The sequence below is a fragment of the Phyllobates terribilis genome, unplaced genomic scaffold, assembly GCF_046119375.1.
Source record: "Phyllobates terribilis strain yellow unplaced genomic scaffold, ASM4611937v1 Scaffold_2__4_contigs__length_985480577, whole genome shotgun sequence".
NCBI classification, from domain to species: domain Eukaryota; kingdom Metazoa; phylum Chordata; class Amphibia; order Anura; family Dendrobatidae; genus Phyllobates; species Phyllobates terribilis.
The window spans coordinates 288,886,322-289,463,037 of record NW_027362762.1 but is presented as its reverse complement, the minus strand read 5'-3'; the positions used below and the strand labels follow the sequence as shown (position 1 = coordinate 289,463,037).

The 576,716-nt window shown below is 43.3% G+C and overlaps 1 protein-coding gene across 1 annotated transcript; it reads left to right on the top strand.

Moving 5' to 3' along the window:
* The first annotated feature begins 114,009 nt into the window (after window positions 1-114,009).
* Window positions 114,010-425,740, top strand: ABCC4 (ATP binding cassette subfamily C member 4 (PEL blood group)). Its single transcript, XM_073664144.1, has 31 exons — window positions 114,010-114,198; window positions 154,821-154,931; window positions 161,003-161,123; window positions 164,041-164,262; window positions 172,007-172,096; window positions 175,195-175,358; window positions 180,664-180,789; window positions 181,320-181,569; window positions 200,332-200,439; window positions 229,777-229,866; window positions 230,598-230,789; window positions 233,216-233,310; window positions 237,017-237,103; window positions 245,309-245,405; window positions 246,453-246,665; window positions 246,801-246,941; window positions 248,688-248,725; window positions 252,669-252,757; window positions 256,646-256,792; window positions 288,681-288,760; window positions 319,246-319,396; window positions 325,302-325,421; window positions 326,547-326,657; window positions 331,328-331,428; window positions 339,603-339,794; window positions 343,906-344,061; window positions 368,799-368,888; window positions 372,532-372,704; window positions 377,245-377,350; window positions 420,559-420,693; window positions 423,950-425,740. The coding sequence occupies exons 1-31, from the start codon at window positions 114,125-114,127 to the stop codon at window positions 424,037-424,039; spliced, it is 3,960 nt and encodes a 1,319-aa protein (XP_073520245.1). The 5' UTR covers window positions 114,010-114,124; the 3' UTR covers window positions 424,040-425,740.
* The last annotated feature ends 150,976 nt before the right edge of the window (window positions 425,741-576,716 follow it).

The following is a 576,716-nucleotide window of genomic DNA, read 5'->3' as shown; positions in this document are numbered from 1 at the left end:
ATATTTTTTTTTTATCTTAATCCTGATTATTTGCTTAAAACGCAATCCAGAGAACACCGTTTTTCTGCGCCATTTGCTTGTTGGCACTGCAGAATACAGCCAGGTCCTTTCCATATTACAGCGCTAAAAATCCAGCTATTTAAAACTGTGGTTTGTCCGTCACACGGATCACATATAATTGCGCTGAAAATTCTGCCATTCAGTTGTCCCTACCCCAGTCCTTGGAACGCAAGCGCAAACACGCAGCTAACGCCCCACAGGCCACACTACTAAATTCCCACATTTCGCGACTGCTAGCGCTCGAAATGTTGCCTTTAGGCTCGTGGAGACGGAAGCTTTCCGCAATGTGATGGCGGCAGCCGTCCCTCAGTACTCGGTCCCCAGCCGCCACTATTTCCCCCAGTGTGCCGTCCCCGCATTCCACAAGCTCGTATCCCACAACATTAGCCATGCCCTCAACAATGCAGTTACTGGGAAAGTCCACCTAACCATGGACACGTGAACAAGTGCTTGTGGGCAGGGACGGTACATCTCGCTGACGGCACACTGGGTTAACATAGTGGAAGCCGGGACCCAGTCGGACCTTGGGACGGAACATATCCTCCCGACGCCGAGGATTGCGGGCCCTAAGTCAATAAGGGTTGCCCCCATAGTCTACAGCTCCTGCACCTCTTCCTCCTCAGCCACCTCCTCCTCTTCAGCCTCCATCTCCGAAATGACCACATCAGTCACAAGCTGGAAGCACTGCAGCATTGTCTTGGCTAAGCAGCAACAAAGAACCATACAGGGTGATTACACAAATCCCAGCCTCATCTCATCCCAACGTGAATTGGGTGACAATGAGGAAAAGGAGGAGGAAGAAGAACAGGAGCTAGTTTCATACGCTATAGACGGTACTACCTGCACAACTGTCATACCGTCTGTTCAGCGTGGATGGCCTGAGGACAGGGAAGAGGAGGTGGAGAACATGGTCAGTCGTCCTCTTGGTGAGGAGAGTTTTCTCAGCCCCTCCCATCGCACAGGCCCTGAGGCGCGGGGTACTCTGACAAGGAGTGCAAAGTTTGAGAAGATGCTGAGGGAGTACCTTGCTGACTGTACCAACATCCTCCGTGATTACTCTGTGCCTTATAATTATTGGGTATCCAAGCTGGACCCGTGGAATGAACTGGTTCTCTACGCTTTGGAGGTCCTGGCCTGCCCTGCTGCTAGTGTTTTATCAGAGCGGGTTTTTAGTGCCGCTGGTGGAATTATAACTGATAAGCTAATTCGCCTGTCAACTGAAAATGCTGACACGCTGACTCTTATAAAAATGAACAAGGGCTGGATTGGGCCAGACTTCTCAACACCACCGAATGATAGCAGCGTAACATAAACTCAAATCTAGTGTCTTTTTTTGGGAGGTGTATTCCCATGCACCTTTTCACACCCACACATGGGAATATCCTTACTGATTTTGGCTATTAGCTCTTGTCCTCCTCCTTCTCCTCATCCTCCACCACCATATCACCAGGGTGACCGTGGTCCGTGATGCAACACCCACATTTTTTTAAAGGGTGTTTATGATGCCGGTAAAAAAAAATAATTATACAGTATGTTCATGTATACCCCTCAGGGGTAAATGTTTGTCAGCCCATACACTTAGTGCTTGGGCATTACAAGTATAGGAGACCCTCTCTTTTCTAACGGGAAAATTTTTTTATGAGGCCCTCCTCCATGTCCTTTCCAAGGGGCATTGGAGTGCCTCCCAATTTTTTTTTTCAGCCCTTGCATTCACTGCATAGGCCAATGTAGCACCCCGAGGGCTCGGTTGCTACAGAGGTATTGCATCTCACTTAGAGGTGTGATATCTCACTTCCAGGTAAGGATGGAGTGTGGATCAGTACCCTGACAGCTGCATGCACTACACCACATTTCCGGGGGGCATGGCGACCGATATGCCCCTAAGTGGGGCACGACAGTCCCTGTCCCTGGCTGGAGTGGGGGGAGGGAACACCTAGGAAGGGGCAACCCTGTAGTGCAGGGGCAGAGAGGAAGCAGTTCCTGGATGCACAGAGAGAGAGATATAAAAGGGAGGAGCCATCTTAGATCAGGGCTCAGAGTGAGAGGAGAAGACAGGGAGCAGAGCCTCTGCATGGGCTCTGCTCCGCAGGCAGGCCCTGTCAGGAGGCCCGAGCCTGGAGGAGAAGAAGAGGAAAGGAGAGGAGAGAAGGAGGCTCCAGGAAGAGGAGTGAAGGGACCCCAGGGGTGCGGACCGGTCAGTCGCCACCGCACGCCCGTCGCTACCGGAGTAGGGGGGTCAGGCCAAGAGAGGGACCGGATCCCTTACTAGTGGAGGAGCGAAACTACCCTCAGCTAGGAACCGGAGGCTGTGGCGTTGCATGTGTCACAGCCCCTCGCTACACTCGCTAGGAAGGCACCATATAGGGTCCAGGGAAACGGAACATACGTTTGCCCGCCAAGACCCGAGGCAGCTGGACAGAAGCGTGGTCACTTGTGGGGTATGACAGGCCAGAGAAAGGACACACAAAGGGGGTCCTGTGAAACACTCCAAAGTTATCTGGGAGTCGGCCGAGCCCCTCACCTGGTGAGCGCAGAACGACATGGGCAGCCGTTATCTGCAGAAGTGGTCTGGATAATAAGAACTGTGAGTAAAGACCCTGGACTGCATCACTGACTCTGTGTCGTCACTGCTACTCCTGCACCATCACCCCCATCCTCCGCATACACTGCCCTGAGGCTACACTCCTCCCGTGGGGAGTTGTACTACACTCTGCTGCACCCACAACACCAGCCTCAGCAGTCTGCCCTGCAGCGGCGGTTCATCCTGACCGCAATCCACGGGTGGCGTAGTCGGACATTTAACTGCCACTGGTTTGACAGCCCTGAGCCACGGGACCGGGCCGCCGCCACGGAGACTACAACCCCCAGCATCCCACAAAAGGCCCGGTTCCGGGTTCCCCACACGGCTCAGGGGGCGCATCACCAACACTATGGGAGACCCACTTCATAATAATGGGAACATTTTTTCATGAGGCCCTCTACGCCTCTTCCAAGGGGTATTGGAGTGCCTCCCAATTTTTAGCAGCCCTTGCATTCACTGCATAGGCCAATACTATGGGAGACCTACTTCCTAATAATGGTAACATTTTTTCATGAGGCCCTCTACGTCTCTTCAAGGGGCATTGGAGTGCATCCCAATTTTTGGCAGCCCTTGAATTCACTGCATAGGCCAACACTATGGGAGACCCACTTCCTAATAATGGGAACATTGTTTTCAGGAGGCCCTCTGACCTCCCCGTCTCTTCCAAGGGGCATTGACGTGCCTCCAAATTTTTGGCAACCCTTGCATTCACTGCATAGGCAAATACAATGGGAGACCCACTTCCTAATAATGGAAACATTGTTTTCAGGAGGATCTCTGACCTCCATGTCTCTTCCAAGGGGCATTGGAGTGCCTCTAAATTTTTGGCAACCCTTGCATTCACTGCATAGGCAAACACAATAGGAGACCCACTTCCTAATAATGGGAACATTGTTTTCAGGAGGCCCGCCTCTAATTTTCAAAGGGGTATTGGGGTGCGTCCAAATTTTTGGCAGCCCTTGCAGTTACTGCATACACAATAACAGTATAGGAGACCCACTCGTTAATAATGGGAACAACAAATCATAGCCGGTTGATAGCTCTCTAACAATAGCGAGGGCCGACAGCTGGCCCTTTAAGAATCGTAAAGGCTGCCTGATGGCCCTATAAAAATAGGCTTTGTGACTTTCAGAGTCCCTCCTTCATAAATGAAACAGGATGTGTCTGATCATGTCTCACACACCATATGGCCAGATAAGGATGTAAAATGTTAACATGACATTTCCCCATGAATGCATTTGTCACGGTTGAAAGCAATGCAAAAGTGCAAAAACGCATCAAAGAAGTGTGAACATAGCCCAAGGTGTGGAGGAGTAATTTTGTTTCTGGTTATTTATTTTGCCTTATATACAAGTCATTACCATGGAAAGGATGTTCCTTAACATATTTCCCAGGAAAATCCATTTTGGTTTCATTTTTGTATGTTTTATTGTGAGTCCGTAAAAGTGGCGTAATACCTCTGACAACGATGTTCACAGCAGTAACTTGGGAGTCAGAAATGCTTCCAGGGGTCTTCCCCATGCTGTTCCCATCGATTTGGGCAATTTTTAGGCCCTCTACAGACCTCCGGGGGAAGCCGCCTGAAAAATGCTTGAGTTTCCCATAGACTTACATTGGGCTTGTTGCTCGGGTCGAGCACCCGAGCATTCCAATTTGCTCGACCCGAGCATCTTAGTGCTCGCCCATTGCAATGCACACGCCCGGACTGACTGGCGTGTGCGTGTTTATGTAGTGATTCCACTGTGCCATGAACCGGAGAGTGCCTGGAGGGGCGTAACTAAGTATCTGCCCGATCCGACCAAGGTCGCACGACGGCATACGACGCCAGTGCACCAAGGAGGAACCGAGCAGAGGGACCAGGGTCTACTCCAGGTCAGACTCCGGACACGGCTGTTGACCCACACCGGAGAATACAGGAAAAGGCAGACTAGAGTGCAGGCTGGATAGGGTCCAGTACAGACTGGGAGACAAATTCGAAACTGCAGACGTGGTGGACAAGGCTGAGCAAAGCGAAACCGCAGACGCGGTGGACAGGGCTGAGCAAAGCGAAACCGCAGACGCGGTGGACAAGGCAGAGCAAAGCGAAAACCGCAGACGCGGTGGACAAGGCAGAGCAAAGCGAAACCGCAGACGCCGTGGACAAGGCTGAGCAAAGCGAAACCGCAGATGCGGTGGACAGGACTGAGCAAAGCGAAACCACAGACGCGGTGGACAGGGCTGAGCAAAGCGAAACCGCAGACGCGGTGGACAGGGCTGAGCAAAGCGAAACCGCAGATGCGGTGGACAGGGCTGAGCAAAGCGAAACCGCAGACGCGGTGGACAGGCCTGAGCAAAGCGAAACCGCAGACGCGGTGGACAGAGCTGAGCAAAGCGAAACCGCAGACGCGGAGGGGACAGGGCTCTGTTCACACGGAACAGACTAGAAGGGAAAGGCAGAACCAGATACCCACAGGGTACTTGCAGAGAAGTAACGAGTGGACCACAAACTCACAAACGGAAGTACAGTGACAACGAGCAGGAGTTAGGTACGAGTTCTGCAGAAAAAGGGAAGGTACGGACATAGAGAAAAACAGGAAAGGGGCTAGGAGAGTATTCAGACAAGAACAGACACAGCAGCAAGATACAGGAGCAGGTCTAGGTATGCGGCCCCTAGAAGGCGGAACGAACAGGCTAGGAGCGTGTTCACACAGGCCTGTAAATACAGCCTCCAGGATAGGCAGAAGACAACAGGCTAGAGAGCATGTACAGACTGCAGATTAGAGTACACAGGTAGGACACAGTACAGACACGGAAACAGATACTGCAAGACAGGTAACATACACAGGACCTGGCATGTCAGGACAAAAAGCCAACTGACAGGGAAAGATGCTCAGGCAGGGATTCATTGGAGCAGCTGGGTTAAATACCAGATGACAGACAGCAATAGGCTGAGGACGCACAAGGGGTGTGCCTGCAGCAGGTACAAAAAGCGCCGCCCTTAAGCAGCAGACACAGAGGCAAACAGACAGCATGCAGGGAAGCCAGGCTAGCAGACTGGACTGGAGATCAAGTGCGCGCTCTTGCACAGTGGGAGATGGACCACTATGCAAGGACACCACCAGGTATGTTACACCCATCACTAGATGTTACCTTTAGTAGCCATTCAAACCCATTTGTGTCAAATTCTGTGCATGTTAGCAGGCCAAAACCACCACGGTATGTGAACTTTTGATCAGGGTCATTTGGATGTTTTTGGTCATTGAGATTTAAAAAGAAAACACAGTAGTTTGACAATAAATGGCTTCACCCAACCAATAACCATGAGTGGAGAAAAAGTTAATTTGTTATCATTCATATTCTCTGAAACAAGGCCAAGAAAGGAAAAATTCTGCAGGGGTATGTAAACTTTTGAGCACAACTGTATATAGACTAGATAGCTAGAAATATGTTAGTGACATACAGTAGAGACCAAAAGGTTGGACACACCTTCTCATTTAAAGATTTTTCTGTATTTTCATGACTATGAAAATTGTACATTCACACTGAAGGCATCAAAACTATGAATTAACACATGTGGAATTATATACTTAACAAAAAAGTGTGAAGCAACTGAAAATATGTCTTATATTCTAGGTTCTTCAAAGTAGCCACCTTTTGCTTTGATGACTGCTTTGCAAACTCTTGGCATTCTCTTGATGAGCTTCAAGTGGTAGTCACCGGAAATGGTCTTCCAACAATCTTGAAGGAGTTCCCAGAGATGCTTAGCACTTGTTGGCCCTTTTGCCTTCACTCTGCGGTCCAGCTCACCCCAAACCATCTCGATTGGGTTCAGGCCTGGTGACTGTGGAGGCCAGGTCATCTGGCGTAGCACCCCATCACTCTCATACTTGGTCAAATAGCCCTTACACAGCCTGGGGGTGTGTTTGGGGTCATTATCCTGAAAATACAGAAAAATCTTTAAATGAGAAGGTGTGTCCAAACTTTTGGTCTGTACTGTATATAATTAATACAGTGCATGAGTTACTTAAAATGGTGGAGGATCCCCCGAAATTTTGTTAAACAGCTGAGAGAAAGCAAACAGCTGGGGCAGATGTTTATAGCCTGGGAAGGGGGTAATAAACATGGAGCTTTCCAGGCTATTAATATCAGCTCAAGCTGTATACTTAGCCTTTAAAGGTTATTAAAATAAGAAAGTTCTTATGCTAGCGCTGACGTCAGTGAGGTGAATGAAGTTCATCAGCTATGAACTCCGCTCACCTTATTCCCGTCACCGCGAGACTCTGTTGCTGCATTATCATGCAGAATTGGCGCATCTTATGGATAAGAAATTTCTGGGGCGGCTGAGAGCTGATGTTTTTAGTCTGGGAGGGGGCCAATATCCATGGCCCCTTCCTAGCTTATTAATATCAGTACTTAGCTGTCTGCCTAGCCTTTGCTGGATATTAATTATAGGGGGAGTACCACATAATTTTTTTGGGGGGTCCCCCATTTTAATAACCAGTAAAGGCTAAGTATACAACTATGAGCTGATATTAATAGCCTGTGAAGCTCCATGTTTATTACCCCCTTCCCAGGCTATAAACATCAGCCCCCAGCTGTCTGCTCTCCCTCAGATGGTTAATAAAAATGATGGGGGACCCCATGCCATTTTTGACAATTATTTATTACTTAAATACGAGTACATGTACAGTAAGCTACACACACAAAGCACTGATTATATATCTCACATATTTCTATCTATCTATCTATCTATCTATCTATCTATCTATCTATCTATCTATGTTTTTAAGAACATTTAATTTGAAAACTATCTTTAAATGACATACAGAATTACTCTATGTAAAAGCTAATGTTAAAATCGCATTGCATGCGATTGCATTTGCATGTCATTCGGATGCTAGGTGAAGAAAAATCAAATTGTACTCACATGACACTCGTCCAACTTTTCAGGAACAACATTGGATGATTTTTTTTAACAGTGATGGGTATGAGCCATTAATGTCTGTCTTTGTGCCCAAATACAGCAGTAATGACAACCCCTCTCCACTGGCACTCATACAGTTGTTATGCCCTGTTACAGGGGGACGTTATTAAAGTAAGGGTCACAATGGGAGACATTATTAATGTTCCCCTTTTTAATTTTTGCCTTCCCATACATTAATAATATCCTCCACCATGACCTCATACAATAATAATGTCCCCCATTCTGGTCCCATACACTAATATTATCCACCATTGTGGCCCCTTACACAAATAACATCTCGATTGTGGCCCCCATACACTAATTATGTCACTCAATTCTGGCCCCCCTAATAATGTCACCAAATTCTGTCCCCCATACACTAATAGTGTTCTTCATTCCGGCCCCCATGCACTTATAGTGTCCCCATTCTGGCCCCCATACACTAATAATGTCCCCATATACTGCAAATGTTCCACATTTTGGCCCCCATACACATATAATGTTCCCGTTCTGACCCCCATACACTGATAATGTTCTCCATTCTGGCCCCCATATACTGATAATGGCTCCTATACACTTATAATGTCCCCCAATTCTGGCCACTATATACATATGATATCTCCCAATTCTAGACCCTATATTCTTATAATGCTCCCAATTTTGGCCCCTATACAATTACAATGACCTTATTTTTGGCCCTATACACTTATAGTGTCCCCTATAGTGTTCCTCTTCATATAGAAAATAACAAAAGCAACATGCTTCTCACCTGTTTCCGCTCCTACAATGAGCAGCTTTTACTACCTCATCCGCGGTGCAGGAGGTGCAAGGAAGTGATGTCATTACGCCACCTGCAATTGGACACTCTAAGTCACCTGTTGCTACTTGGAATATATAAGTATTATGGGGCAGGGAGCCAGAGGCTCTCTGCTCCACAATTGTTTTCAATTGGATGTGTGTCCAAGAATGCACATCCAGATGAAAATATTGCTGGCCATCAGCAGGTCCACCCTGTGCTCCAAGGACCAGTTGCATCCTCTGTGACCGCGATTGTTGTGTCCCTGTCCAGTGCTATGAGTCACTGTGATTGAGAGAGACCACCTTCTAGATTTATAAACCAAGAGTGAGCAGTTCCTCTACAAAATGCTATCATTATGCTCAGCTCCTACCATAATGACTGATGAGAAATCTGTAATGTGACAAGTTTACTTTAGGTGAAGCACTTTTTCACATTTTCTAGACTGAGTGGAAGATTGTAGCTATGAGGGAAATTTCTTCTCACACGTTGTGTGACATCACAATAATTATATTATATATTACTGCACATTTATGTCACTGCAAACAACAGTCATAAATACTAGACTTTATTCTTTAATGATAACAGAAAACTTTACATCAGAAAATTTGTATATTTTATAACTTGCAGTGTCTCTTGTTACAATTATTCAGAACCTGCTCCCAACTGCCCCATGAGGAGATGACAACCAATCTATAAGTAATAAATCACTACACACATTTGGTATGTAATTTGGAACCATGGCGACACATAGGCTGGAATAGGGAATAAATGTACAGAATTGTAGAATATTTCTTAAATCAGACTGTTCACAAGTTTCACAAATGCAATACCAGCAAAAAGTGGCTAATGCAATATTCAGAGGACCTCTAATGAGTTGTCAAGTTGTGAGGTGGGGTCTCCATTGATCACACTTGTTTTTCTAGCACATCCTACAGTTGATCAGATTTAACTCTGGAAAATTTGGATGCCAAGTCACCACATTGAACTGTTTGTCATGTTCCTCCCACCATTCCTATTACACTGAGGCAGTGGGCGTTATGCTACTGCCATTATCGAATTTCATTTTCATGAGCAAGCGCACTTGGTTGGCAACAATACGTAAATGTCAAAGTCACATCCACATGACAGCCAGGTCTGATGGCTTCCCATCAGAATATTGCTCAAAGTATCCCACTGCCTCTGTCAGAATTCCTTCTTCCCACAGTTTTTTACTGGAGCCATCTCTTCTGATGCACATACACTGGCCATCAACATAATGTGATTGAAAATGTGATTCATCAGACTAGGCCACCTCTATCCACTGCTCCATGGAAGTTCTTATGCTCATATGTCCATGGACACTGACAAGTGTGTCTTCACAGTCCCATATACTGCATGCTGCTCTATGATTCACTGTGCGTTTGTGAGATCCTTTCTTATATCAGTATGCCTTGGGCGCTTTTGACCCTGTCATAAATTTAAAGGTTTTTCTTTCTTGGATTACTTTAGTAGATTATACACTCCTTAACATTGAAATTGCAACACCAAGAAGATAAAGTCGTGGAGTTCTGGAAATCACAGGATCAATAGACATGTTAACAATGTGCAAATGATGACAAAATAGAAACTAATTTTTCAAAACATTTTGATTTATTTAGTATTGCATATGAGTTCCACATGCAGAAATACTCGCAGTTACATGACTTGGCTGCTATCAAAGAGGTTATTAATGGTTGTCTGAGGAATAGGAATGTTTTGCCATGCTGAATGCACTTGTGCAAATCATCAAGATCCGTTGTTGGCAGCTCCCTTTGCAATTAATGAACTACAACATCCCAGATGTGCTTGATAGAAGACAAGTCTGGAGACACTGCAGGTTATGGTAACACATTTAGGCCAAACAGGCTACTCACAGTAGCACGAGCATTATGCAGCCTGGCGTTGTTGTGTTGAAAAACGGCTCTTGGGGCAGTTTGGAGAAATGGCTGTACCTCTAGTTCCATCACCTAATCAACGTAACTCCAAGCATTTAGTGTACATAGATTGAGGATTACAGAGGTCGAGTGTCACAGGTGTGTCAGAAGTGGCATTGCAGACACCTTCTTAGAGGCTGTCTCTCTAGGACCCAGCGGCTACCTTCCTCTGGCTAATTAACACCCTGGCCTGGGTGCTTGAATACCAGCTGTCTGCTAGAGGGAGGTGCCGGAGATACTCACATTACCCTTTGTGAAGGTTTGGAGCAAGTGCATTACTTCATCCTCTTTGGAGCTATGAGGACGGGTATTCATCTCTCTGAAGTTGACTAAAAGCTAAGCTATCTTCCCTTGTTTGTCCCCTTGTTGTCTTTAGTGGTCAGTGGGGATCGACCAGTGCTCATTCCCCTCCCTTCCCTAGCCAGGGCCAAATGCCAGGGAAAGACAGGGCAAGGTTCCCGATTGGTGAAGAGCCAATATAGGGACGTTAATGGAGACAGGGTGATATTAGATCAGCCTAGGAGGTCTCCACTCCTTGCGTGACATCCAGCTACCATACATTATGCCACCTTACATCATAATCCCGGGAGTAGGACTAGTATGACATTGCTTTGTGGATGCCTCTTCATGGCATTGACCACGTGGCCTCGAGATCAATCTCCGGCTATCATGCGTCCAAGATAAAAAAAGGCTCATCACTAGTGTTGAGCATTCCGATACTGAAATATCGGGTATCGGCCGATATTCGCGGTATCGGAATTCCGATACTTAATTCCGATACTTTTACAATATCGAATACCGGAATCGGAAGTTCCCATAATGCCTGCGCTCTGCAGTGTCTCTGAAGGATGACAAGCTGGATGGCAGCGCTCAGCTGAGATCCAGCCTGTCATCAGAATGCCATCCCAGCGTGGGAGAATTCTCCTGATCGTTTAAAAGCCGGCAGGTGGTAAAAAGCCGCCGGCTTTTAAACAATCGCACAGCCCCATACTGCTTCCCCGCAGACTCCCACCCCGATCCTCCGCTCCCCTCGCCACCTCCCATCCCGATCGTAAGTTAGGACCGGGCGGGGAGCGCAGCACCAAGGAGCGGGGAGCGAAGGACCCGGGCGGGGAAGCCGGCAGTGAAAAGACTTCACCGCCGGCTTTCCCGTTCTGTGCTGCGCTTTCCCGCCGGTTATTTCAAATGAACAGCTGAGGTATCAGGTGATGCCGATCAGCTGTTCATTTGAAGTAGCCGCGGTGCCCTCAGAGGGTTCATGTGAGTTCATGCTTGACTGCATTGCATGAACTCACATGAACTTTCCCACGGCCGCACAGGTCAGTCTCACCTCCCAGACGATCAGACCCATCATGATTGGTGTGTGCGGGGTGTCTGTGCGTGTGTCTGCGAGTGTGTGCGGGGTGTCTGTGCGATGTCTGCGGGTGTGTGCGGTGTCTGTGTGATGTGTGCGGGTGTGTGCGTGCAGGCAGACATAGGCCGATGTGACACTACTACTCCCATCGGCCTATGTCTGTCCCCCGTCCACTCGTGCCAGCAGGATCAGCTCAATGGGAGCAGTAGTTCCCATCAGCCTGATCCTGCTATTTAAATTGCCCTACTGTGTCCCCAATAAATTTTAAATACATGTCATTGGTGGCCAGTGGTTACCTACAATAAATTAGTTCATACATTACTTGTCCCCGCTGATCGCCACCTAAAATAAAGTAAAAAATAAAAAACTACACCTATACTCACCTAGACACCTAATTCCCTGAAGCCATCGATCTCCTGTAATAAAATATAAAATAATAAACCACAACCTTATCCTTACCCCTCCGTAGTAGTCCACGAGTGTCCCACGATGATCTCCAGTTTAGAGCAGCCACATAGAATGTGACCGCTCTGAACCACTGCCGCCGCTAGAATGATGGGGCCGTAAAGCAGCCCCGTCATTGCATAAGCGGGTTCGCCGGAGTTCAGGCAGTGCTGCTCCGGTTAGCTCCTTTACGGCCCTGCTGTATCGTGAGAAATTCCCACGGTACAGCAGTGCCGTAAAGGGGGTCTCCGGAGCTGCGCTGCCTGAATGCACTCCGGTGACCTCAGTCAGTGGCTCCCGCTGCCGGGAGCGGACGTGTTCCCGGCAGCGTGAGCTTACAGCAGCCATGCACAGCTGTCACCATCTCCAGATGTGACAGCTGTGCATGGGAGATCAGCGCAGGAACGTGGACAGGTAACTATTTTTTTTAAGTAAACTAAGAATTAAATAAAATTGTGTGTTTTATTTCAAATAAATTATTTTTTTCTGGGTGTAGTGTGTTTTTTCTTTTTAACACTTTGTAGGTTAGTAATGGGGGTGTCTTATAGACGGCCATCATTACTAACCTGGGCTTCATGGCAGCTGGCGCTGACATGAACCCCAACCATATTACCCCCTGCCACCGCACCAGGGCAGTGTGGAAGAGCGAGGCTAAGTGCCAGAATTGGCGCATCCTATGGATGCGCCATTTCTGGGGCGGCTGACGGCTGGTGTTTCTAGCCTGGGAGGGGGCCAATATTCATGGCACCCTTCCTGGGCTATTAATATCAGCCCCCAGCTGTCTGCCTAGCCTTTGCTAGCTATTAAATAGGGGGTACCCCACGTCATTTTTTTGGGGGGGTCCCCCATTTTAATAGCTAGTAAAGGCTAGGTATTCAGCTGGGGGCTGATATTAGTAGTCTGGGAAGCTCCGTGGGTATTACCCACTTCCCAGGCTTCAAACATCTGCCCCAGCCGTCTGCTTAACCTCCGCTAGAGACTAAAATTACGGGGAATCCCACGCCAATTTTTTTTTAAATAAATCCTTTATTTTAACACTAAATGACATTTGAGGAATTAATAAAGATGCAGTCCCTAAATTATTATTTATTTTTTAATTAATTTTTCCCAAAAATTTTGACGTGGGCTTTGCCATATTTTTGTATGCCAGCCAGGTACAGCATCCAGCTTCTATGAACGCGCCATTTTCCGGGGTGGCTGCGGACTGCAATTTGCACCGGGGGGGGCAGAAAGCTTGGGCCTCCCTGTGCTGCAGATTCCATCCCCCAGCTGCCTAGTTGTACCTGGCTGGACACACAAATAGGGAGAAGCCCCACGTATTTTTTTTTTAAATTATTTCATGAAATTCATGAAATAATAAAGAAAAAAAGGGCTTCCCTATATTGTTGTGTCCGGCCAGGTACAAATAGGCAGCTGGTGGTTGGGCGCAGCCCATTCCTGCCTGCTGTACCTGGCTGGACACAAATATAGTGCGAAGCCCCACGTCAATTTTTTTAAAATTATTTCAGGAAATTCATGAAATAATTTAAAAAAAATTGACGTGGGGCTTCGCACTATATTTGTGTCCAGCCAGGTACAGCAGGCAGGAACGGGCTGCCCCCAACCACCAGCTGCCTATTTGTACCTGGTTGGACACAACAATATAGGGAAGCCCTTTTCTTCTTAATTATTTCATGAATTTCATGAAATAATTAAAAAAAAAAAATACGTGGGGCTTCGCCCTATTTTTGTGTCCAGCCAGGTACAACTAGGCAGCTGGGGGCTGGAATCCGCAGCGCAGGGAGGCCCAAGCTTTCTGGGCCCCACCCGCTGCAAATTGCAGTCCGCAGCCACCCCGGAAAATGGCGCGTTCATAGAAGCGCCATCTTCTGGCGCTGTACCCAACTCATCCAGGGCCCTGGTGCGGTGGCTCACTGGGTAATAAAGGGGTTAACGCCAGCTTGGCATTATCAGCTGGCCCTATGCCCGAAATTCATGGGGTCACGCTAATATTAGACATGACCACCATGAATTTCCAGTAAAGTATTTAAAAAAAACACAACACCCAGAAAAAAGTCCTTTAATTGAAATAAAGACACAATTCTTTATTGTTCTAAATTAAACCATACTTACCGTCACGCCCATTCCAGCTGAAGCCAACGATCTCCTGCAATAAAAGAGAAATAATAAAGCAACCTCATCCTTACCTTTCCATGGTTCCCAGGACAGCTTCAGCTCTGCTACATCGAGATGACAGGCTGGACCGCAGCAGAACGCTGCCATCCAGCCTGTCATCCCGCAGACACTGAGAAGCGCAGGCATGCTTGCGCTCCTCAGTGTCTCTCTGTGACGGCATCCCGATGAGCCGAGTTCATGTCCAATGAACTCGGCTCACCTCATGCACGTCACTGACAGCGTGGGAGAATTCTCCTGCACTCAGCGCTTCAGCGTGAGAATTCTCCCACGGTGTCAGTGACGTGAATGTGGTGAGATCATGTCCAAAGAACTCAGCTCACCTCATGCACGTCACTGACAGCGTGGGAAAATTCTCACGCTGAAGCGCTGAGTGCAGGAGAATTTTCCCACGCTGTCAGTGACGTGCATGAGGTGAGCTGAGTTCATTGGACATGAGCTCACCTCATGCACGTCACTGACACCGTGGGAGAATTCTCACGCTGAAGCGCTGAGTGCAGGAGAATTCTCCCACGCTGTCAGTGACGTGCATGAGGTGAGCTGAGTTCATTGGACATGAACTCGGCTCATCTGGATGCCGTCACAGAGAGACACTGAGGAGCGCAAGCATGCCTGCGCTTCTCAGTGTCTGCGGGATGACAGGCTGGATGGCAGCGTTCTGCTGCGGTCCAGCCTGTCATCTCGATGTAGCAGAGCTGGAGCCATCCTGGGAACCATGGAAAGGTAAGGATGATGTTGCTTTATTATTTTTCTTTTATTGCAGGAGATCGTTGGCTTCAGCTGGAATGGGCGTGACGGTAAGTATGGTTTAATTTAGAACAATAAAGAATTGTGTGTTTATTTCAATTAAAGGACTTTATTCTGGGTGTTTGTGTTTTTTTTTTTTAACTTTGACTATGGGGTTAGTAATGGAGGTGTCTTATAGACGCCTCTCCATTACTAACCTGGGCTTGATGTCAGCTGGCATTATAAGCTGACATCAACCCCAGCCCTATTACCCCACTGCCACCGCTACAGGGCAGTGGGAAGAGTGAGGCTAAGTGCCAGAATTGGCGCATCCTGTGGATGCGCCATTTCTGGGGCGGCTGACGGCTGGTGTTTCTAGCCTGGGAGGGGGCCAATATTCATGGCACCCTTCCTGGGCTATTAATATCAGCCCCCAGCTGTCTGCCTAGCCTTTGCTAGCTATTAAATTAGGGGGGACCCCACATCATTTTTTTGAGGGGGTCCCCCATTTTAATAGCTAGTAAAGGCTAGGTATTCAGCTGGGGGCTGATATTAGTAGCCTGGGAAGCTCCGTGGGTATTACCCCCTTCCCAGGCTTCAAACATCTAACCCAGCCGTCTGCTTAACCTCCGCTAGAGACTAAAATTAAGGGGAACCCCACGCCAATTTTTTTTTAAATAAATCCTTTATTTTAACACTAAATGACAAGTACAGTAATCAACACTGTCACTGTACTTCATATATATGTGACTGACATGTTTCTATCTATCTAATCTACGTATGATTCTCTATTCCTTCTATTCTAAATTGTCGGGTACAGATGCCGAATTGCCGGCTGGCTTTTTTAAAGAGACGGTGCATGAAAACACTATTATATTTTTAAATAAATAATTTACACTAAATGACAAGTACAGTAACCAACACTGTCACTGTACTTCATATATATGTGACTGACATGTTTCTATGTATCTAATCTATGTGTGAAGCTCTATTCTGTCTGTTATAAATTGTCGGGTACCGCTGCTGAATTGCCGGCCGGCTTTTTTAAAGAGACGGTGCATGAAAACACTATTATTTTTTTAAATAAATCCTTTACACTAAATGACAAGTACAGTAATCAACACTGTCACTGTACTTCTTATATATGTGACTGACATGTTTCTATGTATCTAATCTATGTGTGATGTTCTATTCTTTCTGTTGTAAATTGTCGGGTACCGGTGTATGCCGCTGATGAATTGCCGGCTTTTGGCGTAATACATTCTACATTATTCTTAGTTGTTTTACTTCATGTAGAATTAACCTACAAGGAAAGAAAGGGGTTTTTTTTATTCCGATATTTGTGTCCCATTGACTTGCATTGGTTTCCGGTATCGGAATCGGCGATATCCGATACTTTTTGGGTATCGGTCCGATCCAATCCGATACGATATTTCCTGATATCGGAAGGTATCGCTCAACACTACTCATCACTAAAGAGGTTAAACATCCAAATGAGCCTCCATTGCTGTCTTGCTCTGCATCATGATAGCCTGTGAGAGGAATAGTGTGAGGTCAATGTAACAACTGTAGCTGTACGTTTGGCTCAAAGCCTAATGTTGTGCAAATGCCTTCCGATGGTTAGTGCAGAGACTGGATCAGTCGTAGAACCAGGGATACAGCCATTTTTCCAAAGTGTCCCAGGAGCTCTTTTCCAACACAACGCCAGGCTGCATGTTGCTTGTCTTACTGTGAGCAGCCTGCATGTCCTAAATGTGCTTCCATAGCATGCAGCATCTCTGGACTTGACTCCCATTAAGCATATTTTTTTATTTATTCATTTTTAACCCTTTTCTGATGTCGGGCATAATAATACGTATCTGCGTCATGGGCCTATTGGACCAGATAAGTATTATTACACCCTAGCTTTAATGCGGCACCGCAACCGAAGTCGCGGTGATCACATAAAATTTCCGTCACCTTCTTACCTCAGGGTAGATGGCGTCGTCATCCTGAGAGGTGTCGCCGTCTCCCTGCAACCACGATCACTGTGATTGGCTGTTCAATTCTGAACAGCCAATAACAGTATTTCTCACTTACAGGCAATTAATTGCAATCAATTGTCAGTAACAGTGATGTGCATCCTAGGAACGGTGCTCCTAACAGCACCAATCCTAAACTGGTGCCTGGCAACGCCAGGCCTGCCCCCAACCCGCTCTGATTGGTGCGATCGCCGATCACATCTATCGCACCAATCAGAGCGCCGACCGCTATTCAAAACCAGGACCCTTGCTATCTAATCACACACCTCCATGCACTTAATAGCTCTCTGTGTCCGTACACACACTGGCTGGTCACCGGTTCATGCAGCATTATTTCAATACTCTATTTATTATATTGATGGTTGGACCGTACAATACAAGCAATTGTTACCATCCACCTCTCGTGTCTCCCCTATTTCCTCATACATTGTTAGCTTGCAAGCAGGGCCCTCACTCCTCTTGGTATCTGTTGATTCATGTGATCATTGTTATTCTGTAATGTCTTTCAGGGTCGGACTGGCCTGGCGGGGTACAGGGGAAATTCCCGGTGGGCCCTGGATGAGGAGAGAAGAGAGGGGAAAAAATAGAATTATGCACATATATTTGTGGCCGTGGGCCCTTTAAAAGTGCAGGGGCGCGCGCGACATGCAGGAGAGGAGAGTGGCGGTCTGGGCCAGGGGAGCAGGCCGCGGGCCCTTTTGAAGCTCCTGTTTGTGCACAGGTCTCCGTAGCCAGCGCGGGCCCTTTTGAGGAGCATGGGCGTGCACAGCAGCGGAAGAGCCTAGGCGCACACAGGCCCCCCACAGCCGAGGAAGCGCACACGGCGGCTGAAGAGACTGGGCGCGCACAGGCCTCCCACAGGCGGGGGGGAGTGCGCACTGGCCCCCACAGCCGGGGAGAGTGTATCCAGGCCCCCACAGCCGGGGGGTAGCGCGCACAGGCCCCCACAGCCGGGGAAACGCGCATGGCGGGGGGCGGGCTCTTCACAGCCCTGCACTGTTGCTTCACGCAAGCCAAGGTAGTGTATTAATACTAACATCCTTAATATTTGTGTATGTTTATGTGAATCTATATGTGTTTGTGTATATGTTTGTGTGTGTGTGTGTGTGTGTGTGTGTTAACGCGTCTGCCTGGGTGTGCATGTTTTAATTTCTGTGTGTTTAGTGGGTGTGTATGTGCATGTTTGTGTGTGTGTGTGCGCGCGTGTGCTTTTATACATGTCTGTACGTGACTGTGTGCATGTGAAGCACCCCCTGGGCCATGTTCAGGGGATACCCGGAGCCGGATCTGGGTAGGGGTAGTAGTCCTTGTGGCGGTGACCCGGTCCGTGCCCAGGGTGTCAAACTAAGTGGCAGTCTATGGCAGTAGATGTTAACTTGATTGTCGACTACGCCACCCGTTGAGTGCAGCTTTGACGCCGCCGCTGCAGAGCAGTCCGCTGAGGCCGGTGGTATATGTGCAGCAGTGATGGTATAACCCCCAACGGGAGGGGTATGGCCTCAGGGCAGCAGGTGTGGATGATGGGGGTTGTGATGATGCAGAAAGAAGACTCAGAGTCAGGAGATGCAGTTCAGGGTTTTTACTTACTGGTGTTCTTTTGGTCACTCTGGCCCTGAGTGACCACCCGAGCCGTGCTGCGTCCACCAGGTCCTGGACTCGGCTAACCCCCAGGCGATTCCGGAGCGTGGTCCTGAGCTCCCTTCTGACTCTCTCTCTCTCTCTGGCCGTTCCCACCAGGGATCCACCTGTGTCCGGCTCCCTCGGGTCTCTTGTTGGTTGAACCTTCCCTGGCTTCCCTGACCCTATGCTCGGTGTGCCATTCTGGTGGATTTGGTGAGGGTCGTGGCAGATCCTGCCCACGACCTCCGGTTCCTGGCTAAGGTTTGTTTTGGCCTCTGCCAGCTTGGGATCCGGTACCCTTGTTCGCCAACCCTTCACCCTTTTGTCTTTATTCTGGGGTCTTGGGGTTCCCTTCTTGTCTTTCTCTCTGGGTCCTTCTTTTCTCCTCTCTCCCTCTGCAGGCTTGGCTCTGGAGCTGGGCCCAGCCGGAGCCACAGCTCCCTGTCAGCCCTCCTGGCTGAGCTCCTCTGCTCTGCTCCTCAGGCTAAAAAGACCCTGTCCTAAGATGGTGCCCACCATATATACTCCCTCTATGTGTGAGCCCAGGTGACTAGCACCCAATGAGCTCCTAGCTTTACCCAGACTACTCCCCCTATCTGCCCCTACACTACTGGGATGTTCCACCCCCCTCCCACTCCAGCCAGGGACAGACGCTGTCGTACCTGCACATATACTGGTGGGAGTACCGTAGTTCTGTCCCCCGGAAATGGGATGTATGTAGTGCATGCAGCCTACTGAGCTCAGTTCCACACTCCATCCTTACCCGGGAGTGGAATACCACACCTCTGGCTTGAGGTGTAATACCCCTGTAGCTGCCGAATCCTCAGGGTGCTACACATGCGCACGTGTCTGTATGTGTGCATGTCTGCTTGTGTTTACATGTGCATTTCTGTGTGCGTATTTGTGAGTCTGTGAATGACTGCATTTGCATTTCTGTGTGTATGTACATGTAGCACCCTGAGGACTCGGCTGCTACAGGGGTATTACACCTCAAGCCAGAGGTGTGGTATTCCACTCCCGGGTAAGGATGGAGTGTGGGACTGAGCTCAGATAGCTGCATACACTACATACATCTCATTTCCGGGGGACAGACCGACGGTACTCCCACCAGTATATGTGCAGGTACGACAGTGTCTGTCCCTGGCTGGAGTGGGAGGGGGGTGGAACATCCCAGTAGTGTAGGGGCAGATAGGGGGAGCAGTCTGGGTAAGGCTAGGAGCTCATTGGGTGCTGGTCACCTGAGCTCACACATAGAGGGAGTATATAAGGTGGGCACCATCTTAGATCAGGGTCAGTCTGTCAGAGTTTAGCCTGAGGAGCAGAGCAGAGAAGCTCAGCCAGAAGGGCTGACAGGGAGTTGTGGTTCTGGCTGGGCCCAGCTCCAAGGCCAAGTCTGAGAGAGAGAGAGGAGTCAGAAGGACCCAGAGAGAAGAAGAAGGAACCCCAAGACCCCAGAATACAAACAGCAGGGTGAAGGGTTGGCACCCAGGGTACCGGATCCCAAGCTGGCAGAGAGAAAAGCACACCTTAGCCAGGAACCGGAGGTCGTGGGCAGGATCTGCCACGACCCTCACCAAATCCACTGGAAAGGCATACCAAGCATAGGGTCAGGGAGCCCAGAGGAGGCTTGACCAACAAGAGACCCGAGGGAGCCGGACATAAGTGGATCCCTGGTGGGAACGGCCAGTAGAAAGGACAGTCAGAAAGGAGCTCAGGACCACGCTCCAGAATTGCTTGGGGGTTGGCCGAGTCCAGGACCTGGTGGACGCAGCACGGCTCGGGTGGTCGCTTCAGGCCAGAGTGACCATAAGAACACCCGTAAGTAAAAAACCCCTGAACTGCACAGCCCGACTCTGAGTCTTCTTGCTTGATCATCCTGCACCTTCACAACCACCATCCTCTACATCTGACCCCCTGAGGCTATACCCCTCCCGTTGGGGGTTATACTACCACAGCTGCACACATACCACCAGCCTCAGCGGACCCTTCTGCAGCGGCGGCCTTTTGACCGCAAATCAACGGGTGGCGTAGTCGACACTAAGAACATCAATAACATCTATCAAGACTGCCACACACTGAGTTTGACACCCTGGGCACGGACCGGGTCGCCGCCACTCGGAGACTACAACCCCCATCTGATCCGGCTCCGGGTATCCCCCAAACAGCACTGGCCCAGGGGGCGCGTCATACACGTATGTGTGCACGTGTTTGCACGTGTATGTGTGCTTGTGTGTTTGCCTGCGCTGTTAGAACCCTCCTGTTTGTCTTTTCCATCTTGTGTTTTGCGGTCACGTGGTGACCATCTGCCTTTATATTCCAGCTCTGCCCTTTTGGCTGTGCTGGACTTCAGTGTTTGACTGTTTCTCTAGCCAGGTGCTTCGGTGCCTTTCTCTGTCAGTTCGCTTGGTCCTTCTGGGACCTCTAGTACCTTTTGTCAGTTTGTCTTTTTGTGTTCTGCAACAACTTCTCTGTTTAGGAGATGTCCCATTTTTGTCCCAGTCCTTAGTTCCTTTAGGAACCCCTCCCTTAATGCTATAGGTCTTCGTTCAGACTAGCCGAGGACTAAGGTGGGTCTGTTCGCTAGGAACAGGCAGCCACTACATCGTAGGGATTCAGCTTAGTCTTACTGTAGGGATAGCCTTCCCCTATCTTTCCTTAGTTCATGTTGCAGAGCATAACATGCGCTGCGTGTTTATGTGTGCCTATCTGCATTTCTGTGTATGTGCACACGGGCGCGTGCTTGTCTGCATGTGTATATGTGCATATCTGCATACACATGTGTGTGTCTGTCTTTGTGAGTGTCTGTGTCTTTGTGCATGCGTGTCTGCTTGCTCTTCCGAAGATTTATTATAATTGGGGAGAGATGGGGGAGACATTTTAGAAGACGGCATGGGGAGAATGTGTGAAGAAACAGGATAGTGAATGGGTGAATGAACAGAATGGAGAAGGAGGATTTATGAGGAGACACTATGAATAGTGGGGGGGGGTGAGGAGACTATTGAGGGGAATGATTGAGGAGACAGTATGGGGAGAGAAAAGTGTGAGGGGACACAGAACAGAGACTAGGTAGTGTGGGGGGAGGCATAGAGAGGGGGGCAGTGTGGGGGAGACAGTGTAAGGGCACAGCAAGGAGGGAACAGTATGCTGAGGAGGTGTAGTGCAATGAAGGGGCCCAGTATAGAGACTGAGCAGTATAGGAGGGACGCAGTGTGAGAGGACAGTGTGAAGAGGGGACTCAGTATATAAAAGAGAGGACAGTGTGGAGGACATGTACCATAAGAGGGGTAGAGTGTGGGGGTCATATTTTGTGCAGGGAATATCGTGAGGGGCAATTATTTATTCAGGGGCTCAGCATAGGGCAGATATTTTTATTCAAGAGCATTATAATGACACTGCTATCTTTCAGGGCATTGTGTGGGGATGTGCTGCAGAAGACCAGAGAAGATGGAAGAGACGAGCTGTGGATGAGAAAAGCCATCATGGCATCTGGACAAGATGGAGACGAAAAGAAAGAGAACGACTCTAATCAGAGACAATGTCCTCTATCAGGTACCAGGTTGTAAATGTTTATTTGTGATGCTGCCTGTGTCTCATCAGTACTGTGGTTCCTGTATGGTCCACAGTCTGATGATGACTGATAACAACAACTCCCAGTATCTCCATTTTTAAGGACATACTGGGAGTTGTAGGTTCATACTATACAAAGGTATATGGGGGTGACCTGACATTACAATTGATGTACATGTACTGATAGTGGTTCAGGTGATGTGTTTGTGCATGTCTGCGTGTTTGTGCATGTCTGCATGTTTGTGCATGTCTGCGTGTTTGTGCATGTCTGCGTGTTTGTGTGCTGTCTGCATATATGTCTGTGTATCTGGAATAATATGTATTTTTGTATGATGCGCGTATGTAATAGTGCATTGTGGTGTGTAATAACATTCATGTGCTTTGGGCACATTTACTAAATCTGTTAAGACTCGCTCACGTGTTAGGGAATTCCATTTGTCTTTCCACATTTAGGAACAGACAAGTGAAATTTGCTAACCTTGTCATAACTGTCACCATAGGCATGTGCTTTTATGGAGTGGGATGAGGAGCTGAGCCATACCGGGCAGATGTCGGCTGTGTTACATAGTCGGCATCTGCCTGTAACAGCTGTGATCAGAGCTCGCCTTGATGCTGGTTTTAAGTATATAAATGCTCATGTCAATCACTGACATCGGCATTTCATAGCACAATGGCCGGTGCATGCACTCACCTGCTCCCTTCAGCCCCCTGTGATGCAGTTGTAGGTTGCTGATGGGTTGCTATGTGTTCCTGCCATGTCAGTCGTTCAATGAAGCCCAGCCTGAAGTTGGGCTCCTTGGACAATGTCAAAGTCAATGTGCCGGTACGTTATTACAGCACGCTCACTTTGTAGTTAGTGATAACTGTAAGGTATCCCTCCTTGCACCGTTCATATGACAGGAAGCGAGTGGCGGCAGGGAGAATAAAACGTAATTTTCTTCCTGTACCCAACGCTTTTCCATTAAGCCGTCTAACCAGGCTTTAAACCCTATTTATCTGCAAATTACCCCTATATTTGCAGATAAATAGTGTTGATCAAGGTGTCAAGTTACCCTTAAAGGGACTCTGTCAGTTCAGAATGACTGTTCAAACGAAGTCCCGCCGCTTGGTGCTTCACGGTGCGGCCAATCATTTATATACACCTTCCCACTTGCTTGTTTTCACTCAATCTCCACCCCTCTCCTCTTTGATTGACAGCTCTGGCTTCATAGAGCCAGAGAAGGATGAAGATACCAGAAGGTGGAAAGGTGCATATAAATGATTGGCCGCCATGATGCACCAAGCGTCTGTATTTGGTTTGAACAATCAATCTGTGCTGACAGAATCCCTTTAAGGCTGCAGCCCCACTATCAGTATTCGGTCAGTATTTTTCCTCAGCATTTGTAAGCCAAAACCAGAAGTGGGTCAAAAATGCAGAATTGGTGACTTGTTTCTATTATACCTTTTCTCTGATTGTTCCTGACCTGGTTTTGGCTCTTGAGAAAAAATACTGACTGACCGAATACTGACCAAATACTGATAGTGGGGCCGTAGCCTAAAGAGTAGTCCAGTAAACTTGAAAGATTTCACTCTGACTCATAACACTGTATATAATGCACCCGGCATTATACAGTGGGTAAAATAAGTATTTGATACACTGCCGATTTTGCAAGTTTTCCCACCTACAAAGAATGGAGAGGTCTGTAATTTTTATCGTAGGTCATTTCACCTGTGAGAGACATAGTCTTAACATAAAATCCAGAAAATCACATTGTATGATTTTTACATAATTAATTTGCATTTTATTGCATGAAATAAGTATTTTATACAATAGAAAAATAGAACTTACTATTTGGTACAGAAACCTTTTTTGCAATTACAGAGGTCAGACGTTTCCTGTAGTTCTTGACCAAGTTTGCACACACTGCAGCAGGGATTTTGTCCCACTCCTCCGTACAGATCTTCTCCAGATCTTTCAGGTTTATGGGCTGTTGCTTGGCAACATTGACTTTCCACTCCCTCCAAAGATTTTCTATTGGGTTCAGGTCTGGAGACTGGCTAGGCCACTCCAGGACCTTGAAATTATTCTTATGGAGCCACTCCTTAGTTGCCATGTCTGTGTGTTTCTGGTCATTGTCATGCTGGAAGACCCAGCCAGGACCCATGTTTAATGCTCTTACTGAGGGAAGGAGGTTGTTGGCCAAAATCTTGTGATACATGACCCCATCCATTCTCCTTCAATACGGTGCCGTCGTCCTTTCCCCTTTGCAGAAAGGCACCACCACAGTATGATGTTTCCCCCACCATGTTTCACAGTTGGGACGGTGTTCTTGGGTTGTACTCATCCTTCTTCTTCCTCTAAACACGGCGAGTGGAGTTGATACCAAAAAGTTCCATTTTGGGCTCATCTGACCACATGACCTTCTCCCATGCCTCCTCTGGATCATCCAGATAGTCATTGGCAAACTTCAAACGGGCCTGGACATGTGCTAGCGTGAGCAGGGGGACCTTGCTTGCCCTGCAGGATTTTAATCCATGGCGGTGTAGTGTGTTACTAATGGTAATGTTTGAGACTGTGGTCCCAGCTTCCTTCCGGTTATTGACCAGGTCCTTCCGTGTAGTCCTGTGCTGATTCATGGCCTTTTTCAGTCATCCTTACCCCACGAGGCTAGATCTTGCATGGAGCTCCAGAACAAGGAAGATTGACAGTCATCTTGTGCTTTTTCCATTTTAACAAAAAAAACACTTTGATATAGTACAGTGCACATTACCATTCTTTTGCACACTCTATAGTTTGCTAAAAGGCAGAGAGGCCGAAAAATTAACAAGTAATAAAAACGTTTATGGTAGCTATACTGTGGGCCCCTAGATTCAATTGCCCTGGTGGGCCCTAGGCACACCAGTCCGACCCTGATGTCTTTTATTGTCTGTACAAGTCCCTTCTAAAATGTAAAGTGCTGTGGAATATGTTATTCATTTGTTTTACAAATATTTTTACTGCGCCTCTTTTCGGTGGTCAAAAACTTCCATTTTTTAAGCATAAGACACTCAAGGAAGTTTTGTAAACATGAAGTGTCTTTTGCTTATTACTTGAAGACTTTTTCAAATATTTTTTCCTGCGGCATTTTTTACCACTTTTTTGAGAGGTTTTCAAAGTTGTTTTTTTTTAAATCCAACTTTAAATAAAAATGGCAAAAAACATTTTTTTTCAATCTTTTTTGATGCCATTTACCATGCGGGTTAAAAATTCTGATTTTTAAGGACATGGCCATAGATTAGGGTTATTTATTTTATGATAAAAGATGTTTTGATGTAATAAAAGTTTTTTTACATTTTTTTTACATTTTTGTTCACTTATTTTTTTAATACTATTTTTTTTGCAGTGCAGCACATTATACTTGCCTCAAAACTCTACTGACAGGTTGTGGACAGCATGGTGTGTTAGTGGGTATCACTGTTGTTTTGCAGCGCTGGGGTCCTGGGTTCAAGTCCCATCAAAGACAATGTCTGCAATGAGTTTGTATGTTCTCCCCAAGTTTGCCTGGGTTTCCTCCCACACTTCAAAGAAATACTGATAGGGAATATAGGTTGTGAGCACTATTGGGGACAGTGATGATAATGTATTAATTAAAGTGTGATTTTCATATTTCTCACACTTGTTACTGGCCACAGGTGAGTTTGAACAAGCATCACATGCTTGAAACAAAGTTGTTTACCCACAATTTTGGAAAGGTGCCAACAATTTTGTCCAGCCCATTTTTGGAGTTTTGTGTGAAATTATGTTCAATTTGCCATTTTTTTCTCTGTTTTCTATGTTGTTCCAATACACACCAAGGAAATAAACATGTGTATAACAAAACATGTGTAATTGCAATAATTTTCGGGGAGAAATACTTAATTTTATGAAACAATTTCAAGGGTGCCAACACTTTTGGCCATGACTGTACTGTATAAGAAACGCATATTAATATCAATAAAATAAATAATAGCCTATCAGGCACTCTGGATGACCCTTTGAGGCTTCTGTAGTTGCGTGGCATAGAGGCCATTGCCAAGCCTTTATGTGAAAGGAGCAGCCAGAATTTATAGTCTGAAATAATAGTCAGAAATAATAGCTGCCCGTTCATCAAGTGTTCGGCCAACTGATATGGTGTATCTTAACCTGTTGCATGCCTGTACACTGAGCCCATATCTTTCCAGGCAGATGATGACTGTGACGTGATTGTGGGGTGCCTATGGGTTGTCATGAGAGCCGGGGGTCTACTGATTACCCCCGTGCCTGTCATTATGATACTCCTGTGAAAGTTGCTGCTGTTCATAGGAGATCGTGATTTTCTCAATATATAGCAGTGCTAGCCCCTATTCCAACTTTACTGGATGTACAGGTCTTTACCATGATTGGCTACACAACCATTTGTTATTAGGCCCTTTATATATTTTTGTGTATTGTGCTGGCAGTATACTATCTGTTATTTACAGCTATATATACAGTCAGGTTGGGTCTGTTTCGATTTAATACAGTGCATTACCGTCATTACCTATTTATTGTGGTTATGTTTTCAATCGGTATGAACCTTTGTACACGTCCTATGTATCATATGGTTGGTTAGGGTGCCACAGCTCTATTGTGGGTTGTTTGGTCAGTATTTCAGAGCCTTGGGCTATTTTTAATTGTTTTAAAACCTTTTGGCTTGTTGTAATGTTTAAATAACATATTTGTTACTTTTAGGTGATCCATATTCCTGCATACGTCTTTTCTCTTTTTTACTACAATAACGCTTTATCATTGCTATTATTAATTATCATGTAATTGCCTGTGAGCACGTCTGTGTTAATAATATACATGACAATGTTATAAGAATAGATCTACTGCGAAATATTCCAAAGAGATCCCAGAGACGTGACAGCCAGGTCTTCTTGGAAAGCCGGGTTATCACACACAGTAATAAAGTATCTTGCATAACTGTAGATTTTCAGCTGACATCACAGCATGATACCTTTATAACACTTTACACTAAAACTAGTTAAACATTATCTTTATGCCTTGTGTCCTCTAATGGCACAACAGGACGGTTTACGATTATGTTTACTTTCCTCATGACCAGTTAGTAGAAGTAGACTTTGTTTCACCATTGCTTATTTCCATTTAATATCTAATATATCCACTATCCAATGCTGAAGACACAGTGAGAATATTTGTTAGTACAGGTCCTCTGCTTCTGTCACAATGTTACAAATTCTGTTCAGCCTACAATCTATTACTTCTATATTTCTGCTTGACACAATTGATTTTTATGACTAAGGTTGAACGAATTCACACATTGGTCCTGATTCATCAAAGTGTTTTCACCAGAAGCCGCAAATTTTCTGAGTAACTCGAAGTTGCGCAAAGATTTTGCAACTTATAGTGGGATGATGATGGAACGGGAGTATGACGCAAAAGCTCGTCTAATTCGTGATAAGCTGTTGGCGTACTTCATGCCACAAATCTTACTCCAGTTTCTGATTGCAGTAAGATTTGTGGCGAGGCACACACCACTTTTCAAACGCACCTGATTCATTAAAAAGCGTGTACCTCCCAATGAATCAGGGTGTATGACTCCAATGTGCCCCTCACGCCGGTCCCCCCTCACTCTGGTGGTTTATGCCGGTCATGATGAATCGGAGCCATTGTTTTTTTTTTCTCGTATGTGAAAAACTGATGTATTTTTCAGTGTGCTGAATCCATTTTTGATCATTGAAAAACAATCGTCCATTTTTTTTTCATTTACTTAAATAGGTGACTTTGATTCACAAATTCAACCAAAATTGTTCATCTCTATTTTTTTTGTAGACCATTGATCTGCAAAGAAACAGATGTGACAACACCAATTGAAATTAATGTGACTGTAATGTTCTGCCGGTTAAGAAAAATGGACAAAACATCTGACGCCTAAATGAGCTCTTAATCTGAATTAACCCCTTAACGACTGCCGATACACATTAAAATGGCGGCCGTTAAGGGTCCTCATTTCCTTTAAAACGGTGATCAGAAATAAGCCTATAGCGCCTCCCAGAGTCCACAAATCTCCGGGGTTTCAGCTACCGGGGGTAGCTGAGACCCTGGAGAATATGATCAGGGCTGGTTTTTCTGCTTCCCGATCATGTGATTGCCGTTATTCAATGAATAACGGCAATCAAGTAAAAAAAAAAGTGTGCCACTGTTACAATCATTTCTCTCTCTTCGGACATATATATATACATGTCAGAGGAGAGAGAAATTATGCCCCTGATCCACTCCCGGTACGATGGTGCCCGCCATCTTTCAGCCAAATTTGTGTTCCAATATTCAAATATTGCTCCTTCCACTCCAAGCCCCAAACAGAACTTTTTGACTACACATGGGGTATCGTCACACTCATAAGGAAGGGGCTAACAAACTGTGGGATCCACTTTTCAGTGTTACCTTTTGCAAAAAATGAAAAAAAAAAAGAAACTTGAAAAAATGAAAAAAAAAGAACTTTTTCAATATGACAACCTAATGCTATCAAATTCTGTGTTGTACCTGTGGATTCAAAATGCTCACTGTACCCCAGGATAAAATCCTTGAGGGGTGTAGTTTCCAAAATAACACAAAAAAAATGGGGTCACTTTTGGGGGCTTTCCACTGTTTAGGCACATCAGGGGCTCTCCAAAAGCGACATGGCATCCGCTCTCAATTCCAGCCAATTTTGTGTTCAAACAGTCAAATGGTGCTCTTTCCCTTCTGAGCCCTGCCATGCACCCAGGGTTTTTCCCCCACATATGGGGTATCGGCATACTCAGGAGAAATTGCACAACACATTTTGGGGTCCATTTTCTCCAGTTTCCCTTGTGACAATAAAAAAATTTGGATCTAAAGTAAACTTTTTGTGAAAAAAATTAAATGTTCATTTTTTCCTTCCACATTGCTTGAATTCCTGTGAAGCACCTGAAGGGTAAATAAAGTTCTTGAATGTGGTTTTGAGCACGTAGAGGGGTGCAGTTTTTAGAATGGTGTCACTTTTGGGTATTTTCTGCCATATAAACCTCTCAAAGTCACTTCAAATGTGATGTGGTCCCTAAAAAAATTGGTTTGTAAATTTTGTTGGAAAAATGAGAAATTGCTGGGAAACTTTTAACCCTTATAGCTCCCTAACAAAAAAAAAAAATATGTTTAAAAAATTGTGTTGATGTAAAGTAGACATGTGGGAAATGTTATTTATGAACTATTTTGTTTAACATAACTTACTGGTTTAAGGGCATAAAAATTAAAAGTTTGAAAATTTTGAAATTTTCCAAATTTTCGCAAATTTCCATTTTTTTTTCACAAATAAACGCAAGTCATATCGAAGAAATTTTACCACTATCATGAAGTTCAATATGTCACAAAAATACTTGAAGTGTTAAAGAGTTATTACTTCATAAAGTGACACTGGTCAGAATTGTAAAAATTGTCTTGGTCATTAAGGTCAAAATTGCCTTCGTCACTAAGGAGTTAAAACCATGATATGTAAACACATTTGGAGCCAGAAAAGGTCCTCACATATACCCTGAATTTAGCCAAAATCCAGATTCACCTGGCAGTAGCCAAACGAGTGTCCCTTAACCTCTACACAGCCTGAAGTAATTTTTTTGCAATTCATAGTGACACAGTAGATAAGGTTAGATATTCCACTACACCTGATGACTCAGTAAATTATGGATCTAAACTGGTCATAATCAGTTACAATGCCAATGTAATTATTAACACACAAGTAACAATGTCATCTGTCTCAGCTTCCTAGTAGTACGCTTAATAAAGTCATTTCCCCTCTTATTAGCTTGAAGAGGTACAAAATTTAGCTAAAGTAAGGGAATGGTAAAAGCAACCTTTATACATATACCTGTTAAAAAGTAACAGTCATTTTACATTTTATTAAATAAATTAATGATACACGTGAAAATAAACAACTTTATAATATATCGGATCTGAGAATTCTGCTTCTTTCTCTGGCAGGATTGATCACTCGTTTAAAATTCTCAATTCCCGGGTAAAATCTGTATTCAGTGTAGACAGATTATTACATTACTGAGATAGGAGATGGCAGCTGCTACTGATAAGATTCTATGTAAAAGAGAGGAGGGAGAACTAGAGGCAGAGCTCCAGTCTCCTCCTCATATGTAGACAAGAGAAGGGCGGTTCTACATGGCGAACAGGCTATCTCTGCAAGTGTCACAGCTGTCTAACAGCCGTGACACTTGCTGGCGCAGCGACAATGAATGAAATGCAGAACATGCCGAAACTACTTGGTGAGTACCCGAGCATGCTCGTTTAAAGGGTTAAAAGAGCATGCTTGCTCATCACTAATCCCTATCTATGGCCTTGCAACGATCCCAAGAATGGAACACTGGCTTCTGAGAATGAGACACAGGATTAGGAAAATGAGACACTGGATTTCGAGATTGACCTACTGGATCCCGAGAATGGGACGCTAGATCCCGAGAATCAGACAATAGATCCTGAGAATGGGGCCTGCATAGCTCCGTCTCAAATGAAACAAAGATGTACAGGCTTGGCTTTGGCTCCATTCCTTTTTTATTGGAGTATTAAGAATAAATGAAAGCTGTATTCTGTTTTCTCTGACAGTCCTATAGGCAATGAATGGAATGGAGGTAGAGTATGTGCACCTCTACTCCATTCAAGATAGGGCTCTGCATATCCCCATTCTTAGGATCCAAAGCCCTGTTCTCAAGTCAGATCTCCATTATCCAATGGTTAGGGTATAACTTTAAATTTTGGGACTACCCCTTTACCTTGTTTGGTATTAGGACAGACATTTTATTTGACGGTCTGGGTCCTAAAAACAGCCCCCAGGGTTGTCCTGTCAGAATTACTGTTTATATTAAAAAAAAAAATTATATAAGGAAGCACTTTTTCTAAATAAAAACATAAGACATTAAAGATATCCCAGTAATTGTAAAAGCCTGCAGTAATCACCATGTAATTTACACTGTATATTGTACGGCATCTAATTTAAATTACATTTTATGTGATCTGAGATGCTTATCCTAGAAAGCACAACTTGTCCTGCAGATAAGAAGGTCTCATACATCTAACACCCAAAACTAAAAATTAAAAAGAAGAAAATCAACAAGAATGTCAGCAAAAAAAATTAGATTGTCACCTGAAAGGCTTGGTCCTTAAATGGTTCCAAACATCCTATTTACATGATTAAAACTGGTGGTCTTGTGACTATAAATCTACCATCACACATAGATTTGAAGATAAAAAAAGACTCCTTGTCAGGCCCGGCGTGAGCACCCGCCACACCCGGGCAAGTGCAAGGGCCCTGAGCAGGCAGGGGGGGGGGCACTCGCCGTCGGGTACCCCGGCGCGCTATGGAACCCCTGAGCGGAGGAGAGCCCGCGCCCACCCCCCCACTTGCTCAGGGCTCCAGCACAATACTTATCTCTCTCCGTGCCTCCGCAGCAGGTCCTGTATCCTCCGCGGCTGCTGCCCTGTGACGGCTCAGGTCATAGGGCACGATGACGTCTTTCCTCCGCGCCCTCTGCTGAGCAGTCACAGCGCAGAGCGGGAAGACGGCAACGCGGCTGAGGAATCCGGAGCAGCAGCAGCAGGTGAGGAGAGGTGAGGTATTTTATTTTTTTCATTTTTTTTTTATGTATGGAGGCATGGGGCATTATATGGGGGCCCAGGAGACATGGGGCATTATATGGGGGCCCAGGAGGCATGGGGCATTATATTGGGCACCTGCATGGGGCATTATATGGGGGACCAGGAGGCATGGGGCATTATATGGGGCACCTGCATGGGGCTTTAGATGGGGCACATGCATGGGGCATTATATGGGCCACCTGCATGGGGCATTATATGGAGGCCCAGGAGGCATGGGGCATTATATGGGGGCCCAGGAGGCATGGGGCATTATATGGGGGCCCAGCCTGCATGGGGCATTAGATCGGGGCCCAGGAGGCATGGAGCATTATATGGGGGCACAACCTGCATGGGGCATTATATGGGGCCCAGGAGGCATGGGGCATTATATGAGAGCACAGCCTGCATGTGACATTATATGGGGGCACAGCCTGAATGGAGCATTATATGGGGACCAGTATTCTATATGGAGCATTATATGGGGGCCAGTATTCTGTATGGAGCATTATATGGGGGCCAGTATTCTGTATAGTAAACGAAAATTGGCCTTCATATCTCGGATCAGGTTATCAGGGCACCAGTCAACATACCGTGCCTATCACCCAAGTGCCTACTCGAATAAACATGAAAAAAACTAGAGGAGTAGCGAGTATATATGGCATAACAATGATTTTTATTTATAATTAATTAAAATACATACATCAACAGTCATAAAATGTTAAGTCTCCAAATTACAATCATCCTTGCCGGGATACCGTTCATTGCTGTCCCCCATACACTCCCCCATTATACCTAGTGGTAAGTAGAATCTATTTAACTTATGGGACGTAGCATTTAGGCACACTACTCTATATTACATACTGCAGCTTTGGGCTGGACCTACAGATACCACAGGGGATTTCATATTGGGGTGAGGCAATGGCTCCTTTAATACTTTGCACCTTAATTTACCTTGATTGTAATTTGGAGACTTAACATTTTATGACTGTTGATGTATGTATTTTAATTAATTATAAATAAAAATCTTTCTTATGCCATATATACTCGCTACTCCTCTAGTTTTTTTCCAGTATTCTGTATGTAGCGTTATTGACTCGCCCCCTGGGCCATGGGGCACTCGGAACCGGGCTCCTGCGCAATGATGGGGGTAGTAGTGGCGACCCGATCCCGTGGCTCAGGGTGGTCAGACTAGTGGCAATCTTTCATATGTTTTAGGTTAATGTCCGACTACGCCACCCGTGGATTGCGGTCAGGGATAACCGCCGCTGCAGTGCAGACCGCTGGGGCAGATGTACGTGTGCAGCACTGAATAATATAACTCCCCACGGGAGGAGTGTGGCCCCAGGGCAGTATAGATGGGTGATAGAGGGGATGATTCTGACCGCAATAGCCAGGAGACGGAGGCCTCTTAAACAGTTCAGGGACTTTATTTGAACAGGTGAAATGACCCAAAAACAGTCCCGGCTAGGAGGGGGCCTGGATGTCTGAGAACAAGTGGGAAGCCCTTCTGGTCAGGGTGAGGGTGTAGGCCTACCGTACTCTCTGCGCTCTTCCTGGCTATTTCCCTCCTCGTGGTGTAATAGCCCACGTTCCTGAGCTTGCCGTGTCTTCTCGCCCATATGATTTGCAACTTGGGTCCCTTTCTACTCTTGGCCTGGTGCAGCTTTGCTGGTCCCTTCTGCTGTGGCGGAACCTCCGGGCTTCTTAGGCCAAGGGACATACAATCCCTGCGGGCTGGTTATTTGCTGCAGGACTTGGAATCCTAACAGCCTCGGACACCAAAGTCCGGTAGATCTGTTTCTCTCTCAGCCAGGACAGGCTCACGTCGCCTTCCGTCCCTGGCTCGTGGCTCCTCTACTGCCACACGACCTCCTCAGCTACAGCTGAACTGACTCTCCCTTCTCTGGGACGCCTCTCACTTCAGAGACAGGTCGTCCAGCTCTCTCTAACCCTGCCCCCAGTTCCAGCTTTTATAGGGGCAGCCTGCTCCCCCTACTGGCCTGGGACAGAAGGTGCTGCATGCTAATGGTCCCTAACCAGGGAACCTCCCCCTTGCTCTCAGACACAGCTTTATTAAACATTTGTGGCATCCAGGCCAGGGTGACACATTATATGGGGACCAGTATTCTGTATGGAGCATTATAAGGGGGCCAGTATTCTCTATGAAGAATTATATGGGGGCCAGTATTCTATATGGAGCGTTATATGAGAGCCAGTATTCTGTATGGAGCGTTATATGGGGGCCAGTATTCTGTATGGAGCGTTATATGGGGGCCAGGATTCTGTATGGAGCATTATATGGGGGCCAGTATTCTCTATGGAGCCTTATATGGGGGCCAGTATTCTGTATGGAGCATTTTATGGGGGTTAGTATCCTGTATGGAGCATTATATGGGGGCCAGTATTCTGTATGGAGCATTATATGGGGGCCAGTATTCTGTATGGAGCGTTATATGGGGGCCAGTATTCTGTATGGAGCGTTATATGGGGGCCAGTATTCTGTATGGAGCATTTTATGGGGGCCAGTATCCTGTATGGAGCAATGTATGGGGCCCATAATACTGTATGGAAGACTTAGTGCTGCCCATAATATTGTATGGAGGACTATGTGATGTCCATAATACTGTATGGAGGACTATGTGGTGCCCCTAATACTGTATGGAGGACTATCTGGTGCCCCTTATACTGTATGGAGGACTATACTGTCCGGTCTGCACTGTGTGCTGCGAGGATTTACCGGTTTCTGAGCTATTGTAGAATTTACAATAGATATCACTCATGTAATGTAAGAAGTGAAATCTTTGGCATTGTACTATACAGTGCTGGCAAAAAGTATTGGCACCCTTGCAATTCTGTCAGATAATACTCAGTTTCTTCCAGAAAATGATTGCAATCACAAATTCTTTGGTCTTATTATCTTCATTTAATTTGCTTGCAAGGTAAAAACACAAAAGAGAATGAAGCAAAAATCAAATCATTGATCATTTCACACAAAACTCCAAAAATGGGCCAGACAAAAGTATTGGCACCCTCAGCCTAATACTTGGTTGCACAACCTTTAGCCAAAATAACTGCGAACAACCGCTTCCGGTAACCATCAATGAGTTTCTTACAATGCTCTGCTGGAATTGTAGACCATTCTTCTTTGGCAAACTGCTCCAGGTCCCTGATATTTGAAGGGTGCCTTCTCCAAACTGTCATTTTGAGATCTCTCCACAGGTGTTCTATGGGATTCAGGTCTGGACTCATTGCTGGCCACCTTAGAAGTCTCCAGTGCTTTCTCTCAAACCATTTTATAGTGCTTTTGGAAGTGTGTTTTGGGTCATTGTCCTGCTGGAAGACCCATGACCTCTGAGGGAGACCCAGCTTTCTCACACTGGGCCCTACATTATGCTGCAAAATTTGTTGGTAGTTTTCAGACTTCATAATGCCATGCACACGGTCAAGCAGTCCAGTGCCAGAGGCAGCAAAGCAACCCCAAAACATCAGGGAACCTCCACCATGTTTGACTGTAGGGACCGTGTTCTTTTCTTTGAATGCCTCTTTTTTTTCCCTGTACACTCTATGTTGATGCTTTTTCCCAAAAAGCTCTACTTTTGTCTCATCTGACCAGAGAACATTCTTCCAAAACATTTTAGGCTTTCTCAGGTAAGTTTTGGCAAACTCCAGCCTGGCTTTTTTATGTCTCGGGGTAAGAAGTGGGGTCTTCCTGGGTATCCTACCATACAGTCCCTTTTCATTCAGACGCCGACGGATAGTACGGGTTGACACTGTTGTACCCTCGGACTGCAGGGCAGCTTGAACTTGTTTGGATGTTAGTTTAGGTTCTTTATCCGCCATCCGCACAATCTTGCATTGAAATCTCTCGTCAATTTTTCTTTTCCGTCCACATCTAGGGAGGGTAGCCACAGTGCCATGGGCTTTAAACTTCTTGATGACACTGCGCACGGAAGACACAGGAACATTCAGGTCTTTGGAGATGGACTTGTAGCCTTGAGATTGCTCATGCTTCCTCACAATTTGGTTTCTCAAGTCCTCAGACAGTTCTTTGGTCTTCTTTCTTTTCTCCATGCTCAATGTGGCACACACAAGGACACAGGACAGAGGTTGAGTCAACTTTAATCCATGTTAATTGGCTGCAAGTGTGATTTAGTTATTGCCAACACCTGTTAGGTGCCACAGGTAAGTTACAGGTGCTGTTAATTACACGAATTAGAGAAGCATCACATGATTTTTCAAACAATGCCAATACTTTTGTCCACCCCCTTTTTTAGGTTTGGTGTGGAATTATATCCAATTTGGCTTTAGGACAATTCTTTTTGTGTTTTTTCATTGAAGACAAATTAAATGAAGATAATAATACCAAAGAATTTGTGATTGCAATCATTTTCAGGAAGAAACTGAGTATTATCTGACAGAATTGCAGGGGTGCCAATACTTTTGGCCAGCACTGTATATATATTTCTCTGCGGTATCCGTGCATCATGAATCGTGGTATGTGTTAAAGGGGCACACTGAGACTTTTTTGCCCAGGGCCCACAAAAACCCGGAGCCGGCCCTGCTCCTTGTGATCTCATTGATATCAGGGTCTGATTACAGTTTTCGTATAATGATTATAACACTCAGGTCTATTTTACATTTGTTATGAGTTAATCGTTCTGTTTGTAGTTAAATATAAGACGTTGTGCAATATCCTCACTGGCAGTCAGTTAGAGGCTCGTTGTAAAAGTCATGAGGGTGCGTGGACCTGCTCTAAACATCTGCTGCTTTGGACACAAAGTCGTGTTATGAACTCATAAAACAGTGTCATCTATTATTCACATGTTGGAAATATGAGCAATGGGCAGGGGAGATAATTCACCAACACACTTCTGTGTTTCTGACTCCGTATTTTTTGTTGAGGGATATTAATAAATAATGCAAATGCGAATGGTATATCTGTAAATCATACACATTGAGAGAATTAGTAGTAGTCCATGGATATAATGAAGTGCACCGTCAGTTGTAAGCTGTGTTATCTTTGTTCCTGAATAATTATATATTCACTGTTGAACAGCTGGACAGTACAGAGATGAATCCGCTGCCAACATATGTCCATAGAGTAGATGATAACTTGCTGATCAGTTGAGGTCCGACATCTGGAATCTGCACCGATCGGTATAAAGGGGGACTTTTATCCCCATTAGAATGGTGCACAGTGACTTTTTCTGGCAGCCTTATAGAGAATGAATGGAGTGGCGGTCGGGTGTCTGGCCTCCATTTTGAAAAAAGTTCCCTATTCTGACAATAGATGTGGGGCCCAGTGGTTAGACACCCAATCTGCAATTTATCACCTATCCAATGGATAGGTAATAACTTGTTTTCACTGCACAACCCATGTAAAAAGTAACCATTGTTTAAAATTTGTTTCATAAACCAATAGTACAAGTGAAGACAAGAAACATTGTAATAGATCTTATTAGATAAATTTGCTTCTTTCTCCTTCTGGACTGATCATTCACTCTCAATCTACGTCAAATCTATAAAGTCTGAATTCAGTCAATACAGACTTTTCCATTATCAAGATAGGAGATGACAATTGGTGTTCATAAAACTCTATGGAGAGGCGAAGAGGGAGTAGGAGCCAGAGGCAGACACAAATATTCTGCTGCAAGTTCACATGAAGGACAGTCACGTTTTATTTCCTTGCACACCCTCACGTCGCTGTACATCACATTCAGGGTGCACATGTATTGAGCGGGCTGAGGAGCTGAATTCTTTTGTTCACTAATAAAATCAACAGTATTTACCTGCCCAGGTCACAGAACTAATGCAAGAAACCTATATAATAAAGATGGCGGCAACACAGGTGCAAAATGTTGTATTAAAATAGTACATTAGTTCTGTGACCTTGGCAGGTAAATACTGTTGCCAGTTTTTGCTGTGTTAATTCTTGTATTTTTGGGGGAAGTTTAATCCCTCTTTTTGTGGCTTTGCTTTTAATTTTAGTGTATGGACTCGCAAGTATGAGGACCCTTGACAGGGGTTGTGAGCTTATGTATTTTGGCCAAAATAACAACCAATGTCTAATATATATTTAATATATCTTTCGGCACATATTTTTATTCAGGGTGCAGCCAAGCCCATTAATGTTTGCCTTGCAAACTAGAGTGTCTGTCCTCATGGAGTGCACTTAGATCAGGGGGGGCTGGGGGACAGAATGGCATGTGCCCCCTGAGCCGGTCCCCAAGTAGCTGTTCAGTGCCGCCGAGGACTCGCAGTGTACCTTTGATTGTGGTTGATACTGCCGGGCTACATGACAGAGATTCAGAGATGCCCACTGCACGCTGTGTGGGCTGCGTCTGATGAAGAAACGTCATACAGCACAAGGCGGCAGGAGCCCAGCTTGAGGTGATGATAGTGTTGGGTCAGAAGGGCTCCAGTGAGGGGGCAGCAGGATCTGCTCAACTCCTGATAACTCCAGACAGGATTGTATGTTGTCCATTTGGCATCTGCTCTGCTGGGGCTCAGTGTGAGTTATTGCAGGAGTCTGAGCTGTGATGCAGATCAGGTCACGCTGCCAGAGCCAGGTCATCGGCTCCAGCGTCACCTGGTCTGCAGGAAAGTTAAGTCTGGAGGAATATATATTCTTGTACCGTGTTAGCCAGTAGATAGAAAAATATTTAGATTTGAGAGTCCTCAGTGGTTGATACCTTTTAATGGCTAACTGAAAAGATGGTAACAACTTGCAAGCTTTCAAGACTACGCAGGTCTCTTCATCAGGCTAGTATACCACAAAATCTGAAGAGTCACATATTTATACACAATAAGACACACAAAAAATGCAATAGGTAAGACAGGTGATGAAAAGCAGAGTTATTATGGAAGAGATAAACAGTTCTGGCTATAAATATTTTAGCAGTTAATAGATAAGAAGTGTGAAGGTTTTATTGTCCTGTGAATAGGTCCAGTGTTGTGATGGCCTCACAGGTCTGAGAGTCTGAGAAGCACCTTCCTTAGCTGATGTAGAATGACATAAATCCATGCGACTCATTCATTCCTGCTCTGAAAGTGTTAAAGGTCACCATCAGTTTATATTCTAAGATTCTTCTTTCTCTTTGAGATTTGAAGTTACCTTTTAATACCAGTAATTTCATGTCTTTAATTCAACCAGATGGATAGAGACAAACACCTTGATGGCCTCAGAAAGACCTTTTTGAAACAGGGCTTTTGAAACTGTATACAATGGGCTATGTGAGGGCTCATATTGTATATTGAGAGATTATGTGGTGCTCACACTGTATACAGGGGGCTATGTAGGTGCCCACACTGTATACAGGGGGCAATGTGGGGGCTTATACTGTATATACAGAGGCTATGTTGGTTCTCACACGGTATACAGGGGGCTATGTGGGGGCTCATACTGTATCTTGAGGGGCTATCTGGGGGCTCACACTGTATACATGGGGCTATAGGGGTCTCATACTGTATGTAGGGGGCTATGTGGGGGTCATACTGTATGTAGGGATTATGTGTGGGCTCTTCCGGTATAAAGGGGGCTGTGTGTGGGCTCTTACAGTATATAGCAGGCTATGTGTGGGCTCATATGACATATAGGGAGCTGTGTGCGGGCTCAAACAGAATATAGGGGGATGTCAGCATACCTAATTCTGCTCAACATTAAGTGATACAATTAATATAAAATATTTATACTTTTTTGTACAAAATACACAATATTATATACTATCAGATGTCTATAGTCACAAAATATCATATGCCAGTCACATATTCTCCTGAATATTGTATGTGGTATATTATGTGCACAGACATCAAATGTTATGTTCAGGACAATGTGTAAAGTATAATATCTGATGTCTGTAATCATAGTATAATATATACCATCACATATTATCCTATATATAATATCTAATGTGTGTATCACAGTCTAATATATACTAGTTACATATTACCCTGTATACTATATGTGCATAGACATTCCATATTACATACAGGATAATGTGGCTGGTATAATATCTGATTTCTATAGTCCTAGTGTAATATATATGATCACTTAACCTGTATATGACATCTGTATCACAGTATATATACCAGTCATGTATATCCTGTATACACTGTACTATGTGGACAGGCATTCAATGTCATGCTTCTGGGTTCGAACTCTTGAGCCTGTGTTTTGTGGCTGGCTTCTCTGTTGGCTGAGCCACAGCAGATACACCTTTTCTCCGGGTGTTTAGGTTCTGTTATCCTGGCTGCAGTCTGTTTAGCATAACACAGGTGTTTTCATTTGTCTGCCCTATCACCTTTCAGGTGCTGCTTTATATTCCTTACCCCTGATGGCATTTCCTGCTGCTGATATTCTCATTTGGATATCCAGTCATTCCTATTCCTACTATGAGAATTGGCTTCATTGTTCTTCTGCGCAGGCGGTGGCAAGTCATTGCTCCTGAAGAAGCAGTGACTCGCTTGTACCTGTGCAGAAGAACGGTGAGAACACTGCCGATAGAAGGGCAGAAAAGGTTTGCATAATCGCGCGAGAGTAGGGCACAGGCGCGGGATTCCGGTTCCACAACTGCACGTCTCATGGCAGTGTGACATGCATGGGAGGGGGGTGGTACACAAATTAACACTGGAGGAAGAGTTTTCTTCCAGGCAACGCATTCCCAGGAGCCTGGAAGAACTAATTAACTTAAAAAATTAAAAGTCTATTTCCCAGTAACAAGACAGTAGCCTTGAGGCATACAGGTAGGACTATTACCAATTCTATCACTTGTATGCCCATAGTAATAGTAAAAGCGTCCCTGGGGGTGACAGATTCCCTTTAAGCAATTTCTCCTGAGTGCGCCAATACCCCATATGTGGTCGCAAACTACTTTTGAGGCACAGTGCAAAGCTCAGAAGGGAAGAAGCGCTGTATTGGAGTTCAGACTTTGCTGGAATTATTTGAGAGTGCCATGTCACATTGGCAGGGCCCATGAGGTGCCAGATCAGCAGATCTCCCCCTCATAAGTGACCCCATTTTAAGTTACACCTTAAAAAGGAATTCATCTAAGGGTGCAGTGATCATATTGACACCACGGGTGTGTCAAAATAATTTTATTTCATTGGGCAGTGAAGAAAAAATAATTACATTTTTACTACAATTTTTTTATTTTACATTTTCACATGGGGAAATGGGGAAAAATGGCACCAATATTTGTCACACAATTTCTGCTGAACGTGAAAATACCCCATATGTGGCTGTACAGTACAGCTTAGCCACATGGCTACTTGCCTCCTGGAGCACAGATTTTCCTAGAATAGTTTGCCGACTCCATATACAGAGCCCCTAAGTGCTAGAAGAACATAATCACCCCCTTAGGTGACTCCATTTTGGAAATTGCACTGGTCTGGAAATTTATCTACAGGTGTGGTGATGATTTTGACTACATGGGTGTTTTCCAGAAACCAGCAGTAGTGGATGTTGCTAAGTGAAAATTGCAGATCTGTCATTGTAGTGACCAGTACGTCATACCCAGCTTGTGCTTCTGGAGACACTCACCCATGAATTACGGTAAGTGGGCTCTCATCGCAACAGAAATGCCAAACATGTGGATGCTAACTGTGGTTTAGGCACACTGGGGCTCAGAAGGAAGGGGGGCATTTTGATTTGGGAGAGCAAAATTCGCTGGTTTTCTTTTGGGGAACGAGGAGCCATTGCGCTTTTCCAGAGCCATTGTACTACCAGTAACGTGGAAGCCCAATATATTTCCATTGACAGATGATGGACCTGAGTGGGGGCTTTTTTGTGGATTGAGTTGAAGCTTTTATTGGGAACAGTTTATATAACATTTTGGATCACATTTATCCGGCACTCTACGCTGAGCACTTACATCGGGGATTCCATCTAAATCTCCGAATGATGTGATTCATATAAAACCCCCGAGCGATGCATTCACTATAATAAGGCAGCAGAGTTACTCTTGACTCTGTCTGACCTCTGTTCAGCGGTGTCCTTCTTTTCAGAGGTGTGTGGTTAGACACCTCAATCGGCCGCTTCCGGAAGTAGACTCAGGAACCGTATTTTCTCTGCAGGCTTTATTTAGTGGCATAAAGCCCTGCAGCTCCAGCAAAAATAAACACAGCCTTACTGTCAAAACAACAAAACAAAAGATAAACAATAGCACAGTCCATAGCAGTGTGGGATTAGCCACGCAGGTTGTAGTCCCAGATTTCAGCTCCTCTCTGAGCTGTGGACTTCCAGTCTGGAGTCTTTGCCACTCCAAACTCAACAACAAATTAAAAAAAACAGGACTGAACATTTAAACATTGCTCAGCCACACCCTGAGGTGGAGGTATGGGGAATGACATCCCTCCCATCTCATCCATATAAAACCACGCCCTTTAAAAGAGTTAACCCCCCAGCATATACCATGTTGGCAGAAAGTTTATTGGTTCTAGTTCACACAGGCTAGCAACCTGCATGACATATACCTCCCCTCATATACCATACCAGTGACTCTGTCACAGGTGCAATAAACTGTGGCAGACCACACTTCTATGCACGCCTAAAAAGACAGTCACAGTTGCATCATAGACAATACGGCGTCCACAGTGCCTCCATCTACCTCATTACAGGTGTGGCAACCCAGGGGTCTGGTTGCCACAGTAATAGAAATATTACGTCTAAGAGCAAGTGGGAGGTTTCTCTGGTCAGGAGCCCTTAAGCATGCAACACTTCCTGCCCAGACCTGGGAGGGGAGGAATCTGCCCTTATAAACTGGGTCTGGGGCGGAATTAGTTGGTCAGAGCCTGGAGACAGTTCCAGACACAGGGAGAGTTACAGCAGGAGCTCTGTAGGAGCAGTAGCTGAAGACCAGGGGCTGGAGCTGAGCAGAGCTCGCCCTGGCTGAAGAATCTGATAACCGGACACCGGAGTCCGAGGCTGTGGGGACTGATATCCACCCAGCAGCAGAAACCAGCCGGCAGGGGATTCCAGGTCCTCTGGCCATAGAAGCCCGGAGGCTCAGTCACAAGGAAGGGACCAGCACCGCCATCCAGGAGCGGAGGCTAACAGAAGGCCCCAAGTCACCAGCCATACAGGTGAGCACAACACGGTATACTCAGGGACGTGGGCTACTTGTACCCGCTTACAGCAAGGTAGCCAGAAAGAGTGCAGATAGACGGGGAAGCCTACAACTCCACCTGGCATGGGGAACTCCTGTTTGCTCGCAGCCTGACCAGGCCCCTTATGCTAGCCAGTACTCCCGGGAGGGTCTGCCTTAATATCACCAGTAAAGACCCTGAACTGCACTGCAAAGACTCTGAGTCGTTCCTGCTTCATCGCCGCACCAGCACTACTAGTGCTGGGACGCCCGCGCACCATCACTCCCATCATCCACATTCCCTGCCCTGAGGCTATACTCCTCCCGTGGGGAGTTATCCCATCTTTTGCTGCGCACACCACACCAGCCTCAGCGGAATGCCTCGCAGCGGCGGTACACCCTGACCGCAATCCACGGGTGGCTTAGTCGGACAATTAACCTAAAACCCCTAAAAGACTGCCATCGTCCTGACCACCCTGAGCCACGGGACCGGGTCGCCGCCACGGAGACTACAACCCCCAGAGACCCAGCTCCGGGTAACCCACACATGTCCACACTAGGCCCAGGGGGCGCGTCAGCTTTGGCGTAACCGGCAGGATTTCGTGCCCGCAACCACCGGGTACTGCGCGCCTTCAAAAGACTGTCATACCTGCCGTGGTGAAGGCTCCCGCCATCCGGAGCCGTTTCCTGCCATCTTCAAAAGTTTCCCGCCATCTTCAAAAGTTTCCTGCCATCCGCAGTCGTTTTCCCGCCATCGGACGCCATCTTCGGGACGCCGCGCGGGAAGAAGAGGGGCGTGGACGCCGAAAGCGCGCGAGACCCGAAGCTCCGCCCCACGCATCGACGCTGCGCACGGTCCTGGAAGGGAGAGAGAGCGACGCTGACGTCACCAGAGCGCGACACAAGGTCCTCCACTCTGACGATCGTCTGCGGAGCAGCGGCCTACGGAGAAGAAGCAACAGAAGGTAGGCCACACTTAACTAGAGGGGAGGAAGATGACAGATACGGAGGAACCCTCTACCACCAGCGCGGCCGCTGCCGCAGTAATGCCATTTACAATGCCCTATATCCCCGGAGCGGCCTGGCTGCCCCAGTACTCAGGGGAGTCGCATACCCTAAGCGACTTTAAAGAGAGACTGTACAGCCTGTTTAAGGTATACCCTCTGACAGAAGGACAAAAAGTGAGCATATTGGTAGGCCAGCTAACCGGGGCAGCCCAACGTGAAGTAAAGTCCTGGTCAGTCCGGGACAAGGAAACTGTAAAAGAAATCTTAACCCGTCTGAGGGACACTTTTGATACCCGTACCTCAGCAGAGATCAAAATGAAATTCTATGGGTGCAAGCAGCGGGCCCAAGACAGTATAAGAGACTATGCTTTGAATTTGCAAGAGGCCCTGGGAGCCATTAAACAGGCAGACCCTGACAGTGGGCGGAATGCAGATGAACTGTTAACTGAGCAATTCATTGAGGGTCTGCTGTCCAACGCCCACCGAACCCAGTTACGTGCAATGGCCTTGCAGAACTCTGGTTTAGACTTTGCCAAGTTCAAAGACAGGGCCATCCGGGTGCTCCGAGAACCGGCACCGGGTAGCGCTGTAACCCACCGGCGCCCTGCTATTACCTATCACCAGGAGGCGGTGCCCTTGTCTACAGAGTCTGTAGGAGCTGGTGCGCAGGCTTTGGATACCAACCCGGCTACCGACCTGCACCATCAGGTCCAAGAGCTAACCAAAAGTGTAGCCGCGCTAACCAGAACTGTGCAGTCTTTACAGGTCTCTCCTCCAGGGAAGATCCAGCTGGCATCCGGACCGGAGGACGTCCCGTGGCACCGACAGAGGAGGATCCCAACGTCCAGAGGAAGACCCAGCGACAGATACAACGAGGACGGACAACCCATCTGCCGCCGCTGCAATCAACCCGGACATATGGCAAGGTACTGTCATTTAAACGGGCACAACCTGGGGTAGAGGGCCAACCCCCAGGCATAAGATCATCAGGCCCATCGAACTGGCGTGATAAATACGTAGGGGGACGTCCGGTCTTGCCTGTGGTACTGGATGGCATTCCTATGAGTGCCCTACTGGACACTGGGTCACAAGTGACTACCATCCCGTACGTGCTCTTTAAGCGGTACTGGAATGACTCGGACATAACCCACTACCCAGATGACGACCTGAGTATCATCGCCAGCAATGGTCAGCCCGTGCCACAGGTGGGATTCAAGGAGGTGACCATTAAGGTCGGTAAAGTCGAACTGGCGGCACAAGGACTGATTATTGTGGACATAGACGGTCATGAGAGCCACCCTAGAATAACCTTGGGAACTAACGTGATTGAAAATTGTCTTGCAGAGGTGATTCTCATTTTACAGCAGGTTGCCAAGAACGCCAGTTCCAGCCAGCAGCGTGTCCTCCAAAAAGAGATCCGGGCACTGATGAAACGGCAACAGGTGGAACTATCTGGTGGTGAGATAGGTAGCGTGAGAATGTGTGACCCGTTCCCTATTGCCATGCCCCCGAAAAGTGAGATGATGATCTGGTGCCGGGCAGCTATTGGTCTAAGAGGTAGAGACTACCAAGCAATGGTAGAACCCGTCTACTCAGACAGTAGGCCCACCATTTTGACAGCACGGGGGGTGGTCGATGTACGCCATGGGAGGGTGCCCGTCCGCATCATAAATATCGGGGAGAGAGAAGTATACCTGCCCCGGTATGCCACGCTAGCCAAATTGTTCACCATAAACCAAAATTCTGTAAGGGCCGTGGAACCCTTGCCTCCATCTCAACCAGAGGAAGGTAATGGCTCTAAGAAACAAATGGAGGACTGGTGTCAGCAACTGCATTTGGGTACTGACTCCACTCCCTCACACCAAAAACAGGGAGTCTACTGGGTGGTTCAGGAGTACGAAAGAGTCTTTAGTAAACACCCGCTAGACTTCGGGCGAGTAAAGGGGGTAGAACATCACATCCCAACAGGAGACCATCCACCCATAAAGGAAAGATACCGACCTGTACCCCCTGCACACTATCAGCATGCAAAGGGGATGTTGCGGGACATGAAGGAGGCTGGGGTAATCAGGGACAGCTGTGGCCCCTGAGCAGCTCCACTAGTTCTAGTGAAAAAGAAGGACACACAATGAGAATGTGTGTAGACTACAGAAAGGTCAACCGTATCACACACAAAGATGCGTACCCGTTACCTAGAATAGAAGAATCTTTAGCTGCATTAAAATCTGCTAACTTCTTCTCCACTTTGGATCTTACTAGCGGGTACTGGCAGGTTCCTGTAGCAGAGGCGGACAAGGAGAAGACTGCGTTCACCACCCCGATGGGTCTCAGCTAATTCAATTGTATGCAGTTCGGGCTCTGCAACGCACCAGGAACCTTCCAGCGGTTGATGGAATGCTGTCTGGGACACCGGAATTTCGAGACGGTCCTGTTATACCTGGACGATGTCATAGTCTATTCCAAAACCTATGAGGACCACCTGAAACACCTGGCAGAAGTGTTTGACGCCCTGGCAAGCTACGGCCTAAAGGTGAAACCCTCCAAGTGTCACCTCCTGAAACCAAAGGTGCAGTACCTGGGACACGTGGTGAGTGCTGACGGAGTGGCTCCCGACCCCGATAAGATCACCGTGATTAAGGACTGGCCAAGACACTCCAGCATAAAGGAAGTGCGGCAGTTCCTCGGGTTGGTAGGCTACTACCGAAGATTCATTCCCGGTTTCACCAAAATGGCAGCCCCTATGCAGGACCTCCTGATAGGTCAATCTCGGAAAGCCAAAAACCAGAAGCCGCCCTTCAGATGGGAAAAGCTGGAAGAGGAGTCCTTCTGCCAGCTGAAGATGGCCCTCACGGGGGATGAAATCCTGGCGTACCCTGACTACAGCCAGCCCTTTATCCTCCACACGGACGCGAGCAACATCGGGCTAGGAGCCGTACTGTCCCAGATCCAGCAGGGGAAAGAACGGGTAATCGCTTACGCCAGCCGAAAACTACAGCCCACAGAGAGAAACCCTGAGAATTATAGCTCATTCAAGCTAGAGTTCCTGGCAGTGGTGTGGGTAGTGACCGAACGTTTCAAGCATTACCTTGCCTCTTCCAAGTTCACCGTGTACACGGATAACAACCCGTTGACACACCTGGACACTGCAAAACTTGGTGCCCTGGAGCAGAGATGGATGGCCCGCCTGTCCAACTACGAATTCACCATCAAATACCGGGAAGGACGCTCAAATGCCAATGCGGACGCCCTGTCCAGAATGCCAAACTTACCGGACGTAGGGGAAGACCCAGAAAAACTGGAAGAAGTCGAACTCCCTGCGTTCCACCGTCATGGGATTACCCTGTATTCCCACCGTGTAAGGGACAGGCGCTCTGCCACGTTAAATCCCTTACCCCACTACAGTTGGGCGGAGACACAAGACAGTGATCCCGCAGACCGTCTGGTGAAGGAAATGCTGACACAGGCTCATGCCCGTCTTGACCCAGACGCTCCGGAGGAGACCAAGCAACTGTGGAAGGAGAAAAGCAGGCTGTTTCTTTACAAGGAGAAGCTGTGCCGGAGAATGGTCAACTCTAGAACACATGAGCTGACCTGGCAGGTAGTGGTCCCAAGACGAGACGCGGCTATGGTTCTGGAGGCGTACCACAATGGAGCAGGACACTTCGGATGGAAAAAGCTGGAGTTCTTGTTGCGTGAACGGTTCTACTGGGTAGGCATGAGAGGAGCCATCGAGAGGTGGTGCAGAGACTGTGGCCCGTGCAACCTAAGAAGAAAGGACCGTGTCAGCCAGAAGAGTCCCCTGCAGCCCATCATCACCAGGCAGCCACTGGAACAGGTAGCCCTGGACCATGTGAAACTGGCTCCAAGCAAATCTGGGTACGTCTACGCCCTCACCATCGTAGATCACTACTCCCGGTTCCTGGTGGTGGCCCCTGTCAAGGACTTAATGGTCCAAACAGCAGCCAGAGCCTTCCAACTGCACTTCTGCCGTCCACACGGGTTTCCGGAGCAAGTGCTGACGGACCAACGACCAGCCTTCGAAGCGGAGGTCTTCCAAGAGTTCTGCAATCTGTATGGCAGCAGGAAGATAAGAACAACGCCCTATCACCCTCAGACTAACGGACTATGTGAGAAAATGAACCAGGTGGTGATGGACTTGCTGAAAACTTTGCCCCTGGAGGAACGCAGTCTGTGGCCTGAAAAACTGCCTGATTTGGTGGACTTGTACAATCACATCCCTGTAGGCTCCACCAACTGTACCCCGGCTTACCTAATGAGAGCAAGACCTGGTAAGCTGCCTATTGACCTGGATATGGGAGTCCTGACACCTGAGGACACCTCGCCAGAGGTAGACTGGGATACAGAACGGCAGCAGCAGTATCGGAAAGTACAGGAGAGCGTCGAGCGAAGTCTGTCTCAAGCAAGAGAAAGGCAAGAGAAGGCTTATAACCAGTATGCTTCCGCTGTTCCCCTGGTACCTGGAGAGCAGGTCTTGAAGAGAAAGAGACGGCTCCACAAGTTGGATGACCAGTGGGAGAAGGACCCGTACACCGTACTTGTTATGTGCTGCTACCAAAGCTAAGGAAAGAGAGGAGATCTGTCCCTACTATAGGACTCAGCTGAATCCCTACGATGTAACAGGGAACCTGATCCTGCGATCAGACCTGCTAAAGTCCTAATCTAGTCTGTACGGAGACCTATAGATGTGGGGAGGGAATCCCTACAAGTACTAAGGACTGGGAGGAATATGGGACACCTCCTAACAGAAATAGTAGCAGACAGACGAACAAACAAAATAGATAGAACATAGAGGTCCGTAGACCAAGCAAACTAACAGAGTCAGATACAGAGCACAGGCTAGCTAGAAAGTAGATATACAATGAAGTCCAGCAAAGCCAGAAGGGCGGAGCAGGATTAAATAGGCCAACAAGGTCATGTGACCAGCAAAGGAAAAAAAACCTAACAGCAAGGTTCTAACAGTACCCCCCCTTCTAAGAGGATCCTCCGGATCCCCTAGGACCAGGCTTATCAGGAAATCACCTGTGAAACGCTCTGATAAGTCTGGACGCGGAAACATCATCTGACCTCACCCAAGAGTTATCCTCGGGTCCGAAACCTTTCCAGGCCACAAGATACTGCAAACTACCTCTATACCGTCTAGAGTCAAGGATGCGAGAAATTTCATATTCCCCGTCCTCCACCACCGGAGGAACAGAGGCAGAGGCGTCACCATCCGACACAACAGCTTTTTTTAACAGAGAGACATGAAAGACCGGATTAATTCTCCAGGAGGTAGGAACCTCCAACCTAACAGCAGATTGGTTGACAACCTGAAGCACCTTAAAGGGCCCTACAAACTTGGGACCCAATTTCTTAGAAGGAATCCTCAACCGCAGATTCCTAGAGGACAACCAAACCATGTCACCAACAGCGAACAAAACCTCCTGTCGTTTCCTATCAAAGTAGTCTTTAGATTTTCTGTTGGCCTCCTGAAGATTACCACGCACATCCGTCCAAACTCTTTCCAAATCACCGGAAAAATTCTCCTCCTCAGGCACGGCAGATCCCAACTTGGAGAACGACCCAAACGACGGATGTCTCCCAGAACAACAAAAAAAAGGCGAACAACCAGCAGAAGAAGATGTATGATTGTTCAGAGCAAATTCGGCAAGTGGCAGAAACTCAGACCACCCCTCTTGATTGTCTGCCACAAAACAACGCAATCCTTACCCACTGCCATTGATTCCTGATCTGTTTAACCAGTTATTGGGGGCCAAGTGGTTCTCTAAAATTGACCTTAAGGGGGCATACAATCTGTTGCGCATGAAGGAGGGTGATGAATGGAAGACTGCTTTTAACACTCCTGTGGGTCATTTTGAGAATCTGGTTATGCCTTTTGGTCTTACTAATGCTCCTGCATTTTTTCAGAATCTGATTAATGACATCCTTAGACCTTTGATCGGTAAAAATGTGGTTGTGTATTTGGATAGTTTTTTTTCTGCTTTGGGACTATTATATGATGATCCTGACCGTGTCGCATCAGCTGAGACTGAGTTGAGACGTTTAAAGCAAGGATCAGGTAATGTGGAAAAATATTGTACACATTTTCGTCGTTGGTCCACTCAAACAGGGTGGAACGATTCTGCTCTGAAAAGTCTATTTCTTGCTGGGCTCAGTGAAAGGGTTAAAGACCTGCTAATTGCTTATCCTACACCTGAGGATTTGCAACAGGCTATGCAATTAGCTATACGGGTGGATAGAAGACTGCGTGCTAGGGTTAATGAGAGCAAATCCTCTGCTATGTCAGTTTCTGGTTATGATAATGTGTGTACTAACAGTGGTGAACCGATGGAGATTGGATCGGTGGCACCTCGCTCTCAAGAAAAAGACCGTCGTTTTTCAGAAGGCTTGTGTTTCTATTGCGGAAAATCTGGTCATTTGATTAAAGGCTGGACTTACTGTTATGTGCTGCTACCAAAGCTAAGGAAAGAGAGGAGATCTGTCCCTACTATAGGACTCAGCTGAATCCCTACGATGTAACAGGGAACCTGATCCTGCGATCAGACCTGCTAAAGTCCTAATCTAGTCTGTACGGAGACCTATAGATGTGGGGAGGGAATCCCTACAAGTACTAAGGACTGGGAGGAATATGGGACACCTCCTAACAGAAATAGTAGCAGACAGACGAACAAACAAAATAGATAGAACATAGAGGTCCGTAGACCAAGCAAACTAACAGAGTCAGATACAGAGCACAGGCTAGCTAGAAAGTAGATATACAATGAAGTCCAGCAAAGCCAGAAGGGCGGAGCAGGATTAAATAGGCCAACAAGGTCATGTGACCAGCAAAGGAAAAAAAACCTAACAGCAAGGTTCTAACAGTACTGCCCTCAAGCCATGTGAACCCAAAAGTCTGTATAATCAGTAAGGATGGAGGAGAAACCACAGCCATTGTTTCCAGAGACCACCTGAAAAAGTGTCCCGAGCAGCTGCAAAGCCCTGACGAAGATCAAGAGAACCCTCAACCAGCAGAGGAAAGGGAAGAAATGATCAGTACCGTACTCGGAGACTTTCCCCGGTGTTGGACTCAAATCAACAACGCAGTCGTGGTACCTGTCCTCACCTTTCTCCAGCCAGCCCCTCAAGGGCATACAGAAGAACAGGTAGTGTCAGAAGAGCAGCCGGCCCAGGAGGCAGAAGAATCCATACCAGCAGCCCAGGAGAATCAACCCTCTGCTAGTAGTGAGCCTGCCGTGCCCCTAGTAAGCCAAAGAGTTTGCAGAAAGCTGCCAGACCTACCAGTAACACCTCCTACACCCTGTAGTGCAGAACCAGACAGTGGGTTACGTAGGTCCACCAGGAGCACTAGAGGACAGATGCCCGCTCGCTGGAGAATCTAAAATGTCATCTGTAACTTGCAAATGTTAAAAATAGTTTATGTTTTTGTTACCTGGTTACTAATTATGTTTCTCTAGTTACCCTTCAGGTTTATTTGGACTGACAGGTTATGGACGCTGAATAACCAGAACTACATGTAGATAGTTGCACCTTGGTGCCTCTTGCGAAGATGGCCGCGGAAGAGAAAACCTGTCTGGCGTGGCCTCCTTGTGGCCCAAAGTAGCTAGCCTCAGCCTTGCAGCCACGCCCAGGGCCAACGCTTGGGGTTTGCTTTGGACAGGTCCCCTACTCTGTGCCAAGACTTCATCTTGTTGGGTGACATGGACACCCGGTTACGGACACGCCGTGACCTCTAAAGACAAAAGCTTCTTGTATATATGTTATGTTATTGTTATACCCTGTATTTGTGTTTTCTTAAAAATGTGTTTAGTCCCGGAGTACTAAAATTCACTAGGGGGGAATGTGGCACCCCAGGGGTCTGGTTGCCACAGTAATAGAAATATTACATCTGAGAGCAAGTGGGAGGTTTCTCTGGTCAGGAGCCCTTAAGCAAGCAACACTTCCTGCCCAGACCTGGGAGGGGAGGAATCTGCCCTTATAAACTGGGTCTGGGGCGGAATTAGTTGGTCAGAGCCTGGAGACAGTTCCAGACACAGGAAGAGTTACAGCAGGAGCTCTGTAGGAGCAGTAGCTGAAGACCAGGGGCTGGAGCTGAGCAGAGCTCGCCCTGGCTGAAGAATCTGATAACCGGACACCGGAGTCCAAGGCTGTGGGGACTGATATCCACCCAGCAGCAGAAACCAGCCGGCAGGGGATTCCAGGTCCTCTGGCCATAGAAGCCCGGAGGCTTAGTCACAAGGAAGGGACCAGCACCGCCATCCAGGAGCGGAGGCTAACAGAAGGCCCCAAGTCACCAGCCATACGGGTGAGCACCACACGGTATAGTCAGGGACGTGGGCTACTTCTACCCGCTTACAGCAAGGTAGCCAGAAAGAGTGCAGATAGACGGGGAGGCTTACAACTCCACCTGGCCAGGGGAACTCCTGTTTGCTCGCAGCCTGACCAGGCCCCTTATGCTAGCCAGTACTCCCGGGAGGGTCTGCCTTAATACTACCAGTAAAGACCCTGAACTGCACTGCAAAGACTCTGAGTCGTTCCTGCTTCATCGCCGCACCAGCACTACTAGTGCTGGGACGCCCGTGTACCATCACTCCCATCATCCACATTCCCTGCCCTGAGTTATCCCATCTTTTGCTGCGCACACCACACCAGCCTCAGCGGACTGCCTCGCAGCGGCGGTACACCCTGACCGCAATCCACGGGTGGCGTAGTCGGACAATTAACCTAAAACCCCTAAAAGACTGCCATCGTCCTGACCACCCTGAGCCACGGGACCGGGTCGCCGCCACGGAGACTACAACCCCCAGAGACCCGGCTCCGGGTAACCCACACACGTCCACACTAGGCCCAGGGGGCGCGTCACAGGGAATCGTCCGCCAGGGGTTCCATATGAATCACGTATTTCCGAGATTTACACAGAAACCCTGGTGTTAGTGCTTAGCGTAGAGCGCAGGATAAATGTGCGCTGAGCCTTACTGTGATCTTTAGAAGGCAGAATGAACAAATCTACAGCAGGTGAAGAATTGGTTTTATTTATTTTGTATGCCATTCCTCGTGCGGTATAAGTGATTAGACGACTTTATTCTTCGGGTCGGTGCGATTACAGCGATACCAGATTTCTATTGTATTTTTTATTGGGTTGCTGTCACACACTAACAAAAACGCAAAAACAATGGAGCAGTATGGCAGCTAGTATTTTGTGGGACAAGATGGTGTTTTCAGCTATACTATTTTTAATTATATTTGACTCTGATCACAATTTATTCCACTTTTTGTTCGGCAATATGATGAAAAAGCATAGTATTTTTCCACGTTTTTTAAATTTTTCTTATGGTGTTCACTGAAGGGGTTAACTAGTGCGACAGTTTTACCGATCAGGTCATTCCGGATGCAGTGATATCAAATATGTGTACCTTTTTTTGTTAATTTTTTTTACATAAATATACCTATTTATGGGTATATTTTTTTTCTGTTTTTTATTATTTTGTGATTTTTTTTTTTAAAAAGTACTTTTACCATTTTATTTAAATTTTTTTTACTTAGTCCCTTTATGGGACTTTAACTTTTATCACTCTGATTTCTGGTATAATGCATTGAAATGCACCAGCATTGCAATACATTATACAGTACATGTCAGTATTATACTGAGAAAAGCCTCATAGCATGGTCTAAGCTGGCATGGTCTAAGCAGGCCACTGTCGCTCACAGACCTGGAGGTCATCATGACGTCCTTGGGTTTTCATGACGACAATCGGGCACTCACAATGGCTTCTCCCTCTCCTTGTCTCCTAAATGTTGCGATCGATATCGAGCCGGGATTCGGCTGTCACATAAGCTGAGCTCCCAGCGGCGATCGTGCCGTCACAGCTCCTGTGCCACGCACGATTGCCATGACGTACCTATACGTTATCGGTCGGGAAACCCTATCCGACCATGACATATAGGTTTGTCAAATGTCGTGAAGGGGTTAAGCCTCATTCAAAAGTCTGTGTTTAAACACGTACATGAAAAAATTATGCCTGTATAATCAGTGTTTTCCATCAGTGTGTCATCAGTGTTTGGTCCGTGTGTCCTTTTTTACCATCAGTGTTTTTCAAGGATGGATAAATAAATGACACAGCTTCTCCTGTCTTTTACAGTGTTACATACAGGATACTGATGCCATCCGTGTGCTGTACGTGTGTTGTTCACTTATGCATAGACCTATTTTGGCACTTTTCATCCATGTTACTGGAGAAAAACAGACATGTGAATAGCTCCATAAACTATAATGGGTATGTGTTCTATCTGTGAAAAAAATGGATAGAACACATACGTGCAACACGGACGTCTGAATGAGGCCTTATTGAGAGACATTTGCACAGCGCATGTATTTAAATACTTACTGATTGCAGTCTTTTCAGCTGGCTCATACCGTATCTTCTGTGTGGATGAAGCTCACATGGAGGCTCTCAGACTGAGAAAGTGATCTCCGTTCCACGTAAGAGGTTGTCTACTCAGGGACGGACATATCATTGGTGCAACTTGTGCGGTTGCTCAGGGGGCCTTCCTCTACCACCAGAGGAGCTGGGATTTTACACTATGATGAGCTATTGTACAGCAAAGGGCCCATATATTGTTCTTGAGCTGGAGCTCTCTTCTCACTGTGTCCACCTTTAAGAACAATTTTTTTTTCTACTTAAATGCTTGAATTTGGGGCTAAAATAATTTCTTCAATTTTTTTTATTACAAATGTTGCATTGTTTGCCCTTTACAGGTTTTTGTTTCATGCACATTCAACTTTGCTGTGGTCTGTGATCAGAAATCAGCTGAAAACTCTGAAAAAGGCAGATTAATCTATGTGCACATGTTGTCTTCTAGATGCTGGCGCAGCCACCGAGTTTTCCTAGGAAAAGCTGCTTCAGGGAATCACTGACAGTTGTTTTCCAGGTTTCCCGGTTTTGCCGCCATTCATGTGGCGGCTCCACCTGTCATAATGTACTGGATACTGTGAAGTATAGAGAGCGGACCGCAGTCTGACTGCTCTGACTGTAAATAACCCTTTCCTATTTAGGTGCCGGAATCGTCTTTCTTCCACCTGTAATGAGTGCCCCCTGGTCCTTAGTATGGTCTTTGGAAGGAATAAGTCATGTGCTAGTCCTTTGTACTGACCACACATATATTTATACATGTAAATGAGATCCCCCTCTGAGGCGTCGTTTTTCTAAGCTAAACAAGCTCCTCTTTTTCAACCTTTCATCATATGACAAGCCTTCCATCCCTTGTAATAATCTAGTTGTCCGCCTTTGAACTGACCCTAACTTCTGAATATAATTTTTAAAACGTGGGATCGCGGGATTTTATTTCTCTTTTTATACATCCTAAAATCTTGTTTGCTTTTGCGGCTGCTGCTCGACATTGAGTACTGCTGTTGAGCTTACTTGTAACCAGAATACCCAAGTCCTTCTCCTGTTCTGTAGTCCAGAGCAGGGTTGGACTGGGGCACCGGGACACCGGAGAATTCTCCGGTGGGCTCGGGTCCTCAGCGGGCCCCCGAGCAGGACACACGAGGCCCTGGATAACATGGCTGCTGGTGCGCCGCACTGCAAGGGCCCGAAGGGTCAAGAGGGCCCTTGCTGTGCGGCTGATGAGGCCAGATTGCCCTCATCCTGTGCGGCGCGCAGGGAGCGATCCCTCCAGCTCCGCTGCTGACAGTAGGAAAATGGCAGCGGGGCTGCAGGGATCTATCCTCACCTCTGCTTCCTGCCCGCACTTCCTCCCTGACACAGGCGCTGCTTGATGACGTCATCGTGCAGAGCCAGCCTGTGTGAGGGAGAAAGATGCTGAAAGGTAAGTGTTTTTTTTTTTTTTTTTTTTAAACTAAGAATGGAGATGGGGGGAAATGGGGACAGCAATGGTGATGGATAAGGTGGGGGAAGATGAGGAAGAGCAATGGTGATGGTAGGGGGAGATGAGGGAGAGCAATGGTGTTGGTGGGGGGAGATGAGGGAGAGCAATGGTGATGGAGGAGGCGCGGGGGAGAAAAGGGAGAGCAATGGTGATGGAGGAGGTGGGGGGAGATGAGGGAGAGCAATGGTGATGGTAGAGGGAGATGAGGGAGAGCAATGATGATGGAGGAGGCGTGGGGAAGAAGAGAGAGAGCAATGGTGATGGAGGAGGTGGGAGGAGATGGTGGAGAGCAATGGTGATGGAGGAGGTGGGGGAGATGAGGGACAGCAATGGTGATGGAGGAGGTGGGGCAGATGAGGGACTGCAATGGTGATGGAGGAGGTGGGTGGAGATGAGGGACAGCAATAGTGATGGAGGAGGTGGGGCAGATGAGGGACTGCAATAGTGATGGAGGAGGTGGGGGGAGATGAGGGAGAGCAATGGTGATGGAGGAGGTGGGGGGAGATGAGAGAGAGCAATGGTGATGGAAGAGGTGGGGGAGATGAGGGAGAGCAAAGGTGATGGAGGAGGTGGGGGGAGAAGAGGGAGAGCGATGGTTATGGAGGAGGTGGGGGAGAAGAAGGAGAGCAATGGTGATGGATGAGGTGGGGGAGATATGGCATGGTGATGGAGGAGGTGGGGGGAGATATGGCATGGCAATGATGATGGAGGAGGTGGGGGAAGATATGGCATGGCAACGGGAGAGGTGGGGGAGATATGCATGGCATGATGATGGAGGAGGTGGGGGGAGATATGACATGGCACTTGTGATGGAGGAGGTGGAGGAGATATGGCAATGATGATGGAGCAGGTGGGGGAGATATGGCAATTATGATGGAGCAGGTGGGGGAGACATGGCAATGATGATGAAGCAGGTGGGGGAGATATGGCAATGATGACGAAGGAGGTAGGGGGAGATATGGCAATGATGATGGAGGAGGTGGTGGTGGGAGATATGGCAATGATGATGGAGGGGGTGGTGGGAGAGATATGGCAATGATGGAGGTGGTGGGGGAGATATAGTGATGATGGAGGAGGTAGGGGAGATATGGCAATAATGATGGAGGAGATGGGGGAGATATGGCAATGTTGGAGAAGGTAGGGGAAAGCAATGATGGAGAAGGTGGGGGAGAGCAATGATGGGGATGGGAGGGAGCAATGATGGAGGAAGTGTGGAGAGAGCAATGATGGGGATAGGAGAGCAATGATGGATGTGAGGGAGAGAAATGATGGGGAATTATCTGAATGCTATATGCTATTAATATCTGGTCTGGTCATGGTGTGGTGGTATTTCTCTCTTGTATGTGGTATTATTCGGTCACTATGTGGTGCTAACTGTTACGGATCCGAGTGGTGGAACCTCTTGTGCTGCGGTGCAAGGAGGGACCAGAGGGGCGTAACTAGGTATCAAATCGGACTGACCAAGGTCGTACGGCGGCTCAATTGACTCCGTGACCAGGGAAGGACCGAGCAGAGGGACCAGGTGCTACTCTGGGACCGACCTTGTATGAGAGCAGGTGACTCCCACGGGTCAGAAGGCAGGGACTGACCGGTACAGCAGATGAGCATGGCAGGCAGGCTGACGGGTGATCCGGGTAGACGGACTGGCAGACACGGCAGGTAACAAGCAGGAGCCTCCAGGTAGGCTGGCTAGAAGGCACGGCAGGTAAAAGGCAGGTGCTTCCAGGTAAGCAGGCGGGCAGTGTCCATAGACAGAAGGCGGACTGGACTGTAGACAGACTGTCAGGCTGGACAGTAGACAAGCTGGAGGACAGGACTGGTAGTCAGGCTGGCGGACTGGACTGGTAGTCAGGCTGGCGGGCTGGACTGGTAGTCAGGCTGGCGGACTGGACTTGTAGTCAGGCTGGCGGACTGGACTTGAAGTCAGGCTGGCGGGCTGGACTGGTAGTCAGGCTGGCAGCGGGACCTGATGGCTGAATCAGAGTTTAACACACAAAGCTACAACCTTGCATGGGCACCTCCATTTTTGAGGAGGTGCCTTTTATATGAGGGGTCCTCTGGCCATTGGCCGGGGACTCCTTAGGACGGCGCGCATGGCCCCTTTAAGAGGGAGGGAGCGCGCGTCCTAAGCACAGTGCCCGGGAAGCTGCGCGCGCCGGCAGCAGCAGAAGCAGGAGCGCCGGAGGATGCCAGGCGGGGAGCGCAGCTGTAAGAGGGATGGTGTCTCAGCCTGTCAGGGGGTAGATACTACACTAATATGTGGTCTGGTCATGGTGTGGTGCTATTTCTCCCTTGTATGTAGTATTTTTCGGTCACTATGTGGTGGTAATATGTGGTCTGGTCATGGTGTGGTGGTATTTCTCCCTTGTATGTAGTATTATTGGGTCACTATGTGGTGGTAATATGTGGTCTGGTCATGGTGTAGTGGTATTTCTCCCTTGTATGTAGTATTATTCAGTCACTATGTGGTGGTAATATGTGGTCTGGTCATGGTGTGCTATTTCTCCCTTGTATGTAGTATTATTCGGTCACTATGTGGTGGTAATATGTGATCTGGTCATGGTGTAGTGGTATTTCTCCCTTGTATGTAGTATTATTCGGTTACTATGTGGTGGTAATATGTGGTCTAGTCATGGTGTGGCAGTATTTCTCCCTTGCATGTGGTACTATTGGTGTTGGTATAGTGGATTGTGTTGTGTATGATGGTCATTTGTTCTCTCTAATATTAATTTGAAGATTTTTTATTTCCATTAGTGATTAAATACTTGGAACAAGATGCATTTACAGGGGTTCTCCGGGGAAAACAAGTAATCACTTTTCCACAGGAGAAGTAATAAATTATTGATTAGTGGGGATCTGACTGCTGGAACCTGCACCAATTGGTAGAATGTGGAGTTTTTATCCCCATTAGACTGGAGCTCATGTGCGACTTGACCACTGACCCATTCATTCCCTCAGTGGCTGTTCTTGGTTTTTTTCTGGAAGCCCCAAAGAGAATGAATGGAGCTGCAGTCAGATGTCCCATGTGCCACTGCATTTTAAAATGGGGATAAGTGTCCTGTCAGGGATAAAACTTCCCCATTCTTCCGATAGATGCGTTTTCCAATGTTCGGACCCAAACGATCAATAAGTGATCACCAATCTTGTGGATCCCATGGATTGGTGATAACTTGTTTTAACCAAAGAACCCCTTTAATGCAAACTACAGTAATTGTACATCCCAGTTATGGTGGTGCACAGTACATGTGCAGGAGCTACCTGTGATTTACAGTCGATGCTCCACTATAATGGGGATATCGACTATCAGTTATTTGCATATTGCTGTAGGGTGGGCCCTGAGGATCAATTCCTCCTGTGGGCCCCAGACACCCCAGTCTGACACTGGTCCTGAGTATACTCCCATTTAATGTGTATGCAACAATAGGATTACTCCGTCCTAGGTGCATTACTCTACATTTATCTACATTAAACCTCATCTGCCAAGTGTTTGCCATTCAGTCATCTTATCCAGATCGTTCTGCAATATCGTAATGTCAAGATCAGATTTTAATATCCTACATAGTTTGGTATCGTCTGCAAAAACTGACACTTTACTCTCAATCACATCCCCAAGATCATTAATAAAGAGGTTAAAAAGAATCGGTCCTAGGACAGATCCCTGTGGCACCCCACTGCTATGTCCCATTTAGAGAACGTACCATTTATGACGACTCTTTGTTTCCTATCATGTAGCCAATTCCTTACCCATCTACACATAGTTCCTCCAAGTCCTTGCTTCTGTAGCTTCAGTATAAGGCTGCTATGTGGTACAGTATCAAAGGCATTTGCAATGTCCAGATAAATCACATCAGCCGCATTACCAACATCCAGATTTGCACTTACCTCCTCATAGAACCCCAACATGTTGGTTAAACACAACCTATTTTTCATGAATCCATGCTGATTGTCATATATTATATTATTCTTTGTAATATAACTCTGCAGGTCATCTCTTATGATGTCCTCAAAAACTTTCCACACTACTGATGTCAGACTTACTGGACGGGAGCTACCTGGATCCACCTTCTTACCTTTCTTAAAAAATCGGTACCACATTGGCTATCCTCCAATCCTGTGGCACTACCCCTGTTACAAGAGTCTAAGAATACAAGATACAGCGGTTTATCAATTACTGAGCTCAATTCCCTCAGTATCCATGGATGAATACCAAGAGCTTGAACAAACTTCAAAGGAAGAGTGGGAGAAAATTCCAGCTGAGAAGGGCAAGAAGCTTATAGATGGCTACAAGAAACGTTTGGAGGCTGTCAGCAATGCCAAAGGGTGTGCAACCAAGTATTAATTAGGGGTGTGTTTATTGCTGTACATGCTGTTTATTCTGTTTTTTCTTTGAAATTGCAACATGGAAGTTCAAAAACAGTTTTATTGTTGTATTACTTTGGACCACTAATTAAAAAATCCTGAGGATATAAATTTGGTACATTTTCATCTATTTCTGAAGATATTAAACAATTTATGAAAAAAAATAAGGGGTGACAATACTGGTGAGCTGCACTGTGTGTATATATATATATATATATATATATATATATATATATATATATACTGTATATATACACTGCTCAAAAAAATAAAGAGAACACTTAAACAACACAATGTAAAGGCCCCGTCACACTTAGCGACGCTGCAACGATCCCGACAACGATACGACCTGTCAGGGATCGTTGCTGCGTCGCTATGTGGTCGCTGGTGAGCTGTCAAACAGGCAGGCTCACCAACGATCAGGGGAGCAGCGACATCGTGGAAAGAATCTTTCCACGATGTCCTGCTCCTGGTTACGAGCCTGCTGAAGCAGGAGCAGGCTGGTAACTATGGTAAACATCGGGTTACTAGGGGTACACGCGCACCTAGTAACCCGTTGTTTATCATGGTTACCACTCTGCTACAGTGAGCGGGAGGTTACCGCTCACTTTAGCAGGCTCGCAACCATGATAAACAACAGGTTACTAGGTGCGCGTGTGCCCCTAGTAACCCGATGTTTATCATGGTTACCAGCCTGATCGCTGCTCCCGTGGTCACACACAGCGATGTGTGCTGACCAGCGGGAGAGCAACGACCAAAAAATGGTCCAGGACACTTTGCAGCGATCAGCGACCTCACAGCAGGGGCCTGATCGTTGCAAACTGTCACACATAGCGACATCGCTGGTGAGGTCGCTGTTGCATCACCAAAACCGTGACACAGCAGCGATCTCGCTATGTGAGACGGGGGCTTAACTCCAAGTCAATAACACTTCTGTGAAATCTACCTGTCCAGTTATGAAGCAACACTGCTTGTGGATCAATTTCTCCTGCTGTTGTGCAAATGGAACAGACAATAGGTAGAAATGATAGGCAATTAGCAAGACACCCCCTATAAAGGAGTGGTTCTGCAGGTGGTGACCACAAACCATTTCTCTGTTCTCATTCTTTTTGGCTGTTGTTTTGGTCACTTTTTCATTTTGCCATTGGTCTCCCCCCTAGAGGTACAGTAGCATGAGGAGGTGTCTACAGTACAACCCACAGAAGTTGCTCAGGTAGTGCAGTTCATCCAGGATGGCACATCAGTGCGAGCTGTGGCAAGAAGGGTAGCTGTGTCTGTCAGCACAGTGTCCAGAGCATGGAGCAGATACCAGGAGATGTGGAGGGAGCCATAGGAGGGCAACAACCCAGCAGCAAGACCGTTACCTCCTTTGTGCAAGGAGGAACAGGAGGAGCAATGCCAGAGCCCTGCAAAATGACCTCCAGCAGGCCACAAATGTGCATATATCTGCACAAACGGTTAGAAACCGACTCCATGAGGGTGGTATGAGGGCCTGACATCCAGAGATGGGGGTTGTGCTCACAGCCCAACACCAAGCAGGACTCTTGGCATTTGCCACAGAACACCAGGATTGGCAAAGTCACCACTGGTGCCCTGTGCTCTTCACAGATGAAAGCAGGTTCACATTGAGCACATGTGACAGACGTGACAGAGTTTGGAGACGCCGTGGAGAGCGATCTGCTGCCTGCAACATCCTTCAGCATCGCCGGTTTGGCAGTGGGTCAGTAATGGTGTGGGGTGGCATTTCTTTGGCGGCCGCACAGCCCTCCATGTGCTCGCCAGAGGTAGCCTGACTGCCATTAGGTACCGAGATGAGATCCTCAGATCCCTTGTGAGACCATATGCTGGTGCGGTTGGCCCTAGGTTCCTCCTAATGTAGGACAATGCCAGACCTCATGTGGCTGTAGTGTGTCAGCAGTTCCTGCAAGATGAAGGCATTGAAGCTATGGACTGGCCCGCCCGTTCCCCAGACCTGAATCCGATTGAGCACATCTGGGACATCATGTCTCGCTCCATCCACCAATAGACGTTGCACCATAGACTGTCCAGGAGTTGGCGGATGCTTTAGTCCAGGTCTGGGAGGGGATCCCACAGGAGACCATCCGCAACCTCATCAGGAGCATTCCCAGGCGTTGTAGGGAGGTCATCCAGGCACGTGGAGGCCACACACAATACTGAGCGTCATTTTGACTTACTTTAAGGACATTACATCAAAGTTGGATCAGCCTGTAGTTTGTTTTTCCACTTTAATTTTGGGGGTGACTCCAAATCCAGGCCTCCATTGGTTAATAAATTTGATTTCCATTGATGATTTTTGTGTGATTTTGTTGTCAGCACATTCAGCTTTGTACAGAACAAAGTATTCAATGAGAATATTTCATTCATTCAGATCTAGGATGTGTTATTTGAGTGTTCCCTTTATTTTTTTGAGCAGTGTATATATATATATATATACAGTGCCTACAAGTAGTATTCAACCCCCTGCAGATTTAGCTGGTTTGATAAGATGCAAATAAGTTAGAGCCTTCAAACTGCAAACGAGAGTAGGTTTTATGAACAGAAGCATAAATCTTACAAACCAAAAAGTTATGTTGCTCAGTTGAATTTTATTAAATTTTAAACATAGAAGTGTGGGTCAATTATTATACAACCCCTATGTTTAATATTTTGTGGAATAACCCTTGTTTGCAATTACAGCTAATAATCGTCTTTTATAAGACCTGATCAGGCCGGCACAGGTCTGTGGAGTTATCTTGGCCCACTCCTCCATGCAGATCTTCTCCAAGTTATGTAGGTTCTTTGGGTGTCTCATGTGGACTTTATTCTTGAGCTCCTTCCACAAGTTTTCAATTGGGTTAAGGTCAGGAGACTGACTAGGCCACTCCAACACCTTGACTTTTTCCCTATTGAACCAGGCCTTGGTTTTCTTGGCTGTGTGCTTTGGGTCGTTGTCTTGTTGGAAGATGAAATTACGACCCATCTTAAGATCCTTGATGGAGGAGTGGAGGTTCTTGGCCAAAATCTCCAGGTAGGCCGTGCTATCCATCTTCCCATGGATGCGGACCAGATGGCCAGGCCCCTTGGCAGAGAAACAGCCCCACAGCATGATGCTGCCACCACCATGCTTGACTGTAGGGATGGTATTCTTGGGGTCGTATGCAGTGCCATCCAGTCTCCAAATGTCACGTGTGTGGTTGGCACCAAAGATCTCGATCTTGGTCTCATCAGACCATAGAACCTTGAACCAGTCTGTCTCAGAGTCCTCCAAGTGATCATGAGCAAACTGTAGACGAGCCTTGACATGACGCTTTGAAAGTAAAGGTACCTTACGGCCTCGTCTGGAACGGAGACCATTGCGGTGGAGTACGTTACTTATGGTATTGACTGAAACCAATGTCCCCACTGCCATGAGATCTTCCCGGAGCTCCTTCCTTGTTGTCCTTGGGTTAGCCTTGACTCTTCGGACAAGCCTGGCCTCAGCACGGGAGGACACTTTCAAAGGCTGTCCTGGCCGTGGAAGGCTAACAGTAGTTCCATAAGCCTTCCACTTACGGATGATGCTCCCAACAGTGGAGACAGGTAGGCCCAACTCCTTGGAAAGGGTTTTGTACCCCTTGCCAGCCTTGTGACCCTCCACGATCTTGTCTCTGATGGCCTTGGAATGCTCCTTTGTCTTTCCCATGTTGACCATGTCTGAGTGCTGTTCACAAGTTTGGGGAGGGTCTTAAATAGTCAGAAAAGGTTGGCAAAAGAGATCTTTAATCCACACATATGAAGCTCATTATTCTTGGTGCCTGAACTACTTCTTAATACTTTAGGGGGACCAAACAGAATTCTTGTGGTTTGAGGGGTTGAATAATAAATGACACTCTGAATTAACTTTTTACGCTTTAAAAAAAAAAAAAAAAATTTGCTGCATTTCCCACTTCCAGGCTGATCTACAGTACAAATGTCACAATGCCAAGTTAATTCCGCATGTGTCAACCAGCTAAATCTGCAGGGGGTTGAATACTACTTGTAGGCACTGTATATATATATATATATATATATATATATATATATATACACACATACATACATACATACAGAGTGGGCCATTTAATGGATACACCTAAAATAAATGGGAATGGTTGGTGATATCAACTTCCTGTTTGTGGCACACTAGTGTACGGGAGGCTGAAAACTTTTCCAGATGGGTGGTGACCATGGCGGCCATTTTGAAGTCGGCCATTTTGGATCCAACTTTATTTTTTTCAGTGGGAAGAGGGTCATGTGACACATCAAACTTATTGAGAATTTCATAAGAAAAACAATGGTGTACTTGGTTTTAACGTAACTTTATTATTTCATGAGTTTTTTACAAGTTTATGACCACTTATAAAATGTGTTCAAAGTGCTGCCCATTGTGTTCGATTGTCAATGCAACCCTCTTCTCCCACTCTTGACACACTGATAGCAACACCGCAGAAGAAATGCTAGCACAGGCTTCCAGTATCCGTTGTTTGTGTATCCTGTATGTGTATATATATATCCTTCAAGATTGTTGGAAGACTATTTCTGGCGACTACCTCTTGAAGCTCATCAAGAGAATGCCAAGAGTGTGCAAAGCAGTCATCAAAGCAAAAGGTGGCTACTTTGAAGAACCTAGAATATAAGACATATTTTCAGTTGTTTCACACTTTTTTGTTAAGTATATAATTCCACATGTGTTAATTCATAGTTTTGATGCCTTCAGTGTGAATGTACAATTTTCATAGCCATGAAAATAAAGAAAAATCTTTAAATGAGAAGGTGTGTCCAAACTTTTGGTCTGTACTATATATATATATACATATATACACACAGGGTGGTCCAAAAGTAGGTGGAGAGGAAATAATAACATTTGAATTAGGCTGTTGCTGTAACTGGGGAAAAACTTGATTCATTAGAATTTCGAGATACTTATCTCCTGTGACTGTTCCATCAAAAAATGTTGGTCCTAAAACACCAAAACTTGAAATACCACCCCAAACATTGACACCAGGCTCATTTAGTTGTTGCTCTAATGTTAAATGCATGTTCTCATTATACCAGTAAATACAATTATGTATGTTAATGTGGCACCCCAGGGGTCTGGTTTCCACAGTAACAGCTATGTTATGTCTGAGAGCAGGTGGGAGGTCTCTTGGTCAGGGATCCTTTGCATGCCACACCTCCTGCCCAGTCCTGGGAGGGGAAGGACTTCCCCTATATAAACCTAGGGCTGAGGCAGGGTTAGTGTGTAGAGAAGAAGTAGAGACAGAGAAGAGAAGCAGATATAGGAAAAGAACATCAGGAGCTCTGTGGGAGCAGTGCTATAAGGAGTCAGGGGCTGGCAGCTGCAGAGCTCGCCCTGACTGAGAAGCTATCACCGGACCCGGAGTCCGAGGCTGTGGGGACTAATCTTTACCCAGCAGCAGAAATCGCCCGGCAGGGGATTTCAGGTCCTCTGGCCAAGAAACCCGAAGGCACGGTCACACGCGTGGGACCAGCACCGCCGTCGTGGAGCGGACGCCACTAGAAGGCCCCGAGTCACCGGCCATACGGGTGAGCACCACACGTTACACTCAGGGACGTGGGCTACTTATACCCGCCTCTAGCAAGGTAGCCAGAAGAGTACAGTCAGTTTGGGAGGCCTACAACTCCGCCTGGCCAGGGGAGATCCCATCTGCTCAAGGACTGACCAGGCCCCGATCGCTAGCCAGTACTCCGGGAGGGTCTATCTTTATCACCAGTAAAGACCCTGAACTACACCGCATCGTCTCTGAGTGATTCCTGCTACCCCCATCATCCACGTCGGCTGCCCTGAGGCCATACCCCTCCCGTTGGGGGTGATACTATCACGCTGCACAATCCTACCACCGGCCTCAGCGGTCTGCCCTGCAGCGGCAGCTCCTTCGCTGCATTCAACGGGTGGCGTAGTCGTCCAACATCTACCGCTAATACATCGCCGCTCAGTTTGACTCCCTGGGCACGGACCGGGTCACCGCCACGAGACTACTACCCCCATCTGATCCGGATCCGGGTAAGCTCCCCCGTGCGCGCGATGCCGCGCGAAGCAGCAGGCCCAGGGGCACGTCAACTTTTGGCGTAGTCGGCAGGATTTCGTGCCCGCAACCACCGGGTACTGCGTGCCTGAAAAAGACTGTTCAAACTTACCAGTGGTGAAGATTCCCGCCATCCGTGGAGGTTTCCCGCCATCCGGCGCCATCTTCTACCTTCTTCCCGCCATCCGCGAAGTTTTCCCGCCATCCGGCGCCATCTTCCCGCCATCCGTGGAGTTTTCCCGCCGTTGGACGCCATCTTGAAGACGCCGCGCGGGAAGAAGAGGGGCGTGGACTCCGAAAGCGCGCGAGAACTGAAGCCCCGCCTCACGTCCGGACGTTGCGTAAGGTCCTGGAAGGAGCCCAGCAGACGCCGACGTCACAGGAGCGCGACGGAAGGTCCTCAACCCTGACGATCCACTGCGGAGCCGCGGCCTACGGAAGAGGATCATCGCAAGGTAGGCCACGGTCCACTAGGGGGGAGGAAGATGTCGGATACGGAGGAGAGCTTCACTGCCTCAACCCCCGCCAGCGCCACCGCTGCTGCAGTCATGCCTTTCACCATGCCCTATATCCCGGGAGCGGCCTGGCTACCCCAGTACTCAGGGGAGTCACATACCCTGCATGACTTTAGAGAAAAGCTGGATAGCCTCTTCCAGGTGTATCCCCTCACAGAAGAGCAAAAAGTGAGCATCCTGGTGGCCCAATTAACCGGGGCAGCCCAAAGGGAGGTAAAGTCCTGGCCACCTGGGGGGAGGACTGTTGCAGGGATACTAACCCGGCTGAGGGACACCTTTGATACCCGCACCTCAGCCGAGATCAAGCTTAGATTCTACGGGTGCAAGCAGCGAGCACACGAGAGTATAAGGGACTATGCCCTGAACCTACAAGAGGCCCTGAGAGCCATTAAGCAGACCGACCCTGACGGCGTGGGAGACGAGGACAGGCTGTTGACTGAACAATTTATAGAGGGTTTATATTGCAATGCCCACCGAACCCAGTTGCGGGCAATGGCCTTACAGGACCCTCATCTGGGATTTGCACAGTTCAAGGACAGAGCCATCCGGGTGCTCCGAGAACCGGCACCAGGTGGCGTTGTGACCCACAGACGCCCCACTACCACTTACCACCAGGAGGCGGCGCCCTTGTCGGCAGGGCCTGTGGGAGCTGATGCGCAGGCTTTGAACAATGACCCGGCTCCAGACCTGCACCATCAGGTCCAAGAGCTAGCTAAAAGCGTTGCCGCGCTAACCCGAACTGTGCAGTCTTTACAGGTTTCCACTCCAGGGAAGATCCAGCTGGCATCCGGACCGGAGGACATCCCGTGGCGTCGACCAAGGAGGACCCCACCGGCCAGAGGAAGACCCAGCGACCGATACAACGAGGACGGACAACCCATCTGCCGCCGCTGCAATCAACCCGGACATATGGCAAGGTACTGTCCTTTAAACTGGCACAACCTGGGGTAGAGGGCCAAACCCCAGGAAAAAGATCATCAGGCCCATCGAACTGGCGCGACAAATATGTGGGAGGACGTCCAGTCTTGCCTGTGGTACTGGATGGCATCCCTATGAGTGCCCTACTGGACACCGGGTCACAGGTTACCACTATCCCGTACGTGCTCTTCAAGCAGTACTGGAATGACTCGGATATCACCCGCTACCCTGACGACGATTTGAGTATCATCGCCAGCAATGGTCAGCCCGTGCCACAGATTGGATTTAAAGAGGTGACCATTAAAATCGGTAGAGTTGAACTGGCGGCACAGGGACTGATCATTGTAGACATTGACAAGCACGAGAGTCACCCAAAGATAACTCTAGGAACTAATGTAATTGAAAATTGTCTTGCAGAGGTGATTTTCCTTTTACAGCAGGTTGCCAAGAACGCCAGCTCCGGCCAGCAGCGAGTGCTCCAGAAAGAGATCCGGGCACTGATGCGACGGCAACAGATAGAACTCTCCGGTGGTGAGATTGGTAGCGTAAGAATGTGTGACCCTTTCCCTATTGCCATGCCCCCAAAAAGTGAAATGATGATTTGGTGCCGGACAGCTATTGGTCTGAGAGGTAGAGATTACCAGGCAATGGTAGAACCAGTTTACTCAGACAGTAGGCCCACCATTTTGACAGCACGGGGGGTGGTCAATGTACGCCATGGGAGGGTGCCCGTTCGCATAATAAATATCGGGAAGAGGGAAGTGTACCTGCCCCGGTATGCCACGCTAGCCAAATTGTATACCATCAATCAAAATTCCATACAGTCCGTAGAACCCTTGCCTCCATCTTCCCCGGAGGAAAGTAACGGCTCTAAGGAAACAATGGAGGACTGGTGTCAGCAACTACATTTGGGTACTGACTCCACTCCCTCACACCAGAGACAGGGAGTCTATCGGGTGGTTCAAGAGTACGAGAGAGTGTTTAGTAAACACCCGTTAGACTTCGGGCGAGTCAAGGGGGTAGAACACCACATCCCCACGGGAGACCATCTTCCCATAAAAGAGAGGTATCGACCCGTACCCCCTGCACACTACCAACACGCCAAGGGGATGCTTAGGGACATGAAGGAGGCTGGGGTGATCAGGGATAGCTGTAGCCCCTGGGCAGCTCCACTAGTCTTAGTCAAAAAGAAAGACAACACCATGAGGATGTGTGTAGATTACCGGAAAATCAACCGTATCACACACAAGGATGCGTACCCCTTACCAAGGATAGAGGAGTCTTTGGCTGCTTTAAGATCTGCTAACTTCTTCTCTACCTTGGATCTTACTAGCGGGTACTGGCAGGTTCCTGTAGCAGAGGCGGACCGGGAGAAGACCGCATTCACCACCCCGATGGGACTTAGCGAGTTTACCTGCATGCCGTTCGGACTCTGTAACGCACCAGGAACCTTTCAACGATTAATGGAGTGCTGTCTGGGCCACAGAAACTTCGAGACGGTCCTGTTGTACCTGGACGATGTCATCGTATATTCCAAGACTTATGAGGACCACCTGAAACACCTGGCGGAAGTGTTCGAAGCTCTGGCAAACTACGGCCTAAAGGTAAAACCCTCCAAGTGTCACCTCCTAAAACCAAAGGTGCAGTACCTGGGACACGTGGTGAGCGCTGACGGAGTGGCTCCCGACCCTGATAAGATCACCGCAATTAAGGAATGGCCAAGTCCCTCCAGTGTAAAGGAAGTGCGGCAGTTCCTCGGGTTGGTAGGCTATTACCGCAGATTCATCCCCGGTTTCACCAAAAAGGCAGCTCCTATGCAGGACCTCCTGATAGGCCAGTCCCGGAAGGCCAAGAACCAGAAGCCGCCCTTCAAATGGGAGAAGTTAGAAGAAGAGTCCTTCCGCCAGCTGAAGATGGCCCTCACGGGGGATGAAATCCTGGCGTACCCTGATTACAGCCAGCCCTTTATCCTCTACACCGACGCAAGTAACATCGGGCTAGGAGCCGTACTGTCCCAGATCCAGCAGGGGAAAGAACGAGTAATCGCTTACGCCAGTCGAAAACTGCGACCCACCGAAAGAAACCCTGAGAATTACAGCTCATTTAAGCTAGAGTTCCTGGCAGTGGTGTGGGCAGTCACCGAACGCTTTAAGCACTACCTCGCTTCTTCCCGGTTCACCGTGTACACGGATAACAACCCGTTGACACACCTGGACACGGCAAGACTCGGTGCCCTAGAGCAGAGATGGATGGCCCGTCTGTCCAACTACGAGTTCACAATCAAATACCGGGCAGGACGCTCCAATACCAACGCGGATGCCCTGTCCAGGATGCCAAACCTACCGGACGTAGGAGAAGATCCAGAGGGACTGGAAGAAGTCGAACTCCCCGCGTTCCACCGTCATGGGACTATCCAGTATTCCCATCGGGTAAGGAGTAAGCAAGCCGCTACGTTTAACCCCTTGCCTCACTACAACTGGGAGGAAACGCAAGACAGTGACCCTGCCGTCCGACTGGTGAAGGAGATGCTGACTCGGCCAGAGGCTCGCCTTGACCCAGACGCTCCGGAGGAAGCCAAACAACTGTGGGCTGAGAAGAGTCGACTGTTCCTTTACAAGGGGAAGTTGTGCCGCAGAATGGTTAACTCCCGGACGCATGAACTAATCTGGCAAGTAGTGGTGCCACGAAGAGACGCAGCCATGGTGATGGAGGCATACCACGACGGGGCTGGACACTTCGGATGGAAGAAGCTGGAGTTCCTGCTGCGCGGGTGGTTCCACTGGGTAGGCATGAGGGGAACCATCGAGAGGTGGTGCAGAGACTGTGGCCCGTGCAACCTAAGAAGGAAGGACCGTGCCAGCCAGAAGACCCCCCTTCAGTCCATCGTCACCAAGCAGCCGTTGGAACTGGTAGCCTTGGATCATGTAAAACTGACCCCAAGCAGAAGTGGCTACGTCTACGCGTTAACCATTGTGGATCATTACTCCCGGTTCTTGGTTGTCGTCCCCGTTAAGGACTTAACAGCTCAAACAGCAGCTAGAGCCTTCCAGCAGCACTTCTGCCGTCCACACGGGTACCCGGACCAAGTGCTGACGGACCAGGGACCTGCCTTTGAAGCGGAGGTCTTCCAGGAATTCTGCAATCTGTATGGCTGCCGGAAGATAAGGACGACACCCTATCATCCGCAAACTAATGGACTTGTGAGAAAATGAACCAGGTGGTAATGGATCTTCTGAAAACGTTGCCCCTGGAAGAACGCAGTCTGTGGCCTGAGAAGCTGCCCGACCTGGTGGACCTATACAACTACATCCCTGTAGGTTCCACCAACTGTACCCCGGCTTACCTAATGAGGGCAAGCCCTGGTAAGCTACCTGTTGACCTGGAAATGGGAGTCCTGACACCCGAGGACACTTCACCGGAAGCAGACTGGGACACAGAGAGGCAGCAGCAGTACCGGAAAGTACAGGAGAGCGTGGAGCGAAGTCTCTGTCTCGCTAGGGAAAGACAAGAGAAAACTTACAACCAGTATGCTCCCGCTGTTCCCCTGGTACCCGGAGAGCAGGTCTTGAAGAGGAAGAGACGGCTCCACAAGTTGGACGACCAGTGGGAGAAGGACCCGTACACCGTACTGCCCTCAAGCCACGACAACCCAAAGGTTTGTACCATCAGTAAGGACGGAGGGGAAACCACAGCCATTGTATCCCGGGATCACCTGAAGAAGTGTCCCGAACAGCTACGGAACCCAGAAGGAGAGCAAGAAGACCCTCGACCCGTAGAGGAAAGGGAAGATATGGTTAGTACTGTGCTCGGAGACTTCCCTCGGTCCTGGACTCAAGTCAATGGTGCAGTTGTGGTACCCGTCCTCACGTTCCTCCAACCAACATCCCAAGTGCCTACGGAGCAACAGGTAGAGCTGGAAGAGCAGCCGGTCCAGGAGGCAGCAGACTCCACACAAGCAGAACAGGAGGATCAACCCTCTGCTCATAGTGAGCCTGCCGTACCCCTAGTGAGCCAAAGAGCCCGTAGACAGCTGCCCAGTTTACCCTTGACAGCTCCTACACCCTGTAGTTCAGGGCCAGACAGTCAGCTCCGTAGGTCCACTAGGGCCACTAGAGGCCAGTTACCCGCACGTTGGAGGATTTGAAGTGTTTAAATTGTTTTATTTGTGGTCACCTGTCTGTTACTTGTAAATAATTATGTGTTTCTAGTTATTTTTAGGAGTCCTTGGTGGATTTACCGGGAATCCTTGTACAATTGGTTGGAGCGTAACCTAGGAATGGACTAAAGACTGTTAAGGACTCGGGGCAGGACAGACCCCTACCTGGTTACGTCTCCCTGTTTTGGTGAAATGGACACCTTGCTTTTCTTCAAAACTGCACCCGGTTGCGGACACGCCGTAACCATCTTTATGTGTTTTTCTTATTGTATTATTATTGTTTTTACCTTGTTATGTTTTTCTAAAAATATGTTTAGTCCCGGAGTACTAAATTTCACTAGGGGGGAATGTGGCACCCCAGGGGTCTGGTTTCCACAGTAACAGCTATGTTATGTCTGAGAGCAGGTGGGAGGTCTCTTGGTCAGGGATCCTTTGCATGCCACACCTCCTGCCCAGTCCTGGGAGGGGAAGGACTTCCCCTATATAAACCTAGGGCTGAGGCAGGGTTAGTGTGTAGAGAAGAAGTAGAGACAGAGAAGAGAAGCAGATATAGGAAAAGAACATCAGGAGCTCTGTGGGAGCAGTGCTATAAGGAGTCAGGGGCTGGCAGCTGCAGAGCTCGCCCTGACTGAGAAGCTATCACCGGACCCGGAGTCCGAGGCTGTGGGGACTAATCTTTACCCAGCAGCAGAAACCGCCCGGCAGGGGATTTCAGGTCCTCTGGCCAAGAAACCCGAAGGCACGGTCACACGCGTGGGACCAGCACCGCCGTCGTGGAGCGGACGCCACTAGAAGGCCCCGAGTCACCGGCCATACGGGTGAGCACCACACGTTACACTCAGGGACGTGGGCTACTTATACCCGCCTCTAGCAAGGTAGCCAGAAGAGTACAGTCAGTTTGGGAGGCCTACAACTCCGCCTGGCCAGGGGAGATCCCATCTGCTCAAGGACTGACCAGGCCCCTATCGCTAGCCAGTACTCCGGGAGGGTCTATCTTTATCACCAGTAAAGACCCTGAACTACACCGCATCGTCTCTGAGTGATTCCTGCTACCCCCATCATCCACGTCGGCTGCCCTGAGGCCATACCCCTCCCGTTGGGGGTGATACTATCACGCTGCACAATCCTACCACCGGCCTCAGCGGTCTGCCCTGCAGCGGCAGCTCCTTCGCTGCATTCAACGGGTGGCGTAGTCGTCCAACATCTACCGCTAATACATCGCCGCTCAGTTTGACTCCCTGGGCACGGATCGGGTCACCGCCACGAGACTACTACCCCCATCTGATCCGGATCCGGGTAAGCTCCCCCGTGCGCGCGATGCCGCGCGAAGCAGCAGGCCCAGGGGCGCGTCATTAATATCGCCGGATAATTTGAAAGCAGCATCATGACTCCACATAATGTTGTCTAAAATTACTGGATTTTCTTCAATTTCATTAAGCATAATCTCACTCAATTGAAGCCGCCTGTCTGGATCATCCTCCAATAAACCATGAATTAGACGTGGACGATAAGCTTTCCACCCGATAGATTTCAGGATTTGCATGATAGAAGCTCGTGAAATTCCCATTTCCAAAGAGGCTCTTCTGGTGGACTTTTTTGGACTCTGAACAAATGTTTCAGCAACAAGTTGTTTATTATCTTCTGTACAGACTGTTTTGGGTCGACCAGTTTTTGGAGCATTAACCCCTTTACAACCTGTAAGGCGGCGGTGTTCACACCGTGCAGTAACTGAGGCAGTGACCCAAGCAAGTCCAACATAAACAGCTTTTATTTCAGCAACTCACGGGTTAACAGAAAGTCCTCCGGTTCACAGCCGGGTTACCAGAAAGTCCATACACAATGGTTGCCGGGGACAACGGCCACACCGGGCCGCTCAGAGCCTGACAGGTGCAGAGCCTTCCCAGGCGGTGGTTCAGCCACACTCAGTCCTGCTGAGCTAACCTGCTGTGCTCCCAGCAGGTTGCAACAAAGAACAACACTGATAGTTAGTGCAGGAGTTTTAAAGGACCTGTGGCAAGAGCCACTGGAAAACCCGGGTTGGAGGGAGGGGGCCGCCCCACTGCCTCCTGTGACCTCCTCCAAGAAATGAAGGCCCTGCCGGGTTTTACTTAATCTGCCTTAGCCAGATAGTCTGACCAGGTCAAAGCTCACCTTCATTCCTGCATTGCAGCCGCAGCTGTGTGTGTGACTGCAATGCACTCCAATGGATTTTAATAGGTCTCAGTACACATTCTGGGGGATATATAACGTCCCTCGTATACGATCCCAGTCACTGCCTCACAAACCCAAGGTGGTTTGCACGTTAATGACCGGGCCAATTTTTACAATTCTGACCACTGTCACTTTATGAGGTAATTACTCTGGAACGCTTCAACGGATCCCCCTGATTCTGAGATTGTTTTTTCGTGACATATTGTACTTCATGATTGTGGTAAAATTTCTTCGATATGACTTGCGTTTATTTGTGAAAAAAATGGAAATTTGGCAAAAATTTTGAAAATTTAGCAATTTTCAAAATTTGAATTTTTATGCCCTTAAATCAGAGAGATATGTCACAAAAAATAATTAATAAATAACATTTCCCACATGTCCACTTTACATCAGCACAATTTTGGAACCAAATTTTTTTTTATTGGGGAGCTATAAGGGTTAAAAGTTGACCAGCGATTTCTCATTTTTCCAACAAAATTTGCAAAACCATTTTTTTAGGGACCACATCATATTTAGGCTGCGTGCACACGATGTGTTTTTCATGCGTTTCCGCTGCGGAATTTCCGCAGCGGAAACGCATCAAAAACGCATGGTAATCTGCACCCCATGGTCCCCAATGGCATTCCGCAATGTCAATGCACATGCTGCGGATTTTTCCGCAGCGTTTCTGCAGCGCTCATAAATCCGCAGCATGTTCATTAATTTTGCGGAAGCGCAGCGGAAGCGCCGCCATTGACTTGCATTGAGACGCATAGAATCCGTGTCTGTACATTTGTACACGCGGATTATATGCGATTCAATGTGCGGATGGTACCCAGGTCTGGAGGAGAGAAGACTCTCATCCAGACCTGGGTACCATTGTACCTGTGAAAAAAGAATAAAATAAAAAATAAAGTTTATATTCACCTGTCCGGCGGCCACTGCAGCGCTTACCTTCCAGGACCTGAGATGACATCGCGGTCATGTGACTGCAGGCTGTCTCGCGAGAGCCCGGCAACCAGGAAGAAGCCAGGACGAGCGTGACAGCACACGCGGCGGGGGATCGGGGGTAAGTATAGCTTTATTTTTTTATTTTTACGGTCACACTATATAAATCCATGCTGTTTGCATGGATTTATACAGTGTGACCTAGTTGTCAAGCACTTTCCAAGTGATGCTATCGCCTGGAAAGTGCTTGTCAGTCCGCATGCGGAAACACATGCGTTAACGCATGTGAATCTGCATGTGAATCCGCATGTATTCTGCAGGAAAAACGCATGCACAATCTGCATGCGTTTTTTCTGCCAGGGAGATGCAGAAATGCTGCAGAAATTTTCTGCTTCATTTCTGCATCGTGGGCACATAGCCTTAAAGTCACTTTGAGGGGTCTTTATGACAGAAAATACCCAAAAGTGACACCATTCTAAAAACTGCACCCCTCAAGGTGCTCAAAACCACATTCAAGAACTTTATTAACCCTTCAGGTGCTTCACATGAATTTTTGGAATGAGGAAGAAAAAAATTAACATTTAACTTTTTTCACAAAAATGTTACTTTAGACTCAATTTTTTATTTTTGCAAGGGTAACAGGAAAAAATGGACCCCAAAATTTGTTGTGCAATTTCCCCTGGGCACACAGATACCCCATATGTGGGGAAAAAACACTGGGGGCGCGGCAGGGTTCGGAAGGGAAGGAGCGCCATTTGACTTTTTGAATGTAAAATTTGCTTGAATAATTAGCGGACGCCATGTTGCATTTGGGGAGCCCCTGATGTGCCTAAACAGTGGAAACCCCCACAAGTGACACCATTTTGGAAACTACTATCTAGATGTGTGGTGAGTACCTTGAACCCCCAAGTCCTTTACAGAAGCTTATAACATGGAGCCGTGAAAATAAAAAAATCTAACTTTTTCCACAAAAATGATGTTTTAGCCCCAAATTTTTTATTTTTGCAAGGGTAAGAGGAGAAAATGGACCAAAAAAACTTTTGTGCAATTTCTCCTGAGTACGCCAATACCCCATATGTGGGGAAAATACAGTGTTTGGGCGCATGGCAGAGTTCAGAAGGGAAGGAGCACTGTGTGACTTTTTGAACGCAAAATCGTCTGGAATCGAGAGCGGACGCCATGTCGCGTTTGGAGAGCCCCTGATGTGCCTAAATAGTGGAAACCCCCCACAAGTGACCCCATTTTGGAAACTACACCCCTCAAGGATTTTATCAAGGGGTATAGTTAACATTTTGAACCCAGAGGTACGACACAGAATTTAATAACATTAGGTCATCATATTGAATAAGTTGTCATTAGTCTTGAGCGCAAGTGCTCACTACTTGAGTTTGCTTCAGGTACTCAGGTATGCACCATGTATCACGGGTGCTCAAGTGAAATGCTCGAGTCCCCGCCCGCATGTTTCACGGTTATTAGACACCCCAAAAAAAACATGCGGGGATCACTCGTACATGGCAGGCAATCCCCGCAAGTTTTTTTTGGCCGCGAAGCATATGGGGCGGAGACTCGAGCACCCGCGATACTCAATGCATACCCGAGCACCCGATGCAAACTGAAGTAGTGAGCACTTGCGTTCAACACTAGTTGCCATATCGTCATCTTTTTTTTTTTTTTACTTTTGAAAAAAAAACAACCCTAACCCTACCCTAGCGCAACCCTAACCCCAACCCTAACATTAGCACAACCCTAACCCCAACCCCAGGGTTTATTTTTTACACTGTTCCTAGTGCGGTATAACTGATTAGACGACCTTATTCTTTGGGTTGGTGCGAATACAGAGATACCAGAATCATATCGGGTTTTTATGATTGACAGCTGTCACACACGAAAAGACACATATTTTGTAAAATCTAGTTTTTGCATCGCCATATTTTGAGAGCTATAATTTTTCAATATTTTGGCCGACAGAGTCATGTAACAGCTTGTTTTTTGCGGGATGAGTTGACATTTTTATTGGTGCCATTTTCAGGCATGTGACATTTTTTGATCGCTTTCTATTCCAGCTTTTGGAAGGCAGAATAAACAAAAACCAACAATTCAGGAATTGTTTGTTTTTAATTTTTTTTATTCTACTCAGCGTGTGGTAAAATTGATAAGGTAGCTTTATTCTTCGGGTCAGTACGTTTACAGCGGTACCACATTTATATAGTTTTTCTATGTTTTGGCGCTTTTACACAATAAAAGCTATTTTATAGAAAAAATAATTTTTTTGCATCGCTTTATTCTGAGAGCTATAACTTTTTGATTTTTCGGATGATGGAGCTGTATGGTGGCTTGTTTTTTGAGGGACAAGATTATGTTTTCAGCGGTACCATTTTTATTTATATTCGTCTTTTTAATCGCGTGTTATTCCATTTTTTGTTTTGCGGTATGATGATAAAGCATTTTTTTTTGCTTCGTTTTTTATTTTATTTTCTTACTATGTTAACTGAAGGGGTTAACTAGTGGGACAATTTTATAGGTCAGGTCGTTCCGGATGCGGCGATACCAAATATGTGTACTTTTATTGTTTTTTTTTTTTTTTTTTCATAATAATATTTATTGATGGGTACATTATATTTTTAGTTTTGGTGGATTATTTTTTTTTATTTTTTTGTTATATTTTTACAATTTTTTTTTTTCACTTTCTGACAGTTTTTTTATTTGTTTACTTTGTCCCACTATGGGACTTTCACTTTTTTTATTCTGATCGCCTACATAGCATAGGGATGGAGCACCATCCCTGTGCTATGCAGGCTGTCAGCGCTGCACAGTGAGAAGATAGTTTGGTCATGTACTACGCATGACCAAAAAATCTTCCTGCTGTCTGGTGACCCGGATGTTGTCATGACGACATTGAGTCATCATGGCAACATCCGGGAAGCCGCGGCAGACAGCGCTGGAGGCCGGAAGAGGAGGTGAGTATACCGATCACCTCCCCTTAGCCACCACAATGCCGCGATCGACTTCGATCGCAGCATTGCGGGGGTTAATGTGCCGGGAGCGGTGCGGGACCGCTCCCTGCACATTGTACTGGGTGTCAGCTGTGACAATCAGCTGACACCCGGCGGCGATCGCGCCCGCACAGCCTGTGTGCACGTGCAATCGCCATGACGTACTAATACGGGTCAGGCTCTTAAAGCCCAGGGCACTGACGAATATCAGTACGTCATGGGCTTTAAAGGGGTTAAGGATTGAGCCAGTGGCATTGAATTTGTCACGAATGCGGTAAATGGTTTGTCTCTTTGGGGCTTGAGTACCAAATGTTTCAACCCAATTTGCTCTAACGGTTTCAGCATTTTGAGATTTCCAATACTCTGCTAAAATTCATTTTCTTTGATCTGTACTTAAATTATTTGCCATTATGTGTTATCTGAATTATCTGAAAAGAAAACAGATTTGGGGGAGATCTATCTGTGAAAACTAGATCTGTGAAACTGGCTCAGTTGCCCTTAGCAACCAATCAGATTCCACCTTTCATTTTCCATAGAGTCTGTGAGGAGTGAAAAGTGGAATCTGATTGGTTGCTAAGGGCAACTGAGCCAGTTTCACTTTACACCATGTTTGATAAATCTCGCCCTTCATAACCTTATTACACTTTGTGTCCACCTACTTTTGGACCACCCTGTATATATATATACACTGTGTTCAGAATTATTAGGCAAGTTGTATTTTAGAGGATTATTTTTATTATTGATCAACAACTATGTTCTCAATCAACCCAAAAGACTCATAAATATCCAAGCTTAATATTTTTGGAAGTTGGATTGTTTTTTTTTTAGATTTGGCTATCTTAGGAGGATATCTGTTTGTGCAGGTAACTATTACTGTGCTGAATTATTAGGCAACTTAATAAAAAACAAATATAATCCCATCTCACTTGTTTATTTTCACCAGGTAAACCAATATCAGTGCACAAAATTTAGAAATAGACATTTCTGACATGCAAAAACAAAAAACAAAAAAATTAGTGATCAATATAGCCACCTTTCTTTATGATGACACTCAACAGGCTTCCATCCATAGATTCTGTCAGTTGCTTGATCTGTTTAAGAACAACATTGCGTGCAGCAGCCACCACAGCCTCCCAGACACTGTTCAAAGGTGTACTGTTTTCCCTCGCTGTAGATCTCACATTTTATGATGGACCATAGGTTCTCTATGGGGTTCAGATCAGGTGAACAAGGGGGCCATGTCATTATTTTTTCTTCTTTTAGACCTTTACTGGCCAGCCACGCTGTGGAGTAGTTGGATGCATGTGATGGAGCATTGTCCTGCATGAAAATCATGTATTTCTTGAACGATACCGACGTCTTCCTGTACCACTGCTTGAAGACGTTGTCTTTCAGAAACTGGCAGTAGGTCTGGAAGTTGAGCTTCACTCCATCCTCAACCCGAAAAGGTCCCACAAATTCATCTTTGATGATACCAGCCCATACCAGTACCCCACCTCCACCTTGCTGGTGTCTGAGTCGGAGTGGAGCTCTCTGCCCTTTACTGATCCAGCCTCCGGCCCATCCATCTGGCCCATCAAGAGTCACTCTCATTTCATCAGTCCATAAAACCTTTGAAAAATCAGTCTTAAGATATTTCTTGGCCCATTCTTGACGTTTTATCTTATGTTTCTTGTTCAAAGGTGGTCGTTTTTCAGCCTTCCTTACCTTGGCCATGTCCCTGAGTATTGCACACCTTGTGCTTTTTGATACTCCAGTAATGTTGCAGCTCTGAAATATGGCAAAACTGGTGGTGAATGGCATCTTGGTAGCTTCACACTTGATTTTCCTCAAGGCAGTTATTTTGCGCCTTTTTTGGCCAACATGCTTCTTGCGACCCTGTTGGCTATTTGCCATGAAACGCTTGATTGTTCACTTGATCACTAGTGTTGAGCGAGCACTAAAATGCTCGGGTGCTCGAAGCTCGGGCCGAGCTCGCCGTGATACTCGGGTGCTCGACCCGAGCAACGAGCCCAATGTTAGTCTATGGGTGACTCGAGCATTTTTGCGGTGGCACCCCCGGCAGTCTTTTAAAAGCCTAACAAGTGCCCAAAACGATAGTGACAGTGCTCAAATGACATGGGGACAGCATGGGGATCGCCCCAGGAAGCATTTCTGACCCCCAGGTCACTGCTGTCAACAACGTGGTCAGAGGTATTAAACCACTTTTACGGGCTCACAATAAAACGTTCAAAAACGAAAGTGAAACTTTTTTCCTGTGAAATATGTTAAGGAACATCCTTTCCAGGGAAAAGACTTGTGTATAAGTTAAAATAAATTACCAAAAACAAAAATACTCCTCCACACCTTCGGCTATGTTCACAAGTAGCATTTTGTATGTGTTTTTGCACTTTTGTATTGCTTTCAACTATGACAAATGCATTCACCGGGAAATGTCATTTTAACATTTTACAACCTTATCTGGCCATGTGCTGTGTGACACATGCATAAAGTGCTGAAAAGACATGGGAACAGCATGGGGAAGACCCCTGGAAGCATCTCTGACTCCCAGGTCACTGTCTAAAAGTGTGCCCATCATAAGTGATCCTTGCCGCATCAGAAGATGCAGACTTGCAACTATCCCCATGCAAGTTCTAGTCCCAGGGCAGTGTTCAATTGTAACTCCCCCATTCCTTGCAATACAAGCGCAAGTATGCAGCCTGCCACCCACCCACCCCCAGGCTGCAATACCATACTGCTTGCTTGCTTGAACTTGAAATTGGGCCTTTTAGGCATGTGGAGGCGGAATCTGGCCACCACGTCATGGCTGTGTTGGCGGCCTGGAATCCATACTCAGTCCCCAGCCGCACCGCGGCCGGGTGTCCACACACGGTCCCCAGCCGCCTGGGGGCAGCCGGGTGTCCATAAACGGTCCCCAGCCGCCCCTATTTCTCCTTGGAACATCCCCCCACACACTTTTCTTTGCCCGGCCTGCTTTAGGCAGCATTGGACGAGCCCACCAAAGAACCAGACTCCTCCGGTGGGCCCTGACTTCTCCATCGGTGGAGTTGAGAGTGCCAAGGTGAGGAGCATGATGATGATGACAGAAGTTAGCATCTGCTATGTTTTCTTTTAATGCAAGTGTAAGTGTGCAGCCTGCCACCCACCCACCCCCAGACTGCAATTCCATACTGCTAGCTTGCACTTGAAATGGGGCCTTTTAGTTTGGAGGAGGCCGAAGCTGGCCACTACCTCATGGCTGCTTCGGCAGCGAGGTATCCATACTCAGTCCCCAGCCGCCCCTATTTGTCCTGGTGTGCCTTATACATAAGATTAAGCGCGTATACCAAAACATTACCTGTGCCCTCCCCAGTGCATTTAGTGGGAAGGAGAGCCTATTCCGCTGTAGTGTCTGCATGCCAAACCCCTGTTCATGGTACATGCGAAGATGCCTCCCACCTTGCACCTGTCGTTGCAGACTTGCAACTATCCCCATTCAAGTCCTTGTCCCAGGGCAGTGTTCAATTGTACCTCTCCCATTCCTTGCAATGCAAGCGCAAGTATGCAGCCTGCCACCCACCCACCCCCAGGCTGCAATACCATACTGCTTGCTTGCTTGCACTTTAAATTGGACCTTTTAGGCATGTGGAGGCGGAATCTGGCCACCACGCCATGGCTGTGTCGGCGGCCTGGAATCCATACTCAGTCCCCAGCCGCCTGGTGGCCGGGTGTCCCCGCTTGCTCCCCAGCCTCCAGGGGGTGGCCGGGTGTCCATACTCGGTCCCCAGCCACCCCTATTTGTCCCGGTAACCTTTCCCACACTTTTCTTAGCCTGGCCTGCTTTAGGGCAGCATTGGCCGAGCCCACCGGACTATCAGACTCCTCCGGTGGGCCCTGGCTTCTCCATCAGGGGAGTTGAGAGTGCCAAGGTGAGGAGCATGATGAGGATGATAGAAGTTAGCATCTGCTTTGTTTTGTTGTAATGCAAGCGCATGTATGTAGTAGCGGCTAGGCCTGAGGTGGTCAGCGTTTTGGCGCATATCCTACCTCCTCCGAGGATTGCTGGATGTTTTCCTGCTACTATCCAAGTTCTATGACTCCCGTTAAAACAAAGCTTCAGGTGATAAATGATGGATGAGGTAGTGGCAAAGGAGAAAGAGCAGGAGGAACAGGGACCATTCACATCAATATCAGGCCAGTCAACCAGATATGTCTTGTAGGATATGTTTCTGTAACAAAAGGAGCGGTTCGGCTACACAATTATAGGGCATACAGTGAGTGCAATGCCTACCAAAAATTTCGAGGCACTCCAATGCCCCTTGGAAATGACATGGAGGTCAGAGGGCATTAACTAAACCTTTTTTTCCATTTATAGCAACTGGGTCTCCTGTGCACTGTTGGCCTAAGCAGTGAATGGAAGGCTTTCCAAAAATTATGAGGAACTGCAATGCCCCTTACAAGAGCCATGTGTGGCACCCCAGGGGTCTGGTCACCACAGTAATAGAGATATTACGTCGGAGAGCAAGTGGGAGGTTTCCTGGTCAGATCACTTAAACATGCAACATCCTCCTGCCCCAGTCCTGGGAGGGGATAATTCTGCCCTTATAAACTGGATCTGAGGCGGGGTTGAGTGAGTCAGAGAACAGAGAACAGTCAGAGTCAGAGTGAGAGCAAGGGAAAGTAACAGCAAGGAGCTCTGTAGGAGCTAGGAGCTAAAGACCAGGGGCTGGAAGCTGAGCAGAGCTCGCCCTGGCAGAAGACAAAAGGAACCGGACACAGGAGTCCGAGGCTGTGAGGACTTATATATCCAGCAGCAGAAACCAGCCGGCAGGGGATTTCAGGTCCTCTGGCCAAAGAAGCCCGGAGGCTCAGTCACAAGCAAGGGACCAGCACCGCCGTCATGGAGCGGAGGCTAACAGAAGGCCCCAAGTCACCAGCCATATGGGTGAGCACTACACGGTACACTCAGGGACGTGGGCTACTTCTACCCGCTTACAGCAAGGTAGCCAGGAAGAGTGCAGACAGACGGGGAGGCCTACAACTCCACCTGGCCAGGGGAACTCCTGCTTGCTCACAGACTGACCAGGCCTCTTATGCTAGCCAGTACTCCCGGGAGGGTCTACCTTATAATCATCAGTAAAGACCCTGAACTGCACTGCAAAGACTCTGAGTCGTTCCTGCTGCGCTCGTGCACCATCACCCCCATCATCCACACTCACTACCCTGAGGCTATACTCCTCCCGTGGGGAGTTATCCCATTCTCTGCTGCGCACACAACACCAGCCTCAGCGGTCTGCCTCGCAGCGGTGGTACTCCCTGACCGCAATCCACGGGTGGCGCAGTCGGACAAATAACCTCAAAACCTAAGAAAGACTGCCACTGGTTTGACCAGCCTGAGCCACGGGACCGGGTCACCGCCACGGAGACTACAGACCCCAGAGACCCGGCACCGGGTATCCCACACACGTGTACACACGGCCCAGGGGGCGCATCACATGCAGTACAGCATATTACAAACATAAGTCCCATTATTGGGGAGTGGGTCTCCCATAGTATTTGCTTATGCCTTGCAAGCAAAAGCTGCCAAAAATTAGGACGGAGTAACTTGCAATGCCCCTTACAAGAGCCATGCAGTACAGCATATTACAAACATAAGTCCCATTATTGGGGAGTTGGTCTCCCATAGTATTTGCTTACGCTTTCCAAGCAAAAGCTACCAAAAATTAGGACGGAGCAACTTGCAATGCCCCTTACAAGAGCCATGCAGTACAGCATATTACAAACATAAGTCCCATTATTGGGGAGTGGGTGTCCCATAGTATTTGCTTATGCCTTGCAAGCAAAAGCTGCCAAAAATAAGGATGGAGGAACTTGCAATGCTGGCACCCTGGTGGTATAGTGGTGGTGGAGGCTGAGGATAAGGAGAAGAAGATAAAACAGCCGAAACGAGGAAGAGTATACCCATGTGTGGGTGTGAAGCGGTGCATGTGAATACACCTCCCGAAATAACACAGTGGATTTGACTTTATGTTACTCTGCTGTCATTTGGTGGTGATGAGAAGTCTGGCCCAATCCAGCCCTTGTTCATTTTGATAAGGGTCAGCTTGTCAGCATTGTCAGTTGATAGGCGAGTGCGCTTATCAGTTATAATTCCCCCAGCGGCACTAAAAACACACTCCGATAACACGCTAGCGGCAGGGCAGGCCAGGACCTCCAAGGCGTACAGAGCGAGTTCATTCCAAGTGTCCAGCTTGGATACCCAATAATTAAACGGCACAGAGGAATCACGGAGGACGCTGGTACGGTCGGCAAGGTACTCCCTCACCATCTTTTGAAACTTTCCACTCCTTGTGAGAGTACCCCGCGCCTCAGGGCCTGTAAGCTGGGCGGGTGGCAGAAAACTGTCCCAGAACGTTGACAGTGTTCCCCTGCCTCTGCTGGATTGGAGTTGCATCTCTCTCGCCTGTACGCCTTGGTTGCGCAACGAACTGTGACCTCTGCCGCTAGCGTGTTCAGATGGGAATTTTTTTAACAGTTCAGCAGCAAGGGCCTTCTGGTACTGCCCCATTTTTGTAGACCTCTCCACCTCAGGAATAAGAGAGTGAAAGTTCTCCTTGTAGCGGGGGTCTACAAGTGTCACCAACCAGTAATGACTGTCACCCAACATTTTGACAACGCGAGGGTCACGGTTAAGGCAGAGTAACATAAAGTCAGCCATGCGTGCCAGACTGGTAACGGGCAAGATTTCCGTGTCCTCACCAAGATGACGACTGACCATGCTCTCCTCCTCCTCCTCTTCCTCCTCCCCCCTGTCCTCAGGCCACCCACGCTGAACCGACGGTATGACACTTGTACAGGTACTACCGTCTACAGCGCATGATAGCAGCTCCTGTTCTTCCTCCTCCTCCTCCTCTCTCCCCCAATGCACGTTTGGATGAGATGAGGCTGGGCTGTGTGTAATCGCCCGCTACGGCTTCTTGATCCATCTCATCATACTCTGGCTGCAATGCCTCCTCTTTAATTCTCTGCAGAGAGCGTTGCAAAAGACAGACAAGTGGGATGCTGACACTAATGATGGCGTCATCGCCACTCACCATCTTGGTGGCCTCCTCAAAGTTTGTCAGGATGGTACATATGTCAGACATCCAGGTCCACTCCTGAGGTCTTATGTGTGGAGTCTGACCTGAATATCGACGGCCTTGTTGCTGCTGGTACTCCACAACTGCTCTCTTCTGCTCACAAATCCTTTGTAACATGTGGAGGGTAGAGTTCCAATGTGTGGGGACATCACACACCAGTCGGTGTGCCGGAAGCTGCAAACGCTGCTGCAACACAGCAAGGGCGGCGGAAGCTGTAGCCGACTTGCGAAAATGAGCTGACAGGCAGCGTAGTTTCACGAGCAGATCTGGCAACTCGGGATAGGATTTAAGAAACCGCTGAACCACGAGGTTAAGAACATGAGCCAGGCATGGTACGTGTGTGATCTCACCTCGCCTCAGAGCCGCCACCAGGTTACGGCCATTGTCACACACGACCATGCCAGGATGTAGGTTCAGCGGTCTCAGCCACAGATCTGCCTGCTCTTTCACAGCTGTCCACAACTCACAAGCAGTGTGAGGTTTATCACCTAAGCTTATGAGTTTCAGCACAGCCTGTTGCCGCTTGGCGGAGGCAGTACTGCAATGCTTCCAGCTTGTAACTGATGTGGTGATATCTGAGATGGAGGCTGAACATGAGGAGGAGGAGGATGCGCAGGAGCTGTACACTGTGGGGGCAACTCTGACTGACATAGGGCCCGCAATCCTTGGTGTGGGGAGGATGTGTTCCGTCCCAAGGTCCGACTGGGTCCCGGCTTCCACTATGTTTGCCCAGTGTGCCGTCAGAGAGATGTACCGTCCCTGGCCACAAGCACTTGTCCACGTGTCCGTTGTCAGGTGGACTTTCCCAGTAACTGCGTTGTTGAGGGCACGGCAGATGCTTTGGGACACGTGCTTGTGTAGTGCGGGGATGGCACACCGGGCAAAATAGTGTCGGCTGGGGATCGAGTACCGAGGGACGGCCACCGCCATAAGATTGCGGAAGGATTCCGTCTCCACCAGCCTAAAAGGCAGCATTTCCAATGCAAGCAGTCGTGAAATGTGCGAATTTAGGACTGTGGCCTGTGGGGCGTTAGCTGCGAATTTCCGCTTTCGTTCAAAGGTCTGGGATATGGACAATTGAACGCTGCGGTGGGACGTGGACGTGGACGTTGATGCTGTTTCTTGAGAAACTGCCATAACAAGTGAAGACTGAGAGGAGAGGGCATCTTTACATGCAGTATGGACAGGGGATTGCCTTGCACACACAACAGGGGGTTCTATTGCACGCAGAACAGTGGAAGAAGCAGTGGTGACACCCGCTGACACTGGTCGTGGACCCTGGGTTTCGCCCCACAAAGTCGGGTGCTTTGCTGCCATGTGCCTGATCATGCTGGTGGTGGTCAGGCTGGTAGTTTTGTCACCCCTGCTGATGCTGGCATGGCAGGTGGAACATATGGCCTTTTTGGGGTTATCAGCAGAGTCTTTAAAAAAATTCCAGACTCTGGAAGACCTACCGCTTGTACTGGCAACGTCCCTCGTGTTGGTGTTATGGGGAACGGTTGCCTGCCTTCTGTCTGCGGCCACCACACTGCTTCTTCCTGCCTGTTGGGGTACTCTGCCTCCCTCCCCCTGTGTGCTGCTGGCCTCACTCTGCATGTCCTCCTTCCACGTTGGGTCAGTTACTAGATCATCCACCACATCCTCCTCTTCCACTTGCGCACGACCATCCTCCTCCTCACTTCCTGGCAATTGTGTCTCGTCATCGTCCACCTCTTGTGACAGATTAGCAACGTCGACTTCCTGTGGCCGTGGCTGTTCAAATATTTGGGCATCGCAACATGGGATCTCCTCTTCCACCACTTCAAGCGTATCAGGCGAGGGGCCCAAATATGGAAATGGACCAGTGAACAGCTCTTCAGAGTGTCCAAGTGTGGGATCACTTGCTGTCTGACGACACTCGGCATGGTGGGAGGAAGGAGCATCAGGGTGAGGAGGAGTATGTGGTCGAGACTCACGGCTACTAAGAGTTGACCGTGTGGAAGACAGACCGGAGGTGGTGGTGCCCAGGTAACTGGAAGTATTATCTGCTATCCAATTAATAACCTGTTCACACTGATCAGTTCTCAATACTGGTGTTGTTCTGTGCTTCCCTAGTAATTCGGTCAAGAAGTGGGAGCGAGAAGATGTGGCTGTTGGTTGCGGCACATTTTCACCTTGGCCACGGCCCCGTCCTCTGCACGAACCATCACCAGAACGTCCACTTCCACGTCCCTTGCCACGCGCCTTGCCCATTGTAAATGAAGTAAAATAGCTTACACTTGCACTATCAATGGAAAAAGGGTAATAAAGAGTAGATTAGAACCGTGGAAGAGGAAAACCACAGTTATTGTTTACTGGGGTATACCACACTTTTTTAAATAGAGATATTTGCGGCTGAACAGTGAGCGACACACTCAAACTGCTTTTTTTTAGATACCAAAGGCCCAAAACTGGATAGTACAGCGATTTGACCCATGGAACTGCGAAACCACACTGGGATGTCGGGCCTACACAAGACTATTTTCAACAGATATATTTTTGTGTCACAACAGTCAGGAGACACTACTGTTTTTCTTTACGGAAAAAACTACCAAAAGCTGAATAGTAGAGATTTTTTACCGTGGGATGGCAAAACCAAAGTTATTGTTTACTGGGGTATACCACACTTTTTTAAATAGAGATATTTGCGGCTGAACAGTGAGCGACACGCTCAAACTGCTTTTTTTTTAGATACCAAAGGTCCAAAACTGGATAGTACAGCGATTTGACCCGTGGAACTGCGAAACCACACTGGGATGTCGGGCCTACACAAGACTATTTTCAACAGATATATTTTTGTGTCACAACAGTCAGGAGACACTACTGTTTTTCTTTACGGAAAATATACCAAAACCTGAATAATAGAGATTTTTTACCGTGGGATGGCGAAACCACAGTTATTGTTTACTGGGGTATACCACACTTTTTTAAATAGAGATATTTGCGGCTGAACAGTGAGCGACACACTCAAACTGCTTTTTTTTTAGATACCAAAGGCCCAAAACTGTATAGTACAGCGATTTGACCCGTGGAACTGCGAAACCACACTGGGATGTAGGGCCTACACAAGACTATTTTCAACAGATATATTTTTGTGTCACAACAGTCAGGAGACACTACTGTTTTTCTTTACGGAAAAATCTACCAAAAGCTGAATAATAGAGATTTTTTACCGTGGGATGGCAAAACCAAAGTTATTGTTTACTGGGGTATACCACACTTTTTTAAATAGAGATATTTGCGGCTGAACAGTGAGCGACACACTCAAACTGCTTTTTTTTTAGATACCAAAGGCCCAAAACTGGATAGTACAGCGATTTGACCCGTGGAACTACGAAACCACACTGGGATATCGGGCCTACACAAGACTATTTTCAACAGATATATTTTTGTGTCACAACAGTCAGGAGACACTACTGTTTTTCTTTACGGAAAATATACCAAAACCTGAATAATAGAGATTTTTTACCGTGGGATGGAAAAACCACAGTTATTGTTTACTGGGGTATACCACACTTTTTTAAATAGAGATATTTGCGGCTGAACAGTGAGCGACACACTCAAACTGCTTTTTTTTTTAGATACCAAAGGCCCAAAACTGGATAGTACAGCGATTTGACCCGTGGAACTGCGAAACCACACTGGGATGTCGGGCCTACACAAGACTATTTTCAACAGATATATTTTTGTGTCACAACAGTCAGGAGACACTACTGTTTTTCTTTACGGAAAAAACTACCAAAAGCTGAATAATAGAGATTTTTTACCGTGGAATGGCAAAACCACAGTTATTGTTTACTGGGGTATACCACACTTTTTTAAATAGAGATATTTGCGGCTGAACAGTGAGCGACACACTCAAACTGCTTTATTTTTAGATACCAAAGGCCCAAAACTGGATAGTACAGCGATTTGACCCGTGGAACTGCGAAACCACACTGGGATGTCGGGCCTACACAAGACTATTTTCAACAGATATATTTTTGTGTCACAACAGTCAGGAGACACTACTGTTTTTCTTTACGGAAAATATACCAAAACCTGAATAATAGAGATTTTTTACCGTGGGATGGCAAAACCACAGTTATTGTTTACTGGGGTATACCACACTTTTTTAAATAGAGATATTTGCGGCTGAACAGTGAGCGACACACTCAAACTGCTTTTTTTTTAGATACCAAAGGCCCAAAACTGGATAGTACAGCGATTTGACCCGTGGAACTGCGAAACCACACTGGGATGTCGGGCCTACACAAGTCTATTTTCAACAGATATATTTTTGTGTCACAACAGTCAGGAGACACTACTGTTTTTCTTTATGGAAAAAAATACCAAAAGCTGAATAGTAGAGATTTTTTACCACGGGATGGCAAAACCACAGTTATTGTTTACTGGGGTATACCACACTTTTTTAAATAGAGATATTTGCGGCTGAACAGTGAGCGACACACTCAAACTGCTTTTTTTTTTAGATACCAAAGGCCCAAAACTGGATAGTACAGCGATTTGACCCGTGGAACTGCGAAACCACACTGGGATGTCGGGCCTACACAAGACTATTTTCAACAGATATATTTTTGTGTCACAACAGTCAGGAGACACTACTGTTTTTCTTTACGTAAAATATACCAAAACCTGAATAATAGAGTTTTTTTTACCGTGGGATGGCAAAACCACAGTTATTGTTTACTGGGGTATACCAGACTTTTTTAAATATATAGATTTGCGACTGAACAGTGCGCGACACACTCAAACTGTTTTTTTTTTTTAGATACAAATGGCCCAAAATGGATAATACAGAGGTTTGAACCGTGGAAGTGCAAAACAACACTTCTGTTTCTCTAGCCTACACCAGACTATTTTCAACAGTTATATTTGTGTCTGAAAAATCAGAGACACACTTTTTTTTTTGGGGGGGGGGGACACACCAAAAGGTTAATAAGACGGGTATTTGTCCTGGCCCCCGACACCTGGTGCTAAGTCCAGCAATTTCAGCAACAGGAGCACACAGGACTGTAATGCAGCGTTTGCTGGTATAACCACTGTGTCTCCTATACAGCCTGCCTGCCTGGTATCTGGGATGGATATTAGTCCTGAAAAGGACTGTTTGTTTGTTCTGGCAGCCTTTACAGACCCTACACTAACTATTTCGCAGTTTATATCTCTCCCTAAATCAGCAGCGCTGTCCCTACACTGTCTAATCCGGAGCGACTGTGTCCAAGATGGCGGCGCCCGGTTTTAAATACTTGAGGTGACGCTGTGCGGCCAGCCAATCACTGTAATGCCCACAACCAACATGGCTGCAGCATTACAGTGACTGTCTGGCAATCCCTGCATGTTCATTGGCTCTGTAAAGAGCGCCAAACATGCAGGGTGGAGAACCGAGCTCCCGCCCGAGTAACCAGGAAATGCTCGGTGCTCGCCGAACATCCCGAGTAGCGTGATGCTCGGGCGAGTACCCAGCAGTGTCGAGCATGTTCGCTCAACATTAGTGATCACGCTTCAAAAGTTTGGAAATTTCAAGACTGCAGCATCCCTCTGCAAGACATCTCGCAATTTTGAACTTTTCAGAGCCCGTCAAATCTCTCTTCTGACCCATTTTGCCAAAGGAAAGGAAGTTGCCTAATAATTAAGCACACCTTATATAGGGTGTTGATGTCATTAGTCAACACCCCTCCTCATTACAGAGATGCACATCACCAGATTTTCTTAATTGGTAGTTGGCTCTCAAGCCTATGCAGCTTGGAGTAGGACAACATGTATAAAAAGTATCATGTGATCAAAATACTCACTTGCCTAATAATTCGGCACACAGTGTATATATATATATATATATATATATATATATATATATATATATATATACACACTGTAAAGTACCACTTCTGCACTGAATATTGGGTGTAATTCTCAGTTTTTCAGTTTTTGCATTATTCTGTATATATACTGCACTGTACCGGTTATGTCCTATATACTGGGTGTAATTCTCCGTGCCTATATTATTCTGTATATATACTCTGCACAGTACCACTTCTCCTGTCCTATATACTAGGTGTAATTCTCTGTGTCTGTATTATTCAGTATATACAGTGTACACTGCGCAGTACCACTTCTGTCCTGTATACAGTACTTGGGGTAATTCTCAGTGCCTATATTCTTCTGTATATACAGTTATATGAAAAAGTTTGGGCACCCCTATTAATCTTAAGCTTAATGTTGTATAAAAATTGGTGTTTTTGCAACAGCTATTTCAGTTTGATATATGTAATAACTGTTGGACACAGTAATGTTTCTGCCTTGAAATGAGGTTTATTGTACTAACAGAAAATGTGCAATCTGCATTCAAACAAAATTTGACAGGTGCATAAGTATGGGCACCTCACCATTGAACATCTGTGGGATCATTTGAAGAGGGCTGTCCACGCTCGGCGACCATCAAACTTAACTGAACTGGAATTGTTTTGTAAAGAGGAATGGTCAAAAATACCTTCATCCAGGATCCAGGAAATCATTAAAAGCTACAGGAAGCGACTAGAGGCTGTTATTTTTGCAAAAGGAGGATCTACTAAATATTAATGTCACTTTTCTGGTGAGGTGCCCATACTTATGCACCTGTCAAATTTTGTTTGAATGCAGATTGCACATTTTCTGTTAGTACAATAAACCTCATTTCAAGGCAGAAACATTACTGTGTCCAACAGTTATTACATATATCAAACTGAAATAGCTGTTGCAAAAACACCAATTTTTATAAAACATTAAGCTTAAGATTAATAGGGGTGCCCAAACTTTTTCATTTAACTGTATATTCTGCACAGTACCACTTCTCTTGTATACTGGGTGTAATTCTCAGTATCTGTATTATTCTGTGTATATACACTACACAGTACCACTTCTCCTGTATACTGGGTGTAATTCTCAGTATCTGTATTATTCTGTGTATATACACTACACAGTACCACTTCTCCTGTATACTGGGTGTAATTCTCAGTATCTGTATTATTCTCTATATATACACTTCACACTACCACTTCTCCTGTCCCGTTGTCAGATAGGCGTCATTGGACTTCGGGAGTACCGATATTGGTTTATTATATTGTATATTTCGGGGAGCAAATGAAAAAAAAAATCTTGTAAAACCTGTTCAAGTGGGTTATCTGAAGTTTGGAATTTATTCCCTAGCCTTTGGATCTGGCTTCTGGGATCACCCTTGATCCTGAGAACCGGAACTCATTTAAGAGACTGTTGAGGGGCATAACCAACCAAAGCAAAATTCACTGATCTGGGGGTGGGGAGTTCTATGGTATGGGAGCTGGTGGAGTTTGTAATCCAGGGCTGTTTTTTTGGTTCCAGCCCGGCCCTGTAATGATTAATACGATGCCTGAAACATAAAGTGCACTCAATGAGGTTATTACTAGTGATGAGCGAGCATGCTCGCAACTGCTCGGTACTCACCCGAGCATCTCACAGTGCAAGATGCTCGGCCCTCGGCGAGTACTTCCTGGATGCTCGGGCAGGAGCTTGAGTCCCTGCCCCACATGTTTGGCGCTGTTTAGACAGCGAAAAACATGAGGGGATTGCCTGCCACTCACTGTAATGCCGCAGCCATGTTGGTTGTGGCATTACAGCTATTAGCTGGCCGCATAGCGTCATCGGGTCTATATCAGACCCTATGTGACCTTATGCTCATCACAGTCTAACCTTCAGACAGGCAGAGTAGGGAGAGATGCTGCTGAGTGAGGGAGAAAATAGGTGGCTGATTTAGTCAGGTATTCCACAGCAATATATATCTAAATGAACAGTCCTTCTAAGGACTAATTCAGATGCATATCAATCCTGGTGATAGCAGGAGATAGGCAGGCAGAGTTTGTGGAGAGTGTATACAACTTAATAGGGTCCATTACATGTTCTGTCTGCTGCTGTTACAGATATCCATAGCCCTAGATATCAGGGCTAATATTCTTTTTGCTCCTAATCCTGATTATTTGCTTGAAAAGCAATATAATACACCATTTTTACTTCTCCATTTGTGTGTTAGCAGCATACAGCCAGATTTGTTTGATTTTAATAGCATTGCTGTATTGTGGAAGCAGAGAAACTTGTCCATCATCAGATGTGATCCTATATTACTGCGGTAATAATACAGACATTTTTGGGAACGTGACAAATATTATACTCCATTTAAAATCAGCTAGTTGTGCGTTGTTCAAACCTATTCACACTTGGTCGCTGACCAATACCATACTATTAGGCCACTACCCAAAACCATGGTCATCAGACGTGAGCCGATATTACTGCGGTTCCGCTGCCTTTCCCATGACCCTCGCGCTGTACGCAATTTGGCCAACACTAATTATTGGTTGGTCACACTTCTAGACCCACGCTACAAGGAGAACTTTCTATCTCTCCTTCCCGTGGTGGAGAGGTCTAATAAAATGTTGCAGTACCATAAGGCCCTTGTTGAAGAATTATTTAAAATTTTCCCATCTGAAAACGCTGGCGGCAGAGGTCACAGTTTGTTGAACAACCAAGCAGTACAGGCGAGGGAGACACAAATACGATGCAGCAGATTCAGGGGAACACTGTCAAAGGTCTGGGACAGTTTTCTTAGACCCTCCCAGCGCCCTGGCTCTGATATGCGGGGTACTCTGACAAGGAGGGAAAAGTTTTGGAAGATGCTGAAGGAGTACCTTGCTGATCGTACCAATGTCCTCCATGATTCCTCTGTGCCTTATAACTATTGGGTATCCAAGCTGGACACGTGGCATGAACTGGCTCACTTCGCCTTGGAGGTCCTGGCCTGCCTTGCCGTTAGTGTTTTGTCAGAGCGAGTTTTTAGTGCAACCGGAGGTATTATAACTGATAGGTGCATCTGCCTGTCAACTGAAAATGCTGACAGGCTGACTCTTATCAAAGTGAACAAGGGCTGGATTGGGCCAGACTTCTCAACACCACTGGATGATAGCAGCGGAACATAAAGTCAAATCCAGTGTTTTTTTTTTTTTGGGGGGGTCTATTCCCATGCACCTCTTCACACCCAGGCATGGGTATATGACTCGCCCCCAGGGCCGTGGGATACCTGGAACCGGGCCTTCTGGTGTACGGTACTGATGGGGGTAGTAGTGGCAACCCGATCCCGTGGCTCAGGGTGGTCAGACCAAATTGTGGCAGTCTATTTATCAGTGTTTTGAATGTCCGACTACGCCACCCGTGGATTGCGGTCAGGGATAACCGCCGCTGCAAGGCAGACCGCTGAGGCTGGTGTTGGTGTGCAGCACAGGGATAGGATAACTCCCCACGGGAAGAGTGTAGCCTCAGGGCAGAGTAGGTGGATGCTGGGGGTGATAGTGCCGGCCGCAATAGTAAAAGTTCAGAGCCCGTTTCAAACAGTTCTGGGTCTTTATTGCAGATGTTATTACTGACCCAACAGGAGTACCGGTTAGGAATGGGCCTGGGTATCTGAGAGCATTCGGGCGAGCCCCACTGGTCAGACTGAGTGTGTAGGCCTAACATTCTCTCTATGCTCTTTCTGACTATCCCCCTCTTCGTGGTGTAATAGCCCACGTCCCTGAGCTGGCCGTGTACTTCGCCTGTATGGCTTGCGACTCGGGCCTTGGGTTCCTTTTGCGTTCTCCTCGCTGTACTGGTCCCTCTGTGTGGCGGAGCCTCCAGGCTTCTTAGGCCAAGGGACCTGAAATCCTTCGCGGGTTGGTTCTCTGCTGCTGGGCTTACAACCCTGACAGCCTCGGACCCCAATGTCCGGTTGGATTGGTTCTCTCAGCCAGGACCGGCTCTCGTCGCCTCTGTCCCTGGCTTGCAGTTTCTCCTCTGCCTCACGGACTCCTCAGCTACAGCTGAACTGTCCCTCCTTCTCTGGGACTAGTCTCAGTCCTGAGCTAGGTCGTCCAGTTCTCTCTAACCCTGCCCCCAGTTCCAGCTTTTATAGGGGCAGCCAGCTCCCCCTACTGGCCTGGGACAGGAGGTGCTGTATGCTAATTGTCCCTAACCAGGGAACCTCCCTCCTGCTCTCAGACACAGCCTTTATTATTTGTGGCATCCAGGCGGGGGGTGACACATTCCTCCCTAGTAAAGTTTAGTACTCCGGGACTAAGCCTTTTTGGCCAACAACAAACAGGGTATAAATGACAACATAACATATTTACAAGTACATTTTGTCCTTAAGGTCACGGCGCTTCCGTGACCGGGTGTCCATATCACCCAACAAGGTGAAGTTTTCCACAGTGTGGGGACCTGTCCCTATAAACCCCAAGTTCCTGGCCTTGGGCGTGGCGGCAAGGTAAAAGCTAACTACTTTGGACCACAAGGAGGCCACGCCGGACAGGTTTTTCTTCTGTGGCCATCTTCACAAGAGGGCACCAAGTGCAACTATCTACATGGTAGTTCCAGTTATTCACTGTCCATAACCTGTCAGTCCATTGTATCTAGGAAAACTGGTAAAACAGTATTAATAACCAGGGTACAAACATAAAACATTAAATATATACTTTACATTCAGATCTTCCAGCGAGCTGGCATTTGACCCCTAGAGATCCGGGTTGACCTGCGTAACCCACTGTCTGGTGGTGGTCTAACCTGACTTTCCTCACTAGCATTTTGGGTAGAGCTACTAGCTGGGTTTACAGGCAGGGCAGGCAGCTGTCTGCGGGTCCTTTGGCTTACCGCAGGCATGGCAGGCTCACTGTCAGCAGAGGGTGGACTCTCCTGGGCTGCTGGCATGGGTTCTTCTGCCTCCGGGGCTGCTTGTTCCTCTTGTTCTTCCTGCTCTCCTGTAGGTTCCTGCTGGGTAGGTTGAAGGAAGTGTAGGACGGGTACCACTATTGTTTCGTTTATCCGAGTCCAGGACCGGGGGAATTCTCCGAGAACGGTTCTGACCATTTCTTCCTTGTCCACTGCGGGCTCAAGGTCATCTTGATCTTCACTTGGACTCTGCAGTTGCTCGGGGAACCGTTTTAGGTGGTCTCTGGAGACAGTGCTAGTGGTTTCTCCTCCATCCTTGGTAATTACACATACATTCGGGTTGTTGTGGTCGGACGGCAGTACTGTGTACGGGTCTCTCTCCCACTGGTCATCTAGCTTGTGAAGCTTTCTCTTCCGCTTCAGGACCTGCTCACCAGGTTCCAGGGGACCAGCAGGGGCGTGTTGGTTGAAGAGCCTCTCTTGCTTTTCTCTCGCTTGAGCCAGACTCCTCTCCACACTCTCCTGTACCTTCTTGTACTGTAGCCGCCGTTCCGTATCCCAGTCCGCGTCTGGGGATTTGTCCTCGGGTGTCAGGACTCCCATCTCCAGGTCTATCGGCAGCTTACCTGGTCTTGCTCGCATCAGGTAAGCCGGGGTGCAATTTGTAGCATTCACCGGGATATGGTTATATAAGTCTATCAAGTCCGGCAGTTTTTCCGGCCACAGGCTGCGTTCCTCCAGGGGCAACGTTTTGAGGAGATCAATAACGATATTATTCATTTTCTCACACAGCCCGTTGGTTTGCGGGTGGTAAGGCGTTGCCCGAATCTTCTTACAGCCGTAGAGGTTGCAGAACTCCTGGAAGATTTCCGCCTCAAATGCTGGACCTTGATCTGTCAAGACCTGTTCCGGATACCCGTGTGGACGGCAGAAGTGTTGTTGGAAGGCTCTGGCCGCTGTTTGGGCTGTCAAGTCTTTAACAGGAACCACCACCAGGAACCGGGAATAGTGATCCACTATTGTCAGGGCATAGACGTAGCCCGACCGGCTTGGAGCCAATTTCACATGGTCCAGAGCTACCAGCTCAAGAGGCTGCCTGGTGACGATGGGCCTCAAGGGTGCCTTCTGGCTGGTACAGTCCTTCCTTCTGAGGTTACATGGGCCACAGTCCCTGCACCACTTCTCTATGGCCCCTCTCATACCGACCCAGTAGAACCGCTCTCTCAGTAGGAACTACAGTTTCTTCCACCCGAAGTGTCCCGCTCTGTCATGGTAGGCCTCCAGGACCATTGCTGCATCTCGTCTCGGGACCACTACCTGCCAGGTCAGCTCGTGCGTCCGGTGGTTGACAAGCCTTCGGCACAGCTTACCTTCGTAGAGGAATAGCCTCCTTTTCTCCTTCCATAACTGCTTGGCTTCCTCTGAGCGTCCGGGCCAGGGCTAGCATCTGCCTGGGTCAACAGGTCTTTCACCAGGCGAATTGTAGGGTCACTATCTTGCGTTTCAGCCCAGCCGTGGTGTGGTAAGGGGTTAAACATGACGGTGGTTAGGTCTTTGTCTCTTACCCGGTGAGAATACTGAGTGGCCCCTACCGGTGGAACGCAGGGAGCTCTACTTCCTCCAGCTCTTCTGAGTCTTCTTCTCCTTCGGGTAGGTGGGGCATTCTTGATAGGACGTCTGCATTGGCGTTGGTTCTGCCTGCCCGGTATTTGATTTTGAAGTCATAATTTGATAGCTGGGCCATCCACCGCTGTTCTAGGGCACCAAGTCTTGCATTGTCCAGGTGTGTCAACGGGTTGTTTTCCGTGTACACAGTGAACTTTGCGGAGGCCAGGTAATGTTTAAACCATTCTGTGACGGCCCACACCACTGCCAGGAATTCTAGCTTGACGGAGCTGTAATTCTCCAGGTTTCTCTCGGTGGGCCTCAGCTTCCGGCTGACGTACGCGATCACCCTTTCTCTGCCCTGTTGGTTTTGTGACAGTATGGCTCCCAGCCCCACATTACTGGCATCAGTGTGGAGGATAAAAGGCTGGCCATAATCGGGGTAGGCCAGGATCTCATCCCCCGTGAGGGCCATCTTCAGCTGGCGGAAGGACTCCTCTTCTGGCTTGTTCCACTTGAAGGGTGGCTTTTGGCTTCTGGTCTTAGATTGTCCTATAAGGAGGTCCTGCATAGGGGCTGCCATCTTGGTGAACCTGGGGATGAACCTTCTTGTAGTAACCTACCAACCCGAGGAATTGCCTCACTTCTTTGATGTTAGAGGGGCTTGGCCAGCTCTTGATTACTGTAACTTTGTCGGAGTCAGGGGCTACTCCCTCTGCACTCACCATGTGTCCTAGGTACTGTACCTTTGGTTTCAACAGGTGACACTTTGAGGGTTTCATCTTCAGGCCATAGCCTGCCAGGGCTTCGAACACCTCTGCCAGGTGTTCTAGATGGTTCTCGTAGGTCTTCGAATATACAATCACGTCGTCTAAGTAAAGTAGGACCGTCTCAAAGTTTCGGTGCCCTAGACAGCATTCCATCAGACTCTGGAAGGTCCCGGGTGTGTTGCAGAGCCCAAATGGCATACAGTTGAATTCACTTAATACCATCGGGGTGGTGAAGGCGGTCTTCTCCTTGTCAGCCGCTGCCACAGGAACCTGCCAGTACCCGCTAGTAAGGTCCAAAGTAGAGAAGAAATTAGCTGAGTTTAGTGCGGCCAAAGACTCCTCTATTCTAGGCAACGGGTATGCGTCTTTATGGGTGATACGATTGACTTGTCTATAGTCCACACACATTCTCATAGTACCGTCTTTCTTTTTTACCAGAACCAAGGGGGCTGCCCAGGGGCTACAGGGCTACAGCTGTCTCTAATGACCCCGGCTTCTTTCATTTCTCTCAGCATGCCCTTTGCGTTTTGATAGTGTGCAGGGGGTACAGGCCTGTGTCTCTCTTTTATTGGTGGGTGGCTCCCCGTGGGGATGTGGTGTTCTACCCTTTTCACTCTGCCGAAGTCTAGCGGGTGCTTACTAAAGATTCTCTCGTACTCCTGAACCACCCGGTAGACTCCTTGTTTTTGGTGCAAGGGAGTGGAGTCAGCACCCACGTGGAGTTTCTGGCACCAGTCCTCCTTGGGTTTCTGGGAGCCATTACCCTCCACCTGGGGAGATGGAGGCAAGGGTTCCACGGCCTTGACAGCATTGTGTTCAACGGTATACAATTTGGCTAGTGTACCGTACCGGGGCAAGTGTATTTCCCTTTCCCCGATGTTTAAGATCCGGACGGGCACCCTTCCATGTCGGACATCAACCACCCCACCGGGCTGTCAAAATTGTGGGCCTGCTGTCTGAGTACATGGGTTCTACCATGGCTTGGTAGTCTCTCCCTCTTAACCCGATTGCAGTCCGACACCAGATCATCATTTCACTTTTGGGAGGCATGGCAATGGGGAACGGGTCGCTCATCCTCACGCTACCGATCTCACCACCAGACAGTTCTACCTGTTGCCGTCTCATCAGGGCTCTTATCTCTTTCTGGAGGACCCTCTGTTTGCTGGAGCTCGCATTCATCGCCACCTGCTGCAAAATTACAATTACTTCTGAAAGACAATTTTCAATCACGTTAGTATCCAAGGTTATTTTAGGGTGACTTTCTCGACGGTCAATGTCCACAATGATCACTCCCTGTGCCGGCAGTTCAACTTTACCAATCTTAATGGTCATCTCTCTGAACCACACCTGCGGCACGGGCTGGCCATTGCTGGCGATGATGCTCAAGTCATTGTCTGGATAGCGGGTTATGTCAGTGTCACTCCAATACTGCTTAAAAAGTACATAGGGGATGGTAGTTACTTGTGACCCGGTATCCAGCAGTGCACTCATGGGGATACCGTCCAGCACTACAGGTAAAACTGGGCATCCCCCCACGTACTTATCACGCCAATTAGACGGGCCTGATGACCTTATGCCTGGGGGTTGGCCCTCTGCCCCAGGTCGGACCCATTTAAAGTACAGTACCTGGCTATGTGTCCCGACTGGCTGCAACGGCGGCAAATCGGCTGTCCATCCTCAGTGTAACGATCGGCGGGCCTCCCTCTGAACGACGGGATCCTCCTCCGTCGACGCCACGGGACATCCTCCGGACTGGAAGCCAGCTTGATTGGTCCTGACGGGTCCATCTGTAACGACTGTACGGTCCTGGTCAATGCAGCGACACTCTTTGCTAGTTCTTGGACCTGATGGTGCAGGTTTGCAGGCGGGGATGGATTTAGGGCCTGCGCATCAGCCCCCACAAGGTCTGCAGGGTAGGGCGCCGCCCCCTGGTGGTAAGTGATGGCAGGACGCCGGGAAGCTACAGCGCCACCCGGTGCAGGTTCTCGGAGCACCCGGATGGCCCTATCTTTGAACTGTGCAAAAGTCAAATCGGGGTTCTGTAGGGCCATGAGGCGCAGCTGAGTTCTGTGGGCGCTGGACAGCAGACCTTCTATGAACTGGTCAGTCAATAGTTTATCTGGATCCTGCACGCTGCCAGGGTCAGCTTGCTTAATTGCCCCCAAGGCTTCCTGTAAATTTAGGGCATAATCTCTGATGCTATCTTGAGCTCGCTGCTTACATCCATAGAACCGCATTTTGATTTCTGCAGAGGTATGGGTATCAAAGGTGTCCCGTAGACGTGTCAGAACCCCCCTTACAGACCTTTTCTCCTCAGCTGTCCAAGACTTTACCTCCCGCTGGGCTGCACCAGTTAACTGCCTTATCAGTATGCTTACTTTCTGTTCTTCTGTCAGGGGATAAACTTTGAACAGGCTATACAGCCTTTCTTTAAAGTCGCCCAAGGTATGCGACTCGCTGGCATACTGTGGCAGCCAGGCCGCTCTGGGGATATAGGGCATGGAAAACGGCATCACAGCTGCAGCGGTTACGCTGGTGGTAGAGGGTCCCTCTGCGTCCAACATCTTCCTCCCTCCTAGTTAACCGTGGCCTACCTTCCGGCGATCCTCTTCTGTAGGCCGCGGCTCCGCTCGCGATGCTCTGGGCGAGGACCTTGCGTCGCTCGGTGATGACGTCGGCGTCCGCTGGATCTCCTTCCAGGACCTTGCGCAGCGTCTCAGCGTAGGGCGAGGCTTCAGGTCTCGCGCGGTTTTGACTTCCACGCCCCTCTTCTTCCTGTGCGGCGTCCCGAAGATGGCGCCCGATGGCGGGAAACGGCTCCGAATGGCGGGAAACGGCCCCGAATGGCGGGAAACTTCACTCAGGTAAGTATAAAGTCTTTTTCAGGCACGCAATACCCGTTTGTGGCGGGTTGGTCACAATCCTGCCGACCACGCCAAAGCTGACTCGCCCCCTGGGCCGTGGGATACCCGGAACCGGGCCTTCTGGTGTACGGTGCTGATGGAGGTAGTAGTGTCAACCCGATCCCGTGGCTCAGGGTGGTCAGACCAAATTGTGGCAGTCTATTTATCAGTGTTTTGAATGTCCGACTACGCCACCCGTGGATTGCGGTCAGGGATAACCGCCGCTGCAAGGCAGACCGCTGAGGCTGGTGTTGGTGTGCAGCACAGGGATAGGATAACTCCCCATGGGAAGAGTGTAGCCTCAGGGCAGAGTAGGTAGATGCTGGGGGTGATAGTGCCGGCCGCAATAGTAAAAGTTCAGAGCCTGTTTCAAACAGTTCTGGGTCTTTATTGCAGATGTTATTACTGACCCAACAGGAGTACCGGTTAGGAATGGGCCTGGGTATCTGAGAGCATTCGGGTGAGCCCCACTGGTCAGGGTGAGTGTGTAGGCCTACCGTTCTCTCTATGCTCTTTCTGACTATCCCCCTCTTCGTGGTGTAATAGCCCACGTCCCTGAGCTGGCCGTGTACTTCGCCTGTATGGCTTGCGACTCGGGCCTTGGGTTCTTTTTGCGTTCTCCTCACTGTACTGGTCCCTCTGTGTGGCGGAGCCTCCAGGCTTCTTAGGCCAAGGGACCTGAAATCCCTCGCGGGTTGGTTCTCTGCTGCTGGGCTTACAACCCTGACAGCCTCGGACCCCAATGTCCGGTTGGATTGGTTCTCTCAGCCAGGACCGGCTCTCGTCGCCTCTGTCCCTGGCTTGCAGTTTCTCCTCTGCCTCACGGACTCCTCAGCTACAGCTGAACTGTCCCTCCTTCTCTGGGACTAGTCTCAGTCCTGAGCTAGGTCGTCCAGTTCTCTCTAACCCTGCCCCCAGTTCCAGCTTTTATAGGGGCAGCCAGCTCCCCCTACTGGCCTGGGACAGGAGGTGCTGTATGCTAATTGTCCCTAACCAGGGAACCTCCCTCCTGCTCTCAGACACAGCCTTTATTATTAGTGGCATCCAGGCCTGGGGTGACACATTTACACTTCCTTATTTTGTCCATTTTATGTCACCCTCCTCCTTCTCCACATCTTCCACCACCATATCAACAGGGTGACCATCATGAAACACCCACAGAATTTTTTTTAAGGGTGTTTATGATGCCCGTAGGATATATTTTTAGAGGCCTACCTCTAACATCCTATATGCAATACAGTATGTTCATGTATACCCCAAGGGGTAAATGTTTTTCAGCCCATGCACTTACTGCACGGGCATTTCCAGTATAGGAGATCCACTCCTTAATAATGGTAACATTGTTTTTACTGAGGCCCTCCTCTACGTATCTTCAAAGGGATATTGGAGTACATCATAATTTTTGGTAGCCCTTGCAGTCACTGCATACGCAATTACAGTATAGGAGACCCACTCCTTAATAGTGAGGGACGACTGCTGACCCTCTAACAATAGTAAGGGCCACCTGATGGCATTGTAAAAATAGGCTTTGTGACTTTCACAGTCCCTCCTTCATAAATGAAACAGGATGTGTCTGATCATGTCTCAGACACCACATGGCCAGATAAGGTAGTAAAATGTTAAAATTACATTTACTGGTGAATGTATTTTTCACAGATGAAAGCAATGCAAAAGTGCAAAAACGCATCAAAAACGCTATGTGTGAACATAGCCCAAGGTGTGGAGGAGCATTTTTGGTTATTTATTTTGCCTTACATACAAGTCATTACCCTGGAAAGAATGTTCCTTAACATTTTTTCCAAGAAAATCCATTTGGGCTTTGTTTTTGTATGTTTTATTGTCAATTTTTTGTCAAAAAGTGGCATAATACCTCTGACAATACCTCTTCACAGCAGTGACCTGGGAGTCAGAGATGCTTCCAGGGGTCTTCCCCATGCTGTTCCCATGTCATTTGAGAACTGTTTCCATTGATTTGGCCAATTTATAGGCCCCCTCCAGACCTCCGGGGGGAAGGTGCCAGAAAAATGCTCGAGTTTCCCATTGACTTACATTGGGCTCGTTGCTTGGATTGATCACACGAACATTACGATTTGCTCGACCCGAGCAACAAGCTCTCGAGCACTTTAGTACTCGCTCATCACTAGTTAGGACATAAATACAATATGATAGAAATCAAGAGTGATATAAGGCACAGTACCAATACCAAGTATAATCAAGCATGATATACAGGGTAGAATATATCAATCAAACATACTGTAGTAATGTAATGTTGGTGACCTGAAGCTATAATAGATACTCATAGAAAAATTAAATAAACTGTCAAGTATCAATAAAATATATATATAATATATATAGGCATCAAGGAGCAAACTTATAATGCTATGAGTGCGAACCCCACGCGTATCGCTGCTAGTAGCAGCTTCATCAGAGTAAAGATGAAACGCCTTTAATCTATCTCCATATTGTTCAGATTTCATACAAAGGTTTTCTCTGTCAGCTGCTGTATGAATTTAACAGAAAAAAATAAGCAAAGAATCTTCAGTAATCTCCGTATGTACAGAATCATTGAGAGTATCACCTTGTCACCATTATAGCAGCACATGGAGGTAATACAATGTATCTGATACATTCTCAAGTGCGCCAAGAAAAGCTATTAGGCTGTGTGCCCACGATGCGTTTTTTAAGCATTTCCGCAGCGGCAAAAACGCTGCAGAAACGCTTAAAAAACGCTTGGTAGAAGGCCTGCCATGTTCCCCAATGATAATCCGCATGTGCTGTGCACATGCTGCGGAAATTTCCGCTGCGGATTATCATTGCGGAAAAAAACGCAGCACTACCAATTATTTTGCGGAAGCACTGCGTTTTCACCGCCATTGACTTGCATTGGACCGCATGTCATCCGCATCACTGCATCTGTACATGCGGATAACATGCATTCAATGTGCGGATGGTACCCGGGCCTGGAGGAGAGGAGACTCTTCTCCGGACCTGGGTACCATAGAACCTGTAAAAAAAAAGAATAAAATAAAAAATAAATATTATCTTTACCTTCTGATGGCCCCCGCTGCGCTTGTCTTCGCTTGCCGGCAGATTGCGGTGGACTGAAGGACCTGCGCTAATGTCATTTAGTCATGTGACTGTGTCCTTCAGTGTAGTGTACCGTGAGCTGCCGGCAAACCCGGACGGAGCGAAGCAAGACTCCGGGGGCCATCAGAAGGTAAGTATAGATTTATTTTTTTATTTTTTACCATTCTTTCGGTCACACTATATAAATCCATGCCGTTTGCATGGATTTATATAGTGTGACCAAGTTGTCAAGCACTTTCCAAGTGATGCTAAAATCGCTTGGAAAGCGCTTGTCAACCTGCATGCGGAAATGCATGTGAAGAACGCTTCACATCCGCATGTCCCTGGCAGGAAAAACGCATGTACAATCCGCATGTACAATCCGCATGTACAATCCGCATGTGTTTTTTATGCCAGGGAGATGCAGAAACGCTCAGGAAAAAATCCGGAGCATTTCTGCATCGTGGCCACATAGCCTTACTGTGTTTTCCTAAAATTTCCCAATTTTCGCACACTATTTGTTGATGAATGAACAGAGGGGTGGACATTCATGTTACATATTAGATGGAAAAAAATATTTTTGTTTAGTTGAGAAAAACAGGATAAAACAGAATTCACACTTAGCTCTTGAAAGAAGTTCTTTGCCCTGTGCCAACTACTAGTGACTTACACATAGCACTTTCTGTTTTTTATTTAATTTCATATATAGCACTCCTCACCTGAGCCTTGTGACTGCACTCCTCACCTGAGCCACGTGACTGCACTCCTCACCTGAGCCACGTGACTGCACTCCTCACCTGAGCCACGTGACTGCACTCCTCACCTGAGCCACGTGACTGCACTCCTCACCTGAGCCACGTGACTGCACTCCTCACCTGAGCCATGTGACTGCACTGCTCACCTGAGCCCCGTGACTTCACTGCTCACCTGAGCTCCGTGACTGCACTCCTCACCTGAGCCACGTGACTGCACTCCTCACCTGAGCCACATGACTGCACTCCTCACCTGAGCCACGTGACTGGACTCCTCACCTGAGCCACGTGACTGCACTCCTCACCTGAGCCACGTGACTGCACTGCTCACCTGAGTCACGTGACTGCACTGCTCACCTGAGCCACATGACTGCACTCCTCATCTGAGCCACGTGGCTGCACTCCTCGCCTGAGCCACGTGACTGCACTCCTCACCTGAGCCACGTGACTGCACTCCTCACCTGAGCCATGTGACTGCACTGCTCACCTGAGCCCCGTGACTTCACTGCTCACCTGAGCTCCGTGACTGCACTCCTCACCTGAGCCACGTGACTGCACTCCTCACCTGAGCCACATGACTGCACTCCTCACCTGAGCCACGTGACTGGACTCCTCACCTGAGCCACGTGACTGCACTCCTCACCTGAGCCACGTGACTGCACTCCTCACCTGAGCCACGTGACTGCACTGCTCACCTGAGTCACGTGACTGCACTGCTCACCTGAGCCACATGACTGCACTCCTCATCTGAGCCACGTGGCTGCACTCCTCGCCTGAGCCACGTGACTGCACTCCTCACCTGAGCCACGTGACTGCACTCCTCACCTGAGCCACGTGGCTGCACTCCTCACCTGAGCCACGTGACTGCACTGCTCACCTGAGCCACGTGACTGCACTCCTCACCTGAGCCACGTGACTGCACTCCTCACCTGAGCCACGTGACTGCACTCCTCACCTGAGCCACGTGACTGTACTCCTTACCTGAGCCATATGACTGCACTCCTCACCTGAGCCACGTGACTGCACTCCTCACCTGAGCCATATGACTCCACTCCTCACCTGAGCCACATGTCTGCACTCCTCATCCAAATCACTGACTAGCCAACTGCACTGGGTTGTCCTACTCTGGGACCAATTTTTTTTATTTAAAAGCAGATACTTGGGGCTAAAAATCATTTTTAAAATTGGGTTTCATTAAAAAAAATTGCAGCTTGCCTTCAATAGCGTTTCCATTACACTGTCTGTTGCTGGCTGCAAAATGAGCTGACTTAGAATCTGTCAGTAAGCTTGCTATAATCGGAGTTGATAACTGACGTGATTTTGACATTTATGTGTAGCCACATATTTCTAAAAAAACAAGCAATAAAACAAAAACTGAATCCTCTGGGAAAATCTGTGCACCCCGTAGATTTAGAAAAAAACCTGAGCTTACCTACAATCTGACTTCTTAAGCTAGGTAGGCTACTTCTTATTTTTCACACAGTTAAATAAATCGAGTTGAAACTACTGGGTCTTTAGGAACCTTTTAGGCCTCGGCCCCACTATCAGTATTCGGTCAGTATTTTTTCTCAGGAGTGGGAGCCAAAACCAGGTGACGAACAATCAGAGGAAAAGTATAATAGAAACAAGTCACCAATTCTGCATTTATCACCCACTCCTGGTTTTGGCTCCCACTCCTGAGAAAAAATACTGACCAAATACTGATAGTGGGGCCGTGGCCTAACAGTAGGTGTACATAACGTCTCTTTCAAATGGACTCCACCCAGAAGCCGCCTGAAAAAGTGTCCCATAAAATGAACACAATGCACAGCAATGTAAGTACAACATTACTGTTCACATGATCCATCTTACGTCACTTCTTTTAACCACTTCATGCACATGCTGCGAATGCGGTGACCGCAAAATACATTGACTGCGCAGGCGCCGGGAGCCACAGGTGACAGCACATGTGCTCTGAAGCTGGTAATCACACAGCCTCAGTGCGCACGCGCCGGACCAGCGGCCCGACGTGTGCAAATGCGCATGCGCCCCTCAAACATCGCGCTTGCCGGGAGCAGTATTCAAATGTCATGGGCAGCACAAGCACTAAAAGAATGCGACGACCGCCCATGACTGAATCTGAGAATCACTCACCTATGACTGAATACGAGCAGGTAGGATAAAGTATATAAAACGATATAACAACATTATTATACTACCACCGATTTTCATAAAAACAGCTTGTTAGTGATGCACATTGCATCACTAACAAGCCAAGGGGGGCAGTTTACATAGCTACTAGGACGTGACAGGTTCCCTTTAATACACTGCTGATTTTGCAAGTTTTCCCATCTACAAAGAATGAAGAGGTCTGTAATTTTTATCGTAGGTACACTACAACTGTAAGAGTCAGAATCTAAAAAAATCCAAAAAATCACATTGTATGATTTTTACTTAATGAATTTGCATTTTATTGCATGAAATAAGTATTTGATACAATAGAAAAACAGAACTTAATATTTGGTACAGAAACCTTTGTTTGCAATTACAGAGGTCAGACGTGTTCTGCAGTTCTTTACCAAGTTTGCACACACTGTAGCACTGTGATTTTGACCCACTCCTCCGTACAGATCTTCTCCAGATCTTTCAGGTTTCGGGGCTGTCGCTGGGCAACATTGAGTTTCAGCTCCCTCCAAAGATTTTCTATTGGGTTCAGGTCTGAAGACTGGCTGGGCCACTCCAGGATCTTGGAATGCTTCTTAGTTGCCATGGCTGTGTGTTTGGGGTCATTGTCATCAGGGCCGAACTGAGACAAAAAAGCAGCCCTGCCACACATACCCCACCAGCCCACATACTATAACACCCATCACCCCTTATAAGTGAATTTTGCCCCTCACCACTCTCTTAAAGCGCATGGCTATAATGGCGCTGTGATCCTGATTAATCTGATACCTGATGTGAAGGGATCCGCTCAGTGGTTGTTTTGTGAGATGTGTGTCGGTTCACCAGAGTAATATCATTGTGTAAATCTGTATCCACACCAGTAAAACACTGTACTTGTTGAAAGAATGTATATGTATATACAGTGCCTACAAGTAGTATTCAACCCCCTGCAGATTTAGCTGGTTTGATAAGATGCAAATAAGTTAGAGCCTTCAAACTGCAAACGAGAGTAGGTTTTATGAACAGAAGCATAAATCTTGCAAACCAAAAAGTTATGTTGCTCAGTTGAATTTTATTAAATTTTAAACATAAAAGTGTGGGTCAATTATTATACAACCCCTATGTTTAATATTTTGTGGAATAACCCTTGTTTGCAATTACAGCTAATAATCGTCTTTTATAAGACCTGATCAGGCCGGCACAGGTCTGTGGAGTTATCTTGGCCCACTCCTCCATGCAGATCTTCTCCAAGTTATCTAGGTTCTTTGGGTGTCGCATGTGGACTTTATTCTTGAGCTCCTTCCACAAGTTTTCAATTGGGTTAAGGTCAGGAGACTGACTAGGCCACTCCAACACCTTGTCTTTTTCCCTCTTGAACCAGGCCTTGGTTTTCTTGGCTGTGTGCTTTGGGTCGTTGTCTTGTTGGAAGATGAAATTACGACCCATCTTAAGATCCTTGATGGAGGAGCGGAGGTTCTTGGCCAAAATCTCCAGGTAGGCCGTGCTATCCATCTTCCCATGGATGCGGACCAGATGGCCAGGCCCCTTGGCTGAGAAACAGCCCCACAGCATGATGCTGCCACCACCATGCTTGACTGTAGGGATGGTATTCTTGGGGTTGTATGCAGTGCCATCCAGTCTCCAAACGTCACGTGTGTGGTTGGCACCAAAGATCTCGAACTTGGTCTCATCAGACCATAGAACTTTGAACAAGTCTGTCTCAGAGTCCTCCAAGTGATCATGAGCAAACTGTAGACGAGCCTTGACATGACGCTTTGAAAGTAAAGGTACCATACAGGCTCGTCTGGAATGGAGACCATTGCGGTGGAGTACGTTACTTATGGTATTGACTGAAACTAATGTCCCCACTGCCATGAGATCTTCCCGGAGCTCCTTCCTTGTTGTCCTTGGGTTAGCCTTGACTCTTCGGACAAGCCTGGCCTCGGCACGGGAGGACACTTTCAAAAGCTGTCCAGGCCGTGGAAGGCTAACAGTGGTTCCATAAGCCTTCCACTTACGGATGATGCTCCCAACAGTGGAGACAGGTAGGCCCAACTCCTTGGAAAGGGTTTTGTACCCCTTGCCAGCCTTGTGACCCTCCACGATCTTGTCTCTGATGGCCTTGGAATGCTCCTTTGTCTTTCCCATGTTGACCATGTCTGAGTGCTGTTCACAAGTTTGGGGAGGGTCTTAAATAGTCAGAAAAGGCTGGCAAAAGAGATCTTTAATCCACACATGTGAAGCTCATTATTCTTGGTGCCTGAACTACTTCTTAATACTTTTGGGGGACCAAACAGAATTCTTGTGGTTTGAGGGGTTGAATAATAAATGACACTCTGAATTAACTTTTTACGTTTTAAAAAAAAAAAATAAAAATTTGTTGCAGTGCATTTCCCACTTCCAGGCTGATCTACAGTACAAATGTCACAATGCCAAGTTAATTCCGCATGTGTCAACCAGCTAAATCTGCAGGGGGTTGAATACTACTTGTAGGCACTGTATATGTAAGGTTTTGACTCTGTGAATGATTTAAAATGTATTGTATTACATGATTATATAAGGAGAATAAGCAGTTAATATATTGATGATAGGGTAGTAATGGTGAAATCTGCCCAACAACCAAAGGGGAGTTGGTGATTGGTCTAGCTCCAATGTGGGAGGGGCTTAGGTATTATGCTGAGAGGATTTCTCAGAGACAGTTGAAAAACGTACGTGACAGGAATGAGTGGAGCGGCCATTTTGGGGGTAGTGTGGAATATATGTCCTGAACTGAAGAGGACGCGCTGGAAGGGAATTCAGCAGCATCTGCTTGCGAAAACCCCCCATTAACTCCAGAGCAACGGGATATTGAAGCTGAGATTGCTCACGAACGGAACCTGTCCAAATCTGAGGACATTCCTGTCAGAAATGCTGCCCAGAGACGATAAAGGTCAGGATCTATGGTGAAGAGGTGTTGGACACCACTGAGAAATTAAGCATCAATGGTACCGCTCACCTGTTAAAGGGGCCCCGCAGTGAGTAACTGTTCACACATTACATTTTGGCGCCAAAATATTCAAGGCTAAAGTATAGCCTGTAGTTAGTTAGTTAGGTATATTAACTTCTTCACACAACGTTGGTGGCTAATATCAGCATCCAGAACTTTCGGATTCGCTGCTACGGTTTATGCTGAATCAATAACTAATCCCAATCCACTTTGAGGTGCCGACACGGCTCACTACGGGCTCCGGATCATATTTGTACTCCGGTTTGTTACAGGAGGAAGTTTCTGCACAGCATCTAGATACCGGACAGTTATTTAACTACCTGTGACTATATGTATGGCTAAATGTCCGTCACTGCGGATTGTTTTGGGTATTTTCATTACAGTAGACGACCGACTGTTCCTCTGTAAATACTACGGGAAGGGAAAGGGAAATCTGGTTTGGTAAATAGAGGAAATATTTGTAAGATGGTAAAACCTCAGTGTTATACCGCTGGCTAGCCTGTACATTACATGTATATAATTAATCTAATTATTATGGTGTAAAACGGTAACAGGCGGCCGGTTTAGACAGGTTCGCCAGCAGGCAAATTTATAAAAGCGAGTAAATACAGATTGCTTAGGTGCCACGCTGTATACCACTGAGGTTCAGCTGTTGACTAATGTTCGCATGATATTTAAACGTTGTCTTTTTGTATAGTCTGGGTAAAAAAATACAGTTACATAAGCAAATAGTTTAGTTTGAGATCAAACTGTGTAAGAGTTTATTTTCTCGCCCGTGGCTCTGCCGTGTCCTGGACAACACTGCTGGAGCACGACTTCCAGTTTAATACTCACCTTATGAAGTTTTCAGAAAATGACGTCTTGTGTGCTTCGGGGCGGTACATGGGGCAGGGGCATGCGCAAGTCGAGATCTCAGCTTTGAACTAAACCGAGACCTCGATCTGCACATGCGCCGTCTCCGGCGCCATTTTATTGAAGTCCTGTGCTGAATTTTAAAAAGGAGGCAGCTCACTGAATAATCAATGACCTCCAAAAGAAACAGCGGAGGCTGGTGGGGGGATGGAGAACCAGAAGAGGACCCTGCCCACATGTCTCGAGCCAAACCATACTGAAGTACACAAAATGTCATTTTCTGAAAACTTCATAAGGTGAGTATTAAACAACCACTGAGCGGATCCCTTCACATCAGGTATCAGATTAATCAGGATCACAGCGCCATTATAGCCATGGCTTTATTTTATTGGGCCAAATCCTGCTGACAGGTTAGCTTTAAATGAGTTATCTGATGAGCCACATGTGAACGGCGCCACGGTGTGTATGATCATCCACAGCTGCATTTGCATGGTGCTCTACCGAGCTACGTTTTTCAGGATCGTGGGGATCCCAGAGGTCAGATCCACAGCAAATGGAAAGTCATCCACCATTCAGAAGAAAGGGGATAACCCATTTAAACAGGCTTTTCAAGATTTAATTTTATTTGCCCATTGGAATGTAGAAAATAAGAAAACAATAATGACAATCCAGAAGTCCAATATTGCCAAGGGCTCGTGCAAACAAGCGTATAAATCAGGCGTGTGCTATCCGATTATTTATCAGATCGTACACTGACCAATGTTATGCAATGAGGACGTGCAGGGAAATATTTTTTTCTCACACTGATTCAATGTGAGAAAAAAATAGTAAAAAAATAGTAGCATACTGCGATCTGACTCTAGGTGCGAGAAAAAAAATACGATGCCGCAGAGTGGAGCTGAAGGATGGAGCCGCAGTACAGAGCCGAAGGATGGAGCCGCAGTACTGAGCCGCACTACGGAGCTGAAGGATGGAGCTGCAGTACCGAGCCGAAGGATGGAGCAGCAGCACCGAGCTGCACTACAGAGCCGAAGGATGGAGCCGCACTACGGAGTCGAAGGATGGAGCCGCAGAGTGGAGCCTTGTCAGTGCGTGTAAGGGGGAGAGAGCACTCACACAGGGGCTTATGCAAAAGTTTTAAAGGGCCGGCGGCCCACGTTACAGCCCAGAACCGCAGGCCCACCGGGAAAATGCCCTCTCAGGTCTGATTGTCATGCTGGAAGACCCAGCCACGACCCATCTTCAATGCTCTTACTGAAGGAAGGAGGTTGCTGGCCAAAATCTCACGATACATGACCCCATCCATCCTGCCTTCAATATGGTGTAGTCGGTCTCTCGCCTTTGTAGGAAAGCACCCCCAAAGTATGTTTCCCCCACCATACTTCATGGTTGGGATGGTGTTCTTGGGGTTGTACTCATCCTTCTTCTTCCTCCAAACACAGCGAGTAGAGTTGATACCAAAAAGTTCTATTTTGGCCTCATCTGACCACATGACCTTCTCCCATGCCTCTTCTGGATCATCCAGATGGTCATTGGTGAACTTCAAACGGGCCTGGACATGTTCTGGCTCGAGCAGGAGGACCTTGCATGCCCTGCAGTATTTTAATCCATGACGGTGTAGTGTGTTACTAACGGTAATGTTTAAGACTGTGGTCCCAGCTCTCTTCAGGTCATTGGCCAGGTTCTCCCGTGTTGTTCTGGGCTTATTCCTGACTTTTCTCAGAATCATCCTTACCCCACGAGGCAAGATCTTGCATGGAGCCCCAGACCGAGGAAGATTGACAGTCATGTTGTGTTTCTTCCATTTCCTAATAATTGTGCCAACAGTTGTTGCCTTCTCACCAAGCTACTTGCCTATCATCCTGTAGCCCATCCAAGCCTTGTGCAGGTCTACAAGTTTGTTCCTGGTGTCCTTAGACAGCTCTTTGGTCTTGGCCATGGTGGAGAGGTTGGAGTGTGATTGATTGTGTGGACAGGTGTCTTTTATGCAGGTACTTGTTTCATGCAATAAAATGTAAAATCATGCAATGTGATTTTATGGATTTCTTTTTTAGATTCTGTCTCTCACAGTTGAAATGTACCTACAATAAAAATTACCAACCTCTCCATTCTTTGTAGGTGGGAAAACTTGCAAAATCGGCAGTGTATCAAATACTTATTTTTCTCATTGTACATCATATAGGAGACTGGGACTGTAGTATACATCATATAGGAGGCTGAGACTGCAGTATATACATAGGCGACTGGGACTTCGGTAGAGTGCATCTCACTAAATTAGAATATCATCAAAAAGTTAATTTATTTCAGTTCTTCAATACAAAAAGTGAAACTCATATATTATATAGAGTCATTACAGAGTGATCTATTTCAAGTGCTTATTTCTGTTAATGTTGATGATTATGGCTTACAACCAATGAAAACACAAAAGTCATTATCTCAGTAAATTACAATAATTAACAAAAAACATCTGCAAAGGCTTCCTGAGCATTTAAAAAGGTCCCTTAGTCTGTTTCAGTAGGCTCCATGATCATGGGCAAGACTGCTGACTTGACAGATGTCCAGAAGGCAGTTATTGACACACTCTACAAGGTCCCAGATTTCCATTCTTCATTTGGAAATCAAGGTCCCAGAGTCTGGAGGAAGAGAGCTCTTGTGTGGCGAGGAGGAAGGAAGGAAAGCGAGAGGGGCCAACTGGGACTGTATCACCCAAGGGCCACATATCGCAGGGGCCGCAGTGTGGATGGAGCCAGCACTTCTGGTCCAGATCCTTGGCCTCCTCTACCACTATGCTATAATCATGTCTGCCTGCAGCCGCCACTAGGGGGCGCCCGCTGTATACGGATTACTACAGCTCCTATTGGTCACTGTGACAACCCCAGACAGTAGCGTCAGCAGTAGGCTCAGGTCACAGGTGACTGCTCCCTACACGGCGTCCCTCGTAATGCCGGGACCACCACATTAGCTTTTCGTGGAGACATGAATCCTCTCCTTACATGTGACCTGCCCTCCCCCCTGATTAGTGGATGATTCCAGGTGCCGCTCACGGCCAGCTGTCCAATCACAGGGCAGGATGGCGGCCGTGGGCGGGGCCGTGTACTGCACGGAGTGAGTGAAGCAGTAGGTTGCGGCGCCCTTTGCTCACAGTCCTCTGGTGCTGAGGGGAGAGCGGTGAGGCGGGCGCCGTGTGTGGCCAGGTGCTGAGCATGGAGCTCGCACAGAAGGAGGGCAAAGCCAACCCGCTGCAGAAGGCCAACTTCTGCTCCAAGATCTTCTTCTGGTAAGAGGACCGCTGTCATCGGAGCGTAGGTCCTGGAAATAACTCGTGGGGAGTTAGCAGTGCCAGTCACGGGGCACTGCCAGGGCACGTCATTGTGCCAGCCGTGTCCGGAGGAGGCGGCGCGTGTACAGGCTACCTGCCTGCCACTGACAGCTGCTGGCTGATGGCTCCCGGCAGTGCCCGGCCGTGTGGGGACAGCATGTGTGCTGGAGGCTGAGCTGCCCGAGCTGGGGACCGTCCAGGCAGTGATACATGCAGTGGTCCAGCCAGTGATCCAGCCAGTGGTCCAGCCAGTGGTCCAGCCAGTGGTCCAGCCAGTGATCTAGCCAGTGGTCCAGCCAGTGATCCAGCCAGTGATCCAGCCAGTGGTCCAGACAGTGGTCCAGACAGTGATCCAGCCAGTGATCCAGCCAGTGGTCCAGCCAGTGGTCCAGCCAGTGGTCCAGCCAGTGGTCCAGCCAGTGGTCCCAGACAGTGATCCAGCCAGTGGTCCAGCCAGTGATACAGCCAGTAATACAGCTAGTGGTCCAGGTAGTGATACAGACAGTGGTCTAGGCAGTGGTCCAGCCAGTGGTCCAGCTGCCACAACCCTGATAGCATTGGGGAAAAAGTTTTAATAGAGTTTTACATAGAGAAATCTAAGACAAGAAAATATTAAACTTTGTGCTATACTCATCGCCCTCACCATGTGATCTCCTGCGCCACAATGTCAGCATGATCATAGTGATGATGACAGTGATGATATTCATTTTGACATCATGTGATGCTGATAACGATGACAGCGATGATGTAATGTGATGATGATGGTATGATGATAGCATGTGATGGCATTAATGATGCCATCAGGTGATCATGAGATTGATAACTTTGTTATGATGATTATTATAGCGATTAAGTGATGTGATGTTGTTAATGATAGCAATGATGTTATGTGATGATAGCGATGATGTCGTGATGATGTTAGTGAGGGCTGTCATGTGATGATAATGCGTATAGCGGTTATGTTATGTACTGATGTTACAATGATAACATTATTTATCAGGCCCTATGCACACCAGCTGGTATTCTGGTATATTCTGTATGGTAGTTTGAGAAACATGAGTTAACATATCGGTGGCTAGCTTGAAGTGATGTGAAATTACAGCTTTGGCACCAGCTTCTTTTATACAAAGTATACGGATGCTGGTGACATGGTCATGATGGCGGTGAGTAACCTCACAGCTACTTGTATTCCTTGTTACAGAAACGTTCACTGTACATATCCTGTGATTCGAATACTTGTTGTTCACAGAGAATATTCTGCAGACTGTGAGGATAGCTGCGGCCCCTCCGTAGTTGGCGATATGCAGTAACTCCATCCAAAGCCAAAAGTTTATTTGGGGTTTGATTACATTTTTACTAAACAAGGAGATTATAGATACTCAGAGATTACTTATTGCTCCAGTGCAGCCAACACCACAGCAGATACAAGCGGCCAACATCAGATTAGGTGTAAAGTGGAAGTGTTGCCACTTAAAGGGAACCTCCACCTCCAGAAATGCTGTTTATCATCAAATATAATCTGCAGGTAAATGGCGTTTAAATCATGTTTGGCAGGCTTACTGGAAGTGCGGCTACAGGAGAAAATGAAGTTATATCCTCCCAGCAGCCGCTTGCTTCCAGTTATTGGAGCAGTGCAGGGAGTGATTACTATCACCACTCACTATACAGGGAACGTGGTGCAATCCCCCCCTTCTCCGCACTATAACTGGCAGTCTGCACCTCAGAGTGCGTGTGTATGGCTGTCTGTCAGTGTGCATGGGACTGATAACAGCTCATAATATAGCGAGCATTGAGATGAACAGATAAACAGCCCCCGGCTGATGACTGGAGTGAATTCATTCATCACTTCTCCATATAGCTGCATTTTCAGTAAGCCTGACATAGGGGATTTAAATGCTATTTACCTGCAGATTACATCTCTATATGCAGATAAACAGTGTTTTTGGAGGTGATAGATTGCCTTTACATTTTTCAAGGGCTTCCAATGTTCCTTTAGTTTGCACTCTTTTTAAAGCAGGGATGTCAAACTCACATACACAGAGGGCCAAAATTCAAGTTTTTCCTTATCATCAAATATAATGATGAAACTTTTCATATGGAAACAAACTTAAAGAGGTTGTCCCATGAACAAAGTACATTTTAATTAATAGATCTTAGAATAAAATTACCGTAGTGCTTAATTACAAATGGGGCATACTGGAATAATATAATATGTTGTGTAAGAGCAGTAAAAAGCGTATGGCTCAATGGCCTAATTTAAATATGTAATAAAAGATAAAAAAAACCATTGCATTAATAAATAATACAGACAACGAAGTATGATGCCAACAAGTGCCCCCAATCACAGTATGATACCCCCACAGTGAATTCCTCCACAGTACACTCCACATGCACAGTATGATGACCCTACGGTACCCCCCAGCAAATTATGGTGACCCATCACAGTATGATGTCCCAACTGTGATCCCCACACAGACCTCCACACAGTATAATGGGCCCCACATAGTCCTCCATACAATATAATGGGCCCACATAGTGCTTTATACAGTATAATGGGCCCCACATGGTCCTCCATGCAGTATAATGGGCCCCGCATAGTCCTCCACACTGTATAATGCGCCCCGCATAGTCCTCCACACTGTATAATGCGCCCCGCATGATCCTCCACACAGTATAATGAGCCCCGCATGGTCCTCCACACAGTATAATGGGCCCCGCATGGTCCTCCACACAGTATAATGGGCCCCGCATGGTCCTCCACACAGTATAATGGGCCCCGCATGGTCCTCCACACAGTATAATGGGCCCTGCATGGTCCTCCGCACAGTATAATGGGCCCCGCATGGTCCTCCACACAGTATAATGGACCCCGCATGGTCCTCCACGCAGTATAATGGACCCTGCATGGTCCTCCACACAGTATAATGGGCCCCGCATAGTCCTCCGTACGGTATAATGGCCCCGCATAGTCCTCCGTATGGTATAATGGCCCCGCATAGTCCTCCGTACGGTATAATGGCCCCACATAGTCCCCGGCATCGAGGGCCAAATATAATCACCCTGAGGTGCCAGTTTTGGCCCACGGGCCAGAGTTTGACATGGGTGTTTTAAAGGGAAACAGATTGGTGCTGCCTGTGGTTTGGACTGCATCAATCTGTGGGATTGCGGCGAAGCGCAATTTACACTGAAATCTCCTGCGTTTCAGTGAAAACATAATTTGAAAAGCTGTCTGAGGACTATAGGGAGAGACATAACGTCATGTGTGTACATGGGACATGGGGAGAGACCATTCTCTGCTCTAGTTGATTGATGGGTCTGTCTTTATGTACATGGGAGAGACCTGTCAATCAACTGGAGCTGGGCGGGGGAACCTGGCCAAGGGGCACCACCAGACTAGTCACTTTTTCCCCGTGGTTCCTGCCTGACTTTTTATATTTTATGTTTTCTCTAAAATCTCCGTGTTTAGGATAAAAGATACCTGATTGCAATCCCACAGCCAGGCTCTGAATTGTGCCACCCATGGTTCAGGTAGGATGAATCAAGTGACAGCTTCGTAGCCTTTAACACACGGACACTGAGCCCACTCTATGGTTGCTGGATGGTTTCTGGGTGACGCCTTTCAGCTGGATGATTATCTGTCCATGCTGAACTTTAGAGACCAGGTCCCACCACAGCAGAGTATGGTGTTACTTTGTGGCACTTGTGTACTTTATAACATCTTCCTTTCTTTGCTCACTTTAAAGGAAGCACCATTTTTGGATAAAAAAGTGTTAAAATACTAACATTCTTTCCTTATCTTCACTGCCGCATTCTGGTTCCCTTCCACATTTCTCCATACCCTCCGGCCTGTTGATGTGTGGTCAGTCGGGATGATCACCTGCAGGTGACTGCATAGCGATCATGACAATTCCCCAATGTAAAGATAAGTTTATGAAAATTATGTCAAAATTTTTCTCCGTTGTACCTTGTTGGTGCTGTGCTCAAAATTTTCCCTGATGGATGTGATTGTAAAGTCTAAATGGTTCTGTATGTGTGGAGCTATTCTTCCATTCCCAAAATATGTCAAGACTGTAGGAACAGTAATTTATGGTTCCAACACCTGACTCCATTGTCTGTAAAGTATAGCTGTAGTTTTCTACTCTCTATGCCTTATTTAGCATCAGAATTTGTAAGGCAAAACCAGGAACAGAACATGAATAGAAAGATGTCAAAGAAAGATTTACTCAATTTTTTTGCTTACAAATATAGATACAATGCTGATATATAGAAGGGTGTTGTACCGTGCACTGCGGATTCTCACGATAGTAATGGCTCTGCCCCATGTGGGTCTGGAATGGCTGGGTTATGCTTGCATGGTGCTGCACCACTCATACAAGAAAGCATGATTGGTTAGGCGGTATTCACATCTATTCATTTTCAGTTTTTCTGTTCTGTCTTTTGGGGTGGGCAGTTATGGGAATACCTTTCACACATGGATCAAGCAGCAGCACCAAGTCTTCGCTCAAGGCTTGACACAATTCCTGGCTGTTACCCCTAACCACAAACCTTCCAACTAGATGGGGACAAATAAGGCATATGGTGGGAAAAAAGCAATAAGAAAGGATCCACCTGCGGTGTATGAAAGCCCATGTGGATTCCTCCTTATTGTCTGGGATTGTTCCAGTATTTACAGTCACTGGTAATGTCTGACCAGGAGTATGGTCTCCAAACTGTAGAGCACCATAGTCCATGTAAATATCTATAGCTGTGCATATGATATTTTTTACCTAGTTCAGGTAGTTCAGTACTACTGTATGTTTATGGCATTTGATGTGTAGTTAAATGATATTAGAAGGGTAACTGTAGCATTGAGTGTCTTACTGTTCGGTGGTGTTGTGTAACGGGTCTGGGAGGCGGAACCTCTGAGCTACTATACAAGGGGGCGGCCCTTGTAAGGGAGCGGGTGGCAGTCTCTGGATGAACGGACAGGGAGATACGGCAAGTGATCAGGGCAGTCTCTGGGTAAAGGGTAGGTACGACCTGTGATGGCAGAGCCTCCGGGTAGGCTAGCAGGCAGATGGTAGATGTGTGCTCCCAGGTGAGCAAGCGAGAGTCTCTGGAATAACAGGTGGTCACGGCACGTGACGGCGGAACCTCCGGGCTGGCAAGCAGGTAGGTAACGGAGAAGCGCTCCCAGGTGAGCGGGCAAGAGTCTCTGGAATAGCTGATGGTCACCGCACGTGACAACGGGACCTCCGGGCTGGCAAGCAGGCAGGTAACGGAGATGCGCTCCCAGGTGAGCGGGCAAGAGTCTCTGAGATAGCTGGTGGTCACAGCACGTGACAACGGAGCCTCCGGGCTGGCAAGCAGGCAGATAACGGAGAAGCGCTCCCAGGTGAGCGGGCAAGCTGGTCCATAGACAGACTGACCGGAGTAGTAAGGCAGACCGTCGGACCTCAGGCAAGCAGGCAGGTAGCTGATATGCGCTCCCAGGTGAGCGGGCAGGCTGGTCCTTTAGACAGACTGACAGGAGTAGTAAGGCAGACCGTCGGACCTCAGACTGGCAGACAGGTAACAAGTATTCAGGCAGGAATCAGGCAGGTAACTGGCAGGTAACTGGCAGGAAACTGGCAGGTAACTGGCAACGGGACCTGAGGGCTGAAGCACAGGTGAGACACAGGTGCAAACAACATTGCTCGGGCACCTCCATTTTGGAGGAGGTGCCTTATATATGATGAAGTCCTCCGGCCATTGGCCGGGGACTCTTTAGGGCGGCGCGCGCGGCCCCTTTAAGAGGAGGGGAGCGCGCGCGCGCCCTAAGCACAGGGGCCGGGAAGGAGCGCGCGCTGAGAGCAGAGCAGGAGGAGGACGCCGGGACGGAGCGCGCGCTGACAGCAGAGCGGGGGGAGGAAGCCGGGCACGGAGCAGAGCGGTGAGGGGAGCAGCGTCCCTGCCTAGCAGAGGGCAGGGACGCCGGCACTACATGTTGTAATCTCTGGCTACTTCCCATTCTCATTGATTTGTTCCTTCTAGTGTACACACATTTGGGGAAACAGTAACCAATTCACTTCTTGTAGACATCATGTAATCGTTCCGTGACTTGATAAATTTCTGGCAATCACCCAAAGTAATCTGAGAAAATTGCTGTGTGTACTGCTCGCTTTCAGTGTGGGTGGCTAAATAGTTACCGTTTGTAGATAGGAGGGCTCTGTGTAGTCAGACTTTCACTGGTTGCAGATCATCATGGTTCTTAAGATTTTTCATATTTAATAGATCATTACATAGAACAGCGTACTGTCCATTGGTTTCGTACAGCTGTGCTGTTTTTGTTTTAAAGACCTCAGGCTCGAACTAGAATCAAGGCGAGTTGATGGATGAACAATCTGTAGGAAGATTGATCTTGTGCAAGCCTAAATAGATCCACCAGAGTATTTCCTGCTGGTATCTTGATAGTATCTAGCCATCAGGTTGCTGGTCTTCCTCTTCGCTGTGTTCCTTCTTTTCTTCCCACTATGATGTCCTTCTCCTGTGATTGCTCTCTTCATATGATGTGTCCAAAGTAGACTAGTCGCGGCTTGATGATCCTTGCTTGGTGTGACATGTTTGACTTGATTTGTTCCAAAATTGATTTGTTTGTTCTTCTTGCCATCTATGATGTTGATAACATTCTTCTCCAGCACCACATTTCGAAGACATCGATTCTACTTCTGTCTTGTTTCTTTATCGTCCATGTTTTGCATCTGTATGTTACCACAGAAAGGACCAAACTATGTACGAGCCCTGTCTTCATCGCCAGTGTAATATTCCTTGATTTGAAGACCTTGTCCAGTGAATTCATTGTTGACTTGCCCATAGCTATTCTCTTACTGACTTTTGTTGTCGTCGCCAAATCTTGAGTGATCATTGATCCGAGTAAGCTGAAGTCCTTTACAACTTCCAGTTCATTATGGTTCATCTCAAATGTGTCCCAGTCGTACCTGGCAGTAGTCAATATTTTTGTCTTCTTTGTATTGCATAGCAGTCCCATGTTCCAGCTTTCCATCTTGATACTCCGTAATAAGGCCTTCATTTCATCTACGCTTGTTGCCATCAATATTGTGAATATCAAACAACTGATCGGCAGATCCAAACAGAAAAAGACAAATGTGAACAGGTGCGAGCTAAGAGAGCCACTCTATATAACTAACAAAGTTGCACTGAAACTCTGTAGTATGTAAACATTGAACACATGAAATCGGAACTGCACTACTGTAGAAAACATGTTAAAAAATGAATGTAGGTACTTAGCACACAAATTGGACAATTCATGTGTGCCCAAGAGCCAGCGACAAAGCGTACCCCTTTGTTGGGACCCTAAGCCTAACATGATGCCTCTCCCCGGCTAAAAGCCTACAATTATGTGGGCAGGCAGGATCAAGATCTATATATTATTTGTTTGAAAGTGCCAGTTTTTTGATATTTGCAGTACACGCCCTGTGACTCCTAAAACATTTCAGTTACATGTGCATGAGAGCAAGTCCTGCAGCGATTATTTCCACATTTGTAAAATCCTTTACACGATAACCATGTTTTGTGTTAATTTTGTGAAGAAAAGTAGGTGATACAATATTGCTTATAGTGGTTGCCCTCTTTGGTACAATGGAGCACCCATATTCCAAAACAAAGGACAAAGAAGGATCCTCATACAAAATAAGTAAAAGTTTCGAAATAGTGGATTTAATACGATTAAATTGAGGACTATATTGTATAGATAAAACAGGTTTGGTTGTGTTATCTGTATTTATACACTGCTCAAAAAAATAAAGGGAACACTCAAATAACACATCCTAGATCTGAATGAATGAAATATTCTCATTGAATACTTTGTTCTGTACAAAGTTGAATGTGCTGACAACAAAATCACACAAAAATCATCAATGGAAATCAAATTTATTAACCAATGGAGGCCTGGATTTGGAGTCACCGACAAAATTAAAGTGGAAAAACACACTACAGGCTGATCCAACTTTGATGTTATCTCCTTAAAACAAGTCAAAATGAGGCTCAGTATTGTGCGTGGCCTCCACGTGCCTGTATGACCTCCCTACAACGCCTGGGCATGCTCCTGATGAGGTTGTGGATGGTCTCCTGCGGGATCTCCTCCCAGACCTGGACTAAAGCATCTACTGGACAATCTGTGGTGCAATGTGACGTTGGTGGATGGAGCGAGACATGATGTCCCAGATGTGCTCAATCGTATTCAGGTCTGGGGAACGGGCGGGCCATTCCGTAGCTTCAATGCCTTCATCTTGCAGGAACTGCTGACACACTCCAGCCACATGAGGTCTGGCATTGTCCTGCATTAGGAGGAACCCAGGGCCAACCGCACCAGCATATGGTCTCACAAGGGGTCTAAGGATCTCATCTCTGTACCTAATGGCAGTCAGTCTACCTCTGGCGAGCACATGGAGGGCTGTGCGGCCCTCTAAAGAAATGCCACCCCACACCATTACTGACCCACTGCCAAACCGGTCATACTGAAGGATGTTGCAGGCTGCAGATCGCTCTCCACGGTGTCTCCAGACTCTGTCACGTCTGTCACATGTGCTCAGTGTGAACCTGCTTTCATCTGTGAAGAGCACAGGGCGCCAGTGGCGACTTTGCCAATCCTGGTGTTCTGTGGCAAATGCCAAGCGTCCTGCACGGTGTTGGGCTGTGAGCACAACCCCCATCTGTGGACGTCGGGCCCTCATACCACCATCACGGAGTCGGTTTCTAACCATTTGTGCAGACACATGCACATTTGTGGCCTGCTGGAGGTCATTTTGCAGGGCTCTGGCAGTGCTCCTCCTGTTCCTCCTTGCACAAAGGAGGAGGTAGCGGTCCTGCTGCTGGGTTGTTGCCCTCCTATGGCCCCCTGCACGTCTCCTGGTGTACTGGCCTGTCTCCTGGTAGCACCTCCAGCCTCTGGACACTACGATGACAGACACAGCAAACCTTCTTGCCACAGCTCGCATTGATGTGGCATCCTGGAGGAGATCCCGCAGGAGACCATCCGCAACCTCATCAGGAACATGCCCAGGCATTGTAGGGAGGTCATACAGGCACGTGGAGGCCACACATAACACTGAGCCTCATTTTGACTTGTTTTAAGGACATTACATCAAAGATGGATCAGCCTGTAGTGTGTTTTTCCACTTTAATTTTGGGGGTGACTCCAAATCCAGGCCTCCATTTGTTAATAAATTTGATTTCCATTGATGATTTTTATGTGATTATGTTGTCAGCACATTCAACTTTGTACAGAACAAAGTATTCAATGAGAATATTTCATTCATTCAGATCTAGGATGTGTTGAGTGTTCCCTTTATTTTTTTGAGCAGTGTATATTTTTTTCCCATCAAATGTTCTCTATTTTTAGTCTGGACAATATTAGATGCTCTATTTAAAGTCCAAATAGGTTTCCCCTTTTTATGAGTCTGGAGCATGATTTCCCGATTTCTCTGCTTAGACTAAACGAGCAAGTAAGATATAAGTACATAAAGTGATTTTTACAAAATATTATAGCACTGATTTTAATGCAAAAAGCATATTAGTGATACATATTGCATCACTATCAACAACCTGGGGGCAGTTTACACGCTCCAACTGGCAGGTTCCCTTTAACAGAAATAAACACTTGAAATAGATCACTCTGTAATGACTCTATATAATATAGGAGTTTCACTTTCCTTTTGTATTGAAGAACTGAAATAAATGCACTTTTTGATGATATTCTAATTTAGTGAGATGCACCTGTATAGTTACTTTAAACAGGGCTGTGGAGTGGGTAAGCCGAGCCTTCAACTCCGGCTCTTCAATTTCCCTGACTTCCGACTCCACAGCCCGGCCTCACTACTGAGCATGTACTTAAAGTGCAGCACAGATTCATCTCAAATAAAAGCCGAGATCCTTAGATCAGGAACAGAACAGACATTTATAGGACATTTCATAACTTTCCCAAATTCTTATGAAAACATTTACAGCACATCCTGCATTGTACTACTGTACCCAATTTATTATATATTTTAGGAGTCGGAGTCTGTCCATTTTATACCCACTCCAACGCCACCAAAGTGGCACCACGACTCCGATTACTTACCTGTATCCACTCAACGTATCAAGTGTTTTCACGTATGTGTCCTTTTAATTACATGATTTAAGATACTTCTTTTTTTTTTCATTCATGTATTGCATGTGTACCGGGATTACATATATGGGATAAGGGGAATTGTAATATTTCTACTGTATTATACTATTTAGTACTGGTGCAATTTAATTAAAACCAAAAACCATAAAAACCCTTATAAAATTCATCTTTATTAATCATATGTTAAAATAACTTAACATAGACTATATGTATATATATATATATAGTACAGACCAAAAGTTTGGACACACCTTCTCATTTAAAGAATTTTCTTTATTTTCATGACTATGAAAATTGTACATTCACACTGAAGGCATCAAAACTATGAATTAACACATGTGGAATTATATACTTAACAAAAAAGTGTGAAATAGCTGAAAATTTGTCTTATATTCTAGGTTCTTCAAAGTAGCCACCTTTTGCTTTGATGACTGTGACGCGCCCCCTGGGCCTGTGTTGTGCAGGGGAACACGGAACCGGGCCTGTTGTAGAATGCTGGGGGTTGTAGTCTCCGTGTGGCGGTGACCCGGTCCGTGCCCAGGGTGGTCAAACCAGTGGCAGTCTTAATGTATAGCAAATGTCCGACTACGCCACCCGTGGATTGCGGTCAGTGGGGACCGCCGCTGCGCTGCCGACCGCTGAGGCTGATGTTGTTTGCGCAGCCGCGTATGGGATAACTCCCCACGGGAAAAGTATTGCCTCAGGGCAGCTAATGTGAGAGATGATGGGAGTGATGGTGTGAGGGTCCCAGGGCTAATGGTGCTGGTGCGGCAAGGAATCACAGAGACGTGAGGTGCAGTTCAGGGTCTTTACTGATGGTACAAGGCAGACCCTCCCGGGAGTACTGGCTAGTATAAGGGGCCTGGTCAGTCTGCGAGCAAGCAGGAGTTCCCCTGGCCAGGTGGAGTTGTAGGCCTCCCCGTTTATCTACACTCTTCCTGGCTACCTTGCTGTCAGCGGTTACAAGTAGCCCACGTCCCTGAGTATACCGTGTGGTGCTCACTCGTATGGCTGGTGACTTGGGGCCTTCTGTTAGCCTCCGCTCCTGGATGGTGGCGCTGGTCCCTTCTTTGTGACTGAGCCTCCGGGCTTCTATGGCCAGAGGACCTGGAATCCCCTGCCGGCTGGTTTCTGCTGCTGGGTATATATCAGTCCCCACAGCCTCGGACTCCTGTGTCCGGTTTTAGTAACTTCAGCCAGGGCGAGCTATATCTCTGCTCACTGCCCCTGGCCTTCTGCCTCTGCTCCTACAGAGCTCCTGATGTATCTTTTCCTGTGTCTGCAGCTTCACTCTAGGCTCTGACTGCTCTGCTTGTTCTGCAGGCTCTGTCTCTGTCTTCACTCACTAATCCCGCCCCAGACCCAGTTTATAAGTGCAGATTCCTCCCCTCCCAGGTCTGGGTGGGCCGTGTTGCATGTTTAGGGCCCCTGACCAGAGAAACCTCCCACTTGCTCTCAGACATAATATCTCTATTACTGTGGCAACCAGACCCCTGGGGTGTCACATTCCCCCCTAGTAAATTTTAGTACTCCGGGACTAAACACATTTTTAAAACATAATAACAGGGTATAAACAATAATACGATAACATATTTTCAAGAAGCTTTAGTTTTTTTTTAAAGGTCACGGCGTGTCCGCAACCGGGTGTCCATATCACCCAAGGTGAAGTTTTAAGGGAAGTAGGGGACCTGTCCAAAGCAAACCCCTTGCGTTGGCCTTGGGCGTGGCTGCAAGGGTAGACTAACTACTTTGGGCCGCAAGGAGGCCACGCCAGACAGGTTTTCTCTTCCGCGGCCGTCTTCGCAAGAGGCACCAAGGTGCAACTATCTACAAAACTGTTCCGGTTATCCAGTGTCCATAACCTGTTAGTCCATAAAAATCTGCAGGGTAACTGAGAAACATAATTAATAACAGGCAACAAACATAAACCTTAAACAGTTAACAGATAAATTCACAGTGCATTAGTTTAGATTCTCCAGCGAGCGGGCATCTGACCTCTAGTGACTCTAGTGGACCTACGGAGCTCACTAACTGGTTCTGCACTACAGGGTGTAGGAGGTGTTATGGGTAAGCTGGGCAGCTGTCTGCGCACTCTTTGGCTCACTAGGGGCACGGCAGGCTCACTACTAGCAGAGGGTTGATCCTCCTGTACTGCTGGTGTGGACTCTTCTGCCTCTTGGGCCGGCTGCTCTTCCAGCTCTACCGGTTCCTCTGTAGGCACTTGCGGGGCTGGCTGGAGAAAGATGAGGACGGGTACCACGACAGCGCCGTTTACTTGTGTCCAAGACCGGGGGAAGTCTCCGAGTACGGTACTGATTATTTCTTCCCTTTCCTCTGCGGGTTGAGGGTTTTCTTGATCTTCTTCAGGGCTTTGCAGCTGCTCGGGACACTTCTTCAGGTGGTCTCTGGAGACAATGGCTGTGGTTTCTCCTCCATCCTTACTGATTACGCAGATTTTTGGGTTCTCATGGCTTGATGGCAGTACGGTGTACGGGTCCTTCTCCCACTGGTCGTCCAACTTGTGGAGCCGCCTCTTCCTCTTCAAGACCTGCTCTCCAGGTACCAGGGGAACAGCGGGAGCATACTGGTTATAAGCCTTCTCTTGCCTTTCTCTAGCTTGAGACAGACTTCGCTTGACGCTCTCCTGTACTTTCCGATACTGCTGCTGCCGTTCTGTATCCCAGTCTGCCTCTGGCGAGGTGTCCTCAGGCGTCAGGACTCCCATATCCAGGTCAATAGGCAGCTTACCAGGTCTTGCTCTCATTAGGTAAGCCTGGGTACAGTTGGTGGAACCTACAGGGATGTGGTTATACAGGTCCACCAGATCGGGCAGTTTCTCAGGCCACAGACTGCGTTCTTCCAGGGGCAACGTTTTTAGCAGATCTATCACCACCTGGTTCATCTTCTCGCAGAGTCCATTGGTTTGAGGGTGATAGGGCGTTGTTCTTATCTTCTTGCAGCCATACAGGTTGCAGAACTCCTGGAAGACCTCCGCTTCGAAGGCTGGTCCTTGGTCTGTCAACACTTGGTCCGGGTACCCGTGTGGACGGCAGAAGTGCTGCTGGAAGGCTCTAGCTGCTGTTTAAGCCGTTAAGTCCTTGACTGGGACCACCACCAGGAACCGGGAGTAATGATCTACGATTGTGAGGGCGTAGACATACCCAGATCTGCTTGGAGCCAGTTTCACATGGTCCAGGGCTACCAGTTCCAGTGGCTGTCTGGTGATGATGGGCTGCAGGGGAGTCTTCTGGCTGGCTCGGTCTTTTCTTCTCAGGTGGCACGGGCCACAGTCTCTGCACCACCTCTCGATGGCTCCTCTCATGCCTACCCAGTAGAACCGTTCACGCAACAAGAACTCCAGCTTCTTCCATCCGAAATGCCCTGCTCCGTTGTGGTATGCCTCCAGAACCATAGCCGCGTCTCGTCTTGGGACCACTACCTGCCAGGTCAACTCATGTGTTCGAGAGTTAACCATTCTCCGGCACAGCTTCTTCCTGTAGAGGAACAGCTTACTTTTCTCCTTCCACAGTTGCTTGGTCTCCTCCGGAGCATCTGGGTCAAGACGGGCATCGGCCTGGGTCAGCATTTCCTTCACCAAATGGACTGCGGGATCACTGTCTTGCGTCTCCGCCCAGTTGTAGTGGGGCAAGGGATTGAACGTCACGGAGCGCCTGTCCTTCACACGGTGGGAATACAGGGTAATCCCATGACGGTGGAACGCAGGGAGCTCAACTTCTTCCAGATCTTCTGGATCTTCCCCTACGTCCGGTAAGTTCGGCATTCTAGACAGGGCATCCGCGTTGGCATTTGAGCGTCCTGCCCGGTATTTGATGGTGAATTCAAAGTTGGACAGGCGGGCCATCCATCTCTGTTCCAGGGCACCGAGCCTTGCAGTGTCCAGGTGTGTCAACGGGTTGTTATCCGTGTACACGGTGAATTTGGAGGAGGCAAGGTAATGCTTGAAACGTTCGGTCACTGCCCACACTACTGCCAGGAACTCCAGCTTGAATGAGCTATAATTCTCAGGGTTCCTCTCCGTGGGCCGTAGCTTTCGGCTGGCGTAAGCGATTACCCGTTCTTTCCCTTGCTGGATCTGGGACAGTACGGCTCCTAGCCCGATGTTGCTTGCGTCCGTGTGGAGGATAAAGGGCTGGCTGTAGTCTGGATATGCCAGGATTTCATCCCCCGTGAGGGCCATCTTCAGCTGGCAGAAGGACTCCTCTTCCAGCTTTTCCCACCTAAAGGGCGGCTTCTGGTTTTTGGCTTTCCGAGATTGACCTATCAGGAGGTCCTGCATAGGGGCTGCCATTTTCGTGAAACCGGGAATGAATCTTCGGTAGTAGCCTACCAACCCGAGGAACTGCTGCACTTCCTTTATGCTGGAGGGTCTTATCAGGGTCGGGAGCCACTCCGTCAGCACTCACCACGTGTCCCAGGTATTGCACCTTTGGTTTCAGGAGGTGACACTTGGAGGGTTTCACCTTTAGGCCGTAGTTTGCCAGAGCTTCGAACACTTCTGCCAGGTGTTTCAGGTGGTCCTCGTAGGTCTTGGAATAGACGATGACATCGTCCAGGTATAACAGGACCGTCTCGAAGTTCCGGTGTCCCAGACAGCATTCCATCAACCGTTGGAAGGCTCCTGGTGCGTTGCAGAGCCCGAACGGCATACAGTTAAATTCGCTGAGACCCATCGGGGTGGTGAATGCGGTTTTCTCCTGGTCCGCCTCTGCTACAGGAACCTGCCAGTAACCGTTAGTGAGATCCAAAGTAGAGAAGAAGTTAGCAGATTTTAATGCAGCTAAGGACTCTTCTATCCTTGGTAACGGGTACGCATCTTTTTGTGTGATACGGTTGACCTTCCTGTAGTCTACACACATTCTCATGGTGTTGTCTTTCTTTTTCACTAAGACTAGTGGAGCTGCCCAGGGGCTACAGCTGTCCCTGATTACCCCAGCCTCCTTCATGTCTCTAAGCGTCCCCTTGGCGTGTTGGTAGTGTGCCGGGGGTACGGGTCGGTATCTCTCCTTTATGGGAGGATGGTCTCCCGTGGGGATGTGGTGTTCTACCCCCTTTACTCGCCCGAAGTCTAGCGGGTGTTTACTAAACACTCTCTCGTACTCTCGAACCACCCGATAGACTCCCTGTTTCTGGTGTGAGGGAGTGGAGTCAGTACCCAAATGCAGTTGCTGACACCAGTCCTCCATTGGTTTCTTAGAGCCGTTACCTTCCTCTGGTTGAGATGGAGGCAAGGGTTCCACGGCCTGTACAGAATTCTGGTTTATGGTGAACAATTTGGCTAGCGTGGCATACCGGGGCAGGTATACTTCTCTCTCCCCGATATTTATGATGCGAACGGGCACCCTCCCATGGTGTACATCGACCACCCCCCTTGCCGTCAAAATGGTGGGCCTACTGTCTGAGTAGACGGGTTCTACCATTGCTTGGTAGTCTCTACCTCTTAGACCAATAGCTGCCCGGCACCAAATCATCATCTCACTTTTTGGGGGCATGGCAATAGGGAACGGGTCACACATTCTCACGCTACCTATCTCACCACCAGATAGTTCCACCTGTTGCCGCTTCATCAGTGATCTCTTTTTGGAGCACACGCTGCTGGCCGGAACTGGCGTTCTTGGCAACCTGCTGTAAAATGAGAATCACCTCTGCAAGACAATTTTCAATCACATTAGTTCCCAAGGTTATTCTAGGGTGACTCTCATGACGGTCTATGTCCACTATAATCAGTCCTTGTGCCGCCAGTTCGACTTTACCGATCTTAATGGTCACCTCTTTGAATCCCACCTGCGGCACGGGCTGACCATTGCTGGCGATGATACTCAGGTCGTCACCTGGGTAGCGGGTTATGTCCGAGTCATTCCAGTACTGTTTAAAGAGCACGTACGGGATGGTGGTCACCTGTGACCCAGTGTCTAGTAGGGCACTCATAGGAATGCCATCCAGTACCACAGGCAAGATTGGAGTTCCCCCTACGTATTTATCACGCCAGTTTGATGGGCCTGATGGTCTTATGCCTGGGGGTTGGCCCTCTACCCCAGGTTGTGCCCGTTTAAATGACAGTACCTTGCCACATGTCCGGGTTGATTGCAGCGGCGGCAGATGGGTCGTCCGTCCTCGTTGTATCTGTCGCTGGGTCTTCCTCTGGCCGGTGGGGTCCTCCTCAGTCGGCGCCACGGGACGTCCTCCGGTCCGGATGCCAGCTGGATCTTTCCTGGAGAAGAGACCTGTAAAGACTGCACAGTTCTGGTTAGCGCGGCAACGCTCTTAGTCAGCTCTTGGACCTGATGGTGCAGGTCTGTAGCCGGGTCACTGTTTAAAGCCTGCGCATCAGCTCCCATAGGCCCTGCGGACAAGGGCACCGTCTCCTGGTGGTAAGTGATAGCAGGGCGCCTGTGGGTCACAGCGCCACCTGGTGCCGGTTCTCGGAGCACCCGGATGGCTCTGTCCTTGAACTGTGCAAAGTCCAGGTCAGGGTCCTGTAAGGCCATTGCCCGCAACTGGGTTCGATGGGCATTGCACAGTAGACCCTCAATAAATTGTTCAGTCAACAGCTTATCTTCATTTCCCACGCTGTCAGGGTCTGCCTGCTTAATGGCTCTCAGGGCCTCTTGTAGGTTTAGAGCATAGTCTCTTATACTCTCATGTGCCCGCTGTTTACACCTGTAAAATCTGAGCTTTATTTCGGCTGAGGTGCGAGTATCAAATGTGTCTTTCAGCCGGGCTAGTATTTCTCTGACAGTCCTCTTCCTCCCAGGTGGCCAGGACTTTACCTCCCTTTGGGCTTCCCCGATTAATTGGGCCACCAGGATGCTCACTTTTTGCTCTTCTGTGAGGGGGTACACCTGGAAGAGGCTATCCAGTCTTTCTCTAAAGTCATTTAGAGTATGTGACTCCCCTGAGTACTGGGGTAGCCAGGTTGCCCCCGGGATATAGGGCATGGTGAATGGCAAGACTGCTGCAGCGGTTGCGCAGGCGGTGGCTGTGGCAGTGGAGCTCCCCTCGGTATCCGGCATCCTCCTCCCCCCTAGTGGACCGTGGCCTACCTTGCGATGCTCTTCTTCCGTAGGCCGCGGCTCCGCAGTCGATCGTCGGGGTTGAGGACCTGGCGTCGCGCTCCGATGACGTCAGCATTGCTCTTCCTCCCTTCCAGGACCTTGCGCAGCGTCAGAGCGTGGGGCGGAGCGTGGGGCGGAGCTTCGGATCTCGCGCGCTTTCGGCGTCCACGCCCCTCTTCTTCCCGTGCGGCGTCCCGAAGATGGTGTCCGAAGGCGGGAAGCAGCTGTGGATGGCGGGAAGAAGGCAGAAGACGGCGGGAAACGGTCCAAGATGGCGTCTGATGGCGGGAATCGGCTCCGGATGGCGGGAAACGACTCCGGACGGCGGGAAACTTCACCACAGGTAAGTATAAAAGTCTCTTTTTCAGGCACGCAGTACCCGGTGGTTGCGGGCACAAAATCCTGCCGACTACGCCAAAGTTGACGCGCCCCCTGGGCCTGTGTTGTGCAGGGGAACCCGAAACCGGGCCTGTTGTAGAATGCTGGGGGTTGTAGTCTCCGTGTGGCGGTGACCCGGTCCGTGCCCAGGGTGGTCAAACCAGTGGCAGTCTTAATGTATAGCAAATGTCCGACTATGCCACCCGTGGATTGCGGTCAGTGGGGACCGCCGCTGCGCTGCCGACCGCTGAGGCTGATGTTGTTTGCGCAGCCGAGTATGGGATAACTCCCCACGGGAGAAGTATTGCCTCAGGGCAGCTAATGTGTGAGATGATGGGAGTGATGGTGTGAGGGTCCCAGTGCTAATGGTGCTGGTGTGGGAAGGAATCACAGAGACGTGAGGTGCAGTTCAGGGTCTTTACTGATGGTACAAGGCAGACCCTCCCGGGAGTACTGGCTAGTATAAGGGGCCTGGTCAGTCTGCGAGCAAGCAGGAGTTCCCCTGGCCAGGTGGAGTTGTAGGCCTCCCCGTTTATCTGCACTCTTCCTGGCTACCTTGCTGTCAGCGGTTACAAGTAGCCCACGTCCCTGAGTATACCGTGTGGTGCTCACCCGTATGGCTGGTGACTTGGGGCCTTCTGTTAGCCTCCGCTCCTGGATGGCGGCGTTGGTCCCTTCTTTGTGACTGAGCCTCCGGGCTTCTATGGCCAGAGGACCTGGAATCCCCTGCCGGCTGGTTTCTGCTGCTGGGTATATATCAGTCCCCACAGCCTCGGACTCCTGTGTCCGGTTTTAGTAACTTCAGCCAGGGCGAGCTATATCTCTGCTCACTGCCCCTGGCCTTCTGCCTCTGCTCCTACAGAGCTCCTGATGTATCTTTTCCTGTGTCTGCAGCTTCACTCTAGGCTCTGACTGCTCTGCTTGTTCTGCAGGCTCTGTCTCTGTCTTCACTCACTAATCCCGCCCAGACCCAGTTTATAAGGGCAGATTCCTCCCCTCCCAGGTCTGGGTGGGCCGTGTTGCATGTTTAGGGCCCCTGACCAGAGAAACCTCCCACTTGCTCTCAGACATAATATCTCTATTACTGTGGCAACCAGACCCCTGGGGTGTCACAACTGCTTTGCACACTCTTGGCATTCTCTTGATGAGCTTCAAGAGGTAGTCACTGGAAATGGTCCTCCAACAATCTTGAAGGAGTTCCCAGAGATGCTTAGCACTTGTTGGCCCTTTTGCCTTCACTCTGCGGTCCAGCTCACCCCAAACCATCTCCATTGGGTTCAGGTCTGGTGACTGTGGAGGCCAGGTCATCTGGCGTAGCACCCCATCACTCTCCTGCTTGGTCAAATAGCCCTTACACAGCCTGGAGGTGTGTTTGGGGTCATTGCCTGTTGAAAAATAAATGATGGTCCAACTAAACGCAAACCGGATGGAATAGCATGCCGCTGCAAGATGCTGTGGTAGCCATGCTGGTTCAGTATGCCTTCATTTTTGAATAAATCCCCAACAATGTCTCCAGCAAAGCACCCCCACACCATCACACCTCCTCCTCCATGCTTCACGGTGGGAACCAGGCATGTAGAGTCCATCCGTTCACCTTTTCTGCTTCGCACAAAGACACGGTGGTTGGAACCAAAGATCTCAAATTTGGACTCATCAGACCAAAGCACAGATTTCCACTGGTCTAATGTCTATTCCTTGTGTTCTTTAGCCCAAACAAGTCTCTTCTGCTTGTTGCCTTTCCTTAGCAGTGGTTTCCTAGCAGCTATTTTACAATGAAGGCCTGCTGCACAAAGTCTCCTTTTAACAGTTGTTGTAGAGATGTTGTTAGAACTCTCCTGTTAGTTTTTTTTTAGTTTGCTGGTCACATGACCATTTTTGCCTATTTAATCCGGCTCCGCCCTCCTGGTCTTGCTGGACTTCATTGTATTTACTACTCTTGAGCTAGCTTGGTGCTCTGTTGCCGTTCTCTGTTAGTTTTGCTAGGTCTTCTGACCTCTATGCTTTTTGTTGTGTGTTTGTCTTTGACTGCTACTATTTCTGCTAGGAGGTGTCCAACTTATCCCAGTCCCTAGTTCTTGTAGGGATCCCTCCCTCACATCTATAGGTCTTTGTTCAGACTAGCCGAGGACTTTAGCGGGTTTGATCGCAGGATCAGGTTCCCCGTTACATCGTAGGGATCTAGTTTAGTTCTATTGTAGGGACAGTTCTCCTGTCTTTCCTTAGTCCCTGTAGCAGATCATAACAGATGTGTCTGCTGCTAGAACTCTGTGTGGCATTGACCTGGTCCCTAATCTGAGCTGCTGTTAACCTGTGATTTGTGAGGCTGGTGACTCAGATAAACTTATCCTCAGAAGCAGAGGTGACTCTTGGTTTTCCTTTCCTGGGGCGGTCCTCATGTGAGCCAGTTTCTTTGTAGCACTTGATGGTTTTTGCAACTGCACTTGGGGACACTTTCAAAGTTTGCCCAATTTTTCGGACTGACTGACCTTCATTTCTTAAAGTAATGATGGCCACTCGTTTTTCTTTACTTAGCTGCTTTTTTCTTCCAATAATACAAATTCTAGCAGTCTATTCAGTAGGACTATCAGCTGTGTATCCACCAGACTTCTGCACAACACAACTGATGGTCCCAACCCCATTTATAAGGCAAGAAATCCCTCTTATTAAAGCTGAATGGGCACACCTGTGAAGTGAAAACCATTTCCGGTGACTACCTCTTGAAGCTCATCACGAGAATGCCAAGAGTGTGCAAAGCAGTCATGAAAGCAAAAGGTGGCTACTTTGAAGAACCTAGAATATAAGACATATTTTCAGTTGTTTCACACTTTTTTGCTAAGTATATAATTCCACATGTGTTAATTCATAGTTTTGATGCCTTCAGTGTGAATGTACAATTTTCATAGTCATGAAAATACAGAAAAATCTTTAAATGAGAAGGTGTGTCCAAACTTTTGGTCTGTACTGTGTATGTATATATATGTGTGTGTGTGTGTGTATTTATATATATATATATATATATATATATATATATATACACAACCGTTCAAAAGTTTGGGGTCACCCAGACATTTTTGTGTTTTCCTTGAAAACTCATACTTTTATTTATCAAATGATTTGCAAAATGATTAGAAAATATAGTCCAGACATTGACCAGGTTAGAAATAATGATTTTTATTAGAAAGAATAATTTTCTCCTTCAAACTTTGCTTTCGTCAAAGAATGCTCCCTTTGCAGCAATTACAGCATTGCAGACCTTTGGCATTCTAGCTGTTAATTTGCTGAGGTAATCTTGAGAAATTTTACCCCATGCTTCCTGAAGCCACTCCCACAAGTTGGATTGGCTTGATGTGTACCATACGGTCAAGCTGCTCCCACAACAGCTCAATGGGGTTGAGATCTGGTGACTGTGCTGGCCACTCCATTACAGATAGAATACCAGCTGCTTGCTTCTTCCCTAAATAGTTCATGCATAATTTGGAGGTGTGCTTTGGGTCATTGTCCTGTTGTAGGATGAAAATGGCTCCAATCAAGCGCTGTCCACCGGGTATGGCATGGCGTTGCAAAATGGAGTGATAGCCTTCCTTATTCAAAATCCCATTTACCTTGTACAAATCTCCCACTTTACCAGCACCAAAGCAACCCCAGACCATCACATTACCTCCACCATGCTTGACAGATGGCGTCAGGCACTCTTCCAGCATCTTTTCAGTTGTTCTGCATCTCACAAATGTTCTTCTGTGTGATCCAGTCACATCTAACTTCGATTCATCTGTCCATAAAACTTTTTTCCAATCTTCCTCTGTCCAATGTCTGTGTTCTTTTGCCCATATTAATCTTTTCCTTTTATTAGCCAGTCTCAGATATGGCTTTTTCTTTGCCCTGAAGGCCAGCATCCCGGAGTCGCCTCTTCACTGTAGACGTTGACACTGACGTTTTGCGTGTACTATTTAGGTGTCGAGGAGCTGTGAGGCGTCGATTTCTCAAACTAGAGACTCTAATGTATTTGTTTTGTTGCTCAATTGTGCAGCGGGGCCTCACACTTCTCTTTCTACTCTGGTTAGAGCCTGTTTGTCTCCTCTGAAGGGAGTAGTACAAACCGTTGTAGGAAATCTTCAGTTTCTTGGCAATTTCTCACATGGAATAACCTTCATTTCTAAGAACAAGAATAGACTGCCGAGTTTCACATGAAAGTTCTCTTTTTCTGGCCATTTTGAGAGTTTCATAGAACAAACAAATGTAATGCTCCAGATTCTCAACTAGCTCAAAGGAAGGTCAATTTTATAGTTTCTCAAATCAGCCAAACCGTTTTCAGCTAGGCTAACATACTTGTGCAAGGGTTTTCTAGGGTTTTCTAAACATCCATTAGCATTCTTACACAGTTAGCAAACACAATGTACCATTAAAACACTGGAGTGGTGGTTGTTGGAAATAGGCCTCTATACACCTATGTAGATATTGCAATAATAACAAGACGCTTGCAGCTAGAATAGTCATTTACCACATTAACAATGTATAGACTGTATTTCTGATTCATTTAATGTTAGCTTCATTGGAAAAAAATGTGCTTTTTCTTTAAAAAATAATGAGATTTCTAAATGACCCCAAACTTTTGAACGGTAGTGTGTGTGTGTGTGTATATACATACATATATATATATTGTTATATTATATATATATAATGTATATGTATATGTTTGTCTATATATTAACATATGATTAATAAAGATTCATTTTATAAGTTTTTTTTTGTTTGCACCTAAGGGCCCCTTAATCTAAGTAGTTTTTTTTTGCACTTTAATTAAGTAAATACATTTTTAATTTTTATTTTTCACTTATCAATTAAACATAATATTTTTTGTAATATAATTTTATCACACAAAAATTACGCACAATTGTTATTAATTTATTTTCTATTTCTTATTTTTATTAATAATTTTTATTTAATATTTTCACTTTTGTCATAAAAATTTTTTGATACCTGATCGTGTCTTGCTACTCAGTTGGGTGCTTTCTGGATCTAATCTGTATGTAATTGGTATTGAACTTGAATATGGATGCGTCTCTGTAAGTCCCTCTCCAATCGCCGAATCATGCATACATAACATATGCTTCTCTTAGGCTAAGTGCCCACGATGCAGAAATGCTCCGGATTTTTCCTGAGCGTTTCTGCATGTCCCTGGCAGAAAAAAACGCATGCGGATTGTACATGCGGATTGTACATGCGTTTTTCCTGCCAGGGACAAGCGTAAGTGAAGCTTTTTTTGCATGCATTTCCGCATGCGGGTCGTCAAGCGCTTTCCAAGCGATTTTAGCATCATTTGAAAAGTGCTTGACAACTTGGTCACACTATATAAATCCATGCAACCGGCATGACTGTAAAAGAATGGTAAAAAATAAAAAATAAATATTATACTTACCTTCTGATGGCCCCCGGTGTCCTTATCCGTTTCATCCGGTGTCTAGCGGTGGTCAAAAAGGACCTTCCATGACGTCATTTAGTCATGTGACGGGTCACGCGACCGCCGACGTCAGCGGTCGCTTGACCCATCACATGACTAAATGACGTCATGGCAGGTCCTTTTAGACAATCGCGAGCTGCCGGCAAGCCAGGATGGATCGCTATGGAGAACGGGGGTCATCAGAAGGTGAGTATAATATATATTTTTCATTTTATTCTTTTTTTTTTTTTTTACAGGTACTATGGTATCCGGGTCTGGAGGAGAGTCTCCTCTTCTCCAAACCCGGGTACCATCCGCACATTGAACCGCATATATCCACATGTGCACATGTAGTGATGCGGATATTATGCGATTCAATGGCAGCGAAAACGCAACGATTCTGCAAAATAATTGGTAGTGCTGCGGATTTTTCCGCAATGATAATCCGCAGCAGAAATTTCCGCAGCATGGGCACAGCACATGCAGATTATCATTGGGGAACATGACAGACCTTCTACTAAGCGTTTTTTAAGCGTTTCTGCAGCGAAATTGCAGCTGTGGAAACGCTTAAATGCATAGTGGGCACACAGCCATATTGGTATAATTAGTGCAGGCGCATAGAGACTGATGAAAGTGATCTCTATATGAAATGACATTAATATGAGCTGTCATGCGCATGCGCAGCAGGCCTGGTCTTGTAGAGGTAAGTGCACACGCGCTAAATCTCTGCACATGCGCAGTGATGATGGTGATAATCATTGATACACGCATGCGCATCATACACAGGCTCTATGACCGTGACTGCGCGTGCTTCAGAACTGTACCTGGATGCTATCACAATCACGACTGACTCATCTTGTCATTTCCGATGCGCCCGTGTGTAGAGAGATGGACAAGAGAGGCTGTATAACTGTAAGCAAATATGGCCATTTGCTGGACAAAACTGAAAGTGAAAGAAGAAAGAATTGTGTTAGCAGGAACCAAGAAGGAAGTACATGGTCCCCAGGGGAAGAGTTTAAAGGATGACACCAGGTCCGGTGACAACTGTGTCGCAGTGACTATATATAAAAGGCCTGGCCAGGCCGAGAAGAGGCAGTTGGCGCCGAGGGAAGTGACAGTTGGTTCTGCTGCAGCTCCAGCAGCTGTTACCGTTTGGCCGCAGCCGTGTGCATCAGCAAGGCCCAGGCTCAGATGACGGTCAAGCACCGAAGACCCGAAAGACGCCGGTCAACAGCCGAGGACCAACACCAATCAATACAGACTAAGGAGACACTCATTTGTGGTTAAGTAGCGAAGAAGCCCTGAGAATAGCCAGGTGGAAACCTTAACCTGGGCTGGACGACAAGGAGGAGACGTGTGGGACCGTCTGTTACTTTCAGAAGAGACTTATGTTACTGGATGTGGGCAGGGGAGAGACTGCAGAAGAGACGGGGTCCGGCTGACGCTAAAGCGGCCCAGAAAGCATTATTAGACTTTGTCAGGGCTTGGAAAGTTGCAAGGGTGCCCTAGAGACTGTTCCCGCTAAATAATGCGTTTGTCCTCTTCCCGGTTAGACCAAGGTTGAACTGTAGACCCTGAACTGATCTCGAGCACATATCTCTTGTAATGTACTAATGCCACAATTTAGAGTTTTCATATTTGGTGAAATTATTCACAGACTGGTCTTACAGAGGCGCCGGTCAAGGACATCTTAGATTACCAAGGCTTTAAATAATGATAAGATGCCTGTTTAGTAGATTAATGAAAACTTTTCAGCCAGTTTACAGTAACAGATCGAAGTTGTTTGCTTTAGATCAGGGTTCCCCAACTCCAGTCCTCAAGGCCCACCAACAGGTCATGTTTTCAGGATTTCCTTAGTATTACACAGGTGATAATTGCATCACCTGTGCAATACTAAGGAAATCCTGAAAACATGACCTGTTGGTGGGCCTTGAGGACTGGAGTTGGGGAACCCTGCTTTAGATAACTGGCTGATTAGGTGGGTCTTGGTAACAGGCCGGGGAACAAGGCACTGTAAAATGTGTGGAGCTGAGAGGCGGTGAGTGTGGTGATGGTAGAACTCCTGTGCAGCCTGACATCGCTCGTACCGCCAGGCCATTTTCTCTTATCTCATTGCTAAATGGGAATCTTGGCTGCTCGCCATTATTTAGCGCTTCCTGCTTATTGCAGTCTTCTGTGCACTAATTTCCCAGAACTATTGAGAAAATTAGTTAATGGTTTGGAGGAAATAAAAAAAAAATGTGCAAAATATCCAACATAAAGTGTAGCCAATTCTATACTGAAATATTCCAAAATATATTTTTTCAAGGAGCTCTGATAATAATGGGAGTTGCAGGGACGTGCTCCACGTGATCCCAGCTTGCTTATACCGAATTTCTAAGAGGCATTTTAGGCTTCTTGGGCTACGTTCCCACCATGATCTTTAGCTGTGTTTTCAACACTGCAGAATCTCTGCACCTATTATTTAATTGCGTTACTTTTGTTTTTTCATTGCATTTTGTGTGCATTTTTTTCATGGCGTTTATATCGCGTTTTTGACTGCATTTTTGTCTCTTTTTAGTTTGTCATGCTTTAAATAAAGCTAATAAAACTTTGATATACTTAGGTGCATATTACATGTGTTTTTGATGTGTTTCCTCCACGGAAATGCACTTAAAACACATGTGAGTTTCTTGCCTGCGGATTTTCCACATCTAATGCACCACAAGAGAAATTAACATGTTGCGGATTTGAAACACGCAATGGGGGTCAGTTTGAGTAAGAAAGCAGCACAGAGGGCATGAGATTTCTATAAGGCTGTGTGCCCGCTATGCGTTTTTTAAGCTTTTCCGCAGCAACAATTCCGCCGCGGAAACGCTTAAAAAACGCTTGGTAGAAGGTCTGCAATGTTCCCCAATGATAATCCGCATGTGCTCTGCACATGCTGCGGAAATTTCCCCTGCGGATTATCATTGCGGAAAAATCCACAGCACTACCATTTATTTTGCAGAATCGTGGCGTTTTCGCCGCCATTGACTTGCATTGGAATGCATGGAATCCGCATCACTGCATCTGTACATGCGGATATTATGCGATTGAATGCGCGGATATACCCGGGTCTGGAGAAGAGGAGACTCTCCTCCAGACCCGGGTACCATAGTACCTGTAGTTAAAAATTAATTAAAATAAAAAAAACCTTATACTCACCTTTCCGGCGCCCCCCGGTCTCCCCTGAGATCGGCGCTGCTGTCTCCTTGGCTTCCGGCGGTGGTTTGCAAGGACCTTCCGTGACTTCACTTAGTCATGTGACGGTCACGCGACCGCTGACGTCAGCGGTCAGGTGATGGTCGCGTGACCATCAGATGACTAAATTACGTCATGGAAGGTGCTATTTACAGCACCAGGAGCCGCTGAAGATACCAGACGCATCGCTGAGGAGACCGGGGGCCATCTGAAGGTGAGTATAATGTTTTTTTTTTTTTTTTTAAATTTCTATTGATGCTGCATTTGCAGCATCGTAACTTGGTCACACTATATAAATCCATGCCAGTTGCATGGATTTATATAGTATGACCAAGTTGTCAAGCACTTTTCCAAGTGATGCTAAAATCGCTTGGAAAAGTGCTTGACAACCCGCATGCGAAATCGCATGTTAAAAACGCTTCACTTACGCTTCTGCCTGGCAGAAAAAACGCATGTACAATCCGCATGCGTTTTTTCTGCCAGGGAGATTCAGAAACGCTCAGGAAAAATCCGCAGCATTTCTGCATCGTGAGCACATAGCCTAAATCCCATCCACTTTGCTGGAACTGTAGGACACAGCAAAAATATGGAGCATGGAAAACTCACCAAAAGCTCATTGTGGGAACTCCTGATTTTGGTTTACAAATACTGAGGTGAAATACTGACCAAATACTGAACATGTGAACACGGCTTCACCAAGATTAATATTGGACTAGTATTTGGTGAGTTTTTTTTAAACCTCAGTATTTGTAATCTAAAATCAGGTGAGGAAAAATCAGAGGAAAAGTATAAGGGCAGTTTCACACGTCCAAATATTTCCGGTACAGGAAAAACCCGTACTGGAGATATCTGTCTGTGTGCACCTGTGTGGCATACGTGTGGTAACCATGTGCCGCATCAGGAGCACACGTACCAACGTTTGGGAATCAGTGTACAGTTAGCGCTGTTCCCAAGCGCCGGGTGCTGAACACTGCCCTCATCATAGTCCCCTGCTGGTGCTGCGATCAGCACGACCAAGAGATAATGATGAGAGTAGTAGCCTGCTCCCGGTGTCTCTACCTGTAGAAATAAGAATAAAATAAAAAAATCCATATTCTCACCTGTCCTAAGTGTCCTCCTCTGTAATCCATGTGACCGCTCACACCAAGGAGCCGGGAAGAATGACTCCTGGAGCGAGCAGTCCCCGGAGCTGGGCTGAGTTCAGTGAGTGACAGGACACCGCTCGCTGAGCACAGCTCTGGGACCTGCTCGCTGCAGGAGTCATTCTCCCCTGCTCGTCTGTTGAGCGGTCGCATGGATTACTGCGGGGGACACTTAGGACAAGTGAGTATATGTTTTTTTTTAATTTTATTCTTATTTTTACGAGTGAAGACACAGGGAGCAGACTGCTACTCTCATCATTATCTCCAGCTGGTGCTGATCTCAGCGCCAGCAGGGGACTATGATGACGACAGCGTTCAGCACCTGACGCTTGGGAACAGCACTAATTGTGCACTGATTCCCAAGCGCCGGTACGTGTTTAAAAAAATTTCAAAATTGGACATGTCAACGTGTGCATCACACGGACACATGGTCCGTGGAAACACACTGACATGTGCGTAGACCCATTTATTTGAATGGGTCTACGTGTGTCAGTGTCTCCGGTACTTGTGGAAACTGTGACCACCCATACCAGAGATACTGACGTGTGAAAGAGCCCTAATAGAAACACGTCACTACTTCTGGTTGGAGGGACCCTGCATCCTGCTATTATTCTCCACCACCGCAACCCCCTTCTTCTGGGGCACCGCCTTCAGGGCCCTCTGCAATGCTACACTTCTGCCGGCTTCCTGAGGGACCCTGCCTCCTGTGACCCCCACTCCACCGCCCTACAGGTAAGAGACCTATTCGGACTATAAGATGGACCCCCATCTTATAAAAAAAATATTTTTTCCCATTTTCCACCCCAAGGTGTGCCTTATGGTCCAGTGCGTCTTATAGTCTGAAAAATCCGGTATATTTCCAGTGACACACCATAATGCAGTGGTCTCGCCCCTCTGCCCTCATATAAAGAGGGCTGGCATGGTGACTGGTTCCCTTTAAGTTCAGTTTCATCAACTGAATTTCAAGTATCCTGCTAGAAAGTAATTAAAAGGTCAGATTTAGGCTAAGCCATTCACACGCCTAAAACCCTATTTTCCAAAATATGTTTCTGCATGTTTTCTCACAGGTTTCCTCGGGTTGTGTAACATGAAGTCAGGGTATGGTGTCTTCATATCCAAATCTAGGAAGTTGGGATTAGCTCATTTGTATTGATTACCTGTTACATCTTATGCGGCTTGTTACATAGAATATTTCACAACTGGCGAAACGACCTATATTCTTGGTTACCGATCTGATCTCTATCTCCAGTGTATAACTACAGACATACAAATGAACTGGACATTGGGGGTGAATTTATCATGGGCTTCATGGAACTTTTCTGGTATAAAAAGTCCAATATTTCTTGCACAACCTTCTTTGATCCATAAATGTTACATTTTGTGCTTCACCCCGCCCCACTTTTCAAAAGTGACAGGAAAAGTGTGCTGTGTGAGGGGACGAGACCTCACGTGTGCCGACAGATTTAGTGTCACTTACACCAGAAGTATAATTTATACATAGCTGCTGTTGAATTAATTTTTTCGTTGCTCCTTAAAGGGGTTTCCCTTGAACAAAGTACATTTTAATTAATAGATCTTGGAATAAAAATAAGTTTCACAATTGAATGTGTTTTAAAAAAAAATGTTCCTGTGCAGAGATAATCTTATGCAGGTGTATGAAAAAGCATTTGCTCCCTTACTGATTTGTTATTCTTTTGCATGTTTGTCACACGTAAATGTTTCAGATCACAAAATAAATGTAAATATTAGACAAGGATAATACAAGTAAAACACAAAATGCAGTTTTTAAATGAAGGTCTTTACTATTAAGGGAAAAAGAAATCCAAACCTACAGGGATCTGTGTGAAGGTGATTCCCCCCCCCCCTTAAAACATAAATCAGACCACACACAGGCCTGATTACTGATACGCCTGTTCTCAATCAAGAAATCATTTAAATAGGACCTGCCTGACAAAGGAAAGTAGACCAAAAGATCTTCAAAAGCTAGACATCATGCTGCAATACAAAGAAATTTAGGAACAAATGACAAACAAAGTAATTGAGATCTATCAGTCTGGAAAAGGTTATAAAGCCATTTCTAAAGCTTTGGGACTCCAGCGAACCACAGTGAGAGCTATTATTCCCCCAAAAAATGGTAAAAACGTGGAACAGTGGTGAACCTTCCCAGGAGTGGCCGGTGGCTGTCCGACCAAAATTGCCCCATGAGCGCAGCGACGACTCATCCAAGAGGTCATAAAAGAGTATACCCCACAACAACATCCAAAGAACTGCAGGCCTCACTTTCTTCAGTTAAGGTCAGTGTTCATGACTCCACCATAAGAAAGAGACTGGGCAAAAATGGCATGCAAGACGAAAACCACTGCTAACTAAAAAGAACATAAAGGCTCCTCTCAGTTTTGCCAGAAAACATCTTGATGATCACCAATACTTTTGGGAGAATACTCTGTGGACTGACGAGTCAAAAGTTGAACTTTTTGGAAGGTGTATCTCCCATTACATCTGGTGTAGAAGTAACACAGCATTTTATCAAAGGAACATCATACCAACAGTAAAATATGGTGGTGGTAGTGTGATGGTCTGGGGCTGTTTTGCTGCTTCAGGACCTGGAAGACTTGCTGTGGTAACCATGAATTCTACTGTCTACCAAAAAATTTTGCAGGAGAATGTCCGGCCTTCTGTTTGTGACCTGAAGCTTAAACGCACTTGGGCTATGCAGCAGGACAATGATCCAAAACACACCAGCAAGTCCACCTCTGAATGGCTTAAGAAAAGCAAAATTAAGACTTTGGAGTGGCCTAGTCAAAGTCCTGACCTTAATCCGACTGAGATGCTGTTGCGTGACCTTAAAAAGGCAGTTTATACTTGGAAACCCTCAAATGTGGCTGAATTACAACAATTTTTCAAAGATGAGTGGGTTAAAATTCCTCCAGAGCGTTGTAAAAGACTCATTGCCAGTTATCCCAAACGCTTGATTGCAGTTGTTGCTACTGAGGGTGGCCCAACCAGTTATTAGGTTTAGGGGGCAATCACTTTTTCACACAAAAGGTGTGGATTTCTTTTTCCCTTAATAATAAAGACCTTCATTTAAAAACTGCATTTTGTGTTTACTTGTGTTATCTTTGTCTAATATTTAAATGTGTGAAACATTTAAGTGTGACAAACATGCAAAAGAATGAGAAATCAGGAAGGGGGGAAACAGTTTTTCACACCATTGTAAATGTGCCCCTCCTGTGTACTGTGTAATGGCTTTGTGTGACCATATAGGGACATGGTCTGATCATACCACATCTCCTGGGCAGGGGAGGAAGCAAAAGAGTATACAGGCATTACTGCAAGGGATCACAGATGAATCTTTTTGTGAGGCAAAACATTTCCCTGCCGGTTTTTAAGCAATGTTTTAATTTTCTTTCTCTGCCCAGATGCTGTGGTATGATCCACCTCGCGTTTCTAAATTTGCCTGTGAGCGGCGCTATCGCTGTCCTTTCCTCCCCATCAAGTGACCCCCGGCTGCAGCTGACTGATGTCCGGTGATGTCACGTCAACTTCCGGAATTGGAAGCTGACCCGACATCACCGAGGTGGGACCCCATCCCCCTGAGTGACCTGGCTGTGGGCGGAGTTCACCGCACATCACAGCCCAGCAACGCGCGCGTTCTGTTAATGAATGCAGTTCAGGAGAGAGCGCGAGCGATGCTGGGCTGTGATGTGCGGTGAACTCCGCCCACAGACGGTCACTCAGGGAGATGCCGGGTCAGCTTCCAATTCCGGAAGTTGACGTGACATCACCGGACATCAGAGTCAGCTGCAGCCGGGGGTCACTTGATGGGGAGGAGAGGACAGCGATAGCGACGCTCACAGGCACATTCGGAAGCGCAGGTATTTGAAGAAAGATTTAAAACTTGCAAATAAGGCTATCTGTCCATTACACATTGTAGTGGACAACCTCTTTAACACTTCAGGTACACCTCTGTTATGCCTTATGTAGGGAACATGGTACCCTCATAAGTTCCTTCACAAGTCATACCATTGTATCAGTTTAACTAGATGGGTCCTTTTAAAGAGAATCTGTCACGGGCATGAATCAGAGCCTGACTGAGCAATTGCAGTCATGAATGTTTTACTCTGAAAACTTCTGGTGTTTCAGAGAAACCCGTACTTTGAAGGCATGGGAGAGAGCTATAGGGAGAGTCCTGACTCCAGGTGATTGTGTGTACATAGGTAAAGAACTGTCAATCAACTGGTCAGGGCAGGGAGAAGCCGGTTGGGGACTGCATTGTTCTAGTCTGGTCTCTGCCCATAGTCCCAGACAGACTCTTCAAACGGTATTTTCTTTGAATTTCCACAGCATTTCAGAGTAGAGCATACCTTGCTGTAATCACTTCTTCCTTCCCTACCCCAGTTGATTTAAAGGTCTTTCCCTAAGGACTTGTGCAGACGACCATATTTTTAGTCCAAGTGTGATCCGACAAAACATCGAATTGCACTCAGACCAATGTTATTCTATGGGGCCGTGCACATGTCTGATTTTTCTCCTCGGACAGAGGACTCAGCAATGCAAGTTAATGAGTCCGTGGAAGGAATCAGACTGCACTCATCGGATTTTCACAGAGTGACAGAATGGAGAAGATGGAGAAATTTTGTTTAACATCTTCTCCCCACGCAAGAAAATCGAATCACACTGATCAAACTCTGATCAGAGTGTGATTAGCATAACAGGACCTATTTTCTCGGATGAGAGAAAATACGGTGTTTGACCCTAGCCGTAGAGAAATCTGTCAATCAACTGGAGCTGTGCATGGAAAAGATATTTGGTGTCCGCATTGGACTAGTCAGGTCTTTCCCTAGGGCCGGTTCTTCAAATGATGTTTTTTCTGTACATGCAGTGATTCATAGTACAACATGCCAGGTTGTGATCGCTCAGCTAGGCTCTGATTCTAATTCTTGTGTCTAACGTCAGGTTCCCTTTAATTCACGGACGCTGCCTTTATGTTTTTTGGTTCCATACGTAATATAACTGCCCCTGAATATGTGATAAAATATATCCAGTATTAGCGTAAAGAAGAGGTGCACAATTAGAGTTGTGAAGCAGCAATACCCCTGCTTGAATGATGTCCTGTATCCACGTTTTATGAGGATTGGATTGGAAATTCCCAGGGGATCAGCGCAGAACAATTAATAGCCCTCCTTTCCACCAGGCTTGTTTCCTTTCAGTGAAAGATGTATTGCTCACACAATAGGACGGCATGCAGATCCTTACTGTCAGAAGCACGGCCAATGTCATTAGACACATTCTTGTGCTTTGCTATGAGCTAGGTCTTTTTAAAGGAATGTCTGAGGCGTTTATCAGGTTCGGGAACAATCTGCGTAAGAACTCAGTCTTATCAGACACTGTTTTGACTAATTCATATACAGTCATGGCTGAAAGTGTTGGCACCGTTGAAATTGTTCCAGAAAATGAGTATTTCTCACAGAAGATTATTGCAATTACACATATTTTGTTATACACATGTTTATTTCCTTTATGTGTATTGGAGCAAACAAAATATAAACTGAAAAAGGGCAAACTGGACATAATTTCACACAAAATCCCAAAAATGGGCCAGGCAAAGTTGCTCACCCTTTGGAATAAATAACTGCAATCATTCGCTGCCTATAACCATCAACAAGCTTCTTACAGCTCTCAACTGAAATTTTTGACCACTCTTCTTTGGCAAACTCCTCCATGTCTCTCATATTTGAAGGTACCTTCTCCCAACAGCAATTTTAAAGGGCACCGGTCACAAGTTTTGCCCCATATGAGATACGGCCACCACCTTTCAGCCCTCATATACAGCATTGTAATATGATGTATATAAGCCCCCGATCCGCCCTGCAACAAAATAAAGACACCTTTTATTATACTCACCTGCGGGGCGGTCGAGTCCGATGGGTGTAGCTGGTCCGGAAAGGTCAAAGAGCCCGACGCATGTCTTTTTTTTTCTTCGTGGCAGCCAGAGATAAAGCCAATATCCATCCTGTTCTGTCCGGGTTGTGTCCCTGCCAAAGACATATCTCATGTGTCCATGGTGGCTGCTCAGTAGCCAAGGATGTATGAGATACGTCCTGGCTAGTAATGGTCATATGTCAGTCTGGATCTCAGCTACTTAGGTAGATCAAAGTGAGACCAGATAAAAAATAAAAATGTATGGTAATAGAATCATTTAATAAAATGGAAATGGATCCTTTTTCTTTTAAAGTCCTTTATTATTGAAAAAAATACAGATATTTGCCATCTCCGTGTTGGTAACGACTCCAACTATAAACTAACCTCTCAACTTGGCTCAACTACTGGATTGGAGAGAGCTAGGTGAAATTAAATTTTTCATTTCCACAGGCCAATAGTAAAGAAATCTAAAACACCTGAGGGGTAAAAATGTTCACTACACCCCCTGATGAATTCCTTGATGGTTTCCAAAATAGGGTCTTCTCTGGGGTTTCCTCCTGTGTACTAATACTTCACAGGGACTTTGCAAATGCGAGATGATGAATGAAAACCAAGCTTAAAAATAGTGCTGAGTGGCATTTTTGACAATGTACCAGGGGTCTAGTTTCAGAAAATATATAGATTTTGCAGTTTATTATCAATTTTTTTTAACTTTGTGTTTTCATTTAGATTTTATATGTACACATCAAAAGTATAAACTCTCCTGTCTACCAGAGGCACAAAATGTTAAAAAACCTCTGGCAGAGAAAGGGTTAGATGCACTATGGTTTTGCAGGTAAAACTACTTTTTTTTGCACAACCATTAACAATTGATTTAAAAACTGCAAGTCAGCATGTTTTCCATGGAAAGTTCTAAAGTAAAAACATAGATAGACATGTGTCTCTTCAGATGGTCCCTCCACCTAACATGCTCCAAGTTTAGATGACAGATCAGCGTTAATAGCTGTAAATTCTTTGCTTTCTTGGGTTATTAGTGTTTGAAGCTACCTAGGCGTAAAGCTTGAAGCTTTAAAATTTACCTCCTATTATAAAATCAACAGTACAAGTGAAGATCGGAAACTTAGTAATACATATATTACATTGTGTTAAATGTCTCCTCAACTTATCAGGCCATGTCCCTCTGCTTCATAAACTGTTCATTCGCCCTGAGTTCACTGGTAAGCTCCATCTGCAAAAAGAAAAAGTATCCAGCTTCTAAAATTTCCAAAGGTTATTTAGTAAAAAAATTCTTTATAAAAAGCTTGATAGAAACTTAAAACTTAACGTTTAATACCATTAGATAAAATATATGCCAAATGCAAGGACCTAAAAACACACAGTTTGACTGCCTGTGATATATAATAACCAAGAGAACTTCCATATATTGTTACTTCCAGAGATATAGATATATGTCATATAAGCATATTGCATCTCTAACACAAACCAAGGAAGGAATGGCAAATAGGAAAAAAGATAATGAAGCCCACAGTACACTATATCAACTTATTGTACCCCAATATGTGGGAACATGAAGGTATTCACCCTGAGATATGGGAACATGAAAACACTCGCCCCATCAATGGTGACCATTTAACTCTGCTATATAGAAATGGAACATCCTCACCAATTTTGATGACTGTCCATGCTCTCGGATCTCAGAGGGGGCTCCATATGAATAGCTAAGGCTAAGAAACGCGTCGGGAGCGGCATCTGGGGAGCGGTATTTGGTTGGTGACCTTATGAATTTCGGTTCACCACCACCATATGGAGCCCCCTCTGAGATCCGAGAGCATGGACAGTCATCAAAATTGGTGAGGATGTTCCATTTCTATATAGCAGAGTTAAATGGTCACCATTGATGGGGCGAGTGTTTTCATGTTCCCATATCTCAGGGTGAATACCTTCATGTTCCCACATATTGGGGTACAATAAGTTGATATAGTGTACTGTGGGCTTCATTATCTTTTTTCCTATTTGCCATTCCTTCCTTGGTTTGTGTTAGAGATGCAATATGCTTATATGACATATATCTATATCTCTGGAAGTAACAATATATGGAAGTTCTCTTGGTTATTATATATCACAGGCAGTCAAACTGTGTGTTTTTAGGTCCTTGCATTTGGCATATATTTTATCTAATGGTATTAAACGTTAAGTTTTAAGTTTCTATAGAACTACACCTGCTGGTATCTATATCTACTTTTGTGTAGTTGTTTCTATTATCCCCGTTGCTGCATTTTGATATTTAAAAAGCTTGATAGCAAGAAAACATGGTGTGATCTGTAGTTAGTAGTGATGTGTTTCCAACGCACTCAGGCGTTCTTTCTCCAGGCTAGTTACAATGAATCACGGCCCAGTTATATATATATGGTAATAGACCATAGAAAATTTTTGGTGAAAATCACATGACAAAACACCTAATACATATGCAAAAGTTAAAATTAGCAAATACATGGAAGTAAGTTATACAAAAAACATGCAAGGATCATGCATGGATACTTAATAGAGAAAATCACATAGTTAATAAAAAAAATCACCAAGATTTAATAATATTTAAAAATACTTATACTTCCAAAACATTGGATAAACTGGTTTTATCTTTACATTTTAGTCCACAGTGTAATCAGGTAATATATATATTTTTTTTATAAACACATTACTATTTTCTATGATGATGTGGATTTATCTAACTTATTAAAACCGGGTTGCTCGGTAACTGCCAGGAAAAGTTACCATAGGCAACATAATATCAGCAATTCATTTTAATCCAATGAACCAACATAGAACATGGTTGGAACATCCAGGTTTCTTCAAATGTGGGGGGAAATGGGTGTGGAACATGTATCCAATCCTTGGTTGTGCAAAACTCCCATAATCATGATAAATCACAACAATTTAAAATAAAAGAATATATGAATTGCAACACTAAAAATATTGTTTATATGATCAAGGTCAAGATTGTAATTTAATTTATGTAGATTGCACTACAAGGAGATGAAAAATTCGTATTTCGGAACATTTATCTGATATTGTTTCTCTTTCTAGTTCAAACCGTACAGTGTCGCACGCATCTAAACATTTTATTACCTGTCATCCACGTCGCACCACTACTTTCAAAGTTGTTGGTATTGAGAGAGTATTGAAACCACCTAGAGGCACCTTCTAACCAGAGAGGCATTTTGGATCTATAGCCTCGTCGCTCACTTTCCCGCGGGACTAGATGCCGCAGAGAAATTATGTTTCATTATTATGTAACTTGTCCCTGTTCTTCTGTTTTGGCACATGTATGTATATTCACCATATTTTATTTTCTCTCTATTTTTTTCCTATCTTGCATGTTTTTTTGTATAAATTTTCCTTCCATGTATTTGATCATTTTAACTTTTGCTTATGCATTAGGAGTTTGGTCATGTGATTTTCACCAAAATTGTCCATTACCATATATATAACTGGGCCGTGATTCATTGTAATTAGCCTTGAGAAAGAACGCCTGAGTGCACTTGAAACACGTCGCTACTAACTGCAGATCACACCATGTTTTCTTGCTATTGAGCTTTTTATAGAGAATTTTTTACTTTAGAAACTTTGGGAATTTTAGAAGCTGGATACTTTTTCTTTTTCTGGGATTCTCCACGTGTGGCCACATGTTTTTTCTTGCTTCTACACACCACAAGCCGTCCAGGTGAGCTGGTTTCCTTTTCACTAGCCCCATCTGCAGACACCGGTTTATATTTCAGCCGTAGAACCCTCATCAGTAGACTGTTGCAGGGTCCCTCATTTTCACCAATGAAAAATTGCATCAGGCTGCATAATTTTCTCCAGCAAAGTGACAAACACACTAACAATAAGGCTTTATTCACACGTCAGTATTTTTGATCAGTATTTGTATGGCAAAACCTGGAGTATCTCCAAAACATAGAACAGGTATCAAACTTTCAATTAGAGTTTTTCTCTATACGTTCCACTCAACCCCAAGACGTTCATTCTGGGCCTGTTGGAGACAAGGTAGATTCAGCTTCAATTTAACTGGCTGTAACCAAAATACTCTACAACGTCAGGAAGTCCATAGCCAAACATTGGGTGGCAAAGCATCCCTGCCGATAGACAAAATAACCCAATTGATGGAAAAGAAGGTATATTAAAAGGGGAGCAACAGTTACATTTGGTAAGCAATGAGGAAACTGGATTAGATGCCCGGGGTGGTATCTGAGGAGTTAGCGAGGGATGTAATTTTCAATTTACTAATACTTTAATATTAACTGAATACGTGTTTTGTTGTGCACCAGAAAGGAGAGAGGGCTTGTTGGGATTGTGGAAGTGGTGGAGGGAGGTGGGTGAGTGGGTTAAACTTGTTTATGGGAAAATGCAAATGCTCGTGTGCTTTAAATATGTACACGATGTGCAATGATCGTATTTCCCCCAAACATTTGTTGTTAATCTGAATGAATGGTTGAATAAATGTTTCTTGATTAAAAAAATAAGTTCAACTTCTGGCTTTGACTTGCAAACACTGATGCAAAACACTGACTAAATACTGACATGTGAATAAGCCTTTATACAAAGGATCCCATTATAGTCAGTGGAGGCCATGTAGAGTTGTTTGACTTTGTTTTATGGCGGTTTTGTTGCCTACATGAATTAGTTTTTTCTAGAGAGAAAAGCTGAGCCCTAAACTCATGTGTGAACATTTAGGTTACATGTTGTCTATAGGGAGAGGGAGACTTCTTGGCGCTGCTGTATAATGTCTGCCATGCTGCATTTCAGAGGGTATGCTGCAGAGGTTATGCTGCAGGGTCTCCTCCTCGCTGTGTGCCGTATTCAGACATAGCAGTAACTTTCCTCTTTTCTTTCCTTCTCCTTTTCTCCTCCCCTCTTCATATACTTTTATGAACAGCATGTAACTTTTTTCTTATCTTTATTTGTACTGTAAAGTTGTTTTATGATCAGACTTATACTTTAAGCAGTTCTTTTTTATCTCAGTGACATCACTTTCAAATAGGCATAGCCACACATATACAAACACTTGCCCCACTATTAAAGGGAATGTGTCAGTAAGCTCAACCCCCCCAACACTACCACCAAACCGCATATATGGGCATGTAGGTCTTCGACAGTTAAATCCATCAACACCTTTTTATATCTTTTGTCTGTTGCTGCATTCCTGAGAAATCGGTGATTAAAAATCATATGCAAATGAGTTAAGCGCTGTAGATGTGACAGAGCTTTTCTTGACCCTTTGCCTCCCCAGCACCCCCCTGCCTTGCACTAGCTCTTTAGCTTGATTGGTAGCTCCCTGCCTGTGTAATGTCAGGCAAGGAAATCAGACAGTGAGTTATCAATCAAGCTTAAGAGACTGGTTCTAGGCAGGGAACAACCTCCAAAGGCAGAGGCTTTGGAAGTGCTCCATCATGCCCAGAGCACTTAATACCTCAGTTGCATATGAATTAAAATGCTATTTTCTTGGGAATGCAGCAACAGATAAAAGATATAAAGGTGTCGATGGATTTATATTTCAAACACCTGCATGCCCATATATGTGGTTTTGGGAGGGGTTGATCTTACTGACAGATTTTATTTAAAGCCGTTTAGGAAGTGAACATAGCTACTAAGATATGATTGGTAATTTAAACAAGACCAGAGCGCTGGCAAAAAGTGTTGTCATGGGGTCATAGTGATAAAGAAGTGGCAGATTTTGGGAACCTTTTGCTTGGGTGTCTGTCATTGCAGATAATTCAGCAGGCAAAAAGGGAAATTAATGGTGGTACAGTAAATAATGAGCGGGTGTTTGTTCTGTCAGCTGTGCTTGCTTGTTTCTTCATTTTCCTGTAACGTATACCTCATCCATTGTACCGAGCACACGATTGTTTCCATGAGTGACCCACCTGCTCTCTCCATGTAACTGTCTAGAAATCATGTTGCAGCTGCTGTTATCTATATACTGTATATACTGTATGTATACTCTTCATGAGAACTGTCAGTGAATGACGGTGTTCCCAGTGATTTCTCATGGTTGGTATCGTCTGTAATATGGGTTCCTTTGCTGTTTTACGGATTTTGGATTCTGACACTTTACTACTATTGCAACAACCCTGCTTCTCACAATTAGAAGTCTAAATATTAGTTTTGAGGTTTGGTGGTAGAGTAAAATGTCAGGAGCGTAGATGTGTGAAGGGCTTTATTCATAGCTGAGTGCCAGGTTTTATTGCCGACAGTATGTGTATGTTGCCGATCCTCCAGTTTAACCCTACACAAGCCTACCGGCTGGCCGGTGCTTTATGGTACATTTGCCCATCGTTCATCAATTCATAGTTCCATGTTGGGGTATGTGCACATAGAGTCTTTAAGAGGGGTCTTCTCGGAAAACCACCTGAAAAATCACTTGAAAAACTCTTCCTATACATTTCTATTGTAAAACGACTTGCTGGTCACTTGATTAGTCTTTTTGTCATCAATTTTGTCTGGTTTTAAAGATGGACATTGCCAGAAAGGAGGCTAATCGGAGCCAAAAATTGCTCGTTCTGAGCTCTGTTTCTCATTGCACTGAATGGCTCCATCACATTTGAATCCTGGTTTTAGAGAATCGGATGGAAGTTCCCAATTGAGCTATGGTCCTGGCCTATTTTATAATGGACTAATGATTGATTTATAATGCACATGCAAATATCTGATTTTTCGGACTGTTTCTGACACTTTTTTGTGCCAAAATCATTGTAAAATCAGCTTGACTTCTGCCTCCAGATGTGCTCAGTTGGAATTTATGTAACAAAAAACAAAACCAGGTATTATGTGCAGAAAATCCTCATTAAATGGAGATAACAGCGTGTTTTTCTGCCACTGTGCAAACTTCAAGTCTAGAAATCCGAGGATCAGCCATTTCTCTTTCTAACTGACGTCTTATTTTGTTATGATATCAAATCAGCGGTGTAAACATGTTGTTGGGCTGATTTTGGAACGAATTCTGCATGGAAGTGCAAGCTCTCATTTATTTACTTTACTGCGTTTTGTAGTCATCATCACTTATTGTTTGTATATCACTCATGTAAGTATATGGCCGAGGACAAACCAGGTTTTTTCCAGCTGGTTTCTTAAAATTGTGTCAGAAAACTGGAATTTTGTGTTTGAGTTATTTTAGCTTGTCTTTACTGTGTTGTGGATACTGGACAAAGTTATATATATTTACTCATAGATAATTTATTGTTTCTATCAATCTTTATTTCCAGTTGGCTCAATTCTCTATTTCTTATTGGTCACAAAAAAAAGCTTGAAGAAGATGACATGTACAAAGTACTCCCAGAGGACACCTCAGAGAGACTTGGAGAGGAGCTTCAGAGGTAAGGGATATCACTGTTTTTCTTAAAGAAATATAGAAGTTGCTTGTTATTTTTGACTAGCGCTAGTGAGCTGATGCAAGATCAGTGATCTGACAAATAGCAACACAGGGCCATCGCTAATAAGCCATCCCAAAGTGAGCATTATCGCTTAGCTGAAAGACTCCATGTAAATGAAGTGCAAAAAACAGGGACAGCTACATAAACAGGGATAGCTAAAATAAAAAAAAAAGTCATGATTGCCATAATACAAAGATACAAAATCTAAAAATGTTCTCAAAACTGACCTTGTTCGAAAAGGGTTGAAGCGATTGTCCCGCCTTAGGCTACAAGTCTGCAGTCACTCAATGTGATTGTAGACTTGTGAATCCTTAGGCTATGTGCCCACGTAGCAGATTTGATGCAGAGCATTTTTGCCTCTCTCTGGCAGAAAAAAACGCATGCAGATTTACATGCGTTTTTTCTGCCAGAGAGAAGCATTTTTCAGCGTTTTTACATGCGTTTTCGCATGCGTTTTTTCAAGCAGTTTTCCAAGCGATTTTGAGCATCACTTGGAAAGTGCTTGACAAGTTGGTCACATAATATAAATCCATGCAACCGGCATGGATTTATAATGTGTGAACAACTGATGCTTTAAATGCAGCAGCTATAGTGAAAAAAAAGAGAATTAAAACGTTAAAAATAAAAAAACCCCTGTATACTCACCTCTCCGGTCTCCTCCAGTCTGCTCCCGGCCACGTCCTCTCTCTTCAGCGTCCCGCAGTGTACTGTCAGGACCTGCGGTGACGTCATTTAGTCAGCGACCATCACCTGACCGCCGACGTCAGCGGTCGCGTGACCATCAGGTGACTAAATGACGTCACCGCAGGTCCTGACAGTACACTGCGGGACGCCAAGGAGAGAGGATGTGGCTGGGAGCAGACTGGAGGAGACCGGAGAGCAGACCGGGGGCCGCCGGAGAGGTGAATATACAGGTTTTGTTTATTTTTAACTTTTTTATTTCTTTTTTTTTACCGCGTGGTAGTCGGGATGAAGAGGAGTTGTAGTCTCCTCTTCATCCTGGGTACCACACGCACCGCGATTACGCTGCAAATTCGCGGCCATTGAATTTAATTGAAACGCAGCAAATCCACATATACCTGCGGGTTTGCTGCGTTTCAATGTTCCTCAATGGCCGCGAATTTGCAGCGTAATCACGGTAGAAATGGTCATGCTGCATTTTGCAACGCAATGCGAATTCGGCGCGCAAATTAGCGCATCATGTGCACAGCACATCCGAATTCACATTGCTTTGCATGGCAGACTGTTTTACAAGCGTTTTCGCAGTCGTAAAAACGCCGCAAAAACGCTACAAAAACGCTACTTGGGCACATGGCCTTACATCGCGTGCACTGCACACTGTGAGGATTCTCTGATTCTGGCGCTTGACCGAAAGTATGTGATTTGCATACAAGCAGACTAGACGTGTGCAGCCTTGGTCATTGCAGGTGTATTGAGCAATACCGAACACATCTAGTCGGAATGTCACCAGAAGTATGCAAATTGCATATTTGCGGTCACATGACTGCCTCTCCTGGCATCGGCACCGGAGAGTCCTCACAGCGTGTAGTACTCGTGATGTGGGGAGTCACAAGTCTGCAGTCACATAGTGACACAGAGAGTGACTGCAGACTTGTAGCCTAAGGCCTTACAACCCATTTAATCACACTCCAAAAATTCTCAACAACATACAAGGCAAGAAAAGGAAGCTGTTTAAATCTGTAGCACATTTGTTGTGGATTCTAGTGTTGCAGAATTATTCTACTAGGTTCACTCAATGCTAAGCAACGGGTTAAATCTGCAGCACAATTTTCATGTAACACAAGCAGATAACACCACAGATTTGTGTGGGAGAAGTTTTTCACCAGAGTAAATAAGTACATCCCTGTCCATATGCCCTGTTAGAGTATCTCCCAGTTGTTAAACCCCTTAGGTGGCGTGTTCCATAGCCACTGTGGCATCTAAGCAGTTAGGACAGACCAAGGGAGATCATTTTGTCACCCTGATTTATTATTGATAGCAGTCAATGGAATACAGAAGCAATTGTACAGGTATGCAGTTGCATAAGTCTGGCCATAAGAAGTCCAGCTGAACCCACACACAAAGTGCTGTGACACATTGGCCTAACATCCACCCAGGAGAGACTTGTAAATGGAGTGAAATACTCTGTGGACTGAGCAGATCAGATCGAGATATTCTTGAGATAATGGTTGATGGATTTGTTGAGGTGGCGGTACTGTTTGTTTAATGAGACTCTTATATGTTCTCATGTAGAAGGAGACATTGGCATCTATCAAGTTCATGAAATAATAGGTTATACACCATCTGTCTGTCATTTCCTACTAATGTCTGGTGACATACAATCTCCCATCATATTCCGTGAAGGAAATGATTCGGGTGCCTGGCAGTCCTAGCAACGGCCTGCATCTTGTCATTGGCTTATTGTACGTCTTATCATACTTGCTAACAACTATGGAGACGCTATCTGGATAGATTTCCGTAGCTAGGTTGCTATAATAACGCCATGTTTCCTTTATCAGGAAACTTGTGAACGGCTAATTAGTAGGCACTTCAGAGTTGAGAACCTTGCACATCATGAAGTGGAAATGCTGAGCAGGTTTGATTGCTGTTTTAACCTTGTGTGCCGTCTGCTGCCAGTAATGGATGTCTGCTTTACCTGTCACTCCATTGTCTGTGCTGCTGCAGGAAATTGCTCCACTGTTCATTTGTTTTTTTATTGCAAAGAAATAATTTATCAGTTGTATTCTGTTTTATATAATTCTTGGATATTTCATCACCAGTGTTCAGTTTAGGTCAATTTCTTACCTGGGTGGAGTTGCAAATTCCGATAAGCTAGTTGTGTTCTTGGGATACCGTATTTGGGTATATGCCTAGGTCAATACATGTGTACGCCTTACCTGATAAGTTGGCCACTGTGTTCAGAGCTGTCACTAGCAGTATAGCATGGGTATTTTGGTCTAGGATCTCTCACTTCACTTTGACTGACTGTTCCCCTTATCTAGTTTCATTGCTGTGTGCAAGTTTGTCCTCCCATGACCTCATTAAGTTTGGATTTTTAAGGCTATGTGCCCACGATGCAGAAATGAAGCAGAAAATTTCTGCAGCATTTCTGCATCTCCCTGGCAGAAAAAACACATGCAGATTGTGCATGCGTTTTTCCTGCAGAATACATGCGGATTCACATGCGTTTCCGCATGCAGATTGACAAGCGCTTTCCAGGCGATAGCATCACTTGGAAAGTGCTTGACAACTAGGTCACACTGTATAAATCCATGCAAACAGCATGGATTTATACAGTGTGAACCGTAAAAATTAAAACAAATAAAGCTATACTCACCCCCGAGGCCCCGGCGTGGCTGCAGCGCTGCTTCCTGGCTGGTTCCCGGCTGCCGGCATATCGCCAGACAGAGCGGTGAAGGGCCTGCGGTCACATGACTGTGACGTCACCGCAGGTCCTTCAGCGCTGCTGGCATTCAAAGAGAAGCCTTCGGAAAGGTGAGTATAAAATTTATTGGTTATTTTATTCTTTTTTTACAGGTACAATGGTACCCAGGTCTGGATGAGAGTCTCCTCTCCTCCAGAACTGGGTACCATCCGCACATAGAGACGCATAGAAGCCGCTTGTAAAAATGTACAGTCGCGGTTTCTGTGCGTCTCAATGCAAGTCAATGGCGGGAGTTCCGCTGCGCTTCCGCAAAATTAAATGACATGCTGCGGATTTTTGTACGCAGCATAAACGCTGCGGAAAAATCCGCAGCATGTGCATAGAACATGCGGAATCCCCTTGGGGACCATGGGGTGCGGATTACGTAGCGTTTAACAAGCGTTTCCGCTGCGGAAAATCCGCAGCAAAAACGCTTGTAATCCGCAACGTGAGCACGCAGCTAAGTGTTACTGAAAATGTTGAATGCAGACAAGTGTGACCATGGCCAGAATCCAGCAGATCACTGATAGCTTGTTGTGGAAACTTGAAAAGATTTTTTTATTTTGGCTGAATTTATTTAGGGTTTTTTCTTAAAAAGGACCTTTCACCAGTTTGAGCATATTAAATTGGCCACATCATGGAATAGTGACTGCAAAGCATATTTTTTTTTTTCTCTTCTCCGTTACAGAGATATTAGCTTGTAAAGTTTAGACTATAAGTTATGTTATTGTTCAACTGGGTGTTACCAGAGATTCTTTCCTGGGGGCGTGTACTTCTTCCCCTGTGTGAGCCTGACCAGTTACAAGCAGGGTGGCTCATTCAGGTTAGAAAAGAACATGCTTGGGGGCGTGGCCTGAGCAGCATGGAGTGAGGATGCACAAAACAGAACCCTGCAAACTGTCCCATGGATTCAGCAAACCTTCAGTCTGTCAGTGCTCTCTTTAGCTTCATCCATCGGTGAACTTGTGAACCCATGCGAATGCTACAGGCAATGATGAGGTCTAAGGCTGGCAGATACCAACTCTGGGATGAGAGCCTTCCCTGCATGGTGTCTCCGGTCCACACACCGGCAAGGGAGAGAATGGCGGCATCTGTCATGGTCAAGATGAAAAAGTATGCCCACTGTCCCTTGTCTCCACCACACACATCCTCCTATGATTTAGAGCAGGTAGATATATCAGCAGCCAGATATGTGGAGTGGGGAGAAAGTGGGGCTAAGGCTTCCCTCACGCTCCCTACTTTTCAGGGACAGTCAAATGAAAATCTGCCATCTTAGGCTATATTTATTGTGAAGGATGTATGTGCTTTACTCCTCGCACTTACAAATGTCTCTGATGTGCAGGAACCTACATAAAGGGGCATTATTTTTGCTGTTATGTCTGCAGAAGGTTTTTGCTATGTAATCTTAGGACAGCATGAGGCATGTGTTAAAACACAGAATTCAATGATGTGTAAATTATCAGTCTGTGTGCTGTGGTTTACTTACAATTAAGGTTTTATCACTAGGACATTATCATTGCTGGGACTAGCTGCCTTGTGCCTAGTCGTCTGACCACGCCCCCTCCTGGGATAAGCAGCTGACTGTCAATAGACTGTGTACCTAAGGAGCCTGGTGTGGGTGGGGTTAGCTTTCTCAGCTCTGCTTCATTCTGCATCTAAGAACTCTGATTGTATGAGAACGGCTGCACCCAGTAATCTAAGTGATACATTGATAGATTCAGGGTCTCTTTTACTACATTATGCTGCTGTCAGATGAGGTAGCAAAAACCTGCTGAGAGATTACCTGTAATACTCTTGCTATACATGTGGGAAACTTGAGAGAGGGCATGAATCACTTTAAGCAGAGGTGAATAGTGTCCATGAAAGAGTTAAAGAGGTTGAAGACAGAGTAAGCACAATGGAGGATCAAATTTCACCCATACTGAAGGAGCTAAAAAGAACCACCCATAATGTGATCTTACTAATCAGCGAGATTGATGATTTAGTAAACGGATCCCATTGCAGCACTATGCGCGTGGTGGGTGTTTCAGAGAAAGCAGAGGGGCGACATCTTGTAGACTTTTTTGAATTGTGGGTTCTAAATAAATTTGGCAAAGAAAGTTTATTGCCATTTTGCTATTCAAAGTGCCTATAGAGCCCCAGTTCCCCGGGACTGCCAGGATCCCTGCTTAGACGAATGTTTATAAAACTTATTTAAAGGGGATATCTGGGACTTTATCAAAAACAAAAAATGTGCCTAAGCTCTTCCAGTCAGGTGGTTGCTACCTACCTGCCTGCTGTGCCCGGTGACCGCTCCTGCCGGGATTCAGCCGCCTCTACTGATGTCATGTCGACAGAGCGCCTGCTTCTTTTCCTCTCTGCTCTGTCGACTGGTCGAAATATATTTTTTGTGGATTAATCTAATTAAAAATGGGCAAAACATGTAGGACAAAAACTGACGTGTGAATGAGTCCTTAGTAAGATTACTGAAAATAAGTATTGATTTAACGCTAAGTTCCTTCACTTCTGACAGCTATGATTATATAGTAGCCGCTAGAACATTTACTATTTTTCCTGCATTATTAATATTATGTATGTTTGATTATTCCAGTTACTGGGACGCAGAATTGCAAAAAGCTCAAAAAGAAGGTCGTGTCCCACGCCTAACAAAGGCCATTATCCGCTGTCACTGGAAAGCCTACTCTGTCCTGGGATTCTTTACTTTTATTGAGGTACACGGCTCAGATTATTGCGTCCCTCTTCTAGCAGCGCTGTTAAGTTGCAAATGTCATGTTGTGAACGTTGCAGTAAGTTTCCATTTTCAGAAGATTCCTAATTTGGATGAGTTACAAGCATTTCATTTGGCAAGAAGAGAACTCCATTTTAAAACCTGTTTTGAATAGGTTAAAACTATTGGCACGGGCTCCGCGAGCCGCCGTCCTAAAGCAATGAACTTCTTGTTCTGACCTTCTTTTATGATAAGTATTTAATGAAAGAAAAGGTAAAATCACTTCTTCACACGATTTGTAGAAAACCCAACATGCGGGAAATGACGTGTTCACCTCCAAATTTCCCACTTCATCAAAAAAATAAACAAAACCAAAATAAAACTGAGTTCCTTAGTAGAAGATGGAGCGGTTGCCAAGCTTTCACCCATATGGCTTTATATTGGCGGAGTACATTGGCAGGGGTGGAAATAGAACACAAACCGAGCTGCAGTACTGTATGCCTTCCATGGCAATCGAGGTATTAGAATTTGGCAATCATGTCAGAAGAGACACGTCTGTCAAGTTAAAGCTGTCTCCGACTTAATCATGGGATTGATAAAGGGCCATTATGAAATTTGGATCACACGTTTTATTCATTCTTTTGGGATCTTAGGTGTAACGTTTCTCCTTGTGCAGAGTAACACACCAGGCCTGTTATGTCAGTGTAAGGAGACTTGTATGCCATGCAATCCTCCTCTGGGAAATTAAATATGCAAATTGCCTCTTCAGAGAGGAAGAGGACTTGAATTCTAGTGCCACCTATTGGAAGTAGCAATCCTAAAAGTTAATATCAACCCTTCAATGAGCCTTTCCACATAACTTTGGATAAAAGCCAAACCAGATACATGTATACAGCCAAATCAGATCTCATACTTTGCACTGACGAGGTGCAATACCCCCAAACACAGTGTCTGCTAATTGAGATTCTGGTGTGGCTGTTATGCTAAGTCATATGACAAGGCTCATTAAAGGGTCAATTTTAACGTTAGAATTGCTACTTCCAATAGGTGGCACTAGAGTTCAAGTACTCTTTCTCTCTGAAGAGGCAATTTGCATATTCATTCTTTTAAAACACGGATATGCTTTAGTAGCTGCCACATGACATTGATTACTGATTAGTGTACTTGTAACCAACTTCTCTTCTGTTTTGTCCAGTTGTATTTCAGTCAGTATACCATTATTGTGTAGTACCATTGCCACTGCCTAGGTGTATTCAATTCTTCATTTAATCGTTGATTTAGAAACTGAAAAAAATTAATGAATCATTAATTTGATGTTTGCTGATGTTCGTAAAGTTCTTCTACTGAAGGGCTTTACTGTTCTTATGCCTGTGAGATTATGATTATCCCTTCATTTTCTCTATTTCAATCTTTCAGGAATAGGGACAGCTAAACCAGGCAATGTGATAAAATACCAAAATAACTTATATACCCATTATACTTAAATACCTGTAATAAGTAAACCCCCACCGCTCCATCGCTGATCACTGCTCCTCTGGTACTCCTCACCTTAACAATGTTTGGTACGAGTCCGCTGAGGATAGTGATTGGCTACAGTGGTCACATGAGTAGATGGCTTGTCATCAGTACAGTAAAAAAAAAGATCAAAGACCAGTGTGGAGGATCAGTGTAGCGATGCTGCTGGAGCAACAGGAGATATAATGGGTGGTTTGGATCTTTTCTTGATCTCGGAAGTTATCACCAATATCGAAGGACAGATGTTCACTTACTGATCAGTGGGAGTCCTATCATTGTGACCCGCACTGATTGGCAGAACGGGGAATTTTTATACCCAACAGGGCACTTTTATTTCTGTTAAAAAAATGGAGCAGCAGCTCAGATGCCCAATTGGTGCTCCCTTCATTCTCTTATGTTTCTGCCAGTAAGAGCCTAATAAGACATGAGTGGAGCATCGGTGAAGCATATGCGCTGCTGCTCCATTCTAACAGGGATAACAATTCTAGTTTTACTGACCGGTTCAGGTCCCAGTTTTCAGATGGCCACCAATCAACAAGACCTATCCTGCGGATAGGTGATAAATTGTCGTCACTGAACAACCCAACTCCTTTAACGAGATGATCATGTAAGTCACATCATAAATATTAGCTTCTTGAGTTCTCTGTATGATATAATGTAAGTGTGTGTTTAAATAGGGCCTTTCACCATTTTTTCATATTGAACTGGACAAACTATGTAATTCTACATGCAGAGTGGAATAAAACATTTTTTTTCTTACATTTTGCCTCTTCATTGCAGAGATGAGTTAAGTTTAGTTAATGGGTTAACTTTAACTCCAAGTGGATGTTATTAGATAGTTTTCACTGGGGGGAGTGTACTTCTGCCTCTTGTATGACGCTGACCAATCATAAGCAGTTCGCAACCTAGAAGTGCAGAAGGATCTGTGATGATATCATCAGGGTCACATGACCTGGCTCACATGTCCTGCCAGCCGGAGTGTGCAGCCTAAATAAGCGCTAAAGATATATTACACAGAAGTGTGGAGCTATTAACTTGTCAAAAATGTGACTGCTGATATTCCTGCAACGGAGAGGTGAAATAATAAAAAAAAACAATAAGTTTTATTTCCACTCTGCAGCCACCATTACATCATGTGCTCAGTTAAACATGAAAAATTTGGTGATAAGTCCTCTATAAGTGACGTCTGAATTTTGAGGTTTTGAATGGAGTTACTCACTAATAATGAGTCACTATACATACAATATTTTTATAGTGAGTTTTTGCACATGATGATAAATAGCTTACCTCGATGGAAATCTAGTGTACTAGTAACCAAGAGACCAAGTCTGATATCTGCTATTTCTTTTTTCCTGTCATTTGTGTAATTCCTTATTATTTCTCAGACGTTCTTTCCTTTCTTCTAGGAAAGTGTCAAAGTGATCCAACCTATTTTTCTTGGAAATGTTATAAATTACTTTGAGACGGATGACCCTAATGATGCCGCTTTGACCAGTGCCTACATAAACGCAGCTGCCTTGTCTGTCTGTACCTTAATCTTGGCAGTGCTTCATCATATTTATTTTTATCATGTTCTTCGAGCTGGCATGAAGCTTCGTGTGGCTATGTGCCACATGATTTATAAAAAGGTGAGCATTTATAATGGATTATCTCCGGGTGGTAATTTAATTATTTTTCAAGGTCATCTCCTTCATACAAGTAGATGAGAGTTTACTACTGTTTATGATCAGTGGCTTTATTCTTATTGTTTCCTTACAATATTATCAATACTGTGCTAAAATCTTATGCAGGTGTGTAAAAATGCTGCAAAGTAAGAATGCTTTCAAAGATAACAGTGCTAATACTTTGCATTTTGTTAATTGATAAAAATAAAGTGAAAAAAAGAGAAATGTAAATGAAATCAGTATTTGGTGCGACCGCCCTTTGTGCTCAAAACAGCATCTCTTCTTCTTGATACACTTGCACACAGTCAGGGATTTTGTAGGATGCTAATCAGGGGTATGAGTAACCGATTATACCAAACAGGTGATAACCATCAGAGATTTCACTTTTGTCCATTCACTTTGCATTTTGTTAATTGATAAAAATAAACTATTAACACTTTCATTTTTAAAACCATTCTTACATTTTTCCACACCTGCCTAAAACATTTGCACAGTACTGTACATCTGACATGGTAGAGAACATTATTAACTGCTAAAGACAAAAAATAAAAAGTACTAAAAACCAAAAGCACTTAGTTGCTGTCATTCCTTAATACAACACGTTAATATTAATTTCCTGAGTGCAGTGAATTGAGACTAAAGCTTGTACAATTCAAGGCTCCTATTCACATTATGTAAAAATTGGCCGACATCAGAAGACCGAACTGTCGATCGGCAGCAGAGAGAATAACCCCAGACTGCATCAGCCATCTTGTGTGTTTTCGGCTGATGATACCACCTGTGCTTATGAGCCGAAAAAACTCCTACACGGCTGATTGGTGTTTTGAAACCACTATGAACGTTACTCGGTCAAGAATCAGTTGACTTGAATGATCTTTTATTTCACCAAACTGCACGACAATCATTCGTTCTGATTGGGAACCGTCATTTTGGCCAACGTTTGTTACCTCTGGACCTTTTATAACCAATAAATGGCAGAGCACACTAAATGAACACACATTATATCAGGGGACCTGTCACCAACTTTTACATGATGACCTGGATACAGGATATAATAGCGCTGCAAAGCAGAATAAACTTTTTTTTCTTCACCTCTCCATTGCGAAGATATTGGCAATCAAAGAATTTGGCACCTAATGAGTTAACTTTCATTAAGTTCAGGTGGGTTCAGATAGCAACTTATACAGGGAAAAGGAAGTACACGCCCCCAGGGAAAATATCCACTTGGACTTAACCCATTCACGACATGCGCCATATGTCGTGTCTCCCCCCTTTGCGGGCTCATGACAGCTGATCTGTACAGCCGTGGGTGGAATCGCGATCCACCCGCAGCTGTTAACACGTTAAATGCCTCTGTCATCTCTGACAGCAGCATTTAACATCGCCGCGCCAGAAGTGCATCACTGGCTCTGCCCATCGGCGCCCCTGTCACATGATCGCAGGTCGCCGATGGGTTGGCATGATAACCCGGGGTCTGCAGGAGACCCCTGTGGTTGTTATAGCTGATCTGCTATGAGCGCCGCCCAGCGATCAACGTTCATTGCAGATGAGCATTTTTGTTACACGTAGCAGGGCTGAAGCAAGTAAAAAGCAGAAAAAAAATATTAAAATAATTAAAAAATATATAAAAGTTGAAATCACCCCCCTTTCGCCCCATTCAAAATAAAACAATAAAAAAAAATGAAATATACACATATTTGGTATCGCCACATTCAGAATCGCCCGATCTACCTATATAAAAAAATAATTAATCAGATCGGTAAACAGCGTAACTAGAAAAAAAATCTAAACTCTAATTACGGTTTTTGGCCTCTGCAACATTGCAATAAAATGTAGTAACGGGCGATCAAAACATTTTATCTTCTAAAAAATGGTATCAATAAAAACGTCAGCTCAGCGTGCAAAAAATAAGCCCTCGCCCACCTCCAGATCATGAAAGATGGAGAAGCTACTGGTCTCGGAAAATGGCACTTTTTTTTTTTTTTTTTTCACCACTCAAATAAAAAAGAACCTATTCTTGTTTGGTGTCTACAAACTCGTAATGACCTGGAGAATAATAATGGCAGGTCAGTTTTTGCATTTACTGAACATGGTAAAAAACAAACTAAACAAAAAACAATTATGGAATTGCATTTTTTTGTAATTTCACTGCACTTGGAATTTTTTTCCCTGCTTTCCAGTACACGTTATGGTAAAACCAATAGTGTTGTTCAAAAGTACAACTCGTCCCGCAAAAAACAAGCCCTCACACGGCCATATTGATGGAAAAATAAAAAGTTTTATGGCTCTGGGAAGAAGGGGAGCAAAAAACTAAAGTGCAAAAACTGAAAAGGGCTGTGGCGTTAAGGGGTTTTAAAGGCTTATTCCCATCTCCAAGATCCTATCCCAATATGTGGTATGTGTAATAATAATAATAATAATAGCAAATAACTCCAATTCTAAATGTAGTATAGTTCTTCAGGTAAGCTATGTCGCTTACCCCTTGAACAGGGCACTGCAGTTGCTTAGGTATCCATGGTTACAACCACTAACAACTAACTCTCTATATTAGTGGTCATAACCATGGATACCTAAGCTAGTACAATGTCCTGCACATGCGGTAAATGACATAGCTCATCAGAAGAACTATACTACATTTCTAATTGGAGGTATTTGCTAATATTATTATAATTACACCTCCTACATATTGGGATAGGATCTTGGAGATGGGAATACCCCTTTAACTAAAGTTTACTCATTAGATGCCAAGTACTTTAATTCCTAATATCTCAGCAGCAGAGTGCCAAAAATAACAAAAGCTTTTTATTCTGCTCTGCAGCCACTATTACATCTTACAGTATATTATATATTATATTACATTGTGTGTCCAGCTGAACATCTTAAATTGGTGAAAGATCCACCTTAACTAGACTTGTACAACTATTTGTGCTCTACTGGCAAAAAAAACTGTGTAACCCTCTTTACGAGCTCAGCCAAATTATTTTCAAAATACTAAAGTGATTTACCAAGAATCTTTATTTTGACAAAAGGTGTAACAGCACTACTGTACTGATTGACTGCATTTACTAATGCTTTTAATTTGACCCCTTAATGACTTGTGACCCTCCCCCACATCCCTTCCTTTGTCCAATGTGATCGCGGGTAACCAATGAATTAACCTGGCATCTGGGCTCCTGCTGAAGGCTGCCATTTTACTCCTCTTCATAAGCCCACCCTTCCGCTGGACCTCATAGAGAACGTCGGTTACACTATATAGTTACATGGTACGGTTGAAAAAAGAGACATCCATCAACTTCAACTGAGGTATGGAAAAGGACAAAGGGAATGGGGTTTAGGTACATCCATTATGCTTGGTCCACTCTGCCCTAATAAAACAATTTTGTCCACTCCTGAGTGTCAATTGGCTGGACAGTAGTATATAGTATGAGTGATAAATACTAGAGATTAAATCACCCCCCATTTTCCCCATTCATAATGAAATTTGAAAAAAAATTTTAAGATGGTTGGTATTGTCCTGTGCATAAAAGTCCGATATAGCAAAATCGAAAATTACACTGGTCAACGCAAAAAAATAATCAGCAAAGGTAATGTGTCTGTGTTATGGAGTTTATGTGCTGATTCCAAAAATATGCTTAGTTTTGCTGTATCACATAAAGTTTCTGATATAGAAGCATTTTTGTTATTACGTTATTTCTGCATTTTCATTGTATGTGGTTTTTCTATGTTATTCCCATTTCTTTGCTTGTCGTACTTAATTGTGAATTTGCTTACAGGGACAACATCAGTAAAGTTTTTAGTGAGTTTTATGGGAAGGGGTATTGACAGTGCAGTCCGCCAATGACTGTTTCTCAGAAAGTCACATGTTATGGGGAGGAGCTAACTGTTATGAGGTGGTAAGATTTGAGTCAGTCAGAAAAGGATGGTGATGGCAGCAAGGACTGGGGAGACTGTGACAGGAGACCGGCCTCTACAGGCCTCTTACACTGAGGTGTAACTGAGTGAGGGTCTCCACAGAGAGAGAACCTGAAAGCAGCCAATATCACACTGAGAAACTGCCTGTCTGCAAGTGTTCATCTGTACGGAATAGGCTGACCCGTTTACCTCACACCTGTATATAGTTATCTACCAGATTACCTCCAGTAAAATCAGTTCTAAATACAAGCGGCCTCTGTCATCTCTGGGGAAATATCTACATACCGGTTCATTGCATTTTTTTTGAGTTTGTCACCACCATTGAACTGAACTTACTCTACTGTTCAATCTGATTTAAAGGAGAAAAATACTCCGACAGTGTATCAATCATCCGGACAGATTCTGCTATGTCAGTGGTTCTTTTACACCAGAAGCCAAGTACGTTCAATCACTTATGATATTAAAATGATGCACCAGATGTACTTTAACTGTCCACTTGGTGATCAAGACAAAAGCTGGGCCCCTCATGTGATATGCTCAAGTTGTTCAAATGGTCTTCATGATTGGTTGGATATGAGGAAAGTGGCTGTGCCATTTGCTGTTCCCATAATTTGGAGAGAATCCAAAACTCATAGTGATGACTGCTACTTTTGTTTTGTCAAACTGAAGGGCTTTTCTACAAAGAAAAACATAAGATTAATTCCCCTGAACTTGAATCTGCGATTAGGCCAGTTCCACATGATGATACCTTGCCAGTTCCTGTACCATCGTTGTCTGGATTGGATGAAATTGAAGTAGAATATGGAGCTAAAGCTATTAGCGAAGGCATGGAGAGCTCAAGTCAAGATGAGTATGTACCTGATGGAGCAGCCGAGCAGCCAGAACACTATACTCAACATGAATTAAATGATCTCATCAGAGACCTGTCATTGTCAAAAGCTAAAGCCAAACTTCTTGCATCTAGGTTGAAACAGAAGAATCTTCTTCATGATGATGCCAAAAGTTTGTTATTACTGAAACAGAAATAACAGTGTAACACAATTTTTCACAGTTGATGGACCAATGGTGTACTGTAACAATGGGAATGGTCTCTTTGAAGAACTGAATCAAGAGTATTTTGTTGCAAACTGGAGATTGTTTATTGACTCATCCCAGAGAAGTTTGAAAGCAGTGTTGCTTCACAATGGAAATATGAAACCATCACTCCCTATTGCTCACTCATGTCATCTAAAGGAAAGTTATGAAAATCTGTCAGTTGTTTTGGATGCTATACAATATAAGCATCGTCAATGGAATATCAGTGGAGATATGAAAGTGATTGGTCTGCTAATGGGAATGCAAGGAGGTTTCACAAAATATTGTTGCTTTTTGTGTTTATGGGCCAGTAGAAATACAGTAGAGCATTATGTTTGACGTGATTGGGGACAGAAAAACATCTATGCTCCAGGTAGACACAATGTACAGCATAATCCTTTAGTTGCTCCAACAAAAATCTTTCTTCCTCCACTACATATAAAGTTGGGATTGATTAAAAACTTTGTGAAAGCCATGGCAAAGAGAAATTCACAAGGGTTACAGTACATTTCACAGAAATTCTCCAGCATTTCACCAGCAAAACTGAAGGAAAGAGTATTTGGTGCCGAGGAACTGCTAAATGCATACCAGTGTCTTGGATGTCGCATGTCTCTGAAAATTCACTTCTTGCATTCACATTTAGATTTCTTCCCTCCAAATCTTGGGGATGTAAGCGATGAACAAGGCGAGCGGTTTCACCAGGACAATTAAAGTAATGGAACACCGCTACCAGGGTTTTTAGAATGACTCAATGCTGGCAGATTACTGTTGGATGTTATATAGGGACAACCCTGAAAAATCGTATCAACGACAGTCTAATGTCAAGCACTTTTAATTTTTGCTCATATTTTGGTTTCTATTTTGCATGTGAAATTATTTTGGTTCAATAAAAACTGTTTGTAAGGTCAAGCATTTTTTCTGATATGTAGGTTACTGTTTTCTTAATGTCGCCAGTATATTTCCTATACCTTATAATAATGATGCTGCTCCTTGGAAACTATATACATTTTTGAAATCAGAACAAAAAATGATTCAGGCAAGTACAAGGTCAACTGCGATGATTACAAAAAATATTTGTTCGTGGACCTGTGTTATTTAAACGTAATCGTCGAGAATAAAAAAAAATACAAATAAATAAAAAAAAAACAATAAAAAATAGATGCTTGAATTGATATTGGACTGTATGAGAAAACCATTGAATGATGGTGTCGTAATTACAGGCCATGATAAAAATGACAGGCTGCTGCAGGTAGTGGGGGAACATTTATCTAACACCAGCATTTAATATGTTGGTGGTCTTAACCCCTTTACAGCCTGGGACGTATTAGTACGCACCAGGCTGTAACCCCCGGTTCAGTGAGGGCTCCGGCGCTGAGCCCGCACTGAACCAGGCACATGTCAGCTGATTATTACAGCTGACATGTGCCCGCAACAGCCGCGGATGTAATCGCTATCCACCCTCGGCTGTTAACATGTTAAATGCCGCTGTTAATCTCTGACAGCGGCATTTAACAGCGCCACGCCGGAAGCACGTCACTTACCCCTCCCATCGGTGACCCTGTCACGTGATCGTGGGTCACCGATGGGTGGTCATGACAACGCTGGGTCTGCAGCAGACTTCAGTGGTTGTCATGAGCTGATCGCTATGAGCGCCACCTAGTGGTCGGCGCTCATAGCACAGGAGCATTTCTGCTGCATACAGGGGATCTACTCGTCCCCTGTATGTAGCAGAGGCGATCAGACAAGTGCTGCTTCTAGTCTCCTATGAAGACTATAGAAGCAAGCAAAAAGTGAAAAAAAAAATGGTTTTAAAAATATTAAAAAAATTTAAAAAATATAAAAGTTTAAATCACCCCCTTTCGCCCCATTCAAAGTAAAATAATAAAAAAAAATCCGGCCCCAGATCCCGAAAAATGGAGATGTTACGGGTCTTGGAAAATGGCGCCATTTTTTTTTTTAGCAAACTTTGGAATTTTTTTTCACCACTTAAATAAAAAATAACCTATACATGTTTGGTATCTACAAACTCGTAATGACCTGGAGAATAAGAATGGCAGGTCAGTTTTAGCATTCAGTGAATGTGGTAAAAAAAATAAAAAAAAAACATCTGTGATATTGGACTTTTTTTGCAATTTCACCGCACTTGGAATTGTTTTCCCGTACACGATATGGTAAAACCAGTAATGTCGTTCAAAAGTGCAACTCGTCCCGCAAAAAATAAGCCCTCACATGGCCATATTGACCGAAAAATAAAAACGCTATGGCTCTGGGAACAAGGGGAGCAAAAAACAAAAATGCAAAAACGGAAAATCCCAGGGTTGCGAAAGGGTTAATGGAACAACACTGAAGTAAGATATGACAAACTTACTAAGAGGTTCACCAGTTTGAGAAGTGGTAAGAACAGTGTGAAAACAAGAGAAGCTGCGGTATCCAGTCTTCGGCCCTAGCTTCTTTGTTGACCTTCGATCATTTAGGGTCTTTACATGTAACTCATCACTGTTACACTATGTCTAATAGTTTTTTAATACAACAGACAACTTTTATTTGCAGTATGGGGGTCTATAAAAAGTACATGTCCCATCTGCAGCTAATAAATCCCAATGTTTCCTGAAGTTTTCTTCTATCAGTAGAGAGTTGTGCTTGCCTGTGAGAACTTTTTTTGCTTGAGTCTCTTACATAATTCCACATTAATGACAGATTTTCTATATTTGGATTGTTTTAGGCTCTGCGTCTCAGCAATACCGCCATGGGAAAAACAACCACTGGTCAAATTGTAAATCTTTTATCGAATGATGTCAATAAGTTTGACCAGGTAAATGTTCTTATTAAATTCTATTTTCGTTGAATGTTTTAATTTTTACAGAATAGAAGAAGGTCATAAAAGTAACGTAAATGACAGAAAATACACAGTATAGTAGCAAAAGAAACCTATCCCTTCTGTGTAGACACTGCAAGAGCTAAATAGTGTAATGAGTAGTGATGAGCGCAAGAGCTCCTTACTCGTTTGCCTAGAGTTCTCTGGAATGTTCCTTAATGTTTCTTAATTACATTTCAAACTGAGGAAAGGGCATCTTGAAAACGCTTTGCTATCTTCTTGTAGCCTTCTCCTGCGTTGTGGGCCTCCACCATTTTTATTTTCAGAGTGCTAGGCAGGTGCTAAGAAGAACCCATGACTGCTGTTTTGGCACAAGGTTAGAGGAGGCTGAATTTTTATAAAGCTGGGAAATTTGCATCACCTGGGCTTTCCTAATGATGCTAGTACAAGTGATAACCCCAACAGGCTAATTAAGGTCTCTAACCTTGGTCAAAGTGATCTGAGCACACAAATATCCAAGGGTGCTCAAACTTTTTGTAATTTTTAAAATGTAAAAAATGACAATATATTTTTTGCCTAAAATACGAAGGGAATGTGTCATCTTTAACTTTAGGCCTTTTAGAGATTACCATATTTTTCGGACTATAAGACACACTTCCACCCCTCCCCCAAATTTTGGGGGAATATGGGGGTGCGTCTTATAGACCGAATTTAGCTTACCAAGGGTGAAGAGGCCGCGGTGGCAGGAGTCGGGCGACACTGCGGGCCCTGGGTTGGGAGGAGGGCGCGTTCGGAGGTGCGGCGCTGCGAGTTCAGGCTGTTTCTCGGTGGTGCTCGATGCTGTGAGTCCTATCCCAGGCTGGTAGGAGGGTAGAACAGGGTGTTCGGCGGTGCGGTGGCTCCGCTGACAATTTGTGAAAGCCTGGAGTCCACGCACTTACATAGTTTCAATGCAGTGGTCTCCGGGAAAATGACCGCTGGAGGAAGCGCATGCGCAGATTGAGATCTCGGCACCGAGATCTCGACTCCCGATATCTCAGTGTGCACAAGCGCCACTTCCAGCAGCCATTTTCCCAGAGACCACCGCATTGAAACCATGTAAGTGCGGAGGCTTCGGCTTTCACAAAATGTCGGCAGAGCCCCCACATCGCCGAACACACCCTTCTACCAACCTGGGCTCGAAGTATCACCCCGCAGCGTCGCACCTCCTGTAACCCTGCTCCACCACCGCAGCTGCCTTCCCCCCACCGATAAGCTGAATTCGGACTGTAAGACGGAACCCTCGTTTGACGCATTAAATTTTTTTTTCCTATTTTCCTCCTGAAAATTTGGGGTGCGTCTTATGGTCCAGAGCGTCTTATGGGCCTAAAAATTTGGCGTATCATCTTCAACTTGCTTCACTGTTCACAATAACAGTAATTTTGACCAGGTGTTCCCAACCTTTTACATGCCACTGTACACTTTAGATGACTGTTTGCTTTTGACAAAATTAGTTGGTTCTGTCATATGCTGTGTATGGGCCCCTTAAAGCAGGTTTTTTCTATGTAATCTCAGAGCAGCATGATGTAGGGGCAGAGACCCTGATTCCAGCTATGTGTCACTTACTAGGCTGCTTGTTGTAGTTTCAGTAAAATCAGTATTTTATTAGTAGTGTATTATCATTACAGGACTAGTACTATCATGCCATGTAGTCTTCTTGCTCTGTGTAACCCATGCCCCTCCCCCCTCTGATTATCACCTTCCTATCAACAGTGTACAATGGAAAGCTGCCAATCAGTGGTGTGGGCGAAGTTATACAGGGCTCAGCATTCAGAGAACTGGTAGATCTGCAGCAGGGAAAACAGCGGTTTTATCAAAAGTACAATAAGCAGCCCTGTAAGTCCTGCAGTCCAGTAACTGACAAAGCCCATGAATCAGGGTCTCTGTCCAGACATCATGCTGCTCTCAGATTACATAGCAAAAAACACCTGGTGACTGATTCCCTTTAAGTGTAGAAGAAGGGACAAGACAAGGCACCATAACTATTAGGCTCTACTCGCATGTCTATTTGTCATCTATTTGTAACGGATCTTGTGTTGAAAAGAACTGGATCCATTACAAATGGAGTAAAAGCAGGAAGATTAAAACCAAAGTTTCCCTTTTTGAATGGATTTGTTTATTAAAAACAGCAACAAAAAAAGCGGATCAGTTTAGAAACCGACACTTTTAGCTTCCCTTTTGCAGTTGTTTGTTCCGTTTGAACAGACCCGTTTTTCTACAGGTGTCGCTGAAGAGTTCTAGTGTTCTGGGCATGCACAGTGCTCAAAAACGCATCTCTTAACATAACACATGACCATGACCATTCATTATGATCCTTTTCCCATAAACTTCGCTGTTGAAAAAGAAATAGCAACTGGATCCATTTTTATATCTTATTTCCGTTTTTTTTCCATCCCAAAACGGATCCAAAAACGCAAGTAGCAAACTGGACATGTGAACATAGCCCTAGAGGAATATACAATGCTAGCATAGATAATAATATGGTATAGAGTTATGGAGAGGATCAGTGATGAGAGTATCCTATTACAAAGAGGACTCACGAATAGTTAAATAGTATAAAAATGCTTAAACAAAAGGCAAGTGGTGAAATATACCTGAAGGGGCCAATAAGCAAGAGGAAAAACATTCAGACAAGTCTTCCTGTCAGTAGATGTCACCTACTGATTTATTTTAGTCAAACAGAACTTTTATTACTTTGCCTAAATACTGTATCTCTACAGTTTCTTCAGACTACCTTCTCCGGTAATTCTCTATTCAGACCATGCTTTCTCAGTTGTTTTTTTTTTCTTTTTAGAACAATGGGCAATACATATATATTTACTGTTATATCTGTAAAGAAATAACATGCAGTGTTTTGAGGAATGTTTTGATGCAGTGTTTTAAGACTTGGATACAAAAGAGAGGAGAAATATCAGTCTTTCCTTTATCCATCTCCTTAGTTCTGGATCCACTGATGGCTTTGGCTCAAAAAACTGCCACATTGACCCTATGTGTGATCCTATCCTTCTAGGGGTATCCTGTGGAGAAGTTATTGTGTGCATATTTTATCTCAACAGGTAACTATTTTTTTGCACTTTTTATGGGCTGGACCACTGCAGGCTATTGCAGTAACGGTGCTTCTTTGGATTGAGATCGGTCCATCGTGTCTGGCAGGAATGGCCGTGCTCATTATTCTTATGCCTTTGCAAACCGTTCTTGGAAAATTCTTCACATCATTGAGGTGAACATTTATTCTCCATGAACTATACAAAAAAGAATTACTTTTGTTTCAGTTTCAGTTTGTGCCTGAGGAAAGCCATAGGAATGCTTCTTGCATTATATAATAATAATAATTGTATTTATAAAGTGGCAATATATTCCGCAGCACTTTACAATAAGCGGAGGCACATACAGACAATAAAGTCATCACAAAGTAACACATAGTTCAGCAGTTACAGGAGGAGTGAGGACTTTGCTCGCAAGCTTACAATCTATAAGGAGATGGGGGTCACAATAGGTATAACGTGCTTGTCATGTATGGTCCAACCATCATTATAATAAATAGGGGTTATGATATAAAGCTGCTTGATCCAGTCATCAGCCATTATCTAAGTACAGTTACCATGTGCTAATGGGTGCATGGGGGATGTGGAGGCAGATGAGTAGGAGGGACCAGATTCTCCGGAAAATTTCGAAAGACGGACCAGGGAAGAGTTAGATTATTGAAGTGAGGTGATAAGCCTGTCTAAAGATATGTGTATTTAAAGCACACTTAAAAATGTGGGGGCTAGGTATTAATCAAATTGTTTGGGGTAGTGCATTCTAAAAAAGGGTTGCAGCATGAAAGAAGTCTCGAAGACTGAAGTGGGAGGTTCGGATTTTGGGGCATGTTAGTCTTACATCAGTTGCAGAAAAGAGAGTATGGGTAGGGTGATAGACCGAGATGAGGGAGGAGATGTAGGGTGGTTCAAAGCTGTGGAGAGCTTTGTGGGTGAGAGAGATGAGTTTATATTGTATTCTGTATCAGTTGGGCAACCAGTGTAATGACTGGCACAAGGTGGAGGCGTTGGTGAAGCAGCTGGACAGAAATACGACACTGGCTGTCACATTCAGGATGGCTTGACAATATACCTTTATATTGGGAGATCACTTTTCTGTAGAACAGAATGTTCTGTATTAAAAAAGAGGAAATCCAATCAAAATATACATTTGATCGACACACATGTGAAGTCTGTGATCCTGAAATACAACTGATTTCCAAAAAAAATGGTCTTTACAGAATTCTGTAACCTTTTTGATATTGCAAGTCATAACTTATAACATTATTTTCCACCAACTTTGCAGTATGAGGACTTATCTTTTGGGGGATTGGTTGATGATTTTATTGGTATGTTTTTGGGGTACATGTAAATTATTGACTACTTTTTAGAATATGTTTGGGGGGGGGATAAGGAGAAAAATTGAATCATTTTTTTTTATGTTTTTCCCACTGTTTTTGTCCAGTCAATTGGGCTAATATGCAGATACTTTTGACAGACATTGTGGGTAGAGGGTAGAGTTTGTTAGAGCTACGGTAAGCCCCCTCCTTCTCTCAAACACCTTAGATGCGACTGTTATTATTGACTGCAGTATCTGCAGGAGTAGACAATCTGAGACTAACTTTTTTAGGCCACGGCCTATCCGTATTTGATCAGTGTTCGGTCAGTATTTTTTCTCAGGAGTGTGAGCCAAAACCAGGTGATAAATGCAGAATTGGTGACCTGTTTCTATTATACCTTTTCTCTGATTGTTCCTCACCTAATTTTGGTTCCCACTCCTGAGAAAAAATACTGACCGAATACTGATAGTGGGGCCATGGCCTTAAGGTCAGTGTCTGCTGTCCATGGCTGTTACAGCACATAAAGCTGCAATCTTCTTCTAAAGTGTCACCATGTATTACTTCTGCCGATGTAAGAATACTATACAGCAATTGTTAAGGGATAGAATTATGTCTCAATTTCTCTGCAAAAGAAGTGTCTGAGAGTTTTAAAGCTAGCTATTCTTTTCTGTACTCGATCGGTACAGCCATCTTGCCTGAGCTGCTATTAGCAGAATTTAGAGATGTTCTATACAGCAGCCACATGTAACATAGAATACAACAGATTGGAGATGCCTCACTGACTTCTATGAGATAGTTTTCTAGGCATACTCTGATCTTTGCAGAGGTCATTGTGCAGAGAGGTGAGAAGGTGTGAAGAAGTTGTGTCCTTACACTATTGTCACTGGTTGTTATCTGTGTATAGATAAAAGTTGTCATTCTGCCTGTGGTGATATTGAGGTGACTGCTGAGGAGTGATCTCTACAGGAATAGTCAGCTTGTATTAAGGCTATGTGCAGGACGTCAGATTTTTTTAAATGTAGATAATGGCATGGAAAATAACAAAAAAATCCACAATAATACTAAAAATAAAATGTAACATACAAACTTAATGTAAACAATAAGGACACTTTCCTTTCATGCTTTCTATGAAGTTTTGTAAATCAATCAGAAGTTCAGTTTCACTAGAATACACTTTAATGTTTTCTATGTTGAATTCTAAGCTTTCAATGAAAGTACATTATGTAGGGATCTGAAGCACTACCCAACAGGAAACCATACTTTCCGTTACTCCAGTTGTCTTTATCACTTTTCCAGCCCATGACGTAATAGTACGTTGTGGGATTTGGGACGTTTCTGCACTATTACTAGTGGGTGTTGGCGGGAACTAATATCTGGCATCCCACTATTACAGCTGGATTCAGAGATAACTAAAGAGACTACATCTTTCACCAGTGCATTTCTAGGGCGCCCATGGCTTGTCCTGAAAACAACAGCCCCCATGTTACCATATGAATGAGCTTGATAGGCTTTGCCTTTGAGAAAATTTGTGAATATACAGTGGGGAAAGTAAGTATTTAGTCAGCCACCAATTGTGCAAGTTGTCCCACTTAAAAAGATGAGAGAGGCCTGTAATTGACATCATAGGTAGACCTCAACTATGAGAGACAAAATGAGAAAACAAATCATTAAAATCACATTGTCTGATTTGGAAAGATTTTTTTTTCAAATTTTCGTGGAAAATAAGTATTTGATCAATTACAAAAGTTCATCTCAATACTTTGTTATATATCCTTTGTTTTCAATGACAGAGGTTAAACGCTTTCTGTAAGTCTTCACAAGGTTGGCACACACCGTTGCTGGTATGTTGGCCCATTCCTCCATGCAGATCTCCTCTAGAGCAGTGATGTTTTGGGGCTGTCACTGGGCAACACGGACTTTCAACTCCCTCCAAAGGTTTTCTATAGGGTTTAGATCTGGGACTGGCTAGGCCACTCCAGGACCTTGAAATGCTTCTTACGAAGCCACTACTTCTTTGCCCCGGCAGTTTGCTTGGAATCATGATCATGCTGAAAGACCCAGCCACGTTTCATCTTCAATGACCTTGCTGATGGAAGGAAGTTTGCACTCAAAATCTCACGATACATGGCCCCATTCATTCTTTCATGTACACGGATCAGTCGTCCTGGTCCCTTGGCAGAGAAACAGCCCCAAAGCATGATGTTGCCACCCTCATGCTTCACAGTAGGTATTGTGTTCTTTGGATGCAAGTCACCATTCTTTCTCCTCCAAACACGACGAGTTGTGTTTCTACCAAACAGTTCTACTTTGGTTTCATCTGACTATATGACATTCTCCTAATACTCTTCTGGATCATCCAAATGCTCTCTAGCAAACTTCAGACGGGCCCGGACATCTAATGGCTTAAGCAGGGGGACACGTCTGGCACTGCAGGATCTGAGTCCCTGGCGGCGTAGTGTGTTACTGATTGTAGCCTGTGTAACATTGGCCCCAGCTCTCTTCACATCATTCACTAGGTCCCCCCGTGTGGTTCTGGGATTTTTGCTCACCGTTCTTGAAATCATTTTGACCCCACAGGGTGAGATCTTGTGTGGAGCCCCAGATCGAGGGAGATTATCAGTGGTCTTGTATGTGCTCCCACTTTCTTCACACCAAGCTGCTTGCCTATTGCAGATTCAGTCTTCCCATCCTGGTGCAGGGCTACAAATTTGTTTCTGGTGTCCTTCGACAGCTCTTTGGTCTTCACCATAGTGGAGTTTGGAGTGTGACTGTTTGAGGTTGGGCACAGGTGTCTTTTATACTGATAACAAGTTCAAACAGGTGCCAGTACTACAGGTAATGAGTGGAGGACAGAGGAGCCTCTTAAAGAAGAAGTTACAGGTCTGTGAGAGCCAGAAATATTGCTTGTTTGTAATTGACCAAATACTTATTTTCCACCAAAATTTGAAAAAAATTTCTTTGCAAATCAGACAATGTGATTTTCAGGATTTGTTTTCTCATTTTGTGTCTCATAGCTGAGGTCTACCTATGATGTTAATTACAGGCCTCTCTCATCTTTTTAGGTGGGAGAACTTGCACAATTGGTGGCTGACTAAATACTTTTTTCCCCACTGCAAGGGCAGGTGCACAGGAGCGTATTTTCTCTCATCCAAGAGAATCAGGCCAATTACTCTAATCACCCTCTGATCCGATTTTCACGGATGAGATGAGGAAAAGATGGAAAAAAATGTCTCCATCTTCTCTATTCTGTCAATTCGTGAAAATCGGACTGCACTCAGATGTCATCCGAGTGCAGTCCAATGGTTTCCACTGACTCATTGACTTTTTTTTTTAACATGTGCATGGCCTCATAACATAACATTGATTCGGGTGCAATCCAGTGGTTTGTCGGATCGCACTCAGACCAAAAATATGTTCGTCTGCACCTGCCCTAAAAAGGTGCGGCAATGATACACTGGAATACATAATTATGGGAGAGTATTATTGAAATAATTATAGAATCGCTAAATCAAGTTAATTAATGGGAATTAAGTACAAATACATAAACAAAGGATTGAAAAAAGTTAATAGACAAACAATAAACTCATATTTTATAATAAGAATGTAAAATAAGAAGAAAAACATTAGATATAAGAGTAAATGTAACAACCAATAGGATAAGTTAAAATGTTATAAATATCGTATGATTACAAAGAAAAAAAATATATATGAAAGTTGATGATTGGGTTATAGATACCCAGGGTTGCCAACCATCCATAAATTCCATGACATCTGTAAAGATAGGACACTTCTTTGCCCTGCACGGAAAAAAAATTAAGACGTCCATGATTTTTGTGAAACTAAAGAAACTTATACAGATTATTTTGACTGTACTTATCATAATTTTACAGTGAATGCAGGTAATGCCTTCATATCAGAATTATGGGCTGTAGACATGGTTCACTGATGATCATAATGATTTATTACGTCTTTCCAATGTGTCCGTAAGAAATATATTGTCTGTCCAAGATTTATTGATAAGCCATCCAGAAAAAAAGTCAAGTTTGCAACCCTGTAGATACCCCAAATGGTTGCATCAAAATTGTCCTTATTGGGTAGAGGGATCATGAAGTGTTCATTTGAATTTATATGCTATTTTTAAGTTTTCTTGTGTGCAATTCTCTTTTAGGGGAAAGACTGCAGCCTTTACTGACACCAGGATTCGAACCATGAATGAAGTAATATCGGGGATGAGAATTATTAAGATGTATGCATGGGAACAGTCATTTACAGAGCTGGTCAATGACATAAGGAAGTAGGTGGTGCTCTACTCCAGAAAGTAGTATTTGTGATACATAGTCATCTTTGCAGTAAGCATTCTTAGAAAAACCACATCTTTCTTGTCTTATATTCATTCATTTATGTGTACTCTGTATTGGTCACACAATACTAGCCCTCTAACTAGTTTGTACAATGATTCAGGGCTACCACTCAGTTTAAGGTCTTATTCACACGACCGCACCGAGGCTTCATTTCTTACATGTATTATTGCTGTAAGTCCTGACCCAGTCATATGATTATGAGATGTTAGTTTGGCTCATAAGTCCCACAGCTGGGCCAGGATATGTGAATTAGTCCTCAACCTCAGGGAAAAGTAGACATCTGATCTGTCAGTTCTTATGAGGTTCATGACATTAAGGGTTTGGGTTGACGGGCAATATTAAGAAATAATCAAATTAAAATCTAGAGTTGTATTTATGACTGGTCATGGCGCCTCGTACGCAGTTTTCTTTGCATTGAGTCAAACAATGCATGTCATTTTCTTTTCTGCTTTCGTCATTGTAGAAAAGAAATATCCAAGGTCCTTCTAAGTTCTTATCTGCGTGGAATCAACCTGGCATCATTCTTTGTTGCAAGCAAAGTCATCGTGTTTGTGACTTTCACCACGTATGTTCTGCTTGGCAATGTTATCTCTGCCAGTCGAGTGTTTGTTGCAGTGTCCCTTTATAGTGCAGTGAGACTCACTGTCACTCTCTTCTTCCCCTCAGCTATTGAGAGGGTTTCTGAGGCCAAGGTCAGCATAAGGAGGATAAAGGTATGCCTTTTATTTTTAACATACTCCATACTTTATTGTGCACAATCTCGAAAGCTTTCCTTTTCTAAAATAGGTATTTGTACAATGGCGCTAGTAAATTACATCTGGACCCTTCACTGTCCTTTAACATTGTGTCACAGTTTACAATGAGATTTCAGCTATGTTGCAACATTTATCAGTCTAATGCGACTAGCAGAACATTGGAGAAGAAGCTGGATAGGACAAGTGCAGCTCCAACGGACTGAAATTCAAACAGTGCTCAAAAAATTAACATCTATATATTTGTTAGGGCATGATAAAGGGTTATTGCCACAAATGCATTATTTTTCACAAAGCACAATGTATATGCATACTTATTGTTAATATATAGTCTAAGCCCAACATAAGGTTTCTTGAACATTTGTGTTCTCTGTCTGCCCCTCGATGCATCTAGCTTCACTTAGATGAATGGGCACCCCTATTCTTATCTACTAAACCTACATTTCCCAGAAGCACTTGTTTCTCCACAGTTCTGCAGTCCCATCCTGTGTGCTCCTGACTACTCCCACATCTTTGAGCTACCATCAAGCTAATCTAAGTGTAGAATTCACCTGTGCACTACTTGCTCCTGTACAGTTCTCTGCCTGACAAACTTTTTTTTTAGCATTCTGAGCTGGTTATAGCAGAGCTTAAACTTCCTGCACTCCTGCACAACAGCAGTGTTGAATTGTTTGTTGCCTGCTGCTGACAGATCAGTTTTGTGAAACTGAAAATGCTGCTATATTAATACATATGGCAAAGGATTATCTTCTGGCATATGCATTAGTAGAGCTGCATTTGCAACTTCACATCATTGATTTCTCAGCAGGCACCAAACACAGCTCAACTAATCTCTTCCACTATCCACAGAACACCATCCTGTAGTATATCCTCTTTTCTAATATGGAACTGACCAACTGTCCCTAACATCTACAGTTTGAAAACAAATATCGCATATGTTGAATTTCAGCAATATACAGTACAGACCAAAAGTTTGGACACACCTCATTTAAAGATTTTTCTGTGTTTTCAAGACTATGAAAATTGTACATTCACACTGAAGGCATCAAAACTGTGAATTAACAGATGTGGAATTATATACTTAACAAAAAAGTGTGAAACAACTGAAAATATGTCTTATATTCTAGGTTCTTCAAAGTAGCCACCTTTTGCTTTGATGACTGCTTTGCACACTCTTGGCATTCTCTTGATGAGCTTCAAGAGGTAGTCACCGGAAATGGTTTTCACTTCACAGGTGTGTCCTGTCAGATTTAATAAGTGAGATTTCTTGCATTATAAATGGGTTTGGGACCATCAGTTGTGTTGTGCAGAAGTCTGGTGGATACACAGCTGATAGTCCTACTGAATAGACTGTTAGAATTTGTATTATGACAAGAAAAAAGCAGCTAAGTAAAGAAAAACGAGTTGCCATCATTACTTTAAGAAATGAAGGTCAGTCAGTCCGAATAATTGGGCAAACTTTGAATGTGTCCCCAAGTGCAGTTGCAAAAACCATCAAGCGCTACAAAGAAACTGGCTCACATGAGGACCGCCCCAGGAAAGGAAGACCAAGAGTCACCTCTGCTTCTGAGGATAAGTTTATCCGAGTCACCAGCCTCAGAAATCGCAGGTTAACAGCAGCTCAGATTAGAGACCAGGTCAATGCCACACAGAGTTCTAGCAGCAGACACATCTCTACAACAACTGTTAAGAGGAGACTTTGTGCAGTAGGCCTTCATGGTAAAATAGATGCTAGGAAACCACTGCTAAGGACAGGCAACAAGCAGAAGAGACTTGTTTGGGCTAAAGAACACAAGGAATGGACATTAGACCAGTGGAAATCTGTGCTTTGGTCTGATGAGCCCAAATTTGAGATCTTTGGTTCCAACCACCGTGTCTTTTGCGACGCAGAAAAGGTGAACGGATGGACTCTACATGCCTGGTTCCCACCGTGAAGCATGGAGGAGGAGGTGTGATGGTGTGGGGGTGCTTTGCTAGTGACACTGTTGGGGATTTATTCAAAATTGAAGGCATACTGAACCAGCATGGCTACCACAGCATCCAGTTTGCTTTTAGTTGGACCATCATTTATTTTTCTTTTTTTAAACCAATTATTTTTATTTAGGTTTCAAAAATTTACAGCAAACAGTTATCAATATACATATAACAATTCACATAACGTGTAGTAATACAGTCAAAACCCTCTCCCCCCTCCCCCCTCCCGCCAATACTCCTTATGCCGGGCATACCTGGGAACATTGACAATCATATTACCGCCATCCATGCGGACCATATTTTCCCAAAAGTTCTCTCTCCATGCCTCCGCCTGTAAATGCTTTCCTCTAAATGCATCACCGTACGTGTCTGAGCAATAAATTCCCTCCTAGTGGGGGGTTCCGAATCTGTCCATTTTCGTGCTATTAGTTTGCGTGCCACATATAGCAATCGCGCTATCGCCACTTTGTAATGTTCTGAGACAGGTATTCCATCCACCTCCCCCAAAACACACAGCACCGGGTTTCTGTCAATTGTACATGTATAAGCCCTCTCAATTTTGTTAACAACGACCAACCAATAAGCCACTAGCCGTGGGCATGACCATAGCATGTGTAGCAGTCCGGCCTGGTCCGTGCCACATCTAGGGCAACTGGAATCTCCCCTCAAGCCCGCCTTGTACAGGCGCAGCGGTGTTTTGTATGTCCTATGTATTATGTATAATTGGGAGATCCGTGCCTGCTCGCTTAGAGAGATCTTCGGGACATATTCTAGAATTGCCTCCCATTGTTCTGTTGTGAGGGTACCCACCTCCCTTTCCCATTTACTCTTTGCAATGAAGTGATTTCCCCCCAGATAGGAGTGCAGTAGGTCATGATATAAGCTCGATATGACTCCCCTCGTCCCTCCCTTCATACATACAGAGTCTAGTACAATGTCACCCTGAACCGTCATGGCTCCCAATCCACACTGTGCCCTCCAAGCATGTCGAAGCCTATAGTATTGAAATCCCCATACCAAAGGCAAATCAAATTCTTCTCTCAATTTCTCAAAGGTCTTCAGGTCCGTTCCACTCTGCAGCTGGCACACATATCTCACTCCTTGCGCCTTCCAATTGCCCATTTGACACAGCTTATTAAGTTCCGGCAGATGTTCATTGCCCAACACCGGTGAGTACTTAGTCAGCCCGTCCACCCCCCTGATCTTTTTAATAGTGTCCCATACCTTCTGAGTCAAGCCTAAGGTAGGATATATTGCTCCCAATTTCTTAAAGGTACCATCCTCTAACGCCTGGACCAGTGGGCGTCTCCCCGACACATGTACCAGCACCCGGCAAGCTGCCCCTCCACAATCGGGTTCTCTCCATCCCCTGACATGCTGGCCCTGTACTGCCAAGAAATAGACCCAGGGATTAGGTGCGGCCAATCCTCCCTCCTCCTTCCCATTTTGCAGCGTTCCCAATTTAATCCTTGCCTGCCTCTTGCCCCATATCAAGGATCTGAAGATAGAATCAATACCCTGAAACCGTTTTTTTGGTAGCCATATCGGTGAGTTGTGCAAAACGTACATTAGTTGTGGCATAAGGACCATCTTAATCAGGTTAGTTCTACCCGTCACCGTCAAAGCCAATTGGCACCATGCGCCTATTTTCTTTTTAAATTTCTCTAGCAGAGGAACTAAATTCAGATCCGTGAATCGTGTCAATGGAAGCGCCACCCATATCCCAAGGTATTTAAATTGTGAAACCAGCTGGAGCTGCTTCCCCCTCTCATCTATCTCCTCCGCTTTTATTGGTCTATCTACAGCCATGACATAAGACTTGTGCCAGTTTATCTCCAGTCCCGAAATGCTCCCAAAGTGTTTAATTACATCCATCGTGCACCCCAATGCCTCTCCTGCATTTTCCAGAAGTAACAGGATGTCATCGGCATACAGTGATATTTTTTCTTCCAGCCTCCCAAATTTAAATCCGACCACTCCTCTCTCAGCTCTTATTTTGGCCGCCAGGGGCTCCACTGCCACCGCAAACAATAGTGGGGACAGCGGGCACCCCTGCCTTGTGCCCCTATGTAAGTCAAACATCCCGGACCGTTCACCATTCACCTTAACTACCGCCCTTGGGGATGAGTACAATAACTTCACCCAGGCCATGAATGCGGGGCCAAATCCCATTATTTCCATGATTTTCCATAAATATTTCCATTCCACGCTATCAAATGCTTTTCTAGCGTCCAATGACATCACTATTCTCCCGCCACCATTATCAGCAGGCAGCTGCATATTAAGAAATAATCTTCTCAAGTTAACAGCCGTGGAGCGGTTGGGCATAAAGCCCGACTGGTCCTCGTGAATAACAGTATGCGCAACCCCGGTGAGCCGGGTGGCCAGGATCTTAGCGAGTATTTTGACATCCGTTGTCAACAACGATATGGGCCTATACGACTCCGCATCCATGGGGTCTTTCCCCTCCTTTGGCAGAACCACTATCACCGCTTCCTCCATTGATCTCGGTAACGCCCCCTTCACCAAAGCCTCATCAAACACAGATTTCAATTTTGGAGCTAGCAGTTCCACCAGCTCCCTGTACACCTCCCCAGGTAGACCATCAGCACCCGGTGATTTGTTATTGGGCATAGACAGAATTGCACATTCCACCTCCTCCACACTCACATGTTCATCCAACCTCATCCTATCTTCCTCAGACAATTTAGACAATGAGATGCCTTCCAAAAATTCCTCTACGGCCCCCTCCGTGTCCCGTACTCTTGAATTGTACAGTGCCATGTAATATTCCTTGAAGACCTCCAATATGTCCTTTGTGTCTGTCAGAGTCGTCCCCGTTTGGTCTCTCAACCTGTACACCCTGGAAGACTCCCTCTGTGCCGCAGATATCACCACCAACAAGTGACCCACTCTCTCTCCTTCCTCAAAGAATTGGGCTTGCTGAAATGCCCTTTTCCTCTCAGCTTGCATCATGTGCAGTTTATTAACTGCCTCCTGTGCCAATTTTAGTCTATTGTGAGCTACACTCGTTGGCGCCAAAATCATGTCTGCCTCTGCCCTTGTCAAGTCATCCTTTATTTGTTGATCTGCCAATTTAGTTTTGGTCTTACACCGTGAGATCTCACTTATAAAGAGTCCCCTCGTAAATGCCTTCATAGCCTCCCACACCACTGTGGCCTCAGCACTCCCTTCATTCACTTGGAAGAAGTGCTCTAGTTCTTTGGTTATGCCACCCATATCCACCACTTTAAGCCACGTCGGGTGAAGACGCCAACCTCCCCTCTGACCCTGAGCTGATCCCACTAGAAGCGTGACAACCATAGGACTATGATCCGATAGAGTCCTCTGTAGGTATTCCACCTCCCCAACCATCCCATCCATAGCAGTATCCCCAAAAGCCAGGTCTATCCTTGACAGTGTTCCGTGTGTAGCCGAATGACACGAGAAGGTCCTCTTACCCTCATTTCGTACTCTCCACAGATCCACCAGCCCCAGCTCCCCCACGTAGGTGCCAAATGCAGTCATTCCGTCCCGTCCAGCTTCCATACCTGCCGGACGTACTTTATCCCAGTGATCATTCATGGTGTTGTTAACATCTCCCATAATCAACATCGGAGCCTCCCCCCATCTGGCCGTCAAGTCCATTACTGCTTGAAGTTCCTTTTTAGAATAAGGTGGAGGGATATATAAAGCCACTAAAATCATTTTGTGTCCATACAATCTGCACGCAATCCATACATACTGCCCTTCACTGTCTACTTGCACTGCCAGCTCTTCATAATGTGCGTTTTTGTGTATTAGGACTGACAGCCCCCTGGAGTACGAGGAATAAGTGGAATGATATGTCTTTAACATCCACCCTCTCGATAGCCAGTGCCTAGTATCTCTAGTGAGATGGGTCTCCTGTAAGCACGCAATCATAGGATCACAAGATCTGATGTGATTCAGAACTGCTGCCCTCTTAATCCTGTCAGATATACCACGTACATTCCAACTTAAAATCCGAACCGTACGGTTACTCATTGTGCATTAGAAAAAACAATCCACCATCATCAAGTAACATCTTTCCATTTTGTTCCCAAGCATACCAGGTCAAACAGCATAAGCAACCCCATTTTCCCGCAAATCCAACCCATCCAACTCCCCCCCTCCCTCCCCCTCCCCCACCCCCTCCCCCCACCCTTCTCTTGTCACTCTCTTCCCAACGTGAGAGTGGGAGCTCAAAGAACCTGAGCAACATCGTAGTATACCGCATATCAACATGCGCCGTGTCCTCCTCCAGCATTGGCAGTCTCTCCACCACATAATCAATAGTATGCATAGTCCCGAACCATTAATCAAACAAATTAACTATAAAACTATAAAACGTAGATCCCAGCGGGGGTTTCTCCTCCTCCTCTGCGGTTTCGCAGAGCAATGCAGAGCCACAACCCTGTCCAGTGGTCAGGATAGCAGGGTCGTGCATTCACCGTGCCGAGTCCTCAGCTTCTCTCAATTTGCTCCGGTTCCGCTCCAACCACGAGGCGGCCTCTACCGGTGACGGGAAAAAATTGACCTTTCCAAAGGCTTCCACTCTTAATTTGACAGGATAAATTGTAGAGTATTTCACATTCAAAGAGCGGAGCTGTTTCTTCACTTCACCATACCGTAGCCGCAGCTTTTGCACCTCAGCCGAGTAATCCGGGTATATTTCAATGCGTTTGCCCTCCAGGGTAAGATCTGTCAATTTTCTGGCCTTACGTAAGATAGTGTCCCGGTCTCTGCAGTTCAGGATTCTGGCTAACATCGTACGAGGGCCCTCTCCAGGCACTGGGGGTCTCATGGGCACTCGATGGGCACGCTCCACAGCAAACACCCTCGACAGGATATTAGACCCAAACTTTCCCAGCAGCCAGGTTTCAACAAAGGTCGTGGGGTCAGCACCCTCAGCTCTTTCAGGGATGCCCACAATACGCAAATTGTTCCTGCGTGACCGGTTTTCCAGGTCATCATTTTTGTTAGCCACTACCGTGATCCTCTGAGTGTGCTGTTGCTGCGTCTTTTGCACTGAGGTAAATTGATCTTCTGTTAAACCAACTCTGCCCTCCACCTCAGTCAATCTGGCTGTAACTTTCTGCATAGAAGCCTCAATGCCTCCCATGTCGGCTTTCAGACCATTCACCTGCTTTGTCAGAGCAGTTAAAGCAGTCTTGCAGTATAAGACAGCCTGGAATACATCTCGCAGAGTCGGCTCTGCCTCATCTGAACTTTCAGCTGCCAGCACAGTGTCACCATCCCCCTCCTCCTGCTGTTCATTATGTAGCACAGGCACAGGCATCTCCTCACCATCTTCCTCCTCATCTCCATGCTTCTCACTGCCTTCACTTCCTTCTTCATCTGCCTTCATGCCCCTCGCATACCTGTGCAGCCGTGCTGAAGCCTCCAGCCTCCGTGCATAGGCTGTGTTCCTCCTTCCCGCCTCTTCCTCTGTCTCGGTGCCATCTTGGGCTGAGGCACTGCTGCAGGCCCCGGCATCCTTCTGCCTTTTGCGGCCCATGTTGGACTCTCTGAGTCTGGCAGAAGCTCGCTTCTGACTCCCGGGACCCTCAGACAGCAGTTCCTGATAAGGGATTTGGCTGGTTCGGGCTCTGTGCAGGATAATTGAAGCTAATGGTGGTGGAGAGGCACTGCCACCCGACCTCTCACATCAAGAGCTAGGCCACGCCCCATCATTTATTTTTCAACAGGACAATGACCCCAAACACACCTCCAGGCTGTGTAAGGGCTATTTGACCAAGAAGGAGAGTGATGGGGTGCTACGCCAGATGACCTGGCCTCCACAGTCACCAGACCTGAACCCAATCGAGATGGTTTGGGGTGAGCTGGACCGCAGAGTGAAGGCAAAAGGGCCAACAAGTGCTAATTTTCTCTGGGAACTTCTTCAAGATTGTTGGAAGACCATTTCCGGAGACTACCTCTTGAAGCTCATCAAGAGAATGCCAAGAGTGTGCAAAGCAGTCATCAAAGCAAAAGGTGGCTACTTTGAAGAACCTAGAATATAAGACATATTTTCAGTTGTTTCACACTTTTTTGTTAAGTATATAATTCCACATGTGTTAATTCATAGTTTTGATACCTTCAGTGTGAATGTACAATTTTTATAGTCAAGAAAATACAGAAAAATCTTTAAATGAGAAGGTGTGTCCAAACTTTTGGTCTGTACTGTATTTCCTATGCCTTCCTTCCATGGAGGGCATATTATTAATCCTAATGATATTATTAATGGCCATTCATGAAAACTCTGTTGTTGACTCTCTGAAAAGGAGCTTTCAGTGATAAATGGTAAAACCTCTGTTTCACATTCACCTTTGCGTGATCTTAAGTCTATGCAAATACAAAGCGTTCATGAGACCTAGTCTCACTATGGAATTATGTAAAAGAACTGTAAAACCAAAGTACACATTTACTTTCCTTCATAGTAATTACAGCTTTACTTCTAAATTCCAGAGTGGATTATCTGGATCACATTTCAATTAGAAGTGTAAACTAGACCAGACCAAAAAGCAGCTTCTTTCTATTCCACAGTTCCGTTTCACTGTTAATACACTACATATTTCTAGATTTGTTGTGAGAATATCTCTCTACATTCTTCATATTTTTTTCTCAGTGTCAAAACCTTGGCAGAGCACTGAAGATATCTGTGTCAGTTTTTATTTGAGAGCACATATCTTTGACTGCTTAGTTTCAAAGCCAAGGTCAAAATTTGTAGTGTTTCTTCTGACCCATCTTGATAATCCATAAAAATCATCAGAAGGCCAAAAGTCCAGCACACCAGTAAAGAAGATGGCACTCGAGCGAAGTATCAAACAATATATCAAACCTTTATACCAAAATAACAACATCCATGAGTGTAAAGAACCCCAAAATGTGTATGGAAAATGGAGATTCTGGTATGGTGTTATATGCGAGGTCATGTGGCAAGGCACTAGGGGGATATTGATTTATAGGATTGCTACTTCCAATCAGTGCACTTGTGAGCCTCTTATCTTCCTCTGTCAAGAATCTATTTGTATAACTGCTTTCATGCATGAACATTTGCTATTTTAGATGCAAGGATTCTTATATTTGTCATATTTTATGCTGGAAATGTCACATTCCTACATCACTTACTTTTCATGAATATGTACAAATCTAGAAAAATATTATAAATGAAAAAACGGCAAAAAAAATCCCCACTTAAAAGCTAAGGAGTACATAAATATCTGGTTTCTACTTTTAATAAGACGACACCTTGAGTCACCCCCTGAGGAAGCCCACAGACAGACTGTGCACGTTGGGTGGGGTCTTCTGAACTACATTGATCTGAGGTCTCACCACATCAATGGGTATGATTGGGTTTCCTTACCATGAATTGTTCCTATCCGTTAGGTTATATATTCTAAATGATTTAATTTTTTTTATATAATTTTAAAAGTCATTTAAAATAAAATATACGTGTTTAGCAGCAAACATGTTTTTGATTTGAACTTGGATCCTAATCAGGAGCAGTGGTGGCCTGATGAAGATCCTAATTTGGGATTGAAAACACTTTACTATTTAATATATGGAAAGTGCCAAGGACTTTTATTTATCTTTGCTTCATATGTAATTTTACGAACGATCCTATATGGTTGATCTGTAAAAGACGAGGCACCTAAAGTTTGATATACTGTGCTTGCATAACTCCATAGGTGAGCGGACAAGCATTTTATTTGATTGTGGTCTATCTGAGAATACTAAACAAGGTTGTGCCTTTTATTTTCTCTATTTCTCTTTCTCTAGCACAAAATACTGCATTGGTTATTTGTTCCTTCTAGCTCATCTTTAAAGGGGTTGTTCGGGCGTATAGTTAATTAATCTTTTGCAAAGCTTCTGACAATTAGACATATTTTGCTTGCAGTTAAGGTTTCTGTATCTTCCTGATCTGTTAGATGTGGCAATTGTTCACTTCCTGTAATAATTTTGAAAGCTGAGAGTACAGAGATTTCCTGCCTCTGCTGTGGATGGAGCATAATTTATCAATCAGGTGGAGCTCAGCTGGCAGGGGGCCCAGGTCAGCAGCAGCTCTCAGAGCAGTGAATGATGATGTCATAAGGGCTGTGGTTTTTGACCTCCATTGTACAGGAAGGAGAGAATGAGAGAGCAGTAGTGACAGGAGCATGAATCTTTTCTGACTCTGTTCTCCTACAACCTGTGAGGAGCCTTTTGCAGACACTGCCCCCTCTACAAAACCACTTTCCCCATCACGAATTTACAAACTGTTGCAATGGTTATGAAGATAGGCTGCAAAGCACTTAGAGAGCAGAGCTGAAGGGGGGGGGGGGGGGATAGATGCTAAGGAGGAGGGAGAGGCTGGATGCAGAGGAGATCAGAACTGGATGCTGAAAAGGAGGTGGTAGGCTTGATGCAGAGGGGATCGGGGCTGGATGCTGAAAAGGATGTGGTAGACTTGATGCAGAGGAGGTTGCAACTGTCTGCTGAAAAGGAGGTGGTATGCTTAATGCAGAGGAGATCGGGGCTGGATGCTGAAAAGGAGGTGGTATGCTTGATGCAGAGGGGATCGGGCTGGATGCTGAAAAGGAGGTGGAGGTGGTATGCTTAATGCAGAGGAGATCGGAGATGGATTCTGAAAAGGAGGTGGTAGGCTTGATGCAGAGGAGTACTGGGCTGTCTGCTGAAAAGGAGGCAGTAGGCTTGATGCAGAGGGGAACATGGCTGTCTGCTGAAAAGGAGGTGGTAGACTTGATGCAGAGGAGATTGGAGCTGTCTGCTGAAAAGGAGTTGGTATGCTTGATGCAGAGGGGATCGGGCTGGATGCTGAAAAGGAGGTGGTAGGCTTGATGCAGAGGAGATTGGAGCTGTCTGCTGAAAAGGAGGTGGTAGGCTTGATGCAGAGGGGATCGGGGCTGTCTGCTGAAAATGAGGTGGTAGGCTTGATGCAGAGGAAATCGGGGCTGGATGCTGAAAAGGAGGTGGTATGCTTGATGCAGAGGAGATCGGAGCGGTCTGCTGAAAAGGAGGTGGTATGCTTGATGCAGAGGAGATCGGAGCTGTCTGCTGAAAAGGAGGTGGTATGCTTGATGCAGAGGGGATCGGGCTGGATGCTGAAAAGGAGGTGGAGGTGGTATGCTTAATGCAGAGGAGATCGGAGATGGATGCTGAAAAGGAGGTGGTAGGCTTGATGCAGAGGAGTACTGGGCTGTCTGCTGAAAAGGAGGCAGTAGGCTTGATGCAGAGGGCAACAGGGCTGTCTGCTGAAAAGGAGGTGGTAGACTTGATGCAGAGGAGATTGGAGCTGTCTGCTGAAAAGGAGGGGGTAGGCTTGATGCAGAGGGGATCGGGGCTGTCTGCTGAAAAGGAGGTGGTAGGCTTGATGCAGAGGAAATCGGGGCTGGATGCTGAAAAGGAGGTGGTATGCTTGATGCAGAGGAGATCGGAGCTGTCTGCTGAAAAGGAGGTGGTATGCTTGATGCAGAGGAGATCGGCGCTGTCTGCTGAAAAGGAGGTGGTATGCTTGATGCAGAGGGGATCGGGCTGGATGCTGAAAAGGAGGTGGAGGTGGTATGCTTAATGCAGTGGAGATCGGAGATGGATGCTGAAAAGGAGGTGGTAGGCTTGATGCAGAGGAGTACTGGGCTGTCTGCTGAAAAGGAGGCAGTAGGCTTGATGCAGAGGGGATCAGGGCTGTCTGCTGAAAAGGAGATGGTAGGCTTGATGCAGAGGGGATCGGGGCTGGATGCTGAAAAGGAGGTGGTAAACTTGATGGAGAGGAGATCGGAGCTGTCTGCTGAAAAGGAGGTGGTATGCTTGATGCAGAGGAGTACTGGGCTACCTGCTGAAAAGGAGGTGGTAGGCTTGATGCAGAGGGGATCAGGCTGGATGCTGAAAAGGAGGTGGTATGCTTAATGCAGAGGAGATCGGAGATGGATGCTGAAAAGGAGGTGGTAGACTTGATGCAGAGGAGTACTGGGCTACCTGCTGAAAAGGAGGTGGTATGCTTGATGCAGAGGGGATCAGGCTGGATGCTGAAAAGGAGGTGGTATGCTTAATGCAGAGGAGATCGGAGATGGATGCTGAAAAGGAGGTGGTAGGCTTGATGCAGAGGAGTACTGGGCTACCTGCTGAAAAGGAGGTGGTATGCTTGATGCAGAGTGGATCAGGCTGGATGCTGAAAAGGAGGTGGTATGCTTGATGCAGAGGAGATCGGAGCTGTCTGCTGAAAAGGAGGTGGAAGGCTTGATGCAGAGGAGATCTAAGCTGTCTGCTGAAAGGAGGTGGTAGGCTTGATGCAGAGGGGAACAGGGCTGTAGGCTGAAAAGGAGGTGGTAGACTTGATGCAGAGGAGTTTAGAGCTGTCTGCTGAAAAGGAGGTGGTAGGCTTGATGCAGAGGGGATTGGGGCTGTCTGCTGAAAAGGAGGTGGTAGGCTTGATGCAGAGGAAATCGGGGCTGGATGCTGAAAATGAGGTGGTATGCTTGATGCAGAGGAGATCGGAGCTGTCTGCTGAACATGAGGTGGTATGCTTGATGCAGAGGGGATCGGGCTGGATGCTGAAAAGGAGGTGGATGTGGTATGCTTAATGCAGAGGAGATCGGAGATGGATGCTGAAAAGGAGGTGGTAGGCTTGATGCAGAGGAGTACTGGGCTGTCTGCTGAAAAGGAGGCAGTAGGCTTGATGCAGAGGGGATCAGGGCTGTCTGCTGAAAAGGAGATGGTAGGCTTGATGCAGAGGGGATCGGGGCTGTCTGCTGAAAAGGAGGTGGTAGGCTTGATGCAGAGGAAATCTGGCCTGGATGCTGAAAAGGAGGTGGTATGCTTGATGCAGAGGAGATCGGAGATGGATGCTGAAAAGGAGGTGGTAGGCTTGATGCAGAGGAGTACTGGGCTACCTGCTGAAAAGGAGGTGGTAGACTTGATGGAGAGGAGATCGGAGCTGTCTGCTGAAAAGGAGGTGGTATGCTTGATGCAGAGGGGATCGGGGCTGTCTGCTGAAAAGGAGGTGGTAGGCTTGATGCAGAGGAAATCGGGCCTGGATGCTGAAAAGGAGGTGGTATGCTTGATGCAGAGGAGATCGGAGATGGATGCTGAAAAGGAGGTGGTAGGCTTGATGCAGAGGAGTACTGGGCTACCTGCTGAAAAGGAGGTGGTAGGCTGGATGCAGAGGGGATCGGGCTGGATGCTGAAAAGGAGGTGGTATGCTTAATGCAGAGGAGATCGGAGATGGATGCTGAAAAGGAGGTGGTAGGCTTGATGCAGAGGAGTACTGGGCTACCTGCTGAAAAGGAGGTGGTATGCTTGATGCAGAGGGGATCAGGCTGGATGCTGAAAAGGAGGTGGTATGCTTAATGCAGAGGAGATCGTAGATGGATGCTGAAAAGGAGGTGGTAGGCTTGATGCAGAGGAGTACTGGGCTACCTGCTGAAAAGGAGGTGGTAGGCTCGATGGAGAGGAGATCTAAGCTGTCTGCTGAAAAGGAGGTGGTAGGCTTGATGCAGAGGAGATCAGGGTTGGATGCCGAAAAGGAGGTGGTATGCTTAATGCAGAGGAGATCGGGGCTGGATGCTGAAAAGGAGGTGGTATGCTTAATGCAGAGGAGATCGGGGCTGGATGCTGAAAAGTAGGTGGTATGCTTGATGCAGAGGGGATCGGGCTGGATGCTGAAAAGGAGGTGGTATGCTTAATGCAGAGGAGATCGGAGATGGATGCTGAAAAGGAGGTGGTATGCTTAATGCAGAGGAGTACTGGGCTGTCTGCTGAAAAGGAGGTGGTAGGCTTGATGCAGAGGAGATCGGGGCTGGATGCTGAAAAGGAGGTAATAGACTTGATGCAGAGGGGATCGGGGCTGGATACTGAAAAAGGGGGTGGTATGCTTAATGCAGAGGGGATCGGGGCTGGATGCTGAAAAGGAAGTGGTATGCTTGATGCAGAGGAGATCTGGGCTGGATGCTGAAAAGGAGATGGTATGCTTGATGCAGTGGAGAACTGAGCAGGTTACTAAGCAGAGAGGGGCTGTAATGGGGCTGTGAGGATGTGAAGGAGGATGACAGGATGGGTGTGTCAGAGCAGTCCCATGTTGATACTGTATAGCGGTCTAAAGAACACAGTCTGAGTGCAGTGGGTGGGCCAGAGATCAGCCGCCAAGTAGATGCAATGGGCGCGCAGTGAGGGTGGGAGTTAGAGATGTGTGTGATACTTGGTATAATAGTAAATGTAGTCTGGATGGCCTGAGGCAGTGCTGGCAGGAAGCACAAAACATAAGCAGTAACATACTGTACAAATAAGTGCAGAGGGGTGAAGGGGAGCTCAACATGTAAACTAACAGGGGGTTGCTGGCCTCACTATGGGGACAGCAAAATACTATTCTTCTGCCCGTCAAACCCCTTTAAATCAAAGCCACATATTTATGCAGTAATTGTGCTTTTCAGTGTTATGAGGTTTGACTTTATACTTTTTCATATTGTGTCTGCACAAGAATTGATATTGATATTGATATATTCACTACATCTTTTTTGGGGGGTTTTGTTTGTTTTATGATAGTACGGTATTTGACACTAGTTATGCACTCCCTGTTTTCTGTGTCTATAATACTATACCTGACATTTTGCTAAAAAGGAGATGCACTTTTGTGGGGCTCTGAACTGAGACTCAAACAATAGTTAGAATAAGGTCTCAACAATATACACGGTGTTGTTATCTAGAATACTAGACTATAGCATTTTACAGAGCACTTTCCCATCATCAAGAATAACAGGCCACAGCACTTTTACAGTGCACTGTATCATCATCTGGAAGAATTGACAGTAGCACTGTATAAAAGACTGTGCTGTCTTCTAGAATAATAGACCATAGTAGTTTACAGTGCTTTACAGAGCACTGTCCCATCATCTAGAATAATAGGTCATAGCACTCTACCAAGCATTTTACCGTCATCTAGAATAATGTGTCCTAGAACTCTACAGAGCACTCTCATCACCCAGAAGGATTAAACCATGCTACCTGTACAAAACACTATCCCATCATCTACAATAATAGGTCAAAGCACTCTAAAGAACCCCAATATGGTATCTAGAATTCCTGAACATAGCACTCTAAAGAGTACAGTCGCAACATCTAGAATAACAAAACATCGCATTCTACAGAGCACTGTCCCCTCATCTAGAATTAAAAGAGAAAGCACTCTACAGAATACTGTACCATCATGTACAAAAATAGGCCATAGCACTCTACACATCACTTTTCTATCATTTAGAATAATAGAACATAACACTATAATAGGCTACTTTGCTGTCATCTAGAATAGTGCACTTTACAAAGCATTGTCTCTTCAACAAGAAAACCAGACCGTAGCACTTCACAGAGAATTGTACTGTCTTCTAGAATAGCATTCCATTGCACTTTACAGAGTCTCATCTAGAATAAAGGGCCATAGCACTCTGCATAGAACTGTACTTTCATCTTGAATAATAAGCCATGACCCTCTACAAACCACTGTACTGACATCTAGAATAACAGGCCATTGTACTTTACAGAACACTGTCTTGTAATGTACAATAAAGGGTCATAGCACTGACGGGAACTGTACTACTTTCATCTACAATAATAAACCATAGCCCTCTCCAAACTACTGTACTATCATCTAGAATAACAGGCCATAGCACTCTACAGAGCACTGTCTGGTCATCTAGGTTAATAAGCCTTAGCACTCTACAGAGCACTCTCTGGTCATCTAGATTAATAAGCCTTAGCACTCTACAGAGCACTGTCTGGTCATCTAGATTAATAAGCCTTAGCACTCTACAGAGCACTGTCTGGTCATCTAGATTAATAAGCCTTAGCACTCTACAGAGCACTGTCTGGTCATCTAGATTAATAAGCCTTAGCACTCTACAGAGCACTGTCTGGTCATCTAGATTAATAAACCTTAGCATTCTACAGAGCACTGTCTGGTCATCTAGATTAATAAGCCTTAGCACTCTACAGAGCACTGTCTGGTCATCTAGATTAATAAGCCTTAGCACTCTACAGAGCACTGTCTGGTCATCTAGATTAATAAACCTTAGCACTCTACAGAGCACTGTCTGGTCATCTAGATTAATAAGCCTTAGCACTCTACATAGCACTCTCTGGTCATCTAGATTAATAAGCCTTAGCACTCTACAGAGCACTGTCTGGTCATCTAGATTAATAAGCCTTAGCACTCTACAGAGCACTGTCTGGTCATCTAGATTAATAAGCCTTAGCACTCTACAGAGCACTGTCTGGTCATCTAGATTAATAAGCCTTAGCACTCTACAGAGCACTGTCTGGTCATCTAGATTAATAAGCCTTAGCACTCTACAGAGCACTGTCTGGTCATCTAGATTAATAAGCCTTAGCACTCTACAGAGCACTGTCTGGTCATCTAGATTAATAAACCTTAGCACTCTACAGAGCACTGTCTGGTCATCTAGATTAATAAGCCTTAGCACTCTACAGAGCACTCTCTGGTCATCTAGATTAATAAGCCTTAGCACTCTACAGAGCACTGTCTGGTCATCTAGATTAATAAGCCTTAGCACTCTACAGAGCACTGTCTGGTCATCTAGATTAATAAGCCTTAGCACTCTACAGAGCACTGTCTGGTCATCTAGATTAATAAACCTTAGCATTCTACAGAGCACTGTCTGGTCATCTAGATTAATAAGCCTTCGCACTCTACAGAGCACTATCTGGTCATCTAGATTAATAAGCCTTAGCACTCTACAGAGCACTGTCTGGTCATCTAGATTAATAAGCCTTAGCACTCTACAGAGCACTGTCTGGTCATCTAGATTAATAAGCCTTAGCACTCTACAGAGCACTGTCTGGTCATCTAGATTAATAAGCCTTAGCACTCTACAGAGCACTGTCTGGTCATCTAGATTAATAAGCCTTAGCACTCTACAGAGCACTCTCTGGTCATCTAGATTAATAAACCTTAGCACTCTACAGAGCACTGTCTGGTCATCTAGATTAATAAGCCTTAGCACTCTACAGAGCACTCTCTGGTCATCTAGATTAATAAGCCTTAGCACTCTACAGAGCACTCTCTGGTCATCTAGATTAATAAGCCTTAGCACTCTACAGAGCACTGTCTGGTCATCTAGATTAATAAGCCTTAGCACTCTACAGAGCACTGTCTGGTCATCTAGATTAATAAGCCTTAGCACTCTACAGAGCACTGTCTGGTCATCTAGATTAATAAGCCTTAGCACTCTACAGAGCACTATCTGGTCATCTAGAGTAATAAGCCTTAGCACTCTACAGAGCACTGTCTGGTCATCTAGATTAATAAGCCGTAGCACTCTACAGAACACTGTCTGGTCATCTAGATTAATAAGCCGTAGCACTCTACAGAGCACTGTCTGGTCATCTAGATTAATAAGCCGTAGCACTCTACAGAACACTGTCTGGTCATCTAGATTAATAAGCTTTAGCACTCTACAGAGCACTGTCTGGTCATCTAGATTAATAAGCCGTAGCACTCTACAGAGTACTGTCTGGTCATCTAGATTAATAAACTGTAGCACTCTACAGAACACTGTCTGGTCATCTAGATTAATAAGCCTTAGCACTCTACAGAGCACTGTCTGGTCATCTAGATTAATAAGCCGTAGCACTCTACAGAACACTGTCTGGTCATCTAGATTAATAAGCTTTAGCACTCTACAGAGCACTGTCTGGTCATCTAGATTAATAAACCGTAGCACTCTACAGAGCACTGTCTGGTCATCTAGATTAATAAGCCGTAGCACTCTACAGAGCACTGTCTGGTCATCTAGATTAATAAGCTTTAGCACTCTACAGAGCACTGTCTGGTCATCTAGATTAATAAACCGTAGCACTCTACAGAGCACTGTCTGGTCATCTAGATTAATAAACCGTAGCACTCTACAGAGCACTGTCTGGTCATCTAGATTAATAAGCCGTAGCACTCTACAGAACACTGTCTGGTCATCTAGATTAATAAGCTTTAGCACTCTACAGAGCACTGTACTGTCATCTAAAATAACAGGCCATAGCACAAGGAATACTGTCCTGTATAGAGAGCTTGTATACACGCACATAGAGTCCATCTGCTTCCATACAATATAGCTGTCGGAGCTCTCTTTGCTGCCTTCTTGTCATATAGCACCATGTAATGGGAAGGCACCATATAAATAGTGATTCATGCTTTGATTCAGCATGCCATGATTTACTTAGCATATTTTTATGGATGCCACACATACAACTTTGTGACATCTGTCAACGACAAAGGTGAAACAATCAGTGGAATCTGATGCTTTTGTGTTTCGTATTAAACTTTTGGGTTTAGTACCTAAAGAAGACAATAGAGTACCCCAGGTTTGTTGTTATGTGATATGAAATAAAGCATTGTCATGAAATGCTGCTCTGTTCCCAGGTCACATATAGACAGTTCTGTATACAATATATCCATGTTTTGTTGGCCCTATTAGCCAGTCTAATGGCAGTTGTTTTGCATCAGCTTCTTAAAGGCACAATAATATATCTATGATGACCTTGTAGCACTATGATAAATCTTCTGCCACTACATTACAGTAGTAACACATTAATATAGCTTACCACATAGTATAGGATAAACTCATGGCGCTGTCAAAGCAGCTGCAGATTAAAGTTGAAGTTTTGTTACATTTTGTAAATAACACTAGTTCTTGACATAAAGCAACAATACTTATCTATTTATTTCAGAACTTTTTATTACTTGATGAGATTTCAAAACCAGCAGTAGACCAGCCAGAAGAAAACGAGAAAGATTTGTTGGTCCAAATTCAAGATCTGACTTGTTATTGGGACACGGTAAGAAACTCTATTGGTCACACTAAATAAAAGGTTTCCTAATTCTATGTATTCAATAAGATTAAAGAAGTTTGCCCGAAGGATGGAAAACTTGAACAGAAGGGATATATGAACATCCATAATGCATGAACCAATCTGTCCCGAACAGCAAGTTTTTCTGTCCTGATTCCAAAATCGGATGGATCAACCTTCAGAACAAGAACTTCCCCGTTTTTTTTTCCTAAACCTGTTTTATTGAACTTCTAACTCAAAAGTATACAACAAAATACAGAAAGGTACATTATGGATTCATGGTGTACATCCTTGTGAAGTCAGCATATACGGGACACCTGTATTCAATAGAAAACTGTAAATAAACATAAATAACATCTATACAATTACAAAATCAATATTGTAATATCCATATATCCCCAGCTTGGAAGTCAACTTCTCTACAGCTTCAGGGATCAGAACTTTGGAAACATATCGGTTCAGATCACTCTACTAAGGTCAGAAGGCAGGTGGGACCTGAGGATGTTAGAAGAATAGGAAGTTTTAGGATATGCACTCCACCTCTCCACACTTTAATACATTTTTGAGGACATCCTCTATTTTTGTATATCAAACTTTCATAGGGAATTCAATTGAGAAAAGAAAGGAGTTCTATCCCCCACCCAATTGAGGACTATCACCTTCCTGGCCAGGAAGAGAGTTTCCTTTAGAAAGATACGATTATGATGGCTCCATAAGGACTCTTCTAAGATACCCAATAAACAGACCTCTTGTGAGTGTCGGATGGGTATTCCCAAGATCTCTTCCAGTAATTCCAACACCTCTCCTTTAATTTTACACATTTATGTACATATTTGTTATTTTTTTCTAAAATAGCATCCAAGTCCTTTTGAAACCATCAACAGTTCCCACCATGACGAGCTGTTGAGGTAGACTATTCCACAGATTAATAGTTCTCATGGTAAATAAGCCTTGTCTTCTCCGGAGATTGAAGGTTTTTTTGTTTAGACGGAGGGAGTGCCCCCTTGTCTTTTGAAGGGATTTTATATTTAAGGATTTCATGTTTTACATGAGCCATTTATGTACTGGTCCACGTTACTCTTTCCTTCCCTTATTGGTCTCTCCTCTACATTAAAAAATGTAATTATTTTATTCTTTCCTCATAACTAAGAACCTCCAGTTTTGTTTTGTGGCTTGTTTATGTGTTTTTTTTTTACTTGAGGGCATCATTTCCATGAACTCTGGTTCCGATAACTGGACTCCATATTCCAGATGAGGTAACTTCTGAATAACAAGCATATAATGCTTCTGCTTTGTTCCTGATTTGCCTGTGCAGTTCATGGGCTACAGTTTATGTGCTAAATACTTCACTGATTAATAAATCATTCCCTGCCTTAAGGGAGAATAAGAAAACTTAATTGATTTATTCCATTTAAACAGGCTCGAAAATAGACACAAATTAAATCAGGTTATATAAGAGAGAGAGAGGAAAGTCTTGAAAGATTGCCATTGATCATCTTTTAGTCTACTTGAATATTGCAAAAAAAAGTTTTTTTTTTAATTCACTTTCGTGCCAATTAAGCAAACTTGCGTCCACAGGCCGTTATTTTTCTGTATGGTAAACAGCCATCAAGAGGTTCGGAAGTATAAAAGGATACTTCTACTCACCTCACCACTGATCTCTCCTGCCCCACCGCTCCTCGAGGCCCACATTGCGACGTCTTGACCTTACATGCACTTGCCCAGAACCATCCCAAGCCTCATCAGAGCTAGAAGTCCCAACCTTGTGAGAGGAGGCGTGGGTCTTCAGTACTCGCAGTGGTGAAAAGAAGATGCAACTAGGGCCAGACAGGTGACAGTGAGGAGCAGAGAGGCCGGACAGTTGAGTTGTGAAGTAGTAGAAGTATTTTTTTTTATTTTCTACATCTTAGATTTATTATGCTCTGAGGTCTGGAGAGCTTCCAGAGTATAAAAAGGGGCATTAAATTTACGGAGAATAACTTCTCTGCAAATTTTCCATGAGAATCTGCGCGGACAGGCAAATGTGAACTATGTCTGATCTGCTCATCTCTAGCATCAACCACTAAAGGTTCAAAGTATATATAGAACTAACCATCTTTCCCCAACCTTGTCTCAGAGCTACTCTACTTCTTATCAACAATATATTCCTATCTGTTAACAATCAACTCATCCATTCATAAGCAGCATGTTTCTATGCTCCGATGATAGTAGCTGCAGAACAGAATAAAACTTTTTGCCCAATCATAAGCCGTTAGCAACACACAGGAGAAAAATAACACGACCTGCAATAGCTCAGAACAGGGTACTCCTCTGTGAGATGTAATTACAGTCTGTGCTGTTTTTACTGCAGAATGATTGCAAGTTGCTCTCCTCACAACAGACATAAGTGTGATTATTGACACATTTTGAACTCTCATCTCTGGATAGGCACTGTGGGGAGAGGGCCAGTATAGCAGAGATGACAGTGCTATGAGAGCAGGAGAGCTGCTAGAAGATTTTATAACGTGACAGCTAAACTCAGCTGTGCTGCCCCTACCCCACACTGACTAATGGGACCTTTATCTGAAAGGTGTTGGTCATCTGTGCTCTATTCCCAACACTTTTTAATGATGCAGGATGTGAGACCAGGAGATTAGGGCTGTCTGTCATTACGTCTCGCACAGCTGGAAAACCTGATCTAAGCTATTGTGGGTGTATTCTTTTTCTCCTGTGTGTTGCTGCCTGCTTATGATTGGTCAGTATCATACAGGAAGAAGTACACACCCCGTGAAACCTCTTTGATAACACTTAATTTTTGTTAAATTCAAGTAACTCATTAAGTGCTATGTACTGTGATTGCTAATATCTCTGTAATGGAGAGCCGAAACAAAAAAATGCAAAAAAATAAAAAAATATTCAGCTCTGCAGCCAGGTCCTCTTTAAATCAAGTGTTGTAATTTGTTCACATTTTTTTTTTAAATAACTCTATGAAAAATGAAAAAAAATCTCCCAATTTTCACACAGGCCGCTAGACCTACTACTACTATTAAACTCCTCCTTCCTGTTTGGTACAAGGTCATTAGCAGCAATCGACAAAAACCCTACTGAATTGTATTTAAGCATTTAAGGGGCATGGTCTCCTAAGGGAAAGGTCATTCATTGTGTTGAGAGTGTTAGGGTGACCTGCAACCATCAACTAGTGCGAATGATGAATCCTGTGTTGTGTACTATCTGTAGACATGTAGGCTTTCATTTTGATCCTAAAAATTAAATAATACATATGGCAAAAAATAAAATTGATGTACCACATTTTTCAAATTATAAGACGCACTTTTTACACCCAAAATTTGGATGGGCGGCTGAGGTGGAATGAGGGTCACAGGAGGCAGGGTCACTTCTTCAGCAGGCCGGCGGCAGTGGCAGGAGTGGGGCGATGCTGCGGGCCCTGGGTTGGGAGGGGGGGGGTGTCCCCGCCTCTGCGAGGCTGCATCCCTGGGCTCTCCTAAGATGTCAGCAGTGAGCAGAGTCATCATTCCCAGTGATTTCTCTGTGGTGGGTTTCCGGAAAATGGCCACTGGAGGTGGCGCATGCGCAGAATGAGATCTCGGGAGATGAGATACCTTCTTAGGGTTTGCCTGTTGAAGAGGCTCCAATTGGACTATCATATCCAAGCCCTTCAAGTTTTTCATGTATATACATATTTTTTAAATGTTTTCAATCCTTTTCTGTCTTATGTTGATTTTCTGTTTTGCTAATTGTCCTTAATAAAATGTATTACTCCTTTTTAACGGGTGTGCACACTCTTATTTCCTTACAATCTTTTCTCCTTGCTTCCTGTTACTGGCCTCTGTAAGGGATGTGTAGCACCCCTTTGTATTATATGCTGTACTCACTTTCTCTATTAGTGTTTGGGATATATTAGCGGTAGTCTTTGGGATATATTAGTGGTAGTCTTTGGGATATATTAGCTTTAGTCTTTGGATATATTAGCAGTAGTCTTTGGATATATTAGCGGTAGTCTTTGGGATATATTAGTGGTAGTCTTTGGGATATATTAGTGGTAGTCTTTGGTTATATTAGCGGTAGTCTTTGGGATATATTAGCAGTAGTCTTTGGATTTATTAGCGGTAGTCTTTGGGATATATTAGCGGTAGTCTTTGGGATATATTAGCAGTAGTCTTTGGGATATATTAGCAGTAGTCTTTGGATATATTAGCGGTAGTCTTTGGATTTATTAGTGGTAGTCTTTGGGATATATTAGCGGTAGTCTTTGGATATATTAGCAGTAGTCTTTGGGATATATTAGTGGTAATCTTTGGATATATTAGCGGTAGTCTTTGGATATATTAGCAGTAGTCTTTGGGATATATTAGTGGTAATCTTTGGATATATTAGCGGTAGTCTTTGGATATATTAGCGGTAGTCTTTGGGATATATTAGTGGTAGTCTTTGGATATATTAGCAGTAGTCTTTGGATATATTAGCGGTAGTCTTTGGGATATATTAGCGGTAGTCTTTGTGATATATTAGCGGTAATCTTTGGATATATTAGCAGTAATCTTTGGATGTATTAGCGGTAGTCTTTGAGATATATTAGCGGTAATCTTTGGATATATTAGCAGTAGTCTTTGTGATATATTAGCGGCAATCTTTGGATATATTAGCAGTAGTCTTTGGATATATTAGCGGTAGTCTTTGGGATATATTAGTGGTAATCTTTGGATATATTAGCGGTAGTCTTTGGGATATGTTAGCGGTAATCTTTGGATATATTAGCGGTAGTCTTTGGGATATATTAGCGGTAGTCTTTGGGATATATTAGCGGTAGTCTTTGGGATATATTAGTAGTCTTTGGGATATATTAGCAGTAGTCTTTGGATATATTAGCAGTAGTCTTTGGATATATTAGTGGTAGTCTTTGGGATATATTAGGAGTAGTCTTTAGATATATTAGAGGTAGTCTTGGGATATATTAGCAGTAGTCTCTGGGATATATTAGCAGTAGTCTTTGGGATATATTAGTGGTAGTCTTTGGGATATATTAGCAGTAGTCTTTGGGATATATTAGTGGTAGTCTTTGGGATATATTAGCAGTAGTCTTTGGGATATATTAGTGGTAGTCTTTGGGATATATTAGCGGTAGTCTTTGTATATATTAGCGGTAGTCTTTGGGATATATTAGCAGTAGTCTTTGGGATATATTAGCGGTAATCTTTGGATATATTAGCGGTAGTCTTTGGGCTATATTAGCAGTAGTCTTTGGATATATTAGCGGTAGTCTTTGGGATATATTTGTTAGAACTCTCCTGTTAGTTTTTTTTAGTTTGCTGGTCACATGACCATTTTTGCCTATTTAATCCGGCTCCGCCCTCCTGGTCTTGCTGGACTTCATTGTATTTACTACTCTTGAGCTAGCTTGGTGCTCTGTTGCCGTTCTCTGTTAGTTTTGCTAGGTCTTCTGACCTCTATGCTTTTTGTTGTGTGTTTGTCTTTGACTGCTACAATTTCTGCTAGGAGGTGTCCAACTTATCCCAGTCCCTAGTTCTTGTAGGGATCCCTCCCTCACATCTATAGGTCTTCGTTCAGACTAGCCGAGGACTTTAGCGGGTCTGATCGCAGGATCAGGTTCCCCGTTACATCGTAGGGATCTAGTTTAGTTCTATTGTAGGGACAGTTCTCCTGTCTTTCCTTAGTCCCTGTAGCAGATCATAACAGTAAGTCCAGCCCTAAAAGAAAAAAAAAAATTTTCTCTAAGGAAAGACCTCCAGTTTTCCATCATGGTCTCGCTTCAAGATTTGGCTCAACGCTTGCAGGGACTCTCTCTGGAGGTGGCCAAGCTCCAACAACACGTGAGTAGCTGTTCTGGAGCACATTTTGTGGAACCAAAGGTATGTCTGCCTGATTTATTTTTTGGCGAACAACAAGATTTTTTTTCTTTTAAAAATGCTTGTTTATTGTATTTTCGTTTGAGACCCGGATCCTCTGGTGATGAATCACAGCGCATAGGGTTCATAATGTCACTTTTGCGCAAAGATCCTCAGGGATGGGCCTTCTCTCTCCAACCTAGTGATCCGTGCTTTAGATCAGTGGATAGTTTTTTTTCTGCTTTGGGTTTGTTGTATGATGATCCTGATCGTGTCTCATCTGCTGAGTCTGAATTGAGACGTTTGAGGCAGGGATCAGGTAATATGGAAAAATATTGTTCTCACTTCCGTCGGTGGTCTGCCCAGGTGGGGTGGAACGATTCAGCTTTGAAAAGCTTGTTTCTTGCAGGGCTAGGTGAAAGGGTTAAGGATTTACTGATTGCTTATCCCACACCTGGAAACTTGCAGGAGGCTATGCAATTAGCTATACGGGTGGACAGGAGACTGCGTGCAAGGGTTAATGAGAGCAAATCCTCTGCTATGTCAGCTCCGAGTCTTGAGAGGGTCTGTGCTGACAATGGAGAGCCGATGGAGATTGGGGCGATGCCACCCCGCTCTCAGGAAAAAGATCGCAGGCTTTCTGAAGGCTTGTGCTTCTATTGCGGAAATTCTGGTCATTTTATTAAGAACTGTGTGCTTCGTTTGAAGAAAGAAAAAAAAAAGGTCAGTTATGCCCGTATTGCCTGTTTAAATTCTAAGGGAGTATTCCTATCTGCCACTACTGCTGCTCAGGATGAATTAATTGAATTTCGGGTATTTGTGGATTGTGGTTCTACTCTGAATGTGATTGATGGGGGATTCTTGAAAAAACTTAGATTAGAACCTAAAACTTTGTCATCCCCTATTGCTGTGGTTTCTGTTGATGGCTCTCACTTGAAGAGTGTTACTCATAAGGTCTGTGAATTTCCCCTCACTATTAATGGTATTCACCAAGAAAATTTGGATTTGGTGGTATTGGATAATTTGCCTTCTCCAGTAATATTGGGGTTACCCTGGTTAAAATTGCACAATCCTGTACTGGATTGGTCTACCAATGAAATTAAGTCCTGGAGCCCTAAGTGTTATGACAAGTGTTGTAACGGACGTATTGCTGCGGTGGAAAAAGGGGAATTACCTGTACCTATTCAGGATTTTTGGAGAGTTTTTTCTGAGGAGGAGTCACAAATTTTGCCTCCCCATAGAGACTATGATTGTACCATTGAATTTGTCCCTGGAGCGACTCTTCCTAAAAGTCGTTTATTTAATCTTACTATTCCTGAGAGAAAGGCTTTGGAGGAATACATACAGACAAGCTTGGCCGCCGGTAACATTAGGCCTTCCAAGTCTCCTGTGGCTGTTGGATTTTTTTTTGTAAAAAAAAAAGATGGCGGTTTACGTCCTTGTCTGGACTTTCGTGAGATTAATAAAATTACTGTACGCAATCCTTACCCACTGCCATTGATTCCTGATTTATTTAACCAGTTAGTGGGGGCCAAGTGGTTCTCTAAAATTGATCTCCGGGGGGCATACAATTTGTTGCGCATGAAGGAGGGTGATGAATGGAAGACTGCTTTTAACACTCCTGTGGGTCATTTTGAGAATCTGGTTATGCCTTTTGGTCTTACCAATGCTCCAGCATTTTTTCAGAATCTTATTAATGACATCCTTAGACCTTTAATCGGCAAAAATGTGGTTGTGTATTTGGATGACATTCTGATTTATTCGCCTGATCTGGAGTCTCATTGGCGGAGAGTACGTGAGGTATTACAGTTATTAATGGACAATTCGCTTTTTGCTAAGCTGGAGAAATGTGAGTTCGCTGTACAGAGAATTAGTTTTTTGGGCTACATTATCTCCAGTGAAGGTTTTGAGATGGACCCGGTTAAAGTTCAAGCTGTGCAGGAATGGCCTAGGCCTATTGGTTTGAAATCGATACAGAGGTTTTTGGGTTTTGCCAATTATTACAGAAAATTCATAAAAAATGTTTCTATTATTGTCAAACCGCTGACCGATCTCACCAGGAAAGGTGCTAATGCGGTTCAGTGGACTTCTGAGGCCATTGAAGCTTTTGTGTTTCTAAAGGAGAGGTTCACCTCTGCTCCCATCCTTATGCAGCCTGATGTGACTAAGCCGTTTTTGGTTGAGGTTGATGCTTCTTCGGTGGGGGTCGGTGCGGTGTTGTCTCAGGAAAACAAGGATGGAGTACATCCCTGTGCCTTTTTTTCAAAAAATTTTTCTGAGACTGAACTTAATTACGATATTGGTAATCGGGAATTGCTGGCGATTAAACTCGCATTTGAACACTGGCGTCACCTCTTGGAAGGTGCTGAATTTCCCATTCAGGTTTTCACTGATCATAAAAATCTGATCTATCTTGATGCTGCCAAGCGCTTGAATGCCCGTCAGGCTAGGTGGGCACTTTTTTTCTCGCTGTTTAATTTTTCCGTTACTTACATCCCGGGTACCAAGAATGTTAAAGCGGATGCTTTGTCTCGCAGCTTTTCTCCCATGGTCGGTGTTGAGGAGGAAGAGGAGAGCATTTTACAAGAAGGTGTTGTGATTGCTGCTTTGGACTCCGTTTTGGAGGATGAGATTCTTAAAGCTCAGGAGAATGCCCCATCTAACACTCCCCATGGGAGGTTGTTTGTGCCTAGGACCTTTAGGAGAGATTTGTTTGTTGAGTGTCATGAGTCTCGGTTGGCAGGTCATCCAGGAATTTCTGAGACCAAGAGACTTGTGGGTCGCAGTTTTTGGTGGCCTGGATGGCAGAAGGAAGTCATTAAGTGGGTGCGCCAATGTACTGTGTGTGCTAGATCCAAGTCTTCGCATGCTCCTGCTGCGGGGTTGCTTTGCCCTCTGGAGGTTCCTAGTGCACCTTGGACACATCTGGCTATGGACTTTATTACTGACCTTCCCCCCTCTGAAGGTTTCACGGTCATCTGGGTGGTCGTGGACCGTTTTAGCAAGATGTGTCACTTGGTTCCCTTCATCAAACTGCCTTGCGCTAAGACACTCGCTAAGGCCTTTGTCAAGGAAATTGTCAGACTACATGGTGTTCCTACTGACATTGTTTCTGATAGGGGACCTCAGTTCGTGGCTCGTTTTTGGCGTGCCTTTTGTGACAGGTTGGGAGTTCATTTGTTGTTTTCATCTGGATATCATCCTGAGTCTAATGGCCAGACAGAAAGGAAGAACCAGGATGTTGAGCAGTTCTTGCGTTGTTTTGTGGCAGACAATCAAGAGGGGTGGTCTGAGTTTCTGCCACTTGCTGAATTTGCTCTTAACAACCATACATCCTCTTCTGCTGGGTGTTCGCCTTTTTTTTGTTGTTCTGGGAGACATCCGTCTTTTGGGTCATTCTCCAAATTGGTTTTGGCTGTGCCTGAGGAGGAGAGTTTTTCCGGTGATTTGGAGAGAGTTTGGACGGTTGTGCGTGGTAATCTTCAGGAGGCTAACAAAAAAATCTAAGAGGTACTTTGATAGGAAACGGCAAGAGGTTTTGTTTGCTGTTGGTGACATGGTTTGGTTGTCCTCTAAGAATCTGCGATTGAGGATTCCTTCTAAAAAATTGGGTCCCAAGTTCGTAGGGCCCTTTAAGGTGCTTCAGATAGTTAACCAATCTGCTGTTAGGTTGGAGGTTCCTACGTCCTGGAAGATTAACCCGGTGTTTCATGTTTCTCTGTTGAAAAAAGCTGTGTCTGATGGTGACGCCTCTGCCACTGTTCCTCCGGTGGTGGAGGACGGGGAATATGAAATTTCCCGCATCCTAAATTCTAGACGGTATAGAGGGAGTTTGCAGTATCTCGTCGCTTGGAAGGGTTTCGGACCTGAGGATAACTCATGGGTGAGGGCGGATGATGTTTCTGCTTCCAGACTTGTCAGAGCGTTTCACAGGAGGTTTCCTGGTAAGCCTGGGCCTAGGGGATCCGGAGGATCATCTTAGAAGAGGGGGTACTGTTAGAACTCTCCTGTTAGTTTTTTTTTAGTTTGCTGGTCACATGACCATTTTTGCCTATTTAATCCGGCTCCGCCCTCCTGGTCTTGCTGGACTTCATTGTATTTACTACTCTTGAGCTAGCTTGGTGCTCTGTTGCCTTTCTCTGTTAGTTTTGCTAGGTCTTCTGACCTCTATGCTTTTTGTTGTGTGTTTGTCTTTGACTGCTACTATTTCTGCTAGGAGGTGTCCAACTTATCCCAGTCCCTAGTTCTTGTAGGGATCCCTCCCTCACATCTATAGGTCTTCGTTCAGACTAGCCGAGGACTTTAGCGGGTCTGATCGCAGGATCAGGTTCCCCGTTACATCGTAGGGATCTAGTTTAGTTCTATTGTAGGGACAGTTCTCCTGTCTTTCCTTAGTCCCTGTAGCAGATCATAACAATATTAGCAGTAGTCTTTGGGATATATTAGCGGTAGTCTTTGGGATATATTAGCAGTAGTCTTTGGGATATATTAGCGGTAGTCTTTGGGATATATTAGCAGTAGTCTTTGGATACGTTAGCAGTAGTCTTTGGATATATTAGCGGTAGTCTTTGGGATATATTAGCAATAGTATTTGTGATTAGCCTTTACTTTGCTCCCTCATAGTAAACAGATGTCTCACAGTTCCTTTCCATTAGTATACATTGGATCCATTGCGCACACTTATTAGCTGTCCTCATTGTCACCAGTCACTTCCTTGTCTCACTGACATTGTACAAGTTATTTTTGTTCTTATGCTTCCTGCTTCTCCTGTTATCAGGTTTTCTTAAGGTTACAGCATCTCCATCTTCTGTCCTCTACAAATCTTTATAACTTTGCCACAAAATAGTTGACAGTTCTTCATTGCTGCTACTATCAAAACATTAACACTATGGCGCCCAGTCTACCTGCACATTAACACTATAGCGTCCTGATTACTTCACATTAACACTATAGCGCCCAGTCTACCTGCACATTAACACTATAGCGTCCTAACTACTTCACATTAACACTATAGCGCCCAGTCTACCTGCACATTAACACTATAGCGTCCTGACTACTTCACATTAACACTATAGCGCCCAGTCTACCTGCACATTAACACTATAGCGTCCAGTCTACCTGCACATTAACACTATAGCGCCCAGTCTACCTGCACATTAACACTATAGCGTCCTGACTACTTCACATTAACACTATAGCGTCCAGTCTACCTGCACATTAACACTATAGCGTCCTGACTACTTCACATTAACACTATAGCATCCAGTCTACCTGCACATTAACACTATAGCGCCCAGTCTACCTGCACATTAACACTATAGCGTCCAGTCTACCTGCACATTAACACTATAGCGTCCAGTCTACCTGCACATTAACACTATAGCGTCCTGACTACTTCACATTAACACTATAGCGTCCAGTCTACCTGCACATTAACACTATAGCGCCCAGGCTACCTGCACATTAACACTATAGCGTCCAGTCTACCTGCACATTAACACTATAGCGTCCAGTCTACCTGCACATTAACACTATAGCGTCCAGTCTACCTGCACATTAACACTATAGCGCCCAGTCTACCTGCACATTAACACTATAGCGCCCAGTCTACCTGCACATTAACACTATAGCGCCCAGTCTACCTGCACATTAACACTATAGCGTCCAGTCTACCTGCACATTAACACTATAGCGCCCAGTCTACCTGCACATTAACACTATAGCGCCCAGTCTACCTGCACATTAACACTATAGCGCCCAGTCTACCTGCACATTAACACTATAGCGCCCAGTCTACCTGCACATTAACACTATAGCGCCCAGTCTACCTGCACATTAACACTATAGCGCCCAGTCTACCTGCACATTAACACTATAGCGCCCAGTCTACCTGCACATTAACACTATAGCGCCCAGTCTACCTGCACATTAACACTATAGCGCCCAGTCTACCTGCACATTAACACTATAGCGCCCAGTCTACCTGCACATTAACACTATAGCGCCCAGTCTACCTGCACATTAACACTATAGCGTCCAGTCTACCTGCACATTAACACTATAGCGCCCAGTCTACCTGCACATTAACACTATAGCGTCCTGACTACTTCACATTAACACTATAGCGCCCAGTCTACCTGCACATTAACACTATAGCGTCCTGACTACTTCACATTAACACTATAGCGTCCAGTCTACCTGCACATTAACACTATAGCGCCCAGTCTACCTGCACATTAACACTATAGCGTCCAGTCTACCTGCACATTAACACTATAGCGTCCAGTCTACCTGCACATTAACACTATAGCGCCCAGTCTACCTGCACATTAACACTATAGCGCCCAGTCTACCTGCACATTAACACTATAGCGCCCAGTCTACCTGCACATTAACACTATAGCGCCCAGTCTACCTGCACATTAACACTATAGCGCCCAGTCTACCTGCACATTAACACTATAGCGCCCAGTCTACCTGCACATTAACACTATAGCGCCCAGTCTACCTGCACATTAACACTATAGCGCCCAGTCTACCTGCACATTAACACTATAGCGCCCAGTCTACCTGCACATTAACACTATAGCGCCCAGTCTACCTGCACATTAACACTATAGCGCCCAGTCTACCTGCACATTAACACTATAGCGCCCAGTCTACCTGCACATTAACACTATAGCGCCCAGTCTACCTGCACATTAACACTATAGCGCCCAGTCTACCTGCACATTAACACTATAGCGCCCAGTCTACCTGCACATTAACACTATAGCGCCCAGTCTACCTGCACATTAACACTATAGCGCCCAGTCTACCTGCACATTAACACTATAGCGCCCAGTGTACCTGCACATTAACACTATAGCGCCCAGTCTACCTGCACATTAACACTATAGCGCCCAGTCTACCTGCACATTAACACTATAGCGCCCAGTCTACCTGCACATTAACACTATAGCGTCCAGTCTACCTGCACATTAACACTATAGCGTCCCGACTACTTCACATAAATACTATAGCTTCCAGTCTACCTGCACATTAACATTATAGCGCCCAGTCTACCTGCACATTAACACTATAGCGCCCAGTCTACCTGCACATTAACACTACAGCATCCAGTGTACCTGCACATTAACACTATAACATCCAGTCTACCTGCACATTAACACTATAGCGCCCAGTCTACCTGCACATTAACACTATAGCGTCCAGTCTACCTGCACATTAACACTATAGCGTCCAGTCTACCTGCACATTAACACTATAGCGCCCAGTCTACCTGCACATCACGGCGTGTTGCAATCCTACCTGCACGTTACCAGTATAACATGCTTCCTGCCTGTACATTACTACTATATTAATAAAAAAGGACAATGACAGGATGGGGTTGTTTTAGCTGTTGAAAGAAGCAGTCAACCATCTCCCTTCACATTGCAACATGTGTTTAAAGGCTATATATACCTTAGGATTTAATTTATTTTATTGATCATTTGTTTCCTAATCGCAGACAAACTTACTATATGGTTTATATTAAAAATTTTCTGTGATTTGGCTGTACAGAGTTTCTGTCAGTCCATTATTCATTGTAGAAATGTTGCAAACCTGCCAGATCATCTGCTCTTGACGGTTCTCTGCTTTTCCACTCCCTGGAAGTTGTAAAGGACTTTAACCTACTCGGATCGATGATAACTTGAGATGCGGCGGCGACACTGGAAGTCAATAGGAGAATAGCTATGAACAAAACAACAATGAAGTCACTGGATGAGGTCTTCAAATCAAGGAACATTTCATTGGCGATGAAGATTCAGCTCGTACATAGTTTGGTCTTTTCTGTAGTAACATACAGATGCAAAACCTGGACAATGAAGAAACAATACAGAAGTAGAATCGATGCCTTCAAAATCTGGCGCTGGAGAAGGATATTATCAATATCATAGATGGCAAGAAGAGCAAACAAATCAATTTTGAAACAAATCAAGCCAGACATGTCACTCCAAGCAAGGATCATCAAGCCACGACTTGCATACTTTGGACACATCATATGAAGAGAGCAATCACTGGTGAAGGACATTATGGTCGGAAGAATAGAAGGAATACGGAGAAGAGGAAGACTAGCAACCCAATGGCTTGATACAATCAAGATAACGGCGTAAAAGACCCTGGTGGACCTATCTAGGCTTGCACAAGATTGATTTTCCTAGAGATCGTTCATCCATCAAGTCGCCATGGCTCAAGACCAAGCCGAAGGCCGTAAATGATAATAACTAATTTCTTAGTGTTAGTTCTCATTCAGATGTCAGTGACTTTTCTTGTACATTGAAAATTAACTGATTGTTTTCAGCGTTTGGTCTGCATGTCTGTTTTACTATCAGAGTTTCATCATTTATTTTTTTTTGCCTACGAGAAGTTCTTTTAGGTATTTTACACAGTTCAAGGCCCACTTTCCTGAAAGTGGGCAACCTGTTTAAAGCTAGTAAAGACATTGGCCCCATGGATAAACACAGTGCTCACATCCAGCCAGTATTACTGGGAGAGACACTCCCACCAGGTAAAAATCTGAAACTTAGATCAGACTGTAAATTGCATGTCAAGAAGTCTGAAAATAAATGAAGGAATGAAGATTGCAGCCTGAATGATAACGACAAACAAATATGAAAATCATTTCTATTAGATGTACACTCCCTGACAGACGTTATGTCGCTTATCCATGTTATGTAAATAAAAGCTTATAACCTGACGTTAAATTCACCCATTGGTTTTATAAATTACTCTTTTGAAAGCTGAAACCCTCCCAAATTTGGTTTAGGTTAAGAAAATAAATTGACATCAATGCTGAAATATTGATCATTTAATGAACACAGAATGGTAAGTTTTTGGCAAGACAAAAGTTTTGTCGCTTGGTCATATAATGCACCCAATCCTAGTTTACATCTTCACAGTGCTCAGTAAATGATGGGTTAATTAGTGGGTGTGTATGAAAAGAAACCCAGCACCCCAGACCTTCACTTGAACTGCAACTTGAGCTCTGACAACATGCCAAAAATCCACCCTGCTACCAAAGCCTTGATTATCAAGAGGCAGAAGACCAGATCCACTGCAGAGGTGGCTGGTGTATTTGGTCAGTATTCAGTTAGTATTTTTTCTTAGGAGTGGGAGCTAAAACCGGAGTGAGTGATAAATGCAGAATTGGTGAACTTATTTCTATTATACCTTTTTTCTGAGGGTTTGCTCACACTAGTGAATAAATCGGATGAATGCAGTTTGATAAAAAATAATCGGATTGCACTCTGGCCAATGTTATTCAATGATGCACTGCAAATCTGCGTATTTTTTTTCTCAGCTTTATTTGGAATGAGAGAAAAAATCACAGCATGCTGCAATTTCAGGCTATATTCACACGTATTTGGTTCGTATTTTACACCAGTCTTTGTAAGCCAAAACCAGGTGAGGAACAATCAGAGAAAAGGTATAATAGAAACAAGTCACCAATTCTGCATTTATCACCCACTCCTGGTTTTGGCTTACAAATACTGTGGTAAAAAATTCACCAAATACTGAACGTGTGAGCGTGGCCTCAGTCTGAAATTGGTACAGTGCGGGAAAAAAATTGCATGCCATACGGTCCATGAGTACAGCATGCGATTTTTACGGATACATTGCATTTCTGTAAGATAGGAAACTGTAAATGGTCCAGTAAAAGATTAATAGCTGCTGAGTAAAAAAACATTGCATACGGACAGCACATAAATGACAAGTGAGAAAAAAATCGTCCCACTCTCCTGAATGAGTACAGTGAGTAGATATAGATATCCCAAAACGGTATCATTGAAAAAATATAATTCTTTCCATGAAACAACCCATACTGCTACCCTAACAAAAACTAAATATGGCTTTTGGAATGCTAGGGTGAGGAATATGGTAAAATATTGTAATGTCCTGAAGAAGGTAAAAATATACTGGGTTTCTAAGGGGTTAATAATTTCTTGCATCTTAATGGTTTATAGGTCTCTTGCATAACACTATAATTCCATTTTGAGCCAAGATGTTGAAAACAAAGACCTTGTTAATCTTTATAACAGAGGTTACTATATTCCAGTGTCCTGAGAAGGTTGATCATTTTGAGCTGTTTTCTTCAGTTATGTAGTGAAATGTTTCATCTAGAGGACCTGTTGTCACCAGAGAAAAAGTGGTCCGTTTTTACTCTTATTTTTTTCCCTACTGCTCCCCTTAGTGTTCCAGTTTTGTTTTTTTTTATCTGCCATATGGTTTCAGAGATATGGGCCTTTTTATTTGGAGCTTATTTTGATGGTCTTTACCAAGGCGGCATTGGTCAAACGGTAATAATCTCTGGAGCTGTATGGCGGATTTAAAGCCTCCCATCACCCTCCAAAAAAAACAAAAGACAACAACTGAATACTCAAGCGAGCAGGAAAAAAGAAGAGCAAAAACTGGCTACTTTTGACATGGTGACAGGCCCTTCTTAACTAATTGCAACCCACTGGACATTATTTGTCTTCTTTCATTAACCATGGGACTGCTCGACTCTTTCTGGCAATTCCCATAGGGAATGAATGGAGTGACTATCGATAATATGAAAATAAAAGTGGTCCGATCTGCCGATCCATGCAAGTCCCAGTGGTAAGATCCTCCAGTTGTTCTATAAGTTATCACTTATCCTTCTTTTCACTGAACAGCCACACTATTAGGCTAAGTTTACACGAGCGTATAAAATTATCATCCAATTTCCATCTGACAATTTTTCATCTGTATTGTCATCTGTTACCCAAAAGGACAATTACTGGAGTCCCCAGAATCTATTGATAAAAAAATTGCTTTATTTAGTAGATGATATAATGGTCTACCAGAAGGTAAAAGGTAATGGGGAAAAGTCAATAGCCCGTGACATAGCTAGGCAGATCCACAATGTAATATCGCTATGCAGTGTGCATGGATAGGGAAATTCTATTTCATGTAGTGAATACATATACAGTACAGACCAAAAGTTTGGACACACCTTCTCATTTAAAGATTTTTCTGTATTTTCATGACTATGAAAATTGTACATTCACACTGAAGGCATCAAAACTATGAATTAACACATGTGGAATTATATACTTAACAAAAAAGTGTGAAACAACTGAAAATATGTCTTATATTCTAGGTTCTTCAAAGTAGCCACCTTTTGCTTTGATGACTGCTTTACACACTCTTGGCATTCTCTTGATGAGCTTCCAACAATGGTCTTCCAACAATCTTGAAGGAGTTCCCAGAGATGCTTAGCACTTGTTGGCCCTTTTGCCTTCACTCTGCGGTCCAGCTCACCCCAAACCATCTCGATTGGGTTCAGGTCTGGTGACTGTGGAGGCCAGGTCATCTGGCATAGCACCCCATCACTCTCTTTCTTGGTCAAATAGCCTTTACACAGCCTGGAGGTATGTTTGGGGTCATTGTCCTGTTGAAAAATAAATGATGGTCCAAATAAATGCAAACCGGATGGAATAGCATGCCGCTGCAAGATGCTGTAGTAGCCATGCTGGTTCAGTATGCCTTCAATTTTAAATAAATCCCCAACAGTGTCACTAGCAAAGCACCCCCACACCATCACACCTCCTCCTCCATGCTTCACGGTGGGAACCAGGCATGTAGAGTCCATCCGTTCACCTTTTCTGCGTCGCACAAAGACACGGTGGTTGGAACCAAAGATCTCAAATTTGGACTCCTCAGACCAAAGCACAGATTTCCACTGGTCTAATGTCCATTCCTTGTGTTCTTTAGCCCAAACAAGTCTCTTCTGCTTGTTACCTGTCCTTAGCAGTGGTTTCCTAGCAGCTATTTTACCATGAAGGCCTGCTGCACAAAGTCTCCTCTTAACAGTTGTTGTAGAGATGTGTCTGCTGCTAGAACTCTGTGTGGCATTGACCTGGTCTCTATTCTGAGCTGCTGTTAACCTGCGATTTCTGAGGCTGGTGACTCGGGATAAACTTATCCTCAGAGTTGGCTGATGCTTTAGTCCAGGTCTGGGAGGAGATCCCACAGGAGACCATTCACAATCTCATCAGGAGCATACCCAGGTGTTGTAGGGAGGTCATACAGGCACGTGGAGGCCACGCACAATACTGAGCCTCATTTTGACTTGTTTTAAGGACATTACATCAAAGTTGGATCAGCCTGTACTGTGTTTTTCCACTTTAATTTTGGGGGTGACTCCAAATCCAGGCCTCCATTGATTAATAAATTTGATTTCCATTGATGATTTTTGTGTGATTTTGTTGTCAGCACATTCAACTTTGTACAGAACAAAGTATTCAATGAGAATATTTCATTCATTCAGATCTAGGATGTGTTATTTGAGTGTTCCCTTTATTTTTTTGAGCAGTGTATATTAATTCCCATACAACATAAAGTATTGGATCCTCCACACAGTCTGATGCATTTCAGGCACTGCTTTCTCAAGGGGAAGTACTCTGTATTGGCATCCGTTTTTATATATCAGCAGTTATTAAAATTTACCAGACCAAATACAATTTCTGATGTTAATATTGGCAATATATCTGTAAAAATCAGATGCAATGCGGATAATGCATAAAGGATCCAATTTTTTTTTGCGCGCCCATAAACTTGAATAGGCAAGTCTCATCCGAACTACGCAAGAGACTAATGCATGCTGGGATTTTTTCATGTGGATATTTGGTCCATATGAAAAAAACGGTTTTCTGGACAGCCAAGATGAATAATAGTTGATCTGAGTACTGTCATTTTTTTTCATGGACAGCATTACGGTTGTGTGAACATAGCCTGAGGGTGAAAATAAATCATTAGGGCATGTGTAAGGTGTCATCTTTACAGACAATGCTTGATCATTTCTGTGCTGTAGGGCATGGTCACATATAACTTGTCTCCTGGGAATACTAGGTACAGGTTGAAGTGCAGTGAATTGTGTCACTAAGATTCTGTAATAAAACATTGCAGTGACAGAATGTAGAAACATTTACTACAGCTTTAAAGTCAAAGCAATATTTAGGAGTGCAGAAAATCGCTAACCTCTGATTACCCACATTGTTGTATTTCAGAAGGCCTTTTTCTTTGATTCTAAATTATATAATTAAAAAAGTCCATCTAGCTAGATAAAATATGCATTTATTTACAGTGCCTCCTTTCAGATGACTTTTATTACCTATTAGATGGTGGCCCGATTCTAACGCATCGGGTATTCTAGCATATGTCTCCCGACCCTCCTTTATAATGCCCCATACAGGAAGTCACATCCCCCGTATATAATACCCCATGCAGGATGTCACATCCCCCGCATATAATGCCCCATGCAGGAAGTCACATCCCCCTTATATAATACCCCATGCAGGAAGTCACATCCCCCGTATATAATACCCCATGCAGGAAGTCACATCCCCCGTATATAATGCCCCATGTAGGATGTCACCTCTCCCCCATATAATGCCCCATGTAGGATGTGACCTCTCCCCCCATATAATGCCCCATGCAGGATGTGACCTCTCCCCCCATATAATGTCCCATGCAGGATGTCACCTCTCCCCCATATAATGCCCCATGCAGGATGTGACCTCTCCCCCATATAATGCCCCATGCAGGATGTGACCTCTCCCCCCATATAATGCCCCATGCAGGAAGTCACATCCCCCGTATATAATACCCCATGCAGGAAGTCACATCCCCCTATATAATACCCCATGCAGGAAGTCACATCCCCCATATATAATACCCCATGCAGGAAGTCACATCCCCCGTATATAATGCCCCTTGCAGGAAGTCACATCCCCCGTATATAATACCCCATGCAGGAAGTCACATCCCCCGTATATAATGCCCCATGCAGGATGTCACCTCTCCCCCCATATAATGCCCCATGCAGGATGTGACCTCTCCCCCCATATAATGTCCCATGCAGGATGTCACCTCTCCCCCATATAATGCCCCATGCAGGATGTGACCTCTCCCCACATATAATGCCCCATGCAGGATGTCACCTCTCCCCCCCATATAATGCCCCATGCAGGAAGTCACATCCCCCATATATAATACCCCATGCAGGAAGTCACATCCCCGTATATAATACCCCATGCAGGAAGTCACATCCCCCGTATATAATACCCCATGCAGGAAGTCACATTCCCTGTATATAATGCCCCATGCAGGAAGTCACATCCCCCGTATATAATACCCCATGCAGGAAGTCACATCCCCCGTATATAATACCCCATGCAGGAAGTCACATCCCCCGTATATAATATCCCATGCAGGAAGTCACATCCCCCGTATATAATACCCCATGCAGGAAGTCACATCCCCCGTATATAATGCCCCATGCAGGATGTCACCTCTCCCCCATATAATGCCCCATGCAGGATGTCACCTCTCCCCCCATATAATGCCCCATGCAGGATGTTGCCTCTCCCCCCATATAATGCCCCATGCAGGATGTCACCTCCCCCCCATGTAATGCCCCATGTAGGATGTCACCTCTCCCCCCCCATGTAATGCCCCATGTAGGATGTCACCTCTCCCTCCCATATAATGCCCCATGCAGGAAGTCATTTCCCCTGTATATCCATCCCCCCATAGTGCCCCATGCAGGTCCCCTATGGCCCCATACAAAAAAAAAAATCCAATACTCACCTCCCTTCTCAGCTGCTTCTCTGGACTCCAGGGTAGCCGGCATGTTGACGCTGTGCGCTGTGACCGGTCAGGAGAGAGCGCGGTGTAAAGACGTCACCGCGCCCTCTGACCTGAGACGTCACAGAGCATCAGCGGAAGACACAGGAGCTGCTGCGGAGGCACGGGGAGGGGTAAGTATGACGCCGGTGCCGGGGTCCTGATCGAGCGGGGGGAGGGACGGGAGGAGAGGGGAGAGGAGACGAGGGGAGGGGAGGGGTAAGTATGACGCCGGGTGCCGGGGTCCTGATCGAGCGGGGGGAGGGACGGGAGGAGAGGGGAGGGGAGAGGAGGGGAGGGGAGGGGCGTCACACTTGTCCTCGGGAGATAAGCGGCCGTAGCCGCTGATCTCCCGACGATAGCCGCATGTAGGTCAGCGGCGCCTGCGGTCGGGGGACTTATGCTGCGAGTAGCCGGCTGCATCTCACGGCTGCATCGCCGCTGACCTCCGTGCCGCACATGAGCCGCTAACGACCGCCATGCTTTTCAGAAAAGCCGCATCTCTGATTGGCCGCGGCCGGACCAATCAGCGACCCGGGATTTCCAGGACAGACAGACAGACAGACAGACAGATAGACAGACAGACAGACAGACAGACAGACAGATGGGATAAGACAATTATATAGTAGATATGCCACCCTGACATTAAGGGGGCATTTTTAAAGGAACTTAAAGGGGTCGTCAGCTTTCCTACCATTCAGACCAGCACTTCTGTCCATACATATGGACTATCCTTCTAAACATTGTTTAGAAGGATAGTTACCCATCAGGCGGAGGTCACCTTGCCATGGTTGATGGGCATACATGAATTGGCCAATTTATGCGCTAAGAACCTTCTTTTTTTGTAAGTACACTTTATTTAGCAATAATGCAGTTTAGATCTTATGTTTTCAGTGTTTGCATATATCTTGGCCCTTACAATGTGCTGCTGTGTACTCTTTTTGTATACTATGCAGTCATTGCAGCGTGCACCTGTTCACACTGTATGGAGGTGCTGGTCAAACGTTATTGATAGTCATGTGTGGATTACATGTGTTTTTGATGCATTTCCGTTGCGGACCTGCAATAACAATGCATGTATGTTTTTTACCTGCCGATTTTCTGCATCTAATTCAAGTCTATGGAAAAAATTTCCAGTTTCAGAAAACTGCTGTCCCTGGGTCAAGTGCTGAAGCTCTGCTGCTTCTCCACGTGTCCGCTATTGTCTGCAGTGCTGACGTCACATCAACAGCGCTGCAGCCAATCACTGAGTTCAGCCCTGGACCCGGTGAGTGTATGTAAAACCCAGTTTGTTTGTTTTTTTATGCCTGGAGACAGGTTTTTTTTTTTTTCAACTATTTTTTTTTTTTTTAAACGAAAAACCCTTTAAGGCCTTCTTCACACCGTGTTTTTGTGTAAAAGCTACACATTTGATCCATTGTAAAACGAAAACTTTTGCAAACTGATGTGTTTTAAAATATACATTGCATACATTTTTTCATTTTTTTTTTATAGCAAAATAGAATATTTTTTAAGTGACATGGTGGATAGGGGTGTCAGGAGATTATCTGACATATTGTCAGGGAAAAAAAAAACATTGAGACATAATGGACGTAAATGTATGACAATCGGTTTGCATCCATCTCCCAAAGACGGCAACGTTCTAAAAAATTAAAAAGTGGAACGGTTTTTCATTCGTTGTATTAAAGGATGAAAAGGGCTGTAGACTGTGTTTTTTACTTCCTGAAAAAAAAAAATGGGATCAAAACGGATATGTGCATTTTTACTACACACTGTACATTTTAAAAACTATTCCCAAGAAAAGTTGTCAGAATTCCGTTTTGTTTTTTCACAATTTCTCCACACTTGGAATTTTTTTTCTCATTTTCCAGTACGCAATGTGGTAAAATGAATGGTGCCATTCAAAAGCACAACTGCAAAAATTAAACCCTCATACAGCTTTATGGACAGAAAATTAGTTTAACCCCATAACGCCCAATGACGGGAATAACCCGTCATGGCAGGATGCTAGTTTGCGCACCATGACGGGTGTGTAAACATGCAGTGACAGTTCAGTGCCGACAGCTGTCACAGACATCTGAGCAGCACGGGAAGAGGTGCAGGGACCCGTGCCACTGCCAGATTGCTGTGATCGGTTAGTCAGTTTGTTCATTCTGCCTCCCTAAGATCGCAGTAAGGTTCTGCTCACATTTATCTTGCGCTCTGCACTGAGCGCTTACACCGGGGTTTCAGTGTAAATCTCTGAAATAAGTGATTCAGACGGAACCCCCGGCTTAAGATTCCCTATAATGAAGCAGGTGGAGGCACTGTTGACGCTGTCTGACCTATGATCCAGCAGTGTCCGTCTATTTAGGCGTAGATAAAAGCGCGGTCAGCCACAGTTTTGTGAACTTCTGAAAAGGACAACGCTGAACAGAGGCCAGACGGAGTTCAGAGTAACTCTGCTGCCTCGTCTCATTATAGTGAATGGATCCCTGGGGAGTTTCATCTGAACCACGTCATTCGGAGAATTAGATGGAAACCTCAAAGTAAGTGCTCAGCGTAGAGCACTGAGTAAATATGATCCCAAATGTTATGTAAAATGTTCCCAATAAAAGCTTCACATAAAAAGCCCCCACGCAGGTCTGTCATGTGTTAATGGAAATATAGGGGGCTTCCATGTTACTGGTAGTACAAAGGCTGTGGAAAAGAGTTATGGCTCCTCGCCCCCGAAAAGAAATTCAGCAAATTCTGTGCTCCCAAATTCAAATCCCCCCTCCCTTCTGAGCACCGCAGTGTGTCCAAACCACATTTATTGTCCACATGTTTGGCAGGGGTATGATTTCTAAAATGGGGTCACTTGAGTGGGGGTTCGGCACTTCTAGCACTTAGGGGCTCTGTATATGGAGTCCGAAAAACTATTCTAGGAAAATCTGCACTCCAGCAGGCAAATAGCGCTCCGTCCCTCCCGAGTCTCACCGTGTGGCTAAGCAGTACTGTACAGACACATATGGGTATTGCCACATTCATCAGAAATTGTGTGACACATTTTGGTGCCATTTTTTTTAACCAATTTCCCCATGTGAAAATGTAAAATCTGGGGCTAAAACAAAATATTTGTGGTAAAAATGTAATTATTTTTTCTTCACTGCCCAATGGTATAAAATCCTGTGACCCACCTGTGGTGTCAATATGATTACTGCACCCTTAGATGAATTCATTGAGAGGTGTAGTTTGTAAAATGGGGTCACTTATGGGGGATTCTGCTGTTTTGGCACCTCAGGGGCTGTGCCAATGTGACATGGCACACTCAAACCATTCCAGCTAAATTTGAACTCCAATATGGCGCTTCTTCCCTATTGTGCTTTGCACTGTGCCTCAAAAGTAGTTTTTGACCACACATTGTGTATTGGCGTACTTAGGAGAAATTGCACAAGTTTTGAGGTCCATCTTCTCCTGTTACCCTTGTGAAAATAAAAAATTTTGAACGGAAAGATCATTTTTGTGGGAAAAAATTGATTTTTTATTTTCACAGCTCTATGTTATAATCTTATGTGAAGCACCTGTGGGTTCAAGGTGTTTACCACACATTTATATATGTTCCTTGAGGGGTCTAGTCTCCAAAATGGGGTCACTTGTGGGGGTTTCCACTATTAGGGCACATCAGGGGCTCTACAAATGCAACATGGCGTCCGCTCTCGATTCCAGCCAATTTTGCGTTCAAAAAGTCAAACAGCGCTCCTTCCCTTCCGAACCCTGCCGTGCGCTCAAACAATGCTATTCGACCACATATGGGGTATCGGCATGCTCAGGAGAAATTGCACAACACATTTTTCGGTCCATTTTCTCATGTTACCCCTGTGAAAATAAAAAATAGTCTAAATTAAACTTTTTGTGAAAAAAATGTAATGTTTTTTCCTTCCACATTGCTTCATTTCCTGTGAAGCACCTGAAGGGTTAATAAACTTCTTGCATGTAGTTTTGGGCACCTTGAGGGGTGCAGTTTTTAGAATGGTGTCACTTTGGGGTATTTTCTGTCATATAGATCCCTCAAAGTCACTTCAAATGTGATGTAATCTCTAAAAAAATGGTTTTGAAAATTTTGTTGGAAAAATGAGTAGTTGCTGAGAAGCTTTTAACCCTTATAACTTCCTAATAAAAAAAAAAAGATGTTTCAAAAATTGTAGACATATGGGAAATGTTATTTATTAACTATTTTGTGTGACATAACTCTCTGGTTTAAGGGATTTTCTAAATTTTTGCCATATTTCCAATCTTTTCACAAATAAACAAATAAGTCTTATCGAAAAACTTTTACCACAATCATGAAGTACAATATGTCACGAAAAAACATTCTCAGAATCAGGGGAATCCATTGAAGCGTTCCAGAGTAATTACCTCATAAAGTGACAGTGGTCAAATTTAAAAAATGAGGCCTGGTCATTAACCTACAAAGTGGCTCAGTCCTTAAGGGGTTAAGCTCTTGGAGGAAGAGGAGCAAAAAACAAAAAGAGAAATTGGCTTGTGGTGAAGGGGTTAAAAGATGTGTTCACATACTCAAAAGTGTTCATAGGATTCAGTGTCTTGTTAGCATTATGGCCAGTATACAACGGTAAAAGATATGGAATACGAAAGTTGTCTGAGATATTCCATGCGATATACTATTTTTTATTTTTTTTTAACATGGGTTCTTATGGGACACGAATGCCAGACTACAATATTCATTAGAGGCTTCCATTAAATATGTTCATCATTATCTTTTTTTCTTGCTGTATATATTAGATAAATGCCGTTACAGCCTATGGATGACATGGACTGACTGTAATATTTCCTATGTTAGTTGCGTTTTCTCCACACTTCTTTCACCCTGTGATCTAGCTTCTAGCTTTGTGTTTTTGTTTGGTTGCTGCCCTCTACTGGTAGTTTTGATGTTGGCCTTCTTAGGCTATGAGCACACAGATTTTTACAAGAAGTTTTTGGAGAAGAAACTTTCCAAATCTCAAAACTCCTCAAATACTTTGAGTTTCCACTCAGTTTCAGCTCCGAAAGCTCAGCACGTACCTGTAAAGTGTTTTGCTGAACTTACACTAATATATTATGGATGCCACCTCTCTAGTATAAATTCATTCATTGAATGGAATTTTTCCTTTTACAAGTACAAATTGTCTCTTCAGAGAGGAAGAGGACTAGAACTCTAGCGCCACCTATTGAAAAGTCAATATTGACTCTTTAACGAGCCTTGCCATATGACTTGGGATAAAAGCCAAATCAGAATTGAGATTCTGGTTTGGATTTTATCCTAAGTCATATGGCAAGGTTTGTTAAAGAGTCAATATTGACTTTCAGGATCTTTGTTTCCAATAGGTGGTGCTAGAGTTCTAGTCATCTTCCTTTTTGAAGAGACAATTTGCATGTTTAATTTCCCAGAGGAGTATGCATGGTTTATAGGTCTCCTCACTCTGACATTCCAGGCTTGGCTTGTCACTTTCCACAAGGAGAAACATTACCCCCTAGACAAGTGAATTCTTAAGAGAACCTGCCAGCTTAATACACCGATCCATGGGCAGCATGTAACTCAACATAGCTGCATGATTTTAGCCATATGTGCTTAACTCTGAAGCGCTGCTGTGTTTCAGGGAAGAACTTATTTTAATAGCCACACAGGAGACTAGTCGGACAGGGTGTTCCCCATCTGCTGCCTAGAGTGTCAGGTCTCTTCCTATTCACGCACGCATGGGAGACCTGTCACTCTAGGGCAGGACTATTAAACAGTTTTTTTTTCTGAAACACCGCAGCATGTGTTTTTTTTTTTCAAATCACCATTTTGTCAGCAGAGAATTATCATTGGAGGACTAGTAAACCTGCTGCCAGGTAATCAAACAGATTCATGAGCTCTGTATAACCCTCTTACACCACTGACAGCTTTCTGTGTACACTGTATATGTGCAGAAAGCTGTCAATCATTGGTGTGGGTGGGGATAGACAGAGCTCAGCATTCAGAGAACTGCTAGATCTGCAGCAGATAAAACAGTGCTTTTATCAAAATGACAGCAAGCAGCCCAGTAAGTGACACATTGCTGGAATTAGGGTCTTTGCCCCGATATTATGCTGCTCTCAGATAGGATATGTAAAATCTGGTGACAGATTCCCTTAAAATTAATGCCTTCATAAACCATAGGCATGTTAAGCCTTGAGAACATCTGAAAACTATCTTTTTTTTAGCTTAGTAATATGACTGGTAAGTTATTCCAGAAAAAAATTTACATTGATTTTTAAAAAGTGACTAGTTATTATTATTATTATTATTTTTATTTATTTTTAGAGCACCATTGAGTCCATGGTGCTGTACATGAGAGGGGGTTAGATACAAAATACAAATAGAAATTACAGTGAACAAACTAACAATGACAGACTGGTACAGGAGAGCATTCCTGGTCCTAGTGGGCATTCATTCTACCGGATAGTGGGAAAGAAGACAGTAGGAGGCAGGTTGGAGGCAGACTTTAAGCTTGCTTAAATACATGCTTTTTTCAAGTTCTGTCTGAATGTTCTGAAACTGGCAGATAATTGGACGTGTTGGGCCACAGAATTCCAGAGTATTGGGGATTTTCAGAAGAAGTCTTGGAGGCGATTGGGTGAGGAACGTATAAGTGTGGAGGAGAGAAGAAGGTCTTGAGAGGACCGGAGATTACATGTTGGAAGGTAACAGGAGATTAGTTCGGAGATATATGGAGGAAACAGATTATGGATGGCTTTTTTGTTTTGAATGTGGTGAAGTCTTCTTGAGTGTGTTTTCCTCCAACGCCGCTCCGCAACCCTGGACACTTGTCGAAGCTTTTAAGTGTGGTTATTGTGCCAGGGTTGTCTATTGTTTCATCCCTCTCTGCCATGCATGAGAAGGGCAACCGAGTCAATAGCTGACGCGAGAGTGGTGTTGTAGAAAATGGTGGCACTGTCTGTGACGTGGAGTGAAGATTTGGAGGACAGCGGTAGAATAGAGTCAACAGAGTGTGTGAATGTCTAGATGTGCGAGGTTTCTGCGGGGTGTGCTAGTTTCTGAACATTGGGGGTGGGTGCGGGGGCGTGAGGAGGACAGGTATGAGAAATTGAATAGAGATTTGAGAGTAGATAGATTTGAAAGAGGTTGTACAGTTACGTTGTAAAATAAGGCCAAAGCTGCATATGCTTTAATATACCAAAATAAACAATAATCTCTGCTGCTCTTTACTGGTGTTTGCAAGACTGCTGAAAAAACACCCTTGCACTAGAATCTGTCTCTCATAAGAGGCTGAAATCTCATCTAACAGCCCGGGCATAGACTTCAATGGGGGTAAGAAGCATATGCTGGGTGTGCACTCTATTCATTGCCAGCAGGACTGCGGAAAATAGCTGAGCGTTGTACCTTGCTTCATCTGGCAGTCTCACAGACCAGTAACAGCACAAGCCGAACACTCTAACCTCCTTTGCATTCAAGACTGGGCGCTGTAGAGACATTCCCGAGGTTCCGGAGGCTAAGGATTAGTAATAATTTTACGATTTGGGAAAACCCTTTTACTGGCAAGCTGTCAGTAGGATCAACCCTCCTAAGCCATCTATATGGGCATGCAGGTCATTGGAAGCTGAATAAAATGATAGCTGCTCTCCAATATTTTATTCTAGAGAAATCTGTTTATCTTAATTTGTAAATGAGCTGTTAAGATCTCTGTGCATGACACAAATCTCCCTGAGAATCTGCCTTTAGAGCTTAATTTAAATATAAGGAGGCATTACCAGTGTGAGACATGTAATGACTGACAATCTGTTCTCCTGATCACAGCTGTGCCTGATTACATCTAACACAGTACAGCAAAGCTTAGCTTTGTCTCATTATAAAAACATCTGCCGATGTAGTTGTCTTCTCATAGTGCTGTTAGCTGTGCTGCACTGCCCTCCCCCACACTGGCTGCCTGTGAGATGGAAGCTATAGCACTGAGAAGACACCTGCAGTTGCAAATGTAATTGCAATGGGACAAAGCTCAGCTCTGCTGTACTGTGTTAGTTGTAATCACACAAAGCTCTGAAGTGATATCAGGATAATAGTCTGTCAACCATGACATGTCTCACACTAGTAATGCCCCCTTTCATTTGAAATAAGCTCTGGAGGCAGATTCTCCGGTAGATCTATTTCCTGCCCATACATTGGGTGAATGAGGCTGAAAACAGGTTGACATGCCTGCACAGGATCATCCTCTGAGGGACTATCATTACACTTTATCTACTTCTGGGAAATCATTTCTGGCTTTTAGACAATGTTTACAGGGCAGTGTGATAATGCATATCTTATGCTTGGTAATGAACTAAAATTGTAGGAAATGTTTAATTTTTTTTCAAGATTGGCTTCATTTTGCATTTGAAATGCATTGGGGCAATAAGAGCAAAAAAATCTAACCCTATGTGAACAATGCAACAAATGTATTCATAGGCCATACTTTGCCAGACGAACAGTAATAAACTTATGACATCAGTAGATGAACTTATGACATCCACGAGGCAGGCCGAGCCGGTATACCGTTATTTTACAGTATCGGAAGATTAGTCTCTTGCACTTTTCTATACTAAGGAGTCCTGCAAGAAAGAATTACCCCCATCTTGGGGAGCCGATGGGCAATTTAAGCCCTTGTATGCCCATACCACTGACAGATCCATCAAATGTGATGTGAACAGAGTCTAACTTTGACTACCATCATTGGCTGTAATTCTTTGTGAATACTTTTAAAATAGAGCTGCTTTCCTAATAAGGTTAACAAACATTTTTTTTTATATTTTTCCCCAGTCGCTGGGAACGCCTACTCTCCAAAATATCTCATGCAGTGTGAGACCTGGGGAACTGCTGGCTGTCATTGGGCCCGTCGGAGCTGGAAAAGTGAGTATTTTTACTCCCCCACCCACCATACTGCCTGAATACCTAAAGAATGATTTTGCATTATAATGGAAATGCTGATACTTGAGTAGGCTGTATTCAGGGATGAAAGAGAATGTGTACTGTACCAACATTGATTGTTCTATCGCATTCCAGTGGGTGACGACCTGTAAGAGAAAACTGCTTGTGGGGGGGGGGGGGGGTTACTTCTTTGTGAAGACACAATCGTCTGCTTAGTTTACCTCCCTGTGTTGTGGTTTCTTTTCGGTGTCAGATAAAGGGAGAATCATTCTGATATTCTACATAGTGATTACTCATTACATTATATATTATAAGTTAAACACTTAATAGGGAAGTTTATCAGATAGTTCTTTAAAATTTCACAAACTTTGTCACACTGCTTTTGCCCATTTTAAAAATTTGGCATAGTCACATACTGTACACAAATAAGATTTAGACGGATTTATGACTTTTTTTTTAAAAAAGTGCCACAAAAAGTAGCAAACTTCCTGGCGTTAGGGAGGGAGGATGGATGTAAAAGTCTAGACAGATTTGTAATATCTAATTTTTGAAACATCGTGCACACCTTTGATACGTTTGTCTCAGTCACAGGCAATGCAGTCTTAAGCAAAACAGACATTGCAAATGCCCCCCATGATAAATTCCCCACATTGTGTTTGTAAAATGCTGAAACCATTAGAAGACTATTCTGTATGTTCCTTTCCTGCTCCCAGTCATCTCTTCTGAGTGCCGTGCTGGGGGAACTGCCTAAAGGTAAAGGTTTTGTGGACATCAGAGGAAGAATTGGATACGTGTCGCAGCAGCCATGGGTGTTTTCTGGCACTGTCCGAAATAACATATTATTTGGGAAAGAATACAACCAAGAGAAATATGAAAGAGTCTTGAGGGTCTGCGCGCTGAAGAAGGTAAGTCATTGCCTGCACACGTGTGCATTTTTATGAACACTCTTTCACGATTATCTTTCAGTGTAAGTGCAGCTTAAAGGGGTTGTCAGACCTTAAGCTACAAGTCTCTATGTGAGTGTACACTTAAGAATCCTCACATCAGCACTGTGCGCTGTGAGGATTCTCTGCTGCTGTGAGATGGCGGTCAAGTATCCGCAAATATGCTAATTGCATACTTCAGGTCACATTCCGACTAGACTGTGTCTGGCTTTGCTCAATACATTTGCATTGAGGTTGGCCACACTCATCTAGTCGGCACGTGACCACATGTATTCAAATCACAAACTTGCAATCACGCTCGCGGCCCCAGCCTTGTAGAATCCCCACAGTGCAGTGCACGCGATATAAGGATTCACAAGTCTACACTCACATAGAGTGACTGCAGACTTGTACCCTAAAGCCCCCGTCACACTAAGCGAGATCGCTAGCGAGATCGCTGCTGAGTCACAAGTTTTGTGACACAAAGCGACCTCAGCAGCGTTCTCGCTACGTTTGACACGTAGCAGCGACTAGGCCCCTGCTGTGAGATCGCTGGTCATGTCGAAATGGCCTGGACCATTCTTTGATCGTTGAGGTCCCGCTGGGTAGCATGCATCGGTGTGTTTGACTCCTTACCAACAACCTCGTTGGCGACTCAGAACTGAGAAGTCATCCCTCATCGAGGTCTGAATCGTCAGAGTAGCTGCTATCTGACAGGGTCCCAACGACCGCCGACATCGTTATACAGGTCGCTACGGGTCGCCTTATCGTTGCTGCGTCGTTGGGGAGATCTGACTGTTTGACATCTCACCAATGACCACATTGCGACACAGCAACGATCCCTGACAGGTCGTATCGTTGTCGGGATCGCTGTAGCGTCGCTAAGTGTGACGGTACCTTAAGGCTGGACAACCTTGATGACAGAAATGAGGATAACATGCAATTATGGAATTAGTGACAGACGTTTAAAGCCCCCTTTCTAGTGCAGTTTCACACACACTACTATTTGATGCAGTTTTTTGACCAAAGTCTGGTGGTGCTTGTCCTGAAGAAGGGAAGTTGTTGTCTGGCTGCAGATTTGTGCTGAATGGTAACTGCAATTGTCAGTACTTTGTGATTTCCTTTTTTTTGTTTGAAAGCTTAATCTGACTATTCTACTGTCAAACATCTATGAGTATTTGCACACAGAGGTTTTTTTTGTAAAAAGCTGATAAGTTTTCTAGTGGAAACCACTCCAAAAAGCTCTGTATTTGGAGGAGTTTCTTGCTTCCTGAAGTTATTTTATTATTATTTATTTTACTCGCTTATATAGCACCATTAATTCCACAGCGCTTTACATACATTATCATCGCTGTCCCCATTGGGGTTCACAATCTAGATTCCCTATCAGTATGTCTTTGGAGTGTGGGAGGAAACCGGAGGAAACCCACGCAAACACAGGGAGAACATACAAACTCCTTGCAGATGTTGTCCTTGGTGGGATTTGAACCCTGGACCGCAGAGCTGCAAGGCTGCAGTGCTAACCACTGTGCCACTGTGCATTTTGAATAGTTTTTCACACATTTTAGGAGATCTTTTTTCTTGAAGCATTTTTTCAGCCTTCTGATATGGTAGTGCTAGTCTGGAACATTTTCCATCAGGAAACTCTTCAAAGAAGTGACATGCATATTCAGTTCTTTCACCAGGTGTTTTTCTAAACCTGAAGCAGAACAAAAATGCTCAAAAGACTGAACATGTAACCAGCAAGTCATTTTATAATAGAAATGAATAGGAAGAGTCTTTCAAGCTTTATTCAAGTGATTTTTCAGTCGTATTTTGGAGCAAAGCCACTCTTAACAGACTTCTCAAAAAATCAGTGTATGTACAGTATATCCTTAAAAATTGCAGTTCATTGCAAGTTTCTAATTTTCATCAAATTCGCCTTGAGGAGGAATGCACCAAAATTTTACACTTTTTTTCTGATCAAAAGCTGATGCCAATATCTTGAATCTCTTCTACTGTGTGTACTATACCATCTTAAACCTATAATTATTAGAATTTAGATTTAGGAAGATATCTTAAATACATTTCAACAATGGAATATTTTCCCTGACAAGTCAGCCTTAGCAGGTTCCTTGCTGGATTTAGCGCAAACTCTCCTACACAGTGTAGACAACATTGCTTTATTGCATCTGTAGGATCATTGACTAGTGCCAGGCGTGATGCCCATACTGAGCATGGAGGGCGCAGCACGCAGATTATTTGAGTAGTTGACATGCAGTAAAATATTAGCATGTAAGAAATAAAATGACTTTACCAATGTACTCCAGACCTCCTATCTATGAACTGTGGTGCTCCACGTACAAGCTATTTTTTTTTAAGTGCGGAATAATGAAATGCTATTATAATGTTATCCTGTTATGGGACAGGACTTGCTGCAATTAGAGGATGGGGACATGACGATGATTGGAGATCGTGGTGTTACACTAAGTGGAGGACAGAAGGCTCGTGTTAACTTGGCAAGGTAAGACAGTCATTAGGTAAGAATGTAGAAACACTTTAATGGAGACTTTTGTAGCTTTTAATTACAATACACATAGAGATATTAACAATAAGTGTAAAGGAAATCTGTCACCAGGACATATCTTTACCAGGTGCAAGAAAAAGAAAGTGCATTCCTGTGCCAGCAAAGTAGACCTTCTTTACAAGGAGCATTTGATTGCTTACTTTTCTTCAGACATCTAACCAATATGATAAGCTTCTGTTCCATTCACATTAAGGCTGTGTGCCCACTATGCGCTTTTTAAGCGTTTCCGCAGCGGCAATTCCGCCGCAGAAACGCTTAAAAAGCTCTTGGTAGAAGGTCTGCCATGTTCCCCAATGATAACCCACATGTGCTGTGCACATTCTACGGAAATTTACGCTGCGGATTATTATTGCGGAAAAATCCGCAGCACTACCAATTATTTTGCATATTTTTCGCCATTGACTTGCATTGAATCACATAATATCCGCATCACTACATGTGCACATGCGGATATCATGCGGATACCATGCGGTTCAATGTGCGGATGGTACCCGGGTTTGGAGAAGAGGAGACTCTCCTCCAGACCCGGGTACCATAGTACCTGTAAAAAAAAAAGAATAAAATAAAAAAATATACATTATACTCACCTGCTGATGGCCCGCGGTCTTCAAAGCGATCCGTCCTGTGTCCCCGGCAGCTCGCGATAGTCTAAAAGGACCTGCCATGATGTCATTTAGTCATGTGACGGGTCATGCGACTGCTGATGTCGGCGGTCGCGTGAACCGTCACATGACTAAATGACGTCATGGAAGGTCCTTTTAGACCACCGCAACACACCGGATGGATCAGATAAGGACACCGGGGGCCATCAGAAGGTAAGTATAATATTTATCTTTACCATTCTTTTACGGTCACACTATATAAATCCATGCGGGTTGCATGGATTTATATAGTGGGATCAAGGTCTAGACCCTTAGATCAAGAATAGGACAGACATTTATAGGACATTTCATAACTTTCCCAAATTCTTATGAAAAAATATTCTCCACAAACTGCATTGAACTACTGTACTCAATTTATTATAAATTTTAGGAGTCAGAGTCGGTCCATTTTATACTGACTCTGAATCCACCAAAATGGGCTCCGACTCCACAACCGTGGCGAAAAGTGTTGACACCCTTAAGATTGTTCCAGAAAATGAAGTATTTCTCCCAGAAAATTATTGAAATTACCCATATTTTGTTATACACGTATTTATTTCCTTTGTGTTTTGGAACAACACAAAGATTAACCCTGACCCGGCTAAAAGAAGTAACAGAAGACGGAGCATGTGCACAGCAATGTCGTTTTTACATTACTGTACATTACACTCATTTTTTTGCAGTGTTTTGAGGCCGTTTTTAAGCCAAATTAAAGAACACAGTGTTAAAGAGCCCTAAGTGCAGAAAATGCACACAAAAAAAAGTGCAGAAAATGCACATAAGAAACAAAAATAACCCATCAATTTTCCCTAAATCTTCTTTTCTTCTATCATATTTTATCTTGTATTAGAATACAAAATGGTAAGTCTATGATGAAAACTTCACTCAGGTATATCCCCGTCCTCTTTCTTAATGTTGCATGCCTGGCTGTAAGATAACTGGCTGCAGCAGGAATCTCCCTATTGTGCTTTGACTGCAGTACTACTAAACACCATCCCCTTGGCATCGCGTCAGCCAGACATCAGCAGAAGATGGCACTGATCAGCAGGAAGATTAAAGAAGATGGCCAAAACTTTTTATTACCCCCCCAATGTATACTTACAGGGCCCCTAAGGGTTTTTGTAAATACCTTGTGTTGCATTTACTGCCTGTGAGCGGCGATACCTCTGGCCGTTCACAGGCATCACGTAGCCTGTCACTGATGTCACGTCAAGTGAGGCGTGACACCAGTGACGCGGTCACCGCGGTGGATGCTGGGTTGTGGGCGGGGTTACCCCCCCCCCCGCGCGTCACACCAAGCATCCACAGCGCGCTATCCAAATGAATGAGGAGAGGGAAAGCGCGTGGTGGATGCCGGGTGTGACGCGCGGGGTAACCCCACCCACAACCCAGCATCGACCATGGAACGCAGAAGAGGGAGACCCCCGGCTGCATCTGGAATCAAGAGGTGACATCAGCGGATGTCACAGCCGGCTGACGCCGGGGGGTCACATGATGCCTGTGAGCGGCCAGTGATAGTGCCTCTCACAGGCAGTAACTGCAACACAAGGTAATTACAAAAACCCTTATGGCCCCGGGGCAATACACTGAGGGGATAATAAGAAGTAGTGGACAACCCCTTTAACACTTTTGTTCTCTGCTGGATTGCTACATGATTGGCTGTTTCAGGATAATGCAGAAAATGCTGTAACCTGACAAACAATGTGATCAACTATATTTATTTTTTAATTTAATGTAGCGTTCCCTTAAACTGTAGACCCAGTAGACCACATACACTTTCATTATGAATTTAACATTTTTTTTTACCATTCTTGCTCTATAAAGCAGAACATTGGGGTGCCTTTTTGCACCACATCTAGCATCCTTTACAGACTTCCCTTTGTGGCTCCCTGGGTGTCCATCTCTTATTTCCACTGAGTGTCTATTATATATATGTACGTTCCATAAAAATTCATTGGTCAGTGTATTGACATGTAATCCTTACTATTAACAGGTATCCTTCACTTAGGGCTGTCTACGGGCACAGTAATTGTGCTTGTTGGTAAATGTATATCCAAAGTGTATAGTGAATGAAAATATGTGGAGACCTGCAGCTAGTAGTTGCCTAAGCAGTTATAATTATTGGGTGTCAGGTATACTAGCATATTACAGTTCTGCACGAGTTCTGTGTGGTACAGATACATAACATGGCACTGTAGTTTTCAGATATAGGTGTGATGCCACACTGTATCATGTTATATATTTCTTCACTTGTAAGTAACAACTCACATACTGCATTGCTTACCTCTCTCCTCCTGTACCTGTCAGCGACTTCTATTGTCTAAGATTATTGTACTTGTTCTTATTATGTATACCCCTTTTTACATGTAAAGCGCCATGGAATAAATGGCGCTATAATAATAAATAATAATAATAAAATGGTGCACACTCCTATAAGTAATAGTAACGGCCCCTATACACATTACATAGCTATTGGCTGGCTCTCTCATACACAGAATCACTGCCCTGTTGGGCGCTCCTGTATTCTCTATGAGAGCTACTGCTCTCATAGAGATGTTGTAAATCGAACAGGCTGGATTCTTTGTCTGTTACATATTAGACTGATATGGCATGTTAAAACAATTTTAATCTAATATGTATGGGGCCTTTCAAATTCCCAACAGTAGACAAATCCCTGTGTATTGACTTGCATCGGTGCAGATTTTCTCCCATAGAAGTCAATGGAGATCCCTGGAACTCATGTCACACATGCATGCGGTTTTACTATGAGCACTGTTTTTCATCCTTATACTACCTGTGCATAAGTGTATATTAAGTGTTTGTTTTACTGGCCAGTATATTATATACAAATATGATATGTATATTGAATAATGATACAATAGTGCATAAAACGTCAGTGGGTCATTTTGTGCACTGAGATATTGTATTGCTAGTATGGTCATGTGGACGAGGCCTCAGTGCCAGATTTACATCTTTTTGTTTTTTTTATCTTTGTTTTATAGGGCTGTTTACCAGGATGCAGATATTTACCTGCTGGATGATCCTCTAAGCGCTGTAGATGCTGAGGTCGGAAGACATTTGTTTGAAAAGTACATATCATTTTTTTTATTTCCACCTACTTCTTTCCTCTTTGTAGCCGGACATTCATGGTCGCCTTGTCATTTAGGTTACAGAATAAATACATTATGAGACTCCGGATGAGACACGCAGGACTACAGAATAAAAATACACATTTACATTGTAATTTTGTATATGACAATGAAAAGGCCACACACAAGAAGTCTATGGCAGCATACTGATATCTTTCTGTTTGTTAAAGAGGACCTTCCACAAGTCTGAGCATGTTAAACTGGCCACATCGTGAAATAGTGGCTGCAGAACTGAATAAAACATGGATTCAGTGGGATGAAAAAAAGAAAAACTAAGGGGGTGTTAATAGAGATGCATCTCTGGAGGTGATTACTTTTTCCCTTGCATGACTTTGACCAATCATAAGCTAGAGGTGTCATTCAGAGGAAAAAAAGCATGCCCCCAGGGAATGTCAGATCCGGCTTTCTCTTTGAGAGATATGTAATGACACACAGCCCTGCTATCCTCACTGATCGCACTGCCGGTATCTACTCTGATTACAAGTGGGGGAGAAGAGTATAGCAGAGCTGTATGTTGTTACAAACACAGTTTGCAGCTGCAGTTCTCCTCTCACACCAGTCAGTGTGTGGTGAGAGGGAGTAGAGCAGAGCTGACAGTGCCGTGGGATGAGAGCTGCAGAAGGTGAATGTTGTGACACACAGCTGCTCAACTTGTAATCACTCAAGATGCCGTCAGTGTCTTATGCGGAGAATTACAGGTCTGAAATTTTCTGGGGTGTGTTCCTTTTTCCTCCTTATTGATTGGTCAATATCATGCAGGGGAATAAATGACCGCCACTAATGAAGAATCTGTGCTAACTCCCCCTTGGGTATAAGTAAATTAGCATATAGGCTTTACATGCTAATATCTCCGCAACGGAGATTAGAGGTTAAAACAATAATAAAGAAAAAAAGAAAAATGTTTTATTCAGCTCTGTAGCCACTTTTCCATGATGTGGCCAAGTTAATATGGTAAAATTGGTAAAAGGTCCACTTTAAGACCTCTTACTTGCAGTGATCATTCCTGTGCATACATTTATTATTTGCATTCTTGTGTATGAACTATCAGTTTTGTCGTAATATTTTTTATTTGTTGATCATAATCTTATTTGTCTACCATTTTTCGGATCTATACCACATTCTTACTATTAACCCTGTTTCAAAATTCTCTACTGTGCAAATAGACGATCACCCACAATACACAAATACCCTGCAGTAAATAAATAACCTACAATAGTGCATGAAAATAATATAGGGTACTTAGTTTACATAATTTTGATCAAACTGCAAAAGCCATCTCACCTCCTCATGGTGGCCCTATTTGGGACAGTCCCAACTCTAATATTTAAAACTTTACCGTTTGTCAAGTGAAATGCATGTGGATAAGGGCTGAGAGACTGAACCCAGCTAGTGGACACACAGACATGAGAAGCAAGATGAATAAACTTTCCAGCTCAAGGAAAGAGTGGCCACACCCTTATATGCACTTGTGCACACTATTAAGATCAGCCAAATTTCCATTGGGGTTCTGTAAATTTTCACAGTAACAATAGCGCTGAAGACTGCTGGAATGGCAAAAAGAAATTTATGTTTTTAAAGGGAATCTGTCACCCCCTGGGACTTTTCTGACCTCTAATATGGACATACCGGTGATAGAAATGTAAATCTATACCTACCTGTATGGCCCATATTAGAGGTTTGCTTGCTTTGATATATCTTCTTATAAAATCCGTTTTCCTTGGCTTGGCGACCGAGGCATGCCAGGAAATGCCAGCCTACCTACTTAAGTGAAATATTCCCTCCTCCCCTCCCCTGCACGTCACAGAGCCCTGTGATGTGCACTCTAGATGTGCACATCAAGTGCATTGGCAATGCGCCTATAACTTAAGGTTTTTTTTTTTTTCTCCCTGCCCTATTTTACTGCTGTGCTCTAGTGCGCAGGCGCCGGGGAGTCACTGTGACTTCCGCTCCAGTGACCTCTGGCGTACACAACAATAAGGTTTGGTCCCCACTTCCTCCCAGATAGTTGCTAACTATCAGGATGTGTGGACCAAACCTCATTGTTGCGCACGCCGGAGGTCACTGGAGCAGAATTCACAGTGACTCCCCTGCGTCTGCGCACTAGAGCACAGCAATAAAATAGGGCAGGGAGAAAAAAAAATGCTCCTTTAAGTTATAGGCGCATTGCCAGTGCGCGGGATGTGCAGCCCTAGACTGCACGTCACAGGGCCCTGTGATGTGCAGGGGAGGGGGGGGGATATTTAAATTAAGTAGGTAGGCGGGCATTTCTTGGCGTCCCCCAGTCGCCAAACCTAGGAAAACTGATTTTATAAGAAGATATATCAAAGCAAGCAGACCTCTAATATGGGCCATACAGGTAGGTATAGATTTACATTTCTATCACCGGTATGCCCATAGTAGAGGTTTGAAAAGTCCCAGGGGGTGACAGATTCCCTTTAAAGCACCACTCCAGCATTTGTTTTTTAGTTCCCTGCCCCTAGTATCATACATACAAAGTATCCGTCGTCATCTTTTATTGGTGCCGCCCCGGTCACTCTCCAGCAGTTTGTGTCCTGCCGGATCGCTCCAGTGTTTGCTAGATGAACCGGAAATAACTATTCAATGTAAGTCTATGAGGCCAGTACAAGGCTTTCATAGATTTACATTGAGAACTTATGACTATTAGCTCTGTTTTCTGGTCGGTCAGAAGTAGTGGTCACAAGATGGCGGCGCAGGACTGGAGCGGTGCCGGGAATAGCTGAAGACAGCATCTGGTAAGTATAAGACTAGGGTCAGGGACCGTAAATTAGTGGCACCACTCCAGCACTGAAATTAAAAAAATTGCTGGAGTCATGCTTTAACTACAAGTTATCGTTGCACTGGTACATGAGTATATTGGCCCCGATGAACATTGGTACATAGGTATATTGGCCCCAATGAATATTGGTACATAAGTTTATTGGCCCCGATGAACATTGGTACATAAGTATTTTGGCCCCGATGAAAATTGGTACATGGGTATATTGGCCCCGATGAACATTGTTACATAGGTTTATTGGCCATGATGAACATTGGTACATAGGTATATTTGCCCCGTAGAACAATGGTACATAGGTTTATTGGCCCTGATAAACATTGGTACATAGGTATATTGGCACCGATGAACATTGTTACATAGGTTTATTGGCCATGATGAACATTGGTACATAGGTATATTGGCCCCGAAGAACAATGGTACATAGGTTTATTGGCCCTGATGAACATTGGTACATAGGTATATTGGCCCTGATGAACATTGGTACATAGGTATATTGGACCTGATGAACATTGGTACATAGGTATATTGGCCCTGATGAACATTGGTACATAGGTTTATTGGACCTGATGAACATTGGCACATAGGTATATTGGCCCTGATGAACATTGGTACATAGGTATATTGGACCTGATGAACATTGGTACATAGGTATATTGGCACCAGCGTGAACAATGTCTTGATGATGGGGGGTGTTGAAGTCAGATGCTCCTGATTCATTAAGAAGCGCTCGCCTTTTGTAAAAACTGGTGTGTGCCTCACCACAAATCTTACTCCAGTCGGGGACAGGAGTAAGATTTCTGGCGCAAGGAGCCCCGTCGCTCGTCATGAAATAAATGAGCCTTGGCATCAAGCCTCCATCCTGTGAAACTTAAGTGAAAACCTAAAAAGTAGTAAAAATTTTGTGCAACTCTGCGTGGCGCAAACATTTTATGACTTTTCACAGTGATTTATCCCAGCATGCCCCAAGCGTAGATTAAATGCCCATAGGATGGAGAGGAAGCTCCTGAGGCTACAGATGCTACAAGCAGTCTTGAGACTTGTAGTACTTCAGGGTATTTTATTGTGCAAAACAAATGTGTTTTTGAATCCGAACGGGATTCTTCTTGTGTTACAACACAGCCGGCATTGTCATGGTCCCAAGCTGACGTCAGTAGCCCAGCTGTAGAGTGGGAGCGTGCCTCTCATCACAGCATTGCCACTCATGGATATAAAATTATCATCATGACGAATAGCTGTCATTTTTTCCTTCTGCCCATTTCTCCAACCTTGCATCTTGTTTGTTTCCTGAAGTTTGCCGCTGCCTCTGGTCACAATTTCTGTTGCTTGCTTTGATGTTTTGTTTTCTGCTCTAAACAGCAGCGTTATCTAAATAAATTCAGACATTTGTTTTCTTGACACAGACAGAAGATTTCGGATGTCTATGACAATGCTCCGAAAGTTACTTTGATGATTAGTTTCCCTCTCACATTCCCACAAAGTGAACCGATGCTCAGTGCCTTGATTATGCCGTGAAACGCATTGACTATACAGAACGTATTTGTTACCCGTCGAGGCCCTGGGACATGAAACATTTATCGGTTCAGCAAAACTGTAAGGATTTGCACATGAAATGTGTCAAACAAAAAGCTTAAATTAAGGCATAGCAACTTGTTATCCCGGGCTATTTTATTTATCGAATCAGAATGTACGGCAGAAGACTGAAAATGTTCTCTATCGTCAGTCTGTCAAAAATCCTTTTGAAATAGAACGTTTTCTTTTTCTTTCAATCTTTGTCCTGTACAATGGAAATGTATCCTTATTCAGCCCGCCATATATGTATATGAAAGCAGAGCTTCAGCAAAAATAATGGTTTAATCGCACCTATTCTCCTCAACGGTGTATTTTATTAGAAGAACAAGTGTGTGGCCCTGACACGGGCGCTCCGCGTAAGGCAAAATTCTGGTCTTCACTTGTATCCGCACAGTTAAGTATAAGGATTCGGTGTCCTTCAGTGCTTTGTTGTGCGAGAACACGGAAAGAACCTTGATCTGTATTCAAAAAGTAGCATAATTAAGGAGAATTGAATTCTGCTTCACATTGACGAGGCGATTAATACAGGTCTGAAATCTTTCGCTGGAATTCTTTGTATTGTGGGTTTTAATTATATTGTTGGTTTTCTAGTCTAAATGAGATCCTTGAAATGAAAGTTTTTAATTTGTATAACCTTGCTTCTATTTTTTTTCTCAGTATATTTTATCAGACTCTCTATTGCTAATATTATATTACTATTATACAAATCATAGAAATGAACATGCATTAATTGGGTATTCCGGAATTTCCACTTTTCTAGCCCCTTAGTGACCAGGTCGTAAACAAAACCAAAAACACAACGGAGGAATTGTATTTATTCACTGCAGGATTATATTGCATTGTGGGGAGAGGCACTATTTTGGTTTTCTTTTCAGGCAGCAGAAAAGCTAGAATCGGCCCTGCCTTCAGTCCGCGGTGACACTGTCCACTTGTCAGTATCATATTGCAGTTTCCAACAATGTGAGGCTGCACTGTGATCCTAATCTTTATTCTCCTCTCTGTTTGCAAAGGATGTCAAACACATGTGAGCAGATCCGCCCTACATTTATAACAATCGTAATGCCAGCTTGCTCCCCCTAGTGTTTAAAATGTGAAAATAAAACTTTTTATAGGGGTTGTCCACTTCTTTCACAACCCTTTTTAAATCACCATAGTTTTCCTATGTAAAATAATAGAAGCTATACTCCTCTCCGGTGCGGGCGCCATTTTGGCGATGTCAGCGCCTGCTGTCCCGGGGCTTGCGTGATATTTTGTTACATGTGAGACCTGCAGCCAATCAGTGGCCGCTTCCCTCTCACTCCCTTTGTACATTACTGACATCCGGAGGAAGTCAGAGAGCAGCAGCTCTCCCTTCTTCTGGTTGTCAGCTTCATTTAAAGGTAGTCAAAGGAAAGCTGCCGTTGATTGGCTGCAGGGCTCTCGTGACATTGTTATCCTGGTTATCGCATGACATTGAGCTTCGGTAGACCACTCGCCGACACCGCTGGAATGGCCACTGCACTGGAGGGGAGTATAGCTGCTTTTATTTTACATGAGGGAGCTCTGGTGATTGAGAAGGGGTTGTCCAAGTAGCGGACAACCTCTTTAATCATTTTTCATAATTGATAACTGTTTTACAGAAATACCTAAATTAAATATTTGAAAATGAAAACATTAATACTTTAAAAAAGTGAAATAATGTTAAAAAATGAATGATAAATTCCCTTTAACATCAGGTTAATTTTTTCCCTTCCTGCTTTTCAGCAGCCTTAATGCTATTTTTCTTTGTCATGAGTGAATGAGGCTCTGTTTTATGCTGGATATATTATATTATTTTTTAGCACAGTTTTTGGTTACATATAAATTACACAATAATTAATTAATAATACGTAGTAATTTTTTTGTGATGCAGATATAGAAAAAAGCTATTTTATTTATCTTTTATTTTTTCCTAATGTTTGTTTCATACCAAATAACAGGTTGAATGGATTCTCATGAATTAATTATTCTTATGAATATTATAGTTGTGTAGATGCTTAATAGGTGTAGTTTTTTCCTATTATATCTATCTAATTATTTTTTTTTAAATATTTTTTTTTTGCGATAGGGACTTAAGTTTTTATTACGTCCCCCCCCCCCCCCCACCCAGATGTTTGATCTATGTATTTACGTATTACATAAGTTGTCCCACAAGATATTATAAAAGATCTCTGGGGAACATATTTTTTTTCCTTTATTGATAATTTTTTCTACTGCACCTGGAGCATCTATTGGATCCTCAGTACAGGGGAAAACTGTCTACTGTTATGCTTCACACCACTGTAATACTTATCTGGGTCTGCTGTGACCCAAGAGCTCTACTATGCTAGGCGATCATGTGTTCGCCAGGTTTTACAGAAGCATTAGCAATGCCGATTCTTCTGTTCACTGCATACCACTTATTGATCGCAATGTAGCCTATAAAAAAGCAGACAGACATGGTAGTAAACCGCTTCTGTCATCTCACCAGAGTCCCCGCCTGTATCTGATAGTCGGGGACTGGACCTGCTCCCGCTAGATTGCAGGAGCTTTACTTCTGCATTGTAAATTTAGGCAGTCTGTTAGGCTATGTGCCCACGATGCAGAATTGAAGCAGAAAATTTCCGCAGCTTTTCTGCATGTTCTTGGCAGTAAAAACACTTGAGGATTTTACACTCGTTTTTGAAGCGTTTTTGCTGCGTTTTTACATGCGGATTTGACTTGTGTTTTTCAAGTGCATTGGGACCTCAAATCCACATGCGGAAATGCACAAATAATGGACATTCTGCGGATTTTTCCGCAAGGAAAATTTGCTGCGGAAAATTCTACAGCATGGGCACAGAACATGCCGATTTTCATTGGGGAGCATGGGGCACAGATTACCAAGCGTTTTGCAAGTGTTTACGCTGCAGAAATTCCGCAGCAAAAACGCTTGAAAAACGCATAGTGGGCACACAGCCTTAAGGGTTTTCCAAACATGTTTCAATATAGTTTTGAGTTTGTTTAGTGAGAAATTTGAGTTTTTAAAGAGGACTTGTCACTTGGATTAAATATATATTTTCTTACATGTTGTAATGCTGTTCTCCTGAACCTTGCTTTATTTTTTGTTTCTGCCCTTTCTGTTCCTTCTGGCCTTTACTTCTCTGTATATAAATCCAGTCTCTTTATCCAACAGGGAGTGTTCCTCAAGAAGAGTTAAAGGCCACACCCACTTGGCTAACATGTCTAGATTTAAATACAGGAAAGAGAGGGCCGTATCTTAGGAACAGAGAGACACAGGAACAAAAGAAAATCACTGCCAGATCATCAGCATTTACACCAGATAACCATAATACATGGAGACCTTTTTAAACTTTCCTTCACAATGAATAAAGAAAAAGAAGTGATCGCAATCCTTGGCTTTTTAAAAATAAATAAATAAATAAATATATATTACTGTTGGACAACCCTGTAAAAAAAGATTTTCCCCTTTGGTAATGTAGGCCTACATTTTTAACATCAATTACGAGGTTAGCTACAAGAAACATCTTCCATTTCTCCTTTGCCGCTATTTATATTGTGACCCCGATGTACTGAAACTTGGCTCTGCACGTTTCTTTGCTTCGGATCTTTGAGTCTGATCTGCGTGTATGACAAAATGAATAGTATATGAACTCTTAACAGCTTGTATTTTATACATGGATTTGTCAGATAACTTATTATACACTGTCTTGTCACCTATGAAAAATGTCATGTACTTGTTGGAGTTGATGAAATAATGACACATAATTTTGTCTTCTTAGGTGCATCTGCCAAGCTCTACGCAAAAAGTTATGTATCTTGGTGACCCATCAACTCCAGTATATCAGTGCAGCCAAGCAGATTCTCATCATAAAAGAGGTACATAGCAGTGTATTGGCACCATATTATCAATCTGCACTGACCCAGAGCACGATTAAAGGGGTTGTGTATTTGTTGAATGCAGCATAATTTTTAATAAATGTAAAATACAAAACCATTTATTTTAACATTTTCTGCATGGTTAAAAGTATTCTTTGTGGTGGCACAACCTCTTTAAGTGCATGAGCCTCTCCCAAAAAAAGTTTTGCCTCTTTTTTTCCATTGTTCCTCTTTTCTCTCTCCATCTGTTTTCATTTTTTATCAAAGAAAATACAATGTACATCTTCATCTCTGTTCTTGTTATTCTTGCTGAATATATTATGAGATACATACTGAAAATGCAAAATAAATCACAGTGAAAGAAGATACAATGTAAAGCATCTAATATACATCTACAGGTTGATTGTGATTTCTCTTAGAACTATAGCAAAACTTATGGCTGTGTGCCCACGTAGCATTTTTCAAGCGTATATGCTGCGGAATTTCCGCAGCGTAAACGCTTGATAAACGCATGTATATCCGCACCCCATGGTCCCCAATGGGATTCCGCAAGTTCTATGCACATGCTGCGGATTTTTCCGCAGCGTTTATGCCGCGTTCAAAAATCCGCAGCATGTCATTTAATTTTGCGTTTCCGCAAGCGGAATTGCCTTTGTCCAATGCATAAAAAACGCAAGGCAATTCCGCATGTGGAAAACGCGTGATAAACGCGCGAAAAATGCGCGATAAACGCGTGCGGAATTCCGCATGCGTTTTTCCGGGAGAGGACTTGCATTTATGCAGCAGAAATTTTCTGCTGCATAAATGCAACGTGGGCACATAGCCTAAGTATGTGAACCTTCTTGTGAACTTTTTCATTAAAATGCAATGGATTTTGGGTCACCTACAGCCTTATTCAATAATATCCTTAGCGATAACTTGCTGCAGAAGGACCACGGTGGAGATGTTACATGGGAACATACCCTCACAAGTCAAAATAAATAAAAAAACTAAAATTCTTTCAATTTAACAGGAAACATTGAACTTGTATTTTCTTACCTAACTCAGGGTCAGATGGTTGGAAAGGGAACATTTCCAGAGCTTCTACAATCAGGTGTTGATTTTGCATCGTTACTGAAAAGTGGAGAAGAAGAGCAATCGCCAACTCAAGATGGACAACTAATAAAGTCATCCAGGAACCGAACCTTCTCCCAGTCATCAGTCAGGTCTCAAGACTCCTCTGTACAGTCACAGAAGGAGGGGGCTGCAGATGCCCTGCCAGTAAGCAAATAATTGCTATTTCTGCCTTTATGTTGTAATTCTATGAGACCTACACAGTTATAATGTGGTATCATGGCATATCAGTCCTGACAAAATGTTGGTGTCTTCACTTTCGCCCTCTCTTGCCTACAATAGACGGAGCCTGTTCTGACGGCAGTTCAGGAGGAGAGTCGCTCGGAGGGAACTATTGGTTTCAAAGTGTACAAGAAATACTTCCTATCTGGATCCAGCTACTTCATGATTTTTATCCTTTTTCTGCTGAATATATTAGCGCAGGTATGTTGTTGTCAGGCTTTTAAAGAGAGTAAGGGTATGTGCCCACGATGCGGAAATGAAGCAGAAAATTTCCGCAGCGTTTCTGCATGGCAGAAAAAACTATTGCGGATTTTACACGCGTTTAGCGTGTGGGCTGAGTGCCCACTATGCGTTTTTCAAGCGTTTTTGCCGCGGAATTTCTGCAGCGAAAACGCTTGGTGATATGTGCCCCATGGTCCCCAATGATAATTCGCATGTGCTGCGGATTATCATTGCGGAAAAATACGCAGCATTTCCATTAACTTTGCGGACACGCAGCGTAATCGCCGCCATTGACTTGCATTGGGCCGCGTGACATCCGCATCACTGCATCTGCACATGCACATAATAAAGATTATACTTACCTTCCGATGTCCTCCCGGTGTTTTCTCCCCTCCGTCTGGTCTGCTGTATGGGTCACGGTGTTGTGAAGGACCTGCCATGACGTCATTGAGTCATGTAACCTGTCAAATGACTCAATGGCGTCACCGCAGGTCCTTGACATCACCGCGAGCCGCCCAAGACACCGGACGCAGCAGAGAAAACACCGGGAGGACATCGGAAGGTAAGTATAATAATTTTTTTTATTTTTTACCATTCTTATTCTTTTTTTTTAACTATAACTTGGTAACAATATATAAATCCATGCCGGTTGCATGGATTTATATTGTGTGACCAAGTTGTCAAGCACTTTTCCAAGTGATGCTAAAATCTCTTGGAAAAGCGCTTGATAACCCGCATGCGGAAATACATGCGAAAACGCTTGACAAACACTTCTACCTGGCAGGAAAAACGCATGTAAAAACCGCATGTGTTTTTCCTGCCAGGGAGAAGCGGAAAAAATATGCTGCATTTCTGTATCGTGGGCACATAGCCTTAGGCTTAGTGCCCACGATGCAGAAATGAGGCAGAAATTCTCCTGAGCATTTCTGCATCTCCTTGGCAGAAAAACGCATGCGTTTTTTACATGCGTATTTGCCATGCGTTTTTCCAGTGCACTGTATAGGCAAATACGCATGCAGAAACGCACAAGAATTGGTCATGTCCGTATTTTTTCTGCGAATAAAATCTGCGCAGAAAAAATCCTGACCATGTGCACAGAACTTGCAGATTGTCATAGGAAGTCATGGGATAAGGTATGCAATGCGTTTCTGGAGCCTTTACGCGCTGCAAATACGCACCAAAAAACGCACCAAAAACGCATTGTGGGCACACAGCCTTATGACTGCCACATTTGTTTCATTCTTGAGCTTCTCCTCATAAGAACATATAACCTACAAAGAACACTGTGTCTCCTGGAGATGGGGCAGATGGAAAAAGTTTCTTTCTCTTCCAACATCATCCTTTTCCTGTTTGCCAATATCTTTATGAGGCCACGTTCACACGTTCAGTATTTGGTCAGTATTTTACATCAGTATCTGTAAGCCAGAACCAGGAGTGGGTGATAAATGCAGAGGTGGTGACGTGTTTCTATTATACTTTTCCTCTGATTGTTCCTCTCCTGATTTTGGCTTACAAATATTGATGTAAAATACTGACCAAATACTGAACATCTGAACGTGACCTTATAGTTAGAATAATGTATTGTAACCAGTAGAAAAATCCTTAGCACTTAATATGAGAGAACTGAAATATTTCTTTCATGTAACTTGAATAATGGAGCAATATCTTGTTCTTTAGATATGGTTGTATAACTGTTGTTACATTCTGTTGTATATCTGCCTTTAGGTTACATATGTTTTACAAGACTGGTGGCTTTCTTATTGGTAAGTTTTCAGCATAATAACTAACTTACTAAACAAATTGTATAAATCAAATGATTTTTGAAAGCGATACTTTGGGAGCCTCGTCTCTCACTAAAATCACTTGGGTGCTGCAGTTGCTATGAGATGCGGCATCTAAGGGATTAAGGTGGCAGGATCAGCATCAGCTTCATACCCTGCGGACGGCGGCCGTATATTATAGCACCTGTGTATTTATACCACTCTGTGGGAACTACTTGCTGCCACCACCCTACATTTATAGCCTGGTGCAAAATTGGGTTAAAGAGCTTTGATAGAAATGGAGTTTGAAGTTGTGTCCCCATCACATCTATGGGATATGCTATCACGGTTGGTAATGGGAAAACCCTTTGTAAAAAAAAATATATAGAGAAAATTTTGCAGGATGGACACAAAATTTAAAGAACTCTGCTTGTTGTGAGTAAATGGAAATAGTAATAGTTCATGTGTAAAGGCTGAACGCTCATCCTAACCCAGTCCTGCTCAGAGAACTGATGGGCTTTTTAATGATTTTTTTCCAGCCAAAGCATAAAAATGTGCAAATAGTAATAAATCAGAAGTTTGAGAAGCAAAGCATTGGTTTCACATACAGAGATGTTGACATTTTTGATATGAACATGAAGGGCAGCCATGTATTTTGCTTTGAACTGGTTTCTCAGAAACTTGGCAAAAAAAAGAGAATGCCAGCAAGTGGGTTGTAGAAAATAATAAGGAAAGAAAACATGAGGAAGTTGCTAAACTATTTTCACATAAAATCTTTAAAGCCCTATTATATATAAGAAGCGATATAGAACAGGAGTCATCCTTTGGCTGTTCTTGTGGATTACTTTGTCTCCTTTTAGTTATTTTAGGGATAAAAGCTGCATGGGAAAGTAGGTGTCAAATGAGGAAGAGTAAATTTGATAGGAAAAAGCGTAGAATGTCCAATAAGCCTGAGACCTGTTAGTGTGTATATGTGTGTATATATATATATATATATATATATATATATGTCCACCTTACATACAATAATTTAAAGGGAATCTGTCACCAGGTTTTTGCCACCTAATCTGAAAGCAGCACAATGTAGAGACAAAGACCCTGATTCCAGCGATGTGACACTTACTAGGCTTATTGCTGTCGTTTTTATAAAATAATTGTTTTATCAGCAGGAGATTATCACTAGTAAACCTGCTGCCATATACTCCATGTACTTCAGGAGCTCTGAATAACCTCGTCTCAATCACTTACTGGCAGCTTTCTGCCTATGCACAGTGTACACATACAGCTGACAATCAGTGGTGTGAGCGGTGTTATACATAGCTCAGCATTCAGAGAACTTATAGATCTGCTGCACAGAAAACTGTTTTAATCCAAACTGCAGCACCCAAGAAAGTAAGTGATGTACCACAGGAATCAAGGTCTGCGCCCCTACATCATGCTGCTCTCAGATGGGGTGGCTAAACCTGGTTACAGATTACCTTTAATGATCCTTAGGCTATGTTCACATTCAGTGTTTTTTAATGCAAATTAAAAGCTGCTTTTACAGTACCAAGAAAAGTGAAGAGATTTCAGAAATCCTATGTCTTGTTTTATTTTTTCCTGACTGAATGTGAGAACTGCAGCCTTTGTGAAATCTGCTGCATGTCAATTCTTTCAGCGTTTTTACATCCATAAATGCAACAAGAAAGTGAAAAAACACAAATGTTTTTGCAGCATGTTTGTTGAATTAAGCTGAATTTAGTAAACATGTACTGTAGACAAAGCACACATGTAATCCACACCCAAAAAACATACTGTATTTTTCGGACTATAAGACGCACCTAGGTTTTAGAGGAGGAAAATAGAAAAAAAATGTAAGCTAAAAATGTGGTCATGATGCCCTGTTAAGGGGGAGGGGGTCTGCTGGTAACACTGTTATAGGGGTAATGTCCACCAAGTCTGTTAATATCCCCCATCCTGGTATGTATGGCCCCCTCCTTCCTGTTATACATGGCCCTCATTCCAATTCTGATATGCATGGCACCCCTCATCCCCATCTTGGTATGAATGCCCCCCTCATCCCTCTTCCTGGTATGTATGGCCCCCCATATCCCTCTTTCTGGTATGTATGGCCCCTCTCATCCCTCTTCCTGGTATGTATGGCTCCCTTCATCCCTCTTCCTGGTATGTATGGCCCCCCTCACCCCTCTTACTGGTATGTATGGCACCCTTCATCCCTCATCCTGGTATGTATGGCCCCCCTCATCCTTCTTCCTGGTATGTATGGTACTCCTCATCCCTCATCCTGGTATGTATGGCACCCTTCATCCCTCATCCTGGTGTATATGGCACCCTTCATCCCTCATCTTGGTATGTATATGGCCCCCCTCATCCCTCCTCCTGGTATACTTGGCACCCCTCATCCTGGTATGCTTAGCACCCCCTGATCCCCATCACACTGCACACAAAAAAATAAACAATTATACTCACCTCCTCTCTCCTCCTGCGCTGCGTTCTGCTCTGCTGCCGACAGGGATCTCACTGTGTGAGCTGTCCATGGTGTAACTCCCTTGCACCCTCACACTGTGAGATGTTCTGTCTGAATGGTCAATAGTGACCATTCACTCTCCTTAATAGCGCGCACACTGTACCCGCCGCACGGCTTCTGCAGCGACCGGCGGTCTGTGTGCCCGCTATTAAAGACCATGAATATTCACTACAACCCACTCCTATACTTACCTGTATGGCCCATAGCAAAGGTCTGATTGCAGAGAAATCTGGTTTTATCAAGTCTGTTTTCCAGAGGCTTGACGTCCAGGTGACTCCAAGTAAACCCCTCTTATCTGCTTACTGTTCCCCTAAATCGCCGCCTCTGTGCTAAATTACCATATTCCCTCCTCCCCCTGCACGTCACAGGGCCCTGTGAGTGCCCTGCTCTGCCTCCCCTCCCGCGCATGCGCAAAGCGCCGCTCCTTTCCCTCCGGCCCCGTTTGGCTGCATACTGCGCCGCAGCCTTGTATCACGCAAGCGACGGTGAATCACTGAGACTTCCGCTCCGCTGGCAGTACGCAGCCAAAGGGGGTCGGAGGGAAACAAAGCACGCTCCATGGGAGTGGCACTTTGCGCATGCAGAGCAGGGCACGTCACAGGGCCTGTCACAGGGCCCTGTGACGTGCAGGGGACGGGGGGAATATGGTAATTTTGCACAGAGGCGACTATTTAGGGGAATAGTAAGCAGATAGGAGGGGTTTGCTTGGTGTCTCCCGGACACCAAGCCTCTGGAAAACAGACTTTATAAAACCAGATTTCTGTGCAATCAGACCTCTGCTATGGGCCATACAGGTAAGTATAGATTTACTTTTCTATCACCTGCATGCCCATAGTAGAGGTCTAATATCGCCTAGGGGGGTGACACATTCCCTTTAATAGTGGGCACACAGACCGCAGAGCGGCAGCAGGAGCCGTGCTGCGGGTACAGTGTGCGCTCTATTGAGGGAAATGAATGGTCACTATATTTTTTGTGTGCAACGTGATGGGGATCAGAGGGTGCCAGGGATACCAGGATGAGGGGTGCCAAGCATACCAGGAAGAGGGATGAGTCTGGCCATATATACCAGGATGAGGGATGAAGGGTGCCATACATACCAGGAGCCGCGCTGCAGGTACAGTGTGTGCGCTATTAAGGAAAATGAATATTCACTGCTTCCCACGCCCATGGGCATGGGGAGCAGTGAATATTCATTTTCTTTAGTAGTGGGCACAGTGTAGGCTGCAGCAGGCGGCTGCTGCCTCCTGTGCCCCGCTCCTCTGCTGCTGCAGCTCCCCCCACAACCCCTACCACCCACAGTCACAATATATAGGATGTAATGCTATACTAGGTCCTTTAAGGTCATATATTGATATTGCTAATTTGTAAAACTTACTGTGTGGTAGCATTTATTATTAACATTTCTGATTTATTTATTAGGGCAATGGAACAAGAAAAGCTGAATGTTACTGCTGGGAACACAGAGCCTGAAAAGTTAGATCTCAACTTATACCTGGGAGTCTATGCTGGTAACAAATTTAGAGATTTTCTTTATAGTTAATACTTTCAGTGCTTCTTTGGCAGCGTCTTGTACTGAATGAGTAGTTTATCATGGGGGTCTTTTTGCTGTAAGCTCCTGAAATCAGTCAATATCTGCAGATGAATCTCAGAATAAGGCCACGGCCCCACTATCAGTTTTTGGCCACGGCCCCACTATCAGTATTTGGCCACGGCCCCACTATCAGTATTTGGCCACGGCCCCACTATCAGTATTTGGCCACGGCCCCACTATCAGTATTTGGCCACGGCTCCACTATCAGTATTTGGCCACGGCCCCACTATCAGTCTTAGTCCACACTATCAGTATTTGGTCAGTATTTTTTCTCAGGAGTGGGAGCCAAAACCAGGAGAGGAACAGTCAGAGAAAAGGTATAATAGAAACAAGTCACCAATTCTGCATTTATCACCCACTCCTGGTTTTGGCTCCCACTGCTGAGAAAAAATACTGACTGAATACTGACCAAATACTGATAGTGGTGCCGTGGCCTAAGCCAAAGATCTGTCCTGTTGACTGCCTTTGGTATATTGTATCATGGTCTATTTTTTTTTCTGGGACATTAGTCACCTATTAACCATTTCACTGCCAAGGTGTTTTTGACATTTTGCGCCTCTGGGAGCAAGGACAATTTTTGCACTTTGACATATACAAATAATATCTAAATTACAGAAATTAAAAGTTAGAAATTGAACCCCCATAGCAATATGTTTTCTGAAAGTAAGACATACAGGCACCTTCATGCAATTTTAAATCAAAGTAAAAAATTTTTTTTTAAAAAAGAAAATGCATAAAAGTTGATATTAGCTGATCAAAGGGTGATTTTCACAAAGTGTAATAGGAGAAAAAAACACCCCACAATATGCTACCCAATTTCCACTTAGTGCGGAAATCCGCTATATGTGATGGTACACTACTCTTTCGTATGGCACGGTTCAGAAAGAAAGGGGCGCCATTTGGCTTTTCTTTGACATAGATATATGAATCCTTGTTTTTTGCTTGACGAGTTGTAGCTTCTGTGACACCATTCATTTTTCCATATAATTAAGGAAAATGTGCAATAAAAATGACCTGACAACATGATTCTCCAGGTCAGCACAATTACAGCGATATAAAAATGTTTATTTTTTATTTTTTCTATTTTAGCGGCTTAAAAAAATCTGAACTTTGGAAATATGTTTTTATGTATCGCTATATTGTAAGAACAGTAATTATGTACTTTTTTTTTATCTATGGAGCTGTGTGAGAACAAAATAAATGAGCTCAAACAGGTGTTGGTATAAGTGCAATATGTAGGTGCACATTCACACTGTGGCCATGTAACAGACTGAAGCTAGGATAATAACAATGAGCAAATACCCTGTAGTAAGTGAATAAATATATAGCTATAGCACATGTAAATCACACAGGGTACTTAGATGACACTATTTTGTGCAATAGAGCGTAAAAGCCATCCCACCTCCACAAGGTGACCCAATCAGGATGGTCTTAGTTCTCCTCGCTAAGTGTCTGCAGACCTCACAATAGACAGAGCAGGACCCAGACCTGATTGTTCAGACCCCTGTGTTCATCAGTGAAGGGAATTAGAAGAGTTGGGTACTGTACTGATTGGTTACACCTTGTCGTTATGCGACGGCTTTTACACTATTTTGATCAAATCAGTGTCAACTAAGTACACGATGTTACTTATATGTACTACTACTATTTACTCATTTACTTACTGCAGGGTATTTGCTAATTTTCTCATTATCCTAGGTTCTTGGAGACGTGAGAGCTTATTGTTTGCTTGATGAAACAGATAATTTATTGATACCATTTTAGAGGTCATTAAACATTTTTAGAGCGTTTCATTCAATTTTCTTTGTTTTAAGTGAAACAATCATAAAACTGAAATTCTGTCTTAGCTTTTTTATTGTTGTTTCCTCACTGGAAGAGTTAAGTGACCAGCTAAGTTTTAGAGTTTTGGGTCAGTAAAGGCAGGGCGATGACAAATATGTGTATGTTTTTTTTTCCCTCAGCAAAGGATATAAATGAAAAAAGGGGCTATTTAAGTTTTTTTTTTTTACATTTTTTTTATTTGCATAAATTAAAAAAGTTAACATGAAAATGTCATACACACCTAGCGTTACAGAAGGACTGGAGGAGATCATACACCATCTCCCTCCTGTCCCTGCTGTTGCCTGCCAGTTCCTTCGCTGCCCTACCTTTCCTTCTAGCTGTAATGCGTTTGTGTTTTGGAGGATTGAAGGTTAGATCACAGCTATATAAGTGATCCAGTGTTCATTTTGCAGTACAGGCTTAGCTATGGCTATTTGGAGCCATGACATATTTCATATGTCTTCAGTTACTGAGCAGGTGGTCATGTGACCGCAAGTATGCGATTTACATAGTTCCAGCCACTGTCCGACTAGAATGTGTACGGCCTCGCTCAGTACTCTTGCATTACACGAGACCGTGCCCATTTAGTCAACAAATGACCGCATGTATGCAAATCACAAACTCGTGGTCACTGGCCTGCTGCTCCCAGTGCCGGCACCAAAAAATCCTCAAAGCACGTGGTGCTCGCAATGTGAATATTCACAAGTCTGCAGTCACATAGAGTAACTGCAGACTTGTACCCTAAGGCCGGACAACCCCTTTGAGTCTCTTCGGGGGATTGAGGCACACTGTGTCCAGGGGTCACATTGTATATTTATGGCATATAAATATGAGTGCTTTTTACAAATACAGGACTTGTGTGTGTGTGTTTCTTTCTTTTGACTACGGGGTTCGTAATGGGGGTGTCTTGACAGATGCCTCTCTATTACTAACCTCTGGGCTTGATGTCAGCGGACATTACACAGCCGACACGTACGGCTAAACCATTACCCTGATTGGCAACGCACCAGGGAAATCGGGAAGAGCAGAGGCTAAGCGCCAGAATTGGCACATCTAATAGATGCGCCATTTCTGGGGTGGCTGAGGGCTGGTGTTATTAGGCTGGGGGGGGGGGGGCAATATCCATGGACCTTCCCAGCCTAATAATATCAGTCAGCAGCTGTCTGCTTAGCCTTTGCTGTTTTTTAAAAATAGAGAGAACCCCACATCATTTTTTAAATGTATTTCTTGATGAAATGTCGGTTTTCCTTTGAGAAGTGTGTGTAAAAATCGGACAGCAAACGCATTGGCTGTGCAATTTTTTTTCTTGCACCCATTGATTTGCATTGGCGAGTGCGATCCGATTCTCACAGACAATCACAGCATGCTGCGATTTTTTTTTTTTTCTCAGTCCGATCCGAGATGAAAAAAAACTCGCAGATGAGCAGGGAATCATTGTATAACATTGGTCAGAGTGCAATGCGATGTTTTCTCGCATTGCATTGGTCCTATTTATACGCGAGCCCTTAGAAGAAGAATTGCAGTTCTTGTCAGCAGCCCCTAAACATTGAACAGAGCTATTCATCTTTGTTTATTGGCGCAAATAACAGCTGATCACTGGGAGCATCAGGTGCTTGACCACCCCTCATGTGACATCAATATTATATGCCCAGACAATCCCTTTAGTAGTTTGGGTAGAAAAAAGATGGTGGTAATCACAATCTGAGAGCAGCATGATATAGGGACCCAGTCCCTGATCCCAGCAATATATCACTTATTGGCCTGTTTGCTGCAGTTTTAATAAAATCACTATTTTATCTGCTGGAGATCTAGCAGTTCTCTAAATGCTGAGCTCAGTATAACTCCCCCACACTAATGATTAGCTCCATATGGTAATTAACTTTCATAAAAAGTGTTTGACCTGGACAGGAGAATAATTATTAGTTTGGCATTCTATAAAGAGAATACTTTACCTTACAGCTTTTTCTTCCTCCTAATGTTGCAGGTCTGACTGCGGCTACCATTGTGTTTGGTTTTCTTCGGAGTTTGCTTGTGTTTCAAGTTCTCGTCTCTGCTGCCCAGGCATTGCACAACCATATGTTCCAGTCACTCTTACGAGCACCAGTGTTGTTTTTCGACAGAAACCCAATTGGTAAGTCTTTGTGCTATCCCTTGTCTTTGTGTAAGGTTTGGTCTGGGAAATAACCTGTTTATCCTCTGAAGGTCTACACTGCATGGTTATCCTGAATGAGCATTCCTAGGGTCACTCATGTACCGATGATCATGCAGTGTAAACAGGCTGCCGATCACCTGATAAATGAACAGAACACTCAATGAATGGTTCAGGTGAAACTATCTTTTGGGCTGCACAAAAGATCGTCATTCTCAGCAGCACATCCTTCAGTGAAAACAGGACCTGTGCTGCTGAGAACAATGGAAACCTAAGCGCTCTGAATGAATGATCCATCATAGATCACTCAGTGCACATCTGAAGCACTGTCTGCCTAAATTGGGCAATCTCCAATCTGGTGAAAGGGTCATTATGAAGAGAGGATGAACCGTAAAATCATTTATTATTGATCCTTTATCTATTGTGTTTAGAGCTATTTAGAGAATAACCCTGACAGTGATGATAATGAGACTGCTGAAAGGTCTTCTGTTCATAACAGTAAGGGTACGTCTAATATGAGGCCTAGAGGACAATGTGAAAATTGCAAGATTTCTATTTTTTTTTTAAAGATAGTGATATGGATAATTGAAAAAAAAAAAGAATCAAAAAATGTAAAAACAAATACCTGTAGGGTGTATCTGTCATAAGGATTAATCCTCCTAAGCCATCTATATGGACACACAGGTCTTAGAAAGTTGAATAAAATGATACCTTGAAATCAAGAGAAATCCACGCTTTTTAAAAAATATAGTCTGTTATGGTCTATATGCAGGACATAGATCTCCCTGAGAATTTGCATTCGGAGCTTATTTTAAATGAAATGGGGTGTGAGACATGTAATGACTAACAGTTTTCTCTCTTCATCTCACTGCTGAGCCGTGCCTGATGGCAATTTAGACTGTACAGCAGAGTTGTTTCATTACAAACACATCTGTAGCTGCAGCTTTCTTACAGTAATGCTCTCAGGTCTGATACAGAGGTTTGTCTCCTTACAAAAACATCTATCAATTCTCCTCTCATAGTGCTGTCAGCTCAGCTATACATCCCCTCCCCCACACTGGCTACCTGTGACATGAAAGCTGAGGAAGTGTTAGCTGTAATCAGGCACAGCTCTGCAGCTCAGCTGACAGCACTAACACTTCTTCAACTTCCGTTTCACAGGAAGCCAGTGTGTGGGAAGGGCAGTACAGCTGAGCTGAGAGCACCATGAGAAAAGAGCTACAACTGCAGATGTGTTTGTAATGAAACAATGTTCAGTTCTGCTGTACTGTGTTAGTTGTAATCATGCACAGCTCTGCATTGAGATCAGCAGAGCAGACGGTCAGTTATTACATGTCTCACACTGGTAATGCCCTCTTTTATTTAAAATGAGCTCTGGAGGCAGATTTTTGGGTGGATCTTTGCCTGGCCCATAGATCTTAACAGTTCATTTATATTTTAAGAAAAAGAGATTTCGCTGGAATAAGACTTTGAATCACATATATCAAGGTATTATTCTATTAAACCTCTTATGACCTTTGTGCCCTTATAGACTGCTTAAGAGGGTTGATCCTTCTGATAGATTCCCTTTAACATAAAAACCTGCTATAAATAATAGGTAATTTTCTGATATCACATCCCTTTTATGAACACTGGTTGACCTGTGCTTCTCTAGACCTTTCTGAAGAATGAGGTTATTAATCGCATTCATTGTCTTGTTTGTTGGGAAACCTTTGTTGTGTAAAGTGTAACACAAATATGCCTTTATCTTCATTGTGTCTTCTTCCTGCTGCCTTTTGTGTTCTGAATTGTCAACAGAACTGAATGTCAAAAGTAGTTTTCCGCCTCTGACCTCTGTCATTTCTTACTTGGCTGTGTAATTTTCCTCCGCTCACCTGAATCCCTTTAGGGTAGAAGAGTCTAAAAATAGACATCTTATTTAGTCCGTTCTTGTCTTAGCTTGCTCTACCTGCTTCGTGAGAACATAAAAGGAGTCTGTCCCCAGGTTTATAAAGTAGTAGGGGAGACTCCGGTGCCAGCGCTGGCTCACTGACTGCCAGACAGCAGACCGGGCATCATGGACCTAGGGATACATGTCCTCCAGGAATATTTTGCTCCAGACTTTGTCTTGGACTCGTAATTTTTTTTTTAACTAGACTACACCCGCTGGGAGAGATAAACTGAGCATATTACATCAGAACTACGGCTGAAGTTGGGCTAAATAGGGCTGAAAAGCAATGACTGACTTTCATTTGTTCATTTTCATAGATTTTTAATTTATTATTATTATTACTTTTGTCAGATTCAAGTTATTTCTGTGACCATTGTGGGTTTCTCTTTCATTAAACGAGGGGTACCAACAATTTTGACCACGTGTGTATCTACTAGGGAACCCGTGGTCTCAAATTTGTCGTGACTCCTGCACTGAGCAGGAGGTTGGACATGATGACTCCAGAGGTCCTCTCCGAACTCTAACATTCTATTATGATCCAATAAATTAGCCTAGCTTTAAGATAGACATTGACTAAAATGACCAAATCTTTGATGAATCTGAGCCCTTTCCTTGTATTTTGCTACATTCAGTCAACGAGCTATTGCTTTAAGATGTCCACTAAAGATTTTAAAAGTCAATATGTACAGTAAGTGCTAAAGAGAAATACCCGTTCCTCTGGGTGGTGGTGTTCCAGGCTATTGTTATGGGTGGTCCCAGGCACAAGTTATCATGTCCTAAACATAAAGGATAATTCTGAACATTTACAATGAACATATCTCCAAAGATAGGTGATGAGTTGCTTATCAGTGTCAGCCCCAAGGCGATGGGGCCAAATAGAGCTCCGTTCTTGGGACAGGTGGGGGTCCTGGTGATGGTACCCCTGCTGATCTACAAGTTATTGCCTGTCCTGTGAATCTTTCTTTGTTACGATGCAGATTGTGTGTGTATATAAACTTAAAGGAGATATCCAATACTGGACAACCCCTTAGGGCAGAATGGTGGCTCAGTGGTTAGCACTGTTGCTTTGCAGCTCTGGGGTCCTGGGTTCAAATCCCACCAATTTGTATCTTCCCCCTTGTTTGTGTGGGTTTCATGCATTTTCCTCCCACATCCAAAGATATACTGATAGGGATTGTAGATTGTGAGCCTAAATGGGGACAATGATGATAATGTCTGGAATAAGATGGTGCTATATAAACAACACATAATAAATAAATGTCCACAGGATGCTGCATAAACAATCTACACTTACCTCCCAAACCGGCTGGCGCCGCTCCTCCAACCTCAGCTCTGTATGTCATCAACACTCCTATCCACCCCCCCATCCCCAATCTCTTGATGTAAAGTTATGTGACTGCTGGAGTAATAATGCAATGTCCGTGGCTGCTGATTGGCCACAACCTTCACAGTTATGTCCTAGGGGAACAACAGTGTATACTGTAAGGTGGCTGCCGGACAGGTCGTGGACAGGAGGTGTGTGTCCCTGAAGTGCCAGGCTTCGGTGATGTAGGACCCGGAGAAGCAGGCTCCAGCACACATAGTGCTGAGAGGAATTTAATTGGCCCGGATTACCGGATTACATGGCCGGGTTTTACGAGCAGCTGAAAGAGCTGGGGGGGAACAGCTGCTCATTTATTTCCGGTCGAGGTCTTGGAAGGCTGATTTAAGACAGCTGCACCTGTCTCAGTCTGTCTGTGTGTGTTGGGCAAGGTGAGCAGACCTTGCATGTGCTGTGCAGACTCTGCTGGAGGTAGAGGAAGGCACTTTGTTTAAACGGCTGAGGCCGTGCTGCATGGACTTGTTATTTTGAGCTTTGTTCTGTTATTCCTTTTTGTGCCAGGAAAAGGCTGTTACTTTTGTTTCCTCACTGGTGTATGGACACTAAATAAACCACCAGTTTGTTTGAACCCGTGGACTGCATCACTGTGTGAACCTGTGCCTACCTCCACCGTGGCTCAGTGAGTACAAATCCCTACAATTGATGCTAGAAGCACGGGCACAGATCCCAAGCGGCAGTGTGACTGCTAGAAGAAGACGTATATGTCCTGGGTGAAGTCGTCCATAAGCCAGCAAGTGTTGCCGGACAAAATGGAGGACCTGCTTAACCATCTGTTGCAGGCGCAACAAGCGCCGCACCAGCAGCAACTTCAGCAACAGCAGGCCCAGCAGGCGCAGTTCCAGCAGCAGTACCTGCACAGTCAGCAGAGCATGCAGCAGAGCCAGTAGAGCATGCAGCAGCAGCATCGGGAGCAGCTGCTGCAGTAACGGGAGCAGCAGCATGAAACAAATAAACTTCTGATGCAGCAGATCCAACAGCAGCAAAGACAAATGGAAATCCTGACAGAGCAGATCCGTGGCAGGACAACCGCCACATCCTCAAATCCAGGTGATGACTCGCACGTCAGGGAAGACGGTAAGAAGAGCATTACAAAAGGTGACCCCGGGTGATGACGTTCAGGCGTTCCTGACGGTCTTTGAGAGGGTGGCAGAGCGGGAGAAATTGCCTCCAGAGCAATGGGCGGAGGTACTGGCGCCATATTTGACAGGAAGCCGCAGAAGGCCTATTATGACTTGGCCTTGCACGACGCGAAAGAGTACGCTAAGTTGAAAACTGAGATTTTGGCACGCTTGGGAGTGACTCTGACTGTCAGGGCGCAACAGGTGCACCACTGGGCCTATTGCAGTGACAAACCTCCCCGGTCCCAGATGTTCGACCTCCTATACCTTGTCCAAAAGTGGTTGCAACCTGAATCTTCCTCCCCAGCACAGATGGTGGAGAAGGTCGTTATAGACAGGTTTATATACTCTCTTCCGAAGTCGGTGCAATCCTGGGTTTCCCAGGGAGATCGCCATAATGCCGATGACTTGGTGGGGTTGGTGGAAAGATACCAGGCGGTTGAGAGTTCGTTGGGAAAATAAGGGGTCGTAGCCTCTCAATACTGGGATTCCCAAAAGGCGGTGGACACCCAAAAGAAGGGAGCTAGAGCCACACCTGGGGGGCGTCCTAGAGTTCAGGAGGGGTCTGAGTTGCTGCCCAAGGTCCCACCCCATAATATAGTGTGTTGGAGATGTCATACCCCTGTCCATATTGCCGCCCGGTGTCCCATAAACTCTGAGCCAATGGACTGCAACATGGGCCGGCGTTGCTCCTATTTTGCCTACTCCGCCTGCAGCGCGGTTCCTCAACATGGCGAGGGCCCTCAGGCATGCTCAGTGTCAGTAAATGGGGTACAAGTCTCTGGACTATTGGACTCAGGAAGTTTGGTGACCCTGATAAGGGCCACACTCCCTCATCGACTGGTTCCTGGGAAGGTGGTGGGTGTCCGGTGTATCCATGGGGATGCTAAGAACTATCCTGTGGCCCAGGTGGATATAAACACGGACTGAGGCACCACATCTCATGAAATGGCGGTCGTTAAGGACCTATTTCATCCCATAATAATTGGACATGACTTTGCATTATTCTGGGAAATGTGGGGGAAAGCGGGGATACCTGGTTGCTCGGCCGACAGCCAGATCGCCCCTAAGGAAATTTACCCGCAGAATATGGTAGATGAGTTTCCCATGTGTGTGTTTGTGGGTGATGAGGATGAGGCAAGTTTCCGAGGGAAACGTTGGAACTGCCCAACTCAGGGATTTAACTCTGAAAGGGGCCTTTGAAAATGTTACTGTGTTAAATGGGGTGCTTCAGGAACTGGGGGCTGACACTCATTTCCCTTATTTTGCTGTGAATGTGGATTTGCTGTACAGAGTAACCAAGCCAAGGGGTGAGGTAATAGAACAGTTGCTGGTGCCAGGTCCCTATAGATGCAGGGTGTTAGACATGGCTCATTCTCATGTGTTGGGTGGTCACCTGGGTGCAGACAAGACTCAGGAATGGATCCTCCAGAGATTCTACTGGCCAGGTTGCTATAGAGAAATAAAGAGTTATTGTCGTTCCTGCCCCACATGCAAGATAACCTCCCCAGTGGCCCACTTCCGCAGTCCCTTAGTGCCCCTACCCATCATCGAGGTTCCATTCGAACGCATAGCAATGGATCTAGTGGGGCCTTTGGTCAAGTCCGCCAGAGGGCATGGTATTAGATTATGCTACATGATATCCAGAGGCCGGTCCACTACGAAACTCCTCTGCCAGGTGTATAGCCCGGGAGTTAGTCCACATGTTTTCAAGAACTGGGTTGCCTAAGGAGATCCTAACAGATCAAGGAACTCCATTTATGTTGAAGGTCATGAGGGAATTGTGCAAGACATTGCAGATTGCACAACTGAGAACCTCCGTGTACCTTCCCCAGACGGCCGCCTGGTTGAGAGGTTTAACAAAACCTTGAAAGCAATGTTGAGGAAAGCAGTGGAAAAGGATGGCCGAGACTGGGACTGTCTGCTTCCGTATCTGTTGTTCGCCATCGGGGAAGTTCCCCAAGCTTCCCCAGGTTTCTCCCCGTTTGAACCACTCTAAGGATGACACCCTCGAGGACTCCTAGATGTGGCGAAAGAGTCCTGGGAAGCTGAGACCACTCCCTATAGGAGCGTGGCGGAGCACATTGCCCAGATGCAAGAGAGGAATGCCCACGTGATGCCCATTGTGAGGGAGCACCTCGTCAAGGCACAAGAGGCACAGTCCAGGGTGTATATTAGGTCGGCCAGGGTGAGACCGTTCAACCCAGGAGATCAAGTTCATGGCCAAGTGGCAGGGCCCCTATGAGGTGGTAGAGAAAGTGGGGGAAGTCTACTATAAAATCCACCAACTAGGGAGGAGGAAGCCTTACCAAATTTACCATGTTAACTTGATTAACTCATGGCAAGATAGAGAGCCCGTGGAAGCCCCCTGTTTAGTGGCTGAAGCTGATGCTGATGTGAAAGAGGTCAAGGTGGCAGAGTCACTGTCACGTGCCCAAAAGCAACAGTGCAAAGAGTTGCTACAGCGAAATAAAGACCTGTTTTCAGAGTTGCCAGGACTCACTCGGGTCATAGAGCATGAGGTACTCACAGAGCCTCATGTTCGCGTCAATCTAAAACCATACCGGATCCCAGAGGCCCGCAGAGAGGTGATCTCAAAAGAAGTGAGGCAGATGCTTGACCTGGGAGTCATTGAAGAGTCCAAAAGTGGATGGTCCAGTCTTATAGTCTTAGTGCCGAAACCAGATGGGGAATGGTGGTTTTGCAACGACTATAGGAAGCTGAACGAGGTCTCGAAGTTCGACGCCTACCCAATGCCTAGGGTAGATGAGCTTATCGAAAGGCTAGGACCCGCTCGGTACATCACCACTCTGGACCTCACCAATGGATATTGGCGAATTCCCCTTTCCAAAGAGGCCAAGGAGAAGACAGCCTTCTCGACTCCAGACTGATGTTATCAATACGTCAGGATGCCTTTTGGGTTGCAGGGAGCTCCGGCCACCTTCCAGAGAGCCATGGACCTGGTTCTTAGCACTCCACAAAAAGTATGCAGCGGCCTACATAGATGACATCATGACATCGTCATATTCAGCCAGGACTGGGAAAGTCATCTGGACAAAGTTCAAGCCATACTTGATGCCCTAAGGAAGGCGGGCTTTACTATCAATCCGAAGAAATGTGCCATGGGGATGGAGGAAGCCAAGTACCTAGGGTACGTGGTTGGTTAAGGGGAAATAAAACGACAAATAAATAAGGTTGAGGCGATCTTGAACTGGCCACAGCCCCTCTCGAAGTAGCAGGTCAGGGCTTTTCTATGTATTGTGGGCTACTATCGAAGATTTGTCCCTAACTTTGCCCTGATAGCAGCCCCGCTGACGGATCTTCTGAAAGGGATGAAGTCGGCTATGGCCAAGTGGTCCCCGGAAGCAGAAGCGGCCTTCCAGGAATTGAAAATGGTCCTCTGTAAACAGCCAGACTTGGTGGCGCCCAACTTCTCCAAAGAATTTGTGGTCAAGACCGATGCATCGGATGGCGGGCTGGGAGCAGTCTTGTCCCAGGAGATTAACGGAGAAGAACACCCTGTACTATACCTCAGTCGGAAGCTCTCCACTTGTGAGAATAACTACTCCATTGTAGAAAAAGAACGTTTGGCCATTAAGTGGGCGTTAGACACTCTGAGGTATTAACTGTTAGGTAGAAGGTTCAGGTTAGTGTCAGACCATGCCCCACTGAGGAGGATGCGGAAAAAGAAGGGGAACAATGCCAGAGTGACTAGGTGGTTCCTGGCACTACAAGACTTTAGTTTCCGGGTAGAGCATAGGCCTGGGAAACAACATGGGAATGCTGATGCCTTGTCAAGGGTTTATTGTATGGTGACAGAAGGTGCCAAGCTCCCCGGCTTTGGGCAGAGGGGGTGGGGGGTATGTAAGGTAGCTGCCGGACAGGTCGTGGACGGGAGGTATGTGTCCCCGAAGTGCCAGACTTCGGTGATGTAGGACCCGGAGCAGCAGGCTCCAGCACACATAGTGCTGAGAGGAATTTAATGGGCCTGGATTACGGGGCTGGTTTTTATGAGCAGCTGAAAGAGCTGGGGGGGAACAGCTGCTCACTTATCTCCAGTTCAGGTCTTGGAAGGCTGATTTAAGACAGCTGCGCCTGTCTCAGTCTGTCTGTGTGTGTTGGGCAAGGTGAGCAGACCTTGCATGTGCTGCGCAGACTCTTTGTTTAAACGGCTGAGGTCGTGCTGCATGGACTTGTTATTTTGAGCTTTGTTCTGTTATTACTTTTTGTGCCAGGAAAAGGCTGTTACTTTTGCTTCCTCACTGATGTATGGACACTAAATAAACCACCAGTTTGTTTGAACCCGTGGACTGCATCACTCTGTGACAGTTCGATATCGGTGACAGTTATGTTAGGGCAGCACGGTGGCTCAGTGGTCAGCACTGCAGCCTTGCACCGCTGGGGTCCTGGGTTCTAATCCCACTAAGGACAACATCTGCAAGGAGTTTGTATGTTCTCCCCGTGTTTGCGTGGGTTTCCTCCGGGTTCTCCAGTTTCCTCCCACATTCCAAAGACATCCTGATAGGGAATGTAGACTGTGGATATAATGTCTGTGAAATTGTCTGAATTGTAAAGCGCTGCGTAATATGTTTGCGCTATATAAATAAAAACATTATTATTATTATTATTATGTCACACAAGCCCTGCAGCCAATCAGCAGCCCATTCCTGTTCACTTTTTTCAAACTAAACTGACACCTGGTAGATGTTGGTGTGCTGCTGCTCTCTCACTTTCCCCGCATGTCAGGTACGTCCGATGGAAGGGAGAAATGAAGTGACTGCTGATTGGCTGCAGTGGTCACGGGACATTCTAATAGTGGACCACTCCTTTTTTTTTTTTTTTTTTTTTTTTAAAGAAACATAAAGCTTTGTCTTTGGGAGCCTGTTTACATACATATAAGGAGATGGCTAAAGGAAGTATTGCCTAATATAATGCTACTATCTATATGAAATGTAAGTGTTCTGACTAATTTTATAAGGAAAGTTCAGTCCCTGCATTTGTCCTACTGATCTAAAATCTGTATGTTATTATTGGCATGCTCCAGAGGATAAATGGAGTGGGTAAAACACCAGAGAATGCTAATGTAAAAGCTGATTTTATGCAGTATATTTTCTATATTTACACTGACAAACAGCATTTCTATCAGTTTTGAATAAATCCCTTGTTTTGCCCTCTCACGGACACAAGAGGGCAGCAAAGTTCAGTTAACCTGATCTAAGCATCAGGACGTGTATTGTACAGCGCACTAGTATAGCCGCCTGCTTTTCCTGGGGCCGCGTGATCATATACTATAACTCCAAGAAGTGAACTTAATTCCAGTTGTTTTGCGTCTCGGCTTTCTTCCGTTTTCTGTGTAAGTAGTGAGATGCAGGCATTACACTCGTGTGTCACACACAGGCCATTTTATAGAAGAGTTGCAGCAGTTTGGGCTCAGCGTAATTATAGAGTAATAACATTGCATTAAGTTTTAGCTCATGTCGTTAATACGCCTGACACACCGTGCTTAATGACACTGAGCTATTTTGGAACATCTCTGCCTTTGTAGTTGGCTTTTACAACCTTGATATGACATTTACCACTATTATTATCATCCAACACCAGCATATTAGTATCTGACTATTTATCTCATCTTGTGTCTTCCCTAGTTTACAGAATAATTTAATTAATACAAGCAGGGATGGGTGAGAATACAGATTGCCGGATTTTTGTTTATTATTTTAATTTAGATTATTTTTTTTTTTTACTAAACGGAGCTTAAGTTCTGGCTTTAGTACTTTTCTTATGACTCTTGCTTGTGCTTATTTTTTGCCGGCAGAAGCTTGCATTGCTTTCTATAACATACACTGTGCACTTCCCGGCTGAAAAACGTTGGCACCTGTAGTTTTACATTCACTCCGACCTAAGCCGAAGTATTGTAATTGCAAGTTACTGGAGTCTTCCAAGACAAAAGGTTGCATCAGGCTGGTTTATTTGTAGCAGCCGCACAATAACACCCTAAATATTATTTTTGGGTGTTTGAACAGAACAGCTAATAACTGGGGTAGGTGTGTCAAAGGACGGCTGTATGACTTAGCATGTTTGACAAACATCAGAATGTTTTCCTACATAAGCGGTTCTGTGTATTCCAGCCCTTATCAGGGTGTGATATTAAATGATATTTTAGTGGGTGTTGTGCATTTGTGCCTGGTAGAATCATAAAAGCCCTTGTTACATTTCAATAGCTTTCCAGTGGGCCAAGCGTAGATAACCCATTGTGTGCAGGCTGCTAACCTTTTTACAAACGGATTACTTTAGAAGAGTCAACACTGCGTTAGATTATGTTGTTTGCAGGCATTATCTGCCAGGATAACCCTAATGCATCCTTTCCATTGGTGTCACTTTGTCACATTCGTCATAGACGTTGGCGCGATTAGCGAAACAGATGAGCTTTTAAGTGTTCCCCGCGGCTTATTTCTTGTTCTTGCTGATGAGGACTGTTGTAGGTTCCTCTGGCCGGGTTTAGGTCAGATGGTCGTTTCGATCATATATATGGGCTTTGGTCTCAGGGCTGTGGAGTCGGAGTCGGTATAAAATGGACCGACTCCGACTCCTAAAATATATAATGAATTGGGTACAGTAGTACAATGCAGTTTGTGGGGAATATTTTTTCCTAAAAATTTGGGAAAGTTATGAAATGTCCTATTCCTGATCTAAGGGTCTAGACTTTTAGCTGAGATGAATCTGTGCTACAGTAAATTTATCACTTAAACATGAGCCATGTATGAGGGAGTCGTGGAGTCGGTGTCAGGGAAATTGAGGAGTCGGAGGTTCTTCTTACCGACTCCACAGCCCTGTTTGGTCTGAGCTCTGTATTTCTTGGCACCTGGATAAATTGTGTTTTCAGAAAGTAAAACTCATCGTTTTAGTTCACTACTTCAGTGGCAGTGATACATTATGGATAAAATAGATCTGATTTGAGTTGGATTACTTGAGCAGCAGTTATTGCTATAATCCGACATTTTCATTCTGATTTAAACAAAAGCTGCCACATATAAAGCCAACTTTACAGAAAAAAAAGAATAAAATACTTGCAGACTGGCAAACAATCTCTATCGAGAAACCTTGGCTGCCGGCCAGTGCTGAGAGAACCTTATTTTGAGATAATGCTATATATTTTATTACTATCATTACGCTATGATATTTTTCTGATAAATACCATCTGTGATGCTTTTCTATTTACGCAGCCACCTATTGTATCTCGGAGAAGCTACATCAGATCGTGCAGCACTGTTATAAGGAGGGGGCTATTTCTCCATTATTTGGGGGCTGGTGTGTAAATACACTCGGTTTGCATAATTAAACAATTTCTTATTATTATTATTTATTATATATATTTATTATGGTTAGAACTATATCATCCATAAGCAGAACATGTGTAAAGAAATAATTGTCTATACCGAAGATTGAAAGTTTTCCTCTCATTAGGAGTATAATGAGCAGTAACTAAACTATGGTGCCGGTCTGGGATATTTATTGTATGAATGAGCCCTGGGATATTCGTATGTGTTTGATTAATTTAATGTACCTTATTGACAAAAAAACTATAAATTAAAAAACAATAATCATTATATATAAATGTACTTTTCCATAGAAATGAGCCCTCTATTTGGAGCGTTTGGTAACCATTTGGATGAGTAGTTTTATTCTTTTCTCAATACTCCTAGATTGGGAGACCCTTCCTCCAGTCCGGTGACATATCCCTATTTGATGACTACGTTATGAATGTATGGAGCACATACTGATCCCTCTGTGCCTGGGAAGCGCAGCGTCTTATAGCTCCAGGTGCTGCACAACAGCCAAGTATTTGCTTTCTTGTCATTTTTAACAAATCATCATTACTATTCTCTTTTCATCACGATTTTTGCCCTGATCCCATAATTGACTGCTTTATCTAAGACACACAATATTGCCAGAGGATATCAATTGAAAAATATTTTACAAGGTTCAGTATTGTGGATTTTTTTTATGTCCCTAAAAATCAGCCAATAATAAGATAAAGAGGATAAAAATTAAAAAAAAAAAGTCTACCATAAATACAGAGCGGTGTACATAATGCATGTCCTGTGTAATCACACTGGTGTCTGCCTTGCGGTGCTGATTGCTGCCACCTTTCTCGCTTGCGGAGCCTCGTCTGCTGCTGCTTTCTTCTGGCTTCATCTAGTGAAGTGTCATTTCATGAAATGTATGAACCATTGATACAAAGAAAAGTCAAACCGTTCTAATAATCATCATAAGACTATGTTCACACTTTTGATTTTTCATCAGAATATAACAGATGATTTTTCACCTGTATTGTATTGTATCCTGATGCAATCCTTATAAGCGTCTTTAAGGCAGCAGTGAAGAAAATTTATAATTTAAAATTTATGCCCCCATAGACTTGAATAGGCCAGTCAAGCTTTGAAGCCGCATGCAAATTAGCCTGGAGGTGCATTTGGGGTGTGGTGATGTTCTCAGGATGCATGAACACGCCCCCAGTACACTACCAGCCTAGTTTGTTTGAAACGTTCAAGCATGATTTCTCAGTACTTGCACATTGGATTATTAAAAAAGACGAAACATTTTACTGTTGTGCCAGGACCTTTCTAGGCATTAGTTTCTGTAGTAACATTGTCCTGACAGATTCCCTTCACACCAAGTACCCCCTACTCTAATAAATAATATTGAAAAACCCTAAGGCCATGTTCCTACAATCAGTATTTGGTGAGTTTTTCATGTTGCAGATTTTCTGCACCTAATTGGTAAATTAGGTTTTTTGAGTTTTAGTGCATTTTCTTTTGCACGTGTTTTTATCGTGTTTTTGATGCTGTGGTTTTGTCTCTTCTTGGTTTGTCATGTTTTAAATAAAACTGCTTTGCTGAGGAAGCTTGCGGTTATAAAACTTAATGCTATAATCACAGATTACATGGGTTTTAGTATATTTCTGCTGCGGAAACGCACTAAAAACACGTATGCGTTTTTTATCTGAAAATTTTCCTCATCTCATTTAAGTCAATGGGGAAAATCTGCAAATAAAGTGCATATATACTGTTTGTGTATAGATATATATATATATCTATATATCACTAGAGAAATTGACATGTTGCAGATTTAAAAAAAAAACCAATGCAGGTCAGTTTTTGCTGCGTAAAAAAAGCGCAGCGGGCATGAGATTGCTGTATATCCCATGTACTTTGCTGGAACTGAGCGACTGCTGCCAGGGTTGCCAACTGTCCAGAAATGTGAAGACAGCCCATAAAAAGTGGTCAGAATTGGTGATTATTTTGAACTTGAAGAAACTTCTACAGATTATTTCCACTGTAATTCTCATCACTACAGTTTGCAGTGACTGCAGCTGATCTCTTCACATCAGAATTATAGACCGGACACATGGATCACTGATAATCATTATGATTTATTATGGTTTTCCAACATTGTCTGTGCGTGATATTTTGTTAAGCTGCCCAGAAATAATAAACAGTCAGGTTGTCAACCCTGGATGCTGCATTTTTTGTGTAAAAAAAATACACAACAGAGAAAATTCGCCAAATACTGATTGCAGGAACGTAACCTTAGATGTACGATTCTGTGCTGTAGCCATTAAAGTGCAGAATGAGTTCCCCATACAGACATGGCGTATACCCCCTGCCTACATGTACCACGGCTGGAGAGCATAGTATAGTAGATGTAGTAACTGTCTGCACCTTATACTGATGCCATATGGAAGCGTAATAACTAATGTAATGGTAATCGTGGAACGTTCTGGATCTGTGATAGTAATGGACTGGACACTATAGATATACCAGTACTTGGAGAAATCTTCCATATATGCTCAGACATCCTGTATAGGGCCAGGGTCAGAGAGCAGTGACATCCGCCGTCCTCTTTGCTGTACAGTCAGTGCTGTGTCCTGGAAAGTTTAGAAGTGGCTTTCCGTGTTTGCATGTCTTGAAGTTGGGTCCTTTTAGGGAAATCATTTTTGCTCATATTGGGTTCCTGTCATGAGGGCTTAGATAAAGAGCTTAGTGTAAAATCTCTCCAAGTTCAAGCGTCTGCCACTAGGGGCAATAAATAATGTCCTCCTAGGCAATCACCTTCTGTATTGTGCTCCTTCCTAGCTGTTAATCTAATTTAAACCTCCCCGATGATTCATCGCACCTCAATGGGATTTATACTTAGTATTAAATTCTCCCATGTCAGGAGCTTTCCAGCATTCCAGCTGCCATTGCTGAATATATATTCGCACCACGATTGGCACGTCTATTTTGAGGTCATCTAAAGGAAGGGTGAGGACTCTGGATTCAAGTAAGGGATTTACATACCTTGGATCCTTACATTAAAAGGCCGTAATCGTTCCTATGACCACAATTAGGACTCTCCTCTAACACTGATCTGCTTTGTCCCATTAATAAGGCTACTCCAGCCTAATCTAAGCAGCACCTTGGGTGAGATCTTATCCCCGGGAGGCTTTCTGTCATTAGAGTTTACATTTCATTTTGCATAGTGATGCCGGAGCTCAGATGTCTTGTATGAAGATTATTTTGCATCATGCTAATGTGAAATCCTCCACGGCTGCTCCTCAGCAAGAAACGTCAGATTACAATTCAGCGCTATCACAATCTCACCACTTCCAGCCTTAGATTGTGTAAATTCTAATTTATTCCTACAGTCGTCCAGAGAACATTTGTCTGACTTTGTGCACATGTCTAATTGTTCTGCTGGCATATTGTAGTCACTGGCGACCTTACAGCCCGCAATTCCATGTACATAAGTTTCTGCATGGAATATAGATATTAGCTTGACAGGGACAGAAGAAGGGTTGATTGTGAAGCATAACTCTGGGGGGAGCTACTGTCATTTTACATTTTTCACTTCTATTATTTATGGGGAAAACGTAAAACTATGACCCAACTTTTTTTTCCTTCCATACATAGTGTATTCTGTATAGTTTCATTGTCGGCGTGCGCTTGCAAAGACGAGGACGGGCACTAGGGGGAAGACCTTGGACGTGGACAGTGTTCTCTCTCCACTCTTTAGGTTTTCTGCACTTATCAAGTTCAATGTACACCGACACTTCTTGTCCTATGCAAAGAGAGACCAAGATAGAGTAAAAATTGAGAAAATTGAAAAAAAAAAAGTGAATGATTGGTGCCATCAGTTTATAGAGAAGAGGTAAATTAGAAGAGCTAATTCATTTTTATGACTTGTAATCCTGCCTTTTGTAAGCAGACACATTATCGTAACATATATTGAATGATGATAGAGATTACTATAACATATTGCACTCAATTAACAATTCTCCAATACAACCAGAATTGATAAACCAGTGAAAGGTAATATTTAGTCTACGCACATCCGGTGATGTTCTTATAGGTGTCTAAGAGTGGCATTTTGTAGAAATTCAGTGGCAGACGTACGCAGGTTTCTTGGCTTACGGTTGTGTGCACTTTTATGTATAAATAAGCATAGATTTTTCTAGAAGACAGAAGACGTATACTTCAGTGAAATGGCGTAAATGTGGTGTAGAGCCGCATAGTTATGTTCTCGCTTTGCCTCCTCGGTGCATCAGTAAAATAAAAATCTGTATAGTTTTGTTAATAATGTCATAGATGTAATAAAAACATCCTGAATAAAAAATGCAGTTATTGATGATTATCTTTAGGTCTAAAGTGTAACCAGTTCCCCATGGTGCTAATCTGTTTGTGATCTCCATTTTGCAGATATCTTTTGGTGTGTGTGTCCATAGAGTGACCATAGTAGGCTGGCCAGACCAGGTCCAGTTTTCGATGGTCGCCCATAGACAAAAGTGATATCAATTATCTAGTAGTGCATACTACCTTTTTCTGTTTTAATGCCGGTCAGTAAATGGAAACAAACATGTTGGCTCAAAAGATGAAACAAATGTTACAGATAAAAGGCATAGTAGATCTGAAGCCTCCGTCACTCCAGCTCTATAACATAACAGATGACCATTTGTCATTATCCATTTTCCGTAGACTTCAATGCCAAAAACAACGGATCCTATTGATATGTATTTTTTGGCTGTACACAAAGGTTGGACAGAATATGTTTTTTGGTGCAGCTTAAAAACAGATTTCAGCTGGACTGCGGTCAAATAGACATTTTAGGATATTTCTGCCCCCATTCAGATGTACGGATTCTGCACTGGATCATTTTATTTCTGTTTTTTGTTTATCCAAAGACAGAAATAACTATGGACTTGTGAACATAACCTTAAGTGGATATGTTAAATGTCTCTGTAGTTTCAGGCAACTTTCTCTGCAAATCAACAAAAACTGTTATATAAAAATAAGTGCCTTACCCCTGAAAAATCCCCAAGGGTCAGCTACTATGTGTCCCCCTCCTCTCTAACTCGCTGTCCTCTGCCTGTTGTTAAGTGGAATCCAACTCTATCAGGAGAAACTCTGAGAGGGGAGGGTTTCATCTATCTGCTCCTGCTTTTCTGTTTGTCAGACTGCAAACAGGCATAACAGAGGTGGGCTTCCAATTTGGGATAATCAATCCATTGGAAAATGACAGGTGCAATGCATGTTCTGAAGTGAGAGGTGGAAAAAAAAAAGTTCCAGTACATATAGTGCTGGCAGAATACTGATGAAGGGGAACAGCCAAATGAAAAAGAGTTGATGGCAAATTACAGGGCATGAGAATTATGTCCAGGATTTGTCCAATCAGGCTAGTATGTGCAGTAAAAGGTGTTTTAACAGATAAGGGCAGCAATAAAGGTTTTATCTAAAAAGACCTTTTTAAAAATGATGAAAAACCAAAAGATAAAATATATGAGAAAGCTGCAAAACTTTTCATTAGTTATAAGTGGAATTAGATTTTGAGAATAACAAGGCATCGAGTGACGCCTTGGTTGTATGCTGCTCAGTGATTCAGTAGAACAACTCTTGGGAACTTTTAATATCCACCGTAGTGACATTTCTGCTGGCCAAACAAAGTGTGTTTTTGGTGTCTCTTTTTAGGTAATTAATTTGAAAATGGCAGACAAAAGGGAGATTCTAGAGTTCAATCAGTTTGTTAGTGGCGTATTGTTCGGATAAAAATGACATGGCATTAGGCCAGGCCGGCATAAAAGGATGGCTGTAACTGCATCCTCCTGAGCTCAGAAGAGGATCTTCCAAGAAATGTGAGTTGTAAGATGCGCAAGACAATTTACCTAATGTGCAGGTAAATCCCAGAGGCTGCGGCACATGATTCTGGGTCAGATGAGCTACAATATGCCATTGTCTGGATAGATTTTCACTGCTCAACAATTTGCGGTCAGCTTTATTTGCTTCATTGCTTGTCACTGTGCTACAAACCCTCCAGAAAGGGCGAGGGGTCAGGATATTAACCCGGGCATGTCCTACAGGGTCTCCGGAAACATTGGATTAGATAGGTATACTAGGAATAGTAATGACTGGGCACAGCGCGGTGTAACATGTCAGGCTGACAGGTCTGCCGCTCTCCTGTGTATTCCGCAGTATTAGCGTTTCATATTTATCCCAGGGTTTTGTATGTAAACATGCTTTGTCACCCTTATTGTTTTTTGTTCCTTTTTACTTTCCCTTGAGATTTTCTGCTAGTGTTTGGCTATTTGGAGAGCACTAAATCACGTCCTGCTTGTATTCAGGTAATCCTTTGTGCTACATGTTCATTATATTTATCGTGATTATCATTTCAATGAGATAAGATCTGTTTGTTTAGCCAAGAACTTGACTTTACACATCTGTGTTTGCTTTCTGGCTTCCACACTAAAGCCGTTGAGTTTACCAAGCCTTCTTGTAAGTTGATGGCCGCAATGACCCTTGTGACAGCCCTTGCCTTGTCCTCCCACTTGTATGTGGCAGAATAATGAACTATAGCTGGATGGGACACCGCTAGTTCTTGAGAGGTCGTCCTTGTGGATGGGACAGTACAAACAATGCCTCCGCTCGGGGAATACCGGAAGGTGTAATGCTTATTTGGCTATACTATTTGTAGAATCCTGGCACTATTTATTATTGGCAGAAAACATATTTTTGCTAAATTACGGTTATATCTTAATCTTTCTTCAAATCAGGTTAGTTGTGATTTTTCTGAATTTCCTCTATGCGAATATTTATTAGGGGTTTACAATTTCTTAAAGGGAACCTGTCGTGTCCAATAATGCTATTAACTGCAGATATGGGGTTCTGGTGCCTGGCCGAAATACTACAAGTGGGGCACCCAGGAGAAAATGAACTTTATTTCTCCCAGGAGCCTCCGGCTTTCAGTTAAAGGGGTGTGCCTGGAGCAATCCCAGTCATTGCTCACAGTAATGAGGGCTGCACCTGTAAGCACACCTACGGCACTGACTGACAGCCGTCTCTACACTGATGCACTGCTGAGTGAGCTGTCAGTCAATTCCGGGTCGTGCGTGGTGACTGTTATTGTTCCAGGGACACCCTTATAACTGAAAGCCAGTGGCTCCTGGGAGAAATAAAGTTCATTTTCTCCCGGGTGCCGCACTTTCAGTTCTGTGGCCGGGCACCTTCTTAACGTTATTAACCTGCAGGTTAGTAGTGTTATCGGACATGACAGGTTACCTTTAAAGCATCTTTTGCATGAAACCTGTTCAGAACAGAGATCTTGCTGCCCTCATCACCCACAATGTGTTAAAACAGCCTTTAGTACTCGTGCCAGTCTAATAAGTCTAGGTACTTTCCAGATTTTTATGCTCTCTAACTTTCTATCTTATGTTTTTCTGTGGGCAGTCCTTCTTCATCAGCATTTTGCCAGAACTATAAGTACTGGAACTTAATTTCCTTGAATTTCCAATGAAAATGATCCATCTCCACTCTCTGTAATCCAGCTCAGCGTCTCTGCTGCTAGATGCTGATTTAGCACGACAATAAGCAGTGGACATCAAATGAGACACCTTGTGCTGACATTTTAGTGGGATTTTTCAAGGGTAGCACAGCATCATTTTTGTACAAACTGATTAGCAGATTGCCCGTTTATCATTTTATCTATCAAATGAGATCAAGTTGTGTGAAACTTGATCTCAAAGCAGCGTGATGTAGGGCTAAAAGTCTGATTATAGTTATTTATGGCGCCCTCATATTCCTCAGTGCTTTACAGACATCAACATCATAACTGTCCCCATTGGGGATCATAATCTAAATTCCCTATCAATATGTCTTTGAGTGTGGGAGGAAACAGGAGAACCTGGAGGAAACCCACACAAACATGTAGAAAATGTACAGACTTCTTGCAGTTGGTGTTCTTGGTGGTATTTGAACCCACTGTAACCATGACCCCACCACTCATTAGCAGCTTTCTATCAATATACACAGTGAACACAGAAAGCTGTCAATCAGTGGTGTGGGCAGGGTTATACAGAGCTCCGCATTCTGAGCACTACTAGTTCTGCAGCAGAGAAAACTGTGATTTTATCAAAATGACAGCATGATTAGTAAGTGACTAGTAAGTGATACATTGTCAGAATCAGAGTCTCTGCCCCTACATCATGCTGCTCTTACATTACATAGCGAAAACCTGGTGACAGATTCCCTTTAAATGCTTAACCATTCCCTTTACATGCTGATACGTGATATGACTACATCATATTTATCTGTTTCTGATTTTGATTCAGAACAACTGTGTAGATGCTGTAATTCTGACTTGAACTGGTGTTAAATCATTTGGGCTGGAAAAAAAGTAAAAACAGAACAGCAAGTGTAAGGTGACCTTATTTTGGATAATTGGGGATATTTTATAAATGCATTATAAATTTATTTTTGGATTTGTAAAAGTTAATGTCCAATCTTTATAATATTTAAAATAGTGCCTGCAGAAAGCAATTTTGTCATTGTTTTTTCCTTACATTTTTATGACTATTACCAGTTTTCTTAATTGACAAAATAATTTTATTGTGTGGGTTTTTATCATTATGGGGATACTAAATATGTGTTTTTATTATTAATTTATTTTTGTTTAATACAAATGATTTGTTTCATTTTTAGCAGTTTTGTAAATCTGTAAAATTTAGTTAGTTCAATTTTTAAGCATTTTTTAACTAATTGTTGCCATATGTCTGTGTGACGCAAAAATGTGGCCTGTGTATATAAAAGGTACAAGCATCTGATCTGAGCATTCACAACAGGTATCAATGTGGGACAGTCCTAAGGGTATTTGCTACGTACCAATATGCCAGTATAAGCAGTTGGCCATGGCTGGTACAGTCCTTTGTGACATACATGTACCTAATTTTGATCAAGGAGTTAATGCCCACTGACTCAAGAAAAGTAAGTAATTTACACACTGATTTCTAAATTTTCCAAAAAAAAGAAATGAACCCATGACGATTTCTACGTCTATCTAGACTGAACTGAATTTACATTAGAATAGGATTCTCAATACAACCATGTTATGGCTGTTTGAGACGGACTTAAAAATAGCCATACACATATGATAGCGATCTCTTTCGACTCCGCCGTACACATAATTGTTCATTGCGACCAGACATTAATGTGTTTTTAATGAGGAGTAGATTCAAATCCAATAAAAACTCCAGACATAGAGTAATCGCATACGAGTTTCAGACGGTTACGTCCTTAGTCATTGCATACATAGATTAATGCTTCCCATATAGCTAGCAGCCAAACAATGGCTTGGCCATTTGTGCCACCGGCAGTTTTGTCGTCCAACCCTTCCATACACAGGAGCGTAAACTCTGTCGAGCACTCCTGTGTTTCCTTTTTTTTCTGTCGAGAACCCCCCCCCCCCCCCGTACTAATTAGATGGTGGGCCAATTTCATAGGATAGCTGATAACTTCATGATTAGTGGGGGTCACGATTGATCACAAAAGTACTGTTTTGTAGAGCCTCATCTGATTATAGTGTTGGCTGGATATGCACACCACTGCCCCATTCATTTTCTGGCAGGCTACTGGAGATAGGCAAGTGCAGTGCTTGGTGTTTTCCAGCAGTGCCATAAAGTGTGAATGAGGCGGAGCTGCACTGAGTCACTCAGGCTGTACAAATCCCCGTTCTCAGGCCTAGTAGGGGTTCCACCAGACAAACCCCCACCAATCAGCAAGTGATCACCTCTCTATCGGTACAGAATAGCTTCTTAATATGGGAATAACTTTTTTTTAAAATCTTTACCAAAACAGACTACAGCAGAAAACAAGCGTATCACAAGCTAAACATGTTTTGGACTACAGTACAAAGCAGGTATTAGGTATGAAAGGCACAGGTGTGGTACAATGTCAAGTATTTTCCTACCTGGATCAAAAGATTTTAACAAATTGACTGCAAATGACTGAAAACACCTGCGAGAGTAAAAATGGATAGTGAGCACCTGAACACATTTCAGTTCACGCAATTAAAGTATTTTACAGCGTGAGCATGGAAAGAATAATACACTCTGCGGTTTGATGTCTTTTATTAAGGAACAAAAGATTTTCGAGTTATTCACTTCAGGTTTAGCCTCACCATTGTGTAGCAAGGGAGGTTTAATGAATCATTGTTTAACTTAGATAGGGAAAAGTATTTGAGCATTAAATAGTCTTAGATGTGTACATAGCATGTCTTTCACAGGTCTTGTATTTAACAGTGATTAATTGGCATCCAGTGGTTATTTAATGACTTGCGGAGAAATCTAAGAACAGTGTGTATTCTGATTAAGTTATTTAATGTTATAGGATACACATTTCTGTTGTGAGTGTGCGCCTTATAATAGGATATTGCATAGAACGCAAAATTTGGCTGTCACGCCAGCATTCCTGAGGCTTGTGGAACTTAATATATTAGTCCATGAAATATTTATGACAAGTGAGAAGGCATTACTTTTTTTTTCTTTTGCTGCTATAGCACACACCACAGATTTTAAGTGCAATTCTTTAAAGAAGTTGTCCACCTTTAGGGACAATTTGTAATTTTTTTACCTAGATGCAATAATTTTTGCATTTTTTTTTTAGTTAAATCATATTGCAAAAATGATTTTAAAGGGAACCTGTAAGGTCCCCCGTGCCTTCAGAACCACCAGCAGTTGTTTCTACATACCTAAACACCCTGCCTAACAGTCCCTGTATCATATTGGACACTTAAACAGATCTTTAGAAAAAGTATTTCTAAGTCCGTTTATGATATGTAAATGAACCCTTTGACTAGTCGATGGGGCGTTAGTTTCCTCAGACTAGTCGGCCTGTTTAGCATGTTATCACATCCCTGTGGGCGTGAAACATGGTCTACAAGAGCGTCATCACCAGTGCAATACATATCTCGCACATTTGCATGTCTTTGTGCACTGACATCATTGAGGCTCTGAATGATTAATGGTTCCCTTTAAGCCTCAATTACATACACTAAAGGAAAAAATATAAATGAATTGTCTCCATAGAGAGACACTATTCCCTACACTATACTGACTGTCAGAAATAGGCAATAAAAAGATGCAAAAATAATGACAACAGTTCTTAGCGTTTTAAGTATTTTATGTGTGATTGCAAAAAGAATTTCTAAAGTACTGTGCAATAAGGTACTGGTTGCAGTGACTAATACACAGAGTAGAAGATTATAAAATATAGGCTCGCTCACACTGCCGTATATTCTCTCATATGAAAGAGTCGGGCTGATTATGCTAATGACACCTGGCTCAAACTCTGTCACAGTTTGAGTCGAGTTTCATCTTGCTGTCATCTTGTTCTTTTGCGTGAGAGAATGGTATCACATTTGCTGAGAAGAACAACTTTATTTCTCCATCTTCTCCATTGTCTCTGTGCACGTACAACAGACTGCACTCTGATGACATCAGTGCAGTCTGATTTTTCACATTCACCCGTAGTCTTGTATGGTTGCATGTGGTATCAGATGCACTCAAAGCGTGCTGTGATTGTTTTCTCATGCTGGGTCAACATGAGAAAAATAATTGCAGATATCCACTGCCCCATAGTATAACATTGGGCCGATAAAACATCAGATAGCACTTGGCGGTGTTATACACTAGTGAGAGAGTACCCTAAGCATAAGGCCAGTTACACTCGTCTGACATCAATGGTTTGAGTACAGACCTCTATGTGCATACAATCTGTGTGTCTCCTGAATCCAACTCAGCAGCCTCATATACATATATGACAATGTTTACCCGAGGACAGTCTGTACATTGGTCTCCGTACTTGGTCCTTGAATGTTGGATGTATATAACTGCTCTACGGAAAGAGGGCCCAGATCACAAGCCAACAATTTACAAAGTAAGGGGGTGATTGGAATTGTTTACTCCAAGTGGATAAAAAATTGTCCTGGTCATGTGATCACACGTGTGTAACCAAAAACTGTGCTGTATCTGTAATAAAACCAAAAAAAACTGAACCAAACTATAAGCTGGTATACATCCAAGTGTAAGAGCAATGTTCACACTGCGTTCATTTCACAGAAAAAAATCAAGAAAAAAAACAAAATGCGCATAGACCCTACAACAAGTTAATCAGTAAATAGTAATTGTACTTCTAAATAACATAGGGTACTTGGTTAACGCTGTTGGATCAAAAAGCATAAAAAAATCCCACCACGTCATGGTGTACCCAAAGGGACTGTCCTAACCTGCCTAGTATTAAAACCTTATCATGTGTCATATGATGTCAATGTGAATAAGAGCAGAGCAGGATAGAGCCCTGAATAAGACCCATCCATGGGAAGCTATGCAGATGGAATAGTTAGCTCAGAAAGGGGGGCCACGTCCCGTGTTTTGACAGAGTGCAAATAACTACAGCAAAACCAAAAACCTGAGCCGAACTATAAGCTGTTATACGTGCAAAGTGTAAGAAAGTTGGACATTTTCACAAGCTCTGTGTGAAACCACCTTTAAAGGGGTTTGCCCCACTTGGATATTTAAAGCATACCCACAAGATTTGCCATAAATGTCTGATGAGCGTAAGTCCCATACGAGCCCCCTACCTTTTGGGAGAACAGGTTCTCTGTATGAATGAATCAGTAGTTAGAATGTGCGACCACAGCTCGTATCTAGCTGTATACGGAGCTTGATTGACTGCAATGGGTTGCACACAATGAGCTCTGCCTAATCTCAAATCCCTGTTCCTGTGCATGCACACTGATACTGGAGGAGCCCAGCAGCATGCTCACAGTGTCAGTGTGGGTGCGGGCATGCTCTGATCTCCAGCTCCTTTTTGAAGCTGCTTTCTTGCTACACTTCTGGGTTTAGCGAACGGGCAAGAATCTGAGATCAGAGCGTGTCCTCACCGACATTGTGAGCGTTCTTCTGCGCTCCTGCAGTATCAATGTGTATGCGCAGGAACAGGGATTAGACCTTGCGCAGCACCCCCGGTGAGAAACCCAGCACTGTCAATCTATGGAACAGTGCTAAATATACAATATGGATGGCATAATGGTGCTCCGAGATATTGGCCTCGCTAAGGGAGCACTGAAGTGCCCGCAGTTGTATATGGATTAATAGTTAACTTTTCAGCAACTACACAACTAAAATTGATGCTACTGGTATGATTTTTATAGAACCTATGTCCTCAACATAAATGCTTAAGTAGTTGAATTTGCATTTTGGGGGTTACAGACTCCCTTTAATCTCCATGCTCCTGCTGCTCCTGAACATGTGCCGAACAAAGTAATAAGCAGAAATCCCTCGGTTGCTCTATGCTGTTTATGGAAGATATTATGGCAGCTAGTCTTCACCCACTAGCTCAGAGACAACTGAATATAAGAGATTGAATCTGGATAAGGTAAAACTGGAAAAACCACAGGATACAGGCCATACAATGGCCAGAAATGGTCCTTATGTTCACACAGGACAGCTTATTCTAATAAGACACATGAAACGACGGGTATCGACTTTTTCCATGTTGCGTTATACGGCATTGATCATACAGAATATTTGTAAATATAATGTATGTAAGGTGATGGTCATGTTCATATTTGCATCTAATGAAATGCATTGTACAATATAAAGCAAAGTCTTTCGGGCCTGCGGTACGTTTCTGTGTGACGCTTTCTTCACCCATGCAGGTTGTTTGTCTTTACACTAGGGGAGTTGGATTGTTAACATCGCTTTTGATCTTCTGCTTATCAGAAGATGAAGAATATCTGGAATGCAATTTTATTCAGAGGCTAATGTTCATTTGAATATAGCTTAAATGCTCTAAAGGCCTAATCACATCTCTGTTTTTCTTTTAAAATGAATCTTCTCCTCCCCGCGGGTATCCTTTTTAATCCCAGTACATTTCTGATAGGTACAACTGTAAATTACATTCTGAAGGTTTAAGCTCCATCCTCAAGTTTGTGGCATTCAATTAGCAAGTCTACTACCCTGAAGAAATATCACGATCCGCCACTTGATTTTTATTAAACTTATCTTATTCTGGTAAAGTCTTCTTTTTTTTTCACCTGAGACATATACTTGAAAAGAAACATTATTCTGCAGCTCTAATTCGGATTCGTTATATAACTTATTTTTAGTATTGGCCAATATGTCCAGATCTATTAAAGATCGGTTTATTAATTTCAAGTCATAAATTTTACAAATTGCCATTTAATAGAGTAATTTTACTAGTCAAGAAAATACCATAATACTAGTATATCACTAAAAACAGAAGGTGTACTTATTAAACCAATTTATCCTGGCTGAAGTGTTGGTTTTGTCTTTACATTGCTGCTGAAACTGAATTGTAAAATATGAAAGGCCACGTGTGATCAGAAAATTACCGATTGTTTAAATCAAGCTTTTGTGTTTAAATGGTTTTATTTGTTTAGTTTAATTTTGTCTGCATTTTTTTTCTCCATATTGCAATCTTTATTAAAAATCAAAAATGGACATGTTGAAATGTTTACACTGGCCATTAAGACTTTTTCAGACCAGTGAAAAGGTCACAGGGAATGGGGGGCAGGGTCAGCTGTGTCATTATCTATTGAGAATAGTGGATCCTGTGGTATCAGCTATGTATAGAGGTGTTACCTGTCACTGTAATCCTGCCTCTGCTGATAAGGAGCCTGCTGAAAACTCTTTCTGAAAGTCTAAAAAAGCCACAGTAGCAAATTGCACTGTGAAAATTGAAAGATTGCAAGATTACTAATTTTGTATTATAATCGTGATATGAAAAAAATTGCTAATTTTATTTTATTTTTTTAAATATACGTGTAACACAAAAACTTGATTTACACATTCCCTTTAAAGGGGTTGTCGAGCCTAAATTGATAAGTCTGCAGTCACTCTGAATGTCCCCAGTGCATGTACTGTGTGCTGCAGGGATTCGCTTGTTTCTGATCCGGGAACGGTGGTGATATATGCATTATGCAGATGGGAAGAAGCTGTCTAGTGTACGTGGCTCGCTAGGTAAATGCACTTTTTGGTGGAATTATCCCTTCCATTATCCATATATACTATTTACTGTTACCAATTGGTTATGGGATCACATCTGTTAGTTATCTGACCTCTAGATCCAATCACCGACCTTGACAGACTTGTGATGTGTTGAACGTCATCGCTTTCTATTCTAGTGCAGGCTACTGATGTGCCTAGCACTGGGTCCCTCTGATGTTTTAGATTTTTTTTTTGTAAAGACAGACAACCCCTTTAAATGGCATCATAGTTGGAGGTACAAGGTGAGTTCTACAACCAGAAGATACTGAAATTCTGTTATAACATATTATCAGAAAAAAATATATAATGGAAGACCGCCATTTTTGCAGGCGGATTTACTGTATCGTTATTAGTCTTAAAAAAAACAACCACTCACTTCTAATATTTTTTGGTGGCTATTTTTGTAGGACTTCAATCTGAATGCATATGGGTGTTGATTCATATATATTTTCCTTAATGTAATATAGTGGATGTAAAAAGTCTACACACACCTGTTAAAATGCCAGGTTTCTGATGTGAAAAATCCTAGCAAACCAGAATCTTTTCAGAGTTTTTTCTACCTTTAATGTCACCCATAATCCGTACAATTCAGTTTAAAAAATAAACTGAAATCTTTTCAGGTGGGAAAATGAAAAAGAACTAAAATAATTCTGTTGCCTAAATATACACACCTTTATGCTAATACTTTGTTGAAGTAGCCTTTGAATTCATGACAGAATTCAGTCTTTTTGGGTAGGAGTCTATCAGTATGACACATCTAGAATCGGCAATCTTTACTTGCAGTAGCGCTCCAAATCTGTCAGATTGCGAGGGCATCACCTCCCCTTCAGGTCAACCCACAAATTTTCAATTTTTGGTGATGTGCAATGTTGGCTTTGCACCAAACATAACTTTTGGAATTATTACTCAAAACTTCACCTTTGATCTCATCAGATCATAACATTTTTTCCCACATGATTTTGACAAACTTGATGTCGGTTTTGGAAAAACATATCTGCGCTTGGATTGTTTTATTTGTGAGAAAAAGGCTTCCGTTTTGCCACCCTATACCACAGGCCAGAGATTTGAAGAATGCAGAAGATCATAGTCACATTCAGTATACAACTACTACACAACCGGAATTTCATGCAGCTCCTTTAATGTTCCTTTAGGTTTCTTTGCTTCCTCCCGGACTAATTTTCTTCTTTTCATCAATTTTTGACCAATGTCCAGTTCTATGTAATGTCACTGTTGTGTGAAATTTATGCCACTTCAAGATGTCTGTTTTCACAGTGTCCCATGGTTTAGCTAATGAAATTAGAAATTTCTTTGTACCCTTCTCCTGACTGATAACTTTCAAAAATTAGATCCATTTGCTGTGTTGTAAGTTGTTTATGGACCATGGCTTTTGCTGTAAAATGCGACTTAGAAAATGTCAGGAAAATACTACTAGAACAGCCAAACTTTCTATGGGGTTAATCACAATCATTGTAAATGATGGCATCGGTGTACTACTATTTATCATAAGTTTACAAGTGATTGGGTAATTTTGAACACAACCACATCCTCAGTTAAGTGAGTGTTCACAATTATACAACCACATTATTTTAGTTTTGTTATATCTATTTCCCCCTCAAAATGATTTCAGTTTATTTCTAAATGGATTTGTACAGATTATGATCCTGATTCATCAAACCAATTACACCTCAATTCTGTCGTAAATTGGTTTGAAAAGTTTCCAACTTTTGGCGTGTTCACTCCACTTTCGCCCAGTTCTACCAAACTGAACAGAACTGGGGTGGAACTGGGGCAGGATGCCACAGCTCATCTAAATTATGACAAGCTGTGGTGTATCTTATGCCAGAAATCTTACTCCAGTCTCCGAGTAGAGTAAGATTTTTGGCATGACGCATGCCCCTTGTCAGATGTGTTTCTGAGTCATTAACAGGCATGCACCTCTCAATGAATGAAGAGGGTTGCATTGACAATCCAACACAATGGGCAGCACTTTGAACACATTTTATAAGTGGTCATAAACTTGTAAAAAACTCATGAAAGAATAAAGTTACGTTAAAACCAAGCACACCATTGTTTTTCTTATGAAATTCTCAATAAGTTTGATGTGTCACATGACCTTCTTCCCATTGAAAAAAATAAAGTTGGATCCAAAATGGCCGACTTCAAAATGGCTGCCATGGTCACCACCCTTCTGGAAAAGTTTTCCCCCTCCCATATACTAATGTGCCACAAACAGAAAGTTGATATCACCAACCATTCCCATTTAATTTAGGTGTATCCATATAAATGGCCCACCCTGTATATAAAAAGTCACATATGCATGTTTTTCTCAACATCTGACATGAAATTAGAATAAACCTTTCCCGTTTTAGGTCATTTAGGATTACCATCATTTTTAATATTCGCCAAATGCCAGAATAATGAGAGAGAGAGAATGTTTTAAGGCATTTTTATTACTTTCTGCAAAGTCAAAAGTTTACATTCATTTCATTAGTATTTTGTCCTTAAACTGAATGACTTGGGTAAAATGATTGGGATATCCTTCCACAAGCTTCTCACAATAGTTGGTAGAATTTGGGCCCATTCCTCCTGACAAAACTGGTGTAACTGATCCAGGTTTGTAGGTCACCTTGCTCGCACTTACCTTTTCAGCTTTGCCCATAAATTTTCGATAGGATTGAGATCAGGGCTTTGTGATGGCCACTCCAAAATATTGACTTTGTTATTCTTAGGCTGTGTGCCCATGATGCGTATTTCATGCGTTTTTGGTGCGGAAATTTCCGCAGCGTAAACGCATGATAAACGCATGGTAAGTCTTCTGCCATGGTCCCCTATGCAATTCCGCACTTTCAATGCCCATGCTGCGGATTTTTCCGCAGCGTTTATGCTGTGCTCAAAAATCTGCAGCATGTCCATTAATTTGCGGAAGCGCTGCGTTTTCGCCGCCATTGACTTGCATTAGAATGCGCCAATTCCGCAAGACTGCATTTGTACTTGCGTTATTGGTGTTTTCTAATGTGCGGATGGTACCCGAGTGTGGAGAAGATGAGTCTCTCCTCCACACCCAGGTACCATAAAAAGCTGTAAAAAACAAGAATAAAATAAAAAATAAATGTATACTTACCTTCTGTCGGCCCCCGCAGCGCTCCTGCTTGGTTCCCGGCACTTTGCAGTGGATTGAAGGACCTGCGCTGACGTCAGAGTCATGTGACGGGTCACGTCACGCTGACGTCGGCAGGTCTTTCAATTCACTGTTGCCGGCAAGGGAGAACGGAGTGAGCGGGACACCGGGGGCCATCGGAGGGTAAGTATATATTTATTTTTTTATTTCTACCACTCTATCGGGTCACACTTTATAAATCCATGCTGTTTGCATGGATTTATATAGTGTGACCTAGTTGTCACAAGCACTTTCCAAGTGATGCTAATCGCTTGGAAAGCTCTTGTCAATCCACATGCAGAAATGTCAGTGGGTAACCGCTCCATTTCCGCATGTCCCTGGCAGGAAAACTCATGTACAATCTGCATGCGTTTTTTTCTGCCAGGGAGATGCAGAAATGCTCAGGCAAAAATCCTGAGCATTTCTGCATCGTGGGCACATAGCCTTAAGCCACTTTGTTACCATTTTGGCACTATGCTTTGGGTCATTGTCCATTTGGAAGACCCATTTCCGCCCAAGCTTTAACTTCCTGGCTGATGTCTTGAGATGTTTCTTCAGTATTGCCACATAATCTTCTTTTCTCGTGATGCCATCTATTTTGTGAAGTGCACCAGTCCCTCCTGCAGCATAACAACCCCACAACATGATGCTGCCACCTCAGTGTTTCACAGTTGGGATGGTGTTTTTAGGCTTCCAAGCTTCTCCTTTTCCTCCAAACATAACGATGGTCATTATACCCAAAAAGTTCAATTTTAGCTTCATCAGACCACAGGACATGTCTCCAAAAAGCAAGGTCTTTGTTCCTGTGTGCATTTGCAAACATTAATCTGGCTTTTTTTGTTTCTTTTGGAGTTATGGCTTCTTCCTGGCAGAGTGGTCTTTCAGCCCATGTTGATACAGTATTCGTTTCACTGTGGATATTGACACAATCTTACCAGCTTCCGCCATCATCTTCACAAGGTCTTTTGCTTTTGTCCTTGGGTTGATATGCACATGTTGGACCAAAGCACGTTCATCTCTGGGACACAGAACCCGTCTCCTTCCTGAGCGGCATGATGGCTGGACATTCCCATCTTGTTTGTACTTGCGTATAATTGTTTGTACAGATGAACGAGGCACCTTCATGTATCTTGTAATTTTACCCAAGGATGAGCCAGACTTGTGCAAGTCCACAATTCTCTTCCTGATATCTTGGCTGATTTGTTTAGACTTGCCTATGATGCTACACAAAGAAGCAGTGTGTTTCAGGTGTTCATTAAAATTCATGCACAGGTGTGTCTTTAATTAACTCAGATGTTGCCAACAAACCTACCAGAAGCTTTAAAACACATGACATCATCATATGGGCAGTCCAGAATTGTTTAAAGGCATAGTAATCTTGGTGTATGTAAACTTTTGACTTTGCAGTAAGTGATAAAATATGCCTTAAAACATTCTCTCTCTCATTATTCTGGCATTTGGCAAATATTAAAAATTATGGTAATCCTAATTGATCTAAAGGGAAAGGTTTATTCTGATTTCATGTCAGATATTGAGAAAAACATGCATATGTGTCTTTTTATATAGTGTATGTAAACTTCTGGTTTCAACTGTACATTTGAAAATATCACTATCTTAGTTAGAGAAGCAAAGTTTATAGGAAATAGTGGCAATTTTCCTACTTGTCAGGCATAAGCAATTAGAAAAAAACGTAGTCTAAATAAAAAAAAATGTGTGTTCACAGTATTATATCAAAATAATGACTTATTGGGTGAAGTGGGTATTACATATATAGGTAACGTTTGAGTAAACCTTCCTGAAAGTACTTGTTTTGTTTTTCATCCCATCAACAACCAGAAATATAAACTTGTGTTATGTGTATTCTCTCACTCATTGCTTTTTAACTCTCTAATTCATATGTAAATTTTTTTAGGAAGAATATTGAACAGGTTTTCCAAAGATATTGGTCACCTGGATGACTTACTACCTTTTACGTTTTTGGACTTCATGCAGGTAAATAACATATATTTTAAAATATATTTAAAGTTTAAAACACCACTCCAGCGGGGTTTTTTTTGTATTTTTTTATTTTATTTCAGTGCTGGAGTGGTACCATTCTTACATATCGGGAGAATGGTCTATACCCTCCATCCAACAATTCATGATAGAACTAAATGCTTTGTCCTTGTCAAACTCTGCAGAAAATATAGGCAACAATAAACAAGAACAGCTTTTATTTAATTTATAGGGGTGGTTTGACAGGATAACATTTTTAACAATGGGTAAAAATATATTGAGTTTGTCAGTCATCACTAGAATGTTGAGTATTATCAATCATAGGATCAGTTTTTAACACTAAAGCTCATACATAGTGCCTGCACTATTATGGTTTTTCTACAGTTCAGAAAGTTAGAGTCACTTTGGCACTTACTTGTAAATAATATAGTACTGCAAGAGACAGCACTTCTGAACTGAAAGCAGATAATTTACTCCCCAATGATTAGAAATGTAATCCATTTTATGTTCATTTGTAGGATGCACAATATATTGCATGCATCAGGTTGAGGTACAGAAGATGAATGGGTACTATAAGTTTCTCGTATTGATACATGTTGAGGTGCCGGATTCACTTTTTTCTTGGTGTGGTAGATTAGATTCAACTGCTAAACTTGTATTATCATATCTTTTTAGCATAGGGAAGTTGATTAAAAAACTTATCTTTGGAAAGGAACACTTATAATTCCATACTTACCGTAAAACTGATAGCTCTTTCTAAGATCCAAGTAAGCCTTGTTTGGAAGCACTACACTACAACAGATTTATTCTGTTCTAGAGAATTCAAACCCCATTGTAAATTAGGTATAAGTGTAAAAAATATACAAACGTCCTGCTGTTTGCAATAAACCAATTAAACAAACAATTTAGCTACTTTTACAGAACTAATATAGCTTCTTTGATACAAGCATTTTTAGCACTTAGTAAAGCACCCTTTGGATATTATGACCTGCATCAAACGTGATGCATGGGCAGAAACACCAGCTTCTGGCAGTGTTCCTGAGGAATCTTAGCCCATTCCTCATGGGCAGTGTTCTCCAGTTCTCTAATATTCATGGGTTTATGTGTAGGAAGCACTTTCTTCAAATCCCACCAAAAATGTTCTATGTGGTTTAAGTTAACTTTGGTGACCACTCCAGAGTGTTCAGAGACTGTTTCTGAAAATTGACTAGAGATACAGTTGGATGCTTAGTTCGCAAGTTCAAAGTTAAAATTACACTGGATACACTATGACAGACATGACAGAAAGAGGAGACTATCACCAGCTGCCACTGAATTCCTAAAGAAGCCTAAAGGCGAAACCCACGGTAGGGTATAAGCTGGCACTACACTTGTGTGTTCTTTTTATGCGTTTTTTATTTTTGTGAGTACAATTAAAAACGTAATTGACAGTAACCTGCCTGGCAGGATTGCAATGGTCCATTTGTTATTTAAAGAAATTTATGATGGTAGTTTAGGCAGGAATCACTTCTGGAACAAATGGTTTCAGCAGGATGGAGAATAACAACATCAAGTGGGACACACTGAAGTGTGACAAAGAGGGAAGATTATGGATGATGTACATTCTGCTAATAAGATCGTCAATGTGGTAAAGTTTTATTTTATTTGATGTTCATATTGAGGACTGCTTCATTGGACTTTACCTTTTTCCTGTCTTCTTGATGTCTTCGTACTGGGGAGAGTTCCTCATTTATCAAGTGTTGTATTGTGTTAAGATTTGATGGCAGCAGGTACAGAGGTTTCAGCTTGCAAAGTCAGGTGCATATTAAACCTTGAATGTCTTGATGTTCTACCTAACTCCAAGATGTATACCTCTCCTGACCCAAACGCAAAGGAAATGTAGGCCCAATATTCTCAAGACCAGATAAAATATCTACAGACGTTTGGGTTTCATTTGTGTGGAGCAATGAAACAAAACTGAAATTTTTCAGGCCTATTGGCTAGTCATATGTCTGGAGGAGGATGAATGAAGTATATGCTGAAGAGAACAGCCTGATTACAGTAAACCATGGTGACTCAGTGGTTATTTTGCTTCCTCTGCCACTGGAAACCTGCAGCGTGAGGAGGGCAAGATGTATTCAACCAACTATTAGGAAATCCTAGGAGAAAACCTCTTGACTTCTGTGGGGAAGCTGAAACGTTGGCATAATTGGACCCTCCAACAAGTCAATGATCCCAAGCAGGCTACAGAGTCCACTAAGACTTGGTTTCGGAAGTCTTGGAAGATTCTGCAGATGTCGTAACTTGAATCCTATAGAAATAAGGACTAGGCTAAAATTCATCACGTTTGCAGCTGGTCATCCATACATCCAAAGGGTGCGCTACTCAGTACTAAAGATACTTCTCATGAAGGAGTTGAATAATCCTGATCCTGAGACCTCGGTAGCCATTAAAATTGGCATTTTGTATTGAATTTGGAGAAACCATTTGCTTAGAATTGTCCTTCATTAGATTATGGCAAATGGCTAAAGAATTGTCAATTGTGAAACCTTGTCTACAATAGGGCGAATAATGTTGATTGCAACTGAAAGCTTATTAAATGCATATTGTTAATGTGCAAATCCTGTACAGTGGTTCAGAAAGCTGCTGGACAATGTAATGGTGACCCAAAACAAGGTGCCTGAGTTTGACTTTTTTTTTGCCAAAAAAGAAATCTATGGTTTGCTGTGTATGCAGTTTGAAAAATACTGAAGCCTGCTGCTTATCAGATGGTTTTTTACCATGATCTGGCTTTCACTCATATTTACACAAGTGGGAGAGTGCTCAACTTCAACAACCATTGGCAAATAAGTACTGACATCATTTCTTGTTGTTTAATCATGTATAGTATAATTTTCATTCTGCCACTTTTGAAATACAGGAGAAGATTTGGCATGTGGGGATTTTTTTCGGTCAGTTTTTGCTTATGGCGGCCATTCACTTGGCTTAGCATGCCCACTTCCCCATCTGCATTTTTAAAATAGAGCTCGGAGCTGCATGAAGTCACAAAGAGTCGCGGACTTGTGCCTCAATAAGGATATGCACCGAAATTTGCTGCTTTTTGGTGTCAAAAAGAGGTATAAAAGCCTTGATAAATACCCTCCCTGTGACTCGTATGTTAGGGAACAAAATCTTGTTAGTGCAGTTTATACTGAAATAAATTAAAGAATAACTAAACTTTTGGGACATTTTAACCACTTCCTGTCTCAGCCAATTTCCATTTTTCCGTTTTTGTTTTTCCCTCCCCTTCTTCCAGGAGTCAAAAATGTTTTCTTTTTCTATCCACATAGCTGCATGAGGGCTGTTTTTTTTTTTTGCAGGATGAATTGTATTTTTGAATGACCCCATTCGTTTTCTCATGTGATGCACTGGTAAGCGGTAGAAAAAATTCCAAGTGTGTCGAAATTGCAAAAGTTTAATTGTACAGCAGTTTTTTTTTTTGTTTTTTTTTAATTTATTTACCATGTTCACTATACAGTAAAACTGACCTGGCAATATGATTCTCCAGGTCAGTACGATTACGCAAATACCAAACATGCTGATGTTTTTATTGATACAGTTTTTGGGGTAGATACGATGTTTTGATCACCTCTTATTGCATTTTATTGCTTTGTTGCCTCGGCCCGAAAAAAACGTATGTCTGGCATTTAGATTTTTTTTCTCATTACGTTTTTTTTTTTTTTACGGCTTTTACCAATCGGGTTCATTTATTTTATATTTTGATAGATCGGACTTTTACCAATGTGATGACAATTTTTTTGTTTATTATTTCTTTATTATTAAAGGGAACCTGTTACCAGAAAAAATGTTATTAACCTGCAGCATTCGGTTTCAGTCACGGGGGTGTCGCCGGCGCGGGTTTAGTCACCACTCTGAGTATTCAGAGCAGCGGCTGTAACCGCACTCCCGGCCCTGACTGATAGCCGACCCTAATGCAGAGCAAGTGTCAGTCAAGGCCGGTGACTGAACCCGTGCCAGCGCCACCCCCGTGATCATTCAGCTAAATGCAGGCACAGGGCAGGTTAGTAACACTATTAACCTGCAGATTAACCCCATATCTGCCGGTTAATATCTTTTTTTTTCTGGTGACACTGGCCCTTTAATGGGGGGAAAAAGGGGTGAATTTTTAAAACTGTTTTTTTCACTTTCTACTGTACTTGTAAGTTTCCTTAGGGGACTTGAACCAGGGACCATTTGCTCACTTTTGCTATATACAGTAGTGCTAAAGTTCTGCTATGTATAGTGAAAATCAGTCTCCTTTGAACACCAGATACAGGCTTTCACAGGAGAATTGCACTGACATGGTCATTTTTATAGCACAATGAATGCCATAAAAACAAAACCCAAAAGACAATTGCGTTTTTGGCACAATTTCGCTGCATTTTGATTTTTTTCCAGTTTTCTATGCTACTGAATGTTAAAATGAATGGTGGCATTCAAAATTGCAACTCTTTCTGCAAAAAATAAGCTTTGATATGACTATATTGACGGAAAGATAAGAAAACAAGTTTAAACTCTTAGACATAGGGGAGGAAAAAGACGAAAGTGCAAAAAGGAAAAAATTGCCCTGGCCTAGAAGGGTTTAATATACAGGGTGGTCCAAAAGTAGGTGGACAGAAAATAATAACATTTATTTTGATTTATATATAAAATTATATTTACTAACACAAGCATAACATTGACAATTACATTTTATTCTGAACAATAATACAAAAGCCCTTAAATTTTATGAACGCAGGTGCTCAAACTGTTTTCCATTACAATTTGCACAGCTTTGAAGTCGCCTCTTACACTTCGACTTTTTTGCACAAGTCTCTTTGGGTATTAATTTCTTGAAATGCATCTCTTATGTAATTTTTCAAATCACTGACACTTTTTGGTTTTCGACTATAAACTTTGTCCTTGAGTACTCCCCAAAAGAAAAAATCCATTGGGGTCAAGTCTGGTGAACGCGCCGGCCAATCAAGTGGGCCTCTTCGGCCAATCCATTTATTAGGAAATGTATCATCAAGATACTCGCGGACTACTCTTGAATAATGTGGAGGGGCCCCATCTTGTTGGAAATAAAGGTCATTTGAATTAGGCTGTTGCTGTAACTGGGGAACAACTGGATTCATTAGAATTTCGAGATACTTATCTCCTGTGACTGTTCCATCAAAAAATATTGGTCCTAAAACACCAAAACTTGAAATACCACCCCAAACATTGACACCAGGCTCATTTAGTTGTTGCTCTAATGTTAAATGCATGTTCTCATTATACCAGTAAATACAATTATGTCTGTTAATATGGCCGGAGAATTTGAAAGAAGCTTCATCACTCCACATAATGTTATCTAAAATTACTGAATTTTCTTCAATTTCGTTAAGCATAATCTCACTCAATTGAAGCCGCCTGTCTGGATCATCCTCCAATAAACCATGAATTAGACGTGGACGATAAGCTTTCCACCCAATAGATTTCAGGATTTGCATGATAGAAGCTCGTGAAATTCCCAATTCCAAAGAGGCTCTTCTGGTGGACTTTTTTGGACTCTGAACAAATGTTGATATATAAATATGTTACACCATGTTTGATAAATCTCGCCCTTCATAACCTTATTACACTTTCTGTCCACCTACTTTTGGACCACCCTGTATATGGATAGATAAATGAGAAGCTTAATGTTCTGATGGCAGTAAGTCTGAAAATGAATCGGGTAGGAAGCTGATGTCTGATCGCAGTGGCCATACAACGGCCTGGTTATACGCCGGCCTGGTTATACGCCAGCCTGGTTATACGCCGGCCATGTCATACGCCGGCCATGTCATACACCGGCCATGTCATACGCCGACCCAGCCCGGTCATGCCCCGGCCCGGTCATGCCCCTGCCCGGTCATACTTCGGCCCGGTATCGCCTCGATGTAGATCGGAATATTTCTCCCATCACTGTGATTTCTGGTGCATTGCCTTGCAGCGGTCTGGCACACAAAGCAATGCATTCTGAAATGTCAGAGCCTTGTAGAAACAATCCGCTCTCACGGAACGATAGCAGATTAAGCAGATTCTATATGTGTGTTGGCTTTTGCAAAGCTCCTGTTTACTGCACCTATTGAGCAAAACCAGGAGTGGTTATTTGTAAAGAAAGAAGAGATTAGCCGTAATAAGGTAAAAATAATAATGTCTTAATAAGAAGAAAAGAAAAAACTGTAACTCAAGATAATAATCTCCAAAGACACAAAAGATTTATGTGCCAGGAAGATTGTAAGAGATCAAAGGTATTACAATATAATGCTATTGGCTACTGCTCCAGTTCCAACTTTTACGCATACAACATATGTATTATTAACCTGTACAACTAGATTTTTAACAATTAGAATGTAAATACCAGAGCAGTGTAAGCTTGTAAATACAGCTCTTCATTGTGACTGCTATTAACCCCCTGCGCCACCCCGGTAGTCATGGCAGGGCTGTGCAGTCACACTGCTGTGGCAGCGGAAGGGTTACTCCCAGTGTAAATGGGGTTGGGCCCTGTGTGTGTGCAGTAAATCCTCTGCTAATTATGCCTTCCAAGGAGTGAGAGGTTTCAGAGGTGTTGTGGTTTAAGAACTTAATAGGTGGGGAGGATATTCGTTTGTTACACTTGCAATTTAATAAAGCCCATAAATCACATCTCTCTTTCTTGATGACACTGTCTTCTCACGCTTCTCACTCATCCTTGTTTTACTTGGAAGTAAGACGTCAGACACCTACGAGCTGCGCTTCTTCCTGTGCTGTCCTACGTTCTCGTCTGATTGCACTTTTATGGACGCCAGCTCTCGTCCCATTTTTGTTAAATGTCATTTAAAAAGGATAAGAGCCTGCAAAGTGTTTTATGGAGTAAACTGATAAATCATAAATACAAATGAGTAATGAATTTACCTCCTAGTCTCATTATTACTCTGTGAGCCATGCCTCCTTGGTAAAGGCCATAAAAATTAGCTTCAAGTAAAAATGCCCATATCTCTAGATCTGTATAAAGGCTTTTAAAGAAAACAAGAAACCGGATATTCAGGGTAGCATTGGGAATAAAATAAGAGCAAAACCTGGCCACTTTTGACCTAGTGGTGGGTCGCCTTTAAAGGGGTTGTCCAGTACTTAGACAACCCCTTCTCATTCCTCATGTTTGGCCCCGTTAAAATAAAAACCACCTATGCTATCCTCCGGTGCCGATGCTGTACAAGCATCAAGTGGTGGCAATCACGTTCCTGAGGCTCATGTGAGGTTATGTCACATGAGTCCTGCGCCCAATCAGCTCCGGCCTCATTGCCCTCACCTTCAGACCAATCGAACATCAAGAGGAGGTCAGAGAGCAGCCATAGCCCTGACTTCCTGTTGTTGTTTTTCAATATGTTCGAAGGTGAGGACAATGAGGCCGGAGCTGATTGGGTACAGGGCTCACATGACTTGCATTGTGGTCTACTGTAAGATGGCAACCTCATGTGTGATTTGTGACTTGTAATTAAAAATCCAAAAGCAATAGATTTGGAAATTTTTCTGCAGTCTTCTCACCATTGTATTAGGTCTCAGGTCGCAACTTAACCCCATTCATAATTGTTAGACTTAATGCCGCAGTGCCAGTTTATGGGCTAGCCCTAGCCTAGTGGTCAGGCAATGCTCCTACAGATGAGCGTAGATGTGTACAGTTAGTTTTGGCCATTCCAAAGCCTTTATAGGGAATTGAAGGCTCCACTTTAACTTGACCATTTCATTGATCTTGGTAAGGGAAACTAGACTTCAGCTTTCTGACAGAAGCCAGCTTGTTTTTTTCCCAAACTACCTTATATTTGAAGTTATTAATTACCTTGATTTGAGCTCTTGTCCTAACTGAGAAGTGACACCAAAGCATAAGCCTGCCCTTCCCTTAGTAAGGTATACTTTGAATTGTCAGCTTTACACCATAAGTGATTTTCATCCTGTCTATATGTTGGGTGAATATTCACTGGTGTAATTTAGATGGTTTGTGTAATGTTTTTTAATCAGAAAGGTTTGTGCCTTGCACCCTCGCCGTGCACCAGGGTGTACTTGTGTACTGGGGTTTGCTGACACCAATAGCTCTCTTGGTAGACTCTCATTCGTGTTATCTTGTCTTTGGCTGATTTTTACGAGAGCTGGCTCAGAATCCCTTTCATTATGCATGCTCTATTACCCTTTGTCATCACTGTGCCCGGATGGCGTATTTTAGCTGTCTGTACAGATTGTATATGTGTGATCAGAAACCTGTACTATGTAACTCTTTTTGATTAAGAATCTAATCATTAGAAAATTTCAAGTAGGTGAAATGTAGAAAAATATGTACAAATTTGCTTATAGTGAATAATCAAAAATGTGATAAATGTTATTTAAAATGCAATTTTTATATTAGTATCAAAATAAATATCTTGGAATGTTAAAATGTCGCAATGAGCAATAGATTATTCACGCAAGCGCTGTATTCTGTATGCTACAGTTCAGCTGTCGGCTTTACTGTGTAGACTTGGACAAAGTTTGCAGAGGGATACTAACATAATGATAATTCATTTGTTCTTTTGTAGGACTAGATAAGCCAGCATAGTAACACAATACACAAAAATAAGCATCTGTTTGCATCTGCCACACCACAGTCTCTGGGGGATCGCCTGTATACCCTCACTCTGTGGAAGCTATAATTTCTCTCTTTATTGTCTTCCTTTTATTTAAGTTGCCATAACGCACATACATACACACACTCCGAAAAAGTAAAAAAGTCAGATGTTTCTGAAATCCATCATGTTTCCCATTAATTACTTTCCTATAACTTGATGAGTAGTTGTCATAGACTTACTAATATTCTCATTGACCTATAGGGTGATTGTCATTATTGTCTGTTCTTTAACATATAAATGACTAAATGATAGCTCAACCCAAACCATTTACAGTTGCTAAGTCTTCATAGTCAAAGAATGTCAAAGAAGAGAATCTGGGCAGCAGACATGAGTAAGATTTAGTCATTTTTGTTGACACACCCTACTGATCTCACTTAGTACAACCAATATCATTGCTACAAGAATGTTGTTTTATGTAAAGAAACGTGTATCACTTCGAAAACGGATGGATCAAAATGATTGAATCCTTCACAGCATATTTTAATAATAGTGAAGAAATTTTTTTATTCCTGCATGCCATCACTAATTTTGTTGAAAAATAGAGACTATACCTTGTACAATGAGAAGTACCTAATACCCACCATCAGATATGATGAATCATTAATGATTTTTGGCTACTTTGTCACTAGTAGTCCAGCAACTAGAAGGCGAACACTTGGGCGTGCACAGACTAATTAGCAAGTTAAATCAAAGTTCACCCAGAAATGGTTGTGAGAACATAAATTAAAATGCACCAATGGCCCTATCAGACTCTTATTTAATTCCCGTTAACCCCTTCACGATCGGACGATTTTCTGTTTTTCTTTTTCGTTTTTTGCTCCCCTTCTTCCAAGAGCCATAACTTTTTAATTTTTTCCTCAATATAGTCATATGAGGGCTTGTTTTTTGCAGGACAAGATTGATTTTACATCATAGTGTACTGGAAAAACGAAAAAAATTACAAGTGCGGTGAAATTGTCAAAAAAGTGCAATTCCCCATTAGTTTTTTAGGATTTTTATTTACCATGTTCACTACAAGATAATTCTTCGGGTCAGTACGAGTACGCAGATACCAAACATGTATAGCTTCTTTTTGATAGGGAATTTAGATCGTGAGCCCCGATCAGTACAGCGATGATAATGTATGTAAAGCGCTGCAGAATATGTTAGCGCTATAAAAAATAAAAATTATTATTATTTATTTAAGTGGTGAATAAAAGATTATACTTATTTATTTAAGTGGCGAAAAAAAATTCTGAAATTTGCATGAAAATAAGTTTTTGCGTTTGTCACCATTTTCGGAGAACCGTAACGTTTCCATCTGACTTTTTTATTGATACTATTTAGAGGTAGATACGATGTTTTGATCGCCTATTGTTGCATTTTATTGCAATGTTAAGGCGACCAAAAATCGTAATTCTGGGGTTTTGATTTTTTTCTCGTTACGCCGCTTACCGATAAGATTAATTTACTTTTTACTATTTTGATAGATCTGACATTTCTGAATGCGGCAATACCAAATATATGTATTTTTTATATATTCTTTTTTAATTGTTTTATTTTCAATGGGACAAAAGGGGGGTGATTTGAACTTTTGTGTATTTTTTAAAACTTTTTTTTTTTTACTTTTTACTATGTTCAATAGTCCCCTTGGAGACTTGAAGCTGCGATCCTCTGATCGCATGTGCTATACATAGTAGTGCTTCATTACTACTATGCGTTCACAGGAAGGCGTTCACAGGATGATCGTGAAGATATGTGTTCACAGGAAGATAATAATGACAGGTATGGGGGTCTTCTGCAGTCCCCTGGCTGTCATGACAACCCATCACAGATGAGGAGGATTTGTGGATAATCTGCTTACCAGCAGCACAGATTATCCACAAATACTGCTTATCTGTGATTTCTCGGTCTGATGACCCGTTGGACCTGCAGCAGCTGGATTTATAAGTCATGGAAAGGTTGTGTATACACAACTAAATCAGGTTAGCATAACTATTAAACACCTTTATCTCCCTCGGATAAAACCCTATTGCTGTTTTCTCCTCCTAGTTTTCCCTTGTGACAGTGCATCGGTGCCCCGTAATCATGTGACAGGGGCGCCGATGGGCGCGAGTTTTGACGTGCTTATGGCCGGCTAGTGTTAAATGCCGCTGTCAGTGATTGACAGTGGCATTTAATTGGCTAACAGCCACAAGTGGATCTCGAATCTACCCGCGGCTGTTAGAGGCACCTGATAGCTGATTGAATCAGCCACCTAGTGCTGGGGAAGATGCAGGCTCAGCGCTTGAGTCCACATCAAAGGTAAATATATGTAATCGGTCGAGAAGTGGTTAAAAAACAGTAAGTCCACAAGTGAGAACTCAAAAATAAGAGACTTAGTGTTGTGCATGGAGTAGGTGATCAGGATCCCTCAATAAGTGTTCTCCAGGCTTGCTCAGCATTACAGATAGCAGCTCAGTAATATTTTCTTGCCAGTGGAGCAATAGCTAAATATTGGGAAATTGACAATATTTTTTTTTACCTAGCTTTTTTCTTTGTTATTTTGCTATTGAAAAATGTCACTGCAAAAACTAGAGTTATTGTTCTTGTCTTGTCCCATCACAAGTGTTGGCCATAGGAGAAGGGACAGGCCCGCCTTCCTTTCCAGTAGTCCTCACCGAGCTTCCCAGGTCACCTAGCAAACTCCGCTGACATCCTCACCCTTGGCAGAGGCAAGTGCTTGGGTATTACAAAGGCTATGTGCCCACGATGCAGAAATGAAGCAGAAAATTTCTGCAGCATTTCTGCATCTCCCTGGCAGAAAAAACGCATGCTGATTGTGCATGCGTTTTTCCTGCAGAATACATGCGGATCCACATGCGGATTCACATGCGTTTCCGCATGCAGATTGACAAGCGCTTTCCAGGCGATAGCATCACTTGGAAAGTGCTTGACAACTAGGTCACACTATATAAATCCATGCAAACGGCATGGATTTATATAGTGTGACCCGTAAAAATTAAAACAAATAAAGCTATACTCACCCCCGAGGCCCCGGTGTGTACAGCAGCGCTCGTTCCTGTCTGGTTCCCGGCTGCCGGCATATCGCGAGACAGAGCGGTGAAGGGCCTGCGGTCACATGACTGTGACGTCACCGCAGGTCCTCAAGCGATGCCGGCATTCAGAGAAAAGCCTTCGGAAAGGTGAGTATAAACTTTATTTGTTATTTTATTCTTTTTTTACAGGTACCATGGTACCCAGGTCTGGATGAGAGTCTCCTCTCCTTCAGAACTGGGTACCATCCGCACATAGAGACGCATAGAAGCCGCTTGTACAACTGTACAGTCGCGGTTTCTATGCGTTTTAATGCAAGTCAATGGCGGGAGTTCCGCTGCGCTTCCGCAAAATTAAATGATATGCTGCAGATTTTTGTACGCAGCATAAACGCTGCGGAAAAATCCGCAGCATGTGCATAGAACATGCGGAATCCCCTTGGGGACCATGGGGTGCGGATTACTTAGCGTTTCACAAGCGTTTCCGCTGCGGAAATTCCGCAGCATAAACGCTTGAAAAACGCTACGTGGGCACCCAGCCTTAACATTGTTTCAGTTGCTTCAAGTTTGTCAGGTGTTTGCTGCTACTGTACTTGGTCCATCTCCAGCCAAGGTGTCTGTCAGCTCTCAGCTTCTCCTGACTTCTATGCAGCTATAAGAGATATTTTGCAAGATCGGTTTACTTATGTGTTGTTCACACCAACCTCTCAGTAAGTTACAAAGCTCTGACAATGTTCACACCTGGCTTCTGCAATTAAATATTGCATCTTTTCAAGTAAATATCCAGTTTTCTTATACTTCGTTGCATTCCTGCAATTAATCATTGCCTTGCTAAAATATACCAGACTGCATTTAGTTTTCTGTTACATTGCTGCTATTTAACCATTGTTCTGCTGGAAGATACCAGGCTCCATATACTTCTCTGAAATATTGCAGCTATTACCTACTGTTCTGTTGAAAGATACCAAACTACATTTACTCCTCTGTTGTATTACTGCTATGAACCCCTTCACGACATACGCCGTACATGGAAGCAGGTGTATGTAGTGGGCTCACAGGGTGAGCTCTCCCCATACCTGGCAGGTAATGGCTGTGTGTTACAGCCAGGACCTGTCTCTAACTATCGCGGATGGCGATAATTGCAGCTGTCAAACTATGACAGCGGCTTTAACAACGCGCCGACATGGGGCCACGTCATTCTATGCGCCCATCGGAGCGCCCATGACGTGACTGAGGGTCATCGATGGGTTGCTATGACAGCTGGGAGTCTGTTGAAGACCTCCTTACTGATCATTACGGAGCTCCCTTGACGCCCAGCCCGTGGCCGCGCTTCAAAGGAGACCATGATTTTCACTATGTGTGGCAATACTGTGCCATTTACCTATTTAGCACAAGCGATCAGACGATCATATGTTAAAGTCCTGTAAGGGGACTGACAAATACTGTGAAAAATAAAAAAAAATGTTTAAAAATTAGGAAAAATGTAAAAAAACATAAGCTGAAATCACCCCCTTCTCCACCATTAAAAATAAAGATAATATATATATTTTTTTAAATTACACATATGTGGTATTACTGCGTTCAGAAAGGTTCAGCCCTAGCCAGAGGTCCCGGCCTCAGCCCTAGCCAGAGGTCCCGGCCTCAGCCCTAGCCAGAGGTCCCGGCCTCAGCCCTAGCCAGAGGCCCCAGCCTCAGCCCCAGCCAGAGGCCTCCGCATAGGAGCCAGCCAGGCTAAGGGCCTCAGCCAGGCACAGGCCCCGGCCCGGCACAGGCTCCACAGCATCTGACCTCTTCTGCTGCAGTTGCCGACTTCCTGAGGGACCCTGCCTCCTGTGACCCTCGCTCCACTGCCTCCCAGGTAAGATACCGTACCTATTCAGACTATAAGATGGACCATCTTATAAGAAATATCTATTTTCCACCCCAAAATTTGTGGTGTGTCTTATGGTCCGGTGCGTCTTATAGTCTGCAAAATACGGTGTAAATAATATACTGCTCAAAAAAATAAAGGGTTCACTTAAACAACAGAATATAACTCCGAGTAAATCAAACTTCTGTGAAATCAGACTGTTCACTTAGGAAGCAACACTGATTGACAATCAATTTCACATGCTGTTGTGCAAATGCAATAGACAATAGATGGAAATTATTGGCAATTATCAAGACACCCTCAATAAAGGAGTGGTTCTGCAGGTGGGGACCACATCTCAGTACCAGTGCTTTCTGGCTGATGTTTTAGACACGTTTGAATGTTGGTTGTGCTTTCACACTCGTGGTAGCATGAGATGGACTCTACAACCCACAGAAGTTGCTCAGGTAGTGCAGCTCATCCGCGATGGCACATCAATGCGAGCTGTGGCAAGAAGGTTTGCTGTGTCTGTCAGTGTAGTGTCCAGAGGCTGGAGGCGCTACCAGGAGACAGGCCAGTACACCAGAAGACGTGGAGGGGGCCATAGGAGGGCAACAACCCAGCAGCAGGACCACTACCTCCGCCTTTGTGCAAGGATGAACAGGCGGAGCACTGCCAGAGCCCTGCAAAATGACCTCCAGCAGGCCACAAATGTGCATGTGTCTGCACAAACAGTTAGAAACCGACTCCATGAGGGTGGTATGAGGGCCCGACGTCCACAGATGGGGGTTTGGCTCACAGCCCAACACCATGCAGGACGCTTGGCATTTGCCACAGAACACCAGGATTGGCAAAGTCGCCACTGGCGCCCTGTGCTCTTCACAGATGAAAGCAGGTTCACACTGAGCACATGTGACAGACGTGACAGAGTCTGGAGACGCCGTGGAGAACTATCTGCTGCCTGCAACATCCTTCAGCATGACCGGTTTGGCAGTGGGTCAATAATGATGTGGGGTGGCATTTCTTTGGAGGGCCGCACAGCCCTCCATGTGCTCGCCAGAGGTAGCTTGACTGCCATTAGGTACCGAGATGAGATCCTCAGACCCCTTGTGAGACCATATGCTGGTGCGGTTGGCCCTGGGTTCCTCCTAATGCAGGACAATGCCAGACCTCATGTTGCTGGAGTGTGTCAGCAGTTCCTGCAAGATGAAGGCATTGAAGCTATGGACTGGCCCGCCCGTTCCCCAGACCTGAATCCGATTGAGCACATCTGGGACATCATGTCTCGCTCCATCCACAAACGTCACGTTGCACCACAGACTGTCCAGGAGTTGGTGGATGCTTTAGTCCAGGTCTGGGAGGAGATCCCACAGGAGACCATCCGCAACCTCATCAGGTGAATGCCCAGGCGTTGTAGGGAGGTCATACAGGCACATGGAGGCCACACACAATACTGAGCCTCATTTTGACTTGTTTTAAGGACATTACATCAAAGTCGGATCAGCCTGTAGTGTGTTTTTCCACTTTAATTTTGGGGGTGACTCCAAATCCAGGCCTCCATTGGTTAATAAATTTGATTTCCATTGATGATTTTTGTGTGATTTTGTTGTCAGCACATTCAACTTTGTACAGAACAAAGTATTCAATGAGAATATTTCATTCATTCAGATCTAGGATGTGTTATTTGAGTGTTCCCTTTATTTTTTTATGAACAGTGTATGTATGTATGTATGTATGTATAGATAGATAGATAGATAGATAGATAGATAGATAGATAGATAGATAGATAGATAGATAGATAGATAGATAGATAGATAGATAGATCACTGCTTACCTTGTAGTTTTATGAGCGGGGTTGCTTGCTACATTTGTGTATCATTGTGGATTTGCATTTCAACAACAGCAATATCAATTATGATAAAGATCTTTTGACACTTGTTTTGTTTGCAGGTGTCTTTTATAAGACAACCGCTAATCCTTTCAGGAAGAAACAGTTTCTCCCTTTTAAAGAGTATTAAGTAAATATAAAGGCTCTGATCCTTGCCATTGTTGCTGATTCTTTGAGGGATATTTCCCAACATTCATTGTTTAAATGGTTGTCAGGAGGAATCAAGTGAGACTTGATAAACAATGCAGTAACTGGTTCATCTCATTCTTTGTACTGGGGCTTTTTTTAAAGGATTTGCATTAAAGAAGTGCTTTTTTGGAGGAGGTACTCATAGAGTCACTTTCAGCCTTTGCAACCTTCACTGTTTTCGGAACTTTTTAATGCAGACTTAGTGTACAAATCCAGAGCTTAGCTTGGAGTGGCTTGACCAGGTATAGTGCACCATGTAATACAATAAAAACCTACCACATGTACGTTTCCAATTAGAATAATTATGTATATTTCAGCACGTCAGTATCTGCTTAGTGAGCCTGATTAGTATGTAAATCATATGTGCAGTCTATTTTCATTGTGCAATAAAATAGGTATGTCATAAAAGAAGCCAAAAAGCTGAAATGTAGCAAACGTGTTTTGATGTGTTTAAGTTACTAATATTATTTAGAATAGTTTCTCAGATGTCTATAGAAGTTTCCTTTATGTTATGTTTGTTATTCAGTTACCTATTTAACTGAATAACCATATGTTCTTATCTTTGAACATCAGATACTTGAGTGCTTTAAACTCTTATAGCTTCTTCCTTTATAAGCCTCTTCTCCCTGAATCACATTTAACGTGCTTGATCCCGATTCAGCTGAAATATCATGATTGTTCTGCCCTGACCATTCACAAGATATGCTGAATATCTTATTTTTCCCTTGTCTATACTGGTAGTACGGTAAAGGCATAACAGTCGGTACTCAGCACCACTTATGTGGGTGTATTTTCATGCAATCTTGGTAAGCTCCTTGACTAGCATCCTATATTGTAGACAGTCTAGAAGAAAACACTGTGATGTAACTTAAATATATTGCTTTTTTGTATATTATATCTGCAGAATAATAAACTTTGATATCACTGCATTCTGGTTTCTGAAACTCTAGAATTGTAAATGTTTTTGTTCCACATGCAGAAAACTTGGAGCTAACATATTCCCATCCAAGTTCTTGGAGAACCTTTACGTGTAGTAGACTAATTGTCCTCATTAGTCAGAATGATAGTATATAAGCAGAATAATAATGGCTTTTTTGCAGCATATGATCGACAGCCAACCTTATATAGACTCTCAAGTAAGGAAAGCTGTCAATAACTGAGTGAGGGCAATAAAAATGCCCAAGGAAAGAGTAGGTTCTACTCCGAAACGCATTGCATAAATTGGAAGTTTTTTTTATATTCACCACCTGGATTAACTTTTGTCAGCTGCAGCGCCCGGGATCCATCGTACTCCTCTCTCCTTTACTTCAATGATGGCAGGGAATACTCGGAAATCGTTAATGACTGTTTAAAACAGTAGTAACTTTCTCCTTCCATGTAGATTTCTATTGAGCAGTATATCAATGTGATCATTTTAAGACTCATAAGGTATAGACCAAACACAGCCAAAACAGGCTGACATGGAAATTCTCCAAGGCCCAACTATGAGTAAGAATATGCAGGATAAATGGGAGCGAAGTTTAAGAACTGCTTCTAACTATAACAATAGTCACTATTTTGCCCTCACTCAAATAATGCAATTGGACGAATCATATTAACCCAATAAAGCGTGAAGCAATTACAAGCGCTTAATAACAATAATAGCCAGGGAAAAGATGTGCAAAGACCAATATACACATAAATCACATATAACACAATCAAATATGGTGATCCATATGAGTAGAGGGCTTTACAAGAAAAGTCAAATACTTAGCAGTTCATAGGTACCCGCCCCTAAACAATCAGAGCACAAAGTGGGTCAAGAAGAGGTGAACCCCACGCGTATAGACACAATGTGTCTTCCTCAGGGGTAAGTATTTCACTAGTCTGGTCTTTCCCTATGGTTCTCAGCCGGCTTTCTCTAAAACACTTTAGTTGTGCAGCCAGGCTTTGATTCATGTTGGCCCCTGGTTTAGGCAGCAAGAATTAAGGGACAGGTTCCCTTTAAATGCAAAGCTCAATAACTGTTCAAGCAGAGCTTCCCAAACTTTTTCTTCTGGGGCTTCACAAGACAGACCAATGCCTGGGCTGCACCACAAGTAGAGGAAGTCAATGTGACAAGTGAAAATACTTCTCAATTTACATTGTATTTATCATGTCATGTGCTCCCATAGGTATATTATGTTTTTCTCTGATAGGCCGCAGCGTTCCATACAGCCAGTGCCAGATACATGCTGCCTGTGGATTGGCCAGCAGGTATCAGCTGTCAGAGTCTTTTTAACAGCCCTATGTATGCATATGAAGCAATTGAGTTCAGGCCAGTCTGCACTGTGAAGCACGGATGTGTGAAATTTGTTTTAGATTTTCTAAACCTTCTAAACACCAACTTAAAGTGCTCTCAAATTTTCAATAGTAGAAAAATGCATAATTATTTCACTTTCATTATCCAGGTTTCTAATCGTGATATTATTGGGTTACTAGTGCCGTAAATACCTCCCTTTTTTCTCTCACCTTTTGTACATGTTATTTTTGGGTGTATGGCACAGTTCCTTTTTTATTGGGCGGTGCCATTCCTTTCTTTTAATTTTCCTTACAGAAAAATACGTGAGTATTAGGTTATGTAACTAAAAGGCCACGTTCACACGTTCAGTATTTGGTCAGTATTTTACCTCAGTATTTATAAGCCAAAACCCACTCCTTATTTTGGTTTACAAATACTGATGTGAAATATTGACCAGATACTGACTGTGTGAACATGGCCTTATAGGGAACCTGTCATGTAAAGTAATGCTAACCTGCACCAAATGCTCAACGTATGCACGTGGCCTTAGTGTATTAGGTAAGTCTGTCAAAATTATACTTTAAATGAATTTTCACGTGACGGTAAAGATCTCGGGATTGTTGATCTGTCTTTGACAATGTTGTTTTTAAAATAAAAAAATAGATTTTTTTTCAGTGTATGGGCTATTCTAATAGCCCTAATGTTAAATTACAAAAATTGGTGCAAGTTGTGATTAATGGGAACAGAAAATGAAAAGAGAAAAATAACTTGAGGAAGTTCATGGAGAATATGTGAGGTGTCCTGCAGCTGCCCTCCGGAGAATCCAGTGATTTATTAAAGAAAGCCGATCTAAAAAGCCTTTATTTTAAAATCAACAGCTTGACTAATTTTAAATAACTGACTTTTCAAATGCTTTCATCGCAAACAAAGGCGTAATCCTGGGACTACTTGAGCCAGCAATGAAGGGGACGGTGAAGACCACCAGTGAGTGTGCCTTTCCCCTCCCTCTCGGTCCCCACCACACACAAAATGCATTGACTGCAGCTTTATGAAGTGAAAACACTGAGGAAAAGGGAAATGTGGAGATGCCATCCACAGTTATTTCTTTGAAAGAATAGCTCTTGCATCTGGACATTGAGAACAAAAAGTGCTTAAGACAGAAATAATAGCTGAGGTCATTCACTTGTATGGAAGCAAAAGACTGGAACTGCCGTGCCTTGTTCCTCCACCACTGACCCTTGAATTTTATTGTGCTGAAATGTCAGGGAAAGTGTGTAGAAAGAATTTTGCGGTTACAACGACTTTGTCATTTTTTTTTACCTTTTTGTGTTGTTATGTTTTTCCTTTTTTTATTCTTTTCTATACATCACTGAGTACTTAGAGGGATTTTTCACTTAACGTTGGTAACTTGACTTGTGGTTTTGGGTGGAGACTTTACATTATTATGACGAAAACAGCTACTTCTGTAAAGTTTGCTAAACCAGCATGTAATGTTATAGTAGACAAAAGAAACAAAAGCATGGCTGAATATGTACAAAAACATGTACAATGCTGACAAAAGAAAAGCATTGTACTGTATCTCCTCTAAATACAGATTTATTTCGGCAGTAAAGACAAAAAAATGAATTGGTCAGTATTTGCTTATGGTATTTATACAAGTGGCCTTCTGAAAATGGAAGCTACAAAGGGCAAAAGAGCAGAAGCAGTTAATCAGGTTGAAATCCTTGGAGCCTGCTCTTCTTCTAGTCAAAGGCCTAATTTGTCATTCTCAGCAGGAGAGCGACAATGCAGCCATTAAGTGTTAACAATAGGCTAATCGAGGCACTTGGGGACTAAATAAGGCTATCATTTTAACACTATCATTTCAGCCACCTACTTTCAATTGGCTGTTCAATAGTTAATGAAATATTTCAGTTCGTTTGCAAATGAAAAGATTGATGGATTGAAATCAGTGCAGTAATTTAGGCATGAAACCCTATCATTAGGATAAGTGGGGAGAACATCCTATTGACAACACACGTTCACAGCCCGCTGCTTCAATTAATATAGAAATCAAATTAGAAATAACGCAATACACCGGAAAGGTAAAATAATATCTTAATATTTCATTGTTTTTAAAAAGTGTAAACATGGGGGAGCAAAACATCACTGTGCACCCACCAGCTCCAATGCAGTGCAATAGTTATAGTCATAGCACTTAGAGGAGATGATATAAATTGCTCCCATGTGTTTAATTCAGAAATGTACACTTGTTGCTGCAATATTTATTCTATAAGCATCATATTTAGCATAAGTGCAGACCCTATATACGGCAAATCCCTGCCTAGTACTTTGTCCAAGCTAATTTGAACATTTAGCTGTTTTATAAGTGAATTCGGTGTAGTGCTAAGGTAATAACTGGTGAGGACAGCCTTTAGGGGGCAATGTTGATTTATTTTTTTTTTCTTACTTTTTTTATTTGTTTATATATAATTTTTTTTTACTTAAAACATCTAAGCGTTCTTTGCTGGATGTGTTCTTTAATATCTACTTTTCCCCAATAATTGTGCCAACCATAGCAATGACATGTCTCATTTCCAGTGCTTAAAGGGTTTAACCTGTTTCAAATTTTATTAGTCCATAAGCTCACAGACTTATAAAATAACAAACTGAGATTCTACTCACCCACCCTGGGACCAGCGACGCCTCTTCCACTGCCTCCATGATGATACTTCAGTCTTTGTTGATAGTCTGCAGTGGTGATGTTACTGTAACGGGTCTGGGAGGCGGAACCTCTGAGCTACTATACAAGGGGGCGGTCCTTGTAAGGGAGCGGGTGGCGACCAGGCAGGCAGTCACAGCAGGTGACCGGGACAGTCTCTAGAAGAACGGGCAGGAGGTCACGGCAAGTGACCGGGGCAGTCTCTGGATGAACGGGCAGATGGTCACGGCAAGTGACCGGGGCAGTCTCTGGGTGAACGGGCAGATGGTCACGGCAAGTGACCGGGGCAGTCTCTGGGTGAACGGGCAGATGGTCACGGCAAGTGACCGGGGCAGTCTCAGGGTAAAGGGTTGGTACGACCTGTGGCGGCTGATGGTAGACGTGAGCTCCCTGGTGAGCGGGCAGAAGTCTCTGGACAGGCGGGTGGTCACAGCATGTGACGGCGGAGCCTCCAGGTAGGCTAGCAGACAGGCAGCAGATGAGCGCTCCCAGGTGAGCGGGCAGGAGTCACTGGACAGGCAGGTGGTCACAGCACGTGACGGCGGAGCCTCCAGGTAGGCAATCAGGCAGGTAGCAGATGAGCGCTCCCAGGTGAGCGGGCAAGCTGGTCCTTAGACAGACTGACAGGAGTAGTAAGGCAGACCATCGGACCTCAGGCTAGCAGGCAGGTAGCAGATGTGCGCTCCCAGGTGAGCGGGCAAGCTGGTCCTTAGACAGACTGACAGGAGTAGTAAGGCAGACCGTCGGACCTCAGGCTAGCAGGCAGGTAGCAGGATATCAGGCAGGAATTAGACAGCAGACTGGCAGGAATCTGGCAGGTAACTGGCAACGGGACCTGAGGGCTGAAGCAGAGTAGAGAACAGTGCTACAACATTGCTCGGGCACCTCCATTTTGGAGGAGGTGCCTATTATATGGGAGGTCCTCCGGCAATTGGCCGGGGACTCCTTAGGACGGCGCGCGCGGTCCCTTTAAGAGAGGGGGAGCGCGCGCGCCCTAAGCACACTGCCGGGGAAGGAGCGCGTGCCGGAAGCAGCGGGGAGAGCAGCGCTGGAGGACGCCGCGCCAGGAGCGGGGAGGTGAGAGGGACGGCGTCTCTGCCTAGAACGGGGCAGAGACGCTGATGCTACAGTACCCCCCCCTTTAGGCCCCCTCTTTTTTTGGCCAGAAAGAAATTTCTCAAGGAGAAGTGGAGCGTTGATGTTCTCCCTGGGTTCCCAAGTTCTCTCCTCAGGACCAAACCCCCTCCAATCTACCAGAAAAAAGGTCTTTCCTCTTACCCTCTTGGAGGCCAGAATACTCTCTACCTCAAAGACGTCATCAGCGGAAACCGGAGCAGGAGGGGCACCTGGATTATTGGAAAAAGAGTTAAAGACAACGGGTTTGAGGAGAGACACATGGAAGGAGTTAGGAATCCGTAAGGTGGCCGGGAGTTTTAGTTTGTAGGCCACCGGATTTATTTGCCTGAGGATTTCGAATGGGCCGATGAAGCGAGGACCTAACTTGTAGGAGGGTATCTTGAGCCGTACATGTTTGGAGGAGAGCCAAACCTTGTCTCCCGGACGGAATTGAGGCGGATCCAGACGTCTCTTATCAGCATATCTCTTCATCCGCTCGGAGGACAGAAGAAGTGCGGATCTAGTACTTTCCCAAATGGTAGAAAACTCGCTGACAAGAGACTGCGCGGCAGGGTTATCCACAGAGGCGGAGACGGGAAACGGAATCCGGGGGTGCTGGCCAAAGACAACAAAGAACGGGGATTTGGAAGAGGAGTCGCTCTCGTGGTTATTGTAGGAGAACTCGGCCCAAGGGAGGAGGTCCACCCAATCAGAATGGTGGGCATTAACAAAGTGCCGGAGATAGCTGGTAAGGATCTGATTGATCCGCTCCACTTGACCATTGGACTGAGGGTGGTAAGCGGAGAAGTCCAGGGTGATGTCCAGCAGTTTACATGTGGCTCTCCAGAAGCGCGAGGTGAACTGAACTCCTCGATCCGACACGATGTGGAGGGGTAGGCCATGAAGACGGAAGATATGGCGGATAAAGTCCTTAGTCAGCTCAGGTGCAGATGGAAGACCAGGCAGGGGAATGAAGTGGGCCATTTTAGAAAAGCGGTCAGCGACCACCCAAATGACAGTACACCCGGCAGAGACAGGAAGATCGGTAATGAAGTCCATAGCGATGTGTTGCCACGGGGCAACAGGTATGGGAAGCGGCAGGAGATGACCAGCTGGTAAGTGTCTGGGAACCTTGTTGCGGCCACAAGATGAACATGCAGAGACGAAGTCTACCACATCCTTACGCAGGGTAGGCCACCAGTAATGCCGGGAAATGAGTAGGAAGGTCTTTTTTTGGCCGGCATGGCCAGCAAGTTTAGAAGAATGACCCCAGTGAAGAACCTTCTCATGGTCAGGAGGCGCCACGAACGTCTTGCCGGGTGGAAGACGAGTCAAATCCAGGGGGGCCACATTCATCACCTTGGAGGGGTCGATAATGTGCATAGGCTCCTCCTCTTGGTCGGAGGACAGGAAGGATCGGGACAAGGCATCAGCTTTGACATTCTTGTCCGCCGGGCGGAAATGAAGGATGAAATCGAAGCGGGCAAAAAACAAAGACCACCGGGCCTGACGTGGATTAAGTCTCTGGGCATTTTGGAGATATGCCAGGTTTTTGTGATCTGTGTAGATGATCACCGGGTATAGAGCCCCTTCAAGCAGGTAACGCCACTCCTCCAGCGCCAATTTAACAGCTAACAGTTCTCGGTCTCCAATGGAGTAATTGCGCTCAGAGGAGGAGAAGATTTTAGAGAAGAAGCCGCAGGTTACCATTCTCCCGGAAGAAGACTTTTGGGTGAGCACCGCTCCGGCTCCAGAGGAGGAAGCATCAACCTCCAGGTAGAACTGTTTGTTGCAGTCCGGACGGTGCAGCACAGGGGCAGAGGAGAAGGCTTGCTTCAGGGAAAGGAAGGCCTCCTCAGCTTCGGGTGGCCATACCTTGGGATTTGCTCCCTTACGGGTGAACGCAGATATGGGCGCAGTCCGAGACGAGAAGTGAGGAATGAAGAGACGATAGTAATTAGCGAAGCCCAGGAATCGCTGTATCGCCTTCAAGCCCTCCGGCCGAGGCCACTTTACGACAGCAGAGAGCTTCTCGGGATCCATTCGCAAACCCGTCTGGGAGATAACGTAGCCCAGAAATGGAAGAGAGGTCTGCTCAAAAAGGCACTTCTCGTATTTAGCATAGAGGTGGTTCTGCCTGAGCCTCAGCAGGACCTGACAAACATCCCTCCGGTGTGAGGGAAGATCCGGAGAGAAGACCAAGATGTCGTCCAGGTATACCACCACGCAGGAGTAAAGAAGGTCACGGAAGATGTCGTTGACCAGTTCTTGGAAGACGGCGGGAGCATTGCAGAGACCGAAGGGCATCACACGGTACTCAGTGTCCGTCACGGGTATTAAATGCCGTTTTCCACTCGTCTCCCTGACGGATACGGACCAGGTTATACGCTCCACGTAGATCCAGCTTGGAAAAGATCCTGGCGCCTTTAAGGCGATCAAATAACTCGGAGATGAGCGGAAGGGGATATTTATTTTTAACCGTGATCTGATTGAGTCCTCTATAGTCAATACAGGGGCGTAGCGAGCCATCCTTTTTTTTGACAAAGAAGAATCCGGCTCCAGCCGGGGAAGTAGACTTCCGGATGAATCCCCTGGCCAGATTCTCCTCTATGTACTCAGACATGGCCCGGGTTTCGGCCGCAGACAACGGATAAATACGCCCACGGGGTGGAGTGGCGCCAGGAACCAGGTCAATCGGGCAATCATATGGCCTATGAGGTGGCAATGTCTCTGCTTCCTTCTTACCAAAGACGTCAGCATAGGTCCAGTAAGGAGCCGGAAGACCGGGTAAGTTAGCTGGGGTAGGTGGAGGACGAACCGGACGAACCGGAACCAGGCAGGTCTTATGGCAGTCCGGCCCACACCGGAGTACTTCACCGGAATGCCAGTTCAACACGGGTTCGTGTGTTTGGAGCCAAGGTAGACCTAGCAATAGGGAGTGGGAGAGTCCGGGCAACACATGGAAGGAGATTACCTCAGAGTGCAGCATTCCCACCTGCAGGGTTATGGGTTCCGTGGCGAGCAGGATGGTCACCGGAAGGAGTCTTCCATCCACTGAGGCGACCGACAAGGGTTCAGCCAGAGACTTGGTGGGAATACGGTATTTCTCAACCAGGGACTGGGAGATGAGGTTTCCAGCGGATCCAGAATCCAGGTGGGCGAGTTCAAAGTGACGGGTCTCTCCCCAGGAGATAGATACAGACAAAGTCAGGGTTGGAGAGGATTTATTTTTGTCTAGGGCGACCTCTCCGAGCGGTCCTAGACACTGGAGTTTCCCGGCCTCTCCGGGCAGGAACGAATCAAGTGCTCCTTACTGCCACAATAGAAGCAGCTCCCCTCGGCTAGGCGAGACTCCTGGCGAGATTTGACCATCTTGGTCTGGTCGACCTGCATGGGCTCGGGTGAGTGTGCCCGGGGAGTGACAGAAGAGGAGACAGGTTTCTGGAAAGTAGGAGCTAGGCGGGGAAACCTTCTCTCTCGGGTGGTCTCTTTGGTGCGTTCTTGAAACCGGATGTCTATCCGGGTAGCCAACGACACCAGGTCATCCAGGGTGGTAGGAATATCCCGACCGGCGAGCTCATCTTTAATCCGACCGGAAAGGCCCTCCCAGAAGACGGACACCAGGGCCTCATTATCCCAGGCAAGCTCAGAAGCGAGGGTGCGGAACCGTATGGCATATTGGCCCACGGTGAGACTCCCTTGATGGAGACGTAGCAAAGAGGAGGCAGATGAGGTCTTTCGTCCCGGTTCATCGAAGACTCTCCGGAAAGCAATGAGGAAAGACGACAGGTTGGACACCAGGGGATCCCCTCTCTCCCACAGGGGGTTAAGCCATGCCAGTGCCTCCCCAGTGAGATGGGACATGATGAATGCCACTTTGGCCCGGTCGGAGATAAACTGGTGAGTCAAGAGTTCAAAGTGCAGGGTGCACTGGTTTATGAAGCCCCGAGCTTGAGCGGGGTCCCCTCCGAAGCGAGGAGGTGCAGACAGCCGGGGTCCGAGACAGGATGCCATGGTATTGGTGGGCAACGGTGCTGCCGGGGTGCGAGTCGTGACTCTAGCGGTGGTTGCTGGTGGAGCAGACAGTGTGTCCAGGCGGGAGTTGACATTCCGCAGGTGGTTCAGGATGGACTCCTGCTGGGATCTCTGACGGGAGAGTTCATGGTATAGGTCAGAGAGCGAGGGAGCTTGGGTGCCACCGGGTTCCATGGCCCGAGCAAACTGTAACGGGTCTGGGAGGCGGAACCTCTGAGCTACTATACAAGGGGGCGGTCCTTGTAAGGGAGCGGGTGGCGACCAGGCAGGCAGTCACAGCAGGTGACCGGGACAGTCTCTAGAAGAACGGGCAGGAGGTCACGGCAAGTGACCGGGGCAGTCTCTGGATGAACGGGCAGATGGTCACGGCAAGTGACCGGGGCAGTCTCTGGGTGAACGGGCAGATGGTCACGGCAAGTGACCGGGGCAGTCTCTGGGTGAACGGGCAGATGGTCACGGCAAGTGACCGGGGCAGTCTCAGGGTAAAGGGTTGGTACGACCTGTGGCGGCTGATGGTAGACGTGAGCTCCCAGGTGAGCGGGCAGAAGTCTCTGGACAGGCGGGTGGTCACAGCATGTGACGGCGGAGCCTCCAGGTAGGCTAGCAGACAGGCAGCAGATGAGCGCTCCCAGGTGAGCGGGCAGGAGTCACTGGACAGGCAGGTGGTCACAGCACGTGACGGCGGAGCCTCCAGGTAGGCAAGCAGGCAGGTAGCAGATGAGCGCTCCCAGGTGAGCGGGCAAGCTGGTCCTTAGACAGACTGACAGGAGTAGTAAGGCAGACCGTCGGACCTCAGGCTAGCAGGCAGGTAGCAGATGTGCGCTCCCAGGTGAGCGGGCAAGCTGGTCCTTAGACAGACTGATAGGAGTAGTAAGGCAGACCGTCGGACCTCAGGCTAGCAGGCAGGTAGCAGGATATCAGGCAGGAATTAGACAGCAGACTGGCAGGAATCTGGCAGGTAACTGGCAACGGGACCTGAGGGCTGAAGCAGAGTAGAGAACAGTGCTACAACATTGCTCGGGCACCTCCATTTTGGAGGAGGTGCCTATTATATGGGAGGTCCTCCGGCAATTGGCCGGGGACTCCTTAGGACGGCGCGCGCGGTCCCTTTAAGAGAGGGGGAGCGCGCGCGCCCTAAGCACACTGCTGGGGAAGGAGCGCGTGCTGGAAGCAGCGGGGAGAGCAGCGCTGGAGGACGCCGCGCCAGGTGCGGGGAGGTGAGAGGGACGGCGTCTCTGCCTAGAACGGGGCAGAGACGCCGATGCTACAGTTACATCAATAATTTTGCAGTCAATCACTGGGGTTAGCAGTATGTGCTATCTATATTGGCAGTGCGGATGGTACTCGGGTCTGGAGAAGAGCAGACTCTCCTCCAGTCCCGAGTACCATAGTACCTGTAAAAAAAGAATTTAAAATAAAAAATAGACATTATATTCACCTTCTGAAGTTCCCCGGTCTCCTGTACGATGCGTCCTTGCTCCCCGGCGGCTCGCGATGGTGTAAAAGGACCTTCCATGACGTCATTTAGTCATGTGACAGGTCACACAACCGCTGACATTGGCGTTCGCGTGACCTATCACATGACTAAATTACATCATGGAGGGTCCTTTTACACCATTGCGAGCCGTACGAGAGACCAGATGCACTGGAGAGAATACCGCGGGAAATCAGAAAGTGAGTATACTGTTTTTTTTTTTTTTAATTATTTTTTACCATTTTTATTCTTTTTTAACTATTAACTTGGTCACACTATATAAATTCATGCCGGTTGCATGGATTTATATAGTGTGACCAAGTTGTCAAGCACTTTTCCAAGTGATGCTAAAATCGCTTGGAAAAGCGCTTGATAACCCGCATGCAGAAATGCATGCAAAAACGCTTGACAAACGCTTCTACCTGGCAGGAAAAACGCATGTAAAATCCGCATGGGTTTTTCCTGCTAGGGAGAAGCGGAAAAAATATGCAGCATTTCTGCATCGTGGGCACTTAGCCTAAGAGTACACCTGCAAGATGGCTCCCAGCCAGTAGCCAATTGGATCCAGAACCTAGCAGTCTAAATGGAGCCCTAGTCTTATCTGTGTCTGCGTACCTGAACCCTGGAGTCAGCAACTGCAGTACCGGGGACTGCCTCAGAGTGGTACCTGGTGTCTTCCTGCAGCTCAAAATTCTGTCACCACCATCAGGAGTTCCAGTGAACCTAGGTAGCCGCTTAGCTAAGCCGCTTCTACGTAAGCCCGGCGCCGGGGCACAGTTGGTCCACGAACCACGTGCGCCACCTGCGTGTGTAACATAATCTGTCAGATTCTAATGGTAACGACCCATCATTCACAATAACTGTATAATGTGAATGGGTTGAGCAACTGAATGATGTGTCCGAAAACGCTCAAATCAGCGTGCATTAAATTGTTTAGATGAGTGAAAAAATTCTCTTTCAACTTTTGAAAATGTTGTAATGTAAATGGAAATTGTTCACTCGGCCAGTGATTTAACTTCCAAAAAGAAATGGACATTGAAATCCTGAAACACATTTGACCGTGTTCCTAGGCAATAAATAGTTAAAGGAAATCTGTCAGCAGATTTCTTTAGTACTCATACAGAAACACAGTTACTATAATCTGAGCACAGCATGTCACATGTCGAGCTGTGTGCTGTTGTTTACTTAGACTGAAGCTTTAGGCTATGTGCACACTCTACATTTTTGGTGCATTTGGAGTGATTTCGCTCCTGTCAGTGTATAGAGTGCTGTCCTCTAGAACAGTCACACCAGTGATTACTGGTGTGACTGCTCTAGAAGTGACCCAGATCGTTGTGGGACACCGGATTATGTCATCACGGCGGACAGATGAGGGATATTTTTTTTTTGTTGTTGTTTTTTTACAGGTGACAATGGCTTCAGTGGATTATGCGTTAGGTGAGTATACAGTGTTTTCTATTTTTAAAAAATTATTAAATCCGTTTGGAATTTTATTTAAAATAAGACTTTGTTCTTGCCGTGTCTTTATTTCCAAACTTTTACTATGGGGTTAGTAATGGGGGTGTCTTATAGACGTCCTCCATTACTAACCTAGGCTTCATGCTAGCTGCCAATACAAGGCTGACATTAACCCCAACCCCATTACCTCACTTGCCACCAGGGCAAATGGGAAGAGTGGAGGCTAAGCTCCAGATTTAGCGCATATTATGAATGCGCCATTTCTGGGGCTACTGAGAGCTGATATTATTAGCCTTGGAGGGGGCCAATATCCATGACCCCTTCCATGGCTATTAATATCAGCCCGCAGCTGTCTGCCTAGCCTTTGCTGGTTAGATTTTATTCGGGAACCCTACTTGAATTTTTTTCTGGGGTCCCTCTAAAATCTAGCGAGTAAAGGCTAAGCAAACAGCTGTGGGATGTTATTAATAGCCAGGGAACATCATTGGCTAATGGCCCCTTCCCCGGCTACTAATATAAGCCCCCAGTGGTTGGCTTTCCCTCTGCTGGTAATGAAAATGAGGCGGGAGCCCAAGCTATTTTTTAATTTTAAGCTATGTGCCCATGATCCGGACGTAGCAGTGCTTTGGACACAGCATATTTTTGCTGCGTCCATAAAGCTGCGTTCTATGAAACGCAGGTAAATCCGCATGTGAATTTACCGCATTCAATACATTCTAGTGGTCAAATTTCTGTTGCGGAGACTAGCGACTCCGCAAGAGAAATTGACATGCTGCAGTCCTGAAAAATGCGCCGCATGTCAGTGTCTGCGGTGATCTGCAGCCTCAGATGCATGTGTAGTGCACATGGGATGTCTAGAAATACCATCCACTATGCTGTAACATCTGGCCACTGCAGGTTTGATGCTACATAAATATGCAGCGTCAAACCGGCAGCATTTCCTGATCATGGGCACATACCCAAACTCACCCGTAGCATGTCAATTTCTGTAGTGGAGACGCTAGTCTCCGTTGCAGATTTAACCAATTGAAGTGTCATTACATTCTGTGGATCCACATGTACTGACAAAAGAAGTGTGGCATTAGGAGTAATGGGATTAGGGTTAATGGGATTAGGTGTCACTGACACCAAGTAATAGTTAAAAATAAGAATAAAAATGGTTAAAAATAAAAAATAAAGATTATACTTGCCTTCCGATGGCCCCCGGTATTTTCTCCGCTCCGTCTGGTCTGTTGTATGGGTCGCGGTGGTGTGAAAGGACCTGCGATGACATCATTGAGTCATGTGACTCAATGACTAAACCAACGTTTAGTTACAGCCCCTCCCTAAAGGCCTGCCCCAGAGCACGAGCATCTCATTATGGCAGAAATGAAAATAAAGATTATAAAACAACCACAGGACGGATTTGATCAACAAAGGTTTCATTTTACTCAGTATAACTGCGCTCCTGACAGTGTATGTGGTTTACTCAGCACAATCCTGCTGACAGGTGCGCTTTAAGCTGTGGAGATTGCTTCTGTCTTCCCTCTGGGGTGCATGCCAGTTTTGACTTTTCATATTCCATTATCTTTCAGCTCAAACCAGTTCCTTAAATTAGTAGCCGAGCAGAGATAGAGACCACCATAGCTGCTGTACAGTTCTTATTTACCCCCATTAAATCCACCCTACATACTGTAGGTATAGAGCAATTGGATATTTGGGGTTACCTGCAGTTCAGGAGGTTATATAATGATGGCTTTATGGTTTGTTTTTCCATTCATAAAATAAAAAAGCTATTTAGGTTGTTAGGATGGGTGTACTATAAATAATTATATAGTTATGTTAATTTTGTTTTTCAGGTGTTTCTCCAGATTTTAGGGGTAATTGCTGTAGCAATTGCTGTTATTCCGTGGATTTTTATTCCGTTGCTTCCTCTTGTCATCATTTTCTATTTCCTAAGAAAGTACTTTCTGGAAACATCCCGAGATATCAAACGACTTGAGTCAACAAGTAAGTACTGTGTAAACCATTTACACAAATCAGCTAAATTCTCTTCATGTCTTAATCAAGGTATGTCTAACCATACTCGGGTTTTACCAAATCCAGGTCACATGCTGGTCTCTGTTGTGAGAAATTGAAATAATATTATTTGGGCCATTTACTGTAAGTTTTATATTTATGCCATCTTCCAATATTAAAGGGAATATGTCACCAGGTTTGCGCTGTACAGTCTGACAGCAGCATAATGTAGGAGCTTAGACCGTGATTCCAATGATGTATCACTTAGTTTACTGGGTGAAGCAGTTGTGACAGAATCGCAGTTTTCTCTGCTGCAGATCTAGCAGAGCTTGGAATGATGAGCCCTGTATAACCCTGTCCACACCACTGATTAGTGGTGTGTACACCAGCTTTCTGTGTACATTCAATGGTAGAGTTGTGGTTGGACCCATAACCATGAGGCAGCTAGTCAAGTAATCATAACCTCCTGTGACCATGACTCCTGGCCACAATCCAACTAGATGGACGCAACACTTGCATTGAGCGAGGTCGAAAACAGTCTAGTTGGATTGTTGCTAAGAGTATTCTTATCACACCCTTGCGGTCACATAACCGCCATTCCTGTGCTCTCGATGTGAGGTTTCACAAGTTTGCAGTCACTAAGAGTGACTGCAGAGTTGTCGTTTTAGATAAGTGACCTGATGGGTTACATTTCATGACTATGTACTTAAAAAGACGAAATTACAACCAATCTATTCATTTATATCAGGGATGTCAAGCTCAAACACAGAGAAGACCAAAATTAAAAACTTGGACAAAGTCACGGGCCAACCAATATACAGTATAATGGGCCCCAGATAGTGCTCCATACAGAATAATGGACCCCACATAGTCCTTCAGACAGTTATTAAAGGCACCACATAGTCCTTCATACAGTATTATGAGCACCACATAGCCACATAGTCCTCCATAAGGAATAATGGCCCCACATGGGGCTAGTGGTTCTGGTGTCGTGGGCCAAATAAAACCACCCTAGGGGCCAGAGTTTGACATGTATGACTTATATTGAGCAACTCTGTGCTGGTATTCTATGGGGCCAGGTATACAGTGATGGCAATATTCATAAATAATTCATTAGAGACAAATTCTTGCCATCTCTGGTTACAATAGAATGCCATGTTTCTGTTTTATCCCAGTTCCTTCCTCTGACTTTTTCCTTTTATTCCAATGATTTATTAGGGCCATATATTTATTTTTTATTTGGTGCTAGTTCTGTTGATCTCTGCGTGTTGGTGGTCGATTGATTGTGCCCTCCGATCTAAGCACTTTTAAAAGTTATTCAGACAGTAATGTTTTGTCTTTTCTAAAGTGGAATGATTGACATGTCTTCTGTTGTCTAGATCATGTTAGGTGACATTTATTTTCTATGAGAGAGTGACCACTCAACAAAAGGAAATAAAAAAATATGAAAGAAAGAGAGAGGGAGCTACCATAGCCTGAAAGCGCTTTATAATGCCTCCATTGTAAAACTGTCTTACCTGCTGACAGGCACAACCAGTTGCTGTCACTTTATATTCCATTAATAAGCGGCCATTGTAGTCTCAGTGTATGAGGGAGGTGGACTGAGACCATCTCAGATGATGCTGTTCTCAATTTCATCCTATAGTTCCTACAAACAGGAGCTGGTATATTCCGTAGATTTGCTGCAAGCATGCTATTTTAACAGTGCATGTAAAATGCTTATTAAAAAAATTATCAAAAGTAAATGCACATTCACCTTTATAAAATTGACTGTTGTCCTTCTTTACCTTCCCCTGCCCATCTCTCCCATTACAATAAATAATATGTCTTAAGTATAGTAAAATATTAAGAGACGCTATACTTAAAAGATAGAAGTGATAAGCCACATGCACAGTTATTGTTAAAAAAAAAAAATGTTTTTTTTTTTTTTTTGGAAAAATAAAAATCTATTGAAAGAAAAGTAAATGCACATTGAGTGCGTCCTTCATTACCCTTTTCACTCAATGTGGAGAATGTAGTGCTATATTTCACCATTCTGTTTTTTATATATGTAACTTTGGAATAATAACATGGCTGTTGTTCTCTATCTAGCGCCCTTTTATGATAAATATTAAAGCAATTCTGTCACTAGATTTCCCAACATAACCTGCTTACATTTTATTGGGGTTATTCGGCATATAGCAATGATGGCTTATCCTTGTAGTAGGTCATCAATAGCAGATCTTTTGGGTTTGACACTTGGCACCACCACTGATCAACTGTTATTAGCTCCAGCAGCGGCTGGATGTAAACACTGAGTGGCGCTCAACTCCAATGTGTCGTGGCTTCTATTCTCTTAAATAGGTACCCTAACCCAAAAGGCCCCCTTACACATTATACTAATGTCAACTGAGCCCATCAATATCTATGTGTTCATTCAACACCGGGGGTGCCGTTCAACTGATTGTCCGGGAAGATGTCAGTAGGGTATGTCCAATTTTGGACTGCCAGCTGCTCTGCTGTCTCTGCGATAAGTCGCCAGCAGAAATGTCTGTCAGCGACTTTCCCATAGAGAATACAGGCCAAGTGAGCATGCCTGTATATTGGAGAAATATCCAAAAATTGACTGTCACTTCCAAACAGAAAACTAGTCTGTACAGGTGCATACTAAGAGTAGCCATCTCCATACATTGCTTAGTATGCACCTGTTCACACCTGTACACACCTGTTCTGTGTTTGGAAGTGACGGTCAGTCTTTTGATATTTGTATACATAGGCTCTCTGACTGAGCACTCCACCCATCAGCCTATGGCGGTTTTAATCACAGCAGGATCCTGCCTACCCAGGCAATCAGCCCAGGAGAGGAATCACATTAGGTTAGGTTCCCAGCAAAGAAGGTCGCCTTGCCGTGGCTATTGGGCACACATGAATTGGCCAAATTATGTCCTAAGTATCTTAATTTTTTCCTATTTTCTAGAGCAGTAATGCAGTTTCAATTTCATATATTTGATGTTTACATGCTATAACATTACAGAGTGCAACTTTATTTTTATATTGGAGAAACAGCCGAGATGACTGTCGACCGAACAATTGGCCAAAGCATCATTTGACCGACAGCTATTTAATGTGGATGGGCAGCTTGACCCACTCAACATAGCTGTGATGTTCAGCTCCGTTCAGTGTTTACATCCGGACACTGTCGTAGCTAATAACAGCTGATCCTAATGATCGGTCATCGGTATTATATGCCTGGACAACCCTTTTAATAAAAAGACCTCTTAGGCCTCTTGAGACTGGTGTACTGCGAAATCCATTTCAGAATGACTGTATAATCCTCCAATTAAAATGAGCATTTTATGAGTTCTGCTAGATTTAGTTGCTCATTTTAATATTAGGCAGGGAAATTTTTCCAAAGGATTATACAGTCATTTTGACTTGGAATTTCAAAGTAAGTACACCAGCCTCATGAGATCTAAGAGATCTGTTTAATAATGTATGCAGCTTGTAATGTGGTATCTGGTGACAGATCCGCTGACATTTAGTAAGTAACACGAATGTGCAATGCATGCATTTCTATTCTTTTTACTCGACGTCTGAACACTCAATGGAAAAGGGACATACACAAAAATAATTTACCGTACTCCATAAATTTTTCTAATTTTCTTTGCCCAGATGTAAATTGCTTTGGACAATTGTAAACCATATGCTTTAGTCCACATGTGTTGATAATGGTTTATTCTGCATCAGTGAAATTGACAGGTGCAGTTGGCGAGTATTAGCGCCCCAAGCCGCCATACATTTATGTTATGAACTTCCACTTTACTTTTATAAATTAGCCTAAATGTATGTTTTTTTTATAACTTGGCATTCCCACTCTTATTATCTGTTTTCTTTTTCTGGAGTGAAAAAAAAAATGTTGTGACTTTTGGTGCAATGTTTAGGGTACATTTTTTTTCATCCAGTGCAATTTCCTTAAAAATCACACATAAGTTGATTGGTATACTGTATGTAGGCTTAATGATTCAGCATTTATTAATATCTGGTCATTTTAATACATGATCGGTAAGTGCTGCAGCCTATAAATCAGAATGCCATTCGTTTTAATTGATCATTATTAATACCATAGATGTAACTATTATGGATTGTTATGGATAATTTCTTTGCCTGTGGCCAACATCAAATAGAGTTTTAGCATCATTAACTAATGTAAAGGTTGTGTAGAAGATGAGCACATGGTTTATCCATTTTATGTATAAATCATATATTTTAAATGGTTTTCTACTCAGAAACATTGATGGCAAATCTACTAGGTAAGCCATTATGCTTGTTGGGTGTAGGTCCAACTCTTGGACCATCACTTATTAGGAGAACCCTACTTGATAACTTTATGTCAGTGTACTTAGTACTTGTATGTTTTTCCTTATAACCTTAAGTTACAAAATGTTAGCCCCTTCCCAACGTGGCCAATTTACATTTTTGCGTTTTTGTTTTTCCCTCCACTTCTTCCCAGAGCCATAATTTTTTTTATTTGCCTGTCCATATAGCCATATGAGAGTTTGTTTTTTTGCGGGACGAGTTGTACTTCTAGGTGACATCATTCATTTTCCAACATAATGTACTGGAAAACAAGAAAAAAATCCAAGTGCTGTGAAATTTTGAAAAAAAACCCAAACAATTCTACCATTATTTATTGGGAATTATTTTTACGGTGTACTTTGTGACAAAAATGACCTCGCAATATGATTCTGATCATCAGTAAAGTTACAGCGATACCAAACTTGTCAAATTGTTTTTTATATTTTAGTGGTGAAAAAAAATTAGAAGTTTAAGATAAAATGTTTTTTTTGGGTTGTAGCCATTTTTCAAGACCCATAACGTTTTTGGTGGAGTTGTATGACGGCTTATTTTTTGCGGGGCGAGACAACTTTTTTTATTAATACCATTTTGGGATAGATATGAACTTTTGACAGCAATTTGTTTTGGTATTGCAGCCACCAAAAAAAACGTAATTTTGGCGTTCTTGAATTTATCCGTTTATGGTGTTTACCGATTGGGTTATTTATTTTTAGATTTTAATAGATCGGACTTTTCAGAGTGCGGTTATAGCACATATGCATGTTTTACTTTTTTTTTTATTTTTAACTGGGGAAAAGGGTAGTGATTTGAACTTTTTTTAATGTTTTTTTGATTTTTTGCTTTTTTTTTTTACTTTTCACTGTACTAGTTAGTTACGTTAGAGGACTTTAACCTGCGATCGTCTGATCACTTGTGCTATGTACAGCAATGCCACAGTCTTGTATATAGTGAAAATCATGGTTTCCTTTGAAGCTCAATCACAGGCTCGGTTTCAAGGGAACTCTGTAATGACAAACATGGAGGTCTTCAGCAAACCCCTGGCTGTCATATCAAACCCATCAGCGTCCTGCGATCACGTCATGAGTGTGCCGATGGGTGCATTGAATGACGTGACCCCCTGCTTGCGTGTTGTTAATGCCGCCGTCACAGTTTGACAGCGGCATTTAACTGGTTAAAAGTCGAGGGCGGCGCTTTGGGCTACCCGCGATTGGTAGAGACAGGTTCAGGCTGTAACACACAGGCATTAAATGCCGGGTATGGGGTGAGCTCACCCCGTGAGCCCGCTCCATTCACCCACTACCAACTTGTGCCATACATGTACGGCGGATGTCGGTGAGGGTTTAACTATTATTCAATAAAAATGATTGATAATAATTTTTTTTTAGAAATTTGAAAATTGCGATTGTGTGAATTTCATACTTGTCACTTGTGATTATACTTGTTCTCCGGGTACCTTAGTTGTATTTTGTGTTGAACACATAAGAAGCTGCACATCTTAATTTGCATCTCCTGTTGGTCCAAGCAAGAAATGACCCTTTATAAATTACTTCTTCTCTTCCAGCTCGAAGTCCAGTGTTCTCGCACCTATCATCTTCCCTCCAGGGACTTTGGACTATACGGGCATTCAAAGCAGAGGAGCGTTTCCAACAATTGTTTGATGCAAATCAAGATCTTCATTCTGGTTTGTGTAACTGTCACTCTTCTCAGAGTGATATAGAAATGCACATAGAAAATTGGGTCTATGCTACTAACCTGTCAACATTATTATATTATTATTTCATTGAAGGGGTTGTCCACTACTAGGACAACCCTTTGTTAAACTAAATGTTTGGCCCCGATAAAATAAAAAAGCCTATACTGACCTCCCGTGCTGGTGCCGTTCCAGCTGTGTCAGCACTCGCGGTCCTGGGGCTCTGGTGCGGTGGAATGACACGTGATGCCAGCGCCGAATCAGTGATGGCGTCCCTGTCTCTGCCTCAGGACAAATCGAACATGAAGAGGAAGTCAGGGCTGCACCTGATCCCGGACTTCCTCTTAATGTTCATTTTGACAGGAGGCGGGAACAGTGACGCCAGCGCTGATTATGCGCCGGGCATCACATGTCATTCCACCGCACCAGAGCCCCGAGAACGCGAGTGCGGACACCGCCGGAATGGCGCCAGCACGAGAGGTGAATATAGGTTTTTTTATTTCATTGGGGCCGAACATTTAGTTCAAGAAGGGGTTGTCCAAGTAGTAGACAACCCCTTTAAAGATGCACTTTATTGTGCACAGTGGTGGCCTCACCATAGTCAGCAAATCACTATTTGGACTCCAATCAGTTTTCTGATCAGAACAATAAATGCGGGGGTTGTAATTTAGCAGTAATAACAGTGCTTGGTGTACAGCCATCCAGGCTCTTCTCACGATGCTTTACTCTAATGGCTGAAGTAGGATACAGCCAGTACCCCAAACTCCTGTTCTGCTGCACCTGTCCTCTTTGTGACAGTAAGGCTTAATGATAGGTTGTTAAAATCTTTCTTCTTGAGAAGAGCTTGGAATCATGTCGCTATTTGCTATTTTGTTATGGTGCCACCCTATGCTATTGTCCCATCACATCTATTTCCCGTAACGTGGGAAAATGACTGGTTTACAAATACCTAAGGGATTGTGTAATCCGGATTTTTTTTATATATATATTTTTATATTATACTCGAATTGTGTTTGAGGGCACTAAATATCTTAAGCTTGTTTTGAACCATATTAAAAAGTTTTACCCTCTCTTGTTGTGGTGTATGTTACATTTGATCATACTTTATTCCAACAGAGGCCTGGTTTTTGTTCCTGACAACATCCCGTTGGCTTGCAGTGCGCCTGGATGCCATATGTGCCCTGTTTGTAATAGCCATTGCCTTCGGGTCCTTAATTCTTTCAAAAAGTAAGTATTGTGTTCAGTGTATATGACATTCATTCTTGGCTGTGTAAGTTAGTTGTCATTTGGAAATGAGACAGAATAGCCTCGGTGAAGAAGCACCGCTTTCTGTAGAAAGATCCCAACATTAGCAGTGCTGTTTATCACACAAGTCATGCTGATCTGAACGGATGGTTAATTCCACATTTAGCCTATGTCGCTCACATACACACTATCAGGAGAGCTTGTTGGTGTGAAAATAGCTCATTATAGAGTCAGAATTTAGTACAATCCGACTCCTGCATAGTTCAGCTTCACTCCTGAAGAGCTGAATTAAGTGCTGCTCACTGACCTTGCTTTTTTCTTTCTTAATCTAATCTGAATCCCTTGCTATTGGGATTATTTTGTACTCACTTTAGTTGATGTTAATGTTCTACCTACCAATAAGCCATGGCTGATTTTCCACTTATCTTTATATTTTAATATTTTGCTTTTGTCTATGTTTTTTTTTAACCTTTGCCGATAAATCAATGTTGGTGCCGACCATTGGTGTATGTTCCATATGTTTTTCGGTGCAGTCTGAATTGACTACTGGAATGAACAATCTATAATATAACCGGGGATGCGTATCTCTGTCTGAAGCCTTTATAGACTGCGCAAGTGCGACACGCCTGCGCAGTCTGGCTCCAGACAGAAGGACGCATGGAGCCGTTACAGGTAAGAGGAGTGTATGGCGCCGGAGATCATGGTATGCGTAGACACTGAACGCATACCGCAATCTCCGGCGCTATACTTACATACTTACCTGACCGGGAGGAGTATTGCCGCGGCTCCTCTCTTTGCTGCAGACCGGGGCAGGAGTCAAGGCGTTGGAATCGGCGCATGCGCATAGCGCTATCCGGCGCCGTTTTACTGAAGACATTTGCAGTGTGTCTTCAGCAAAATGGTGCCGGACAGCGCAGTATGGGCACGCGTGTACTCCGGCGCCACAGTCCTCCCCCTGCCTCCGGCCGAACAGGACACCGCAGCGCTAGAGCACAGGGAAGAAAGGTGAGTATAAGTGTTTATTTATTTTTTGTATGTTTGCAGCGTGAAAGGGATGAGGAGTACCATGCATACCATGATTGGGGGATGAGGGGGCCACACATACCAGGATTGGGGGATGAGGGGTCCACACATACCAGGATTGGGGGATGAGGGGGCCACACATTCCAGGATTGGGGGTGAGGGGACCATGCATACCAGGATTGGGGGATGAGGGGTCCACGCATACCAGGATTGGGGGATGAGGGGGCCATGCATACCAGGATTGGGGGATGAGGGGGCCATGCATACCAGGATTGGGGGATACCAGGATAGAGATGAGGGGGCCATACATACCAGGATTGGGGATGAGAAAGCCATGCATACCAGGATGAGGGGGCCACACATACCAGGATTGGGTGATGAGGGGGCCACACATACCAGGATTGGGGGATGAGGAGTCCACACATACCAGGATTGGGGGATGAGGGGTCCACACATACCAGGATTGGGGGATGAGGGGGCCACACATTCCAGGATTGGGGGTGAGGGGACCATGCATACCAGGATTGGGGGATGAGGGGACCATGCATACCAGGATTGGGGGATGAGGGGGCCACACATTCCAGGATTGGGGGTGAGGGGACCATGCATAGCAGGATTGGGGGATGAGGGGACCATGCATACCAGGATTGGGGGATGAGGGGTACCATGCATACCAGGATAGAGATGAGGGGGCCATACATACCAGGATTGTGGATGAGAAAGCCATGCATACCAGGATGAGGGATTAGGTACCATACATACCAGGATTTGGGGGATGGGGAGCGCCATGCAAACCAGGATTGGGGGATGAGGGGTGTCATACATACCAGGATTGGGATGAGGGGTGCCATGTATATCAAATTTGGGATGAGGGGTGCCATGCATACCAAGGTGAGAGATGGGGTGCCATGCATACCAGGATTGGGATGAGGGGTGCCATGTATACCAGATTTTAAATGTGGGGTGCCATGCATACCAGGATTGGGGATGGAGGGGGCCATGCATACCAGGATTGGGGATGCGGGGTGCCATGCATGCCAGAATTGGGGGATGAGGGGTACCATGCATACCAGGATTGGGGCTTGAGGGGTACCATGCATACCAGGATAGGGATCTGGAGGGGGGCATGCATACCAGCATTCAGATGAGGGGCCATGCATACCAGGATAGGGATGAGGGGTACCATGCATACCAGGATGAGGGATGGGGTGCCATGCATACCAGGATAGGGATGAGGGGTACCATGCATACCAGGATAGGGATGATGGATGGGGTACCATGCATACCAGGATTGGGAGTGAGGGAGCCATGCATACCAGGATTAGGGATGAGGGGTGCCATGTATACCAGGATTGGAGGTGAGGGGTGCCATGCATACCAGGATTGGGAGTGAGGGAGCCATGCATACCAGGATATGGATGAGGTGTGCCATGCCTTCCAGGATTGGGGGTGATGGGGTGCCATGCATACCAGGATTGGAGGTGAGGGGTGCCATGCATACCAGGATAAGGATGAGGGGTGCCATGCCTTCCAGGATTGGGGGTGATGGGGTGCCATGCATACCAGGATTGGAGGTGAGGTGTGCCATGCATACCAGGATAAGGATGAGGGGTGCCATGCCTTCCAGGATTGGGGGTGAGGGGTGCCATGCTTACCAGAATTGGGGGTGAGGGGTGCCATGCATACCAGGATTTGGATGAGGTGTGCCATGCATACCAGGATAGGGATGAGGGCAGCACATAACAGGATGGGGGCAGCACAAATACCAGGATGAGGGCAGCACATACCAGCATGGGAGACCATATACCAATAAAAATGCTTGCCACCTGGGCGTAGAACGGGCTCAATAGCTAGTTCTTTATAATTCCCAATGCCCCTAACAGTTGTGCCTGAAGTTTGGTAGTCTGGTTATGTGTCAGACATACAGTAATATTTGCAGCTCATAGACCAAAGAGTTGATCTACCAAACTAAGCTCACATTGTGCTTTGGTAACACGAGATATAATCCTAAAGAATTAGTTCCCCTTTTCTTTTCTTATTATTTGAGATATAACGACAGCCCCTTTTGGATACCCTAAAGCATTTTTTTTTTCAATCTGCACTGAATTTATCTTGACTAGAATTTATTCTTTTCAGATAAAACCTTTTTGAACCAAGAAAACAAAGATTAATTGGATTTTAGGAAGCTTCATTTTTCATTTTTTTCAGTAAAAAAAAGCCCTATTGTTTAAGTGATAAATTCTAAATGATATAAAATATTTCTGGAATGTAAGTAAGGACCTTCCCACTTTGAATTTGTACAACATTTGGAGAGAGATTTGGATACTGATCTCGGGACGCAATGGAGGACAATCACAGTTATAGGTTAAAGAGGTTGTCCACTGCTTTTACATCCTGTCATAAGGATAGGTCATCAATGTCTGATCGGCCGGGGCCAGCACCCCCACTGATCAGCTGTTATCAGTGTTGGCGGTGGTGGTCTACGGCCGGAAGTACTCGCCAAGCTGCTTGTCTTCTGGTAGTGGCCACGGCAGGGTATTAGACAACCGCCTCTTATTCAAATATGTAGGAGGCAGATGAGCTGTACCCTGCTTTGGCCATTGTCAGAAGACTGAGCAGCTTGGCAAGTGAGTTCTTTCGGCCGGCGGCCAGCGCCGCCAACACTGATAACAGTTGATCGATGGGGGTGCCTGACCCCGGCCGGTCACACATTGATGACCTATCCTAATGACAGGCCATCAATATAAAAGTAGTGGACAACCTCTTTAAGCCCTAAATGGATTTGGTTTGATGTTTTTGGCAATGCTCTGAACTTTAGATTTTGAGTAGAGGTTATTGAATATCTAATAGTGATTTATGATGATTGAGCACACTTTGGACACTGGGATATATCTTGTAGGTGATCTAAAGATTATGTTGTATCTTAAACAAATTCTCATCTCCTTCTCCCCTTTCCTTTCTATTCTGGAATGGGAATGGGGTTGAAGGAAGAGATAATATCCTTGTAAAACTGTTTTTGTTTCTATGTGGAAGAAATGAAATAAAGTAAAATAACAAAAAAGAAGCTCCTCACATAATGATTATAATTTAGTACGTGATGAGGTTGAATAAATAGTTTATTTAAAGGGTTATAAGTGTTGTCCAGTTACAACATATTGAAGCATAGATCATCAATATCAGATCCGTGGAGGTCCTACATGCTACACCCAAAACCCTCATTGCTCCGGCTACTGAATAACTCCTTTATGCAGAGCTCTTCTACACCTGTCCTTCAGAACATAACAGGGACCACTACGCAAATTGTCTACATCCATTGGTCTCTGGAGCACATAACACTTGATCAGTGAGTGTGGCGGATGTCAGTATCCTATAGATGTGTCACCAATAAGTTGTGACCTGACAACCCCCTTTGAGTATTTTTTACGTGCTCAATTATTTAAGGTTCTCAATTATGGCACTTAGAAATGCACAATCGTCCCATGGAGATAAAAACAGAGTGGTTTGAAAAGAGACCTTTCCCCCAACCCCATTCACACTCTCATGAGCTATAACATGCCAGCAGCCATTGTAATTTGCAGAAAGTGCATATGTATGGACTGAATTTTCCTCTTTTTTTTATGGTGCTTCAGCTCTTGATGCAGGACAGGTTGGTTTGGCGCTGTCTTATGCCATTACAATCATGGGATCCTTCCAGTGGGGAGTAAGGCAAAGTGCAGAAGTTGAAAATCTGGTAAAATATTTTCCTTAATTTCATTTTATTATTTTTCACATTATTAGTAATTTATATTTAAAATCTGACATATATGAAGCACAGTAAAAATCTAGTATATACTATTGTGTCTGGATATATGCTACTGCTGCTTGGTCTAGAGGTAACTAGTGGATTTGATATATGTTGCTTGTTTCATAGGTATAGAAAAGGAAGCACTAGAAGTTCAAGTGTGAAACCTGGAATTTCTGGGTTATAATTAGGGATGAGCGGACCCGTGGAAGTTCGGGTTCTTGTACCCGACTGAACTTTAGTCCAAAGTTTGGTTTGGATACCCAAACTTAAACCTGAACCCGAACTCCTTTTGAAAATTATGGGAACCCAAACTTTGGAGCTGGAAGAAAAATCTCCCTCTCTCTCCGGACTCCAGAACTGTAAAACGGACATCCAGGAGAAGTCCGTGTTCTGAGTTCAGCATCGGACACTAGATTTCGCTCATCTCTGGTTATAATAATTAAATATATAATATTATATTTAATATTAGTTTTTAATTAAGCATTATTTTTCCAGTAGATTCTAATATTATTACTTATAAAAATGTTTTCTGACCTTTTAGTATGATATTCAAAGATAGAGAAAGTTTACAGTACACTCAAGTATTTCAGCTTCACAGTAGGGTGTATGTAGAATGCAAAGTTACGAAGTCTAGCAATCCGCTTAGACCAGACCCATATACATCCAAACAGATGTAAAAAGTCCAAAAAGATGTATTTTTCCAACATAGTAAATGTTTTTGTTGGAGGAACAAAATCTTTTTTACACCTGATTGGATACTGTCACTCTTTCTTACTATTAATAGGGTAGGTAAAAAGGTATCAATGAGTCTGACCATTTTAAAGGAACCTGACATCAGGATTTACCCCTAGAAGTTATGAGGAACTTTTTAGTTGTTCCCTCTTTAGTGATACCATTATTATCCCTAAACGGTAAATTTATGTGTTTAAAAACCATGTTGAATTGTCCCTGCTCTCCCTGCCTGAGGCCATCGGACTAGCCCTGGATCACTGCCTATCAATGCCTTATCGGGGTGGGAGCACAGCCACAGCATGTGGGAAAGAAAAACTATATGCAAAAGGACTGCACATCCAAAAAAATAAAACTTTATACCAAAAATAAAGAGAACAAATATAACACAAAACCACCAAAGGTGTATATGATAACATATCTCTGCCCAAAAATGAGAATGTTAGGAGGCTGATAAAGTGCTCCTAATACCGTCTGGGGGGTAACGCCTGATGTCAGGGTTCACTTTAAGGGGGTTTTCCCACAAACAAAAGTACATTTTATTCACTAGATCTTGGAATAATAACTTCCACAATTGGATGTGTTTAAATAAAATGTTCCTGTGCTGAGATAATCTTATACACGTGCCCCTGCTGTGTACTGTGTAATGGCTGTCTGACCGTACAGGGACATGGTCTGATCATACCACATCTCCTGGGCAGGGGAGGAAGCAAAAGAGTATACAGACATTACAGCACGGGATCACAAATAATTCTTTCTTGGAGGTAAATTATTGTTTAAAAACAGGCAGTGAAATGTTGTTTTATCTCACAAAAAGAATCAGCTGCGATCCCCTGCTGTAATGTCTGTATACTCTTTTGTTTCTTCCCCTGCCCAGGAGATGTGGTATGATCAGACACAGCCATTACACAGTACATCAGGGGCTCATTTATAAGATTATCTCAGCATGGGAACATTTTTTTAAACACATCCAATTGTGGAAATTATTGTTAGTACAAGATCAATTGATTAAAATGAACTTTTGTTCGTGGGAAAACCCCTTTAACTATGGTATTTTTGTTCAGCACTACTTACGGTAATTATCAATGTTACACTCCTATTCTCTGTCTGCAACTATAGTAGCAAATAGCCAACACATTCTGGTACGAATTCCTAAAATGTAAAGAAACATGGACCAACGGTATTTACATACAAAGTGTTGACTAATACCAATCAGTAAGCCGTGATAGATCATTCTGATTGTGAGACACTTCCCATAATGCAAAAAGTCAATAGTAGCCAGCTTACCCAGATCTTAGTTTCTCCTTGGTCCTATCATCTGCCAGGGATCCGCATGGAGATGAGGGAGGCACACCCTCCTGCAATCCCTTGGAACCAAAACAAATAAAGTCCAACGGAGGAACCCTTATTTCAGCATTTTTCTTAAAATCTTTTTATTCTTCAACAATCCTTAAAAGAACATCATTCCTTTTCGGACCAGGTATGTGCATACAGTGGGCACTTTATGGCAGTGTAGAGGACACAGCTATCTAGGAACAGACTACGCATTTCAACTGTATAGGTCTTCTTCTAGGTCTGTTGTTAGATTGTTGAAGAATAAAAATATTTTAAGAAAAATGACGAAATAAGAGTTCCTCCGCTGGACTTTATTTGTTTTAGTTCCCATAATGAGTGCACCTTGAGAGGTTAAGATTTCTATGTATGAATGATCAATTTAGTCATCAATGAGCAGCATTTTATTCGTTTTATTCTTTGTTGATTGTTTTTCTCTTGAACATTTGTTACCATTGAGATCTGAATAACAATTGTGTCTCACAAACAGACGTCATAGACCACAAAATGGCTTATTCCTTATATCTTGCCCTATACAAGGACTGTTGGAGGGTCCTCTGAATAAAAATGGCTAAGCAGTTACTTGGCATAAATAGAAATGAATCTCAATTATATATATGCGAAGCTTGAATCGTCGTCTTCCACGTAAACTTGATATTAATAACATTATTTTATATTTCCATCCTGTTTGCATAGTTGGCAGTATTATTATAGAAATGTGTGATTTATTTATATTACAAAATTGTATGCTCTAGCTCAGGGGTCTCAAACTCGGTTAAGTATATGGGCCGCACGTAGAAAAAGTGTGAATTTGAAGGGCTGCATTCTTTGCAGGATAATATGAAATTTTTAATGATACCATATTGTTTTTTTCTATACACCTTTTGTATCATTTTTAGAACGTTTTTGGCTTTTTTATTTTATTATTTTAAATGGCATTCATTTTATGGGCTACGGTACGGTTTTATCGCTTTTACAAGTTTACAGTTTTACAGTTTTTACAATTTTTATTTCCTTTTTGTGTAGACTAATTGGCCACATACAGTGATTTTTTTTTTACAATTAGCACTATTTAGTAATTCTGACCAACTTCTTATAGTAATGTCCCCATCTTGTAGTAGTTTCGCCATCTTGTAGTAATGTCCCCATCCTTATCTACATCTTGTAGTAATGTCCCCCATCTATGTCCTCATCTTGTAGGAATGTTCCCATCCTGGTCCCCATCTTGTAGTAATGTGCCCATCCTGGTCCCTATCTTGTAGTAATGTGCCCATCCTGGTCACCATCTTGTAATAATGTGCCCATCCTGGTCCCCATCTTGTAGTAATGTGCCTATCCTGGTCCCCATCTTGTAGTAGTGTGCCCATCTTGGTCCCCATCTTGTAGTAATGTGCCCATCTTGTAGTAATGTGCCCATATTGGTCCCCATCTTGTAGTAATGTGCCCATATCGGTCCCCATCTTGTAATAATATGCCCATCTTGGTCCTCCTCTTGTAGTAATGTACCCATCCTGGTCCCCATCTTGTTGTAATGTACCCATCCTGGTCCCCATCTTGTAGTAATGTGCCCATCTTGTTCCCCATCTTGTAGTAATGTGCCCATCCTGGTCTCTATCTTGTAGTAATGTGCCCATCCTGGCCCCCATCTTGTAGTAATGTGCCCATCCTGGTCCCCATCTTGTAGTAATATGCCCATCTTGTAGTAATGTGCCCATCCTGGCCCCCATCTTGTAGTAATGTGCCCATCCTGGCCCCCATCTTGTAGTAATGTGCCCATCCTGGTCCTCATCTTGTAGAACATTCAACTGAAAACAATCTCTGACTTCGGCGGCCCTCAGAACCAGGCCGAAATCTGTACGGGGGCCGCATGTGGCCCTTGGGCTGCGTGTTTGAGACCCCTGCTCTAGCTATTCCACTTTCAGTTCTTTCTGGCTCTTCTTGTGGCATTGGTATTCCGTGAATTAAAGAGAACCTTTTAGTCAATTCATGCTGCATATACAGTGACCATGTAGTGGTAGATACTAGTCCTACAGAACTTATCAAGAGATGAGTGCAGTTATATATAATGACTTACAGATGATGTTCTTTTTGATGGAATCGGTCTCTTTTCCTGTATGTTCTATCTGTCTCAGACCACCATGACATTTAAGTTCTCGCATTTCCAGCAACGGCTCCATGGATTCCCAACTTGCAAAATTTCTACTACCACCCAATGGTGAGCTGCTGCTGCTGCCGTATGTGTCCCTATTACTACACCTGCGTGGCACACATAATAATAGCCACCACTATGCTCCTTTCAAAGTAAAGTGCCTCCTTTGTGTCCTCTAGATGGTAAAATTGCCCGCTAGAAAATATTAATACCTTGTGCAAGTGCCCCAGAAAACAGTGCCCACATTTTTCCCCCTAGTGCCCACCTTTGACAGTCACAATACCCTGAGTCCCCATTATAAAAAAAAAATGCTTTATAAGAGCCCACTTAACATTTAATAATGTCCCCTAAGTTCCCCAGTTTACAGTAATGTCCCCTGAGTCACTCCCTCATACCGTAATAATGTCTTCCGAGAGAAGTCTGTGTTTGGAATTTAGTACCGGACACTAGGTGTCTGGTACGAACCCCGAACTTTACAGTTCGGATTTGCTCACTTTTGCTTCTGAGTCCTCCCATGTACTGATTTCCTATACAGAGTATAATACCCCCCACAGCTCCCTTATTCACATTATGATGCTCCCACAGCTCCCCTATACAAAGCATGATGCTCCCACAGCTCCCTATGCAAAGTATGATGGGCCCACAGCTCCCCTGTACACAGTATGATGGGCCCACAGCTCCCCTACACACAGCATGATGCCCTGACAGCTCCCCTATGCACAGCATGATGCCCCCACAGCTCCCCTATGCACAGTCTGATGCCCCCAGAGCTTCCCTATACACAGTATGATGGGCCCACAGCTCCCTTATACAAAGTTGGATGGGTTCACAGCCACCCTATGCACAGGATGATGGGCCCACAGCTCCTCTATATGCAGTGTAATGTCCTCCATGTAACATACCTGGCGGCGTCCTTGCATGGTGGTCCATCTCCCACTGTGCAAGAGCGCGCACTTGATCTCCAGTCCAGAATGTCTCTCTGGCTTCCCTCCATGCTGTCTGTTTGTGTCTGTTTCTGCTGCTTAAGGGCGGCGCCCGATCACTTCCTGCTTTTTGTACCTGCTGTGGGTCACACCCCTTGTGCGTCCTCAGCCTATTGCTGTCTGTCACCTGGTATATAGCTCAGCTGCTCCCATCTATCCCTGCCTGAGCATAGTGTTTCATTCAGTGTGTGCTTGCACTCTGAAGGTGCCAGGTCCCGTTCTGTGTTCTCTTGTCTGCCTATCCTGGAGGCTGTATTTCCAGGCCTGTCTGAACACGCTCCTAGCCTGTTCCTCCTGCCTTCTAGGGGCCGATTACCTAGACCTGTTCCTGTATCTTGTCTGACCTGTCTGAACACGCTCCTAGCCTGTTCCTCCCGCCTTCTAGGGGCCGATTACCTAGACCTGCTCCTGTATCTTGTCTGTCCTGTCTGAACACGCTCCTTGCCTGTTCGTCCTGCCTCTCTGGGGGCCGTATTCCCAGACCCGCTCCTGTATTCCGCTGCAGTGTCGGTCTCCTCCGTACACTCAGTTCCAGTCTGAACTCTCTCCTATCCTTTAACTGTTTTGCCTCTATGTCTGTTCCCTTCCTTTTTCTGCAGAGTCTGAACTCGTACCTAACTCCTGCTTGTTGTCTCTGTACTCCCGTTTGTGAGTTTGTGGTCCACTCGCTACTTCTCTGCTAGTACCCTGTGGGTGTCTGGCTCTGCCTTTCCCTTCCTGTCTGTTCCATGTGAACAGAGCCCTGTCCCCCCTACTCAGCCTAGCCTGCTCTGACTCCTTTGCTCACCGCTCCGGTGGTTCTAGTCTGCTCTGACTCCTTTGCTCACCGCTCCGGCGGTTCTAGTCTGCTCTGACTCCTTTGCTTACCGCTCCGGCGGTTCTAGCCTGCTCTGACTCCTTGCTCACTGCTCCGCAGCCTTGCTCCGCTCTGACCCTTTTGCTCACTGCTCCGGCAGCCTTGCTCCGCTCTGACCCTTTTGCTCACTGCTCCGGCAGTCCTGTCCTGCCCTGCTTCTGCCCGCTGCTCCGGCAGTCCTGTCCTGCCCTGCTTCTGCCCGCTGCTCCGGCAGTCCTGTCCTGCCCTGCTTCTGCCCGCTGCTCCGGCAGTCCTTTCCTGCCCTGCTTCTGCCCGCTGCTCCGGCAGTCCTGTCCTGCCCTGCTTCTGCCCGCTGCTCCGGCAGTCCTGTCCTGCCCTGCTTCTGCCCGCTGCTCCGGCAGTCCTGTCCTGCCCTGCTTCTGCCCGCTGCTCCGGCAGTCCTGTCCTGCCCTGCTTGTGCTCGCTGCTCCTGCAGCCCCGTCCTGCTCTGTTCTTGCCCACCGCTTCGGGTGTTCCCTCTCTGCTGTGGTTGTCTACCGCATCTGCGGTTCTGTGACCCAGTCTGTACTGGGTCTTAACCTTTCTGTGCTCCAGCCCGTCCTTTCGGCCAGTACCTCCCTGCCTGCATACTCGCCTGTATCCACCCATCTGCATACCTGCCGTGTTTGCTTATATCCACCAGTCTGTGCCAGCCTAACCTGCCTGTTCCTGAGTCCCAGTGTGTACTGGGTCCTATCCCGCCTGTGTTCCTACCTGCTAGTGCCTCCCTGTCTGCACTCTAGCTGCGCTTGCCTTTACCCGCCTGCCTGCATACCAGTCGTGCCTGCCTATACCCTCCAGTCTGTGCGCCAGCCTAACCAGCCTGATCCAGTAATCCCTGTGTGGGTCAACCCCCGTGTCCGGAGTTTGACCTGGAGTAGCACCTGGTCCCTCTGCCCGGTTTCTCCCTGGTGCACTGGCGTCGTATGCCGTCGTGCCATCTTGGTCGGATCGGCCAGATACTTAGTCACGCCCCTCCAGGCACTCTCCGGTTCATGGTCCAGTGGAACCACAACACCCGCACACGCCAGTCAGTCCGGGCGTGTGCATAACACTCCACAGCTTACCTATACACAGTATAATGCCTACCACCCTGTATGATGGCCCCCATAGTAGCCCCTGCACTGTATGATGACTCCCACACTGTATGGTGGGTCCCATAGTAGCCCCCACACTGTATAATGGACCCCACAATAGACTCCACACTGTATGATGAGCCCCACAATAGCCCCCACACTGCATGATGGGTGACAAAGTAGCTCCCACACTGTATGATGGGCCCCACTGTAGCTTCACATTGTATGATGGCCCCTACAGCAGCCTGCACACCTTGGTGGCCCCTAAACTGTATGATGGCCCCCACAGTAGTCCCCACACAATATGATGACCCTAATAGTGGAACCCACACTGTATTATGACCCTCAGACTGTATGATGGGCCCCTCAAGTAATATTAGAAAAAAAAAAAAGATATATTCACCTAATCCTGGATCCTCTTCAATCTGTCGGCATACAACAGCAAGGCGCAGGTGGACCGTGGCAGTGATGTCATCGCACTGGGTCACGCACAGGAATCAGAGTCCCTGAACAATAACGTTATCACATTGCTTGGCTCAGGACTTGTCAAGTGTATCACCCTGTTATTCTGCAGGCCGCAGACCTAAAGCGAATTGCTTCCTATAGAGTAGAGAGTGGTAGTGCAGAGTCTGTCTGCTTTCCTGCAGATCTTAACTGTATCAGTGTTTATGTGCTTAAGAGAAGTGGTCCCTCAGGCTCCATGCCTTCCTTCTACATTAGCTATACTACGGCTTCAGGTGATTGTACATAGGAAGAGATCTTTCACACATGGCAGAGGCCTGTCAATCAACTAGAGCAGAGCGGGGAGAAGCTGGCCAGCAGACAGGGGCTGCGCCAGACTAGTCTCATCTCTTTAGTCTCCGGATGGATCGTTAAACTATGTTTTCTTGGAAATGTCATTTGAGCAGCATGAATCAACCGACAGGTTCCCTTTAATGTAACTTTAATAAAATATTTAGAAAACCAATGTAACAAAAAGATTTCTTTCTTTGTAGATGATCTCTGTGGAGAGAGTGATGGAGTACACTCAACTTGAAAAAGAAGCTGCATGGGAGTCTAAAAAGCGCCCTCCACCAGAATGGCCAAGTAAGGGCATGATAGCCTTTGAGAATGTCAACTTTGCATACAGCTTAGATGGACCACTGGTTCTAAGACATTTAACTGCTCTAATCCGGCCAAAAGAAAAGGTAATTCTGAAAAATAGTGGTTTATTTTTTTTGTCTTTGAGCTGGATGTCTTCCTTGTAAATGTTTTTCAGAGTTTACAACAAAATAAAATTATCATTATGGCTTTGCTGATTATCTACCCTGTAATCTAAGCTGCCCACTATGAACTTGATGCCTGCATTAATCTCTGTTCAGGTATCCTGGCCTGTATGGGTGACAGTAAGTGGCGTTCATGTAAATAAATCTGCATTTTCTGATGCTACAGGCTCAATATTAGTGGTCGGTGACTGGATTTTGTGTGAATTTGCTGTTTATTAATTACAGGGGTAATCTAGTTTCAGTACATAAAAATCTCTTCGCTGCATGATGAAGCATTACATGTCTGCATGCATTTGGTGTGTGTTCATACAAACTAAGAGTGTGCCAATACCATATACAGTTGAAACTAGAAGTTTACATACAGTATATAAAAAGACACATATGCAAAAACCTATCAGAAGCTTTCAAATACATGACATCATCACATGGGCAGTCCAGAATTGTTTAAAGGCATAGTAATCTTAGTGCATGTAAACTTTTGACTTTGCTGTAAGTAATACAAATACCTTAAAACATTCTCTCTCTCCTTATTCTGGCATTTGGCAAATATTAAAAATTATGGTAATCCTAATTGACCTAAAACGGGAAAGGTTTATTCTGATTTCATGTCAGATATTGAGAAAAACATGCATATGTGTCTTTTTATATAGTGTATGTATACCCTGTAGACAAGCGTGTACCTATACCAGATACAAACCATAGAAAGGTTGTACCAACACCAGATAGAGCCCTTAGACCAAGGGTGTACCAATACCAGATACAGCCCATAGACAAGGGTGTACCAATACCAGATACAACCCATAGACCAAGAATGTACCAATATCAGATACAGACCATAGACCAAGAATATACCAATATCAGATAGAATCCATAAATTAAGGTGTACCAATACCAGATACAACCCATAAATAAAGGTGTACCAATACCAGATACGACCCATAAATAAAGATGTAACAATACCAGATACAACCCTTAGATAAGGGTGTACCAATACCAGATACAGCCCATAGATAAGGATGTACCAATACCAGATACAGTCCATAGATAAGGGTGTACCAATACCAGATACAACCCATAGATAAGGGTGTACCAATACCAGATACAGCCCATAGATAAGGATGTACCAATACCAGATACAGTCCATAGATAAGGGTGTACCAATACCAGATACAGCCCATAGATAAGGATGTACCAATACCACATACAGTCCATAGATAAGGGTGTACCAATACCAGATACACCCCATAGACCAAGAATGTACCAATATCAGATACAGCCCATAGACAAGGGTGTACCAATACCAGATACAGCCCATAAACCAAGAATGTACCAATATCAGATACAGCCCATAGACCAAGAATGTACCAATATCAGATACAATCCATAAATTAAGGGGTACCAATACCAGATGCAACCCATAAATAAAGGTGTACCAATACCAGATACGACCCATAAATAAAGGTGTAACAGTACCAGATACAACCCATAGATAAGGGTGTACCAATACCAGATACAGCCCATAGATAAGGGTGTACCAATACCAGATACAGCCCATAGATAAGGGTGTACCAATACCAGATACAGCCCATAGATAAGGGTGTACCAATACCAGATACAGCCCATAGGTAAGGGTGTACCAATACCAGATACAGCCCATAGATAAGGATGTACCAATACCAGATACAGCCCATAGATAAGGGTGTACCAATACCAGATACAGCCCATAGATAAGGATGTACCAATACCACATACAGTCCATAGATAAGGATGTACCAATACCAGATACAGTCCATAGACAAGGGTGTACCAATACCAGATACAGCCCATAGATAAGGGTGTACCAATACGAGATACAGCCCATAGATAAGGATGTACCAATACCAGATACAGCCCATAGATAAGGGTGTACCAATACCAGATACAGCCCATAGATAAGGGTGTACCAATACCAGATACAGCCCATAGATAAGGGTGTACCAATACGAGATACAGCCCATAGATAAGGATGTACCAATACCAGATACAGCCCATAGATAAGGATGTACCAATACCAGATACAGTCCATAGACAAGGGTGTACCAATAGCAGATACAGCCCATAGATAAGGATGTACCAATACCAGATACAGCCCATAGATAAGGGTGTACCAATACCAGATACAGCCCATAGATAAGGATGTACCAATACCACATACAGTCCATAGATAAGGATGTACCAATACCAGATACAGTCCATAGACAAGGGTGTACCAATACCAGATACAGCCCATAGATAAGGGTGTACCAATACCAGATACAGCCCATAGATAAGGATGTACCAATACCAGATACAGCCCATAGATAAGGGTGTACCAATACCAGATACAGCCCATAGATAAGGGTGTACCAATACCAGATACAGCCCATAGATAAGGGTGTACCAATACCAGATACAGCCCATAGATAAGGGTGTACCAATACGAGATACAGCCCATAGATAAGGATGTACCAATACCAGATACAGCCCATAGATAAGGATGTACCAATACCAGATACAGTCCATAGACAAGGGTGTACCAATAGCAGATACAGCCCATAGATAAGGATGTACCAATACCAGATACAGCCCATAGATAAGGATGTACCAATACCAGATACAGTCCATAGACAAGGGTGTACCAATACCAGATACAGCCCATAGATAAGGGTGTACCAATACCAGATACAACTCATAGATAAGGGTGTACCAATACCAGATACAGCCCATAGATAAGGGTGTACCAATACGAGATACAGCCCATAGATAAGGGTGTACCAATACCAGATACAGCCCATAGATAAGGGTGTACCAATACCAGATACAGCCCATAGATAAGGATGTACCAATACCAGATACAGCCCATAGATAAGGGTGTACCAATACCAGATACAGCCCATAGATAAGGGTGTACCAATACCAGATACAGCCCATAGATAACGATGTACCAATACCAGATACAGCCCATAGATAAGGGTGTACCAATACCAGATACAGCCCATAGATAAGGATGTACCAATACCAGATACAGCCCATAGATAAGGGTGTACCAATAGCAGATACAGCCCATAGATAAGGATGTACCAATACCAGATACAGCCCATAGATAAGGATGTACCAATACCAGATACAGTCCATAGACAAGGGTGTACCAATACCAGATACAGCCCATAGATAAGGATGTACCAATACCAGATACAGCCCATAGATAAGGATGTACCAATACCAGATACAGCCCATAGATAAGGGTGTACCAATAGCAGATACAGCCCATAGATAAGGATGTACCAATACCAGATACAGCCCATAGATAAGGATGTACCAATACCAGATACAGTCGATAGACAAGGGTGTACCAATACCAGATACAGCCCATAGATAAGGATGTACCAATACCAGATACAGTCCATAGATAAGGATGTACCAATACCAGATACAGCTCATAGATAAGGGTGTACCAATACCAGATGCAGCCCATAGACAAGGGTGTACCAATACCAGATACAGCCCATAGACAAGGGTGTACCAATACCAGATACAGCCCATAGACAAGGGTGTACCAATACCAGATACAGCCCATAGATAAGGGTGTACCAATACCAGATACAACTCATAGATAAGGGTGTACCAATACCAGATACAGCCCATAGACAAGGGTGTACCAATACAAGATACAGCCCATAGATAAGGGTGTACCAATACCAGATACAGTCCATAGACAAGGGTGTACCAATACCAGATGCAGCCCATAGACAAGGGTGTACCAATACCAGATACAGCCCATAGACAAGGGTGTACCAATACCAGATACAGCCCATAGATAAGGATGTACCAATACCAGATACAGTCCATAGATAAGGGTTTACCAATACCAGATACAACTCATAGATAAGGGTCTACCAATACCAGATACAGCGCATGAACAAGAGTGTACCAATAACATATACAACCCGTAGACAAAAATACATCTGTGTACATTGCTGTTGTTTTTTAGGATAATTTCCTAACTGCTTTTCAGGTTGGAATAGTGGGAAGAACTGGAGCTGGAAAGAGTTCCCTCATTGCTGCTTTATTCCGTCTTGCTGAACCTGAAGGAAAAATTTGGATTGATAAAATTTTGACATCAGACTTAGGCCTACATGATTTGAGGAAGAGAATGTCCATTATACCCCAGGTATGTCTTCATTGTGGTTTGTGAGACTTCTTTTTGAGTGACTTTGAGTGAACCTTCTTCTACAATAGAAATACATGGAGAATTTGGTCAGGAGGTGCATGACTTCCAGGGTCTCCTGTTGTCTTTATTGGTCGCTTTGAGCTGTGCCAGAGTTGGCCAGTGGGCTGTATCAGTATGATTGAAAGCCTTATCTGTTCACGCTCAGGTCAGGCAGCATCTTCGACCTGACTGATCTGCTTTCAGCGCTTTTCTTCTTCCTGCAAAAAAAAAAAAAAAAAGTAATTTAACAGCACAAGTATATGCAAGTTTACACAGAGATCAGCAACATTAAAAGCACTGACAGATGTTTTATAGCCTGAAATCAAACATGCTGGATCAATATTTGTGTCAAGAAAATTGTTCACGCCTCCCATACATATATACGATATCAGAGGTTGGCCTAGCTAACTGCCGATCTCAATGTAGCAACATCCCAAGAATGGTGCCAGCACTGTTCCTGGCTGTTCAGACCTCTAGTTGCCATGATCAATAGCAACCATAACATCCAGATCATTGTGAGAGGGATAGGGCCCCATCGGCACCCCCGTGGTGCGATCATGGTGTGCGAGTGACAGCCATGGCTATTGGAACTCAGACAATGACTTATACAACTGCCAGATATTGTGGCCTGCTAGTGTAAAACTTACAGGAATAATACATGAGTATCGCAGTGTATCAGAGCAATCTTCAGAGTATTCAGTGTTCAAGTCCCATATAGAGACTAAGCAAAAAGGCGAAAAAAAGAAAAAAAAATGTTACCCACCCCCACAAAATTATGAATGAAAAATAAAAACGCATTTGTTATGTAAAAACAAACACAAATAAATACTCTTTTATTTCGTATTAATGCATTCAGAAAGACTTTTACTATAATACTGTTACACTATTTAACCTGTGCAGTAAACAAATGAAAAACTGGGCAAAAAACGCTGTTTTTTCATCATGCCACCTCACAAAAAGTGGAATAAAACCTGATCAAAAGTTCCTATGGAAAGAATAATGAAATCACTGAAAACTTCAACTACAGATTTGGCACTTCAAGGGCTCCGTAAATACGACATGGTTCAAACAATCTATACTAACCAAAATTGAGTTCCCAATGGCAAATAACGCACCTTTCCTTTCCGATTTCTGCCATGTGCCCAAACAGTAGATTATGAGCACATATGGGGCATTGCTGCGTTCAGGAGATATTGCATAACAAAATATGGGCTCCATTTCCTCCTACTACCCCTTGCAAAAATTAAAAAATTGGGGATAAAGCAACATTTCTATAGAAAAAAAGTGTTGCCTATCATTTCCACGACCTAGCGTTTACTTTTTGTGCAAAGCACATGTGGGTTCAAAATGTTCACCACACCATAAGATGAATTCATTAAGGGGTACAATTAAACAAATGGAGTACATTCTCTGTTGTTTTGGCCTCTCAGAGGCTCTCCTAAATTGACATGGTGCCCATAATCTATTCCAACCAAAATTGTATTACCAGAGTCAAATTGTGCTTATTCCCTTCTGAGCCCTGTTCCCAAACATTGGTTTCTGATCACTTATAGGAAGTTGCCACGTTTGTGAGAAATTGTATAAAAAAAAATTGAGTCCACTGTCTCAGTTTACCTCTTGTCAAAAAGGATAATGTTACACCCAATGGAGACGCATGTGGATTTGTGGACCCACTGTGCCACAGAGCCAGGCCTGTTTAGGAAAGGGCATAGTTAAGCGGCTATCTGGTGTTCACTGAAGCTCCAGATGGTAGACATAGGCTGGGCTGCAGGTAGCCGCCATGTACCACTCCTGGGTAGAAGCCGGTACTGCAGCTGCTGACCCCAGGAGTCAGGTTAGCTGATACTAATTAAGGACAAGGGCACCATTCAGACTAATTACTTCTTGCTAATTTGGAGACTGGTTTTAGTAGACCGGGAACATGTGGACAGGTGGGAAGAGGTTTAAGGCTCAGGATGCACGTGGATTAAGAGAGCAGGTTCAGGCCTTGGTCGCACATGGACCAGAGGAACAGGACTGGCCACACCAGGACCAGTGGACAATGTTCAGGCACTGGCCGCACCAGGACCAGGGAATTTCAGGAACAGGAGTGGCAGCACCAGGCCCAGGGAACAACGTTCATGCACTGGCCGCACTGGTACCAGGGGACCTAACAACTCACTGGTAGGAGAAACTACACACTAATGGATGTTGTTGCTTCAGCGACTCCCTAAAGGGGAGGGATTCTTTAATACAAGATGCCTCCCAGCATTTAGCTGGGAGCCATCTTGCAGGTGTACTGAGATACTAAATGCCTCCTATGGGTTCAAACTGCTCACTGCACCCATAGATGAATTCTTTACTGGGTGTAGTTTCTAAAATGGGCGGTTTCTGTTATTTTGTCATCTTAGCGGCTCTTCAAATGTGACGTGGTGTCCATAATCTATTCCAGCCAAATTTGTGCTCCAAAAGACAAGTAGTGTTCCTTCCCTTCCGAGCCCTTCCGTGTAGTTTCTAGCCACATATGAGGTGAAAATATTACCATTTGTGAAAAAAAAAACTATCATAAAATTTTATTTTGCGTTTATACCTACGAAGTACCTGAAGGGTTAACAAACTCTGAATGAACCTTTGTAAAACTTGAGGGGTGCAGTTTTTAAAATGGAAAATTGTTTGTATTTTCTGAGATATAAGCCTTTCGAAGACGCTTCAAGAGTGAAGTGGTCCTTAAAAATAAGGTTTTGTAAATTTAATTGAAAAAACTAAAAATTGCTGCTAAACTTTTAACCCATTTAACATCCTAAGAAAATAAAAGGATGATTTAAAAAATGATGCTGATACTGACTTATGGTAAATGCTGCTTGTTAACTTTTTTATGTGTGCTATCTGTTTTATTGACATAAAAATTACAATTTAAAAAACAATTTTTTTACATTTTTGTCAAAATTTAGATGTTTTCGGGAATAAATGCAAATCATATCGACTGAAACTTACCACTAAAACAAACGAGCTCTAAATCACTGGGCTTGGATGAAGCCATCCAAAGTTGTTACCACATAGAGTGACACGTCAGATTTGAAACATTTTTTCTGGTCAGGAAAGTGAATATTAGCTTTGGCGCTAAGGGGTTAAACAGTAATTCATTTTATTTTATTTTTTTCATAAATGAATAGTACCTATGGAAATATGAAACTTTGTAATATATCTTATCAGAGAAATCTGCTTTTTTCTCCTTCAGGACTGACCATTAAAGACAACGCCTTCTTAGACCCCATGCTTGGCCCTGATAAAATAAAAACACTAGTGATGAGCGAGTATGTTCTGTTAACCCTTTCGGTGAGCATGCTTGGGTGCTCGCCGAGTATCTTCAGCATGCTCGGGTGTTATGTTTTCGTCACTCAGTGCTCATAATTTGCGACTGTTTGACAGCTTTAATACATGTGAGGAATGCCTAAGAAACATGCATTCCTCACATGTATGAGTGACGAAAACAACACTGAGCACCGCTGAAAATACTCGGCGAGCACCCGAGCATGCTTACCGAAAGGGTTAACAGAACATACTCGCTCATCACTAAAAAAACATCTATACTCACCTGCCGCGCAGTTGTGGTTCCAGCGGTGTCGGCACTCACATCCCCGGGGCTCTCGTGCGGTTGATATGACATGTGAGCCTGGCGACCAATCAGCGCTGGCATCACTTGCCCCGCCTTCGGACAAATCGAACATCAAGAGGAAGTCAGGACTGTGGCTGCTCTCTTTTCCTTTTGATGTTCGACTTTTCCAAAGGTGGAGACAGTGATGCCAGCGCTGATTGGTCGCCAGGCTCACATGTCATATCAACCGGACGAAATCCCCGCAGACGTGAGTGCTGACACTGCTGAAACCGCGACGGCACAGGAGATGAGTATAAGTGTTTTGATTTTATCGGCGCCAAACATTTAGATCAAGAAAGGGTTATCCTAGTAGAGGACAACCCCTTTCATTTTCTATTCAAAGTAAAATCCATATTCAGTGAATACAGACATTACTGAGATAGGAAATGACAGCTGCTGATAGAGAGGGGAGCAGTAGGGAGAAGTTGGAGGCAGACCCAGACATTCTGCTGCCTTAATTGGTAGTTAGACTTTCAAGGGGTTTTCTAGTTTTGGAAAACCCAGCTTCCCTGCTGTAGTTTGTTTTAAAAGAGCAAACTGTCCTTTAATTATCCTCCCTGGGTTCAGCTCTGCAGCACTGATGTTCCATTGCAGCCAATAAGGCCTCATTCACATGTCAGTAGTTTTGCATCATTATTTCATCAGTATTTGTATGCCAAAACTAGGAGTGTCTCCAACACACAGAGCAAGTGTCAATCTTTCAATTATAGTTTTTTTTTTCCGTAAGTTCCACTCCTGGCTTTGATATACAAACACTTGTGCAAAAATACTGATGTGTGAATGACATTGTCTAGTCCAAGTTTGCCTTGTATAAGAATTATTATTATTTATTTATATAGCACCATTGATTCCATGGTGCTGTACATGAGGAGGGATTACATACAAAATACAGGTATCACTTACAGTAAACTAACTAATAATGATAGACTGGTGCAGAGGGAAGATGACCCTGCCCTTGCGGGCTTACATTCTACTGGATGGTGGGGAAGGAGACAGTAGGTTGGGGGGTTGCAGTAGCTCCTCTGTTGGTGAGGTGGCAGCTCCGGTAGTGTTGAGGTGGCAGCGTGGTCATTGCAGGTTGTAAGCTTTCTTGAAGAGATGGGTTTTCAAGTTCCATCTGAAGGATCCGAATGTGGTGGCTAATTGGATGTGTTGGGGCACAAAATTCCAGAGGATGGGGGATATTTAGGAGAAGTCGATTGGGTGAGGAACAAATAAGTGTGGAGGACAGAAGGAGGTCTTAGGAGGACAGGAGATTAGATGAGGCAAGATATCGGGAGATTAGTTCAGAGATATACAGAGGAGACAGGTTATGGATGGCTTTGTAGGTGAGTGTTAGTAGTTTGAACTGGATAGGCTGGGTAATTGGGAGCCAGTGAAGAGATTTTCAGAGGGGAGAAGTGGAGTAGTAGCGAGGAGAGAGATGAATTAGTCGGGCAGCAGAGTTAAGAATGGACTGGAGATGTGCGAGAGTGTTAGTAGGAAGGCCACAAAGGAGGATTTTGCAGTAGTCAAGGCGGAAGATGATGAGGGCATACACAAGCATTTTAGTAGATTGAAGGTTGAGGAAAGGACGGATTCTGGAAATATTTTTGAGTTGGAGGCAACAGGAGGTGGAGAGTTTGGATGTGCGGTTTGAAGGACAGGGCAGTCGAGGGTTACTCCGAGGCAAACAAGCAAAAAAGTGGTGAAAAAAGTTAAAACATAACCTTTACTAATGAATAGCTAAAATATACCAAATATAAAAAATCACAAGGATCATAAGTGCAACAAGATACCTGCCACCGGTATTAAAACATACACTTCCATAAACAAATAGGGGTATTTTCATTGTTGAAAAGAATTTTGGTGACTCCCAAAAATAATTAAAATCCTCAATTTATTACAAAATAATCTAAAAGATCATACAGGTTGGTAATACATCTCAGATCCGGGCCTCAAATAACCTCAGCCACCAGCTGTATATAGGACACCACTCCCGACGCGTTTCCTGTCGCCGGTCATACCAAACATACTGCTTTACTTCGAGGCAGCGGATCTCTGGTACGGAAGAAAGCATTATGTCGTTTATTGTGAAATACAGGAAAGAATAAGACTGTATCAGTAAATATGCCCAATATTTGTGCCTTATGTTGACCGAATATATTTATATCTACGCTATAATGCAGGTGCTTTCAGGTGTTCTGTCTCATTCCTGTTAGTGTGATATATGGTGCCTTGGGGATGTGAGGTGTATAGTGTTAGAAACAAAAGGATTTTAGGAGAGCTGATTAATTACCCTTTTTGCATAGCCAAAGCAAAAGTCAATGGGCAAAGTTGTGCGGAGAAGTATAAATGCTTTGTAGCCCAGGACAGAGCTTTGTTTCTGCACATTGAAGGCTTCATTAACACAGTGCAGCTGCTCACCAGAGCTAGTAGTGACCTTTTCATTTCCAAAGAAGACCCTACACAGACTTAAATTTTTTTTCCTTTTGTAAGTGAACAATACGCTTTATGTGTTCGGTTCAGACAGACGGTTTAGAGGTCTTGTTGTGTGGAAGGGTTAGGAAGTACTTAAGAAACAAACTTACTTGTAGATTCTGCAATTTTGGGATTTTTTTTTACTTTTAATTTATAGTTTATTACAATTACACTGAAAATTCAGCTCTAAACATGTAATTTTTCTTATTTTTGAGTATATATTTTCTTCTGTGGATCCTCCATCTGCCCTTTATCCTTAAAAGGGTTTTCCCACTAACAAAGTTAATTTTAATCAACATTTTAATCAATAGATCTTTGAATAATAATAAGTTCCACAAATTTGATGTGTTTAAAAAAATGTCCCTGTGCTGAGATAATCTTATAAATGTGCCCCTGCTGTGTACTGTGTAATGGCTGTGTCTGACCGTGTACGGAACATGGTCTGATCATACCACAGCTCCTGGGCAGAGGAAAAAGTAAAAGAGTACACAGACATTACAACAGAGGATCAAAGCCAGGGGTGGATTAAGAGTAGCCAGGACCCCGGGCAGTTTAGAAGGCATGGGCCCCCCCTTCCCAGATACCCGATGTATCACATGACATGTCACATGATCCTCATTGATTGATCACGTCATAGGTCATATGAGTAACACACAGATGTTCTGATCACATCTATAGACGGAAAATGCCGGGAATTTTTTTGCATTATGTACAATCCTATACATAACATAGCACTATATATGCCCAAAGGGAGAACCAGGTGATGGCGCTGTCTTTGCCACCTGGTGGCAAAGACAGCGCCATCACCTGGTTCTCCCTTTTTGCATTCTCGTTGTGGGATACTCCTGTCTCAGGGTTCAATCCACCTCACCTGGTCGGCCCCAGTCTTTTGCAAATTCATCCATACTACAAGCGGGAGTTGTTGCAGGTGAGCAGTTTCCTATAGATACTCACCCTTTAATTGATCAAATCTTACTACGCTTAGATAGCGCCATGTTTTTTCTCCTTTAGGAAATCTATTATCATAGCATACTCTATATAGTAGAGCAGGGTGGGAGTTTAATGTTCCCGAGGGGCCACATGAGAGACCATGACTGCTGTGGAGGCCGAACCAATAGGCTGAAATTAATTCTGCTCAATATTAATATTAATAAAATAATAAAAAAATTATATTAATTGTATGACTTAATATTGAGCAGAGTTAAGTATGCTAACATCCCTCTGTATACAATATGAGCCCCCACATAACTCCCTATGCACAGTATAAGCCCCACATAGCCTCCTATATACAGTATGAGCCCCTAAATAGCCTCCTATATACAGTATGAGCCCCTAAATAGCCTCCCATATACAGTATAAGCCCCTAAATAGCCTCCTATATACAGTATGAGCCCATAAATAGCCTCCTATATACAGTATGAGCCCCTAAATAGCCTCCTATATGTAACATACCTGGCGGTGTCCTTGCATAGTGGTCCATCTCCCACTGTGCAAGAGCGCGCACTTGATCTCCAGTCCAGACTGCCACTCTGGCTTCTTTCCATGTTGTCTGCTTTGCTCTTGCTGCTTAGGGCGACGCCCGCTGAACTTCCTGTTTCTTGTAGCTGCTGCTGACACTCCCCTGATGCGTCCTCAGCCTATTGCTGTCTGTCACCTGGTATTTAACCTAGCTCCTCCTTGGAATCCTTGCTTGAGCATCTTGTGCTGTCAGTTGGCTTCTGGTCGCTGACATGCCAGGTCCTGTCTATGTTTCCTGTCTATCGATATCAGTTCCCGTGTCTGAACTGTGTCCTGTCTGTGCACTCTAGCCTGTTGTCTGTCCGCCTTCCTGGAGGCTGTATTTCCAGACCAGTCTGAACACGCTCTTAGCCTGTTCGTCTTGCCCTCTGGGGGCCGCATACCCAGGCTCGTTCCTGTATTTGTTGCAGTACAGTTCCTGTCTGAACTGTCTCCTAACCTGCTTCCTGTTTCTTTCTATGTCCGTACCTTCCCTTTCTCCTGCTTTGTCTAAACCAGCACTTGTCTTTGCCTTGGCTCGTTCCTGTATTTTGTTGCAGTTACAGTTCCTGTCTGAACTGTCTCCTTACCTTTTACCTGTTTCGTCTCTATGTCCGTCCCTTCCCTTTTCCTGCGTTGTCTGAACCTGCACCTTCTCGTTGTCGCTGTACTTCCGTTTGTGAGTTGGAGTCCTCTCGCTACTTCTTTGCAAGTATCTAGTGTGTATCTGGTTCTGCCTTTCTTTCTGTTCCGTGTGAACAGAGCCCTATCCCTTTTGCTTTGTCTTTGTTTACCCCTTCGGCAATTTATCTCAGCCCTGTCCACCGCGTCTGCGGTTTCGCTCTGCTCAGCCTTGTCCACCGCGTCTGCGGTTTCGCTCTGCTGAGCCTTGTACACCTCGTCTGCGGTTTCGCTCTGCTCAGCCTTGTCCACCGCGTCTGCGGTTTCGCTCTGCTCAGCCTTGTCCACCGCGTCTGCGGTTTCGCTCTGCTCAGCCATGTCCACCGCGTCTGCGGTTTCGCTCTGGTCAGCCCTGTCTACCGCGTCTGCGGTTTCGCTCTGCTCAGCCTTGTCTACCGCACCTGCGGTTTCGCTTTACTCTGTTTGATTACCGCATCTGCGACTCTGAACTCGTCTCCCAGTCTGTACTGGACCCTACCCAGCCTGCGCTCTAGCCTGCCTGTTCCTGTATTCCCCGGTGTGGGTCAACAGCCATGTCCGGAGTCTGACCTGGAGTAGACCCTGGTCCCTCTGCTCGGTTCCTCCCTGGTGCACTGGCGTCGTATGCCGTCGTGCGACCTTGGTCAGATCGAGCAGATACTTAGTTACGACCCTCCAGGCACTCTCCGGTTCATGGCACAGTGGAACCACTAAACACGCACACGCCAGTCAGTCCGGGCGTGTGCATTACACTATATACAGTATGAGCCCCTAAATAGCCTCCTATATACAGTATGGGCCCCCACATAGCCTCCTAGATACAGTATGAGCCCCACATAGTTCCCTATATACAGTATGAGCCCCTGCATAGCCTCCTACATACAGTATGAGCCCCCACATAGTCTCCTATATACACACACACAATATGAGCCCGTACATAGCTCCCTTCTCTGATGGACTGTTGGTTCCACAGCCAGCTCAGAGAATGGTTGAATCCCACTCGGGGCAGGAACATGCAGCTGCCTGGGAGACACCTCTGACCGCGGCATGAGGTGGCCCAAAGGCACCCTTCTGACTGCTGTACCCCGGTCACATGCCCCTCCTCTTCCCCTAGGTACGGCCCTATACAGTGTATATGAGAATACATGACTGGTATCTATAGTATAATCGGAGATGTGTCCATCTGTTCGAAGCCTCTGTAGACTGTGCACGCAATGTGCCTGCGCAGTCTGGCCAGAGACAGAAGAACACTTCAGCTTTTACAGGTGAGAGGCAGGAGGACGAGGATAAAGGATTGTAATGCGGTATGTGTAAGAGCTGACCGCATACCGCTATCTCTGGCTCTATTAAGACACATACCTCGATCTATAGCGCTATTTTGTTGAAGACACTGTGTGCAAATTTGTCTTCAAGAAAATGGCGCCGGAGATCACGCTATGCTCAGGCGCGAACTTTGGCACCACACTCATCCAGCCTCGTCGGAAGAACAGCAGAACAGGCCGAATGGGGGAGCATATACCAGGATGGGGGAGCATACACCGGGATAGGGGAGCCGGATGGGGGAGCATTCACCGGGATAGGGGAGCCGGATGGGGGAGCATACACCGGGATAGGGGAGCCGGATGGGGGAGCATATACCAGGATGGGGGAGCATACACCGGGATAGGGGAGCCGGATGCGGGAGCATATACTAGGATGGGGGAGCATACACCGGGATAGGGGAGCCAGATGGGGGAGCATACACCGGGATAGGGGAGCCAGATGGGGGAGCATACACCGGGATAGGGGAGCCGGATGGGGGAGCATATACCAGGATGGGGAGCATACACCGGGATAGGGGAGCCGGATGGGGGGAGCATTCGGTTTCTGTAATGGGCTCTGACCCGGCGCCGGTTCAGGCATTGCTTTGAGAATACAGAGCAGCCGATGTAACCCCGGCTCTGACTGACAGCCGGCCTGTAGAGCCAATGTCAGTCAGTGCTGAAGGCACGGTTACAGCAGCCGCGCTGTATACTCAGAGTGGTGAACGAACCGGCACCGTCCCGCCCCCATGACTGAAACCAAATACTGGCGAGGAGAATAAAGTTAATTTCCTCCCCGCTGCACTCAGCTGCTGGGCAGCATAATAACGCTGTTAACCTGCCATGTAACCATCATATATGCAGGTTAATAGCGTTATTTCTGATGACAGGATCCCTTTAATTCTGTAGCACAATAATTGTTTGTGTTTTAAAAACATGCAAATAAAATAAATAAAATTGTGACCATGAGACAGATCTGGGGGTGATAAGAGAGATTGGGGTCGCACCTACACCTTACACATCCCTGTTTAGCTTCAGCCTTAGTGACCACACACGACCATCGCTTGGACATGTCGCTCCCCAGCATGCCTGATCGTTTCTCTCATCTCCTGGCGCCGGCAGAGCACGGTGGCTGCGTGTGCGCTCTGCTGCTCCGCGGAGGCTGGATCTGATAGATACACACACGGGCCATACAATACACTATTCAGACCCTATGACAACACTTCCTGGCACAGCACACAGGGTTTTGTATTTTCATTGCAAATGACAAAAAAATCGGATTGTGAGATTCTTGCAAAAATGGCACTTTCTTTTATTGAGCAGAGATAATAAAGTACACCCCCTGTCAGTGTCAGCCATGTCCATTGTGTGAGACCTCTGCTGCTGTCAGTGAATAGACACCACCTGCGCTCAGGTGCAACTAATGACTGCTTCCATTACCTTCCCACAAGCAGAGATCCGGACACCTCAGTTCACGTGACACCAAAGTAAAAGCAAGAAGTGAAGGTGTAAATCACAAGACAGAGCGCACTACAAGCCAGAGCATGCGGACACCACAGTGCACACCTACCTCTCAGGGCACTGTACGGCACCAGCCTCCGGTGGGTCTCCCCCCTGCACACCGCCCGCTCCCGGCTCACACATCCTGGAGGCCGGGCCATTCCTGCTCAGCCTGACATCATGAGGCAGGGCGGCCCAGCGTCAGTGCGCGATCGTCCTAACAACATGCGGCCGGCTAGGAGCGGCTGCATAGCGTGAGTGGGCACCTTACTTTTAAATAAAAGCGCCCGGCCGCCCGCGCTGTGTATGCTGTGTCCGCTCTGCCTGAAGTCATGCAGCAGGGCGGGCTCAGCATCATTCAAGCCGCCTGCGGGTGCGGGCCCACGGGGGTGACCAAAAAAACATGGGATTGCGAATTATAATGGGGGCAATTCAAGGGCCCCCCGGAGCCCCAGGCAGTAGCCCAGATTGCCCTCATTATAATCTGACTATGATCACAGCTGATTCTTTCTTTGAGGTAAAACATTGATTAAAACAGTGAAATGTTTTACTCACAGAAGGAATCAGCTGTGACCCCATACTGTCCTGTCTGTATACTCTTTTGCTTCCTCCTATACCCGGCAGCTGTGGTATGATCAGACCATGTTCCTGTACGGTCAGAGACAGCCATTACACAGTACACAGCAGGGGCACATTTATAAGATTATCTCAGCACAGGAACATTTTTTTTAACATAACCAATTGTGGAAATTATTATTATTCCAAGATCTGTTAATTAAAATGTATTTTATTCATGGGAAAACCCTTAAATAAAAGCCCACATTTGATCAGCTCTGCCTTTTTTGTCAAGCTGGTTGACTTTGGATTTAGCAACAGAGGACAGGGTTTCTTGGATTTCAGTATAGATTCTAGCAGTGTACTTCAGTAGTGTAACACATGCTGATTTCATCTGAGATTATTATATAAGAAATATTATATGGAAATTAGGTGTTGACTATAAATAAGGTAGACAACAGCCATTTAACGGGAATATATAAGCTGAAAATGACATTTTGTTTAAATTAGGTTTTTGTGTTAAATTTATTTTTAAATTTTTTTTTCTATATTACAGTCTGTAAAAAATAAAAATGAGAAATCCTGCAATTTTCAGACTGGCCCCTTGGGATTTTTTTAATTTCCTATTTCAGGAAATTCATATATACATTAGCAGCAATGAATGAACGGCCCCAGACACTATCTTTTATATGAAAGCATCTATTGAGCATGTGCAAAGATAATTGTGAAGGAAGGGAGAGCTGTGACATCACCTATTATTATTGGTAGATCCTGCTTTATCAGCTATACATAAAGGTGTTAGCGGTCAATGAAATCCTGCCTCTGCTGATAAGGAGTCTGCTGAAAACACTTCCCGAAAAGACAGAAAGTGTGAGTCTAAAATAACACCAGTGGCCAGTGTGGAAGTTGCAAGAGTACTCATTTTGTTTTGTCTTTTTAATGAAGATCGTAAAAAAAATATTGCCAAAATAAAAAAAAATGTATGTAACACAAAAACATGATTTAAACCATAGGTAATTTTTTGACAAATCATTCCTTTTAATTCACCTAATTTTTACTATTGCCAATATGAGGGTATACAGCATTAGAAGCTACAGATTAGTTTATCTCCATCATGATGCTTTCAGTACTTTTTATCTGGAGCGTTAATTCAGTTAATTCCAATATTTTTTATACTAGTAAACAGTGGGAGTCCCTCAGTCATACATTAGAAATTGGTAAGTCTGCATAAAATATTGCCTATCCTATTACCTATCCTAATCACTCACATATAATCATTTTATTTAAGATTTTGACTTTCTGAGACAGTAAAAGTCATATTAAACTATAGTACATTCAGGTAATTGATTTCTTGTTTCATTTAACATGAAATGTATCCATAAATAATTTTTTGCCTTTGTGTAATTAATTAAATGGGTATTCCAGTCTACCAAAAGTGTCACCTATCCACCGTTTTTAGATTGGTATGGGTCCCACTTCTTGAACCCCTCTGATTGCCATAATCGCAGTCTTATGTTTCCCATTCTCACCTGATTTCTTGAACACGACAAGAAATTGAATGTAGCGTCCGCACGTGCACTGCACTCAGCTAGCATCATCTTTCCCATAAACCAGGGGTCACCAACCAGTGGCTCACATACCCCTCATGTGTGGCCCATGGCTGTCTGCTCAGGTGAGTGCCACTCTCAAATGTGATGAAGAACTAAAAATGAACAAAAAGCGCACATAGCGCATTTACCAGATGACATGCGTTTTAGTGTTTTTCTGTGCTCACCTTGTGTTTCTGTGAGAGTCACGGCTCTTAGAAAACTTTAAATACACTGATCAAGCTATTGCTTCCAGCTGGTTGTAGAAATCCAACATAGATATATTTCAGAGAAATAATGCAGGTGCATTGCTCTGCTGGCGAATAATCAATTGCAGTGTATTCTCTACACGTTCCTAGGTCGTACCGACGTCCTCCTCAGGATAACCACAAAACAAATGCAAAAGAAACTGTTTTCCAGCTTAAATAATTTATATTTTAAAAAAATGGCGCCAAAGAGGCTACACCCCTCCTCATGCTCTGTAGCGAAACCTCGGAAATCCTTTTCTTTTTTTACTCTACGTACTATTATATATTTTTTTATTTAACCTAATTTTTTTTTTTATTTTGTACATTTTTTATTATCCTTTTTTTGCTTTTTCTATTGATTACCATTTACTGTATGACTTTTCATCATTTAATGGGTATTTTTATATATTACTAATAACTTTTCTATTTTATCTTATTTAAGCGGACAAAAAAAATGCTGCCCATACCCCCAATGGGTGTTTTTAGTTGGCTTGGCACCATTTTTTGAAAATGTAAAGTATTTGAGCTGGAAAACTGTTTCTTTTTCATTTACATCATGGGTCTCCTGACGAAGATGTCGGTTTGAACATAGAAACTCGTAGAGAATAAACTGCAATTGATTCTTATGTCTCTGAATCCAGTGAATTCCTCGCCAGCAGTGCAACGCACCAAAATATTCCTTCTTTGAAATACTCTCAACTGTGTTGGCATACACCAGGGGCATTACTACTTTTTAAAGGGACACTGGAAGGGCATTATTACTTTATGAGCGGCACTTAGGTCATTATTACTTTTTAAGGCATTATTACTTTTAAGAGGACACATGGATCATTATTATTTTATAAAGGGGACTCGGAGCATAAGTTCCTTTTATAAGTGGTGGCTTAGGCCATTATTACTTTATATCAGGGCATTTGGCTTTATTACTTTGAAAGGGCGCACTCGGGAATTATAATCTTCTAAGAGGCACACATGGGGCTTTTACGTCTTCTTAGGATAGAATGTGGCTTGCGACCATATGAAAACCTAAATGTGTCTCTCAAGGTAAGAAAGGTTGAGGACCCCTGCCATAGACAATTAATGGAGCTGCAGGATGCAGCAGCAAACTAGGGGAGAATGGAAAACCTTATTATTGAAATTGTTTTCAAAAGTAAAGTTTTTAATATGTCAAAAGTAGAAAAATATAAGAACTATTTAATTTCGCGTTATTATCAAAAACCCAAGTTATCATGTCATTTAAACCCCACAGTGAAAGCTAAAACAAATTTTTTGCAGCTCTCTGAGCTCTGCTGAATTGTAACAATATTGCAACCCTGTCTGCCAGAGAGATGGAAGCTGAGAGGAACCTTCAGATGTCAGGTATAATCACACACAGCTCTGCAGTGAGATCAGGAGAGCAGAGAGCGGCCATTACATGTCTTACACTGGTAACTCCGTCTTCTATATATAATAAGCTCTGGAGGTAGAGTTATCTTCCTGGCAGCGTCCTGCTCAAAGCCTGGAAGAGGTCATATACAGGTGCTTCTCACTAAGTTAGAATATCATGAAAAAGTGAATTGATTTCAGTTCTTCAATGCAAAAAGTGAAACTCATATATAGAGTCATTACAAACAGAGTGATCTATTTCAAGTGTTTATTTCTGTTAATGTTGATGATTATGGCTTACAGCCAATGAAAACATAAAAGTCATTATCTCAGTGAATTAGAATACTTTATAACAGCTTGAAAAATGTTCTTAAAATCCAAAATGTTGGCCTACTGAAATGTATGTTCAGTAAATGCACTCAATACTTGGTCCGGGCTCCTTTTGCATCAATTACTGCATCAATGCGGTGTGGCATGGAGGCGATCAGCCTGTGGCACTGCTGAGGTGTTATGGAAGCCCAGGTTGCTTTGATATCAGCCTTCAGCTCGTCTGCATTGTTGGGTCTGGTGCCTCTCATCTTCCTCTTGACAATACCCCATAGATTCTCTATGGGGTTAAGGTCAGGCGAGTTTGTGGCCAATCAAGCACAGTGATACTGTTGTTTTTAAACCAGGTATTGGTACTTTTGTCAGTGTGGACAGGTGCCAAGTCCTGCTGGAGAATGAAATTTCCATCTCCAAAAAGCTTGTCGGCAGAGGGAAGCATGAAGTGCTCTAAAATTTCCTGGTAGACGGCTGCACTGACTTTGGTCTTGATAAAACACAGTTGACATACACCAGAAAATTACATGGCTCCCCAAACCATCACTGATTGTGGAAACTTCACACTAGACCTCAAGCAGCTTGGATTGTGGCCTCTCCACTCTTCCTCCAGACTCTGGGACCTTGATTTCCAAATGAAAATTGGAACTCTGGGACCTTGTGGAGTGTGTCAATGACGGCCTTCTGGACATCTGTCAAATCAGCAGTCTTCCCCATGATTTTGGAGCCTACTGAAACAGACTAAGGGACCTTTTTAAATGCTTAGGAAGTCTTTGCAGGTGTTTTTTGTTAATTATCAAAATTGACTGAGATAATGACTTTTGTGTTTTCATTGGTTGTAAGCCATAATCATCAACATTAACAGAAATAAACACTTGAAATAGATCACTCTGTTTGTAATGACTCTATTTAATACTGTATATGAGTTTCACTTTTTGGATTGAAAAACTGGAATAAATGAACTTTTTGATGATATTCTAATGTTGTGAGATGCACTTGTATAAAGTGATAAGAGGATTTATCCACAACAAGACATCAGATATGAGGCATACAGGTAGGACACTTTTTCAGCAGTCTATCGCCTGTATGCCCATATAATAGTTTAGATAGGTCAAATGTGGTGACAGATTCCCTTTTAAGAATTGCAATCGGTGCAGGGCATTATGGGACTCCATCAAGAACCTCTTCATATGTATTTCTCCAAAAAAAGGCAGCATACCCAATCCCGTTACAAAATGAAGCGGACTTTATTTAGCCTTTGTAGCGGCGTTTCGGCTCAGTTTAACAGCCTTTCTGTTTGAGAAGTATATCTAGACACATATAGAAGGTATCTCATATCTTTTATTACCCAGTGGCAGAGCACTGAGTTTTCGGGGATGGACTATATGAAGTGTTGTTTTGAGATCAGTGACAAACATTTGCAAACCACTTCATTCCAATGATGGATGGCTTCATATGTTGCACATGAGATCTACAAGTATAGGACATTTTCTGGATGCTGTACGGCATGCTGTTCTCACAGTAATAAATCAGTGGAAGTGAAATGGAAGAGGCTGGTGTTGTGAACACATTGTGCTAATATGATTCATTTACAGGACTGATTATATTGTAAACTATTAATGCCACTTCTCATGCTGTATGCACACATCCTACAATATGAAATGGAAAAATCTAATCATCTGTTGGCTGTATTGTTAAGGTTTCAGCACATCTGTATGTGTCCTAGTTTTTAATTACAGACCACCAGCATTATTCATTTACCCATTGTTCCCATTGATTTAAAGGGGTTGTAAACAGGGAATTGTAGAACGCGATGTTAGGACGGAGCAGGCTGTCGTCTCTGTCAACAAGAAGGGCAGTATTCTAAGTAGATTTAAAAACAGTTTTGTTTTTTCTATAGAGAAGCTTGAGGGAAAACGCCTGTAAAAAAAAATCTATACCTAAAGCATGCTGTGTATTGAAAAAAAACACCAAGGACTCAAAGACACAATGCTAGTGTGGAAAAACTCCACAAAAATAACACACTGTTTGTAATAAGTTTCATATTTCCCAATTGGCTTTCAGCTAACATCTGGCCATGGTGTTTTTGCACACACAAAAAAAAAGCGCCAAAAAATGTTGCAAAAAAAAAAAAAGAGCTTATTAATATTTTCTAAATTTACTAATTTTCTGTGTGTGAAACCATCCAGAGAGAGGCATTTGGAGTAGTGCTTTATATTATTAGACAAAACTCATACGTTGATTCTATTTTGTTCTAATTATAGGGATATTTATCACCTAGCCCCCATTTATTCTCACTGCATGACTGCAGCGAGCTGTGAACTTTGCCGTGGTGGAGTGTGCTTAGAGCTGCCCCATTCAGACTGTGGGACCTGGTGATTGTAGTGCCAGAACACCCATTCAGACAGGAAGGCATCCTTATAGAATTGCATTAAAAACCCACATCACATACTGTGAGCCAACCACTGCAACTATACATGTATATAGAAAGAACGTATATGTTTCATTCCTGCATGATCCATTTCTTGTCTTTAGCTCGAAAACTGCTATAAAAATGGTATTTGTGTTGAGACCACTTATAAAGACATCATTACATTACTCTATGAAAAAAGCTGCATATCCAATCATAAACTGACAAGTCGGAGATGTACGAAAGGGGGGCATGATCCCTCTACTGTACTCCATTTCATAGACGTGCACGCAGAAGTTGTTTCTGTTAGATTTTGTATGACTGTAAAGAAAAATGTGCCATGCAAACATATATATATATATATATATATATATATATATATATATATATATATATATATATATATATATATATATATATATATATATATATATATATATATATATATAGATATATAGTTATATATATATATATATATATATATCTCCTTGGAAGCATTGCTTCTCTGTACTAACACAGTCCAGTGGAGGCAGTACGTCCGTGCATGGTGGCCGTAGACTCGGTACTAAAGCAGCCATATAAGCGCTACCTTGAGGATGAGCCCTTTTGTGCAATAGCCAAACAAATTCTTTCTATGACCCCGAGTGGAGGTGGATGTAACATTAATCCACATTTCTTTCAGGCTTTGCTCTGGTTACCAGCTCTTTATTGAGTCATGTTGTTGCTGTTGCTACCCAGGTTTTGATTGAAGTCTGGCTAATTGGAAAAACACTGGGGTGCAATCTTTGGCATGATGTAACAAAGGAAATAAGACAATTGGATTTCCTAATGTGTTTAATATGCAACTAATTCAGCCTGAAAACACTTCAGTGAATTACAAGATTAAACAACAATGAACATATTTGTTTTATTTAGAAGTGTCATAGCATAAATTCTTACATAACTAAGAACATCTCCTGAAACATGACCTATTAATACTTGTCATTTTAATGCCACAGTTTAAAGTGAACGCCACTTTGGCCCTGTGCTTTTGCCAGTAGCTCTACACACCTATACACCTGGCACATACATGATCCCTTTCTCACCTTTGGCACCTTTATTCTCAGCCAAGGCATTGGCCAGGGACTATTTGGCCAATGCCATAACAGTTTCGAACACTGCAAAGTTGTGCAAAAATATAATGGCTTTTGTAATTTTCATGCCTGTTCTATGCAGCTGAGGAGCTGCCGTGGTGGGACATTGGGGTGGCTATTCCCCCGCTTGTCAAATTCATCAATAGCAGCCGTATTTCTTATGTTTGAAATGTTACTCTAGTCTCTGTAGTGACATTCTTGGTGAAGCGCATGGAGATGCACACTACTGATAAGATACGCCAACTTCATCTCTTCATGACCCTCATTAACAGTGGTGCCAGTCTTAAAGGGAATCTGTCAGCAGGTTTTGCAATGTAATCTGAGAGCAGCATGATATAGGGGCTGAGACCCTGATTCCAGCAATTTGTTACTTAATAGGCTGTGTTGCCGTTTCAATACAATCAGTGTTGTATCAGTCGGATATTATCACTAGAGGGCTAGGTGTCGAGTTCCTCCTGGTTTAGGCATGCCTCCACCACTGATTAGCAGCTTTCTGGGTATGATACATATTGACAGAAAGCTGTGAATCAGTGGTGTAGGCGGAGTAATACTCAGCACAGCATTCTGAGATCTGCTAGATATTCAGGAGAGAAAACTGTGATTCTGTCACAACTGCAGCACCCAGTAAACTAAGTGACACATCAGTGGTATCAGGATCTCTGTACCTACATCAGGCTGCTGTCAGATTACATAGCAAAAGCCTGAAAGCCTGCTGACAGATTCCATTTAATGCATCCGGGCCAAAGTATTCATTATCACAGACTGATATTATACACACATGGTCAAAATAGTTGGTACCCCTTGTTTAATGAAAGAAAAACCCACAATGGTCACAGAAATAACTTGAATCTTACAAAAGTAACAATAAATTAAAAATCTATGAAAATGAACAAATGAAAGTCAGACATTGCTTTTCAACCCTGCTTCCACAGAATTTAAAAAAAAAATTAAACTCATGAAATAGACTTGGACAGAAATGATGGTACCCCTGAAAATAATGTGACAAAATGGACATGTTAAATCAAGTTGTGTCCAATAATTAGCATCACATGTGTCTACAATCTTGTAATCAGTCAGTGGGCCTGTATATAGGGCTACAGATACTCACTGTACTGTTTGGTGACATGGTGTGTACCACACTCAACATGGACCAGAGGAAGCAAAGGAAAGAGTTGTCTCAGGAGATTAGAAAGAAAATTATAGACAAGCATGTTAAAGGTAAAGATTATAAGACCATCTCCAAGCAGCTTGATGTTCCTGTGACTACAGTTGCACATATTATTCAGAAATGTAAGATCTATGGGACTGTAGCCAACCTCCCTGGACGTGGCCACTTGAGGAAAATTGATGACAAATCAAAGAGACGTACAGTACTGACCAAAACTTTGGACACACCTTCTCATTTAAAGATTTTTCTGTATTTTCATGACTATGAAAATTGTACATTCACACTGAAGGCATCAAAACTATTAACACATGTGGAATTATATACTTAACAAAAAAGTGTGAAACAACTGAAAATATGTCTTATATTCTAGGTTCTTCAAAGTAGCCACCTTTTGCTTTGGTGACTGCTTTGCACACTCTTGACATTCTCTTGATGAGCTTCAAGAGGTAGTCACCGGAAATGGTCTTCCAACAATCTTGAAGGAGTTCCCAGAGATGCTTAGCACTTGTTAGCCCTTTTGCCTTCACTCTGCGGTCCAGCTCACCCCAAACCATCTCGATTGGGTTCAGGTCTGGTGACTGTGGAGGCCAGGTCATCTGGCGTAGCACCCCATCACTCTCCCTCTTGGTCAGATAGCCCTTACACAGCCTGGAGGTGTGTTTGGGGTCATTGTCCTGTTGAAAAATAAATGATGGTCCAACTAAACGCAAACCGGATGGAATAGCATGCCGCTGCAAGATGCTGTTGTAGCCATGCTGGTTCAGTATGCCTTCAATTTTTAATAAATCCCCAAACAGTATCACCAGCAAAGCACCCCCACACCATCACACCTCCTCCTCCATGCTTCACGGTGGGAACCAGGCATGTAGAGTCCATCCGTTCACCTTTTCTGCGTCGCACAAAGGCACGGTGGTTGGAACCAAAGATCTCAAATTTGGACTCCTCAGACCAAAGCACAGATTTCCACTGGTCTAATGTCCATTCCTTGTGTTCTTTAGCCCAAACAAGTCTCTTCTGCTTGTTGACTGTCCTTAGCAGAGGTTTCCTAGCAGCTATTTTACCATGAAGGCCTGCGGCACAAAGTCTCCTCTTAACAGTTGTTGTAGAGATATGTCTGCTGCTAGAAATCTGTGTGGCATTGACCTGGTCTCTAATCTGAGCTGCTGTTAACCTGCGATTTCTGAGGCTGGTGACTCGGATAAACTTATCCTCAGAAGCAGAGGTGACTCTTGGTCTTCCTTTCCTGGGGCGGTCCTCATGTGAGCCAGTTTCTTTGTAGCGCTTGATGGTTTTTGCAACTGCACTTGGGGACACTTTCAAAGTTTGCCCAATTTTTCGGACTGACTGACCTTCATTTCTTAAAGTAATGATGGCCACTCGTTTCTCTTTACTTAGCTGCTTTTTTCTTGCCATAATACAAATTCTAACAGTCTATTCAGTAGGACTATCAGCTGTGTATCCACCAGACTTCTGCACAACACAACTGATGGTCCCAACCCCATTTATAAGGCAAGAAATCCCACTTATTAAACCTGACAGGGCACACCTGTGAAGTGAAAACCATTTCCGGTGACTACCTCTTGAAGCTCATCAAGAGAATGCCAAGAGTGTGCAAAGCAGTCATCAAAGCAAAAGGTGGCTACTTTGAAGAACGTAGAATATAAGACATATTTTCAGTTGTTTCACACTTTTTTGTTAAGTATATAATTCCACATGTGTTAATTCATAGTTTTGATGCCTTCAGTGTGAATGTACAATTTTCATAGTCATGAAAATACAGAAAAATCTTTAAATGAGAAGGTGTGTCCAAACTTTTGGTCTGTACTGTATAATACGAATGGTAACAAAAGAGCCCAGGATACCTTCTAAAGAGATTAAAGGTGAACTTCAAGCTCAAGGAACATCAGTGTCAGATCGCACCATCCGTCGTTGTTTGATCCAAAGTGGACTTCATGGGAGATGACCAAGGAGAACACCATTATTGAAAAAAAATCATAAAAAAGCCAGACTGGAATTTGCCAAACTACATGTTGACAAGCCACAAAGCTTCTGGGAGAATGTCCTATGGACAGATGAGACAAAAATGGAAGTTTTTGGCAAGGCACATCCGCTCTATGTTCACAGATGGAAAAATGAAGCATATCAAGAAAAGAACACTGTCCTTACTGTGAAACATGGAGGAGGCTCTGTTATGTTCTGGGGCTGCTTTAGAAATGTGCTGTCCAGTGTCAGAAAGCTTGGTCTTAGTCGCAGGTCATGGGTCTTGCAACAGGATAATGACCAAAAACACACAGCTAAAAACACCCAAGAATGGCTAAGAGGAAAACATTGGACTATTCTGAAGTGACCTTCTATGAGCCCTGACCTAAATCCTATTGAGCATCTTTGGAAAGAGCTAAAACATGCCGTCTGGAAAAGGCAACCTTCAAACACGAGACAACTGGAGCAGTTTGCTCATGAGGAGTGGGCCAAAATACCTGTGGAGAGGTGCAGAAGGCTCATTGACAGTTACAGGAATCGTTTGATTGCAGTGAATGCTTCAAAAGGTTGTTCAACAAAATATTAAGTTAAGGGTACCATCATTTATGTCCAGGCCTATTTCATGAGTTACATTTTTTTTTACATTTTGTGGAGCAGGGTTGAAAAGCAATGTCTGACTTTCATTTGTTCATTTTCATAGATTTTTAATTTATTATTACTTTTGTCAGATTCAGGATATTTTTGTGACCATTGTGGGTTTTTCTTTCGTTAAACGAGGGGTACCAACAATTTTGACCACGTGTGTAACTGCTTGTGACCACATCTGTTATGTCTAAAGCTGGTCCACCATACAAGAAGTCATTGACAACTGGGTAAAGATCAGCTCGTGCCAATGGGAAGATTGCAGGAAAATAACATAGCAGCAAGTTGCAGGTATCTTTAGTGATATTAGATTTATAAATGGCGTATAGGAAAGTAATGAACACTAAATACTTCATCCTCAACAGCTTAGTGTTAAGTGTTAGATGTCAGCTAAGTCCACCGGTTACGGCAGAACCAGCACACCAACACCTGATGAGTGTTTTGATTTTTGGCCAGTGGTTGCTTGCCAGATGTCAGGGAGAAAAAAGATCTGGCATGTTGAATTTCATCATACTCAGCCTTCTGCTCTTATAGGAGATGCACCACTTTTACATGTGTCTATCAGTAGCAAATTCACCTCTTGGAACTTATGTAAACTCAGCCGAATCAAGAATACATGTGTATGCGGAGCTGAGTGGGTGGGAATGGCTGTCTGCCAACCTTAAATGCAGGGCTGTGGAGTCGGAGTCGGTGTCCATTTTAGTGGAGTCTGAGTTGGTATGAAATGGACCGACTCCGACTCCTAAAATATATAATAAATTGGTACAGTAGTACAATGCAGTTAGTGAGGAATATTTTTTCCTAAGAATTTGGGAAAGTTATGAAATGTCCTATAAATGTCCTATAAATGTCTGTCCTATTCCTGATCTAAGGGTCTAGACTTTTAGCTGAGATGAATCTGTGCTGCAGTAAATTTATCACTTAAACATGAGCCATGTATGAGGGAGTCGTGGAGTCGGTGTCATGGAAATTGAGGAGTCTGAGTCGGAGGTTTGGCTTACCGACTCCACAGCCCTGCTTAAATGTAGTAAAGGCACATTAATAGATCTACTGACAAGTAGTAGACCACACCGTGCCATCCGTTGGTCTGTTAGGGTGCAGGCAGACAGTGCTATAGGTTGGGTTATCACACACAAACCTGGGACCTCAGTACTCACAATCCCAATGCTACTAGAGTATGGTAAATCACTTTGGCCTCAGGAGCAGTTCTTAGGACTTGATAGCTTGCAGTTCTCTTTTATATATTCCTTCTACATTTCTGGGCTTATGACATTGACTTATCCTTTGGATTGTTTATATATAAGATCAATGGGGGTCCAACTCCCAGCACCCCCTCTAATCAGCTGTTTTTAGCCTTTGTGACAGCAGAATGTACAGGGTGAACAAAGCTAGAATTTCATGGCTCCATTCACTGTGTACTGGCTCCTGCCAAGAACTGCAGCTCAGCTCCTATTGAATTGAATAGAACTGAGTAGCAATTCTAGGCATAGGCCGCTATACAGTGAGCAGGGCCTTGCTGTTCACACTTCAATCACTGTTTACATCTGGCTGCCACCAGAGCTAAAAGCTGGTGCTTACTAGGGGTGCTTGGACAACCTCTTGTATCACCTTTCCAGTGGTTAGATGATAATTGGTTCATTGATGAAAATCCATGTGATAGAAAAATCTCCCAATCCCTCTGTACCAGAACATCTATGGTGGGAAGAAGTTGTATGGAGAGGTGGCCAAGCAGGTTTAGGTAAACAATATAGCCTAGAGGGTTCTGTAATTTTAGTATTTTATGTCCTGACGACATTCATTTTCATATTTTTCCCTTTTACGCTGCAGTGTACATTTTGTAAGAGAAGTGCAAATGAATCAAATATAGTGCGATATAACATTGCTACATGTTCCCAAAAATAAAAACAGCAGCACAAGAGTCAGCAAAAAGGTCAAACGATTTCTGGCTTATTAAAGGCAGGTGATTCTATCCGGATATAAGTGCCCTCTTTCAGACTCTGCTGCTCTCCACATTATGTGACGGCGGACAATTATGTACAGCTACAAGATTATACTTGCAAATACAAATGAATAGAATATCAACTGGGAAAATATTACAATGACAGTAGAAAACCATTAGTAACAAACAAAACAAAAATCTATACAAAAGAGACATCTTACTCACTCACAATTATCTATTCTTTATGTTTTTATCATTTGTGTTTTATTATATTCCATTTTCTATTTCTCAAATAACAGGAGCCAGTATTATTCACTGGGACAATGAGGAAAAACCTTGATCCTTTCGACGAGCACAGTGATGATGAGCTGTGGGATGTTTTAGAAGAGGTACTGACAATACAATAAGATGGATTTGTGATCAGCTATAGTCATTCTGTAAGGCCTCATTCAGACGTCAGTGGTTTTCACATACGCAAAAAAATTGTATTGGCATCGTCAGTGTTTTTCACGGATGAATACAAAAATTACAGAGCGTCTCCTGTCCTTTCAATGTTAGACACAGACAGCACAAGGACCGTACACTGAGGACATCCGTGTGCTGTACGTGTTTTTCATGGACCCACAGACTTGTAATGTCACTTTTCATCTGTGCTTCCGGAATAAAGCAGACATGTGTCCGTGAGTTTTGCACTGCAACACGGTCCATGAAAAAACACAAACGTGAATAGAAACATATGTTATAATGAGTCTGTGTTCAATATGAAAAACACAGATAGAAGACGTATGCGCAACACAGACTTGTGAATGAGGCCTAACATTTATGTGTGCATGTGAACGGTCTGCTGCTTTATCAGGATATTTCCTTCTTTAAAGTGTAGCCGTCGTTTTAATCTTTATCTCATAAATCAATATTACACATGAAAATAAGCAATGTGTAATATAGCTTATCAGAGAAATCTGCATCTCTCTGAGCCAGAACTGATCGTTCATATTTAAAAATTCTCAATTCATGGGTAAAATCTATCCAGTGATGACAGATTTTTACATTACTGAGATTGGAGATGGAAGTTATTAGTGATAAGATTATGGCCCTGATTCATCAAAATGTTTATGCCAAAAAAGTGTTGTAAAAGATTTGAAAAGTTGCAAAATTTTGGCACAACTCAGAGGTACGCCAAAATTTTTCAACTTTTGACTTTTTCATGCTACTTTCTCCCATCTTTACCAAATTGGTCATGGCACGATAGGGGCGTAACACCACAGCTCATCTAATTCATGCCAATCTCACTCCAGTCTCTTTATGAATCAGGAGCATCTCAATTACGACCACTCATTAAGACCCAGGAGTACATCACCAGTCTTGATGAATGGGGGGTCTATATGTAGACAGCAGGGGGAAGAGAAGGGGGGAGCTCTGCCTCTAACGCCTCCCTCTACTTTACATAGAATCTCATCAGTACCTACTGCCCTCTCCTATCTCAGTAATGTAATAATCTGTCTACACTGAATTCTGATGTTAGCTGTGAATTGAGCATTTTGAGAATGAATAATCACGCATGGTGGAGGAGAAAGAAGCAGATTTCTCTGATATCATGTTACAAAGTTGCTTATTTTCATGTGTACTATTAATTTATATAATAAATATTTAAACGATGGTTACTCTACGTCAGTGATGTCAAAATCAAACACAGAGGGCCAAAATGAAAAACTTTGACAAAGTCAACCAGTATACAGAATAATGGTCCCCACATAGTCTTCTATAAAGAATAATGGGCCCCACATAGTTCTCCATACAAAATAATGTGCTCCACATAGTCCTCCATACAGAATATTGAGCCCCACAAAGTACTCCACACAGTATAATGTACCCCACATAGTCCTCCATACAGAATAATGAGCCCCACATAGTACTCCACACAGTTTAATGTACCCCACATAGTCCTCCATACAGAATAATGAGCACCACATAGTCTTCCATACAGAATAATGGGTCCCACATAGTCCTCCATACAGAATAATGGGCCCCACATAGTCTTCCATACAGAATAATGGGCCCCACATAGTTCTCCATACAAAATAATGTGCTCCACATAGTCCTCCATACAGAATATTGAGCCCCACAAAGTACTCCACACAGTATAATGTACCCCACATAGTCCTCCATACAGAATAATGAGCCCCACATAGTACTCCACACAGTATAATGGGCCTCACATAGTCCTCCATACAGTATAATGGGCCTCACATAGTCCTCCATACAGTATAATGGGCCCCACATAGTCCTCCATACAGTATAATGGGCCCCACATAGTCCTCCATACAGTTTAATGGCCCCACATAGTGCTTCATACAGTATAATGGGCCCCACATAGTCCTCCATACAGAATAATAGGCCCCACATAGTCCTCCATACAGAATAATGGGCCCCACATAGTCCTCCATACAGTATAATGGGCCCCACATAATCCTCCTTTCAGAATAATGGGCCCCACATAGTCCTCCATACAGAATAATGGGCCCCACATAGTCCTTCATACAGAATAATGGCCCACATAGGGGTGGCTGTTCTGGTGTTCCAGGCCAAATTTAACCACCCTGGGCGCCAGATTTAGCCCACAGGCCAGAGTTTGACATTTGTGCTCTAAGTAAAGCCTCTGTATGGGAATGAAGGGTCTACTAAGACACCTCAGACTTTGTTCACCTAAAATCCTTTCCACATACTATGATGCATTAAAGTTCCCTCCAAGGAGTTTTGACGTAACATTAATAGAGCTACATGCATCACTATTTTTTCCCTCCAATGGATTTAGTATGTAATTGAGCCTCCAACACAATTGTGTACTCAGGTGGTAATCTTATGGTTGATACCCTGGTTAGAATTGTTCAATGTACAGTTGGAAAGGAACAGTCCCATAAAAATATTTTCACAAATGACCACCATACTTATGCTTCCTCGCTGTACTTGGGCCCATGCACTGATCCTCCATACATTGTCTCTTAAGATAATAAAGTTGACCACACACATTCGATTTTTCGAAGCAACGTACAGCCAACAGCCATCTCGGCCAACTGTCCCATACACAAGAACAATCGTGCGGCTGAGCGCTCCTCGGTTCTCCATGAGAAATCCGCCAGCGGAGACACAGGCTGGTGGCTTATCTCCTGGAGAACAATGTGATCGTCAGTCTGAAATCAGACATGCACAATCAATATCTCCTCCAACAATCAGTCGGCCAGCACATTAGACCGTCAGCCAAACCTGTCAATATTGAGGGGCTTGGCCGACATTAGTCTATTGTGTATGGGGGCCTTAAGACCTTGAACCAACTGTACGAAACGTTTATATCTGTCTAAAGTATTATGCTATGTTCTGCCTTCTAACATATCTGAGCAAATGTCTATTACAACACAAGTTCTGTATGAATAAATCAACCCTGAGGATCAAGTGCAGTGGTCATTTGTGAAACACAAGTGTGAACTCAGTACTGTAATTTATTTTGTGGGTTAAATGAAGACATATGTGAAAACTCATGTGTCAGCAATTCGCCACTTCTGGACTTAATAATAGTGTAATTTGACACCAACGAATCTACTGATGGCCCTATAAATAGCGAATAGATAAAAAGTTAGACAATTGTGCTCACGTTTAACATGAAGAGTTTACTAAAAAGCTGCTTCAGCAGCAGCAATCTTTGGGTATGTGCCCTCAGAGTTTTGTAGAGCAGATCCTACTCAAAATCCTCAAAAACTACTTAAATAACTCTTGGAAAACTATTCCGATTCATTTCTATGAGAAATCCACTTAGCTGTTTACATAAGGAGTTTTTCTCAGTTTTTTTTTCTTGAAAAAGTTTTGAAAAATTCTTGGTGGAAAAAAAGTGCATGTCACTTATTTGAAATGGATCTTCAAGGAAACTTCTCCATATTATGCTCTGTCTAATCAAAAGGCTGCAAAAAACACTTCAGGACAAAACACTCCCAAAAACTCTTGAATACCACTTCTTTATTGTGAATATACTTTATGCCACAGGTGCAACTGAAGGAAGCGATAGAAGAATTACCGGCAAAAATCGAGACTCAATTGGCTGAATCTGGTTCCAATTTTAGTGTTGGCCAAAGGCAACTAGTGTGCCTTGCCCGGGCAATTTTAAGGAAGAATCAAATACTTATAATAGATGAAGCAACAGCAAACGTAGACCCAAGGTATCTTTTCTGTGCTCATTACTGCACATATTAGTTAATATTTTGGTGAAAACAACTGTTATGAAAAGATTTTTGGGGAGTCAGTATGAACTATTCCCATATATGCTTAATAATTTGTCTACATTCATGTGTGGCAACTGAACTGAAAAATCATACATGTCAATGGGGTTATTTCTGCAAGTCGCCTTTAGATGAATGTGCTGTGGTCTGCAAGTCTCTATGTTGTTCCCTATATTAGATATTATGTACTGTAATTCTTTGTGGAGTCTTATTATTTTATACAGCCCCAGAGATATCACCCAGTTTCACCATGACTGGCCACAACTAATGTTACCACCTCTGTATCTGGGCTTTCTATAATGGCTTGACAATATTTCTATACCTTGCACCCCCTCGTCTGCTCTGACTACTGCTAATAACCATTTGCTTTGAATCCTAGCATGGTGATCTTTGTCCTCCTTGCCCTGACCTGACAATCTCAGTTCCTCCTGCCATGCAGATACTAGGACTAGGGTCCTTACTACTATTTTTCTTCAGCCACACTTGACTTCATCGCCTCCAAGTGATCAATCCTGCCGATTGGCCATTAGAGTAAATGAAGTAAGCCCATGTACAATATCTGTACAATCAGGGGTGCACAACCTTTTCTAGTCCAGGGGCCACATTATCAGAATCAATTCCAAGAACTGCAATAAAACCTAAAGCAGTATTATGGTCAGGGACACTTATAAAATGTTATAATTAAATGCCATATACTGTATGATAGCTATATGCACGTTACATGACTCCAACCTATCACAAAAATGAGGAGTCCCCTTCTCGCCTGTGTGCATTTTAGAAAGGAAGAGACCATGCATTCTACACCCTCCACAGTACTTAAAGGGAACCTGTCATCAGAATTTTATATCCCAAGATAATGACATGTACGTAAAGGCGTTTTAATGTTGATTAAATTCGTCCCTTTCTTGTAGAAATCCGTTTTGCTGTTTTAGAGAAATCCATAGTTGAAGTTGTATGCTAATGAGGTGCAAGTTCAGAGGGCGGGCTCTTCACCTCCAGTTCTCTTGCCTCTCTCCATATTCTCCGCCCACTGCCTGCCTCCTGAGTTAGACATGTTTCAGTGACCTGTCAGTGAAAGACAGGTAGCGGGCGGGGAATTGGGAGATAGGAGAACTGTAAGTGCAGAGCCCGCCCACTGCCTGCCACCTGTGTTAGACACATGATTCATTGACTTCTCAGTGGAGACAGGAGGCAGGCAGCGGGCGGGGAATAGGGAGATAGGCAGGAGAACTGTAAGAGCCCGCCCATTGCCCTTGCACCTCAATAGCATACAATTTGAACTCTGGATTTTTCTAAAACAAGAAAGGTGAGGATTTACTCAGCATTAAAGCACCTTTACATACATACCATTAGTTTGGGGTATAAAATCCTAATGACTGATTCTCTTTAATGTGCGTTACTAAAACGTATTTCACTAGTCCCATAAAACTAGGTTGAAGAGGGCCTCATTTATGTAAGGCCATCCCGCAATGTCATCAGTTACGTTCTGGAGTGCTACACAGGGGTTAGGGCCATTCTGCTAATATTTGGGCGTTCCAGAGTGGGACACATAGTGAATCATAGGTCCTTATCTACCCTTGCTCTGCACTGCACCATGCCTTTTCCCTGTGACAAGGAAGATACATGTCAGAAGCCAACAGAAGCAGACAAGCATGTCTATGACCAGATGGTTGGGGGCCGTACAGAATATCTTCGCTGGCCGCAGATTGTGAACCCCTGGTATAAATGCTCTACACTGCTTTATACAAAAGTTACAGAATATTATTTTCTCTTCCAGCCATACAATATGCAAATCTCCTTCCTCTGTTTAATGCATTCTGTTATGGCAGTCAGATCATCCTATTTTCTGCATTTCCTTAACCATAGGTTTTTATTGAATTTTTGGTCTTTATTATCTGCATTTTCTACCAGCAGATGATTTGAGTCTTTTTTGTTCTATGTGCACAATAACGTTATAGATATACATGCAAAGCCGAGCAGAACATGAAGCACATGGAAGGGTATTTCTTTGTTCGGTGGCAGGTTAACGCTGTACCATAAGGGAGAAAAGAATATAAACTGTATCATGATTACAAATGTAGATATTAACACAATTTCAGCATTTTCTGCTAAGCATGAAACAATAAATGACAGGCACATGAAGACTAAAGCTCCCTGAAAGTTACTGTTTCTAAAAGTAGAATTTAATCCCAGACATTTGCATGAAGAATCGTGAATCACCCTCCTCGGAGCATTACAGCTTAAAATCTCCATTAATTGAGGCGTATGAGAAACTTTGTGAGGAATTTACATTTCTTTTGAAGATTAATCTGTTTGATTGACATTTAAATGGCGGTTTATTAACAGCTGTTTTGTGCTTAGATAAGACAGCAGTTTTATTTTATGAACGTAAACTATGGTAGGCTACATGTTGTCGATGCGTTTGACAACTATATTGTGGAGCCCTGTGCGTAGATGCCGTATTACAGGAGAGGGAACAGAGGACTTTGTCACAGGGGCCCTTTAAACGCAATGACAACTTTTTTTTTTTTTAAGAAAAATCGTAGCTCAGTTTGTTTCTTGCAATCGTTTTCTAAAATGGCACTGTTTGTACAAATATACATGTTCTGTACTTCTGCCACTATTGTATATCTTTCTGTTCTCGAGAGGATAATCTAATACAACATTTCCATTATATGCAGCAGATATGAATTGAATGCGGGCATGTGAAATGTCTCTTGCCATAGTCTAACCTCTGAATAGAGAGCAGCCCTTAAAGACAGAGGCAGATGAAAATGTGTAATGTTCCAAAACCTTAGGGATGATGTTTATCTTGTTCTGTATTTCAGTGCAACTCATTGTTTTGCTACCTACATTCAATTACTGCCCATTGAAAGTAGCTAAAAATGATAATGAAGTCTTAGGTTATATTAGGCTAACCTCTTCATTTCTGCAGAATGCACACAATAGTCGTCCTTCACAAAGTGTTCTCATTGTTCAGCTGAAAAGTTTTTCTATAGGTTTTAGACTGTTGTATGTATTCAGGAGCAAACTCATTGGTTTCAGGCTATATCATTTAATTAGACTCTGTTTATAAACCTCCTCAACAACAGCAGCACAGTAAGACAAGGTTCCTTTATTTCGGAGGGAGAGGTAACTCTTTGTGAAGTGTTTTATCATCAGCATACATTTTGATTACATGTATGTACAATGCTGATACCTTGGCTTCAGTCTGTGATTTTATTCTGTGCCTAAGGTGTGTGTGGTAATATTGGCGGCCAGCTTGATGCCTACTGAAGGTCCCATTTCAGAAGGCCTCTAGGACCAAATATAACAGTACTCCATTGCTTACTATTTCTTTATGAATTGTGTAAATTATTTGCTTTCATATAATGTAACCTTTGTATAGTGTACACCCCCACGTGTCACTAATACAGAGCTGAGTACTGTGCTCCTCCAAGACTGAAGATGGGCTCATTGGTTGATGGGCTCATTGGTTGAGTCAAACCTTAGTTTTGGAATAGAGCAGCACTGTGACCCTGTATGGGGGTCTGAACACTCAAACCCAGCTGTCAGAACTTAGGACATGTCTATACAGGATTTTAGCTGTGCATTTACCCCTTTGAAGGGAACCCGTCGCCATAAAAATGCTGTCCAATTTGCTTGCATGATGTTATAGAAGAAACAAAGTCCAGCTCACCAGTAATGCCTGAACCAGTCCTGTCCAGAGCACGGATAGTGTATAACTATATGGTTTCTTATGACCTATAAAAAGCACTGACGTGTTTCTGATGCGTCAAGCACCTTTAGCCATGCTTGATGCACCAGAAAGACATCAGTGTTTTTTGTTGCCGATATAGTTGTTGTTTGGAACTTTAACATGTAACAATAAAGAAGTTTTTTATGTCCATGGAGCTGGATCTTTCCTCCTTGCTTCCATAATATTACAGAGCATGGAAAGCCAAGTAGTTTGATATTTAGTTTTGTGTGAAAAGATTTAGTATACCCCCGCCGATCAGCTTCCATCGGTGGCGATGGCGGCCACCGGCCGGAAGTACTCACTTGCTGAGCTGCTCCATTTACTTGTAGTGGCTGCTGCAGGATACTGCACATCTGCTCCTATTGCTTTGAATAGGAGGCGGATGTGCAGTACCAAGCCTTGGCCACTGTCAGAAGACGGAGCAGCTTAGCAAGTGAGTACTTCCAACCTGCTGCCGCCACCACCGATAACAGCTGATCGGCGAGGGGCCGACCGATCAGACACTGATGACCTATCCTAATGATAGGCCATCAATGTAAAAGTAGTGGACAACCTCTTTAAATCACAGGTTATATTGAATCTTGTCTCACAAAACTATATATCAGTCTGCTCAGCTCTAGGACTTGGTTGGTGCCTGCAGATCGGTCTACATTTTTTGCGGTCAAGGGTTCCTCTTAATGTAAGTGAGGATATGTACACACGTAAACGTTATTTATTTTAATGTGTCCTTTTTGTTTCCAGAACAGATGAGCTAATTCAAAAGACAATTCGAGAAAAGTTTGCTGATTGTACAGTGTTGACAATTGCGCACAGACTGAACACTATTATTGACAGCGATAAAATTATGGTAAGTTACTGGAAGTTTGTTATGCTTTTTACATTTCCATTACATCTCAACATTCATTGACATGTCTGAGTTTGGTATAAGAATCAGACCAGACAGGGACATGTCTCCTCTTTTTTTTTTTTTTTTGCTAAGGGAATGTGGGCTATGGACTTAAATGGCTACATGAGCAATGTGAGCAAAGCACAGAAAAAAAGAAGAAAAAAATGCAAAACTCGGACATGAATAAGGCCTTATTTTAAATGTTCATGAGTTTCATGTATTGTCTCCTGTGTTTGCATGCGTATGATTGATTTTTTTTTAAATTTATGGGACAGTCTGTTTTGCTTTTTTTGGGGAAGGTAAATTCGAGAGGCCATATCTGAAATTGCCACAAAAGTTTTGCTGTTCTCATTAGATGTTGGATCGTTACCAAATAATATTATATTTATATATATATATACTAGCTATTGAACCCATTCTACTCCCGGGTGGCGAGCATTTTTATTGGTATATGGTCTCGTATACTGGTCCCCCATCCTGGTATATGCTCCGCAGTCCTGGTGCCCCATCCTGGTATATGCTACCCCATCCTGGTATATGCTACCCCATCCTGGTATATGCTCCACCATCCTGATATTTGTGTCCCTGTTCTAGTATATGGTCCCCCCATCCTGGTATATGCTCCCCCCCATCCTGATATATGTGCCCCCATCCTGGTATATGGTCCCCCATCCTGGTATATGGTCCCCCATCCTGGTATATGTTCCCCCATTCTGGTATATGTTCCCCCATCCTGGTATATGTTCCCCCATCCTGGTATATACTCCCCCATCCTGGTATATACTCCCCCATCCTGTTATATGCTCCCCCATCCTGTTATATGCTCCCCCATCCTGGTATATGCTTCCCCATCCTGGTATTTGCGCCCACATCCTGGTTCCCTATCCTGGTATATGTCCCTCCCTGTCTGGGATGTGGATCTGTTTTTTTGTTTGGGGCCAGACTGCGCAGGCACAGTCTATAGAGGCTTCGGACAGAAGGACACATCCCTGGTTATATTATAGATATATTTTATATACTATATAAACAGTATATCACATGCTGCCCTGTGTACAGGCAGTATATTACAGGTGCTAAACAGCAGAACTTTACTCCACCACCACAAGTGACCCTATCTTGGAAATTACAACACTGAAGGAATTCATCTAGGCATGAAAGGAAGGGACATTTGGATTTGGGAATGTACATTTCACTCTGGTCCCTTTTTATGGATGGGCAGGAGAGGTGGGAGGGTGGACCCATGCCATTTTTAGAGCCTTTGAGCTACCAATGAAGTTCACTATGTTTCCTATAGATGACAGACCCGAGTGGGGACTTGTCTTTTGTCGGTTGAATTGAAGTTTTTTTGCTACCATTTTGGATCATTTTTAAGGCTCAGTTTATATTTATCCTATGCTCTACACTGAGCATTTTACATTGAGGTTTTCTTCTATATGTAGGAAAAATGTGGTTCATACAGAACACCAGTCGAAACCATTCACTGTAATGAGGCAGGTGGCGTCACTTTGGACTCCATCCCCTCGTGTCCACACTTTTATTTAACCCTAAAAAGACACTTGACTGCTCCTTCATCCTTCATACATGCCTAAAATGTGGTATTTGGTGACATTTTTGCAGCTGAAATATGCCAAAAACAACACTACATTGATACACCCCGTATTACAATTAAAATGCATCAAAGACCATGCTAAAAGAAACACCACAAAAAGCGTGTCTTTAATAAGAGGTTTTTAGATGTCTTTCAGTCAGAAAAAAAACAGCGTAAAAACCCCTCTAACTTATAATTTAATTTATTGCCATTTTTTATGTTTTTCTTATCACTGATAGTACTCTTTCCGTTATGAGGTCCATATACAAGTTTGAGAGTTGGCTGTGTGTTGACCCTAGGAGTACACCTGTATTTGAGCGAATATAAAATCCCATTCTTATGAGGGGATGTCTGCATGGGGGGTTTGGGTTCCGGGGTCATATGGTCAGTAGTTTATTAAGATAGTATAATCTTAAAGTAATATATGAAAATCCACGCTTATGCTAACGAACATATTTTCTCTTCAAGGTGGAATTTTTCTTTACCTGTGTAATGCTTTAACTGCTGAAAAGTCAGAATGTGTCACTCAAATGTTTTCTTTTAAGCATTGTCTGACTAGGATATGCCACATTCTTATTTAAAGAGCAGGTTGTAATTGAAATGTTTTATGAATTGCAGATTCCAGCATTTTATAGAGATCAAAGCAAACAGGGATAAGTGCATTGATTTTGTTTTGTTTCCTGACTTCTAATGACAAGAGAATTGAATTGCAGCACAATATTACAGTATAGTCATGAAACTCAGATAAAACTCATAATTGTCACTTTGATCTCAGGAAAGCCATCTTCTCCTTTGTTGAGTACTGTAAGCAATTTGCCAATGAAGCTGTTCAGCATTAGCATTGTCATCATAACATCACTTAATTACTATTGTTAAACTCATTATAATCCATTCTTGTCCCCTGGATTATTTCTCCCCTACAAATACAAGTGGGATGTTCTTCTGTTTATTAGGATGAAGACGAACAAAAGGAGTGCAGGAAAACATCTGTGAAATAATTAATAGCATTATTGTGACTTGTTTACTTGCTGGTGCTCCAAAGGGATTTGATTAATTTTAATTTACCAGTTTTCTATTTATCATTTTGTTTCTTTTCTTCCTGTCACTTTCCATGATAATAACTATAGGGGCCGTTACCAGTTTATGTACATAGTTATTCTAAGGATCTCTCCACCATTAGTTTATGAAAGGATTGATGTCTTGGGGGTAGTGAGCATAGATATTGATCAGAGAAAACGCTCTTAAACATGCACAAATGGTTTATGCAAACGTCTTCTGTGTACAGTCTTTGCCAAAAGTTTTGAGACTTGTACAAATTTTGTTTTTTCACAAAGTTTGCTGCTTTAGGGTTTTTAGATGATTTACTCAGATGTTTCCTGGATATACTGAAGGATTATTATACGTTTTTAATCTCGTATTGACAAAGGCATCAAGTTTATGCGAAGTCTCAATATTTATAATTTTGACTCTTAGTGTCCATTTACATGGTCTAACCGCTGCCACTAAACGACTGCCAATCAGTAAACCTTTACCCATCAGCTGGTGTTTATTAGCCTTTTTACACAGGCAGAACCCAGTAAATGGCGTGCTTCTATAATAGATTGCTCCGTGTGCATTGGCTGCCATTGTTCTCGGCAGTGCAAATCCTGTTTATGCCAAGAACGATGATATTTTGCACTGCACAAAAGTTAATTTGACCTAATGAACGAGTGTTTTTCGTGTTCATCAGGGATCAGTAGCCTGTTTACACTAAAGATAATCGTGACAAGACCATCATGAATTATTACGTTTACAGTCATCTTTCAATGTATATGCTGTTTTATTTTTCAAGACTTCTGCATTCACCCTGGCATGCTGGATATCAGCTTCTAGGCCAAATCCTGCCTGACGGCAACCCATTGTTTCCTAATCAGTAATTGGAGTTCATATCAATTTCTGTGTTTTTCTTTGTCCACACGCTTTTTAAGGATTGAACACAGGTTCTGCGGATTGAGATCTGGGGAGTTTCCTAGCCATGGACTCAAAATTTCAATATTCTGTTCACAGAGCCACTTGGTTATCATTAATCCCTTTTTACATGATGCATCATTATGCGGGGAAAAACATTGCTCCGGGATCATTGGGAGAAGTTGCTGTTGGAGGATGTTTAGATACCATTCTTTATTCATGACAGAGTTCTTATGCACAATTGTGAGTGAGCCCACTCCCTTGGATGAAAAGCTACCCCACACATGAACCCCGTTTTCTGATGTCTTGCGTCTTCACTCACAGTAAGGTGAGGTCTTTTGGAGGCTAGCCTTCTGTCAAATAGCACCCACCATTTCTTCTCCAGATAATCATCCTCACAGATATTCCAAACAATCTGAAGGGGGCTTTTTTCCCAGTCGTATGCTGTCCATTCCCTGTACTTCCTGCAGAATGTCTGTCTGTCCTTGATGTTTTTCTTGAAGAAAAGTGGCTTCTCCCATGGGTTCTGTGTCATGCTAGCAGTAAAGTATCCTGAGATCATTCATGTGTGGGGTTGCTTTTCATCCAAGGGATGAAACGTTGCGAAAACCAAAGTTTATGTCAGTCTTAAAACTTTTGGCCACAACTGAAGTTTAAAAGGATTGTCCAACCACAAGATATTGATAATCTAGCATTAGGATAGATCAATATTATTTGATTGTGGGATCCATCACCTGGCTCTCCAACGATCCGCTGCTAGCTGCTCTTTGGGCAATCATTGAGCAAATTTGCAGTGTGCAGCTTCATTCAATGTAAACCGACTACTGATGAGTATTATAAATTAGGAAAGGGAAAGGAATAGGAGCTATTCTGCAGCACACGGCAGCAGCCAGTACACATTGAGCGGAGCTGTACAGCTCAGTTCTGTTCATTGTTTACATCTATTGCTGGATGTAAAGGTCAGCAATATCTTGTAGCTGGACACCCCTCATTGTATAATGAAAGAACTTTCATTCATGCTTTGCTTTCATTATTATCTGATTTTAAAATTCTGTATTGACCTAATCCCATTGATGGTGTCACGGGTGTGTAAGAGGTGACAGACAGTCGCCCTGCAGTTGGTTTCAGGAGATCTCTACGTTTGGCATTACAGACATCTTCTTAGAGGCTGGCTGTCTCTAGGACCCAGCGGCTACCTCCCTCTGGCTAATTAGCTCCCTGGCCTGAGTGTATATATACCTGGTGTGTCTGAGAGGGAGGTGCCGGCGATATTCATTACTACTTGTAAGGCTTTAGCAAGAGCAGTACTTCGTCCTCTCTGGAGCTTGAGGTCGTGTGCGCATTTGTCTGGAGTCATCTAAAGCTAAGCAATTTCCCCCTGTTTGTCTACCCTTGTTGTCTATAGAGTTTAGTGGAGATCGACTAGTGCTCATCTCCTCCCTTCCCTAGCCTTAGCCATACGCCAGGGAAACTCAGGGCGATTGGTGAAGAGCCAATATAGGGACGGTAGTTGAGACAGGGTGACACTAGACCAGACTAGGAGGTCTCCATTCTCCCCTTTCCCTAGTGTTTGGGCTCCGTTTCCCTCTTCTCTCTGTGTTGCACTAAGTCTTTCCCACACCCTGCGTGACAGATGGGTAATAATACCAAATTTTGCATATACTTTAAATGCATTTTTCCATTTTATCACATTAGAAAACAATTAAAGTACTTATTTAATACCATTATTTCCATTAAATGTCCTACTATACATATATATACTCCCACCCAACCCCCTGTAACACCCTTCTAGGATCCATGGCTTCCTTATTTTGCAACCATTCTTGCAGGAAGTTATTCCCAGGAAGGACTCCAACTTGTTTAAAAAAAAAAAAAATCTTCTGAGGGTGATGTGGTTACTCTGGCAGTGTGAACCAGGTTGTCTATTGAGCTCATGTCCTGAGATTATCCGGTGTATTAACTGTTCCGATCCTGCTTAAAGCACACACAGTGTGTGTACTTACCGGAGATTACGTTAGTGTGGCTGTCATTTGTAATATCCTGCAGGAAACCATGTTTCTGGTGTTGTGGCCCACATAACCAAAATAGCGCCAGGATACCTTTTACAGGGGGAACAGATGGAGGTTACTGAAGTGCTGCTAGTGGACGGAGAATATAGAGGAGGATAAATTGAGGAGCAGAGTGAAGGAGAAAATGACAGGGCCCAGGAGAAGAGCTAGCAGGCAATATATGCTCAGAATTCTGTGATTGTATATCCTTTAAGTACACTAGAATAACAGGAACCCACTGTTACAGTTACTCAGTGCAACAGTGCTTTTACCACTCTGAGATTGTAAGTTAGCTCTACATAGGATGAAAGGAGGACAATGGCTCCTTAAAGGAGTATTATCAGGTTGTCTCTTAAGCAGCTCAGACCTATGCAGTCTCCTCACTTCCTGGTTTATGGCAGGACGGGCTCTTGTCCTTGAATAACAGTTCTGGTGAATAGCAGAGCTTTAATATTAGTAGAACTATAAAGTTCAGCATAAGTTCTGCTATAACACATTCAGCTTCAGTGGTTTGTTCTGAGTCCACATTGTTACATATAGACATAACAGGGCATTTAAATAAGCTCAGCAATGTGAGAGCCATGATTAGGAGACTTGATCTAGGAGAAGATGATGCTGCGGGCTGTTGATTTTGCAAGGTTTATTACAGCAGCTTATCAGGAGCTGAGACAGAGGGGAGGGAGTTGATCAGATAACTGCCAAATAAAAATCAATAGACTGGAGAGAGGTGTCTGGTATGTTAGGAGTCAACCCCTCTCCTGGAATGTAGCTGCTGGCACATTTGTCCAGTGGCTCTAATGGCCAAGCTTCATGGAAACTGTACACTAAGAAAGATAAAAGCTCTCCTTACAGGAGGATGACCGCAAATTGAAAAAGCAAGTCAGTTGCAGACTTACTTATTTTCAAGCTGTCTAATTCACTAGAACATTTTAATAACTTGAGAATACCCCTATAAGACATGCTTTACCAAAAGTATCTAAACTTACAAAGGCTGGAGAATGGAGAATGAGTGGCCTGGAAGTCTGTAAATCAGCAGATAGGAGCAAGCAATAATGGCTCTTCAAAAGTTGACGATCTAGCAAGTCATCTTTGATGAAATAACATCAGACTAGTGAACATACCAGAAAAGTGGAAGGAAGTTGTTATGACTGAGCCCTAACGCTCACACGGGGATGAACAAACAAGGGGAGGTGTTAAATCTGCTAGTATATGTTATTCGCATTTTAGCATAATAACAGAAAAGAGAAGACCGCTAAAAAAGATATAATGTTTTATTATGTAATCTGGTCCGAAATACCTGCACACCACAGGATCGTATATAAACTAGGCAAATCCCTAACCTGACCCTGATTTGTCCCTGCCTGACCGCTGACAGTTGGCACCCTAAAATTATTATATCTCTGCCTGCTTTGGGAGTTTGTGCCATTCTGTTACTCTTATATTGGCACTGTTTGGGTCCAACTAATTTCTTTTCTTTTCCTTTTTCCTCCCCACCTCTTTTCCACTTTCCCCGCTCGTTATCCCTCTCCCTCTTCTTCTTTTTCATTATTTTAGTTTGGTCCATAATATTAGTTCAAACGCTGATTTCTCAGTAATAGAGGAATGGACTGCCTATGTAAAGTTATTGCTGGACTTGTCTTTGGAAGAGTTGCATGCGCATATAGTTTGGGGTGACAGATTCCCTTTAAACTTTACCATCGTACTATTGTCTGTGTTCAAATACCACTTTTCAAGTAGACCATACTGTATCTGCGCTGTTTTGTGTTATTCTTTAAAGTCATGTTCATGTGGTTATTTATGTGACACAATCTTATTGGTTATGTAAACTTGTCAACTAAAGAATACCTTTAAAAATAGTTCCTTAGTGTACTTTATAAATGCTTAAAATATTTATACAGTTTTACTTTACTATCTACATAAATACTGACACATATTTGCCTTTATTGGAGATAGGTTTACAGTACATTTTGATGGTAATGTTGATTTGATTTCAACAAAGTTCTGTATGATTGCAATGTAGTTGAGGAGAAATGTCCTCAGAATGTTTCAGTAGTGCAGCTTCAGGCCTGTAACTTTTATAGATAATGTCAGCATAGAATTAAGATAACAAAGAAACTATTTCCACATTTTAATTTTATCCAAAGGTACTTTTGTAAATTCTGAAATTCAGCTGTGATTTTTTTTTATGTAAAATCAGAATAGAGTACCTAAAGTGATGCCTAGAATCTATTTACTCAGTTTTTGCAGGGGTGTTTCCTATATATACGGAAGTATTTGGACAGTAACAAAGTTTTGGCGTTTTAGCTGTTTACCAAAACATATTCAAGATGCAGTTATATAATCAATATAGCCTTAAAGTGCTTTAAAGAGCTTTAGTTTGAGGGTATTTCTATCCTATTTGAAGTAAGGCTCTTTAATATGTAGCTGCCTCTTTTTAAAGGGAATCTGTCAACACTTTGGAGTTATCAGACCTCTACTAGGGGCATACAGGGTATAGAAAAGTAAATCTATACATACCTGTATGGCCCATAGTAGAGGTCTGATTGCAGAGAAAAGTAGTTTTATCTTTGTGGTTTTCAACAGGCTTGGCGTCCGGGGGACGCCAAGCAGTGCCCGCCTATCTGATTATTATTCCCCTAAATCGCCGCCTATCAGCCTAATTCCCATTTTCCCTCCCCTGCACCTCACAGGGCGCTGTGACGTGCGCTTTCCTTCCTCACCTCCTGGCACATGCGCAAAGCGCGGCTCTTATAGACCGCGCTTTGTTACCTCCCGGCCGGGTGTGTATGAGCACAGTGCCGCAGAAAACCTTCTTGTTATGCGCCCGGAGTCACTGGAGCCTAAGTCACAGTGACTCCCCGCCGCCTGCGCAATAGAGCACTGCGGCTCTGTGCTCATACAAACCCGGCCGGGAGAAAACAAAGCGCAATCTATAAGAGGAAGGTGAGGAAGGAAAGCGCACGTCACAGCGCCCTGTGACGTGCAGAGCAGGGAAAATGGTAATTAGGCTGATAGGCGGGGATTTAGGGGAATAATAATCGGATAGGCGGGCATTGCTTGGCGTCCCCCGGACGCCAAGCCTGTTGAAAACCAAAAAGATAAAACTACTTTTCTCTGCAATCAAACCTCTACTATGGGCCATACAGGTATGTATAGATTTACTTTTCTATAACCTATATGGCCATAGTAGCGGTCTGATAACTCCCAGGGGGTGACAGATTCCCTTTAAAGGGATCAAAAGTAATTGGACTGTTATCTCTAAAGCTCTTTAAGCCCTTCAATCCCCAGCCTGTTTTCACCTTCCTGACCAGGCCAATTTTTTCAGTTCTGAACAGTGTCACTTTATGAGGTAATAACTCTGGAACGCTTTAACATATCCCAGGCAAAACACTACAGATAAAATAGCGCAAATAGGGTTTTATCCAACAAGCAATAAAAGGTATTCTTATCAGTTTGTATTAACCTGATCCATGGCATTATGTGTTTTTAAGTTGATGTTCAGCTGCCGTGGACGTATGGGTTTGTCAAAACTGATGAGAATCAGGATCTGGAGAATTTGTGGATACCTCCCACGCATCCGATTATTGAAGTCATCAGTTCACAGTAAATTTATTATTAAACTTGTTGTTTTTATTCAGTGCAGTTCGACGTGACAGGCACTTATTCTTGAGGAAACAACCACATATACATATTTAAACATACAGGGCGGTTTTTAGAGGCTTGAATTTGAAATAAAGATGCCAAACCAACACATGACAGCACAGTGGCTCACTGGTTAGCACTGCAGTCTTGCAGCGCTGGGGTCCTGGGTTCAAATCCCAGCAAGGACAACATCTGCAAAGAATTTTTATGTCCTCCCCGTGTTTGTGTGGGTTTCCTCCAGGGTCTCCGATTTCCTCCAACATTCCATAGACATACTCATAGGAAATCTTGATTCTGATCCCCAAAAAGGACAGTGCCCATAATGTCTGTAAAGCGCTGTGGAATTAATGGCGTTATATAAATGAGTAAAAGAAATAAAAGCCGCAAGTTTAATAATATTTTTTTGCGAATTGATGTCTTTAATAATCGGCAGTGTGGGACGTAACATCATATCCCAGTGATTCTGAGATTGTTTTTTCTTGACATGTTGAACTTCATGTTAGTTGTAAATTTTGATTGATATAATTTGCATTTATTTATGAAAATATCGAAAATTTGACAAAAAAATTAAAAATGGGCAGCACTTTGGCTCAGTGGTCAGCACTGTAGTCTTGCAGCTCTGGGGTCCTGGGTTCAAATCACAACAAGGACAACAACTGCAAGGAGTTTGTATGTTCATAAAAAATTCTTCTTTATTGCAAATCCATAAAAAACTCCAGGCAAAGTAGTCGATTACTCTGTCTGGAGTTTTTTATGGATTTGCAATAAAGAAGAATTTTTTATGAGGACCCAGTGCTGGATGTACCTTCCTTTTCTCTTCATTGTCCCTTGCTATACTGCAAGACGTTCGTGTAGCGGAGATCCTCAGTCCATGGGTGAGCTGAATACCAGGTTACTGCAAGGTTTCCTATGAATTTCATGAGTTTGTATGTTCTCCCTGTGTTTGTGTGGGTTTCCTCCGGGTTCTCCGGTTTCCTCCCATACTCCAAAGACATACTGATAGGGAATCTAGATTGTGAGCCCCATTGGGGACAATGGATATAATGTGTGTAAAGAGCTGTGGAATTAATGGCGCTATATAAGTGAGTAAAATAAAATAAATACATTTGGAAATTTTCAAACTTTGACTTTTTATGCCCTTAAACCAGATAGTTATTCATTAACTATTTCGTGTGGTGTAACATTTACCACATATCTACTTTACATCAGTATCATTTTTTAACCCCTTCCCGACATGCGCCGTATATATACTGCTCTGCAGGAGCTGCATTCCCACAAAAAGCAGTATGTATACGGCGCAGTGATCGCAAGGGCTCACGCTGAGTGCCGCTGCAATCACATGCGGGTGCCTGCTCTATGTGAGAGCTGACACCGCACAGCACTGCCCATGATCGGTGCTAGCAACGATCGCGAGTGTTTAACCCCTCTGATGCCACTGTCTATAGTGACAGCAACATCTCTGGGCATTGCAGAGGGAGTGGGCTCCCTCTGTGATTCCATCAGCACAACGCCTCCTTCCTGCCTGTTAAGACGCTGCTCTGATACTCTGCAGTGCAGATGCATTGCAGAGTATCAGATCGCTGACCTGACATTGTAAAGATGATGTACCATCCTGGGACAATGTGAAAAAGTAAAAATACATTTTAATAAAAATTGTAAAAATATTTAAAAGAAATCACAAAATAAAGAACAAAAAATTAAAAAAATATTAATCCAATAAATACATTTATCTGTGTAAAAAAAAAAAAGTACATATATTTGGTAACGACCCGACCTATAAAACTGTCTCACTAGCTAACCCCTTCAGTGAACAGCGTAAAAAATAAATAAAAAACAAGGCAAAAAAACTATGGTTTATCATGATACTATCGAACAAAAAGTGGAATAAGATGCGATCAAAAAGAGGTATGTAAATATAAATGGAACCACATAAATCGGCATCTTGTCCTGCAAAAAACAAGCCGCCATACAGCTCCATCAGCCGAAAAATAAAAAAGTTAGCTCTCAGAATAAAGCAATGCAAAAATAATTATTTTTTCTATAAAATAGTTTTTATTGTGTAAAAGCGCCAAAACATAAAAAAAGGTATAAATGTGGTTATCCCTGTAATCGTACTAACCCGAAGAATAAAGCTACCTTATCAATTTTACCACACACGGAATGGCATAAAAAAAATCCCCCCAAAAAATTCCTAAATTGATCGTTTTTTTTCATGCTGCCTCCCAAAAAACAGAATAGAAAGTGATCAAAAAATATAATTTGCCCGAAAATGGTACAAATAAAAATGTCAACTCGTCCCGCAAAAAAACAAGCCGTCACATTACTCTGTCAGCAGAAATATGGAAAAATTATAGCTATCAAAATATGGCGTTGCAAAAACTTGTTTTTACAATAAAAAGCGTATTTTAGTGTATGACAGCTGACAATCATAAAAACCAAATAGAATTCTGGTATCACTGTAATCGCACCGACCCGAAGAATAAAGTCGCCTAATCACTTATACCGCATGAGGAATGGCGCAAAAAATAAATATAACTAATTCTTCACCTGCTGTTGATTTGTTCATTCTGCCTCCCAAAGATCGCAGTAATGCTCGGCGCACATTTATCCTGCGCTCTACGCTGACCACTTACACTGCGGTTTCCATGTAAATCTCTGAAATATGTGATTCAGACAAAAACCCCGGCAGAAGATTCCCTATAGTGAGGTAGATGGAGACACTGATGACACTGTCTGGCCTATGATCAGGCGTGTCTGTCTTTTTATTAGGTGTGCATAAAAGTGCCGCCGGCCGCAGTTTTGTACACTTCTGAAAAGATGGACGACGCTGAACAAAGGCCAGACAGAGTCCAGAGTAACTCTACTGCCTCATTACAGTGAATAGATCACTAGGGGGTTTCATCTGAATCACGTCATTCAGAGATTTAGATGAAAACTCCAATATAAGTGCTCAGCATAGAATGCAGGATAAATGTGAACCAAAATGTTACGTAAAATGTTCCCGATTAAAGCTTCAACTCCATTCACAAAAAATGCAAGTTTCCACTCAGGTCAGTCATCTGTTAACGAAAATATAGGGGGCTTCCACGTTACTGGTAGCACAAAGGCTCTAGAAAAGCTAAATGGTTCCTCGCCCCCCACCCCCCTCCCAAAAGAAATCCAGCGAATTCTGCACTCCCAAAACCAAATGAGCCCCTCCCTTCTGAGCTCCACAGTGTGCCTAAACTCCAATTAGCGTCCACATGTTTGGCATTTCTGTAGCGATGAGAGCCCGCCTAATTTACGGGTGCGTGTCTGCAAAAGCACGAGCTGGGCATATTGTACTGGGCACTACAGCGTACTGGGCACTACAATAGCAGTTTGCAATTTTCACTTAGCAACATCCACTGCTGCTTGTTTCTGGAAAATACCCACGGAGTCAAAATCGTCACTACACCTGTAGATAAATTCACAAAGGGGAATAGTTTCCAAAATGGGTAACTTGAGGGGGATTCTGCTCTTCTAGCACGTAGAGGCTCTGTATATGGAGTCCGCAAACTATTCTAGGAAAATCTGTGCTACAGGAGGCAAAAAGCGATCCGTCCCTCCTGAGTTTCACCATATGGCTTAGCAGTACTGTACTGCCACATATGGGGTATTTATTCATTCAGCAGAAATTATGGGACACATTTTGGTGTCATTTTTACCCATTTCCCAGTGTGAAAATGTAAAATCTGGGGCTAAAACAAAGTTGTGGTGGTAAAAATATAATTATTTTTTCTTCACTGCCCAATGGTATAAAATGCTGTGACACACCTGTGGTGTCAACATGATCCCCTAGATGAATACATTGAGGTGTGTATTTTGTAAAATGGGGTCACTTATGGGGAGTTCAATTGATCTGGCACATCAGGGGCTCTACAAATGAGACATGGCACCCTCAAACCAGTCCAGCAAAATATGAACTGCAATATGGCGCTCCTTCTCTTCTGAGCGGTTTGTGTTAGCACAGCTCCTGTGCCCACATGATCGCCATGACCGCTACATCCATTTGCGGGGAGCGGTCGCAAAATATAACTTACCGGTACGTCAGATGTCGGGCTGGGGATAATGGGCTGCATGGGCTATTGACATGTGGTCAAAAGAGCTCTCAATGGAAGAGAAGCAGACCATCATTAGGCTGTAAAAAAAGAAGAAATCCATTGGAGAGATAGCAGACATATTATGAGTGGCCAAATCAACAGTTTGGTACATCCACTCAAGTGAAGAACATTCTCCAGAAAGTAGGTGGTTCAGTATCTAAGTCTGCCATAAAGAGAAGACTTCATGAAAGCAAATACAGAGTGTTCAACACAGGGTTCCAACCATCAGTTTTAAAAATAGAAAGGCCAGATAAGACATTGCCAGAAAAACATCTAAAGAAGCCAGCCCAGTTCTGTAAAAGCATTCTGGACAGATGAAACTAAGATCAACCTGTATCATAATGATGGGAAAAATAAAGTATTGAGAAGGCTTGGAACACCACATCCTCTGAAAAACATGGTGGAGGCAGTGTGGTGGCATGGGCATGCCAAATCAGTGGAATATTCTGCATTGGGCTAGTCAATCACCAGATCTCAACCCCATTGAGCATGCATTTTACATGGCTTATGACCAAACTTAAGTCAGAAAGTCTCACAAACAAGCAATAACTGACATCAACTGCATTAAAGGCCTGGCAAAGCATCACAAAGGAGGAAACAAAGCTTTTGGTGACATCCATGACTTCCATACTTCAGACAGTTATTGCCTGTAAAAGATTTTTTTAGTCTTAAAAATTAACATTTTATTTATGGTAAAATTAATTTGTCCAATTACTTTTGAACCCTTGAAATGAGGAGTCTTTGTAGAAATATGGTTGCAATTCCTAAACATCTCACAGGATATTTTTGTTCAACCCATTTAATTAAACCTGAAAGTCTATACTTCAATTGCATCTCAGTTGTTTCATTTTAAATAAAAAATAGTGACATGCAGAGCCCAAATCATGAAGATTCGGTCACTGTCCAAATATTTCTGTACCTAACTGTATGTAGTAAATTTGGTTACGTTTTCGCATCTCTGGTAAGCCTGGTTGCGTTTCCATATCAATATATTACACTTAGTTCTGTTCCCTTATCTATGTAGAAATCTTGGTTCTGGTAATGTATCTATTTAGTAATCTTGGTTTTATTTCCTTATCTGTGTGATAATCTTGTTTCTGATACCATATTTATATTAGTAAGCTTGATTGTGGTAATGTATCTATGTAGTAAGTTTTGGTTCTGGTACTATATATAGTGGGGAAAAAAAGTATTTAGTCAGCCACCAATTGTGCAACTTCTCCCACTTAAAAAGATGAGAAAGGCCTGTAATTGACATCATACGTAGACCTCAACTCTGAGAGAGAAAATGAGAAAACAAATCCTGAAAATCACATTGTCTCATTTGGAAAGAAATTTTTTTCAAATTTTGGTGGAAAATAAGTATTTGGTCAATTAAAAATGTTCATCTCAATACTTTGTTATATATCCTTTGTTGGCAATGACAGAGGTCAAACGTTTTCTGTAAGTCTTCACAAGGTTGGCACACAGTCTTGTTGGTATGTTGGCCCATTCCTCCAATGCAGATCTCCTATAGAGCAGTGATGTTTTGGGGCCTGTCGCTGGGCAACACGGACTTTCAACTCCCTCCAAAGGTTTTCTATAGGGTTTAGATCTTGAGACTGGCTAGGCCACTCCAGGACCTTGAAATGCTTCTTACGAAGCCACTCCTTCATTACCCTGGCGGTGTGCTTGGAATCATTGTCATGCTGAAAGACATAGCCACATTTCATCTTCAATACCCTTGCTGACGGAAGGAGGTTTGCACTCAAAATCTCACGATACATGGCCCCATTCATACTTTCATGTACACGGATCAGTCGTCCTGGTCCCTTGGCAGAGAAACAGCCCAAAAGCATGATGTTGCCACCCACATGCTTCACAGAAGGTATGGTGTTTTTTGGATGCAACTCAGCATTCTTTCTCATCCAAACACGACGAGTTGTGTTTCTACCAAACAGTTCTACTTTGGTTTCATCTGACCATATGACATTCTCCCAATACTCTTCTGGATCATACAAATGCTGTTTAGCAAACTTCAGACGGGCCCGGACATGTAATGGCTTAAGCAGGGGGACACGTGTGGCACTGCAGGATCTGAGTCCCTGGCGGCGTAGTGTGTTACTGATGGTAGCCTGTGTAACGTTGGTCCCAGCTAGTGTTGAGCCACCCCCGTAGTGTTCGGGTTCGGTTCGGTTCGTCGAACACCGGGATGTTCGAGGAACTGTTCGTCGAACTGTTCGTCGAACACCGTCGAACACCGTCGAACACCGTTAAAACCAATGGCAGGCAAACAAAAACACATAGAAACACATAGAAAACACCTGCAAAGGTGTCCAAAAGCTGACAAACTGCTCAGAAGACACTCTCTTTAAAAAAGCCGGCCGGCAAATTCAGCAGCGGGATACACCGGTACCCGACAATTTAGACAAGAAGGAATAGAGCATCACACATAGATTAGATAGATAGAAACATGTCAGTCACACATATAAGAAGCACAGTGACAGTGTTGGTTACTGCACTTGTCATTTAGTGTAAAGGATTTATTAAAAAAAATATTAGTGTTTTCATGCACCGTCTCTTTAAAAAAGCCGGCCGGCAATTCAGCATCTGTACCCGACAATTTAGAACAGAAAGAATAGAGCTTCACACATAGATTAGATAGATAGATAGAAACATGTCAGTCACATATATAATAAGTACAGTGATAGTGTTGCTTACTGTACTTGTCATTTAGTGTAAAGGATTTATTTAAAAAAATAATAGTGTTTTCATGCACGGTCTCTTTAAAAAAGCCGGCCGGCAATTCAGCAGCGGTACCCGACAATTTAGAACAGAAAGATAGAGCATCACACATAGATTAGATAGATAGAAACATGTCAGTCACATATATATGAAGTACAGTGATAGTGTTGGTTACTGTACTTGTCATTTAGTATTAAAATAAAGGATTTATTATTAAAAAAATTGGCGTGGGGTTCCCCTTAATTTTAGGCTCTAGCAGAGGTTAAGCAGACGGCTGGGGCAGATGTTTGAAGCCTGGGAAGGGGGTAATACCCACGGAGCTTCCCAGGCTACTAATATCAGCCCCCAGCTGAATACATAGCCTTTACTAGCTATTAAAATGGGGGACCCCCCAAAAAAAATGACGTGGGGTCCCCCCTAATTTAATAGCTAGCAAAGGCTAGGCAGACAGCTGGGGGCTGATATTAATAGCCCAGGAAGGGAGCCATGAATATTGGCCCCCTCCCAGGCTAGAAACACCAGCCGTCAGCCGCCCCAGAAATGGCGCATTCATAGGATGCGCCAATTCTGGCACTTAGCCTCGCTCTTCCACGCTGCCCTGGTGCGGTGGCAGGGGGTAATAGGGTTGGGGTTGATGTCAGCTTATAATGCCAGCTGACATCAAGCCCAGGTTAGTAATGGAGAGGCGTATATAAGACACCCCCATTACTAACCCCATAGTCAAAGTTAAAAAAAACACAAACACCCAGAATAAAGTCCTTTAATTGAAATAAAGACACAATCCTTTATTGTTCTAAATTAAACCATACTTACCATCACGCCCATTCCAGCTGAAGCCAACGATCTCCTGCAATAAAAGAAAAATAATAAAGCAACCTCATCCTTACCTTTCCATGGTTCCCACGACAGCTTCAGCTCTGCTACATCGAGATGACAGGCTGGACCGCAGCAGAACGCTGCCATCCAGCCTGTCATCCCGCAGACACTGAGAAGCGCAGGCTTGCTTGCGCTGCTCAGCGTCTCTCTGTGACGACATACAGATGAGCCGAGTTCATGTCCAATGAACTCGGCTCACCTCATGCACGTCACTGACAGCGTGGGAAAATTCTCACGCTGAAGCGCTGATTGCAGGAGAATTTTCCCACGCTGTCAGTGACGTGCAGGAGGTGAGCTGAGTTCATTGGACATGAGCTCACCTCATGCACATCACTGACAGCGTGGGAGAATTCTCCTGCACTCAGCACTTCAGCGTGAGAATTTTCCCACGCTGTCAGTGACGTGCATGAGGTGAGCCGAGTTCATTGGACATGACCTCGGCTCATCTGGATGCCGTCACAGCGAGACAGTGAGGAGCGCAAGCATGCCTGCTCTTCTCAGTGTCTGCGGCATGACAGGCTGGATGGCAGCGTTCTGCTGCGGTCCAGCCAGTCATCTCGATGTAGCAGAGCTGAAGCTGTCGTGGGAACCATGGAAAGGTAAGGATGAGGTTGGTTTATTATTTTTCTTTTATTGCAGGAGATCGTTGGCTTCAGCTGGAATGGGTGTGATGGTAAGTATGGTTTAATTTAGAACAATAAAGAATTGTGTGTTTATTTCAATTAAAGGACTTTATTCTGGGTGTTGTGTTTTTTTTAAATACTTTACTAGAAATTCATGGCGGTCATGTCTAATACTGGCGTGACCCCATGAATTTTGGGCTTGGGGCCAGCTGATAATACCAAGCTGGCCCTAACCCCTTTATTACCCAGTGAGCCACCGCACCAGGGCCCTGGATGAGTTGGGTACAGCGCCAGAAGATGGCGCTTCTATGAACGCGCCATTTTCCGGGGTGGCTGCGGACTGCAATTTGTAGCGGGGGGGGGCCCAGAAAGCTTGGGCCTCCCTGCGCTGCAGATTCCAGCCCCCAGCTGCCTAGTTGTACCTGGCTGGACACAAAAATAGGGCGAAGCCCCACGTACTTTTTTTTTAATTATTTCATGAAATTCATGAAATAATTAAGAAAAAAAGGGCTTCCCTATATTGTTGTGTCCGGCCAGGTACAAGTAGGCAGCTGGTGGATGGGAGCAGCCCGTTCCTGCCTGCTGTACCTGGCTGGACACAAATATAGTGCGAAGCCCCACTTCAATTTTTTTTAATTATTTCATGAAATTCATGAAATAATTAAGAAAAAAAGGGCTTCCCTATATTGCTGTGTCCGGCCAGGTACAAATAGGCAGCTGGTGGATGGGGGCAGCCCGTTCCTGCCTGCTGTACCTGGCTGGACACAAATATAGTGCGAAGCCCCACTTCAATTTTTTTAAATTATTTCAGGAAATTCATGAAATAATTTAAAAAAAATTGACGTGGGGCTTTGCACTATATTTGTGTCCAGCCAGGTACAGCAGGCAGGAACGGGCTGCCCCCAACCACCAGCTGCCTATTTGTACCTGGCCGGACACAACAATATAGGGAAGCCCTTTTTTTCTTAATTATTTCATGAAATAATTTAAAGAAAATTGACGTGGGGCTTCGCCCTGTTTTTGTGTCCAGCCAGGTACAACTAGGCAGCTGGGGGCTGGAATCCGCAGCGCAGGGAGGCCCAAGCTTTCTGGGCCACCCCCGCTGCAAATTGCAGTCCGCAGCCACCCCGGAAAATGGCGCGTTCATAGAAGCGCCATCTTCTGGCGCTGTACCCAACTCATCCAGGGCCCTGATGCGGTGGCTCACTGGGTAATAAAGGGGTTAGGGCCAGCTTGGCATTATCAGCTGGCCCTAAGCCCGAAATTCATGGGGTCACGCCAATATTAGACATGACCACCATGAATTTCTAGTAAATATAAAAATAGTAAATATAAAAAAAACACAACACCCAGAAAAAAGTCCTTTAATTGAAATAAACACACAATTCTTTATTGTTCTAAATTAAACCATACTTACCATCACGCCCATTCCAGCTGAAGCCAACGATCTCCTGAAATAAAAGAAAAATAATAAAGCAACATCATCCTTACCTTTCCATGGTTCCCATGACAGCTTCAGCTCTGCTACATCGAGATGACAGGCTGGACCGCAGCAGAACGCTGCCATCCAGCCTGTCATCCCGCAGACACTGAGAAGCGCAGGCTTGCTTGCGCTCCACAGTGTCTCTCTGTGAGGGCATCCAGATGAGCCGAGTTAATGTCCAATGAACTCGGCTCACCTCATGCACGTCACTGACAGCGTGGGAAAATTCTCCTGCACTCAGCGCTTCAGCGTGGGAGAATTCTCACACTGAAGCGCTGAGTGCAGGAGAATTCTCCCACGCTGTCAGTGACGTGCAGGAGGTGAGCTGAGTTCATTGGACATGAGCTCACCTTATGCACGTCACTGACAGCGTGGGAAAATTCTCCTGCACTCAGCGCTTCAGCGTGGGAGAATTCTCACGCTGAAGCGCTGAGTGCAGGAGAATTCTCCCACGCTGTCAGTGACGTGCAGGAGGTGAGCTGAGTTCATTGGACATGAGCTCACCTTATGCACGTCACTGACAGCGTGGGAGAATTCTCCTGCACTCACCGCTTCAGCGTGAGAATTTTCCCACGCTGTCAGTGACGTGCATGAGGTGAGCCGAGTTCATTGGACATGAACTCGGCTCATCTGGATGTCGTCACAGAGAGACGCTGAGCAGCGCAAGCAAGCCTGCGCTTCTCAGTGTCTGCGGGATGAGAGGCTGGATGGCAGCGTTCTGCTGCGGTCCAGCCTGTCATCTCGATGTAGCAGAGCTGAAGCTGTCGTGGGAACCATGGAAAGGTAAGGATGAGGTTGCTTTATTATTTTTCTTTTATTGCAGGAGATCGTTGGCTTCAGCTGGAATGGGCGTGACGGTAAGTATGGTTTAATTTAGAACAATAAAGGATTGTGTCTTTATTTCAATTAAAGGACTTTATTCTGGGTGTTTGTGTTTTTTTTAACTTTGACTATGGGGTTAGTAATGGGGGTGTCTTATAGACGCCTCTCCATTACTAACCTGGGCTTGATGTCAGCTGGCATTATAAGCTGACATCAACCCCAACCCTATTACCCCCTGCCACCGCACCAGGGCAGCGTGGAAGAGCGAGGCTAAGTGCCAGAATTGGCGCATCCTATGAATGCGCCATTTCTGGGGCGGCTGACGGCTGGTGTTTCTAACCTGGGAGGGGGCCAATATTCATGGCTCCCTTCCTGGGCTATTAATATCAGCCCCCAGCTGTCTGCCTAGCCTTTGCTAGCTATTAAATTAGGGGGGACCCCACGTCATTTTTTTTGGGGGGTCCCCCATTTTAATAGCTAGTAAAGGCTATGTATTCAGCTTGGGGCTGATATTAGTAGCCTGGGAAGCTCCGTGGGTATTACCCCCTTCCCAGGCTTCAAACATCTGCCCCAGCCGTCTGCTTAACCTCCGCTAGAGCCTAAAATTAAGGGGAACCCCACGCCAATTTTTTTAATAATAAATCCTTTATTTTAATACTAAATGACAAGTACAGTAACCAACACTATCACTGTACTTCATATATATGTGACTGACATGTTTCTATCTATCTAATCTATGTGTGAAGCTCTATTCTGTCTGTTATAAATTGTCGGGTACCGCTGCTGAATTGCCGGCTGGCTTTTTTAAAGAGACGGTGCATGAAAACACTATTATTTTTTTTGATAAATCCTTTACACTAAATGACAAGTACAGTAACCAACACTATCACTGTACTTCGTATATATGTGACTGACATGTTTCTATCTATCTAATCTATGTGTGAAGCTCTATTCTGTCTGTTATAAATTGTCGGGTACCGCTGCTGAATTGCCGGCCGGCTTTTTTAAAGAGACGGTGCATGAAAACACTATTATTTTTTTTGATAAATCCTTTACGCTAAATGACAAGTACAGTAAGCAGCACTTTCACTGTACTTCGTATATATGTGGCTGACATGTTTATATCTATCTAATCTATGTGTGAAGCTCTATTCTTTTGGTTCTAAATTGTCGGGTACAGGTGTATGCCGCTGCTGAATTGCCGGCTTTTCATGTTTCACTGTTGGCACTGTTCCCATCGATTTGGGCAATCACTGTAATGCCACAACCACCATGGCTGTGGCATTACAGTGAGTGGCAGACAATCCCTGCATGATTGGTGCTCTAAATAGCACCAGACATGCAGGACACGCTTTTGGTGCACGAACAGTTATCGAACATAACCTCGAACAGCCGAATTTTTTGCAAATCGTTCGGGTTCGTCGAACAACTCGAACACCGCCCAAAACAGCTCGAATTTGAGATTGGCGAACAGTTCTAGTCGAACACCGCTCATCTCTAGTCCCAGCCTCTCTGCAGGTCATTCACTAGGTCCCCCCGCATGGTTCTAGGATTTTTGCCCACCTTTCTTGAGATCATTTTGAACCCACGGGGTGAGATCTTGTGTGGAGCCCCAGATCGAGGGAGATTATCAGTGGTCTTCCATTTTTTAATTATTGCTCCCACAGTTGATTTCTTCACACCAAGCTGCTTGCCTATTGCAAGGTGCAGGGCTACAAATTTGTTTCTGGTGTCCTTCGACAGCTCTTTGGTCTTCACCATAGTGGAGTTTGGAGTGTGACTGTTTGAGGTTGGGCACAGGTGTCTTTTATACTGATAACAAGTTCAAACAGGTGCCAGTACTACCGGTAATGAGTGGAGGACAGAGGAGCCTCTTAAAGAAGAAAGTACAGGTCTGTGAGAGCCAGAAATCTTGCTTGTTTGTAATTGACCAAATACTTATTTTCCACCAAAATTTGAAAAAAATTTCTTTCCAAATGAGACAATGTGATTTTCACGATTTGTTTTCTCATTTTGTCTCTCAGAGTTGAGGTCTACGTATGATATCAATTACAGGCCTCTCTCATCTTTTTAAGTGGGAGAAGTTGCACAATTGGTGGCTGACTAAATACTTTTTTCCCCACTGTATATGTGGTAAACTTAGTTCTATTGTGGTATTTATGTAGTTAGTGAGAGGTATGATTAAGATGCTCCAGAGTCTTTTTTTATGTATTGAATGCCCTCTATGGAAAATTTTGTACAGTCAACATTATATAGAAAATTACATACAGCATACAGCTACTACAAAATAAATAACAATTCTGTGATTCCTGGTTCCACAAAATCAGGGATGTCAAACTCAAATACACAGTGGCCCAAAATTAAAAACTTGGACAAAGTTGCGGGCCAACCTTGATATTTATTTTTAAAAAAGTGTACAATTGAGTACGTTTTTCCTTATCATCAAATATAACGATGAACCTTTTCATATGGAAACAAACTTAAGCTTAGCTTAAACATAGAATACGGAACAAGCAAAGCTTAAAGGGAATCTGTCACCGGGATTTTGCTACTGCATCTAAAGGCAGAAATATATTGGGGCAGAGACCCTGATTCCAGCTATGTAGTGTCGAGCAAAAGGGAGTAACAATGTTTTGAACTTTTGACTTTTAGGCTCCATATCTCACCATCCACTTCTGCTTTGAATGTGATATTACCATCATCTTACACACCATCATGTTGGCCATCTCATACATAAATATGACTTGCAACTATTTAACATACGATTAGTTATGCAGATTCTTGTCATGTCATTGCATTGTTACTGTTTTGCTCCTGGCGGTGGAAAAATCTTTTTCTTCCTGTATACTACAGATTACAATCTGTTCTCACATTCACTAATAGCTCAGTGTGTTATAAGGTTGATTCCTAAGTGAAAGGTCACTAGTTCAAATTGAGGAGCATCCATGACGAAGATTTCCCAAGAAAAGAGAAACAGCATCATCCAGCTCATTGATAGCGGTCTCTCTGTCAAGCAAATTGCCAAACTGCATAATGTGAGTGCCATGACAGTTGGAAGAATACGAAATAAAGGCCGTCCATCCATTCAAAAGCCAAGAGGTGGGCGTCCAGCAAAATATCAATGTCAACAAGTCGGCTCATCACAAGGTCTATCAGTTCTGGCACCACAAACGTGGCAGTGGAGGTGACTCGTATGCTTTGTAATAGTAGGATCGCAGACATTCATGCAAGCATCATGTGACACATGTTACACAAGTCTGTAATGTTGACCTGAAAAAGGGTAAAGAAGCCTCGACGTTAATATCATAAGAAGCGCTGGCTCTAGTTTGCAAAAAAGTATGAAAAGTGGACAGTAGAAGATTGGAAACAGGAAATTTGACGGGCTAACGGATCGAGAAATTGAAGAAACTGTCAAGTTCTGTGGAGGAAGGCTGATGATATGGGGTTGTTTCACAGCCACAGGTGTTGGATACTTGACTAGGATCGATGATGGTCTCAATGCTGAGCTATATGTAAGTATCCTCTAAGATGAGTTCTTTCATACACTTGAGTACTATGGATATAAAAGGGACGACATAGTGTTCGAGCAGGACAACGACCCGAAGCATACAATGAGATTGGCGAAGAAACGGTTCAGTGTCAATCAAGTAGAGGTGCTGAATTGGCACCACAGTCCCCAGACCTCAACCCAATTGAACACTTGTGGGTAAAGTTGAAGAAAAAGCTGTATACATACACAAGTGAGACGACCAGTGTGTACCAACTTTGGGAACGTGTAGAAGAGACCTGGGATCAGATTTTGGTCGAGACCTTTTTTAAACTGATGGAGAGCATGACCAGAAGGATTGAGGCAGTGTTGAAAGCCAAAGATTGATTTCCAAAATACTAACAAAATAATAAAAAATTTAATTTGTATAAGCAAAACTGTAACAATGCAGTGACATGACAAGAATCTGCATAACTAATCATATGCTAAATAGTTGCAAGTCAAATTTATGTATGAGATAGCCAAGATGATTGTAAAATAATTTTAGTCTCACATTCGAAGCAGTAGTGGATGGTGAGATGTGAAGCCAGAAAGTCAAAAGTTCAAAACATTGTTACCCTTTTACTCGTCAGTGTATATCGCTTACTGGGCTGCATGATGTAATTTTAGTAAAATCACTGTTTTATCTGCTGCATATCTAGTAGGAATCTGAATAAAATAGATTATGGATTGATCCAAAAAGGCATAATGGGGCAAAGCCATACTACAAATAACAATCCTAATTTAAATAGATTAGATAATTTGATATACATATATAATGTAATATATTTATGTTAAATTAGGATTGTCATTTTAATTCATTACCCCATAAAATAACTATTTTAAAGAAGTACAATAAAAGCTAAATTTTATTGACCTACTAGAGAGGGGTCATTTCTAGTAGGGCATTGCCCCTTTAGGCCTTTTTGGATTAGACAACATACCCTTCCCAGGTCATTCATGTCCATTTGTGGTTATTTAAAACTGTATTAAATCGTGGCATGAGTGGATCGGCTCAATAACATACTTGTGCCCACCTTGTGAAGGAAATAGAAGATAGTAGGCACTATGCACCCTTGGATGTATAGGAGAACACAAGGGGAGTGTGCGCTGATGTAGGGAGAAGAGAAGGGAACTTCAGGCTCATGTGAGATGCCGTCAGTAAGTGTGTTATAGCTGGGGAGCCCGTCACTATGGGACATGTTGCAAACAGCCTTTTAGTAAGCAGAGACTTTTCCAGACCGGAAACGCATGATTTGTAGTATTACCATACGCTGTCTACCTGCGGGCCAGCTCTAGTAGACACTTGGTATTTTCTCTCGGGCCAAATATATTTACACTGTGAGCCAGATTTGGCCCACGTGCCTGAGTTTCATGTATTCTGTAAATTATTGAGCTGTTCCTAGCAGCTTCTGTATCTGCAATTACAAATACTTGTGTGATCCAGAATTTAAAGCACCACCACCACCCTTTTTACTAAAGAATTTATGACTAATTTTCTCCCAATTTTGTAGATGGAGGTACATGGATCAAGGGTGGGTCCCTACTCATGGTCCAATGCTGTTTGCTAGCCACCCCTTGTTGCAGCTGCATGGTTAAATACAGTTGAAACCAGAAGTTTACATACACTATGTAAAAAGACACATATGCATTTTTTTCTCAATATCTGACATGAAATTAGAATAAACCTTTCGCGTTTTACGTCAATTAGGATTACCATAATTTTTAATATTTGCCAAATGCCAGAATAATGAGAGAGGGAGAGAATGTTTTAAGGCATTTTTATTACTTACTGCAAAGTCAAAAGTTTACATACATTTCATTAGTATTTGGTACCTTTGCCCATAAACTAAATGACTTAGGTCAAACGTTTGGGATAACCTTCCACAAACTTCTCACAATAGTTGGTCGGAATTTGGGTCCATTCCTCCTGACAAAAATGGTGTAACTGATCCAAGTTTGTAGGTCACCTTGCTCGCACCTGCTCATAAATTTTCGATAGGATTGAGATCAGGGCTTTGTGATGGCCACTTTGTTACCATTTTGGCATTATGCTTCGGGTCATTGTCCATTTGGAAGACCCATTTCCGCCCAAGCTTTAACTTCCTGGCTGATGTCTTGAGATGTTGCTTCAGTATTGCCACATAATCTTCTTTTCTCATAATTCCATCTATTTTGTGAAGTGCACCAGTCCCTCCTGCAGCAAAGTAACCCCACAACATGATGCTGTCACCCCCGTGTTTCACAGTTGGGATGATGTTCTTAGGCTTTCAAGCTTCTCCCTTTTCCTCCAAACGTAATGATGGTCATTATGCCCAAAAAGTTCAATTTTAGTTTCATCAGACAACAGGACATGTCTCCAAAAATTAAGGTATTTGTTCCTGTGTGCATTTGCAAACATTAGTCTGGCTTTTTGTGTTTCTTTTGGAGTAATGGCTTCTTCCTGGCAGAGTGTCCTTTCAGCCCATGTTGATACAGTACTCGTTTCACTGTGGATATTGACACAATCTTACCAGCTTCCGTCATCATCTTCACAAGGTCTTTTGCTTTTGTTCTTGGGTTGATATGCACATGTTGTACCAAAGCACGTTCATCTCTGGGACACAGAACCCGTCTCCTTCCTGAGCTGTATGATGGATCTACATTCTCATCTTGTTTGTACTTGCATATAATTGTTTGTACAGATGAACGAGACACCTTCAGGTATCTTGAAATTGTACCCAAGGATGAGCCAGACTTGTGTAAGTCCACAATTCTCTTCCTGATATCATCCCATGATGCTACACAAAGAAGCAGTGTGTTTCAGGTGTGCATTAAAATACATCCACAGGTGTCTCTAATTAACTCAGATGTTGCCAAAAAAACTATCAAAAGCTTCCAAACACATGACATCATGATATGGGCAGTCCAGAATTGTTTAAAGGCATAGTAATCTTAGTTTATGTAAACTTTTGACTTTGCAGTAAGTAATAAAATATGCCTTTAAACATTCTCTCTCTCATTATTCTGGCATTTGGCAAATATTAAAAAATATGGTTGTAACATACCTGGCGGCGTCCTTGCATAGTGGTCCATCTCCCACTGTGTAAGAGCGCGCACTTGATCTCCAGTCCAGTCTGCTAGCCTGGCTTCCCTCCATGCTGTCTGCTTGCCTCTGTTTCTGCTGCTTAAGGGCGGCGCCCGATCACTTCCTGTTTCTTGTACCTGCTGCAGACACACCCCTGATGCGTCCTCAGCCTATTGCTGTCTGTCACCTGGTATTTAACCCAGCTCCTCCCAAGAAACCCTGCCTGAGCATTGTGTTTCATTCAGTGTGCTCTTTCACTCTGAATGTGCCAGGTCCCTTTCTGTGTTTGCTTGCCTGCCTTTCCTGGAGGCTGTATTTCCAGGCCTGTCTGAACTCGCTCCTTGCCTGTTCGTTCCGCCTTCTAGGGGCCGCATACCTAGACCCGCTCCTGTATCTTGTCTGTCCTGTCTGAACACGCTCCTTGCCTGTTCCTTCCGCCTTCTAGGGGCTGCATACCTAGACCCGCTCCTGTGTCTTGCTACAGTGTCTGTTCTTGTCTGAATACTCTTCTAGCCTGTTTCCTGTTTTTCTCTATGTCCGTACGTTTCCTTTTTCTGCAGAGTCTGAACTCGTACCTAACTCCTGTTCGTTGTCACTGTACTTCCGTTTGTGAGTTTGTGGTCCACTCACTACTTCACTACAAGTACCCTGTGGGTATCTGGTTCTGCCTTTCCCTTCCTGTCTGTTCCGTGTGAACAGAGCCCTGTCCCCTCTGCCCTGCCTTGCTCTCCACTCCTGCGAGTCTCGCTCTGCTCTGACCCTTTGCTCGCTGCTCCGGCAGTCTCGCTCTGCTCTGACCCTTTGCTCGCTGCTCCGGCAGTCTCGCTCTGCTCTGACCCTTTGCTCGCTGCTCCGGCAGTCTCGCTCTGCTCTGACCCTTTGCTCACTGCTCCGGCAGTCTCGCTCTGCTCTGACCCTTTGCTCGCTGCCCCGGCAGTCTCGCTCTGCTCTGACCCTTTGCTCGCTGCTCCGGCAGTCTCGCTCTGCTCTGACCCTTTGCTCGCTGCTTCGACAGTCTCGCTCTGCTCTGACCCTTTGCTCGCTGCTCCGGCAGTCTCGCTCTGCTCTGACCCTTTGCTCGCTGCTCCGGCAGTCTCGCTCTGCTCTGACCCTTTGCTCGCTGCTCCGGCAGTCTCGCTCTGCTCTGACCCTTTGCTCGCTGATCCGGCAGTCTCGCTCTGCTCTGACCCTTTGCTCGCTGCTCCGGCAGTCTCGTCCTGCTCCTCTCTCGCTCACCGCTCCAGGCGGCCTTGTCCTGCTCTTCTCTCGCTCACCGCTCCAGGCGGTCTCGTCTTGTTCTGCTCTTGCTCGCCGCTCTGGGCGGCCTCACTCTGCTGTTTGTCCACCGCGTCTGCAGTTCTGTTCCTGAGTCCCAGTCTGTACTGGGTCCTATCCACTCGTTGCTCCAACCTGTCGTACCTGCCAGTACCTCCCTGCCTGCATACCAGTCGTGCTTACCAGCATCCGCCAGTCTGCATACCAGCCGTGTCTGCCTATACCCAGCATTCTGTGTGCCAGCCTAACCTGCCTGTTCCTGTATTCCCCTGTGTGGGTCAACAGCCGTGTCCGGGGTCTGTCCTGGAGTAGCACCTGGTCCCTCTGCTCGGTTCCTCCTTGGTGCACTGGCGTCGTATGCCGTCGTGCACCCTGGTCGGATCGGGTGGATACTTAGTTACGCCCCTCCAGGCATTCACTCTCCGGCACGGTCCAGTGGAATCACTACATATACACGCACACGCCACTCAGCCCGGGCGTGTGCATTACAATGGTAATCCTAATTGACCTAAAACGGGAAAGGTTTATTCTGATTTCATGTCAGATATTGAGAAAAACATGCATATGTATCTTTTTATATAGTGTATGTAAACTTCTGGTTTCAACTGTAAATAAAACTTCCAAAATAAGTTGTCTCAAAAGGGATTGGATTCAAATGAAGTTACTGATAAAAGCAGAAGTTTTACTGCTGAGGAATATATGAGACTGTTAACAAAAGAACAAGAATTGTCCATCTTAGTAAAATTAGTACCCAAATACATTTCTAGCAATTAAATAGTAAAGAATGCAATTTATACCTATAGTAATGAGTGGTTTAGGACTTGAGTCATTGCTTAACATAAATACATGCATCATTTTTTAAAGTAGACAAATTGGTTCTGCCCTCGGTCTGTCCTCATCTTACCTGGCTTTTTACTCAAAGCATACTTGTAGTTTCAGATGACTGTTCAAAATAAGCTGTCAAGTGTGTGTACTGTACATTAGAAATAACAATATATTTGCTCATGATATATCTTGTATCTTGCATTTTTACCAGTTTTTACCCCTGTTGTAATTTTCAGTTTTCTTGGGGCTAGTAGTAGTCTTGCTGCTATGATGCCTCCATACACATAAGGGATTTGTGTACTCTTGTTTCTATGTAGCACATGTTCAGAAGCAGAATCATCGGCATGTAGGACATCGTACAGCAATACTGATTAGTGTGCCTCTGTCCTGCCCTGGAGTGAGAATAGGATTTACTAGAAAACAACAGCACTTGTGCTTTCTAGTCTTTACATTGTGTCTGTCTCTTTCACTCTGCTTTGCCTCCTCACTTCTCCATATACTTCAATGGCCAGCTGTAATCTGATACCTCAGTGAGCTGGCAATCCATCTTGTTTTGAACAAGTTGTGTTTTAGCAGTTTTTCAGAGTGATTGTTGATATCAGACATTTGCAAGTACTGGAATAAGTCATATTTCTCTGATAAAATATATTGCAATGTTTATTGTATTCTTGTACTGTTGATTTATGCCATTTTACACCATTTTATCTGCATTATGTTTTTAGTTTGGGTGTTTATTAGTCACTGCAATTCTGATTATTTTCAGTAAATACCTAGAAAGCACTTTTATCTTTTATTATAAATTGCTTGTTTTTAGTACTAACCACAAATTTACCTTTCTGATTACTAAGCTTTGGTATTGCTTGACTGCAAGTGAACATTAAAGAGGTTGTCCACTACTTTATCATTGATTAGCTATCCTTAGGATAGGTCATCAATGTCTGACCGGTCGAGGTCCGACACCCAGCACCCTCCGATCAGCTGTTCTCGGTGGCTATAGCGGTCGACACCAGGGACAACTGATCTGCGGGGGTGCCAGTTGTCGGACCCCAACCGATCAGACATTGATGATCTATCCTATTAATAGGTCGTCAATATTTTTCTACCCCATCTGAGAGCATCATAATGTAAGGGCAAATACTACGATTCCAGTGATATGTCATATACTAAGTTTCTTCCTGTAGTTTTGATATAATCGTTGTTTTATCTGCTACAGCTGTGCTAGTTCTCTCAATTATTAGCTCTGTCAATCCCATCAAATCTGTTTGCTGCCAATATACACAAATAGGGCAATTCATCAAAGTGTTCTCAACAGAAAACTGGTGTAAAATACTTTGAACAGTCGTAAAATTTTTCAGAACGCAGAGTCACACAAACATTTTGCAACTTTTGCCATTTTCACGCCAGTTTGATGCAGCTCCGCCTAAATAGGCAGAGCTGGGAAGGATTGGAACAGAGCGTGGTTACGCCCGCCCATGAAATTCAGCAAAACTGCTAGCTTTTCTTGCACCAGAAATAACTGGGATATAGATGAGGGCACCACCCAAATATCTAGGGATCAACCTAGTGCATACTTAAATGAATATTAAGAAACAGAAGAGAAAAGTATGCATATGCTAAGGGATCACCATATAAATATATTTTATTAACATAAATAAGTGCTACTGCGCAGTGACACAGGGCAGTGTGACGTGCATGGGAGTGGGTGGTATGGTAATGAAGGCAGGAGGCAGAGATTTCTTCCAGGCACCACAAGCCCTGGAGCCTTGAAGAAATAATTAATATAAAAAATTAAAAGTGCATTTCTCAACAACCAGACCGCAGCTATGAGAAATACAGGTAAGGCTAGTTTAACCATTTTATTACCTGTATGCCCATAGTAATAGCTTGAAAGCGTCCCAGGGGGTGACAGATTCCCATTAATGAATTGACCCCAAATTCTCATTGATAATGGGCTAGTGAAGAGTAAAAAATTGTAAGTAGTTTAGACCAATCTTTGTTAAGGTCCAAATGCAATATATTCTGCTCCGTACATGTATGTACTAACACACAATACTTTATGTACATGTATACTAATGCCATAAGCCTCACCAAAAAGATTAATGAATTAGAATATCTGCACACTCGCTGGCCTCACTGATTCTATAGCATGTATACGTTCAACTTTCAGAGCAGGGAAACGCACAATGGCCAGCAAGCAGCTGGAGCTAGCCCATGGCCAAGGGACAGTCGTATTGGCCCTGTGCAGGCAGTCACAGCACCTGTCACAATAGATTATTCGGAAATACATTCAAATTGATTACTTATTGTTAATAGCTGAGCAGGTGAAGGAATCCTTGCATTGTAATTTACATTTCCAAATTATATATTGTTGCATGTTTCAACTTTTACCAAGGTTGAAACCTGCTGTAAAACCTATTGCCATAACACACATACGCTGAGTTTTTTTTATCTTTCATTTTGTTTGTAAGTAAAAATGTAAATGAAAGTGAGACATGAATCACAGTTGTGGAATTTTCCTCCCTCCCTGCCCTACAGCAGCTGTGAACAACTGGAAACATGGCATTTACCAGGTTCACTTACTAAGCATACTTTTAGTTGACTGCTATTTAAAAACAATTAAAAAGTTTTTGTTTTCGTTAAGAGAGAATGGTTTTGTCAGACTTTAAAACACTATCAGTGACAAGGTATCAAACAGCCAGTTCTACTTGTAAACCACTCACACCGCTATTTCAGGGACATAATAGGTCCTTATAATTTGGCATCATTAATAATTTGCAGACAGCTCAGGTCTGCTTTTTTTGCTAAGTGTGATTGATAAAGTCAACATTCTTACTATTCAGCAAGATAAGCTGATCACAAGGGGGCACTATTCTGCCATTGACTGTGTACATTTCTTAAAGGGGTGTTACAGGAATAAAATATAAACAGCCTATTTTTTAGAATAGATAATTTTTGTTTGTTCGTTAAGATCCCCATAGTCTCTTAACCCCTTCAAGCCGCGGCCCTTTTCCGTTTTTGCACTTTCGCTTTTTATTCCTCTTCTTCCGAGAGCCATAACTTTTTTATTTTTAGGTCAATTCGGCCGTGTAAGGGCTTGTTTTTTTGTGGGACAAGCTGTACTTTTGAATGACACCATTGGCTTTATGATGTCGTGTACGGGAAAACGGGAAAAAAATCCAAGTGCGGTGAAATTGCAAAAAAAAAGTGCAATTCCACAGTTGTTTCTTTTTTTTTTTTTATCATATTCACTAAATGCTAAAACTGACCTGCCACTATGATTCTCCAGGTATTTAAGAGTTCGTAGACACCAAACATGTATAGTTTTTTTTTATTTAAGTGGTGACAAAAAAATCCAAAGTTTGTTAAAAAAAAAAAAATTCCGAGACCCGCAGCGTCTCAATTTTTTGGGATCTGGGGCCGGGTGCGGGCTTATTTTTTATGCGCCGAGCTGACGTTTTTATCGATACCATTTTGGGTAGATAAAATGTTTTGATCGCCCGTTATTGCATTTTTTGTAATTTTGCGATGACCAAAAAAACATAATTCTGGCGTTTTGATTTTTTTTCTCGTTACCCCATTTACCAATCGGATTAATTCTTTTTTTTATATTGGTGGATCAGGCGATTCTGAACCCGGCGATACCAAATATGTGTATATTTTTATTGTTTTATTTTGAATGGGACGAAAGGGGAGTGATTTAAACTTTTATATATTTTAATATTTTTAAAAACATTTTTTTTACTTGCTTCAATAGTCTCCATGGGAGACTAGAAGCTGCGATTTATCTGATCACCTCTGCTACACACAGGTGATGACCATATTGCCTGTGTGTTGCCGAAGTGCTGATTTGCTATGAGCGCTGACTGCTGGGCGATCCGCGATCATGTGACGGGGTCACCGATGGGCGGAGCTATTGACACGCTTCCGGCGCAATCATGTTAATTGTCAGAGTTTGACAGCAGCATTTAACATGTTAACAGCCGTAGGTGGATTGAGATTCCACCTGCGACTGATAGGGGCACTTGACAGCTGTAAAGATCAGCTGTCATGTGCCTGGAAAGGTGCAGGCTCAGCGCCGGAGCTCACACCAAAGGGGGAGACACAGTATGCGCCGTATATTTACCGAGCATGTCGTGAAGAGGTTAAGGAGTTTTCGAGGAACAGCAGGGCATACAGTGGCTTGCAAAAGTAGTCACCCCCTTTGCCTTTTTCCCTATTTTGTTACATTACAACCTGTGTTTAAATATTTTTGTAATCCAATTTGTGTGTGATGCATCAGCAGTAAATAGTCAAAGTTGGTGAAGTGAGAAAAATATAGGCATAAATTTAATTTATGGGATCAAATAGCTAAAAATTGGCATGTGCATATGTATTCATCCCTTTTGCAATGAAGCCCCTAAAAATTTCTGATGCCATCAATTACCTTCACAAGTCACATGCTTAGTGAAAGGAAGTCCAACTGTGTGCAATCTAAGTGTCACATGGTTTGTCAGTATTGTAATGCAGCGGCTTGCGGCATTACTGTAATGGTCCAGGGTGTGTTCTGGCTGACCATGTACCCCTCCCTCAGGTGACTGATCACATGACTGTGACATCAGCACAGGTCCTGTGCACACAGAAGGACTGATCACATGACTGTGACATCAGCACAGGTCCTGTATGCACTGAAGGGTATATAAATCTTGATGCTTTTGAGACAGGGTGTGAACGGCGTGAGGGCTGTTCCCCTTGTGTGGGACACCATGAGAGTGTGAAGCCTGGTGAAGCCTGAAAGGCAGAGGCTGGATCCCCGTGTGTGGGGGATGCCAGTAGCCTTGGACGGCAAGAGTCCTGAAAGGCAGAGGCTGGATCCTTGTGTATAAGAGATGCCAGTAGCCTTGGAGAGCAAGAGGCTTGGAAGACAAGAGTCCTGAAAGGCAGAGGCTGGATCCCTGTGTGTGTAAGAGATGCCAGTAGCCTTGGAAGGTACGAGGGCTGGAGACCCCCATCTGGGAAGCCGTAAAGCCACAACGGTGGCAGAACCGAGCTGAGAGAGGCAGCTAAAACCTGGCAAAGGTAAAAACTCTGCTTGATGTGGACATTTATATTGTTACCTTGCTGAAGGCTGTATCTGGAGCCAAGTGGACATATCTGACACTGTAAAGGCTTTTGGACATTATATGTGTAATATGTCGGCGAGCCATTGAGATGGATTCGGTTATGAGCGGTTTATGATAAGTAATAAACTGCTGGATTGTGAAATACCGGAAAGACGTTGCATGTGTGCTTTAATTGACCCGGTGAAGCGAGTGCCCCTCAGCATGATGAATAGCGCTACCTTACAGTATATACACATCTTTTCTAAAAGGCCACAGAGGCTGCAACACCATTAAGCAAGAGTCACCATTAACCAATCAACACCATGAAGACTAATAAGATCTCCAAACAAGTGAAGGACAAAGTTGTTAAGAAGTACAAGTCAGGTGTCACGACTCTGTTGTCAGATATCCCGGGGCCAGGGGCGCCTTCCCTGTCCTTAGTGTTAGGGGCACCCTATCTATCCCTGCTCCGCGGATTACTTCTGAAGAGGAAGACACCGGGGCCAAGTACCTTGCTGAGCTCCTGAATCCGCTCTTAATCTGTTCCCTGCCCCATGCAGGCAAGTGGGGAGAAGTAGTGTATGTAAATACACAATCCAAACTAACAAGGGAATTCGTACAGGGATATAGGAAAATACCAATCACACAACTATGCACTCACAAACAACAGATCGAAACACCAGGGAGTGAAGGAAGGAAAAAAACAAATAAGAGAGGATGTGGATTTCCACACAACCGAATAACCAAGCAACAGTCTTTAGATAAACACTCCAAACGCCTCCTCAAACAACCAACTTCTCCAGAACCAGCATGAAACTAACACTGGCATCCTTGATAGCCAGTGGGGAGTATATATAGGAGAAGGGAGTAGCCCACACTGAACAGTTGAAACCATCAACTCTGGAAAGCTCTAGAAGCTCTCAACTGAACAGTTTAACCCTTGTACTGTAAGGCAGAAAGCTGCACCGTTTAATATGATGGTAAAGTGCTCCTAATCAGTGTAGGAGTGTGGGAAATCAGACTTTGCGGTCTTCTGGTTCCTCTCTGTCATGGTAATCCTGTGACATCAGGGTTGGGTGGTAAAAAAAATATCCCAATCTCTGATGATTGCCCGCAGCACCATCAAATCCATAATCATCAAATGGAAAGAACATGGTACCACAACAAACTTACCAAGAGGGCCGCCCACCAAAACTCTCAGTCCTGGCAAGGAGGGCATTAATCAGAGGCAGCACAGAGACCAAAGGTAACCATGAAAGAGCTGAAGAGTTCCCAAGCAGAGACTAGAGTAGCTATCCATGCGACCACAATAAGCCATACAATCCATAGAGGTGAACTTTATGGAAGAGTGGGCAGTAAAAAGCCTTTACTTACACACAAAAATTGTAAGGCTTGTTTTGAGTTTGCCAAAAGACATGTGGGAGACTCCACAAAAGTACAGAGGAAGGTGCTGTGGTCAGATGAAATCAAAATTGAACTTTTTGGTAAACGCTATGTCTGGTGCCAAACCAACACAGCTCATCACCCCAAGAACACCATCCCCACAGTGAACCATGGTGGTGGAAGCATCATGCAGTGGGGAAGATTTTCAGCAGCAGGGACAGGGAAAATGGTCTGAGTTGAGGGGAAGATGGACGGTGAGAAATACAAGGATATTCTTGAGCAAAACCTGTTTCAGTCTGTCAGTGATTTGAGACTGGGATGGAGGTTCACCTTCCAACAAGACAATGATCCAAAGCATACTGCTAAAGCAATACTCGTGTGGTTTAAGGGGAAACGTGTAAATGTTTTGGAGTGGCCTAGTCAAAGCCCAGACCTTAATCCAAATCAAAATCTGTGGTCAGACTTGAAGATTGCTGTTCACCAGAAGAAACCATCTAACACAAAGGAGCTGGAGCAGTTTTGTCTTGAGGAATGGACAGAAATGTGCAATATGTGGAAAGCTCGTAGAGACTTAAGGCCCCGTCACACTTAGCGACACTGCAACGATCCCGACAACGATACGACCTGTCAGGGATCGTTGCTGCGTCGCTATGTGGTCGCTGGTGAGCTGTCAAACCGGCAGGCTCACCAACGATCAGGGGAGCAGCGACATCGTGGAAAGAATCTTTCCACGATGTCCTGCTCCTGGTTACCAGCCTGCTGAAGCAGGAGCAGACTGGTAACAATGATAAACATCGGGTTACTAGGGGCACACGCGCACCTAGTAACCCGTTGTTTATCCTGGTTACCACTCTGCTACGGTGAGCGGGAGGTTACTGCTCACTTTAGCAGGCTCGTAACCATGATGAACATCGGGTTACTAGGGGCACACGCGCACCTAGTAACCCGTTTATCATGGTTACCACTCTGCTACGGTGAGCGGGAGGTTACCGCTCACTTTAGCAGGCTCGTAACCATGATAAACAGTGGGTTACTAAGTGCGCGTGTGCCCCTAGTAACCCAATGTTTATCATGGTTACCAGCCTGATCGCTGCTCCCACTGGTCACACACAGCGTTGCGTGCTGGCCAGCGGGAGGGCAACGACCAAAAAATGGTCCAGGACACTTTGCAGCGATCAGCGACCTTACCGCAGGGGCCTGATCGCTGCAAAGTGTCACACATAGCGACATCGCTGGTGAGGTCGCTGTTGCGTCACCAAAACCGTGACACAGCAGCGATCTCGCTAGCGATCTCGCTATGTGAGACGGGGCCTTTATCCAAAGCAACTTGCAGCTGTAATTGATGCAAAAGGAGGCTCTACAAAGTACTGACTTTAGGGGGATGAATAGTTATGCACACTGAAGTTTTCAGTTATTTTGTTCTATTTGTTGTTTGTTTCACAATAAATAGAAAGCCAAATGTTCACAGTTGTAGACGTGTTCTTTACATGAACTGATGCAAACCCTCAAAAACAACCGTGAAATTCCAGGTTGTGAGGCAGCAAAACATGAAAAATGCCAAGGGGGTGAATACTTTTTCAAGCCACTGTATATACTTGTGGCTGTGCCTGGAACGGAAACATGATGCAATTCAAAAAGTCTACATTCTAATGATCAAGAGAAAACCCCTCTAAAGAAAAATACATAAATATATGTATACTAATGCCAAAAGCCTCAGCAACAAGATTGATGAATTAGAATTAATATTGTTGTAAGAAAATTATGTGATTTTGGGGGTAACAGAGCCCTGGCTGGACAACAACTATTATTGGGTTGTTAATTTACAGGGTTATAATGTGTTCAGTAATGACTGTACCTATGGGTGAAGATTTGAGGAGGGGAAAAGAATAATAAAATACTGATGGGGTTTGTTATAAGTCTCCAAGTATAATGGAAGCAGCAGAAAATATCCTCATAAAGCAAATAATTGAGGCAGCAAATTAGAGCAAAGTAATTATTATTGGGGACTTCAACTATTCTGATATAAATTGAAGAGCAAGAGCAGAAACCTGCAGATCCAGGAAAGGAAACAGGTTTTTGACAACAGTAAAATAATATCAAATAAACAGTTTTGAAGTGACTTGGGTAATAGTAATCACAAAATAATAAGTTTTCATATATCTTTAATAGGATGTGTAGTAGAGGGGATACAAGGACACTAAACTTAAAGAAGGTGAATTTCAACTGCTAAGACATGATCTTAATGCCATAAACTTGGACAATTTCCTTTGAAAATAAATTAATATGACTGTGTATTTACCATAATGTACACTTCATCTTCAGCCCAACATGGCTTGTTGGCTTGTGACTGGATTCAATTCTTATTAGGATAATGTATCTGCAGGAGAGTTTTTTTATGTACATGCTGTGCTTCCAAACAGGCTCTGCTGAACAATATGTTAAAGTGTAACCGTTGTTTTAATTTTTATTTCATAAATCAGTAGTTCACATGAAAATAAGCAACTTTGTAATTTATCTTATCAGCCAAATTTGCTTTTTTTTCTGCCAACACTGATCTCTCATTCTCAAAATTCTCAATATCCAGATAACATCTGCATTCAGTGAAGATAGATTATTACATTACTGAGATAGGAGATGACAGTTGTTATTGATAAGATTCTATGTAGAGTGGAGAAGGGAGGAGCAAGGGGCTGAGCTCCTCCTTCCTTCTACCCCTCTGTCTACATAGAATCTTATCACTAACAACTGCCATCTCCTATCTCAGTAATGTAATAATCTATCTTCACTGAATACAGATTTTACCTGATTAGATATATTACAAAGTTGCTTATTTTCACGTTTTTTTAATTTATGAAATAAAAATTATAACGACAGTTACTCTTTAACCCCATATCGACATATAACGTACTAGTACGTCATATGCCTTCTCCCTGACTTTGATGCAGGCTTGGCATGCGAGCTCACATCTCGTGGTGCCGGTCCGCCCCAGCTGTTAACTTGGTAAATTCCGCTGTCAATCTCTGACAGCGACATTTAACATGCACTGGCAGGGTGCATATCATTCCACGTGCCCAACAGTGCGCCCGTGATCACGAAGTACCGACGGGTTGCCATGTCAGCTGGGGGACTGCTGAAGACCCCGTACCTTTTCATGCACTGCTATTTATAGCACATGCAATCAGTTAATCACAGCTTCAAATGGGGACTATTAAATACAGTAAAAAGTGAGAAACAAAAGGTTTTAAAAAATACGAAAAATATAAAAAAAACACAAACGTTCAAATAACCCCGCATTTTGCCTTATTAAAAATGAAAAATACACCTATTTGGTATCACTGCATTTGTAGAAGTCCGATCTATTAAAATATAAAATTAATTAATCGAATGAAAAAAAAATTGAAGCTCCAGAATTACCTTTTTTGGCCTCAGCAACATTGTAATGAAATGCAATGAGAAGCGATCAAAACATATCTACCGCAAAATGGTATCAGTAAAAACGTCAGCTCAGGGCCATGCATACCAGTAAGAGGGATGGGGAGGCCATTCATACCAAGATGAGAGATGAAGGGTGCTATGCATTCCAGGAGGAGGGGTGCCTTGCATACCAGGATGGGGATAAGGGGTTGCCATGCATACCAGGATGGGGATCAGGGGTGCCTTGCATACCAGGATGGGGATTAGGGGTGCCATACATACCAGGATGGGGATCAGGAATGCCATGCATACCAGGATGGGGATCAGGGGTGCCATGCATACCAGGATGGGATGAGGGGTGCCATGCGTACCAGGATTGGGGATGAGGGGTGCCATGCATACCAGGATGGAATGAGGGGTGCCATGCTTACCAGGATTGGGGATGAGGGGTGCCATGCATACCAGGATGGGGCATTGGGGTGCCATGCATACCAAGATGGTGGATTGGGGTGCCATGCATATCCGGATGGGGATGAGGGGTGCCATGCATACCATGATGGGGATGGGGGTCACGTATAACAGGAAGGAGGGGCCATATATACCAGGATGGAGGATATTAACATAAATGGGGGACATTACCCCTATAACAGTGTTAGCAGCAGAATACCTCCCCCATAACAATGCATCATGACCACATTTTTTGCTTAAATTGTTTTTTCTATTTTCCTCCTCTAAAACCTTGGTGCGTCTTATAGTCCGTAAAATACGGTACTTGTAATTTTTCCCGCTCTCCAGTGCATCACATGATAAAATTAATGGTGTCATTCAAAAGTACAACTTGTCCAGTAAAAATAGACCTTATACAGCTATATTGATAGAAAAATATAAAATGTTATGATTCTAGGAAGAAGGAAAGGAAAAAACAAAAAATGACCAGGGTAAAGGGCTTAAAGGGGTATTCCCATCTTCAAGATTCTATCCTAATATGTAGTAGATATAATAACAATATTAGTAAATATCTCCAATTAAAATGTAGTGTACTTTTTATGATTCTCTGTTTCTTTCCTCATGTTCAGGCATTGCAGGACCTTAGGTATCCATGGTTATGACCACTAGCAACTAACTAACTAACTGTCACTATATCAGTGGTCGTAACCATGGATAGCTAAGGTCCTGCAATGCCTGAACATGAGGAAAAAGACATAGAGAATCAGAAACCTATACTACATTTCTAATTGGAGGTATTACTACATATTGGGATATGAGCTTGGAGATGGGAATACCCGTTTAAGCATAAAGAATTACATCATACACATCCAAGACACTTTATAACTAGTACTGTTTGACAGCTACTATATTGCAATTACAGGGCATCACAGTGCCAGACATCACTAATTGGGTTTTTATTGGTTAGACTTACTTTAATAAACATTGTGCTTTATATTTAAAGGTTTACACTCATATTCTTAAAGAGAACCTGTGACCAGGTCAAAAGGGACCAGTTTTTGCTCTCTTTATTTTTGCTTCTCCTCTGAATATGCAGGGTGGGGGTGGGGGGTGAAATCCACCATACGGTTTCAAAGATACGAACATTTTTATTTGGTGCTCGTTTTTATGATCCTCACTAAAAGGGTATTGCTGAAGGTGCGGTCTCCCCCTCCCCCAGAGAATCCTGTGAGCAATAACCACTTGGTAAAGACAATAAAAATTGCTACTATACAAAATATCCAATATCTCTGGAACCATATGGTGGATTTTAAAAAAAAATGCAATATGAAATACAAAAACTTGCTAATTCTGACCTGATGACAGGTCCTTTTTGAATGTGTAAAATTGCAAAGTGCTTGTAAAAACAAGTAACTTTGCAATTAACCACACAAAAAATCCTCTACGTTTTCAAGAGCAGAGGGATTTTTAATTTAAATTGTGTACTGTTTGTTGTGTAGGTTACCGACCACCTGTGCAGCATAGCAGAGGTGGCCAGTCTTCTAGGCAAGAAGCACAACATGTGCAAGCTCTTTTTAATAGATCTTGTAAGCACTGCTTTCAAGCTGGCACCATCGTCGAATCCAGCAAGTTTCAGGATCAATGCGCTTCTGTATATGGTCAGGATGAAACTGGACTGAAGATGATGCTACAACTGTAAATTTTTACGTTGCTTTATAAAACTAGTGCTCTATGTACAGTACAGACCAAAAGTTTGGACATACCTTCTCATTTAAAGATTTTTCTGTATTTTCATGACTATGAAAATTGTACATTCACACTGAAGGTATCAAAACTATGAATTAACACATGTGGAATTATATACTTAACAATAAAGTGTGAAACAACTGAAAATATGTCTTATATTCTCGGTTCTTCAAAGTAGCCACCTTTTGCTTTTGATGACTGCTTTGCACACTCTTGGCATTCTCTTGATGAGCTTCAAGAGGTAGTCACCGGAAATGGTTTTCACTTCACAGGTGTGCCCTGTCAGGCTTAATAAGTGGGATTTCTTGCCTTATAAATGGGGTTGGGACCATCAGTTGTGTTGTGCAGAAGGCTGGTGGATACACAGCTGATAGTCCTACTGAATAGACTGTTAGAATTTGTATTATGGCAAGAAAAAAAGCAGCTAAGTAAAGAAAAATGAGTGGCCATCATTACTTTAAGAAATGAAGGTCAGTCAGTCCGAAAAATTGGGAAAACTTTGATAGTGTCCCCAAGTGCAGTGGCAAAAACCATCAAGCGCTACAAAGAAACTTGCTCACATGAGGATCGCTCCAGGAAAGGAAGACCAAGAGTCACCTCTGCTTCTGAGGATAAGTTTATCCGAGTCACCAGCCTCAGAAATCGCAGGTTAACAGCAGCTCAGATTAGAGACCAGGTCAATGCCACACAGAGTTCTAGCAGCAGACACATCTCTACAACAACTGTTAAGAGGAGACTTTGTGCAGCAGTCCTTCAGGGTAAATTAGCTGCTAGGAAACCACTGCTAAGGACAGGCAACAAGCAGAAGAGACTTGTTTGGGCTAAAGAACACAAGGAATGGATATTAGACCAGTGGAAATCTGTGCTTTGGTATGATGAGTCCAAATTTGAGATCTTTGGTTCCAACCACCGTGTCTTTGTGCGATGCAGAAAAGGTGAATGGATGGACTCTACATGCCTGGTTCCCACTGCATGGAGGAGGAGGTGTGATGGTGTGGGGGTGCTTTGCTGGTGATACTGTTGGGGATTTATTCAAAATTGAAGGCATACTGAACCAGCATGGCTACCACAGCATCTTGCAGCGGTATGCTATTCCATCCGGTTTGCGTTTAGTTGGACCATCATTTATTTTTCAACAGGACAATGACCTCAAACACACCTCCAGGCTGTGTAAGAGCTATTTGACCAAGAAGGAGAGTGATGGGGTGCTACGCCAGATGACCTGGCCTCCACAGTCACCAGACCTGAACCCAATCGAGATGGTTTTGGGTGAGCTGGACTGCAGAGTGAAGGCAAAAGGGCCAACAAGTGCTAAGCATCTCTGGGAACTCCTTCAAGATTGTTGGAAGACCATTTCCGGTGACTACCTCTTGAAGCTCATCAAGAGAATGCCAAGAGTGTGCAAAGCAGTCATCAAAGCAAAAGGTGGCTACTTTGAAGAACCTAGAATATAAGACATATTTTCAGTTGTTTCACACTTTTTTGTTAAGTATATAATTCCACATGTGTTAATTCATAGTTTTGATGCCTTCAGTGTGAATGTACAACTTTCATAGTCATGAAAATACAGAAAAATCTTTAAATGAGAAGGTGTGTCCAAACTTTTGGTCTGTACTGTATGTTAGAGAGAGAATTCCTGACATTATACATAGACATTTTTGTTACCAGCGCTACAGATTTCCCATAAGAGAAAAGGCTGTCTGCTACTCAAGGTCATGGCTGAATTATAGCTTATACAGTGGGAGATGGCTTAGATATTCTTTTTTTAATACCTACATACATGTAATGTAGCCATATACTGACACACTAATGAATAAATTATTGTAATACTCTTCTTCATGCTCTGTCATGCAGCAATTTATTTTGTATCATGAATGTGCAATAATATAAATTTATTATTTATTATTATACCTATATGGTGCAATTATGGTTCACTGCCTGTCACTGCTCCATAGTACCAAATTAAAGCTTCACAGTGCTAACGATAAGCTGCAACAACAGCAAAAACCCTGAAAAAAAACCCCTCTAAAATATCAAATCTTTATTAATGAACCTAATCAAACTTACACAGAGAACAGGGAACACCCACTCGGAAAAGGAGGATCAATGGGCCGTAGGAGTCAGTACAATATAAACATCAAGAAATCTATCTCATAGTAACAGTAATGAATTGCATTGCAAAACCTAGTTCTTCCCTGATTAGTAACCACCTTGTTAAACAAGTTTGGGTAACCGGGCTGCCGCAATACTACAATACTGACATGCACTGATGGGTAACATAGCTAGACTCTATCACAATGACCCTTTGCCCCTCAACTCCTATTATATTTGCCTGCAGTGTCCTTTCTAATGTTAGTTTAGTTGCATAGATTGGGTTAAGATGTATCATTTTGATAATGGGTGTTACTCAGAGGAGCCTAAGGTGCTGGACATTGAACCTATGGGCTACTGAGATGTAAATCATGGTACTTTATATAGCGGGTATAGAGCTAGATAATACGTACCTTCATTAATAAGTTATCATGTTATGATAGGTGCTTGATTCAGGAAGAGTAAAAGAATATGACGAACCCTTCAACTTGCTGCAAAATAAGGAAAGTCTTTTTTACAAAATGGTCCAACAAGTTGGAAAATCAGAAGCATCTTCTTTAACAGAGACAGCCAAACAGGTGAGAAAGTGTTGTTACTGTGTTACATTATGGTTTGATATAACAGAATTTTAGAGATGGTTGCAGGAGCTGAGCCTGCTCCATACTTGGGATCAGGCTGTAACAGCAGCAACTGGAGCCAACTCAGATCAATGTTGTTAAACAATTTAAATGCTGCTGTCATTTACTAATGGTCACATTTAAAGAGAATCTGTTACCTGAAAAAACGTTATTAACCTGCAGATATGGAGTTATCTTGCTGGCTAATAGCATTCTGAACCTGCCCTACGCTGGCACTTAGACCCACGCTGCGGGGAGAAAATGAATTTTATTCCCCCCGGCAATGTTTTGGTTCAGTCACAGGGGGCGGTGCTGGCGCGGGTTCAGTCACCGGTCTGTGTATAGAGAGCGGCAGCTGTAACCGCTCCCCCAACCCTGATGACAGCAGCTCAGGATTACTGCCGACTGTCAGTCAGTGTGGGGTGCGCAGATACAGACACCGCTTTCTCTACACAGAGCGGTGACTGAACCGGCACCGTGACTGAGACCGTAATGCTGCCGGGGTGAATAAAGTTAATTTCCTCCCAGTAGTGTTGGTCTAAGTGACGGCGACTGGCAGGTTCACAACACTATTAACCTGCAGATTAACCCCATATATGCAGACTAATAGCCTTTTTTCAGGTGACAGATTCATTTTAAGGCTGCGTGCCCACATTGCGGATTACAAGCGTTTTTGCTGCGGATTTTCCGCAGCGGAAACGCTTGTAAAACGCTTGGTAATCCGCATCCCATTGTCCCCAATGAGAATCCGCAAGTTCTATGCCCATGCTGCGGATTTTTCCACAGCGTTTATGCTGCGTTCAAAAATCTGCAGCATGTCCATTAATTTTGCGTTTCCGCATGCGGAATTGCCTTGTGCAATGCATTAAAAAACGCAAGGCAATTCCGCATGTGGAAAACGCGCGATAAACGTGCAATAAACGCGTGCGGAATTCCGCATGCGTTTTTCTGGGAGAGGACATGCGGAAATGAAGCAGAAATTTTCTGCTTCATTTCCGCAACGTGGGCACATAGCCTAAATGTCTTGTTAATGGTCGATTGCGGGCAGCCGATGTGTTAATATGGCAACTACCCCCTTGGCTGCCATTTAAATCCTGCTATGAAGCCTCGGGCTGGGCTTCATAGGAGAACATAGCTTACAATATATATGTCCTAAACTGAAGTGACCTCTGCTTTCTATGTAATGGTTGACAGCATTCTTTGCTTAGAATGTTGAACTGAAGATGTTCTTTGATGGAAATTACTATTTAAAGGGAACCTGTCACTGTCCCTATGTACACACATAGGAGAGACCTGTCAGCCAGGGACTAGTCTGGTCTCTTCTGGTCTTTGGCCATCTTTTCGAACTATGTGTTCTCTGAAATGCCACAGCATTTCAGAGTAAAATATACCTGATGCTAATTGCTCAGCCAGGCTCTGATTCATGCTGCCTGTAGTTTGACCAGTAGAAATTTAGAGACAGGTTCCCTTTTAAATCAGCTATCCAGCAAGTATCTTCATAAATAATTTACATTGGGTATCAATAAAAATGCAGGGATGCTACAGCATAAACAGAAATGCACATAATGTCACCTACAGCATATCTCACATAGATCAGCAGAAAATGAAGAAAGTGTAAAGAAAGATTTACAGATTTATGCATAGGGAAATACATCCTTTATTGAGGTGTAATGAAAGAAAACCAAAATGTCCATTGCCTTTGATGCTGCCTTATCAATATTCCTCTTCTACTATAGAAACTAATACCAAACGGTAAGTTCCGCTGTGCTCGTCACAGTAGAAATGACCCTTTTTCCCGGTAAATTCCTGCTCCGTTGCTCGTCATGCTCAGAATGACTCCGTGGACCAACTGCATGTATAGTATTATAGTCAGTTATTCGGTGAATGAATACATGTGTATATCCTCACAGTTCAAGCAAGTGAATATTAAATTGACTTTTCAGCCCTGGAGCTAAATAACAGGGTCGCCCTGCAATGCATCTCAATTTTGGCCATGTTTAATGCATTATGCAAGCTTTAGGCAAAAGTAGACTGCGGAGTTTAGTAGCTCTATAGTGAGGCCATTTCTATCTCTATTCAACAGCCTGAAATGTAAACTTTAAAGGACATAGAGAAATCATATTAGACCGTGGACAAAAAGCTTATTATTGTCAAACAAACATCAGTTTATGGCACTTGTGCTATATGTATATTGTAAACACATTTCCAAGACGCTGTACATTTATTTTTGGCCCAACTCGTGACAGATGTCAGCATTTGAAGATTGCATTTGCTTTTTGAAAGGCGCGAACAAAACTTTTCACATTCATCGGTGAAGGAAAAAAAATTGCATTTGAAGTCCCTTTTCTCCAGCATACACAGTGGCAGATAAGAGCACACAAGTCTTGACATTATTTCATTTTGTTATGCGCATCTGTCAAAGAACAGAGATACCATACAGCTCCTAAAAACTGCCGATTGTGTAACAGTGAAACTTGACAGCATTTCATTCCTTTTATATTCTGATTATACATTTATCAGGGAACCTGTATCTCTTCTAGTTCAGCTGGAAATCGCAGGGATTGAAACGCTGAAAGGCATGCTAAAAAAAAAAATATCTTCTATTACTTGGGATCATCTTACGTTTTAAAGAAGTTGCTTGGATGAGGCTTTGTCAGAGCCTTAGCCTTCCATTCCATTATTGTGGTGTACTATCCATAGATCACATTTCTATGGGCCGTGTAACTGCTTTTGGTACAAATTAAACACTCTGATATTTCAAATATATGTACCTCGAAGTTTCAATGCTTGTCAATCATAGTTTGTAAAATATAGGGATTACAAGCTGATATTAACATCCAAATCCATTGTGTTTTGGTTTTATGTGTGAAAATGAGAAACCTTTTTGCTGACGCTGGGATCCACACGCCTTTGTCACCCTGTTTTAATTTATCTCCGTGTTTTCAGTGCACAGAGTGACTGTCTTATCAGTATAATGTGGCCGTGGCTGCATCAATACTCAGTGGGATAACAGGCAATTCTATCATTTTGGTTTATTGGCAATTAATTCGGGCCATTGTTCAGATGATGTATTGGTGACTTTACTGATTTCTACAAAGATTATATTGTTTGTTTGTTTTATGTCAAACACTCGCTTTTTTGAGATTTTTCTTTCTTTTACTATATTCTTCAGTTATCTGGTTTTACTCACTAACACAATATATTTTTATTGTTTTAGGTTTATCTAACCAGAATTCAAGAAGCAAACAAGCCACGTACTTCCAGGGACCCATCCGAACCATTTATTATTTTTGAAACTGCTCTTTGACACTCTATGTGTAGCTCTATTCAAATGTACCTTCACAGGGCAGCCTCTTGTGGTACCCTGTTTTACTGTGCAAGCTCTCTGTCAGTCTTCGGGCTGTCCTTAAAGTGCCAGCAGTTTTGGTGCATTTATATCTATGGTTAGGTATTGCTATGTGAAATCATTAGACCATAAAGTTGACAATGTGATACTGTAACTGTAAAGTATCAATACTTGGCTTGTTCTCCTTTTAATTTAAGGGGATCGTTTATGCTCACGGTATCAGCAGAAAACTTACAGTGCGGCGCAACTGTGCTTTTCTTTAAATGTGTTTCGAAGCATTCCCATCCATGCATGCTCATCAGCGGTGTAGCCAAGTTGCTGTATGTGCACATTCTCATCAGCGGTGTAGCCAAATTGCTGTATGTGCACATACTCATCAGGGGTGTAGCCAAGTTACTGTATGTGCACATGCTCATCGACGGTGTAGCCAAGTAGTTGTATGTGCACTTGCTCATTAGCGGTGTAGCCAAGTTGCTGTATGTGCACATGCTCATCAGTGGTGTAGCCAAGTTGCTGTATGTGCACATTCTCATTAGCGGTGTAGCCAAGTTGTTGTATGTGCGCATGCTCATCGGCTGTGTAGCTAAGTTGCTGTATGTGCGCATGCTCATCAGCGGTGTAGCCAAGTTACTGTATGCGCAAATATCCATCAGCGGTGTAGCCAAGTTACTGTATCCAGACCAGTGCCAACCATTCACATAGAATTGGAAAGGTTTAGAATACCAAATTCCAGTCCAGAGTTCCTTCAGTTTCACGTAGGCTTCTAATGATTTGGGGATTACTTATGACGAAGCACAATCAAACCAAACAGAAAAGTCAAAGGTTTCATATTTGCACCTCCTTTTTAAGAAGAGTTTAGATAGTAATGACTATGAACATGCAGTATTGATCTATTTCAAATTAGAAGTTATTTTACTTTTGCCTTGTGATAGATTCAGCTATGTCTGGTGCACTGACATGTATTGCTAACCAAAGCAAGCAAAAAGTGTCCATTCAGGTATTCAGGAGAGTTAATGTAGGGCTCCTCAGGTAATTCCTATTACGTCTCATCAGGTTTTTTCCAAGTGCACAAGTAGAGCATTTACCATTTCAACGTGCCTTGAACTCTCCTGGAAGTGACAACATTGTTGTTTACACGGATGTTCTTCTTCTGACTGCTATTGTTTCTGTGATGTTGATGATGCCTTTGTTAGTGAAATATACAAAATCCATCACTTTTAATGGAGTCTAAAAGTGCCAACTAGCAAACAATGTTTCCATCATAATCTCTTTCACTTTCATGCTGTATTTTAAGCAACAATCAGTTAAGTACTATTAATGCAATTAGTATTCATGGTTGTTAGAGTTTTCCTTCATTAATGCCAATCTGTATTCATAATAGTCTGCAATTAAGATATGCACTCCAAAGACACTAGAAAATACGGGCATTTAATCTGTGTGAATGTCATTTATCCTTCTATGCATATGTGTTTAGCAGTTGATTGTTTCCATTTGTTGCACATTACAATGGTTACACATTAACTTTTTAGATTTGAAAAAAAACCAAAATGTTTTATTTTTTTGTGTAAGTTTTTAAATTATGATTTTATTTGTCAAGGGGACTCCCAATCTTTGTTAAATGTTGCATGAGTCTTTCTTAATTAAAAAAAAATCTAAAATGTATTTTAAGTTGTGCATAATGTGTTTTTTTTAATTATAACATACAAAATTGAGCCATACCTAATAGTACATTAAGAATATTTACACTTAAAGAAAATAAATGGCTGTAAAATAGATATTTGGAGCTGTCCATGGTAGAGAAGAAAGGATATGGTCTACACATCTAGTAATCTACGTCTGCTAAGCAAAAAAACCCCATGAGAATGTTAGTACATACTTCGCCTAAACTATGTACAGTGCATGTGCGCAACACATGCATGACATCTCGCCAGGACTTGTAATCAGAAGAGGTCCCGGAAATGCCAGGTAGAAGGAGGTTTGCAGGACTCTAGCAACGGACTGCCAATCTGGTCACTTGAACTGCAGACCTGCAAATAATTTTGCTCAACTGTTTTTGCCGAGCTTTATTTTCCCTGTGAGGGTGCTGAGTTAACATTGAACATTATACTTCAAGTAAATTACTACCTCTTATCAGTTTATTGCCCCAAACCTTCTGAGAAACATATATTGTCAAAATTGAACCAAAAGGGGCATTTACACTGCTAGATTATATTGCCGTGTAAATAGGCTGCCAGATACCTGATGAATGAGCAAAATACTGATTCATGGGGTGAAATTACTGTAGTGTTCAAAATAATAGCAGTCCAATATGACTAACCAGATTAATCACTGTTATTGGTATAAATTATATTACCACATGTCAAACAATTTACCAGTTGGTGCAGTAGATTCTAAGAAAACCAACAGACTCCGCATTCATGATCTGCATGTTTTTGAGTCTGTGTATTTGAATAATTAATTGAAAGGGGGTGTGTTCAAAATAATAGCAGTATGGAGTTCAATTAGTGAGGTCAAACATTCTGTGAACATGTGTGAATCAGGTGGCCCTTATTTAAGGGTGAAGCCAGTACATGTTGTACATGCATTATTCCATGAAGGCCTGAGAAATATGGGTCGTTCTAGACGTTGTTCAGAAGAACAGCGTACTTTGATTAAAAAGTTGATTGGAGAGGGTAAAACTTACAAAGAAGTGTAGACAATGATAGGCTCTTCAGCTAAAATGATCTCCAATGCTTTAAAATAGAAAGCAAAATCAGAGGCGAGGAAGAAAACGGAAGACTACCATTCGAATGGATAGAAAAATAGCCAGAATCGCAAAGGCTCGGCCAATTATCAGCTCCAGGATTATCAAAGACAGTCTCAATTTACCTGTAAGTACTGTGACAGTTAGCAGACGCCTGTTTGAAGCTAATATCTTAGCAAGAAGTCCCCGCAAAGTCCCACTGTTAAAAAAAAAGACATGTACTGAAGTGGATACAATTTGCCAAAGAACACATCAAGTGGCCTAAAGAGAAATGGAGAAACATTTTGTGGACTGATGAAAGTAAAATTGCTCTTTTTGGGTCCAAGGGCCGCAGACAGTTCGTCAGACAACACCCAACCTCTGCATTCAAGCCACAGTACACTCTGAAGACAGTGAAGCATGGTGGTGCAAGCATCATGATATGGGCATGTTTCTTACTACGATGCCGGATCTATTTCCCGCATACCAGGGATCATGGACCAGTTTGCATATATTAAAATACTTACGAAGAGGTTGTGTTGCCTTACGCTGAAGAGGATATGCCTTTGAAATGGGTGTTTCAACAAGACAACAACCCTAAACACACCAGTAGGCGAGCAAAATCTTGGTTCCAGTCCAACAAAATTGAGGTTATGGAGTGGCCAGCCAATCCCCGTACCTCCTTAATCCAATAGAACACTTGTGGGGTGACATCAAAAATGCCGTTTCTGAGGCAAAGCCAACAAATGCCAAAAAATTGTGGATGTAGTCAAAGCATCCTGGGTTGGAATAGCAGTTGACAGGTGCCAGAAGTTGGCTGACTCTATGCAACATACAGTCCTGCTCATCGTTATTGGCACCCATGAAGTTTAAGTACACAACGTGGAATTTCTCATGAAAAAAAATGAAACAAGTAAAACAGTTTTTTTGTATAGAGCACTCGTGTTAAATTCAAAAGAGCAAATTATAAACTATAATTTAAAACAAAAAACAATGGGAGGGAAAAATAGAAAATCCTAAAGCTTGCTGTGCGCTGGTATTGGCACCCTTTACATTACTCCAGTATGGAAACACATTTTGACTCTCCTGTTGTAAATCACAAAAGAGATTCACTTGTGATTAATTGTCGATGCCCATGTGACATGAATTAGCTGATGAATGATTACTTCAGTGTTTTAAAAAGCCACATGGTAGGCCCTGTTCCTTTATCACATTGGTGAAGACAAAGGAGCTGTCTTAGGACATAAGAACTGCTATTAATAGCAAACACAAGACTTCCAAATGGTATAAGGCCATCTCCAAAGACCTTGGTATCCCAGTTTCAACAGAGTGCAATGTTATTAAGAAGTTTTCCAAGCATGGAGCCGTGAAGAACCTCCCTGGACGTGGGGGAAAGAGGAAAATTGACAAAAAATGTCTTCAAAGGTTGGTGCGAATGGTGGAAAAACCACCATGTCAAACATCCAAAGACCTGATGGTCAACCTGGAACAGTCTGGGATCATAGTTTCAACAAGTACCATGTGCCACACACTAAACCAAGCAGAGATTTATGGGCGAAGACCAGGGAAGAAACCATTGCTGAACAAAACACATAAAAAGGAATGACTGATCTCTGCCAAAGAATACCTTGACAAACCACAATCCTTCTGGAAAAATGTTCTGTGGACAGATGAAACAAAAATAGAGCTTTTGGCAATGCGCAATGAAGCTTATAAGGAAAATAACACCTTACTAACAGTTAAGCATGGTGGAGGATAATGCTGTGGGGTTGCTTTGCTGCGTCTGGTATTGGAGGCCTTGACCATATCACAGGAATCATGAAATCAGAGAATTATCAAGAGATTTTAGAGCGAAATCTCATACCCAGTGTAAGAAAACTTGGTTTGAGTCGAAGATCATGGGTCCTCCAGCAAGACAATGACCAATAGTACACGGGAATGACTACAAGAAACTTTTGGAGGCTGTCAGCAATGACAAAGGGTGTGCAACCAAGTATTAATTAGGGGTGCCTTTATTGCTGTACATGCTGTTTATTCTGTTTCTACTTTGAAATTGCTACATGGAAGGTGAAAAACAATGTTTTATTGTTGTATTACTTTGGACCACTAATTAAAAAATCGTGAGGATATAACTTTGGTACATTTCCATTTATTTCTGAAGGTATTTGTAAGGCAGCGCTAGTCATCATACTGGGGGACACTCGCTGCACCGGGTTAATTAAAGCACACATGCCATGTCTTTCTCTTATTGCACAATGCAGCAGTTTATTATTTTATCATAAACCGCATATCACACATATAATGTCCACGAGCCTTTCCAGTGGCAGCTACGCCCGCTTGGCTCCAGGTACAGCCTTCAGCAAGGTACTAACATAAATGTCCACAATAAGCAGTGTCTTTACCTTTGACGGGTTACAGCTGCTTCAGTCCATTTGGTTTGCCACTACTGTGGCTTTGCGGCTTCCCAGATTGGGGTCTCTAGCGTTCGTCCCGTCCAAGGCTACTGGTATGTTTTCTCACCTACAACATCCAGCCTTCGCCTTCCAGGACTCTTGCCTTCCATGCCGGCTTTCCCTCCAAGGCCACTGGCATCTACACAAGATCCAGCCTCGACCTTTCAGGCTACACCAGGCCTCACTCTATAACGGTGTCCCACATGGGAACAGGCCTCATGCCTTTTCACCCCTGTCTCAAATCTACCAGGGTTTATATATCCACCCAGTGCACACGCACACCGGACCTGAGCTGATGTCACAGTCATGTGTTCAGACCTTCTGGGTGCAAAGGACCTGTGTGATGTCACAGTCATGTGACCAGTCACCTGAGGGGGAGGTACATGGTCAGCCAAAACACACACTGGGCCATTTACAGTAATGCCGCTGCATTACATATGGTACAGTCTATGAAAAAAAATGAAAGGGTGCCAATAGTGGTGAGCGGCACTGTAGATGTAAAGCACTTCTAAAAAACTGTGGTTATACAACTAAACATTAGGTTAGTGATTCACAGGAATGGTAAATCCTCAAAAAGAGTACCGGTACATATTGTGAGTTTGTAAAGTATTTTTTTGAACGGCCCAATGTTATTTTTTTTAAATTTTTTGTAAACTAGTTAAAAATTATATACATTTCTCTTAATGTTTTGAATTAGAAAACAGTGCGCAATGTTTCCAATACATGGAAATAAAAATAAGTATAAAGATTTTGTGCTTAACTCATGTTTTTGAACACACTGCTGTTATTTTGAACACTACTGTATCTTTTGTGCACCACAAAGGTCATTGTTCATGGTAGCGAACCGTCCTGTGTAAACAGGACTCACACTGCTGAGAAATATGACAGCCTATCTACACTGAGTGATCTAGTATAGATCGCTCAGTTTGCATTGTCTACTTTGATCTGCTTGTGTAAACAGGCGTTTAATAGACATCTGATCTTTAAAAGACAATCAGCAGTCATTTTGTGCTGCTGGTCGGTCCTTGTAATCGGACCTTAAGTTAGTGTATTATGGACTTTGAATGGTTCAGAATTTGGACCATGTTTAAATGGAACTTAAAAATGAAACTGTGCGACTGCTTACAGACCCCACGAGCCGGGTTGACCTCTATAATGCTTGTTCTTTATAAATTTTGCATCATCTGGTAATTGTTAGATACATTCTTTTTGAAGGTGTACCTAACAGACTGAAGACTAAAGAGCATAAGTGTGCACTTGTATAGCTGGAGGCTTAAAAGACCTTGAAGTTGTTCAAATCTGTAAAGCTATGTCAGATAACACCAGTATAGCGAGGTTAATCTTAAATGAACGGACCTTGGAATCACATAAGCATGCAATAATTTTGCAATATATGTATCTCATATCTTTCATACCTTATACTCCACATCCCTGAAAATAGATGTGCCCTTTGTTCGAAAAACCTTTGTGATCAAAAGACAAAGCTGTGTATCTTTTGAAAGGAATTTATTTTCCGTTTGTGAAAATACTGTCTGAGCTTGCCTTCACACAATTCAAGTAATTCATCTTTTCATACTTTTATTGAGCCCTTGATGGGACGATTTTTAGTAATTGCCAGACTGAGGGATCATAATGCAATCATCATTATTTAAAGATGAACTTATTTTTAATCTCTAAACTATATAAATTATGTCATAAACTCATGCTTCAGTTTTGTTACTGATTTTCAAGGAAGATCTGGTGTGTATTATCATTGTTTGGTCACGTTGATTGTTTTTTATTAGGCTATTCATACACTTTAATCCCCAACAACAACACCAAAGTCTTTTATCTTGACCTGTATAGGGAAGAATATGTTTTTAGGGTTTGTATAATAGCCCATCATTATAATTCCACCAAACATTTTGAAGCTTATCCTATGTCTTGATTACAGCATGATTGTTTTAATCCCTAAAATGGGCATTGTTCTTGCATGTGCCCTTGAGCAATGGTACAATGCTGAACATTATTACATAATATGGGATAGAACACTTAGTACTGTGATTACATTACTTAGATTAGTGCAGTAGAGACTACTGTAGTTGGAAGAATCTATTGAGATTGAGATTTTCAATTTTTATACTTCACTCAGATTAAAAATTTTATGGGTTGAACCTCTGTGAATGTATATGTACTCTAGGTGTATTCATATACTCACTGATTGCTGTCTTCTCTGGTTTCCAGTGCCGCTCTGGTCCTTTTTTGGATTATGTGACTACCATTCTGACTTGCTGGAGCACACAAGGCCCTGTGTGAGGTGAATTCACTAATACAGTGTAAGCCTATGATGCCTTGTAGCGCTGCTCTGTACGCTTTGTAAAAGGGACTTGTGGCTCACACATAGAGCCCTGTGTAAGCTAGAGAGTTGGAACTTCAGTCATGTGATTCAGAAAGGGCTGGAGCAGGGTTGGAAACCACTAGACTGCATATACAGGGTGGGTCATTTATATGGATACACCTAAATAAAATGGAAATGGTTGGTGATATTAACTTCCTGTTTATGGTACATTAGTATATGGGAGGGGAAAAACTTTTCCAGATGGGTTGTGACCATGGTGGCCATTTTGAAGTTGGCCATTCTGGATTCAACTTTATTTTTTTCAATGGGAAGAGGATCATGTGACACATCAAACTTATTGAGAATTTCATAAGAAAAACAATGGTGTGCTTGGTTTTAACGTAACTTTATTCTTTCATGAGTTATTTACAAGTTTATGACCTCTTATAAAATGTGTTCAAAGTGCTGCCCATTGTGTTGGATTGTCAATGCAACCCTCTTCTCCTACTCTTGACACACTGATAGCAACACCGCAGAAGAAATGCTAGCACAGGCTTCCAGTATCCGTTGTTTCAGATGGTGCACATCTCGTATCTTCACAGCATAGGCAATTACCTTCAGATGACCCCAAAGATAAAAGTCTAAGGCGGTCAGATCAGGAGACCTTGGTAGCCATTCAACTGGCCCACGATGACCAATCCACTTTCCAGGAAACTGTTCATGTAGGAATGCTCGGACCTGACACCCATAATGTGGTGGTGCACCATCTTGTTGGAAAAACTCAGGGAACATGCCATCTTCAGTGCATAAAGAGGGCAACACATCATCATGTAGCAATTTCAGATATCCAGTGGCATTGAAGTTTCCATTGATGAAGAATGGCCCCACTATCTTTGCACCCCATATACCACACCATACCATCAATTTTTGTGTTCCAACAGTCTTGAAGGGATCTATTCACTGTGGGTTATTGTCAGACCAATAGCGGTGGTTTTGTTTGTTAACTTCACCATTCACAAAAAAGTTTGCCTCATCACTGAACATAATGTTCTGTGTAAACTGAGGGTCCTGTTCCAATTTTTGCTTTGCCCATTCTGCAAATTCAGTACGCCAATCTTGGTCATCCTCGTTGAGATGCTGCAGCAGCTGGATTTCGTAAGGGTGCCATTTGTGAGTAGCTAATATCCGCCAAAGGAATGTTCGACTGATGCCACTCTCCAGTGACATGTGGCGAGTGCTACGCTGTGGGCTCTTGCTGAATGAAGCTAGGACAGCCACTGATGTTTTTTCATTAGTGATAGTTTTCTTGCGTCCACATTTTGGTAAATCCAACACTAAACCTGTTTCACGAAATTTGGCAAATAGTTTGCTAACTGTAGCATGGGAGATAGGTGGTCTCGTAGGGTGTCTTGCATTGAAATCTGCTGCAATGACCCGGGTACTGCGTTCACCAGACATCAACACAAATTCTATCCGCTCCTCACGTGTTAACCTCTGCAACATGTCAATGGCTGTAAACAAAGAGAAACTTGTAAATAACTCATGAAAGAATAAAGTTACGTTAAAACCAAGCACACCATTGTTTTTCTTATGAAATTCTCAATAAGTTTGATTTTTCACATGACTCTCTTTCCATTGAAAAAAATAAAGTTGGATCCAAAATGGCCGACTTCAAAATGGCCACCATGGTCACCACCCATCTGGAAAAGTTTTCCCCCTCCCATATACTAATGTGCCACAAACAGGAAGTTGATATCACCAACCATTCCCTTTTCATTTAGGTGTATCCATATAATTGGCCCACACTGTACATTCACACAGGTTTAGCCCATAAAAATTTTAATGGGAGTGCTTTCCGCTAACTTGACAACTTAGTCTTGTCAACATTTTGGAAATCTCCAATCTCCTTTGACAGCTCTGGCTTTGCAGTAGCCAAGTAAGAGGGCGGCAGCCATAGATGGAAAACAAGCAGGTGTGAAAGTGCACTGTGCTGCTTGGCTACACCAAGGATGCATAGAGCACTCTTTAGCATATTTAAAGAACAATTTCTGGTAAATACAACAATGGATTTGGATACTAAAGGTACAATTTTTATAAGAACTTTGTCCCCTACAAGTTGATCTGCTTAGTTTAACCCCTTTACGACCTTGGATGTATGAATACGTCCAAGGTGGTATCCTTGCACTCCATGCAAGCTCCGGTTCTGAGCACGCATGGTTTCTGGCACATGACAGCTGATCTGTACAGCTGACATGTGCCCCTAACAGCGGTGGGTGGCATCGCGATCCACCCGCGGCTGTAAACATGTTAATGCCGCTGTCAATCTCCGACAGCAACATTTAACGTGGCTGCCCCGGAAGCGCCTCACTAATCCCGCCCATCGGTTCCCGTGTTACATTACCACGGGTTGCTGATGGGTTGGCATGACAACCCAGGGTCTGCAGGAGACCCTGCGGTTGTCATTTCCGGGATGCTATGAGCGCCGACTCTCATAGCAGATGAGTATTTTTGCTACACACAGCAGGGGTTAGCCCTGCTATGTGTAACACAAGCGATCAGATGATGGCAGCTTCAAGTCTCCCATGGAGACTATTGAAGCCAGTTAAAAGTAAAAAAAAAGTTTAAAAAAAAATATATAAAATTTCAATTCACCCCCCTTTCGCCCCATTGAAAATAAAACAAACAAAAAAATCAAATATACACATATTTGGTATTGTCGCGTTCAAAATCGCCCGATCTATCAATTTAAAAAAGAATTGATTCGATTGGTAAACGGTGTAACAAGAAAAAAAATCAAAATGCCAGAATTACTGTTTTTTGGTCACCGCAACATTGCAATAAAATGCAATGACAGGCGATCAAAAGATCGTATCTACTCCAAAATGGTATCAGTAAAAACGCTGCGGGTCTCGGAAAATTTGGATATCTTTTTTACCACTTAAATAAAAAAGAACCTATACATGTTTGGTATGTACGAACTAATAATGACCTGGATAATCATAATGGCAAGTCTCTTTTAACATTTAGTTAACATGATAAAAAAAAAAGAATTGTGGAATTGCACTTTTTTTTGCAATTTTACCACACTTCGATTTTTTTTCCATTTTCAGTACACAATATGGTAAAACCAATGGTGTTGTTCAAAATTACAACTCGTCACACAAAAAATAAGCCCTCACATGGCCATATTGACTGAAAAAAGCCAGAATCAGAATCTCAATTTGCAGATACTGTGTTTTGGAGTACTACCCCTCGTCAGTGCAAAGTTTGAGATCTGGTTTGGCTGGGTGAGAGGCGTCTGCCTGAGATCCAAGGGGTATTACCAGTTGTAATTCTGCGGGAAAATATCCCAACATATATGTTAATGGCTGTGACTATAATGATACCAGTTCAATGGATATGTCATTAACTTTTCAATAGCTTTTTATGATGTATCCATTAAACAAATATCACTATAACCTGTTTGTACTTTTAAGCATTCGATTAACAGATACATTATAAGAAGCTATTCAAAAGCTCATGATGTATCCATGTCTGTCTTTCATAAGCTCCATTGTAAAAAATAGTGCATATTCAACTTTTTTACTGGATTCCAGTGGAAGTATACTGGCCAGACAGAGACCTTACAGAACTCTCGGTTGGCCTACATCTGACAATGAAGTTGTATTGACTTTTATTGTGTACTGTGAGAGCTTTCCCACCCTACACTCTTACCGTAAACAAAAAAGTTATGTGAACAGGCACTGATGTTGGCGTCCTAGTTGTACCTTAAATATCAATATTTTAAAGATTTTTTAACTCAATATACATTACAAATGGGCACAGAGAAACATTGAATTAACAGTATACTATGAAATAGGCCAACGATATAGCCTACAAGCAATGACGAGAGATAGATGACAATATCAGAACACTGAAGTGATACAGAAATGCCACAAGATAGACTTTCAATATTACAAAGATGAAACAGATGAAAGAAGAAGACAAAAAAGGACAGAGGAAAAAGAGGGGAATATAGGAGTCAAATAACAGGAAGCAGCCATGAGAAAACTTTCCAGTGCTAATCAAGTCAGAGTTAGAATGTGTTAGCTCTGTACTTTGTAGAAGGATAGTAGACCAGCCGATGGTCTTGGATAAGAAAGTTACAGTGTCTCTGCTTATGGTTATGGAGATCAGATCTTCCATTCTTGTGATATTGACCCTGGAAAGTTCAAGGAGGGAGAGTCTTGTCATGTCATCAGAGTTATGCAGGAATAAATCGTATTTACCAGATATTGGAGGACAGATCTGTGTCTCTGAAGGTTTATGTTACTGTTGTGAAGAAGCAAAAGTTCTAGGTTTTGTGACAGAGTCACTGGTATGATTTATGAGGGGAGGTATGTGTCGCACAGGTTGCTAGCCTATGTGAACTGAAACCAATGGACTTTCTGCCAGCATGTTATATGCTGGTGGGTTAACTTACTTAAAAGGGCGTGGTTTTAGGGGAATGACATAGTGATGGGAGGGACGTCATTCCCCATACCTCTACCTCCGGGTGTGGCTGAGCAACGTTTAAAATGTTCAGTCCTGTTTTTTTTTTCTGTGTTGTATTTGGAGAGGCAAGATCTCCAGACTGGACAGCCATAGCTCAGGAGGGAGTTGAAGGCTGGACATAACCTGTGTGGGTGAACCGCACACACATGTACGGACTGTGCTACAAGTTTATCTTTTTGTTTTGTTGTTTTGCCAAGTAAGGCTGTGTTTATTTGCTGGAGTGCAGAGCTTTATGCTATTAATAAAGCCTGCAAAGAAAACCCGGGTTCCTGAGTCTACGTCTGGAAGTGGCCGAGCGAGGCGTCTTACCACAGTTGGTGTGAGAGTGCTGGCAAGATTCCAGGAACACGTGTACCTGCCACAGAGATGTCCTGGGTGAAGGCTGACAGCCAGCCAGAGAAGTCCAGCAGCATGGAGGAGCTCATTAAGCACCTGGTGCAGAGCCAACAACAGATGCACCAGCAGCTCTTGCAGAGCATGCAGCAGAGCCAGCATCCGCATCAGGAGACAACCAAACTGTTGATGCAACAGATCCAGTTGCAGCAAAATTCGCAGCTGGAACAACAAAAGCACCAGCAGGAGCAGCAACAGCAGATACAGCTTCTGGTGGATGCCATCCAGGGCAGAGCAACCACCCCACCCCCAGGGCCGACTGATGACTCCCACGTCAGGAAGGCGATAAGACGGGCTATTCAGAAGATGACCCCCAGGGATGAGGTAGAAGCCTTTCTGACAGTCTTTGAGAGGGTGGCTGATCGGGAGAGACTTCCACCAGAACAGAGGGCAGAGGTTCTGGCGCCATATTTGTCAGGTGAACCCCAAAAAACATATTACGACTTGGCACTGCAGGATGCCAAGAAATACGCCAAGATAAAAACATCCTAGCGTGCCTGGGAGTGAATATGGCAGCGAGAGCCCAACGAGTCAACCACTGGGCATATGCCAGCGACAAACCCCCTCGCTCGCAGATGTTTGACCTACTGCATCTCGTTCAGAAGTGGTTGCAGCCCGAGTCCTCCACTCCAGCCTAGATGGTTGAGCGTGTGGTGATTGATAGATTGGTGCACTCCCTTCCCAAGTTGGTACAGACTTGGGTTGCCCAGGGTGATCCCCAGAACGCAGATGACTTCATTGGCCTGGTAGAGAGTATTACGCTCGCGCCCGGATTGACTGTCGTGAGCGTGATTAGTGATCCCTCTGTACCATGAACCGAGGAGTGCCTGGAGGGGCGTAACTAAGTATCAACCCGATCTAACCAAGGTCGCACGGCGGCTCAGTCGACTCCATGAACCAGGGAGGAACCGAGCAGAGGGACCAGGTGCTACTCCAGGTCAGACCCCGGTCACAGCTGTTGACCCACACCGGGGAATGCAGGAACAGGCAGGTTAGCTGGTATGCAGACAGGTGGGTATTGGCAGGCACGGCTGGTATGCAGACAGGCGGGTACTGACAGGCACGGCTGGAATGCAGACAGGCAGATACTGGCAGGTATGAACGCAGGCTGGATAGGGACCAGTACAGAATGGGATACAGGAACAGTGCCGCAGGTGCGGTGGACAAGCAGAGCAAAACCGCAGGAGCGGTGAACAAGCAGAGCGGAGCAAAACCGCAGGTGCGGTGAACAAGCAGAGCGGAGCAAAACCGCAGGTGCGGTGAACAAGCAGAGCAGAGAAAAACCGCAGGTGCGGTGAACAAGCAGAGCGGAGCAAAACCGCAGGTGCGGTGAGCAATCAGAGCGGAGCAAAATCGCAGGTGCAGTGAACAAGCAGAGCGGAGAAAAACCGCAGGTGCGGTAAACAAGCGGAGCAGAGCGGAACCACCGGAGCGGTGCACAAGCAGAACAGAACCGCAGGTGCGGTAAACAGGCGGAGCAGAGCGGAACCGCCGGAGCGGTGAACAAGCAGAGCAGAACAGAACCGCAGGTGCGGTAAACAAGCGGAGCAGAGTGGAACTGCTGGAGCGGTGAACAAGCAGAGCAGAACAGAACTGCAGGTGCGGTAAACAAGCGGAGCAGAGGGGAACCGCCGGAGCGGTGAACAAGCAGAGCAGAACAGAGCAGAAGGTGAAGGCAGACAGGACAGGGCTTTGTTCACATGAAACAGACTGGAAAATACAGGAAGATAGTTAGAACACGGGAGGTAGATACGGAGGCAGGGAAAGGGGACAAGCAGAACCAGATACACACAAGGTACTTACTGTAATGCACTCGCCCGGACTGACTGGCGTGTGCGTGTATATGTAGTGATTCCACTGGACCGTACCGGAGAGTGAATGCCTGGAGGGGCTTAACTAAGTATCCACCCGATCCGACCAAGGTCGCACGACGGCATACGACGCCAGTGCACCAAGGAGGAACCGAGCAGAGGGACCAGGTGCTACTCCAGGTCAGACCCCGGACACGGCTGTTGACCCACACCGGGGAACACAGGAACAGGCAGGTTAGGCTGGCACACAGACTGGTGGGTATAGGCAGACACGGCTGGTATGCAGACGGGTGGATGCTGGTAAGCACGACTGGTATGCGGGCAGGAAGGTACTGGCAGGTACGACAGGTTGGAGCACAGAATGGATAGGTCCCAGTAGAGACTGGGACTCAGGAACAGAACCGCAGATGCGGTGGACAAACACAGCAGAGTGAGGCCGCCCGGAGCGGCGAGCAAGAGCAGAGCGAGACGAGGCCGCCTGGAGCGGTGAGCATAAGTGGAGCAGGACGAGACTGCCGGAGCAGTGAGCAAACGGTCAGAGCAGAGCGAGACTGCTGGAGCAGTGAGCAAAGGGTCAGAGCAGAGCGAGACTGCCGGAGCAGTGAGCAAAGGGTCAGAGCAGAGCGAGACTGCCGGAGCAGTGAGCAAAGGGTCAGAGCAGAGCGAGACTGCCGGAGCAGTGAGCAAAGGGTCAGAGCAGAGCGAGACTGCCAGAGCAGTGAGCAAAGGGTCAGAGCAGAGCGAGACTGCTGGAGCAGTGAGCAAAGGGTCAGAGCAGAGCGAGACTGCCGGAACAGTGAGCAAAGGGTCAGAGCAGAGCGAGACTGCCAGAGCAGTGAGCAAAGGGTCAGAGCAGAGCGAGACTGCTGGAGCAGTGAGCAAAGGGTCAGAGCAGAGCGAGACTGCCGGAGCAGTGAGCAAGGCCTAGCAGGCAAGAACCGCCAGAGCGATGAACAAGGCAGAGCAGGCAAGAACTGCCGGAGCGGTGAACAAGGCAGAGCAGGCAAGAACCGCCGGAGCGGTGAACAAGGCAGAGTAGGCAGAAACCACCGGAGCGGCGAGCAAGGCAGGGCAGAGGGGACAGGGCTCTGTTCACACGGAACAGACAGGAAGGGAAAGGCAGAACCAGATACCCACAGGGTACTTGCAGTGAAGTAGAGAGTGGACCACAAACTCACAAACGGAAGTACAGTGACAACGAGCAGGAGTAGGTACGAGTTCAGACTCTGCAGAAAAAGGGGAGATAAGGGCGTAGAGAGAAGCGGGAAACAGGCTGGAAGATAGTTAGGGCAGGAACAGACACTGGGAAAAGATACAGACAACAGATCTAGGTATGCGGCCCCTAGAGGGCAGAAGGAACAGGCTAAGAGCGTGTTCACACGGGCCACGAATTACAGCCTCCAGGAAAGGCAGCTGGCTATAGTACACAGACAGGACACAGTTCAGACACGGGAACTGATACCGCAAGGCAGGCAACATAGACAGGACCTGGCACATCAGTGACAAGAAGCCAACTGACAGAACAAGATGCTCAGGCAAGGAATCCAGGGAGGAGCTGGGTTAAATACCAGGTGACAGACAGCAATAGGCTGAGGAAGCATCAGGGGTGTGTCTGCAGCAGCTACAAGAAACAGGAAGTTCAGCGGGCGTCGCCCTAAGCAGACAGAGCAGAGCAAAGCAGACAATATGGAAAGAACCCAAAGTGATAGTCTGGACTGGAAATCAAGTGCGCGCTCTTGCACAATGGGAGATGGACCACTATGCAAGGACGCCGCCAGGTATGTTACACTTACAATGAAGTAGCGAGTGGACACAAAACTCACAAACAGAAGTACAGACACAACGAGTTGGAGTTAGGTGCAGGTTCAGACACTGCAGGAAAAGGGAAGGTACAGACATAGAGACAAACAGGTAACGGGCTAGGACAATGTTCAGACAGGAACTGAACCGGGAACAAGATGCACGAATGAGCCTGGGAACTCAGCCCCCAGGGTGGAGTAAACAGACTAGAAGTCAGAGATACAGGTAGCGGCCCTGGGTACTCGGCCACCAGGGTAGTGGAAACAGACTAGACGTAACAGGTACAGGTAGAGGCCCTGGGTACTCAGCCCCCAGGGTGGCGGACAGACTAGAGTCAGGACAGGACCTGGCAACTAACAGTTGCACAGAACACAGACTGTAAGAAAGTGTTGCTCAGGCACCTCCTAATGGGTGGAGGGGGTTTAAGTATCCAGTGACTCACAACAATAGGCTGGGGACGCATTAGGACTGTGCACACGGTAGCTATAAGAAACAAGCAGAAAGCCGCACCGACGCCCTAAGCAATCAGACAAGAGACATGGACACAGCAGGAACTGAAACAAAGAGTGCAGCATGGACTGACAGGTAAGATTGCGGTCTTGCATGGAGGGAGGTGGTGCACCATGCAAGCACGCCGCTAGGAATGTTACAGAGAGGTATCAGGTGGTTGAGAAATCCCTCAGGAAACTGGATATAGTCACTTTTCCATACTGGGATACCCAAAAGGGGGCAGGTTCACCACGGAAGCAGTCTAGAGCCACCACTGGGGGTCGCCCTCTCCCACTGAAGGTGCCACAAGAACTGTTGTTAAAGATATAGTCTGTTGGCAGTGTCACAACCCTGGACACGTAGCCTCCTGGTGTCATATGTCCCCTGAACCCATGGACTGCAGCCTAGGAAGATGGGGTTCCTATTATGCTTATCCAGCCTGCAGTGCAGACTGTCGACCCGGCGAGGGGCGCAGGCATGTGCCGTATCCATTAATGGAGTAAAGTTGCTGGGACTGTTGGACTCTGGGAGTCTGGTGACCTTAATCAGAGCTACCCTTCCCCACCAGTTGATTCCTTCCAAAACTGTGGGCGTTTGGTGCATCCATGGTGATGCCAAGGACTATCCCGTGGCTGCAGTGACAGTGGGAACAGACTGTGGTGCCCAGTTCCATGAGTTTGGGGTGGTTAAGGACCAGATACATTCTGTCATACTGGGCCGTGATTTTTCTTTATTTTGGGACTTGTGGGGGAAGGTTACCGGACTAAGTAGCATGGGGAAAAGCCAGGTCCCTGGAGAAGAACCCCTGACGAAATCTCAAGTGGATGAGTTCCCACTGTGCGTCTTTGCCTGCGATGAGGGCGAGAGGAGGCCAAGTACTTTGGCTATGTCATCGGGAGAGGCGAAATAAAGCCGCAAGTTAATAAAGTGGAGGCAATCCAGACTTGGCCGAAACCGCTCTCCAAGAAGCAAGTTCCTGGGAATGGTGGGATATTACCGGTGGTTTATCCCAAATTTTGCCATGATGGCCGCGCCACTGACGGATCTCCTAATAGGCACCAAATCAACCATGGTGAAGTGGACGGAGGAAACTGAGACCGCATTTCAACTGTTGAAGTCAGCACTGTGTAAACAGCCGGTCCTGGTAGCACCAGACTTCAAGAAAGAGTTTGTGGTCTAGACAGACGCTTCAGAGGTTGGTCTAGGAGCCGTACTCTCTCAAGAGATAAATGGGGAAGAGCATCCCATTCTCTATCTGAGCCGGAAGCTTTCGTCCTGTGAGAAAAACTACACAATAGTAGAAAAAGAGTGTTTAGCCATAAAGTAGGCCGTAGTACTACCTGCTAGGCCGGAAGTTTAAGTTGGTTTCTGACCATGCCCCGTTGAGATGGTTGAGGGAAAGGAGGGGTAAAAATGCCAGGGTAACTAGATGGTTCCTAGCTGTTCAGGACTTCAACTTTCATGTAGAACATAGGTCCGGAAAGTTACACGGGAACGCTGATGCCCTTTCTAGAATTCCCTGTCTGGTATCAGAAGGTTCCCAAACCCCCGGCTTTGGGCAGATGGAGGGGGGATATGTGACCGAGTCACTGGTATGATTTATGAGGGGAGGCATGTGTCGCACAGGTTGCTAGCCTATGTGAACTGAAACCAATGGACTTTCTGCCAGCATGTTATATGCTGGTGTGTTAGCTTACTTAAAAGGGCGTGATTTTAGGGGAATGACATAGTGATGGGAGGGACGTCATTCCCCATACCTCCACCTCTGGGTGTGGCTGAGCAACGTTTAAAATGTTCCGTCCTGTTTTCTTTTTCTCTGTGTTGTTGTGTTTGGAGAGGCAAGGTCTCCAGACTGGACAGCCATAGCTCTGGAGGGAGCTGAAGGCTGGACATAACCTGTGTGAGTGACCCGCATGCATACAGTACAGACCAAAAGTTTGGACACACCTTCTCATTTAAAGATTTTTCTGTATTTTCATGACTATGAAAATTGTACATTCACACTGAAGGCATCAAAACTATGAATTAACACATGTGGAATTATATACTTAACAAAAAAGTGTGAAACAACTGAAAATATGTCTTATATTCTAGGTTCTTCACAGTAGCCACCTTTTGCTTTGATGACTGCTTTGCACACTCTTGGCATTCTCTTGATGAGCTTCAAGAGGTAGTCACCGGAAATGGTCTTCCAACAATCTTGAAGGAGTTCCCAGAGATGCTTAGTGGAGGCCAGGTCATCTGGCGCAGCACTTCTTGGTCAAATAGCCCTCACACAGCCTGGAGGTGTGTTTGGGGTCATTGTCCTGTTGAAAAATAAATGATGGTCCAACTAAACGCAAACCAGATGGAATAGCATGCCGCTGCAAGATGCTGTGGTAGCCATGCTGGTTCAGTATGCCTTCAATTTTGAATAAATCCCCAACAATGTCACCAGCAAAGCACCCCCACACCATCACACCTCATCCTCCATGCTTCACGGTGGGAACCAGGCATGTAGAGTCCATCCGTTCACCTTTTCTGAGTTGCATAAAGACACGGTGGTTGGAACCAAAGATCTCAAATTTGGACTCATCAGACCAAAGCACAGATTTCCACTGGTCTAATGTCCATTCCTTGTGTTCTTTAGCCCAAACAAGTCTGTTCTGCTTGTTTCCTGTCCTTAGCAGTGGTTTCCTAGCAGCTATTTTACCATGAAGGCCTGCTGCACAAAGTCTCCTCTTAACAGTTGTTGTAGAGATTTATCTGCTGCTAGAACTCTGTGTGGCATTGACCTGGTCTCTAATCTGAGCTGCTGTTGACGCACCCCCTGGGCCGTGGGGGTACCCGGAGCCGAGCCTGTAGATGCTGGGGGTTATAGTAATCGTAGCGGCGACCTGGTCCGTGTCCCAGGGCAGTCAAACCAGGGTAGTCTATGTGTATCTGTTTTAAATAGTCCGACTACGCCACCTGCGGGATGCGGTTATTGGGAACCGCCTCTGCGGAGCAGTCCACTGAAGCTGATGGTGTGTGCAGCAAGGTGATGTGACTCCCCACAGGAAGAGTGGAGCTTCAGGGCAGCGTGTATGGATGATGGTGGTGATAGTGCCTGGATCAGTAATGATAACACGGAGTCTTTGCAGTGCAGTCCTAGGGTCTTTACTGGTGGCAGTTATATAGGCACCATCGGGAGTACTTGCTAGGGATGAGGGCCTTGTCAGTCTAGGAGCAATCCTAGAATTCCCCTGGCCAGGTGGAGTTGTAGGCCTGCCGTTCTGACTGAACTCTTTGGCTGTCCCGCTTATAGTCGTGTTGTAGCCCACGTCCCTGAGTGTGACGTGCTGTGCTCACCCGTATGGCTAGCGACTCGAATCCCGTGTATTCCTCGCTCCTCTGTGGCGGCACTGGTCCTTTCGTGCGGCTGAGCCTCCGGGCTTCTGTTGGGCCAGGAGACCTGCAATCCCCTGCCCTGCAGTATCTGCTGCTGGGCCTGAAGGGTCCCACAGCCTCGGACTCTGGTGTCTGGTCCTCTGTGTACACTGGCCAGGACGAGCTAACTCCAGCTCCAGTCCCTGGCTCCTTGCTCCTTAGTGTCCTATCTCACTCCTGACACTCACTGAACTCAGACTAGACTTAGACTGACTAACCCCGCCTCCAGACCCAGTTATAAAGGGCAGGATCCTCCCCCTTTCTGGTCTGGAGCAGGAGGTTTAGCATGTCATGTGTTCCCTGACCAGGAAACTAACTCCTGTTTTGCTCCCAGACATGGTATTACTACCACTGTGGCAACCAAACCCTCTGGGGTGCCACACTGTTAACCTGCGATTTCTGAGGCTGGTGACTCGGATAAACTTATCCTCAGAAGCAGAGGTGACTCTTCGTCTTCCTTTCCTGGGGCGGTCCTCATGTGAGACAGTTTCTTTGTAGCGCTTGATGGTTTTTGCAACTGCACTTGGGGACACTTTCAAAGTTTGCCCAATTTTTTGGACTGACTGACCTCCATTTCTTAAAGTAATGATGGCCACTCATTTTTCTTTACTTAGCTGCTTTTTTCTTGCCATAATACAAATTCTAACAGTCTATTCAGTAGGACTATCAGCTGTGTATCCACCTGACTTCTGCACAACACAACTGATGGTTCCAACCCCATTTATAAGGCAAGAAATCCCACTTATTAAACCTGACAGGGCACACCTGTGAAGTGAAAACCATTTCCGATGACTACCTCTTGAAGTTCATCAAGAGAATGCCAAGAGTGTGCAAAGCATTCATCAAAGCAAAAGGTGGCTACTTTGAAGAACCTAGAATATAAGACATATTTTCAGTTGTTTCACACTTTTTTGTTAAGTATATAATTCCACATGTGTTAATTCATAGTTTTGATGCCTTCAGTGTGAATGTACAATTTTCATAGTCATGAAAATACAGAAAAACCTTTAAATGAGAAGGTGTGTCCAAACGTTTGGTCTGTACTGTATATGGACTGTGCTACAAGTTTATCTTTTTGTTTTGTTGTGCCAAGTTAGGCTGTGTTTATTTGCTGGAGTGCAGAGCTTTATGCTATTAATAAAGCCTGCAAAGAAAACCCGGGTTCCTGAGTCTACTTCCGGAAGTGGCCAAGCGAGGCATTCTACCACAGTTTATATATGTTATCTAGGCTTTTAAAATAGATAACCTATCTTTAGGACACACCATCAATATTAAAAGAGTTGATCAGCTGTTTGAATGGGATGCAGCCCTTGCTATAGCCTCTTTACAATACATATCACAGTCACTATTATGTGTGATGTCTACCAATTGATGACTTGTGAGTGACACTGGCTGTGACAAGGCTGATGAGGAAATCAATATGGAACAGATTAGGGAGAGTGTATGAGTTGCAGTGATCTCAAGTACCCCAGAGAATATAGGTCTTGTGATTTTGTTAGGGCTCCAATGGTATGCTAAGATGGATTGTGTTGGACAGTCACCCTGTCGTTCGCAAACAGAAAATGCAGACATCCAGCCCTAAGATGACGTGGGATTACTCATGAGGTGAAGGGTTGGGAACATGTTTTCGAAAACGTTCTTGGTTGATAATTATAGAAGTTGTGCTTATAAGTAGATGCAAACTTAAAGGACTGTATTGAATTGCTTCCATCCATTTTAGCACAGACAAAGATGTTAGCAATAGAGTGTTCCACCACCACCCACAATTTATGGCTGGAATAACGTCACAAGTCAAAAACTCAAGAGAGCATGGCCACCTGGTAGGACTTCATGTTCATGAGTCCAATCACTAGTTTTCTAGTACAAATAAGATTTTTGTCCAGAGTTTAGCAAAAAAAGGAAGCACTAAAGATTATCATACACATTAGACTAATATCGGCCCAACCTTCCGATGTCAACGGGTTCAACCGACCATCTAATGTGTATCGGGAAATATAAATATCGAAAGACTAACTGTTACTTCCAAACAGTAAACTGATGTGTACAGGTGCTTACTAAGAGTAGCCATCTCCATATATAATTAACAAATAAAGTAGCACTCTGTAGCACTACAGCATGCAAACATGAAATATATGAAATTTCAATTTCATTACTGCTCTAGAAAATCGTAAACAATGAGAATACTAAGCCCATAAATTGGCCAATTCATGTGTACCCGGCAGCCATGATAAGGCGATTCTCTCTGCTGAGACATATCTTAATGTGTTTCCTCTCTTAGGCTGCTAGCCTACAATTACATGGGAAGGTAGGGTCCTGCTGTGATTAAAACTGCCAGAGGCTGATAGGTGGAGTGTTCAGTCAGAGAGCCTATGTATACAAATATCAAAAGACTGACCGTCACTTCCAAGCAGAAAACTGGTGTGTACAGGTGGTTACTAACAGTAGCCATCTCCATATATAGCTAATATGTATGGGGGCACCGGCCGGCTGATGGTCGTTAGTGATGTTGATCGCACTTATCCGATTTTGGATTGCTGATCATATTGTCCTCCCAGAGATAATCTGCAGGATGACGTGTTAATCGGCGGCTTTCTCAGGAGCGCTCAGCCCAACAAGTGCTCTTGTGTATGGGAGAGTTGACTAAGATGGCTGTTGGCCAAACGATTGGCTGAAGCCTTCTAATCCACTTTACAGCCTGTGCCGTATTTGTACGCACAAGGCTGTAACCCCCGGTTCAGTGAGGGCTCCGGCTCTGGGCACATCATCATATGGGCAGTCCAGAATTGTTTAACCCCATTAAAGCCTTGGGCGTATTAGTACGCCCCAGGCCATCACCACCTGTTCAGCGCGGGCTCCGGCGCTGAGCTCGCACTGAACCGGGCACATGTCAGCTGATTCTTACAGCTGACATGTGCCCGCAACAGCCGCGGGTGGATCGCGATTCCACCCGCGGCTTTTGTGGGCACATGTCAGCTGTAAGAATCAGCTGTTAACATGTTAAATACCGCTGTCAATCTCTGACAGCGGCATTTAACATCGCCGCGCCGGAAGCGCTTCACTTACCCCCCCATCGGTGACCCCGTCACGTGATTGCGGGTCACCGATGCGTGGGCATGACAACCCTGGGTCTGCAGCAGACTCCAGTGGTTGTCATGAGCTGATCGCTATGAGCGCCACATAGTGGTCAGCACTTATAGCACTGGACCATTTCTGCTACACATAGGTGATATGCTGATCACCTCTATGTAGCAGAGGCGATCAGACAAGTGCTGCTTCTAGTCTCCTATGGAGACTATAGAAGCAAGCAAAAAGTGAAAAAAAAATGTTTTTAAAAATATTTAAAAAATTAAAAAAATATAAAAGTTTAAATCACCCCCCTTTCGCCCCATTCAAAATAAAATAATAATAAAAAAAAACCCACATACACATATTTGGTATTGCCACGTTCAGAATCGCCCAATCTATCAATATAAAAAAGAATTAATCCGATCGGTAAACGGCGTAAAGAGAAAAAAATTCTAAACGCCAGAATTACGTTTTTTGGTCGCCGCAACATTGCAATAAAATGCAATAACGGGCGATCAAAACATTGGATCTACCCCAAAATTGTATCAATAAAAACTTAAGTTCGGCGCGCAAAAAATAAGCCATCAACCAGCCCTAGATCCCGAAAAATGGAGACGCTACGGGTCTTGGAAAATGGTGCCATTTTTTAACATTTTTTTAAGCAAACTTTGGAATTTTTTTTCACCCCTTAAATAAAAAAGAACCTATACATGTTTGGTGTCTACGAACTCGTAATGACCTGGGGAATAATAATGGCAGGTCAGTTTTAGCATTCAGTGAACGTGGTAAAAAAAAAAAAACATCTGTGGTATTGCACTTTTTTGCAATTTCACAGCACTTGGAATTTTTTTCCCATTTTCCCGTACACGATATGGTAAAACTAGCAATCGTGTTGAAAAGTACAACTCGTCCCGCAAAAAACAAGCCCTCACACGGCCATGTTGACCAAAAAATAAAAACGCTATGGCTCTGGGAACAAGGGGAGCAAAAAACGAAAATGCAAAAACGGAAAATCCCAGGGTTGCGAAGGGGTTAATGAAGTTTTAAAGAATAAGTCAAGGTAGAATATTCTTTATAAACACAACACAGAAGCCAAACCTGAAAAACATTCCCGTTTTCTAGTGTGGGGCAGGCTACTTTCCATCTTGCAGAATGGATACTGTAATTCTAACTAAAAAGGTGAGTCTGTTTTAATGTGTTTATTTTAAAAACTGATAGGCGAGAGTATCTGCTAAATTCCTCCAATGGGTTAGGTATAGAGATGAGCAAAAATAGCAGTTTGTCAGCGTGTGCCATGAATTTGTGTTCTGTCTGACAAGTTTAACATTTCCCTTTCAAATCAATGAAGAGGCCTAGAAGGACATCAATGAGACCATTTCTCAAGCCATTACAGTTTAAAGTCAAATCAAAAAAAGTGCCGTCAACTCAATTGAAGACCTTTTTCTGCAATTTTGATCAACAGGCTAACAGCTGCAGTGAAACCTATCTCCCTTTACATACATCACCAGTGACATATTCACCCCCCAACCTGCCCAAAGCCAGGGTTTTTGCACCTTCAATCACTAGACAGGGAATTCTAGAGAGGGCAGCCGCGTTACCGTGTAACTTCCCGGGTCTATGCTCCTCATGAAAACTAAAGTACTCGAGACCTAAGATCCACCTAGTCACTCGGGCATTCTTACCCTTCTTCTCCCTTAACCATCTCAAAGGGGCATGGTCTGACTCTAGGTTCAACTTTCGGCCTAGTAGGTAATATCTCAGCGTATCTGTGGCTCATTTTATGGCTATGCATTCTTTCTCTACTATAGCGTAATTTTTCTTGCAGGACGAGAGCTTCCGGCTGAGATCCAGGATTGGATGATCCTCCCCATTTATCTCTTGGGATAGCATGGCTCCCAGGCCATCTTCTGAAGTGTCTGTCTGGACCACAAACTCTTTACTAAAGTCTGGTGCCACCAAGACTGGCTGCTTACACAGTTCCAGCTTCAGCTGTTGGAACGCCTTCTCCGCTTCATTTGTCATTTGGCCATCGTTGATTTGGCGCCTTTGAGAAGATCCGTAATTGGTGCGGCCATCATGGCAAAATTTGGGATAAACCACGGGTAATATTCCACAATTCCAAGAAACACTCTCACTTGCTTCTTGCCAGTTCTGGATTGCCTCGACCTTATTTACTTGCGGATTAATTTCGCCTCTCCCGACGATATAGCCAAAGTACTTGGCCTCTTCCTTTCCAATGGCACACTCATTTTTCTTTACTTAGCTGCTTTTTTCTTGCCATAATACAAATTCTAACAGTCTATTCAGTAGGACTATCAGCTGTGTATCCACCTGACTTCTGCACAACACAACTGATGGTCCCAACCCCATTTATAAGGCAAGAAATCCCACTTATTAAACCTGACAGGGCACACCTGTGAAGTGAAAACCATTTCCGGTGACTACCTCTTGAAGCTCATCAAGAGAATGCCAAGAGTGTGCAAAGCAGTCATCAAAGCAAAAGGTGGCTACTTTGAAGAGCCTAGAATATAAGACATATTTTCAGTTGTTTCAAACTTTTTTGCTAAGTATATAATTCCACATGTGTTAATTCATAGTTTTGATGCCTTCAGTGTGAATGTACAATTTTCATAGTCATGAAAATACAGAAACATCTTTAAATAAGAAGGTGTGTCCAAACTTTTGGTCTGTAATGTATATCACAGGTAACTGGACTAGGGGACTGCGGAAGTGAGAAGAGAGGGCGGTTATTTAGCAGGTGGGGCAGGACCTTCCTGAATTTAGGATCTCCCGGTAGCATCTGGGCCAATGGAACCTATGCATAATCCTCTCCTGAGTTTTCTACACCCCCAGATGTCCCCCCAACACATGTGAATGGGCCATATCTAACATCCTCCTCTGATATGGTCCTGGAAATAACAACTGCTTCACTATCTCACCACCCCTCAGTTTGGTTACCCAATGCAACAACTCCCCATTGACCGCAAAGTGTGGGAACCTGGTGTCTTCCCCCGACTCTTGAGCAACCCCATTAAAGACGGTAACATTGTCAAACGCCCCCTTTAATGTCAGGTCCCAAACTTGAGCAGTCCCAAAGTTCTCTCCGGACATTTCTAACTCGGAGATTGGCCTCCTCGGTCACAGTCTCGTCCTCTTCACCGGCAAGGACACACAGGGTGAGCTCATCCACCTTTGACTTTGACGGGGTTTCTTCCCGATGGATTGGGCTTTTATCCGAGCAACTCGTTAGGGACCCTTTTCCCATAAGTCCCAAAATAAGGAAAAGTCCCGCCCCAAATAATGGTATGCATCAGGTTCTTGAACACCCCGACCTCGTGGGACTAGGCACCACAGTCTGTTCCCACTGTCACTCTGGCCACAGGGTAGTTCTTGGCGTCCCCATGTATGCAGCAAATGCCCACAGTTTTGGCAGGGATCAACTGCTGGGGAAGGGTAGCACTGATTAGGGTCACCAGAGTCCAATAGTCCAAGCACCATCACCCCATTAATGAACACCGCACACGCTTGCGACCCCTCACCAGGTTGACTGTCCACACTACAGGCCGGATAGGCATAATAGGAACCACGTCTGCCTAGGCTGCAGTCCATTGGTTCAGGGGACATATGGCAACAGGCGGCTGTTATGATCTGCAATATGTACTAAGGAAAGATAGGGGAAAGCTGTCCCTACAGTAAGACTAAGCTGAATCCCTATGATGTAGCGGGCTGCCTGTTCCTAGCGAACAGACCCGCCTTAGTCCTTGGCTAGTCTGAACGAAGACATATAGCGTTAATGGAGGGGTCCCTAAAAGAACTAAGGATTGGGACAAAAATAGGACACCTCCTAAACAGAGAAGTTGTTGCAGAACACAATAAGACAAACTGACAAAAGGTACTAGAGGTCCCAGAAGGACCAAGCGAACTGACAGAGAAAGGCACCGAAGCTCCAGGCTAGAGAAACAGTCAAACACTGAAGTCCAGCACAGCCAGAAGGGCAGATTTGGAATATAAAGGCAGATGGTCACGTGACCGCAAAACACAAGATGGAAACAGGAGAGTTCTAACAGTACCCCCTCTTTTATGAGGATCCTCCGGATCCTCCAGGCCCAGGCCTATCCAGAAACCTCCTGTGGAAAGCTTTAACAAGCCTAGGAGCAGAGACATCATGCGTCCTTACCCAGGAGTTGTCTTCGGGACCGAAACCCTTCCAGGAGACAAGATACTGTAATCTCCCTCTATGCCATCTAGAATTCAAGATACGAGAAATTTCATATTCGCCGTCTTCCACCACAGGAGGAACTGTGACAGTGGCGTCCCTATCAGATACATCAGCCTTTTTCAACAAGGAAACATGAAACACAGGATTAATCTTCCAGGAAGTAGGGACATCCAACCTAACAGCAGACGGGTTAACAACCTGAAGCACTTTAAATGGACCCACAAACTTAGGACCCAGTTTTTTAGAGGGAATCCTCAACCGCAGGTTCTTCGAGGACAACCAAACCATATCACCCACAGTAAACAAAACCTCCTTACGTTTCCTGTCAAAATACTTCTTGGACTTCTTGTTAGCCTCTTGAAGGTTGCAACGTACATTAGTCCAAACTCTCTCCAAATCACCAGAAAAATTCTCCCCCTCCGGCATCGCCGACCCCAATTTGGAGAACGAACCAAAAGACGGATGTCTCCCAGTACAACAAAAAAAGGAGAACACCCAGCAGAGGAGGATGTATGATTGTTAAGAGCAAATTCTGCGAGAGGCAGAAACTCAGACCACACCTCTTGATTGTCCGCCACAAAACAACGCAAAAACTGTTCAACATCCTGATTCTTTCTTTCAGTCTGTCCATTAGACTCAGGATGATAATCAGACGAAAATGACAAATGGACTCCCAACCTGTAACAAAAAGCACGCCAAAAGCGAGCCACAAACTGAGGTCATAAACAATATCCGTGGGAACGCCATGGAGCTTGACAATCTCCTTAACAAACGCCTTAGCGAGTGTCTTGGCGCAGGGCAACTTAATGAATGGAACCAAATGACACATCTTACTAAAACGGTCCACGACCACCCAGATGACAGTAAAACCCTCGGACACAGGAAGATCAGTAATAAAATCCATTGTGAGACGCGTCCAAGGCACACTAGGAACCTCCAGAGGGCAAAGCAACCCCGCAGCAGGAGTATGTGAGGCCTTTGACCTAGCACACACAGTACACTGACGCACCCACTTGATGACTTCCTTCTGCCACCCAGGCCACCAAAAACTGCGACTGATAAGTCTCTTAGTCTCCGAAATTCCTTGATGACCTGCCAACCGAGACTCATGACACTCCACACAAACAAATCTCTCCTGAAGGATCTAGGCACGAACAACCTCTCATGGGGAGTGTTAGATGGAGCATCATCTTGAGCTTTCAGAATCCCATTCTCCAAAACGGAGTCCAATGCCGCCACCACAACTCCTTTCTGTAAAATGCTCTCCTCCTCCTCGGCACCGACCGTAGGAGAGAAGCTGCGAGATAAAGCATCGGCTTTAACATTCTTAGTACCAGTGATATAGGTAACAGAAAAATGAAACCGAGAAAAAAAAAGTGCACACCTAGCTTGACGGGCATTCAAGCGCTTGGCAGCATCCAGATAGATCAAATTCTTATGATCTGTGAAAACCTGAATAGGAACTCTAGCGCCTTCCAAAAAATGACACCAATGTTCAAACGCGAGTTTAATAGCCAGCAACTCCCGATTTCCAACATCATAATTCAGTTCGGTTTCTGAAAATTTTTTCAAAAAGAAGGCACAAGGATGTACTCCATCCCTGTTCTCCTGAGACAAAACTGCTCGGACCCCCACCGATGAAGCATCGACCTCGACCAAAAAAGGCTTGGTCTCATCAGGCTGCATAAGGATAGGGGCAGAACTGAACCTCTCTTTGAGATACTCAAACGCTTCAATGGCCTCAGTAGTCCACTGGGCCGTATTCGCACCTTTCCTGGTGAGATCGGTTAGAGGTTTAACAATTACAGTAAAATTCTTAATGAATTTCCTGTAATAATTGGCAAAACCTGAAAATCTCTGTATAGATTTCAAACCATTCCTGCACAGCCTGAACCTTCACAGGGTCCATCTCAAAGCCCTCGCTGGAGACAATGTAGCCCAAAAAGCTAATTTTCTGCACAGCGAACTCACATTTCTCCAGCTTAGCAAAGAGTGAATTATCACTCAATAACTGCAAAACTTCGCGTACACTCTGCCAATGTCATTAATAAGGTTCTGAAAAAATGCAGGTGCATTGGTAAGACCAAAAGGCATCACCAGATTCTCAAAATGACCTACCGGAGTGTTAAAAGCAGTTTTCCATTCATCACCCTCCTTCATTCGTAACAAATTGTATGCCCCCCGGAGATCAATTTTAGAGAACCACTTGGCCCCCACTAACTGGTTAAACAAGTCAGGAATGGGTAGGAATTGTGTACGGTAATCTTATTAATTTCACGAAAATCCAGACATCGGCATAAACCCCCGTCCTTTTTTTTAACAAAGAAAAATCCAACTGTCACAGGCGACTTAGAAGGTCTAATGTGACCAGCAGCCACGCTAGTCTGTATGTGTTCCTCCAAGGCCTTTCTTTCAGGGATAGTCAGATTAAACAAGTGACTTTTGGGAAGAGTAGCTCCCGGAACAAACTCAATGGCGCAATCATAATCCCTATGAGGAGGTAAAACTTGCGACTCCTCCTCCGAAAAAACCCTCCAAAAATCTTGAATAGGTACAGGTAATTCCCCTTTTTCCGCAGCCGCAATGCGACCATTACAACATTTATCATAGCACTTCGGACTCCAAGACTTAATCACATTAGTAGACCAGTCCAGTAAAAGATTGTGCAGTTTTAACCAAGGCAATCCTAGAACAACCGGAGAGGGTAAATTATCTAAAACAACCAAGTCCAAAATTTCTTGGTGAACTCCATTGATAGTGAGGGGAAATGCAGCAACCTTGTGAGTAATACATTTCAAGGGAGTGTTATCAATTGCAATCACAGAAATAGGTGATGACAAAGGTTTGGATTTCAATTTTAGGTTTTCCAAAAACTCTTTATTAGTGTTGAGGGAGCATACTCGACACTGCTCGTTACTCGCCCGAGCATCACACTACTCGGGATGTTCGGCGAGCACCAAGCATTTCCGGGTTACTCGGGCGGGAGCTCGGGTCTCCGCCCTGCTCGTTTGGCGTTCTTTACAGAGCCAATGAACATGCAGGGATTGCCAGCCAGTCACTGTAATGCTGCAGCCATGTTGTTTGTGGGCATTACAGTGATTGGCTGGCCGCACAGCGTCACCTCGAGTATTTAAAACCGGGCGCCGCCGTCTTGGACACAGTCGCTCCGGATCAGCCAGTGTAGGGTCAGTGCTGCTGAGTTAGGGAGAGATATATAGTGCGAAATAGGTAGTGTAAGGTCTCTAAAGCCTGCCAAATCAAACAAACAGTCCTTCTCAGGACTAATATCCATCCCAGATATCAGGCAGGCAGGCTGTATAGGAGACACAGTGGTTATACCAGCAAACGCTGCATTACAGTCCTGTGTGCTCCTGTTGGTCAAATTGCTAGACTTATCACCCCGGTCTCAGGGGCCAGGAAAAAGTTGTTTTTTTTTTCATCTAAATCCTGTATTTTTTTTTTCCTCAGTCAGACTTTCTAAATACTTGTCTTATTAACCTTTTGGTATCCCCCCCCCCAAAAAAAAATAAAAATTGAGTGTGTCTGTGACTGTTCAGACACCAATATATCTGTTTAAAAGAGTCTGGTGTAGGCCAGAAAAAAAGAACTGTGGCTTTGCAGTTCCACGAGTCAATTCTCTGTATTATCCTGTTTTTGGCATTTTTTGTCGTAAAAAAACTGTAATAGTGTCTCCCTGACTGGTTAGACACCAATATATCTGTTTAAAAGAGTCTGGTGTACGCCACATAACTATAACTGTGGTTTTGCAGTTCCACGCGTCAAATCTCTGCATTATCCTGTTTTTGGCATTTTTTGCCGTAAAAAAACTGTAATAGTGTCTCCCTGACTGGTCAGACACCAATATATCTGTTTAAAAGAGTCTGGTGTACGCCACATAACTATAACTGTGGTTTTGCAGTTCCACGGGTCAAATCTCTGTATTATCCTGTTTTTGGCATTTTTCGCCGTAAAAAATAAACTGTAATAGTGTCTCCCTGACTGGTCAGACACCATTATATCTGTTTAAAAGAGCCTGGTGTATGCCACATAACTATAACTGTGGTTTTGCAGTTCCACGGGTCAAATCTCTGTATTATCCTGTTTTTGGCATTTTTCGCCGTAAAAAAAAAACTGTAATAGTGTCTCCCTGACTGGTCAGACACCAATATATCTGTTTAAAAGATTCTGGTGTACGCCACATAACTATAACTGTGGTTTTGCAGTTCCACGCGTCAAATCTCTGCATTATCCTGTTTTTGGCATTTTTTGCCGTAAAAAAACTGTAATAGTGTCTCCCTGACTGGTCAGACACCAATATATCTGTTTAAAAGAGTCTGGTGTACGCCACATAACTATAACTGTGGTTTTGCAGTTCCACGGGTCAAATCTCTGTATTATCCTGTTTTTGGCATTTTTCGCCGTAAAAAATAAACTGTAATAGTGTCTCCCTGACTGGTCAGACACCATTATATCTGTTTAAAAGAGCCTGGTGTATGCCACATAACTATAACTGTGGTTTTGCAGTTCCACGGGTCAAATCTCTGTATTATCCTGTTTTTGGCATTTTTCGCCGTAAAAAAAAAACTGTAATAGTGTCTCCCTGACTGGTCAGACACCAATATATCTGTTTAAAAGATTCTGGTGTACGCCACATAACTATAACTGTGGTTTTGCAGTTCCACGGGTCAAATCTCTGTATTATCCTGCTTTTGGCATTTTTTGCCGTAAAAAAAACCTGTAATAGTGTCTCCCTGACTGGTCAGACACCAATATATCTGTTTAAAAGATTCTGGTGTACGCCACATAACTATAACTGTGGTTTTGCAGTTCCACGAGTCAAATCTCTGTATTATCCACTTTTGGGTATTTTTTACATAGAATAAACAGTTTGAGTGCGTCGCTGACTGTTCAGCCCCAAATATATCTATCTAAAAAAGTTTGGTATACGCCAGTAAATTAGAACTGTGGTTTTGCAGTTCAACGGTTCAAATCTCTGTATTATCCAGCTTTTGGCTTGTTTTACATAAAAAAAAAAAACAGTAATAGTGTCTCCCTGTCTGTCCAGTCACAAATATATCTGTTTAAAAGATTCTGGTGTAGGCCAGACAAATAGAACTGTGGTTTTCCTCTTCCACGGTTCTAATCTCCTTTTTATTACCCTTTTTCCATTGATAGTGCGAGTGTAAGCTATTTTACTTCCTTTACAATGGGCAAGGCGTGTGGCAAGGGACGTGGAACTGGACGTTCTGGTGATGGTGCGTGTAGAGGACGGGGCCGTGGCCAAGGTGAAAATGTGCCACAACCAATAGCCACATCTTCTCGCTCCCACTTCTTGACCGAATTACTAGGGAAGCACACTACAACACCAGTATTGCGAACTGATCAGTGTGAACAGGTTATTAATTGGATAGCAGATAATACTTCCAGTTACCTGGGCACCACCACCTCCGGTCTGTCTTCTACACGGTCAAGTTTTAGTAGCCGTGAGTCTCGACCACATACTCCTCCTGGGAAAGGAGGGAAAGTAAGATCCTGATGCAATTAAAACCACCTGCGGCATGGGGGTGGAGTGCTCAGTCAAAGCTTAAATCTAGTAACAAAGAAAATGACGGCACTTCCACTATAAGAAATAGGTGTGAACAGGTGCTTACTAAGAGGAGCTACCTCCATATACAATGAAAAAACAAAGTAGCACTCTGTAAAGCTGGACACTTGGAATGAACTCGCTCTGTATGCCTTGGAGGTCCTGGTCTGCCCTGCCGCTAACGTGTTATCGGAGCGTGTTTTTAGTGCCGCTGGGGGAATTATAACAGATAAGCGTACTCGCCTGTCAACTGACAATGCTGACAAGTTGACCCTTATCAAAATGAACAAGGGCTGGATTGGGCCAGACTTCTCATCACCACTAAATGACAGCAGAGTAACATAAAGTCAAATCCACTGTGTTATTTCGGGAGGTGTATACCCATGCACTGCTTCACACCCACACATGGGTATACGCTTCCTCATTTTGGCTGTATTTTGCTCTTCTCTTTATCCTCAGCCTACACAACCACTATACCACCAGGGTGACCTTGGTCTGTGTTGCCAGCATTGCAAGTTCCTCCATCCTAATTATTGGCAGCTTTTGCTTGGAAGGCATAGGCAAAGACTATGGGAGACCCACTCCCCAATAATGGGAATAATGTTTTTAAGATGCTGTACTGCATGGCTCTTCCAAGGGGCATTTAAACCGTCTTGTTAAGCTACTGCAACCTCCACGTCTCTTCCAAGGGGCATTAAAACAGTCTTGTTAAGCTACTGCGACCTCCACCACTTTTCCCAAGGGCATTGATATTGTCTTTTTATTCCACTGCGACCTCCACGTCTCTTCCAAGGGGCATTAAAACCATCTTGTTAAGCTACTGCAACCTCCATGTCTCTTCCAAGGGGCATTAAAACCATCTTGTTAAGCTACTGCGACCTCCACCACTTTTCCCAGGGGCATTGATATTGTCTTTTTATTCCACTGCGACCTCCACCATTCTTCCAAGGGGCATTAAAACCATCTTGTTAAGCTACTGCAACCTCCACGTCTCTTCCAAGGGGCATTAAAACCGTCTTGTTAAGCTACTGCGACCTCCACCACTTTTCCCAAGGGCATTGATATTGTCTTTTTATTCCACTGCGACCTCCACGTCTCTTCCAAGGGGCATTAAAACCATCTTGTTAAGCTACTGCAACCTCCATGTCTCTTCCAAGGGGCACTAAAACCATCTTGTTAAGCTACTGCAACCGCCACATCTCTTCCAAGGGGCATTAAAACCGTCTTGTTAAGCTACTGCGACCTCAACCACTTTTCCCAGGGGCATTGATATTGTCTTTTTATTCCACTGCGACCTCCACCATTCTTCCAAGGGGCATTAAAACTGTCTTGTTAAGCTACTTCAACCTCCACGTCTCTTCCAAGGGGCATTAAAACCATCTTGTTAAGCTACTTCAACCTCTACATCTCTTGCAAGGGGCATTAAAACCGTCTTGTTAAGCTACTGCAACCTCCACGTCTCTTCCAAGGGGCATTAAAACCGTCTTGTTAAGCTACTGCGACCTCCACCACTTTTCCCAAGGGCATTGATATTGTCTTTTTATTCCACTGCGACCTCCACGTCTCTTCCAAGGGGCATTAAAACCATCTTGTTAAGCTACTGCAACCTCCATGTCTCTTCCAAGGGGCATTAAAACCATCTTGTTAAGCTACTGCAACCGCCACATCTCTTCCAAGGGGCATTAAAACCGTCTTGTTAAGCTACTGCGACCTCAACCACTTTTCCCAGGGGCATTGATATTGTCTTTTTATTCCACTGCGACCTCCACCATTCTTCCAAGGGGCATTAAAACTGTCTTGTTAAGCTACTTCAACCTCCACGTCTCTTCCAAGGGGCATTAAAACCGTCTTGTTAAGCTACTGCAACCTCCATGTCTCTTCCAAGGGGCATTAAAACCGTCTTGCTAAGCTACTGCAACCTCCACGTCTCTTCCAAGTGGCAAAAAAAATGTCTTGTTAAGCTACTGCAACCTCCACCACTTTTCCCAACGGCATTGATATTGTCTTTTTATTCCACTGCGACCTCCACCATTCTTCCAAGGGGCATTAAAACCATCTTGTTAAGCTACTGCAACCTCCACGTCTCTTCCAAGGGGCATTAAAACCGTCTTGTTAAGCTACTGCAACCTCCACGTCTCTTCCAAGGGGCATTAAAACCGTCTTGTTAAGCTACTGCGACCTCCACCACTTTTCCTAAGGGCATTGATATTGTCTTTTTATTCCACTGCGACCTCCACGTTTCTTCCAAGGGGCATTAAAACCGTCTTGTTAAGCAACTGCAAGCTCCAAGTCTCTTCCAAGGGGCATTAAAGCCATCTTGTTAAGCTACTGCGACCTCCACCACTGTCCCCAGGGGCATTAACACCGTCTTGTTAAGCTACTACGACCTCGACCATTCTTCCAAGGGGCATTAAAACCGCCTTGTTAAGCTACTGCAACCTCCACGTCTCTTCCAAGGGGCATTAAAACCATCTTCTTAAGCTACTGCAACCTCCACGTCTCTTCCAAGGGGCATTAAAACCATCTTGTTAAGCTACTGCGACCTCCACGTCTCTTCCAAGGGGCATTAAAACCGTCTTGTTAAGCTACTGCAACCTCCACCACTTTTCCAAGGGGCATTGATATTGTCTTTTTATTCCACTGCGACCTCCACCATTCTTCCAACAGGCATTGCATTTCCTCCTAATTTTAGTCAGCTTTTGCTTTTCAATGCATAGGCGAACACTAAGGGAGACCCACTCCCCAATAATGGGTAGAAGGTTTTTAGTATGCTGTAATCCACGTCTGTTTCAAGGGGCATTGCAGTTCCTCATAATTTTTGGAAAGCCTTCCATTCACTGCTTAGGCCAACAGTGCACAGGAGACCCAGTTGCTATAAATGGAAAAAACGGTTTAGTTAAGGCCCTCTGACCTCCATGTCACTTCCAAGGGGCATTGGAGTGCCTCGAAATTTTTGTTAGGCATTGCACTCACTGCATGCCTTATAACTGTGTAGCCGAACCGCTCCTTTTGGTACAGAAACATATCCTACAAGACATGTGTGGTTGACTGGCCTGATATTGATGTGAATGGTCCCTGTTCCTCCTGCTCTTTCTCCTTTGCCACCACCTCATCCATCATTCATCACCTGAAGCTTTGTTTTAACGGGAGTCATAGAACTGGGATAGTAGCAGGAAAACATCCTGCAATTGCTCAGAGGAGGTAGGATATGCTCCAAAACGCTGACCACCTCAGGCCTAGCCGCTACTACATACATGCGCTTGCATTCCAAGAAACCAAAGCAGACGCTAACTTCTATCATCATCATCATGCTCCTCACCTTGGCACTCTCAACTCCCCTGATGGAGAAGCCAGGGCCCACCGGAGGAGTCTGGTTCTCTGGTGGGCTCGTCCAATGCTGCCCTAAAGCAGGCCGGGCTAAGAAAAGTGTGGGGGAAGTTTCAAGGAGAAATAGGGACGGCTGGGGACCATTTATGGACACCCGGCCGACCCCAGGCGGTTGGGGACCGTGTGTGGACACCCGGCCGCGGGGCGGCTGGGGACCTAGTATGAAGAACCGGCCACTCCCTGGCGGCTGGGGACCAAGCGTGGACACCTGGCCGCCGGGCGGCTGGGGACTAAGTATTGATACCTCAATGCCGAAGCAGCCATGAGGTAGTGGCCAGCTTCGGCCTCCTCCAAACTAAAAGGCCCTATTTCAAGTGCAAGCAAGCTAGCAGTATGGTATTGCAGCCTGGGGGTGGGTGGGTGGCAGGCTGCATACTTGCGCTTGCATTGCAAGGAATGGGGGAGGTACAATTGAACACTGCCATGGGACAAGGACTTGCACAGGGATAGTTGCAAGTCTGCATCTTCTGATGCGGAAAGGATCACTTCTGATGGGCACACTTTTAGGCAGTGACCTGGGTGTCAGAGATGCTTCCAGGGGTCTTCCCCATGCTGTTCCCATGTCTTTTCAGCACTGTATGCATGTGTCACACAGCACATGGACAGATAAGATTGTAAAATGCTAAAATGACATTTCCCGGTGAATGCATTTGTCACGGTTGAAAGCAATAAAAAAGTGCAAAAACGCATAAAGAATGCTACTTGTGAACATAGCCCAAGGTGTGGAGGAGTATTTTTGTTTTTGGTTATTTATTTTACCTTATACACAAGTCTTTGCCCTGGAAAGGAAGTTCCTTAACATATTTCACAGGAAAACCGTTTCAGTTTAGTTTTTGAACTTTTTATTGTGAGCCCGTTAAAGTGGCTTAATATCTCTGACCACGTTGTTGAGAGCAGTGACCTGGGGGTCAGAAATGCTTCCTGGGGCGATGCCCATGCTGTCCCCATGTCTTTTGAGCACTGTCACTATCGCTTTGGGCACTTTTTAGGCTTTCTACAGACTGCCGGGGGTGCCACTGCAAAAATGCTCAGGTCTCCCATAGACTAACATTGGGCTCGTTGCTCGGGTCGAGCACCCGAGTATCACGGTGAGCTCGGCCCGAGCTTCGAGCACCCAAGCATTTTAGTGCTCGCTCAACACTACTCTTTATCAATCACATTAAGTGTTGAACCACAATCCACAAATACCTGAAATTCAATCAAATCTCCCTGCAGAGTAGTACTCCCAGAAAGAAATACTCCTGCAGAGCATAAACAAGCTATACGGACGTAACTGACCTTTTTTTTTTCTTTACTTAAACGACGCTCACAATACTTAATCAAATGGTCAGCTTTACCACATTAAAAACACAATCCCTCGGCCAATCTCCAGTCTCTTTCCTGAGAGCGGAGTGACATCGCCCCAACCTCCATCGGTTGTCCTCTGTGTGAGCAGATTTTCTGGGGACTAGGAACTATCATTACAGGAGTCTATACCTCATTCAGCCTGCACCTCAGCCTCCTGTCCACACGAACAGGTAATTGCATGCATCCTGCAGAGTCTCAGGTGCAGGGAATGCAATTAGCAGATCCTTAACCCTATCACTCAGACCAGCAAGAAATAAACATTTCAGCCCAGGATCATTCCATTTAACTTCTGAGGCCCATCTCCTGAAGTGTGTGCAATAATTTTCAACATCACCTGACCCCTGATTCAAACGCCTGAGTTCTGCCTCCGCTGATGAGATTCGATCAGGATCATCATATAATAGCCCCATAGCAGAAAAAAATTCTTCAACAGACCTTAAACACGGATCATTAGTTTGGAGAGAAAAGTCCCACCCCTGTGGTTCATTGCGCAAAATAGACATAATAAAACCAATGCGCTGTGATTCATTCCCAGAGGACCTTGGTCTCAAACGAAAATGTAACAAACAAGCATTTTGAAAGGAAAAAAAATCTTGCTGTTTACCATAAAAAACATCAGGCAGTCCTACCTTGGCTTCGAAAAAATGCGCTCCAGAACAGCTACTCACGTGTTGCTGAAGCTCGGCCACCTCCAGAGACAATCCCTGCAGGCATTGAGCCAAATCTTGGACGGAAACCATACTAATCCACAAATTTCTTTCCTTTTAGTTTTTTGGGCTGGACTTACTGTTATGATCTGCAACATGTACTAAGGAAAGATAGGGGAAAGCTGTCCCTACAGTAACACTAAGCTGAATCCCTACGATGTAGCGGGCTGCCTGTTCCTAGCGAACAGACCCGCCTTAGTCCTCGGCTAGTCTGAACGAAGACCTATAGCATTAAGGGAGGGATCCCTAAAAGTACTAAGGATTGGGACAAAAATGGGACATCTCCTAAACAGAGAAGTTGTTGCAGAACACAAAAACACAAACTGACCAAAGGTACTAGAGGTCCCAGAAGGACCAAGTGAACTGAAAGAGAAAGTCACCGAGGCACCAGGCTAGAGAAACAGTCAAACACTGAAGTCCAGCACAACCAGAAGGGCAGACCTGGAATATAAAGGCAGATGGTCACGTGACCGCAAAACACAAGATGGAAAAAACAAACAGGAGGGTTCTAATAGCTTCTACGTGTCCAGGATTATGATGCCAGCAGACCACGTCCTTAATAACAGTCTTTGCAGGACCCTCAGCAGAATTGGGACACCCCCATTTGTGACTCTAGACCCCCTACTTGGTGAGCCCGCCTGTCTTTGGGTACTCCAGTACGGGGAAGCAACCACGTCCGGTTTCCTGAGAGATTTCTCGATCACTTGATACCTCTCTACGAGGCCAATGAGGTCGTCCGCATTCCGAGGGTCACCCTGGGCAACCCAAGTCTGCACTGGCCTGGGAAGGGAGTGGATGAATCTGTCCATCACCACAGGCTTGATCATCTGGGCAGGAGTGGAAGACTCTGGCTGCAACCACTTCTGGACTAAAGGTGGCAAGTCAAACATCTGTGAGCGAGGGGGTTTGTCGCCAGCATACGCCTAGTGGTGGACCCTTTGTTCTCTGACAGACATAGTCACTCCTGAGCTTGCCAATATCTCTGTCTTTAACTTGGCATACTCCTGTGCATCCTGTACAGCCAAGTTGTAGTAAGCCTTTTATGGCTCACGCAGATGCTTGATGAGCTCCTCCATGCTGCTGGACATTTCTCGCTGGCTGGCAGCCTTTACCCACGATTTATAACGTTTTCTGTGACAGCTACACGTGTTCCTGCAATCTTGCCCGCATTCTCCACCAACTGTGGTAAGACGACTCACTTGGCTGCTTCCAGAGGTAGACACAGAAACGTTTTCATCTGCAGGTTTATTTAATATGGCATAAAGCACTGCAGGTCCAACAAAATAAACACGGCCTTGCTGGTATAATTTCAAAATAAAAGACAAAGTATAGCACAGTCCATATACATGCAGGATTTGCCAGCTCAGGTTCTCACAAACTTCAGCTCTCCCTGAAGTTTCACACAGTCTGGAGACTTCCTTCTCCAAACTCACAACAGAAAATAAAACCTCAATGCTGGAGATTTAACTCCTCCAGCCACATCCTTGAGGTGGAGATATGGTGAGTAGGCATCCCTCCCATCTCAGACCTACTCACAAATAACCCATCCCAAGATGGCTGATTAACCTCTTCAGCACCTAACATGCTGGAGATAACTTTGAGGTTTAGTTCACTGGGCTAACAGCCGCAATGAAACATATCTCCCGTCTCATACATCACCAGTGACTGTTACAATGCCCAATGCATCAAATTGATAGTATGGTTGACATTGTCATGAGCCTCTGAATTGTGCAAAACTCCACCTGGTCTCCATGTATCACTTGTGGAGGGGCTACACAACAGACTATGACTTAAGCAAGCTTGCTTTAAAGGGAATGACCTATTTTTAAATCATGTTTTGTTGTTCTATGTGGATTTTTTTTTACATTTTTTGCAATTTTTTTCTTATCATGATCTTTAGCAAAAAATAAAATCAGGAATATTGCATCCTTCACACTCGCTGCTGTAGGTATTTTAGATTCCTACTTACTTTCCTTTCAGAAAGTTTTCAGCAGGCTCTTTCTCGGCAGAGGCAGGATTACAATGACACGTATCAACTCTATACACAGTAGGTAACATAGGATCCACTAATCAAAAGAGGTGATGTCACATGACTCTAGAGAATGCCAAGAGTGTGCAAAGCAGTCATCAAAGCAAAAGGTGGCTACTTTGAAGAATCTAGAATATAAGACATATTTTCAGTTGTTTCACACTTTATTGTTAAGTATATAATTCCACATGTGTTAATTCATAGTTTTGATGCCTTCAGTGTGAATGTACAATTTTCAAAGTCATGAAAATACAGAAAAATCTTTAAATGAGAAGGTGTGTCCAAACTTTTGGTCTGTACTGTATGTTTTCAGAAAATACTGCCATTTCTGGCCTCCATTAAATTTTTTTCAGTGTGTCAGCAAAGTTTTTGACACCGGTTTGCTGTTCAAAATAGTTACCTACAGGCCAGGTATTTAAAACTGTGGGTTCTCCGTCACACGGATTACATATAACTTCGCTCCAAATTTTGCAGTGATCGTGGAAGATATTGTCCTCCATTTAAAATGGGCAAAACGCGTGGCAAGGGACGGGGAACTGGACGTGATGGTGATGGTGCATGCCGAGGCCAAGGCCGTTGGCAAGCTGAAATTGTGCCACAACAAACACCCATATCTTCTCGCCCGACCTTCCTGTCCCAATTCCTAGGGGACCGCAGCACACCACTATGGAACCCAGAGCAGTGTCAAAAGGTTGTTGGTTGGATAGCGAATAATGCTTCCAGTCACTTTGCCACCACCACCACCACCACCCTGTCTTCCACACGGTTAAGTCTCAGTAGCTGTGAATCTGGGCTGCATATTCCTCACCCTGATCCTCCTTCCTCCCACCATGCCGAGTGCCCGAAGACAACTGATCCCACACTTGGACACTCCGAAGAGCTGTTCACTTTTCCATTTATAGATTCGGGCCTCTCACCCGGTCCACTTTAAGAGGGGCAAGAGGAGATCGCATGTAGCAATGCCCAAATATTTGAGCAGCCACAGTCACACAAAGGCGATGGTGGGAAAGTGTCACAAGAGGTGGACGATGATGAGACACAATTGCCAGAAAGTCAGGAGGAGGACCAGGGTGCGGAAGTGGAAGACTAGGTGGTGGATGATATAGTAACTGACCCAACCTGGCAGGAGGACATGCAGAGCGAGGACAGCAGCACACAGGCGGAGGGAGGCAGAGCACCCCAACAGGCAGGAAGAAGCAGTGTGGTGGCCGCAGACAGAAGGCAGACAACCGTTTCCCGTAACACCAACACGAAGAAAGTTGCCAGTACAACTGTTAGGTTTTCCCGAGTCTGGTTGTTTTTTAAATACTCTGCTGATAACCCCAAAAAGGCCATTTGCACCACCTGCCAGGCCAGCATCAGCAGGGGTGGCAAAACTAGCAGCCTGACCACCACCAGCATGATCAGGCACATAGCAGCAAAGCTTCCGCTGTTGTACATGCAAGCCAATCCCCTGTCCATGGTACATGCGAAGATGCCTCCAGCCCTGCACCTGTCGTTGCACACTATCAAGTAGCAGCATCAGGAAGCACGTCCACGTCCTTGTCCCGGCGCAGCGTTCAGTTGTCCATAACCCAGTGCTTGGAATGCAAGCGCAAATACGCAGCCAACGCCCCACAGGCCACACTACTAAATTCCCACATTTCACGACTGCTTGCGCTTGAAAAGTTGCCTTTTAGGCTCGTGGACATGGAAGCATTCCTCAACCTGATGGCGGTGGCCATCCCCCGGTCCTCGGTCCCCATCCGCCACTATTTCTCCCTGTGTGCCGCCCCACATTACACAAGCACATGTCCCAAAACATTAGCCTTGCCCTCAACAGCGCAGTTACCGGGAAAGTTCACCTAACCACGGACACGTAGACAAGTGCTTATGGGCAGGGACGGTACATCTCACTGACGGCACACTGGGTTAACATAGTGGAAGCCAGGACCCAGTCGGACCTTAGGGTGGAACACGTCCTCCCGTCACCAAGGATTTCAGGCTCTAGGTTAATCAGGGTTGCCCCCACAGTCTACAGCTCCTTCACCTCATCCTCCTCAGCCTCCTCCTCCTCTTCAGCCTCCATCTCTGAAATGACCACATCAGTCACAAGCTGGAAGCACTGCAGTACTGCCTCGGCCAAGCGGCAACAGGCTGTGCTGAAGCTAATATGCTTAGGTGACAAACCGCACAATGATGAAGAGTTGTGGACAGTTCTGAAAGAGCAGGCAGATCTGTGGTTCACACCGCTGAACCTACAGCCAGGCATGGTCATGTGTGACAATGGCTGGAACCTGGTGGCGGCTCTGAGGGAGTACCCTGTCGACCGTACCAACGTCCTCCGTGATTCCTTTGTGCCTTATAATTATTGGGTATCCAAGCTGGATACGTGGAATGAACTGGCTCTCTACGCCTTGGCGGTCCTGGCCTCCCTGCCCCCAGCGTTTTATCAGAGCGGGTTTTTAATGCCGCTGGTGGAATTATAACTGATAAGCGCATCCGTCTGTCAACTGAAAATGCTGACAGGCTGACTCTTATAAAAATGAACAAGGGCTGGATTGGGCCAGACTTCTCAACCCCACCGAATGATAGCAGCGTAACATAAACTCAAATCCAGTGTCTTTTTTTGTGAGATGTATTCCCATGCACCTCTTCACACCCACACATGGGTATACGCTTCCTGATTTGGGATATTTGCTCTTGTCCTCCTCCTTCTCCTCATCCTCCACCACCATATCACCAGGGTGACCGTGGTCCATGATGCAACACCCACATGATCTTTTTTAAAGGGTGTTTCTGATGCCCGTAAAAAAAAATTTTTATACTGTATGTTCATGTATACCCCCAGGGGTAAATGTTTGTAAGCCCATACACTTAGTGCATGGGCATTACAAGTATAGGAGACCTGCTCCTTTCTAATGGGTACATTTTTTATGAGGCCCTCCTCCACTTCTCTTCTAAGGGGCATTGGAGTGGCTCCCAATTTTTGGCAGCCCTTGCATTCCCTGCATAGGCAAACACATTGGAGACCCACTTCCTAATAATGGGAACATTTTTTTTAAAGAGGCCCTCCTCTATGTCTCTTCCAAGGGGCATTGGAGTGCCTCCAAATTTTTGACAACCCTTGCATTCACTGCATAGGCAAACACAATGGGAGACTCACTTCCTAATAATGGGAACATAGTTTTCAGGAGGCCCTCTGACCTCCACGTTTCTTCCAAAGGGCCCAAAGGGCATTGGAGTGCCTCCAAATTTTTGGCAGCCCTTGCATTCACTGCATAGGCAAACACAATGGGAGACCTACTTCCTAATAATGGGAACAATATTTTCAGGAGGCCCTCCTCTAAACCTCTTCAAAGGGGTATTGGGGTGCGTCCAAATTTGGGCAGCCCTGCCAGTCACTGCATACGCAATAACAGTATAGGAGACACAGTCTTTAGTAATGGGTATGTGGCGCCCCTGAGGGTTCGACCGCCACAGGGAAGCTGCACTTCTTTAATGGAGTGTGGTGTTCCTCCTCTGAGGTAAGGCCAGTGTGATAGTCGTGACCCAACCTCTTGCATCCAACACCACACTTCTCCACCAGAGGGAGCTAGTATGCACTAAGTGCTGCTCCCCTGGTTAAAGGGAGACTGGGGAACACAAAGTGGTAGGAACCAGTTAGTGGGTGAGGGTGGAGGACTTACAAGTTAGTTACACTTTAAAATTTTAGATTTAATTCAAAGCCATCTTTGATCTTGGTCTTTTGGTTAGTCAAGTCTTGGTTGCTGTCAATTACTGTGTGTAATGTGACCTCCCTCCGGGAGCGCAGATCCTGTGTGGGCCTGCACCGGCAGAGGGACACAGCCCTCGTACCCTGGCCTTGGGACGAGAGGTAGGTTGTAGACCAGGAATGTCTCAACCCGGCCAAGGACCAGGATCAAGAAGGCCCGGAGCTTAAGAGTTTGGCTCCACAGCAAATGGATCCCTGGCAGGATGCAGACGGAGCGGTGTACGCCACCTGTCCTCCCCAACCTGATATATTCAGAGGGACTCTGGCTGCAAATGGGGTACCGGCCCCCGACACCCGACCTTGCAACTCTATGTGCTTGACGGGAAAGCCCGGTAGGCCCAGAGGATCCCACCGGGTATCGGACGGAGTGGAGCTGCCACCCGTGCTCTTGTTCTGAGAGGAGCTCAGAGGGAGACCTGGCCTTTCTACACACGCTCAGACGGGAAAGGGTGAAGTCTGTAGTGCAGGAACACTCTGGTGAGGGGACGCGACTGAATGCTGGACTTCCTTGGAGGTAGTCAGACCCCCGTCCCTGGTGGCGCAAGGACTCCGCGGGGAGCAGGGAGTCGCCTTCCCGCTGTCATCTCTAAGTGAGTAAAGCCTTGGAAGTTCACCCCTATGGCCTCCGGACTGTTCATTATGCGCCATACCACGCGACGCGGTGCCCGTACTCCCCGCACTACTACTCCCCCCCCTTCATCCTGTCTGCCTGCCCCGAGGCCTTGCTCCGCCTGTGGGGAGCAGCGAGAACTTTGGCCGCCATGACACCGGGCCTCGGCGGACTGCAGCGGCGCTGGTGACCCTTCTCCAGGCACCACAGGTGGCGTAGTCGTTAAATAAGCCACTCAACCCGGACGAGCCCACAACATCTTCCTTTTCATGTGACGACCCTGAGCACGGGTCGGGTCCGGGTCACGGCTGCACTCCATCTCTTCATCTCGGGACCCGACGCCGAATCCCCCATCACTCAGGGTAAACTCAAACAGTAAAAGGGCTCTTTCGAGAATGAGGACTTCACAACCTGGCGTAGTCGGCAGGATCGCGTGCCCACAGCAAAGGAAAAAGTACCCATTGCTACCGAGTACTGTGTGCCTTACACCTTGAACTGTTGTTTTACACTTAAAATGGCGCCCGCCCAAGAAGAACAGGCGCCATAATGCTGTGAAAAGACTGTCTTTGAACGGCTCCCATCGTGGGCTGGGCTCCCGCTTGGCGCCAAAAATGTGGACTGCCCCTTCCATCAGAGACTGTCCGCGGGGTAATGCCCATCAAATCGGATGGGCTAAACGAAGGCAGGCCTGTCAGCATTCCGCCCAGGAACCGCCCCGAAAGAGGAGGAAGAAGAAAAGCAACAAGGTGCGGCCATTGCAGTCGGAGCTTGGCAATCAACAGAGGCAGACATGGACGCCTCTGGGGAGCAAGTCCACGCATCTACTGAACCCGGTTCAGGCCCTTCACCCGGCAGAGAGCAAGGCGGCAGCGTGTTGACCTCGGGAGATTTTGCATTTCTCCGGCAGGAAGCTCCGGGACTCTTAAGAAGGCAAAGAGAGGCCCAGGAGGCAGCGACGGCTGCGTGGCGGGAGGAGATGCTGCTGCATATTCGGGACCGCCGCCAAGGAGTTGAGGTCCCAGTACAGGTCAACGCGGTGACAGAGGTCGAGGGCGGCCTAGAGGCGGGTGAGTGTGCAACCCCTGCTCCGGCTGTAGAGCCTACCGTGACTATCCTGGACCTCATGGCGGAGTACCTAATTCCCCACGCGGTTACTTGGTAGTAAGCGTTAGCTCCGGAGCTGCAATCGGCGGCCATGAGTGGGGACCTGCGATGCCGCCCAAACCCTGACTCAGAGGTGTCTGAAACTGCGGAGGAAACTACCGGCTCCAACCCGGACTAGTCCGCAAAGGACCTGCAGCAGCCTGTTCTTACCCCATTACCCGCACCAACAGTAACCTGGCCCGAGGCTGAGGAGTGGGCATGGGAAAACCAAGGGGGCGACCTGATGGGCTTCCCCCGGGAGACCCGGGCTGAAGCACGGAGGAGGAGCCAGTGGTGCAGCGATCAGATCTTCCAGCTTGCACGGGAGCAGTGTCAGCGGGAGCAGCGCTGCGAGCGCCTCGAGGTACGGGCCAAAGCTGCTAAATATTGGGCGCGTCAGGAGGAGGCCACCCGTCCCAGTCCCCGATTAGAAGGCAAAGTCGTCCGTTTTCACCATGAGGCGGGGTGGGGGTTCATCCGGTGTCCCCAGTACCAGGACGATGTGTTCGTCAGCTGGCGGGACGTCGAGCCGCGCCTCAAGAAGGGACACCCTGGTCGGAACCTCTTCCCGGGCGATACAGTGACTTTCTTTCGCCACCAGGGGATGCGAGGGTGGTACGCCCTGGACGTGCACAAAGTGTCCGGGAGCAACGCCACCCCGCGCTCAGCCTCAGGAGACCGGCTAGCCTCTGTCGGGAGGAATGAGCCCTTTCCAAGGAGGGAGCCCGAGGTTTAAAGCAGTCCCGGCTGTTTCTGTTTTGTTTACAAGTTTAATATGTTGACTTTTTCTATTATTGCTTAATTTCTTACCCGGCTTCTAGAGACATGTGTCCCTGCGGACTGGCAGCAGACAGACTCTTTACATTATATATAGTTTGCATCTCTTTAGGTGCTCCATATTGGTTTTATACAACAAAACCGCGGATATTTTCTACCTCAAGACCTCAGAAGAAAAACCTGTCAGGGTGGCTCTCTGGGAGGTCCAACTCTGGATCTTCATGCCCTGCAGCCACCCCAGGGCCCACGTTGAGGGTTTAGGGCAGGTCCCTCGCACTTCTGAACTGACTCTGCATCCTTGCACTTTTATCTGTCTGTTTGCACAAATGTCTCTGGAAAAATGCTAGCACTTTTATAATTTTATACTTTTATACTGTATATCCTGTTATGTAACGTTTAAGAAATGGTGCCTCCCATAAAGGGATGATAGTTTTTCTTGTTATTATAAAAATACATTTCCTGGGTGTTACTTCTTTTGCAGCCCGCGGACGTGCTGTGTTTTACCAGGGGGGAATGTGGCGCCCCTGAGGGTTCGACCGCCACAGGGATGCTGCACTTCTTTAATGGAGTGTGGTGTTCCTCCTCTGAGGTAAGGCCAGTGTGATAGTCGTGACCCAACCTCTTTCATCCAACACCTCACTTCTCCACCAGAGGGAGCTAGTATGCACTAGGTGCTGCTCCCCTGGTTACAGGGAGACTGGGGAACACAAAGTGGTAGGAACCAGTTAGTGGGTGAGGGTGGAGGACTTACAAGTTAGTTACACTTTAAAATTTTAGATTTAATTTCTAAGCCATCTTTGATCTTGGTCTTTTGGTTAGTCAAGTCTTGGTTGCTGTCAACTACTGTGTGTAATGTGACCTCCCTCCGGGAGCGCAGATCCTGTGTGGGCCTGCACCGGCAGAGGGACACAGCCCTCGTACCCTGGCCTTGGGACAAGAGGTAGGTTGTAGAGCAGGAATGTCTCAACCCGGCCAAGGACCAGGATCAAGAAGGCCCGGAGCTTAAGAGTTTGGCTCCACAGCAAATGGATCCCTGGCAGGATGCAGACGGAGCGGTGTACGCCACCTGTCCTCGCCAACCTGATATATTAAGAGGGACTCCGGCTGCAAATGGGGTACCGGCCCCCGACACCCGACCTTGCAACTCTATGTCCTGGACGGGAAAGCCCGGTAGGCCCAGAGGATCCCACCGGGTATCGGACGGAGCGGAGCTGCCACCCGTGCCCTTGTTCTGAGAGGAGCTCAGAGGGAGACCTGGCCTTTCTACACACGCTCAGATGGGAAAGGGTGAAGTCTGTAGTGCAGGAACACTCTGGTGAGGGGACGCGACTGAATGCTGGACTTCCTCAGAGGTAGTCGGACCCCCGTCCCTGGTGGCCACAGGACTCCGCGGGGAGCAGGGAGTCGCCTTCCCGCTGTCATCTCTAAGTGAGTAAAGCCTTGGAAGTTCACCCCTATGGCCTCCGGACTGTTCATTATGCGCCATACCACGCGACGCGGTGCCCGTACTCCCCGCACTACTACTCCCACCCCCTTCATCCTGTCTGCCTGCCCTGAGGCCTTGCTCCGCCTGTGGGGAGCAGCAAGAACTTTGGCCGCCATGACACCGGGCCTCGGCGGACTGCAGCGGCGCTGGTGACCCTTCACCAGGCACCACAGGTGGCGTAGTCGTTAAATAAGCCACTCAACCCGGACGAGCCCACAACATCTTCCTTTTCATGTGACGGCCCTGAGCACGGGTCGGGTCCGGGCCACGGCTGCACTCCATCTCTTCATCTCGGGACCCGACGCCGAGTCCCCCATCACCCAGGGTAAACTCAAACAGTAAAAGGGCTCTTTCGAGAATGAGGACTTCACAGGTACAATAAAACATAGGCGGCTAATGGCTCTCTAAGAATAGTAAAGGCCGCCTGATGGCCCTATAAAAATAGGCTTTGTGACTTTCAGAGTCCCTTCTTCATAAATGAAACACAATGTGTCTGATGATATCTCACACACCACATGGCCAGATAAGGTTGTAAAATGTTAAAATTACATTTCCTGGTGAATGCATTTGTCATGGTTCAAAGCAATGCAAAAGTGCAAAAACGCATCAAAAACGCTAAGTGTGAACATAGCCCAAGGTGTGAAGGAGTATTTTTGTTTTTGGTTATTTATTTTGTTTTTTTATACAAGTCGTTACCCTGGAAAGGATGTTCCTTAACATATTTCCCAGGAAGATCCATTTTAGTTTTGTTTTTGTATATTTTATTGTGAGTCTGTAAAAGTGGCGTAATAACTCTGACAACGTTGTTGACAGAAGTGACCTGGGAGTCAGAAATGCTTCCAGGGGTCTTCCCCATGCTGTTCCCATGTCATTTGAGCACTGTTCCCATCGATTTCGGCAATTTTTAGGCCCTCTGCTGACCGCCGGGGCGAGCCGCCTGAAAAATGCTCGAGTTTCCCATACACTTACTTTGGGCTCGTTGCTCGGGTCGAGCACCCAAGTATTCCAATGTGCTCGACCCGAGCATCGAGCACCCGAGCATTTTAGTGCTCGCCCATCACTACTGTTGAGGCATAGCACTACATTTTTACACTTTCAATAAAATAGTGGTTATTTTACATACAAACATAATGTCTTCATTTATTGTTTCGGCTGCTTGGGTCCTTTTGCTTCAATATAATGGCCCATTCTATATCCAGAAGGCAAGCACTGCAGTGCTGTCAGACATGCCTGTCTTCCATATTGGTATGATTCACAGGAAGTAACCAAACTTATCAGGTTGAACATGTCCTATAAAAACATTGTGTGAGCAAAGTAAATCATCCCCATAAATAAGATATATAGCCTTGTCATTCTTAGATGATGTTTACAGTGGATGCAGGTGCGTTCACATTATTCATGGTGTCAAGTATTTAAAGCCGGATTACCTTTAAATGACATGACAATAGAATGATAATTGCTTATTCATTCCTATTAACATAATCATTTATTTCAGTGTGAAATTTTGTTTGGTGCGAGACTTTAAATCTGTCAGATGAAAGTGTGTCCTGCCTTTTATAGGGAATGGTTGAGATGGAAGATTTTTAAAGCGCTGTACGCTAATATTTTTTTAATTTCCAGCCATGAATATTTGTATTCAATGACAGTATTTTTTTCTATTGTGTCTTTGCTTCCACCTCATTGTATATAAAGTACTTAGTGGTCCCTTCTAATGTTCCCCATTTTATGTGGTGCAATATAAGCAGGTTTTATTTTGATACAAACATTATAGCTCACTATAGTATATATATCAGCCAAGAGGAAAAACTTTTAAAATATAACCTTTATTAGATCCTTAAAATAATTAATTTTTTGCACCTCCAATGTCCAATATAAACGGCTCATAAACCCCTATTGCATCATAGGCAAGCTCCCTATGCAGTAGAGGGAGTCAGCACAAAATACTTCTAACCTTATTAAGGACACAGTACATTAAAACAGTGCACTGTGCAACCCTCTTATAAATCCCATTGGAAGGAACCAGAAATATATAATGTCAATCCCATCTGGTCCATATAAAACTTAGACATAGTGATAAAAAAACTATAAATAATATGTGTAGATCTCACCCATTCTCTTGTCCATGGGCATCCTCCAGGTTTTTTTTCTCTAGTTCAGTAATCTCCAGATATTAAGGATAAATCTACCCTGTCGTGCCCCTGGTGATTGCTCCCGCCCTGACAAGGGCAATACCCAAGTGTATCTATTACCCCACAAAATGCCTCCCGACGCGTTTCTTCCTCCTCAAAAAGGATTCATCAGGGGAGTGTAACTCTTATCTTGGGGAGCGCTACAAAAAAGTGACTAAGTGCTATAAAGTGCTATGTGGTTCAAAAAATATCGTCTAATGGACCTCACAATAGTGAGTGTCCATTTTTTGTGGTACAGAGTACTGTTACCACCTTCAAAATTGCAGATATGCAAAGAGAAAAGGGGAGTCTCCACATCTGTCTTCTCTGTTTAAATATACTCCTTTTCCCTCCATTTTTGGGCGTCCCATGTCACTTCCGGGGTGGGGCTTGGTTTGTTTTTTCATTATCACTAATTAACAGCCTTTTTGTTATAGAATATTACCCGTTGTTTTTCTTAGGTAATAGTTTTCATTTTCATAAAGGTCCCTTTCTACTTTTAATATCGCGGTGGCTTCCCATTCATTGCTTAAAAAATGCCCATGTGATCCTTTCCCTCCTATTGTGTCCATCTCTTAAGGTCACCAAACTCCCACGTGTCAAAATGTGGGGGTCATCATATATTTGTTTTCTAGCATTCAATATATGATTCTCTTTCCTTAGTGTTTGGAACGCTTCTGCCATTTCCGGACGCCTGGAACGCAAGCCTCCTACGTCATTTCCGGGAGTTCTCTACCGCGTCACTTCCTGGCGTCTGGACCGCAGAGCCCCATGTGACCTTAACTATTTCCGGGCACATGGAACGCTTAGTTCCCACACCAGCCTGGAGTACACGCTTCTCACAGCGCTTCCGGGGGTCTGGGCCGCAAACATCTTTTGGGCATTCACTGTGCGTGTCACTGATCTCATTTCCGCCTCAACGTGTGATTTAATGCATTCTTACACAGAATCCCTCCAGAAGAAGGAACTTCTCTCTTAGAAAAACAACTTTACATCACCAATCTCCTACTTATTACTTTACATTACTCTCCTTTATTGCAACTGCAGGGATCTATCGTTGCCACCTTAGATATAAAATTATTAGGGAATTTTTAATATTAGATCTCTACTCTGGCACTGAATCCAATTTCTTTTCAAATGATGATCCCATGATTTTTCTTGAAAGATTGGCCAGTACGCAAAGTTATCGCCCCAAAATCACATATCAGAGGTACCTATATATCGCCCTATTTATTTTTCTTTTCCAGGGCATGTAAACATTTGGCCTTCTTTTTTTCTTTTTTTCTATAGAAGGCATCCATCTTTTTTTAAAAATCTGACTTATAGCTGGTTTCGGTAAGTGGGTCTTTACATAAAAGCATGGCCGTCTCCGGATATTTCAGGTAGATTATCATCTATATAAAACAACTATAATTAAGCTGTTCATTTAAACCCCCAGGGGCCATGGTACCTAACCGGAAAATCCATCTTGCTTACCCCTAAAATCTTGGAAAAACAAAAAGAAAATATGGATTGCAGGAGTCATTATGTGCCCCCAAAAAAAGACAAGTCATGGCTACCAATAAGACCTAAGGGCTGCTAAAAATGTAGTGGCTGTGTAGCATGCCCAAATGTGAAAAATACAAAGGCTTTTGTGAGTAATGTCACTGGAGAATATTTTGAGATTAGAAATTTTATTAATTGCAGAACTAAATTTGTAATATATAAGGCAACATGTATCTGCAAAAAAGAATATGTAGGAAAAACTATTCGGGAAATGAGACGACGTATAGGGGAGCACTTAAATGACATATTAAATAAAAAAGAGACGCCAATTGCGAAGCATGTGAATTCGGTACATGGAGGAGATCCTAAAGCAATCTCCTTCATGGGAATTGAATGTATGAAGACCAATATTAGAGGGGGTAACATGGACAAAGTCCTACAGCAGAAAGAAGCAAGATGGATTTTCTGGTTAGGTACCATGGCCCCTGGGGGTTTAAATGAACAGCTTAATTATAGTTGTTTTATATAGATGATAATCCCCCTGAAATATCCGGAGACAGCCATGCTTTTGTGTAAAGATCCACTTCCCGAAACCAGCTATAAGTCAGATTTTTAAAAAAAGATGGATGCCTCTTATAGAAAAAAAGAAGGCCAAATGTTTACATGCCCTGGAAAAGAAAAATAAATAGGGCGATATTTAGGTACCTCTGATATGTGATTTTGGGGCGATAACTTTGTGTACTGGCCAATCTTACAAGAAAAATCATGGGATCATCATTTGAAAAGAAATTGGATTCAGTGCCTGAGTAGAGATCTAATATTAAAAGTTCCCTAATAATTTTATATCTAAGGTGGCACCGATAGATCCCTCCAGTTGCAATAAAGGAGGGTAATGTAAAGTAATAAGTAGGAGATTGGTGATGTAAAGTTGTTCTTTCTAAGAGAGAAGTTCCTTCTTCTGGAGGGATTCTGTGTAAGAATGCATTAAATCACACGTTGAGGCGGAAATGAGATCAGTGACACGCACAGTGAATAGACAAAAGATGTTTGCGGCCCTGACCCCCGGAAGCGCTGTGAGAAGCGCGTACTCCGGGCTGGCGTGGGAACTATGCGTTCCATGTGCACGGAAATAGTTAAGGTCACATGGGGCTCTGCGGTCCAGATGCCAGGAAGTGACGCGGTAGAGAACGCCCGGAAATGACGTAGGAGGCTTGCGTTCCAGGCGTCTGGAAATGGCAGATGTGTTCCAAGCGCTAAGGAAAGAGAATCATATAATGAACGCTAGAAAACAAATATATGATGACCCCACATTTTGACACGTGGGAGTTTGGTGCCCTTAAGAGATGGACACAATAGGAGGGAAAGGATCACATGGGCATTTTTTAAGCGATGAATGGGAAGCCACCGCGATATTAAAAGTAGAAAGGGATCTTTATGAAAATGAAAACTATTACCTAAGAAAAACAAGGGGTAATATTCTATAACAAAAAGGCTGTTAATTAGTGATAATGATAAAACAAACCAAGCCCCACCCCGGAAGTGACATGGGACGCCCGAAAATGGAGGGAAAAGGAGTATATTTAAACAGAGAAGACAGATGTGGAGACTTCCCTTTTCTCTTTGCATATCTGCATTTTTGAAGGTGGTAACAGTACTCTGTACCACAAAAAAATGGACACTCACTATTGTGAGGTCCATTAGACGATATTTTTTGAACCACATAGCACTTTATAGCACTTAGTCACTTTTTTGTAGTGCTCCCCAAGATACGAGTTATACTCCCCTGATGAATCCTTTTTGAGGAAGGAGAAACGCGTCGGAAGGCATTTTGTGGGGTAATAGATACACTTGGGTACTGCCCTTGTCAGGGCGGGAGCAATCACCAGGGGCACGACAGGGTAGATTTATCCTTAATATTTGGAGATTACTGAACTGGAGAAAAAAACCCTGAAGGATGCCCATGGACAAGAGAATGGGTGAGATCTACACATATTATTTATAGTTTTTTTTATCTCTATGTCTAAGTTTTATATGGACCAGATGGGATTGACGTTATATATTTCTGGTTCCTTCCAATGGGATTTATAAGAGGGTTGCACAGTGTCCTGTTTTAATGTACTGTGTCCTTAATAAGGTTAGAAGTATTTTGTGCTGACTCCCTCTACTGCATAGGGAGCTTGCCTATGATGCAATAGGGGTTTATGAGCCGTTTAGATTGGACATTGGAGGTGCAAAAAATTAATTATTTTAAGGATCTAATAAAGGTTATATTTTAAAAGTTTTTCCTCTTGGCTGATATATATCATTAATACTGAGGTTTATAAGTGAATACTGCCGTAAGTTTAAGCAGTCTGTGGCTAAATATCTCACTATAGTATATTCTACTCTTACAGCAATACTAATCACATACTGTGACACATAGTCATCCTTGCATTACTCAGTGTAATGTACGGCGCAGTGCCAAGTGCTGTTCCACAAACCGCTGTACATGCACAGTGCGACGATCGTTCCAGCTCACTAGCAGAAATCATCAGCTGGTGTCAGCTATATATCATAGCTGACACCCTGCAGTAATGCCCACGATAGGAGCTAGCAGGCGTTTAACCTCTCTGATGCCGCTGTCAATAGCAACGGCTAAATTGAAATGCTTCCAAAGGGAGGGGGCTCCCTCTCTACTCCGATTGGCACAATGCGATTGAGATCGCGTCATGCTGATGGTCTATATGGTGACTATTAGATTAGGCGGGCTGCTCGGTACTATCCAAGTGCACCCCATGGGAACAGACACTCCAGTTTACAATGCCAGCACTGATGGGCCTGGCTGCACCCTGGAATAAAAAAGTACAAAAATGCATACATGTAATATATGAGGTATTTTGGCCAAAATACGTAAGCTCGTAACCCATGTCAAGGGTCCTTATGCTTACAAGCTTACGTGTCCCTACACTAAATACAAAAAGCAAAGCCACAATAAGAAGAATTAAAATTCCCCCAAAATATAAGAAAAAAATAACACAGCAAAATAAGCAGCAGTATTTACCTGCTCAAATCTTCAGACCAAAATGCACTACCAGGATGCAGGAGACCCATATAAAGATGGCAGCTACACTGGTGCAAAATACTGTTGAGACAATCACTCACAACCTACCATTTAATGGAGGGGGTGACTGCTTAGTATTTGAATTGCACACAAAAAGGCTTGTATAGGGTGCTGTTCACATTTGGGTAGTGCACAGTATCCGTCTTACAGCCTATTAGTTACGCTCATACTATTATATTAGATCTTTATGGTGACCCCAAGCCAAAAAATGACAATGGTGTCATCCAGGTACAGTGGCCTGTGAGGTCCTGCCGAGAGCAGTACCTAACACGCCTTCTGTCTGTGTCTGAATGACAACTCTGATGCCCTGCAATGCAAAAGCATAGCACAGTATTGGATCAGTGATCAGACCAAGGAAAGTTGATGTCCCATACTGGGACCAAGTAAAAAAATGTAAAAAAGCAAAATGAAGTTTGTAAAGATGTAAAAAAATTAAAGGCAAAGTACAAAGAAAATGGAGAAATAAAACACTGTTTTTCTGTAAAAACAAAAGTAAAGTAAAAATGTACACATATTTAGTATTCCCACATTTATAAAATTATCATATTTAATCCATTTCATGAACACCGTAAAAAAAGTAAAATAAAAAAACACCCCAAATATTGCTTTTTCTTCATAATAACACACAAAACATGGAATAAAAAGTGATCAAAAGATCATATACATAAAAGTATGGTAGCAATAAAAACGTCACCTTCATATAGCTCCATCGACAAAAAATAAAAAAGTTTCAGCTATCACAATATGACGATAGAAAAACAAATCATTGTTTGTAAAAAATTGATTTTAATGTACAAAAGTAGCAAAACATAAAAAAAACCTATATGATTCTGGTATCATTGTGATCAAAGTGACCCGAAGAATAAAGTTGTCTGGTCACTTTTACAGCAAGGTGATTAGAGTGAAAAATAAAAACCATTTATGAATTTCAGTTTTTTTTTCTTCACTCTGCCACCCAAAAATTGAAAAAAAAAACGATCAAACTAAGTTACTTAGTCCAAAATTGTACGGATAAAAACAACTCATCCCGCAGAAAACAAGCCCCAACACAGCTCGTTCTGTAAATCAGTGTTTTAGCATGCAAAAATAGCAAATTATAGAAATACTTTATAACCATGGTGTCACTGTAATTGTACAGACCCGAAAAATAAAGTCATCTAATCATGTTTACCGCATGGTGAACATTGTTAAATGGCACAAGAAAAAAATAAAGACAATTGATGAATTGCTATTTATTTGTTTATTCTGTTTCTCAAAATTTTGAAAAAATGCAAATGTAAATGTTATGCACCCCCAAATGGCACCAATAAATAATAATAATAATCATAATAATTTTTATTCATATAGCGCCAACATATTCCGTAGCACTTTACAATTAAGCGGGGACATGTACAGACAATAAATTCAATACAAGGTAAGACAGTTTAAACCGTTACATTAGGAGTGAGTTCCCTGCTCGCAAGCTTACAATCTACAAGGAAATGGGGGTGCACAATAGGGGAAAAGTGCTTGTTCTTTCAGGTCTGGCAATTATAATAAATAGGGATTTTCATACAAAGCTGCATAATCCGGTCATCAGTCTGTATGTTTAAGTGCAATAATCAAGTATCGAGTGCAGTTACAATGTGCATGGAGGGTGTGGAGACAGATGAACAGTAGGGAGCAGATTCTGAATAATATTTAGGAGGGAACAGGGGAAAGTTAGTTTACTGGGTATTTGAGGTGGTAGGCTTGTTTAAAGAGATGGGTTTTCAAAGTGAGCTTGAAGATGTGGAGGCTAGGCATCAATCGGATCGTCTGGGGTAGTGCATTCCAGAGAACTGGTGCAGCACAAGAGAAGCCTTGGAGACGGAGGTGCGAGGTTTGGAATATGGGGGATGTTAGTCTTAGGTCATTTGTGGAATGGAGGGCATGTGTAGAGCGATAGACAGAGATGAGAGAGGAGATATAAGGTGGTGTAGAACTGTGGAGAGCTTTGTGGGTGAGAACGATGAGTTTATATTGGACCCTGCTGCAAATGGCTAACGAGTGTAATGACTGGCACAAGATGGAGGCATCGGTGAAGCGGCTGGTCAAAAATACAACCCTGGCTGCCTCATTCAGGACGGATTGGAGAGGAGAAAGTTTGGTAAGAGGGAGACCGATCAGAAGAGAGTTGCAGTAGTCCAGACGAGAGTGAATAAGAGCGACAGTAAGAGTTTTAGCAATTTCAAAGGTAAGAAAAGGTCGGATTCTGGAGATGTTTTTAAGATGCAGATGACAAGAGCAAGTGAGTGATCGGATATAGGGAGTAAAGGAAAGGTTAGTGTCGAATATGACCCCAAGGCAGCGGGCGTGCTGCTTGGGAGTTATGGTTGAACCCTCCAAGGTAATTTCGATGTTAGGTTAGTAGAGGGGAGAAACACAAGAAGTTTCAGTTTCAATAAAAACTTCATCTCATCCTGCAAAAACAAGCCCCTATTTAGATCTGTCATCTGTCAACAGATAAATAGTAGCTGACCATGTGCCTAGTAGTTCAGAGGCACTGGAAAAGCGACATGGCTCTCAAAAAACAATCTAGTAAAATTCAAATTTGGGAAGCCAAATGGCCCCCTCTCCTGAGCCCTGCACAATGCTCAAACCACACTTATATCCACATGTATGGCACTGCTGCAGACGGGAAAATGCAATTAACGAGGTTCTCCAGGTCTAATCATTGATGATCTATCCGCTGGATAGTTCTTCAATATGAGATCGCTGGGGATCCGACATAAGCACACCCACCTATCAGCTGAAAACTGCTCCAGCAGCAGCCAGACCTAAGTGATCTACGGTCGGAACACAGCATCCCCACATGTTGCTTAGTAGATGAGTGCTGAACTTGATCTCCCATTGAAGTGAATAGAATGCAGTATTTAGGCAACAGCCACCAAGCAATGTATGGGGTTGCTGTATACAGCCCGTACATCGCTTAGGGTAGGTGCACACTGCATCCATGCACCTAGCCTACAGTATACTTCTGGAAACTTTTCCAGACGTATACTGTAACATCACCATGGCAGACCATTCACCAGATGCAGGCTAAATTTGTGGTACGGTATTTCTGCTTTTGTCTGACCCGCATGCACTTATGTAACTGTATAGGAAAGCATAGCAGATTGCACTTTCGTATACTTGGGGACACTGCAGAAATGTACTGTATACCATGCGATATACATCTCTTAACCGTGGGTCTCTATGGTGGGCGGATGTTCCCGGATCCATCCTGTGAGTGCACACTGATGGGTGCATGCCTCCTGAGGGTATGCACCCAATAGTAGTGTTGAGCCACCCCCGTAGTGTTCGGGTTCGGTTCGTTGAACACCGGCATGTTCGCCGAACAGTTCATCGAATGGTTCGTCGAACACCGTTAAAACCAATGGCAGGCAAACAAAAAATACATACAAACACATAGGAAACACATAGAAAACACCTTCAAAGGTGTCCAAAAGCTGACAAACTGCTCAGAAGACACAACTAACACATGGAAAAGTGACAAGTACATATAGTCATGCGAAAAGAAAAGAGGTGGAGGAGTAAAAGGAGGAGGAGACACAGATATAGGCATGTCATGCCCTTCTAAAAGCAAGAAAGGCTGGAGTAAAAATCTAAAATCAGCCTACCAACACCCAGACGTCGTGACAAGAAAATTAAAAAAAGAAATATCTTTAGGTAGAATGGCGGTTCCATTCAGAACACTTTCCTTACAAGACGTAGTGGTATCCTCGTTGGGAGTTGTGCCAAAACTGGAACCCAATACATTCGGACTAATCCACCATTTGTCATATCCAAGGGGCAGGTCAGTAAATGACAACATCGACGCGGAACCAAGTACAGTAGTATATACTGTACCTTCTTTAACAAGGCAATCAGGCGGGTCAAGAAGTTGGGAAGGGGCACCATAATGGCCAAAACAGACATTGAGGGAGCGTTACGGTTACTTACTACCTGTGCCTCCGAATAGTGTCCGCCTATTGTGCTGCTTCTGGGAAGGAGCATACTATATAGATCGCTGTTTGCCCATGGGGTGCTCCATATCCTGCTCACTATTTGAGGCGTTTATTTGCTTCCTCGAATGGGTCGTCATGGACGTTTCTAAGGGGGCACATATTATCCATTACCTCGACGACTTCTTATGCCTGGGCCCAAAAGATTCGCCACATTGTGAATACACGCTGTAGTCCACCTGTGAGAAGGAGAGAGCTGGAGGGAGAGCGGACACCACAGAGCCGAGGGGTTAGATGGAGAACGGAAGAAGGAAAGAGGGCGAGAGAGGTAAGGGAGTACGGTGGAAGGCTGACCTGAGCTCCCCCACGTTCCTGCTGGGTGGGGAACAGCCCTGGGAAGAAAAGCCGCTTGCGCCCGTAACCTCAGAGGGACTACGCTGGAGTGTGAAGCCGACACGGCCAGGCTGTTCCTGCCCGCGCGACCTCTGTGTCGCTGGGTTTGTGCCAGAGCCGCGGTGGACCTTGACGGCCAGCCCCCCTCTCCCAATACTGGTGCCTGTCTGCTGGTGGGTCGAGACCCCCCGCGGTGGAGGCAGTTCTTAGCTCTGTAATTTAAATTGGCTCTGTAATTTGAATGAGTACACTTTAAATCCTTTTACAAGGATTTATTGGAGGGCAAGTCTGGTGCCAGCAGCCGCGGTAATTCCAACTCCAGTAGCGTCCACTAAAGTTGCTGCAGTTAAAAAACTTTTATAAGGACCGAGCTTGGCGGTCCTCCGCAAGGCATGCTACCGCCAGTCCCAGCCCCTTTGCCTTGGGGCACCTCCTCAATGCTCTTTACTGAGTGTCCCGGTTGCCCGAAGCGTTTCCTTTGAAAAAATTAAGTGTCCAAAGCACAGATGGTGTAGCTTGCTTAACAGCTGGGCTACTCCGCTGACTAGCAGACACTGCTGCTAAGCCCAAAGTATTGCCTGTGCTAGATGCAGTTAAAAATTTGTAATTAGATCTACAGGCAGTGTAGCTTGCTTAACAGCTGGGCTACTCCACTGACTAGCAGACACTGCTACTAGGCCCAAAGTATTGCCTGGGCTAGATGCAGTTAAAAATTTGTAATTAGATCTACAGGCGGTGTAGCTTGCAAAACAGCTGGGCTACTCCGCTGACTAGCAGACACTGCTACTAGGTCAAAAGTATTGCCTGGGCTAGATGCAGTTAAACATTTGTAATTAGATCTACAGGCGGTGTAGCTTGCTTAACAGCTGGGCTACTCCGCTGACTAGCAGACACTGCTACTAGGCCCAAAATATTGCCTGGGCTAGATGCAGTTAAAAATTTGTAATTAGATCTACAGGCGGTGTAGCTTGCAAAACAGCTGGGCTACTCCGCTGACTAGCAGACACTGCTACTAGGCCCAAAGTATTGCCTGGGCTAGATGCAGTTAAAAATTTGGAATTAGATCTACAGGCAATGTAGCTTGCTTAACAGCTGGGCTACTCCGCTGACTAGCAGACACTGCTACTAGGCCCAAAGTATTGCCTGGGCTAGATGCAGTTAAAAATTTGTAATTAGATCTACAGGTGGTGTAGCTTGCAAAAAAGCTGGGCTACTCCCCTGACTAGCAGACACTGCTACTAGGCCCAAAGTATTGCCTGGGCTAGATGCAGTTAAAAACTTGTAATTAGATCTACAGGCGGTGTAGCTTGAAAAACAGCTGGGCTACTCCGCTGACTAGCAGACACTGCTACTAGGCCCAAAGTATTGCCTGGGCTAGATGCAGTTAAAAATTTGTAATTAGATCTACAGGTGGTGTAGCTTGCTTAACAGCTGGGCTGCTCCGCTGACTAACAGACACTGCTACTAGGCCCAAAGTATCGCCTGGGCTAGATGCAGTTAAAAATTTGTAATTAGATCTACAGGTGGTGTAGCTTGCTTAACAGCTGGGCTACTCTGCTGACTAGCAGACACTAGTACTAGGCCCTAAGTATTGCCTGGGCTAGATGCAGTTAAAATTTGGTAATTAGATCTACAGGCGGTGTAGCTTGTTTAACAGCTGGGCTACTCCGCTGACTAGCAGACACTGCTACTAGGCCCAAAGTATTGCCTGGGCTAGATGCAGCTAAAATGTTGTAATTAGATCTACAGGCGGTGTAGCTTGCTTAACAGCTGGGCTACTCCGCTGACTAGCAGACACTGCTACTAGGCCCAAAGTATTGCCTGGGCTAGATTCAGTTAAAAATTTGTAATTAGATCTACAGGTGGTGTAGCTTGCTTAACAGCTGGGCTACTCTGCTGACTAGCAGACACTGCTACTAGGCCCAAAGTATTGCCTGGGCTAGATGCAGTTAAAAATTGTTATTAGATACACAGGTGGTATAGCTTGTGCACAAAGACACGGTGGTTGGAACCAAAGATCTCAAATTTGGACTCATCAGACCAAAGCACAGATTTCCACTGGTCTAATGTCCATTCCTTGTGTTCTTTAGCGCAAACAAGTCTCTTCTACTTGTTGCCTGTCCTTAGCAGTGGTTTCCTAGCAGCTATTTTACCATGAAGGCCTGTTGCACAAAGTTTCCTCTTAACAGTTGTTGAAGAGATGTGTGTGCTGCTAGAAGTCTGTGTGGCATTGACCTGGTCTCTAATCTGAGCTGCTGTTAACTTGCGATTTCTGAGGCTGGTGACTCGGATAAACTTATCCTCAGAAGCAGAGGTGACTCTTGGTCTTCCTTTCCTGGGGCGGTCCTCATGTGAGCAAGTTTCTTTGTTGCGCTCTGTGTCGCTGGGTTTGTGCCAGAGCCGCGGTGGACCTTGACGGCCAGCCCCCCTCTCCCAATACTGGTGCCTGTCTGCTGGTGGGTCGAGACCCCCCCACGGTGGAGGCAGTTCTAAGCTCTGTAATTTAAATTGGCTCTGTAATTTGAATGAGTACACTTTAAATCCTTTTACAAGGATTTATTGGAGGGCAAGTCTGGTGCCAACAGCCGCGGTAATTCCAGCTCCAGTAGCGTCCACTAAAGTTGCTGCAGTTAAAAAGCTTTCATAAGGACCGAGCTTGGCGGTCCGCCGCAAGGCATGATACCGCCAGTCCCAGCCCCTTTGCCTTGGGGCACCTCCTCAATGCTCTTTACTGAGTGTACCGGTTGCCTGAAGCGTTTCCTTTGAAAAAATTAAGTGTCCAAAGCACAGATGGTGTAGCTTGCTTAACAGCTGGGCTACTCCGCTGACTAGCAGACACTGCTGCTAAGCCCAAAGTATTGCCTGTGCTAGATGCAGTTAAAAATTTGTAATTAGATCTACAGGCGGTGTAGCTTGCAAAAGAGCTGGGCTACTCCGCTGACTAGCAGACACTTCTACTAGGTCAAAAGTATTGCCTGGGCTAGATGCAGTTAAAAATTTGTGATTAGATCTACAGGCGGTGTAGCTTGCTTAACAGCTGGGATACTCCGCTGACTAGCAGACACTGCTACTAGGCCCAAAATATTGCCTGGGCTAGATGCAGTTAAAAATTTGTAATTAGATCTACAGGCGGTGTAGCTTGCAAAACAGCTGGGCTACTCCGCTGACTAGCAGACACTGCTACTAGGCCCAAAGTATTGCCTGGGCTAGATGCAGTTAAAAATTTGTAATTAGATCTACAGGCAGTGTAGCTTGCTTAACAGCTGGGCTACTCCGCTGACTAGCAGACACTGCTACTAGGCCCAAAGTATTGCCTGGGCTAGATGCAGTTAAAAATTTGTAATTAGATCTACAGGCGGTGTAGCTTGCCAAACAGCTGGGCTACTCCCCTGACTAGCAGACACTGCTACTAGGCCCAAAGTATTGCCTGGGCTAGATGCAGTTAAAAATTTGTAATTAGATCTACAGGCGATGTAGCTTGCCAAACAGCTGGGCTACTCCGCTGACTAGCAGACACTGCTACTAGGCCCAAAATATTGCCTGGGCTAGATGCAGTTAAAAATTTGTAATAAGATCTACAGGTGGTGTAGCTTGCTTAACAGCTGGGCTGCTCCGCTGACTAACAGACACTGCTACTAGGCCCAAAGTATTGCCTGGGCTAGATGCAGTTAAAAATTTGTAATTAGATCTACAGGTGGTGTAGCTTGCTTAACAGCTGGGCTACTCTGCTGACTAGCAGACACTGGTACTAGGCCCTAAGTATTGCCTGGGCTAGATGCAGTTAAAATTTTGTAATTAGATCTACAGGCGGTGTAGCTTGTTTAACAGCTGGGCTACTCCGCTGACTAGCAGACACTGCTACTAGGCCCAAAGTATTGCCTGGGCTAGATGCAGTTAAAATTTTGTAATTAGATCTACAGGCGGTGTAGCTTGCTTAACAGCTGGGCTACTCTGCTGACTAGCAGACACTGCTACTAGGCCCAAAGTATTGCCTGGGCTAGATGCAGTTAAAAATTTGTAATTAGATCTACAGGTGGTGTAGCTTGCTTAACAGCTGGGCTACTCTGCTGACTAGCAGACACTGCTACTAGGCCCAAAGTATTGCCTGGGCTAGATGCAGTTAAAAATTGTTATTAGATACACAGGTGGTATAGCTTGTGCACAAAGACACGGTGGTTGGAACCAAAGATCTCAAATTTGGACTCATCAGACCAAAGCACAGATTTCCACTGGTCTAATGTCCATTCCTTGTGTTCTTTAGCGCAAAAAAGTCTCTTCTACTTGTTGCCTGTCCTTAGCAGTGGTTTCCTAGCAGCTATTTTACCATGAAGGCCTGTTGCACAAAGTCTCCTCTTAACAGTTGTTGAAGAGATGTGTGCTGCTAGAAGTCTGTGTGGCATTGACCTGGTCTCTAATCTGAGCTGCTGTTAACTTGCGATTTCTGAGGCTGGTGACTCGGATAAACTTATCCTCAGAAGCAGAGGTGACTCTTGGTCTTCCTTTCCTGGGGCGGTCCTCATGTGAGCCAGTTTCTTTGTAGCGCTTGATGGTTTTTGCAACTGCACTTGGGGACACTTTCAAAGTTTGCCCAATTTTTTGGACTGACTGACCTTAAGTTCTTAAAGTAATGATGGCCACTCATTTTTCTTTACTTAGCTGCTTTTTTCTTGCCATAATACAAATTCTAACAGTCTATTCAGTAGGACTATCAGCTGTGTATCCACCAGACTTCTGCACAACACAACTGATGGTCCCAACCCCTTTTATAAGGCAAGAAATCCCACTTACTAAACCTGACAGGGCACACCTGTGAAGTGAAAACCATTTCCGGTGTGCAAAGCAGTCATCAAAGCAAAAGGTGGCTACTTTGAAGAACCTAGAATATAAGACATATTTTCAGCTGTTTCACACTTTTTTAAGTATATAATTCCATATGTGTTAATTCATAGTTTTGATGCCTTCAGTGTGAATGTACAATTTTCATGGTCATGAAAATACAGAAAAATCTTTAAATGAGAAGGTGTGTCCAAACTTTTGGTCTGTACTGTACACAGGCGGTGTAGCTTGCTTCACAGCTGGGCTACTATGCTGACTAGCAGACACTGAAGCTTTGGAGCAGACCTCTGATTCCCAGGCTATAGTATGAGTAAACAGCTCTACAGACTCAACCATCTGTGTTACCCCAAGCCATAGTGTATGTAGTTTCTTACGGTTAAAAGGGGTGGAGGGAGCGACCCGACCCACCTGGAATTGACGATGCCAACGTCATGTAAAACACAGCAAGGGGACTCCAAAAGAGTCTCCATTTTTTCCAAAAATTGTGGCACAGACACCACTTAAGTGGCATCAATTGCCCCAGAGTTGCTTAAAATGGTTGGTGAGGTGATTTTCCAAAATCCTCAAGCTTTTAGTCTCCCCAGGATGACACAGGGATAGAAAAGTCCTTGCGGATCCATGGTTTGTTCATCTTTATGAACGTGAGTCTGTCTACATTCTCAGTGGACAGCTGCGTGCGCTTATCTGTCAGCACACCACCAACAGCGCTGAACACACGTTCAGAGAGAACGCTGGCTGCGGGGCACGACAAGATCTCCAAGGCGTGAGTGGCAAGCTCAGGCCATTTTTCCAGATTGGAAGCCCAAAATGAGCAAGGGTCCAGTGACACAGTCATGGCTTCGATGTTCACTTGGAGATACTCCTGTACCATCCTCTCTAGGCATTGACTATGTGTCAGACTTCTTGTCTCCTGTGGTCTTGCAAAGGATGGTCTAAAAAATTCGTGAAACGATTCCACAAAATTGCTGTTACCAGCAGATACGGTGTTACTGTTACGGTTTGAGTGATGAAGACTCGACAGTCCCACGGTTGGCAAGTTAGAACTGTGAGATTCACTACGTGCACCACTGGTGTTTTGTGGAAAAGCAGATGTAAGATTCTGTAACAGCCTCTGCTGATACTCCTGCATGCGTGAATCCCTTTCTATGGCAGGAATTATTTCAGCAAATTTACTTTTGTACCGGGGATCTAAGAGTGTGGCAACCCAGTAGTCGGGATTACTTTGAATTCTGACAATCCGAGGGTCATGTTGCAGGTAGTGCAGCAAGAAGGCACTCATGTGTCTTGCGCATCCAGGAGGACCAAGTCCTTGTTGTGTTGGTGGCGAGGTAAGAATCATGCTTCCTCCCTCTGCCCTCTCCCCCCAACCTCGCACAACATAAATGTGATCAAGATCTCCCTCATCTTCCATGCCCATCGCCAGTTCGTCATCCATTTCTTCCTCAGCTCCTGCACCTTCCTCAACAGTTTGGCTGCTACCATGCACCCTCGTTTATCCCTCTCCCCCACCCTCCCATGGCTGCCACCTTGGTGCTGTCGACCGTCTGGACCTTGGAGATGTTATCCCTTCCGCATACGACTCCTCCTGTACTTCCTCCCCCTCCTCTTGTCCCACCACCTGACTCCGAATACTGTTTAAAGTGTTCTCCAGCATGTAAATGACCGGAATAGTCATGCTGATAATGGCATCGTCAGCACTAAACATCTTCGTCGCCATTTCAAAACTGTGCAAAAGGGTGCATAGGTCTCTCATCTGAGACCACTCCTGCAGCGTGATTTGCCCCACCTCTGGATCTCGTTGGCCCAGGCTATACGTCATAACGTATTGCACCAGGGCTCGTCGGTGCGGCCACAGTCGCTGCAACATGTGCAGAGTTGAATTCCATCATGTCGGCACATCGCATTTCAGCCGGTGAACTGGCAGGCCCAACGACTTCTGTAGAGATGTAAGTCGTTGAGCTGCGGGATGCGAACGGTGGAAGTGAGCACACAGCAACCGTGCCCTCTGCAGAAGGCCATCTAGTCCGGGATAGTGGGCTAAAAATTGCTGGACAACCAGGTTCAACACGTGAGCCATACAAGGCACGTGTGTGACATTGCCCCGGCGAATGGCCGCACCCAGGTTTGCAGCATTGTCGCACACGGCCTTCCCTGGCTGCAGGTTCAGCGGAGACAACCATTCATGAAACTCATTCTCCAGAGCTGACCACAACTCCTCAGCTGTGTGACTCACATTTCCCAGACATTTCAAAGTAAACACCGCCTGATGCCGTTGAGCCCTGCTGCCAGCATAGTAAGGAGGTGTGCAGGATTCCTTCTGCGCAGTTAGAACGCGGGTGGCATTACCAGACAGGCTTTGGGTGCAGGTCGAGGACCGAGAGGAGGTTGAGGAGGCAGAAGCCGTGGAGGAACTTCTAGATAAAGAGGATTGACCCACAACTCATGGGGATGGCAAGACTTGGACACCAGCCCCTTGTCTTGCTGTCACCATAGTTACCCAGTGCCCAGTCAGCGACATGTAACGCCCCTGTCCATGCCTACTCGTCCAAGTGTCTGTGGTGAAATGCACCCTGTCACATACAGAGTTACTCAAGGAAGCGGTGATGTTGTGTGCAACATGCTGGTGTAGCGCAGGCACAGCTTTCTTTGAAAAGTAGTGGCGACTGGGCATCTGGTACTGGGGCACTGCGACGGACATAAGGTCTCGAAAATCCTCTGTGTCCACCAGGCGGAAAGGCAGCATTTCTGTAGCCAAGAGCTTGCAGATGGTGAAATTCAACCTCTTAGCTTTGTCATGGCTAGGAGGAAATGGTATTTTACTTGTCCACATCTGAGGGACCGAGGGTTGGCTGTTGTGCTTAGACGGGGTTGAGTAGGGTGTCCCTGGCAAACTGACGGTCTGTGAGGAAGATGCAAGCGGACATGTTATGTTGCCTTGATCCAAAGGTGGTGCTCTCGATGTCGGAGAACGCTCAACACCAGCAGGTGTTTCCATTTCCAAATGAACTGACCACCGGCCAATCACACTGGCTGTTGCGGGTAAAGAGGTGGCAGGTCTGCGTCCAAAAACATGTGTGACTGCTGTCCCCCCCAGTCACAGAGGATGAAGAGGCCGCGGATGCACAATATGGGGCAGACGGTGGTTGGCCCGGCCCGCTAGGTCGCATTGTAGCACAGTGAGCTTCCCACTGCAACTTATGCTTCATATCCATGTGACGGTTTATGCATGAAGTACTCAAACTATGGATTTTTTGGCCTCTACTTAGCTTTTGCTGACAAATGTTACAGATAACATGAGTTGGGTCATCCTTTGCGATCTCAAAAAATGCCCAGGCTATGCAAGGCTTAGAGCCCATGCGACCTGAAGAGCCACCACGACTTGTGGTCAGAGGCAGAGTTGTGGTTGAGGATGCAGTTGTTGACGTGCTTCTGGTACTCCATCTCTGTCCAGGAAGGCGCAACCTGGATCCGACTCATAAACATTCTGGGCATCAGTGCAGAATATTTCCTCGTCTGGATTCACAGAAGCTCTGGAAGCAGACCTCTGATTCCCAGGCTATAGTATGAGTAAACAGCTCTGCAGACTCAACTATCTGTGTTACCCCATACTCAGACGGGCAGCTGGAGACTTGGGAGCTGTGAGGAAGCAAGTGCGATTGGGGTGACACCTCTGAGGACTGGAGTATTTGTGATGTTGAAGTTGAGGTGGAGGAGAGCCCTCTTGAAGAAGCACTTGATATCCGTTGAATCATCTGCTGTTTTTGTGCCTCATCTGGAATTTGTAGCGATGGGCGTGTCCATAAGAAAGGGATCATATCACATTGTCCACGAAAAGAAGTAGACATCTTAGTTTGGCTGGAAGATGGTCTTTCTTCTGCAGATGTTACTGTTGCTTTACCACCTACCCCACGGACGCAACCTTTTTTTCCCTTTCCACCACGCCTATTCCCCTTTCCACCAGCAGCAGGCCCTTTGCCACTCATTTTGGTGGTTAACTAATTGGCAACTCTGTAGTTGTTTGCACAAAAAAACGATGGATGGAAACCGAGCAGAGCTGAGTGGCCAAACTGTGGTACTAGCCCAAAAGGATTGGCTGGGTTAGATGCAGTAAAACAATTTTATTAGATACACAGGCGGTGTAGCTTGCTTCACAGCTGGGCTACTCCAATGACTACGAGACACTGCTACTAGGCCCAAAAGGATTTCCTGGGTTAGATGCAGTAAAAAATTAGAATTAGATACACAGGCGGTGTAGCTTCCTTCACAGGTGGGCTACTCCGCTGAATAACAGACACTGCTACTAGGCCCAAAAGGATTTCCTGGGTTAGATGCAGTAAAAAATTAGAATTAGATACTCAGGCGGTGTAGCTTCCTTCACAGGTGGGCTACTCCGCTGACTACCAGACACTGCTACTAGCCCAAAAGGATTTCCTGGGTTAGATGCAGTAAAAAATTAGAATTAGATACACAGGCGGTGTAGCTTCCATCACAGGTGGGCTACTCCACTGACTACCAGACACTGTTACTAGGCCCAAAAAGATTTCCTGGGTTAGATGCAGTAAAAAATTAGAATTAGATACACAGGCAGTGTAGCCTCCTTCACAGGTGGGCTACTCCGCTGACTACGAGACACTGCTACTAGGCCCAAAAAGATTTCCTGGGTTAGATGCAGTAAAAAATTAGAATTAGATACACAGGCGGTGTAGCTGCCTTCACAGGTGGGCTACTCCGCTGACTACCAAACACTGCTACTAGGCCCAAAAAGATTTCCTGGGTTAGATGCAGTAAAAAATTAGAATTAGATACACAGGCGGTGTAGCTTCCTTCACAGGTGGGCTACTCCGCTGACTATGAGACACTGCTACTAGGCCCAAAAAGATTTCCTGGGTTAGATGCAGTAAAAAATTAGAATTAGATGCACAGGCGATGTAGCTTCTTTCACAGGTGGGCTACTCCGCTGACTACGAGACACTGATACTATGCCCAAAAGGATTTACTGGGTTAGATGCAGTAAAAAATTGTTATTAGATACACAGGTGGTGTAGCTTGCTTCAGATGGGCTACTCCACTGACTACCAGACACTGCTACTAGGCCCAAAAAGATTTCCTGGGTTAGATGCAGTAAAAAACTAGAATTAGATACACAGGCGGTGTAGCTTCCTTTACAGGTGGGCTACTCCGCTAAATACCAGACACTGCTACTAGGCCCAAAAAGATTTCCTGGGTTAGATGCAGTAAAAAAATTATAATTAGATACACAGGCGGTGTAGCTTCCTTCACAGGTGGGCTACTCCGCTGACTATGAGACACTGCTACTAGGCCCAAAAAGATTTCCTGGGTTAGATGCAGTAAAAAATTAGAATTAGATACACAGGCGGTGTAGCTTCCTTCACAGGTGGGCTACTCCGCTGACAACCAGACACTGCTACTAGGCCCAAAAAGATTTCCTGGGTTAGATGCAGTAAAAAATTAGAATTAGATACACAGGCGGTGTAGCTTCCTTCACAGGTAGGCTACTCCGCTGACTACGAGACACTGCTACTATGCCCAAAAGGATTTACTGGTTAGATGCAGTAAAAAATTGTTATTAGATACACAGGTGGTGTAGCTTACTTCAGATGGGCTACTCCACTGACTACCAGACACTGCTACAGGCCCAAAAGGATTGGCTGGCTTAGATGCAGTAAAAAATTGGTATTAGATACACAGGTGGTGTAGCTTGTAACACAGATAGGCTACTCCAATGACTAACAGACACTGCTACAGGCCCAAAAGGATTGGCTGAGCTACATTTCGCCATATGCTGTGAAAAACACTTGCACAGCACTGGCACAGACCTGCCTGGCAAATAGTGCGATGAACTGCTGTAACCTAGCCCTCAAAAGGGCTGCAATTAGAATTAGTCCCTACTCCCTAAACCTATCTCTCTATGTAACTGGAAATTCTCTCGCAATTCACACAGTTATACTGTATAGCGCACACAGCAGCAGCGGTGCCGACTAACACTCAGCTGCAGCAGTGAGAAAATGGTGGCGACGGGGAAAATGGCTGGATCTTATAGGGCAAGGACATGTGACATACACAGCCAATGACACATGCCCTTCTTGTGTGAAAAAAAAGCACTTTGCTGCGTGTGTGTGCTGCTGATAGGCTGACAGACTGCACCACCCCACTGTAAATGCAGGAAAGAAGAAAAAAATGGAGATCGGCATTATTTCTGCAGAGATCCATCCCCTGCCCCTCCCCTCGCCCACTCTACACTGAAACTGTCTATTAACATTGATTAACAGTATTACTGTGAAAAAATCCAGTTATGCTTTTGGTGCACGAACAGTTATCGAACATAACCTCGAACAGCCAAATTTTTTGCAAATCGTTCGAGTTCGTCGAACGACTCGAACACCACCCAAAACTGCCCGAATTTGAGATTGGCGAACAGTTCGAGTCGAACACCGCTCATCTCTACCCAATAGTCCAAAAGCAAAGTGTGGACCTCGCATTAGTTCTGGACACCGCCAAAACAGTTTCAGTTGATCGTGAGAGTGTCAGATCCCCACCAATCTTATAATGAGGTGAATCATCCATTGTTAGGTCTTAGTCAATCCTTTTAACCTGTTCCCGACCGCCCACTGTACATAAACGCCGATGTTTAAAAACAGTGGGTGGTCCCGCAGCACTCAGGACCCCCAGGGTCCTGCAAGCACTGCGATTCCGGTGCAGAGCGTTAGCTCTGACAGGGGACATCATTGGGACCTGATTGGATCAGGTCTAGTGTTGAGCGAACATGCTCGACACTGCTCGGTACTTGCGCGAGCATCACGCTACTCGGGATGTTCGGCGAGCACCGAGCATTTCCGAGTTACTCGGGGGGGAGCTCGGGTCTCCGCCCTGCATGTTTGGCACTCTTTACAGAGCCAATGAACATGCAGGGATTGCCAGCCAGTCACTGTAATGCCGCAGCCATGTTGGTTGTGGGCATTACAGTGATTGGCTGGCCGCACAGCGTCACCTCGAGTATTTAAAACCGGGCGCCGCCATCTTGGACACAGTCGCTCCGGATCAGACAGTGTAGGGACAGCGCTGCTGATTTAGGGAGAGATATAAACTGTGAAATAGTTAGTGTAGGGTCTGTAAAGGCTGCCAGATCAAACAAACAGTCCTTCTCAGGACTCATATCCATCCCAGATATCAGGCAGGCAGGCTGTATAGGAGACACAGTGGTTATACCAGCAAACGCTGCACTACAGTCCTGTGTGCTGCTCCAGTTAATGAAATTGCTGGACTTAGCTCCAGGTCTCAGGGGACAGGAAAAATCCTTTTTTTTTCCCTCCTCCACACTGTACAAATACCCGTCTTATTAACCTTTTGGTGTCCCCCCCCCCCCCCAAAAAAAAGCGTGTCTCTGATTTTTCAGACACAAATATATCTGTTGAAAATAGTCAGGTGTAGGCTAGAGAAACAGAAGTGTTGTTTTGCTCTTCCACGGTTCAAACCTCTGTATTATCCACTTTTGGGCCATTTGTATCTAAAAAAAAAACAGTTTGAGTGTGTCGCTCACTGTTCAGCCGCAATTATATCTATTTAAAAAAGTCTGGTATACCCCAGTAAACAATAACTGTGGTTTTGCCATCCCACGGTAAAAAATCTCTGTTATTCAGGTTTTGGTATTTTTTACGTAAAGAAAAACAGTAGTGTCTCCTGACTGTTGTGACACAAAAATATATCTGTTGAAAATAGTCTGGTGTAGGCCCGACAAATCCCAGTGTGGTTTTGCAGTTCTACGGGTCAAATCTCTGTACTATCCAGTTTTGGGCCTTTGGTATCTAAAAAAACACAGTTTGAGTGTGTCGCTCACTGTTCAGCTGCAATTATATCTATTTAAAAAAGTCTGGAATACCCCAGTAAACAAAAACTGTGGTTTTGCCATCCCGCGGTAAAAAATCTCTATTATTCAGGTTTTGGTATATTTTCCATAAAGAAAAACAGTAGTGTCTCCTGACTGTTGTGACACAAAAATATATCTGTTGAAAATAGTCTGGTGTAGGCTCGACAAATCCCAGTGTGGTTTTGCAGTTCCACGGGTCAAATCTCTGTACTATCCAGTTTTGGGCCTTTGGTATCTAAAAAAACTCAGTTTGAGTGTGTCGCTCACTGTTCAGCCGCAATTATATCTATTTAAAAAAGTCTGGTATACCCCAGTAAACAATAACTGTGGTTTTGCCATCCCACGGTAAAAAATCTCAATTATTCAGGTTTTGGTATATTTTCCATAAAGAAAAACAGTAGTGTCTCCTGACAGTTGTGACACAAAAATATATCTGTTGAAAATAGTCTGGTGTAGGCCCGACAAATCCCAGTGGGGTTTTGCAGTTCCACGGGTCAAATCTCTGTACTATCCAGTTTTGGGCCTTTGGTATCTAAAAAAACCCCAGTTTGAGTGTGTCGCTCACTGTTCAGCCGCAATTATATCTATTTAAAAAAGTCTGGTATACCCCAGTAAACAATAACTGTGTTTTTGCCACCCCACGGTAAAAAATCTCTATTATTCAGGTTTTGGTATATTTTCCGTAAAGAAAAACAGTAATGTCTCCTGACTGTTGTGACACAAAAATATATCTGTTGAAAATAGTCTGGTGTAGGCCCGACAAATCCCAGTGTGGTTTTGCAGTTCCACGGGTCAAATCTCTGTACTATCCAGTTTTGGGCCTTTGGTATCTAAAAAAACACAGTTTGAGTGTGTCGCTCACTGTTCAGCCGCAATTATATCTATTTTAAAAAGTCTGGTATACCCCAGTAAACAATAACTGTTGTTTTGCCATCCCACGGTAATAAATCTCTATTATTCAGGTTTTGGTATATTTTCCATAAAGAAAAACAGTAGTGTCTCCTGACTGTTGTGACACAAAAATATATCTGTTGAAAATAGTTTGGTGTGAGCCTGACAAATCCCAGTGTGGTTTTGCAGTTCCATGGGTCAAATCTCTGTACTATCCAGTTTTGGGCCTTTGGTATTTAAAAAAACACAGTTTGAGTGTGTCGCTCACTGTTCAGCCGCAAATATATCTATTTAAAAAAGTCTGATATACCCCAGTAAACAATAACTGTGGTTTTGCCATCCCACGGTAAAAAATCTCTATTATTCAGGTGTTGGTATATTTTCCGTAAAGAAAAACAGTAGTGTCTCCTGACTGTTGTGACACAAAAATATATCTGTTGAAAATAGTCTGGTGTAGGCCCGACAAATCCCAGTGTGGTTTTGCAGTTCTACAGGTCAAATCTCTGTACTATCCAGTTTTGGGCCTTTGGTATCTAAAAAAACACAGTTTGAGTGTGTCGCTCACTGTTCAGCCGCAATTATATCTATTTAAAAAAGTCTGGAATACCCCATTAAACAATAACTGTGGTTTTGCCATCCCACGGTAAAAAATCTCTATTATTCAGGTTTTGGTATATTTTCCGTAAAGAAAAACAGTAGTGTCTCCTGACTGTTGTGAGACAAAAATATATCTGTTGAAAATAGTCTGGTGTTGGCTCGACAAATCCCAGTGTGGTTTTGCAGTTCCACGGGTCAAATCTCTTTACTATCCAGTTTGGGGCCTTTGGTATCTAAAAAAACACAGTTTGAGTGTGTCGCTCACTGTTCAGCCGCAATTATATCTATTTAAAAAAGTCTGGTATACCCCAGTAAACAATAACTGTGGTTTTGCCATCCCACGGTAAAAAATCTCTATTATTCAGGTTTTGATATATTTTCCGTAAAGAAAAACAGTAGTGTCTCCTGACAGTTGTGACACAAAAATATATCTGTTGAAAATAGTCTGGTGTAGGCCCGACAAATCCCAGTGGGGTTTTGCAGTTCCACGGGTCAAATCTCTGTACTATCCAGTTTTGGGCCTTTGGTATCTAAAAAAACTCAGTTTGAGTGTGTCGCACACTGTTCAGCCGCAATTATATCTATTTAAAAAATTCTGGTATACCCCAGTAAACAATAACTGTGTTTTTGCCACCCCACGGTAAAAAATCTCTATTATTCAGGTTTTGGTATATTTTCCGTAAAGAAAAACAGTAGTGTCTCCTGACTGTTTTGAAACAAAATATATCTGTTGAAAATAGTCTGGTGTAGGCCCAACAAATCCCAGTGTGGTTTTGCAGTTCCACTGGTCAAATCTCTGTACTATCCAGTTTTGGGCCTTTGGTATCTAAAAAAACACAGTTTGAGTGTGTCGCTCACTGTTCAGCCACAATTATATCTATTTAAAAAAGTCTGGTATACCCCAGTAAACATTAACTGTGTTTTTGCCATCCCACGGTAAAAAATCTCTATTATTCAGGTTTTGGTATATTTTCCGTAAAGAAAAACAGTAGTGTCTCCTGACTGTTGTGACACAAAAATATATCTGTTGAAAATAGTCTGGTGAAGGCCCGAGAAATCCCCGTGTGGTTTTGCAGTTCCACGGGTCAAATCTCTGTACTATCCAGTTTTGGGCCTTTGGTATCCAAAAAAACACAGTTTGAGTGTGTCGCTCACTGTTCAGCCGCAATTATATCTATTGAAAAAAGTCTGATATACCCCAGTAAACAGTAACTGTGGTTTTGCCATCCCACGGTAAAAAATCTCTATTATTCAGGTTTTGATATATTTTCCGTAAAGAAAAACAGTAGTGTCTCCTGACTGTTGTGACACAAAAATATATTTGTTGAAAATAGTCTGGTGTAGGCCCGACAAATCCCCGTGTGGTTTTGCAGTTCCACAGGTCAAATCTCTGTACTATCCAGTTTTGGGCCTTTGGTATCTAAAAAAACACAGTTTGAGTGTGTCTCTCACTGTTCAGCCGCAATTATATCTATTTAAAAAAGTGTGGTATACCTCAGTAAACAATAACTGTGGTTTTGCCATCCCACGGTAAAAAATCTCTATTATTCAGGTCTTGGTATATTTTCCGTAAAGGAAAACAGTAGTGTCTCCTGACTGTTGTGACACAAAAATATATCTGTTGAAAATAGTTTGGTGTACGCCCGACAAATCCCAGTGTGGTTTTGCAGTTCCACGGGTCAAATCTCTGTACTATCCAGTTTTGGGCCTTTGGAATCTAAAAAAACACAGTTTGAGTGTGTCGCTCAGTGTTCAGCCGCAATTATATTTATTTTAAAAAGTCTGGTATACCCCAGTAAACAATAACTGTGATTTTGCTATCCCACGGTAAAAAATCTCTATTATTCAGGTTTTGGTATATTTTCCGTAAAGAATAACAGTAGTGTCTCCTGACTGTTGTGACGCAAAAATATATCTGTTGAAAATAGTCTGGTGTAGGCCCGACAAATCCCATTGTGGTTTTGCAGTTCTATGGGTTAAACCTCTGTACTATCCAGTTTTGGGCCTTTGGTATCTAAAAAAACACAGTTTGAGTGTGTCGCTCATTGTTCAGCCGCAATTATATTTATTTAAAAAAGTCTGGTATACCCCAGTAAACAATAACTGTGGTTTCGCCATGCCACGGTAAAAAATCTTTATTATTCAGGTTTTGGTATTTTTTACGTAAAGAAAAACAGTAGTGTCTCCTGACTGTTGTGACACAAAAATATATCTGTTGAAAATAGTCTGGTGTAGGCCCGACAAATCCCAGTGTGGTTTTGCAGTTCCATGGGTCAAATCTCTGTACTATCCAGTTTTGGGCCTTTGGTATCTAAAAAAACACAGGTTGAGTGTGTCGCTCTCTGTTCAGCAGCAAATATATTTATTTAAAAATTCTGGTATACCCCAGCAAACAATAACTGTGGTTTTGCCATCCCGCGGTAAAAAATCTCTATTATTCAGGTTTTGGTATATTTTCCGTAAAGAAAAACATTAGTGTCTCCTGAATGTTGTGACACAAAAATATATCTGTTGAAAATAGTCTGGTGTAGGCCCGACAAATCCCAGTGTGGTTTTGCAGTTCCACGGGTCAAACCTCTGTACTATCAAGTTTTGGGCCTTTGGTATCTAAAAAAACACAGTTTGAGTGTGTCGCTCACTGTTCAGCCGCAATTATATTTATTTTAAAAAGTGTGGTATACCCCAGTAAACAATAACTGTGGTTTTGCTATCCTACGGTAAAAAATCTCTAGTATTCAGGTTTTGGTATATTTTCCGTAAAGAAAAACAGTAGTGTCTCCTGACTGTTGTGACGCAAAAATATATCTGTTGAAAATAGTCTGGTGTAGGCCCGACAAATCCTAGTGTGGTTTTGCAGTTCCACGGGTCAAATCTCTGTACTATCCAGTTTTGGGCCTTTGGAATCTAAAAAAACACAGTTTGAGTGTGTCGCTCACTGTTCAGCCGCAATTATATCTATTTAAAAAAGTCTGGTATACCCCAGTAAACAATAACTGTGGTTTTGCCATCGAAAGGTGAAAAATCTCTATTATTCAGGTTTTGGTATATTTTCCGTAAAGAAAGCAGTAGTGTCTCCTGACTGTTGTGGCACAAAAATATATCTGTTGAAATTAGTCTGGTGTAGGCCCGACAAATCCCATTGTGGTTTTGCAGTTCTATGGGTCAAACCTCTGAACTATCCAGTTTTGGGCCTTTGGTATCTAAAAAAACACAGTTTGAGTGTGTCGCTCACTGTTCAGCCGAAATTATATTTATTTAAAAATTCTGGTATACCCCAGTAAACAATAACTGTGGTTTCGCCATCCCGCGGTAAAAAATCTCTATTATTCAGGTTTTGGTATATTTTCCGTAATGAAAAACAGTAGTGTCTCCTGACTGTTGTGACACAAAAATATATCTGTTGAAAATAGTCTGGTGTAGTCCCGACAAATCCCAGTGTGGTTTTGCAGTTCCACAGGTCAAATCTCTGTACTATCCAGTTTTGGGCCTTTGGTATCTAAAAAAACACAGTTTGAGTGTGTCGCTCACTGTTCATCCGCAATTATATCTATTTAAAAAAGTCTGGTATACCCCAGTAAACAATAACTGTGGTTTCGCCATGCCACGGTAAAAAATCTCTATTATTCAGGTTTTGGTATATTTTCCGTAAAGAAAAACAGTAGTGTCTCCTGACTGTTGTGACACAAAAATATATCTGTTGAAAATAGTCAGGTGTAGGCCTGACAAATCCTAGTGTGGTTTTGCAGTTCTACGGGTCAAACCTCTGTACTATCCAGTTTTGGGCCTTTGGTATCTAAAAAAACACAGTTTGAGTGTGTCGCTCACTGTTCAGCCGCAATTATATCTATTTAGAAAAGTCTGGTATACCCCAGTAAACAATAACTGTGGTTTTGCCATCCCACGGTAAAAAATCTCTATTATTCAGGTTTTGATATATTTTCCGTAAAGAAAAACAGTAGTGTCTCCTGACTGTTGTGACACAAAAATATATCTGTTGAAAATAGTCTGGTGTAGGCCCGACAAATCCCAGTGTGGTTTTGCAGTTCTACGGGTCAAATCTCTGTACTATCCAGTTTTGGGCCTTTGGTATCTAAAAAAACCCAGATTGAGTGTGTCGCTCACTGTTCAGCCGCAATTATATCTATTTAAAAAAGTCTGGTATACCCCAGCAAACAATAACTGTGGTTTTGCCATCCCACGGCAAAAAATCTCTATTATTCAGGTTTTGTTATTTTTACGTAAGGGAAAAACAGTAGTGTCTCCTGACTGTTGTGACGCAAAAATATATCTGTTGAAAATAGTCTGGTGTAGGCCCGACAAATCCCAGTGTGGTTTTGCAGTTCCACGGGTCAAATCTCTGTACTATCCAGTTTTGGGCCTTTGGTATTTAAAAAAACACAGTTTGAGTGTGTCGCTCACTGTTCAGCTGCAATTATATCTATTTAAAAAAGTCTGGTATACCCCAGTAAACAATAACTGTGGTTTTGCCATCCCACGGTAAAAAATCTCTATTATTCAGGTTTTGATATATTTTCCGTAAAGAAAAACAGTAGTGTCTCCTGACAGTTGTGACACAAAAATATATCTGTTAAAAATAGTCTGGTGTAGGCCCGACAAATCCCAGTGGGGTTTTGCAGTTCCACGGGTCAAATCTCTGTACTATCCAGTTTTGGGCCTTTGGTATCTAAAAAAAACCCAGTTTGAGTGTGTCGCTCACTGTTCAGCCGCAATTATATCTATTTAAAAAAGTCTGGTATACCCCAGTAAACAATAACTGTGTTTTTGCCACCCCACGGTAAAAAATCTCTATTATTCAGGTTTTGGTATATTTTCCGTAAAGAAAAACAGTAATGTCTCCTGACTGTTGTGACACAAAAATATATCTGTTGAAAATAGTCTGGTGTAGGCCCGACAAATCCCAGTGTGGTTTTGCAGTTCCACAGGTCAAATCTCTGTACTATCCAGTTTTGGTCCTTTGGTATCTAAAAAAACACAGTTTGAGTGTGTCGCTCACTGTTCAGCTGCAATTATATCTATTTAAAAAAGTCTGGTATACCCCAGTAAACAATAACTGTGTTTTTGCCATTCCACGGTAAAAAAACTCTATTATTCAGGTTTTGGTATATTTTCCGTAAAGAAAAACAGTAGTGTCTCCTGACAGTTGTGACACAAAAATATATCTGTTGAAAATAGTCTGGTGTAGGCCCGACAAATCCCAGTGGGGTTTTGCAGTTCCACGGGTCAAATCTCTGTACTATCCAGTTTTGGGCCTTTGGTATCTAAAAATAACCCAGTTTGAGTGTGTCGCTCACTGTTCAGCCGCAATTATATCTATTTAAAAAAGTCTGGTATACCCCAGTAAACAATAACTGTGTTTTTGCCACCCCATGGTAAAAAATCTCTATTATTCAGGTTTTGGTATATTTTCCGTAAAGAAAAACTGTAATGTCTCCTGACTGTTGTGACACAAAAATATATCTGTTGAAAATAGTCTGGTGTAGGCCCAACAAATCCCAGTGTGGTTTTGCAGTTCCACGGGTCAAATCTCTGTACTATCCAGTTTTGGGCCTTTGGTATCTAAAAAAACACAGTTTGAGTGTGTCGCTCACTGTTCAGCCGCAATTATATCTATTTTAAAAAGTCTGGTATACCCCAGTAAACAATAACTGTGGTTTTGCCATCCCACGGTAAAAAATCTCTATTATTCAGGTTTTGGTATATTTTCCATAAAGAAAAACACTAGTGTCACCTGACTGTTGTGACACAAAAATATATCTGTTGAAAATAGTTTGGTGTGAGCCCGACAAATCCCAGTGTGGTTTTGCAATTCCACGGGTTAAATCTCTGTACTATCTTGTTTTGGGCTTTTGGTATTTAAAAAAACACAGTTTGAGTGTGTCGCTCACTGTTCAGCCGCAAATGTATCTATTTAAAAAAGACTGATATACCCCAATAAACAATAACTGTGGTTTTGCCATCCCACGGTAAAAAATCTCTATTATTCAGGTTTTGGTATATTTTCCGTAAAGAAAAACAGTAGTGTCTCCTGACTGTTGTGACACAAAATATATCTGTTGAAAATAGTCTGGTGTAGGCCCAACAAATCCCAGTGTGGTTTTGCAGTTCCACGGGTCAAATCTCTGTACTATCCAGTTTTGGGCCTTTGGTATCTAAAAAAACACAGTTTGAGTGTGTCGCTCACTGTTCAGCCACAATTATATCTATTTAAAAAAGTCTGGTATACCCCAGTAAACATTAACTGTGCTTTTGCCATCCCACGGTAAAAAATCTCTATTATTCAGGTTTTGGTATATTTTCCGTAAAGAAAAACAGTAGTGTCTCCTGACTGTTGTGACACAAAAATATATCTGTTGAAAATAGTCTGGTGAAGGCCCGAGAAATCCCCGTGTGGTTTTGCAGTTCCACGGGTCAAATCTCTGTACTATCCAGTTTTGGGCCTTTGGTATCTAAAAAAACACAGTTTGAGTGTGTCGCTCACTGTTCAGCCGCAATTATATCTATTGAAAAAAGTCTGATATACCCCAGTAAACAGTAACTGTGGTTTTGCCATCCCACGGTAAAAAATCTCTATTATTCAGGTTTTGGTATATTTTCCGTAAAGAAAAACAGTAGTGTCTCCTGACTGTTGTGACACAAAAATATATTTGTTGAAAATAGTCTGGTGTAGGCCCGACAAATCCCCGTGTGGTTTTGCAGTTCCACGGGTCAAATCTCTGTACTATCCAGTTTTGGGCCTTTGGTATCTAAAAAAACACAGTTTGAGTGTGTCTCTCACTGTTCAGCCGCAATTATATCTATTTAAAAAAGTGTGGTATACCTCAGTAAACAATAACTGTGGTTTTGCCATCCCACGGTAAAATATCTCTATTATTCAGGTTTTGGTATATTTTCCATAAAGAAAAATAGTAGTGTCTCCTGACTGTTGTGACACAAAAATATATCTGTTGAAAATAGTTTGGTGTCGGCCCGACAAATCCCACTGTGGTTTTGCAGTTCCACGGGTCAAATCTCTGTACTATCCAGTTTTGGGCCTTTGGAATCTAAAAAAACACAGTTTGAGTGTGTCGCTCACTGTTCAGCCGCAATTATATTTATTTAAAAAAGTCTGGTATACCACAGTAAACAATAACTGTGGTTTCGCCATGCCACGGTAAAAAATCTCTATTATTCAGGTTTTGGTATTTTTTACGTAAAGAAAAACAGTAGTGTCTCCTGACTGTTGTGACACAAAAATTTATCTGTTGAAATTAGTCTGGTGTAGGCCCGACAAATCCCATTGTGGTTTTGCAGTTCTATGGGTCAAACCTCTGTCCTATCCAGTTTTGGGCCTTTGGTATCTAAAAAAACACAGTTTGAGTGTGTCGCTCACTGTTCAGCCGAAATTATATTTATTTAAAAATTCTGGTATACCCCAGTAAACAATAACTGTGGTTTCGCCATCCCGCGGTAAAAAATCTCTATTATTCAGGTTTTGGTATATTTTCCGTAAAGAAAAACATTAGTGTCTCCTGACTGTTGTGACGCAAAAATATATCTGTTTAAAATAGTCTGGTGTAGGCCCGACAAATCCCAGGGTGGTTTTGCAGTTCCACGCGTCAAACCTCTGTACTATCCAGTTTTGGGCCTTTGGTTTCTAAAAAAACACAGTTTGAGTGTGTCGCTCACTGTTCATCCGCAATTATATCTATTTAATAAAGTCTGGAATACCCCAGTAAACAATATCTGTGGTTCTGCCATCCCACGGTAAAAAATCTCTATTATTCAGGTTTTGGTATATTTTCCGTAATGAAAAACAGTAGTGTCTCCTGACTGTTGTGACACAAAAATATATCTGTTGAAAATAGTCTGGTGTAGGCCCGACAAATCCCAGTGTGGTTTTGCAGTTCCACGGGTCAAATCTCTGTACTATCCAGTTTTGGGCCTTTGGAATCTAAAAAAACACAGTTTGAGTGTGTCGCTCACTGTTCAGCCGCAATTATATTTATTTAAAAAAGTCTGGTATACCCCAGTAAACAATAACTGTGGTTTCGCCATGCCACGGTAAAAAATCTCTATTATTCAGGTTTTGGTATATTTTCCGTAAAGAAAAACAGTAGTGTCTCCTGACTGTTGTGACACAAAAATATATCTGTTGAAAATAGTCAGGTGTAGGCCTGACAAATCCCAGTGTGGTTTTGCAGTTCTACGGGTCAAACCTCTGTACTATCCAGTTTTGGGCCTTTGGTATCTAAAAAAACACAGTTTGAGTGTGTCGCTCTCTGTTCAGCCGCAATTATATTTATTTAAAAATTCTGGTATACCCCAGTAAACAATAACAGTGGTATCGCCATCCCGCGGTAAAAAATCTCTATTATTCAGGTTTTGGTATATTTTCAGTAAAGAAAAACATTAGTGTCTCCTAACTGTTGTGACACAAAAATATATCTGTTGAAAATATCTGGTGTAGGCCCGACAAATCCCAGTGTGGTTTTGCAGTTCCACGGGTCAAATCTCTGTACTATCCAGTTTTGGGCCTTTGGAATCTAAAAAAACACAGTTTGAGTGTGTCGCTCACTGTTCAGCCGCAATTATATCTATTTAAAAAAGTCTGGTATACCCCAGTAAACAATAACTGTGGTTTTGCCATCCAAAGGTGAAAAATCTCTATTATTCAGGTTTTGGTATATTTTCCGTAAAGAAAACAGTAGTGTCTCCTGACTGTTGTGGCACAAAAATATATCTGTTGAAATTAGTCTGGTGTAGGCCCGACAAATCCCTTTGTGGTTTTGCAGTTCTATGGGTCAAACCTCTGTACTATCCAGTTTTGGGCCTTTGGTATCTAAAAAAACACAGTTTGAGTGTGTCGCTCACTGTTCAGCCGCAATTATATTTATTTAAAAATTCTGGTATACCCCAGTAAACAATAACTGTGGTTTCGCCATCCCGCGGTAAAAAATCTCTATTATTCAGGTTTTGGTATATTTTCCGTAAAGAAAAACATTAGTGTCTCCTGACTGTTGTGACACAAAAATATATCTGTTGAAAATAGTCTGGTGTAGGCCCGACAAATCCCAGTGTGGTTTTGCAGTTCCACGGGTCAAACCTCTGTACTATCCAGTTTTGGGCCTTTGGTATCTAAAAAAACACAGTTTGAGTGTGTCGCTCACTGTTCAGCCACAATTATATTTATTTAAAAAAGTCTGGTATACCCCAGTAAACAATAACTGTGGTTTTGCTATCCCACGGTAAAAAATCTCTATTATTCAGGTTTTGGTATATTTTGCGTAAAGAAAAACAGTAGTGTCTCCTGACTGTTGTGACGCAAAAATATATCTGTTGAAAATATTCTGGTGTAGTCCCGACAAATCCCAGTGTGGTTTTGCAGTTCCACAGGTCAAATCTCTGTACTATCCAGTTTTGGGCCTTTGGTATCTAAAAAAACACAGTTTGAGTGTGTCACTCACTGTTCAGCCGCAATTATATCTATTTAAAAAAGTCTGGTATACCCCAGTAAACAATAACTGTGGTTTTGCCATCCAAAGGTGAAAAATCTCTATTATTCAGGTTTTGGTATATTTTCCGTAAAGAAAACAGTAGTGTCTCCTGACTGTTGTGGCACAAAAATATATCTGTTGAAATTAGTCTGGTGTAGGCCCGACAAATCCCATTGTGGTTTTGCAGTTCTATGGGTCAAACCTCTGTACTATCCAGTTTTGGGCCTTTGGTATCTAGAAAAACACAGTTTGAGTCTGTCGCTCACTGTTCAGCCGCAATTATATTTATTTAAAAAAGTCTGGTATACCCCAGTAAACAATAACTGTGGTTTCGCCATGCCACGGTAAAAAATCTCTATTATTCAGGTTTTGGTATTTTTTACGTAAAGAAAAACAGTAGTGTCTCCTGACTGTTGTGACACAAAAATATATCTGTTGAAAATAGTCTGGTGTAGGCCCGACAAATCCCAGTGTGGTTTTGCAGTTCCATGGGTCAAATCTCTGTACTATCCAGTTTTGGGCCTTTGGTAACTAAAAAAACACAGTTTGAGTGTGTCGCTCTCTGTTCAGCCGCAATTATATTTATTTAAAAATTCTGGTATACCCCAGTAAACAATAACTGTGGTTTCGCCATCCCGCGGTAAAAAATCTCTATTATTCAGGTTTTGGTATATTTTCCGTGAAGAAAAACATTAGTGTCTCCTGACTGTTGTGACACAAAAATATATCTGTTGAAAATAGTCTGGTGTAGGCCCAACAAATCCCCGTGTGGTTTTGCAGTTCCACGGGTCAAACCTCTGTACTATCCAGTTTTGGGCCTTTGGTATCTAAAAAAACACAGTTTGAGTGTGTCGCTCACTGTTCAGCCACAATTATATTTATTTAAAAAAGTCTGGTATACCCCAGTAAACAATAACTGTGGTTTTGCTATCCCACGGTAAAAAATCTCTATTATTCAGGTTTTGGTATATTTTCCGTAAAGAAAAACAGTAGTGTCTCCTGACTGTTGTGACGCAAAAATATATCTGTTGAAAATAGTCTGGTGTAGTCCCGACAAATCCCAGTGTGGTTTTGCAGTTCCACGGGTCAAATCTCTGTACTATCCAGTTTTGGGCCTTTGGTATCTAAAAAAACACAGTTTGAGTGTGTCGCTCACTGTTCAGCCGCAATTATATCTATTTAATAAAGTCTGGTATACCCCAGTAAACAATATCTGTGGTTTTGCCATCCCACGGTAAAAAATCTCTATTATTCAGGTTTTGGTATATTTTCCGTAAAGAAAACAGTAGTGTCTCCTGACTGTTGTGGCACAAAAATATATCTGTTGAAATTAGTCTGGTGTAGGCCCGACAAATCCCTTTGTGGTTTTGCAGTTCTATGGGTCAAACCTCTGTACTATCCAGTTTTGGGCCTTTGGTATCTAAAAAAACACAGTTTGAGTGTGTCGCTCACTGTTCAGCCGCAATTATATTTATTTAAAAATTCTGGTATACCCCAGTAAACAATAACTGTGGTTTCGCCATCCCGCGGTAAAAAATCTCTATTATTCAGGTTTTGGTATATTTTCCGTAAAGAAAAACATTAGTGTCTCCTGACTGTTGTGACACAAAAATATATCTGTTGAAAATAGTCTGGTGTAGGCCCGACAAATCCCAGTGTGGTTTTGCAGTTCCACGGGTCAAACCTCTGTACTATCCAGTTTTGGGCCTTTGGTATCTAAAAAAACACAGTTTGAGTGTGTCGCTCACTGTTCAGCCACAATTATATTTATTTAAAAAAGTCTGGTATACCCCAGTAAACAATAACTGTGGTTTTGCTATCCCACGGTAAAAAATCTCTATTATTCAGGTTTTGGTATATTTTGCGTAAAGAAAAACAGTAGTGTCTCCTGACTGTTGTGACGCAAAAATATATCTGTTGAAAATATTCTGGTGTAGTCCCGACAAATCCCAGTGTGGTTTTGCAGTTCCACAGGTCAAATCTCTGTACTATCCAGTTTTGGGCCTTTGGTATCTAAAAAAACACAGTTTGAGTGTGTCACTCACTGTTCAGCCGCAATTATATCTATTTAAAAAAGTCTGGTATACCCCAGTAAACAATAACTGTGGTTTTGCCATCCAAAGGTGAAAAATCTCTATTATTCAGGTTTTGGTATATTTTCCGTAAAGAAAACAGTAGTGTCTCCTGACTGTTGTGGCACAAAAATATATCTGTTGAAATTAGTCTGGTGTAGGCCCGACAAATCCCATTGTGGTTTTGCAGTTCTATGGGTCAAACCTCTGTACTATCCAGTTTTGGGCCTTTGGTATCTAGAAAAACACAGTTTGAGTCTGTCGCTCACTGTTCAGCCGCAATTATATTTATTTAAAAAAGTCTGGTATACCCCAGTAAACAATAACTGTGGTTTCGCCATGCCACGGTAAAAAATCTCTATTATTCAGGTTTTGGTATTTTTTACGTAAAGAAAAACAGTAGTGTCTCCTGACTGTTGTGACACAAAAATATATCTGTTGAAAATAGTCTGGTGTAGGCCCGACAAATCCCAGTGTGGTTTTGCAGTTCCATGGGTCAAATCTCTGTACTATCCAGTTTTGGGCCTTTGGTAACTAAAAAAACACAGTTTGAGTGTGTCGCTCTCTGTTCAGCCGCAATTATATTTATTTAAAAATTCTGGTATACCCCAGTAAACAATAACTGTGGTTTCGCCATCCCGCGGTAAAAAATCTCTATTATTCAGGTTTTGGTATATTTTCCGTGAAGAAAAACATTAGTGTCTCCTGACTGTTGTGACACAAAAATATATCTGTTGAAAATAGTCTGGTGTAGGCCCAACAAATCCCCGTGTGGTTTTGCAGTTCCACGGGTCAAACCTCTGTACTATCCAGTTTTGGGCCTTTGGTATCTAAAAAAACACAGTTTGAGTGTGTCGCTCACTGTTCAGCCACAATTATATTTATTTAAAAAAGTCTGGTATACCCCAGTAAACAATAACTGTGGTTTTGCTATCCCACGGTAAAAAATCTCTATTATTCAGGTTTTGGTATATTTTCCGTAAAGAAAAACAGTAGTGTCTCCTGACTGTTGTGACGCAAAAATATATCTGTTGAAAATAGTCTGGTGTAGTCCCGACAAATCCCAGTGTGGTTTTGCAGTTCCACGGGTCAAATCTCTGTACTATCCAGTTTTGGGCCTTTGGTATCTAAAAAAACACAGTTTGAGTGTGTCGCTCACTGTTCAGCCGCAATTATATCTATTTAATAAAGTCTGGTATACCCCAGTAAACAATATCTGTGGTTTTGCCATCCCACGGTAAAAAATCTCTATTATTCAGGTTTTGGTATATTTTCCGTAAAGAAAAACAGTAGTGTCTCCTGACTGTTGTGACGCAAAAATATATCTGTTGAAAATAGTCTGGTGTAGTCCCGACAAATCCCAGTGTGGTTTTGCAGTTCCACGGGTCAAATCTCTGTACTATCCAGTTTTGGGCCTTTGGTATCTAAAAAAACACAGTTTGAGTGTGTCGCTCACTGTTCATCCGCAATTATATCTATTTAATAAAGTCTGGTATACCCCAGTAAACAATATCTGTGGTTTTGCCATCCCACGGTAAAAAACCTCTATTATTCAGGTTTTGGTATATTTTCCGTAAAGAAAAACAGTAGTGTCTCCTGACTGTTGTGACACAAAAATATATCTGTTGAAAATAGTCTGGTGTAGGCCCGACAAATCCCAGTGTGGTTTTGCAGTTCCACGGGTCAAATCTCTGTACTATCCAGTTTTGGGTCTTTGGAATCTAAAAAAACACAGTTTGAGTGTGTCGCTCACTGTTCAGCCGCAATTATATTTATTTAAAAATTCTGGTATACCCCAGTAAACAATAACTGTGGTTTCGCCATCCCGCGGTAAAAAATCTCTATTATTCAGGTTTTGGTATATTTTCCGTAAAGAAAAACATTAGTGTCTCCTGACTGTTGTGACACAAAAATATATCTGTTGAAAATAGTCTGGTGTAGGCCCGACAAATCCCAGTGTGGTTTTGCAGTTCCACGGGTCAAACCTCTGTACTATCCAGTTTTGGGCCTTTGGTATCTAAAAAAACACAGTTTGAGTGTGTCGCTCACTGTTCAGCCACAATTATATTTATTTAAAAAAGTCTGGTATACCCCAGTAAACAATAACTGTGGTTTTGCTATCCCACGGTAAAAAATCTCTATTATTCAGGTTTTGGTATATTTTGCGTAAAGAAAAACAGTAGTGTCTCCTGACTGTTGTGACGCAAAAATATATCTGTTGAAAATATTCTGGTGTAGTCCCGACAAATCCCAGTGTGGTTTTGCAGTTCCACAGGTCAAATCTCTGTACTATCCAGTTTTGGGCCTTTGGTATCTAAAAAAACACAGTTTGAGTGTGTCACTCACTGTTCAGCCGCAATTATATCTATTTAAAAAAGTCTGGTATACCCCAGTAAACAATAACTGTGGTTTTGCCATCCAAAGGTGAAAAATCTCTATTATTCAGGTTTTGGTATATTTTCCGTAAAGAAAACAGTAGTGTCTCCTGACTGTTGTGGCACAAAAATATATCTGTTGAAATTAGTCTGGTGTAGGCCCGACAAATCCCATTGTGGTTTTGCAGTTCTATGGGTCAAACCTCTGTACTATCCAGTTTTGGGCCTTTGGTATCTAGAAAAACACAGTTTGAGTCTGTCGCTCACTGTTCAGCCGCAATTATATTTATTTAAAAAAGTCTGGTATACCCCAGTAAACAATAACTGTGGTTTCGCCATGCCACGGTAAAAAATCTCTATTATTCAGGTTTTGGTATTTTTTACGTAAAGAAAAACAGTAGTGTCTCCTGACTGTTGTGACACAAAAATATATCTGTTGAAAATAGTCTGGTGTAGGCCCGACAAATCCCAGTGTGGTTTTGCAGTTCCATGGGTCAAATCTCTGTACTATCCAGTTTTGGGCCTTTGGTAACTAAAAAAACACAGTTTGAGTGTGTCGCTCTCTGTTCAGCCGCAATTATATTTATTTAAAAATTCTGGTATACCCCAGTAAACAATAACTGTGGTTTCGCCATCCCGCGGTAAAAAATCTCTATTATTCAGGTTTTGGTATATTTTCCGTGAAGAAAAACATTAGTGTCTCCTGACTGTTGTGACACAAAAATATATCTGTTGAAAATAGTCTGGTGTAGGCCCAACAAATCCCCGTGTGGTTTTGCAGTTCCACGGGTCAAACCTCTGTACTATCCAGTTTTGGGCCTTTGGTATCTAAAAAAACACAGTTTGAGTGTGTCGCTCACTGTTCAGCCACAATTATATTTATTTAAAAAAGTCTGGTATACCCCAGTAAACAATAACTGTGGTTTTGCTATCCCACGGTAAAAAATCTCTATTATTCAGGTTTTGGTATATTTTCCGTAAAGAAAAACAGTAGTGTCTCCTGACTGTTGTGACGCAAAAATATATCTGTTGAAAATAGTCTGGTGTAGTCCCGACAAATCCCAGTGTGGTTTTGCAGTTCCACGGGTCAAATCTCTGTACTATCCAGTTTTGGGCCTTTGGTATCTAAAAAAACACAGTTTGAGTGTGTCGCTCACTGTTCAGCCGCAATTATATCTATTTAATAAAGTCTGGTATACCCCAGTAAACAATATCTGTGGTTTTGCCATCCCACGGTAAAAAATCTCTATTATTCAGGTTTTGGTATATTTTCCGTAAAGAAAACAGTAGTGTCTCCTGACTGTTGTGGCACAAAAATATATCTGTTGAAATTAGTCTGGTGTAGGCCCGACAAATCCCTTTGTGGTTTTGCAGTTCTATGGGTCAAACCTCTGTACTATCCAGTTTTGGGCCTTTGGTATCTAAAAAAACACAGTTTGAGTGTGTCGCTCACTGTTCAGCCGCAATTATATTTATTTAAAAATTCTGGTATACCCCAGTAAACAATAACTGTGGTTTCGCCATCCCGCGGTAAAAAATCTCTATTATTCAGGTTTTGGTATATTTTCCGTAAAGAAAAACATTAGTGTCTCCTGACTGTTGTGACACAAAAATATATCTGTTGAAAATAGTCTGGTGTAGGCCCGACAAATCCCAGTGTGGTTTTGCAGTTCCACGGGTCAAACCTCTGTACTATCCAGTTTTGGGCCTTTGGTATCTAAAAAAACACAGTTTGAGTGTGTCGCTCACTGTTCAGCCACAATTATATTTATTTAAAAAAGTCTGGTATACCCCAGTAAACAATAACTGTGGTTTTGCTATCCCACGGTAAAAAATCTCTATTATTCAGGTTTTGGTATATTTTGCGTAAAGAAAAACAGTAGTGTCTCCTGACTGTTGTGACGCAAAAATATATCTGTTGAAAATATTCTGGTGTAGTCCCGACAAATCCCAGTGTGGTTTTGCAGTTCCACAGGTCAAATCTCTGTACTATCCAGTTTTGGGCCTTTGGTATCTAAAAAAACACAGTTTGAGTGTGTCACTCACTGTTCAGCCGCAATTATATCTATTTAAAAAAGTCTGGTATACCCCAGTAAACAATAACTGTGGTTTTGCCATCCAAAGGTGAAAAATCTCTATTATTCAGGTTTTGGTATATTTTCCGTAAAGAAAACAGTAGTGTCTCCTGACTGTTGTGGCACAAAAATATATCTGTTGAAATTAGTCTGGTGTAGGCCCGACAAATCCCATTGTGGTTTTGCAGTTCTATGGGTCAAACCTCTGTACTATCCAGTTTTGGGCCTTTGGTATCTAGAAAAACACAGTTTGAGTCTGTCGCTCACTGTTCAGCCGCAATTATATTTATTTAAAAAAGTCTGGTATACCCCAGTAAACAATAACTGTGGTTTCGCCATGCCACGGTAAAAAATCTCTATTATTCAGGTTTTGGTATTTTTTACGTAAAGAAAAACAGTAGTGTCTCCTGACTGTTGTGACACAAAAATATATCTGTTGAAAATAGTCTGGTGTAGGCCCGACAAATCCCAGTGTGGTTTTGCAGTTCCATGGGTCAAATCTCTGTACTATCCAGTTTTGGGCCTTTGGTAACTAAAAAAACACAGTTTGAGTGTGTCGCTCTCTGTTCAGCCGCAATTATATTTATTTAAAAATTCTGGTATACCCCAGTAAACAATAACTGTGGTTTCGCCATCCCGCGGTAAAAAATCTCTATTATTCAGGTTTTGGTATATTTTCCGTGAAGAAAAACATTAGTGTCTCCTGACTGTTGTGACACAAAAATATATCTGTTGAAAATAGTCTGGTGTAGGCCCAACAAATCCCCGTGTGGTTTTGCAGTTCCACGGGTCAAACCTCTGTACTATCCAGTTTTGGGCCTTTGGTATCTAAAAAAACACAGTTTGAGTGTGTCGCTCACTGTTCAGCCACAATTATATTTATTTAAAAAAGTCTGGTATACCCCAGTAAACAATAACTGTGGTTTTGCTATCCCACGGTAAAAAATCTCTATTATTCAGGTTTTGGTATATTTTCCGTAAAGAAAAACAGTAGTGTCTCCTGACTGTTGTGACGCAAAAATATATCTGTTGAAAATAGTCTGGTGTAGTCCCGACAAATCCCAGTGTGGTTTTGCAGTTCCACGGGTCAAATCTCTGTACTATCCAGTTTTGGGCCTTTGGTATCTAAAAAAACACAGTTTGAGTGTGTCGCTCACTGTTCAGCCGCAATTATATCTATTTAATAAAGTCTGGTATACCCCAGTAAACAATATCTGTGGTTTTGCCATCCCACGGTAAAAAATCTCTATTATTCAGGTTTTGGTATATTTTCCGTAAAGAAAAACAGTAGTGTCTCCTGACTGTTGTGACGCAAAAATATATCTGTTGAAAATAGTCTGGTGTAGTCCCGACAAATCCCAGTGTGGTTTTGCAGTTCCACGGGTCAAATCTCTGTACTATCCAGTTTTGGGCCTTTGGTATCTAAAAAAACACAGTTTGAGTGTGTCGCTCACTGTTCATCCGCAATTATATCTATTTAATAAAGTCTGGTATACCCCAGTAAACAATATCTGTGGTTTTGCCATCCCACGGTAAAAAACCTCTATTATTCAGGTTTTGGTATATTTTCCGTAAAGAAAAACAGTAGTGTCTCCTGACTGTTGTGACACAAAAATATATCTGTTGAAAATAGTCTGGTGTAGGCCCGACAAATCCCAGTGTGGTTTTGCAGTTCCACGGGTCAAATCTCTGTACTATCCAGTTTTGGGTCTTTGGAATCTAAAAAAACACAGTTTGAGTGTGTCGCTCACTGTTCAGCCGCAATTATATTTATTTAAAAAATCTGGTATACCCCAGTAAACAATAACTGTGGTTTCGCCATGCCACGGTAAAAAATCTCTATTATTCAGGTTTTGGTATATTTTCCGTAAAGAAAAACAGTAGTGTCTCCTGACTGTTGTGACACAAAAATATATCTGTTGAAAATAGTCAGGTGTAGGCCTGACAAATCCCAGTGTGGTTTTGCAGTTCTACCGGTCAAACCTCTGTACTATCCAGTTTTGGGCCTTTGGTATCTAAAAAAACACAGTTTGAGTGTGTCGCTCTCTGTTCAGCCGCAATTATATTTATTTAAAAATTCTGGTATACCCCAGTAAACAATAACTGTGGTTTCGCCATCCCGCGGTAAAAAATCTCTATTATTCAGGTTTTGGTATATTTTCCGTAAAGAAAAACATTAGTGTCTCCTGACTGTTGTGACACAAAAATATATCTGTTGAAAATAGTCTGGTGTAGGCCCGACAAATCCCAGTGTGGTTTTGCAGTTCCACGGGTCAAACCTCTGTACTATCCAGTTTTGGGCCTTTGGTATCTAAAAAAACACAGTTTGAGTGTGTCGCTCACTGTTCAGCCGCAATTATATTTATTTAAAAAAGTCTGGTATACCCCAGTAAACAATAACTGTGGTTTTGCCATCCCACGGTAAAAAATCTCTATTATTCAGGTTTTGGTATATTTTCAGTAAATAAAAACAGTAGTGTCTCCTGACTGTTGTGACACAAAAATATATCTGTTGTAAATTGTCTGGTGTAGGCCCGACAAATCCCAGTGTGGTTTTGCAGTTCCACGGGTCAAATGTCTGTACTATCCAGTTTTGGGCCTTTGGTATCTAAAAAAACAGAGTTTGAGTGTGTCGCTCACTGTTCAGCCGCAATTATATCTATTTAAAAAAGTCTGGTATACCCCAGTAAACAATAACTGTGGTCTCGCTATCCCACGGTAAAAAATCTCTATTATTCAGGTTTTGGTATATTTTCCATAAAGAAAAACAGTAGTGTCTCCTGACTGTTGTGACACAAAAATATATCTGTTGAAAATAGTCTGTTGTAGGCCCGACAAATCCCAGTGTGGTTTTGCAGTTCCACGGGTCAAATCTTTTTACTATCCAGTTTTGGGCCTTTGGAATCTAAAAAAACACAGTTTGAGTGTGTCGCTCACTGTTCAGCCGCAATTATATCCATTTAAAAAAGTCTGGTATACCCCAGTAAACAATAACTGTGGTTTTGCCATCCAACGGTAAAAAATCTCTATCATTCAGGTTTTGGTATATTTTCCGTAAAGAAAACAGTAGTGTCTCCTGACTGTTGTGGCACAAAAATATATCTGTTGAAATTAGTCTGGTGTAGGCCCGACAAATCCCAGTGTGGTTTTGCAGTTCTACGGGTCAAACCTCTGTACTATCCAGTTTTGGGCCTTTGGTATCTAAAAAAACACAGTTTGAATGTGTCGCTCACTGTTCAGCCGCAATTATATTTATTTAAAAAAGTCTGGTATACCCCAGTAAACAATAACTGTGGTTTCGCCATGCCACGGTAAGAAATCTCTATTATTCCGGTTTTGGTATTTTTTACGTAAAGAAAAACAGTAGTGTCTCCTGACTGTTGTGACACAAAAATATATCTGTTGAAAATAGTCTGGTGTAGGCCCGACAAATCCCCGTGTGGTTTTGCAGTTCCACGGGTCAAATCTCTGTACTATCCGGTTTTGGGCCTTTGGTATCTAAAAAAACACAGTTTGAGTGTGTCGATCACTGTTCAGCCGCAATTATATCTATTTAATAAAGTCTGGTATACCCCAGTAAACAATATCTGTGGTTTTGCCATCCCACGGTAAAAAACCTCTATTATTCAGGTTTTGGTATATTTTCCGTAAAGAAAAACAGTAGTGTCTCCTGACTGTTGTGACACAAAAATATATCTGTTGAAAATAGTCTGGTGTAGGCCCGACAAATCCCAGTGTGGTTTTGCAGTTCCACGGGTCAAATCTCTGTACTATCCAGTTTTGGGTCTTTGGAATCTAAAAAAACACAGTTTGAGTGTGTCGCTCACTGTTCAGCCGCAATTATATTTATTTAAAAAAGTCTGGTATACCCCAGTAAACAATAACTGTGGTTTCGCCATGCCACGGTAAAAAATCTCTATTATTCAGGTTTTGGTATATTTTCCGTAAAGAAAAACAGTAGTGTCTCCTGACTGTTGTGACACAAAAATATATCTGTTGAAAATAGTCAGGTGTAGGCCTGACAAATCCCAGTGTGGTTTTGCAGTTCTACGGGTCAAACCTCTGTACTATCCAGTTTTGGGCCTTGGTATCTAAAAAAACACAGTTTGAGTGTGTCGCTCTCTGTTCAGCCGCAATTATATTTATTTAAAAATTCTGGTATACCCCAGTAAACAATAACTGTGGTTTCGCCATCCCGTGGTAAAAAATCTCTATTATTCAGGTTTTGGTATATTTTCAGTAAAGAAAAACATTAGTGTCTCCTGACTGTTGTGACACAAAAATATATCTGTTGAAAATAGTCTGGTGTAGGCCCGACAAATCCCAGTGTGGTTTTGCAGTTCCACGGGTCAAACCTCTGTACTATCCAGTTTTGGGCCTTTGGTATCTAAAAAAACACAGTTTGAGTGTGTCGCTCACTGTTCAGCCGCAATTATATTTATTTAAAAAAGTCTGGTATACCCCAGTAAACAATAACTGTGGTTTTGCCATCCCGCGGTAAAAAATCTCTATTATTCAGGTTTTGGTATATTTTCAGTAAATAAAAACAGTAGTGTCTCCTGACTGTTGTGACACAAAAATATATCTCTTGTAAATTGTCTGGTGTAGGCCCGACAAATCCCAGTGTGGTTTTGCAGTTCCACGGGTCAAATGTCTGTACTATCCAGTTTTGGGCCTTTGGTATCTAAAAAAACAGAGTTTGAGTGTGTCGCTCACTGTTCAGCCGCAATTATATCTATTTAAAAAAGTCTGGTATACCCCAGTAAACAATAACTGTGGTCTCGCTATCCCACGGTAAAAAATCTCTATTATTCAGGTTTTGGTATATTTTCCGTAAAGAAAAACAGTAGTGTCTCCTTACTGTTGTGACACAAAAATATATCTGTTGAAAATAGTCTGTTGTAGGCCCGACAAATCCCAGTGTGGTTTTGCAGTTCCACGGGTCAAATCTTTTTACTATCCAGTTTTGGGCCTTTGGAATCTAAAAAAACACAGTTTGAGTGTGTCGCTCACTGTTCAGCCGCAATTATATCCATTTAAAAAAGTCTGGTATACCCCAGTAAACAATAACTGTGGTTTTGCCATCCCACGGTAAAAAATCTCTATCATTCAGGTTTTGGTATATTTTCCGTAAAGAAAACAGTAGTGTCTCCTGACTGTTGTGGCACAAAAATATATCTGTTGAAATTAGTCTGGTGTAGGCCCGACAAATCCCAGTGTGGTTTTGCAGTTCTACGGGTCAAACCTCTGTACTATCCAGTTTTGGGCCTTTGGTATCTAAAAAAACACAGTTTGAATGTGTCGCTCACTGTTCAGCCGCAATTATATTTATTTAAAAAAGTCTGGTATACCCCAGTAAACAATAACTGTGGTTTCGCCATGCCACGGTAAGAAATCTCTATTATTCAGGTTTTGGTATTTTTTACGTAAAGAAAAACAGTAGTGTCTCCTGACTGTTGTGACACAAAAATATATCTGTTGAAAATAGTCTGGTGTAGGCCCGACAAATCCCCGTGTGGTTTTGCAGTTCCACGGGTCAAATCTCTGTACTATCCGATTTTGGGCCTTTGGTATCTAAAAAAACACAGTTTGAGTGTGTCGATCACTGTTCAGCCGCAAATCTATCTATTTAAGAAAGTCTGGTATACCCCAGTAAACAATAACTGTGGTTTTGCCATCCCACGGTAAAAAATCTCTATTATTCAGGTTTTGGTATATTTTCCGTAAAGAAAAACAGTAGTGTCTCCTGACTGTTGTGACACAAAATATATGTGTTGAAAATAGTCTGGTGTAGGCCCGACAAATCCCAGTGTGGTTTTGCAGTTCTACGGGTCAAACATCTGTACTATCCAGTTTTGGGCCTTTGGTATCTAAAAAAACACAGTTTGAGTGTGTCGCTCACTGTTCAGCCGCAATTATATTTATTTAAAAAAGTCTGGTATACCCCAGTAAACAATAACTGTGGTTTTGCCATCCCACGGTAAAAAATCTCTATTATTCAGGTTTTGGTATATTTTCCGTAAAGAAAAACAGTAGTGTCTCCTGACTGTTGTGACACAAAAATATATCTGTTGAACATAGTCTGGTGTAGGCCCGACAAATCCCCGTGTGGTTTTGCAGTTCCATGGGTCAAATCTCTGTACTATCCAGTTTTGGGCCTTTGGTATCTAAAAAAACACAGTTTGAGTGTGTCGCTCACTGTTCAACCGCATTTATATCTATTTAAAAAAGTCTGGTATACCTCAGTAAACAATAACTGTGGCTTTGCCATCCCACGGTAAAAAATCTCTATTATTCAGGTTTTGGTATATTTTCCGTAAAGAAAAACAGTAGTGTCTCCTGACTGTTGTGACACAAAAATATATCTGTTGAAAATAGTCTGGTGTAAGCCCGACAAATCCCAGTGTGATTTTGCAGTTCCACGGGTCAAATCTCTGTACTATCCAGTTTGGGGCCTTTGGTATCTAAAAAAACACAGCTTGAGTGTGTCGCTCACTGTTCAGCCGCAATTATATCTATTTAAAAAAGTCTGGTATATCCCAGCAAACAATAACTGTGGTTTTGCCATCCCACGGTAAAAAATCTCTATTATTCAGGTTTTGGTATATTTTCCGTAAAGAAAAACAGTAGTGTCTCCTGACTTTTGTGACACAAAAATATATCTGTTGAAAATAGTCTGGTGTAGGCCCGACAAATCCCAGTGTGGTTTTGCAGTTCCACGGGTCAAATCTCTGTACTATCCAGTTTTGGGCCTTTGGAATCTAAAAAAACACAGTTTGAGTGTGTCGCTCACTGTTCAGCCGCAATTATATTTATTTTGAAAAATCTGGTATACCCCAGTAAACAATAACTGTGGTTTTGCTATCCCACGGTAAAAAATCTCTATTATTCAGGTTTTGGTATATTTTCCGTAAGGAAAAACAGTAGTGTCTCCTGACAGTTGTGACGCAAAAATATGTCTGTTGAAAATAGTCTGGTGTAGGCCCGACAAATCCCAGTGTGGTTTTGCAGTTCCACGGGTCAAATCTCTGTACTATCCAGTTTTGGGCCTTTGGAATCTAAAAAAACACAGTTTGAGTGTGTCGCTCACTGTTCAGCCGCAATTATATCTATTTAAAAAAGTCTGGTATACCCCAGTAAACAATAACTGTGGTTTTGCCATCCAAAGGTGAAAAATCTCTATTATTCAGGTTTTGGTATATTTTCCGTAAAGAAAACAGTAGTGTCTCCTGACTGTTGTGGCACAAAAATATATCTGTTGAAATTAGTCTGGTGTAGGCCCGACAAATCCCATTGTGGTTTTGCAGTTCTATGGGTCAAACCTCTGTACTATCCAGTTTTGGGCCTTTGGTATCTAAAAAAACACAGTTTGAGTGTGTCGCTCACTGTTCAGCCGCAATTATATTTATTTAAAAAAGTCTGGTATACCCCAGTAAACAATAACTGTGGTTTTGCATCCCGCGGTAAAAAATCTCTATTATTCAGGTTTTGGTATATTTTCAGTAAATAAAAACAGTAGTGTCTCCTGACTGTTGTGACACAAAAATATATCTGTTGTAAATTGTCTGGTGTAGGCCCGACAAATCCCAGTGTGGTTTTGCAGTTCCACGGGTCAAATGTCTGTACTATCCAGTTTTGGGCCTTTGGAATCTAAAAAAACACAGTTTGAGTGTGTCGCTCACTGTTCAGCCGCAATTATATTTATTTTGAAAAATCTGGTATACCCCAGTAAACAATAACTGTGGTTTTGCTATCCCACGGTAAAAAATCTCTATTATTCAGGTTTTGGTATATTTTCCGTAAGGAAAAACAGTAGTGTCTCCTGACTGTTGTGACGCAAAAATATGTCTGTTGAAAATAGTCTGGTGTAGGCCCGACAAATCCCCGTGTGGTTTTGCAGTTCCACGGGTCAAATCTCTGTACTATCCAGTTTTGGGCCTTTGGAATCTAAAAAAACACAGTTTGAGTGTGTCGCTCACTGTTCAGCCGCAATTATATCTATTTAAAAAAGTCTGGTATACCCCAGTAAACAATAACTGTGGTTTTGCCATCCAAAGGTGAAAAATCTCTATTATTCAGGTTTTGGTATATTTTCCGTAAAGAAAACAGTAGTGTCTCCTGACTGTTGTGGCACAAAAATATATCTGTTGAAATTAGTCTGGTGTAGGCCCGACAAATCCCATTGTGGTTTTGCAGTTCTATGGGTCAAACCTCTGTACTATCCAGTTTTGGGCCTTTGGTATCTAAAAAAACACAGTTTGAGTGTGTCGCTCACTGTTCAGCCGCAATTATATTTATTTAAAAAAGTCTGGTATACCCCAGTAAACAATAACTGTGGTTTTGCATCCCGCGGTAAAAAATCTCTATTATTCAGGTTTTGGTATATTTTCAGTAAATAAAAACAGTAGTGTCTCCTGACTGTTGTGACACAAAAATATATCTGTTGTAAATTGTCTGGTGTAGGCCCGACAAATCCCAGTGTGGTTTTGCAGTTCCACGGGTCAAATGTCTGTACTATCCAGTTTTGGGCCTTTGGTATCTAAAAAAACAGAGTTTGAGTGTGTCTCTCACTGTTCAGCCGCAATTATATCTATTTAAAAAAGTCTGGTATACCCCAGTAAACAATAAGTGTGGTCTCGCCATCCCACGGTAAAAAATCTCTATTATTCAGGTTTTGGTATATTTTCCGCAAAGAAAAACAGTAGTGTCTCCTAACTGTTGTGACACAAAAATATATCTGTTGAAAATAGTCTGTTGTAGGCCCGACAAATCCCAGTGTGGTTTTGCAGTTCCACGGGTCAAATCTTTTTACTATCCAGTTTTGGGCCTTTGCAATCTAAAAAAACACAGTTTGAGTGTGTCGCTCACTGTTCAGCCGCAATTATATCTATTTAAAAAAGTCTGGTATACCCCAGTAAACAATAACTGTGGTTTTGCCATCCAACGGTAAAAAATCTCTATTATTCAGGTTTTGGTATATTTTCCGTAAAGAAAACAGTAGTGTCTCCTGACTGTTGTGGCACAAAAATATATCTGTTGAAATTAGTCTGGTGTAGGCCCGACAAATCCCAGTGTGGTTTTGCCGTTCTACGGGTCAAACCTCTGTACTATCCAGTTTTGGGCCTTTGGTATCTAAAAAAACACAGTTTGAATGTGTCGCTCACTGTTCAGCCGCAATTATATTTATTTAAAAAAGTCTGGTATACCCCAGTAAACAATAACTGTGCTTTCGCCATGCCACGGTAAGAAATCTCTATTATTCAGGTTTTGGTATTTTTTACGTAAAGAAAAACAGTAGTGTCTCCTGACTGTTGTGACACAAAAATATATCTGTTGAAAATAGTCTGGTGTAGGCCCGACAAATCCCCGTGTGGTTTTGCAGTTCCACGGGTCAAATCTCTGTACTATCCAGTTTTGGGCCTTTGGTATCTAAAAAAACACAGTTTGAGTGTGTCGATCACTGTTCAGCCGCAATTCTATCTATTTAAGAAAGTCTGGTATACCCCAGTAAACAATAACTGTGGTTTTGCCATCCCACGGTAAAAAATCTCTATTATTCAGGTTTTGGTATATTTTCCGTAAAGAAAAACAGTAGTGTCTCCTGACTGTTGTGACACAAAATATATGTGTTGAAAATAGTCTGGTGTAGGCCCGACAAATCCCAGTGTGGTTTTGCAGTTCTACGGGTCAAACATCTGTACTATCCAGTTTTGGGCCTTTGGTATCTAAAAAAACACAGTTTGAGTGTGTCGCTCACTGTTCAGCCGCAATTATATTTATTTAAAAAAGTCTGGTATACCCCAGTAAACAATAACTGTGGTTTTGCCATCCCATGGTAAAAAATCTCTATTATTCAGGTTTTGGTATATTTTCCGTAATGAAAAACAGTAATGTCTCCTGACTGTTGTGACACAAAAATATATCTGTTGAAAATAGTCTGGTGTAGGCCCGACAAATCCCAGTGTGGTTTTGCAGTTCCACGGGTCAAATCTCTGTACTATCCAGTTTTGGGCCTTTGGAATCTAAAAAAACACAGTTTGAGTGTGTCGCTCACTGTTCAGCCGCAATTATATTTATTTAAAAAAGTCTGGTATACCCCAGTAAACAATAACTGTGGTTTCGCCATGCCACGGTAAAAAATCTCTATTATTCAGGTTTTGGTATATTTTCCATAAAGAAAAACAGTAGTGTCTCCTGACTGTTGTGACACAAAAATATATCTGTTGAAAATAGTCAGGTGTAGGCCTGACAAATCCCCGTGTGGTTTTGCAGTTCTACGGGTCAAACCTCTGTACTATCCAGTTTTGGGCTTTGGTATCTAAAAAAACACAGTTTGATTGTGTCGCTCTCTGTTCAGCCGCAATTATATTTATTTAAAAATTCTGGTATACCCCAGTAAACATTAACTGTGGTTTCGCCACCCCGCGGTAAAAAATCTCTATTATTCAGGTTTTGGTATATTTTCAGTAAAGAAAAAGATTAGTGTCTCCTGACTGTTGTGACACAAAAATATATCTGTTGAAAATAGTCTGGTGTAGGCCCGACAAATCCCAGTGTGGTTTTGCAGTTCCACGGGTCAAACCTCTGTACTATCCAGTTTTGGGCCTTTGGTATCTAAAAAAACACAGTTTGAGTGTGTCGCTCACTGTTCAGCCGCAATTATATTTATTTAAAAAAGTCTGGTATACCCCAGTAAACAATAACTGTGGTTTTGCCATCCCACGGTAAAAAATCTCTATTATTCAGGTTTTGGTATATTTTCAGTAAATAAAAACAGTAGTGTCTCCTGACTGTTGTGACACAAAAATATATCTGTTGTAAATTGTCTGGTGTAGGCCCGACAAATCCCAGTGTGGTTTTGCAGTTCCATGGGTCAAATGTCTGTACTATCCAGTTTTGGGCCTTTGGTATCTAAAAAAACACAGTTTGAGTGTGTCGCTCACTGTTCAGCCGCAATTATATCTATTTAAAAAAGTCTGGTATACCCCAGTAAACAATAACTGTGGTTTTGACATCCAACGGTAAAAAATCTCTATTATTCAGGTTTTGGTATATTTTCCGTAAAGAAAACAGTAGTGTCTCCTGACTGTTGTGACACAAAAATATATCTGTTGAAAATAGTCTGGTGTAGGCCCGACAAATCCCAGTGTGGTTTTGCAGTTCTACGGGTCAAACCTCTGTACTATCCAGTTTTGGGCCTTTGGTATCTAAAAAAACACAGTTTGAGTGTGTCGCTCTCTGTTCAGCCGCAATTATATTTATTTAAAAATTCTGGTATACCCCAGTAAACAATAACTGTGGTTTCGCCATCCCGCGGTAAAAAATCTCTATTATTCAGGTTTTGGTATATTTTCAGTAAAGAAAAACATTAGTGTCTCCTGACTGTTGTGACACAAAAATATATCTGTTGAAAATAGTCTGGTGTAGGCCCGACAAAACCCAGTGTGGTTTTGCAGTTCCACGGGTCAAACCTCTGTACTATCCAGTTTTGGGCCTTTGGTATCTAAAAAAACACAGTTTGAGTGTGTCGCTCACTGTTCAGCCGCAATTATATTTATTTAAAAAAGTCTGGTATACCCCAGTAAACAATAACTGTGGTTTTGCCATCCCGCGGTAAAAAATCTCTATTATTCAGGTTTTGGTATATTTTCAGTAAATAAAAACAGTAGTGTCTCCTGACTGTTGTGACACAAAAATATATCTGTTGTAAATTGTCTGGTGTAGGCCCGACAAATGCCAGTGTGGTTTTGCAGTTCCACGGGTCAAATGTCTGTACTATCCAGTTTTGGGTCTTTGGTATCTAAAAAAACAGAGTTTGAGTGTGTCGCTCACTGTTCAGCCGCAATTATATCTATTTAAAAAAGTCTGGTATACCCCAGTAAACAATAACTGTGGTCTCGCCATCCCACGGTAAAAAATCTCTATTATTCAGGTTTTGGTATATTTTCCGTAAAGAAAAACAGTAGTGTCTCCTGACTGTTGTGACACAAAAATATATCTGTTGAAAATAGTCTGTTGTAGGCCCGACAAATCCCAGTGTGGTTTTGCAGTTCCACGGGTCAAATCTCTGTACTATCCGGTTTTGGGCCTTTGGTATCTAAAAAAACACAGTTTGAGTGTGTCGATCACTGTTCAGCCGCAAATCTATCTATTTAAGAAAGTCTGGTATACCCCAGTAAACAATAACTGTGGTTTTGCCATCCCACGGTAAAAAATCTCTATTATTCAGGTTTTGGTATATTTTCCGTAAAGAAAAACAGTAGTGTCTCCTGACTGTTGTGACACAAAATATATGTGTTGAAAATAGTCTGGTGTAGGCCCGACAAATCCCAGTGTGGTTTTGCAGTTCTACGGGTCAAACATCTGTACTATCCAGTTTTGGGCCTTTGGTATCTAAAAAAACACAGTTTGAGTGTGTCGCTCACTGTTCAGCCGCAATTATATTTATTTAAAAAAGTCTGGTATACCCCAGTAAACAATAACTGTGGTTTTGCCATCCCACGGTAAAAAATCTCTATTATTCAGGTTTTGGCATATTTTCCGTAAAGAAAAACAGTAGTGTCTCCTGACTGTTGTGACACAAAAATATATCTGTTGAACATAGTCTGGTGTAAGCCCGACAAATCCCAGTGTGGTTTTGCAGTTCCATGGGTCAAATCTCTGTACTATCCAGTTTTGGGCCTTTGGTATCTAAAAAAACACAGTTTGAGTGTGTCGCTCACTGTTCAACCGCATTTATATCTATTTAAAAAAGTCTGGTATACCTCAGTAAACAATAACTGTGGCTTTGCCATCCCACGGTAAAAAATCTCTATTATTCAGGTTTTGGTATATTTTCCGTAAAGAAAAACAGTAGTGTCTCCTGACTGTTGTGACACAAAAATATATCTGTTGAAAATAGTCTGGTGTAAGCCCGACAAATCCCAGTGTGATTTTGCAGTTCCACGGGTCAAATCTCTGTACTATCCAGTTTGGGGCCTTTGGTATCTAAAAAAACACAGCTTGAGTGTGTCGCTCACTGTTCAGCCGCAATTATATCTATTTAAAAAAGTCTGGTATATCCCAGCAAACAATAACTGTGGTTTTGCCATCCCACGGTAAAAAATCTCTATTATTCAGGTTTTGGTATATTTTCCGTAAAGAAAAACAGTAGTGTCTCCTGACTTTTGTGACACAAAAATATATCTGTTGAAAATAGTCTGGTGTAGGCCCGACAAATCCCAGTGTGGTTTTGCAGTTCCACGGGTCAAATCTCTGTACTATCCAGTTTTGGGCCTTTGGAATCTAAAAAAACACAGTTTGAGTGTGTCGCTCACTGTTCAGCCGCAATTATATTTATTTTGAAAAATCTGGTATACCCCAGTAAACAATAACTGTGGTTTTGCTATCCCACGGTAAAAAATCTCTATTATTCAGGTTTTGGTATATTTTCCGTAAAGAAAAACAGTAGTGTCTCCTGACTGTTGTGACGCAAAAATATATCTGTTGAAAATAGTCTGGTGTAGGCCCGACAAATCCCAGTGTGGTTTTGCAGTTCCACGGGTCAAATCTCTGTACTATCCAGTTTTGGGCCTTTGGAATCTAAAAAAACACAGTTTGAGTGTGTCGCTCACTGTTCAGCCGCAATTATATTTATTTAAAAAAGTCTGGTATACCCCAGTAAACAATAACTGTGGTTTCGCCATGCCACGGTAAAAAATCTCTATTATTCAGGTTTTGGTATATTTTCCGTAAAGAAAAACAGTAGTGTCTCCTGACTGTTGTGACACAAAAATATATCTGTTGAAAATAGTCAGGTGTAGGCCTGACAAATCCCAGTGTGGTTTTGCAGTTCTACGGGTCAAACCTTTGTACTATCCAGTTTTGGGCCTTTGGTATCTAAAAAAACACAGTTTGATTGTGTCGCTCTCTGTTCAGCCGCAATTATATTTATTTAAAAATTCTGGTATACCCCAGTAAACATTAACTGTGGTTTCACCACCCCGCGGTAAAAAATCTCTATTATTCAGGTTTTGGTATATTTTCAGTAAAGAAAAACATTAGTGTCTCCTGACTGTTGTGACACAAAAATATATCTGTTGAAAATAGTCTGGTGTAGGCCCGACAAATCCCAGTGTGGTTTTGCAGTTCCACGGGTCAAACCTCTGTACTATCCAGTTTTGGGCCTTTGGTATCTAAAAAAACACAGTTTGAGTGTGTCGCTCACTGTTCAGCCGCAATTATATTTATTTAAAAAAGTCTGGTATACCCCAGTAAACAATAACTGTGGTTTTGCCATCCCACGGTAAAAAATCTCTATTATTCAGGTTTTGGTATATTTTCAGTAAATAAAAACAGTAGTGTCTCCTGACTGTTGTGACACAAAAATATATCTGTTGTAAATTGTCTGGTGTAGGCCCGACAAATCCCAGTGTGGTTTTGCAGTTCCATGGGTCAAATGTCTGTACTATCCAGTTTTGGGCCTTTGGTATCTAAAAAAACACAGTTTGAGTGTGTCGCTCACTGTTCAGCCGCAATTATATCTATTTAAAAAAGTCTGGTATACCCCAGTAAACAATAACTGTGGTTTTGACATCCAACGGTAAAAAATCTCTATTATTCAGGTTTTGGTATATTTTCCGTAAAGAAAACAGTAGTGTCTCCTGACTGTTGTGACACAAAAATATATCTGTTGAAAATAGTCTGGTGTAGGCCCGACAAATCCCAGTGTGGTTTTGCAGTTCTACGGGTCAAACCTCTGTACTATCCAGTTTTGGGCCTTTGGTATCTAAAAAAACACAGTTTGAGTGTGTCGCTCTCTGTTCAGCCGCAATTATATTTATTTAAAAATTCTGGTATACCCCAGTAAACAATAACTGTGGTTTCGCCATCCCGCGGTAAAAAATCTCTATTATTCAGGTTTTGGTATATTTTCAGTAAAGAAAAACATTAGTGTCTCCTGACTGTTGTGACACAAAAATATATCTGTTGAAAATAGTCTGGTGTAGGCCCGACAAATCCCAGTGTGGTTTTGCAGTTCCACGGGTCAAACCTCTGTACTATCCAGTTTTGGGCCTTTGGTATCTAAAAAAACAGAGTTTGAGTGTGTCGCTCACTGTTCAGCCGCAATTATATCTATTTAAAAAAGTCTGGTATACCCCAGTAAACAATAACTGTGGTCTCGCCATCCCACGGTAAAAAATCTCTATTATTCAGGTTTTGGTATATTTTCCGTAAAGAAAAACAGTAGTGTCTCCTGACTGTTGTGACACAAAAATATATCTGTTGAAAATAGTCTGTTGTAGGCCCGACAAATCCCAGTGTGGTTTTGCAGTTCCACGGGTCAAATATTTTTACTATCCAGTTTTGGGCCTTTGGTATCTAAAAAAACACAGTTTGAATGTGTCGCTCACTGTTCAGCCGCAATTATATTTATTTAAAAAAGTCTGGTATACCCCAGTAAACAATAACTGTGGTTTCGCCATGCCACGGTAAGAAATCTCTATTATTCAGGTTTTGGTATTTTTTACGTAAAGAAAAACAGTAGTGTCTCCTGACTGTTGTGACACAAAAATATATCTGTTGAAAATAGTCTGGTGTAGGCCCGACAAATCCCCGTGTGGTTTTGCAGTTCCACGGGTCAAATCTCTGTACTATCCGGTTTTGGGCCTTTGGTATCTAAAAAAACACAGTTTGAGTGTGTCGATCACTGTTCAGCCGCAAATCTATCTATTTAAGAAAGTCTGGTATAACCCAGTAAACAATAACTGTGGTTTTGCCATCCCACGGTAAAAAATCTCTATTATTCAGGTTTTGGTATATTTTCCGTAAAGAAAAATAGTAGTGTCTCCTGACTGTTGTGACACAAAATATATGTGTTGAAAATAGTCTGGTGTAGGCCCGACAAATCCCAGTGTGGTTTTGCAGTTCTACGGGTCAAACATCTGTACTATCCAGTTTTGGGCCTTTGGTATCTAAAAAAACACAGTTTGAGTGTGTCGCTCACTGTTCAGCCGCAATTATATTTATTTAAAAAAGTCTGGTATACCCCAGTAAACAATAACTGTGGTTTTGCCATCCCACGGTAAAAAATCTCTATTATTCAGGTTTTGGCATATTTTCCGTAAAGAAAAACAGTAGTGTCTCCTGACTGTTGTGACACAAAAATATATCTGTTGAACATAGTCTGGTGTAGGCCCGACAAATCCCAGTGTGGTTTTGCAGTTCCATGGGTCAAATCTCTGTACTATCCAGTTTTGGGCCTTTGGTATCTAAAAAAACACAGTTTGAGTGTGTCGCTCACTGTTCAACCGCATTTATATCTATTTAAAAAAGTCTGGTATACCTCAGTAAACAATAACTGTGGCTTTGCCATCCCACGGTAAAAAATCTCTATTATTCAGGTTTTGGTATATTTTCCGTAAAGAAAAACAGTAGTATCTCCTGACTGTTGTGACACAAAAATATATCTGTTGAAAATAGTCTGGTGTAAGCCCGACAAATCCCAGTGTGATTTTGCAGTTCCACGGGTCAAATCTCTGTACTATCCAGTTTGGGGCCTTTGGTATCTAAAAAAACACAGCTTGAGTGTGTCGCTCACTGTTCAGCCGCAATTATATCTATTTAAAAAAGTCTGGTATATCCCAGCAAACAATAACTGTGGTTGTGCCATCCCACGGTAAAAAATCTCTATTATTCAGGTTTTGGTATATTTTCCGTAAAGAAAAACAGTAGTGTCTCCTGACTGTTGTGACACAAAAATATATCTGTTGAAAATAGTCTGTTGTAGGCCCGACAAATCCCAGTGTGGTTTTGCAGTTCCACGGGTCAAATATTTTTACTATCCAGTTTTGGGCCTTTGGTATCTAAAAAAACACAGTTTGAATGTGTCGCTCACTGTTCAGCCGCAATTATATTTATTTAAAAAAGTCTGGTATACCCCAGTAAACAATAACTGTGGTTTCGCCATGCCACGGTAAGAAATCTCTATTATTCAGGTTTTGGTATTTTTTACGTAAAGAAAAACAGTAGTGTCTCCTGACTGTTGTGACACAAAAATATATCTGTTGAAAATAGTCTGGTGTAGGCCCGACAAATCCCCGTGTGGTTTTGCAGTTCCACGGGTCAAATCTCTGTACTATCCGGTTTTGGGCCTTTGGTATCTAAAAAAACACAGTTTGAGTGTGTCGATCACTGTTCAGCCGCAAATCTATCTATTTAAGAAAGTCTGGTATAACCCAGTAAACAATAACTGTGGTTTTGCCATCCCACGGTAAAAAATCTCTATTATTCAGGTTTTGGTATATTTTCCGTAAAGAAAAATAGTAGTGTCTCCTGACTGTTGTGACACAAAATATATGTGTTGAAAATAGTCTGGTGTAGGCCCGACAAATCCCAGTGTGGTTTTGCAGTTCTACGGGTCAAACATCTGTACTATCCAGTTTTGGGCCTTTGGTATCTAAAAAAACACAGTTTGAGTGTGTCGCTCACTGTTCAGCCGCAATTATATTTATTTAAAAAAGTCTGGTATACCCCAGTAAACAATAACTGTGGTTTTGCCATCCCACGGTAAAAAATCTCTATTATTCAGGTTTTGGCATATTTTCCGTAAAGAAAAACAGTAGTGTCTCCTGACTGTTGTGACACAAAAATATATCTGTTGAACATAGTCTGGTGTAGGCCCGACAAATCCCAGTGTGGTTTTGCAGTTCCATGGGTCAAATCTCTGTACTATCCAGTTTTGGGCCTTTGGTATCTAAAAAAACACAGTTTGAGTGTGTCGCTCACTGTTCAACCGCATTTATATCTATTTAAAAAAGTCTGGTATACCTCAGTAAACAATAACTGTGGCTTTGCCATCCCACGGTAAAAAATCTCTATTATTCAGGTTTTGGTATATTTTCCGTAAAGAAAAACAGTAGTATCTCCTGACTGTTGTGACACAAAAATATATCTGTTGAAAATAGTCTGGTGTAAGCCCGACAAATCCCAGTGTGATTTTGCAGTTCCACGGGTCAAATCTCTGTACTATCCAGTTTGGGGCCTTTGGTATCTAAAAAAACACAGCTTGAGTGTGTCGCTCACTGTTCAGCCGCAATTATATCTATTTAAAAAAGTCTGGTATATCCCAGCAAACAATAACTGTGGTTTTGCCATCCCACGGTAAAAAATCTCTATTATTCAGGTTTTGGTATATTTTCCGTAAAGAAAAACAGTAGTGTCTCCTGACTTTTGTGACACAAAAATATATCTGTTGAAAATAGTCTGGTGTAGGCCCGACAAATCCCAGTGTGGTTTTGCAGTTCCACGGGTCAAATCTCTGTACTATCCAGTTTTGGGCCTTTGGAATCTAAAAAAACACAGTTTGAGTGTGTCGCTCACTGTTCAGCCGCAATTATATTTATTTTGAAAAATCTGGTATACCCCAGTAAACAATAACTGTGGTTTTGCTATCCCACGGTAAAAAATCTCTATTATTCAGGTTTTGGTATATTTTCCGTAAAGAAAAACAGTAGTGTCTCCTGACTGTTGTGACGCAAAAATATATCTGTTGAAAATAGTCTGGTGTAGGCCCGACAAATCCCAGTGTGGTTTTGCAGTTCCACGGGTCAAATCTCTGTACTATCCAGTTTTGGGCCTTTGGAATCTAAAAAAACAAAGTTTGAGTGTGTCGCTCACTGTTCAGCCGCAATTATATCTATTTAAAAAAGTCTGGTATACCCCAGTAAACAATAACTGTGGTTTTGCCATCCAAAGGTGAAAAATCTCTATTATTCAGGTTTTGGTATATTTTCCGTAAAGAAAACAGTAGTGTCTCCTGACTGTTGTGGCACAAAAATATATCTGTTGAAATTAGTCTGGTGTAGGCCCGACAAATCCCATTGTGGTTTTGCAGTTCTATGGGTCAAACCTCTGTACTATTCAGTTTTGGGCCTTTGGTATCTAAAAAAACACAGTTTGAGTGTGTCGCTCACTGTTCAGCCGCAATTATATTTATTTAAAAATTCTGGTATACCCCAGTAAACAATAACTGTGGTTTCGCCATCCCGCGGTAAAAAATCTCTATTATTCAGGTTTTGGTATATTTTCCGTAAAGAAAAACATTAGTGTCTCCTGACTGTTGTGACGCTAAAATATATCTGTTGAAAATATCTGGTGTAGGCCCGACAAACCCAGTGTGGTTTTGCAGTTCCACGGGTCAAATCTCTGTACTATCCAGTTTTGGGCCTTTGGAATCTAAAAAAACACAGTTTGAGTGTGTCGCTCACTGTTCAGCCGCAATTATATTTATTTAAAAATTCTGGTATACCCCAGTAAACAATAACTGTGGTTTCACCATCCCGCGGTAAAAAATCTCTATTATTCAGGTTTTGGTATATTTTCCGTAAAGAAAAACATTAGTGTCTCCTGACTGTTGTGACACAAAAATATATCTGTTGAAAATAGTCTGGTGTAGGCCCGACAAATCCCAGTGTGGTTTTGCAGTTCCACGGGTCAAACCTCTGTACTATCCAGTTTTGGGCCTTTGGTATCTAAAAAAACACAGTTTGAGTGTGTCGCTCACTGTTCAGCCGCAATTATATTTATTTAAAAAAGTCTGGTATACCCCAGTAAAAAATAACTGTGGTTTTGCCATCCCACGGTAAAAAATCTCTATTATTCAGGTTTTGGTATATTTTCCGTAAAGAAAAACAGTAGTGTCTCCTGACTGTTGTGACACAAAAATATATCTGTTGAACATAGTCTGGTGTAGGCCCGACAAATCCCAGTGTGGTTTTGCAGTTCCATGGGTCAAATCTCTGTACTATCCAGTTTTGGGCCTTTGGTATCTAAAAAAACACAGTTTGAGTGTGTCGCTCACTGTTCAACCGCATTTATATCTATTTAAAAAAGTCTGGTATACCTCAGTAAACAATAACTGTGGCTTTGCCATCCCACGGTAAAAAATCTCTATTATTCAGGTTTTGGTATATTTTCCGTAAAGAAAAACAGTAGTGTCTCCTGACTGTTGTGACACAAAAATATATCTGTTGAAAATAGTCTGGTGTAAGCCCGACAAATCCCAGTGTGATTTTGCAGTTCCACGGGTCAAATCTCTGTACTATCCAGTTTTGGGCCTTTGGTATCTAAAAAAACACAGTTTGAGTGTGTCGCTCTCTGTTCAGCCGCAATTATATTTATTTAAAAATTCTGGTATACCCCAGTAAACAATAACTGTGGTTTCGCCATCCCGCAGTAAAAAATCTCTATTATGCAGGTTTTGGTATATTTTCAGTAAAGAAAAACATTAGTGTCTCCTGACTGTTGTGACACAAAAATATATCTGTTGAAAATAGTCTGGTGTAGGCCCGACAAATCCCAGTGTGGTTTTGCAGTTCCACAGGTCAAACCTCTGTACTATCCAGTTTTGGGCCTTTGGTATCTAAAAAAACACAGTTTGAGTGTGTCGCTCACTGTTCAGCCGCAATTATATTTATTTAAAAAAGTCTGGTATACCCCAGTAAACAATAACTGTGGTTTTGCATCCCGCGGTAAAAAATCTCTATTATTCAGGTTTTGGTATATTTTCAGTAAATAAAAACAGTAGTGTCTCCTGACTGTTGTGACACAAAAATATATCTGTTGTAAATTGTCTGGTGTAGGCCCGACAAATCCCAGTGTGGTTTTGCAGTTCCACGGGTCAAATGTCTGTACTATCCAGTTTTGGGCCTTTGGTATCTAAAAAAACAGAGTTTGAGTGTGTCTCTCACTGTTCAGCCGCAATTATATCTATTTAAAAAAGTCTGGTATACCCCAGTAAACAATAACTGTGGTCTCGCCATCCCACGGTAAAAAATCTCTATTATTCAGGTTTTGGTATATTTTCCGCAAAGAAAAACAGTAGTGTCTCCTAACTCTTGTGACACAAAAATATATCTGTTGAAAATAGTCTGTTGTAGGCCCGACAAATCCCAGTGTGGTTTTGCAGTTCCACGGGTCAAATCTTTTTACTATCCAGTTTTGGGCCTTTGGAATCTAAAAAAACACAGTTTGAGTGTGTCGCTCACTGTTCAGCCGCAATTATATCTATTTAAAAAAGTCTGGTATACCCCAGTAAACAATAACTGTGGTTTTGCCATCCAACGGTAAAAAATCTCTATTATTCAGGTTTTGGTATATTTTCCGTAAAGAAAACAGTAGTGTCTCCTGACTGTTGTGGCACAAAAATATATCAGTTGAAATTAGTCTGGTGTAGGCCCGACAAATCCCAGTGTGGTTTTGCAGTTCTACGGGTCAAACCTCTGTACTATCCAGTTTTGGGCCTTTGGTATCTAAAAAAACACAGTTTGAATGTGTCGCTCACTGTTCAGCCGCAATTATATTTATTTAAAAAAGTCTGGTATACCCCAGTAAACAATAACTGTGGTTTCGCCATGCCACGGTAAGAAATCTCTATTATTCAGGTTTTGGTATTTTTTACGTAAAGAAAAACAGTAGTGTCTCCTGACTTGTGACACAAAAATATATCTGTTGAAAATAGTCTGGTGTAGGCCCGACAAATCCCCGTGTGGTTTTGCAGTTCCACGGGTCAAATCTCTGTACTATCCAGTTTTGGGCCTTTGGTATCTAAAAAAACACAGTTTGAGTGTGTCGATCACTGTTCAGCCGCAGTTCTATCTATTTAAGAAAGTCTGGTATACCCCAGTAAACAATAACTGTGGTTTTGCCATCCCACGGTAAAAAATCTCTATTATTCAGGTTTTGGTATATTTTCCGTAAAGAAAAACAGTAGTGTCTCCTGACTGTTGTGACAATGTGTTGAAAATAGTCTGGTGTAGGCCCGACAAATCCCAATGTGGTTTTGCAGTTCTACGGGTCAAACATCTGTACTATCCAGTTTTGGGCCTTTGGTATCTAAAAAAACACAGTTTGAGTGTGTCGCTCACTGTTCAGCCGCAATTATATTTATTTAAAAAAGTCTGGTATACCCCAGTAAACAATAACTGTGGTTTTGCCATCCAACGGTAAAAAATCTCTATTATTCAGGTTTTGGTATATTTTCCGTAAAGAAAAACAGTAGTGTCTCCTGACAGTTGTGACACAAAAATATATCTGTTGAAAATAGTCTGGTGTAGGCCCGACAAATCCCAGTGGGGTTTTGCAGTTCCACGGGTCAAATCTCTGTACTATCCAGTTTTGGGCCTTTGGTATCTAAAAAAAACCCAGGTTGAGTGTGTCGCTCACTGTTCAGCCGGAATTATATCTATTTAAAAAAGTCTGGTATACCCCAGTAAACAATAACTGTGTTTTTGCCACCCCACGGTAAAATATCTCTATTATTCAGGTTTTGGTATATTTTCCGTAAAGAAAAACAGTAATGTCTCCTGACTGTTGTGACACAAAAATATATCTGTTGAAAATAGTCTGGTGTAGGCCCGACAAATCCCAGTGTGGTTTTGCAGTTCCACGGGTCAAATCTCTGTACTATCCAGTTTTGGGCCTTTGGAATCTAAAAAAACACAGTTTGAGTGTGTCGCTCACTGTTCAGCCGCAATTATATTTATTTAAAAAAGTCTGGTATACCCCAGTAAACAATAACTGTGGTTTTGCCATCCAACGGTAAAAAATCTCTATTATTCAGGTTTTGGTATATTTTCCGTAAACAAAACAGTAGTGTCTCCTGACTGTTGTGGCACAAAAATATATCTGTTGAAATTAGTCTGGTGTAGGCCCGACAAATCCCAGTGTGGTTTTGCAATTCTACGGGTCAAACCTCTGTACTATCCAGTTTTGGGCATTTGGTAGCTAAAATAACACAGTTTGAGTGTGTCGCTCACTGTTCAGCCGCAATTATATTTATTTAAAAAAGTCTGGTATGCCCCAGTAAACAATAACTGTGGTTTTGCCATCCCACGGTAAAAAATCTCTATTATTCAGGTTTTGGTATATTTTCCGTAAAGAAAAACAGTAGTGTCTCCTGACAGTTGTGACACAAAAATATATCTGTTGAAAATAGTCTGGTGTAGGCCCGACAAATCCCAGTGGGGTTTTGCAGTTCCACGGGTCAAATCTCTGTACTATCCAGTTTTGGGCCTTTGGTATCTAAAAAAAACCCAGTTTGAGTGTGTCGCTCACTGTTCAGCCGGAATTATATCTATTTAAAAAAGTCTGGTATACCCCAGTAAACAATAACTGTGTTTTTGCCACCCCACGGTAAAATATCTCTATTATTCAGGTTTTGGTATATTTTCCGTAAAGAAAAACAGTAATGTCTCCTGACTGTTGTGACACAAAAATATATCTGTTGAAAATAGTCTGGTGTAGGCCCGACAAATCCCAGTGTGGTTTTGCAGTTCCACGGGTCAAATCTCTGTACTATCCAGTTTTGGGCCTTTGGAATCTAAAAAAACACAGTTTGAGTGTGTCGCTCACTGTTCAGCCGCAATTATATTTATTTAAAAAAGTCTGGTATACCCCAGTAAACAATAACTGTGGTTTTGCCATCCAAAGGTGAAAAATCTCTATTATTCAGGTTTTGGTATATTTTCCGTAAAGAAAACAGTAGTGTCTCCTGACTGTTGTGGCACAAAAATATATCTGTTGAAATTAGTCTGGTGTAGGCCCGACAAATCCCATTGTGGTTTTGCAGTTCTATGGGTCAAACCTCTGTACTATCCAGTTTTGGGCCTTTGGTATCTAAAAAAACACAGTTTGAGTGTGTCGCTCACTGTTCAGCCGCAATTATATTTATTTAAAAATTCTGGTATACCCCAGTAAACAATAACTGTGGTTTCGCCATCCCGCGGTAAAAAATCTCTATTATTCAGGTTTTGGTATATTTTCCGTAAAGAAAAACATTAGTGTCTCCTGACTGTTGTGACGCTAAAATATATCTGTTGAAAATATCTGGTGTAGGCCCGACAAACCCAGTGTGGTTTTGCAGTTCCACGGGTCAAATCTCTGTACTATCCAGTTTTGGGCCTTTGGAATCTAAAAAAACACAGTTTGAGTGTGTCGCTCACTGTTCAGCCGCAATTATATTTATTTAAAAATTCTGGTATACCCCAGTAAACAATAACTGTGGTTTCACCATCCCGCGGTAAAAAATCTCTATTATTCAGGTTTTGGTATATTTTCCGTAAAGAAAAACATTAGTGTCTCCTGACTGTTGTGACACAAAAATATATCTGTTGAAAATAGTCTGGTGTAGGCCCGACAAATCCCAGTGTGGTTTTGCAGTTCCACGGGTCAAACCTCTGTACTATCCAGTTTTGGGCCTTTGGTATCTAAAAAAACACAGTTTGAGTGTGTCGCTCACTGTTCAGCCGCAATTATATTTATTTAAAAAAGTCTGGTATACCCCAGTAAAAAATAACTGTGGTTTTGCCATCCCACGGTAAAAAATCTCTATTATTCAGGTTTTGGTATATTTTCCGTAAAGAAAAACAGTAGTGTCTCCTGACTGTTGTGACACAAAAATATATCTGTTGAACATAGTCTGGTGTAGGCCCGACAAATCCCAGTGTGGTTTTGCAGTTCCATGGGTCATATCTCTGTACTATCCAGTTTTGGGCCTTTGGTATCTAAAAAAACACAGTTTGAGTGTGTCGCTCACTGTTCAACCGCATTTATATCTATTTAAAAAAGTCTGGTATACCTCAGTAAACAATAACTGTGGCTTTGCCATCCCACGGTAAAAAATCTCTATTATTCAGGTTTTGGTATATTTTCCGTAAAGAAAAACATTAGTGTCTCCTGACTGTTGTGACACAAAAATATATCTGTTGAAAATAGTCTGGTGTAGGCCCGACAAATCCCAGTGTGGTTTTGCAGTTCCACAGGTCAAACCTCTGTACTATCCAGTTTTGGGCCTTTGGTATCTAAAAAAACACAGTTTGAGTGTGTCGCTCACTGTTCAGCCGCAATTATATTTATTTAAAAAAGTCTGGTATACCCCAGTAAACAATAACTGTGGTTTTGCATCTCGCGGTAAAAAATCTCTATTATTCAGGTTTTGGTATATTTTCAGTAAATAAAAACAGTAGTGTCTCCTGACTGTTGTGACACAAAAATATATCTGTTGTAAATTGTCTGGTGTAGGCCCGACAAATCCCAGTGTGGTTTTGCAGTTCCACGGGTCAAATGTCTGTACTATCCAGTTTTGGGCCTTTGGTATCTAAAAAAACAGAGTTTGAGTGTGTCTCTCACTGTTCAGCCGCAATTATATCTATTTAAAAAAGTCTGGTATACCCCAGTAAACAATAACTGTGGTCTCGCCATCCCACGGTAAAAAATCTCTATTATTCAGGTTTTGGTATATTTTCCGCAAAGAAAAACAGTAGTGTCTCCTAACTCTTGTGACACAAAAATATATCTGTTGAAAATAGTCTGTTGTAGGCCCGACAAATCCCAGTGTGGTTTTGCAGTTCCACGGGTCAAATCTTTTTACTATTCAGTTTTGGGCCTTTGGAATCTAAAAAAACACAGTTTGAGTGTGTCGCTCACTGTTCAGCCGCAATTATATCTATTTAAAAAAGTCTGGTATACCCCAGTAAACAATAACTGTGGTTTTGCCATCCAACGGTAAAAAATCTCTATTATTCAGGTTTTGGTATATTTTCCGTAAAGAAAACAGTAGTGTCTCCTGACTGTTGTGGCACAAAAATATATCAGTTGAAATTAGTCTGGTGTAGGCCCGACAAATCCCAGTGTGGTTTTGCAGTTCTACGGGTCAAACCTCTGTACTATCCAGTTTTGGGCCTTTGGTATCTAAAAAAACACAGTTTGAATGTGTCGCTCACTGTTCAGCCGCAATTATATTTATTTAAAAAAGTCTGGTATACCCCAGTAAACAATAACTGTGGTTTCGCCATGCCACGGTAAGAAATCTCTATTATTCAGGTTTTGGTATTTTTTACGTAAAGAAAAACAGTAGTGTCTCCTGACTTGTGACACAAAAATATATCTGTTGAAAATAGTCTGGTGTAGGCCCGACAAATCCCCGTGTGGTTTTGCAGTTCCACGGGTCAAATCTCTGTACTATCCAGTTTTGGGCCTTTGGTATCTAAAAAAACACAGTTTGAGTGTGTCGATCACTGTTCAGCCGCAGTTCTATCTATTTAAGAAAGTCTGGTATACCCCAGTAAACAATAACTGTGGTTTTGCCATCCCACGGTAAAAAATCTCTATTATTCAGGTTTTGGTATATTTTCCGTAAAGAAAAACAGTAGTGTCTCCTGACTGTTGTGACAATGTGTTGAAAATAGTCTGGTGTAGGCCCGACAAATCCCAATGTGGTTTTGCAGTTCTACGGGTCAAACATCTGTACTATCCAGTTTTGGGCCTTTGGTATCTAAAAAAACACAGTTTGAGTGTGTCGCTCACTGTTCAGCCGCAATTATATTTATTTAAAAAAGTCTGGTATACCCCAGTAAACAATAACTGTGGTTTTGCCATCCCACGGTAAAAAATCTCTATTATTCAGGTTTTGGTATATTTTCCGTAAAGAAAAACAGTAGTGTCTCCTGACTGTTGTGACACAAAAATATATCTGTTGAACATAGTCTGGTGTAGGCCCGACAAATCCCAGTGTGGTTTTGCAGTTCCACGGGTCAAATCTCTGTACTATCCAGTTTTGGGCCTTTGGAATCTAAAAAAACACAGTTTGAGTGTGTCGCTCACTGTTCAGCCGCAATTATATCTATTTAAAAAAGTCTTGTATACCCCAGTAAACAATAACTGTGGTTTTGCCATCCAACGGTAAAAAATCTCTATTATTCAGGTTTTGGTATATTTTCCGTAAAGAAAAACAGTAGTGTCTCCTGACAGTTGTGACACAAAAATATATCTGTTGAAAATAGTCTGGTGTAGGCCCGACAAATCCCAGTGGGGTTTTGCAGTTCCACGGGTCAAATCTCTGTACTATCCAGTTTTGGGCCTTTGGTATCTAAAAAAAACCCAGTTTGAGTGTGTCGCTCACTGTTCAGCCGGAATTATATCTATTTAAAAAAGTCTGGTATACCCCAGTAAACAATAACTGTGTTTTTGCCACCCCACGGTAAAATATCTCTATTATTCAGGTTTTGGTATATTTTCCGTAAAGAAAAACAGTAATGTCTCCTGACTGTTGTGACACAAAAATATATCTGTTGAAAATAGTCTGGTGTAGGCCCGACAAATCCCAGTGTGGTTTTGCAGTTCCACGGGTCAAATCTCTGTACTATCCAGTTTTGGGCCTTTGGAATCTAAAAAAACACAGTTTGAGTGTGTCGCTCACTGTTCAGCCGCAATTATATTTATTTAAAAAAGTCTGGTATACCCCAGTAAACAATAACTGTGGTTTTGCCATCCAACGGTAAAAAATCTCTATTATTCAGGTTTTGGTATATTTTCCGTAAACAAAACAGTAGTGTCTCCTGACTGTTGTGGCACAAAAATATATCTGTTGAAATTAGTCTGGTGTAGGCCCGACAAATCCCAGTGTGGTTTTGCAATTCTACGGGTCAAACCTCTGTACTATCCAGTTTTGGGCATTTGGTAGCTAAAATAACACAGTTTGAGTGTGTCGCTCACTGTTCAGCCGCAATTATATTTATTTAAAAAAGTCTGGTATGCCCCAGTAAACAATAACTGTGGTTTTGCCATCCCACGGTAAAAAATCTCTATTATTCAGGTTTTGGTATATTTTCCGTAAAGAAAAACAGTAGTGTCTCCTGACAGTTGTGACACAAAAATATATCTGTTGAAAATAGTCTGGTGTAGGCCCGACAAATCCCAGTGGGGTTTTGCAGTTCCACGGGTCAAATCTCTGTACTATCCAGTTTTGGGCCTTTGGTATCTAAAAAAAACCCAGTTTGAGTGTGTCGCTCACTGTTCAGCCGGAATTATATCTATTTAAAAAAGTCTGGTATACCCCAGTAAACAATAACTGTGTTTTTGCCACCCCACGGTAAAATATCTCTATTATTCAGGTTTTGGTATATTTTCCGTAAAGAAAAACAGTAATGTCTCCTGACTGTTGTGACACAAAAATATATCTGTTGAAAATAGTCTGGTGTAGGCCCGACAAATCCCAGTGTGGTTTTGCAGTTCCACGGGTCAAATCTCTGTACTATCCAGTTTTGGGCCTTTGGAATCTAAAAAAACACAGTTTGAGTGTGTCGCTCACTGTTCAGCCGCAATTATATTTATTTAAAAAAGTCTGGTATACCCCAGTAAACAATAACTGTGGTTTCGCCATGCCACGGTAAAAAATCTCTATTATTCAGGTTTTGGTATATTTTCCGTAAAGAAAAACAGTAGTGTCTCCTGACTGTTGTGACACAAAAATATATCTGTTGAAAATAGTCAGGTGTAGGCCTGACAAATCCCAGTGTGGTTTTGCAGTTCTACGGGTCAAACCTCTGTACTATCCAGTTTTGGGCCTTTGGTATCTAAAAAAACACAGTTTGATTGTGTCGCTCTCTGTTCAGCCGCAATTATATTTATTTAAAAATTCTGGTATACCCCAGTAAACATTAACTGTGGTTTCGCCACCCCGCGGTAAAAAATCTCTATTATTCAGGTTTTGGTATATTTTCAGTAAAGAAAAACATTAGTGTCTCCTGACTGTTGTGACACAAAAATATATCTGTTGAAAATAGTCTGGTGTAGGCTCGACAAATCCCAGTGTGGTTTTGCAGTTCCACGGGTCAAACCTCTGTACTATCCAGTTTTGGGCCTTTGGTATATAAAAAAAACACAGTTTGAGTGTGTCGCTCACTGTTCAGCCGCAATTATATTTATTTAAAAAAGTCTGGTATACCCCAGTAAACAATAACTGTGGTTTTGCCATCCCACGGTAAAAAATCTCTATTATTCAGGTTTTGGTATATTTTCAGTAAATAAAAACAGTAGTGTCTCCTGACTGTTGTGACACAAAAATATATCTGTTGTAAATTGTCTGGTGTAGGCCCGACAAATCCCAGTGTGGTTTTGCAGTTCCATGGGTCAAATGTCTGTACTATCCAGTTTTGGGCCTTTGGTATCTAAAAAAACACAGTTTGAGTGTGTCGCTCACTGTTCAGCCGCAATTATATCTATTTAAAAAAGTCTGGTATACCCCAGTAAACAATAACTGTGGTTTTGACATCCAACGGTAAAAAATCTCTATTATTCAGGTTTTGGTATATTTTCCGTAAAGAAAACAGTAGTGTCTCCTGACTGTTGTGACACAAAAATATATCTGTTGAAAATAGTCTGGTGTAGGCCCGACAAATCCCAGTGTGGTTTTGCAGTTCTACGGGTCAAACCTCTGTACTATCCAGTTTTGGGCCTTTGGTATCTAAAAAAACACAGTTTGAATGTGTCGCTCACTGTTCAGCCGCAATTATATTTATTTAAAAAAGTCTGGTATACCCCAGTAAACAATAACTGTGGTTTTGCCATCCCACAGTAAAAAATCTCTATTATTCAGGTTTTGGTATATTTTCCGTAAAGAAAAACAGTAGTGTCTCCTGACTGTTGTGACACAAAAATATATCTGTTGAACATAGTCTGGTGTAGGCCCGACAAATCCCAGTGTGGTTTTGCAGTTCCACGGGTCAAATCTCTGTACTATCCAGTTTTGGGCCTTTGGAATCTAAAAAAACACAGTTTGAGTGTGTCGCTCACTGTTCAGCCGCAATTATATCTATTTAAAAAAGTCTTGTAAACCCCAGTAAACAATAACTGTGGTTTTGCCATCCAACGGTAAAAAATCTCTATTATTCAGGTTTTGGTATATTTTCCGTAAACAAAACAGTAGTGTCTCCTGACTGTTGTGGCACAAAAATATATCTGTTGAAATTAGTCTGGTGTAGTCCAGACAAATCCCAGTGTGGTTTTGCAGTTCTACGGGTCAAACCTCTGTACTATCCAGTTTTGGGCATTTGGTAGCTAAAAAAACACAGTTTGAGTGTGTCGCTCACTGTTCAGCCGCAATTATATTTATTTAAAAAAGTCTGGTATGCCCCAGTAAACAATAACTGTGGTTTCGCCATGCCACGGTAAAAATTCTCTATTATTCAGGTTTTGGTGTTTTTTACATAGAGAAAAACAGTAGTGTCTCCTGACTATTGTGACACAGAAATATATTTGTTGAAAATAGTCTGGTGTAGGCCCGACAAATCCCAGTGTGGTTTTGCAGTTCTACGGGTCAAACCTCTGTACTATCCAGTTTTGGGCCTTTGGTATCTAAAAAAACACAGTTTGAATGTGTCGCTCACTGTTCAGCCGCAATTATATTTATTTAAAAAAGTCTGGTATACCCCAGTAAACAATAACTGTGGTTTCGACATGCCACGGTAAGAAATCTCTATTATTCAGGTTTTGGTATTTTTTACGTAAAGAAAAACAGTAGTGTCTCCTGACTTGTGACACAAAAATATATCTGTTGAAAATAGTCTGGTGTAGGCCCGACAAATCCCCGTGTGGTTTTGCAGTTCCACGGGTCAAATCTCTGTACTATCCAGTTTTGGGCCTTTGGTATCTAAAAAAACACAGTTTGAGTGTGTCGATCACTGTTCAGCCGCAATTCTATCTATTTAAGAAAGTCTGGTATACCCCAGTAAACAATAACTGTGGTTTTGCCATCCCACGGTAAAAAATCTCTATTATTCAGGTTTTGGTATATTTTCCGTAAAGAAAAACAGTAGTGTCTCCTGACTGTTGTGACACAAAATATATGTGTTGAAAATAGTCTGGTGTAGGCCCGACAAATCCCAGTGTGGTTTTGCAGTTCTACGGGTCAAACATCTGTACTATCCAGTTTTGGGCCTTTGGTATCTAAAAAAACACAGTTTGAGTGTGTCGCTCACTGTTCAGCCGCAATTATATTTATTTAAAAAAGTCTGGTATACCCCAGTAAACAATAACTGTGGTTTTGCCATCCCACGGTAAAAAATCTCTATTATTCAGGTTTTGGTATATTTTCAGTAAATAAAAACAGTAGTGTCTCCTGACTGTTGTGACACAAAGATATATCTGTTGTAAATTGTCTGGTGTAGGCCCGACAAATCCCAGTGTGGTTTTGCAGTTCCATGGGTCAAATGTCTGTACTATCCAGTTTTGGGCCTTTGGTATCTAAAAAAACACAGTTTGAGTGTGTCGCTCACTGTTCAGCCGCAATTATATCTACTTAAAAAAGTCTGGTATACCCCAGTAAACAATAACTGTGGTTTTGACATCCAACGGTAAAAAATCTCTATTATTCAGGTTTTGGTATATTTTCCGTAAAGAAAACAGTAGTGTCTCCTGACTGTTGTGACACAAAAATATATCTGTTGAACATAGTCTGGTGTAGACCCGACAAATCCCAGTGTGGTTTTGCAGTTCCACGGGTCAAATCTCTGTACTATCCAGTTTTGGGCCTTTGGAATCTAAAAAAACACAGTTTGAGTGTGTCGCTCACTGTTCAGCCGCAATTATATCTATTTAAAAAAGTCTTGTATACCCCAGTAAACAATAACTGTGGTTTTGCCATCCAACGGTAAAAAATCTCTATTATTCAGGTTTTGGTATATTTTCCGTAAACAAAACAGTAGTGTCTCCTGACTGTTGTGGCACAAAAATATATCTGTTGAAATTAGTCTGGTGTAGGCCCGACAAATCCCAGTGTGGTTTTGCAATTCTACGGGTCAAACCTCTGTACTATCCAGTTTTGGGCATTTGGTAGCTAAAATAACACAGTTTGAGTGTGTCGCTCACTGTTCAGCCGCAATTATATTTATTTAAAAAAGTCTGGTATGCCCCAGTAAACAATAACTGTGGTTTTGCCATCCCACGGTAAAAAATCTCTATTATTCAGGTTTTGGTATATTTTCAGTAAATAAAAACAGTAGTGTCTCCTGACTGTTGTGACACAAAAATATATCTGTTGTAAATTGTCTGGTGTAGGCCCGACAAATCCCAGTGTGGTTTTGCATTTCCATGGGTCAAATGTCTGTACTATCCAGTTTTGGGCCTTTGGTATCTAAAAAAACACAGTTTGAGTGTGTCGCTCACTGTTCAGCCGCAATTATATCTATTTAAAAAAGTCTGGTATACCCCAGTAAACAATAACTGTGGTTTTGACATCCAACGGTAAAAAATCTCTATTATTCAGGTTTTGGTATATTTTCCGTAAAGAAAACAGTAGTGTCTCCTGACTGTTGTGACACAAAAATATATCTGTTGAAAATAGTCTGGTGTAGGCCCGACAAATCCCAGTGTGGTTTTGCAGTTCTACGGGTCAAACCTCTGTACTATCCAGTTTTGGGCCTTTGGTATCTAAAAAAACACAGTTTGAATGTGTCGCTCACTGTTCAGCCGCAATTATATTTATTTAAAAAAGTCTGGTATACCCCAGTAAACAATAACTGTGGTTTTGCCATCCCACAGTAAAAAATCTCTATTATTCAGGTTTTGGTATATTTTCCGTAAAGAAAAACAGTAGTGTCTCCTGACTGTTGTGACACAAAAATATATCTGTTGAACATAGTCTGGTGTAGGCCCGACAAATCCCAGTGTGGTTTTGCAGTTCCACGGGTCAAATCTCTGTACTATCCAGTTTTGGGCCTTTGGAATCTAAAAAAACACAGTTTGAGTGTGTCGCTCACTGTTCAGCCGCAATTATATCTATTTAAAAAAGTCTTGTATACCCCAGTAAACAATAACTGTGGTTTTGCCATCCAACGGTAAAAAATCTCTATTATTCAGGTTTTGGTATATTTTCCGTAAACAAAACAGTAGTGTCTCCTGACTGTTGTGGCACAAAAATATATCTGTTGAAATTAGTCTGGTGTAGTCCAGACAAATCCCAGTGTGGTTTTGCAGTTCTACGGGTCAAACCTCTGTACTATCCAGTTTTGGGCATTTGGTAGCTAAAAAAACACAGTTTGAGTGTGTCGCTCACTGTTCAGCCGCAATTATATTTATTTAAAAAAGTCTGGTATGCCCCAGTAAACAATAACTGTGGTTTCGCCATGCCACGGTAAAAATTCTCTATTATTCAGGTTTTGGTGTATTTTACATAGAGAAAAACAGTAGTGTCTCCTGACTATTGTGACACAGAAATATATTTGTTGAAAATAGTCTGGTGTAGGCCCGACAAATCCCAGTGCGGTTTTGCAGTTCCACGGGTCAAATCTCTGTACTATCCAGTTTTGGGCCTTAGTAATCTAAAAAAACACAGTTTGAGTGTGTCGCTCACTGTTCAGCCGCAATTATATCTATTTAAAAAAGTCTGGTATACCCCAGTAAACAATAACTGTGGTTTTGCCATCCAACGGTAAAAAATCTCTATTATTCAGGTTTTGGTATATTTTCCGTAAAGAAAACAGTAGTGTCTCCTGACTTTTGTGGCACAAAAATATATCTGTTGAAATTAGTCTGCTGTAGGCCCGACAAATCCCAGTGTGGTTTTGCAGTTCTACGGGTCAAACCTCTGTACTATCCAGTTTTGGGCCTTTGGTATCTAAAAAAACCCCAGTTTGAGTGTGTTGCTCACTGTTCAGCCGGAATTATATCTATTTAAAAAAGTCTGGTATACCCCAGTAAACAATAACTGTGTTTTTGTCACCCCACGGTAAAAAATCTCTATTATTCAGGTTTTGGTATATTTTCCGTAAAGAAAAACAGTAATGTCTCCTGACTGTTGTGACACAAAAATATATCTGTTGAAAATAGTTTGGTGTGAGCCCGACAAATCCCAGTGTGGTTTTGCAGTTCCACGGGTCAAATCTCTGTACTATCCTGTTTTGGGCCTTTGGTATTTAAAAAAACACAGTTTGAGTGTGTCACTCACTATTCAGCCGCAAATATATCTATTTAAAAAAGTCTGATATACCCCAGTAAACAATAACTGTGGTTTTGCCATCCCACGGTAAAAAATCTCTATTATTCAGGTTTTGGTATATTTTCCGTAAAGAAAAACAGTAGTGTATCCTGACTGTTGTGACACAAAAATATATTTGTTGAAAATAGTCTAGTGTAGGCCCGACAAATCCCAGTGTGGTTTTGCAGTTCCACGGGTCAAATCTCTGTACTATCCAGTTTTGGGCCTTAAGTATCTAAAAAAACACAGTTTGAGTGTGTCGCTCACTGTTCAGCCGCAATTATATCTATTTAAAAAAGTCTGCTATACCCCAGTAAACAATAAATGTGTTTTTGCCATCCCACGTTAAAAAATCTTTATTATTCAGGTTTTGGTATTTTTTACTTAAGGGAAAAACAGTAGTGTCTCCTGACTGTTGTGACACAAAAATATATCTGTTGAAAATAGTCTGGTGTAGGCCCGACAAATCCCAGTGTGGTTTTGCAGTTCCACGGGTCAAATCTCTGTACTATCCAGTTTTGGGCCTTTGGTATCTAAAAAAACACAGTTTGAGTGTGTCGCTCACTGTTCAGCCGCAATTATATCTATTTAAAAAAGTCTGCTATACCCCAGTAAACAATAACTGTGTTTTTGCCATCCCACGGTAAAAAATCTCTATTATTCAGGTTTTGGTATTTTTTCCGTAAAGAAAAACAGTAGTGTCTCCTGACTGTTGTGACACAAAAATATATCTGTTGAAAATAGTCTGGTGAAGGCCCGACAAATCCTAGTGTGGTTTTGCAGTTCCACGGGTCAAATCTCTTTACTATCCAGTTTTGGGCCTTTGGAATCTAAAAAAACACAGTTTGAGTGTGTCGCTCACTGTTCAGCCGCAATTATATCTATTTAAAAAAGTCTGGTATACCCCAGTAAACAATAACTGTGGTTTTGCCATCCAACGGTAAAAAATCTCTATTATTCAGGTTTTGGTATATTTTCCGTAAAGAAAACAGTAGTGTCTCCAGACTGTTGTGGCACAAAAATATATCTGTTGAAATTAGTCTGGTGCAGGCCCGACAAATCCCAGTGTGGTTTTGCAGTTCTACGGGTCAAACGTCTGTACTATCCAGTTTTGGGCCTTTGGTATCTAAAAAAACACAGTTTGAATGTGTCGCTCACTGTTCATCCGCAATTATATTTATTTAAAAAAGTTGGTATTCCCCAGTAAACAATAACTGTGGTTTCGCCATGCCACGGTAAAAAATCTCTATTATTCAGGTTTTGGTATTTTTTACGTAAAGAAAAACAGTAGTGTCTCCTGACTGTTGTGACACAAAAATATATCTGTTGAAATTAGTCTGCTGTAGGCCCGACAAATCCCAGTGTGGTTTTGCAGTTCTACGGGTCAAACCTCTGTACTATCCAGTTTTGGGCCTTTGGTATCTAAAAAAACCCCAGTTTGAGTGTGTCGCTCACTGTTCAGCCGGAATTATATCTATTTAAAAAAGTCTGGTATACCCCAGTAAACAATAACGGTGTTTTTGCCACCTCACGGTAAAAAATCTCTATTATTCAGGTTTTGGTATATTTTCCGTAAAGAAAAACAGTAATGTCTCCTGACTGTTGTGACACAAAAATATATCTGTTGAAAATAGTCTGGTGTAGGCCCGACAAATCCCAGTGTGGTTTTGCAGTTCCACGGGTCAAATCTCTGTACTATCCAGTTATGGGCCTTTGGTATCTAAAAAAACACAGTTTGAGTGTGTCGCTCACTGTTCAGCTGCAATTATATCTATTTTAAAAAGTCTGGTATACCCCAGTAAACAATAACTGTGGTTTTGCCATCCCACGGTAAAAAATCTCTATTATTCAGGTTTTGGTATATTTTCCATAAAGAAAAACAGTAGTGTCTCCTGACTGTTGTGACACAAAAATATATCTGTTGAAAATAGTTTGGTGTGAGCCCGACAAATCCCAGTGTGGTTTTGCAGTTCCACGGGTCAAATCTCTGTACTATCCTGTTTTGGGCCTTTGGTATTTAAAAAAACACAGTTTGAGTGTGTCACTCACTATTCAGCCGCAAATATATCTATTTAAAAAAGTCTGTTATACCCCAGTAAACAATAACTGTGGTTTTGCCATCCCACGGTAAAAAATCTCTATTATTCAGGTTTTGGTATATTTTCCGTAAAGAAAAACAGTAGTGTCTCCTGACTGTTGTGACACAAAGATATATCTGTTGAAAATTGTGTGGTGTAGGCCCAACAAATCCCAGTGTGGTTTTGCAGTTCCACGGGTCAAATCTCAGTACTATCCAGTTTTGGTCCTTTGGTATCTAAAAAAACACAGTTTGAGTGTGTCGCTCACTGTTCAGCGGCAATTATATCTATTTAAAAAAGTCTGGTATACCCCAGTAAACATTAACTGTGTTTTTGCCATCCCACGGTAAAAAATCTCTATTATTCAGGTTTTGGTATATTTTCCGTAAAGAAAAACAGTAGTGTCTCCTGACTGTTGTGACACAAAAATATATCTGTTGAAAATAGTCTGGTGAAGGCCCGACAAATCCCCGTGTGGTTTTGCAGTTCCACGGGTCAAATCTCTGTACTATCCAGTTTTGGGCCTTTGGTATCTAAAAAAACACAGTTTGAGTGTGTCGCTCACTGGTCAGCCTCAATTATATCTATTTAAAAAAGTCTGATATACCCCAGTAAACAATAACTGTGGTTTTGCCATCCCACGGTAAAAAATCTCTATTATTCAGGTTTTGGTATATTTTCCGTAAAGAAAAACAGTAGTGTCTCCTGACTGTTGTGACACAAAAATATATTTGTTGAAAATAGTCTGGTGTAGGCCCGACAAATCCCCGTGTGGTTTTGCAGTTCCACGGGTCAAATCTCTGTACTATCCAGTTTTGGGCCTTTGGTATCTAAAAAAAACACAGTTTGAGTGTGTCGCTCACAGTTCAGCCGCAATTATATCTATTTAAAAAAGTCTGATATACCACAGTAAACAATAACTGTGGTTTTGCCATCCCATGGTAAAAAATCTCTATTATTCAGGTTTTGGTATATTTTCCGTAAAGAAAAACAGTAGTGTCTCCTGACTGTTGTGACACAAAAATATATTTATTGAAAATAGTCTGGTGTAGACCCGACAAATCCCAGTGTGGTTTTGTAGTTCCACGGGTCAAATCTCTGTACTATCCAGTTTTGGGCCTTGAGTATCTAAAAAAACACAGTTTGAGTGTGTCGCTCACTGTTCAGCCGCAATTATATCTATTTAAAAAAGTCTGCTATACCCCAGTAAACAATAAATGTGTTTTTGCCATCCCACGGTAAAAAATCTTTATTATTCAGGTTTTGGTATTTTTTACTTAAGGGGAAAACAGTAGTGTCTCCTGACTGTTGTGACACAAAAATATATCTGTTGAAAATAGTCTGGTGTAGGCCCGACAAATCCCAGTGTGGTTTTGCAGTTCCACGGGTCAAATCTCTGTACTATCCAGTTTTGGGCCTTTGGTATCTAAAAAAACACAGTTTGAGTGTGTCGCTCACTGTTCAGCCGCAATTATATCTATTTAAAAAAGTCTGCTATACCCCAATAAACAATAACTGTGTTTTTGCCACCCCACGATAAAAAATCTCTATTATTCAGGTTTTGGTATTTTTTCCATAAAGAAAAACAGTAGTGTCTCCTGACTGTTGTGACACAAAAATATATCTGTTGAAAATAGTCTGGTGAAGGCCCGACAAATCCCAGTGTGGTTTTGCAGTTCCACGGGTCAAATCTCTTTACTATCCAGTTTTGGGCCTTTGGAATCTAAAAAAACACAGTTTGAGTGTGTCGCTCACTGTTCAGCCGCAATTATATCTATTTAAAAAAGTCTGGTATACCCCAGTAAACAATAACTGTGGTTTTGCCATCCAACGGTAAAAAATCTCTATTATTCAGGTTTCGGTATATTTTCCGTAAAGAAAACAGTAGTGTCTCCTGACTGTTGTGGCACAAAAATATATCTGTTGAAATTAGTCTGGTGTAGGCCCGACAAATCCCAGTGTGGTTTTGCAGTTCTACGGGTCAAACCTCTGTACTATCCAGTTTTGGGCCTTTGGTATCTAAAAAAACACAGTTTGAATGTGTCGCTCACTGTTCATCCGCAATTATATTTATTTAAAAAAGTCTGGTATACCCCAGTAAACAATAACTGTGGTTTCGCCATGCCACGGTAAAAAATCTCTATTATTCAGGTTTTGGTATTTTTTACGTAAAGAAAAACAGTAGTGTCTCCTGACTGTTGTGACACAAAAACATATCTGTTGAAAATAGTCTGGTGTAGGCCCGACAAATCCCAGTGTGGTTTTGCAGTTCCACGGGTCAAATCTCTGTACTATCCAGTTTTGGGCCTTTGGTATCTAAAAAAACACAGTTTGAGTGTGTCGATCACTGTTCAGCCGCAATTCTATCTATTTAAGAAAGTCTGGTATACCCCAGTAAACAATAACTGTGGTTTTGCCATCCCACGGTAAAAAATCTCTATTATTAAGGTTTTGGTATATTTTACGTAAAGAAAAACAGTAGTGTCTCCTGACTGTTGTGACACAAAAATATATCTGTTGAAAATAGTCTGGTGTAGGCCCGACAAATCCCAGTGTGGTTTTGCAGTTCTACGGGTCAAACATCTGTACTATCCAGTTTTGGGCCTTTGGTATCTAAAAAAACACAGTTTGAGTGTGTCGCTCACTGTTCAGCCGCAATTATATCTATATAAAAAAGTCTGCTATACCCCAGTAAACAATAAATGTGTTTTTGCCATCCCACGGTAAAAAATCTTTATTATTCAGGTTTTGGTATTTTTTACTTAAGGGAAAAACAGTAGTGTCTCCTGACTGTTGTGACACAAAAATATATCTGTTGAAAATAGTCTGGTGTAGGCCCGACAAATCCCAGTGTGGTTTTGCAGTTCCACGGGTCAAATCTCTGTACTATCCAGTTTTGGGCCTTTGGTATCTAAAAAAACACAGTTTGAGTGTGTCGCTCACTGTTCAGCCGCAATTATATCTATTTAAAAAAGTCTGCTATACCCCAGTAAACAATAACTGTGTTTTTGCCATCCCACGGTAAAAAATCTCTATTATTCAGGTTTTGGTATTTTTTCCGTAAAGAAAAACAGTAGTGTCTCCTGACTGTTGTGACACAAAAATATATCTGTTGAAAATAGTCTGGTGAAGGCCCGACAAATCCCAGTGTGGTTTTGCAGTTCCACGGGTCAAATCTCTTTACTATCCAGTTTTGGGCCTTTGGAATCTAAAAAAACACAGTTTGAGTGTGTCGCTCACTGTTCAGCCGCAATTATATCTATTTAAAAAAGTCTGGTATACCCCAGTAAACAATAACTGTGGTTTTGCCATCCAACGGTAAAAAATCTCTATTATTCAGGTTTTGGTATATTTTCCGTAAAGAAAACAGTAGTGTCTCCAGACTGTTGTGGCACAAAAATATATCTGTTGAAATTAGTCTGGTGCAGGCCCGACAAATCCCAGTGTGGTTTTGCAGTTCTACGGGTCAAACGTCTGTACTATCCAGTTTTGGGCCTTTGGTATCTAAAAAAACACAGTTTGAATGTGTCGCTCACTGTTCATCCGCAATTATATTTATTTAAAAAAGTTGGTATACCCCAGTAAACAATAACTGTGGTTTCGCCATGCCACGGTAAAAAATCTCTATTATTCAGGTTTTGGTATTTTTTCCGTAAAGAAAAACAGTAGTGTCTCCTGACTGTTGTGACACAAAAATATATCTGTTGAAATTAGTCTGCTGTAGGCCCGACAAATCCCAGTGTGGTTTTGCAGTTCTACGGGTCAAACCTCTGTACTATCCAGTTTTGGGCCTTTGGTATCTAAAAAAACCCCAGTTTGAGTGTGTCGCTCACTGTTCAGCCGGAATTATATCTATTTAAAAAAGTCTGGTATACCCCAGTAAACAATAACTGTGTTTTTGCCACCCCACGGTAAAAAATCTCTATTATTCAGGTTTTGGTATATTTTCCGTAAAGAAAAACAGTAATGTCTCCTGACTGTTGTGACACAAAAATATATCTGTTGAAAATAGTCTGGTGTAGGCCCGACAAATCCCAGTGTGGTTTTGCAGTTCCACGGGTCAAATCTCTGTACTATCCAGTTATGGGCCTTTGGTATCTAAAAAAACACAGTTTGAGTGTGTCGCTCACTGTTCAGCCGCAATTATATCTATTTTAAAAAGTCTGGTATACCCCAGTAAACAATAACTGTGGTTTTGCCATCCCACGGTAAAAAATCTCTATTATTCAGGTTTTGGTATATTTTCCATAAAGAAAAACAGTAGTGTCTCCGGACTGTTGTGACACAAAAATATATCTGTTGAAAATAGTTTGGTGTGAGCCCGACAAATCCCAGTGTGGTTTTGCAGTTCCACGGGTCAAATCTCTGTACTATCCTGTTTTGGGCCTTTGGTATTTAAAAAAACACAGTTTGATTGTGTCACTCACTATTCAGCCGCAAATATATCTATTTAAAAAAGTCTGTTATACCCCAGTAAACAATAACTGTGGTTTTGCCATCCCACGGTAAAAAATCTCTATTATTCAGGTTTTGGTATATTTTCCGTAAAGAAAAACAGTAGTGTCTCCTGACTGTTGTGACACAAAGATATATCTGTTGAAAATAGTGTGGTGTAGGCCCAACAAATCCCAGTGTGGTTTTGCAGTTCCACGGGTCAAATCTCTGTACTATCCAGTTTTGGTACTTTGGTATCTAAAAAAACACAGTTTGAGTGTGTCGCTCACTGTTCAGCGGCAATTATATCTATTTAAAAAAGTCTGGTATACCCCAGTAAACATTAACTGTGTTTTTGCCATCCCACGGTAAAAAATCTCTATTATTCAGGTTTTGGTATATTTTCCGTAAAGAAAAACAGTAGTGTCTCCTGACTGTTGTGACACAAAAATATATCTGTTGAAAATAGTCTGGTGAAGGCCCGACAAATCCCCGTGTGGTTTTGCAGTTCCACGGGTCAAATCTCTGTACTATCCAGTTTTGGGCCTTTGGTATCTAAAAAAACACAGTTTGAGTGTGTCGCTCACTGTTCAGCCTCAATTATATCTATTTAAAAAAGTCTGATATACCCCAGTAAACAGTAACTGTGGTTTTGCCATTACACGGTAAAAAATCTCTATTATTCAGTTTTTGGTATATTTTCCGTAAAGAAAAACAGTAGTGTCTCCTGACTGTTGTGACACAAAAATATATTTGTTGAAAATAGTCTGGTGTAGGCCCGACAAATCCCCGTGTGGTTTTGCAGTTCCACTGGTCAAATCTCTGTACTATCCAGTTTTGGGCCTTTGGTATCTAAAAAAAACACAGTTTGAGTGTGTCGCTCACAGTTCAGCCGCAATTATATCTATTTAAAAAAGTCTGATATACCCCAGTAAACAATAACTGTGGTTTTGCCATCCCACGGTAAAAAATCTCTATTATTCAGGTTTTGGTATATTTTCCGTAAAGAAAAACAGTAGTGTCTCCTGACTGTTGTGACACAAAAATATATCTGTTGAAAATAATCTGGTGTAGGCCCGACAAATCCCAGTGTGGTTTTGCAGTTCCACGGGTCAAATCTCTGTACTATCCAGTTTTGGGCCTTGAGTATCTAAAAAAACACAGTTTGAGTGTGTCGCTCACTGTTCAGCCGCAATTATATCTATTTAAAAAAGTCTGCTATACCCCAGTAAACAATAAATGTGTTTTTGCCATCCCACGGTAAAAAATCTTTATTATTCAGGTTTTGGTATTTTTTACTTAAGGGGAAAACAGTAGTGTCTCCTGACTGTTGTGACACAAAAATATATCTGTTGAAAATAGTCTGGTGTAGGCCCGACAAATCCCAGTGTGGTTTTGCAGTTCCACGGGTCAAATCTCTGTACTATCCAGTTTTGGGCCTTTGGTATCTAAAAAAACACAGTTTGAGTGTGTCGCTCACTGTTCAGCCGCAATTATATCTATTTAAAAAAGTCTGCTATACCCCAATAAACAATAACTGTGTTTTTGCCACCCCACGGTAAAAAATCTCTATTATTCAGGTTTTGGTATTTTTTCCGTAAAGAAAAACAGTAGTGTCTCCTGACTGTTGTGACACAAAAATATATCTGTTGAAAATAGTCTGGTGAAGGCCCGACAAATCCCAGTGTGGTTTTGCAGTTCCACGGGTCAAATCTCTTTACTATCCAGTTTTGGGCCTTTGGAATCTAAAAAAACACAGTTTGAGTGTGTCGCTCACTGTTCAGCCGCAATTATATCTATTTAAAAAAGTCTGGTATACCCCAGTAAACAATAACTGTGGTTTTGCCATCCAACGGTAAAAAATCTCTATTATTCAGGTTTTGGTATATTTTCCGTAAAGAAAACAGTAGTGTCTCCTGACTGTTGTGGCACAAAAATATATCTGTTGAAATTAGTCTGGTGTAGGCCCGACAAATCCCAGTGTGGTTTTGCAGTTCTACGGGTCAAACCTCTGTACTATCCAGTTTTGGGCCTTTGGTATCTAAAAAAACACAGTTTGAATGTGTCGCTCACTGTTCATCCGCAATTATATTTATTTAAAAAAGTCTGGTATACCCCAGTAAACAATAACTGTGGTTTCGCCATGCCACGGTAAAAAATCTCTATTATTCAGGTTTTGGTATTTTTTACGTAAAGAAAAACAGTAGTGTCTCCTGACTGTTGTGACACAAAAACATATCTGTTGAAAATAGTCTGGTGTAGGCCCGACAAATCCCAGTGTGGTTTTGCAGTTCCACGGGTCAAATCTCTGTACTATCCAGTTTTGGGCCTTTGGTATCTAAAAAAACACAGTTTGAGTGTGTCGATCACTGTTCAGCCGCAATTCTATCTATTTAAGAAAGTCTGGTATACCCCAGTAAACAATAACTGTGGTTTTGCCATCCCACGGTAAAAAATCTCTATTATTCAGGTTTTGGTATATTTTACGTAAAGAAAAACAGTAGTGTCTCCTGACTGTTGTGACACAAAAATATATCTGTTGAAAATAGTCTGGTGTAGGCCTGACAAATCCCAATGTGGTTTTGCAGTTCTACGGGTCAAACATCTGTACTATCCAGTTTTGGGCCTTTGGTATCTAAAAAAACACAGTTTGAGTGTGTCGCTCACTGTTCAGCCGCAATTATATTTATTTAAAAAAGTCTGGTATACCCCAGTAAACAATAACTGTGGTTTTGCCATCCCACGGTAAAAAATGTCTATTATTCAGGTTTTGGTATATTTTCCGTAAAGAAAAACAGTAGTGTCTCCTGACTGTTGTGACACAAAAATATATCTGTTGAACATAGTCTGGTGTAGGCCCGACAAATCCCATTGTGGTTTTGCAGTTCCATGGGTCAAATCTCTGTACTATCCAGTTTTGGGCCTTTGGAATCTAAAAAAACACAGTTTGAGTGTGTCGCTCACTGTTCAGCCGCAATTATATCTATTTAAAAAAGTCTTGTATACCCCAGGAAACAATAACTGTGGTTTTGCCATCCAACGGTAAAAAATCTCTATTATTCAGGTTTTGGTATATTTTCCGTAAACAAAACAGTAGTGTCTCCTGACTGTTGTGGCACAAAAATATATCTGTTGAAATTAGTCTGGTATAGGCCCGACAAATCCCAGTGTGGTTTTGCAGTTCTACGGGTCAAACCTCTGTACTATCCAGTTTTGGGCATTTGGTAGCTAAAAAAACACAGTTTGAGTGTGTCGCTCACTGTTCAGCCGCAATTATATTTATTTAAAAAAGTCTGGTATGCCCCAGTAAACAATAACTGTGGTTTCGCCATGCCACGGTAAAAAATCTCTATTATTCAGGTTTTGGTGTTTTTTACATTGAGAAAAACAGTAGTGTCTCCTGACTATTGTGACACAAAAATATATCTGTTGAAAATAGTCTGGTGTAGGCCCGACAAATCCCAGTGTGGTTTTGCAGTTCCACGGGTCAAATCTCTGTACTATCCAGTTTTGGGCCTTTGTAATCTAAAAAACACAGTTTGAGCGTGTCGTTCACTGTTCAGCCGCAATTATATCTATTTAAAAAAGTCTGGTATACCCCAGTAAACAATAACTGTGGTTTTGCCATCCAATGGTAAAAAATCTCTATTATTCAGGTTTTGGTATATTTTCCGTAAAGAAAACAGTAGTGTCTCCTGACTGTTGTGGCACAAAAATATATCTGTTGAAATTAGTCTGCTGTAGGCCCGACAAATCCCAGTGTGGTTTTGCAGTTCTACGGGTCAAACCTCTGTACTATCCAGTTTTGGGCCGTTGGTATCTAAAAAAACACAGTTTGAGTGTGTCGCTCACTGTTCAGCCGCAATTATATCTATTTAAAAAAGTCTGGTATACCCCAGTAAACAATAACTGTGTTTTTGCCATCCCACGGTAAAAAATCTCTATTATTCAGGTTTTGGTATATTTTCCGTAAAGAAAAACAGTAGTGTCTCCTGACAGTTGTGACACAAAAATATATCTGTTGAAAATAGTCTGGTGTAGGCCCGACAAATCCCAGTGGGGTTTTGCAGTTCCACGGGTCAAATCTCTGTACTATCCAGTTTTGGGCCTTTGGTATCTAAAAAAACCCAGTTTGAGTGTGTCGCTCACTGTTCAGCCGGAATTATATCTATTTAATAAAGTCTGGTATACCCCAGTAAACAATAAATGTGTTTTTGCCATCCCACGGTAAAAAATCTTTATTATTCAGGTTTTGGTATTTTTTACTTAAGGGAAAAACAGTAGTGTCTCCTGACTGTTGTGACACAAAAATATATCTGTTGAAAATAGTCTGGTGTAGGCCCGACAAATCCCAGTGTGGTTTTGCAGTTCCACGGGTCAAATCTCTGTACTATCCAGTTTTGGGCCTTTGGTATCTAAAAAAACACAGTTTGAGTGTGTCGCTCACTGTTCAGCCGCAATTATATCTATTTAAAAAAGTCTGCTATACCCCAGTAAACAATAACTGTGTTTTTGCCATCCCACGGTAAAAAATCTCTATTATTCAGGTTTTGGTATTTTTTCCGTAAAGAAAAACAGTAGTGTCTCCTGAGTGTTGTGACACAAAAATATATCTGTTGAAAATAGTCTGGTGAAGGCCCGACAAATCCCAGTGTGGTTTTGCACTTCCACGGGTCAAATCTGTGTACTATCCAGTTTTGGGCCTTTGGTATCTAAAAAAACACAGTTTGAGTGTGTCGCTCACTGTTCAGCCGCAATTATATCTATTTAAAAAAGTCTGGTATACCTCAGTAAACAATAACTGTGGTTTTGCCATCCCACGGTAAAAAATCTCTATTATACAGGTTTTGGTGTATTTTCCGTAAAGAAAAACAGTAGTGTCTCCTGACTGTTGTGACGCAAAAACATATCTGTTGAAAATAGTCTGGTATAGGCCCGACAAATCCCAGTGTGGTTTTGCAGTTCCACGGGTCAAATCTCTGTACTATCCAGTTTTGGGCCTTTGGTATCTAAAAAAACACAGTTTGAGTGTGTCGCTCACTGTTCAGCCGCAATTATATCTATTTAAAAAAGTCTGCTATACCCCAGTAAACAATAACTGTGTTTTTGCCATCCCACGGTAAAAAATCTCTATTATTCAGGTTTTGGTATTTTTTCCGTAAAGAAAAACAGTACTGTCTCCTGACTGTTGTGACACAAAAATATATCTGTTGAAAATAGTCTGGTGAAGGCCCGACAAATCCCAGTGTGGTTTTGCAGTTCCATGGGTCAAATCTCTGTACTATCCAGTTTTGGGCCTTTGGTATCTAAAAAAACACAGTTTGAGTGTGTCGCTCACTGTTCAGCCGCAATTATATCTATTTAAAAAAGTCTGGTATACCCCAGTAAACAATAACTGTGGTTTTGCCATCCAACGGAAAAAATCTCTATTATTCAGGTTTTGGTATATTTTCCGTAAAGAAAAACAGTACTGTCTCCTGACTGTTGTGACACAAAAATATATCTGTTGAAAATAGTCTGGTGTAGGCCCGACAAATCCCAGTGTGGTTTTGCAGTTCTACGGGTCAAATCTCTGTGCTATCCAGTTTTGGGCCTTTGGTATCTAAAAAAACCCAGTTTGAGTGTGTCGCTCACTGTTCAGCCGCAATTATATCTATTTAAAAAGTCTGGTATACCCCAGTAAACAATAACTGTGGTTTTGATATCCCACGGTAAAAAATCTCTAATATTCAGGTTTTGGTATTTTTTACGTAAGGGAAAAACAGTAGTGTCTCCTGACTGTTGTGACGCAAAAATATATCTGTTGAAAATAGTCTGGTGTAGGCCTGACAAATCCCAGTGTGGTTTTGCAGTTCCACGGGTCAAATCTCTGTACTATCCAGTTTTGGGCCTTTGGTATCTAAAAAAACACAGTTTGAGTGTGTCGCTCACTGTTCAGCCGCAAATATTTCTATTTAAAAAAGTCTGATATACCCCAGTAAACAATAACTGTGGTTTTGCCATCCCACGGTAAAAAATCTCTATTATTCAGGTTTTGGTATATTTTCCATAAAGAAAAACAGTAGTGTCTCCTGACTGTTGTGACACAAAAATATATCTGTTGAAAATAGTCTGGTGTAGGCCCGACAAATCCCAGTGTGGTTTTGCAGTTCCACGGGTCAAATCTCTGTACTATCCAGTTTTGGGCCTTTGGTATCTAAAAAAACACAGTTTGAGTGTGTCGCTCACTGTTCAGCCGCAATTATATCTATTTAAAAAAGTCTGGTATACCCCAGTAAACAATAACTGTGGTTTTGCCATCCAACGGAAAAAATCTCTATTATTCAGGTTTTGGTATATTTTCCGTAAAGAAAAACAGTAGTGTCTCCTGACTGTTGTGACACAAAAATATATCTGTTGAAAATAGTCTGGTGTAGGCCCGACAAATCCCAGTGTGGTTTTGCAGTTCTACGGGTCAAACCTCTTTACTATCCAGTTTTTGGCCTTTGGTATCTAAAAAAACACAGTTTGAGTGTGTCGCTCACTGTTCAGCCGCAATTATATCTATTTAAAAAGTCTGGTATACCCCAGTAAACAATAACTGTGGTTTTGATATCCCACGGTAAAAAATCTCTAATATTCAGGTTTTGGTATTTTTTACGTAAGGGAAAAACAGTAGTGTCTCCTGACTGTTGTGACGCAAAAATATATCTGTTGAAAATAGTCTGGTGTAGGCCTGACAAATCCCAGTGTGGTTTTGCAGTTCCACGGGTCAAATCTCTGTACTATCCAGTTTTGGGCCTTTGGTATCTAAAAAAACACAGTTTGAGTGTGTCGCTCACTGTTCAGCCGCAAATATATCTATTTAAAAAAGTCTGATATACCCCAGTAAACAATAACTGTGGTTTTGCCATCCCACGGTAAAAAATCTCTATTATTCAGGTTTTGGTATATTTTCCATAAAGAAAAACAGTAGTGTCTCCTGACTGTTGTGACACAAAAATATATCTGTTAAAAATAGTCTGGTGTAGGCCCGACAAATCCCAGTGTGGTTTTGCAGTTCCACGGGTCAAATCTCTGTACTATCCAGTTTTGGGCCTTTTGTTAGAACCTTGTTCTTAGGTTTTTTCCTTTGCTGGTCACATGACCTTGTTGGCCTATTTAATCCTGCTCCGCCCTTCTGGCTTTGCTGGACTTCATTGTTTAACTACTTTCTAGCTAGCCTGTGCTCTGTATCTAACTCTGTTAGTTTGCTTGGTCTACGGACCTCTATGTTCTATATATTTTGTTTGTTCGTCTGTCTGCTACTATTTCTGTTAGGAGGTGTCCCATTTTCCTCCCAGTCCTTAGTACTTGTAGGGATTCCTTCCCCACATCTATAGGTCTCCGTACAGACTAGCTTAGGACTTTAGCAGGTCTGATCGCAGGATCAGGTTCCCTGTTACATCGTAGGGATTAAGCTGAGTTCTATCGTAGGGACAGATCTCCTCTCTTTCCTTAGCTCTGGTAGCAGAACATAACACCTTTGGTATCTAAAAAAACACAGTTTGAGTGTGTCGCTCACTGTTCAGCCGCAATTATATCTATTTAAAAAAGTCTGGTATACCCCAGTAAACATTAACTGTGTTTTTGCCATCCCATGGTAAAAAATCTCTATTATTCAGGTTTTGGTATATTTTCCGTAAAGAAAAACAGTAGTGTCTCCTGACTGTTGTGACACAAAAATATATCTGTTGAAAATAGTTTGGTGAAGGCCCGACAAATCCCCGTGTGGTTTTGCAGTTCCACGGGTCAAATCTCTGTACTATCCAGTTTTGGGCCTTTGGTATCTAAAAAAACACAGTTTGAGTGTGTCGCTCACTGTTCAGCCGCAATTATATCTATTTTAAAAAGTCTGATATACCCCAGTAAACAATAACTGTGGTTTTGCCTTCCCACGGTAAAAAATCTCTATTATTCAGGTTTTGGTATATTTTCCGTAAAGAAAAACAGTAGTGTCTCCTGACTGTTGTGACACAAAAATATATTTGTTGAAAATAGTCTGGTGTAGGCCCGACAAATCCCCGTGTGGTTTTGCAGTTCCACGGGTCAAATCTCTGTACTATCCAGTTTTGGGCCTTTGGTATCTAAAAAAACACAGTTTGAGTGTGTCGCTCACTGTTCAGCCACAATTATATCTATTTAAAAAAGTCTGATATACCCCAGTAAACAATAACTGTGGTTTTGCCATCCCACGGTAAAAAATCTCTATTATTCAGGTTTTGGTATATTTTCCGTAAAGAAAAACAGTAGTGTCTCCTGACTGTTGTGACACAAAAATATATTTGTTGAAAATAGTCTGGTGTAGGCTCGACAAATCCCAGTGTGGTTTTGCAGTTCCACGGGTCCAATCTCTGTACTATCCAGTTTTGGGCCTTAAGTATCTAAAAAAACACAGTTTGAGTGTGTCGCTCACTGTTCAGCCGCAATTATATCTATTTAAAAAAGTCTGCTATACCCCAGTAAACAATAAATGTGTTTTTGCCATCCCACGGTAAAAAATCTTTATTATTCAGGTTTTGGTATTTTTTACTTAAGGGAAAAACAGTAGTGTCTCCTGACTGTTGTGACACAAAAATATATCTGTTGAAAATAGTCTGGTGTAAGCCCGACAAATCCCAGTGTGGTTTTGCAGTTCCACGGGTCAAATCTCTGTACTATCCAGTTTTGGGCCTTTGGTATCTAAAAAAACAGAGTTTGAGTGTGTCGATCACTGTTCAGCCGCAATTCTATCTATTTAAGAAAGTCTGGTATACCCCAGTAAACAATAACTGTGGTTTTGCCATCCCACGGTAAAAAATCTCTATTATTCAGGTTTTGGTATATTTTACGTAAAGAAAAACAGTAGTGTCTCCTGACTGTTGTGACACAAAAATATATCTGTTGAAAATAGTCTGGTGTAGGCCCGACAAATCCCAGTGTGGTTTTGCAGTTCTATGGGTCAAACATCTGTACTATCCAGTTTTGGGCCTTTGGTATCTAAAAAAACACAGTTTGAGTGTGTCGCTCACTGTTCAGCCGCAATTATATTTATTTAAAAAAGTCTGGTATACCCCAGTAAACAATAACTGTGGTTTTGCCATCCCACGGTAAAAAATGTCTATTATTCAGGTTTTGGTATATTTTCCGTAAAGAAAAACAGTAGTGTCTCCTGACTGTTGTGACACAAAAATATATCTGTTGAACATAGTCTGGTGTAGGCCCGACAAATCCCATTGTGGTTTTGCAGTTCCACGGGTCAAATCAATGTACTATCCAGTTTTGGGCCTTTGGAATCTAAAAAAACACAGTTTGAGTGTGTCGCTCACTGTTCAGCCGCAATTATATCTATTTAAAAAAGTCTTGTATACCCCAGGAAACAATAACTGTGGTTTTGCCATCCAACGGTAAAAAATCTCTATTATTCAGGTTTTGGTATATTTTCCGTAAACAAAACAGTAGTGTCTCCTGACTGTTGTGGCACAAAAATATATCTGTTGAAATTAGTCTGGTATAGGCCCGACAAATCCCAGTGTGGTTTTGCAGTTCTACGGGTCAAACCTCTGTACTATCCAGTTTTGGGCATTTGGTAGCTAAAAAAACACAGTTTGAGTGTGTCGCTCACTGTTCAGCCGCAATTATATTTATTTAAAAAAGTCTGGTATGCCCCAGTAAACAATAACTGTGGTTTCGCCATGCCACGGTAAAAAATCTCTATTATTCAGATTTTGGTGTTTTTTACATAGAGAAAAACAGTAGTGTCTCCTGACTATTGTGACACAAAAATATATCTGTTGAAAATAGTCTGGTGTAGGCCCGACAAATCCCAGTGTGGTTTTGCAGTTCCACGGGTCAAATCTCTGTACTATCCAGTTTTGGGCCTTTGGTATCTAAAAAAACACAGTTTGAGTGTGTCGCTCACTGTTCAGCCGCAATTATATCTATTTAAAAAAGTCTGGTATACCCCAGTAAACAATAACTGTGGTTTTGCCATCCAACGGAAAAAATCTCTATTATTCAGGTTTTGGTATATTTTCCGTAAAGAAAAACAGTAGTGTCTCCTGACTGTTGTGACACAAAAATATATCTGTTGAAAATAGTCTGGTGTAGGCCCGACAAATCCCAGTGTGGTTTTGCAGTTCTACGGGTCAAATCTCTGTGCTATCCAGTTTTGGGCCTTTGGTATCTAAAAAAACCCAGTTTGAGTGTGTCGCTCACTGTTCAGCCGCAATTATATCTATTTAAAAAGTCTGGTGTACCCCAGTAAACAATAACTGTGGTTTTGATATCCCACGGTAAAAAATCTCTAATATTCAGGTTTTGGTATTTTTTACGTAAGGGAAAAACAGTAGTGTCTCCTGACTGTTGTGACGCAAAAATATATCTGTTGAAAATAGTCTGGTGTAGGCCTGACAAATCCCAGTGTGGTTTTGCAGTTCCACGGGTCAAATCTCTGTACTATCCAGTTTTGGGCCTTTGGTATCTAAAAAAACACAGTTTGAGTGTGTCGCTCACTGTTCAGCCGCAAATATATCTATTTAAAAAAGTCTGATATACCCCAGTAAACAATAACTGTGGTTTTGCCATCCCACGGTAAAAAATCTCTATTATTCAGGTTTTGGTATATTTTCCATAAAGAAAAACAGTAGTGTCTCCTGACTGTTGTGACACAAAAATATATCTGTTGAAAATAGTCTGGTGTAGGCCCGACAAATCCCAGTGTGGTTTTGCAGTTCCACGGGTCAAATCTCTGTACTATCCAGTTTTGGGCCTTTTGTTAGAACCTTGTTCTTAGGTTTTTTCCTTTGCTGGTCACATGACCTTGTTGGCCTATTTAATCCTGCTCCGCCCTTCTGGCTTTGCTGGACTTCATTGTTTAACTACTTTCTAGCTAGCCTGTGCTCTGTATCTAACTCTGTTAGTTTGCTTGGTCTACGGACCTCTATGTTCTATATATTTTGTTTGTTCGTCTGTCTGCTACTATTTCTGTTAGGAGGTGTCCCATTTTCCTCCCAGTCCTTAGTACTTGTAGGGATTCCTTCCCCACATCTATAGGTCTCCGTACAGACTAGCTTAGGACTTTAGCAGGTCTGATCGCAGGATCAGGTTCCCTGTTACATCGTAGGGATTAAGCTGAGTTCTATCGTAGGGACAGATCTCCTCTCTTTCCTTAGCTCTGGTAGCAGAACATAACACCTTTGGTATCTAAAAAAACACAGTTTGAGTGTGTCGCTCACTGTTCAGCCGCAATTATATCTATTTAAAAAAGTCTGGTATACCCCAGTAAACATTAACTGTGTTTTTGCCATCCCATGGTAAAAAATCTCTATTATTCAGGTTTTGGTATATTTTCCGTAAAGAAAAACAGTAGTGTCTCCTGACTGTTGTGACACAAAAATATATTTGTTGAAAATAGTCTGGTGAAGGCCCGACAAATCCCCGTGTGGTTTTGCAGTTCCACGGGTCAAATCTCTGTACTATCCAGTTTTGGGCCTTTGGTATCTAAAAAAACACAGTTTGAGTGTGTCGCTCACTGTTCAGCCACAATTATATCTATTTAAAAAAGTCTGATATACCCCAGTAAACAATAACTGTGGTTTTGCCATCCCACGGTAAAAAATCTCTATTATTCAGGTTTTGGTATATTTTCCGTAAAGAAAAACAGTAGTGTCTCCTGACTGTTGTGACACAAAAATATATTTGTTGAAAATAGTCTGGTGTAGGCTCGACAAATCCCAGTGTGGTTTTGCAGTTCCACGGGTCCAATCTCTGTACTATCCAGTTTTGGGCCTTAAGTATCTAAAAAAACACAGTTTGAGTGTGTCGCTCACTGTTCAGCCGCAATTATATCTATTTAAAAAAGTCTGCTATACCCCAGTAAACAATAAATGTGTTTTTGCCATCCCACGGTAAAAAATCTTTATTATTCAGGTTTTGGTATTTTTTACTTAAGGGAAAAACAGTAGTGTCTCCTGACTGTTGTGACACAAAAATATATCTGTTGAAAATAGTCTGGTGTAAGCCCGACAAATCCCAGTGTGGTTTTGCAGTTCCACGGGTCAAATCTCTGTACTATCCAGTTTTGGGCCTTTGGTATCTAAAAAAACAGAGTTTGAGTGTGTCGATCACTGTTCAGCCGCAATTCTATCTATTTAAGAAAGTCTGGTATACCCCAGTAAACAATAACTGTGGTTTTGCCATCCCACGGTAAAAAATCTCTATTATTCAGGTTTTGGTATATTTTACGTAAAGAAAAACAGTAGTGTCTCCTGACTGTTGTGACACAAAAATATATCTGTTGAAAATAGTCTGGTGTAGGCCCGACAAATCCCAGTGTGGTTTTGCAGTTCTATGGGTCAAACATCTGTACTATCCAGTTTTGGGCCTTTGGTATCTAAAAAAACACAGTTTGAGTGTGTCGCTCACTGTTCAGCCGCAATTATATTTATTTAAAAAAGTCTGGTATACCCCAGTAAACAATAACTGTGGTTTTGCCATCCCACGGTAAAAAATGTCTATTATTCAGGTTTTGGTATATTTTCCGTAAAGAAAAACAGTAGTGTCTCCTGACTGTTGTGACACAAAAATATATCTGTTGAACATAGTCTGGTGTAGGCCCGACAAATCCCATTGTGGTTTTGCAGTTCCACGGGTCAAATCTCTGTACTATCCAGTTTTGGGCCTTTGGAATCTAAAAAAACACAGTTTGAGTGTGTCGCTCACTGTTCAGCCGCAATTATATCTATTTAAAAAAGTCTTGTATACCCCAGGAAACAATAACTGTGGTTTTGCCATCCAACGGTAAAAAATCTCTATTATTCAGGTTTTGGTATATTTTCCGTAAACAAAACAGTAGTGTCTCCTGACTGTTGTGGCACAAAAATATATCTGTTGAAATTAGTCTGGTATAGGCCCGACAAATCCCAGTGTGGTTTTGCAGTTCTACGGGTCAAACCTCTGTACTATCCAGTTTTGGGCATTTGGTAGCTAAAAAAACACAGTTTGAGTGTGTCGCTCACTGTTCAGCCGCAATTATATTTATTTAAAAAAGTCTGGTATGCCCCAGTAAACAATAACTGTGGTTTCGCCATGCCACGGTAAAAAATCTCTATTATTCAGATTTTGGTGTTTTTTACATAGAGAAAAACAGTAGTGTCTCCTGACTATTGTGACACAAAAATATATCTGTTGAAAATAGTCTGGTGTAGGCCCGACAAATCCCAGTGTGGTTTTGCAGTTCCACGGGTCAAATCTCTGTACTATCCAGTTTTGGGCCTTTGTAATCTAAAAAAACACAGTTTGAGCGTGTCGTTCACTGTTCAGCCGCAATTATATCTATTTAAAAAAGTCTGGTATAGCCCAGTAAACAATAACTGTGGTTTTGCCATCCAATGGTAAAAAATCTCTATTATTCAGGTTTTGGTATATTTTCCATAAAGAAAAACAGTAGTGTCTCCTGACTGTTGTGACACAAAAATATATCTGTTGAAAATAGTCTGGTGTAGGCCCGACAAATCCCAGTGTGGTTTTGCAGTTCCACGGGTCAAATCTCTGTACTATCCAGTTTTGGGCCTTTTGTTAGAACCTTGTTCTTAGGTTTTTTCCTTTGCTGGTCACATGACCTTGTTGGCCTATTTAATCCTGCTCCGCCCTTCTGGCTTTGCTGGACTTCATTGTTTAACTACTTTCTAGCTAGCCTGTGCTCTGTATCTAACTCTGTTAGTTTGCTTGGTCTACGGACCTCTATGTTCTATATATTTTGTTTGTTCGTCTGTCTGCTACTATTTCTGTTAGGAGGTGTCCCATTTTCCTCCCAGTCCTTAGTACTTGTAGGGATTCCTTCCCCACATCTATAGGTCTCCGTACAGACTAGCTTAGGACTTTAGCAGGTCTGATCGCAGGATCAGGTTCCCTGTTACATCGTAGGGATTAAGCTGAGTTCTATCGTAGGGACAGATCTCCTCTCTTTCCTTAGCTCTGGTAGCAGAACATAACACCTTTGGTATCTAAAAAAACACAGTTTGAGTGTGTCGCTCACTGTTCAGCCGCAATTATATCTATTTAAAAAAGTCTGGTATACCCCAGTAAACATTAACTGTGTTTTTGCCATCCCATGGTAAAAAATCTCTATTATTCAGGTTTTGGTATATTTTCCGTAAAGAAAAACAGTAGTGTCTCCTGACTGTTGTGACACAAAAATATATCTGTTGAAAATAGTCTGGTGAAGGCCCGACAAATCCCCGTGTGGTTTTGCAGTTCCACGGGTCAAATCTCTGTACTATCCAGTTTTGGGCCTTTGGTATCTAAAAAAACACAGTTTGAGTGTGTCGCTCACTGTTCAGCCGCAATTATATCTATTTAAAAAAGTCTGATATACCCCAGTAAACAATAACTGTGGTTTTGCCTTCCCACGGTAAAAAATCTCTATTATTCAGGTTTTGGTATATTTTCCGTAAAGAAAAACAGTAGTGTCTCCTGACTGTTGTGACACAAAAATATATTTGTTGAAAATAGTCTGGTGTAGGCCCGACAAATCCCCGTGTGGTTTTGCAGTTCCACGGGTCAAATCTCTGTACTATCCAGTTTTGGGCCTTTGGTATCTAAAAAAATAGAGTTTGAGTGTGTCGATCACTGTTCAGCCGCAATTCTATCTATTTAAGAAAGTCTGGTATACCCCAGTAAACAATAACTGTGGTTTTGCCATCCCACGGTAAAAAATCTCTATTATTCAGGTTTTGGTATATTTTACGTAAAGAAAAACAGTAGTGTCTCCTGACTGTTGTGACACAAAAATATATCTGTTGAAAATAGTCTGGTGTAGGCCCGACAAATCCCAGTGTGGTTTTGCAGTTCTACGGGTCAAACATCTGTACTATCCAGTTTTGGGCCTTTGGTATCTAAAAAAACACAGTTTGAGTGTGTCGCTCACTGTTCAGCCGCAATTATATTTATTTAAAAAAGTCTGGTATACCCCAGTAAACAATAACTGTGGTTTTGCCATCCCACGGTAAAAAATGTCTATTATTCAGGTTTTGGTATATTTTCCGTAAAGAAAAACAGTAGTGTCTCCTGACTGTTGTGACACAAAAATATATCTGTTGAACATAGTCTGGTGTAGGCCCGACAAATCCCATTGTGGTTTTGCAGTTCCACGGGTCAAATCTCTGTACTATCCAGTTTTGGGCCTTTGGAATCTAAAAAAACACAGTTTGAGTGTGTCGCTCACTGTTCAGCCGCAATTATATCTATTTAAAAAAGTCTTGTATACCCCAGGAAACAATAACTGTGGTTTTGCCATCCAACGGTAAAAAATCTCTATTATTCAGGTTTTGGTATATTTTCCGTAAACAAAACAGTAGTGTCTCCTGACTGTTGTGGCACAAAAATATATCTGTTGAAATTAGTCTGGTATAGGCCCGACAAATCCCAGTGTGGTTTTGCAGTTCCACGGGTCAAATCTCTGTACTATCCAGTTTTGGGCCTTGAGTATCTAAAAAAACACAGTTTGAGTGTGTCGCTCACTGTTCAGCCGCAATTATATCTATTTAAAAAAGTCTGCTATACCCCAGTAAACAATAAATGTGTTTTTGCCATCCCACGGTAAAAAATCTTTATTATTCAGGTTTTGGTATTTTTTACTTAAGGGGAAAACAGTAGTGTCTCCTGACTGTTGTGACACAAAAATATATCTGTTGAAAATAGTCTGGTGTAGGCCCGACAAATCCCAGTGTGGTTTTGCAGTTCCACGGGTCAAATCTCTGTACTATCCAGTTTTGGGCCTTTGGTATCTAAAAAAACACAGTTTGAGTGTGTCGCTCACTGTTCAGCCGCAATTATATCTATTTAAAAAAGTCTGCTATACCCCAATAAACAATAACTGTGTTTTTGCCACCCCACGGTAAAAAATCTCTATTATTCAGGTTTTGGTATTTTTTCCGTAAAGAAAAACAGTAGTGTCTCCTGACTGTTGTGACACAAAAATATATCTGTTGAAAATAGTCTGGTGAAGGCCCGACAAATCCCAGTGTGGTTTTGCAGTTCCACGGGTCAAATCTCTTTACTATCCAGTTTTGGGCCTTTGGAATCTAAAAAAACACAGTTTGAGTGTGTCGCTCACTGTTCAGCCGCAATTATATCTATTTAAAAAAGTCTGGTATACCCCAGTAAACAATAACTGTGGTTTTGCCATCCAACGGTAAAAAATCTCTATTATTCAGGTTTTGGTATATTTTCCGTAAAGAAAACAGTAGTGTCTCCTGACTGTTGTGGCACAAAAATATATCTGTTGAAATTAGTCTGGTGTAGGCCCGACAAATCCCAGTGTGGTTTTGCAGTTCTACGGGTCAAACCTCTGTACTATCCAGTTTTGGGCCTTTGGTATCTAAAAAAACACAGTTTGAATGTGTCGCTCACTGTTCATCCGCAATTATATTTATTTAAAAAAGTCTGGTATACCCCAGTAAACAATAACTGTGGTTTCGCCATGCCACGGTAAAAAATCTCTATTATTCAGGTTTTGGTATTTTTTACGTAAAGAAAAACAGTAGTGTCTCCTGACTGTTGTGACACAAAAACATATCTGTTGAAAATAGTCTGGTGTAGGCCCGACAAATCCCAGTGTGGTTTTGCAGTTCCACGGGTCAAATCTCTGTACTATCCAGTTTTGGGCCTTTGGTATCTAAAAAAACACAGTTTGAGTGTGTCGATCACTGTTCAGCCGCAATTCTATCTATTTAAGAAAGTCTGGTATACCCCAGTAAACAATAACTGTGGTTTTGCCATCCCACGGTAAAAAATCTCTATTATTCAGGTTTTGGTATATTTTACGTAAAGAAAAACAGTAGTGTCTCCTGACTGTTGTGACACAAAAATATATCTGTTGAAAATAGTCTGGTGTAGGCCTGACAAATCCCAATGTGGTTTTGCAGTTCTACGGGTCAAACATCTGTACTATCCAGTTTTGGGCCTTTGGTATCTAAAAAAACACAGTTTGAGTGTGTCGCTCACTGTTCAGCCGCAATTATATTTATTTAAAAAAGTCTGGTATACCCCAGTAAACAATAACTGTGGTTTTGCCATCCCACGGTAAAAAATGTCTATTATTCAGGTTTTGGTATATTTTCCGTAAAGAAAAACAGTAGTGTCTCCTGACTGTTGTGACACAAAAATATATCTGTTGAACATAGTCTGGTGTAGGCCCAACAAATCCCATTGTGGTTTTGCAGTTCCACGGGTCAAATCTCTGTACTATCCAGTTTTGGGCCTTTGGAATCTAAAAAAACACAGTTTGAGTGTGTCGCTCACTGTTCAGCCGCAATTATATCTATTTAAAAAAGTCTTGTATACCCCAGGAAACAATAACTGTGGTTTTGCCATCCAACGGTAAAAAATCTCTATTATTCAGGTTTTGGTATATTTTCCGTAAACAAAACAGTAGTGTCTCCTGACTGTTGTGGCACAAAAATATATCTGTTGAAATTAGTCTGGTATAGGCCCGACAAATCCCAGTGTGGTTTTGCAGTTCTACGGGTCAAACCTCTGTACTATCCAGTTTTGGGCCTTTGGAATCTAAAAAAACACAGTTTGAGTGTGTCGCTCACTGTTCAGCCGCAATTATATCTATTTAAAAAAGTCTGGTATACCCCAGTAAACAATAACTGTGTTTTTGCCATCCCACGGTAAAAAATCTCTATTATTCAGGTTTTGGTATATTTTCCGTAAAGAAAAACAGTAGTGTCTCCTGACAGTTGTGACACAAAAATATATCTGTTGAAAATAGTCTGGTGTAGGCCCGACAAATCCCAGTGGGGTTTTGCAGTTCCACGGGTCAAATCTCTGTACTATCCAGTTTTGGGCCTTTGGTATCTAAAAAAACCCAGTTTGAGTGTGTCGCTCACTGTTCAGCCGGAATTATATCTATTTAATAAAGTCTGGTATACCCCAGTAAACAATAAATGTGTTTTTGCCATCCCACGGTAAAAAATCTTTATTATTCAGGTTTTGGTATTTTTTACTTAAGGGAAAAACAGTAGTGTCTCCTGACTGTTGTGACACAAAAATATATCTGTTGAAAATAGTCTGGTGTAGGCCCGACAAATCCCAGTGTGGTTTTGCAGTTCCACGGGTCAAATCTCTGTACTATCCAGTTTTGGGCCTTTGGTATCTAAAAAAACACAGTTTGAGTGTGTCGCTCACTGTTCAGCCGCAATTATATCTATTTAAAAAAGTCTGCTATACCCCAGTAAACAATAACTGTGTTTTTGCCATCCCACGGTAAAAAATCTCTATTATTCAGGTTTTGGTATTTTTTCCGTAAAGAAAAACAGTAGTGTCTCCTGAGTGTTGTGACACAAAAATATATCTGTTGAAAATAGTCTGGTGAAGGCCCGACAAATCCCAGTGTGGTTTTGCACTTCCACGGGTCAAATCTGTGTACTATCCAGTTTTGGGCCTTTGGTATCTAAAAAAACACAGTTTGAGTGTGTCGCTCACTGTTCAGCCGCAATTATATCTATTTAAAAAAGTCTGGTATACCCCAGTAAACAATAACTGTGTTTTTGCCATCCCACGGTAAAAAATCTCTATTATTCAGGTTTTGGTATATTTTCCGTAAAGAAAAACAGTAGTGTCTCCTGACAGTTGTGACACAAAAATATATCTGTTGAAAATAGTCTGGTGTAGGCCCGACAAATCCCCGTGTGGTTTTGCAGTTCCACGGGTCAAATCTCTGTACTATCCAGTTTTGGGCCTTTGGTATCTAAAAAAACACAGTTTGAGTGTGTCGCTCACTGTTCAGCCACAATTATATCTATTTAAAAAAGTCTGATATACCCCAGTAAACAATAACTGTGGTTTTGCCATCCCACGGTAAAAAATCTCTATTATTCAGGTTTTGGTATATTTTCCGTAAAGAAAAACAGTAGTGTCTCCTGACTGTTGTGACACAAAAATATATTTGTTGAAAATAGTCTGGTGTAGGCTCGACAAATCCCAGTGTGGTTTTGCAGTTCCACGGGTCCAATCTCTGTACTATCCAGTTTTGGGCCTTAAGTATCTAAAAAAACACAGTTTGAGTGTGTCGCTCACTGTTCAGCCGCAATTATATCTATTTAAAAAAGTCTGCTATACCCCAGTAAACAATAAATGTGTTTTTGCCATCCCACGGTAAAAAATCTTTATTATTCAGGTTTTGGTATTTTTTACTTAAGGGAAAAACAGTAGTGTCTCCTGACTGTTGTGACACAAAAATATATCTGTTGAAAATAGTCTGGTGTAAGCCCGACAAATCCCAGTGTGGTTTTGCAGTTCCACGGGTCAAATCTCTGTACTATCCAGTTTTGGGCCTTTGGTATCTAAAAAAACAGAGTTTGAGTGTGTCGATCACTGTTCAGCCGCAATTCTATCTATTTAAGAAAGTCTGGTATACCCCAGTAAACAATAACTGTGGTTTTGCCATCCCACGGTAAAAAATCTCTATTATTCAGGTTTTGGTATATTTTACGTAAAGAAAAACAGTAGTGTCTCCTGACTGTTGTGACACAAAAATATATCTGTTGAAAATAGTCTGGTGTAGGCCCGACAAATCCCAGTGTGGTTTTGCAGTTCTATGGGTCAAACATCTGTACTATCCAGTTTTGGGCCTTTGGTATCTAAAAAAACACAGTTTGAGTGTGTCGCTCACTGTTCAGCCGCAATTATATTTATTTAAAAAAGTCTGGTATACCCCAGTAAACAATAACTGTGGTTTTGCCATCCCACGGTAAAAAATGTCTATTATTCAGGTTTTGGTATATTTTCCGTAAAGAAAAACAGTAGTGTCTCCTGACTGTTGTGACACAAAAATATATCTGTTGAACATAGTCTGGTGTAGGCCCGACAAATCCCATTGTGGTTTTGCAGTTCCACGGGTCAAATCTCTGTACTATCCAGTTTTGGGCCTTTGGAATCTAAAAAAACACAGTTTGAGTGTGTCGCTCACTGTTCAGCCGCAATTATATCTATTTAAAAAAGTCTTGTATACCCCAGGAAACAATAACTGTGGTTTTGCCATCCAACGGTAAAAAATCTCTATTATTCAGGTTTTGGTATATTTTCCGTAAACAAAACAGTAGTGTCTCCTGACTGTTGTGGCACAAAAATATATCTGTTGAAATTAGTCTGGTATAGGCCCGACAAATCCCAGTGTGGTTTTGCAGTTCTACGGGTCAAACCTCTGTACTATCCAGTTTTGGGCATTTGGTAGCTAAAAAAACACAGTTTGAGTGTGTCGCTCACTGTTCAGCCGCAATTATATTTATTTAAAAAAGTCTGGTATGCCCCAGTAAACAATAACTGTGGTTTCGCCATGCCACGGTAAAAAATCTCTATTATTCAGATTTTGGTGTTTTTTACATAGAGAAAAACAGTAGTGTCTCCTGACTATTGTGACACAAAAATATATCTGTTGAAAATAGTCTGGTGTAGGCCCGACAAATCCCAGTGTGGTTTTGCAGTTCCACGGGTCAAATCTCTGTACTATCCAGTTTTGGGCCTTTGTAATCTAAAAAAACACAGTTTGAGCGTGTCGTTCACTGTTCAGCCGCAATTATATCTATTTAAAAAAGTCTGGTATAGCCCAGTAAACAATAACTGTGGTTTTGCCATCCAATGGTAAAAAATCTCTATTATTCAGGTTTTGGTATATTTTCCATAAAGAAAAACAGTAGTGTCTCCTGACTGTTGTGACACAAAAATATATCTGTTGAAAATAGTCTGGTGTAGGCCCGACAAATCCCAGTGTGGTTTTGCAGTTCCACGGGTCAAATCTCTGTACTATCCAGTTTTGGGCCTTTTGTTAGAACCTTGTTCTTAGGTTTTTTCCTTTGCTGGTCACATGACCTTGTTGGCCTATTTAATCCTGCTCCGCCCTTCTGGCTTTGCTGGACTTCATTGTTTAACTACTTTCTAGCTAGCCTGTGCTCTGTATCTAACTCTGTTAGTTTGCTTGGTCTACGGACCTCTATGTTCTATATATTTTGTTTGTTCGTCTGTCTGCTACTATTTCTGTTAGGAGGTGTCCCATTTTCCTCCCAGTCCTTAGTACTTGTAGGGATTCCTTCCCCACATCTATAGGTCTCCGTACAGACTAGCTTAGGACTTTAGCAGGTCTGATCGCAGGATCAGGTTCCCTGTTACATCGTAGGGATTAAGCTGAGTTCTATCGTAGGGACAGATCTCCTCTCTTTCCTTAGCTCTGGTAGCAGAACATAACACCTTTGGTATCTAAAAAAACACAGTTTGAGTGTGTCGCTCACTGTTCAGCCGCAATTATATCTATTTAAAAAAGTCTGGTATACCCCAGTAAACATTAACTGTGTTTTTGCCATCCCATGGTAAAAAATCTCTATTATTCAGGTTTTGGTATATTTTCCGTAAAGAAAAACAGTAGTGTCTCCTGACTGTTGTGACACAAAAATATATCTGTTGAAAATAGTCTGGTGAAGGCCCGACAAATCCCCGTGTGGTTTTGCAGTTCCACGGGTCAAATCTCTGTACTATCCAGTTTTGGGCCTTTGGTATCTAAAAAAACACAGTTTGAGTGTGTCACTCACTGTTCAGCCGCAATTATATCTATTTAAAAAAGTCTGATATACCCCAGTAAACAATAACTGTGGTTTTGCCTTCCCACGGTAAAAAATCTCTATTATTCAGGTTTTGGTATATTTTCCGTAAAGAAAAACAGTAGTGTCTCCTGACTGTTGTGACACAAAAATATATTTGTTGAAAATAGTCTGGTGTAGGCCCGACAAATCCCCGTGTGGTTTTGCAGTTCCACGGGTCAAATCTCTGTACTATCCAGTTTTGGGCCTTTGGTATCTAAAAAAACACAGTTTGAGTGTGTCGCTCACTGTTCAGCCACAATTATATCTATTTAAAAAAGTCTGATATACCCCAGTAAACAATAACTGTGGTTTTGCCATCCCACGGTAAAAAATCTGTATTATTCAGGTTTTGGTATATTTTCCGTAAAGAAAAACAGTAGTGTCTCCTGACTGTTGTGACACAAAAATATATTTGTTGAAAATAGTCTGGTGTAGGCTCGACAAATCCCAGTGTGGTTTTGCAGTTCCACGGGTCCAATCTCTGTACTATCCAGTTTTGGGCCTTAAGTATCTAAAAAAACACAGTTTGAGTGTGTCGCTCACTGTTCAGCCGCAATTATATCTATTTAAAAAAGTCTGCTATACCCCAGTAAACAATAAATGTGTTTTTGCCATCCCACGGTAAAAAATCTTTATTATTCAGGTTTTGGTATTTTTTACTTAAGGGAAAAACAGTAGTGTCTCCTGACTGTTGTGACACAAAAATATATCTGTTGAAAATAGTCTGGTGTAAGCCCGACAAATCCCAGTGTGGTTTTGCAGTTCCACGGGTCAAATCTCTGTACTATCCAGTTTTGGGCCTTTGGTATCTAAAAAAACAGAGTTTGAGTGTGTCGATCACTGTTCAGCCGCAATTCTATCTATTTAAGAAAGTCTGGTATACCCCAGTAAACAATAACTGTGGTTTTGCCATCCCACGGTAAAAAATCTCTATTATTCAGGTTTTGGTATATTTTACGTAAAGAAAAACAGTAGTGTCTCCTGACTGTTGTGACACAAAAATATATCTGTTGAAAATAGTCTGGTGTAGGCCCGACAAATCCCAGTGTGGTTTTGCAGTTCTACGGGTCAAACATCTGTACTATCCAGTTTTGGGCCTTTGGTATCTAAAAAAACACAGTTTGAGTGTGTCGCTCACTGTTCAGCCGCAATTATATTTATTTAAAAAAGTCTGGTATACCCCAGTAAACAATAACTGTGGTTTTGCCATCCCACGGTAAAAAATGTCTATTATTCAGGTTTTGGTATATTTTCCGTAAAGAAAAACAGTAGTGTCTCCTGACTGTTGTGACACAAAAATATATCTGTTGAACATAGTCTGGTGTAG

Coding starts and splice junctions, on each gene's coding strand:
- ABCC4 (XM_073664144.1), top strand. CDS start 114,125: ATGGAGCTCGCACAGAAGGAGGGCAAAGCCAACCCGCTGCAGAAGGCC. Junction 246,942..248,687: donor TGCTGAATATATTAGCGCAG/GTATGTTGTTGT, acceptor ATCTGCCTTTAG/GTTACATATGTTTTACAAGA. Junction 344,062..368,798: donor GAATGTCCATTATACCCCAG/GTATGTCTTCAT, acceptor CTCAAATAACAG/GAGCCAGTATTATTCACTGG.